Here is a 576,716-nt window from a genome sequence, read left to right as displayed (position 1 = left end):
TTCTTACAAGTGAGTGATGATCAGGATTAGAGGGGCCCTGCCTTCAGCCAGGTGGAGGAAAGGGATAATCGGATTTACTGGACAATGTGGATCCGATGGCCTGGCATCAGACCCACAAGAATATAAGGCTTTGGTGGACACTGGCGCACAGTGCACCCTGATGCCATCGAGCTACAGTGAGGTTGAATCCATCTGCATCTCTGGAGTGACAGGGGGATCCCAACAGCTGACCCTACTGGAAGCTGAAGTGAGCCTGACTGGGAAGGGCTGGCATAAGCACCCCATTGTGACTGGCCCAGATGCCCCGTGCATCCTGGGCATAGACTGTCTCAGGAGAGGGTACTTCAGAGACCCAGAAGGGTACCGGTGGGCTTTTGGTGTAGCTGCCCTGGAGGAGGTTGAACAGTTGTCCACCTTAGCCGGCCTCTCAGAGGATCCCTCAGTGGTGGGGCGGCTTAAGGTTGAGGAGCAGTGAGTGCTGATTGCTACCAGGACGGTGCACCGGCGGCAGTACCGCACCAACCGAGATTCCCTGGTCTCCATCCATCAGCTGATCTGTCAACTAGAAAGCCAGAAGGTGATCAGCAAAACTCACTCACCCTTCAACAGTCCTATATGGCCAGTGAGAAAGCCTAATGGCGAATGGAGGCTAACTGTGGACTACCGTGGCCTGAATGAAGTTAGGCCAGCAATGAGTGCTGCAGTGCCGGACATGCTAGAGCTCCAGTATGAACTGGAGTCGAAGGCAGCCAAGTGGTACACCACGATTGACATTGCTAACGCATTCTTCTCCATTCCGATAGCGCCAGAGTGCAGGCCACAGTTTGCGTTCACTTAGAGAGGCATCCAGTACACCTGGAATCGATTGCCCCAGGGGTGGAACCACAGCTCCACTGTTTGCCATGGACTGGTCCATACTGCACTGGAGAAAGGTGGGGCTCCAGAACACCTGCAGTACATTGATGACATCATTGTATGGGGGGACACAGCCGAGGAAGTCTTTGAGAAAGTGAAGAAGATAATTGATATCCTCCTGAAGGCCAGTTTTGCCATTAAGCAAAAGGAAGTTAAGGGGCCTGCAAGGGAAATTCAATTCCTAGGAATAAAATGGCAAGATGAGCGTCGCCACATCCCAATGGAGGTGATAAACAAGATAACAGCCATGGCCCCACCAACCTCTAAGAAGGAGACTCAGTCTTTCCTGGGCACTGTGGGGTTCTGGAGGATGCACATCCTAAACTACAGCCTGATCGTGAGCCCTCTCTACCACGTAACCTGCAAGAGGAATGATTTTGCATGGGGCCCTGAGCAACAAGAATCCTTTGAACAGATTAAACGGGAGATTGCCCAAGCAGTAGCCCTCGGACCAGTCCGGGAAGGGCAGGAGGTTGAGAACATGCTCTACACCGCAGCCGGGGAGAATGGCCCTACTTGGAGCCTCTGGCAGAGAGCACCTGGGGAAACCTGAGCCCGACCTCTAGGCTTTTGGAGCCGGGGATACAAAGGTTCTGAAGGTAATTATACACCAACTGAGAAGGAGATACTGGCAGCGTACGAAGGAGTTCGGGCTGCCTCAGAAGTGGTCGGCACTGAAACACAGCTCCTCCTGGCACCCCGACTGCCGGTGCTGGGGTGGATGTTCAAAGGAAAGGCCTCCTCCACACATCATGCAACAGATGCCACGTGTAGTAAATGGGTTGTGTTGATAACAAAACGGGCTCGAATAGGGAACCCCAGCCGCCCAGGGTTATTAGAGGTGATCACAAACTGGCCAGAGAGCAAAGATTCTGAGATGTCACCAGAACAGGAGGTGACACGTGCTAAGGAGGCTCCACCATATAACGAGCTGCCGGATGAGGAGAAGCGATATGCCCTGTTCACTGATGGGTCTTGTCGTATTGTGGGAAAACACTGACGATGGAAGGCTGCTGTATGGAGTCCCACACGACAGGTCATTGAAGCTGCTGTGAGGGACAGGGTGAATCGAGCCAGTTCACAGAGGTGAAAGCCATCCAGCTTGCTTTTGATATTGCTGAGCAGGAAAAGTGGCCGAGGCTCTATCTCTACACTGACTCATGGTTGGTGGCAAATGCCTTGTGGAAGTGGTTGCAGCAATGGAAACAGAGCAACTGGCAACACAAGGGTAAACCCATCTGGGCTGCTGAAGTATGGCAGGATATTGTAGCCTGTGTGGAAAACCTCGTTGTGAAGGTGCGCCATGTGGATGCCCATGTACCCAAGAGTCGGGCCACTGATGAACATTGACACAACCAGCAGGAGGAGCAAGCTGCTAAGATCAGAGTGGCTCAGGTGGACTTGGACTGGCAGTGCAAAGGTGAACTGTTCATAGCTCGGTGGGCCCATGAGACCTCGGGCCACCAAGGTAGAGATGCAGCATACAGGTGGGCTCGAGATCGAGGGGTGGACCTCACCATTGACACCATTGCAGAGATCATTCACCGATGTGAGACGTGTGCTGCAATCAAACAAACCAAGCGGGTGAAGCCTGTCCTGAGTTGCAGTGTATTCTATTACCATCCTCATGAGCTGTTGAAATCAGGTGGGTAGTGTTCCCTTGCCTCCTCCCCCCAGAGTATCTTTCTGTTAATGGCCCGTCAATGCCATGCAGCATGACTCAGAGATAACTCCCTCTGGACCATCTTCTGTTAATGAGCTTAATCAACACTTGGCCTCATGACTCATTATTCCATTGTGAGATGCTCCACCCAGAGGGAGGAACCAAGCATTCCATCCTGGATATAATCTGAGATTCTGAATACCAGAGCCCCCTTTCTACTGGATTTCCAGAGGACAGGAGCTACATAGCCACCACTGGACTTTCTGAGGAAGAGCAGACCTTCTTTCTACAGGATCACCGCTTCAGGGGGACTGCAGCCACCATTCTACCAGACTGCTACCACCACCCTGATTAACAGGGTGTCAGGTTGTATCCTGACTATCAGTTTAACACAGTGTTATCGGCCTTTTTTTTTTTTTTTCCCCCCCTCTTTTTATTTCCCTGTTAAATTGTTATTCTGACTTGGTGTCTTCCACTAGTTTGTTTTCCAAACTAGTACATATTTTGGTGCCCAACAGGGGGCTGGCTGCTGAGAAAAGTCAGAATTACAATTTTGTATTGTCAAAGCCACCTACTCGCTATGATGTTCAACATGCTTACATGGGTCTTGTACCTAGCTCTCTATGTTTTTCCACACATGGGGAACTATCTGCCAGTTTTAATGCTCCTGTGTAGACCAGGGTATGGTATAAAATTTGCTTTACTAGTCTGTTATGCCTACTGCATGATAACCTCCGAGACAGTGAACATAATTCGGAATATATACTCAACTTTGTCCGCATGTCCTACTTTAGGCTGCTGCATCTGGGGCCTCAACAATCATACCCAGCCCCTGGGGGGAGGATTAAAGAGTGTTCTTTTCCAGCCTTTCAGGCCGGACACAGCAGTTTTTGAAAATATTGAGTTCCCTGTGGATGTTAAGGATGGCATAATCTTCTTGTCAGTTCTTTTTTCTCTATAACCTGCACTGTGTACACCATGCTTAGGATCAGAGCTATGGCACAGGATGAGAGGGAAAAAAAGAGCAGAGCAACAAGCACCATGTCTACACAGACTGTTGCAAAGAAGAAAGGAACCAAAAACATAGTGACAGCATCCATCTCTACACAGACTGTCACAGAGTAGAAAGAAATCAGACACAAGACAACAGCGTCCATGTCTATGCAGACTGACACAGATGAGAAACAACCCAGACTCAAGACAACAGTGTCCATGTCTACGCAGACTGACACAGAGGAGAAAAAAAACAAAGGCGCTGAAAGCATCTCCACACAAACCATCACTGAACCAGAACAGCCTAAACCGATTGCAGTTGCCCCTGTACAGAAGAAGAAATCAAAAAGCAAATCAGTCCGCGTAGTGACTGAAGAGGATGCAGCAGTACCTTCGCAGACAGCAGAAGAAGCAGAGCCAAAGATCACCACTCGGTCGCTATCCCTGGGTGAGCTGTGTGACCTGCAGAGGGAATTCACCCGCCAGACAAACGAGTCTATCCTGACCTGGCTGCTCCGCATCTGGGACGCTGCAGCCAATGACACCTTTCCGGATGGAAGTGAGGCCAGGCAACTGGGATCTCTTCCCGGGATGTGGTTATTGACCAGGAGATCAGGAGAACCCAAGAAACTCTCAGCCTCTGGAGGTGACTGCTGACGAGTGTAAGGGACAGGTACCTTTGTAAAGAAGACCTCCAGGTGCACCAAGGAAAATGGAACACAATGGAACAAGGTATCCAGTGCCTGAGGGAATTGGCTGTGCTGGAAATAGTTTTCTCAGAAGATGAGAGATTTCCTAAGAGCCCAGATGGTGTCCAGTGCATGTCACAGATGTGGTTGAGGTTCGCACACCTTGGACCAGAGATGTACTCCCGTTACTTGGCAATGCTGCAATGGAGGGAAGGCGAGGACAGGGTGGGTGTCTTGGTCAACAAACTGAGAATTTACGAGGACACTGTCACAGCCCCGTTTCACACCCATGTCTCATCCATAGAAACAAAGCTGGCTGAGCAAGTCTGAAGCTTGACTGAAGAGGGCCATCAGAAGCTGAAAAAGGAACTTAAGGAAGAGATTTACATCTTGCCAGAACCAACAAGAATCTCTGCCATTAGGAGCAGGCGTCCCCCAACCAGGGAGAGAGGATACACCCCACGAGGTAATCTCTGTTTTTTCCTTCAGGAACATGGAGAAGACATGAGTAAGTGAGATGGAAAACCCACCTCCTCTTTAGCAGCCTGGATACATGAACTAAAAAGAGGGACAACTACCACAAGAAGCTCATCTAGAGTCAATGCTGCTCCAGTCTCTCGTGCACAGAATTCCAGACAGTATAGGAATGATAATATGACCGATCCTCTTGAAGGGACTTCAGGAGCATATTCACCAGAGGGAAGCAACATGTACCATGACCAGGAATAGAGGGGCCCTGTCTCTAGCCAGGTAGAGGAAAGGGATAATCGGGTCTTTTGGACTGTGTGGATCCAATGGCCTGGCACATCTGACCCACAAAAATACATGGCTTTGGTTGACACTGGCGCTCAATGTACTCTGATACCATCGAGGTATGTGGGAACAGAACCAATTTTCATTTCTGGGGTAACAGGAGGATTCCAGCAGCTGACTGTACTGGAAGCTGAAGTGAGTTTAACTGGGAATGAGTGGCAGAAACACCCCATCGTGACTGGCCCAGAGGCCCTGTGCATTCTCCTCATAGACTATCTCAGAAATGGATTTAAAAGACCTAGAAGTACATCGTTGGGCTTTTGGGATAGCTGCTGTGGAGACAGAAGATATCAGACAACTGAGCACATTGTCTGGCCTCTCAGATGACCCCTCTGCCATGGGACTGCTAAGAGCTGAAGAACAACAGGTGCCAATCGCCACAGCAACAGTGCACCATCCGCAATACTGCACCGACAGACTCTGTGGTTCCTGTCCGTGAGATGATTCGTAAAATGGAGAGCCAAGGGGTGGTCAGCAAGGCCCGTTCATCTTTCAACAGCCCTATATGGCCTGTGCATAAGTCCAGTGGAGAATGGAGACTGATGGTGGATTACCGTGGCCTGAATGAGGTCACGCCACCATTGAGCGCTGCCATGCCGGACACGTTGGAACTTCAGTATGAGCTGGAGTCCAAAGCAGCAAAGTGGTACTCCACTATTGACATTGCCAATGCCTTCTTCTCCATTCCTTTGGCAGCAGAATGCAGGCCCCAGTTTGCTTTCACCTGGAGGGGTGTGCAATACACCTGGAACCGACTGCCCCAGGGGTGGAAGCACAGTCCCACTATTTGCCATGGACTGATCCAGACGGCACTGGAAAAGGGTGAGGCTCCAGAACATCTGCAATACATCGACGACATCATCGTGTGGGGAAACACAGCAAAGGAAGTATTTGAGAAAGGACAGAGAATCATCCAGATTCTCCTGGAAGCCGGCTTTGCCATCAAAAGGAGCAAAGTCAAGGGACCTGCCCGAGAGATCCAGTTCCTGGGAGTGAAGTGGCAAGATGGACAACGTCAGATTCCCACCGAGGTCATCAATAAGATCACTGCAATGTCTCCACCGACCAGCAAGAAGGAAACACAAGCTTTCCTAGGCACCATAGGTTTTTGGAGAATGCACATTCCCGAGTACAGCCAGATCGTGAGCCCTCTCTACCTGATTACCTGCAAGAAGAACGATTTCCACTGGGGCCCTGAACAGCAGCAAGCCTTCGCTCAGATCAAGCAGGAAATTACTCATGCAGTAGCCCTTGGCCCAGTCAGGACAGGACCAGAGGTGAAGAACGTGCTCTACTCTGCAGCCAGGAACAATGGTCTGTCCCGGAGCCTCTGGCAGAAAGAGCCTGGTGAGACTCGGGGTGGGCCACTGGGATTCTGGAGCCGAAGCTACAGAGGGTCCGAAGCCAACTACACTCCCACTGAGAAGGAAATCTTGGCCGCCTATGAAGACCGGTGCTGGGTTGGATGTTCAAGGGAAAGGTTCCTTCCATGCATCACACCACTGACACCACATGGAGCAAATGGATTGCTCTCATCACACAGGGTGCCCGTATTGGAAACCCGAATCGCCCTGGGATTCTGGAAATTATAGCAAACTGGCCTGAAGGTGGGACTTTTGGATTATTTTCTGAAGAGGAGGAAGAGCAAGTGACCCGTGCTGAGGAAGCCCCACCATATAATAAGCTACTGGAGACTGAAAGACGTTACGCCCTCTTCACTGATGGTTCCTGCCAAATTGTAGGTGCTAACTGGAGTGGAAAGCTGCAATATGGAGCCCCACACGACGAGTTGCACAAGCTACTGAGGGACAAAGTGGATCGAATCAGGTTGCAGAGCTTAAAGCTGTCCAGCTGGCTTTGGATATTGCTGAACGAGAGAAGTGGCCGAGGCTCTATCTCTACACCGACTCATGGATGGTAGCTAATGCTCTGTGGGGATGGCTGGATCGCTGGAGAAAGGCCAGCTGACAACGCAGAGGGAAACCCATCTGGGCCGCTGAGATTTGGCAGGACATCGCCACCCGAGTAGAGAAGCTGACTGTAAAGGTTCGACACGTGGATGTGCATGTACCCAAGAGTCAGGTGAATGAAGAGCATCACAACAACGAGAAGGTGGACCGAGCTGCCAAGGTGAAAGTATCTCAGGTGGATCTGGACTGGCAGCACAAGGGAGAACTATTCCTAGCTCGTTGGGCCCATGATGCCTCTGGTCATCAGGGGAGAGATGCAACCTACTGATGGGCCCATGACCAAGGGGTGGACCTTACCATGGACAGCATCTCACAGGTCATCCACAGTTGTGAGACCTGTGCTGTAATCAAACAGACCAAGCGGGTGAAGCCTCTGTGGTACGGTGGGCGGTGGTAAAAGTACAGGTATGGGGAAGCCTGGCAAGTTGACTACATCACCCTTCCCCAAACCCGCCAAGGCAAATGCTACGTGTTGACCATGGTGGAAGCAACCACTTGATGGCTGGAGACCTATCCTGTGCCTCATGCTACTGCCCAGAACACCATCCTGGGCCTGGAAAACAAGTCCTATGGAGACATGGCACCCCTGAGAGGATCGAGTCAGACAACGGGACTCATTTTAAGAACAGCCTCATCAACACCTGAGCCAGAGAACATGGTATTGAATGGATATATCATATCCCTTATCATGCACCAGCTGCCGGGAAAGTTGAACGCTGCAATGGACTACTTAAAACCACCCTAAAGGCACTTGGTGGGGGGACCTTCAAAAATTGGGAAGTGAACTTAGAAAAGGCCACCTGGATGGTCAATACCAGAGGGTCCATCAATCGAGCTGGTCCCGCCGAGTCTGAACCCTTGCACACAGTGGATGGAGATAGAGTCCCTGTGGTACACCTAAGAGGTATTTTAGGAAAGACTGTTTGGATTAATCCCACCTCAGGCAAAGGCAAACCCATCCGTGGGATTGTCTTTGCTCAAGGACCTGGTTACACTTGGTGGGTGATGCAGAAAATTGGGAAAACCCGTTGTGTACCACAAGGAGACCTAATCTTCGGTGAGAACTGTGTGTAGGGTTTCATTGTACATATGTGTGTGTGTGTAGAGTTTAAGGAAGGTATTGATTTGGAATGATGTAGATGGTAATAGAATAAGGGGTGGAGCCTGTCCTGAGTTGCAGTGTATTCTATTACCATCCTCATGAGCTGTTGAAATCAGGTGGGTAGTGTTCCCTTGCCTCCTCCCCCCAGAGTATCTTTCTGTTAATGGCCCGTCAATGCCATGCAGCATGACTCAGAGATAACTCCCTCTGGACCATCTTCTGTTAATGAGCTTAATCAACACTTGGCCTCATGACTCATTATTCCATTGTGAGATGCTCCACCCAGAGGGAGGAACCAAGCATTCCATCCTGGATATAATCTGAGATTCTGAATACCAGAGCCCCCTTTCTACTGGATTTCCAGAGGACAGGAGCTACATAGCCACCACTGGACTTTCTGAGGAAGAGCAGACCTTCTTTCTACAGGATCACCGCTTCAGGGGGACTGCAGCCACCATTCTACCAGACTGCTACCACCACCCTGATTAACAGGGTGTCAGGTTGTATCCTGACTATCAGTTTAACACAGTGTTATAGGCCTCTTTCCCCCCCCCTTTTTATTTCCTTGTTAAATTGTTATTCTGACTTGGTGTCTCACACTAGTTTTTTTTTCAAACTAGTACAAGCCCCAGCGGAATGGAGAATGATGGATGAAATATAGATATGGAGAGGCCTGGCAGATTGACTACTTCACACTGCAAGAGACCCGCCAAGGCAAGCGCCACATGCTCACAATCATGGAAGTAATCTCTGGATGGCTGGAAACTTATCCAGTGTCCCACGCTGAAGTGTTAAGGCTTGGACAACAAGCCTAAGCCAGAGTTGACCTATAGATGAATCCTGTATATTTTATAACTGATAACCATTGTGCTAGTAGGTATTATACTAAGTTCTAACAACCCACCTATGCTGATGTAAAAAGTGCTAAAGTATTGAAATACTGCAGCCTGAACAACAGGGCCCAAGCTGAAGCTGAAGCTGCTAACTTAGTGTGTAGTCATTAATAGAGTATGTAAACTCGCTAGTGAGAGACAGCTTAGACAAAATATAATCAGTAGCGAGGAGAGAATGTATCCAACTTTCCTTTCTCAGCCTTTGGCTGAGAAACCCAGGTATTTGGCTTTGTTAAAAACTCCCTTGGTTTCCCCCCCCCGAGCCCTATCCAGGCTTTGGGTGGAATCCAACAGGAGAATGAAACCAGAAATTTTCTGCTCAAAACAAAGGTTTGCAGCGGCTTTGGCAGCCTCACCTATGGGTAGACGCACTGTGTAGGATTTCCCACTTGCCGGGACAGGCTCTCCAAATCCTCGCTGTAACCAGGGTTCTCCAGTGACTGCGGATCTGGATGATGATAATACATAGAAGTGGTGAGGTCTTCTTAATCTCCCTTCTCTCTCTCGTGTAGTAATGATTTAATGCATTAACCTGTATTTTCCTGTTTGCTGCTTTAAGTGCACTATTCTGCTTTTTCTTACTTCATGTTTTCTGTATTACACTGTTACCTTGGTTATCACCAGTAAATACACCTGCTCTTTTCACTCTGGTGTCTAATTGGTATCCTTAAGCAGCAAAACACACACCACTGCCTGGAACACCATCCTTGGCCTTGAAACCCAAGTCCTGTGGCGACATGGCAGCCCAGAGAGAACTGAGTCAGACAACGGGACCTGCTTCTGAAACAACCTCATAAATGCCTGGGCAGAAGAACACGGCATCGAGTGGGTCTACCACATCCCCTACCACGCACCAGCCTCTGGGAAAATCGAGCACTCCAATGGACTGTTAAAAACTACATTGAAAGCAATAGGAGGTGGAACCTCCAAGCACTGGGACACACATTTGGCAAAGGCCACCTTGTTGGTCAACACAAGAGGATCTGCCAATTGAGCTGGCCTGGCTCAGTCAAAACTTCCATGTGCTGTAGATGGGGATAAAGTCCCTGTGGTGCACATGAGGTATGTGCTGGGAAAAACGGTCTGGGTTAGTCTTGCATCAGGCAAAGGCAAACCCATCCATGGGATTGCTTTTGTTCAAGCACCTGGGTACACCTGGTAGGTGATGCAGGAGGATGGAGAGGTCTGATCCGTACCACAGGGGGACTTGATTCTGGGTGAGAACATGCCGTGAATTATGCTGTGCCTTTATTCATTGTTTTTTTTTGTTATTGTTAACTGCTAAATGGCAGCTGGGCATGATGCAGATGGTGTAGAATAAAGGGGTGGATTATGTCCTGGTTCAGCTAGGATAGGGTTAAGTTTCCCCAGCAGTGGGGATGGAGCTCTAGCCGGATTATTCGATATCATGCTGACGTCAGGCCCAGGTGCCCAAGTGCAGGGAGAGCTTTGGGATGGTTTTTGTCCAGGTCAGTACCTTCACTGCTGTATCTGTGGGGTATATCTCTTTTTCTGTTCATTGTTATTACTGTTATTGTTATGCTTGTTGTTTGGTTTATTTGTTACACTGTTGTATTAAATTTTTCCTTATATCAACCCCGGGGTTTGTATCTCACTCCCTGTCCCATCCGGTCCAAGGGTGGGGGAGAGGCAGTGGCAACGTGGTCTCAGGTCCTGGCAGAGCCTAAACCACCACACTACTGCATCACTACCACTTTCTGGCCTCAGAATCCCGTCGCTATGGAGGAGTACGCTCTGAAGGAGATGAATTGTCCCCAATGAAACCACAACATCTGCCCGAAGCTGAAACAACAACATCCTTGGCAGTACCTAAGAAGGTGAACCTGGGCACAAGCCGGGTGAAGAGGAAATCAGGGAGAGGAAGATGTGCAGAGGCTGAAGATGCTATAGGTCAACCCCCCACTGGTATGACCACCATGAACACCTGGGCATGTGCGCATGGAGGAACACAGTGTGGCACGTATGACAATGAGCTCCATGGAAATGGGCAGAATATTCAGAGAAATCATGGGGACTGGGGCAATAAAAGGACTGTGTACTCCTCTCTTGGGACTCTTGTTCTCCTTTCTTGATTTTGGTCCTCCTTCCTCGGAGCTGGGACTTTGGCAGAGCTTGGAGCTTGGACCACCGTCACTTGCACTGAGACTGAGCCAATGGTCCATTGCTGGATTCATGGTGGTGGTAATTAATCTTGCTGCATCTCCACCATGTGTTTTGCTTAGAGATTCTGACTTTCCCTTTCTTTCTTTTCTCTGTCCTATTGCTATTATCAGTTGTTATGGAAAATAAAGTTCACAAGGTTGTACAGCATCTAACCTTGTTTGTGTCTTAATCTCGCTCTTGGGATCATTCAAAACCCTCCCCGATATTGGATTGGGACAGAGGCAGAAGTGTTTGGGAAAGGAAAAAGAGTAATTCAGATTCTTCTGAGAGCTGGGTTTGCCATAAAGAAAAGCAAAGTCAAGAGACCAGCACAAGAGATTCAGTTCTCGGAAGTAAAATGGCAAGATGGACGCCGTCATATGCCTATGGATGTCGTCAGCAAGATAGCAACTATGTCTCTGCCTACCAACAAAAAACCCCCACAAGCTTTCTTAGGACTTGTGGGATTTTGGAGGATGCATATTCCAGGTTACAGTCAGCTTGTGAGCCTTCTCTATCAAGTAACCCAAAAGAAGAAGCATTTTGAGTGAGATCCTGAGCAACAACAAGCCTTTGAGCACATCAAACAGGACATAGCTTGGGCAGTAGCTCTTGGGCCTGTTTGGACAGGCCCAGCTGTGCAAAATGCACTTTGCACAGCAACTGGGGAGCATGGCCTCACATGGAGCCTCTGGCAGAAGATACCAGAAAAAACTTGAGGTTGACCATTAGGATTTTGAAGCCGGGGATATTGAGGATCAGAAGCCCACTACACACTGACTGAAAAGGAGATACTAGCAGCATATGAGGGGATTTGAGCTGCTTCAGAAGTTGTTGGTACAGAAGCACAGCTCCTCTTGGCACTACAATTGCCTGTATTACATTGGATGTTCAGAGGAAACATCACTTCCACACACCATGCAACCAGTGCTACCTGGAGTAAATGGGTAGCAGTACTCACACAATGGGCTCGACTGGGGAAACCCAACCATCCAGGGATCCTGGAAGAGATCATTGACTGGTCAGAAGGTAGAGACTTTGAAGTGTTGCCTGAGGAGGTGGCTGGTGCCCAAGAGGCACTGCCATATAACAGGTTACCAGAAGATGAAAGGTTTTATGCTCTGTTTACTGATGGATCCTGTTGTGTGGTAGGAAGCCATCGGAAGTGGAAAGCTGCTGTGTGGAGTCCCACAAGACAAGTCGTTGAGGCCACTGAAGGAGAAGATGAGTCAGGTCAGTTTGCAGAAGTAAAAGTGATCCAACTGGCCCTAGAGATTGGTAAATGAGAAAAGTGGCCAGTACTGTATCTCTACACTGACTCCTGGATGGTGGCTAACACCCCGTGGGGGTGGCTACAGGAGTGGAAGAAGACCAATGGGCAGCGCAGAGGTAAACCCATCTGGGCTGCTGCATTGTGGCAGGACATGACTGCCTGAGTGGAAAACGTGGCTCTAAAGGTACGTCATGTAGATGCTCATGTGCCCAAAAGCTGTGCCACCAAAGAACATCAAAACAATGAGCAAGTAGACAAGGCTGTCAAAACTGAGGTAGCTCGGCTGGACCTGGACTGGGAGCACAAGGGTGAGCTGTTTGTAGCTCGATGGGCCATCACACAGGTCACTCAATGAATATAAAACATGTGCTGCAATCAAGTGAGCCACACAAGTAAAGTCTCCCTGGAACAGAGGACGATGTCTGAGTTTTCAATACGGTGAGGCTTGGCAAATTGACTGTATTAGACCACTGCCATGAAAACACCAAGGCAAGCGCTACATACTCACCATGGTGGAAGCAACTACTGGTTGGCTTGAAACGTACCCTGTAAATCATGCCACTGCCCAAAATACCATCTCAGGTCTTGAAAGGCAAATTTTATGGTGACACAGTACTCCTGAAAGAATTGAATGAGACAATGGGACCCATTTTTGAAATAATCTTATAAACTCCTGGGCAAAGAAACATGGCATTGAGTGGGTGTATCACATCCCTGATTACCCACAAGCGTCTGGAAAGATTGAACAATACAATGGACTGTTGAAGACTATGTTGAGAGCACTGGACAATGGGGGATGGAAGCACTGGGATATAAATTTAGCAGAAGCCACTTGGCTATTTAACACCAGGGGATCTGTTAACCGTCCTGGTCCTGCTCAAACAAAATCCCGTCATACTATGGGAGGAGATAAGGTCCCTGTAGTACACACAGGGAAATGGCTGGGGAAGGCAGTGTGGATTGCTCCTCCCTTGGGAAAAGGCAAGCCCACACATGGGATTGTTTTTGCTCAGGGGCCTGGGTGTACTTGGTGGGTAATGCGGGAGGATGGGGCTACTCAGCGTGTGCCTCAAGGACATTTAACCTTGGGGGGAAAGTAATCTGTGGTGTGAGTTGTATGTTGCAGGAAGTGATGGAGGAAGTAAGAACTACGAAGAGTGAATTTCACAAAGAACCAGATACGTGCAATGATGACCCAAACCTAGCTGGTGCTGGTGTCCAACAGTCAAACATACTGCTCCTGTCCTGAACATCCATCTTGACAGATGTGGGCCAAGTCATTGATCATCTGGAGGAGTGAAGAAAGCCTATGGAATGGAGTAATACTATTTATCTGTTAAAAGACAGGGGATAGTAGTTAATGAGTGTATTAATCTGCATCTTGGGTATGAAGATGGTCTAAGTACCTAGATTAAGATGTAGGTGTTGGCACAAAGGAGTGTCAGTGATGAGAACTAAATATGATGGAATGGATAAATGATTATTATGTGGGACCTGGGCATGACGTAAATGGTATGGAATAAGGTGTGGAGACTGTACTGGGTCTGGCTGAGCTGGAATTGGTTTTCCCCTACAGCAGTCCTCATGGTGCTGTCTTTTATGTTGGGAGCTGGCAGTGTTACTGATTTTATTATCAACTGACCAAATTGTCTTTGATTGTGTTTTAATTTTAATGTAAGTATAGAGCTAAGAGATATTTTAGTGAGAATCATTTATTTTACATTTAGTGTATTTTGAATCTAGCAACTGACTGCTACTCTAAAATCCCCTGTACAGCCCCGTACCAAGGCCGAACGGATTGGTCATTATTGTTTAGTAGGAACAGTTAGAACCTAGGTTACAAAACACAAGGTGATTTGTAAACTGATTTATAATACATACATAGGACTAGAAGAATTTAAGTAGTTGTCAAGGTCCAGCATTAATGGGAACAGAGGGAAGTAACCGTAACAGCTTGCAAGTACCTGCCAAGAAAACTGTGTCCTTAAGCAAAAGGTAATTCCGGCAGGGGGAGATCGCGACCACCGACTCATGGACCACCTACTCACATTACACCCCAGAGCCATTTCTAGACATTTCTAACCTTTACTGCGCAGAATCGGAAATCGGAAAGCATTTAGCCAAGGTCAAACCACCGCATGAGTTAACCTCTTTGTTTCAAAGAAGATGTGTCCCCCGCCTGTTTTGAGTTTGCACAGAAAAATGAAAAGATTCTGTAATTTTAAATTGAGATGAGGCATCTTGTTAACCAATGGAGGACAAAGGGATAAGAAACTAACCAATGGTCACTATAGTAAATGTCTGTTCCTGTAGTTTGAAGTGTATAAATACACTGAAGTTCTTTTGTGTGGTGTTCTAGCTTTGTGGAATTGCCACCTAACACCTCACTCTGCACAGACATGGAATAAATAAATACTTCTGCTCTGTGTATACTAGTGTATTGCACACCAGGTAAATGACCCCACTTGATGGACAACACTAAGACAGACTGAAGCTGTCCAACATGTTCTAACTTGTCTCCTCCACTTCCATGACACCCTCTGCCCTCTTGACCTTCCTGCTGCCCCAGACATGTCAAGGCTTTATACAGGGTCTATCTGGGATGGAGTTAACTTTCCTCATAGCAGCCCATAGAGTGCTGTGCTTTGTAGCTAGAAGGGTGTTGGTGACACACCAATGTTTCAGTTGTTGCTGAGCAGTGCTTGCACAGCATCAAGGCTGTCTCTCCAGCCTCTGCCTCCCAGAGGCCAAAAGGCTGGGGATGGTTGGGAGGGGGCAGAACCGGAACAGCTGACCTAGACCGACCAAAGGGATATTCACAGAATCACAGAATGGTTGAGGTTGGAAGGGACCTCCAGAGGTCATCTGATCCAACCCCCTTCCTCAAGCAGGGTCACCTAGAGCTGATTGCTCAGGATCTTGTTGAGATGGCTTTTAAATATCTCCAAAGATGGAGACTCCACAACCTCTCTGGCAACCTGTGCCAGTGCTTGGTCACCCTCACAGCTAAAAACTGTTTCTTGATGTTCAGACAGAACCACCTGTGTTTTAGTTTGTGCCTATTGCCTCTTGTCCTATCACTGGGCACCACTGAAAAGAGCCTGGCCCCATCCTCTTTGCACCCCCCTTTCAGGTATTTATATGCATTAATAAGGCTAAACAGTTCCATCTCTCTCAGCCTTTCCTTACAGAAGAAATACTTCGCACTGTTAGTCATCTTCATGGCCCTTTGCTGGACTCACTCCAGTATGTCCATGTCTCTCATACTCAGAAGCTGTGTCTGTTCATTCAACTTCAGGAGATGAGTACAGTAAATTTGATATTAAATATTGCACCATCCATGTATGGAATTTCTCAGAGAACCTGATCAGAGAGTACTGAATTCTGACAGCTTTGAACCTGCTTTTTATTTTTGTTTAATTCCTTTCTATTGACATTTAAATGTCAACTATTAATTTCATTAGCTCTTAATAAAGTGTGCTTTATACAATTTATACCTACATTTTAATGGATATATATAATGAATGTATATAACTGTGTATATATACACACATGTAATTATATATACATATAAGGTGTATCCAGGTATAAATAATACATACATATTTGTACACTCCTGTATATATACTTTCTCTGCATATATAAAATGGATCAATATATATCTATACCTATATAATTCTTTATCTATATGAATAAAAGAAAAGTTTAATTTTTGTCTAGGAACCAAACGAAATGGGCAGACAATCTAGCTGAGGGCACTCTGAGATCACATGGGCATGACTGTGTCAAGAAATAGCAACCAGCAAATCACAGAACACAGGAAATTATGTCAAAGAAGGCAGCCTCCATATATGTAGGAAGAGGGGGCTTCCTTTTATGACATACTCCTAAGTAAGCTCTTTGGGGTGGCTACTCCTGCTAGACAATTACAGCACAGTATGAAAACACATGGGCAACAATATAATCAAAAGCACACATAGATTAATTAGATGTTAATTGCACATTGATTAAATGGACATTGATGAAGTAGATGTCTGTTGGGGGTAAGCAGCAGTTGCAGGCAGTTGGTGACTGAGAGGATGCCTGCATTAGCCATCAGGTGGAGAGCTGCACACTCCTCCACACCAGGTGCTGCCCATCTGCAGCTCGGGCCCAGCCCGGCAGGGTGCTTGCTGGAGGAGGCCTGAAAGCTTTTAGTTCAGCTGCCACCCCTCATACTGTCTGCAGGTTCACACCCAAACTTTGCTCCCTCTCATGCCACAGTCCACCCAGCCTCTCACAGGCCCAGTGTGGCAGTGCCAAGGAGAACATACCCACTGGCACCCTGCTTCATGCCCTGTGTAATGGTCCAGGAGGGGCCCAGCGCCCCAGCAGCCGTGCACAGCAAGCTGAGGAGTGGGCTTAGCATGCTGTGGCACCTGCAGACCAGCACCTGGGCTTGGGTGGGCTGGGCCCTGAAGGAGTACTCCCCCCATTAGGCATTAAATTAGGTATTTTTTGACAGTGATATCAAAGGTCCTTCCTGCTTGATTGTTACTCACAATAGATTGGGGCACTCCTGTACCTCACATCATACTGTGCATCAGTCTGACTGCGAGGAAATTCTTGATCCAGTTTGTCTGCTTCCCCAGCTCTCCACTCTCCAAATACGTTAACATTCATCATCTCATTCTTAGTGTAATAGGATGCATTTCCATCACTTAGAGTGTAGACACCCTAACAGATGAGCCATTGAAGAATCATAACCCGTTGCTTATATGCCGGCACTCAGGCAGCCCCATACCAGCCGTCCCGGGGAGGGCGGGGGCTGCCAGTCCCCTCATCCTCTTCCCAGTGCGGCCCGGTGCGGGAGGAACTGGGGGGCCGCTAAAGGGACACCCCCCCCCCCCCCCCGGTAAAGGAGCGCTACCCTAAAGAGAGCCGTCTCCGTTCCCCGCCGTGCCTGACCCCTGCCGGCGGCGCCTCCGTGCGAGCGGCCGTCAGCCTGGGGCGCAGCCTGCCCTGCCCTCCGCGGGGCGCTGCCAGCCGCCCGCACCGCTCCTCCGCGGGCAGCCCCCATCGGGGAACCCACCGCTCCGCCGGGACCCGCGGGGGCGACCGCTCAAAGGCAGGCTTCCAGGTGGGGGGGACGCGGCTGCCGGCCAGGGCCCCGCGGCCGGGCGAGCTCCCCTTAGCCCCGGCCGGCTTCGGCCGCGCTCAGCCGGGGGGCCGCCTCGCCTCGCCGCCCCAGCCCCGAGGCACCGGCGCCGTGCCCGCAGGAAAGCGCGGCCCTGCCCGGCGCCCTGCGCCTGGGCCAAAACCCCGGACCCCGGCGGCGTCCGTGCGGGTACTGCCCCCCCCACTCGTCCCGGTGCCCCGTGCTCGCTCCAGAGCGGCGTCTCCCGTGGGACCCCGCCCGCGGGCCTTCGTTACAACCCCGGCGAGAGAGGCACTCGCGCCAGGGGAAGTGCCGCGTAAAATGCCGTGGCTGCGAGCTAAAGCTGTAAGGCAGGAGGAGAGGATAAACGCGGATAATCTTACGTCCCTCCAGAGGGTGGGTGCCCGGGGCTGCGAGGCATCGGAGGGGACCCCTGTCAGGACGTGGTGCGGGTCCCAGCAGCGGAAAGGTTACCCAGCACTGCTGTCTTTTGAGCTTTTATAATATTCTGCTACAAGAAAACATTTCTATTCATCATTTCTACTGTCAAACATAAAGGATGTTCACATGAAAACTCGTTGCCTTGCCCTTAGATAAAGGCAAGGCCACGCAGGTGGTGTAACCGCCAGCACTGAGTGGGAGTTGACAGCGATCTCCTTGGTTGCGATCAGCTGGCTAAGGTCATCCTGTGGCCGCAGGATATGTGCTGCACTGCACAGCCTGACAGCCAGGCTGTACCTGACCCCCGCACACCCCTATCATGCCAGGATCATGGCGCTGTGGACGGCTCACTCCTCCTTGGGACAGCACCACCAGCCTGCCTGGAAGGGCCTTTAAAGTCTGCTTATGCAATCTATTGTCGTTTCAGTGCACTCAAATATGGTATGTGTTTTAGCCAATTTTGATGTGTTCTGTAATGAGATATCCAGAGATTGGTATGTTTTCTTTATTTCTGAAAATATTGCTACTAGGATTTTCTCTCAGAAGTCTCTGTGTGCCAAGCATTAGAATTTTGATTCATTGAACCTGAAAATAAAGTAACAATTAAATACCAGCTAAATGAATGCTTTGTGTTGTCATAATATTTTTATTAGTTGAAATTGTAGAAATTAGCAAAAACATTCAGGAATTGGCCAGTGAAAACATGTTGAGTGAGTTCTGTTTTCATTTCTGTGAGTATGAGTAAACATTATTACCAGGGATCTCTGAGAGGCTTATTTTGGTGTGGCTGTTACTGGAACATTAATCTTAAAGTTTTCCTTTGTTAGATGAAAACAGAAAAGATGTGGGCCTCTGAAGAGCACCTTGTCCCATACAGGCTAATATGCCCTTCCAGGAGCAGGCCCAGTCTCACCAGCAGTGGCTACAGTGTGGTGGGGAAACATACACAAGCTCTCGGGGACAGTGCTTGCAGTGTTCTGCACAGCTGTCATGGTTTGAACTCGGCCAGTAGCCAATCACCACGTGGCCAGTCATTTACTACACCCCCTGTCCCTGGTGAAATATTGGAGGGATTAAAAAAAAAGTTAATAAACGAATAAAAAAAAAATATAGGCTGAATAAAAAATAATTTATTAATAGTAACAAAACAGTAACAACAGTAAGTCCAAACAGGTAATACACGATGCAGTTGCTCACCACCCAGTGACTGGTATGCAGTCCACCCCCAGCAGCAATCCCGACCGCACCAACGATAATGCTGCGCTGATTGGAAAATGGAACTGAGAGAGCACGTGTCTCCTTTATACACTGAACATCATGTCACATCATATGGAATAATCCAGTGACTGATCCCGGCCCAGCCCTCCAGCTGTGCTCCCTCTCAGCCCAAGGAAAGTTAACTCTATTCTAGCCCAAACCAGGAGAACGGCATTTGCAGGACTAAAGGCAAACCCAGTGGGTGGGATTCTTCTGCAGGCTAGGGACAGAAGCTGGTGAGCATAGTTGCTCATTAACTCGCATGGCAGAGGCACTCCTCTGCCCTCAGTAATAGGTTATGGAGGGGCTCTAGCTACAGCACTGTTTCAGTGACTTTGCCTGGCTCAGAGCTTAACTAGATCTAACCACTGAGTTGGAGGTGTGTTCAGCTGTGCTACGCTCAGAAGTGCCTGTGGGACAAAGAAAACAGTGGAAATTACAGTGAGTGCAAAGAGTCAACACTGCAGTGAGGGGCATGAGATGGGACAGCAGGAGCCAAAATCTCTCACTTTTCATGAGTCTTGACATGACTGAGAGGACCTGTAATTCTGATGGTCTCTTTAGTTAATTCACAGTCTGAAAATGCTTTAGTGAGCCATAACACCCCGAGGTTCAGAGAGAAGGGAAATTAGTAACACCCTGTATACTCCTATACATGCCATATAAAGTCCTTTTAATGAATTGTTTATTTGTAAGGCACTTGTATGTGAGTAGCTAATTTGGAGAAACACCATGCAGGTTGTTGTATCATTTTGCAACACTTTTTCTTGCAAGGGGACAATGTACTTATTTTTAACCTCTTAGTGCAAAGGAGCTGCTAATCGGTATGGGAAATATTTTATCTCATTAATAGTATGATTTGTCTGGGATTGATGTATTTGCCAACTAAAACATTAATGTAACACCATACGTGTGACTGAGTTATTATTTCATTGGCTTGTGTAAGTGCTAGCTTTTAAAATCTTGGCAGCTCCCCATTTCTTTAAGATAGACTGGACAACAGGAAATACCTAAGCAAACCCATAATTTATAAACATATGAGAAAAGGCATATAAACAGTATAATTTGACCTACTGATTGCTAAAGGAAGTCAATATAGTTTCTCCTGGTCTATCAAACATTCTGAAATTTGCAAACTATATAATGAAAGTATGCTAGGTTTTCTGCTGTGTTGTCATCTTTCTCCCTTGTTGCCTTTTCTTATAGTTGTGGTATGACACAATGGTTAAATGTTTGTCTGCCACAGTTTCTGGATTGTCTAATTCAAGGGAATTCATGAGCTCTTGGACAGTGTGTGAATTCTGACAATGGAAGATGCAATTCCAAAATTTCTGTCATTGTTTAATGAGGATCAAGAGGAGTTGCAAGAGATGTGTGAACCTGTGTCTGCCCATATGTAGGCAGCCTTGCCCATGCTTCGTCTAGTCTACACTGGCTTGGACCCTCTCCCCAGGGAGCAATCATAACTCCTTATCAGGATACAAGCCCTGCTAGACCTGTACTTTACCTCTCAATTGTAGGGCCCAACACACACCTTTTAGTTGTCACTAGTAATTCATGCATTTGGCTGCCCAGCCAGCTGCACACCAGAAACATTCCTGGCTTGGCAGAGAGTGGATGAGCTGGAGATCTAGAGGCTTTGTTGGTTGTCTGGACTGATCTGTTAAGCTATGAAATGGATATATAAATTGCCATCCTTGTCTAGGGAATAGAAAGCAGACAGGAAAGTATGTGTTAGAGACTTGAAAAACCCAGAATCAGGAAATACCATGAATAACATTTAAGGACTACCTGAGTCTTTTAGCTTCTAGCCACTCTGTAACCCACTCATTGTGAATCAGCCATGTGGAGAGCAAAATAATAGTTGGGATGGATACGTACCTTAGATACTGAGCAGTGAACTTAAGTCAGGAGCTGCCCAGAGAAAAGAGCACAGAGATTTTCAGCATGAATGATGAGGTGGCAAATAGCAAGAATGCAAGCCCAAACATATGCAATATAATGGTAACCTAATATTTTTTGTTATTTTTGGATATAATACCTTTTCATTCTCCTTCTTTAATTTTTGTGCTTAAAGCTTGCTTTCCACCTGAAACATCCTGAAATAGAGATGACATCATTTATTATTGCCCCGGGAAGCACTCTTGACAGTTCTATTCTGTTGCCTCATTATCAGATCACAGTTGTGTCACTTCCCATTAATTGCGCCTGCCTGTGCCGGCATGGATTAGTTCTGCAAAGGAAAATTACAGTACCGGGGACCATGACACTGCTTTCCTTGCCAGCCACCTGCTTCTCTTTGTCACCTGCACTGCCGCTGGACAGAATGCCATTGATGAGGAGAAACCTGGCTCCAGCTAGGTCAAGCACAGAGCCACCTCAGCAAATTGGTTGGCTTGCAATTCAGCTTTGGGAAATGATTTGTTTTCAGGATAGAAAATTTATTTTTCCCCATAGCTTTATTCTTATTATATGCGTTTGTCCTTCCCTCCCCTGCTCTCTAGCATCATCTAGATAGCAAGTATCACTTTTTCTGGTTGTTTCCTGGCATCCTGAACACTTAGAAATAATGTTTCCAGAACAATACTTTATCTAACTATTAAAACAAAAATCCAGTCCTTTCAAAGCTGATAGAAATACTTTGTTGGCAGAGGAGGAGTGAAGCAATGAATAAGACCTTGTGAGGAGAGCAGTCTGGCTTGTGGGGCAGCAGAGGATGCACAGTGCTTGGCAGGACTCGGCCCTGTGGTAGCTTGTGCCATGAAGATACTCAAGCTAAATTACTGACAGAGGGATTTTTTGTTCTCCAAACATTTCAAAATTTATAGATACAGTTTAAGAGATATTTTATTGGACATTGTGGACAACAAGGTTGCTTTCCACAAAACAAACAGCAGAAACAGCTGCAGCTCATCTTTTCCTATGTAAACGTGCCCCTGTGTCTGACCCTGGGTTTGGGTTGAGCTCACATTTCAAAATCCTTTAAGGGCCAGATAAAACCAGTTCGGCATGCAAGAAGCTTTGTTATTTCAACCCATATTTCCTCCTAATTAGGCTCCTGAGCCAGAGGCCCGAGGAAGCACCTTTCCCCCACAGGCATAACCAGGGGGCAGGGAGAGCCTGGCCATCTGGGGCATGTTGGGCAGGGAGCTGCCCTAGCGAAGACCCAGCAGCTTGGCAGGCTGGTGCCTGCAGCTGTCCCTGAGCAGGGGATGGACCTATCCAGGAGGCTGCTGGGGAGCTGCAAGAGGCAGAATGATGGCATAGGTCTGCAGTGTGTCCAGGAGGCAGGACAGAGATTAGGCTGGGCACAGGCACACCTACAGCACAGCATAAGCAAAGCTAGAGGCCTCAGTCTGGGGTGAAATGGCCTCCTGGTGCCCTCCACACCCTCCAGAGCCCTCCGGGTATGCTGGGTCAGAGCCATGGAGCCAGGACAAGGTCCCTGAAGCCAGGTACAGGGAGGGAACTGAGCCTCCCCTGAGGAGCCCCGGAGGGGTACATGGGACAGGAAAGCTAAGCAAGGAGCCCAGGGAGCCAGGCCTGTGGCCCTTGGGCAGGTCCTGTGCAGCCTGAGGGCCAGGCACTCAGCTCCAGAAACCCATGAGGGAGCTGTGGGAGTGGAGCTGCCCCCAGAGGGGGAAAAAGCCAGGAGTCAGGGGGACGCACACACAGGCTGCACCCCTCACCCATCAGCACATCCCCACAGGGCTGAGTATGGAGGGTAGGTCCTGGCTAGGGAGTTATCAGCAGCCCCAAGTACAGCATGTGATGAACCAGGTCCATCCAGGGAATCCCACTAGGAGACATAACTACAGGGGAGGCCCAAGACCCATCCAGAGACAGGTACATATACACCAAAGCTCAGACAGAGCTTCAGTAGGGTTCCCAGGCTGAGGGGGGGGTGGGGTGCCCCAGGTGAGGCCAATCAGGGGAACAAAGGCCAGTTAGTGCCTGACAGAAATGTTTTTATCTGCATGTTTTTGTTAATTTCCAGTTCTTCACACCTCTTATTCATCTCCCGGTCCTCTGGTCATCTAGAGTGTAGAATTGTGTAGAATTCAGTTTGCTTCTGGGATGACTCTTGAAGTTAGGCAAGAAGTTCCAGCTGTGATCAAGCCCAGGTGCAATGCTAGGGATAGTTTGCTCCATATGGTTTTGCTGCTTTCTACCTGCAAAGTCTACTGTCATCAACCTGGGAGGCAATTGGTAGTTTAGATGTAGTCAGAGATGTGGGCCAAGTCAGATCTGCAGTCAGATTGCCTGTGGGCCAAGATTTTTACCCTCTGCAATCTGGAGGAAATGATAAATAACATGTAAGTTAATTTTGTGGGTAATACTAAACCAGGTGTTTCAAACATCTTATGTCTGCAGATCAGTTTTACCTATCTGTCCTAGCAATATCTCCCAGCTGGTCCTAGCAACGGCCCTACATTGATGTCACCAGGTAGCTCAGCATATCTACAGATACATATATATAAGATGTTCACTGGTGACTTAGTGATGTACATATAATTCTCCCCGGGGTGATTTTCAGCTATGATAAAGATTTAACCTTTACTTTTTTTGAGGTTTTGTTCTATTTCCTGGCTTGTCATGGTAGCACAAGGTAAGTGAAAAAACTGAACATGCTGTGTTTTTAAAAGGATACTTTAAAACAACCAGCTTTTGAGTATCTCCTTCCAAGCCTGTTATATTCATAGTAATTCTGAGGGTAATAAATTTTGACAGGTAAAATAAATAACATTTGGTCAAGTTTAGCTTAACAGTTCTCTTAATACAGTCTTGTCATGGAGCTAAACTTGTTTGTTGATACATGAAACCATTAGAACCAAGATAGAAACTTCTTCTTTGAACAGCTTTATGTTTCTGTCATTTCTCTAGGGGCTTATGATGAACAACTGTACTGCATATTATACATGAGATTTATTTCCTGCTTTGTGTCACAGATGCCTTGCTGTTAAGAATTTTATTCAGTGCATGACTTCTGTGTAGTATTTTTAAACCCTCGAATCTTAAATTTGTTACATTACATGGCTTCTGTAATGTATGGCAAAGGGGCATATATGCAGGTGATTGTATATATGTTGATACTTCTAAAATTCTGACTGTAGTTTTTCTGTAAGTTTAAAAAATTATAGTGCAACAGAAATTAAATACAATGTACTTTTTCCATGTGTGCATAAGAACAGTCATACTGTGTTGGATCAAAGGCTCTTCCAGACTGTTATCTAGTCTCTGATGATTACATCAACTTAGGGAAAGGACATGGAGTGACTTTCCTCTGGAGTATTCTTCCAGGCTCTCGCAGTCTTTGATCAAGATACTTCCAGAGTAAGAGGTTCCAGTGTAAATCAGGGTACTTAATATCATCATGACTGTAGAATAGATCTGCTGTAAATGCATTTACTTAGCCCATTTATTCTTCTGGTTTTTACAGTGTTCTGTGTCAGTTATTTCTATAGTGTGCTGAGGCCACTTTCAGAAGATCTCAGAATGCTTTACATGTTTCATAGGTAGGCAAGTGATGACAAGATGTCATATTATAATTTGTAGTTCTGGAAATGGAACTTGATCATTCAGACTAAGGAATGGAACAAAGGCAATATCCTGTTATTTTTTTGTGAGATTCTTTTAATCTGTACAGAAGTGGTAGGCCTATCTCAATTTACTACAACTAAGGACCTACTGAAATTGGTACTACATACTTCTGGCTGTTTGCAGAGATGATAGAAATGTTCTGTAGTGACTGTAGTTTTCTCACAGGATTGTTAAAGGCCACATTCTTCTTTACTTTATGGGGTCACCTCTTGAACTCCACAAAACAGAATTATTACTGGAATATTATCAAGTCTGATAGCTCTGCATGTCTTTATCTAACGTATCTGTTTGCCAACATCTATCTCTGGATAAATACAAAGCTTGCACCTGAAAAAGCAGCACTGGCTGATATGGAATTCAAACCAGACAATGGCTGTTGCTAGGAAGAGGAAAGTACTGTTTTACTCCTAAGTAGATACATAGGACTGTATTTTATTATCCAAAACTTCAATGACATTTGTTCTTGTTACCTGAAGGTTGATCTTTCTCCTATGATCATTATTTCCTACAGCAATGACAGTGTAAATACTGATCAATGGAGAAATATATTAACATAGGATATGAGACTTCTTCAGGTGTCATGTGCAGCTCAAATCTCATTCTTGCAGGAGAATAGAATAACCCCAGAAGTAACCCCTTGTGGAAATAAACTAAGATGTATAATTACTGGACTTTTTTTACATATGCAGACCCAGAGATCACTCAGTAGACATACTGATTAAGAGAGCTTTGCAAGTAGAGATAAATTCTGGTACAGCCATTACTTCTTCAGAACAGTGAGCTTAGAAAATCTAGGGGTTTAACAGTTATAGGAAATACCTGGTGGCTTTACTTACATGGTTTTGTATGGGCTGTAAATTACTTGTGGCATCTTTGTCTTTAGCATAGAGATCCTGATAGATAAATTGTATACTCTCATCCACAAAACCAACCAAACAACAAAACCCCATAACATTTTAAGGTTGTTAGGTTTAAAAATGTTGTAGTAAGTCTGATAAATCATAATTCCATCAGCACAAGAATGAGGCTGAAAGGGAAATTACACCTAGCAACTTCATAAAAATCTTTAGAAATAACATGTTTAATTTATTTACTAAAATGAGGCAGTTCTAGCATTTTGTACCCTAGAGTTGTCTGAGACTACTGTGTATTTCACTCAGCAAGTCAAATATGTCCTTTCTAGTAGTCTGCAAGTTCTGCTTTAAACGTTGAGATTCATCAAATGTTAGACCTTAATAGCCAGATTCTGCTTCCCTTGCTCTTGCTAGTTATTGTGTTATTGTAGGAGTGCCTTATTAATTCTGATATGAATAATGGCAGAGGAATGGTGATCATAATTCTGACATAATTCTGACATGATGAGTACTGAATATGGTCTGTCTCTGGCCAGTCTGATATAAAGGAAAATGGCAGGTGTTTCTTTGGTGTTTGTTTGTAGGAAGACTGTTTTAGAGGCCTGGCATCTTAGATGAGTTTTGCTTACACTGATCTGTGAATAGTACTGAAGTGGAGGAAACATTGGTACATGTAAAATGAGTTTATCACAAAGCTCTGCAATAATCACCGTAGTAAGCAGTATTTCATTTTCTGAGCAGGTATAGCCAGTATACAACTATCCATCAAAAAGCTAACAGTGGTACTGAAAGAAAAGCATGCTTGTCTTCTGGCATCTTACTTTCCATCTGCACAACTTTCTACCTTTATTTTTTTCCTTTTCTTTCTTTCTCCCCTAAGATTAGATTTATGAATCATTTGCAAAGGGAGAAACTATTCTGCAGTGTTTTTTTCATTAGTCCCTTCTGATGATTCATTTTAACACAGATGCTGTCATTTAACTCTGCTGATGCATCAGAGGCTCAAATGGATCACAAGTTTTTAGAATATGATTTTTTTTTTTTTTTTTTTTTTAATAGCAGGAAGCTATCAGAATTGCTTTCTCCTTTGCCACATAATTTCATTGAAAAGGTCAGCATGGCCCTATCTGTGGGCAGAATTTGTAAAATTATAAATATATTGGTCAAGATTTAAAATCAAAACCTTGACAGGATAACCATGACCTTAACAGTTACCTTATTGGGATAAGAAAATGTGGCCTTACGTAAGTATGAAAAATAAGGACATCACCTTTGAAAATCCACATTTGGAAAACATCTTTCAAGTTACAGCCATTGTTTTGCATTTGTTTTTAACAGTTTTGGAAAATACTGTTAAGTAAATACAGAATCCGTGTGAATTTACTGGTGACAAAAATAAGGACTGAGCCAGGAGCACAGTTCTTTTGGCTGCAAGCCATCTTAGTTTAGAAAGTCAAGGAGCAGATTTCTTGTATAAAATGATCTGTGATTTTTCTTTTTTTATATATATATATATATATGATTTAAAACAATGCAAGGACACTAACACATCTTTTGTAGCCTGATTCTGACAGTGTTTACCTTATTAAGGTACAGTACCTTTTAAAGTTAATGCAAATAAATTGGTGAGAAACTGGAAACTGTCCCTTGGTCTTTTCTCATTCATAAACAAACCTTTCTCCTTGAAGGCAATTTTACAAATAAATATGCTATTTCATATACGTCAGTATTTCCTGTTGAATGTTTTGCTATGTTGACACAGCAAGTGGTATCATTTTTCTTGTAGAAAATGGTAAGAAAATTGTGTGCTCTAAGTCAAGCGAAAGACTCTTGTTTACTTTGTTGGACACCCTAAGGCCTTTGCTAATAAACACATTTTTCTGAGGAGGAATTAATCACATTTTGTAAAAGATACATTGAATTATACAATTATGTTAAATCTAGGTCCATTTAGAAATGTAATTTACCATATCATACATTCATAGAAATACTTTTTAAATCATTTGTCTTAGAAAATAAGCCATATAGCCAGTTAATACTGCTGATAAATGAATAAATGAAATATATTGATATTAGTTCTGAACATCTGAAGAGAATTGGAAAAATCATATAAATCCAATTATTGTTTATTGCTGCCTGTGTAGACTTGAGGTTTATAATTCCAGGTGTATCTCTGGTGAAGAGAGGCTAATCACAGGTAACTGATGATCAGACAAACAGTATAATAAATTCAGTGATGAAGATTTGTTTATTACTATCCTGCAGCCTGTTTGGCCACATGAATCCTGCTCAAAATCTCAGGTGGGAAAGAATATTTCTAGCTATAAATGACACTAGACTATCAGAACAACAGTTTGCGGGAGTGCTGAATCATCATGTAGCTTTTTCAGTGTTTTCAGAAGAAAAAGATGAGGGAACATTCACTAAAGCAGAATTTACTGTGATTGGCAGGAAGGGTCAAAGCAAAATGTCCTTAAATTTTTGTTGCTTTTAACTTTTCTTCATATTCTGTTCTTGTGGACCAAAAAAGCCCTCAGCCCTAGTTTTTAAAGAAAACATGATAACAACCACTTGGAAACAAATCCATAGAAGGGGCATAATTCAGCTGGATCTGTTGATGTTTAAGTGTGGTTAATAAGAGGGCAGGTATGTATTTATATGAATGTTATGCATGTTGGTTACTCATAATTGGAGGAGACTGGAGAAATGTGCATATAAACCTGACTGTTGAAAGGATTCCCCAGGAATGACAGACTCAAAGAACTGTTTAGGCTGGAAAAGACTTTTAAGATTATTGAGTTTAACTGCTAACCTAGCACTGCCAAGTCTACCACTAACCATGTCCCTAAGCACCACATCTATATGGTTTTTTAAATACCTCCAGGGATGGTGATTCCACCACTTCCTTGGGCAGCCTCTTCCAGTGCTTGATAACATCTTTAGTGAAGACATTTTTTCTAATATCCAATCTAAATCTCCCCTGGCACAACTTGAGGCTGTTTCCTCTTATCCTATTGCTTGTTACTTGGGAGAAGAGACTGACACCCACACAAATGGGAAGAAAGCTCAGAGATTCAGTTTATCCCCTGAACTATTATAAGTACAGACAGAAAGGAATGAGTCTTTCCGTTCAGTGAATCAGGACTCAGTTTCTGGAAGGTGATCTGGTTTTAGGGCTAGCTAATGCTGATGGTATTATTGCTATATGTGTTTGGAGGTTGTATTAACATTCACTGCATTGCTGTTTGGTTCCAGAATTTTGTTCTGGCTAATATTTTCTTGTCTTTCCCAGCAAATTCACTCAGTTAATGAGCTACAGAAATAACTTCAGAAGTGTTCTCAATCTTTGCATGTCTATACGTGTCTGTATGCACATGTGAGTATAAAGCATATTCAGATGAGTCAGCAAAAGTTATCAAACATATGTTGCTTGAATGAAGGGTATTTTGTGTTTGAAAAAAAGCTATTAATATATAATCAAAATTCCAGTGCCAACTAACATTTATCTCTCCTGACATAAAGTGTTTCAAGTGTTTGGCGGCAATTTTTGGTCTCAGTAGCACTTCATGAGATTCTTGATGGGATGAGATGTTCTTGCCTTCTGTTTTTCCACCAGGTGACACAAAAGTTTTTTCAAGGTTGGAGCTAACCTGTGATGAGGAAGGAAATTCCTGCCCAAAAATAAATTCTAGGCTGGTCTAAAGGAAACCTTCAGTATTTATAAACTGACCCTCTCTCTACTCTCCTGGAGTAGCTCAGCAGAGCTCTCTGATTGCTTTGAATTCAATGATTTGTAATTTTTTTTTTTTTTTTGGGGTGGGGACACTTTAAAGATAAACTAGTTTTTGTGTCCTGTTTTAAAGGAGGTGGATTCATTATTTCTAATGTGATATGCAGGCTTTAAATCTTCTCTCTTGGAGTAAAGAGAAGACTATTGGATTTTAACATGATGCTGAAGGATTATTCCATTATTCCTACCTCCCCCTAGAATGGCTTCAGTCTAGAAAGGGAGTGGAAGACAAAAATTAGCAGTTGTTCTGTACACTTTTACTCTTACCTGGCTAAAAAGGAAAACATGGAATCACATGCAGAATTCAAGAAATTGGGGAAAATTGTGCTACATGGAGCAATGTTAGGGTTGAGCAAGGACAAGGAGCATCAGTGAAAGCAGGGTTGTAGCTGAGGCAGAAGTGAATGCAGAATTAATAGGGGAGAAATACAGACTTCTCATAATCAAAGTATGTAAGCACATGTTGATTTGAGTATGTGGGTAATTGCATTCTGTTCAGCAGAGCTCTCTATGATTGCTTTGATTCAATGATTTTTTTATTTTTCTGGGGAGGGAGAGGGGCTTTAAACTAGTTTTTGTGTCCTGTTTAGAGGAGGTGGATTTATTATTTCTAATATGATATGCAGGCTTTAACAAATGACCCATTTCTGAGAGGCACTAAGCATCCACAGATCCTGTGAATTTCAGTTCTGACTTCAGTGGTATCCTGAATTTTTCAGCTCTGTTTGTCCTTCTAGCAGGAAGCAAAGCCAATTAGGCTTTGTCATTATTCAGTTTTTCATTGAGTGCCCCAGTAAAGCTGTCATGAGCACTGACACATCAGATATGGGTAGTTAATGTAACTGCCAAGTAATTAAAAGTATAGTCTCAGTGTCTGTATTTTGGGTCGGGGGAAATTTAATTTTAAATTATCGGTCACAGTGACCACAGTCCGTTATTGTGTTTTATGGCAAGATTAAGAACATTTTCCATTTAGACAGAATAGAACAGAAGTTCAACATGTACTATGAATGTGTGAAGTTAATTTTCAACTGGACAGCCTAAGATGCATTAAGCACTGAAATAATCAATTTGAGGAAGTTTATTACTTGGCCATGTGTTGTTGTTTAACCCCAGCCAGCAACTAAGCACCACACAGCCACTTGCTTACTTTTCCCACCTCTGAGAGGAATGGGGAGGAGAATTGGGGAAAAAAAAAGGTAAAACTTTTGGAAGAGATAAGAACAGTTTAATAATTGAAATAAAATATAATAATAATAATAATTAAAATGAATATAACAAAAAGAGAGAGAAATAAAACCCAAGTGATGCATACTGCAATTGCTCACCACCTGCTGACTGACGCCCAGCCAGTCTCTGAGCAGCAATCCACTCTCCCTGTCCAATTTCCCCTCATTTATATACTGAGAATGCTGTTCTATGGTATGGAATATCCCTTTGGCTGGTTTGGTCAGCTGTCTTGACCGTGCTTCTCCCAGCTTCTTGTGCACCTTCTTACTGTCAGAGCACGGGAAACTGAAAAGTCTTTGACTTAGGATAAGCACTGCTTAGCAACAACTAGAACATCAGTGTGTTATCAACATTATTCTCATACTAAATCCAAACCACAGTGGTGTACCAGCTAGTAGGAAGAAAATTTAGTTTAAATTATCTCAAAAGTTAATTCACAAATTATGTGTCCAGTGCAATTATCTCTATTTTCAAAGAGGCTTTGCTTTTGGAAAGAGCTTGATGTAGTAATATCAATAAATACTGATTGTTCAGAATGAAGTAAAAGAGAATGGTGTTACAATGTTTTAGTATCATTAATGATTAACTTCTACGATTTACTTTTATTTGTGATGAAAATGGCCATTCATCATTGCTTCCATCTGCATCCTAAGAGCACAGCATTATTGTGGAAGTGTAATTTCTGTGCTACAGAGCTTTAATGACAGCAGCTTACTCCCCTATATTCTTGAGTTTTACTTTTCAGATTCTATTTTTAAGTAAACTCATTCCAAAGTAAATGGTAACCATATGCTTTTAATGAAAATAATGGAATTAATTACAGATACACAAACAGGAATAAAACTGGTAGATTTTTTTTCCTAAAGGACTTGCTGAGCTAACTTAAGTTCTGCAAAAGACCTCAGAGTACAACAGATGCTCTTTTTTTAATCTGAGCTGAAACACTAGGGGTTGGGAGGAAACCCTGAAGATCTTATCACCTCATAAATGCCTCAATTTAAAAAAGATAAGTAACCTCTTAAAACAATGAATTTAACAGATACTATCATGAACTAAGAAAGAGACTGGACAGTTTTAATTATGTATTTCCATTGAAAGTTAGTGTTGCTCATTAAATTTCCATAGTGAATGAAATCAGTCCCTGAAACAAAGTATGAAACTATTTCTATCAAGACTAATTGACTAAATTTTCACTCAAATGGCCTGAGTCATTAGATTAAAACTCTGCCAACATTCTTGTAATGTAAATCTCTTTTTGTAGAAATAGATACCTCAACATGTGGGACATGAACATATTAGATTTAAGGAAAAAGTATGGTCCCTTCCAAATGCCTTGGGCACTTTTGCAGAGAAACTTTTTGCCTTTACTTATGATGTTGGCTGGTTTCTTTTGTTATTTTCCCCAATACAAGGGACATCACATTCAGAATTATATTCCTGATAGAATAAGAGCTTTTTACCTGTCATCATTACCATTTATGTTTGCAGAGGAATATGTACTCTGTGGCATTGTAGAAATTTAATTTTGAATTGAATTGGTGGAAACCTTGCTCAGTGATTCAGTTCAGTTAAACAAAAATGGAAGGCTTGGAAGAGTGTCTCTTTGAAAAACACAGCCCCAGTGGTAATAAAGAACTTTTCCAGATTGACAACCATCTTAGTAGCTCCTTACTGGGTAGAATTCTTTCTTGATTGTCTAAGCAGGGTTGGTTTGTTGTCGAGATAGTGGATAATGGAGAAAATAGAAGTTTAGTGCAAGATCAGGGAGTAATATAAAAAAGGAAGAGGCTCATGTGTACTTAGGAGTTCACTAAATGCCTTCCATATCTCTGTTTAACCTTGTCAACCTCAATTTCAGTTGTAGTGAAGACATGGACTTCAGGTTGTGCTGGCAGCCAGAGCACTGGTCCAGGATCCTTGAGGTTGTCTTTCCCTTTTTCATTACAAAGGTGCTGAGCATGACCCATGGCAGCCATGTATTGAAACTGGTGACCCCATGTGAAGTGGTCCATCACTCGGAGCAAGAGGATGAACCTCAAGCCTGTTACCAAAACCCATGGTCTGCGGAAGCAGTGAGGACAGTTCCAGACTGCTCACCTGGTAGAAGTAAGGAGGTGAAGGAGAGTGGAGGATCCTTGTACTCCGGTGGATGAACTGCATGAATTAGAGTGCTTTACACTCTGCTTTGTCATCTACTTTCAAAGTTTTTCTGGCCAGAGGGTTCACAGTGTAAAGGTGTCCCTGTCTTTCACTCCCTTTATAGCCCACAATAATGTCATTACCTGAAATTTTCAAGTGAAAGTGAGGGGTAACCAGGCTTCTGTGACTCCGTTTTCACCACTTCAGGGGTGACCTCAGGAGAAAACATTTTTCCTACTCTGCAGGTATTTTTCCCTTGTCTTCTTCACTTTCCAAAGTTTTCATTCTGTGGAAATGCCCTTCTGCTGACTTGCAAGAGTCACTTATGGGTGTTATTGCACTTGGGCCAGATGTATACGTATGTGTATTAACTTATTTGTGATCTCAGTATCCGTACCTGAAACTTACTTTAAGCACAGATGTTTGCCTTCTTTGCTGACCCTGTTCCTTATAGAAGTTACCACTATGTTAATTCTGAGGGCATTTCTGGCACTAAGTAAAGGACTACTTGACTCTGTTACTAACTATGTTAGTGAGAAGGAACCTCAATTCATCAATAAGGTGTTTCCTCCTTGGCAGTGTGTATGCTCTTATGTTAGGGTTTCCTTTATCGGTGTTGAAAAAGCACAAAATTTTTACCTCAGGATTATGAAAGTGGTATCTTGCTGCTCAACTTGTAGAGTTTTTGACTGATGTCTAGAGAAGATGTTAGGGTGAATACATTTCCTTAGAAGTTCTCTGCTTATTATGTCTTTCACTCTGTGTGACCATCTCCTTTCAAGGGCAAACAAACTTGGCTGTCTTCCTGGCTCACAGCTGCTTTTATCTCTAAGTTTTCTTTGAAAGAGAGGAGAGCAGCTTGAATACTCAGACGTTGCTGCTCTGCTGGAGAGAGTGGACTTGGGTGCAGGAGAAGTGAAGTACTCTCTGGGCAGTGCTGGGGCTGTCAGAAATCAGTGTGGGCCACAGCTCTTAGACGGGCAGCTCTAGTTCATCTATCAGATGCAGCGTGGAGCAAGGGTGGGAGTGGATGGTAATGAATACCCCATGGCTTGCCAATGAGTAACTGGCTGTCTAATGGTGATGTGGAGGTACAAGGGAGGAAAGGATCAGTTCTGGTAGTGGGGATGTGATGAGGGCACTGGGTCCCTTCTGCCTTGCCATCAGATGTGATTTTCATGTTCTTGTCATAGTACAGACTCAGAGCAATCATTCCCTGTCTGATTATGACTAAGTCTCATTTGTGGAAATTGATTCTGTTCTGTGTTTCACCAGAAAACTGGTATTTTCCTTTGGGGTATAACAGTTTCATTTGTGTGTGGCTTCAGCCGTGTAATTGTATTCAAGTGTCCAGCCAGTTTGGCCAATTTTGTTTCCTCTGATTCCTTGGGCAGTAGCAACTGATTGCAGCAAAATCCTATTCCAGGTGGCACTGATTTATATTTTTCAAGTACCACATTTGTGCTGAGATACAGCATAGCAGGATAGCTGCTATTAGTCTCTAGAATGGCATGGGGGCCAAGAGGCTGGAAGGACAGGAGAGCAGGGGGCCATACCAGTGCTGGGAGGACAAAAGGTTTGGAAGGATTGGGTACCATGCAGATCAGGGCAGGCTGAGCAATGGCCATGATAAGAGGCACGCAGTGAAAGGGGCTAAGGACATGGGGAAGCGGTCTTGTAATAGAGCTGAAAGAGTCTAAAGAAAAGACCCTGTGATGAGGCTGGATTTCATTTGCCACTGCCTCTTCCTCTCCTCACTGAGTTTCTCTTCTGTACAGTGAGTCATCACACTGACACCACTGGCTGGTGTCCTCTTGACAGGAGGCTTCCACTGCACTAGGATTTGTGTTGCCCCTTTTGGCTTCTGCCCCCTTCATTGACTTAGAACTTGCAGCTATGTTCTTTTCAGTTGCACTCAGATCTGGAGACAATAGTGTAGTGGAGCCTGACTGGTCCTACTGTTGATTGAGAACTACCTTCCTCTGCTCTGTAACACTTGGGGAAAAAAATGGGAGATCAGAGGGAGCAGAGTGCTGCTGTCACCTACCAGCAAGTAAAGTGTCTCATTTCAGGTGTGACAGTGTCCTACCCACAAGGCGCACTTCCTTGTTCTCAACATTTCCCTGTATGTTTCTGTTCAGAATGACATTCCCCCCCCCCCCCCCCCCCCCAAAAAAAAAAAAAAAGGGGGGGGGGGGGGAGAGAGAACTTGCTGTTATTCCTTCTACCCCTATAGAAGCCCTTCTCTTTCTATTCCTTTTAGTACATTTGGTGCTCAGATGTGTCAGATTATATAGCATAAGATGTCTCATCTAAGTGCAGGGATGTTGCTGGGACTAAACTCTTCCTAGGCTGTTTTTTCTAAGAAGAGAAAGCAGTTAGTGCTGGCTAAAAGCAATTGATCAGGGGAAGACAGATTGCAACAAACTCAGGATGTGGATATCAAATCTCCTGGAAAGCAATGTTCAGGGGAAGAGTTGTGTGCAGGAGAAGGCTGTCTTAATATTATTTGTTGCATATTGTGTTCTGTGGCTGCAACAACATCCTTTAATGCACTGAAAAGTAAAGGCATTACTCTGAATGTGGGGAGAAACTACACAGGCTTAAAGAGTGTAAGTGACTGACACAAGTAGATGCAATAAAAGGTTAAACAGAAAACAGTCCTGGCTGGTAATCAGTGATATATACTTAGAAAAAATATTTATGCTTTATTTTATGCTTGTACACTTGGGCTTCATTGGGACTTGCTTTATATTTAAACTTCACCTGGTACGTGATGTATATGACTTTGTTAATCAGTTTTGCTTTGCAAAGTTGATTGGGCCAAATGGCAGCCCTGAAGACTCACATGGATTTGAGTATCAAACTCAGTTTTGCAAAGGAGAATTCCACAGCACTATGACAATTGAAGCTGCTAGTGATAGCAAAACATGTTGCCTGAAGGAAATGGCTTTATCAATAGATGGGCAGATCACAGTTCTAATTTTTATATCTATGTCCTTGCCTGCTTACAGCCACAGTGAAGTATTTAACAATGTTTATGAGGTCTGAGAGTGAAACGTAATGGAAAACAATGAGGCAGGTACACAATTTGTCTTGTCTCTAGCTTATCTTTATCAGTTTGAAACATCGGGCATTTTTCAAAGAGATATTTCAGAGAGAGATTCTGAGGCATAGAGTGACACTCAGCATGTAAAATAACAAGTTCACAGTCTGTGCCAGCACGTTTAATGGATATTTTGATTTCAGGTATAAGATATTATGTAGACTTTGAGGGGAAAAAAGATTCTGTAGGATATAGGAAACACAAGAAAAGCTGCTGTCACAGTGATTTGTGCTAGTTCTCTAGTTCTTTAATTCTCTAGTAATACAAACCAAGAAACTCGATAATCTTAGTCAGTGAATATGCATTGGATGCAGAAATCTGGATTAAGAAAAAGTTCAAATCAATTTTGATTAGAACTGCACTGCATATTATTAGAATGTGATGGATATGTTCAGATGAAGAGAAAGTTCACAGTTATGTTTAGACTTCTCTGAGCAATTTATAATGTTAGCATTGGTCACATACCCATTCTCCAGTCCCTTCAGGATATGTAAATAAATAAAGTGTAATACATGAGCAGTAAAATTTGTGACCATTAATCTTGCTGGAGTTTCCTTCTTGCATTTCTGAATAGAGGGTACAGAAAAGAATTTCTTAAAACATGCACAATCTTGATTCTTTCCACAGACACATAGTAGTAGGCTAAATCCTGCAGTCTTTCTCAGTAAAACTTGTTACTTAACATGATGATTAAATGAAGAAACTGAGATTTTCACCTATAGGATGAAACTAGCTCCTGTGTAGAAGACCTGTCCAAAGCTTAGGATCTTCTTTGAATCATGAGAGTCAGACAAAAATGTTAAGTTCTTGTGCTAGTGTGAATCCTTGGGATGCATTTCAGTTTCAAAAGATGCAAAACTTACCTCTACCACCTCCAGTGTCCCCTTTACCTTAGCTGTTCTCTGTTTTCACTTATGTCTCTGAGTTTTTATTTCCAGGCTGCTGTTTAGGCATGTCCTGATTTTCATCACATTATCCACAATTTTTTCCTACTTTACCTGTGAGGTCAACAAACAGAATATTAACAAATTATGTTTCTTAACTCATGCTTCCCCATTTCCCAGACCATGTTATAACATGTATGCTGATTTCAAGCTCTTTTGATATTTTTATCTTTTTAGCATTCATTAAAAAGGCTTTTGACAAAAAGATAAAAATGAATATTGGTAATGGTTTTGGCAATACTACTATAAACAGTTGGATTAATCAGTTGAAGCTCAGTAGAAACTAGGAACTTCAGTGTATTATCCCACAAATGAAAACCAAAGAGGAAGTTCCTATTTACCTAGCTGCAGAATTCTGCCCTGTGTTGTGTTTGCATATCTGCATGCATACACACATCTACAGAGTGTCAATGTCAGCCTACAGAGGTCTGTATGCCAAGGCTTCCTTGCTGCAGAATTTTCACAAAGTATCAGTTTTTCTTTTATTAGTAAAGTAAGCAATCTGCAACCCCACTGTTTTGAGGTTTTGAAGTTGACTTAGAAGTTATTTCTTAGCTTACTAGTGTTTCTTATTCTAGCCAGGTTTTGTACTGCCTGACTTGATAGTGATCTTGACATAAATGTTACTTTTCTGAAAAATCACATTAGAAATGAGATGTGCCCTCTAATTTGCTAAATGTATTATGAAGTAGATACCTGAATATGTGGTAGAATGTTTTTGAAGGAGAGTACAGATTTGTTAAGGTTGAAGACTTTGATACAGGTCTCTGAAAGTCTCTGTGACATTTGGCGAATTTTTTTTTTTAAGCAACAAAAATGTATCTACCATTTTGTTTCAAGGTTTTGGGTTTTTTTGCCTTAGTTGTTTCTGCATAGTTGCTTGTGTTCATACGTTCAAGTCAGCCTCTCCTTGTGACTGAGAGTCTGTTTTTTGTTTGAAGCACTGACACTGTTTTGAGGCTGTGTTTGTCTACAGCCTCAAAAAACATTCAGATATCTTCCTCTGGCTGGTTATGCTGACTGTAAGGTACTGTTTTCAAAGCAATGCTTAGTTATTCACTGATTTTTATTTTTTTTTCTTCTTTCCTTGCTTCCTTCCCCCCTTCAAACTTTCCCAGGACAAGAAAGGAAGGAAAAAAAAAAAGGAACAAAAGGCAAGCAGCACCTAAAAAAGGAGGTTTGCCTGTGATAGGACTGCCTGTCCAAGTAGCAATTCCTAGAGTATCAGCCTGTAACCTCCAACAGGGCAGAGGGAGAGAGACAGTTGCAGTCCAGGTTCTCCTGTGGTGTTGAGAGGGGAAACACCCATTCTGGTGTGAGTGATCTTGCTGGAAAAATTATTGGGAAGTTCTGTAGCACAAACCCTAGTGATGATGATCTGTGAGGCAGTATCTTTGCTGAGCATTCTGTCATGCAAAAAGTGTTGAAAGTAGGGAAGTACAAGAAGATGACAGATGGGCCCCTGCATTTATTTCAGCATCCCATAAGGGAGAAGAAAAATACAGTAAAATTATTGTGTCTGATGGAATAAGACCTGAACACATGTATACCCTTTTAGGGACAGAGTGATTTCTCTCTTGATTTTATGGAATCAGTTTTGCAGCATATTGTTCTGGAAAAAACACTGTCTTAATTATCCTCCAGATTACTCTTGAACAGGGCAATGGCCAGTTGTGTGAGTCACTTTCTTTCAGACATTGAGGCTGATTCAGCTGAAAGTGATACTGAGGGTGATGGTGAGGGAAATAATTCTGCAGTCATTGATCTCCAGTGCCAATTATTTAATGTAAAAAATGTGGAAAGAGCTGGGGTTTTAATTACTTTTGTTCACAGCTGTGAGTGGTGATTCACAGAAGTCATATTTCTAAGGTGTAGAATGAAAAGGAAGAATATTAGGATGAAGCAGACTTCTTCCACAATTGTTCAATTCCAGATATCATGGTCTAGTAGCTTTGTGCTGCATTAGGCTCACTCAGTGTGTTCATGCTTACAGAACTGATATTGATGCTGTCAGTGCTATGCTTCATTTGCCTGGATTTGAGCTGAGAAAACACTAAATGAGTAATGAGAAAAACACAATCTTTTTCTTTTCTAGAAAGAAATTGTAGTACCATGCTAGGTTTCTTTACTGTTTACGTTCTCTGGGTTCATCTAACAACACTTTTATTAGGTCTTTTCCAAACATGCTGATACCTGGTCTGGCTGTTTCCTCAGTGTATAAGCTGCATGTTAGCAGGTGGAGTGCCTGCAAAGGGTATTGGGAAAGTCCTACTGTAATACTAGGAAAAAAATGGAGGAAAACTTAGTGATAACATTTGATTTTTGATTTGGGAAAAAGTTTTCTAAAAAAAAAAAGCTAACAGCAAGTAACTATGGACTCAAGAATAATTTTTTTAGAAAGTCCTTGTTCAGTCCTCTTCCTCAAGAAGGAAGGCTATGAAGGGATAACCTCAAAAAAACAAAGGAGAAGCTGGGAAAAGGATGGCTGACTTGTGCTGTAGCTTCCCCTGACCACAGGCTCCGCTAGCCCTGTTGTGCGCACTTAACCTCTGCCTCCTGCGCTTGTGAGCAGCATCGATGCCGCATCCTGGAAATTTTCAGGATGTCACTTTAGCAAAAACACTGAGGGGAACTGCTGCATGCAGATGCCAGAAGGACCAAGTGCTGAGGAGCCAGCCCGATATTTGAGAATGGTTAAGAAGTACGGAAGACAGCCACTTGCTTCAGCAGTATCTTTCAAGGCGCTGCATCCAGAAAGGACCAGAAAATGCTGATCCTTCTAACTTGCTCTGGGTGTAAAAATCTTTGTTACAGTGGAGATAGCACCTTCTGATCTCTCTAATACCACTATGTGGTCATCTTGAAATATGAAGTGGTGCTTGGAGCAGTGAGGCAATCTTTCCTTGTAAAATCCACTCGACCATATCCCACTCTCTCAGGCTGCTTCAGATCTGTATTTTTTCATGTATTATTCTTTTGTGGGAAAGAATATACTGTCCCATGATCTTAGTTTTTCCTCTCTCCTTTCTGTACCATAGTACAGCAGATGATTTAGAAATAAAAAATCACTACCAGTTGCTTACTGATCCTGGAAAAATGATTGAAGTATTCTGCAACCTTCACACTATTTGTGTCCTTCTCCAGTTTTAATGATCCCTTTCTTTTCCCCCCTGTAAACAACAAAAAAACAAAAAAAACCCAAAAAAAACAAAAACAAAAAACCAACCAAACAAACCTTAAAAAAAAAAAAATTCCTCTGTTATGTGTCTAGTTCCATATGCAACACAAGTAATGAGCTCATCCAAGAATGATATTTAAAAATGACCCATACTCTGAGAGTTAAGTAGCTCAGTTTCTTCAGTGTTGGACTGACAATCACAAGCTGATTAAATTTTTACACAATTCTCTTGGTGGATGCAAGTCCCACTTCAGCCCCTTTCAGAAGGACTGCTTAATGAATAAAGACTGATTCTGTTTGAATAAAGTGATCTGCCTCTGTTGACAGTGTAAATATTAAACAGGTTCTGGTTTTAATCACATTCTAATCATATTGTGTAGCATTTCACTTCATAATTATTCCAACAATTTCAATTCAAAGCATGTAATGATCTATTTAATATAATTAAAATTATTTGAATACATCCCAGTATTTTAATTCCTTTTGAAAAGCAAAACAGAACAAAAAAACCAACCCACCACATATCTGATGCACTAGTCAAGATTTGGGATTAAAGAAATTCAATTCAATCTGTTTCTATCACCCTTGGTGTCACCAGTTGTTCCACAGCATATCACATATCTCAGGCTACCTGTGCAGTAATCATTTATATTAAGGACGTTGTAAAATAGCTTATAAGAAACAGTTTCACTGTCTACAGTGCTGGATTAAAAAGATTCTTTTAAAGTAGAGGAAAAATCTTATTAAAGTAGAGGCAGGTCTAAGATTCTTAATTTGAACGATCCAACTTATTTTTTATTTATAAAAGCATTTATAGGAAATAGTGACTTTATGGCATGATTGTTACTTGAATTACCCCTATTGTTAGGATTAAAATGCATATGAATGTGCTCATTTTGTTCAGATGTTTTAGCACTCAAGGAGAAAATTTTTTGTATAATGAACAGCAGTTTTAACTATTGTCTTATCACCATTGTGTCACTTTTTAGTGAGCTTCTGTTGTCATGACTTTCAAATTTTGATGGCATATATAATTCCTAGCTTCAGAATTTTTTTTAACATTTTGATATGAAGATAGGTTTTGGTTAGAGAAACACTTCTTAACTGGATCTAATTAAGGATATATAGTTTTCATAGCAATTGAAGCTGGAGACAAATTTCTCTAAAGTTTTCAGAAAAAACTGATCAGTAGAGAATCCAGATTTTGGGGGTTTTTGTTCCTAAATTAAAGTTTAGTTTAAATAGTGGGGTTTAGGTCTTAGTTTGACCTTTGTTATTGAACCTTACACAGCTTCACAAAAATATTTTATTTTGCAGTGTAGGATTATTTCTGAGTGTGGGAAAACAGAGATAACAGTAGGAGTATTGAAACAGAAGTTGACACATCCCAAAGAAAGATTCTATTTCTTTAGTTCAGCCATAATTTTTATATTCTGTATACAACGAGATGCATCATACCTAACCAGAGCTTTTTGCTAGTTGCATTGCAAAAGCAATGTAGAGCAGTCCCTTTTCTATATGATAATGAAGCTAGACAACAAAATTACTTAACCTTGTAACTCTGAACAAAGAGTCTACCATACCTGTCAAACTATATTTGTAAGCAAGCTAATTGACTCAAACCCAGCATAATTCTAGGAAGTGAAGATGACAGCTAGTGAAGATATTCAGTAGTGCATTACAGGAAATGGTATTTTTTTGTAGTATCACTGCATTAACTTTTAAATAGATTTAGAAAGCCATTCAGAAAAATCCAGACTTGCTTATAACGTTATCCTGTTGAAAGTGAATGGAAGCTTTGCCAACCTAGTGTATAAAGCTCTCACCAAGAATCTTATTTATTTGAAAAATATTTATATTATCATAATAGAAATTGAAGCTATTCATTCAAAATTTACTATTCAATAGAAGTACATTTTATGTTCCATGAATATTTTGTGCTTTCATAGTTCTAGCCCAAGCTTTTAAAAGTGAAATCAATTTTTTACCTCAACTCTATTCATCGTGGAAAAAATGTAAGTTCCTTTATGAAGCTGTCATAGTTCCTGAGAAATATTAGACCCTAGGGCCCACTACTCCATTTAAAACATTCTTCATCTTCATATCATCTTTTTTCTAACAATCCTTTTGCTTGTTTGATTACTTATTCTTCCCCCTCTCATTTAGTGAAATTTAATATTATGTCCCTATTCCTTTCCTTCTAAAGACAGTAGAAGACACAATAGCAGACATTTAGTATTTTCCTGTTTAAAGGGAATATAGCCATGTGAATCACGTTGTCTACATTCTTGATTTTCCTCTTTTGTATTTTTGTTTTCTTGCATATTCTCTGAAAGATGTAAGGCATCCAGATGAATTGAAAAAGAACCAAAGCTATGTAAGACTTGACTCTCAAAAATATTTATGTCCCTATAAAGATGTAGTTAAATGCATACCAGGAATTAAAAAAATGCATAGGGACACATTTTTTGTTATTTAACTAGGCTTCACCTAGCAGTCTTCATATTCTGAAATGTCTGGTTTTCTTTTCCTCCCTCCCTCCCTCCTTCTTCTTTTCCTCCCTTGTTAAATCTTCTCTCAGGATTGTGCTTGTATCCAGGCTTACCATGACTAGATCCTTCTCTAAGAGGTCTAAGTGCACTCAGTGGTAACTGCACATCAGGAGGATGGGTAGCAGAGTTGTGTTCTCAAGGGCATGTACAAGGAAACAAATCTCAGTGTAGGCAGTTCTTCAAGATGCTCTGACTGATGAATTAGTGTATTTCAGAATATGAGAGTTGATCTCTGATGATTTGGAGCCTCAGGGTTCTTTTGTTTTGTTTGTTGGTTTGGTTTTTTTTTTTAGGTTGAACTGTTCATACCAACTGCAGGTGGGATTCTTGTCACCTAACTGTAGTTATACTGAAGGTAAGTGCCCATTTTCAGCTAATTGTCTAGACACTCTATCATCATCGAAGAAATACAGGCACTTCAAGAGTGTGGTTCAACCCATCCTAAAATAGATAGCTGGGATGAATTGGAAGTAGCTGTCTTTCTCCACCAAGTATCAGAAGAGAACTGACAACTGGTTAGACAACAAAGCAGCTACAGATAGGTGAGATGGTCCCCCTCTGAGCTACTGATCTACCAGTCTCTGTTGTTTCACTGCTCTGGGAGATGACTAACATTTTTCAGTATTTGCCATATAGGGGAAACATGTTAAATAGATGTTAGTATCAAATCCACCAGGTTCAGGAGTACATAAGGCATAAAATAATGTATATGGTTCCACTAAACCTGTGCATAGACAGTCTGTGCTTTGTTTTGATTTGTCAAAGTGTAGCTTAAAGAGCAAAAGCTGATTCATAAAGCACTGTACATATTTCAGATTGGGATCAGCCTAGAAATCAGCATCCACCCACAGTGAAGACTCCACTTGGTTACTCTTCTGTAAAAACATCAGAGTGACATTTCAGACCTATCCTGTCACTTTCTTGTTTCTTTTCTGAAAAGTAAATATTCTAGCTGAAAAACAAATTAAGCATACAATGACTGTATAATGTATTTCAAAAGTAACTTGAATGGAAAGCATTTCGAGCTGGCAGAAGTATTAGACAGGTTTAATACAATATCAATGGTTTTCTCAATAAAGTTCAGAATAAATATCCATTAGAACACTAATGAAGTTGAAACTTTTCTCAAAAAAAAAAAAAAAAGGCAATCAGTAACATTTTTACAGCAGGAATTCTGTGCAGTATTTTTTATTCCCATGCATTATTTGTGAAATGAAGGGAATATGCCATTTAACATTAAATTTAGCAAAACTGTTTACATTTTGAGGCATACTTTATAACAGAAACAAATCAAAGACAATTATTAAGATTTCATTTCCTTCTCCAGAACTAAGCTTCTGCTGAATGTTTTTCATAATTGGATGGTAATGTTTCTCAGAGGATATTGAACTCCTCAGTGAGTAAATGATGGACTAAACAACCATTCCATTATCTCTATGGAAGTTTTCTTAACAGTTCAAAGGAACAAACAAGTTTATTAAGCCTGCACTGATACTGGGCTGAGGTAGGAGAAAACAACACTGTTAAATTTCCATTACTGTCTGCCCATGTCTAAAATAGTTTTCTCTTATATTGGTAGTAATATAAGTATGCCGGTAAGCAATTTTACCCTGTTTCTATGATATGTTTTGATGCTTTAACTGCTCATTGTTTTTTTTCCCTTCTTTTGTAACTCTAACTCAAGGAAAAGAATATCCACAGACAGGTGTTTCTGCTAGCCTGTTAACTGAGTTTTCTTTTATTCATATTTAAAAGCATGTATGCTCATTATGCTTACATTTTACTGATACCATCTTAAAGTAAGAATTGTAAATTTTAAAATCTCATGCTCAGTACATACAGAAATCTGTGCTGCAAGACCACTTCTACTTGCTTAATGCACATTAAGGTGGAAAGAGACCAGTCAGTTAACTGATATAATCATATGCACAGTGCAGCCATCATGTCTCATCTAGTTGTTCCTTCAGTTATGCAAAACGTGACACTGTAGATGTTTCAAACCCAGGAGATTCTTCTGTTTTACTTTCATTAGGATCTAACTTCTGTTAGCATTCTGATTTTTGTTGGTCTTTTAATTAAGATGATTTCCTTCTCTTACTGAACAGTGGCTATAAAGACATAAATGTTATGGTTATATTATTCATCCTTTTAACAATAATAATAAAAAACCCTGTTGCAATTACTTTTCCATTTATTATTGTGAGATATATATATTTATTATTTTTTTTTTACAATAGAATTTGACAAGCAGATTTCTGGAGTTCTTAATGGAGTTGAAACAAAATGATGAACATATATCACACCACCACCCCCCACCACCCCAAAAAAACCCTCAAAACAAAACAAAACCAAGGCACTGTTAAGACTGTACGAGTAATAAATGACCAAGAAGTTATTGGTACATTAAAAACCAAACTCCTAATGAGAACTGTATCAGTAGTCATTTTAACACCCTAAAGCTGTGCATTGTGTTGAGGTTCTCTGCTTAAAAGCCCAGCTGTGTCCCTCTTTCCGTATGTATTGGACCCCACATTTGTAGGTGAATAAATTGCTCCAATGTTGTTGCTGGAACGCACTAAAAAGTCAGCCAAGCGTTGTGTCACACATGTAGCAGTATTGCATTTCCGTTTCTCCAGACGGTGACTACTAAGGTGAAACAAAAAGAGCTATGGTTAAGTCAAATGATGAACAATCAAGTGTGCCACTTCTAAAAGGCATTTGAGCTGTGCTGATGTGGGAGTTCTTTTAATATGTGCACAAGTACGGGAACATTACAATCTTCCTACCACCTACTTTGTGCCTGAGAAAAATCTTGTGGTGTATGTTATTATCGGTTTTAATGATGGGTGTTATCTAAATGCAAAGACCTTAACAGTCGTATGTAATTTTTACTGAAATTCTGCATAGCAGTTTATGACATCTAGAAAACCTGTAATGATAGTATAGTTAAACCAGTAAGTGAAAATAATGACTAAATGTTTACCTTTAAGCTAAACTTCTAAACCTATTTGGAGCTCTTGCTGATATTATAAGGATTACTAACATAATGAAAATCACTAACATTTATTTAGTTTTCTTGTTCCCACAGAATCATATCCTGCTCTCACTGAAGTGAACAGTAATCTTCCAGTCCTCATCAAGTGGATTGAGCCCAACACTCTTTCTCCCAACTGCACCACATACTGTGAGAGGTGGCAGGTGTTGCCGACTTCAACACCACTTAAGATTTAACTCTGTCTAAACAGATTTCTTTTCTACTGAAAAGCTGCCAAATCTCTGTTGAAACACGAGCAACGTGAAAGTGCTGTTGTGGTAGGAGATAATAATTTGCTGAATGAGACTTTAAAGAGTGTCCATGGAAGAATCCATATCTAAAAATAACATTTTACAGTCTGAACCAACAGACCATTTACAGAACTCCGTGTAGAACTTATGTAGCATGAGATATATATGTATTTTTAATCACAATAGAACTGTTAGTTTGGGTTTTCAAATTTGTTTCTGAGACCGCTATGTTGTTCTGTCAGACAGAAATGCTTGCTGAGATTGCTTTTTGAGTTATTGTTAATTTTCTTGGTCTTCTTCGTGTTGAGGTAGCATAAGACATACAGCAGTTTGCAGCAAAAATTTACTATGAAGAGTGATAATTTACCAGTTTCAAACTCAGAGCAATTACCAGTGAGTTTCTTTTCCTATTGATAACATCTGTTATCAAACAGATATATTTAGATAACAGAAATCTGTTATCTAAAATTTCATCTATTCCTTTAAAAGTTATTTGTATTGCTCTAAGAATCCAGATAGAATAGCAATTGTGGGATAAATGTCTGTATTATAGTGGCAAATAGACAGCAATTTCTAAGCAATTAATATTTTAAATATGTAATTGTATTTAAAGAAAATGGTTGTATAGGGCTTGATATAACTTCTCTTAGATTTCCTTTAATTGAATATGTGCTTCAATGAGACAGTTCACTCAGTAAGAGATTGTATACCAAGGCCCCAGAAAAGCAGTTAAGGCACACCATATTCACAAAGGTGATTCCTTGTGTTTGAGTATTACAATTGTTATTGTTTTTTAAATAGCTGTAAAAATGTGGGAACTTAGTCTCCATTATCAAAATAATTTGGAAGATAACCAAATTGTCATGTAATAATGATTTTTTAAAAAGAAATAATTCTAAGAGAAAGGAACAAGCAACTATACAGACACATGTATTTACTGAATCTATTCATAACAGAATTGTCATTGAAAGAAATTCACTCAAAATCCTGATGAATGTACAATAGTTTGGTGCTGTTTACCTTCTAGTAAAAATTCAAAATATTTTTTGATATGCTATTTTAGTCATTAAAAAGTTACCCGAAATTGGATTTATGGACTTATAAACATGAATGTATTTCAGACAAGTTAAATTCTATCAGTCAATTGCCTCTTTTCCTTCTTTCCATGATTAAACTGATATTTAATGAAATATTACTTACAGGAAACTGTTATATTCTAAAATAATTACATTCTAGCAGAGCATTGGTGTTACAAAGAAAGGTATATTTTCTTTTTTTCCCCTCAGGCTTGGAAATGCAACAAATTTAAAAAAGAAGGCCCTTTCAAAATACACCTTTCTTCTCAAGGTAATCTAGTATTTGTAGCTTTTTAAATTTATGAAAGTGTTATAATCGTAAAGTGATTAAATGATCTGAAACTTTAATTTCTGGATTTGACTTTCTACCCTGAATGATCTGACCTTTATGCTTACAGAAGGGCTCTATTTATGAGGAGAAGGATACTTTAAGCTCTTTTTGAGAGTAAAAAACAGACACTTAAGAGTCTCAGGTAACAGATACCACTGGCACAAAGTTTACTTCATAATTTAATCCTAGTTGATATGATTAGATGAAACAAGGAAAATCAGTACCTTTTTGTCTTTGCTGCCGGTTGTTCTGGCATTTCCTCACTAAGTACTGAGAGTTTATTCCGTGACATTTCTGGCAATATCCATCCTTGTCTCTTGGAAGTACCATCAGACAGATCATCAGCCAAAGAAAAAAATCTTTAAACAACAATAAAATACCCTGTGAAATTGAATAGCTCTATTTTTGCCCATAGTATTTGAGATGTGAAAGCAAAAGAAATTAATGCAATAATCTGAACACATTTTCCCCTGAAAAGAAATAAATATGATTATTTATTACTCACTTCTCAATAGGTGTAGCATCCAAGCAGCTCAGAGTGACAGAAAGTGCAATGAAGAAAACTGACAGCTTTAGGTTGCACATCTTTGCTTCCAAACTTTCTGAAAAGAATAATGATTCAACACTGAAAGCAAACCCCAATACTCTTCAGCATATCCTATTACTAATGCCCATTCTGTCCTAAATCAACAGCAGGTAGTCTTTTTCACAGGCTAGAGTGAAAAAATGATCCCCATAAATTTAGTGACAGAATGCAGTTTCAGATGGATAGCTCTCAACAGTAAATGTTCATTTTCCATCTTGAAGTTTCAGTTCTTTCCCTTATCTCTGGTTTGCATTCCTCAACATGTCCCAGTCCAAATTCTGGTCCCAGCTGCAATTTACCTTGAAGTTATCTTAGCCTTTTCCTGAAAAATGCTGTTGATTAATAATGAGAAATATTGTGCTTTCTTGAAAGCACATCTGTTGCACTGCGTCTTAAGTAAGAAAAAAAGGGAAATTGTTTACCTTTTAGTGGTCAGGGAGTAAACTGAAGAAGGATGCCTGTGTTAGCAAGAAGGGTGCATTCAACAATTCCACGCTTGCATCTAGCTCTGGAGTATCCCTTTTCCCGGTTCCTTGCTGACAAGTAATATGACTCTTATATACCCTTCACACCTTTCTCAGCTCTGACATCAGGCAGCACAGACAGACTGTCATTAATTCCCATCCCTATAGATAGAAAGTACCCCAGAGAGGAGCAGAGGCAGATAAGTCATTATTACATTAGTACATCAGTAAATATTAACCTGGTATATGCAGGATGCTGTCATGAAGATACTGTAATAGCATATTGCACATCAGAACTGTAGCCTCAGTTTTACAGTTCTGATAAGATGCTGAGGTAATATTCTCTGTGGGTGTTTTCAAGGGCTAAATAAGGTAACAAAAGTTATAAAGAAGTCCAGAGTAATCAAAGGATCAGACCACCAGTAATTGAAATATGAGAAAACAGATATCTTGGAAAAGTTAAAGTTGTGGAGGTTTGTTGTAGAATTATATAATGATCAAACCAGAAAAAAATATTTGAAGGGATAAAAGCTGTATGAGGAATAAGAAAAGAGTGAAAATCATTTAAATTGACAGGGTGATCATTCAGGGCAATGGTAGAAATCATGCACGTTTTCCAGTAAAGTATAAATATGAATGAAAATTCTGTCATTATTGTAAAATCTTATGTTTCACTAAAACTGTTAGATTCTTTGTCATGCGTGAAAATTGTGTCAATTAATATTCTTAAGAAGGCAAAGACTAAGGTTAAAAAGCTAGGAAATGCCAGAATAAAGGCTGCCTGTACAAATTTATTTCTCTAGTGTACACAGAGTATAGTTCACTATAAAATTTTACAGCTTTTAATAGACTAAATTCAGTCTTAATAAATTACCTGATTGCAGATTTCTAAGGATACTGATTAGAAATATTTTTTTCCTGATTTCAGTGGGAATTAGGCAAATTACTTTTTTTTTTTTTTTTTTTTTTTCTTCTCATGTTTCATTAGTTGTCTTTAGGTGTCCAAATGCCTTTGGAAAACAGGTCTTTCAATTATTTATGGAGGTTAAGATGCTGGCACAAAAGTTGAAGCAAAGTTTTCTGTGATAAGAAGTTACCATATCCATCTTCCATATCTCCAGAGAACATGAATTAATTTATAACTGCTTCAATGCCAAGTACATTGCCTTAACTGGAAGTCCCTTCTTTGCTGGTTTAGTCTGTAACACCAGATTTTCACTGAAATGACTAAAGTTTCAGTGTTGGTTTTGTTCAGGCATCTGTACTACTTGGGTTGAATACAGAAGGAATATTTAGTTGGGATAGTAGCTTCTTAACCCAGTACAACAGCTAGTCTGCAAACAAGATTCTAGCAAGTGACAATTTTTCTTTTTTTCTTCTTTCTTTTTTTTTTTTTAAAAAAAAGGATGCTGCTTCTGGATATTTTTCGCTCTGATTTTAATTATATGATTACGCTCTTTTTCCCCAGGTTTCTGTCATCTTCCCCTGGATGGACAGTGCCAGTGTAAGAGAAGTAAGTATGCTGTCGTTTTATCTTAACCATCATGATATATTCTGTGCAACATCTGAAACAAGTTTATCTCTTCAAAGAGTCTTCTGTTGTTATTTTCATGGTAGCATTTGACTACAATGAAATAACATTCTGGTGTTATTTTCACTGTAGCAATTTCACTCCTCTGAAATGAAGACATGATTAGACCCATTTCACAGAGATAGAATTGTCCTTTAAAAAGAGTTATGTAAATAATCTGGCTGGAAATTTACACCAGCCTATATTCACTGATTGAATATTGAACTTGAAAATGCCTTGGTGCACTTCTTCCAGGGTGGGAAGAGATCCGGGTCCCGCAGACAGTCAGTAGTAGTGTGTGTGCTCAGCTCTTGTGAAAAGGCAAGCTAATGTTTCAACTCCTGAAATGCAATGGATAGATCTGATGCAGTTTGAAACTAAGATTTTAAAAGATTGGACTGATTATTCAGAATCTGTTATGTTTTAAGGCATCTAAGTGAATGATTGTTGTGTTAAGCTTGAAGAAAAGTGAAACAGGATTTTCAAAGAAATACTGGTCCCAAATCCTAATTCCAGCTGTCCTGCAAGTGGCCTTGAGGCGCCTCTAATTCTTTGAGGGAAGAAGAGAAGGTCTGATTCTTGAGTGCGTTGTAGAAATGAAACTGGTCTCATGATGTCCCAGGACCATTGCCTGCCTCCACTTTGGCAGAGTCAGCAAGAAGTCTATCCATATATTAGTCAGATGTAACGTTAACAAAATTAAGGTGTTATGGCTTCTGTTACAAGTTCTCTTAAGCAGAGTAGTGTTTTCCCACACAAACAGGAGTGGAATATGAAATCGCGGAATCTCTTTGACAGCAGAACTAATCATAACTCAAATTTCAAGAACCTGACATGAAGTACTGTGCAGGTAGCACTATTCAATGAAGTGGTTAGAAAACTATTTTTATCACTGACAAAGTTCTGTTAGCTTCATCTTAGGAAAAAAAAAAAATACCATGCATAACAAATGTTATCAGCCTAAGGAAAAAATCAAGTATTCTCAGTAAAGAAACCCATGACCAATTCTATCCTGGGTGGTTATATGGTCATTTTACATATTTATACTGGTGGTTAAGTCTGTATGAAAAGATTTGTCTGGTGTGCCTATATGAGGGTTAGGGGACATCAGGGCTGAGGTTTACACAGAATCCAGAAGATATGGTATGCCAATGGCCCAGTTCCTTCTGGAAACTATCTATATAAATGTCTTGAGTTGCAGGATGGTGAACAGTACAGATGCTCTGCACTGTAATGTACTGGCAGCAGAGGAACAGGGAACCAGTCTCATCTCAAGTGTCTGCTGCTTTTATATACAGGGGAGTGGGATATATATGCCTAAATGTGAGCTAAATAGACCATTCTAGTGCCTGTTTCTAATACAGAAGTCTAAAATAACTCTGGTGATTTGTGCCTGTTTCTCCTTTTTGACTATGAAAACAGCCTTGGGTGACTTGCTCAGATATAGATGTTTACACTGCAAGTGTCTAAATGTATGTGAAATAAATTCCATCAGGGGTGCTTTAACTCTCTTATGTGCTCAGTTCCCAATATTTGTCTCCCTCTCTCATATTTACCTTTTTCTTAGGCCATTCTTGACATCTGCTGGACAGCTGTTTCCTGCTTTTAATGGCTGCTTTTCAATTTCTGAGTTCCACATTTGCTTAATAACATTAATAACACACATTAAGACTTTTGGTAATGGATGTATCTTTGCCATTTGTGAGAGTGACAAAAAGCCATATTACTTGTTGCATGCTCTTTACCAGATGCTGTTCTGCAGTGTAAGGTAAAGGTCTCCAGTAAATTACATTGTTGCTCAGTTACCAGGAAGTGTAAGTGTGTGAATAACTCATGGTTTAGTTTTCCTGTTATATCAAAACAGAAAAGGAAGAGCTTTAGGCATTAACCTGAAATAAGCATTTTTATTTTTTTTTAAATAAATCAGAACTCATAACAGCAGCAGCATTAATAATTTTCAGTGTAAATATTACCAGTAATGAAACAGAATTGTGCATGTGTCACTGCTTATAGATGTTATATGAGTTAGGGAGAATGTTTCATGTGATCTGACAAAATTGTTTCATTGTTATAACAATTTTATTAGCCTTTGATTCCTGTTAAATAAGTCTGAATCAAGCTTCGAAACAAAACTAAAATATAAAAAAAAAGGTTTTGTTGATAGTGTCAGCACCTCTGAAAAAGTCTAAGTGCCTTGAGTTCACATGGCCAAATCTGAAATTAGAGTAGTAAATCAGATGCCTCAACATAGTTTTCTGCTATCATTTTAGATGTCCTTGGCTGTATAAGACTGCCATACATGAACCTGGTAGTAGGACACTCGTAGCAACTGAAGACTGGGTAGAACATCAGAGTGAGTCTAAAATTACACTAGACACCTATGATTAGGAACCTGGATTGTTCCCTAAATTTTTAGATTTGGATGCCAAAGTTTGAAAATTTTGGCTATAATACTCTCTTCCCAATATTTCTTGCTTGGTACTATGTTGATGAATACTACAATGCCTGCATTTTCTGGCGTGTGCAGTTGTAATTTGCTACTGGTAATACTTAGGCTATGTGGATGCTTTGTTCAAATACTCCTGTTTGATGTGGGGCATTTAAGCACTGATAAAAAGTCAAAGAGCTCTTGTTGATCCCCAACTGATGTTAAGCCTGTGGAAGAAATGTGGAAGAAGCAGCAAAAGAAGTAATAGGAGAAAAGTTAATTTCTCCCCTAGTGGAAAAAATGGGTTATTCAGAAGTGAAGGGTGGCCATTCATGGAATTGACTAGCAAAATGGAAAGAAGTAATTTGGATAGTTAACAATATCTTAAATCTGACTTTTATGATGTATTATGCTACTCAGCTCACAACATTGACAGAATAATGATGTAGCCTCAAAGGGCTAATGATAGCTCTGAGAATGAGCAGAGTTTGTGTGAAATCAGTTCCTATAGCTGGGGATCTCCCAAGCAAGAGAAATAAACCTCATATTTATATCAAAAAAGTTAGAACTGACAGCACAGTGATTGATAAGTTATAGTTCCTAACGCCATTCCTTATAGAGAGTTAATTGCACGGCTTCTACAGGCTTGCATCTGTGGTAGTTTAGGCCCTGCTGGGACTGGAGACCACGTTGCCATTGTCCCTCCCCCACCCTCAGCTGGTCAGGGTTGGAAGTTAAGCACAAACCCCGGTGTTGAAATAAGGAAAGATTTAATACAACAGTGTAATAAAACAATCTGAACAACAACAATAGCAATAACAACAACAATAAACAGTAATAACAGTAAACAAGACAAAAGATATACAGAGAAATACCGCAGTGAACAGCCTGCCGCGCGTGCTTCCCACAACCATAGCCACAAAGGAAAGCTTCCCGCGCTGCCACGCCAGACCTGACCTCAGCATGGTATGAATAACCCACCTGGAGATCCCTTCCCCCTGCTTGGGAGAAACTTAACCCTATCCTAGCTGGACCAGGACAGCATCCAAGAATCTGAATACAACAGAGGGTTTAAATTCTTGATTTTCTTTTTCTCTGTTTCTTCTGCAACCTGCTTCCAGAAGTATAAGCAGAACTCTCCTTTGATTATCAATGTCACAAGGGCTCTAGACATTGCTAATGGTAAATAAGTAATAGGAAGTAGTACTACTGTTCTTCCTTTCTGGTAACCTAAGCCATCCATTGCTTCCTGCTATGATCATTCTCTGAAGTCACTGTCTATAAGGCATCGTTTGTAAAAAGGTATTCAGCTTTCAAATATATTGCTGTAGTGTATACCTACCACTACTACAATAATGTAGTCCTATAACACATGGACTCATATGTATACTTCAAAACAGAACAAATAATTTTGCTAAATTAAAGGCTATGGTGCTTACTGGAGAATCTCCTTACAGAGTCAGTGCACTGTAAATTTGCATCCTGGCTCACTGCATAGGTCTCTCCTTATGCAATAGTCCAGAGTGACTATATTGCTAGCCAATGTGCAGAATGAGGTCTCCCTGAATGCTCCTGTAAGGGGAAAAAGGAGATTAAGGATATAGGTATGTCTAGAAGTGCTGTTTCTGATTTACTAAGTGTAACTGTGAGAACTCTACACCCTATCTTCCCCACCCCAGCATCTTTTAAAGGGCATAGATGTCTGTAGAAGATAGTGAGACCAGGAACCATGCTCCATGCTCCCCAGATTCATATCAGTGGAAGTGAATTGTTAGTAAGTACAGAGAAAACGGAACCATTCACCAGCAAGAGAAACTGCTGGTTTTCAAAATAAATCTACACAGAATCATGTCAGCTCTCCCTACATGATCCAGTGCATAAGTTTTAACTAAGTTTTCTTTTAAACTATCTCACTTTCAATAATCAGACATTCCCCCCCCCCCCTGCCCCCCCCAACCTGCTGCAAGAGAATGACAATCTGGCTTTGTCTTGAAGCACTCTGAGTCTTTTAGATGATGCTGTCTTGACAGCTCTGCTATTAATAGTGGCATTTTCTCTGCTGTTTAAAAAGGAGAGTTATGCTGAGATGAGAATCAGTCATGTTAGTAATAAATTTTCAGTAAGGGCAAATGCAGTGTACTAGCTTACGTAGGAGGATTTACATTAACAATACCATGAAACCTAACTTACTTATGGTATATCAGCACATGTGGCTGCAAAATAAGATAGCCCTTCTTCAAAAAGAAGTGCTGTAGGGCTGCATTTACTGTATGCTTGGATTATTGTATGTGTGAGTGTAAGACCTGACCTTTTCATTCTACTTGGAGATGAGAAAAGATTTTGATAAGTACAGGGAAAGTGAATCAGTACATAAAATCATCTCTCTACCGTAAGAAGTATCAAAAATTCATTAGGACTTCAGCATATGTATCTGGAAAAATTTAGTGGATTTTTTCTCTGTTATGGTAGTGTCTTTTACAGCAAATATTGTTTCCATCCATTCAGCAACCACTCCACTTTTGGCTGAGATTGTCCCTGATAATGGAAAACATTAATGGCAATGAAAAATCAGTATCTAAATGTGAGCTCTCACAAATACTTGAGCTACAAGTGACATGGCTGATTCAAAATGTCACGTGTTTTGCAACAGACAGTAATTGAATCAAATACCCCGTGGAAAATTGAAGGCACTGTACTACTGCAAGGCAAAATACGTGAGGCTCTGGAGAATTTCAGTCATTGAATATTGAATATATGTATTGAATATGTATTAATATCAAAATAATTTCATATTAATACATATTGTGCCAATGATTGCTACAGTTTCAATGGGACAAAGCTGAGAAGTCATCTTATCATGGCATCTGATTCAGAAAAGAACCTAGTGCAGAGCAGCAGAGAAGCACATACTTCAGGACAAGAGTCTTTAAAATCCATGGGTGTTGAGTATGTGCTGTTTATTTAGAACAGCCATCTTAAACTCTGCTCCTGGATTCAGAGACTTTTCTATTGCATAAACTGTTGTCTAGGTTGGTGGTTGTCTTTTTTTGTTTTCTTGATTTACAGGATGCCTATACATTTCCAGTTGTAGGGGTAGACCTCTGTCTAGTGACTATGGTTCTAGTGACTGTAGGCTTGATTTTGTTATTCTTCAGAGGCCCTGTACCCTTCCTGATGCATCTCACTGGCTGTAAATGGCTAGCTGCATTTTAGAGAACTATCACATTGCCACACTGTTCATATTTACTGGTATTGTGTTAAAAAATGAAGAATGTTGGCAAGATCAAATGTAATTTCACATCAATGTAACATTTCATATAATTTCATGTCAATGAAGGTTTAACACATTCTTAAATTATCTTAAGTAGTTGTCATAAACAGTCATAATCTTCTCTATGCTGTTATTGATCATTACAGCCCACTGCTTTAGGTCCTACATCATCCTGTTGCCTTTTATAATACTCATAAAAGCCTGTAGCAGTTGAATAAATAACTGTTAAAAGAACCATAAAAATTGTCACCATAAGGTATTTTTTTATTAGAAAGTCTTAAATGTACACTGTTATTTGAAGTCAGTTGTTTAACTTCCATTGTCAAAAGAGGATGCATATTTCAAACAACTTAAACCTTTCTGAGCAAGATTATCTGTTTTGGGGTATCCTATGAAAATTTCCCATATCTTAAAAATTAGGTGTTTCTAGCTAGAAATCCATGCTCACAGGTAGATGCATAGCTATGTGCTTGATTTCCAAAAGTTCACCCATGTTCCCGGAGCTTCCACCTAGATGTTTCACACCTTTTAAGATTGACTTATCTTAGAAGAGGTCCCTATGCCAACTGTACCTAAAAAGGCCAGAAGTATCACCTTCAAGCATTTTCTACTAACCACTATCTACTCTGATATCTCTGCACACAAAACATATTAACACACACCAAAACACCTGGGGACTTGATGGATAACAAAAGTGAAATGCTATCAGGTTACATAAACCACTGATTGATGAATCATAGTTAATGTCATTTTTTTCTAGAGGAAAAGACTCCAGAGAAACTTTGAAGCCTTTAGACTGCCAGTCAACCTACAGTACATTTATTCCTTTAATTTTTTTTAAAGTATGTTCATGAGACAATATGCCTCGTTAGTGGAAAGCTGATGACCTGAGCACACAACAAATCCCTTTGTACGCTAAAAAGGCAGTACTGCCCAAAAGTATATCATTAGGTTTTCAACTACTTTTTTTTTTTTTTTTTACATAGGTAATTTATTCTGAAAAGCTGTTTTGACAGTTGGAAGAGTTATATTTTCTAACATTTAAAGATAGAAGTTTGTGTAACAGAATGTCTTCCAGCCTTGTGGCAAATTTTACAAAGAATAAAGAATTTTATGTCTTCAAAAAGTTTGCCACAAGGCTGGAAGACCTGAACCTGTTTTGTTAAAGGAAAAGCAAACTTCCTAAATCCATACAAATGGAAATCAATGTACTAAACTGCTTTCTTAAGAGAGCAGCTGTTATGATAGTCTCACTAGTTTAAATAAATAGTTATGAAAACAGACAAAAATTAATATTTTGCACATAGACAATATTATATCCAATGTATGGGTCTGAATGCTTGCTATAAATGGCTATTTATTGTTCTTCTGTTACAGTGGAAAAAATTGAGATGGTGATGAGTTAAAGGGGATGCACAGAGTTGATGTCAAAGTTGAGGATGGAAGGCAGATCTAAATCTTTATCTAGTCTGTAGTTGACATGCACTCCGTTAAGGTGAGAGGAAAGGAAATCTTACTGAATAGACAAACTGAATCTGAATTCAGGCTCAAAATGGGCAGAAGGTCTTGTGCCTCTCTGCATTTCTGCATATACAGGGACAAACATGACCTGACTTTGTTAAATGTAGATGGGTGCTTCCCTGCCTGGCTTGAGTAGATAAAGATCTCACCTATTAGTCTCTTCACTGGCCAGTACAATGACACCTTGTGACTCTCCATGATTACCTCAGTCTAGTACAACCACTGTACCACAGTACATTTTTTGATTTAAGAGAGGATCAGTTAAATTATTATATCTTTCTTTATTTTTGCATCCTTCCTCTGTCTTCTGAAAGAGTAGGTTCCCAAAATATCTTGAGAAGGGTTTTTTGTGTTGTGCAGATGTTGTGACCTCTACGAGCAGCTGAGAGAAAATACTGTGAAAGAGTCTTGTGAGGTTTCCAGACTCAGTTTTGCTGGTCTTACACAAGCTCCCTTGTGTCTCCTGATAAGCCTGCAGTAGAGAAGCAGATCTCAGAAGATACAACTGAGGAAAAAAATGGTTTTAAACATCACTTGTATTCTGGTCCAGCTCTGAATTTGTGGTGTAAATGACAGTGAACCTAATCTGTGTCACAATATCCTTATCTGGGTTGCCATGCTATATCCTATGGCATGTGCAACTCATGATTGCTGTAGTGCTAAGTTCTGTGGAGACATAGCTCATATTTCCAGCTTTTCTTGAATTAGTTACATTCGTGGTTGTTTACAACTGTAAAGCTGGTAAAGAGTTGCTTAGTCCTCAGTGTTTCCAAAATAATGTATTGTATCTAGAGTGAGGCCAGAAAGTGACTTCTATATTTTTGGTAGGTAACTAATCATTACATATAACATTTAGACTAGACCAATAATTGTACATCAACTCTGCATTTTTTACTGAGAACTTCTACTGATTTCCATAAGAATATCATTTATCCACTTGAATTACCTCTGAGCTTGCACAAGCAATTGTCAGGGGGTCCTGACCTTGATCTGGGAGATGCTGGCTGACAGGCTTTTTTGTTCCTTGTCCAAGATGAGTAGATCTAGAATGACATAAGGAGAGATAATCAGGACAGGTGTCATCTGAACTAATTTTTATCTGTCTAGAAGTTAGTTATCTAGACTGTGCTAGCTCCCCAGACTTTCAAATCAAAGGGAAGAAAGAAGCACCTGCAGAGACCATTTCCTCCCATTTATTTCAGACAGTTGTCTTAAGATGGGGAAAAATTACTCTCTGGAAATATATGACCCTGATGTCTATTGTGAAACTCTAGATGCGGATCTTCAACAAGACTACTTGCTAAGAATAGGGCATACCTCATTCTATACAAGTACTTGACTCTCTCAAGGTATTTTCCTTATATTAAAGTGTTAGGAGGTTTAGAAAGCCCCCTCAAGAAAAAAATCTATCCAGACAGAAAAAAATCCTTGTAATCTCAGTTTCTCAAGCAGTGGGATGATAATGCAGGAAGCAGTGAACTTGGTGCAAGTATGGCCTTTAGGAGAAATCCCATGAAGAAGATGGGACTTCAGTATGCGAACACATCATGGACTCTTGATAATGCTGTATTATCTGCGAATTAATCACAGTAGAGAAAAATACCAAATTCCATGTGCACTGAATTTTACACAAATTTATGGAATATTAAACTGTGAATTTGTGAACATATGTTAATTTCATATCTCTACTCCTATGTTTTTGGAGATGTATTTAATCTGTACGTGTTGCTGATACCAGCAAATGGCTGGGAGTGACTCCTTGTCTTCATACAGTACCCCAGTGCCACTGCTGAAGGCTATGTGTTGAAAATAAAGCAGGTTATAAATGTCAAGATCTGCACAGTGGGTGCTTCCCAGTGTCACCTAAGCATATCCAAACACTGAAAATTCACATAAGTCAGTAAAGTGCCCAGGTATGGGCCTTATAGGAATACCCCTTCAGGCACTTTTTTATGCACACAGACCATGCAAGTAAGCTACAAGTACCTGCCTTAAGACTGAGAACACACACTTACCTTAAAAATGTTTTCCCAACATCCTCCAGCTTTCAAAAAGCCAGAAAAAAAATAGAAAAGCTCTCCAGCACTCTGTCAGCCAAAAGTTAAAATAAATATATTTTCAGTCTAATATTGGGAAAACACTATTTTCATAGGAATTATTTCTTTCACTATCCCTGTAAAAAGGCCTTTTTCCTTCCTTCAGGGCTGTGGAGCCAAATGTATGAATACTAGCCTTTGTTCATTTGTAAGCAGAAGTCTCTAAGACACTTTGTCCATGAAGCAAAGATTGATCTAGTTCCAATAATATATCCTTGCTCATGGTGCTACAGAAAAGCAGAACACCAGAGAGAAGGTTTGAATGTAGACGGTCCTTGGGAAAACTTGTTAGTGTGTGTGTGTTTGTCTGTGTGGGCATGTATGTATCTGAAGGTGCATGCCCTTGAAACATCTATTTCTTTGGTTTGCTTTTAAAGATAAACTCAGTTCATATTTAAGCACAACAGTAAGTGAAATTTTTTTCACTTCTGTGTTTGTTTAGCACATAGGTTCCTACTTTAAGGCACTTTGCAAACATGCTAATATGAATTGGCCAGCATTGACTGTTATGTGTAAGAGTAAATATTTTATAATGGGCAATGTGAATTTTTGGAAAAAGACATTTAAATCTCCATAGTCAGTTGAGATAAGCCAATACGTGCAGTAATTAAAGCCATCATCCTGAAGAGGTACTTCAGCTTTTAAAAAATACATTTTTATTTCTTCTTCTTCATCCCCTTTATTATTTTTTCTTTCAAGAGGGCACTTTTTTGTCTTCTGTTTATAAAATGTGCATTATTGATGATGAATTCTAGAGGAAATTTTAAAAGCAAGTACTCTAAAGTGGATCTAGAAAATCATAAGACTGTAAGCACAAATTATAAATCACTTGAACTGCCACCAGGATTATTTTTTTCTGATATGCAAATAAATATTTAAAGCAAATTGTTAAGTGCTTGCTATAAGGAGGTGTTTATTTGACTGGAATTTTTGCTTTTCATTTTTTGTAATTTCTTTGCTGGGTCTGAATCTTCAACTTTACTCACTCTGAGCAGAAATTATTGTTGAACAAAATAATCCTACTGAGATTATAGAATTACATAGTCCTTTATGTGATGTTTCTATGACTTTGTACCTCATAAAAGTTTATTTAATGGTTATTTATTTAATAATTAATTAAATATCCAGACATTGGCTTTTGTTTCACTGGTTTGCTTATTTCCTGTAGATACTGAAAATACCTGCATGAATCACAGAAGCTCATTTTTAAATAATTATGATGGATAAGGAGATTTGAAACCAGGGATCTCTGTAGACAAAATAATTGTGTCTCTTCCTCCCAAACAGGCATGGATTAAAATATAAAATGTATGTAGAATATATTCTACAAATAGTTAGGAAATGAAATATTAAAAAAATGGATGGGATGAGAGAGAAAGAAGAGGGACTGGTAAATCCTTGTAATAGCTCAACACAGGATAAAAACCAACTAAACTGAGATCTACAGTTTTAGTTTCTAATCAATTAAGATAAATATAATGTATCAAATTCTCCATGCATTCTCCTAGCCAAATATATTGATTAGGTGCATCAGAATACTGAAGTTAAGAGATATTTAGTGCAAAAGCAAGGTTAATGACTTAATGCACCTAGATTTCTCTCCTATGTAGAACAAGTCTTAGTCATACATAGAGGGCTGTTTCACCTGGTTACCGGTACAGGAGAGAAGCCACATGACACATGAATGAATACTACTTTGCTGTTGATGTACATAGTTGAACAACTGGCATTTTGGTGGGCAGTATCTTCTTCCCTCATCATCTTTTGCTGTTTTTTTGAAGGAAGAAAGGATGGTCACATGGAGTTAAGGCAGCTTTATACTCAGCTGTTTTCTACCCCTGTTCACTATTGTTTTTTCATGGTACAGTCTTCTGTGAGCACAAAACAGTACATGGCAGAACTCAGACCACCATTTTTATATTTTCTTCTTATTTAGTCAGAAGATTTTTTAATTTTCCAAAAGTGGCAATGGGTAAGTGGAGAAAATATAAAAGGCAAGAAAACCTTCAAAATATCTTAGTGGGACATGACTACCTCCGGTTTTAAAGGAAATCAAAGGTGGAAACAGAATTTCTATTTCTAGTTAAATGGTATAAGAAAATCCCATTACAGACAGCCATCAGGTGTGATTTGGAGACCATCGTGAAGTGAGAACAGAAAGCAGTGTTATAGCCCTTACGAAATGCATATGTTCTGAGTGAAAATGAGACTTTTCATATACTGGAAGCATGTTAATAGATTTTTATTTGAGAAATTTTCTAGTGTGTAAGAACTGAGAAGATATGATCTCAGAAATTTACAGTTGTGAACTTTCATTATAAGAAATAACAGGAATATTACCTCATGCTCTGGTGCAGCACTGAGCAGGCCAGGATCCTCGGCCACCAGTAAGGCAACAGCAGAGGGTCTACAAAATGTTTTATAGTATAGCAGTAGAATTCTAAGTTTGTGAGACAAAAACATACTGTGTAACAAAAATGCCAAGTATCTTGTTGGTGTGTTATTTCCTCGTCCCAGCAGCATAATTACACAGGGTATGTAGTAGTCCAGGGATGTTTTTCAGGAAGGCTCAGTGCTCCCTCAGAAAGCAGAGAAACACTGTCCTGGAGCTTGTGCTTAAAGCCAGCTGTTCATTAATCCAAATTCCACCCTCATCACACTTTTCAGACCTTGAATTTAGGCTTTTCATGTGTATTAGTAGTTACTCCTGTGAGGGAGACAACCACAAGTGTCAACAAGAGACTTAAGGTCACAGACTTAAGCTTCAGCGTCAGTACTTGAAGGTGTATCTACTGATTCTTAGATGTGATGTCTACTCTATTTGATCAAAGTCACATAATTTCTTATTAGCTAGAACTCTTATATCACATACAATATCACATTAGCTAGAACTGTTTGCTTGGTCAAACTACTCTCTGATTTTGTAACATCAAGTAATCATTAACTAGCAGCACCCCAGCCTGTAGGACAACCACAGTGGCTATGTGACTATGGATGGCTTTTTTATCTTTCACTTTTGCATGGTAAACCATTATCATTCAACAAAAGTCCCAAAGGAAAGTGTGCTTCTAGTGAATGTGGCAGTGCCTAATTATTAAGATCTTTGCCCCCTTCTAGAGTTAATAACCCCCTAGTTATACAGTAGGTAGTTAAACTTGGACGCTTTGAAAATAGATTCAGAAAGGCTGTTACACTGAAAAGAAACACTGAATGCCTGAAGCTGGGGATGCTGAGAAGAGTGACATTGTGTCTCTGTGCTTCAGCGGCTGAGGCAGTTTTCTCCACTTTTGATTTGGACCAAGTTCTGCCCTACAGCTGAGCCTCCAAGTGCTTTATACCAACTGAGAAGGGCTACACTTTCTTCCAAGCCATTCAAAGACAGCAAGAAGAGGCCAATGATTATGCCTGTGCTGTTTCCATCCGCTAACTCAGGGCTTAAACACCACCTCAAGACATGAGAAAAACAAACTCATTCTTCTCTTCCAATATGACAGTTATGTGTACTCTTAAAATTCCTTTCCTGGTTGTGAGAGCTGTCTGGATGTCTTCAGTGGGAGAATTGTCAGCACTTCACACTCAGGGATCTGACACATCTGTAGCTCTTGACCTTTTTTGGCAGGGAAGAGAAAGAGAGGAGCTTAATTTTTTTCTAACAAAGAACTCAGCCTGTGTCTTTCACATCTGAGTGAGTACTCTAAAATGCACAGCTGAAATCATTTGGCAAAAACACATATTCTGCGTGAAGTATACTTGGGTTAATTTTCAACAATTTAGGATAAAGGTCAAAGTTCAAGCATACGATATCAGTCATTCCTTCTGCAAACCTTTTCAATAGTGTAAGTACCTAACTGTTTTGCCATATTTTCCTTTGTCTCAGTCTAACATTAGTGTAATTATATTTGAGTAACAGTTTGAACTGTGCATAGTAAAACAAGATTTCAAAATGCTTTTTGCAACTGAAAAAAAAAAAGAAAATTCTGATGCTATAATTGCTCTCTGCTTGGATACCTCATGTGATTTTTAATCCTATTTGTAAACAAAACAAGGACTTATCAGTTTATCCATATGACTAAGCTCAGCCAAATGGAAAATGCATTTTACATTGAAAATAGGATGTCCCATTGGCACTCAAGCAATGCAACTTGCAGAATATTGTTTTATAGACATTTAAATGCAGATATTTGTGTGCTTTTGTTCTCCTTTTTATTGGTTAGCTAAGGTGAAATGTGGTTTAAAACTGTAAAATGTATTTACAGGTTTATGTAGGACAAATGGGTCCAAACTCGTATGTCTCAGTGCTAGCCTTCCTGCTGTTGTCAGCTACACTGAATAAGCCTGCTTTGATCCACACTGGATGTATCTTCTTTGTAAGCCAACCTTGTTCAGCCCAAGTTATATGAGACGCTGTACTTTATGCATCTGCTTTGTAGCTGTAGCCTGTACTGAAACTGCTCACACTGTGAGCTTTAGTTCTTTGTGCACAATGTAAAGTGGGTGTTTTCTGATTACTGCTCTGTTTTTCTGGTTGCCTGTGGAAATTTAGTCTGGTAGTGGAGATGGCTGGAAGAGGCAGTTGTGATGTTACTGCTAACTAGCTTCTTAGCCTGTCATAAATATGTTCACAACTTCAGTGCAGAAGTGCAAGGAGTAATGTCCTGTAAGGAGGGATTTTACCGATGTCTTCCCTGAAATGTCAGTGGACATCACAGACTTATGAGTAGGATTTAAGTGTAGGTGCTTACATGATAGTGGGTAGGTCAGTCAGAACCTGAGGGCGAACTTTTGCATAAATATATAGTCTCACGTGGCCTGTGCAAATTCCTCCTGTGGCTTGTTACAAAACCTAGTAATGATGTGACTAACCTAGTAGCATAAGCTGCTTCTCCTCTTGCGGTTGGCTAAAAAGAGACTGATTGATGTTCACTGAAGGAGGTAATTTCCTTACAGCTGTGCTGATCCTAGAAGGCCAGCTGTGGTTAGGGCTTGAGACCATAGTTCCACAAATATTGAGGTGACATAACACATCATTGGTGTTCAGATGTGCATGTTTCACTCTCCATCCTTTCCTACTCTGCTTTCACTCCCATTTTCTTCTCTCTTCTTATGTTCTTGGCTCCACATTTCATCTCTTTTTCTTATGTCAGTCTGATGCTTGTTCAACCACTCTGTGGGCTAGATCAGCTCACTACGTGGAAAGCAATCTTGCAGAGATTTGCAGAAAGCAAAATTGCAGAGAAAGCAAGTTTGCAGAAGAGTCTGGAGAGCATCAGAGTGGAAGAAAGGTAAGCAACAGGAATATACAAAAGAGAGCAGGCAGATGGGAGAAGGGCGTGGGACAATATTGGTTCATCTTTAGGTGCAGAAATGTAGTCTGAGTTCTAACCTAGATTTAAAGTGTGCTGTAAATGCCCCTGAGCTAAGTGAATTACACACCTACATGTCTCTGATAATCTAGGCTGTTAGTCTGTGTTGGCTTCAGTTCCATTTGACCAAGTGCAACCACAAAAATATTTGAAAGTTGGGGAAAGGAACCTCAGGAACATAGCTGGAAATAATAATTCTGCCTATTTTGTTATTCAGCTAATAAACTTAATAACAGTAAAAAATAAATACCAGTAAAAAATGGATTGAAATGTACTTTTTTATCATAATTTATGCTTTGAGCAAAGTTAATAATAAGTAAGGAAAAAATTGCCATTTTGTCATCTATAACTGTATGAGGGGCAGTGTGATATGTCTGATGACCAGAGAGAAACTTGGGCAGAGGTTGCTGGCTGGTTTCTTTTAGCACCAGAAGAGAAAACCTGTAATTACCCAGATTATGTTCCCTGTGTATGTTAGTGAAATGCAGGGACTGGTGTAGTAAGGGACAGAATCCCATTGCCAGCTCCTAGGAGCAGAGGAGCACAGACATAGAGGATGGCAATCTTTGTTCTGTTGCTTACTTTTTGGCATCGCTGGTGAGCCACATTCTGAATAAAGCAGTATTAACATAAGGCATAAACCATTCCCTGGGATGTAACATTTTATACGAAATTGCAAAGAAAGTGCAAAGCTGTATGAACAGAGTTTAGTACTGTGCTTGAACACAGTTTGTGTAAGCATCTGTAAGTAAAGCAAAAGCACAAACTATTTATATATCATAGTTAATTGTCTGAGTCACTGACCACTTACACTTAATTGTAAAGTAAGTATTCCCAGGAATGCTATACTAATGCACTACAATTTTAGAGACCTGAAATGAGAAGGTAGCTGTAGATGGAATTAATGCCCATGAATTCGCTAGGTATCAAGTTAGTTAAGAAACACATTTGAGAGGATTAACGTTGTAGATATTAGCATGGGAAGACATTGACTGAGAGGGTGCTGGGCTGAATATGAAAGGCAATTCAGTGCTATTGGTGGGCTTGTCAAGGACAGCTTGCTTTCCAGCTGTGGCTCCATGGAGTGGAAAAGATAGAGAAGAGCAGGTGCTGCAAGATTGCACTTGGAAAACGTATCCAAGACGAAAAAGAGGAAATTAACCTATATCCCTCCTGACTATAATGTAGGGCTCTAACTTCATTTTACCCCATTAGGCAGAGGGAATAACTTCATTTAATGAAGCCTATGTGGCAGTCCTTAGTAATAAATCTTCTTTAAACTGGTGTTCTCCCTGTTTAACTCATTTTGCTAACCCTCAGATGTGTAGGGGCTTTTACAAGTAAGTATATTCCATGTCCTTCTTTGAACACATATTTGGGAAATATGTAAGATGTATAAGAAAGCAGGTGGCTTAACACTACTAGAAGTTCTAACCATTAGGTTGAGATGGAGATGACTAAAAGTAGGCAGACAAATAAAGAGGGATGTTTTTGCAAATCTTGAGAGGGGAAGTAGAATGGAGTTTGGTTTGCTTCCTTTTAGAACTTAAGTTGGTCTGGTGGTTTTGGTTTTATTTTTTCTCCTTCTAACTTTAATGCCAAGAGATTAGTCTTCAATACAGTTTCTATTAAAATTAACAAATTTACATTGGTGGCAGTGGAAGAGGGGAGAGCTTAACAGAACATGAAGAGCAGAACTAAATGTCCTTTTAAAGGCTAGCAAGGACAGGCATAGCAAATAAAAACCATGGAGACAGGTATACATCAGTCAAACATATAGGTCTTCATTCTCCTGTCTCCCACAGTGTTCAGTACCAAATACTTGTGAAGAGGACTGAAGAGCTGTATTACAGACACTAGCTTGCCCTCAGGATGTGTCTTTTCTCTGTTTCTTTGCTTACTGGTTGTATGCTGCTGGCAGTATCCAGTATCTGAAGAGAAATAGCTAGCTGTTACATTGTTGATATTCCCATGTCAAATTTTCTTTATTAGAATGAAGTGTATAGGCTTGTAGCTTTTGTTATAATCCAGTTTGCAATTATTTAAGGAAGACACTCAAATATCAAGTATTTTAGAAGGAATCTGACTTTGCAAACATGGGATAAAAATGTTTCTTCTTTTCTTTCATCTTTTTTGACACTATAATGCGATCATTGGACAGACTCAGATGTCAGGATCAATTAAAAAAAGCAACATGAAAGAAGCTAAGAAGCCATGTGCAGGGGACAAATTCTGCTGCATTTCCAAGCTGAAGGTAGAGAAATATTTTAACAATTTTGTATGAACACACAACTGTAATTGTTTGCACTTATAGTGGTTTGCTAGAAGTTACAGTCTAGACTAAATGAATGAATAAACTTCATTTCTTTCCTTATCCTTAATGCCTTAATGAAGGTTAAACAAGTTTGTAAGCAAGCATGTGTTGCTTTTTATATCCCTGAACTTTACACTCTGTGATGTGTTGGAGGTATCGGTGATTGCTCCTTTGAAGCTCCACCTTTGAATTTGTGTAATCCCCCTGGTCTGACATGTTTACCTTTCCTCCTTAAACCCGTGAAATAAGCCCTACTGATTGCAAAATGGCAGTAAAAATTGGCTGTTTAGTTCTCAACCTGTGGTTAGCAAACCCCTGGGGGGCTGTGATGTCATCACAGGGGGTATGCCAAAAGCTTAAAGCAGGGGTCAGGAACACCCAGCCTGGAAACTTTTGTCTGCCCTATGCCAAGCACTGCACCTCCTTTTCCCACAGCCCCCTCTCCTCAATGCTCCTCTCATACTCAAGCTCCCCCCCCCCCGCCCTGAAGTGCGTGAAGAGGTAGCAGCACCCTCACCTTTGCCGGGTGACTCTCCCCTCTGCCCTCAGATTCACCAGCAAGTCCCTCTGTCTCTGGGTTCTTCAGGGCTGGCCTCTGGTAACAAGTGTGAAGGTTTTCTCCCAGTCCCAGTGCCGCACCTCAAGGCATTTTAGTGCTTCAAGTTTTGAATTAAGTCTTGGTGGTCCGTGGCCACAAAAGTTATTTAAAGGGGGTCCGTGGTGAAGGAAAGGTGGAGAAACCCTGCCCTAGACTATTCAAGTTGTCAAGAAGTGCTATAAAAGGTTGTAAAATAGCTTGGTTTTAATAGTAATTCAGAGCCCAAATACATTACTTATACTATTTAGCATTTGCAGCAGATATATTTAAAAATACTATTGATTTCATTTTATAAATACTGTTTATTAAAGAACCCTGTAGCTGAAAGGATTTGAATATTACTGCATATATTCATACTTACTTTTTACTGTCAATTGCTACTAGATTCTTGTAGAAAGGACACGCTATTTACTCCTTTTTGATTTGATTTGTTGTGAGCTCATGACATCTACTGAGACAGGAGAGCAGACACTCGGTCAAGTAACTCGAACAAAGGGAACGATCTTAGTTCTGCAAGTAATTTGTCATTCAGCTGAGCAAAGGGTGCGAAGGTCTTAGCATCCTGGTCTGGCTGCAGAAGTTATTCAGTCCTGCAGATGGCAATCTTGCCGCAGGCACACATGGGAGAGAGGCTGCACCTGTCTTGGCTGGGGAAATGGGGCTTAAGGTTTCTGAGGACAGTCTTGGTCAATGGGAGCAGGTGAAGAACAAAATCCAAAACTATTTTTTTTTCCCCTTTGGTTTAGTGAAGCCTTAACTCTCGGGACAAGGATAGATGATGGGATTTACACTCATATCTGTGGAACAGAACTGTTCACTTGTTTTACCTGAAGAAACATCTTTGGGGAAAATAATCATGGAATATTCCTAAATATATAATCTTGAATTCTTTATGCATTCTCCTTTTTCCTTCCTAGGTATTTCTGCTGGCACTATCACTTGCCTTTGTCGGTAAAACGATGTCTGGTGCTTACATGAACAGCATGTACACACAGATAGAGAAACAATTTAATATTCCAGCTTCTTTAGTTGGGATCATCAATGGAAGCTTTGAAATTGGTAATCACCAGTTTTAATATTTCCTATTATTTGAAAATATATGTTGTCTGAGCATGTATTAGTGACTCGTATGTACATAGCAATCTGTTGATTACTGTTTGTGACAATGGTGACCAACTATCCTAGCATTTCAGCCAGTACTTAAACATTTAGTGTCTGGGAAACTAACAGAACAACTTCAGTGATGAAGGCTAGGATTAAAAGGAGGTTCAGCTAATTTCTGCTATATCATATGACAGAACAACTAACAAGATAGAGCTAGTTTATGAGCTTTCTATTGAATCTTTCTGAACAAAACAGAAAGATTTTATTAACCTTGTTTGAATTTAGGGTCATATTTACCATTTTACAGTTCTTTTAATTAGTGACCTCAAAGTTGGTTGGATTGTCTCTTTATTCAACTCAATAACATTTCAGGATGTTGTACCTGTACAATTGTAAAGAAAGTTTCCAGTTCTGCTTTTAGTGATACTTACTTTGTCTATCAATGAGTTTCATTGCCCAGTTACAAGTTTATGTCTTGTTATTGCCACAAAAGCCAAAAAAAAGACTTGGTATCTTCAAAACCATCTAAATAAGGTTCCTCAGAGGATATGTTTTATACCCTTAAAGTCACAACATGGATCCTTTTATCCCTGGCTCAACTGAGGAAAAGGTCTGCACAGGCTGATAAAGACTGACTGAGAGAGGAGACAAGGCTTCTTCTCCCCTTTTTCTTGTCTCCTATATCTGCTTGTGCAAGGGGAAGAAACTGCTGGAACACCATGTTGCTGCATGCAAAGCAGTCTGATGGGGCAGCTCAAAGTTATGATAGAGAAGGAATATCCAGAATATATTCTTGCTTTTGGTAAGGAGGAGACTATAAGAAATATAAAATAGCCAAGATTAATGAAGTGGTATGTAAAAGGCTTCTTATTTTAAATAAATTATTCTCCCATATGCACTTTTCTATAACAAGTTGTGTCATTCTTATCTCCAAAGATGTAAAATAACTGTAAATAATCATAGTAATATTTGAAATGATTAAAAGTCAGTGTATGTGGTAGACACACGTAATGTATTAGGACCGTGTAAGTGTACATCTTCAAGTGTCATTGAAGCCACTGGTTCAATAGTCTGGTTCAATCATACATAAAAAAAGATGTTATCTCCTTTCAGAGCATGATGCTCATCACTCAGAGACATGGATTTGTTCTTTTGACAAAAAGATCACAAAATTAGTAGGTGTATGATTACTAAACTGCTATTTTTGTGGGGCCTGATTCATAACAGGAAGTTTGATTCCTTAGTTGCATAGCAATAAATGAAGAGTAGAGAATATCAACTGATTTTGAAGTGAAAGTGGAGGAGAAGTTGTTGAAGATTTTTAGCACATTTGAATTTTAAATGGTACTAGATACAAAAATCTGTATTATTCCTCTTGAACTATTACTGTAATGAATATTAATTTATTATTCTTTTTTTCTCTGTATGTCATTTTTTGTTTATTGTTTTCAGTACAAAAACACTTGGATATATACTTCTGTATTTTCCCACACATTGCAAAATATCCTAGAATAACTTCATAAAACAGCTGTTACTCTGCAGCCCCTGGGACTGGTCCCTATGCAAAGTAGTAAGAAAATTCTTCTCTACATAGGTGCAGTCAAAAATCTCTCTCACCATGACCTCTTTTCCATTCTGCCTTTTATTCTCATGTTCTTTCCACATGGTGTAACTCTTCCGGAAAAGGATCACAGATAGCAGGGAATTTCTGCATCATTTACACAGTTCCCTGTCTAGTTACAGTTTTTACAAGACAAGTAATAGATGTTGAGCTAACAAGATATATTCAAATTTGTGTTGCACTTTAAAAGACATAAGGATGTCTTGGTTTGTAGATATGAACCAGGTTCTTTTTGCAGGCAACTTGCTGCTGATAGCATTTGTGAGTTACTTTGGAGCAAAGCTTCACAGACCCAGAATAATTGCTTTGGGCTGCACAATCCTGTCATTTGGATGTCTTTTGATATCACTTCCTCATTTCCTGTTTGGAAGGTGAGTATTTTGCTCAGCTCACAGCAGCTTCTGTAATGCTTACTTGCTTTAATCTATTACTTCTCCCAATAAATAGTATTGCTTATTGAGACAGACATTGCAGAACATGGGTACAATATGATAACTGTAGAGCAGCTTGTTTTGTTTTGCTTCTGAGATGGCTTCATAAGTCAGTCATCCATCATTTCCTGAAGAGAGTTACCCCTCTGCCAGGCACCTTCCCTTGCCCTTGCCTTTTTCCTTGTGCTACCTCTTGTGTGGACTCTCTGAAGAAAGAGTCGCCTGTGATACTGTCACATTACACTACTAGCTCTTATCTGCTTGGATGGGCAATACAAAATGATTTTTAAAGATCTCTTTGATCTGGAGCCTGGATAACAGGTCATACCTGATTGCTGTGTTGGCAAGGCCTTTACAGACCATAACGATTCTTTAACCACCTTTTCACTATTTTTTCTTGGCTTAAGAAAATAATAATTTAGGCTTGTCCATATTTTAATCAGTGAGATGTCTTTTGAGAAAAGAAGATCCTCTAATCTTTTTATGTTAGATGTGGTACAGCTCTGACATTCTTGGTGGTGCACACTGCTTAGGGTGTAAATTGGAGTAGAATCTAAAAAGAATAGGAAAGAAGGTGATACAAGGGATTTCATTAGGTATTTCATCAACTCCTTCCCTCCTAAAGCATCTGTTATAATATTATATTAGAGACTAGGTAACAGTCTGGATAAAACACTGGGTTGATTCCCTGCTACTGTTCCTTTGTTCCTAGCCTGATTTGTTACTAAGGCTCAGTTAACTTTTGACATGGGTTTCCTTCTCCCTACAGCTACACACTCTTCTTATAGGTAGCTTCATTACTGAAATACAGATTTATGAGGTGCTTCTGATGTATTTCTTCTTAATCTATATATGCTTTGCTTTGATTCAAACAGGTATCATATTGAAAGCAGTATTTCACAATGGGAGAATTTTTCAGTCATGCCTCTGTGCCTTGCTAATCAAAGCTTGTTCTCTTTACCTACAGAGGAACCATCAACAGGTATGACTCTTCCTATGTCTGCTAATACTTTTTCCTCAGTTTTTATAGTGTTTAAGAAATAACATTTGGTTTTTATTAGCAATTATTTCAGGGTCCTGATTTTGAGCAGTACTTTTAGCAGGCATAAAAACTACAGGTCAGGAAAATTCCTAGCCTTCTGGTTTCTTTAATCTGTGACTCCAGAGCTGTAGCTTTTTTTTCATGCAGTTTTCACAGCATCCGAACAGCTCAGTTAACATCCCTGTCAATCCATTTTGGGGGAATACAATACCAGGTTGTTCTCACAAACGTTCCTCTTTTTGACCTGAAATACTATGATACTGTGAGGAGGTGGGAAATGTATTTGGACAATGGGTAAAAAGAGTCAGGATGCTTTTTCATTGTACCACACAAGAAATAAAAGAATGAGAAATAGAGCTACATCAAAAAACTAGATCCCACTTCCTGTTTGAGAAAATAGCTTAAACTAGGCTAAGCTTCTCTGGGAGACTGAAACTAGCAATATGCATATAAAGTAACTACTATCAAGACAAAAGGCTTGGTGGAAACTGTTAAATGATCATACATGAAGTCCTCACACTGAGGATGGTATTAGTCTCCTGAGTCTCTGGTTACCTCAAAGAGAAACATTTAGTCTGAACCATCTCTTTAGGCTCCTTTGATAGTTGGTCAAAGGAGAATGCAGAGCTCTTGCAGAGTGTGTCCCTTGCTGTAAGGACATTCATGCTCTTTATTTTAGGGTGGGTCAGATTACCTCCTGGATGCACCTATAGACTGTTGGAAACTTAGATGATTGGTGGATGGCAAAAGTTAGGTGAGATGGTACCCACAGTTAATTGTTATATTTTGTGATGGTGTTCCATCAATGTGTGCTAAAGTTGAATCACACTGCTATAACATTGTATGCATACAGTGACATCAAACTATGGTGGTATTGTGGTGTAGTTTACCGTGTCTCCATTTAGTAACAGATGTGGCTTCCCAATTTTCCAAGACTGCATGTCACTTAAGGTATTAATTTTTCCATCTTCACAAGGAAAAGTTGAGAAAGGTGCACTTAATAACACTTGATATTAATCTTTCATTTGAAGATTTCAGATATTCTTTTTCTTCATTTTATAAATGCACAAATTAGGGTAAAGCATTTTCTTCTAAGTTATATAGCCATTCTACACACATTAGAACCTATAGGTCCTCAAGCCTATGACTATACTTGGGTAAGGTGATTGTTTCCCTGTTAGTTTGTGGACAAGCAAAACTGTGATGTTCATACATACGAGTTCAACTCCTGTGTGATGCAAAACTGGTTTGAATTTGACATCTGCATGTGGATTGCTTCACCCATGTTTGCTGGCAGCAATCTGACATTGATACAGGAGATCCAGGCTTGATCTCTGAACAGTAATGCTTTTATTTAGAAACTCATCAATTGCTGCTAACAAAGCTGGGTTTTATTTGCTAACAAATGGGTATTGAGAAGTCTCAGCATGACAAAGTGGACCATAGAGAACAGTGGAATCTGAAGCAGACTGTATGGGATGAAGAAATCCAAATTCAGGGAGAGAAAGAAAGTGCTAAAGGTCATGTGGTTTCTGATATAACTGTCCTGATGTGGGGCAAACATGACTGTGCTGTAGCATGGTATTCTTCTGCTGAGCTATCTAGGAGGACAGATTTAAATAAATGAGAGCTAGATCCCCAGATATATTCACTAGACGGGCCAGATATATTGTTATGGATCTTGATTTTGATTGAGAGTTGTATAAAGGTCACAGTGAGTCAGAGACTTTCTCAGAGCAGTGCCCAGACAAGCAGATTGTGGGCCTGCTCAGGGAAATGCTGACTTGAGTTGCAGAGATATGATGGAGCTGGAAAAATCTTTCTGTGACATTTGATGACATGCACCAATTACAGTAGAATTTGTATATTATTTTCCAAATCAGAATTTGAGTTGTTCTCAAGATATCCCAAATCTGAAATTGAATACCCAAACAGATAGCATCAGGACAGATGAAATTTCTGGTTAGGGAGGTCATTGGTATGCAAGGCAAAAATCTGTAGTGCTAGAATAGAGCTTTGAGGCAAGGGTCTAAGCTGGGGTTTCTAGGCGGTAAGGACTGTTGTACAGAGTACTTGTTGACATTACCAGCAAACAGCTGATTAAATAATAACATATAACAAAAAACACAGACAGGTCTACTTTCTATGTGCTTTTCTGGGGGTTTATGAACATTAGAACCAGAAGCTAGCATTCTGAATCAAAGCAAAGAAGCTGAAAAGCTCAGGAATCTCATTCCATGCAAGGGTAGAACAACACCACAGCTTCTGCACTGGCACAGCTTTCTTGTAAGCAAATGGTGGCATCTCACTGTGAAATCTGGAAGTCTTCTGGTTTATTTCAGACAATGTTCTTATAATCAAGTGACAATGTATGGGCTTTATGCAACAATTACCTGAATCATTGCAACAGACTCCTGAATTTCAGGAAGGTGGTCGTACTGTTCTTGCTAGCCCACTCTTCCAGCCTGTCCAGGTCTCCCTGTAAGATGGCTCTCCCTCCTCATGTGTCTGCCTCACCACCCAGTTTGGCATCACCAGATTTGGTGAGAGGGCTTTCAGTCCCATCATCCAGATCATTTATGAAGATGTTGAATAGTGTGGGGGCCATTGCTGGTCCCTGGGGGACCCCAGTTGTGACAGGCTGCCAGCCTGAGTAAAAGCCATTGATCATCACCCTCTGAGTGTGGCCTGTGAGCTAAATTCCCACCCATCTCACAGACTGCCCATCCAGTCTGTATCTTGCCAGTTTGTCTAGGAGGAGGCTATGTGAAACGGTGGCAAATGCTTTGCTAAAATGCAGGTAAAAAACACCCACTGCCCTCCCCATGTTGACAGAAAGTATTACTGTGTTGTAGAAGGTGATCAGGTTAGTCAGGCATGATTTTTCATCCTTTCGTCACTGATGTTCAGGCACTGTCTTCACTGATGTGAAAATGGCATTTTTGGTGAGGGAAATGAGTAAAGGAAAGGGCCTAGGTTATGCAGGGTTTGGACTGCCAGGTGGTTGGACAAGGTATGGCCTGGAGAGGGAAGGGACTTAAACTTTACTCCAGCAAGTGCAGTAGCTTCCAGTTCTGGAGCCTTTTAGGTATTGTGACTACTTATTCCCCTGTTTTACAGGACAGATCTATAAACCAAAGTTTAACTGTTAGTCAATTCTTTGTCTCTATAATTCAATTAATATTTGGAATTAAAACATTAATTCTGGCTTTTTGATTTTATTTGCAGACTGTGAAAAAGAGCCTAGGTCCTTGCTGTGGATATTTGTGATGGTTGGAAACATAGTACGAGGAATGGGTGAAACTCCCATCATGCCCTTAGGCATTTCATATTTGGAGGATTTTGCCAAAGCAGAGAATTCACCTTTCTACATGGGTAAATCTACCCCATTGTGATAACTGCTCTCTCCCAAACAAATACACACATAAGCAAAAGCAAATGAGAGGATTATTATGACTCCCTCCAGTAAAATAAAGAAAAAGAGAAGACAGACATTATTGCCTTATCAAAATAATTGTGGTGTAGAAATTGCAATTTAGCTAGGGGTGAACTCGTTGAAATGAGGCCATTTTTAGGCCCAAAAGTCTATTCAGTAGCGCTGTCCTAAACATATATAATTATTCCAATCATGTATAATGTCTGGGTTCTAATTTAGTATGTTTTCTCCTTTTCACACTTTAGGATGTCTACATACAGCAACTGTAATAGGCCCCTTCCTTGGTTCGTTGTTGGCATCATTCTGTGCAGAACTGTTTGTTGATCTGGGATCAGTAGATGCAGGTAATAGATGAATATATAAAATCTTACACATAAATTGGTAGGTGTGATGGTGTATTTATCATAACTAAAAGATATTTCTTTGCTCATATGAGATGTCTTAATTTTATCTGACTTTGCTGGTGTTTCTTTTAGAATAGAAAATCTGTGTATAATATTAAACTCAATAGAAGGCTTGAATTCACACATGCACAAATGAATCTGTATATAAAGTATCTGATGAACAATTGTGTCATCTGGCTTAACATAGGAAAGGACTAGAATTAATTTAATACAACACACTGAAATTTGCCAGAAAATTAGTAACATTAGAAGACTGGAGACTATTCTCTTTCATCAGCCTCATTTTAGGAATCTTTAAAATGTTTTTAATATATCACACATCAGAGATGACTAGGAAAACACACAATGACAGCAAAGAATGTTTCTGAACTAATATGTGTGGTTTTGTTTTTGCCTTTTTAAATTTTTTTTTTTTTTTTTTTTTTAAATAGAGGACATAACTATAACAGCTACAGATGCCCGCTGGGTTGGAGCATGGTGGCTGGGCATTTTGATTTGTGCATTACTAAATCTTCTCGTGGGAATACCTTTTTGGTTTTTGCCAAAGTCTCTTGTGAAGGAAGGAGAAAAAAATGAACCTGAGGAGATGAGTGAAACAAGTATATTACCATTGCAAGAAAATTATAAAAATGAAGCCAAACAGACCATATATGAAGTTGCTAAAGGCAAGTTATATTGTATTTTATTTCCTTCTTAATTTAGTCCTTAAGGTGTGAACTATGTCTGTGTATTTTTATAAGTAAAGATGTGTTCAAGGTATGAAATGCATATTTTGGTTTTCAGCTCTCTGTAGGACAAAGGATTTGTGCAGGGATTTAGAATGGCTTCTCACAGAGGAAGAAAGCTAATTTCATAGATCCAGGATCAGAATCCTTTCCCCCTCTTGCATTTCAAGTGGATGTAGATGTGAATCTTTTCTTCCTGGTAGTAAAGCATTGGAATCTGGTTAAGAATAATGCAACTCAGTAAGCTGTGGACAAGTTGCATATATTAGTGCTTGTACCCCACATTCACTGTGCAGGAAATCAGAAAACCAACACAAGTCTTGTGAATTTCTTGAGTCTAATTTAAATCTATAAAAGGGAATTGACATGTCTCAAACATGTAACAGCTGTTGAACAAGGATCAATTTGACTTACATGCTACTATTGGCAACTTTCACATATGTGGTCTTTCAGATCTATATATCTATAGGAAGATATTTGCTATTTTTTCCTTCCATTTTAATGGTCATGTAAGTGAATAAACATAAGTGAATAAAATATATCAAAGGCTATGATTTTCAGAGTCGTCTCGTGATTCTGTATACCCAGCTTAGGGCCCCTTGACAGCATCTTCATTTTCAGAAAGTACCAAGAACCAGCTACCTCTCCAAGGTGTTTCAAGCTAAGTCCTGCAAATACACCATACTCAAAGTGAGTACTCGGTTCTTAGCTGATATTGCAGCTTTCTCTGCTGTCATATAGCCTTAAATGAATCCATGAATAAAGTACTACTCTGGTGAGGAAAGGTTCCTCGCCCAGACTGTGGGTCCTAGTATTCCAGAGTTCCTTATGTTTTCCCTTATGTTTTCACCATCATTCCCTCCCTGTGGTGGTGTGAATGTCCACTGCCCCTGAATATCCTGAATTAAAAATCATTTAATTTCATGGAATGTTTGAGGTTGGAAGAGACCTCTGGAGGTCACCTGGTCCAATCCCTTGCTCAAGCAGGGCCACTTACAGGTAGTTGATGGGATGTGTTCAGACAGCTTTTTAATCACCAAGGATTTCAAGTTGAAAATTAAAGTATATATAGTTAAAATGAATCACCTCCTCAGAAAGCTCTGATTATAAACTACATGGCATATATAAATGATACAGCCTATTTATAAAATGTTTCAGGTATTTGATTCATTTTTGCAAGGCTTGCATACAGATCCTCTCCTAGTAAGATACTCTGAAAGATATTTATCTGTCCTAAGCAGTGCCCACTTTCAGTGAAGCATGGTCATTGTTTTACAGATGCTTATGTTTTTCTGCAGAGTTTCTTGACAATAGCTCAGCACATTAATTAAGAGAGAACATTAGACAAAGAATAATTGTGGGGTTTTTTATGCTTCAGATCCTGACTTAATAGGCATTATGCAGAGAAAAGACCTGTGTAAATTAGTTTCTCAGATGCTTACTTGGCTGGAGACTGACAGATCCAGACTTTGGAGTATGGTGGGAATAACTACAGTCATGTCTCTTTTCAGGCCTCTTCTGCCCCATCACTGGCAGTAGCAATCACCAAAATCAATGATCAAGTCTCTGGGGGGCAGGTTGTCACAGCTATCTATTGTGTTTGCACTCTTGCCTCCTTGTACTCCCTTTGCATGCCAGGGGCAGGAAAGGGGTTTTTGTGAATGCTCTGGGGGCATGGGATGAAAGAAAAAGGAGTAGGGAAGATGGGGAGTAGCTGATGCTGCAAATCTGTGGGTGCAAAGTTTAGTTACTGTAGAGATAAAAAGCTTCAGGAATCTTCTATGATAAGGTTATTACTGTGATTTTTTTTTACAAGCAGTAGCATGCATTGGTGTACATGTGTGTGTGTTAGGTTGTCTTTGTGTAGAAGAAACATGTTGGGGTAGCCTAGGCTAAGCAAGTAATCTTTGGCCTTTGGTGTCTGCCAAAGCACAGGAATTAGCCTGATCCAGCTAAGGACCATTTTTGTTCCCCCCTCAGCCACACTGAGCAATGGATGATTCTTTTCATAAAGCATCACACTAACTCATTACATTATTTCATTCCAGATTTCATCCCCTTCCTCAAGGCTTTGTTTCGCAACCCAGTTTATATGTTATTTATATGCATAACTGTGTTACAGTTCAGTGCCTTCAATGGCATGATATCCTTCATGCCCAAATTTTTGGAACAGCAGTTTGGAAAATCTGCATCAGATGCCATCTTTTTAATTGGTACGTTTGCATTTTGCTTTGCTCTGTTCTACCAAGTAGTGATGTTCCACCAAGTAGCAAATTCTCTATATTTATTTATACTTTTTTAATGTGTACATGTATACATATGTATACTAAGGTCAAATGCTTGTACAAATTAGAGATTCCATGGTACAAAGCATTTCTAAACATTCATGCATTTTCTGCTAAGCAGCTCTTTTCTGTGCAGAATTTTATTATCTTCTTCCCATTTTTTTGAATGGGCCCAGAAAGTTCCGCTGATATGAACTTGCACCACTGATCTCAAAGAGGTTATGCTAATTTACATCAAGAGTGTGGGCCCAATGTTTATATTATCTTGATTAAAAAGTAGAGGTTAGATTTAAAGGTAAAGCAGATAAAAGTTAAAAATAGAGGGTAGATTGAATGTTTGTGAAAATGACATCACTAGCAGTCTTAAAACATAGATGTGTTGAACCTATGCACAGCTAAAACTGCCAGTGATCTTCAATACTTTCCATCAATTCAGCTCCTTAGGGCCATCTGAAAGCCTCAGATCTTCTTTCATATGCAGAACTCCATGGATGGAAAGTGCTGTGCAAATAGCTGTCTTTTTTTGTCTGTTTATTACCTTGGGTTTTCTTGTCTCTTTATTAGCTTGTCTTTTTTTATAAGTGAGGACAAGGTGTTCATGCATTGGAAAATGGAAATGGCAAGTACTTGCAGCACAAAGCAAACATCCTGTATCTGCAGAAGCCTTTCTATGGTTCCACTTTATCATGTCTTAAATTCTCAGTGTTCCCTTGTGCAGTGACTTAATTAGGCTAGAATTTATTCAATCATTATAGAATAATCATCTTAAAATACATCTAGCCAAACCTCTGTTCCCTAACTCAGTGCTCATCTTTCAGAGTAGCTGCACCATTTTCCTTAAAACCTGCCACACAGAATGTCCCAGACCTTGTGAGAATTAATATTGTCCTGTTACCATAATTTTGAAGCTGTGCATCCAAAGGCATGTAACTATCATATATCTTACCTGTGTTGTATTGACATTGCGCTGTTTGTATTTTAGACAGACTCTTTTCTGTGTTGAAATATATGGTATGTCGAGAGGATCTAAATTCAAGTTTAATAGTCTTCCCTTATTCTCACATTCTTCATGTTGTCTTGAGCAATGTCAACTAAGCCATATGATGCTTTTGTAAAACTACTTCCTAAATGTCTTTCAGTCAGTCTTAATTAAAATACCAAACAGCAAAGAAGCATGAGAGCACATTCAGTAATCCCATATGAAAGTCTGTTCCTCCTTTCTGTGATACTCAGTGTACACCAAGATGTGCTTCACTAGCTCATCTTCCTGTTGAGTTTCTCTCTCAGCTAGGGAGGCTGTATTGATAGGGAGACTGTATTGAAACCCTGTCTTTTTTTTTTTTTTTTTTTTTTTTTTTGGGGGGTGTGTGTGCCTGTATTGGAACTGGATAGCAACTGTAGTTTGCAATTTTCCAATGAATCATTTCAGTCCTACCCTCTAGCTCAATCTCCAAGCAGTTCCCAAATGCTGTTGACTATTGCAGACATTTTGAGTGTGCAAGGGAACTAGTAGAGACCCATTTCTGACTGCAGGTAAACTATTCAGTCACAGGCATTATATGAGTCTTTTTCAAACACAGTCTTCCATTATGAGTGGCTTTGGTCTCCTTTATTTTAACATGGAAGTTTCACTTGTTTAAACAGGTGTCTACAACTTACCAGTTATATGCGTTGGGTATTTTTTTGGAGGCTTATTCATGAAGAAACTCAAGATAAATATCTATCAGGCTGCGAACATAGCATTTTGGGTATCTTTGTTGGACTACGTTCTCTACTTTGCTGCCTATTGGACTATCTGTGATACTTCACAAGTTGCTGGCCTAACAGTTTCCTATGAAGGGTATGTTCTTTAAGACACAAGAGGACTTAAGACACTGGAATGATTTTTCTTGTCAAAAATCAGCCAGATATTCCATAACTTTGCAACATTTTGGTTTCATGATCTAAATTCTCAAGGCTTTTTACTTGCATGAGACAGTAGGTCTATCTTCTGTTATCCTTGTTTTAAACAATAAAGTGTATTTAAAAAGATATCTGATTTATGCAATTGCATGTCCATATTAATTCTTCTGTTAATTTGATTGTACATTCAAGTCATGTATCTACAGGTAAAAAGAAAAAATTGTTGATAAAATTAGGCATACAAGAGTGCAATTTCACAATTACAGAGGGATAAAACCCTTTCTTTATCTTATGCTGCTTTACTGAAATTGAGTTAACGGAGGATATTTGATCTGCAGTTTCTTGATTTGAAGCCTGCCATTAATCATTGGGAAGAGTTGTGTCTGTAAAATGCACTTGTAGGTATATATGTAATGCTTAAAGACAATCAAGAACATACATGCCACAGATGAGAAAAATGTTGTAGGCTATGCATACCTATCTATGAATTGATAATATTAATATAATGTAATGTAGTATAACATCCTATAGAAAAAGAGAAAAGTGTGACTCAAGGATTGCAGCATGTAGGATTGTGTCCTGGATCAACATAGAAACTTAACTATTACAAAAGGTTACTGTAGGTATTTCATTACTAAAATATTTATTCATCTTCTAAATGTATTTCAGAATACAGCAAGTTTCATATGCAGAAAATACTCTACTTGCTGGCTGCAACAGGGATTGTGATTGCCCACTTAAAATATGGGACCCTGTTTGTGGGAACAATGGAATCACTTATGTGTCACCTTGTCTTGCTGGGTGTAAAGTCTCAAGAGGAATGGGAAAAAGTATGGTAAAGCATATATTTTATTGTGCTGTAACTATGAAATATAGTGGGTAAGAAATATCCATATCAATATAGGGTGGGAAACATGCATATGTGTACATTTAATTGGATATATAAGGTGATAAATAGAGCTGGACAAATTCATTGAGTGAAACAGAAATTCCAAACTGAATATGAAAATTAGTTTAAATTAATGAATATAATGAAGAAACCTCCTTCTAATAATTGAAGGAATCTTAAACGCTCAAAATGGAGTGAGAAATTATTCTCAAGGTATTGACAGTTGGAAATCTGAGTACCCAAGAAAATTTCAGCCAAAATGAAATTCTATAACATGGACTTAATAATCTCTTCTGTCTTGTAGATCTAAACAAATAACCAGGTATTACAGAAATGTTATTATCTTACTTAATAATACATTTTCCATTAAAAAAAAATTAAGTTCTACTTAGATTGAAAACAATTGAAGATAATTAGTTCAATAAAACCCCTAATCATACAGATTTTAGAAAGCCTTTGTACTTTACAAACATTTTAGACAAGTATTAGATGATAGTAAGGACCAGACACTGAAGACCTTGCTTGCCTTGGCTGACATTTGAGAGCCCTTATTCTAGCATTAGTCTCACTGATTTCAGTAGAAGCAAGTGTTTGAGTAAGAATATTGCAACCCAGCCTCACATGTCTCTGGTTTCTTATCTTCTGGTATATGAACAACCACATACTAGGTTATGAAAAAGAGGGGTCAGATCTATTGGCACTATAAGGACCACATAACCAGGCTGTGCTGGGAAATATGAGGGCTCTCTTGATCATGGACTCTCTGAGGAAGCACAGTGTCAGCTGCATAAGAGGACTGTAGTTCTCTCCTGCTCTCTTGCCACATACAGATGATGGCTGGACCTGTGCCTGGCAGAGTGGGATAGGCTGCAGTGCAGTGTTGCACATGTGTGAGATACTCAAGTGCAGGAGAAAGTGAGCTAGGTGCCAGCTGGGTTTCACACTTGGTGTGTGAAGTTTGACAAGTCTGTGTGATTAAAATACTCTTTTGACAGGTATTTGAAAACTGCACCTGTGTTGCAGCCTCAGAGTTTTCATCTCCAAATGTCTCTGCAATTTTGGGCCAGTGTGACAGAGAAGAAAACTGTGACAAGATGCTTCATTATTTTTTAATATTGACATTAGTCTGCAGCTTCATTTTTTCTTTAGCAGCCATGCCTGGGTACATGGTCTTAATAAGGTATGGTAAAATGTCCTTATCTTAAGAAACCTACTGTACTTTTTATTCTGAGGTCAAACACTCCCAGGAATTAAAAGTATGTTAGTTTGTGTATGGAGAGAAAGAATAGAAAGATTTTATGTCATTTCTGGGCTGTGTTAAGGTTTAAGGTCATGTCAGCTTTATAACCTGTTGTTGCTTTCGTCTATCAGCTGTATCCTGAATTAATGTAGGACCACTGAGTCAGTGCCCTGAGATAGTGAGATATGTGTGATACCCATGTGTTTATTGTTCACATCAGCATGATGGTGATTAAGGCACAACAGTTTTGTGCTTTGTCCTGGCCTCAGTTCGAGTGGATGATACCAGGACAATAGCTTTTCCTTTTGTGATTTGGCAGTCCTAGCTAAGGAACTTCAGTAAACATCACCTAACGAGGATAATGAAATCTTTCAACCAATGCTTTAATCAGAATGGTTTGGGCCTAATCTGATGAAGAGTTTGATTTAAAAAACGGAACAGATGTAAACATTTTTTATTAATGTCACCTCTACTACTTGGTGTACAATGTATTTATCATACAGGTCTCTAAAGCCTGAAGAAAAGTCATTTGGAGTGGGTATCCATGGACTAGCTTCAAGAGTATTTGGTAAGAAAAGCTCTAACACACTTCAGAAGCACAGTTAGGTCTGATCTAGAGTTAGATAAGGATCACATCAGGGCTACAGGCATGGCACAGGAGTCTACTTTTATGGAGCGTCTCTGATCAGGAAGAATTTGGAGATTTTTACAGATCCTAGGCAGCATGGCAAATTAGGACAGCTTTCAGTTTGCATTTATTTATACTGGGTCAACAGGCTGACTACATCTGCTGCTCATCTGAAAGCCATTTATGTTCCTTTGCTCTTGTTATATGTGTATCAAATACAACACCCACTCTCACTGATGACAGGAAATGTTGAGTTTTGAATAGGAATCACAGTCTATATGTAGCATGTACATATTGTTAAACAGGCAACAGGCAAGACAATCTTTGGTTGAGGGTAGGTGGATAAGGAAGAAGAAAGAACATAATAAATATAGAGAATATGATCCATGCTGCAGGAGGAGAGGACAGATGGGGTAGGTGAGAAACAGCATAGGTTCTATAGTGTATCAGCTAATCAGAAGAAACATGATATTCACAAAAAAATGTTGCTAATATTCTTTTTAGCTGGAATTCCATCTCCCATTTATTTTGGAGCTTTGATAGATACCACTTGCTTGAAGTGGGGTGCTATGACTTGTGGTGGAGAAGGAGCATGTAGGATGTACGACATTGTCACGTACAGGTATATATTAATTTTATTTTCATTTCTCCTTCTTACTGTATTATTACATGCATAAAGATTTAATCTTACGCTCTTTACCTTTTCCTAGTAGACAAACTGCTCCTGTGTTAGAGATTTGACACAACAATTTTCTTTGGCATTGGCTTTATTTGTCAAGTGCAACCTTTGCCACAGATGTTGGAACACCCTTTGAACAGAAACATTCTGGTACCGTAATTACATTCACTAATGGTCTCTCATGAGAACAGACCTTAAACCACTGAATTCTGATAAAAAAATTAAAAGCAGTAAGCCCTTGTGGGAAAAATGTTTAATGGCTGACTATGCAATATCTTTGAAAAGAAAATGGTCAAAACAGTACTTGGATTAAAATAGGGGATAAATTTATAGAGAGGATATAGTTACCCAAGTTGGAAATTGGCCCAGGATACTACACTTCATGCTTTTTTAGTCCTTCAAGGAGCACTGTGGGAATTTTGAAGAAAAGTCTTGTTGACTAACGGCCTCAGACTGATTCCTTTAAATACTATGTTAATGTTGATTTGGAAAAAGAATGCTAGCTCATGAATACCCAGAAGTTTTACTCAGGTGCTCTGAGCTCTCTCTTTTACCTGCTGAGAAAGACATAAGGGTACGGTGGCTAGATCTGTTGCCTGAAGTTGGGTGATGTAAATAGCCTTTTCAGTGACACTGACATATTCTCTCTTCTCATGTTGACTCTTCTGTGAGATCCAAAAGGATTAGGGCAGAAGCTTTAGAGTGACAGGGCAGTTGTTGTAAAACAATGTATGATGAATAGTTTTGCTATTTTTTAATGAATGCATATATTTAATGAAGCTCATCCTTTATTTCAGGTGGGTTTATCTTGGCCTGCCAGCAATATTACGTGGAACGTCCTATATCCCAAGTGCAATAATTCTCCTTATTTTAAAGAAGAAATCTAAATCTGAAAGACGAGTCTTATTAAACGCACCAATAGAAATGCAGGATAAAGAACAAGAAGCACTGAAATAGCATTTCAAAGCAGGACATATTGTGAAAAAGCCTTGCAGTGTAAATTTTGGATATATCCTTGTGAAAGATTTAATACTTTAACTAGTGAACACTTGGACAGAGACGAATAGAATTACACATAGCTGTATCCTAATTATATTATAGAAGTTCATAAACAGGAGTTACAGGAAAAATGCATTTGGTGCAAAAGAACAAGTAGTAGAAATAAGAAAACTTATGAAATGACAGGGTTGAGTTGTCTGAGCAAAGGGCTATGAAACAGAAACAGTTTTCAGTCCTGGTTTCACTGAAGATAATGAGAATTTTGCAACTGACTCCAGTGATGCCAGATTTCATCCTGGAATTCTTCAACAGCTTCTGCCACAGCCTCTCTCATTGACTGTAGACAGCATTTGTAGCTTCTTTGGGCCTGAGTTTTCCATAAATTTATTTAATTACACTGTTAGTCCTTTCAGGTAGGGACTGTTCGTTATTCTGCATAGTGTAGGTGGTCAATACATTGGGAACTTGGTTTATGACATGGTCTGGGTACTATGATAATAATAAATAAAAAGAAGAAAAAATTAATGTTTTGAAAAATGCAATTTTATGGTGATGGTTTTAGCATTGCATAGAGCATGAACAAGAAAAATTTCTAAGGATTTGTTAATTCAGTTACATTCGCTCTAGAGGGGAATAACTCACACGTTAAACATGATAGAATGATATTTGTGACAATTTTGCCTATCATATTGCTGTCTGCTAAATCCTATACCTCCTCATGGCTTGTCAAATTATTCTTTGAATGGTACATAATCATAGTCATCCATGTGCTCTTCCTGGTCTTTGTCCAATTTTTATTTCTCTCAGATGTGGTGCCATAATGAATGTAGTACCCATTTGGGGTTCACTGACAGGGAGGTGTTGCCCTGGGATGTCTTAAATATCTCAGGAAAAGACCCTGAATGTCTCAGAAGAAGAACCATTCAGAAAACCCTGCTGATAGTGTATATGTCATATGAGGTGTATCTTTGGTTGAGTATAGTGCATCCACGTTTATCTTCTAGATTGGAACTGCCTCATATTTGGCTCCAGTGCAGAGGACCCTTAGGTCTGTCTGCAGGTGACCATGCAGTAATTCCTCAAGCCCTTTTATTACAGCTGTTGGAAATAAAAATACCCCTTCCTGATAATTATTCGCTACTGCATAAGGCACGGAGGCACCTTCTGGAACTTTACCATAGACCAATGTTCTATCACTTGCAAATGTTTTCTACCAATTTAATCTATATGACACAGACTCAACTCTCATTTTATCCCTCTAGGACCTTTTGCAGCCACCGAAAAATGGGAAGGACATTTCCCCAAAGTAGTTATGTTAGTGAAGTTATATTCTGTTTTACTTTAAGAAGTTTTATTAACACCATATGTGTATGTGCTTGGAATTGTTTTCCGCCCTTGTGGAATCAAAGACAAAAGATTCATCTCTTCCCATGGAGCAGGAAATCAGCTCCAGAATTTAAAGTTTCTTCAAATACAGTAGGACCTTACAACTAATTCTTATGAAAAGATACATCACAGCCCCTTCCTCCCTTTGCATTGGATGACAGAGCTGAACAGGTATAATGTCAGGAAGGGGAACAGGAGAAAAGACAAGTGTGATGCAGCCTCTAAGAGAGCAGAGCAGAGAGTGCAGTTCTCTATTAAGCCACAGGTCTTCAAGAAGCTTTGTGGACATTTGAGGCACAGCTGATTTTCAGCATTGTTCTTGTTACAATGGGGCACTTACTGAAACCCATCATTCTTCCTTGTGGATATTATATTCCTCCAAAGCTAGAGTTAAAAATCTGCAAGCATTTAGTCACAGTTTGGTGCCAAGGTAACCTGGGAAACATGAAAAGTTACACTTCACCAAAGTTTCACAGCTGCAGGCAACAAAAAGGCTTTGTTAGGTAGGCATATCTATCCATTTAAATGGACCACTGCCAGAGAGTCAGGCCTAGTTAACTCACTGTGTTTTGAAATGAAAGGAAGCAGGTAGGAACGTTTCAAAGCTTTAAATTTATAATTTTAGTAGATACAATAATTTAGTTTTTAATTGTTCCAGTCCATCAGCTTGAGAATTAGCAGTGAAACAGGCCACCTCCATCAGATGTTTTGAAGTCATTAGCCTGGTACTCAGACTATTTATGAACTTAGAAGGTGCTGGCTGGAGAGCTGGCTGGGTGATGAACAGCAGAAAGGCTTCTTAGCACAAGCCTATGGTGGAAACATGGCTTCCCCAGAGCAAACCCAGGAAATAGAGAGTGCAGGTCACTTGAAAGTAATCGTCAAAAAATCTTTATGATATGCCATGTCTGGTACAACAGACATTCCTAGGATTAGGTTGGGAGTTTACAAAAATACTCTTGGAGCTATTCCTTCAAATGTAAAGCCAAACATTAGACTTGATCCCAGTTTTGAGCATGCTGACCTTGATTCAGCAAAGAATTCAAGCATCTGCTTAACTCAGCACCTGTCTGTGGTCCGGTGCTGAGTCATCATTTTCAAAGAAATAACGACAAAGTCATCAGTATCTTACTGAAAAATGGCAACACTTGGTAAAAAGCACATCTCTAGGGATGTGCGGCTATGTTATTTTTTTTTTTTCTATTTCCATTATTTTCTCTGAATCAGCTTTTAATTTCATCAGCTACTCTATTGCCAAGTCTCTCATTATTTTACAAGTATTTATTAACAGTTTTATATATATTCTAAAAAATTCTGTCTTGTATAAACTTCATTGTCTCCCTGCTTCTTCTAACTTTGAAGAATTGAAACCTATTCTTGATGCACAAAAGTTTCTGATTATGCATACAGTTGATGCTATGATTTTTTTTTTTTTTTTTTTTGAGAGGATATTACTCATTTGGCAGGAAAAAAATGTTACCTGGCAAGTTGATTTTAATTAGTGGGCATAAGGGAGGTGTGGTGAGTAAAGCTGCATCATTAAACAATAATTTGGCTGAGTGCATGACTGTCTGATTTATGATATGAATTCTGTCTTTGTGTATGTGATACAAACATCCTATGTTAACACGTATAGTTTCTGAATACATAAGCATTACAGTTTTGGACAAGTATTATTGGCAGTTCAAGTCCACTTTCTTTTTCAGTCATTTCAATTACAGTGAACAATAGGTTGTTTCTGTACCCTTTCCATCTCAAGCTGCACTTTAGCACATAACTCCTCCCTACAGACTCTTCTCATCTAAGCAAGCCTCATAGTACTAATAGAACTAATTCAGCCTGTGGATGTGGAGAGAGGAACACCCTGAACATACCTGGGATGGGATCTGCATGCAAAAAAGCCAAATTATTTTTAAATTTATTTAAGTTTGGTCATGCAATAAAAACTGCATATATCCAGCAAGAAGTTCTTGGCTACTGATGCTTTTAGTCTCTTCCTTTCTTAATAAGGCATAAAGTGTTCCCAGTTATGCTGGTTGGGATTTTGAACTTTCATTGTTTAGGACTTTCTCTGAGAACGTGGACAATTACTAGGTAATTGTCCCTCTCTTGCTTTGTTTGGGGTGTCAAGAGCATAGATTTCTTAAATCACAAGAAACTTAAATCACAGGACAAAAAGTAGTCCATCCCTTCAGAAGGTGAAATCTTAGCTATCACCATGACTAACGTCCCTTCAAGAAGAGACCTTTTGGTAGCTCCATGCTAGAAGGGTGATATATGCCTGTTAATTTCCAACAGAGGTGCTTAGGGAATTCAAATACTGTTTGTTCAGAGCCAACATGCATGTGACTATGGGTGGCAGCTTGCCAGAGGATCTTTATAGCCTAGGCAGTGGAGGGCAGAAAGCTCATTCCAGGTGGGAAACGGTGGTATAAAAGAAAAAGTTCCCTGCGAAGGAACTTTTAAATAAGTTTTTTAAAAGGTCTTGACCCTCTGTGTTTGTGTAAAGGCTGCCTAGCTTTATAATGTTATCATTTAAAGCGTTCCAAAACAGGATCTGAAAAAAAAAACCCCTTCTCATCTGAGGTTAATGAACACAAAGTGGCCCAGTTCAGGCTGTACCTTTGCTGTTACTATTGTTTCAAGGAAGGCCAGAGTGCAGGCAACTGCATGCTGTCTGGCACAGGATGATTTTTTTTCTCCTGTAGGTAGTAAACCAATCTCAAGAAATCTTTCTGGTATAAAGATGGAATCATACATAAACCAAGCTTAAATTTCTGCAGAAGTGTCCAGAATTTCAAAAAGCTTCCACGAGGGCATGAACCCTGTTTTCTTTTTCTTTCTTCCCCCCCCCCCCCCCCCCTCCCCCCCTCCAGTTTTCTACCTCATACTGCATTTTCACTTGGAACAGTCCTCCTGGTGAATCTGAATTGTTTGCGTTTGCAACATTGCTGTTGCTACTTCCTAACCTTCACTTATGACCATGAGCTTGGAGGAATATTCCTATCAAAGGTGTATACATATACACACATACAGACACATAGACAACTTGTATTGTTTATGCACTCATTTCTTTTTCAGACATTAGAATTTAACAGACAGAGTCTACTAAGGGACTTTTTTTATGTAGGAGTCTGACTTCTGAAATCCTGTCCTGGGTGCTAGAGAAGTTATTTCTAAATTCAAATATAACAAACACAGAACTATTAATTGTTTCCAACTTCCTCTGTTAATCCATCTTGCTATGTTTTCAGGTCAAACGAGGCCTGAGCAACAGAGTTTGGATATAGTTATGAACTTTCCTCACCTTCAAGTCCAGTTTAGTTTTTTCCTTTATTAATTAGCAAAGGCAGTGCTATGTAGAGAAATCTTCAATTTCTCCAAATCTCATTTCTGTATGAACATTGTGAACTTGCTACTACACTCCTCCATGGCAGCAGACAATGATATTGTTAAAAAATAATTTTGACTTCAGTAAATGTCTGGAGAAATGAGGAGTGTAGTGGGCGTGGGGAGAGCTGTTTTGCTTCAGTACTATGGGCTGATAAATCCTGAGGAGATCTGTATCACACAGAAAACCCTTCTAACATATATTTAGGGGCTATAATAGTAAGGGTGAGCTACTGAAGTATTAAGTGTAGCTGGTATGCTTGGTACTTCCCCCCCTCCCTTTTCTGATGGTGTCTTTCTGTAGTGTGTGTAATACCAAGCAAAGTGGAGTCTATACACGGTTGCAGGTCAGTCTTCAGATGCAGAGGTGCCTAATAAGGAATTACTCCATGAAAGTCAAAGGTCTGAATGCCCCAAAATGACAGTTGAGCTGTCAGTGTTCATTTGCGTGTTTATTATCCCAAACTCACTAAAAGGTCCCTCTTTAAAGTGACAGGAAGAGAGAGTACCAAGATTAGTTTGCATATACCTTTAGTTTAAAGAATGAAACACAAAGGAGAATAGGTACAAAGAGCATCTGTTTAGTCTGTGTTTGCCTGGAAAAGGATCCAGATAATTCCAGGATACAGGGTGATCCTTACCCAGTGTTTTTGTACTATAGGATGGCAGGCAGAAGATAGGAGTTGCTGTGGAAATCAGACATTAGGCAGCCAGGCAACAGCTAAGGATTAATACCTGCACATAGCATTTAGCAAGTGCAGTGTGTGCTGGAATAATCCCATAATCCAGACAACTCTATGGAAAGAAATGGTGCATCAGCCTAAACTATCTGTAAATGATAATAATATGCTTGGCAACCTTTTTCTTTTTTGCTTTTGTAATCAAATACTTACCTCTGTACCTCACTAGAGGCTTTGCCAGATGCCAGTGTGTCCTACAGCAAAATGATTTGGTAGGATCCTCCATAGCTTTGGTGCAACCTGGGCTTTGCTTGAGAAGAAAAACTACCTCCCAAGAGTTTTGGGCTGGCAGGTAAATCTGTGTTAAAAGAGTGTTGCTTGTGGTAACTAGAAAGGGAGGGCAATAAGCAAAGGGTGCTGCGGCTGCTGTCCCGCATTGCCACTGTGGCAGGGGGAAAAGTCTGTTGTGTCTGGCTTGGGTGTAACAATTGAACCGCAAGCTGTAAATGGGAACTCCCGGGCTGTCAAAGGGGATTTAAACTGCTGCTTGTCCATAAAATGCTCGTGCTGGAGAATGTAAGCAGTGGTGGCAATGAGCAGATGGGAACAATTTAGGCCTCTAATTCTAGTCTCAGTTGTGCTGGTTTAGTGCTTCCCATTTTATAAATTGACTACAGGAAATAAATTACATTCTCTACCACCAATAAAGGATTATTTCTTGGCACATATTTATTAATGTTTCTCAAGTCTAATTTTAAAATATAGATGGCGTGGCTTCCATTACTTCTCTGGAGATTGTTTCGTACTCTGTTAATTTTACTGTCTTGGAACTTTTTGCAATATGGCACAGACACCATATTGTTTTCATTTTTTTTGTTTAAGATAGAGTTTCTCATCCACTTTAATATTCATTTTTTCTCTTTGATGCTTTTACATTCTTCAGACATCTACTTGTGTCAGGCTCCCTGAAATAAGCCTGTACCTTCCCTAGGTACCGAGCACCTTATTATTTGCCCCAAGAATGCATGAAGTTTGTGTGATGCTCTTCTAATGAACATCCTTTTGTTCTGAAAACTGATTCTTGACTGGCATATTGCTTTATTGCCTTGAAAAAATTCTTCTAGTATTGCTTTAACCAAGGTCTTCCTACCTTTTGATACAGTGTGAATTTTTTAGTTCTGAGATTTTTCTATAATTTCTGCTGTTTGCAAAACAAAAGGCAAAGAACCACTTTTTGTAAACTATGTTGTCATTGGCCCTGTTTAACTGGATGTGAGAAACTTGTTTCAGGGACTCCTATTTTTGCTTTTCAAAACCTCCGAAGCCAACAATGAAAAAAAAAGGAACGTGGGTAAGCATGCCTGGAGTGGAATACCAAAATAGTGAGTATGCTGCCTTTTTAACATTTACATCTATATCACTGATGCTCCTTATGACTTTTCTTACAGATTGTAGGAGAAGTTGTCTTTACATTCCTTAGCAGAAGAAAAAAATTCCCGTTAGGTTTTTGCCTGAGATTATGCTGCACAACGGTTTTAGTGGTATTTCACAATATTTGCTTTAGATACTCCTAATGTAAAAACACAACTCCCTCCAAACCAATTACTGCAACTAGTGCTTACAAAATCCTTAATGCATCATTTAATTAAAAACCAAAATCTACATAAAATATTGTTTCAAAAAGTAGCTGTGGGAAAAGCAGCCTTCCTTGGAACTGCAAGGAGAAATACTGATCTGCGGAGAATTTAGGAAATGTTTTCCTTGAAGCTTCCCACATCTAGCACTTTCTAAGTGAAAGCACAAAGTTTGTAAGTTTTCTTTAATGACTTTGAAAACATCACTTAGTAGTAAAAAACCCCTTAAGTCGCATAAGTAATATATTGCATATAAAAGTACTTTAGGTTTCTTCATCTTTAAAAAAATGGAAGGTAAGTTTATAACAACTTAATGTACAAAACTGGTATTGAGATGTTTCACTCTGGACCCATCAAGGACAGAGTGAAAACTAAATTAATTAGCAGTACCAGAAGTTATTATTGTACTTTTGAGTGCAAGAGCTAGCTAGCACTTAAACACTAACCACTTTGATAGGCAAAAGTGGTGCAGGTCCATCATAATGCACACGAGAGTTCTCCCTATGACTTTGGCCAAATTTATTGAAATTGAGGGGATTTGAACAGGTTTTTCCAGTAGAGAATTTCTTCTGTGCTTTTAGGTTATCATCTACAAGGAGATGAGATTGAACATGCACTCCTTGTGCTGGCATGTTACTGGAAGTGCCCAGAGTTTACAAGTGGAGGGTTTCTCTCCGCTGGTGCTCTGCTCATGAAGGTACAACTGCATTTTGTGATCCTTCTCCCTGGTGCGTGGAGGCTCGCTCCTCTTTGCCCTCTGGCTTTGATGCATTTTGCAGTCCCGCAGAGCTGGTGTGGGCAGTGGGTAGCTCCCATTCTGAGCTGGAGCTTAGAGAGGTCAGCAGAGATCTTGGCCTGAGAAATGCATCAGTACTAACATACTTGAAGATTACTTCTTTTGGGTTGTATTCCACTGTAGAGTTGCTTGCTTACTTTCTTTTTAATACAAACTTTCTGTGGCAAAAAAGGGTTGTGGTTTTTAGAAGCTTAATTTCCCCACCAGTTTATTAGGTTCATATTTAATACAATTTGCACACCAAATACTCATAAAAAGGGGATTTCCCATGGCATGCACTCTTCTGAAGGGTGGGTACTCCTCTTCTGAAGGCTGTTAGTGGTAGTTAGACTTCTGCTTGCAGCTTTGAAAGTATGTTTGTTTGGGCTATCCAAATCCCATGATGTTTTACTTGTATCTAAACAACAATTCCTTTATTCAGGTTAAGCATTGATCAAGAATGTGCTGGAGATTCAGGCTGGAAGTCATGCATTAACACTGAAAAAAACCTGATTTTTTGAGATATGCTTTTCTTGTTCAGAAGACTAATTAATTCAAACATGAGTTATATGTAAATTCAAAGGCATATGCATCCCATTTTACCAAGAAATGATATGAATTGAAATAATTTTTATGTCTATTCCTCCAAGATTAATAGTGTTGTTTCCCATATGAGCACACATATCTGTCTTACAGTTTGAAGGGATCAGTAACACTCCTCTTCTACTACTATTATTATTTGAAGTTTTACATATGAGTACTCAGTGGGGCCCCATCCTTGGGGAGAAAATTCCCTTGCTGCAGAATTAGATTGCACCAATTTTGCAGGAGGCCCGTGAATAGTTGCCAAATCAAATTCTACAGGAGAAAATTCTCATAAAAGAGCACTCTGAAATGAAATTAAAAATTGCCACTTGTATCTTTGTCTTTTATTAATTCTCTTTGGGACCTAAAGAAGCTGGAATTACTAAAATAAGATCACATGATAGTTTAGCCTAGCAACCCCAAATCCTCTGTGCATCTTTCCAGAGATGAAAAATAGGTGTCAAGGAAAAGACTGAACACCTTATGTACAAATCATGCTTCTAAAAGCTTTTTTCTTTCTGAAGCAGAGGATTAACTCCCCACCACCACCACTTCTTTCACATCTTGTCTTTCCATGTTTCAGCAGTAGTAGGGAACAGTCTATCAGAATTCGTGTTCCTTTTCTCTTTGCTACTACTTACTCCTGAGGAGACCCATGATGTGACTTGCAGACTGAGCTGCCTGAGCCTTGGTCTTGCAGCTTCATCAGCCCTGACATGGCATTGCCACGTGATCTTTCGGCTGCTGGGTTTGCACTTGGGATTGTGCCGCTTTGGGCTGGGGCTCTGTTTGGCAGTAAAGCTCAGTGCAACCAGGCGAAACTAAAGCCACAACAAGCAGGTTCCCCTTGCACAACGCTTCCTCTGCTGATGAACAAGACGCAGGTCCGAATGGACAGCCTCCTGAGTGGGACCTGCCATCTGGTTTACCTCTGCATGGCAGGAGGCCAAGCCTAAAACTTCTGCAGTTTCTTAAGTGATGGCCACACAAAATAACCTCCTGGAGAAATGAGCTGGCTGAGCGCAGGAACATACATCCCCTTGCTCTGAATGTCCTTACTTGTCCTCAGTTGCAGAATATCTTGCACCCATTTGACGCGGTTCATAACACACCGAGGGCATTGATGTACAGCCAGCCAGGCGCATCACATCAGGGACGCTGTGTTCTGCTTTGGCAAAGTGGCTGTGGTGCTACGCAGGGCAGCACCCGGCCAGGCTTGTGAGGCAGCTCCCTCTCCTTGAGCTGTTCCTGGGGCCCTTTGCAGAGGGCTCTTGCACCCAGCTCTGAGCAACTGCACTACCAGCCCGATGCAGACAAACAGCTGGGTCACATAGCAAGCAGCAACATTTCATCAGCAACAACAAACGTTTTCTTGCTGGTGACCTACTTCCCTGTTTTTGAGTTTCCATGCTACCACAGGCCTTGCAGAACAGGTTCCCCGTGGGCAAGGCCAAATCTACAGTCAGTTCTCGGGCTGGTGGCTGACACAACGGCCCACTTCGTAGCCCGTAGAGAGGCACTGGTGTGTGCTGCTGATGCTGCTCTCTGCCAGCATGTGCTGGTGGGCTGGCCAGGAGCCAGCAGCTGTGGCTTGTCTCCATGGGACTGACCTTCCATGACAAGGTCCTTTCTCATCTGTTAGCAGCTACCACATCACAACTGAGTTATACGGACAGACATGATGGCAAATGCTGCCACAGACACTGCAACTCAGTTTCTGAAAGTTACAGAAGAGTGTTTTTATGGTAGCGCTGAAGTCCTTTATGGTGGGATTCATCTCTCCTGACTTTCTTTGTCAAAAGCTGATCTTGCTGTCTAGCCTTCTTTCACAGCCATATCTGGAGTTCATTTCATCTCATACCTAAAGTAAGTATCTAAAATAGACCAGACAACTCTCTTTGGAAATGCTTTTTTCCTCCTCTGACTATAAAGAGAAACTAATTGAGTGGCTCATCTGGAAGTGTCTGCACTCATCTGTGCAGTGCTGCCTTGTAAGTGGATCCTACCATCTGTGTGCAACAATCACAAGAAGTGTCAAACCCTCTATAAATACACTTCTTTTTATTCAACTTTAAAATATTTATTGAAGTGGTGATGGGATTTTTCTGGGTGTTTCATTTTGAAAACTGTGCCTTCTCTCCTGATAGACTGCAGGCTTGCAGTTACTTGTCCAGTAGACTTCTGTTCTTCCACCTGGTTGCAAGCTGACAGCAATGACCCACTGCTAATGTTCATATATGTTTTTCCTCAAACTTTCCAATATTGTCATAGTTAAAAGCAGTCCAAATGCAGTTTATAATATATGTAAATTTCAAATTATCAGATTAAGCAAATCCTGATTAATTCTAGTGATATTTTGGTGAATGTTTTTAAGCATTTTAAACATTTTTTTAAAATATAATAATGAGGGTGTTAAGAACCAAAGGTAACTCTTCTTCACCTAAATAAAAGTATGAGAATGGATCAGTTTATCTGAATAGGTTTGATTGCTCTTCCTGTATTCTGAATTCTTTTAAGAGAAAGTTTCTACATGTACATTCTTCCCTTGTCTTAAAGCTAAATTAAACAAGAAGTTAGTATTTAAAGACTAATGCAAGAACATTGCAATTAAAACCATTATAGAAAATAATATTTTCTGTGTTGCATGTATTCTTACTAAATGGTAGAAATGAGCTGTGCTTTGATTTGCTTACTGTATATCTGGTGACAGCATAGAGTCCTGCTGGCAAAATAGAAAGACTGAAACTTGAAGTAAAGACCTATAATAAATCATTAAATATATAATCATTACAGTAAAATTTGTAAAATCCTATCAATAAAAATCCAATAGCAAATGTGAATATGCTTATAAACTTATAAAATGATTGCCTGCAGTTAACTACCAAGTTTCAGAGGAAAGTGAGAACTTGCATATTTATGGACTTAGCAAGTTTATTATTTCTTTTAGCTTTCGTGACTAAATAATATATTTCCATGGATTTCATTGAGTTAATTTAATCTTTAGCAAATCTCTTAATGTATTTTTATACAGGAAAAGATACGGGTTTTAATATAAACTTTGTCAAAGTTTGTATTTCAGGAGTTTACCTTTTGCTGAGTAAAAAGGGGATGGTGGGACAATGTTCTTTTCTTCCAGGGTTCCTGAAGTTGAGTCATGAAACAGGTTTTTTGTTGGTTTTCTTTTTTCTTTTTTTTTTTTTTTTCTCTATATTTAGAAATCACTAGAATGGTTCTTTTGTAATTCAAGTTTCTGCCAAAGTGAGCACTATGCTGTTACATGCAAGCAGATGACCAAAAACTGTTTCTTGAGACTCTGTAAGGCCTGGAATGATTTCTGGGTTAGAATCTTTCCTTGCACTGGAGAGTTCTGCTCTAGAGAAGACACAGATTAGGTGGATTTGCACACTGTACATGCCCTGTTAGACAGACAGATGATTTTCTACTTGTGTTTGGTTAGGACATGAGCTGGGCTAGCTGTAGGTAATGCACTCACTCTTTTTTGGCCAATCTGCAGTCAGCTTGGAGGGATGTCTGTGTCATCCCACATCTCTGATTGGCACCTGCAGAAACTGCTTGTGGTTGTGTTAAATAATCCTGATTTGTAATAAGGAGGGAGTCTGATGGGAGGCTGTGATTTCCTGAGGGCATCCGCTCCTCTTTAGGTCTCCATGAGGGTAGCCCTTCCGCACCTGTGCATTGGGGTTGGGGTGCAGAGGGCCCATACCAAAAACTGACAGATGCCACTATGCAATTCATCCCCTATGAGGTGCTAAGTCATCCCTTAGTACCTCTGCTGACCCTCATCAAAGGCACCGAGAAGTGCAAGTTACTAAGGCTGCAGGTAAGATGCTTGAAAAAACTGAGCCTGCTTTCTGAGGACTTTTGTAAGTGAGCCGAACCACTCCATGGCTGTTGGGTGGATGGTAGGGAGTCCTCTTGGGAGAGGTGCTTACAGCAGCTTTAGTGTTTAGACTTTAGGAAAGAAAAAAGAATGAAGAAAACAAGTTGTTCCTCCCAGGAGAGTCTGGCACCACTAGCATGCTGGCAAGTAGGCTGCCAAAGAAATGACAACACAAGAAACCTGCCTTCTTTTGCAAAGCTTTTGTATCAGTGATTGTGGGAAAGTTTTGCAATCACCATAAGAAGGAAATTCAAGGTTTAAAAAAATGCGGCAGAGTGCTCCACTTCTTGGAGCAGGCAGCGCTTTTGCTGTGACGTTGGGCTGGCTTCAAGCCTGAAAGCCCTAGGGCACGGGAAAGAAACAGCCTGACACTGCAGTGACACAAAGTAAGTTCTCTCTCTCTCTGCCTCTTGCTGTCTCTCCCCTCCCTCCCTTCTTGCTTCTTTCCATTTGTTTGTTTATTTGTTTAATTGTTAGATTCTAGTGCACGACAAACTAGGCTTTTTGTACATCTCAGCGTCACTAAGAGATTATGTAAAGTGCAAAGGTAAAATTCTGCAAATTAAATTTTTTTTTTTAAAGGGTAAGCATTGTGGACAGTGGTATGTTTTATCCCTCTGTACAAAACCTATTCATGACATTAATTAATTTTTTTAAATTGCCATAAATTAAATCTTGTATGATTTTTCTTGCATTATTTAATTTTAAATACCACTGGTGTCAATGTTTCACTGGTTTACTAAAGTTCAGATTTTTATAGAGTGGTTATGGAAAATGTTATTTTTTCATTAGGTGTAAGAGAAGTGTTTCTACAGCTTAACATATTCTAAAAACTTAAGGTGCATTATTAGGCTGGCAGCATAACATTAAATATTGTGAAAAGAAAACCACGTCACTGATTTAAATACTGTTTATTTAACAGTCAGATGTTTCACAAAGTTAATCATCAGCAAAATACAAATCAATAAGGAATGTATTTGCTTTAGAGAACTCTGTCGTTCAGCTACCATCCTGTAAAGATTGAGGTGAATCTGAATTCATCATACTTTAATTATCTATAACTTCTTTTTCCAATGTTTTTTGAATTTTTGAGCTGCTGAGGTTGGTCTAAGGAAGGTTAGGTCCCTTTAGAAATTTCATATATGGATCACTGAAATATACATGTGTTTGCTTTTTATAGTCACTTTTGGTGGATCTTACTGGAGTAAGACTTGGAACTAAAAACTACAAAATTTAAATTAGAATGCTTGTTAGACACTAGTGCCTATTCACAATCATTAAGAATAGCTTTTGGGGGGCTGTTGAGTTGCTAAGAGAATGTTGTCCTTTCAGGCATGGGTGGACATTTCTCAGGGAACCCAGGTTCTTTCTGGGCATCTTGCTTGGGAGAACTGAGCTTTCCAGAGGAACAGAGTGAACTTTGTGGGTTAGCCAGGGACCCTGTCACAGCCTTACCACTCCTGCTGTCAAAAATCCCTCACGACACTTAAGTGGCCTTCGCTTATGGGTCAGCTGGCCTCTGGGGCCTGCAGGAGGGGAACTTTAAGAAGTTCCAAGACGAATTAAATAGAGTGGGATATCTAAGATCCCAGTGTCTTGAGCGGGGAAAAGTTACAGGCCAATTTTTTGACCTATGTTCCTCTATATTCCTATAATACATGTGCTAATGTATGTCAGAACTAACTAGTTGATTTCAGTACTACTGCAACAGTTTTCCAACAAAGGAAATTGGCAATAGCTCTTTTGGACTTGATATCATTTCAGATCTCTCTGTCTTATCTGGTTTCCCCATATCACCTTAATCTACATCAACTGATGTAGCTAAGATGACTCCTTATATTGGAGCCAATTTTTAAATGGAAAACTTTGGCAGTCTCATTAAAATAGTTACATTTATCATCTTTTGAAAGACAGATGTTGCAATTTGTGGAGACTTGTGGACTTAAAGATAGTCATTATTTGTTTCTTTTAATCAGTGCCCCCTTTTCCCCTAATATATCTTTACCTACCATATCTCTTAACCTATTTTTTCCTCAGTCATCAGTTTTGGTCTGATTCTACAAACATTTGTCCAATAAATAATGTTACTTATAGGAATGTTGACAGAATGTTTCGGAGTAGTGTTCAATATTTCTACAAATTTATAGATTACACAGATAAAATCTTTGAAAGTATAACATAATATCAGGAAGCTACTGGGTCGTACCAAAGGTCCATTTAGCCCAGAACAGTGATAAAAAGTGGCTATCTACAAGACAATGTAAGAATTGGTTCTGGCATGGTGAAGATGTTTCTCTGACATACTCTTCTAGCCTTCAGCTGCCTAAGAACTTTCCTTCTCTACAAAAATTTCTAAAAACTTTTGCAAGTTGTCTCTAAATTTTCCATCTATCCAAGAATGTCCTGAATTTAGAAAGCAAATTTCACAAAGCAGGTGCACCCATTCTTAACTCATTACAATGACACTTTGAACACTCTTTAAAATCCTTCCTGAGAAAAGATGTCAATGTGTAGACATCTCAAGTAGTGTCTCACCATCTAGTATGTCTGAAAAACATTGGAATCTTTATTCTTATGCAAATAATAGTTAATCACAGTGATATTCTCTAAACAGGAAGACCTACATATCAGATCTGGAGGAGCAAAACCATGGACAGGCCAATTACTACTGGCCAACTTAAAGACAAGTCACTCTTCCAGGACAGTGATGGCACCGCAGTTCCTGCCAAGAGCATGTGCTATAGCTGTTCAAAGCTAAAGGTATGGAGAGGAGCCCTCACCACATATTTTTTTCTGGAATGATGAAAACGACAAATTGAAGTGCTGCCAAAATTCAGTTAGTTCTGCATGACACTGTTTGACACTACATGTGTTGAAAACAACACTCTAGGTTGTGATTCCAAGCACATAGGAGTCAATAAATGTGTACAGAAGTTAAAAAGTGAGGCCATATTTTACTAACAAACAATTTAGAGGTGTGCTATAATCGTAGTGATAGTTGCAGCTATATCTTTTTATCCATGTTTTTTAGAACAGGAGAAGTAGGAGTATTAAGACATGTCAAATAATAAGACCAGTAATGAACAACTTTGTGCTGCAAGTTTTCCCTAAGGAAGGAAAGAACTAAACAAGTATGTGATAGAAATGTAGAAGGTGCACACAGTCAATGTCAACTTTCTTTTTTGTTGCAGTAGAAGAGGATTTGGAGGCCATCCTGAAAGAGAAAGTAAAATGTTCTGTTTTAATAAAAATAACAGGAAGAATCTCTTCACATAGAAAACAAAACATTTGATTTTTGTGTTTCTTGAGTAGGTTGCTCAGGCATCCAGACGTGAAGAAAAAATAGTTGCTTTGCAAACTCAACTATTTTCTCTCTTCAGATATTTCTTGGAGCTCTAGCTTTTTCCTTTTTTGCCAAAGGATTTTCTGGAAGCTACATGAAGAGCATGTCCAGTCAAATTGAAAGGAGATTTGAAATCTCATCATCAATTGTTGGCATTATTGATGGCAGCTTTGAGATAGGTATGTGTCCTTCCTTTGAAAGTGGATAAATAATGCTTCTTAATAAATTTTTCCATTAAAAAGAATCTCTTTTTGTAATCTCACTGGTTCTTTCTCCTGTTGATGCAGGTAATTTAATGGTAATGGTGTTGGTAAGCTACCTTGGACCAAGAGTTCATCGACCAAAAGTAATTGCTGTTGGATGTCTCATCATGTCCTTAGGAGCATTTTTGTCAGTGATGCCTCAGTTCCTAATGGGACGGTAAATATTGAGAGTTTTCACATTGTGCACTAATTGAACTTGACCACATGAAGTGCTTTTTAATCATACACATGAGTTAAAAGCTTGATAATAGTAGTTACTTCCAGATAACAGGAAATTTTCAATAGGTGGAATTTTTAGTACTGAACTTCTGATACGCTTTCTGAAAGCTTCTCTCTTTCTGCGGGTAAGTAAGAGATAAACCTCAGGTTTCTACTGAACTTATATATCTTTAAGGATAAAGTGGGTTGAATTTTTCACCTGGATGGATATATATATGGATGTGTGCGTTTTTTTAGCTGTTCTCCTTTTTTCATACTTAAATGAACTGTAATGAGATCTTGATGGAAGAGGTTTCTTTCTCCAGCTATTCATGATAAGCTCTTTAAAGTTATGAAGATTTGTATCTATCTCCACTGAACTCAGGGAGAGTTAAATATCTAAATAACCCTTCTCATCTAAGCTTTAGTGCTTACATAATTGTCAGCAGCAGTTCATACCTCTCCAATCCTTCAGCATCCTTACTGAATAGTAGTTGAAAATAAAAGCCTTCTGTCCCTCAAAAATTAAAATTTATTTGTGCATCTTCTTTAGTTCCAAGACAAATACCTGTTATAAGGATGATATGGAAGGAATTATATCTAGGGACCATGGTATGGAAAGTGGCTACAGTCACTACTCAGCTTGAGATCCTGTGCTGCAGGGGACAGCACAGACCAGAAGCAGAGCTATGGAAATCTCTGATTCAACCCAAACTCACAGCCAAGTTCTGAAGATTACCAGTTCATCACAACACTGAGCAAAATCCAGTGGCCATGGGGACCTCACTATCATCTATCACAATATTAAAGGTTGCCACTTGATTGCACAGTTGGTGGGAATATCTGCTCTCCATTTATCTCAATTTAGCACAAATGTACTCAAGCTGGCTTCAATTTACTTAGCAGGTTTGCTGGAGCAGCTGGCTGCCTAAATATAGACAAAGTGGCACATGTGTTTTGCAGCCTGTGTTAATCTCTTTATAGGCACAGATAGGTTACTACTAGATCCTTAGCTAGCTAATTTTAATCTAGAACAGAAATGTCTATGTTACACATCTGTCACATAGGCAAGAAACCAGTGCCGGTACGGAAAAACATCAGCACTGTTGTCTGTAGGCAGATGTGGATGGACTCTGCCTCTGTCCTTCAGTCTAAAGAATGATCTCTAAATCCCTGGAATCAGCTTTTTTGCTCTTTAGCTTAAGAAAATTTTGGGGTTAGAATGGTCAGAGCATTCTGAAAAAAGAATGAAGACACCTATCTTTTTTTTTTAAGCAAAAGTACTGGAAATCTGTTGCCCCAGTGCTTTTCCTGCATGTAACAGGAATGAACATGTATGAACACAAGGCTCACACACTTCCTGCAAAGCAGAGTCCTTCATGTGTCAGTTATATTTTAAATAGTTGTTTTCCAGTTATAATTATGAAAGGATAACTGTTACTGTGGACAACACCTCTACGAGTGTATCAGCTTGCTCCCCAGCAGCATCTGAAGCCCATCCATTCACAGATGCTACAGAAACACCCAGCGCGATGAAAACTTTCGGTAAGCAAAAGCTCTGATGCTGGGTTCCCTTCTTCTGCTTGTTCCTGTTTTATACACCCTCTTTTACTGGAAAGCAGTAAAACCCCTGTTAGAAATCATGATATGTACAAACTCACCTGATAATGATTGTGAAAAAACATATTTTATGTTATTTTTCTGTTGCAATAAAGTATTGTCAGAATTATGTTCAAGGAAATGTAAATGTTTATGGCCCACAGGATGTGAGAAAACAACAAATTCCTATCTGTGGCTCTTTGTGTTGATGGGGAACCTTTTACGTGGAATTGGGGAAGCACCAGTTATGCCACTGGGGGTTTCATATATTGATGATTTTTCTAAAGAAGAAAACTCAGCATTTTACATAGGTAATATGCAAATAAGTGATTTTTATGCTAACTGTTATTTAACATTTCTGTAGCCAGGCAAATACTCACCAAAAAAAAAAAAAAATCTATCTGCTCTATTCTGGATAATTTTGAGTTGTACAGAGACAAAAAAAGCAATGCAGAAGAGATCTCATGTTTATTTTCAAAGGATATTTCCCAGATGCTCCTTTTGCTTTCCCCAAGTGACCTCTGCTACATGTGCCAGTTTTTTCTGTGATGAAGAGAAGTGTGATCAAATACTTGTTACTCCAGTGAGAAGTCATATCTGTCTTATCTGGCATATCATCTTCAGTACCACAGTTTCAGAGGATAAAATTCTTCCTAATTAAGAGAATGACCCTTAATGTAAGGATCAGTAATGTAATCACAGTAATGTAAATGTGTTTCAGAAGCTTTCACCTGAATTTTACCTGTCTTTTTGAATTTTACATGCAGCACACTTTCATTTAAGCTTTTTAAAGTCACTAGTTACAGAAGGAAAACCCACAGCCTTGTCAGGGTGTTGTAATAAATCCCTTCTAACTGGGATTTTGTTGTTGTTTTGATGGAAGATAGCCTATTGCCAAAGACAGAAGGACTTACACCCAAGCTAATTAGTTTATTGACAAACTGATTTAATAGCATGGAGTGTTTGTGTGGCTGAGGGAGGTCAAAATTGCTGCCTGATGTAAACTTGGTGAAGTTGAACCGGTCATAAAGATAGTAAGACACAGTTTCAGGAAGAGTTCAGTGCGTAATGCTACAAGGTAAAGCTGTTGCAGATGTTTTCATTTGGGGATGAGCAATTTTGCAGGTTGAAGGAAGCAGAAGCATTGTGCAGGGAGCTGATAAAAACAAGAGTTCCACTCAGGAGTTATCCAAAATATTTGTAATCACCTCTGAGCCTCTGATTAAAGGTATTTTAAAAAGTTCAGCTGAAATTTTTTCTTGTCAGAATCTGATGTGGGAGAGATTGCGAGAAGTTGGGGACTATTGGGGAAGTAAGATTAAAAATATAAAATAGACACAGATAATAGTATGGATTCAACCAAAATGCAAATTTTTGGGGGTCTTTTTATCAGTTGACTGAATCAATTTATGATCAATGTTTTTGTAAAATACAAAAAAAAAAAAAAAGTCCTAGAATAAAAAAGTCAGTTAAACCTTGCTGATGAATATTTACCTTGATCATGTTACTTAACCATTAACAAGAAGTTTCACTTTCCTGCCTCTCCTTTTTCTCCTGCCCTTAGACATTTTGTTGTATAAGAACATAAGTTATTTTGCAGCAGAGACAGCTTTTTATTAAATGGTAATAGAATGCATTAAAATCTTTTTGGCAGAGTTGTAGTGCAAATGATAATTGACAGTAATAAAACCTGAGTTACCATAGGAAGGAACAGCAAAGGAAAAATTTGCATTTTTGTTAAGCAGTCTTACACAATTTAGTAGAGGGTGGTAGCTTTTCTGTAGAACTCCGTGAGAGAGGAAATTGATGATTTTTTTTTTTTCCAGGAAATTCTATAGTTTTTAGACTGAGTTTTACAGAGCCTTTGTAATTTATATAGTTCTACCAGGCTATTGACATGGTCCTGAGGTGGTACAATGCACTATACACCATATACAGTCCTAAAAAGCTCTTCTGCATATGGTCACTACTCACTGCTTAGAGTCCTAAGGTATAATGATCTGGCCCTCTGTGTCTATATGCGATTGGTATTTGTCAAGAGACAGGAATGTCAGGATCTCGGTGGTTTGCTTTGTTCTGAGAGGGGATTTTGGTGGAGTGACCTTTGAGGCCAGCTGCTCTGACTAAGAGATTATTTCATAAATACTCCCCCACACTAAGTGCCTAATTTATTCAGGTATTTTACGGTCTTCAGATGTTTCGCTTCTGTTTAGGTGCATATAGAAGAGTTTCAAACATACATGTGAGGATTTCACCTATACTAATAAGCTTTCAATAGCCCATTTTAAAAATGAATTTCTGATTTTATTTGGAACTGAATGTGGACATGGTTAGTTAATGGAGTAGTCATTAGACTTATCATGTAAGAGGAATAATAGAGAATTAAAGACATTCAATGAGGATTACTTCACTTCCATGGATTTCTCACCAAAGCAGAGTCTTTGAATGAATGAAATTTCATCGCTGTGTTGAGTATTAGCAAATAAGCTTGTGTCTATTGAAGCTATAGCTTCAATAGAAACATATCTGAGGCCAACTTCTGTTGTAAATTTTGATACCTGTTACATGCTACATTACTCATGAATACAAGGGCTTGGCTGAGCTGTGTAAATATGCAGCAGCTGATTAACTGATAATGCTGTGTGATTTATTGTTTGTGGTTTAGTCTGTTTACTAATTACAAAGAATAAATATTACAAAGGAAAAATATGCTAAGAAAATATCACAGTGAACTTATTTGGTTTTGTTTTACCACAATACAAGCATATTATCTTAGTGAAGTTATTGAATTTAAAGGGTATGCAAGTGTGAAATTTAATTTAAAAACTATACATATGCAAAATTATTGCATGTATGCTTCTTAGCTTATCTGATAGCTTATGGTATCTTAAAGAAATATACTACATACAATATACAAGGCCATTGGAATGTGTGTGCTGTTTTTCATCCGTTTATTTGAGAAAGTTGCCACTGAGAATTTTAACTTTGGAGATGAGCTTGCATGGTTCTGAATAGTAAATTCTGATTTAGACTTACTGATAAATAAAGAGCTAACTCCTGGCTTCTACTGTCCAAATCCTGACTCTGCAGAAGTCAGTCATTTTGGAAGCATCGGAATTTAGTCTAAAAGGCCAGGTCTTTTGATGAAGGAATATGAGACGACTAAATGAAAGCAATATGCAATTGGATCAATGAAGCAAATTGTTAAATTGTGCTGTAAGAATTTATCATAAGGTGAGAAGATGATCATAAGATGAGCAATCACTATATTTAGAAGAGAATTTGCAAAACAAACAGGAGAAAAATGTCTGCAGTTGAACAACACAGTAGGATTTACAGAGCATAATGCTGAATGTGGGCAAGAACTGACAGGCACTTGGTTAAGAATTCCTTTTTTTCTAATAGAATTAAGCCTTCTGAAACCTCAAACAGCTCCCAGGTGGCAGTTCCATGCTAGAATTCAGAAATCTGAATCACTGAACTTTTTTTTTTAAACTGTTACCTCCCCACAACTAAACTTGAGAGATCAACAAAAGTGTCAAGGGAATGTGAGGACCTATGCTTGAATTATTTTGAGAATATTTTTATTTTATGTTGATTGCCAGCAGTGGTAATCAAAATCAGTTGTGCTGCGTTTACATACCCAGTCATCAAAATGCAGTCCTAACTTGCTAGGTTTTTGCTAGCCTTCACAGCTTATTATTATAATTTGCTCCTAGGGGCATCCCACTTCTGATCCCATGTTATCTCCTTTGTAATCAGAGACAGACAGAGTGGAAAATGGAAGCCCTGGTGATGCCAGTAGCAAAACTGAAAGCTACTTTTAAAGAGGTCATTACTTAATCACTAGATTTCCTGATTTTTTTTATTTTTTTTTTTACAGCTGCATAAGTACATATTGACATAACAGCTGATTTGCTCATTCTGGTGCTGAATCAACACAGATACTATCTAACGAACTTTGATCACATACAGGGACATCTATATCTCCTTGTTGCCTACTGAAAATATTCTCAGGGTCCCGTATCTAATTCCATGTCCACATACTTTTATTATCCCTGCCATCCTAATGTGACTCCAAACTGCAAAGATGTATCTTCTTATATGCATATCATCAAGTCAACTACTGCTACTTAAAATTAAACTAAGGATCTGAACACACAGTACAGGGAAAATTCCTGACTTCTGCAATCACAGAACGTCATGGAAGTTGTAAATAGAGTTGCAAGTAGAGTTACGATACCTCCACTGGGCCTAGAGTTCTATGTTCATTAGTTAAATGCCACAGGCTGAACAATGCAACTACAAGAATCCAAGGAGGGAATTAGGGAGGGAGAGGTATAAAAATAATTGCAATATTATTCTCTTTCTTCCTATTCCTTCCAAGACACCAATCTTGTCGATGAAATGAATGCGGGGCTCCACCTGAGACTGTGCTTGCTTCAATAAAGCCTTGTGCAGGTGAAGGAGCCTGCTTCCACATCACAGCTAGCACATTGGCAGCTTACAGCTTATTTTCTTGCTGCTCAGAGGCTTCCCACTAGACATCCTCTAACAGCCTGTGTCCCTCTTCTGTCTCCTCCTCCCTCTCTCCTTTCCTTGCTCTCAGAGAAGAAGGCATGCTTGTCTGCACAGCATTTTGCTCATTCTTCTCTGCTGGTTCCTTTCTCTTACAGGCCTTGTGAGATCCTCGGGAATGTTTGGGCCAACCCTGGGCTTCCTGCTTGGATCTTTCTGTGCCAGTGTCTGGGTTGACATTGGTCTTGTGGATATTGGTAAGAGACTGTGTGGTGGTACATTAACTGAGAAGATGGCTGTGTATAGGAACCTGCATACCAAGAGGCATTTTCTCAGTTTACTACTCCCTAAAGGAGGCTCTCTAGAGACTTTTTCCTACTCAAAAGCTGGTGTTACTTACATTTTAATATCTGCAGTGTTGTAGTGTGACCGGAATAGCCCTTGATGGAAGACCCCTATTCCCACTGCAGAAAAATTTTGCACCTCTTTTTATGCTTGTGCACACACTTCTTATGCCTTGCTGAGAACAAATGAGCAAATGAAAGGCCATCCCCATGTTAAGGAAAAAGTAAAAGGCTCATGGACACTTTCAACACTTGGGAAAAATTATGTTCTCTTAAAAGCATGCAGTAAAGATTCGTATGAAAACTCATTTCATTGTTCAAATCACTTTCAAGTCTCTAATCCCAGGGAAAGATTTAGAAAATTCAAAGAAAAACTATTGAGTTTGGGGATAGAAAAAGGACAGTGGAAAATTGAGAAAGTTCTTTTTGGATGGTGAAGGGCCCTCTTTCTATCACTCATTCCAACAGAAAGTGCTGGAAGATTGTGACAAGGGTCTAAATGGAGACATCTATTTTTGACTACATGATACTGATTTGATACAAGCTGCATTTCAGTTCTTTGTATGAACCACCTCTGTTGTGGTCTTTAAATAATATATATAAGGATATCTATAGTAAGTTTAATTGCTTTGCATGATATTTAATATATTTTCCTGTTTTTCTGTATTTTATAGATGCTATCAGCATAAATCCTAAGGATACTCGTTGGGTTGGTGCCTGGTGGCTTGGACTGCTTATCTGTGGAGCAGTCAACTTCATTGCTTCATTGCCTTTCTGGTTTTTGCCTTATTCCTTACCAAAAGAAGGAGAGAATGGAAACCTGAAGATTAGTCATTTGCCTGTTCAAGATGACTGTAAAGTAGACCCCCCAGCTCAGCCACAGTTAAAGTTCTCAGAGGCAGTAAAAGGTGAAAGATTATTTCCCAAATGTTTGCATGTGAATTCTCTCTCATGGGTTTGTTCTGAGCTGTGCATAGATTTGCACAGCCCTCAGCAAAATGCACATTTCTGCAGTGCAAATTATGGACAAAAATGGTCTCTTTAATTTGCAGTATTATAATTACATGTTGAAAGTGTGTTTCAGTTGTCTCCTTATGTCAGACAGCTGGAAAAATCTCATGCTTTGAGCACCAGAGATTCTCAGTTCAACACAGTAGCTGGCATATGACGTATTACAGCTATAATACTATGATATGAAGGAAGAGGGGGGACAACATCCCACTCCTCATTAATGACCAATCCACAGGTGGCAGATTACTGTTTCACTGAACCCAACATATGGGATTGAAACATGGGGCTAAGCACTACATTAGCTGTTGGAAGGATTTCACTGGATTCACAGCTCCTTTGTATGAGCTCAGTGATGCTAAATTAACCTCATATAGGTAATATCAGACCCATTTCTGGACTCCCCCAAGGGTTTTGTTTGTATCTATGTATGCATGTGCACCCCTTAGTGGCTATGGCAAATATATTTTGAACTCTCATCTTTCAGGCAAGTCTGCCAACAGCCAGACTACAGGCTAAATGCAGGCTTTTGTCTTCACTTTAATTTCATGGACTTAGATACTGTAATCAAGGGTCTCAGGAAAGGTTCCAGTCTTTTGCTTGGTCAGGTGCATCCTTTCTGTGAATATCAGCCTCATGTGGTGCTCTTGTGTGGTTTGTGAAGGCTCCTGCTTTAGGCACCAAACTTTTCACTTGGTGCATTATAGAGAGTCTTGATGCTCCTCTAAGGACACTCTCCTGTACAGGCATTGAGAGTCAGGTTGCAAGCCTTAGTGCCTTTGATGAATACACCTGTGTCACACACAAGAACATATGAGATTTTGAATTCCCAGTTCAGCATCCACTGTGCCATTCAGCCTTGCTGTTCCTGTAAGTCATGTGTTGGCAATGAGGATAACTCTCACTTGAGCAAGCATGTTTTGATAGGCGAAGAATTATAACCTGCAATACAGCTAGTAATTAAATCAGCATTAGTTTTATTGTCTAAATGATGTCAAAACAACTCTCCTCTGTGTTTAGCAGGGTGTACAGCATATACTTCTCCATTACAGATTTCTTCCCAGCTCTCAAGAAGCTGTTTGGAAATCCAGTTTTCCTGGTGTACATCTTCCTCACTATTCTGCAGTACAATTCTCTTGTTGGGTTGATAACCTATGAGACAAAGTTTATGGAGCAGCAATTTAATGTATCAGTGGCAAGAGCCATCTTTCTAATTGGTAGGTACCTGTCCTTCTTTTAAATTCTAGTGTCAGAGGAAGATTTTCTTTGTTATTTTGCCTTAATTTTTAGGAGGAGCTTCTGTGAACTTTTTTGGTTGAAAAAAAGGATGTAGAAGTTTATTAATTTTCCTACTGTACTTTGAAAATGGATATTAATTTTAATGTTATTTCTCCTGGAGTTCCTAATTTAGTGAGCTAGACAATTATAAGAACTGTGTGGAAATTTTTTTTTCAGATTTTTTTTTTTCCGAGTAAGATTTAGGTTATGTATGTGTCAGTTTTTGTGAAACATAAACCACACATAAACTGCAAATAACAACCAGAAGATAAAAACATTTAATTTAGAAAATGTCTAATGCAATGTGTGATTTTCCTTTTCAGAATAACATCTCAGTATAAATGTTCTTCCACTTTGAATTACAAATACAAATTTTATAAGCAATAAGAAACCAAAATGTTAAATTTTAAGTAATTTCATTCAGATCAAACCTCTTTTTCTGTTTGTCATTTCCCTCAAAAATAAGTTCTTTATAGCGTTCTACAAAAAAAAGAATGCTAAAATTACATTAATCTCACGGTGATTAATATGTTCTCATAACCTGGCAAGAGAACCAGGGTATTTGAGGTCATTGCAGAACTGATATTCCATTACTTTAATCTGAAGGCACCCTGCTTTGCTGCAGGTCAGGTACAAACAGGGGAAGAACTTTCTTTTTCCTGTTGGATGCAGGGAAAGATTCACAAAACAAGATGGCCAGGAAATCCAGCTAAACAAAAAAACACACAGAGAAATGCAAACCCAAATAAAACCTTGTAAAAGCTCTCTATTTAGCATGTAAATATTAGGGCTGAAGTTTGTGAAATGCTGAACAGATTCAATCTAAACACTATCTTTCCATGGTTCACTCTCAGAGAAAAATGGGATCCAATGCAAAGCCAGGTGCTGTTTCCTTTCATGTTACATTTTAGAGATTTTTTTGGTAACTTTCAGTAAATTTAATGTCTTATTTTAGATGAAAAAGTGCCTGTGAGCTGACATTTATCTCATTTAACCCAGTTTCTAACGGGCACTTGTATAGGTTTTATTATACAATTATACATACAAACAACAGTATAGTAAAAAGGTAGGAAATATTAAGGAACTAAGTTTTTTAAAGTCATAACATGACTTGAAAGAAAATGAGAAAGTAAGCAAAATTACTTAAAGGTAATAAAAAGTCTTAGAATCCAAGGATCAGTCCAAAAATAGGTCAATATCTGATATTTTGGAAACTACTAAAACTAGATATTTATTCTAAAAAAGGTCAGTGCAAGTGACAGCAGTTAAATTTTTTATATCTTATATTTGCAGGTGTGATACTTTTACCCATCACGATCCTGGGGATGTTTCTAGGAGGCTTTCTGATCAAGAAATTCAAGCTTCACATAACTGAAATGGCAAAGTTTGCATGCATCACCTTTATAGTAGCATATTTTTTAAACCTCTTGTACTTTACATGCAGTTGTGAGGTGCTCCAGGTGGCTGGTTTGACTGCCCCCTACTCTGGGTTTGTATCTCCTGGGTTTATGTTGGTTGTGTCATTTGTCACGGTTGCTTCCTGTCCTGAGCAGAACATGGTGTGTGCACCTGTGTTCCTCTACTCTCAAACTAATCTGGTTTGTAACCTCATCTGGGCTACAAACTTTCTACTCTAGAAAACATTTTGATTTGAATTTGGATGAGTTCTGAAATGTGTGGACTTACTGTAGCGTATTCCTATATACTTTTGCATGTGTCTGTTTAACGACAACAAATTTTTGTTGAAATTGACCTGTATTACGTCATCTGCTATGTCAATCAGTGTGGTTTCAGCTAGAGTGGAGCTACTGTGATTATATCATTTTAACTCTCCCTTGGCAGTGAGACACACAAGAAAATCCTAGGGGTTTTTTTCAGGCTGAAATGATACCTAGTGTTGGGGATGGGCAGAATATCCCAATTTTGTTTTTCAAATTTAATTTGAACTGGATGTTTCTTTTTCTAAATTGTTTCTTGCTGGACATTGACAATATACCTTTGTATTCTGGAAAATTGCTAATTATGATTAAATTTATCACAGGTAAGTTAAATTTTCTATTTCAAAGCTTTAATTTAAAGCCAGTCTCCTCCTACCATGTAGGAATTGGCATGTAAAAAAAGTGCTGAAAGTGTCTTCCCCATAGTGCCCCATCCTCTAGATCAGTAGTTATCAACTTGCATAGGGAGTTACCAGCCTCCCTTGGTACCTGGAGCTGCTGACCTGCCTGCATCCGATTTTTCAGCTGGGAGATAGAAAGTGGTTGTCTCAGGAGCACATGCTGCCCAAACAGATGTTCCCCCCTCCCTTCCCAGGATCATGGCCATGCTTTCTTGAGAACATTTTGATGACTCTAGCAGCCTGCCACAATTGCCTACTGTTCAAATTAAGCTCAGTCTGGTCCAACACATTTCAAGGGATTTTAAAGGATTAAATTGAATGCGTCAGGGCTTGCTAGATTTTCAATTCAAACAGAAACTCAGTCCTGTGTTTCTTGAAACTGGGAAATATCATGTTGTCTTGGAAAATCTAACACCCAGTTCAACTTAGAGATTAGTTACAAAAAAGATGTCAGAGGTTTGTGCAGTGGAGATAACTCTGGCTGAGTGCAACATCTGATACTGTAAAGTGAATTAAAAATAAGCAGAAAGTTCAAGACAGCAAATACTAGAAGACCAATTGCAGTTTCTCCAAGAGAACTGAGACTGGAGAATTTATCATGTGGTAGAGTTGTTCTGGTTAAGTGACTCACATGTGGTTTTACCCATTTAACAATTTGTAATTTGAAGATGAGCAACAGCCTAATGAGGGCTAAAGTCCCCAGTTATTTTTCTTCTAAAAGACTTAAGGGAAATGTGGCCTCCTTGAGGTGTGTTTTGGATTGAGGGGTGAGGAGAAAGAAAAGGCAAATTTTGTACACTTTTTCCTTTATATTTTGAGTGCCTTCAATGCAGGTGTGATTTGTAGATGGTGGACTCCTGACACTTTCTGAATATTGACCCCTGCTACCATGCCCTCAGAGTCACTGGCCACTTTTAAAATTCTCAATTCTAGTTGTCATCTGCTTAGCTTAACTCCTTGGTGGCTGATTTTGATGGTTCTTATGGAAATATTAGTAAAAATGGAAGCTATGAAAGTCCATGATAACATAAAACAAGAAAAGAGATCTGATAAGAAATGGAGCTCAAGTCTGTCCCAGGTTCAGGGCTGCTGCTGCTGAATACGGTCTGAGCTGAGACGGAAGGTGCGCTTCTCACTCAGACTCATGCAACTTTCATTGCCGCTAACTGGCTCTGGTCCAGTGAAAAAGTGTCAAGGACTTCTTGCTGCTGTAGTTTTATGTAGTTTTATATCACTACCTCTAACACCCAGATATAGTATGATCTCTACTGCTAGAGAAAAACATGTCCAGCCTACAGGTGCTAAGAGTTTGTAAGTATGATTTCCTTTTTCTTAGGTTGAGCTTTCAAATGAAAAAGTAATACCAAATATTCTCTCCCGGCCAAGAATACCTAGTTTATGAGTTCCACGCCTTTTCAGCAACAATCCATAAAAATGTTAATGCTTGATGAAAAAATTTTGAGAGCTTTGGTTTAGCTGAAATTAGCTTAGTCTCCATATGACAACTTCACAGTCCATTGGATGGTAGCAGATACCTGTCTATGTTGATTGCTTCACTTTCTCCACATTTTTCCTGCCTACTCTGTGATATTTTGTTGGACTATATGATTTGACTAAATAATTCTTTATTTCTTTTCTTTTTCCTCCAGATTAAAACATCTTTCCAAAAACAGCTTCATGGCCAGTTGCAATGCTGACTGCAGCTGCAAGCTGGATCAGTGGGACCCTGTATGTGGGGATAATGGGATCACATACATGACGGCCTGCTTTGCAGGATGTAAATCGTCAACTGGGACAGGAAAGAATATGGTGAATACATAGGTTGATAAAAGATTATTTTGTAAGACCTGTTGCAATAGGACAAGGGGAAATGCTTTTAAACTAAAAGAGCATAGATTTAGACTAGCTATAAGGAAGACATATTTTATGAATGTGGTGAAACACTGAAGCAGGTTGCCCTGAGAGGTGGTAGATGACCCATCCCTGGAAGTGTTCAAGGCCAGGTTGGACGGGTCTCTGAGAAACCTGATCTAGTTGAAGATGTCTGTGCTTGTTGCAGGGGGGTTGGACTAGGTGACCTTTAAAGGTCCCTTCCAATCCAAAATATTCTATGGTTTTATGATTATGGATATAGCTCAATTTCTTCATCTGTTCATTTTCTGACTTTGTGATTAAGAAATCCAGTAGACACAAATATTGATTCTGTACAGTTTAAATTTGTAGAAACTGAATGAGTGCACAGTTGCAGGGAGGGTTTTAAAAAGAGTTGGGGTGAGGTAAGTTAGCTATTCAGGAAAGACATGAAAACCTCAGACTCTTAACTTACATTTCTTCAATGCTTTTATTTCAATTTTTAAAAAATTATTTTCCTCTCAGAAAGATGACCATAAATTTGGCTATAAGTTTCTCAGCAGATCTCCTACTGTCTAAGTACAATACAGCTAAGAGGGGTTTGCTTTAGAAGACTTTACTAGTCTGGTTGTTATACTAACAAATCCTATGGTGTCAACTCATGTGCAGCAGACCTGCATAAAATTGTGAGTGTGGGTTTCACAAACTGTTACAGATCATACTGGAATTGCCTACTTTCCTGAGCTGCTGTAGGTCCCATAAATATACATCTGGTCATTTTGTTCAGTGTCTCCGCAGCAAAGCCTTTTCCAGGACTTCAAATAATCTTACCTGTGCAAGACCATTAAAAACAGTAGGTTTGCACAAGTGTGTGAAAATTGTCATGTCTTCTGGCAGAAGCAGAATTGCCTTCCTGTAACAACAGTGAAAAAGACAAGCAGTGCTTTCAAGCTTATATCCATATAACCCAGCAATATTCTCTTGATTCACTTCACGGAAATTGGCTTTCCAACCCATGTCTCCTGCTAACTTCAAAGGCTATGAAACAGCCTATTCTCAATTCAGTGCCAAATGCTGTTTTGGATACATAACAATAGATATGCATGATTGCGTTTTTGAGTTCACATTATATTTTTATTGTTACTCATCTGCTTCGTAGGATTCCCGAGCAGAATGGCTGGATAACAGTTCACATCTGAATTTTATAGCTTTGACCCATTTTAAGCATACACAGAGCACCTTCTGTCCTAGCAATGGCATGACTGAAACTAGAGTCACAGTTGCTTTGTGACTGTGGGGCAGCTCAAAGTGACTGGAGCATACCAATGAACTTGGCCATCTGTCTGCAAAGATGATTAGGGAGGTTCTTTTAGCATAAACAACAGCCTGCCTGTTACGGGGAGTGAAAAACCTAGCTACTAAAGTAGTTTTGTGCCATTGAATTCTGATAAATAAATTATTTTCATCTTCTCCTTTCAGGTGTTTCGCAATTGCAGCTGTGTGGAGGGACATGGGCATGGGCTTGGCAATTCCTCTGCAGTCTTGGGACAATGCCAAAGAGAAAGCTGTACCAAAGCATTTCCATATTTTTTAGCATTACAGACTACATGTGCATTTATTTTAGCCTTAGGAGGCACTCCTACATACATGATTATGTTTAGGTGAAGTACTTTACCTTACCTTGACCATAAAGCTTGGGGAAAGGAAACAGAATATGGTATCTACTATTTCATTCCTATTGTGAGGAATGGCATGCTGATGAAATTGGGGCCCTGAGTCTTTGCCTGTATTCTGAAATCCATTTCTGTTCAGAGGCACAGCAAAATTCCTGTCTACCAATCTAATTCCAATTTAAGGCTGAGTAGATACTTTGGTGATGAAATAGATAGGCCATATGCTGATCCTGAACATTAGTTTTCTCTTCCAATGACAAGGATGGTTTTAACAAAACAATGAACTTGAAATAAGATATGGTGCTAAGCCACATCCAAGGTCACTATGCTGTTCACATTACTCAGAAAAAAGACATTCACCTTTGTTAAGCGTTGTTGCCTCAGAATGTTTTCTGTGTGGTGAGAAGTCTGATTCTCCCATTTTCTGTCAAGCTGTTAGAAACAGTACTACGTCAGCAGCAATATTTAAAATTTTTATTCATTTGTTTGTAAAACAGCAGTACTGTTTTACACTCATAAGAAAAGACAATGTTCTGTGCCTTTCACATGGAAGTTTCTTTCCACTCATGTTTGTGGGTGAATTGCAATCTTCAGTAAACAGTGCACATGACTGGATAACTCTGTCGGCTAGGCTGCTGGTTCTCCTGCAATATTTATAAGTGCAGCCATTCTTACTGCATGCCTGGATTATGGACAAGGCTAACTTTGCTGGGCAGTTTTCAGAACACTAATGTGTATAATGAGAAGCCTTTCATGTTAGTGCTGAAAAGACAATATACTGATGTATAAGCTTCAGCTCAGGAAACAGGCTGGCATAGCAAGTCTCCCTCCTGCCCTGTCCCAGCTCAGTAGTCCCTTCTGCTTATTTTGTCAATTCTTCCAGTTAATCCAATGGACACAGGCTGTTTCTCCACCGATAGGAATGAGATGCTTTTGTAGCCAGGTAACTCACATTCGCTGTCTCTCTGTAAAATGCTAGAGGCGGAGGTGGGTTTTACCTGCATGTAGCTAGCAAGGACTGCACACCCTTATTTCCTCTGTTCGCTACTGCACAGTACAGCCCCGCCTAAAGCAAGGCAGCTTCTTGAAGGTAATTTATGGATATGAACTGATTACTTTTAGTTGGTTCACTTTAATTTTCCTGTACATCCTCTCCCAGAAGTGTTTACAATCTGTTCTCCCTGGGTTCAAGATCAATTTCTGTAGATTCTCCCATTTATTTCAATGTAAGTTAATCAACTGAAGTCAGTGGAAGGAGGGTCTACATCTGAACTTGAACTCTGGTGAATGTTTTCATTTAGGGTTTGAGTGAGCTGTGCTAGATAAGCCACAATACTCTTGCAATGGGGTACATGCAGATGTTCACAGGATGGCTATAGCTACATTATTCTACTGTTCCCCAAAACAATGTACTATTTTTGTTTCCTTTTTAGATCTGTTTCACCAGACCTGAAATCCTTTGCTGTTGGGATTGAAACTTTAGGTGGTAGAGTACTAGGTAAAGCTTCACTTCTTTGTGGGATTCAAGTAGGTAGTCAAAGAGATAGACCAAATTTAGCCAGTGCAGTGTCCTTGCTCCAGATGAGAACAAAATACATTTTCCAGAAATTTTCTTTGTAAGGAGAATGTACATTTCAAAATGTTTGGAGGAGCTTGCTACACGTTTCCTGGTATGTAATTACATATTATGATTATCTGTTCAGAATTTTTTCTATGCGGCAAAGGAAGAAAATCTCTTTGTACTTTTTTTCTTTTTTTTTTTAATTTGAGGTCACAACTACCTGAGCTTGAAATCCTTAACACCTATGCTCCCTTTTGCTGGCCATTTTTAACTTAGAACTACCATGTACTATGCCTATTATTTTCATTCAAGTCTTCGGACATGTAGTATGCCCTGCCTCTAGCAAATCTTGCCTTATCTTCATTTGTTTGCTGATTTTTGAAATCTTCCCCATGCAGACAAGCCCAAGCAGTCATTCGGATCTCTCTCCTAATCTCCATATTTTAGCTGAATGCTGCAGAGAATCAATGTTGTGCTTTTATGAAAGTTTTCTTCACTAAACTGCACATTATCCCTGAAACTGCTTACTGATTATATTAAAGCCTTATGACTGTCTATAAAAGGAATTCTGTCAGTACTACATAAGTAATACGCTTATTACCTAGTTGGTTTTGAGCAAGTGCTTAATTTCAGCCCCTTGCTAACTATTTTTAACGGCAAACTGTTGTGTGATACCTGAATAGATACATTGGTATACATAAATATTAATATCTCGTGGCACATAATTCCACACCAGGGACTGAAAAAGAAATGTTGGTTATATTATTTCTTTAAACAACAGAAATTATAATTCTAATAAAAATTCCATTGAAATAGAATTACTAACATTTCCCTCACTGAATATAATAATGCTAAAATCTTCCATCCTTTCAACTCCCATTAGGTTAAATATTTTCAGAAATCTTGGAATCTCAAAGCTGGAGCTGGATGTTTAGTGCCTTTTTATGAAGCCATAATTCAGAAACCCAGAGATTCATTTCCTCATTTCTTTACCATGACATTAAATGCTGAGATCTTCATGTCTGAGATGATGTAATAAGAATTTTCTTTCCAGGAGGACTACCAGCCCCTATTTATTTTGGTGCCTTGATAGATGAGACCTGCTTGAAATGGGGGACAAAAAACTGTGGGGGATCTGGATCTTGCCGGGTATACGACACAAAAGCATTCAGGTAAGCTGAAATCTTCAGCAAGGTGTTGGGAATTTGGCTTCTGAGGCATCTTTGGACACCAAGGACCATGCTATGCTTTGCCCATGACAATTGTCAATAGACTGATGAGGATACTAAAAGTACCAAAACTCCTTATTTTGTCTAGGCCTTAATAGACCAAATAAGCCAAATAATTTTGATTCAATCTGCAATATGACATTGTAGTACACTGCCTTACATCACCAGAGTTAGTTCCTTTATGGAAGCCTTAGTGCACTGAATAACTCTGCAACACTTTGGCTTTGTAGGAGACTGAAATACTGTGGAGTAAGTGTAACACTGAAGATGCTCTTCCTCATCCCTCATTTCTTCACTTCCTAATGTATAAGACTCGTCCCAAAATCCACTTGGAGAGGAGACCTAAATGACTGGTGGTGCATGGAGAGCTCCAGCCAGCAGCACTGAGTGCTGCTCATGAGGGGCTGGGGGAAGGCTGGCACAACTGGCAAAAAGCCCCAGTTGGTGCAGCTCCTCCCATCACAGACCTAAAATGTTGACTGCTGAATGGGAGCACTCGTCAGACAGGAGGCATTTCTGTTGGGAGTGCAGGACCTAATTAGAACCTGCCTGGGGCTACATATAATGAGATTGCTTTCTGTCTATTATTTGTCAAAATGTGGAGAAACACCTGGATGAGAATATATGGTTTTGCCAAAATGTATTTGATATCTTACTTGGTTCCACTCAGAATTGGCAAGCTTTATTAATATAATCATATTTTGTCACTTTTTTTTTCTAGAAATGTCTATCTTGGCCTCATTGCAGGACTACGAGCAGGATGCTGTCTCTTATACATAGTGCTCTCTGTTTTAATAATGAAACGCTTCAAACCAGATGGCAAAGAAATGACAGATATTAAAAATACAAAAAGCTCAATCAGCAAAGAATCGGCTACTGCCAACAAAAATGAAATTCTTCCTGGTGCAAGAACCTCAGAGGAGAGTGAGGAAACTTGCATGTAAAAAAACCCAAGGTCTTTTTAATAACTTTGTCTATGCTTTAGTTTTTCTAAGCAAACAGGAGTCTAATTACTGACTTCAACAGCTAGTTTACATTTTGAGGATTCAGAAAAAAATCTTTGAAACATTGACTTTTAATTTGCTTTATCCTCATACTCTCCTCATTTTAAACGATAGGGGGAAAAGGTTTTCAAAATTTTGGGGAACTCTCCCATCCTCTCGTTCTCAGTTCCTTTCTAGACCAACAGTAGGAATAGCCAAAATTTTTAAAGTGTCATAAATTTGATTATGATTGAAAAATTAAAAAGAAGAAATTCACAGTAAGTTTTGTTTCCATTTTTCACGGACTTTATTTCAAGTCCTCTTTGTATTTATATCCTACAGCTCTAAATGACCAGTGAAATTACTCTTGCCCAGTTGCTCTGATGGTCTTTGCTGTGTGGCTCATGACCAGGGCTCTTTGTTCCAGGCTGGATCCCATGGCCCATGGTCAGGTGAGAGCCCTAAGGCCACCAGTGAGCATCCTCTGAACACAACTGCACAGACTCTGGGATTTGGCTTGAAAACATTAAACAATCAAAATGGATTGAAAACGAAGGAAAGGGGTGTTTTAATTTTGCAACATATCCCAGTATTCGGCTTGAGTGAAATTCCTCTGAGCTGATGTAAGAAAGTGATAGGTGTTTAAGTTCCTTTGACTGGGTGTGGGGGCTGTGGTGTGCATTTTTATCCTAATGACTACTGCATTTATACCACATGTATGTAGATTTCCTTTCTTGTTTAAGGAACCTTCAGTAACCCTTGAATTATGGTGTCGAAAGCTTGCAAATTCGTATCTTCCCACAGACAGAGGCCCAGAGAATAAAGGATGCTTCCAACAGTCATTACTGGGAAAACTAGTCTCTAAATATACTTGATGTGTGATATTTCACTGACATCTCTCATGATGTAGCTTTACAATGGGAGCAAACATGCCTACAAAGATCACTGCAGGTTTTTCCACCATCATCACAGCCATTTTGCTTTCTTTTCTGAAGGGTATCTGTGCTCCCTGCGGTCCTGTGCATAAGCCTACGACTAGGAAACAAGCTTTTTGTCCTAATCTTAAACTTCCTTGGGACATGGAAGAGAGCACTGCACTAATATGAAGAAAATCTGCCACCCTTTATCTGAGAAAGTAGCAGAACAGAGGGCTAAAGAGAGGGACTCTCCATGTTAAATGATCTTCTGACTTTTTTTCTGCCATCTGCCTGGTGTAAGTGCAAGAACAGGAATGGGAAAAAGGTTGATGTACTCACTGAAAGCAAGTTCTTCATATCCTGACCTTGAGGATGGAGTTGTTTAAAATTTATTGCCAAAGACAATGACAAGTGCATTTAGATGTCGTCTTTTGCACTCACAGCTCTGATTATAAACTGCCAGCAGATATGGGGAAGCAGTGTCTGTTTTAAGGGAACAGGAATTAAAGCCTCTCTAGTACAGATATCAGTATTGCACCTAAGTCTGGAAATAATTGAAGAAAAATCCAAGTTCCAGAAACCCCAGGAATTCTACACAGAGAAAATCATGGTGTGTCTTTCTCCTTCTGCAAACAGTGTTTTAACATTGAATAAATATATTGGCAGTTCTATAAACATTCCTGATCTGCACTAGACACATCAGGTGACTCATCTAGCATCATTTCCCTTTTACTTTTGTTGTTTGGGTATTTATTTCAGTACATTGTTTTTTATATTACATGTTTTTTTGATGAGAGGTAATGTTTTAACAAGGGTGCATTGATGATTGACACCAGACTAGAAATGAGATTCTGGTCAGATCTGATGATTCATGTCCAGGTAATTACCCCATATGTAATTTGGTAAATCAAGCTTTTTCAAACAAATAAAACTTAACATCATTCTTTGTAACAGTCCCAAATCGCTAATAGCATAAGTTCCGCCACAGGTGGTATTAAATGAGCCTCTGGCTCAGCGTACTCCCAACTCCAAGGCTGTATCACTTGCCTACATTTTTAACATGCTCTGTTTCTTCTGTGCAAGTCTAACCACTCTCCTGTGAACAGCATGTGGGAGTTACTTCAAGGGAATAATTTGTTCTTCAACATGCAACTAGCACAGAATATAAAAAAAAATTAAATAGGCGGTCAACTGAGTGGCATTTTCCAAGTGTTTTTTTCCCTTGCCTCTCATAATAGAGAAGAAACAGGGACATTTTCCCTTTTAATTCCTCCTGCTCCAAAGGCCAGGTTTCACCACACAGAGAGGCAGAGAGGTCCCTGGGACTCTGGTTTGATTGCAAAGCTGCATTACTGATTTTAGGATCAAAACGTGAATCTTTGTCCTGTTTTGACAGCTGTGTCAACATGCTCAGAGCTAGCCCTGACATCTCTGAGCTCCATCACTGGAAATATTCTCCAGGAAGGAAGAGAAACCTGTTGTATTCTAAGGTGAATAGAGAAATTGTTAACCAGGAAAGCTATTTTGGAGACACATTTGCAACTACACCAAGTCAGGCATGCTTTTGAATAAAGATGACAAACCAGGTAGTCTAGGGACCATTACAGACAACTTGGTGGGCCATAAGTCATGGTAATTCCACTGAAACCAATGAAGAAATATCCAAACCACTGAATTTTTATGAGACTGTGGGAGGTTTGAAGGCATGAGCCTTGTGTTTACCCAACACCTGTTTGAGGCTATCAAAAAGCCCTTTAATGGCATTATCAAAGTCCTTCTGTCAGAATAACTATGGAAGGAAGAGCTTTATCCCAGAAGACAGTGCAGTTATTGGGCATATCTTTACTTTTATATATATAATCAAGCAGACATAATGACCTATGACTACCTAGTGTTATGATATTTTCTAGTTGTTTATCAAAGAAAAAAAAACCCAGCAGCCCTAAACCCACAGTTTTCTGTACGCATTAGGATCATGTACCCTGCAAAGACCAAGCCCTCCTATGGGCTTCTTGCCCGCATTGTCATCAAGTCCTGTCTATCTGGGCACAAAACCAAACTGGGAATAGAGTACTAGCTGTTGCAAAATAAACAGAGAATACTTCAGGCTGTCAAATTAAATTTAAAACATTTCAAATATTTTAACAATACAGCAGAAAGGTAGCATTAGATGTAGTCTACCATTTTTTCACTGAGAAATATATTGACATTTTGCCTAGCTCTAGTTTGGAATATGGTCAAAATTCTTTCTAGCTGAAACAGTTAATATAGGTCTGAATCACATGTTATTTTCACCAGTGTTACTTATATATCATACTTTCTAATTAATTCATATTTTTATTCTGAGCTACAAAAGCATAACTTAATCATGGTTCAAGTCAGCTAAGAAGAAAAATCAAAGAAATCCTGATACAAGAGTACCTAAATTTTGAGGCCAAGTGGGTTCCTTCATGGGACCCCTCTACACTAATATTAAAGTGGTCTGTAAGGGCAGATACTGCTTTTTAGGGAAGTTAAATGATTTGTTTCTGTATGGCTATGGATGTGGAGGGTGGGAAATATGCAAACATGCTGTGTGTGTCCTAAGGTGTTTGTCCATCTCTTTGGCCAAATCTGCATTATGGACAGAGTGTGCTCCTGAGACCAAGCCCCGCCTGGTGCACTAGCAGCACCCGGCAGGAGATGGCAGCCCTTAGCTTAGGTCTGAAAACCCAGTGACGCAGGCTCAGGTTAAGAAAGTCAGGACACAAGCTTCAAAAAAACCTGGGCATGGCGCCCATGGGACAGCCAAGTACAGCACAGTGGAGTTACCATGTGGGTTTGGACACACTGTGTGTTGCAAATTTGATCTCTTCTTAGACCAGTCATAGTGTCACTGCACTTACGGTCCCACTTTAGTTCCCAGGAATTGTCTGTCCTCCATGGGATGAGCTGCTTGATGCAGAGGTTGACTTCCACCAGCGTAGGCGGAACAAAGGAGCCAACCAGAAAAACTGGAAAGCTCAAGACATTGAAGCTGATGGTTAAGCAAGAGCTGCTCAAGTATAAATACAGGCTGAGTGATGAGTGGATTTAGAGCAGCCCTGCAGAGGGCTTGGGGGTGTTGGTGGATGAAAAACTGACTATGAGGCAGCAATGTGTGCTCGCAGCCCAGAAAGCCAACTGTACCCTGGGCTGCATCAAGAGAAGTGTGGCCAGCAGGTCAAGGGAGGTGATTCTCCCTGCTCTCGTGAGATCCCACCTGCAGTGCTGTGTCCAGCTCTGGGGCCCTCAACATAAGGACATGGACCTGCTCGAATGGGTCCAGAGGAGGCCACAAAGAAGATCAGGGGGCTGGAGCACCTTCCCTTATGAGGGAAGGCTGAGAGAGTTGGGGTTGTTCAGCCTGGAGAAGAGAAGGCCCCAGGGAGACCTTATAGCGGCCCTCCAGTACTTAAAGAGGGATACAGAAAAAATGGGGAGGGACTCCTGATCAGGGAGTGTAGGGATAGGATGAGCGGTAATGTTTTTAAACTGAAAGAGGGTAGATTTAGATTAGGTATAAGGAAGAAATTCTTCACTGTGAGGGTGGTGAGACACTGGCACAAGTTGCCTAGAGAAGTTGTGGCTGCTCCCTCCCTGGAAGTGTTCAAGGCGAGGCTGGACGGGGCTTTGGGCAACTTGATCTAGTGGAAGGTGTCCCTGCCCATGGCAGGGGGGGGGTTGGAACTGGGTGATCTTTAAGGTCCTTTCCAACCCAAACCATTCTATGATTCCTATTCAGCTGCTCACCCATTCTGTGTGTTGGGAGAGCTCCTGCCTGGCCCATCCATTGGACACAGACTGCTTTTTGGGAGTCTCTTTTACATAGCCTAGTGGTTGGGATGTGGGACTGTAAGCAGAAAGCCTGGATTGATTTCCAATGGGACTGAAGTGCTGCTTTTTTCCTTATGTCTTCTAAAGGTGCTCTAAAGTGATTACCACATTTAGTGGAAAAAAAGTAGTAAGTCTTGAGAAATCAAGACTATCAGGAAGCAACAGTCCAGCAGATTTCAGTAGATCAATGGAATAAACTTGAAAGAGAGGCTATACAGAAATTGTTATAAGTGAAATACAAGTGGAAACAGGTTATTCTTATGGAATCCTCCAGATTTCCTTAGAATAAGACTTACATGACACAAGGAAAAAATCTGAGAAGTGTTTCTGAAATTATTATAACAGATCTGTGTCTTAAAGCATTCTGAGTCAGTGACTATCATACCTAAGTAATTCCTCTCCTCAGCCATGTTACACTATAAGGCATTTATATAAAAATGCAGTATTTTCTTCTCCAAAATCACCAGGTAGGGAATCATCAGAGGAGTTTCATGTTTTTCTGCAGGACATACTGCTGCATAAATGAACAAGTCATCTTACTGTTACCTGCAAAAATAGTAAACATATTAATCTCATTTGAATGTATATTTATTTTATTATAATCTCATCAGTGGAACACAGATTGTATGTATTAGCTCATATCTCTAAAGTTAGTGTTATGCTAGATGTCAGACTTGGATTTCTTATACATAGTGAGTTCTGTCACACCCATAGTTCAGATGGCATTTTCACAGGAGAGGTATTCATGCAATTTCAGACAAGGCCAGAAGGCATCCTCCAAGAATACCCTGCTTTTAAGTGGCTTAATATACCTTCAGCCACCGGCTGTTGAGCTTTCCTACAGAGGGTCCATATGCAGCACTGTGGGAGAGAGCTGTGGCTTGTCCCGTGCAACTGCTGGCGGCCCTACTTGCTGCATCCCTCAGGCTGTGTCTCCCTGATAGCAAATATGGGTTGCTAACCCGGCTCATTTACTTAGGGACATTGGAGCTGTGGGGTAGCCCTACATGGAGTGCTGATTCATAATGAACAGTGGGAGATCACAGCTCTGCCTGAATGTGCCGGTCCTCTTCCCTGCAAGCCATGGGCTGCTCCTGCCAGCACAGCAGTCTCCCTTCCACATCTGTGAGTTATGGCTTGAGTTGCTTGTATCTGCATGGACTTTTAGCATAGCTTCAGAGTGAGCTGACCCCATCTCTGCTGGAGTTTCCTTCCCGAGAAAGCCAGACACCCTTGGTCTGTCCTTAAACTAGAGCAAGGGCCAGTATATGTCAGCAGTGTACATAATCATAGAGGTTGAGCTGAAGTCCTGACTTAACCTGACAAGACCAAGGCAACCTGAAATATTACTCCACTATCAATGAGAGAATGATGATGTGACCTGAAAGATCTAAGACAATCTTCTGGGTTTTATGTATTGATTGCCTTAACATTTTCTGAAAGCTGCATGTGCATGGGTGAGAAATCATCCCCTAAACATAACAGATACATAGATTTCTATATAGAACTTTATTTTTCATAACCAGTGAAGGTATGAATCATAGAAGAGTATCAAGGCCAATTATAGTATATCAGTTGGAGAATGGCTCATTGTAATACTGCTTTGGAAAGAGGAACACATCAGCACATGAATAAAATTGCATGTGAAGGGAAAAAATGATTAAATATAGCTTTAGGAGACTGTGAAGAAGTTTCCTATCAATGCTTAAAAGTGTTGTTCTGTGTATTAAAAAGAGGATCATGAGTTTAGAGAGAGTGCTCCATTTTTGGTGCCCTGTTGTAGGCAATTTTGGTAATCATTTTTAGTTTGAGCATTACTACTCAGCTGTCTACAAACATCTAGTACTGGGCTCACTGAATAATGCATCTTAAAAAAATTAATCAGGACATCTCAAAAATATTTGAACTTATAATTTTTAGGAATTTTTAAAGTGCCATTTCAGAGCCAGCACTCAAACAGGTTCAGCCCCTCTGAGGATAATGGATGCTTACCAATCCCTGATTTGCTTTAGCCTACAAATACATGACCTTATTTTGATCAACAAAATGGCATCCATGCCATGGTCATAAAGTTATAAACCAGCAATATATGAAAAAAGAGGAGATTTACATTGCAGTCAAAGGTATGATCACAGCTGAGATCCAGCTGCCACCTGTTACAGTGATGAAGAAGACACCTTTGCATGGACTTTACAAACCCACTACAGTTCTGGGAAAGTGGGCTGAAAGCCAAAAACCTGTGGTGAAAGCTGGAAGGCAAAAATGTGTTCATAACTACTGTCATTCAAAGCTAAATGAATTAAAGCTAAACTTCCAGTGACTGAGCTGTTATCTTCAGGTAAAACTTACTCTTGGGTCAATAAATTAAAGGGTAGGGACTACAGATAAAATAACGTTTCCAAAGCACTTATAAGCTACAATATCTTTTCTAGACATGGACAGCTCATCCAGAATGAGTGGGCAACTCAACAACTATTAATGAAGAACATAACATTCTAGTTTTTGGGGATATATGTTTTTAGAATAGGAAATATCTCCTGAAGCACTTCCTTTCTTGTATGTTTACTGTGACCCAAGTAATTCAAATTGAAATTTGCAAAGCACTTACACGAACTTTTTCATTATTGAATGTAAGTAAGTTAAGCTTTTTGGAGCTTGCATCCATTGGGATGCCAATATAAAGTAATCTCAAAGACAAAATTTTAACTTAGAAATTTGGCTTATAAATTTTGATTATAAGTGCTTTGGAAAATCCTATGATTGGAATCTATGATTCCCAATTTTGTATTTCCTGGCCAAAGAAGTAATACTGTAACAGAGCAAGGAAGTAAATGCAGATATCCCAAACGCCAAAGTAGTGTGTTCAACTTCAGTGTGTCAAAAAATGGCTACCTTGAGTTCATGTGTGAGGGTAACAGATCCTCTAGTGAAGTTTTGGAAGATAACGAGCACTCACTCATGTAACACCAGTCAAATGTTTATGTGTAATATGTTATTTCCAGCTTAGTTTTCTTCCTGTCTCCTCTGACTACCTAACGTTGATAGAGACTGATCTAAGATCTGAAGATACTAATGGAAAATATAGTGGAAATACCACGTTCTCCATTTGTTTCTGCAGATCCCAGAAGACACCATCTGAGAGCCAGAAAAGAACAAAAACAGATAATGCTGGTCATAGAGGTCTCACTGCAGAGGTAAATTGCAGAAACTTGGAAAGAAATAATTGCAAGTAGGAAAGTAACTCCTTAACATGATTTTTATCCTTCTTCAACTTGAAATTGCAGTGTGCAGATCACTCCTACCTCAATACAAACAATCCTAGCCCTGCATGCAGTCCCTACCCAGAAGTCACCTTTTCGGATCCACTGGGCTACTTTATTTGCAGATATTCTTTGTTAACGCTAGAAGTTGGACCTAATAATTTAGTTGGGATACTGTAATCAGTCCTGTTCCTTGTATTCCTGTGTCTTTTTTCTTTTCCCTCTTAATTCAACTTTCAAAATTACACTTAAGAGCTGCTGTCTTGAAAGGCCTTCTCATATGTACTCATTGCTGGTTTAGGAGATAAAATAATTTAGGTAGTACATAGATTTGTTACATTTTTATTCTGTTTGAATAGTTGCCCATCCATTCATCCATAAGTAACTGCTGCTAAGGCAGTTTTGTTCTGCAGTTTTATGTTTGTTGAAACCTTCAGTTCTCTTGAAGCTTTTCAGGAGCAACAGGAATCTACTCGTTCAATGCATTGTCTGCTGTTGCTTTCCAATGAATGCCAAGGAATGTCAATGTTGGCATTTATTGCAATTTCAAATTGACTGCAAGCTAGCAAAGTGCATCCCTTATTGAGTAGCACCCTCAATATAATAACAACTCATCCAATGGCAGTCTTATAGACCTGCTAATATTTGGATGACCTTAAGAACTAGCTGTTGAATTTCTTGTAGCCCTGGAGGATTTGTCAAACAGGGCTGGAATAAGGGCAGTTATGAGACCTGGATGGCAAAAGCATTTCTTGCCTTCCATAATGCTTCTTTTCAACCAACTCAATGCATGCCTAAAGTCAATGAAAGCAGCAATTTTAAATCCCATGTATTAAAATGAGAATTAAAAAAAGACTAGTGGGCTGAAATTAATGATGATTCAGAAATTAGTCAGCTATTGAATTGACTTTCAAAATCCATTTTCAGTAAGAAAAAAAAAAAGAATAGTATGAATAATTGGAAACTAAGGAGCTTTTGCAAAGTACTTAGTGTGTGTGAAAGTAAAGGAATTCCATAAAGCATGCAGGAGAAGTTGTACTAAGAAAAATAACTAGTGCTATTACTGACCACTAGCAAGTATCTTTTAAAAATAATGAGTAACTGCTAAGATTCCAGATGAATGTAGCAAACAATCTGACATTCACTTTTTGAAAGACTTGAGAGATCTGACTGGATATGAGATAATTACCCTTGAAATGAGTAGAACACATCACTAGTCCATCCCTGGTCAGTTCTGTGACCCTAATCCACCAGGGTACTCAGGGTAGGCTTGCACAGTTCCATAGAGTGTCCCTTGTGTTTTCATATTACTCCAGAATATTTCACACTGGTATATAAAATTAATGGTACTTTTTAAATTCCAATAATTTTACTGGAAAAGAATATTCATATGTTTAAAACTGAAGTCACTCTCTGATGTTATGCTGCACTGGATTAAATACATGACAAATGGTGATTTTGCCAACAAATTCTTTCTATAAATTCTGAAATTAAAAAAAAAAAAAGAGCTAATCTTCAACACTGTTTCAGTTGAGCACTAATGAGCCCACTTGCCAGCTTGGACAGGTAAGTGAATTTACTCGCAGTGGATGGATTTTCACCAGTAGATAATTTGTCACCAAAATAAAATCGACAGATTAAGGTTTTGTCTTTTTTTGTGTGTCATATGTGTGTGATATATTTCAATTCCTGTAGATCCTGCTCCAGAATAAAACTATGATAACATCCCTGGTCTAGTGTATACCACAGAAAAGCTGAATGAGCCTTTCTCATGCTTTCCACTGAATCACATAAAGCTCACAGCACCACACACAGCCTTGGAAAACCACTACTTTTATGTGTTTCAGCTTGTTTTGAAATGGAGACACTTACCTAAAAGCACCTTAAGCAAAGCATGCTTAGCTCCCAAAGTATTACTATATTTATTCTGGACATCAGGTACTTATTAAAAAGTGGGAAAGATTCAATATATTTACTTGCCTGTGCACTAACTGAAAAGACAAAAATAATTCCCTGGCCTGCTTTAGGCACAGAAAGTAGCAAGATAGGAAAAGGCTTTTCTCTTTGTACTTTTTTTCTCTCACCCATGGTGCACAGCACTGAACACAGGAAATTTATCTTGCAGTTCATAGTATGTTGGCTTTGTTTCTTTTTGGGGGAAAAGATAAATTCTTAAACTTTTCATTAAAATTTTTATTTGCTCCCACTCTCCCAGAGCTCAGCATGCAAATATTTCAGCTTTTTTTTTTTTTTCTTGTTTGCATCCATTCTACTCTGAAAGAGCATTATATATAATTTTCCTCCCTTTCCATGCTCTTTTACAAAGCTCAGAGCATAATGTTTGCAAGAAACTTCTGTTGCTGGTAAACTCATTCTGGAATCATAGGGAGGTGTCTGTTGGACAGTTACCTGTACTGCTGCTGAGGCAATTTCTGCAGGGGTCTCACTCGGCCTGGTTTGGGCCAAATCAGCAATATGAAGAAGGTCCAGACTGAGGCATTTTAAGTGTGAAAGATAAAACCTTTTTCCTCGTGCTGTTGCTAAGAAATTCCACCGATCACGGAAAAAAACCCAAACAAATCCATACAAAGAAAATTAAACCCCTCCCCTCAAATTGCTGCAACAACTTTCAGATTTGTGAATTGTAAATTATGCCTCTCTGGGTTTAGAGGCACTGCTCCTCGTGTTCAGAACTTCAGTACATAAATGGAGGCAGCTGAATAAAACTGGCCTGCCTTTCCTTTCCAAAGATTTAAGCAAAGGGAGCTAGGGGTATATTTACAGCAGTGGGTAAAAGAGTAGATGTAGGAATTTAATTTTACTTACTCAATGTGTGAAAATTGTGGCTGTAGTGACAAATTATTGCTGAAACAAATTCATGCACATCTTTCCATCAGGTAATTTTTCTCCGCTCAAAAACAACAATGGAGAAAGTATCTAACTTTTCTCCCAGAACTGTAAATATGCTCAAAATGATCTCTCTAGTCTTCTTCAAATCTTTCTTGAACATGCTTAGCAGCACTCATTATTTCTTGCTGATTTTGTGCTTGACAATATATATCTTGTCCTACCCCAAATATGTGCATCTTGCAGTACAGATTGCCATTTTGTGCATGTGTGTGCATGTGCATGCATGTCTCTGTGTGTGTGTGCACAGTGCTTCTTATGCAACAAAGGCTCTCAGACACAACAGCAGCACAAACATTAATTACAGAATTCCACTAGAAGATAAAACAATTTGTCCTGTTTACTGTGTTTCCACCATAGACCAATGACCTACAGCTGCAGCTTTATAATGACGGAGGGAAGACGACAATATTTTCCAAGGTTGGCAACATATCACTGTGTTGCTCTCTGTCTCTCTCGCAGGTGCTGAGCTGCTGTATCACCCAAAGGCAACTGGGCTTCATACCCTGACTCTGGCTGGAAATAATTTTTCCACAGGAAAGGGGAAAAAACCCTTGATAAGCAGGTTATTACCTTCTTGTGCCAGTCTTTCTCTCTCTATCCAAAGAGGCCAGTTTATTGTCACCTCCTTGACCTCATGAGCCTGGCAGTAATAGCTTCCTAAATCTGCTGCAGGCTGTAACACCTTTTTCTGGCATTGTTGATTCCTTGTGCATAATTCTCATAATCTGTCTTTTGGAATTAGCTCTTGTTCTCAATTGAAACTGGTATATTTTGTCACATAAAATATGTTTTCCAATGTTACAGATTTTGGATTAAAAATATCTCGCCCAAACCCCTGGCTCTAAAGTCACCACAGGAAATTATATATGCACCAAGATGCAATAACAAAATATCATCTGGACAAAGCAGCTGAAAGATAAGCAGAACTAGACAGCTGCAATTACTTTGCCTGCCAAAACTTGCCCCCAAGTTCAGTAGTTAGATAAGGTGGTTCATTTCTTTGGGTCCCATGGGTCATTCCTTTCGCTCTATCTGGATATGTCAAAACATTTGCAAATGCAATTGTAAGACAAGACCAAGCAACAAGTCATATCAGTTTTTCCAGATGGAGAATCTCTACCTCCAGTAAATATAACTTAATTTGGGGAAAAAGTCACATTCTTTTCCCTTCAGCTGCTGCAACCACTGCTAAGTGACTGTCAAGACAGACAACACTTATTTCAGAAATCAGCATTTTGCTCTAAAATATCTATTAACCATATCCCACTTAGTCTTGAGCATCTATTTTAAAGTATCAATCAGATAATTCAATCAGTGTTGTGAAATGGAATACAAGTAAACAACTTTTTATTTAAAGTAACATTTGTCAAGCTCCAAAAGTGACACAAATGAGATTAACACAAACCAACAAATACACGAAAGCAATTTTGAATATTTCAGCTAAAAGCTTGAGCTTAGAGAGTTTTAAGGTGCATGAAAACACAGATGAGTGTTTTACCTGCCTGATGATGAACTTCTAGAACAATGAAGACTGAACACTAGAGAGTATTTGCAGTAGTCATAACCGTAATGTTATTGCTTGAGTGTCCTCTGCTGGACAGTACATGGCATAGCAATGAAGCCACCAGCATATGTTGGATGGATTTTGCTAAGAAAAAATTATCACTACAAAATTCAGAATATTCCTTATGTTTCATAGTCACTTAACTAAAATAATTAGTTTTTAATAAAATTATACAACTCTGAGATTTTTAAAAACATTTCCTTTATTGCAACCTATTTGTAGTTTTAAGCAGGCATAAAATTTTCAGCTGAGCTAAGATAAAATGCTTCTTGGAAAAATACTACTTTTGTCAATTTTGCAATGGAAAATTGTTGCATTGATTCATTTAGTTATTGTGGAAATTTTTTGCTTAAAGGCTTTGTTTTTATTATGAATTCTGATTGAATTTGAGCTTGTCATTCCCATGGCAGTCTACCATGTGGATCTGTGTACAGGGTCAGCATCACATTTTGTGGGCCTTTGGCATGCAGCTGTTCTGCCAGCAGTAATCTTTAACCCTTTTAAAAACTATCAGAAATGCCTAGGGAAGTTTGCCTTTATCTGTTGAGACTTTTCTTCAGTTCATGTAACTTGTCTGTCTGTTACTGGTAACCAGGTACACATAAAGAATTTTCATACCTGCATGCTAGTTTTTCTTGTTGTTGATCACAGGTTTGGTATTAGTTTTACCTTCTGAACAGTGTTATTATTTATTATTTAGTTATTTGTAACGTTGTGAAAATTGTTTCTAAAAGAAGCTGTCCTGATCCTTGTGACACTGGTCTACATGGCTTTCTAAATACATGATTCATTCTCTGCACCAGAAGAACCTGGCAAATGTTCTTTGATCTTGCAATTATCTTCTTTATTTATAGGAGCATCTTCTCTTCCTCCATTTGCTACAGGTCTGGACTTCTTATTTTGAAAGTCTTTCTTTATCAATATATAAAAAAAGATTGCAATCAAGTAGGAAGGACCTCTTAACACTGCTGATAAACCAAGGTAGACATACCTGTGAGGTAGAGCATAGAAGATAGTGCCAGGTATTGAAGATTTCAAAGACACCAAAGAAAATAATTTTAATGGTTTTAAGGATCAAATATATACTAAAAAAAGCTTAGGGGAAAACACCAAAATTCATTCTTGGTGAATGGTACCACAAACTGGACTTTGCTTGCAAAAACTTCTGTTAAAGAATTGATAATATTCTTTTTGCTTATGAAGATAGTTACAAAGTGAAACTTCCATCATCTTCCCTTTGTTTCTGAAGATTTTTGGATCATTTTAAGTCCTTAGAGTTTTTAGGACTAGAAATATACTGAGATCGCCAGAGTATGAAGTGGCCAGGATTTGGATGAAACTAAGAAAAATCTCTGGAATATACCTCCTGGAGAACAATAGTGTTTGTATTTAACCAATACCTTCAGCTGCTCAATAGGATTTTCTTTTTTTTCTCTCAAGTTGGCCAACCCACAAAGTTAACATTTTTGCCAGTATGAACAAACTACTTGAAAATAAGGTAAATTTGTGTAACTTTCCTCTCGATGGTAAATCATACAATCCTAGGTCTTTTAAATTGACTCAAAGGATATTAAAAACACAAAATTCATTCCATAAATCTGTTATTTATATTAAATGATTTTTGCACAACACAAAAACTGACTAAAAACCTAAGAGTTTAAGATTTGACCTTAAGATTTCCCCATTTCAGGAATTCTGGAATGACTTCAATCTGATTCCAGAGTTAGTATCTGACTATAATTTTTGATCACTGGCCTCACACACTACAGTATAACAGAACAAAGCATGTCCATCTTGTAGAGAGGAAATGCATGAGAGTTTTTGGACCCTAATTTGCCTTACCTGTATGCATTGGAGTCATATAGCCTACAAGCCCCTTGCTGCCCACAACTTGTGCTTCCCCATTTCAAACATGTCTTGTCAATCAGTGCACCAAAATAAACTGGTGCTGGAATCCCAGCTGCATGGAAACAAGCAAAAATGTCACAAGATATCACAGGAAAAGACATCTTTTTAGAAAACAGCTTTATATTTTCTTAGTGGCAAGTTGCATGCTGCAACAGGGGGAATAGGTGGTTTGGACTGTGGGGAGATTTCCTTTCCTTTGTCACCCTCTCTGTGCTGTGGGGATCATCAGTCTCCAGTTAATGTGGTCTGATGGGTTTGGCCAGGCTTGTAGTCATGCACATTGGTATTTCAAGTGTGGTTCTGAGAGTCACCTCTGGCTTCCAGTGCATATTAAGCTCCTTGCAAGGGAGATCTGGAATTGTTGTGTGTTTGGAGCACTGAACTGATGTTCCTTCTTTACGCATAGCCTAAATTACCCACCTGGCTGATAGTTTCTTCTGCCTGAGTGAGGGTAAAGCAGCTGAAACCCTTAGACTGACTTGGCCAGATACGAGTTTATGCTTGACTGCAAAACATGTCAGACATGGGACAAAATCCTGGCCTTGCTGAACTAAAGATATTAACTTCAGAGGGATCCAGGTTTCGGCGTGTACAGGACCATGTTTCACATTAGCTTTGTTCCTGCAGGAACAAAGGATGTTTTCTACATCCTTATATAGGAAATTATTTTGTAAAACTAGGAATACTCTCAGCCCAGGACTCTTGTGAGGGTCTGAACTCAGCAATCCATCCATAAAGGCCTGTGTATTATGATCATCAGTGCTGTAGTCAGGGTACAATAGGACAAATGTTCATTTTGGAGGCTCCTTAGAGAAGAAAGATGGGAGAACATCAGATTTGGTCTCTGAGTCACTGAAGAGAAATCCCAGGTTTTTTGAATCAGTAACAGTGGCTCTACCCCTTCTTAAAATGGAAGCAGCATGCTGGCTCAATGTGCTGAGGCAGAACTCTATAGAAAAGGGACAGTTCTTTTTTCATAATGCTTTTTATTTGCTGTGGCAGAAATTGCCCCAAGAATCCCATTGGCGTTGCTTGTCGTGAGATCTGGGGGACAAATTCTGCCCCTCCATTGTGTGATGAGAAAAGTAGGAGGGGACAAAGTGTGGATACACCTTCTTGTCTCAGGATGTCCATCACAATCCTGAGTCTGCAGCCCTAACCTTGCTCTGATTGCAGACATTTGTAAGCAGCTGTTAATTTTTTAGGCTTCATATCAATCCCATGTAGCTTGTCTCTTCACACACATTTCTCTACTTTTCTGAAATGCACATATTCCTATTCCATTGACAAAGACAACAAAAGGAAATAGGGAGGTTTTCTTGCCTGCCCAGGCATCTTAATCAACCATCTCATTAGCAACTCTCAAATAAAAATGGAAAAAAAAGAGCATTGTACCATGCTTAAAATAAATCGAAATCTAAGCTGTTGTCTACAAGGAAAGTTTCAACATGGAGAAAACACTCTGCTCTGAACAGAGTTGTATTAGTGTTGAATGAAGTCCTACTAGAGCACATCTTTTTGATCTTACTTGCAGAATTGTATCTCAGTGAGCCATTGGTTGAATCATAAGTTTGAAACCTTATAGTGTTGCTTAGAAATTCAAGACAATACTTTAATTTTGCTTAGAAACTCTTATCATTTTGGAACACCAGGCTCCCAAACTGCAACACCATTTAATCAGCAGGTCAAAGATTTTCAGAATTTTGTTAGCCAATTTCCCAATGAACTCTTGATTGAATATTGGACCTTCAGGGAAAAAAATCCAGGATCTTCAGGAACAGCTCAGGATCTAACAGGTGTTTCAAGGATACATCTGATTTACAAATGGTGATTGCATTGGTGTCATTTAAAGCCATACAAGCAAGCGTCTCAGACTGATTTCTCTTACCTAGCACTCTCATAATGAGTGTGTATAGACCAACAGCAAGAGATTTCAACTCTGGCTGAACGCATCTGAAAGAAAGAGGGATAAGTATGAAGCATTTGCCTATCTAGTGCTTCTAGAGACAGGCCTATTACACTACTGTTAATTACCCTGAATTTAATACTCTTAATGACAGAAAACCAAGCTTTGGAAGGAGAGTACTTCCTACTTCTGCTGAAAATATGTTTAGTGGCATGAAAAAGGTGAATTAATCTATTGTTTTCCAACACATAGCCCTTGGAAATTCATTCACTAAGCATAATTAAAGTGAAATTTTAAAGACATAATCACAGTCTATCCTAGTCTTATTGAAATGGGCTCTCCAACTGCCTTACCTCCCAGGCATACATTTTCCTCGCTTGATGTGAAATACCTTACTCACTTGATGGGAAATGTTGTATTGCCCTAAGACAAAAATTATGCAAGTAGCTGCATTAGTGCAGCATCTTTCCATTTTCAAATGACATTCCTCTGTACAATACCACATCTTGAACTGCACAAAGCCATCTGCCAATATGCCCATCTGTTTCATGGGGAACCACACTCCAAGCATCAGAAATAGGCACAAATCCATTATATTTCCATCGTCTACCAGCTCCTTACAAATACTAACATGGTCAAGAGTCAGGAAGATGTCTCACAGAGATAAGGAAGTGAGGGGAGTTTGTATTCTGTCTACCATGCTCATTTAGGATCACATAATGACCTTAGGACTACCATTAATTTGCCACTAATGCATTTTTCTACTGAGTGAGCTTTCTCTTCAGATTACTGAAACATATGTGCTAATTTGTATATGTGGTTCCAAATAGCCTACTGGTATGCCTACACCTGTGCACCTCAACAGACATGAGCATACTAGCTTCAGACTGAGTCCTCAGATGTCCTGATTTTCCAGACATCTGATAAACACAATCTGTTAGGGCAACCCCACATCCAGGAATCCTGACAAATGCATGACATTTTCAAAATCCATACAGTCAGAATATCCAAGGACACGCTTTGGAAAACTTGGGCATATGACAGGCATAAGAGAAAACATTTTGTAGTAGTTGGAAGAAACACACTAGAACTGACTTACAGACAGCAGCAAAGAAAGATTTGATGCTAACAGCTACAAATGGGAAATGACAAAACTCTTTAAAGAAAGCATGTTATACTGCAAGAGAATCTTTTTTTCCTAAGGGAAAGAGAGAAACATGAACATAATTTGATCCCCACATTGGACAGGCTCAGTCGTTGGGTACACAGTTAGTTTTACTTACCTAAACATAATAATGTATGCTGGGGTACCTCCCAGTGCATAACAAAAGCCACTTATGACTTGTATTACTGTATAATAAATAAACTTCATTGAACAATCTTCACTTTTTGGACATTGCCCCAAGGTCACAGAGTTATTTCCTGTCCATGAACTGCTGACTGCAAGACAGCTGCAGTTATGGAAGACCTGGAAGACACAAAGAATATTAGGTAGGACACTGCTCATGCAGTGGAGAATCCAGCCTTCAGACACAGGCAGAGCCTGAAGTCTTCCTAAGCATCCTGTTCGTATCTTATTTGCCTTTCTTGAGGCAATGGGCAGCAGCTTCTTTTCTTTGCCACAGACAGTGCTCAGAGTTGGAAGGGAAGCTCTGTGCCAGCATATTTTTTGCCAGTGGACACAGCAAACCTTTTTGGAAGATGTTTGCACTACCTGCAGGACCTCTGAGGTTGGCCTCAGCCTTCGTGTCCCTGAAGGGCAGTTGAAGTGGAAAAGCAAGGCTCGACAAGCTGTGCCTTTTGCTACTAGGTGACACCACTTGTTAGCTGACTTGTCTCTGTGAAAAGCACCTAGATCACAGGTCCCTCTCTGATAATGCTGATCCACTAGAAGTACCTCACAGCTGTAAGCAGCAGCTCATGCAGAGCCCTGAGATCAACAGAAGGTGTACTGGTAGCTTAGGAGCAATAGCTTTTAACCATGGCTTCAGGGACTTGAGGATGTGCTGAGATAAGGGGAACTATGAGCCACAGACCTTAACCTCTACAGAGACAGACTTGTGTGGGAGGCAGTAGTTCCACTGTCATAGGTGCTGTTGAGCCCTACTCCCCTGCCTTCCACCTTAAGATTTTAAGCAAAAAATGTCTTTTGGAGAAGACTGTAGACAGTAGAGAAAAAACAGCCACAAAGGAAAATCTGTTAAAGAGAAAACTGTCTGAGTGCAAGAGACAGCTCCAGACCATGTATCTTCTGGAGTGATCATCTGACATCAGAAAACATGGGAATGACATGTGCCAGTTAAGGCTTATATCCATGGACTGGAGCTTCCTCTCTGGGGCTCTGTGCATTATCTCCAGTACTCTGTGCAGAGCAGAAAGCAGTCAGCCAAAAAGATAAGCAGTATTCTGCTATTGCAAAGTCTCACATTGAGAAAACAAGCTGCCTCCCCTCAAATCATTCTTCATACTTGCACATTAATGATCAGTATCAGGGAAGATATTACACTATCTAAATGTACTTCAGCTGTTGGCTAAAACCTCAGGGCAGCCAAAATAACATTTATGAAAAGCAAGCCATGGACAAACTTCAGGCAACATGTAAGTTTGTTTGTTTTCCCCTCTTGTATTCAATCTACAAAAGATTAAAATTACTATCTACAGAACGAAGTTGGGCTTTTTGCTTGATGTGCAGTAACTCAGAGAAATGTCTATGTCTTCTGTACTCTTTATAGCCAGAAATCATAACTACTTTACTCATTTGTCCCCAGTATCTTTTGTTTTCCTTAAATGCATTATACTACTAAATCCCTGATGTTATATAGAAGAAAAGCTAGTAGAAAACCTAGGAAACTGAAGCAGGGTCTTACTGTGCTCTTTCCATGTCCCACCGAAGTCATGCACCCAGCTAGACACGCCGAAACATACGTGAGTCCGTTGTCTCCACACACAGGGTCCCACACATTGGAGGCACATTTGCAGTCAGAGTTGCACTCAGAAAATATGGCATTTTCATGGTACGGAATGGGTTTGCTTGGAAGTTAAGTTCAGACAGGTGTAAGAGTGTCAGAAATTTTTAATTCAGTGCTGAGGCCAGTGTATTCCCTTCTGTGCGACAATGTTGGTGTCCTGAAACCCACCTCATATACCCAGGACATATGTTCTTATAGCTGAGTGTCTACAGCATTGATCTGTTTGTTTGAGATTCCATTCTACTTGCACTGACATTCAAGTAATTACTAGATTATAAATAATTTTAAAACAAATAAAAATGTTGCTACTGATTTTAGCTGGCAGGTGTAGGCAGAAAAGAAAAAAGAAAAAGCTGAAAGGCTTTCAGACATTAGTGAGACTACCCCCTAATTGAAGTAGAGCTAGCAACAGTTAACACAATCTTATCAAGTACATCTTTTACTGTTGATAAAAATGCACCAATGATAGAAACTAAATCTCTTGGTTTCCATATAAAAAATATTCCTCCCTTAAAGCCTAGCCTAACTCTTCCTAGAGATTACAGAAAATGCAGTAGTACCTTTTACTTTCAGACCTCCTTTGGTAACAAAGAGGAATGTCTTCCTTCATCTTCTCCTTTCTGGGTTAATTAAAATTATGTGCTTGCCATGTCTTTCATATCAGTGTTTACTAAGCATATTCTCTGGTCCACCATTTGCATTCTTAGTGAACACATTGCAGAGTACAGAACAAACAACAATTAGTCCTCAGGTTCCAACAAATATAAACATCCTTGGCATCCTGCCTGTCCATTTCCACATTTTCAGCTGTGAACCAGTATGGCTTGATAAATGAACAGTAGTGACAAGTTACTGAACTGTGCATAAGTCTTCAGGGAATACAGACAGGTTCGCACTAGCGATGAGATACTCTGAGCAGGCTGGACATGAAGCAGTGAGATCAATATGCTAGTGTGTTTCTGGGCCTGTTGGACAGCCAGATCCCTGCATGCATCCCCTGTACTTGTATCTTCCAAGAAAAAAAAATAACAGCCTGTAAGTTTTAAACCCTAGTTCTCTCCTGAGAGGAGAGAACATCTTCAGTAAGCATAAAAGCTTCGTTTTACAGCAGGCCAAGTTGCTGTCTCTCCATCTCTGTGCAGGATATACTACCAATGCGCTCTGTTACGTATGCTTCACCTTTTTACTGAATACACTTGGCTAGAAAATAGCTTCTGCTGTAGACATAGGACTGTGTGAAACAGCAATACCACTCCCCACACAGCCAAACATCCTACATTGGTACTGATGCAATTTTGCTAATGCATTTCTAATTAATCTTTAACCAGTGTTGTGCTTTGGCAGGCTGTCACACTGCTGACCAACGAAACTATCACAGTGACACATGGTAGTGTTCAATTTCTCTTAAGCATTGCAAAATCAAGTTCCTTTTATAGCCTTGAGTTCACAGAATTGTCTAGGTTGGAAAAGACCTTGAAGATCATCCAGTCCAATCGTCAACTCAACATTAACAGTTCCCAACTACACCATATCCCTCAGCACTATGTCGACCCTACTCCTGAACACCTCCAGGGATGGGGACTTCGCCACTGCCCTGGGCAGCACATTCCAATGCCTAACAACCCCTTCTGGAAAGAAATACTTCCTGACATCCAGTCTAAACCTTCCCTCTTGTCCTATTGCTTGTTACTTGGTTAAAGAGGCTCATCCCCAGCTCTCTGCACCCTCCTTTCAGGTAGCTGCAGAGGGTGATGAGGTCTCCCCTCAGCCTCCTCTTCTCCAGACTAAACACCCCCAGTTCCCTCAGCTGCTCCTCGTACGACCTGTGCTCCAGACCTTGCACCAGCTTCGTTGCCCTTCTCTGGACACGCTCGAGTCATTCAATGTCCTTTTTGTAGTGAGGGGCCCAAAATTCTGAATCCAATCCTGAACACAGGAATTGAGGTGCAGCCTCACCAGTGCCAAGTACAGGGGTCAGATCCCTTCCCTGTCCCTGCTGGCCACGCTATTGCTGACACAAGCCAGGATGCCATTGGCCTTCTTGGCCACCTGGGCACACTGCTGGCTCCTGTTGAGCCAGCTGTTAATCAACACCCCCAGGTCCCTCTCTGACTGGCAGCTCTCCAGCCACTCCTCCCCAAGCCTGTAGCGCTGCTGGGGGTTGTTGTGGCCCAAGGGCAGCCCCCGGCATTTGGCCTTATGGAAACTCCTCCAGTTGGCCTCAGCCCATGGCTCCAGCCTGTCCAGGTCTCTCTGCAGAGCCTCCCTACCCTCGAGCAGATCAACACTCCCACCCAACTGGGTGTCATCTGCAAACTGACTGAGGGTGCACTCGATCCCCTCGTCTAGATCATCAATAAAGATGTTAAACAGGAGTGGCCCCAAAACCGAGCCCTGGGGGACACCACTCATGACCGGTCGCCAGCTGGATTTAACTCCATTCACCACAACTCTTTGGGCCCGGCCATCCAGACAGTTTTTCACCCAGTGAAGTGTGTGCCCATCCAAGCCACGAGCAGCAAGTTTTGCCAGGAGAATGCTGTGGGAAACGGTGTCAAAGGCCTTACTAAAGTCAAGGTAGACAGCATCCACAGCCTTTCCTCATCCAATAAGCAGGTCGCCCTGTTGTAGAAGGAGATCAGGTTTGTCAGGCAGGACCTGCCTTTCATAAACCCATGCTGACTGGGCCTGAGCATCTGGTCCCGCATGTGTTGTGTGATGGTACTCAGGATGAGCTGCTCCATCAGCTTCCCGGGCACCGAAAAGTCAAGCTGACAGGCCTGTAATTTCCCAGATCATCCTTCCAAACTTTCTTATATATGGGCGTCACACTGGCCAATTTCCAATCAGTCGGGACCTCCCCGGTCAGCCAGGACTGCTGGTAAATGATGGAAAGCAGCTTGGCCAGCACCCCAGCCAGCTCCTTCAGCACCCTCGGGTGTATCCCATCCGGTCCCATAGACTTGTGTGTGTCTGTGTGATGCAGCAGGTCACTGACTGTCTCCTCCTGGATTGTGGGGGGGTCGTTCTCCCAGTCTCTGTCTTCTGGCTGAGGAGGCTGGATTCCCTCAGTACAACTACTCTTGGTATTAAAAGCTGAGGCAAAGAAGGCATTAAGGACCTCAGCTTTTTCCTGATCACTTGTTACTATGTTTCCTACTGTGTGTAGCAGGGGATGGAGGCTCTCTCTGGTCTTTATTTTGCTGCTCACATACTTACAGAAAAATTTCTTGTTGTCCTTGATAGCTAAAGCCAGATTAATTTCCAGCTGGGCTTTAGACCTCCTGATTTCTGCCCTGCATAGCCTCACAGCATCTTTGTAATCACTGTGTGTGGCTAGCCCCTTCTTCCAAAGGCTGTAAACTCTCCTTTTCTCCCTGAGTTGCAGCCAAAGCTCCCTGTTCAGCCAGGGTGGTCTTCTCTGCTGCCAGCTTCTCTTACAGAACCTGGGGACAGCCTGCTCCTGAGCCATTAACACTTCCTTCTTAAAGAGCGCCCAGCCTTTCTGGACCCCTATACCCTTCAGGACTGTCTCCCAAGGGATCCAGTCAAGCAGGTGCCCAAACAAGACAAAGTCAGTCCAGGATGGCAGTTCTGCTCCCCCCTCTCCTGACCTCTCTAAGAATAGAGAACTCTATTATTTCATGATATCTGTGCCCTTGTCAGCCTCCAACTGACACTTCATCCACCAGTCCTTCTCTGTTCAGAAAGAGGAGATCTAGCAGGGCACCTTCTCTGGTCAGTTCAGGAAGTTATCTGCCATACGTTCCAGGAATCTCCGGGACTGGTCCTGCTTTGCTATGTTTTATTTCCAGCAGATGTCTGGGAAGTTAGTCTCCCACAAGAACAAGGGCAAGCGATCGTGAGATTTCACCTAAGTGCCTATAAAATATCTCGTCCATCTCTCTGTCCTGCCACCGCCTATAGTAGAATCCTACTACAACATCTGCCCTGTTGGCCTTCCCCCTGATTCTAATGCAAAGACACTCAACCCTGTCTTCACTACACTTGTGCTCGAAGCATTCATAACATTCCCTAACATACAGCACCATCCCACCACCTCTCCTTCCTTGTCTATCCCTCCTAAAGAGCTTGTAACCATCAACTGGCGCACTCCGATCATGGCAGACATCCCACCACGTTTCTGTGATAGCCACGACATCATAATTTTCAAGCTGCATCATGGCTTCAAGCTCCTCCTGTTTGTTACCCATGTTGTGTGCATTGGTATACATGCACTTCAGATGGGCTGATGTTTTGCCCCCTTCCCCCTTCAAATCTAGTTTAAAGCTCTGTCAATGAGCCCAGCTAACTCCTGACCTAACATCCTTTCCCCCTCTGGGACAGGTGCATCCCATCTAATGCCAAAAGGTCTGGCATCCTGTATACCAACCCATGATTGAAAAATCCAAAGCCCTGATGGTAACACCAGTCTTGGAGTCACAAGTTCATAGTACATTTTTTGAACTATTGATGCCATGGGGAAAAAAGTGCTCTTCTTCATTTTATACTCACCCTTCATAGGACACTGTCATTCCTGCTACCACATGGTTCTCACAGCCAACAAAAAAATGCAAGAGAGTGGTGACATAGGCCACAAATGACATGATAAATGCAAACTTGGTTGCTCCAGTGATGCCCATTTTGTATTTTTTCATTATGAACCCTCCTAGGAAAATCCCAATACCTACAGGAGGTAAGGTTGTCAATCCTGAAAGATATTATAGAAGGGGATTGTTAAAATAAAAGCGTCACAATGGGCTTAAGAGACAAATTCTGTCCTCAGATTGATGTCCCTGACAGCTTTATATTCTATTATGATGACTCTAATTGGCTCTGTGCTCAGCCTAATCCTTGGGTTGCATATGCTATTTTTGAAGTGTCCACTTTCATTGTAAGGCACTTGTTGGTTGTTGCAACAGTTAAAACTCCCACACCACATTCATTACATATTTGGGGTGCTTATGCTATAATATAATATAACATAAATACTGTAACATAACATAATATAATGTCATATGATGTCATGTCATAATATAATATATAATAAATGTGATGTAATATTATATAATAAATGTAATGTAATGTAATGTAATATAATATGATATTATATAATATAATGTAATATAATGTAATGTAATATAATATTATGTAATGTAATATAATACATATATTTCTTCTGCTCACATAGGCACCAAAATTGTAGTTTGTATACTGTGTTTATATAATTCAAGTTCATGAGAGACCAGCATTTACATCAGTCTGTTCTGCAAGGAATTCAGGCCCAGACAAGGCATTCTAGACTTATCCCCAAGCACTGCTTGTAGCATAAGCAGTCATTGCACAGTGTAACTCACCTATTAGAAAGTTAGATTTAGATGTAGATTGTCCATACTGCTGTTCCATGTACTTTGGTTTGTAAGTGAAGAAACCAATAAAGCTATTGAACTGTAACAGTGAGCAACACAAAAATGTAAAGTACATTCGATTACTCAATACTTTTTTCAGGGAGGTATAGAAATCTGAAAGAAAGGGATAATAGAGTTGGCTTTGAAAGATGCATGTCATAATTACTGGTGAGTAATCTACAAAACTTAGGGCAAAATCCTTCTTTCAGCTGTCCAAGTGCAAGTCATTTGCATGCAAGTATCTGAAAGCAAAATCAGGTTCTTGAGAAACACCAGAGGCTGAGATACAGGAAGAGAATCCTAAAAGAAGACAGAAGCATGGGTTAAGGCCTGAGCGCTCTAATGAGATCTGCACATAAAGATAAAGTGCTCCACTGAGCAGAGACTTTCAGTTTACATCGATATTATCACAGATTCAAGGCTAAGTGAGAGCTGTCTTCTCAGTGAGATTTGAATAAAGACAGGAGAATTTGACTAATGATGCAGTCATCTCTTCCTGCCACCTTTCCACTCCTTTCTTAGCCTAAGGACTGCACAACCAGAGCTGATATTCAAGCCTGCTGTATTTTCCTCAGGCAGAAATGTGCTTTAGCATCACCATGAGCTGTACGATGATCAGATTAATAATTTGGCTTTCCATATTGCAAAAGGAGCCTTCTAATATTTTCTGTATGTCCTGATACAGAACAGTTTTCCCACTGTTAAAATTTCTTCCAGCACAAAATTTTAGAGGTTAGGTGCCACTGAGGCAATGATGCAATACAGGTGATGCATGCAGAACCTCACAATCTTGAACAAGCTTTTTGATTTCTCATAATCTTTAGCAGACATCTCCTTTCCTGGGATTAGTAAACTGGTTTAGACTGAAGTGCAGGGGAAGAAAAATATTTTTCAAAAATATTACATTCCCACTGTATGTTGTGCCTATTGCTTTTCACAGTTATATAACATGTGCAACACTTGCCTTTCAGTATTACTGACCACTTCCTTGGCTTAGACTGTGCAGGAGTAAGTTTCTTGCTCATGTTTTCCAAGAGATCGTATGAAGTTTTGTCATTGGCTTCCTCCGGCTTTTTCAGACTCTTTGGCAGGAAGCAAAATGGAATAGCAGCTAGGAAACTGGTTACACCACCTATTAAAAAGCCAAGCCACCATGCACCCACCCAGCGCGAATCCTGTGGGGTGATAGTGATACTTCCTAGAATTGAGGGAAAGAGATACAAGTTACCTAAATGAAGAAGTTGAGCTTTCCCACCCTGTGTCTGCTAAAATAGCTACATTTTACAATGTCTGGCTTGCAGTGGTAATGATAATGATCTAATGAGAGACCACTCATGCAGTGAAGGCATCAGGAATCATACCTTGAATGGTGTTATGTTTCACCTGCCTTTCTACACCTTACACTGGCTGCTGTTTTTGTGGCATACATGGTGATACAGAGGTCTTTATCCAACACATAGGAAACCAACATAGGAGGCAGACAGGCCCCAAGCCTGGAGTCCGTTTAGGGCTGACACATTTCTACTGAGACCATCCTCTGATAACCTGAATCATGTAGGTTGCTATTAAGCATACAGGCATTCTCTGTGGCACTGGTAAGATTACCCACGACTTTAAACTTTGTATTGCAAGGTAGATGAGACTAGTTGCTTGTATTTTTATGATTGTTACATGTTGCCATGTTTAGTGGTGGATCAATACTATAAGACTTTTCCGTGCATGACCAGAATTGGCTCGTTGTCACCTTACACTTAAGTGAAATCAAACATTTGGCTTAACAAAGGGCAAAGACAAAATAGTAATCTGTCTATCTACAGGATCCTGAAGATCTGAAAACTTCTCTGTCCTGCTAGTAAAACAGGATCACCCACTGCTGCTGCTACAGTGAACCTTTTCTTAAAAAAGCCATCACCAGTCTATACTGTCTGACTCCATATCAGGGTGGTCCGGTGGGTGGGGAGGTGGGTTGGCCAGGAAACACCACCTCAGAGATGGCTCCTGCCTATTCCAGTGAAAGTGAACAGGATGAAGGAACACAGCCACCACTTACAGGGATTGCTCTGCCCCCTCTAGCATTTTGTAGATGTCAATACATATGTGTGTTTTCTTTTCATGTGAATAAGCAGTCAGAAAGTGTATAATGTACTGCAAACATTACATGAATTGTAAATAGTGTAAAACAGCTGAAAGGGTGGGTAATCCACTAAAACTGCAAACCTGCTATGTTAGAAGAATCCTTTCACTAAGATCCCTGTTTAGTAAACCATCTTGGGTCTGTGAGAGTTCTTGGTAGTAATTTTTGAAGTTAAACATGTATTTTAATCTCTTAATCCTAAAATATCTTGCCTGTCTAATGCTGCCTATACCCAAAAAGTTTCCAATCAATTAAATTGTAATAAAACATAAAATAAAATTAATGAAATAAATATAAAGTATATTAATATATTTAATATAATAAAAACTTACGCAACTATGTAAAGGAACCTGTTACAAGCAAGTATTAGCTTACTTTCACTTTTCCTCTGTTTTGCTTACCTAAATCCACAAATCCAATATCCACGTACAGTTTTGCACATAAAGATCCCAACAGGAAACCAAACATTGGGCCCAACATGGCTATTGTGTGCAAACATGCTGAAAATGTAATGAAGCAGATGATAGTACATTTTAAAGGCTGAATGTTTTCTTCTGCAGAGGATGATCAATCTCTCACACTACAAATTGCTCAGTTTATTTCGCATTGAAATTACCTACATACACAGGAACATCCTCTTCTTTAGCAAAATCATCAAGATAAGAGATGCCCAATGGTGTTATTGGTGTCTCACCAATTCCACGTAACATGTTTCCCAGTAAAATGTATATCCACATATATGATGATGGTTCCTTCTCACAGCCTGCAGATGAGAGTTTACATCTTTGTAATAGAATAGTTGAATAGGAAACAGTGACAAATCACAGGAAATTCAACACATGAGATTATCACAGTTTAGTATTTAAGATATTAACAGCATTTTCCTATGGAAGATTAATGGAAGGAAGGCCATCAATCTTGTTATACCTTTTAATATTTTAATAACACTTTCCTCCACTTCTACTGTATTTGATTTCTAAAATTACAGATAAGTACTACACATCAGAAAAAAAGCCCATGTTAAAAAAAAAAAAAAGCAAATTTATATTGTCATAAATATATTACCTGGCATATAACATATATCTTTAATGTTTGAGATGGTTTCTGGGGCACAGCTTTGCTCTTCCTCTACCTATATTCCATGCAAAGCAACAGATAAACCAGCTGTATACCATATTATAAACAAGATAATAGAAATCTCCATTTATTTCCAGTTAACTCTGTGCTGTTATATGTCCTGTCACACTATCTCTTCCACCTCCCCAATTCCAGGTCCTGGGAAATTCAATCCCTTCAAACACAGTCTCAGCATCCCCTTCAACGTTAGAGTGATTTTGTTGTCATTTGGAAGTGTGAACACAGAAAACTGGGGATCTGGATCCTTATAATTTGTGTTTGTTGGACGTTTCTTCTCCAAATGAGATGCACAAACAGCATATAAGTATTGGTAATCTTCTCAGACAGCTAGATATTGAAGTTAGAAATCTAATCGAGCATCTTGCATGGGGCAATGATTTACTCCACTTGCAACCAAGGATAAAATCAGCTCCTGTATTTGTACTCACACTTACAGTACCTTACCTGATTGGGACACTTCCAACAAAGTTTCGTTCACATCTTGATCTAGGGAACAGGGATTTATGCTTGAAGTTAAGTTGGCTGAAGAAGCTGTATGTGATGTTGTCTCATACTTATAACTGAAAACACACAATAGTAGCTTCAGAAGGAATGTTCACTACTGAAATACTAACATAGTAGGGCAGGACCCTACATGATTGTTGCTTCCCTAAAAAGAAATGTATCTTTGTTTAAATAGCTATACAAAGTGCTACTGAAGGAGCAAAAAATATTATTTAGGCACATTTTGGAAGACCAAAACACTGAAATGAAGAACAAATAAAAGATGGAAACATCTATCTAAAAGACGTAACATTTTAATCTGGAAAATTCTAAAGGGCTTTTGAAAGTAATTCATATAGGATTGAACTTTTAGGGTCAGGTCCAAGTGAGTTCCCTATGCTGACTGCACAGTCAAGGAGAAAAAGAAGAATCTCATGAGTGTGAGTGTAAGTCCCCCTTTTCATCTTAGAAATATATTTTGGGGAAGTGGAATAGGAGTGAAAAGTCATCCTCAAGTGGTACTTGTTTGCCTGATAATTGGCACTGGCTTTAGAAAGAGTGCTATATAGTAGCAGGTGGATAAAGTTAGTGCTAAAAGACACTCTTTAGCTGTATTTACAGGGAGCAGGGCAATGCTGTGGGGAGGCAGCTGAGCAGCTCAGGTGCTAGGAGATGTTCAGCTGCTTTAGCATGATTCTTTTTCCAGATATGAGCCCTGCTAAGGTGCAAAGTACAATTAGCTTAAGCAGAACAACATGGTAAAGCACACATTCTGCTTCTAGGAACTGGGCTGGCTCTGTTAGACCAGACAGGCTTATTTTTCAGTATGGAACAAAGAGCATTCATCAGAAGATACAATGCAGAAGAGTTACCCCATAAAAATTGAAGCCCACGTTCACGAGGAACTGTATGAGTTACCCAGTGTAGATGTCCAAGATACATATTTTGGCTTAAGCAATGGAAAATAGAAGTTTGATGTTAGTACAAGATCCACTATCACAATAAAAAGCATTCCTCAGTTTTCTTTTTATAGTAGTATACCTAAAATTGTTCTAATGCATTTAAGAGAGCAACAGAACTATGTCTTACTATATATGCTATCACCTTATTAAAGCTACAGCTAGAAACATTATTGCATACAAGCAACATGCAGTAGTCCTCTGAGCCTGGAGAAGACATATAAAAATTAGCTTAACCAGCCATGGAAAATCAGTTTAATCAGTCATGTGCATTTGGAACAGGAAAAACCCTGGGACCAGTTCTACCAGCACTGATCCATCTGCAGGTTCTGTGTGAAGCTGAGAGGCTGCTTTGCGTGAGGAGTAGCTGTTTGCCACAGGAGAGAAAAATGTGTCATCTTACACAACAAGGCTCTGGTTTCTTCTTTCAAGAAGCATGATTTCTTCTAATTAACAACTCTGGGGGTTGGTTTCTTCACTGAGTAGGCTCTGAATCCCTGACTTTACATGAGAGCTACCTGTTACTATAAATAATTTTTCAGATAAAGATGTCACTCAGTATGAAGTTACCCACTCAGAGCTTTGAGATCCCATTCAAAACAGCACAGACTTATTCTGGAAATCATATAGGTGGATTCTATATTCCTCATAATTTTACTGTAGTTCACAATGGTTTGCCTTTCCTGCCTATATGATCCTGACATCTCTATTAGCCACCAATGATGCCACATTCTTAGGTTAACATTGATTTTCCAAATAAGGTGTTCTTACGGTTTGTAATTTAGAAGGAATATATTTCATTAAAGCAATATCACCAGCATAGTAGCATGGTTAAAGATATTCAAAGAACAATATATTTTGTTTGAAATTTGAATTTTCTTAAGAGTTTCATAGTGTTTCCTCCTGAAAAAGTAAATTCTAATGATTTTGTAAAATCATTTCCTTCTTTGCCTTTTTTCTGAACAAGCCTTACTGAAAACTAAAGCACTGTAATTTTCCTATTTTTTTGAGAAGCTGAACTTTTACTTCAAAGGAGTCATATTTTTACAACTAGTTATCATGAACATAATATGTGTGTCAAGCATAATTCATTGCACATTGAGGTTAAGCTCTGTAGGCCTTTGGAAATCTAAGACAACACACACCAAGTTGCATTCAAAATCCAGAAAGCAGTATCCAATTCCAATGTTAGGTTACCCAAATTAATCTTGATTAATACTTACTATCCCATGAAGAAATGAGGCATTGCTGTTAAAAGACTTCCCAAAGCCATAGTAAAACATCCAACAGCTATTACTTTGGGCCTATGAAGTTTAGCTCCAAAGTAGCTTACAAATGCTATCACCAGCAAGTTACCTGGAAGGTAATAAACCAAAATTAGTGCCACATGCTGTGCCTTGTGTTTCTCTGAACATTTTTCTGCATGTTATGGAATATCAATTACCTATCTCAAAGCTCCCATCGATGAAACCAACAGTAGATGATGTTAGGTCAAACCTTCGTTCAATCTGAGTGATGGAACTTTTCATAATTGTACCAGACAATGTTTTACTCAAGTAGCTGAATGATAAAGCAGCGAGAAATGCCTGAAGAAAAAATGAGACAGAAAATGGGAGGAGGCACGAAACTGATCACAGAGGGATCAAATATGTTCAAAACTGTGTGGAGCAATCATCATCATGGTATACATTTGTTACTCAAATTGCAGTGACAATGCTGTGTGTGAATTTTCATGTATCTTAATGTAACAGAGTGCCAGGGAGGACTCTCAGCAATGTCTGCCCCTGGTCTGGAATTCCCTGGTGGAGGGGATTGGTGCTAGGTGCTGCCCTGAGAGCAGCTGCTTGCTTTAGGGGTCAGTTTGCAATAGCCATCTTAATGACCAGAAAGCATTGTTCTTCCCTGCATTGCTGGCCAGAGGCTTTCCAGAGCAGAAATCCTATGGACTGTGGAACTTAAATTTGGCAAACAACTCACTGGGGATTACTTACCTTACTGATGTCCTGTGGTTAAATTTATCAAAAAGCTGAGGCCTGGTCCTGTGTAGTCAAAATAGTGGGATTTCTAGATGTTGCATAAGTGTAAAACTTGCCAGAGTTAAAATACCTAATTAAGATAGATTTACTACTATCCAACCTAAAATTAATCTTAGCCCCAATTATCTTCTGCTTGGGCCACATGTCACTTATTTTAGGACAGTTTGTAACTGGTTCTAACTCAAACATAGAGATAGCCATGGCATCAAAATAAAGGCTTTATGCACGTTTTTATGATAACACAGTATGTAGAAGGTGGTACAGACTGATTGTGTTCATCTCTCAGGTGATAGATCTTGAAATCTGTGGGTCATGGCTATGTCCACTGTATACTATATACCTCGTAGGGAAAATTTAATATCCTTTATAATTTTATAGTTGCTTCCACCAACACACACTGTGGTTCTTGCAAATAAAGATGTACTTGAAAAAAACTTAAACTAAGTTTGCTTAAATATTATCCAACTATTTCAACATAGTCTAAAAAACAAATACACATTGCTCACTGGGTAAAAGTTCCAATACAACAAAATGTTGGGTAAGTAAACAAAAGTAAATACAGATTTAGACTTTGCAATATTATCTACTGTAAGGAAAGAAATCAACCCAGGATGTAAAAGCTTGAAAATTGGTGTATTTATTCTATTTTTGTCTAAGAATGGAAAAAAATATCTGACAAGTCCTGATATGTTTTGTATTTCCTGAGCCTCACTGGCAAAAAAGTCTGTGCAAACCACATTTCTTGCCTTATGCCAGCAGTGCTTTCAGGGATTTTGGCTAAAATCACAAACTGCAGATACTCAGGAAAACAGAAACAAAAATGACTTGGGTATTTTGTGTTTAAAAATGTAATCCCCAGGTAAACCACAAAACATTTAATAGGAAGGTGAGGGAGAATAAAAGTTTGTCTTTTATTACCTCCAAGGTACTGTGTCTATTAAATTTTAATTGCCATAAAGTTAGACATGGTCATGGTCATGCAGCATTGCACAGATACATGAAGTCAAAGTTAGTCCTGTAAATCTCACAGAGAGATCAGATTCTATTTTTGCAGGTGTATATGGGCGACAAGTGTGAGTCATATAAAATAAAAAATATAACAACCTTTGCCTGATACTTGGGCCAAACTATTCTGGATATTTGAGAAGCTTGCAATTACCTATTTTTTTCCACTAATCTTTCATTTTACAGACCTTTTTATAGAGACAATTGTCTCTCTAATTGCAACTCCAGTGAATTTATGGAATTTAACCTGAGATGAAGCTGGCCGAAGAAGTAGTCAAAACATAAACCCAAACACATCATTGTCAAAAGAAATCTTGTCCTTGAGTATTTGCAGCTCAGCCAGAAGTAATAAATACTAAGGCTAAGGCTTTAACATAAAAGCAACATTCTCTTTAGTTTACTTGCTCTGTCCCATCAATTCTTCTTGTGCACTCCTGAAAGTTTGGATGCTTGTGGGAATCAGTGGGCCATTTGACCTACAGCCCTTGATTAGATAAAAGTCCTAGAATACAATTTACCTCACCCTATTTTGGGTCTACAAGAATGGGTGGTGACAGCAACTTCCAGACAACAGTGAATAATACCACCTATTTTAGGATGCTTCAGATCTTCCACTGGAGGTTGCTACCTCTCTCCAGTGACCAAAAGTGTGATCTACCTATGAGTAACTTTAGAGTAAATATGTTAAATCAGGAATTTTTATTTCTTTTAGGACAAAGATAAGATCCAACCCTTCCCTGTACCTCCAGTGTGTATTCAGTTCCAGAAAAGAGGGGGAAAGGGAATAAAGTAATCTGTCATGTTTTATCTTGAACCACATTTCTTAATATATGACAACAGTAATTTGTGGTGATGTTGATAAGATACCAAACCTTCAAGCCAGTGCAACAGGAATTCTTCTTTTTGACTGGTAGATTTTTGTTTGCTTCATCATCCAAAAGCTGGACAGGTTCTGCTTCCTGATTTGAGTCATCAGCATTGCTGGATTCAGTTTCCACTGCCATGGTTGATTTCTTTACTGAGTGATCTGAACCCAGGAGAAAACAATAATAAGTACAAAAGCAAGTATGCCAAAACAGAGTTGCTTAAGGAGCTTCCTCATGAAACAGTAGTTACAGGAAAATGCTGAGATGTTGAAACTGAATCTTTTCATTAGTAAGGGTTTGGCTTAATGACTTGGATGTTTCAAAGTGTATATTTGTTTAAATTTTGAAGTATCTTGTTTTGACATCTTTCTTTCAAGTGAAATGGTCTTCAATCCCCCCACTGGTCCTCACTTCTTGCACACCCCCCCCCCCTTCCTTTTTTTCAGTCTAGAATGACTTTTAATGCTAAAAAGACAAATTCCACAAAAGACTAAGAGACAAAATCTGTCCAAAAATAAGCTAAAAGGGTAAAAAAAGCATCAGTGCTGAAGCACGGGTAGTCCTAGTGAAGCTCTGCATTTGCAGGCTGTGTGGTTCCTAAACTAAGTCATCATTTTGATAAGATCTCTGTAGTAACACTGTGCTAACTTATTCCTTTGGGCTGGCCTGTTGGAAACAATTCTTAATGACAAAAAATTGACTGGTTTAGCCACCTGACCTCCTGTAAGATTACACGTTTTTTCTTACTGCGGTAGTATTCAAGGTATCCCTAATCTGCTTCTGTTTGCAGAGGCCTGTCTATATTCCCTGATGCATGAAATAATCTGCAACTCAGCAGTTCAGCAGAACTGCTCCAATTCCCCTGAGAAGAGCACACTCTGTAACCACAGAGGACAAATCTTTCTCCTTATTTGACATAACGTATTTTTTGTTATTGTTGAAGGCCTCATTTCATGATTAAGTTGCATTTGATTTTATTACAATGAATAGTACAATACTTCTCAGTTTTTTAAAAACTCTATTTCTGAGGGATAAGTAAGGAATTAAAAAGAATACTTCAATGAAAAGCTGTAAGGGGAGTCGATGATCTATTTTGAAAGATAATTTAAAAATGAAAACACTTGTTCATTTGTGCAACTCCAACGACAAGCAGAACATCTTTCTGAAGGAAAATCCAAATGTCACTGCTGAGCCCCTCAGAAAAAATGGGTCACTTGAAACAAACCCTCTTCAGATCTGCAGATCTTGACACACTAGTCAGAAATATTGAAATTAATGATCCAAAGTCAGAACTCGGAAATCATAGCTCACAGGAACTGATTTATTTCACCTTTCACAGTAGTCTTATCTGAGAAAAGGGTGAAAGGGGGAAATCTTACAATGACAGTTTTTCCATGCTTGAATGGAGCTGAAAAAGGTTGGATGAACTTTTCCAATGCTGGAAAAAGTCCATCTGAAATTGCAAATTGCTACGGGTTATATGTCAGAGTAACACTCGTCAGAACATTTGAAAGGTAGGCATTGCTCTAATGCACAGTGGTGAAGAACATTTTTCTTCACTCACATGGAAGAGGATTAATACCTAAGAAAGTTCAAGACAAATATAAACAGAGATTTAAACATTTTAGGAGTTTCTTGGGCTTAATTTCATGACTATGTCCTTAGGTACTACTGCTGGCATAAACAACTCCTTTCCTTTCCCATTGCTCATACCTGCTTCCCACATGGCTGTGCTGTAAGTCTGGGTCAGAACACAAATCTAGATGAAAAACAGCTTTTTGTTCCCCTTGGATCATTAGGCAGATAGGAACAAGAGGTAGGGGAAAGGATTTCCTCAAGTTTGTACAACAACCAACAGAAATGCTTGTGAAATGAGATTCTTAGTGCTCAAGAAAAGTTAGCACACAAATACTTTTGAGCATCTGGTCCTCTGAAATTTGTCTGTCCTTGTGTAATCTGAAGAGATTAGCTTCTCCTTGTTATTATGATACATTAAAGATTACAGTAAGATACTGGGGTAGTATGCCATTGAAGTTCACAGAATGAAGTGGCTTTTTTTAGAAGTTACAACATGACTTAGTATATGAACATAAGGAGAGAATGAGTGAAGGCAGAGAAACATAAAGATAGAAATAAGAGGCAAAGTAGAGAAAAGAGAAAGGCAGTTAGGTATCCATACATGTAACTGAAGAAGTTTAGATATTAGCAGGCAGTCCCAGTAAATGTTTCAGAGGAAGACTATGAAAGCACAAGAAAATCAGATTTGAAAGTATTAAGTATCAAAAAGCAGGTTAACCAGTTAGAGGCAAATAGTGAAAAAGGCATCCAAAGGCAGAGGTTAGGGTACCAGGTATGATAAAGGATTAAAAAAAAAAAAAAAAGAAAAAAAAAGTAAAATTAATCTTCGGGGGGGCAAAAGCTGCTTGATGCACACAGAAAATTGTGAAGGCAGCTAGAAGGTGGTAGTTAGTTAGCCTACCACTGTCAGTCCTGAGCTCCTTCTGCAATCCAGGGGATGGACTCTCAGGCAAGAACAGGGATGACCAGCTCCTGTCAGTGGTGAATGACACATTGCTTTGCAAAGGTGCTACTGAAGACGGTGGTGCTTTTGCTGGGGAAGGGTGGGTTGAGGGGAAGTCAGCAAAAAGATGATGCAACTTGTGCTGGGGACATGTTAGAGTGAGCTATGTACAAGGATCAACAGTTGGAGCTGCTGGCAGCATGTCCTCCCATCCTCATTTGACCCCGACCTACATGGAAATCTTCTGGAGTTAGAAGAGATCAGGACTGTGGAAATGCCTTGCCACAAGAAGATTAGAAAAAAGGATTAAAGGTCAATTCACAACTGATATCAACATGTGTTAGCTGTTGAGCCTGATGGTTTCAACTATTGATGAAGTTGCTATTTTAGATTTGTTTTGCTAGGGTTTTTTTCCATGTTTGATGAACCAAGGATCTGGTTACAAACAAAGCAAAAGTATGAAGCTCTCTGCTCCAAATGTGTTCATTCAGTTGCATGGCTTCTCTAAAACTATTACATTTTGCCTGCACAAACCATTCTGCTGTAATAATGACCTGAGGTAGTTGCATTTGCAGAAGGATGAGATTAGTTAAATGGTGTATTTGCATTGTTTAGGTAGTCACTCAGCCTAAACAAAAATCACCCAACTTCCTTCCCCAAGGCTGAAAACAATCCTCTTCCCAAAAGCAGGCATAAGGGAAAAAAAAAAAAACACCAAAACTGAGAAGCCATACTGTGAGAATGAAAGCAAACACTCTTCCAGTTCACTTTTGCATCACATCCTGGGAGCATTTGACAAGTAGCTAGTTACACCTGTTTGGTCTTGTGCTCAGTACAGTCTCTTCTGAGAAACACTTTGAGTGGGTGAAGATCAAGGGTCTTGACTAATAATCAGTGTGGATCATTTGTGTTGGTGGGAGCCAAGAGCTTTGGCAGTGTCATGGGAAGCATGTGGCACCTTGCAAGTCCATTCCAGAGTACAGCAGTGAGCCTTGGAAAGGGCTGTCTCAGACTTCTTCAGTGCTTCAGAGTGTATGACCTTATAGGGGCCATGGCCTAACCCTGTGCCTGTTAAGTAGATTTATTCCTTAATGAGCATTAAAGAAATTCAATCTTGGTTTTCTACCCCCTAATGATATGCAAATTATAATGAATACGAGCACAAATTTAAACACTTAGCATAAGTAACCACTAATTCATTTACAAAAGTCAAGAAAATAGTTTGCTACAGATTTTGTAGATTCTTATGAAAGAAAAATACATTGATGTTCGAGGAATTTTCGAATCCAACACAGACACTGTAAGTCCCTGGGCTGTTTCTCACTGCAGTTGAACTCTCAGGGGCTATACCACCATTCAATAGACTACCATATCACAAACCAAGAGCCATATTTCACCCAGTAGTTTATGGAACTGTACTGATTTACGCTAATTGAAGTGCTAATCCAATTGTCTTATTTCTTTTTAAATACATTAAGAAATCACAATAAGACCTTTTAAGTTAATGTAATATGAAAAATTAATACCACAGTGCTGTGCAGGTCTAAACACTGTTTGCATTGGTCATGACATATGATGCTTACTGTTCAGAGACACACATACAAATGTATGATGCCATCATTAAAGCATTGACATTTACAACAGAAATGCTACTGGTGTTCTTGTCACAGGAAATACAACTAGTACTCCACAGGTAATGTTCATTAGTTGAAAACACTAAATGACAACACTTTAAGACAAATTAATATCAAAGACATTCCTACCTAGGTTCTGTATCCACCACAACAGCAGTCATACTACCACCAAATGCTCAAAAGTCAGAGTATTCTCTCCTTAACAAGTCTGTGCTGGTACTTGGTAGAAGAATCATTAACTTCTACACAAACTATGGTTTAGGCAGTTTTAATCTTGTCTCCGCCCAGTTCTGCCTTCTGTTAAAGGTCCCAAAATACATGTTTCTCCACAGTGGTGAAAAATAAATTAGGTAGAAAGTCTGCAAATGTGTTCCTTCCTGTACACTCCTGTGAAACACCTTTTTTCCTGAACATGTCAAGATTATAATAGTTCATACCTTCCTAGCACTTAAAAATGGGGTGTCTTAACTTTGGAAGTGTTCCTGGTTACTGATACCTAAAATATATTTTGGTATGAAATTTTATTTTCATAGTCTATGGCTAAAGTCTACTCAGCTAAGATCTCCTAGAGCCAGTCAAGGACTAGTAGGAAGATAAAATATAATGCCTTGGGTATATTGAACAAACTGGGTGTTGAGGAAACACTCATGCTTAGAAGACTGTTCAGATTTATAGGTCAGTGCTATTTAACAGCACAGGCAAACCCACTGTGAAAATATATTGGGGCTATGTGTACTTTGGAGTAGCCTTTTACCTACTTAAAGCTCTAGTTCAAGGAAACCTGAACTGATTTCCTGAAAAGTATTTTATTGAATTGTGCCCTTGCTGTGGATTATGCCTGATTCCTGAGAGTGACTGTAGTTAAAAGAGAAGTCATTCTTAAAGCATGTGAACTATGACTACTGTCTGCCTGGGTGATACACCAAAATGTGCCATTCCTTGCAGTTCGCGCACCCTTTCCTGCCATCTCTGTCACCATGCCCATTCTTTTACTGGCTATGAGCAATTACAGCTTACTTAATAATGCTGAACTTTGGATGATCTTAATTTAATTTTACTTTCAATACTGTTATCAGTTGTACCTTGCACTGCTCGTGGCTTTTCTGACTCTCAACCAGACAGTTCCCTTTAGCTTCCTAGAAAAAGAGGCATCATCATCCAGAAAATGGTAGCCATTCCAAAGCTGTATGTCAGGGCAATTCAACTGCAAGTGTTAGTGAAATTATAAAATAGGAGTGCAAGAGGAATCCAGATCACAAATTCAGTCTGCAAACTCAAAAGCACCTTTTGTGAAAAGGCCAACCCCTGCCTCAAGAACAGTAAGAATTGCATTTCCTCCCACTCCATCAACTTCTAAGGCTACTGCAAAAGATTGGTCATCTGATGCATAGGAACTTTCTTTTAATTTCCAGTCATGATCAAATTATATTCTGGTTTTGAATTGACAGTGTCACAGAATCATGGAATGATAGACCAGTTCCAACCCCCCCCTGCCATGGGCAGGGACACCTTCCACTAGCCCAGGTTGCTCAAAGCCCTGTCCAGCCTGGCCTTGAACACTGCCCGGGAGGGGGCAGCCACAACTTTCCTGGGTAACCTGTGCCAGTGTCTCATTATCCTCACAGTAAAGAATTTCTTCCTTATAGCTAATCTAAATCTACCCTCTGTCTGTTTAAAACCATTACCCCTCATCCTGTCCCTATACTTCCTGTAGGCCCATCTTTCCTGGAAGAAGTACTGGAAGGCTGCTATAAGGTCTCCCTGGGGCCTTCTCTTCTCCAGGCTGAACAACCCCAACTCTCTCAGCCTGTCTTTACAAGGAAGGTGCTTCAGCCCCCTGATCTTCTTTGTGGCCTCCTCTGGACCTGCTCAAGCAGGTCCATGTCCTTCTTATTTTGGGGACTCCAGAGCTGGACGCAGCACTGCAGGTGGGATCTCACAAGAGCAGAATAGAGGGGGAGAATCACCTCCTTCAACCTGCTGGCCACACTTCTCTTGATGCAGCCCAGGGTACAGTTGGCTTTCTGAGCTGTGAGTGCACATTGCTGCCTCATAGTCAGTTTTTCATCCACCAACACCCCCAAGCCCTCTGCAGGGCTGCTCTTAATCCACTCATCACCCAGCCCTTATTTGTGCATGAGATTGCCCCAACCCACATGCAGGACCTTGCACTTGGCCTTGTTGAACTTCATCAGGTTTGCACAGGCCCACCTCTCAAGCCTGTCAAGGTCCCTCATCCAGAGCCATCCAGTCATCCCTTCCCTACAGCATGTTAACTGCACCATGCTGCTTGGTGTCACTGGCAAACTTGCTGAGGGTGCACTCAATCCCACTCTCCATGTTGTTGTTGAGTTGCTCTTCGTTGAACAACACCAGTCCCAATACCGACCCCTGAGGAACGCCACTCATCACTGCTGTCCACTCAGAGATCAAATTATGTTCTGGTTTTGAACTGACAGGGTCCTTTATCTATAAAAGCTTTTCCTCTCAATTTGATACTTAGGGCTCAACCTTGATCATAAATGAAAAGAGCAGTTTTTCAACCTGTTTTACTAGATAAACAAGTTAATCATGCTTAATAATTTTTTGAAAAATAGGCTCTCTTGATTCTGAAGCACATCCTTGGAGCCCTTGGCTACAGTGCTTTCTATCTGGATCCAGGCAATGCACACGGCTAAAAATGTATACAGTATTCCAGGTGTAATCTCACCAGTGTCACATCTTGAAATATTAACTATTCCTTATCTCAAGGCTGTTTGATATGTTCTAAGGTTACATACAGCATTTTCAGAAAAGCATCTTTATAAGAGTGGTTCCTGATTATCTACAATTAACAGGTACACTTACTGTCCTCTCAAATGTTGTCAGCTAAGGAGCCCCTAACCTGGAGCAGATATTCCTGTTATTAGCCATTAATAGTGCAGCTTTCTATTTAACATTTTATTCCACTCCTGTTTTGCCATTCTCAGGTTCATTCTTTTTTCCTTCTATGATATCCAGACTCTCCTCTGTATAAACATTTCCACCAACTTTGTGCCTTGACTGTTATTTCAAAAAGTGAAGCTGGAATGTCGTGCATAATATATTTAGAAATCTAATAACAGTAATGAAAACTAAAGAGACAGACTAGTGCCTAGCTGAGAAACCTAAAATAGATGGGTCTAACTGTTGGCTTTCTCAAAGTGGGATGCCTTCCAAAAGAAAGTAATCGTAGAGAAAATCTTAGAGAAAGTCTTAGAATCACAGTATAATTTAGACTGGAAGGAAACTCTGGAGCTCATCTGATCCAATCCTCTGAAGTAAAATCAGAAGTAACTTCAAAGTTTGTTGGTGCTGCTCAGGTCTCATTCAAGTTGAGTTTTGGATGGAAATCTCCAAGGAAGGAGGTTCCACATCCTCCCTTGGTACCTTGTCCAGTGTCTGACCACTTTCACTTGTACATGTAGATATGTATCTATGTGTAGTTGGAATCTCCTTTGCTACAACTTGTGTCTATTGCATCTCACCTTTTTGCTGTGCATTGCCTGTGCACAGGAGAGAGTGTGGTGCTGTCTCCTGTGTAAGCATCCATTAGATAGTGAAGAAAGCAATAAGATTCATCATTCACTCAACTTGATTCAGTTTATCAATGTCTGTCTTGATCTGGAGAGCTTCAAACCAGACACAACATTCCAAATGTGGCCTGATAAGTAGTGAACAGAGGGAAAGAACCATTTTTCCAGATCTTCTGATCTTTAGTAATGTAGCCTAATATGCATTTAGCCTTGTAGGCTCAAAGGTGCACTACAGTGTTTAATTCACAGTCCACCAGGACCCAAAGGTCCTTTTGTGCAAAGCTGTTTTTTGTCTAGCTGACTGTCTTGACATATTTGGTGGATAGATTAATTCTATCCCAGGTGCAGGGCTTTGCATTTTTCTTTGCTGAACATTATGAGTTCCTAGCAGCCTGTTTCTCCATCGTAATCAAACCTCCTCTGCTATTCTGCCCTTCAGCACACAAACTGCTCCTTTCCTCGGTGTGGTGTCATACATGAACTTGCTGAGAGCACTTCCAGTCCTATTCTCCAAACCATTAATGCAACTGTTGACCATTTTCAGCCCCAGTATTGACTGCTGAGTAACATCACTAGCAGCTGGCCATGAGCTGTTGGGCTTTGAACTGCTGATCACAATTTCAGCTCTTCTAGTTTCCTACCCACCCCCAATGGGTAGGCTATATCTCACCTGTTTTTCTACCAGGATAATAAGGTAGACTGTACCTAAGGTCTTGCTAAAGTCCCAGGAAAAAACATGTACTGCTCTGCCCTTGTCCACCAGACCAGTCATTCCATTGTAGAAGGCAACCAGCTTGGTCAGACCTTGATTTGCCCTTGATAAATCCATGCTGGCTGTTCCCAATCACCAGTTCATTTTGTGCCTAATAGTGGCTTTAAGGATAACTTGTTGGATAGTCTTCCATAAACCTCTCTTTTTTTATTAATTCCTTTTATTTGTAACTTTTTGTGCAGAACTGTTTTAAGTTTTCCATGACTAAGTGATGAATAACATGGTCAATGAGGGCTTCACTCATTGTTGCAGAGAAAAACCATGATGTTACATTATGATTACATCCATCAGATTTAGGTCTGAATTAAAAAAACCCAACCAAAAACCAAACCAAAAACCAACTCTGCTGACCCCTGCAATTTTCCTAAAAGAGTCAAGCATACCCTTGCTGTCAGGTGATCATGTACTTAGTATTAGCTACATGCAAGAGGTTGAAATTCATGGTCCTACAACATATGTGAGCCTCTTCTCAGAGGTGGGAATTCTTCATATTCTGCTGTGGCATAAAGCATCAACCATCCATTTCCAACAGGTTTCATATATCATGATTGAAATTTTTCTAGTCACAAGATAGGTATCTTGGCCCTTGTTTATTGATCTTTATTACAGATGACACACCGTACTTCTGCAAATCTGTGTGGTTCCACCAAGGGCACATACACACAAACATCCGTGTCCTTGTTCTTCTTCAAAGGTGTGTCACAAGTTCCATTATTACGCTCTCACTATGTCAAGATAAGTATTCCCTCTTGTTTTACAGTGTTTTTGATGGAGCCTTGCATTCCCAAGGTTTCATTTTCAGGTTGTCTTCAGATGTACTAGCAGACCTACCCAAGGGGTTTTTGCCTTTTGATCCTGAAAATATGAAAAAGGCATGGAGCTAAATGTACTCTGCAATTTGAAAGTAGTAGAACCTGTAGAAAAAATGCCACTTCCTTTTTCATATAGCAAAAGGAGAACAGTATTCTTTTGGTTTCCTCATTATAACATATGAATACACAGCAATTTCTCCCCATTTTTTTCTAGTCCTTTATATACCATTAATTTATAACTTCTCAGGAATTAAACTATCTTTTATACTTTGCTTTCTATATGGCCGAGAAGAATTTTTCTATATTCAGATTGCCATTGTCCAAGCTGTCTGTAGAAGCATTCACATTCAAAGTTGTCTTCCTGAACCAAGAACTGTTGACCAAAAGTGCCAGAATGGGAAAAGGGAAACTACTGAAGTAAAATCAAAGACTGGTCTCACATCTGAAAAAAGATACATCTCATCCTTGTTTTCATTCAAGCCTTCCCATATGACAGTAATTTATGGGAAAAAAATGGATTATGATAGTAAAAGTCCCCTTAACAACGACACTGAGATATCAGTAATTGATGATTACTCCTGAGGGAAAAAAAAAGAAAATCAATCCTTACAAGCACCACTCTAAGAATCACCTTTACCGCAGGAGCTGGTTGCAGACTCCTCCAGGCAGAGGGTGGCAGCAGACTCCCACCAGAAGAAGTGGCTACCAAGGCACCAACTTGCAAGGGGTGAGCCAGAAGCAGGGAGCAGTCGGCCAGGCAGAGGCCAACTGCAACGGACAGCTTTGATTAGAGCCGTTTTTATTCTCGGGACACTAATCCCTAAATAAAGAAAATCAATGTATTTTTAAATTTAACTCTTAGTTATCAAAGTAAGTAAAAGAGATGGTGTACAGCTAAGCTACTACAGGAAACCCGAGAACATGAAAAAACTCTACAATAATGGAAAAGATTTCTTGGTGCTCTGTTTCAGTGCATCTAGTTTCAGCTTGTTGCTGCACAGCTAACAAAAAAGAAAAGCATGCTGACAAGCTGATTTGGTGTTGCCATCTTAACTAGTGTCTGGGACTTGTTCCTTCCACTGCTCAGTGGAGCTTTTGTCTTTTATAAGAACTCATTGATAATTTTGCCATTGATTTGCATCATGTATCTATCTAGGGAAAAGTAGACCAGGATGTGCTGTTTTAATGATATTTCTTATTTTTCTATTTAAAATAGAAAGGGTAGTCTTTAATGCTGATTGTAGAGCTTCCCTTTACATTGAGTCTTAATCAGCAGCTTGGTTTGGAGTTGTTATTGTAGACGCAGAATTGAAGGTGTGCAAGTCACTGGCAGGTGACATTACTTAGACCTTGTAGGAGCTAGTCCACATTTGTGCTGCATCATAGCATAGCAATAATGAAAAACATACATACTTCAGGTGAAATCCCCAGGGCAAAACCCCTATCTCCTTCAAATGGTCTGGAATACTACCTGAGATATAAGGACTAAAAAAAATGTTATGGTTCAAGTAATTGAATATCTGGCATTATATACAACACAACACTAAGCAGTTCATCTGTCTTGTTACACTAGAGCAGATCTTTTACAAGAATGGTCAAGTCTTGATTTAAAGACTACACATGACAGAAAAATCTATAATACCCCAAAGACAGTTGCTCTAGTGAAAAAAAAAAAAAAAAAAGAAAGCTATCTTATTTCTAATGCAGTTTTGTCCTTTTGATTTCCAGGCACTGTAACATAGTCTACCTTTGTCTGTAGAATTAATTAAACAGATTTTTGCTGACTACATAGCACTTTCACATAGTTTGTTTCTAAACCAGTCCCCCTTCCTCAGCATTTTCTTTTAGAAGTGCCAACATCAAGGGATCAAGGAGAGGGTTCTGGTTATCACCGTGTACAACAACCTTTCTACCTTACCTTGCTCAACAGCCATGAGAGAAAGTTTCCTGACCTGGTGACCATTAAGCCATGAGAATGTGCTCCACTTGCTCTCCACTAAATCCTTTCCTTGTTTACTCTCTTCAAAATTCAATGAACTATTAATCTGTGATGAGCTGTTGGTTAACCGTTCTCCTAATGATATTAACCACGTGTTGCCTAAGTGAGGTCATTTTAATGAGTACTCTAAATCACCAGTAAAGGACCCTACCTTTAAATTGCTCTCTTAATTTTTATGCCAGTGCTGGACTTTCTTTCTTCCAGAGGCTGATTAGCACTGGATGAAGGACTGCCTCATGCAGTACCTTCTTAGTGATACTCCAGGGTACAAGAAGAGCTAACAGGCCTGAGTCAGACCTATGACCCCTCTAGCCCAAAGGCTCTTGCTGACAGGGGCTGCTCTACAACAGAAGACATGATGGTAGCTGGGGGACAACCCAGTGCAGGCTGTAGACCCAACGCCTAATCAGTGTCAGCAGAGCCAAGGCAGCAACAGCCACTGGTCCCAACCTCAGGCCAGTCATAATCAGACAAAGAAACAAGTCAGACCCTAGGACAATCCCCCAAAACCAGACAATAATTCAGGGATGGGGCTCAGCACATGCAAACCTCCAAAATGGCTCAGATCAGGACTGCATGTGCAGGCTGGAGCTGAAATGGGGCTCTGGGTGTCATGGGCAGAGGTGGAAGTGGCTTTCAGGGGAGGCAGGTCAGGGCCACCTCCTGTATGTGCCAGTTAGGGTCCTGGCTATAAGATGAACACCATTTTTACATGGCATACAGCACATGGGTACTTCTTAGCAAGGTTGTGAGTCCCACTCTGGACACAAAGGCTGACATCAACAGTTAGGAAATCTCCTCAGACAACACTTTTAACAGTCTCACCTTTGAAAATGAAAGGCATTTGCTTCTTTGCTGTCTCTCAATTGTGGTTTAATATCTCTAATTCTAAAAAGAAAAGAAAAAATCCAAATTTGTTGACCTTTGTGAGACATTATCAATTGCAGATTTAGTTTAAGATGAAGAATTCTGGTAGGAAGAAACCAGATCACCTCGTGCTGAGACCGTTTGTTCATCTATTGTAACAAATCCAGAATATGTATCTCTAGTCAGACAGTCATCCAGGCATCTGTGTAACTACTTGAAGTATTAAAATAAAGTAGCAGACTTGAGAGTGTTTCAGAGTGGTAATGAAGTATATCTGCTTGGTAACTTGGTATTATCATTGCCAAAGGATGAGGAAAAGAGTGCTAATTTTTAAACCATAATGAAAGTAAGATTTACTGAAACAAATATTTTTATAGCATTACTCTTCCTTCCATCTGTAAAGAAAATGGGGTATGGAAGGAAAGCTCATGCTATAAAAGTTCACTAAGTACAGGCTTACATACATAAGCTTAGGTGGTAACCCAAAAAGTTGGGGTTTTTTTCAATTTCTTTCTGAATTAGTGTAGGATATGTTTATTTCTCTTAATTTATTTCTTTGTCCTGTAAGCCAATGAATTTTCCTGTCCGTCTTGCTGCTGGACATGTGCAGAACTGCCGCTGTGATAGCTTCAGCATTGCTGAGCAGCAGTGTCCCTGCCATAAACCCTGATGGGACTGATTTGCAAATCAGGAATCATCCCCATTTATTTGACACACATACAGCATGAAGCATTGAATGAAATGCAGATAGCCCTTGGTTTTTATCCCACTGTGTACTTAAGTTGGGTTGTCCTTTTCTCTCACTAGATCTGGCAGCTCATTGCTATTAAAAGTGCCCTCTCAAGGAGGCTATGGAAGGCTCCAAGCATCTCTCTTACTACTGGATGCTGATGCGGTTTGGCAGTTTTGGCTGCTTTTCTGATGTAGTATGAATGACACCTGAGACTAGAATGCCAGTCTTTGTGATTCACCCTAGCCCTAATGCTAGTCATTTACCCTAGCCATAATGCTAGTCCTCTATTCACAAACCTTCTAATAATTTTAAATTTGTTTGTTTAGTTCAATATCCAGTTATACAAGGCAAAGTGAACAGTCACAGCTCTCCAGTACCCCATTGCCTATAGCCTTCGACACTCACATGGGAGGATGGAGAGCTGTGACGGGGGACAAAGGTCTCCCATATTCCAGGCCACTGCTTAAACACTCACCCATGTGGTAAATGGTGGGTAACATTGGTCCTTCTGACAACTGCATTTTCTCAAGTGATAGCTTTAAATCCTTACCTTCTTCAGATATTTGTTGCTTAAGCAACATCCTTCTTCTTGGTATTTCTACTGAATGGATTAGGTAGTTTTCTAATGACAAACTGTAAACATTTATCATTGATAAAGCTCAGTAAATACCATCCTTATACATCTGCCCCTCCTCTTGCATCCCACAGGAGAGTCTTCACATCTGCCTCTGATCTGACAGCTCAGCTAGGCAGCAGGGTACCTATGGTCACTGCTAAGATGCAAGTGATGTGATACGACATTGTTTTGCCAATATTATGATGACAGGAGAGCCTGCCTTTCATCATGAGTTCTAAAATCTTAGTTGCTTTAAAGGACACCATTTGAAGTCGTGCTGTCACTACTTTTTCAGTGCAAGCATTCTTGAGATTTTGTTCCATGTTAAACAGCTCTCCATTGTAGTCCTCACCCCAAATTTAATACCATACTTTGTCAAACTGCAAAAATTATATATAAAGGGATACTATGATACATGTCAGTTTCAGCTAGCATATACAATAAATTAGAAGGAAAAGACCCAAATCACCTGGTCTTTGAATGCATTTTATTGTTCTCAAGCTGTCTTGTCACAGCTTTTTAAGATAAATCATGTGTAACTTGTATCATAGTGATATTACATTTCATAAAATGTATGGAATTATTCAGTACACTGAGTACTAGCAAGTAGCAAGAAACTACTGGAAACCTAAAAAAAGCTCTATTTTTATTCCAGTTTCCTTTGGATGATACTATTGTGGGCTCTTTGACTGCAATGACAACTTTTATTGCTGTTACTATTGTGCTATAACAGAGCTACATGAAAAAGTATCCCTAACCACAACATTTGATGTCCTAAGTGTTATGGGCTGAATTCATGAGATGCCCAGAGCCTATAGCTGATTTGTCCTTCCAGCAAACCACCTTATTCCTGCCCCATGCCACACTGCTTGCAAGGTCAAGCTACATGCAGAATATTCCTGCAGCTTCCAGGTTGCCAAGTCAGGTTTTGTGCTCTAGCTTCTCTCGGGCTGGTACCATGGCAGAGAGAGCTACATTGCAGCCCCCCCACTATCCCTCACACACAGAAGGAAGACAAGGGGCAGCAGCAGCTGTTGCAAGGACACATGGAGCTTACAGGCAGCCATAAAACCAGCTTCTCAGTGAGGGAGCAAGCTGTCCCTCCCCAGCCATAACAAATCCCCTCACTTGAGTGGCACTGGCTCAGCAGGACAAATGGTGAAGAGTGTTTTCATGTGTTAAAATGGTTGTCTTTGCTTTTGTTGTTTACACTGAAAATTAAATGAAGGTGAATGTTTTCAGGGTGGATACTAAGATACCCCTTCACTGATGATGAATTATTGCCTGGAACACCACTCACTGTGTAAAGTCATGGTGGAGATCTCAGTCTTCCTAAAGTCTAGTCTCCTTTTCTGGCCAGTAAGTTGTCTGAATTATACGGTCACTATTGACAAAATTATCTTTCCTGCTCTTTGTCCCACAGGTGTCTCTTTCCCCGTTGTCTGAGAGGGTCTTGTCTTGTGGAGAAGACCTTTTCCGAAGGACCCAAAGGACAGCAACACTGAAGAAAGTGGACACCATGCCCAACACCAAAGTCAGCCCCAGGTACACATACCTGAGAGAGAAATGATTAATCAGAGCCTATTTCAAAGGCAGCATATGACTAGAAGACATCAAGGACACATTCATATTTTCATGTTGTAAGGCTGAGTATAAAAGCTCTTCGACCCTGGAGATGAGAGTTTGCCAGCTCACCCCAGGTCAGATATTGTGTGGTCTGTGGCCAAGAAACATCCCAGGCATTTACTGACCTCCTCCACCCCAATCTGCTTCAGTGAGAATAGAACTAATATTTCTAGGGCAATTAATCTATATTTTGGTTGCCTCATATCAGCACCAGTGATACCAAGACCATTGATGGTATTTTTGCTTTACAGTCTGTGGGAGTAACAGCAACAGCAGCAACAATAGCAACATTAAGCTTTATTAGTATTGAGTCCCAACTGAGCTTTTGTTCTTTTCTTCAAATTTTCAAAACAAGATTTAAGTCCCCTCATGTTTTTTTCCCAGAGGTGGGGGGAAGGGCAAAACGTTTTTTCATTTTCCTTTTCTCCATTTCTGGTAATGCCTTTCATGAATGCAATTCAGATAATTATTCTCCTCCAGCAATAAAGTCATAAACACAACCCTGCGCTTAAGGCTCTAGATAAACCAAGAGTGCTTTGTGGCTCTCTACCCTTCCTTTTTGTGGTCCAGCTCCAACATGGAGCAATGATGAGGTTAAAGAGCCCTTTCACTTGTTTACTTACTTATTTATTTACACACACACACACACTGTCACAGTATAGTTGTTAAAAAATGGGGGAAGTTTTAGCATAAACTTTTAACTGAACCTTTTTTTGGGAAAAAAAAATCAAGTGACTTAAATATTTCCAGCTGATATTGAAACGATCATCCCCCCCCCCCCCCGACTAAATCGAAAGAGAATGCTAAAACCTGAGCATTATTATTAATACTGCCAGTCAGACTCTTTCATTTAGCATCAAGTCTTTCACTCAACATTTCTGATAGAAATTCTATCAGTACCAGGTGTAGATGTACTTAAAGAACACAAGTTAAAGAATGAATGGAGAAGCGCTGTTACCTGAGGGCATTAGAGTCGTAGAGTCTGCATGCTCCTCTTCCTCCACATCTTTTGCTTCCCCATTTCAGGCAAGTGGTATCTATGGCCACTCCAAAATACACTGGGGCTGGAATTCCCGCTGGGTGTATTTAACAAATAAAAAGAGGCAAGAAAGTTACGAGTTCTATTCTAGAGACATGTTCATGTAGAACATTAAATAATACATTTGAACAGCAACGACATTTCCACACTGTTTGCTGGATTGAAAAGTTGTGCCTTGTGTTGCCCAGGCACACACACCACCCTTTCCTCCCTGTGGGGAATCAGGGTGGGGAGGAAATGCAGCTGAACATCAAAAAGCCAGTGGAAGTCAGCGGAAGGAGTGTTGGCCATGACTTGGTTTCCTTGCCCTGCAGGATCCCTTTGGGGGAAAAAAAACCAAAAGGAGGTACTTCTTTCCTGAGAGCGATGGAGCCTGTTCAGCTTGGGGGTGGGAGGTGTTCTGTGTGTTGGTTGGCGGTGGAGTGAGGAGAGAGAGAGACAGCAGGGCTTGGAGTCTGCAGTGGGGCAACAACTATCCCGAGATCCTACTGTGGCAGGGGCAGACCTACTGCAGTGCTTGTGGGTGACAGAAAGGAAAAGCTTTTCTTCAGGTACTAATGGGGTCATCGTGGACTCTGTGCAACCTGGGAAGCCACCCATGGTTGCTGAAGAAGACAGTAAGCTTGGAGGGAAAATCCTGGCCTGCAAAGATGTGAGAAAGCAGCCAAAAGCTTGTTTTGATGACATTTCCTCTGCCTCAACCATCTCTTCTAAGTCTGCTCTAATTTAAAAAGTGACTTGCTTCTTACAAAATATTACCTTTTCTATGAAGACCTAGAGGATTTTAGAGTTTTTAGTTCATTGTCATCTCATAATACACTTGATTTAGAGGAAATTTATAGGTGGCTTTACTACAAAGCTGCAGTTAACCCTGCCCTCAGGCATCCCTGTCCTTAGACTAATTCCCTTAGAAACTAATGAAAATATGCCTGAAAAATGATCACAAAATCTGAGTCATAGCTTTTCTATTATGCTTGTAGACAAGTAATTTTATGTTAGCTTCATAGTCCAAAGTATCACTTGTCACCTCTATTAGCCATGTATATTTTAATTATACCTAAGACACAGTTATATGATTTATGAAACAAAAAGGTGATTCCTTTTTCCAATAAGTTTCCTAGGGTTTTTTTTTGGGGGGGTGTTGGGTTTTGTTAATCATGTAATATTAACTTGTCAGTTAGACATCGTTCTTTCCAACAATCAAAGTTTAATTTAATTCTAGGATAGAGAATTAGTGAGAAGTATATTAAAATAGACCCAAGAGTACAACTGGACTTACCAAGTACTCTTATTGCCAGGGTATAGATACCAAGTGCAAATGATTTTAAGTGTGGTTTAATGCATCTAAAAACAAAAAAATGATGTTAAATAGAAATAAAGAATCGACTGTAGATAATTTATACACAAACAAAAAGTAAAAGGAAGGAAAGAAATGTGACTTTTTCCTCCCTACTGACACTGACTTTAACAGAATTACAGAAATATGTAAATAATGTGATAAAATCAGAACAGTTTCTAGGAATTCTGAACATTTATATTCAATATCATATTTTAAGAAGGTCATGAATTTTCAGATAATACCAGCACTTAGGAGTTACTAACACAGGACAAGAAAAATTGGTTGTGAAATCATTCATCATTGGATGGTCTTATTTAGTTAAACATTGAAACATTTAGTTAAGCTCTGAAATTGTGGATTATGACTCAGGCTAGTACAAGGTATTTAGGCACTCAATTCTCATTACACTACATATTTAGGATCAGGATCACATCTCTTGCAAAGGTAAATCCTTCAAGCCATTCTCTGACAGAGCAGACCACTTGCATTTGGACTTTTCTGAGCTTGCAGCAGAAGCCCAGCACAGACATCAGTCCTTACAGCTTCAGATCAGCCCTGCTCCAGCCTTGGATCATTGTCCTGGCTCTTCTAGGAGGGTGGAGGTGGTGGGCAGGAGAACAGTTGCCTTTCACATCCATGCTAGCAGCAGTGTGCATATGGAACCACTCAGATTAGTACGACTCATGTGTGCTAACCTCATCAGCTGCCCAAGTGTGCTGTTTCACCCAGCATGTATCAGACTGACTATTACAGTACCTAATCCAGAAAGAACGCGAGTACATGCTTTACTTTTAGCATGTGAGTAGTCCCTGTCAGATGATTAAGATGGGACACGGTTGATACTCGGAGTGAGTAACACATTATTATCATTATGGTAACTGATAAAACTCCCTATTGTCACAGTCATTCTATTCAATATAAAAAGAAAAATAATGGGCTGAAATTCAGTCACCTCTATGGATAAGCATAGCACTTCGAAGGTCCAGTCTATGTGTTCTGAACTAGGATGGACTCAGCTTCCGCAGTAATTCATTTAATCAGGAATATCTTTAAAAAATAATAAAGATATTGCAGAACTAGCTTCTTTTGTTCCCCACCAGTGATGTTTTATTATTTCCCAATGCAGCATCAAGAACCCATACCGTAAATGATATTTGGATCATCTTCCCTTAATTTAGTGAAAATGGAAAAGGAAGTGAAGGACGTATATGGAAAGCAACACTAAAGTACCATGGTCAAAATATCGTTGTGTCCATCTCATTTTGTAATCTGAGCGCTTTGTTCTCTAATACCCTGATCATGGATTATCATCATACAGTCTGTTATATTGTGGCTTATACAGGCACTGACACCTATGCAGGCATGAATGTAGCATCATTTTGAGCCGGAAGAACTGTATTTTGCCCTCCTATCAGATACATGCTACATAAGCAAGCCTCAGCCTAGAAATCCTTTTAACCAAATGCAAGGGCACAGAAAGTAAAAAAATGGAAAATGACTGGATATTTATTATGTGTTCCATAGGATTTATATCCTGAAAAATAATAAAAAAAATAAATCTCTTTCTCATGGAAAAAATATTGTTTAAGCATTTTTATTGTCTTTGCATGGAAACAACAAGTTTTTTGATATCCTGAATGAGAGCCAAACCTCTCAGGGGGATCTGAGACTTCCTTTTCACTGCCTAATCACCTGCTATTAATAGCTTGTGCTTGAACAAATATCTGAATTGCAGGAGTTTTTCTCCAAAACTTCAGGGCTTTCCCAAGTTCCTTGGCAATTGTAATTAGTCCAATACCACTAAAAAGACATTTCAGCAAATGACTCAGTCACTAGCTGTAAGCATACTTCGATGATTTCTGTCATGTAAACACTTGAAGTAAATGTCACTAAATCTCATAGGCTTTTAGGGATTTAGCTCTATTTGTTGGTAGGTGCAATGATAACTGCTCATCTGAAAACATCATCTTATTTAAGTTCTGGACTCTTATCAGAGCTGACTGAATGCTGAATAATTTTAAAAACATATAATTGGAAAAAATATTTGAAGTCTGCAACTCAACCTTAGGACTATTTGTTTTCAAAGAGCATTTATTTTCTTTCTGGAAACAAAAGCACACATTCAGTTCAGACAGATTTTCAGGGACAGTCATTCAGTGATGGATTTCAGAAAAGCAAGCATGAGCTTAAAGTAGAATTGTGCCCACAGCTCATTTATAGAGAGAGAAAAAAAAATTGAACTTACTGAAACATATTTTATGTGGCTGCACGTTAGATCTGGGTGCCTTCAGTCCAGCAGAAAAACACATAACTTCTCAGTTTCAATTAAATGGCTCTCAAAGTAAAATGATTTTCAACAGAAGTAAAAGCTCTGGAGCAGAACCAATAAAGCTGTTTGGCCAATTTCATGTAACAAAATGTTTTAGTATCATTATTGAAAACCTCTCTAAGCTTTTCTAAATAAATTCATTAAGCATTAAGTCTCCTGAGAGCAAATTCTTAGGGTTGAGAAGAGCAGGCAACTCTGTATGATTTAAGCTCATAGGTGATCAGCTATGAACATCTGTTCCAGACACTTCTGCAGTGGAGACAAGATTGAAAGCAGAAGGTTGAGTATGGCAATGATGGTTTTGAGGCCCTGTGTGGTATCATATCTGTATATTTTCTACCGGATGTTTTATGGATAGAAATGGGACATCATGTGGAGAGAAAGGGGAAGGAAACTGCATCCCTGCATAGCCCTATGCCCATATTTATATGACAAAAAAGTCCCACTGTGTCAGAAACAGCCACAGAGGGCAATTTGGTGGAAATCCTGAAGGCTTTGCCACAAGCTCTCAACTCATGAATCATCCTTCTCTTGGTGCATGGACAGTTTAAGTGGTTCATAAGCTTCAGTAAAAATTGTCCAAAATGTATTATAATATGATTGTATAGCATGATTGTTCTTCTTGGAGTGACTCCTTGGAAAGAGAGAGAGATGCCATGCATTTTTGCAGTACTTGGTGCTAACCCGACAAGGTGGGTGGCAAAAGCTAGGCAGCTTGTACATTACATTGCACATTCCACACTGGCAGTGTTTGTGGAGGGAAGTGGAGAAGGATCCTCATGTCAACCATTTCTTGAAATCTCTTTGTGAATATTAATTCTGGTTCAAGGTCTATGCTGGAACCATAGCTGAAGTTACATTTTTGTTCAGGTTTTTCCATATAGGTTATGTAGCCAGTTCTAGCACTGGATTTTTCCATGTGTTATAAAGACACTGACAATGAGACAGAGCCTGTTCCAGAAAATTTAATTCAAAGCCAAAGAGAATTTTGGAGTAAGAAAACACAACAATAATAAAGATTAGTTAAACTGTATTTACCATTGTTTTGTTTGAGAAGCAGAAAGTACCCATCTGGAAATAATTTGGAAAGAGAAACTGAGAAAGCAAGCTTTCCAAAACAGAGCAGAGCAGCACTTAGGATCCAAAAATTGCAAGAAGCAGACAAAGATCCAGATTTATTGTTGGATGTATTATATTCCTTTTGGACTTTCAAAAATTAGCTTAAAAACTTATACTTGGTGATGGACAAATAGTTCCAGCAGTTAAATACGTATTGGAACGATCCCTTAGGACAAGCATTTAATAAACACATGATTACTACAACAGAAAAAAGCAAACATTCTCATGCTAAATCTATCTTTGTTTTGGAGAGAAATTTTGGACTGAACGATTATATGGAATAACGAAATGGACTAGAGGAGAAGAGTTGAATGTGTAGAGATGGTTTGGGTTAGATCACCTCTGTGTAGCTCTGCATCAGTATCCACAGCAAGTGAGGAAAAATGGGCTACCAATAAGCATACGCATGCACACATCGGCACATGCAGAGCTAATTTTCATTTGCATGGAGGCCACTTAACACCATTTTGGTAATATAAAAAACATTAAGGAAAGTAAAGTTTGGTATATATGGTAACCATGCCACCTGTATTATATTTAAAACCAGAAGGGTATTGCTGGTGGAGATAATCATATGCACACTGTTGCTTCAGTGGTAGAAAACTCATTGTTAAATTATGAGGATGACTTTCTATAGTAAAAAGAAATAAAATTTTAAAAGCCACCTTGCACAGATGAAAACATTTCACAATACTACATGGGGAGGGAGACCCATTTACACGTGTCAAAACACCCTGAAAACATTTGGCAATGCTAGCAGAAATTATTTCTTACCTTAGAAGCAGTATGTATCCGGGTGTGCCACCTACTGACAAGGTATATGAAGTGATAACTGATATTACTAGAAAATACAGAAACATTTTTGGACACTCTTTTCCTTTTTGACATGGTCCCACCACAGCTGAGGAGCTTTGTGAAGGAGATTCCAAGGTTCCTACACAACTGCAGTTAAAAAATACCTGGAAGACAGCAGGTAAAAGTGTATGGTAACATAAACAGCAGGGAAAAGGATGTTGAGGAAATGCACATCATGCTTTCCTGGGTAGCCAAAAGTTTACATCCAAACTGGACATGTTTTTCAAAAGGAAAATGCTTGTTCATTGAAGAAGAACTTTATAAAGAAAGTAGCTACTTTTATTACATTATGATGAATGTATTTAGTGAGGTTTTTAAAACAGTTTTAGTAGCCAAGAGCTAAAAAACCTGCTTCCTACATTCTCTGCTTGAGATTTCTGCTGGAAACAGCAGTTGAGAAAATTTTAAATGTGGGTGACAGATTGCTAAAAAAACCTGAGGCGTTTAGGTCTGGAGAGGATGTGCCTTACTCGAGTTTTAATCCACTTACTCTGACAGAACTGGTTGTATTAGGAAAACTACTACATCACACATAGAAATTAAATACTGTCTTACAGTGCTTTTTCCACTGCCATTGGATGCCTGGCAGCCAGCGAGACAAGCAGAAATGTAGGTAACTCCATTTTCCCCACAGATGGGGTCCCAGTCATTCTTGGAACATGCGCAGCCTGAGTTGCACTCTGAAAACAGGTCTTGCTCATAATCAGTCATCTGTTTAGTTCTGGGGAAAAAGAGAAAATGCAATTACATTTTCTAGGAGATGTGAAAGAAATCAGTATCAAATCGTTATGGTCTCTGCCAGGCACACCTGGCCAGACCTTCTGTCTGCAGTTCATTAAGGTGTTGTCTCACATCCGTGCAGCAGTGTAAATTTTAATTTTTCTCTTATCAAAAGGTTTTCACAATATCACACTACCTATTGTGAGATAGTAGCTACTTTATTAAGGAGGACAGCTAACAGTTTCTATTAATCCATTTTCTCACATTTTCTAAGATTTTAGTTATCTAAAGCCTGATGCAGTTTTAAGAAAACTGGACAAAGAAGTTTGATTACTCCAGTGGCAAAGAGGGGAGCGAGTTACTCATTGGAAATCTCCACTATAGTGAGGAAATTATCAGAATGAGATTCATACAAACTGAGGGTCTGATATCTTGCATGACAGCTATCTGCCAACTTCAGCCAGTTGCTGCTGAAGTCACCAACAGAGCAGCTCCTGGAGCTGCTGTGGAGTTGGTGCTGGAAGCTCCTCCAAAAAAAGTAATATTTACACAGTAATAGCATGGACAAAAATGACCAAAAAGTGCTAGTGTCAAGTGTACCTCATGGTTAACTCACAGTTAATCCATGAATGCTTGAATTTTGTATTCAGGGGCTATTAAATGCCAGCACACAGAAGCAAGGAACAATTAATTGAAACTCAAACCCTACTGAGCTCCTCACATTTCCAGAAATCTCTAGGCTCAAAGGATGGGTCCCATGGAAATAGTAATTAAAAAGTAATCAGAAAAATAATCTGCACTTGTGGCATAAACTCCTCTGGGCTGAAGGCAACAACCACAAAAGGGTTCTGACACAATGCCCGCTGGAATTGATGGAGAGGTTTCCACCACTTTGAATCAAATTTCTGGGAAGAACATTTAGGTCAGTCATTTGCTTTTCAACAATATATACTTTGTGGAATAAAAGGAGGAAGCAGTTTGATATGCAATAGTACTTTATGCTGAAGTATGATCTTCCCATCATACCCGTGGTATGACACAGTTAGTCCAGCCACATCCGAGTTCTCACAGCCCATTGCAAATAATGAGAGGAGCAAAAGGTAACCAAAGAAAGATGATCCAAGGGAGAGTTTTGCACCCCCTAAAACATTGATTCTGAATTTTTTCATGATCAGTCCCCCAGAAAATATGCCAAAAGCCACAGCAGGAATGTTGATAAGACCTGAAATAAAACAGAAAAATCTGTATTAACAAAAAACCCAGGTAAATGGACAATCCTCAGCCACAAAACCAGCAGCAGACATAAGATGAAGTAACAAAATATGTAAGATCTTCAGTTGGGATGTTTTATTTGTCCAGACTTGGACTGTTACTACAAAGGTGTTGGGACTGCTTTGAAAAATTTGCTCCCAGGAAAATGTTTCTTTGCTAATTCTTTGACAGAGAGATTATGTATAAGATTTAGAAAATGATCTTCCAATTTCTTAAGCTAGGTGGTGTAAGGAATTGGAAGAAGTAATGCCTCAAATAATCATTGACACAGAAAACCTCAAGGACAAGCTGTGGCCTTTGGATTAGTCTGAGGAACGTCACCCCAGGAAGAAGGAGTGTGTTGAAGGATGCACCCCCCACTCCCTTGCAGTTGCATTGTCAGACTCCTTAGATAAGTCTCAAAGGGGCAGATGTGGACCGAGTGAAACCAAATGTTTATCAGTGGCTCCATCTTGTAGCCATTTGTGGCTCTATTGTGTAGGCCAGACCCCATGCATGCACTGCTAATGAACTGATGAGAGGTGAGTGTTTCTGCTTCCAGAAGCCAGATGCAGCAAAAACCTGTGGGACCAGAGAAAAAACACCCCTAAATGTGGGCAGATATGCTAATCAGCCGGTAAAATGAACTTAAAAGATGAACTTTGCAGATGAACTTTGCTCTGTGTGCACCCACCACAGATGAACTGAAGACTGAGGACCAACAGGACACCGCTGGATCCATGGTGGTGACTATTCTTGTGACTCTATCCCGCATCCTTGCTTGATTTCTGTCTTTTCCTTCCATTCTGTCCTATCACTACCCCCCTTCACTTTTAATAATAAAAACTGGTTTGAGTGTATGGCATTTGACCTCATTTGTGTCTTAATCTCAATCTTGGGATCATATCAAAACCTCTGACACTGGATCAGGACAGGTGGTTTTCTCCACTGTTAAGTTTGTCAGTGGAGGGATCATTGTACTGTTAGTTGCAACACAGTGTCATTTCTCACAAGAGCTGCTCTGGGCATAGAAAAGTTACCTGGTATTGTGCTGCTTAGGGCAGCAAAGACCACCACAGCCCCACTGCACAGTTTGGGGCTTTGCTATAGATCTCCCTTGCATCCTTCACCCATAGCAACACTAGAAGCAACAGGGGCCATTCTCTGGGGCTGCCCCACTTTGGCTTTCCAGGGCAGCTCCTCTCCTTCCCTTTTCCACTAACAGGAGAAGCCTAAACTGCTCATTCCTAGAGGACAAATTTGGTTTTGCCTACAGTGTTATGAAATCTGGAGCAAGACCTGCTTTATCTGTTTTGATTCAGCCATGAAACTTGCCCTAGAGAAGTTTCCGAGACGGAGAAAGCCAGTGGTATGTCATCACCTTCATGCCCAGGAGAGTTAGGGAATTTCTATGGTTTTGGTTGTTGAAATGCTCCCTTAGGTGAGTGTTGCAACAGCAGAAAGATAGGTATACCCCATGGGCTCTCTTTTATCGGGCTTCTGGCAATCAAGTGGAAGAGCATTGAAGGAAATGTGTAAAATTGGATGACCATTAATCCTTACCTGGACAGCTTTCCTCAAAGCAGTATCCCTATTGATAGATATGGACAAGACAAAAAAAAAGTCCTGTTCAGTACATGAAAAGCTGTCTCTATGTAAATAGAGACTACCCTAAATGACACGGCACAGACAAGCAAGATACCCTTTGCTGGATTTCACTGTTACTGAAAATTATTTGCCCAGCTTTACCAGACAGTTCCAGCAAATTAAATTCCCCCCTTGCACAGGGCTGTGTATGTGGTTTGCATCTTTCAATTCATGCTGACACCTAGACATGCTGAGCCAAGCAAGTATACAAAACACAAGCAAGTACCAAAGCATACATGCATACATAAGCAGATGAAGTTTCAGAAGTTTGTTCACAGGACTGGAGGTATTATAACATGATTTCAAATGACTTGGTGTAAAACACCAGTTTATGACATTATTGTCTAATCCGCCTGCTAGGAAGTACACTGGTATTCCTTAAATTTCTGGCTTCAGTCATTGTTTGATCCACCTGAATTCACCATGGATGCACACACGGTAAAAAAATCAGTGCTTAGAAGAGATGCTAGTAGGTATGTTCTATGTTAGGAAAAGCCTTATTTTATCTAGTAAACCCAGGAGACTGTATCTTGGCTGACTACATGAACCCAGTTCAGTTACTGACAAGGAGACTGTATCTTGGCTGACTACATGAACCCAGTTCAGTTACTGACAAGGTTCAGGAAGCTTCACTGGGATGATATTTTTCACTCTGTACATTCATGAAAAATTGTACTTCAGGGGATTTAGAAGCAGGATCCAAAATGTAGCACATGTAAATTAAGAATCATTATATAACAGGTTTTCCTGTTCTTTTTTTTTTTTTGTAAGAAAGGACTGGGATTGGAACTGCGAGCTGTGTGATGCACCAGAGAGTACCCGCACTCTGCCCATTCCTATGCACCCCTTTTGTTCAAGCCTTTGTCTCATTGCCTTACAGATAACTCCATTGCTACACTGACACCATGGGTGGTGGTGAGGGGAACAAAATGTGTATATTTAAGGAAAATCATGCAAACAGAGCAGGAGCCATTTTACTTTCTTGCACATTCCTTGGGGTGTGACTACTGAAAAATACCCTCTTACGACTTCCAGCTGATTTTTTAAAATAGTGTTTCAAATTGCTCTGACATTTTTGAGATTTGGAGATCTATCAGAAAGATTGTGATAGATTTTTTTTTTTTTTTTTAAGAAAAAGAAGAAATAGGAAAAGAGCTAAGGAAAGGGAAATAGACACTGTTAGTTCTAGTTGGTCCTCAGATTCTTTAGCAAGGATGGATTGGAAGAAAAAGGAAAAGGAGTAAGGAAAAACATCTTACTGCAGGGATGGCCACTCAGCCAGGATCTTTCTGTAGCCAAGCCATCACACGTTCTTCATTGAATATGGTCCCTATGCTGCGTGAAATCAGATGGATCCTAATCCTCAGTTTGCACATACCTGAAAGCTTAGCTCCAGAAAATCTTTAAATACAATGAGTAGTACTGTACTGAATGTAGGGATTTTATTCTGGACTTTTTCTGGCCATCAACTGTGCTTGAAGATTTCTCCTTGTTTTGAGGAATTTTGTGCCAGGAAATTCCAGCTTCTATCTTTAAGGAATTAACATAGCACAATGGATCAATACAGCTTTTCTGCATATGTATACCTCCGTTGCTGTGCAACTAATGCTGCTCTGAAACAAGGCAGTTCCATCTGCATTGGATTGATGTAAACCTCTTTGCTGTCTAATGCTATTGAATCCTTCGATCTCAGGAACTGAACCCAAGCCTGCATGAAGTTCAGCAACTGGGCAATGAAGTTCACCATCCTGAAGACATCTCCAAAACTGGTCACATTGGTACCCAAAGGCAGAAGCAGTTTCTCTCTCTGTTGTGCTGTATGGAAGGGCTTGGGAGACTAACTTCAAAGAGAAAGGCTCTTAGGTAAAGTTAGGGCAGAAATACTTACTTTTCCTTCATCAGCATTGCTTTGAGATAATGTGAGGTTTTTAACGCATGTATTGTGTGATCACTGATATGAATTTGACTTTCTGTTATTTGGCACAAACCTCTTCAGAAAGTAAGAAATGACTGGCAATATCACAGCTACTTTATGGTCAGTACTTTAGCACTCACTGAGCTGATCTTCATTTTGCTGAAATAAATGGGAAGCCATCAAAGGAAAAGATCTATCTGATGACAAACATGTATTTTAAAAATAATTATCTTTTCAATTATTCTCTTGTGCTGTACATACATTATTTTTCAAATTTCCAGTAAAATGGGAAATAAGGTATCAAATCATGTAATCTCTCACAGTAACTCTTGCATAGATAAACTCAGAGCTAACTAGTGCTAAAGCAGAAATTAATAACTTACCTTCCATGACCTACTACATAAAACCAAAGTAGGAATGAGAAGAAAAAAACCCCAAATTTTCCCTATATGTATGTATATGCCACTCCTAAAATGTCCATTTTTAAGATATCAAGAAGCAGATATAGCATTACCTATAACAAAATTAGTTTTTGAAGATGTTTGCCCATACTGTTGTTCAATATACTTTGGCTTATATGTCACCATGCCAATTAAAGAATTGAACTGAATGATACTTGCACACAAATAGAGAATGTAAACTGGATTCCCAAAGAGGTTCTTCAGTGATGGCAAGAAGTCTGCAAAACAAAATGGCAGAAATGACAACCAGGTCAGGGAGAGAATAACTGCTGTGAATAATGCTTTGCAATGTGTTTGCACTTTCCAGAGAAAAACAGCAGAATATTTCAGGAGGAATCCATGAAGTTCCATGAAGTTCCTAAGAGCTCCCCCATTTCTAGATGGGGATACAGTGAAACAAAATACTAAGTAACGATTTCTCTTGTTTTATACATCTTCTTTTGATCATAAATCAGGACTGATTTCGTTCCTCTGTGTTCTTAGCCACAGCACCTTTTAGCTTAATTTGGGGGCAAAGACTGCTCAGCACAGCTGACAGTAAGCACAGACATATTAAGTTACAGATTCAAGTGATGAGGGAACATGCTTCTGGCAAAGTAGGGCCAAGGAAATACAATTGTGCAAAACAGCTTGTGTTTAAATCCAGACAGCCTCCTAAAATACTGTATCTAGTCTGTGCCCATCCTTATTCTGATTAGATATTGTGTATGTTTTTCTAATGAACGACCTTAAAGAAAAAGGTTGAGCAAAAACTGAGATATTTTGACCCCCACATCTGCAACAGTCACTATTTGTGAATGAAAAATTTTTTCAGTTTCATGACATTTGTTGGGCCACTAATATAACTTTATAAATCTCAGCTGGAGAAATTCTGTATGAAAGAGCAGGTCCAGAGAACAATGAATAAAATATATTTGTGCGTACTAGTTAAGTGGAGAGTGACACCTGAGAGAAAAGAGTAATTATTTTTGGCTATTAAAATAGGGCCTCAGAAAGTGTAAAGTATAAAAGCTAGTGAGAGAAAGACTCAACGGTCAGGAAGGAAAGTCCAGTGACTTGCCTTTTGCCATCTCAGTGATCTTCACTTGTTGCTGATAAGATTTGTGTTGGTCCTTGTTATCCTCAGTGATGAACTTTGACTGCTCGGAAGAGGTACTGGAGTCCTTTCTGCTCTCTGGTTTTGGGAGATGCTTTGGCAGGAACCAGAAGGGGATGCCAGCCAGAATGCTAATCACACCTGCTATTAAGTAACCCAGCCACCAGGCTCCCACCCACTGCGCATCCTTGTGAGTTATTGTTACACTGTCTGGAGAAAGTAAAAAAATGGAGAAACAAATAAACACTCTTCAAGAAAGTCTGCTCATAACAAGGAAGGTGATTTTGCAGGGACTTCCTCCAGAGGAGTCAACCCCACCTCACCAGGTTTAGCTGTGCTGTGTGTCTCTACCAGTTACAGGAGTAATTATGGGGAGGCAATAAGGACTTGCTGATTCCTGTGACACAGCAGAAGCTTTCCCCTGACACCGCAGGGTCCCCAGCCATGCCGCTCGGAAGTCTCCAGAGAGGCTGTAAGGCCCAAGACATGGGGTAGTCCAGGTGGCCACGCACTTGCTCCCAGTCAGGCTGTTCTGCACAAAAGTGCCAGGGAAAAACAGGGTGGAAGGTATTTTCTCAGGATTAAGGCAATCAGGAGACCTGGTACCCATTACAAAACTGCTTTTCCAGGCAATGACAGTGTACATCAAAATGCACTCACACAGGACTTGGCAGGATTCTGAGCCTCAGTCCTGCCTCCACCTGGTGCCTGCTGTCACCGCAGAGCCTCCTCACCCGGGCAACTCCTGGGGACCACCAGCCACAGATATGCTGGGGCCGAGGAAGAGTCAGGCCTCCTACTTCCTCTATACCCATTCTTCTTGCTTTTCTGCATGGGGCATTGCACTGCTGTCATCCTTTTTATTTCATAAAGTGCCTGCTCTACCCCCACTAGACCCTTATGCCTAGAAGATAACTAGATAGTTCTTGGCCTAAAATAGGCATTTTGGAGCCTGACTGAATTTTTAAAACCTGAGTTTTCTGACTTACCCAGATCTACAAAGCCAATGTCAACATAAAGTTTGGCACACAGGGATCCTAGAAGAAAGCCAAATATTGGCCCTATAATTGCAACTGTCTGTACACAGCCTGCAATAGAAAACAGGGGACTGTTATGCTTCTGAGTTAAAAAGAGCAGTGGTTCTTGCTGCACCTAACAGCAAATTATGATATGTCATGGGTAACAAGTGATACAGTCTTAAAATACTGAGCCAATCTTTGCTCTCTGGCACGTTAGTTATGCAAGTTAGAACATTTTAAAGAAGAAAAAAACAACAATAAAATTTTCCCCACTATATTGACACTTCAACTATTTTTGTTAGCATACAATTAAAGAATGAAATTCTGCCCAAAAGGAAAAAAGTCAGGGAGCTTAATGTCTTAAACTCAATATCAGCACCAATCTATAATTTCTAGAAACTCTTTAGCTGACTAAATTAAACTGGAAAGCAAATGTCAATTATTTAAGTTAACTGATAACTTTGAGTTGTTGTGGGCACTGAATAGGCTGAAAAATCACTTTTCTTTGGTACCCAATATTAACACATTTCAACACACCCTCAGACAAACTTTCTGAATATTTTGAATTTTCAGAATTGGTCTGGAAAGCTGGGAAGACTGAATCTTTTACAGAGAGCGCCTGAGTTTTTGCCTTTTGCCAGCCTGGAAACTTGTCAAGACAAGATGCTTATGGGAAAGGATTTTTTGTTAATATTTCAAGTGAACGTGCAGAGGTGCAGAATGTGCAGACAATGAACACAAGAAAACAGTGATATCAACTTTTTAAAGCCTCAGCACTATTGCTTCTAATTCTACCTATACTTGGAGGGAATGTTTTGAGTGCCTGCCTGAAATTCTGTTTTGAGTCCTTAAAAGAGTACATGCTTTTTATCGCTTTCCAGAGAACTAAACGTGCAGAGGCTCAGCAGTCCACATCCAGAAGAATTAGGAAGATTAGGGTAACAGCAGGAACCTAAGGTCAAATTCTTTCCTCAAATTAAGATAATGGAACTGTGCTGGTATAATTAAATGGGAACTTGGTCCCTTAAATGTACAGGACTGTTAAATAAAATTTAATACTGGAAATTATGCAAACAAAACAATCAGGGCAAGTTAACTCAGTAACACTCATTCCATTATTCAGAATGACTCATTTGCCTCTGGGGAAAAATCCATTGGGAAAAATCCATTAGGGGAAAAAAAAGATATTTATTTTACCAATGTATAAGGCAGCATTCTCTTCAATGGCATAATCATCAATGTATGCAATTCCCAGAGGCTGGATAGGAGTTTCACCTATTCCACGCAAAAGATTTCCCAGTAAAACATAGATCCACATGGAAGAGCCTCCTTCTTTTTCACATCCTGGGTACATCACAAGAGAGACAATAATGATGTGTTTTTTCATAACTGTTTGACACTGAATGCATAGGACTTTTAAAATACTTCTAATATGGGAAAACCAGGGTGAAAACTGTAGAAAACATTTTGTGGGTGTGGGGGTGGCAAATTTAACCCAATCAGCTTGAGATGGACATGTTTAGCATGAACTGCTTCTGTCAAATAATCAGTAGTTGGCCAGTTTTATAAATTTGTCACCACATCCCATTTTAGAAACCTTTCTCACTTCCTTCTAACCAAAACTGGGATCTCCTAATGGAAAGATTTGAGCAATACTGATGATAGTGAGCACTACCAGCCACATCTACTCCACAGATACGAGGATGCAAACATACACATTTTGTGATGTGTAGAGGGTTTGATTTGCTCATCCACAGCTTATTCATGGTCAGGCATTAGTGAGGAAGGCACCTTGTCCATGAGGAGCTCGATGAACCCAGAGGGGTAACAGCTTTGTGCTGTGCAAGATGGGGTCAGCGAGCAGGGATAGAAAGAATAAGGGGGGTTTCGCAGGCTGGGAGAGCCAAGCAGCTATTTCTAGTGGCCTGAGACTCTGAAGGCACATTTCCTGGAAGAGGGAAGACCAAGACTTTCCAAGGTCTTTATGGGACACTGACGTTTTTGCAAGTCACAAAGCTGCAGAAAGTTGCTGAAGGAGACAGCAAAGCTGAAGGAAAGGCTTCAGCTTGAAAAAACTCTTGGAAGTGGGCACTGGCAGGCATATATATATATATTTATTTTTAATATATTTGCCTCAGCAAGTAGATCTGGCTTTTCTGTGGGAAATATTAATCTAATTACTTTTTTAAAAAAATTATTTTTTTATTCTAATAAACTATTAGATGAGAGTTTGGGAGTCTTTTGATGTATTTCAGTGTGCTTATCACAATAGCTAAGAAAGATCATTCCCACCTGCATTTATTTTTGCTTGAGATTTTTCCAAGGCTGAGAGTGGAGTTTGGCTTTTATCCTGCAGGCATGGAGAGATGCTAACAGTCGAATTGATGGTGGAAGGGAAGCTTTCATACTGATATCTGTTTATAAACCAAAGTAAACAGATCTGTTACTACCATGGAAGATATCTCCATAGCACTTAAGTGCAAATTTCATCTGCATCCAGTGTTGCAAATGATGGATTACAGGTGATAAATAGAACCCAGTTTATACCGTGGTAGTACATGAGAATTGTCCCTTTGGTTCTCTTTGTGTCACTGTGCTGCATTTCAGTTTAACTTTACTCTGTTACGATGCATGAATCTGTAATATTATCAGATTATCTAGATTATCAGACAGTGGGTCTATATTCTTCCTTGTGTTTAATACTCAAATTGTTTTCCTGAGTTTAGTCATCATCACTGAAGCTTCAACAGTTCTTAATTCATGTCAAAATGCAGCTAATCAAGATCACAGACTAATAAAGTAAGTTCATTGCAACTGAGAAGATCATATATGTTAAATTATGTGCTCTGCAGTAATAAGTCATTCCACAAAAAAAACCATTAAATTGAGTAACCACATCCATGTACGCTTAACTCCATGAGCATCTTCACAATCAATGCCTAAATATTTTAGCAATCTAGTGTTCAGTGTGCATAGCCCAGTTGGAAAATACTGATCACTTTGCACTTACCGTCCCATAAAGAACTGGGGCACTGCAATTAGGAATGTTCCAGCTGACATAATTAAGCAGCCTGCTCCAATTATTCTTGGCCTGTGAAGCTTTGCTCCAAAGTAGCTCACAAGAATTATGATTAGGAGGTTCCCTTTGAGAATACAAAAGGAAAACTGAGTTTTATGGCTTGTTGATAAGAGATCCCCTAAAATACTGATTCCTACTGTGTGGTATAAGCAGTGATTTCAGGGGGAGAGGGCTTGATTGCATGGGGTTGGTGTTTCTCTCTCTTTCCAGACATTCTTACAGGAGCCCAATGCCTTCCATGATAAGAAAACCATAAACTTTTGGATAAGCAGCTGGAAAAGAGGAGAAGGACTGTTGCCAGCTGAAGAGAACAAATAACCAGGAAAGAAGGAAAAGAGGGAATCAAACAGAGTTTTATACATTTAGGTTAAGATTTAATTCCCTTGAATACCACAGTCCACTGACCACCCACAAGATAAATTCAGTAATCCGAAATCATAAGAAACAATGTCACACTGGAAACCTTAGCGCAGGAAGGAAGAGAGGATGGACTGGACACTGAATGTAGATTACAGTTAGAGGTTTGTACTCTTGCTGCTCAATAAATCATGAAAGGCAAACACTTGTGGGGGAGATGGATTGCTGACAAAAAGAGAAAGAAAGCAGAAATCTGTACAGGTAAACTCTCATTCAACAGTCAAAATTTCAATTAGTATTAATTAGCTGGACATTAATCTTCTCAAATTACAGAATATTTAGAACTATGTTGAATTGCTTGTATTAGCCAACCAGTCCTATCCAACAGTCATGCTGATTTTTACTAGGTGAATGTTGCTCAGTTTTAATGGTTCAAGGAGATTCATACAATTGTTTTTCAAAATAAATTGCATCAGTGTTTTTCCTCTGAAAAGAAAAATTAGTTTCTATAGCACATACCGATTTCAAAACTGCCATCAATAATGCCAACCAAAGAGGAAGGGATATCAAATCTTCTTTCTATCTGTGTGATAGTGCTTTTTAAATAACTTCCTGACAGTGCTTTAGCAAAATAAAGAAAAGACAATGCACCAAGAAATATCTGTGAAAGAAATCGACAGTGATTAAAATCAGGCAGTACAGAAGGTTTTACTTCACTAATTATTTTTAAACAATTTCACATTCCCACCACTTCTTTTCCCAAATAACCACATCAATATTTCTCCTGCTTTTTATGAAATTGTTTTCATATGAAATAGTTTGATGATTTGTCCATTTCTTATGAGCAATAAATGTATAAACTGAATGTACTATCAGCCACTGCAAATTTCAGGTTGATAACAAAGATACTGATGTTTTGAAGAACAGAGACATATATCACCCCACTGATTTGTCTAAGGAGGACGTATCTCACACAATAACAATAAGGGTAAATATTAAGTGTGCTTGGTGGGGAGGCAAGTTATTTGGGCATTTTTTAACAGGGACTTTCCCATTTGGCTGGATTTTACAGTCCTATTCTGGTAAACTGTTCCCACTGAAGCCCAGGCTGTCAGGGAGGAAGAAGTCTCTGCCTCTTGTTACACCGCTCCATAAGTGACCTGCCAGGCAATTCTCTTCTAGGCTTGTCCTTTCCCCACCAGATCTCTTGCATGCTCTAATACATTTTCTTTTGATTGTACACTGCATTTTGCTGGGGGGACAATCTTCCCTCATCCATTTGTTTTACAGAGGCAGTTGTTTTCTCTTAGTTATCACTACATCTGTTTTAGTGTGTTAGTCTGAATCAGGAGTGGATTTTGGGAATGAAACTCAAACCCCTTTCACTGTGCTTTGGTACAAACTGCAAATGTGCAGACTGAATTCCTTTTACACAAAATTAAGCTGGAAGATGTGCTCTAGAAGGGCATTACATTCACTTCAATAGTCAACAGCTCTGCAATCTCTGGGACAAGACTAAGAACTGGTCTGAAGTATCTCCCCACCCTGCAGTACAGACTCCATACCACCAACTGTTTCACTCCAGCAGAGCTATGGGCTAAATTTACCTTCACTGAATGCAGCCTTCCTGAGTTTACAAACTTTAGGGATACTCAACTAGTCATGGAAACTACCTCACTGATTTCTTCCTTCAGATACAATTTGTGTTGACCAAATATATAGGGATGCTCTTTGTAAAAGTTGCTAAAAAACCCCTAAATCAGAATTTGAAAGACACAGTACTGTTTTGTATAGAGGCCTAGACTTTTGTCCTACTCCTTAGGCCTGCTCTCTGAACAATCACGCTTCCAGTAAGCAGGTGCTCTGAAGTGATATACTCACCTCCAGTGCAATAGTCCTTACAACATCTCATTTGACAAGGCACATTGGTAATAAGACTGGCATCACTGTTAAATGCAAATTCTTGTGTTAAGGTTCAATGCACTATCCAGTTCTGGTTATTCCTCCTTTAGAAACACTTGTGGGTAAATGAATACTATCTGGTTCTTACTTCCCACAGTGAGGGCTCTCAAAGTGCTCTCTAGTAAAAATATTGCCATAATATTTTACATTTCCTGTGTGTTTATGCCCTTGAATTTTAAATAGCAATGCAAAAGCAAATGTATTTTTTCACAGGAAAATCATATAGGTGAAACTAGAACTTCAAATGTCTGTCTCTCTTTGGCACAAATTTTTTCTACTGGGCTTGCAACTGTCACAGAAGGAAGGTGGAGATCATGTGCAGCGATGGAAAAACTCTCCTGATTTAGAAGTGGGACAGCAGGATGGACATGATTTCCCAGTCTTTCTGGTTAAAAGTAATTTTGACACATGGAAAGCCTGATAATCAGTAAAAACAACCTGCTGAATCTGCGTATTGTTTTGATAACATGTTAAACAACTACAGATTTGAAGCAGACCTTTTTGTGACTTAGAAATTTCTTTAATAACTTCATACTGACTCATTAAGACATAATCAGAACTGAAAAAGTGTTAGTTCACCCAAAAAAAAAGGGGGTTTCTAAGTCCCTACTGGAATAGGTTAATCATATTGGTTTGGGTTCCCAGAAGACACATTTTTGGGACAGAAAGAAACAGCCAAAGTATTATTCCTTTTCTGGTTTTGGAGCTAATAAGATGATTCCTGACTGGCTAATCTGTGACTGAAGGTTTATTCAATGAAGGAATTGGATTATTGTTGCAGCAAATGGAGGAAAAATTATAGAATTACTATTATGCCACAAATTTAATTAATATTACTCATCTTCTATTACAAAACAGGACCCCATTTCTGGGCCTCTACAGGATCAGAAAAAATCAAGAATATTCAGGAATCAAAATATCTTTATAGCAGTCAGACTCAATAAATCCTGCAATATCTTAACCACTTTGCATAATTTTTAGACTTCAGGTCAACTATTGCTGAAGTCATTGACTGTATTGGGAGCTGGATTAGTATCTGGAAGTAGATATGTGAGAGAGAAAGAGGACAACAGAAATAAAGACTGCAAGATGAAAAACTGGTCAAAGTCAAAGACTCATTTACCATATAAATCATCTCATCTCACCATTGTATGGTGATTTAGTGAGACCTCACTCAAGAGAGTGTCAGCATTTTACAATCTGGCTTTGGAAGACAGATAGAGACAGTAAGCAAAGCATCATGCTGCCTCCTGTACCCCAGTGTCCCACACAGGGTGGAATGCTCATCCAAGATACAGCGATCCTACTGTCAGGTGGGTACAGCTACATTTTGAAGCTTAAAGCAGGGAGCTTCCATTGTCTTAAGGAAGTACTTCTCATGGGAGAAATAAATGCAGATGCAGCAGTTATACATCTGCAGTTTCTTTTCAAAGTCACCTCATGCAGAGTTCTCTCAAATCTGGAATATTACAATAATACTTCAATAATGTAGCACTCAAAACACATGGACATAATACAAAATATTATTTTTCAGAGCTCAGAAGACTGCCATGGCTACAAACTTAAAAAAGCAATATGTACTAACAGCTGTCTGTGGTACCTGTCTGCCAATTTCTGTTCTTAACTTCAGGAAAATAGGGTGGTGCTCTAAGGAGGACATAGTGACCTTTCAGATGACACTTGAAGTGAATATTACGCAAGCCACCACTAACATGGTAGATTTGAACATTGCCAAATGTTAGGCAAATACAGTTCTGAAGCAGACTCTTTTTGTGACTGAGGAATATCTCTAATAATTTTATATTGACTCATCAAGACATAATCAGAACTGAAAAAGGGATAGTTCACTAAAAAAAGAGGGTTTCTAAGTCCCTATTGGAATATTCAAAAATTCTTACTCTACCTTTATACCTCCACAACACGACTGTTTTTCCTTGGATGCAGAAGATTCAGACTTGAATGAAGATCTGTCAACCAGCAGGATTGGGTTGTTTGAGAAAAACTGAGTATTTTCTTTTGATGAAATCTCCATGATGATATTCCCTGCCTCTAAACCAGAAAACATGGAGAACATTTTAAAAGGGCATCCTATTAGCTCAGCCTCAAAAGCTTGTCATGTGACAGAAACACCCTGCTGTACTGTTTTCCCTACAACAGCAATTATCAAAGTTTACAATAGAATCTGACCAGTGCTCTGGATGTTTAATTATGGAAATTTGCAATCCAATTGCCTATAATAACGAAGATTAAATCATACTCAGCAAACATTTGTCATCTTCATTCTCTAGCTATCATCAATGTGATTTCATTTGACTATTTGACCAAGCATTACCGGGAGACTAAATGAGGCTTGTTAACATTTTAAACAACATTTCTGGAGCCTATATGTAAGTTCACATTTCTAGATGTGACTATATCTGCAGAGGTTTCTCAGAGCTGATCTCTGAATTTCCCATATATCTGGGACACTAAGTAATTAGATCAAAAGAAATCTAGACCCGTTAATGAGGGACTTGAATTGGTTTAGATTGAAACATTAGCTCTAATCGTATGATGTTAGCTAATGAGAGTTACACAACAATAAAGAGGTTTAGTCCCCTTTACCATTTTAGATAGAGCCTTAGGGCTCAGTGGTCAATTGTTACAGGAAAAATGTGAATTTGCTTCTTTGCAGGTAAATACAAAGAAGTAAAGAAAACTTAAATACTGCACTTTGAGAACAAAAGATATCAGTAATTCTTAAATCTCTACTTACATACTGCAGTACTTTGTTCTTAATTTCAATCTCTAAATCAGATCTGAAAATATTTATGAAATCAGCTTCTGTGTTCACTTTTAAGCAGCACTATGTTTCATGGAACTGCTGGCTGAAAATACATGTAGAAGTTCCTATTCTTTTATATTTGTCTAAAGACACAGATTTTATACGTAAAAAATATATATATGGTTTTATGTATACGTACATATACATGTACATACATGTATTTTCATGGCTTCCCAAGGGTCTGTTCAGTAGGTACTTGTGTTCCAGAAATGTAAGAAGTGAAAATAACAAAAGTATATCTAGATGCTAAGACTTGCTCATGCAAATACTTGCCTAGGCTTTGTTTATATATGGACAAGGGAAAAAGACTGAGGCTGTGGCACCAACATTTCACTGAGATGTCTCTATCACATCACGTGAAGTAAGAGCTACTGACAGCTACATATAAAGGAGAGATTTGCATTTCACACTGCCCTGACAGAGACTCTAATGTATTTTCTTGACTTTTTTTTTTTTTTAAACAGCAAGAACAAAATAAGAATGGTTTGCGCTTGCTGCAGAAAACTTATAACCTATTCGTGCTCTGCTTCTGACTTTCTTGTGATCATGGGAAAAGTCACATCATCTCTTTATGCCCCACTTCTGAAATTGTATAATAGGGAATGACAGCACATACCTCACAGCACTCACATGAGGATAAACTCATTCAAACTTGTGAGCATGGGCATGACACTCACATAAAGGTATGCTGCCATGTAAGCACATCAAGTAGCTTTTAGCTTATGTTTTGAAAAGCTCTGCATATTACTGCTACAGCAATCTCAGAATAAAAAAAAATTTAAAAAGAGGAAAAAGGAAAACATCTGAAACATAGTTAAATTAATTGTCCTTATCTCTGAGCAAAGCAACATCCAACTAGAAAAGGTCTGGAAGAGGAGCAGGTGGTCTGCAGAGTCTCCTCCATTGTACCCCATATGCAAGGTTGACCAAAAAAGAAAAAAAAAGCTGTGGAGATGTGGGGGTGGAATATGTGGAATATGACACACCGATGATTGACAGCAGCATACAAATTCATGTCACACCAAATTGGTACAATTCTTCTATGGACAGCAAAGCTTAAACAAAACTTACACTCAGCAGTATAAAAAAAATTTATTATAGTATTAAAATTATTAACATTTATTACCTGACTCTGGATGTCAGGTGGAAGTGGGCTAGGAATGACTGATAATCATACAAGTTTTACAGGCTTTAATGTATTCCCAAGTGTTCCTATGGCATGGCTTTAAGGAGGTCAGTATTTTTCAGGCCTGGAGCAAACTGCAACCATATATCTTGGAGTACCTGTTCAGTTGCCCTGACAATGCCTCTGAGAAAAACAACACAAGACAGAGAGCAAGGCAATGTGTCTGTCCTATGGTACCACAGCCTGCTGCAATATTAGTTTTAATCTTTCCTTTTTTGTGCAACCAGCATAAATATGAGTGTTCCACTCTAATCACAGGCTTGACTTATGCCACTCAAATACTTTTTGGCACCACTGGTATTATACTGGGAGTATTTGTAATACTCTGCCAACTGGATTGGGAGGTCAGACACAGCTGTAGTTTTATCTAAGCAGAGACCTGGCTGGTAAGGGTGGTCTCTTACTGACTCAGGTATAGTGACAATCTTATTTTTTTGCTGTATCTTGGATACCATACTTCTCCAGTGCCATGAAACATGAAGACAGATAGCCCATGTAAGCTCTTCCTTCCCACATGTGGCAGGAATATCAGCAAAACATAATCATAGAATCATAGAAGTGTTTAGGTTGGAAAAGACCTTTAAGATCATCAAGTCCAACCTAACACTGCCAAGTCCACCACTAAACCATGTCCTTACATAAGTGCCACATCCACATGTCTTTTAAGTATCTCCAGGGATGGTGACTCAACCACTTCCCTGGGCAGCCTGTTACAATATTAGACAACCCTTTCAGTGAAGAAATTTTTCCTAATATCCAATCTAAACTTCCCGTGCTGCAACTTGAGGCCATTTCGTCTTGTCCTGTTGCTTGTTACTTGGGAGAAGAGACTGACACCCACTTCGATACAACCTCTTTCAGGTAGTTGTAGAGAGCAATAAAGTCTCTCCTGAGTCTCCAGGCTAAACAATCCCAGTTGCCTCAGTTGCTCCTCATAAGACTTGTGTTCTAGACCTTCATCATCACAGAATCACACAATCAGAGAATCGTCTAGGTTGGAAAAGACCTCGAAGATCATCCAGTCCAACCATTAACCTAACATTGACAGTTCCCAACTACAGCATATCCCTAAGTGATATGTCAACTCTACTCTTAATCACCACCAGGGATGGGGACTCCACCACTGCCCTGGGCAGCCCATTCCAACACCTAACAACCCCTTCTGGAAAGAAATGTTTCTTAATATCTAGTCTAAGATAGATATCATCTTTGTTGCTCTTCTTTGGACACGCTCCAGCACCTCAATATCTGTCTTGTAGTGAGGGGCCCAAAACTGACCACAGTATTTGAGGTATTGCCTCACCAGTATTGAGTCCAGGAGGATGATCACTCCCCTATTCCTGCTGGCCACACTATTTCTGATACAAGTCAGGATGCTATTGGTGTTGGCCACCTGGGCACACTGCTGGCTCATATTCAGTCAGCTGTTGACCAACACCCTCAGGTCCTTTTCCACTGGACAGTTTTCCAGCCACTCTTCTTCAAGGCTGTAGCATTGCATGGCGTTGTTGTGACCCAAGTGCAGGACCCAGCAGTGAACGTTGTTGAACCAGTGAACCTCAATGGGTCAGCCCATTGTTCCAGCCTGTCCTGAACCCTCTGTAGAGCTTTTCTACCCTCAGGCAGATCAACTATCCTGCTCAACTTGATATCATCTGCAAACTTACTGAGGGTGCACTCAATCCCCTTGTCTGAATCATTGATAAATATATTAAACAGGACCGGCTGCAATACTGATCCCTGGGGGACACCACTCGTGACCAGCCACCAACAGGATTTAACTCCATTCACCACAACTCTTTGGGCCCGGCCATCCAGCCAGTTTATAACCCAGTGAAGAGTACACCTGTCCAAGCCATGAGCAACCAGTTTCTCCAGGAGAATGCTGTGGGAAATGGTGTCAAAGTCTAGGCAGACAACATCAACAGCCTTTCCCTTATCCACCAAGTGTATTGCCCTGTTGTAGAAGGAGATCAGGTTTGTCAAGCAGGACCTGCCTTTCATAAACCCATGCTGACTGATCACTTGGTTGTCTTGTATGTGCCATGTGATGGCACTGAAGATGATCTGCTCCATAACCTCACAGCACTGATTTTAGACTGACAGGCCCATAGTTCCCCAGATCCTCCTTCTGGCCCTTCTTGTAGATGAGCATCACATTTACTAACTTCTAGTCAGCTGGGACCTCCCTGGTTAGTTGGGACTGATGATAAATGGTTGAAAGTGATTTGGTGAGCACTTCTGCCAGCTCCCTCAGTACCCTTGGGTGGACCCCATCTGGTGCCCATAGGCTTGTGTGTGTCTAAGTGGTGTAGCAGATCACTAACCATTTCCCCTTGAATTATCGGGGCTTCATTCTGTTCCCAGTCCATGTCTTCCAGCTCAGGGGGCTAGATACCCCAAGAACAACTGTTCTAGTAAAGAGTGAGGCAAAGAAGGCATTAAGTATTTCAGCGTTTTCCTCATCCTGTTACTATGTTTCCCCCCACATCCAATAAAGGATGGAGATTCTCCTCAACCCTCCTTTTTAAAACTGTCTTTTACAGCAGAGGCCAGATTAAATTCTAGTTGGGCTTTGGCCCTTCTAATTTTCTCTGTGTGTAACCTTATGACATCCTTATAGTTCTCCTGAGTGCCTGCCCCTACTTCCAAAGGTCATAAACTCTCATTTTTTTCTTGAGTTCCAGCCAAAGCTCTCTGTTCAGCCAGGCTGGTCTTCTTACACAGCTTGTCTTCTGTCACTTGGGGACAGTCTGCTCCTGCACCTTGAAGATTTTTTTCTTGAAGAATATCCAGCCTTCTTAGACTCCTTTGCCCTTCACGATTGTCTTCCAAGGGACTTTGTCAACCAGGCCCCTAAACAGGCCAAAGTCTGCCCTCCAGAAGTTCAAGGTAGCAGTTCTTTTAATGCCCCTTCTTACTTCTCCAAGAATTGAAAACTATAATTTCATGATCACTATGCCCAAGACAGCCTCCAATCATGACATCACCCACAAGTCCTTCTCTGTTCACAAACAACAGGTCCAGCGGGGCACCTTATCTGGTTGGGTCCCTCACCAACTGTGTCAGGAAATTATCCTCCACATGCTCCAGGAACCTGCTAGACTGTCTCCTCTCTGCTGTATTGTATTTCCAGCAGACATCACATAAGTTGAAGCCCCCCATAAGAACAAGGACTAGCAATTGTGAGACTTCTTCCAGATGCTTATATTTTGCCTGCCTTTTCATCCCAATCAGATGGTCTATAACACTCCCACCACGATATCTGCCTTGTTGGCCTTTCCCCATAAACCCTATCATCACCATTATTAAGCTCTAGACAACCAAAACACTCCCTAACATACAGGGCTACCCCACTGCCTCTCCTTCTTTGTCTATCCCTTCTGAAAATTTTATAGCCATCCATTGCAGCACTCCAGTTGTGTCTCATCACACCTGTGACACCTGAGTAAGTCCAGGTAGGTGACACTCTGCCTGAAGGAAAGCTGTTAGCCATGCTCACACCTTCTCCCTGCCTGTCACTGGGGCCCACAGCTGGGTCTCCGACTACTCCTTGTGTTCCTGGCTCCAGCTAGCTGGGGTGCAGGAGTCTTCTCTGATGGCTCTGCTTTCTATCCCACCAAAAGCATGCCCGATAACTCACCTGTGACACAGTTTGGGTGACAGCGGTGCACACTCTCCTAAGGGCTGGCATGTGGGGCTGTACCTGGTGGTCAGGTCCAAGGATGAGCCTGTCTCTGAGCATGCATATGACAGGCTGAGACACTGCCAGGTAGTTCCCAAAGCGTCCCTCCACTCATTCAAACTCCAGGCAATGAAAAAATGTCCTCCCCCCCCCGCCACCCTAGAAACTCCTCCGCTTTGCAGTAAGCCTCCTTAACATGCCTTTATTCTGTGTCAGCCTGCAGACATAAGAGCTGCACTTGCTAGAATAGGTGGACAAAGGAGACTGGAACAGTGACTGTTTAAGGACAGCCTCTCTGAAAGGCGACTCAACAAAGAAAAGAAGAAAAGCCAGATCTTACCTGACAGAAGAAAGCCCCAGAGATGGTGCCTACCAGTTTTTGTAGGTAAGCTCCCTCTATCTCATTCACATACATGCATGCACGGGCACTGGTCCCAGCTTAGAAGTGGAAGAAATTAGAGGTGAAAACCTGTCTAGAGATGGTACATCTTATACTGAAGGTAGAGAAAGGAAAGGGCATAAGGGTGGGGGAACCTGTTTTGTCTCTTGTTTTGCCTGAGCACTTGGTATTCATCTTCCTCTCATCCTCCTCCCCCACCTCCTCACTTTTTTTCTTCGTTTCTCCCCTCCTATCAACTCCTGGACACCGAGCACACACAAAGCAAAGACTCAGGTTCACTAGCTGGAAATCCTGAAGAGCATCTAAACCCTCCTGGGCTATTTTTCTTTGTAAATTGCTGGAAGTTTGATGGGGCACGTGACAAGGCTTTGTGGAGGGGAAAAAGAAATCCTGATCTTCTTAATTGCTCATTCTCAGGAAACAAAAGACTTAAAGGAGGAATGTACCAGAGAAAAAAGAAAAAAAAAAGGTGAGGGTGCATGAGAGAAGATAGGATGTAGGGTGAACAGGTGATTCACAAAGCTTTCCCATTCAGACTCTGGTCCTTCCTGGTATGCCCAGTACTCCCTGCTCCCCAAAAGCCTTAGGGCAAAGTCCCCATCAACACGATGTAAAACCAGAATGAAAAGACCCATTAAAGGAGAGAACAGAATTGCATGGAAGAGTCAGTCAAGTCCTTTGCCACAGTGAAAGGAAAATTTTGCAAACTTCATTTCCACCCTGTGTTTTTCCTGTCACAAGGTCATGGCTACTAAAACAGTATTTATTTGCAAGTTTGTGTAAAGGTAGTTAATGTGACTAGTTCCCAGTGTAGTTGCTTGAGCAGAGAGAATCTATAAATCCTGTGTTTTCTGCTAACCTGTGAGCTTTAATTATACAGAGAAGGTATTAAAACTATAAATTCTTCCTTTTCCCCTTGCTCTCTTCTACCCTCTGTAGTAGGGTATGTTCCCATGGCAGCTAAAACCTCACTGACACTCAAAACGGTGCCGTGACAAACACAGCACCTTGGAGCACCTTCTACTTTCCTAGATTTAATACAAATTTTTATCCGTTCCTTCCTTATACCTCTATTTTGAGTTCTTAATGTGGCTGGAATTTTATTAGACTGCACATATTTCACATTTTGTACTTTAATGTGTCTTATATCCTTGGAAACTTGGAAATCTCTTTTCCCCTTTTCTAAGAGATATCAGGATGCCTAATAATCCATAGGAATTAGTGATTAGGAGAATTAGTGATTATGAATTCAGCATTTTTCAGAGAATGGCTCCCAGCCTATTTCCTTCAATTATTAGGAAAACTGAGTTTACACTATATGGGATCTGTACTAGTTTTGTCTGACCTTTAATCTTCACTGCTGACCTTGTCTCCTGCAATGATTTCTGATACAGACTTCAGTTACTCTGTCAATGGTAGCCTTCACCATACTGTCCCTTAAAATAGGTGAGGATCATGTTTAGAATCATAATTTCTTTATATAAATCCCTTTCACATAATCCTCCAAGGCCCCATTATGCTACTAATCATATTGCTGAACACCAGGGCATGGTCCTCTACCCTTACAGAAAAATACCTAAAGAATGGGTTTATGAAGTTTAAGATGAGGCAATGCTTTGAAGAATGAGACCCACAAGATTTAGTGCAATCTTCTCATCTTTCCTAGATTTTCACTTCATCGTAAAACCCCAGCATCAGCTTTGTATCACAGTTGGTCTTTTACCGGAATTTCTTTACAGAGCCTTTGCTGATTTATTTATAGGTGTAGATGATATTTTAACTGGAACTTTAACAGAACCACCCTGGGGGAGGCATTTTCCATTATGGAAAGTTTTCTTACACCTTCCAGGAGAGCATCACCATTCCTTTATGAGTTAGTTATAGCAGTTCCTCAGAAATATTTGTATTTATGTACTCTACAATACTTTTCAGATGCTCAGAGTAAATGAATACAAGATCCTCACTAAAACTCAGTGAGTTCATCTGGCAGAGAAGAAAGTCTCATCCAGGTAGGAATTTACTAGTCTCCCAGGCCATGGATCTTGCATGGAAAGGCAATGCAGTACCTCACCTACTACAATTTACTAACAAGAGCTGAGACAGGGGAAACAAATCAGTACCAAATCCAATACAGGACACGATGCCTCTTGTGTGTCACTTTTCACTGCTTCCCACAGCAAAACACTTGCCAAGCACAACAACACAAAACTCATTGGAAGCTTGCTAGACAATCGATCAGACAAGAAAGAGTTTACTTTCCCATAATCCTAAAAGAAATTGCTTACTTATATATACTTAATCTATAACTGAAACAAAGCCTTTAAAGCAGCTACAGGACAAAGAACCAGACTAAAGCTTGTTCCTTAAGCTCTGTTTCTATTTCTTTGCTCTATTTCCTACTTTATATTAGTTACAGGAAATCAAAAGCCAGACCACCTTCATTTCGAAAGCACAGGGTAAATTTAATTACATTTACAAACCCTAGTCTAGCCATAGTGAATAGCTGTGACAAGCATAATCTTGATTCATAGATGTCTTAATACACTAACAACACAGCAGGTTTGTGGGTCTTTAAACCATACAACAGACCTCTGAGGCATAGCTCCAGGGAACTGGCTGCTTCTTCTAAAAGCACGTTTCATGAGCAAATGCTAACCTTGTAAATTCACAGCCCCCTACTGCCCACAGTGTTAAGTAGCATGAAATTTTTTCCTTTGTAAAAGACTTTAAAAAACATATTCCAATGGACTTATTTAAATCATAAGGGCTTGCTTGTAAAGATAAACTTTACACTGAAATCTGAATACACACGTAACAGCTGCAAAGAGACTTTTATTTCTATCTGATAGAAGGAAAATACTGACTTCTTAAAAATAGAGAAGCAAAATGTATAAATGAGATTTTGATGTACCACATCACCTTAAAATCGGAATTTACATGATTTCTATGGTCTGACAGAGAACACATTCCCAGGCCTTAATACTGTGTTGCAAAGCAAAGCTGCATAGAAACTTTCAGTAGAATGAGTCCTCAGCTACTCAGATTGACACTTGCTCAAATGCTCCTTTAGTATTTTAGTTATGCTACTACTTGAGTACTCCATCCCTGAATTGCTCTGCATGGTACGACTCAAGGAAGGCCAGTCATGGTAAACAAATGGTTGTGGCCCAGAGTTCTCCTATTGCAGTGGTCTCCTAAAACACCCAGAGGGCTCAGCGCAGGAGCTAAGACGCAGCAGACAAGACCAAGAGAGCTGGCTAAATAGTAAGCAATATTTACATTTGAAGGAGAGGAATTGAACTGTTCATGTTTGCTAAAGGTCATGAAAGAAGTTTGTGCAGAGCTCAGGAAAAAAAATCAGATTCAGGACTCTTGAATCCTTGTCCAGAGAGCAGGAAGCTCAAGGCATCACACCACTGTTAGGACTGGAAATACAGCTGCTAGAATAAAGGCAACTTAGAAAGCATGAGGGTTTGGCATCAGCTGTTTCTTTCAAAGAAACACCTCCAAGTGTTAAAGTTTAGTACAATTTAACTTCTACAATTGATAAAAAAATTATTTATTCTAGCTGTAATTTTTAGGTAAATGTGCAGTTTGGAGTCAATGACAAACAGATACAGTGAAGACATTTGCAGTTAACTAATAAAACAATCCAGTTTCACTGCCTATATAATTTTAATTGCTTTAGCTATGCTACTCTATTGCTATGGATTCATTATTTCCTGACAATAATTTTCCTCTTCTTTTTGATGCCAGTCCTAAGAATATGGTAAGAACATAAATAAGTAGGAAACCCACTGTCAGAAACAACCTTGCACACCCATTCCACATCAAAGAACCCAAGACAAATAATTAGCTGTTAGAAGCACTCAGGGACTGCCATGAAAGTTTCAGGCTTGTGAATAGTATTTCCTTGCCCAACCAATGACTTCCACATCTAGCCTGAAAGAACAGTTTTCTTACCAAAGAACAGCAAAAGCAATAGAAGGCATTCCTAATTACTTTTTGGACCCAGATAATTTGTTATTAGGTTATACACAGGCCCTTCTGAGAAGCCTCATTACCCTGATGTGCTTGTCAAATTTTTCCTGACATTCATATTTTCAGCCCTTTTCATGAGATCTCTGGAAGAAGAATTTTCAAAAATAGTAGTTGCCTTAAATGCATTTACTGCACCCTGACTATAGAACAATATCACCTTTTCTACATATGTTTTTCTTGCTAGGTGCCTGATGTAACATATAGGAGCATGCTCAATGGCCAAAGATTCACCTGAAAGCACTTGCAGAAGGTCACCGCACAGGTAAAAGAGCTAGGAAGGCTTCCTTCCTGAATGATTAGTAAAAAACCCCAGAATTAGAGACCTAGAGAGGATTTGATTAGAATTTTCAAGAGAAGTATCCTGTATACTTATATAGTACTGTTTTGCCAATTATTAGGCCTAGCATAAAGAACACAGACACCATAAAGATGAACCAATAACCAAATTGTATTGGATACAAAAGGGTCAGTACATGGGTGAGTGCTGGGGGTACAAACAAGTCAGATTATAGATAATTGACATCAATCCCTCTGACCCCAACAATGACACCACACAACCAACAATGGGCGGAATAAATGGTGAAATGCAGTCTCCCATAGAAGGCACAGGAGACAACCAAGTCAACAAGCCAAATACATAAGACCAAGGAAGCCACATACTGAATCTCTACACAGCCCACACTTACAAAAGCCAGACCTGACTGGAGCCCAGCTCCAGGGAGGCAGGAGATCCTTCCCCAACAGGGAACTCTGCAAAGTGCACCCACCTCACAGACAGACACTGCCCCTTCCTGCAAGGGGTCCCAGCTTTTATCCCCAAGTGGGACACCTGCCCTTTGTTTACTTCATGTGGGACACCTGGGGCTCATTTACCCAATGGCTCTGTCTGCAAGGCCGGCAGCACCCTGGAGGGAAGCTTAGAGGTAACTCACCCCCCCTTTGTGAAGGGCTCTGGGAATCACCCCTATGTCAACATTAATTTGGGGTTTGGGGTTGAAACCCCAGCATTTCACTTGGCCCCTTGACATATGGGTGGACCACAGCCCTCACACGATCTCTAAGTATGACAACTTTATCTTGTATTTGGTTACAGACACTGCCACAGTCATCTCAGCTGTTTCTTCATATTCGTCACTGGTGTGGTCTTTTTTATTGGAAGATCAGTGTGACTGTGGATCTGAAGCTGATGTCATCTACTCAGCACATTTCAGTGTCAACCTTTATTCCATCCGCACACTGCCCATTCGGGTTGAATATGTTTGTCACAGGAGTGATTTCATATTCCCGGCAGTGCCATGAAAGATCTAGAAGACAAAACCTTAGACCGTTGTTATTCACGCAAATAACATTTATTTGTGGGGACATGTTCCCATTTTTTCTGTCCAGGCTTTATGATTAGGATGGTATTATCTTTTCCTACAGCTGTTACTTCAGCTGGCTCAGGGGGGCCACTCAGCCCTTGGACCCATACTACTGCCCCATTACTAAAGTTGGTGGATCCAAATCCTTTGTCTCCACGAACAGTAGTGACTTGGAGTGGGTCCCCCTTTCTCACCATTGTTTGAAAAATTGGTAATATTAATAGCTGTGCTACTCTATCATTGGGTTGAATAACTAAATCTTGTTCACCATTATTCAGCAGGATTACTTAATCTCTCCCTGGTAGTCAGCATCAATCATTCCTCCCATTACATGAACGCCTTTTAGGGCTAGGTTTGAGCAAGCAGTTATTAAGCCAAAGTGTCTTGGAGAATTTGGATTCCTATCCCAGCGTTAATTACCCTTGTCTGGCCTCAATTTATCTTTACCAGTTCTAATGCATAAAGATCTAGCCCAGCAGACTCTGGAGTGGCCCGGTAGGGGGCCATTGCACCTGGAACCATTTCCCAGTAGGTTAAAGTTTCAGTTACCATTAGAGGCTTTTTTTGCAGATTTGAGCGTAGTCATTCGCCTCAAGGGTATCTCCATCTCCCTGATGAGTCTATTGCAGAGGGTGTAGAGCGCATCCGTGAGGTTAGATCTCCATCGGAATAGGTTTCCATTTCCCAGCTTTTTTAACTGCTCTTTTAAAAGCCCATTCAACTAATCATGCAGCCTGTGGATAGTACGGAATATGGAAGATCCACTGAATGTTATGCTGCTCTGCATATTGCTGTACAAATTTATTTCGGAAATGGGAGCCATTATCAGTTTGTATTTGTAAGGGGATGCCATAGTATAGGATCATTATATCTGTGGTAGAGGTGGTACTATGGTGCATGGCTTTTCTGCAGGGATAAGCAATCAAGTATCCTGAATATGTGTCAACTGCAGTGCAGATGTATTCGCACCCTCAGTCCTGGGGTAAAGGGCCAATATAGTCCATCTGACAGATTTGTCCTGGCAATTTACCTCTTCCCAGTTCTCCTTTTACGATATTTGGTACCAGGCGCTTACGAGTATGCTGGCACACAGGGCATTGGGCAATTATTGTTTTGGTCATATCCAGTGACATAACTACACCACGCTCTTGGGCCCACATGTAAGTGGCCTTTTCCCCAAGATGCCCACATTTCTGGTGTGCCCATTTTGCCCAGCCTTCATGATCCCCTTCCTGAGGGAACTCCAGTCTGGCTTGGGAAATCTTTGCCCTGTTATCAGGGACAGAATTGTAAAGACGCTCAAGTGAATTTATATTACTATGAGCATCTACATGGAATACTGTCACCTTGGTTCGTTGAACCAATTCCCAAATATCTTTCCACATTGCCTTTCCCCAGACCATTTTAGAATACATTTTCCAATCTTTGGCTACCCATGTTGGCAGCCAAGTAGCCAATCCATTTGCCACTGACCAAGAATAGGTGTATAGGTGACATTCCCCTAAATCCTCTTGTTTTAAAGCTATGTTTTATGCTGCATATAAGTCAGCATATTGGCTACTTTCCCCTTCTCCTGTGGTCTCCAGAAATTTCCCTGAATGAGGATAAGCCACTGCCTTCCAAAACCTTTTCCCTCCTATATATTTACCTGACCCATCTGTAAACCATGCATGTTCCCTTTCAAGAGGTAGCAGCTGATCCAGGATCTTCCCCCATTGCACAGGGGATTCCTGTTTGAGTATAGGATCAGGCTTTACCTCTTGATCCTGCATGGGGGCAGCCACTACTTGCTCATGGAGGGCAGCAACACCACCAGGTCCCACCTTTGCTCTGTCCTGGATGTACCATTTCCATTTTATAATGCTTGATTCTTGAGCATGCCCTGTTTGGTGGGTCTTCAGGGAGCTTTTAACCCACTGCATAACAGGGATTTCAGAGCACAGGGCCACCTCATGGCCTATCGTGAGCTGCTCGGTTTCTATCAAGGCCTAATAGCAGGCTAACAGTTCTTTCTCAAAGGGCATGTAATTACGCCTTGCCTCTGGTAACTTTCTTCCCCAACATTCTAAGGGGACTCTTCTCTTCCCTTGTTTCTGCCAGAGGCTCCAATTAGCATATGACCCATTTACAGACACATTCAATTCTACTTCGCCATCCTGCATGGGCCATAAGACCAAAGCCCTTTGAATAGCCTCTTTTGCCAACTCAAAGGCAGCCTGCTGCTCATTTCTCCATCCAAATTCATACTTTTTGCGAGTTACCTTGTATAATGGAGCCAGAATCTGTCCTAAATGTGGAATATGTTGTCTCCAGAAACCAAATAGTCCAATAAATCTCTGTGCCTCCTTCTTATTCCATGGTATAGCAAAGTCAAGAATCTTTTGCCAAGCTTTAGGTAGTATTTCTTTATGACCACAGTTCCAATGTATGCCTAGGAATTTAACTGTCTGAGACAGCCCTTGGATCTTAGTAAGATTAATCTCCCAACCTTTCTGCCTCATATGCGTTAGTAGCACTTCAAGCATTTGTTGTAATTCACCCTCATTGGTCCCCTGAATCAGGATGTCATCAATATAGTGGATCATTTGCATATGAGAAGGGAGCTGTACCTCATCCAGGTGCTCAGCCACTATTCTATGGCAAATAGTTGGACTATGCACCCATCCTTCAGGCAACCTGGTGAAGGTGTACTGCTGTCCTTGCCATGTAAATGCAAATTCATCCCAGTGCTCCTCTGCAATCGGAGCTGTAAAATATGCGTTGGCCAGGTCAATGACAGCATACCACGTGCCACAATGCCTCTGAACTCTATTAAAGTGATCCTATCAGGTACAGCTGTTTCAAGAGGTGGGGTGCTCTTATTCAGTTCTCTATAATCCACAGTCATTCTCCAGGATCCATCAGCCTTTTTGACTGGCCAGATTGGACTATTCCACATTATGGTCGTCAATTTAAAAATCCTGCAGCCAATAAATCTTTGGTTGTTTCAGAAATTTCTTCATGATCGCCTGGAATCCTGTACTGTTTCATGGTTACTACCTTGGTCGCAGTTGGGATCTGAACCGGAGGCATCTTTATCCTCCCTACTAAAACTGCTCAGTTAGTGATATAACTCTTTACCCCAAATTGATAACAACCATCAAAAAGATTCAAAGTAAGTCCCTTCAGAATATCTATTCCGATTACGTACTCTGAGATCAGAACAATCACGACTGTCTGTCATTTTGGAAGATATCCAATTTTCATATCAATTTGGGTTTGTACTGCTTCAATTTGTTTTCTACCCAGTCCCATAATAACCACAGATTGACCTTTAAATTTCTTTGGATTTCCATAAATCAAGGAGGCCTCTGCTTCAGTATCTACTAGAGCCTTTACTATTTGAGAGGACAAGTTTTTCCAGACTATTTGTAGCTCCACATGTGGTCACCGGTCCTCCTGCACCCAACATACCGGAGCTTGACCAATATTTCAATATGGATTACAGTACCTACTGTCTCTTAAGGGATACAGGTCAGAATACTGCTGACATTCGTGGTTCTTCCCCAGAACAACCCAACTGCTCCCAGAGGGCCCACCATGAGCAAAGGCAGGATCCCATCGGGGATGAACAGTTTCCGACCAGTGTGCTTGATAATTCTGCACTTTTCTACGGGGTTTCTGTAACCCTCTCTGTTCGTACAACCTCCATAACTCACTGGTGTCAAAACCATCAATTTTAGCAAGAGGTACAGCATCTTTCAATAAAGCTTTAAACAATTGTCCTCAAGACAGCAGATGTCCGGTATTTTTGCCATGTCAGGTGTCCTGGTTCTGTGTATACTCCCAGGGGCCCCATTGACATCAGAATTCTCATTAGCCCTGTGTGGTGGTTTAGGCCCTGCCGGGACCAGAGACCACATTGCCGTTGCCCCTCCCCCACCCTCAGCCAGTCAGGCTGGAAGTGAGGCACAAACCCTGTGTTAAAACAAGAAGAAATTTAATATAACAGTGTGATAAACAATCTAAACAACAGTAGCAATGATAACAGTAATAACAGTAAACAAGACAAAAGATATACATAGAAATACCGCAGTGCTTACAGACAGCTCTGTGCTCCCCGTCACCAAAGCCACAAAGGAAAAAGCTTCCCACTTTTCCTGTGCTGGACCTGACATCAGCATGATATGAATAACCCAGATGGAGATCCCTTCCCCCTCTCTGCTGGGGAAACTTAACCCTATCCTACCTGAACCAAGACACCCTGACGCTCCTGGGGAGTCCATTCTCCAAGGTCACCCAACTGATGCATTTTCTCAAGTACATCTCTAATGGCATTTCCTGTTCCACTCAGTAAGAGAGTTACAAGAACATTCTTATAAGCCGGTGGAGCAGTTCTAATGATTGCATTTCTCATAGGCACAGACAATCGAAGTTGCATCAACACGGCCTATATGAATGGCCAGTTTCGTTCCTTCTTCCTTCAATTGCTGTATACCATCCCACAGAGTATACTACAGCCAGCCCAAACCTGGCCAGGAATTCTCTAGGGCCTATTTTGCCTTGTACCCCACAGCAGCTAAAGCCAAAAGATTAGTACTGTCGTCATTAGTTCAAAATGCTTCCTGCACCAGAGGGTCTGAACTCAAAGTTACAAACTTTCTGCAGTCAAAGTTATCCAGGCTAACCCCTGATGCTCCCTGATCATATAAACATACCATCCAAGCAAGCAGGGGCTCTCCTGGTCTCTGACTGAACCGTGCAAGAATATCACTGATTTCTTGCTGTGTGAAATCTTCCATTGTAGGTCCATTTACTGGTGGCTCACCCTCAGAAAATTCCACCTTCCTCCTCATGACTGGTCTCACATCTGCAGAGTCATCTGAGGCACCAGCCCCATCAGACTCTGCAGGGTACCAGATATCATCATCCGAGTCATCAGGGTTACGGTGTACATCCACCTGTATAACCTCTGAGTGGACCTTCTTATGACTACATTGTCCCCCTCTCTTCCCACATTTACACTGGGCAACTTGTACTGTATCCTTCTCAGGTACAGTTTGAGAAGTGTCTAGTTTATCAGTAAGGAGCTTGTTTACAGATTCTAATGTCATAATCTGAGCTCGCATACAGGAACATTCAGTCAGTGATCTTTTTGCTGGTGCTGTTTCTTATACGCTGTTAACAGGATCCATCTCTATCTCCCAAAGGTTACAGCATCCTGTGCCTTACTGGAGAATTTTTGAATATTTTCTAATACATCCTGCGGTTCAGCCTCCGCCAACCGCTTCTCCCACTGTTGACATGGTCCCCCAAGTTTATCCATTCAAGGGTCAGCAAACTATACACAGGATCTTCCCAACCCAGAACTTCAGATGGGGCCATCTGTATCACCAATTTTGTTTTGCCAATTATTAGGCCTAGCATAAAGGACACAGCCAGCATAGAGATGAACCAATAACCAAATTGTATTGGATACAAAAGGGTCAGTACATGGGTGACCGCTGGGGGTACAAACAAGTCAGTCAGATTATAGATAATTGACATCAATCCCTCTGACCCCAACAATGACACCACACAACCAACAATGGGCGGAATAAATGGTGAAATGCAGTCTCCCATAGAAGGGACAGGAGACAACCAAGTCAACCAGCCAAATACCTAAGACCAAGGAAGCCACATACTGAATCTCTACATAGCCCACATTTACAAAAGCCAGACCTGACTGGAGCCCAGTCCCAGGGAGTCAGGAGGTCCTTCCCCAACAGGGAACTCTGCAAAGTGCACCCACCTCACAGACAGACACCACCCCTTCCTGCAAGGGGTCCCAGCTTTTATCCCCAAGTGGGACACCTGACCTTTGTTTACTTCATGTGGGACGCCTGGGGCTCATTTACCCAATGGCTCTGCCTGCAAGGCCGGCAGCACCCTGGAGGGAAGCTTAGAGGTAACTCACCCCCCCTTTGTGAAGGGCTCTGGGAATCACCCCTATGTCAACCTTAATTTGGGGCTTGGGGTTGAAACCCCAGCATTTCAAATACCACACTTTGTAAAGATCCCAGTGGGCCTTGGGAAACCCGGCTCTGAGGAGGTATAACAAGAAGGATGAATGACAGATCCAGTGACACGACATATCTCTGCAGTGCAGGAAGCATTGGTACCCACTGGAGCTTTGGGGAGAACTTTAATTTAGAAGAACCTAGTAAAAGAAACTGGAATTTGTCCAGCCACTTGGGATTAATACCATCAATCTTAATAAAATGACATAGCACTTTCTGTAATGGAGATAAGTTCTTTGAAGTAGATTTAAACCCAAAGATTTTGGCTAGAAATGCGGACAGAGAAGGTGCAAAGAATTTAACAGAAGAGTTTATTATACAAAAGGTGTTGAATTTTAGAGTGTGATGCTTTGGCAAGCACAGTAATAAACAATTGCTATGTATAAAGGATTGCGAAGGGAAGTAATGTACCAGCAACAACAAAAGTCACTGTAAATGAAGCCATCATGCAGATCAAACAGGAACCTTCTGCTTTGCATTTCCTGGCTGCAGACAAGCAGATGTTGTAGCAACCCCTTTTATCTCTATCAGAATTCCAAACCATTACAACCATGTCTATCCCATGTTATTTAGTGATTGAAACTAGCAGCCTGGATTGGGTGGAACACAAACCATCAAAACCTTAGGTAAAACTTTAAACTTGCACGTTTTCTCCCATAGTGCATAAATTAATGCAATTTAGTATCACTCCTTGGCTGTGAAGCTGTTCAGCAAAGTAGCTGCCTCTGAGAGTTTCCATTTCAGCATGCCAGGTTTTTGGGATCCCAGTGTGGAGTGTTTAAAAACCTCCCTCAGACTATGTAAGACAGCTACCCCAGAGCTGCAGACCCCATCCGTCAGGGTAGCACCTGGAAGTTTCACATCTGACTGTCAAAGCTGTTTGTTGTTCTACCCCTATCTGAATCACTGACAATATTCAGGGAGCCCATGGTGGCATGAGGGCTAATGTGAATTTCCACAAGGTTTTGGTGAGATAATTGAAGAAACATTAAAGAAAGCATTGGTAAACAGAGTGCCAAGAATTCTCTAAGTTTTCTATATTTAGTGAAACATTTTAAGTAGTTTTAGGCAAGTGGATTTGTCTGGGCAAATAATTTGAACACCTGGAAAACCCAACATTTAATTGAGCCGCTACTGACTCTGCGTCATGTCCTCCTTTATGTTTTAGCAGAACCCCAGGAGAGGCATGCTCATGTGTGGTCTCATTAGCAGATTGACTGCTTCTCTGTGTTTTATTGCTCATCTCTTCCCATGGGAACCTCTTGCTGTTTGAAGGGCTCCAGAGAGAGTTTGGTGATTTTCAAAGACAAGTGCATTCTTTACCTTGGTAACCCCTACTCTTTGTGATGAGCAGTATTGAAGGGAAAGAGTTTTTCTTTGCTACTCCACTTGCATGCTTCTCTGTGGGCAGCTGTGAATCTCTAATAATCCTATGCTATAGAGTTATTAAGTGTTTGGGACAGACCAACTGCAGGCTTATAAGCAGCTCCCTTAAAATACGTATAACCATATTTTACTTTTGTACTGGCAGTGATCCCAACTAGTATCTTCCCAATCACTTCCTGGTGCAAATTTCCTTATATTTTTGCCATTCATAATTTAAGCCAGAGGATAAATAAACTGGTGGGACTTCAAAACTGACAGCCAGATATGCAGCTGATGCTTTTCCATATTTTGAAATCTGTTCATTTTATGTTAAAGAGGTTTTGAAAACACAGTTGATCCAGATAATTTGTATGCAGCCATTTCAAATGAGTTGGCTGAAGAACTCTCCAGATCTTTGATGAAAGTAGGTAATAAAACATTAAAAATGGGGAAATTTTTTGACAGCTGTGAGATACTTTTTAAAAATTATAAACAGTGAGAAAAAAAAATAGCTAGATGTCAATCCTAGCCCACATAATGGACTAGCAAAATCTTTCACTGAAGAATGACAGCATACTTACCAATATAATTGCAAGAAAATTGATTTCACTTACTGATGTCCCACTTCAACAGTTTACTTCTGTGACACTGTTAAGGTAACACATTTCATTTCCTCTGGAAGCATTAGTCACTCTGCATTACTATGGCTGAACAGTGCCATGTAATATAGATACATTACATATGACACTACATATAGACAATCAGTATGGTCCATACGAATTGGATTGAAAAGTACACAGATGATGGATGTTGAAATATTGGTCATCATTAAAGAAAGATGTTTATAAGGAGGCCTTCCTCAGATTGGTTGAGTCACACAGTATTTAACATGGATTTATTAGTGATCTGAAATAAAGTGCAAAATTCTACTGGTAAAAGTTGTGGGTAATGGGGTAACAATAACTGTGAGCATGAGTCACTAAGACATGCCAAGCAGGGCTGGCAGATAAAATGGTAATTCAGTATATTATACGAGCTTTACTGGATTTCAGTCAGAGTTTGAAGAGGCTACAGGTCATTTGTAGTCTGGGGCTTAAACTAAAAGCTAGGCACCGGAAGAAATTTTGTTCAATAAAGGAAAAAGAAACACAGCAAACAGGATACCACAGAATTATATTTATGTTGTACATTTGTCTTCACATTGCAACATCCACATTGTTCATTTTGTGACAAGTATTTCTAATAATTTTGAATACGTATTTACTGTATAATACATTTTACCAAGAGGCACTTCCAGTAATTCTGGCAAAAAGGAGCTTCATTATAGTGTCTAACTTACAAAACAGTAAAAATAAATAATGTTTATCTAAAAGATTTTTTTCCTGTACAGAATCTATTTTGTACAAAACATTTATCAACCATTAACTAAATCACTTAACAAATACTTGTGAAGAGAATATATTAAGTATTGCTACATGTATCAAGTGCAAGATACTAGTGAAAGAAAAAGAATTATTAGGTTTATGAAAATCACCTAAAAATACAAGGCCTTGTTCCTGAAGTGTTTAGAAAGGAGAAGCTTGGTTACAACAATATTGACAATATATAAATATAAATTAATGTATGAAGTACTTAGTGAAAAGAACACTGTGTTAAAAACCGGTGTGTACAAATCCTAACAAGATGGCACTTTTCTGCATTGCCACTTTGGCTGGCAGTTTTATTTTAAAATATTGCTTCAAAAGAATTATAAAGGTACACAAAACCCTTTTCAAATACAGCTGTATAAAATTATATCCCCTCCCTTTCTCTCACCTTTTGAAGTGAAAAAAAGCAAGGAGGGATTAATTTTGAAGCTCATGGGTGATTTGCGGAAACTTGCCACTAGAGCTGAGTCTGAATGAGCATCATAAAATAATTCTGTCTAAGGTGCAGTGTCCCAGGCCAGGAGTCAAATCTCATAGGATAAGATGTAAGGTGACCAAATTCCTCAGTGTTTTCTGAAGTAAAAAAACTCTGGTTGGCCTTTTGTGAATTTGAAAATACAAAATTTGTATGATTTGGCCCCAGAATCTGGTGGGGAGTCAAGTGCTTCAATTATATTGACACACCAAAACTTTCATTCAGAAAGGGTTTTGACCTTGCTGGATTAATTTATTGATTACTTTCACCAAAATGGGATTATTTTTTTTTTAAATAATATCTTTTATGTGATATACATACTTGCATATTGTTACTCAGATGGCCAAACCATACTGGAAAACAATTATTTTTGAAAGGTACTACTTCCACAACTGGAGGCAAAGATTACAAAATGTGTTTCTATTGGAAATTGTTCTAGATGTTCTTCTATCAAAATCACTAAAAAGAAAAAAAACTGCCACCCATCAGTGAAAATGTTAATCTGTTAAACAAACATAACCTACCGTATGAATCACATCTTTTTAAAAAGTGAACTTAAATTACTTTTCATCATGCAAACATCTCATTTAGATTACTCAAGAAAAGATGACTTTAGAAAATTAATGACCAAATGTATGCTGACAATGGCTGAAATATTTAAAATATCATCAACACCACTTAGCAGTTATTAACATTGTCTTTGATCTTTTAGGATACCAGCTGCAGCACTGTATTAAGGTTTACAAATACCTAAAAATTAAAATTTTGCATTCAAATACAGGTTGTCACAATGTGTCAGAATCAGGCAGGAATTCTGAAAAGGAAAGATAGCTTTAACAGATGATGGGCTTTCTACCTAAAGTAGTAGGTATGCACATGGCAAACCCTTTTTCTCTCTGATCAGATTACAGACCTTTTTTTTTTTTCATTTTTATGAAAGCAGAGGGGCAAAATAACTAGAGTCAGGGGAGAAAAAAAAAAACAAGACCCAAAACCTTCAGTCTCCTTTAAATAAATATTTAAAAGCAAAGGGCAATTGCTAATTCACATTAATTGTTTGTAAGTGTTCACTGTGATAAAGGAAGACAGCGTTGAAAAACAGAGCATCTAAGCCCACTGCCTTGGGGTCTATCACTGTGAGCAAACCAGGCGAGGTGGGTATAGGGTTGCACTACATTACTTTAAGGTATTTCTCCAGCTACTTTGACAACAACCCTCCAAAATTTGACATTTGTTCTTTATCTCCCACCAGTTCCTCCTCCTGTGCCCTGCCGTGCTGCCCAGGACCCCACACCATTCGCAGGCCAAGGGTGCAAGACCAGGTCTCTCGGTGAGCCCAAGGAAAAGCAATTTAACACATGCCTGCCTCACCAGGGCCACAACACATGCTGTGTTTTGCTTATTTGATATGATTTCTATGGTTTTTGAATTAGGACAAGAGAATTCAATCATAAAGGGATACATGGTCTGCAGCTGTGGCAAAGGCCTTTATACCCACTCTTATGCTTCCACATAGATAGAAATCAAGCATTTGGGTTTCCCCATCAAATTCACTGCTGGGATACACCACTTTCCACGCCTGCAGATTTCAGTGGAGCTCCTTGGTGCACACAGATTCTATATGCCATCACAGCAGAACAAGTCTCACCTGCTGTCCCATTTTCACACCTCGGACATACCACAAGCATGGCTTTGGAAGTAAGAAACAACTGGCATGGACTAGCTACCTGAAGAGCTCAACTGAAATAAATATTTTCATTTTTTTTTCCTCCTCTAGCACCAATAGAAGTTTTCTTTAATGAGGGAGAATTAAACTCCTTCAGTCAAAAATTCTTCCTGGTTTACTATATCCCTCAGCATGACAGACCATGGTCAAGGCCAGTTGGTTTTACCTGAATTCATTACCTTCAAAAAAAATTAGTTTTACATGTGCAGGGAAATTTTTGCATAAACTTCAAGTGACATTGGCAAGCTTTCAAACTGCACATGCTTATTGTTGTTGCAGTTTTATCAAAGAAGTATTGTTAACTAGCTCAAGCTTTTGCTCCCTTTTGTCATTGTGTAAATAGACTCTCCAGAAGTACACATTCACTTTCTGCCTGAAGGCCCCTGAAGAGCTTGTATCATCCTAAGAATTCAGGTGGGTGCTCATGCAGGTGACATCTGCATCCAACCAAGGAGGCATGATGTATTTTTCAAGAGAACACCTGCCTGCCAGGACAATCCCACTAATGGCCTCTGAAGAAATCATAATTTGGATGTAAATGGAGGATAACTCTTGTGCTGCTCCCTCCAACACTGGGATTCAATAACTACCATATCAGGGCCTAAAACCATGCTTTGATTTACCTTCAGAGGAATGTTGTTTTGCTAAAATGAAAGTGATGAAATCCAAAGAAAGATTTATCATACTAAATTGCTCTCAAAAGTACTGGTTTTATTTTGCTCTAATTCAAAGTTTGCCTCCAGTAATCAGTATGTTTTGCTAGCTCTTCCAATGACTGCTTAATACAACTGCCACCTAATTTCAATTACTCCTCCATCTGTTCAAAAACACAACATTTATTTTTTTTTCAGGAGGCCAATACACTCTTTATTTGTTGATTCACCTAAAAATATATAAAAAAAAGATTCCCTCACCCTAGTTAATGGAAACAATTATCTTCTCTTTAATGTTGCCACCATTTTGACTAAAGTTGCACCATCAAACAGTAATTAAACCCCCAGAAACTCCATGGTTACTTAATTCCAGTGGGATTACATTTGATTTTGAAAGAAAAGGAAAAATGAGTGTGTTGCATAATGTCTGTTTCATACCGGACTACAATTTCCTTTTCTCTTTCCTACAAATTACCAGTTTGACTTTCTCCCTGCATGTCTACAATCCCATCAACTCAAGAACGAATTACACCAGCGCTGTGCTGACAGCTGAGGAACCCAAATTCTCAGGCCAACATCCAGGCCCGAGACTGAAAAGTGCAAGCAACCCTCCACACCTGCCTCCCCGCTGTGGTGCCTGCGGCAGACCTGGAAGAGGCATGGTCTCCACTCTGGGCATGTGCCTTGATCTAATCTTCTGCCCATGAGGCCATGGGACACCCAAGAAATTGTCATTCTCATCCTTAAATTGAAATCTTTCTTCATTAAACACATCATGCTGAAACATCTCAACTATAACCGTACTTGCAAAAATAATAGCAAATATTATGTGTTTATGCATTAAAGGTTTTCCAACAGTCAAAAACTTATTTCAGAGAAAAAAAAGCCACAGACTACCACTGCTGCCCTTCCAACCTACTGAACACTATGTCCATCAGATAGCTCAGCTCTAGAATGAACCACAGCACATCTATGTTGCCTCTCCCACACTTGAATCAGCTGGTGCATCTCCCTGGGGTATTTACTGGTCAGGCGCCTTGTGCCTTCTCTGGATGGCAGCCCTGGGCACAGCTGGGCTTCCTGGGCTCGTGCTGACTGGCACATCTGGCTGTGCCTATGGAAAGATAGTGAGAGGGCAGACTCAAACCTGCAACCATGTTCATCAGCAGCAAAGCCCTCACCATCACCAGAGCACACCGTGCAGACCAAGCAGGATGTGCCAGATAATTAATGAGACTTTGCACATGTAGTCAGTAACAGCTGGGACCAACCGCAAACCTTTTGCTGCATTATACTTTTGGGCAAAATTTTCAAACGTGTCTAACGGTCATTTTGAAAACTGCCAAAATTCTCTAAGATCTCAAGTCCCACTAAAAGCTGGTCAGGCTCAGGCTGCTGAGTACCCAAACTGATCACTACCCCACACCTACTCAGCTCACAGTGGGCATGGCACTGTGCCCAAACTGGGGCACAGGCTGGGCAGACCTCATGGTACCATAGACACTATGGCAAGATACTTGGCTTCTCCACACCGTATTTTACTTTCTGGGGCATTTCTGAAGGAAGAAAGAAAGATGGGGCCAGAATTTCAGAAATTTTTTTTGTATCTAAAAATCAGGCAGAGATTTAGGAGAACTTTCTAAAGGAAAATTAATGTCCAGCACAGAAAATATAAAAAGGGAGTTGGGGACAGAATTTGCATAGATGCCAAATGGTAGTTTTAGAAGCATCCATCCGAACATTTGCAGACTTAACTTCCTTCCAAATTCAGACCATCAGGATCTTAAGATTTCTAACAGTAGTACACTAAGCGTAAAAGTACCAAATGCATCCACGTGAAAGGTCCTGAACAATTGTAATCTTGGATTTTAACTTGATGATGATGCAGAGAGATGTTCACAGGAACAACCATCCTTGCATGGTTAACAAATTCTCAAATTCCATCTGCCCTGAGAACCATTGACTGCCAGAATGTAACCATCATTCGCTACGAGAGCCAGCACCCTCCACAGGGTGACAGGGGAGGCCATTGGCGACACACAGCCATTTCCTCAGCTTTCTGTAAAGGGTTTCGCTCACAGAGAAAGTGAGTTCAAAATACTGCCAAGAGCACAGTAGAATCCCTTTTTCCTAGTAGACTCTTGCAACCCACTTCTGACGCATGGCTTGCAACATTGCATCAAACACCATCTTTCTATTGGAGGAGGAAAATGATTTTCAGAGATGCCCTGTACATTAGCTCAAAACAAATCAAGAAACACCAGGTTACCTCAAGAATTAAATAGTAAACTACGGCCCTTTGAACATGGTGGAAATTATCACTTCTAGACACGGGTATTTTTGGGTTCTTGGAAACTAAAGTCTTGGACTCCTCCTAAAATAAATAGTTTGGGGCTTTCACACTCTCTACTTCCCTGTGTTCCTTCTGCAATGCAAGCATAATGAGAGAAGGTATATTCCATGGTAAACAGCATGTGCCTATCAAGCAAACTGGGAATGTGGGGACAAAAGGGTTTATATGTGATTGCTACATGATGGACAGAGTGCTTTTCTCACTACAGTGGATACTGTAAGCACTGCAAAAAGGCCCCTATTTAAGGGAACAGCGAATTTCTAGTCTAGAAGGGAACAGGATCAGTCACCAAGTGTAATTACAGGGGAGAAAACAAAATATCCAACTGGAAAAAATAGTCCAATCTTTCTCTTCTTGCTTTTAAAGAACTGAAAACTAAAATACATAATATTTTGTTACTGAAAAACACTGATTAAATGGGGCTTGCTTTCTCTGGTATTGAAGAAACCTGTTTGCATACTGTATATACCAGAAACCCATAGCAACACTGTAAACATCCCACCTGAAATCTGAGCACTTTGCTGATAGAATACAACTATTTTTCTTTTATTTTTTCCACAAAAATATTGCACAGGCTGTCATTTATTTGGGGTTTGCAACACCGAAGCACTGCACAAAGTGGAAAACCATCAAATTTCCACCTCAGAAAGGTCACTGCAAGTGCAGGTCAAAAGTTTTGCTTCCTTTGGACTAGAAATTTTATAAAATGCCCCTAAAAATTACCTGCTTCATTATCTACTAAAAATCTTCAAAGCAAAAAAAATGTTATTCACATGTTTGACATAAAATCTCTTCTGTGTTATACTTAAGCCAATCTGGCAAATTTCCTGTTCATTGCCTGACAGAAATGCACTGCAAAGCTTGAAAATCAGATTCATAAGGAGTGGACACCTGCAGAAATGGGATTCTATTAGTATCTATTTGGAGTGAAAAAAAAGTCACCTCTTGCCAAGTTAATCACTCCCAGCTACTTTAACTTCTTCACTGGTATTCCTTCCAGTTTGGATAAAATCAACAATCATTCTGATTTTAAGCCTGTCAGCAATTCCTTCACTGTAAAAGACCTGAGTTAATAAACTGTACCCACAAACAGGCTTGTGTAGCAATGTAGAAACAATCTGTGACAGCTGCACTGGCAATACAGAAAGAAATATTAACAAATTAGAAGGTGACATTGATTTTATCTAATGGCAACCAAAAATGATGACTAGGAAGAATATAGCAATCCCATTTCAGCACATTTTTAGTATAATTTTCCTTAGCTCAACCCTGTGTATGCCTGCTTAGAGGAGTATGTGGAACTCCACTTGCAGGATTTTGCTTCATTCTTGAATGCCTCTTTGTAATTTTACCAACTGGACATCCACTAACACTTTCTTCAATACTTTTTTTTTCTTCTTCTAGCAAAGGCAATATAAAAATCAAGAAAAAAAACCCAGTCCCAGTGATCATTCACTGAAAATGGAGAAAAAAGTGCTTGGAGATGTGACATTTTAAAGCATCTCTGTAAATTTAATTTTAAAGGACAGAATGAGGCATATTCAATTTTTCTCATACTATAAATTATGCATACTACTTGTACAAGAAAACCCCAAATAAAATGGTTAATCAAAGTGACTGAAGAGGTATAAAAACAGTGCAAGCTGGAATTGGTGGAGACTGGCTGAGATCTTGGAGACATCTTTCTTTTGAATGAATTCTGCTATATCCTTTCACTTTAAAATAACAGCACAATTTGGATCTTTGTTTTTATTATTTAATTGAAAAACAGTTACTAAATATTTCTGCTGATAAGAGCATTCAGAGTCATGTTCTAGAGTCACTCTGTCAAAAGGCAAATGCCTTCTCTACTGGTAAGAGTAGGACGGGACAATACCAGGCAAATGCAACCTGTAAGAAATCAAAATCCTGGTTTCAGGAAAAACTCGCTCTAACAGAAATGTAAAGCAAAAAGAAACTCTGAAGTGATAACACACATGCTGACTGGCTTTGACAAAGAATGTTTTCCAGCATTTTTAGGGAGGTACCAGTAGGATCATGAAATGTGGTGAATGCATAATAATAGCAAAAAGTGATGGATGCAATGTCAGAAATTTAATATAGAAAGGACTTCTACGAAATCTTCCTTCCACAAGCATTCTTACACAAGCAAACCTCTTCTTGGCAAGGGGCTGCAGGATCAAAATATTAAAAGCAAATGTAGTCAAATGATTTTTGAGAGATACTCAACTTTATAACTCTTTTTGTGGGAACAAAACTCTGAATTGTGTGGTACTGGTTGGTGCTGCCAGTCCCAGAAAACATTAATGTTTTAAAGCCTTGATCCTGTAGACCACTGGCTTCCCAGAAGGGTCTATACAAATTACTCAAGACTTTATTTAAGTTTGGAAATGGCTACACTGTATAAAAATGTTTTTGTATTTTTTTTTTTAAAAAATTACCTTTACAAAAACCCTTTTCCTTTTTTTTTCTTTTTTCTTTCTTTTCTTAAAGATATCATTATCTACAGGAACCCATAAAATTTTTTTCCATATTTACATCTAGATAACTAATCATTAACAAATATAATATTGTGAAATAAAATATTGAAAGTGAACATCCAACCTTTTAAATAGACATTTGGCTCACAGCATAAACAACAGAGAAAACAAATAAACAGAAACAAACAAAAAAATCTGCTCTTCTCACAGGCCTGATCTTTTCCTTTCTCTTAAAAAAAAAAAAATAAAAAATGGTGGAATTCAACAATCCAACATGCTGCTTCTAAGCAGAATGCCAGGAACAAACTGCTTCCATCCAGCACCTCACACTGAAAAACTCTGAAGTTCATGTGAGTGGTTGCTGAGACACGTGAGTGTCCAGCCAATGCAGGACGGGCATGTGTTCCCCACACTTCTCCTAACACATCATTTGCCTTTTATTCTTAGGAAGGGCATGGCCCCCACACTCCCCTTCTTTTGCTCTCCAGAGACATAGTTTAGCTTTGTTCTTAAATGATATATTTGGCCACGGATGCACAAAGGTGTAAGGTTAGGGTAGGAAGATGACAGCTTGCCTCTCGTTTCTGAGAATGCGTGCACATTTGCCCTCTGCTCTCTCCTGCTCAAACAGACCCACTGCCCCACGGAGCCTCACAGTCCCTTGGAAACCCCTTCGGAAAATAAAGTTCCTGGCACACCCCTTTCGCCAGCAGTCTGGGAGGTGCCGAGGAAGAGGAGGAAGAGGAGGAGGCGGAGGAGCCTGCAGAGCCGGGTGGGGCCAGGCCAGCAGGCCGGCTCCCGCGGCCTCTGCCGAAAGGCTGCTGCCTGCAGCCAGAGTGCGAACTGCGACCTGGCACTTGGAGGGCTACGGGGAACGCAAAGATCCTCACAATGATCTCCGGGTCCCTTGTGGGTACAAATTCTCTAAAATTCAGGCCTTCTGTTTGTTGTGTGTTGGGCCATGTGCTACAGCCAGTGTAATAAGAACTCAAACTATGCTATATTATCTTACATCCACTTACACTTGCAAACAACCCCCCTCACGCACACATGTATGTTGGCAGGATGTATCAGCATTCATATAAAGCTTTGGAACTTTTATCCCTCAGCATTAAGAGCAAAAGCTACTTAACTGGTACCTTACTGTTAACTGCAAATGTGCTTTAGAAGCAGCATTTCCTTAGATAACTTTCTTCTGTAAATATCACAGTGACCATAATATATCATTAAATGTATTTTGCTGAAGTGAGCAGCCAATAACCCTGGCTATATATATATATATCTATATCTATATCTATATTTATATAATTCCACCCACTCTCAAATCTCTTTAAAGAAAGTCTGTAAAAGCCGGTGTTGCAGTGTGAAAGCTTCCTTGAGCATAGAAGTTTAAACAATGTACCTCGCCATAAAAAGGAAAGAGAAACAAATTAAACATCTGTAGGCGCATTATCCCATACTTCTACAGTGTTGTGTCTAAATGCTGTGCTGGCTTGAGAAGGAGTCTGTGCACAAGTCAAACTGTCTTAAATACTGCTGTAAATATTGTCATTGGTTTGGTTCTACAGTTGTGTTCTCCTCTTCATCCCTCTTGGGCTTCCCTTTCTCCTCCTCCTCTTCCCTGATGGCCTGGATTTGTTCTGAAGATTGGTGCAGTGTGGATTGCTCCACGCCTTGCTTCTCTGTCCCAGCTAACCTCTCTTCGTCCTCAATTACTTTCTTCCACATTTTATGGTTCTGAAGCAGGTGCTGAGTGATCTGACAGTAGATTTTCCTCCTCTTGAACTTCTTCTTTCCTGTAAAATACCGTGACATTAACATACTGTCTTCTGTGAGAGAAGGAGTAAAAGGGACTTGAAAATGTAGGAAGCAGACAGGGTGTACTATAACATACTGCACCAGCAGATTTTTAAAACCACAAACTTAAACATAAAATTCAGAAATCTATACCTCTCCAGACCTCCAGGAAAGCAAGTGGTTTCCTGCACAGCTTGAGCCCCACCTTCTTCCAATCATAGGTCACATGCTGTCCCTGACTGTGCAGTTCACAGAGATATCTACTGCTTGAATGATTATGCACAAAACATGTTGCTGAGCTCTTTCTGCTCATTTTTTTGTATCAAATACTTGAAGACTCTGATCAACCTATTCCATAACACACATTAAATTCTATGCACCACCCTCACTGGATCCCTGCTGATTGCCCTAGAAAAAAAAAAAATCCTGATTTTGTTTTCTCTACATTTTACCTCTGATCTGAGCTGCAGAAGGATAATGAATGAGCAAGCATTAATAATCAAAGGAGGAAACCCTTTTTCCTACGTTCCCTTTTCAAAGTCAGAGATTTACCACTCCACCATTGCAGTGGAGATAACCTTAAAGCCTTTGCACAACATTGCTTTGACAATGGAGTTTAACCACTGAAGAAGCAGTCATATAGCCAAATATGATGAGGGAACTTGCTTCTCTTTGGTTTTGAAGCATCAGTCCCCTGCTTTTAACCTATAAAATGGTTTTGCCACTGGTAGTTCTCATGGCTCCTGACACAGCTGCACTACAAGTGTTTTGTTGTCTGAAGTGTTCTTTTCTGCATCAGTATAGTCTGTCCAACACAGACTGTCAACTTCTTAACAGTACAAAGCTTGGAAATTTTCCCTGGTCATTAACAGTGGCAATAGCAGTCACAGAACTAAAATAACAACTCCTCCAAAGACAACTGATGATTTATTTGTAAAGAAGGTGACGTAGAGGAATGTTTTGTACCATATAAATTTGCGTGGATTAGTATTTGCAGGTTGCCTAAAGTATGCCTGTGTCAGGATCCAAAACATTTAGCCCTTGAAGCTTTTGAACTGGAAACAAAGAACTTTTCACTGAGCACAGACCAAATCCAACTCAATCCTTCATTAGAAAGCCCTTGGTTCCCTGTAGGAAACCTTCAGGTTTAGCACTAATAAGAAGCCTCTACCCTGCCAATGCTGCAGCAGGACATTCTCTCCTGTGTTTCCCAGGTGACCCCGCATCTTGCTGCTCTCTGCAAACACCAGTGAGCACTTGCTGTGGTGTGAAAATCTGTCTGAATCACTAAAGACTGAGCCTGTTTAATTCCTACACTTGCATCAGAATCTGGGGGGAATTACATGCTCCTGTATAATATCAAAAATTATTTTAACCTACCTTAAGGTTTTATAACTCTTAAATTTATCTCAATTGCTATAGTGAATTATCGGGCCCCAGATGAAGTGTTTTCTGCTGCAATTATATTTCTACCTGCCTAAAAGGCATTTTCATCAAGAAAAAGATCTTCACCAACATCTTACAACTCTTAGTATCTATGCATCTGACATCTCAACCTCTTATTTTGTTTCACTGAGAAAGTTTAGAACATCCAAAATTTTGTGATCACAGGTATAAATTTCTAACACCCTGTAAAAGACCCCTGTATTGACACAAAAGATGCTTTAGATTCCTGATTCAGATCCACACAGTCACAGAGAATTTAGGGAACGAGAAGAAAGCGGTTTGTAACATGTTGGTATGACTGAGAAGATGAGCACCCCACATTTGGTAAGAAGGAAGTACAAAGAAATTGTTTGGATATTTTGAAACTTCTGAAACATTCATTTTTAAGGTTCTGAAAAAGATCAACAACCTAAAAGCACCAGGTTGGATAGTGAAGTACTGTCATGGAGTTGAATGTGAAAAAGAAAACAGACAAGTAAAAAAAGGTCTGTTTTCAATGTAACAAGGGTTAATAATGGTCTGTTTTTTTCACATCATTGTTGGACTTGACTAGCAGTGATACAGAAGATAAATGAATACAGAAATGAGGTGAAAGGAAACTCAAGATTTCAAAGTAAATTTAGACACTCAATGGATAAATGAGAACATACTTCATCTTACTTTTTAATACAGCAGTATCAGTTTCAGGCTTTGGCATCTATGTTGGTTACCAGCCACATAATGCTTTTCCCCGTGGTAGGCAATTCCATAAATGCCAGTCTGCCACAGAAACATATGGCTCTGCCTGCTATTACAGAGCAGATAGATCATAAACCTGTGTGTGCTGTATTACTTAATGTTTGCTGTTCTTAGCAACGTTTTTTATGCATGTGAACCTGCTAAACTTAAAATATGCACAAGTATATGTGTGAACAACCACAGTGATTTCTTAATACAAACCGTATACCCCTGGATCTTATAAGAGATAGAAGTTCAGTTCTACACATCAGGAGACGTAGATTTTAGGCCCACATCTTTATGTGACTAATTGTAATCATCACATCTTTATGCTTCTCAGCTCCAACAGAAGAGAGGATGATATTCAGTAGGACATGAAAGTGTGTGTGACAGAAAAAGTGAGGCTGTTAAGAGGAGAAGCTGTGTATCAGTATCTCATTAGTGCACTTAAGGCTGGTGCTTTCTAGAAGGATTACATATAGAGGAGGGAGAAAAGATGACCTGGAGGAAGGAAATAAAAGAACAGTAGTATGAAATCCAGAGGGAGGAGGAACACGAAAGAGAGAAAAACATAATGTCTGCAGTGTTAAACTGGTAGAAGAAACAGGCCTATAGTTGTATCCTTTTCTCTTAAAAAAAGAGTTCTTGAGATCTCCTTTCAAGGTACAATGTTTTCCTCTCAGTATGACAAATGTCAGTACTGTTGCCCTTCTGGAGAAGAGGCAAGAGACTATCAGGTTTAGTTACTGATTAGCCAGAAGAGGCAAGCTGCACACAACACAGCAATGCTCAGTGCCAATTCTCTCCCCACTCTTCTCCACCCATTACCTTGAAGTGATCTGCATTAAAGTACTTCCATTGCTAAAAACTCTTTTACTGCATCAGCATCTCAGAGCCTCATTCTATTATTCCTGTATATCATGCTAACTCATGGAAATGATAACTGCTTTCCTCGAAAAATCTTCTCCCAGCCATCTCTCCTTCAACTGAAATTACTACAGTCTACTAAAATCAGTGTTGAAATAGTCTAAAAAGCCCTCATGCACAGATGGATGATCCACCACCAGATACCTCAACTGAAGGTAGAAAAGAGTAGTGGATATGAACAGGAATGTGTATCAGTCCTGAAACCATGGAGTGTCTCTTTTACCTACATAACTGGCTACATGCCAGCCTCACCAAGGACAGCACTAAATCACTGTAACTCTGGAGAGGCCCATGTTGAACCTGACCAGCTCACAGTCTCTATGCTTTTACAATATGGCTGCTTAGCTTTTGGTCATAATATGGAACTTGCTCTGTTGAAAAATATGTGTGAACAACTCACTGGATTCAGCATTTTCACAAGTTTCCATTTCTGCTGCTTCTTCCTCTTCCTGCTCATCAGTGTCTCCTGATTCATCACTATCTTCTATCCATTTTCCCGGCATCAGCCCCGCTGAGTCATAGGAGTTACATAGTGGTCCCACAATGTGAGTGATGAAAGATTCCTGAAGGTGTGCCAGCTGAGGAGCAGAGCGATCCATGAAAGGACTGATTGGCAAACCCAGGCTAGCCTCTTCATCACCCTGGAGATGAAAAATACCCGTAATTTCTCTGAAGTAAATGAAACAAAACCATGTCACAAAAAAGGAGTAATGCACATCAAAACAATTAAAAATGATGAAAGAAAAATAATTCATCTCTAATGCCATTTTCATAGCACGCCAGCACATTACTACAGTGCCATCACATCAAATGGTTAATCAAAGTTACAGCTGTTTTCTTGTAAGAAGACCCACTATCAATAATGTGAATTTAACAAGGATGTTAGTTGATGGACTGTGCAAAATGATGCCCACTGCCCTTTGTCCTGTACTTTACACTGTGAGTGTAAAAATATGAACATTCTTGTTTTCTATCTTTCTTCACATTATTTTCAAAAAATGCCTTCTGATTTTGTGATTGTTAGCTCACAACAACCTTGTAGTCAGCCACCTGTTTGCAGGGAATAAGGCTGAACTTCTACAGGCAAGAGCTACCTCATCGAACTAGTTTTCTTATTACTTTTGTCCTTACTATACATAACATGAAGAGGTCCTCTTGGATTTGGGTCATAAGTACTTGTTTCTTGGGACTATTAGAATGATCCCTATGAAAGCAGGAGTTACTCAGAAGCAGTAAATCTTTCTCATAAAGCTTTTTGCTAGATTTTCTTGGGGAGAGATGGTAGAGGGGAGTGATAGGAAGACTTTTTTTCCCTCCTCTCATGATGTAAAAGAAAGTAAAACTCTAGCAGAACCAAGTCCGATATACTCATTCATCCCTATCACAGCAAAGCTTCTGGTGATATCAATGAGTTTTCAGCTGAGTAGACATGTCAAGACTGGATGCCACCTCCCTAAGAAAAAAAATCTCATCCCCTTAATCAAGCCTGATATGCAAATTCATGTTTTAATACAATACAGAGATCTATACTTGAGAATATAGATTAGAATTTGGAGAGCTATTTTCAGTTTACATTACCCTACAGATTGCCTGAATTTACCTCCTTGTAACCTAAATTTTCCACAAGTCACGGACAATGTATCTGGTCAATACCCTGTTGATATCTGGGAAAGTCAAAGAATGAGAGTTATATTTTGAAGCATGTACAACAAATGTCTCATTTCCTTCTGCTTTGTTTCATTATTTTTATAATAACCTACCCCAAAATGCTATGTTCAATCATTAAACGCAAAATATTAGTGTTAACAAAACACTGAAACATGCCATCAATTCTTGAAATAGCAAGCAAATTAAGAAGAGGTGGCAGCTCACTCTTCTTTACCGTAACACATCTGAGATTTCCTGGTTTTGAGCTGGCAGTAGTGGGAAGAAAGCTGACTGCTGAAATGTTTACAAGTTCTTTTTTCATGTTCTGTTAAAACATGATTTATTATATGAAACATGCTGCAGTCGTTTTTTCATCCTTTTTAATATGCCTAACCTGTCTTCAAATAAGTACGCTGACCATGTGAAAGGAAGAAAAGGAGACATACTGCAACAATAAGACACAGGATTTTCAATGTTTCTATGTAATACATTTTTAATAAGGAGCTTTTATTTATATAGGACTTATATTCTTCACAGGAATTGGTGTTTATTAAAGGAAATTCAAGAAAGATATTTTCACAGCATAGGTTGAATGTACATGTGTATGCTTTTTGATAACAATTCGAGGGAAATTCAAACTTCCCATAAAATTCTACTTTTTAGAAATGAGAAAATGAAGACTTTTCCCTTCTCAGAAAAAAACCTGATGATCAAAAGCATAGTGAAGATGGCTTGATACACCTCTCATAGCATATTACGTTAAAGAAAAACAAATTTTAACCTAGGTTAAATAAATTGAGACTAGCTTATCCTCCTTAATGTCAAAAGTAAGTCCTAGGAAGAAAACGTTGTTTCTCTGTTTTCAGCTCCATCAATATCCTGTCAGCATGGCAACTCATGCCATGCAAAAAACCACCAAAACAGTAAACCCCCTGGGATGTACTGGTTTCTCAATACACTGAATACACACCCTCTATTAAAATAAAAAAACAAAACCAAACCCCCCTAATATCTTACTGACTACCTGATCTCCTGGAATTTGCAAGCCAAGAGTTCAAATACATTTGCCCATAATCCCCATGCCAAAAGGAATGCCATTAACAAAGATAATACATTTGTTATTCCAAATTAAATTTTGCAGAGGATAAATCTCAAATGTATATTTTTGTAATTACAGCATTATAGGAAAGATAACCTCCAAGAGTCCTTTAAAGCAGCTTCCAAGAGCATGAAAACATCAATAGCACACCCTTCTGACTGATGGAAAATAAAGGAGATTCCTACTGTGGAACAGATAACACATCATCCTTCCACACGTGTTCCTCCCAGGCTTGATTCAGAGCTCAGTATCTAGCACTTTGACAGTATTAATGTACTGGAGCACTTACTGCCCTCCGACATTAGTTATGTTGAATGAAAGGAGAGCCTATCATATATCTGATTTTGTCTGCATGCAATAGTCACCCACATAAGCTATGATCATCACCAGAATTAAGTGAAGTATTATTTTTTGGGAGAGTTGTAATGAAAATAGTCAAATATAAAGAAAAGCATTTCCTGAGTGAAAATTTGGGAGATCAAGGTTGACCACTGTTGTTATGGGACTCACTTTATTAAAGAAAAAAAATTAAAAGAAAAATGGAACCAACTATATGCAATATATCAAAGTGTCACTGTTCTTTCTTTTTCTCAAGAGATCCAAAATAAGTGAAGGAGCTTCAGGTCAGTGTCTGATTTTTGTCCCTTTTCTCATTTCTTAACATACTCCAGAAGGCAGCAGCAAATCCTGTTTCTTTCTTTTTTTTTTTTTTTCCCAAACTGTAAGTACAGTAAATTTAAGGGAAGATTAAAAGGCTTTAAAGGGTATTCATCTGTAACTTCAGCTTACTGCACAGCCTCCCTGAGAAGGCTGTGTGGTGTCTGGTTCAGTGATTGAGCCTGCTTGCTTCCTCTCGAAAAGACAGGATGTGGAGTATAGTCTAATCAGCACATTCAAAATATGTTCCCAGTCAGGAAACAGAGGAATAGTGTGGGAACAGCCCTGTCCCTTGCACTCAGCAGGGCTAAATAGGCTATGATGAGAAAAGGTTCAGTTAAGAGCTCCCTTACACCTGGCAGGAGAGGACCAGTGCCTGGCTGTATTCCCAGGTCTTTATAAATCAAACTGTGGCTGTCCTCCTTCTTCGTGCTACCATCAGCTGACCCCTGTATAATTAGTGCAGTTGTACTGGCAGACCTCCTGAAAGCTGGGAATGTTGTCTTAAAAAATGAAGTATGGGTAAGGATTAGTGTGTAGGGAGCAGATATGGTTAGTCTGTGATAAACTGAAAGCCAATGTTACAACTGTGTTCAGTACATAAAGGTTATGTGTATGTGAACAGAGACACGGCCCACAGGGAAGCTAAAATAACTCCTCTGCTCTGTTTAGATTATCTCAACAAGGATGTTGTGTCCAGTTTTGGAGACAACATGTCAATACAAGTGTAAGCCACATTGAGTGACTTCAGAGGAGAGCAATGAGAACCAGCTGGTATCTGAAGCAGAAGCAAGGAATAAAAGACAGTTTGCACTGAAGAAGACTGAAAGGGAGACATGATGACTGCAAACATTAAAAAAAAGAGGAAGGGAACACTTGTTCACCATGTCCACTGTAAAGATAGTGCCAGAGTGGAACAGTTAAGCCTGTAGAAACTCCATCATCAGAGGTCTTTGAGGACACATCAGAAGCTTCAGTGACAAATGGACTCACTGATCCCTTAAAAGGATGGACTAGGGTAACTCTAGCCATCCTCTTCACCCCTGTTCTCTGTGATTTTCACTCATCACCAGTACTAGTATGCTGCAGGACTGTTTAACACGAGCTATGCAACCAGCAGATTCCACTTTGGACATGAATTTATTTACCTGTTCATAAAACTCATTGACAATGCCTTCTGTCCACTGCAGATGCAAGTCTTTGCATTTTGCAGGCCCATTTATGTCAGCCAGTTTGATGCACATTTGGCAAACCAGCAAGCGGTCATTCTCATTAGTCCAGTCAATTCCAACATCATCATTCACCTAGTAGACAGAAAAAAAAACCAAAACATGACAGTAATCCTGAGTAAACAGATGCATCCACAGAGGAAGATTTGCTCTGGGATATCTTATAGTATATTTAGCTATTTAACAAAATCACAAGTGTAAGCAGGTGAGCTAACCCAAGGTCGGAATTTACAATCAGCTGTAGAGCAATATGTAAAAAGAAAAATAAGTTCAAAACAATTAACATTGAGATAAATTATGAGAAATTCCTATTTAGTAAATGATGTGCCTGTTTGAAAGCATTTCCTAGGAAAACAAACAAATGTAATCTTTCAGTGACATTTTCCAAGAAGTTACCTAATTGGTGTACAGAGATAAATTACCATTAAATGCCATGCTGATTTAATTGCAGTGTGAAGACGCATGTAACAAGCTTATTTCCTTATTTGATCTAAGTATGTCTGAAAGTATTTCCTAGCTTTTTCCTTTTCTCTATTTTTCTCATACCTCCCACAATAAAAAGTGATACGTATTATCAACTGCTCTAGAATAAAAGCGTCACCTTAAAGAATCACAGAAAGGTTGAGGTTCGAAGGCTCTCTTGGAGATCATCTAGTCTAACCCCCATGCTCAAGGCAGGGCCAGCTAGAGCAGGCTGCTCAGGATCGTGACCAGTTTGGTTTTGAATATCTCCAAGGAGGGAAACTCCACAATGCCTCTGAGCAACCTCTACCATTATACAACTCCCGTCACAGTAAATAGGTCCTTTCTTCTTTTTAAATGGGGATTCCTCTGTTTCAGCTTGTGTCCATTGTCTCTTGTCCTGTCACTGGATACCACTGAGAAGAGTCTGGCTCCATCTCCTTTACCATCACCATCAGGTATTTATATACATGGCTGCGTCCCATAAACTTGTCTATGTCGTTTGTTTAAGAAATCCCTAACTTGATGCCATTCAGTAAGGATAAGTCTTCACCACTTCAGACTTTCTCTCACACCTCAGGGGCCTGGGATTCCTGAAGCCAGGTCTTAGCCACAAAGACTGAGGGTGAGAAAGCACTGAGGACTTTGGCCTTTTACATCTCTGAATAGTACCATCCTTTACTGCCGTTATCCATGTTTTCCCATCTCATCCTTTTCTCCTAAAATATCTCCTAGTGTGGAGGAGCTATCTTCTACTGTCCACTTAATTTTCAAAATTCAAATCCCTCCTTGGAACACAACTTTAATTGTCAAGCTTGCAATAGTTAAAAATGGATAGAAAGTTGTTGTGCTATAAGTAGATGAAAATTCCATGTCCCCTGTTGGAAGGTCCCCTGCCCCATATAGCAGTGGGCCCACATGGTGAGAGCTTTGCTTTTGGTGTACATGATCCAACGTAACTAATGTCAGAGAACAGTAAGTGCTCCAATGCATTGATATCATCAGTGTTGGACAGTGAGCTTCCTTCATTATTTCTTGTTGATATTTTCCTGACTGCGTTTTCTGGTGGGAGGATGCTCACATTACATGTGTTTACACTGACTTCTGTACAAAAGGATTTCTCTGACTGTAGCCTCAATATACTAAACTACTGTTCAGCAATGCAATCAATAACATGCTTATTTAGACCTAATTTTATCTTACAGCACCTCCACCCATATACAAACATGTCAGGTCTGCTCTCTGAGACCACTCTGGTACAAAAGAGTTTTTGCCAACCAACCATAAATCATCTCTTTTTAAGGCAGTGATTATTCTGGGAAAGTCAGGCTCAGCCATAAGCACTAGTTAATATGTTTGCTTCCTCCTCCACTTTTTATTCCATGCATGGTCATTTGACTATTCAAGCAATAAGGAGAGAGAAGGAGGTTAACAGATGCCCTTACAAATCCATAGCAAGCGGCAGAACATGATACATCAGACTTTTCTATTTATCTGCAGTGTCAGGTATCACCTTACTTGGCTGCAACAGTGCTCACACCTACCATCGTCCAACCTGATAGATTTAAGTCAAATTTAGTTTTCAGTGTCCACAATTACACCTAGTACTTTCAGCAAGCTTCTCCTCTTCCAGGGTTAAGAAAGTTAATCTCTGTGACAAAGCCACAGTAATCAGTGATTTAGTCTGTCCTTTTTCATTCCTTACTTATGTTCATGGAAGTGAAGGTTTTGGTCCAAACTGTCCAATTCAAAGGATGTATTCAGACAGCCTAAATTTCCCGTGCTTTATTGTCATTTAGCCCTGACACATGAGAATCTGCCAGTACTGTTCAACACTTTATGAGGAAATTAGGCCAGTGAATATCAATCCAGAGTTTAAAATTAATACCTAAAGAAACCCCTCATGTTATTATCAGAGGTTTTGAGACATGACTAGCAGGGTGCAGGAGTTCAGACTAATCTACAGATCAGTTCTTTGTCTATCCTGGACCATAATTTATGGCCTTTCTTTACAACTTCGTAAAGCCTAACAAAGAGAGAGATGTTACGGGGAAATGGAAAACAAAACCAGTCATACATCTGGAGGCTTCAAAATTTCAGTATATAGGTCCTTCCTAAGTAATACCACAAGAAAACATTTTATCTATGTCACCAAAACACCTAGGAGGTCCTAGTCCTGGATAAGCAGCACACTGTGCTTAGCATGTTTCTCACAAGGAACAAGAAGGCAGTACCAGCTCCAAAGGCAGGTATCCATCTAGGTAACATGCCAACAGCTTTGACGGATGATGGAGTTTATAAAGTAACTTGACAGGCAATGATTTCCACTGTTAGGTTGAAACTGTATAATAATTTTAAAGAATGGTTTCCCAAGGTTGCAATTTTATGCTCACTGAATGGAGCATGCAGGAAAGATCTTTAGTGACCTTCCCCTGGTGTCTAGCCATTTAAAACACTGTAGAGAAGAAAGATCACGCTTTCATTGCATTTGAAATTAGAACTTCAAAACTGTTATGATTTCTATGCTTTGATAATATAACAGTATGATTAAACCAATAAAAATTCACATTACATATTTAGGCATTATGGAAACTTGGTAACACCTTTGATTTTTTTTTTCCCCGTGAGTGCTTTGCTATTAGGTCTAAAGTGCCAGTGAACAAGAAAACAATATTGAAAAGTAGGATAAAAGTAGGATTTACATTCAAATAGTCCATAATATCCTTAGACTTAAACCATTTTCTGAAAAACTAAACATATATAAGGAAAGAAGCTGTGCTGCTAGATTTCAATAAGGAAAAAATAACAGAAGTGCCAGATTACTGTTCAACAAAATGTCTTACAGCAGCCCAAAGGACATTCAGAAGAAAGAATATAGCAGCCTTTCCAGCATTTTCACTGTGATGCTACCAAGCCCCACAGTCTTTCCTGACCATTCACCAGAAACTTGAATCAATTATCTTACCTTGGCATTGAATTTGGCAACGAAATCAAAGTGTTTCTTCAGGTCAGTAGCCAAAATTGCCTCAATGACGAGGAAGCGGAAGTGCTTGAACTCCACGTGGTCAAGATTGACCAGGAAGTTGTACTCTGGCCTCGACATGAAAAGGTTCCAGGCAGCAGCAGCATGGTGATTCTCCAGGACGGAGCGGTCGTTGTACAGCACTGCCTGTGAAAACAAAGCAGGCAACTGAAATCTAAGAAACCTCTTAGCAAAAGAAACACTGCATTGCAGAGAAGAGAATGATGTGGGCATGATGCATGGAGGGAGCTTCAGGTTTGGCTGATTTGTTTGGGTTTTTTTGTTAAAGAATTTCTTGAGGTTTGAAGATGTGATTTTGGCAGGGCTAACAGAAGACACCTGAATTACTGTGATGGTGAAGATTTATTGGAAGACTGATTTGAAAAATATGAGTCTTTCATGCTCAAGGGTCTTCAATTCCTGACTGAACTGCATCGTATGACAATAGATTATTCTGTTTCAGGCCACAAATTAATGACTACTACAATATAGGTATGTGCTTCCCGGTTTCTCAGAACTAACCTTACATAATGGTTATTGTCATCTTTGGTGTTTGTACCTGGCAATTCCGTCCATATTGGACTGATTCCAAACACAGAAACAAGTGAAATTCCCATTTGCAACCTGATGAAACACATTCAGCCTGACAGATTTCTCAATGCTAAACCCCAAAATTGGTTAAATCTTTACCGAAACAAGATGTATAACTTTCATAGTGATGGCAATTCCATTCAGAAACTAAAGAAAGATCTAGAAAGTGGACTTTAGGGGACAACAACCATCCAGGAAATCTCTCCACTTCAGCAGCAATCAGTCTTTTGACAATTTGGTTTATGGAAAGAAAAGCTCTCGGAAATATGTTTCTATGTAAAATAGATACAGGTTTTGTAACTTTTTACAGAAATAGATACACATATGTTCCAGTGGCTTTTTACTTCAATTATATTTTTCGGTCATCTAGAGATGAAAACATTCAGTCCTATCCTGAAGTACAGAATCTATCTATAAGGCTGAAGCAACTCAGCTTTACAGCCCATCTTGCCTAACTACACAGTAAGCATTTGAGACAAATATATTCTGCCACCCAGGTCCAGCACCTGAGGGCAGATTTTTAATACAACAGCACTTTATCATTACCAGAAGCTGATATAGCTAGTCATGAAAGAGGAAAAAAACTAGATGTCAAATACAAGTTCTGCAAATTTCAGGTGAAACCAGATTTAAAAAAAACCAAACCAAACACCAAACAAACAACAGACCAAAGCCAAAACCCCCCAAAATAACAAGAATAATTTGAATTTTTCCCATAGGGACAATACATTAAGGCTAATCGTCTAACTTTGTGGATATTTACAAACACAAAGCTAGAGCACTCAATTTCTTAAAAACATATTTAAGGACAGCATATGTCTACCTGGTATCAAAGTTCTCGATCACAGAAAGATGTGGCAAGGATGAAAAGTATTACTATCAGTTTATAGACAGAAACTGATACAGAGCAAGTTCAGGTGACTTGCTCTTGCTCACGTTGGGGAGTAAATCTAGAATTTCTGCATCCCTACCTGACTTCTCACCATTAAGTTATCTTTTCTTTTGTTCATAGAAATACTTTTCAGCACAGTATGCTGAAGCCAGTTAAGTCAGTGATGTAAAGTAAAGAAACATGATCTCATAATTAAGCCAATAAACAGCGACTCAGAAGTGCTGAATTCAACTCCCAGCATTGGCAGCAAGTTCTGTGTAAACTTAGGTAAGTCTCAATTATTTGTTTATAAAACTGAGATTATTTTACACCACACTCTGCTCCCCTGCCCCGATAGATGCATAGTGTAAAAATACATTCATAAAAGACTGCAGCTGCTCATATTCTACAGGAACAATGGAAAATAAGTTATGATCGCACATAAATTTGCATGGCGCAGTCAACTATACAGATGTATTTTTATTTTATTTTAATCCTCTGTGCCTTACTGAGTAGAATAATTCTTCCCTTATTTCACAGTTACAGATTCTCTATCAGTCAGCAGATCATGAGCCTCTCCTTCACTGAGTCATTTTATCAATACCTTTCATAACAGCTCTACTAACTAGAGGGTACTGAGGGTGTGCAAGAAGACTCTTACTGATAGTCCCCAAGCAAAGTGATTATTTCTGTCACTCCGATAAGCTGTTTCAAAATATTTGGTAGACTTGTGCTTAATGGAAACTACAGGCACCACTGGCAAGGAGAAGTTGTTACCAAAGACCTTCCAAATTTAACAGCAATGCTGGTTGAGATTTATTTACCTGAGGAGCACTTGTTGCTACCAAAAAGGCATTGGTCCTTCCTGGATGATCATAATCATGCATGGCTGCAGCTACATAAAGAGCCATTAATTCAAGGGCAGGGATGTTGCCAGCTAGGCATCCATAGCTGTCATCTGTAGGTGTGTATGTCTTCGAAAACACATAACCCATATGGCCGTGAGTGATTCCACTGTCAGAATCTGAGCAGAAATAAATAAATCTAAAAAAAAATCCTCAACACTTTTTCGGTGACTTACTGAAACAGATAGAAGCAACAAAGCAGTAAGAGAAGGAGTAAATTTACAATACATAACAGAGGAGTAAACACATCCCAACCTCAGTGCTTTCTGATACTATGCACATGATCCAGTGCAATAAGGCACACAATCCTGAAGAGTTTCACAAATGACATGTATGTGCCACACAAACCAAGAAAAGCAGAACCACCAAGAAAAGCAGAAATGGAAGTAGTTTCTGCATAACAAACTCCTGTTTTTCCAGTAACTCCCTCAGAGCTCTCACAAAATACAGACAGGTCTTCTAGTTGCTACAGCTGAAGCTGGAGAAAATATAAAGATGCAATAAGAACAGCTTCCTGTAAGGAGCAATCATAAAACAGCAGATGAGTGGTCTTGCAAACAAGCTGCAAAATGGTAACAAGTCTCCTTCTTCGGAGACAGTGAGGAAAGGCAAAGCAACACTTCACCACAGCCAAGCAGTGGCAAGTGCATGGCACTACCTGCATGTCCTAGCAGTTTTATAACAGCAAAACAATGCAGGGTTTGAGGATTTAAAAGTCTACACTGCTTCCGAAGCAGCATTGAAAAGCACTACTAATACGGTTTTCCTAGAAGAAAAGCTATTGTAAAAATCAAACGCTAACAATTATCTGTTACATATGACCACAAAGGCTTGCATTCACAGATCGTTAAATGTAAAGTATTAGGTTTTGAAGGACCAATTCCATTCTCTTCAAAGTTACACAAACATACCTGAACACCTTCAACATCCAAAGTGCTACTGAACTTAAAAGTCAACGAGTACTGCACGCAATACTCAATTGTTGTCTTGCAGAAAATTTCATAACAAAAACTTTAAAAATACAACATATATACTTGCACATTTAAACATACCTGAATCGCTTGCTGACCCGTGATCATTAATGACAGTTGGGAGTCCTGGGATGGGCTGAGTAGTAAGGTACCAAACGGCATGTAGAACATCAGTTGCATGAATTCGGTTGTGATCTGTGATACAAAGAAAATGACTCTGCTATTAAACATGAAGTATATTTCTGACAGAGGGAAATCAGCACCATCTAGTGGGTACTGCACGGCAGCCAAATGAGCAGAGACAAATCAAACACTATCACAGGCGTTAAAACCAGTTGTATTCTGTAAATGCTCAGTTTATCTTTTACTAAAGTTGAAGCACATTCAGTGATATGTCTCCTACCAGTCAAGAAAGAGAAAACAGCAGAGAAGCAGTGGGATCTGCAATGTTGCAAAGAAAGTGTTAAACAAGGAGCCTGACCTGTGCTACCTGCTCCAATCCTTTACTCCAGTGGTTGCCTTTAGCTAGTTAAATACCATCAAGTAAATATGCACTGTTAACCTCTGTTTCAAATTAAATTAGTAGGAAAATCTCATCCACTTCAGTAACCTGATTTCACCTAGCTTCTAAACACAGGGCAAGTAACACTTACTTGACCCTACTTGAGCAAATTTAGGTGCTGTGCTAGAAGATGTGCTGCAAAAAAATCAAACTCAGGATACATGTATATTACACAGTTAAAGCACATTCTTTCTGCAGTTTTCTGGCCAGAGATAAGAGTTCAGGCCCTGGATTCCACAATCTGGCTTACTACAAGCTCTCTTTGCAGAAATGTGAGATAAAAGTCACCCCAAGGCTCGTACCACCAAATCCTTCAAGGCCAGATAAACTACCCCACAATCAACAACAGAACTGGCTGAGAAAGAATCGCATGCTTGTTCAGCACAAAGCATCATCAAAACATACACTAACAAAAAGCGACCATAATGTTGGAAGAGGAGTAATGCTTTGCTGCACCAGGACTAAAGCTTTACATCAGAGGTTTAACCACTGACTGACATGCATTTCAGCTTGTGATTGAGGCAAATTTTGGGCAGAGCACAGGTATCTTCTGCAGTGATGAGCTAAACACAAATAAATCCGCTAATGGGAATGATAACCCGTGGCTATATTACTGCTGCTGCAGGTCTGGAAAGATGCATTTCAGAGGACAAAGCACAAAACCACAGGACTGCACTGCTGGGTCTCCCCCATCTCTAATACAGTAATTGGCCACATCTCCAGGTAATCAGTCATCTTAGTTGGAGACACCTTGGTAATGCCAACCAGTCTTGTGTCTCTCATTGGAAACCAACTGCTGCTAAAGGCTTGATGGGAACAGGTGAAGAACTAGGTTATATTATGAAGATAATGATAAAGAATCAGGATAACACTGGAGATGATATGTATCCTTCGTTAGGAAAAATTACCAATAAACAAGTCCAGAAGCCCTCTTTAAGAAGCAATTGGATTTTAAGCAGCAAGAAGTTGATTTGATTCATTAGCGGTGAAAAAACCTCTGTACTTTGGGGGAGTAGAAGGGACTGGCAGCAAGATGTGTAAGCAACCTGGTTTTATACCTGCTGCATCCTAAAGATAGGCAGTGTGCCGCTGATGGAACGTTTCTCAGCACTGAGGTTGAACTTCACCCTAAGGCTGCTCCTTCTATGGGATAGGAGGAAGGAAGGAGGAGACCTGGGGTGGAGAAAGCACCCTGGAGAGCCATATTTGCCCTCTTGCCCCTGCAAGGGGATGGATAATGCCTGCTTCTGCTGGGAACAGCCACCTTCCCCCTCCAGACCAGCTGATAAAGAGAAATGACCATTTTCCTTGCAAATTATTTACTTATAGCAACATATTGGTGGATGATGTGGCAGTTGGAGGCCAACTAGGGCACAGTGATCATGAAATAAAAAATGAGTTCTCTATTCTTAGAGAGGCCAGGAGAGAGCTAAGTAGAACTGCCATCCTGGACTTCCAAAGGGCTGACTTTGTCTTGCTTAGGCACCTGCTTGACAGGATCCCTTGGGAGATGGTCCTGAAGGGTATAGGGGTCCAGGAAGGCTGGGCGCTCATTAAGAAGGAAGTGTTAATGGCTCAGGAGCAGGCAGTCCCCAGGTGCTCTAAGAGAAGCTGGTGGCAGAGAAGACCACCCTGGCTGAACAGGGAGCTTTGGCTGCAACTCAGGGAGAAAAGGAGAGTTTACAGCCTTTGGCAGAAGGGGCTAGCCACTCACAGTGATTACAAAGATGATGTGAGGCTATGCAGGGTGGAAATCAGGAGGTCTAAAGCCCATCTAGAAATTAATCTGGCTTCAGCAATCAAGGACAACAAGAAATGTTTCTATAAGTATGTCAACAGCAAAATAAAGACCAGGGAGAGTATAGAAACAGGAAGAAACATGGTAACAAGTGATGAGGAGAAGGCTGAGGTCCTCAATGCCTTCTTTGCCTCAGTCTTTAATAACAAGACTAGTTGTACTGAGGGAATCCAGCATCCTCAGCCAGAAGACAAAGACTGGGAGAACGACCCCCCCCCAATCCAGGAGGAGACAGTCAGTGACCTGCTGCATCACACAGACACACACAAGTCTATGGGACCGGATGGGATACACCCGAGGGTGCTGAAGGAGCTGGCTGGGGTGCTCGCCAAGCCGCTTTCCATCATTTACCAGCAGTCCTGGCTGACCGGGGAGGTCCTGACAGATTGGAAATTGGCCAGTGTGATGCTCACATATAAGAAGGGTCAGAAGGATGATCTGGGAAATTACAGGCCTGTCAGCTTGACTTTGGTGCCCGGGAAGCTGATGGAGCAGCTCATCCTGAGTACCATCACACAACACATGCGGACAACCAGATGCTCAGGCCCAGTCAGCATGGGTTTATGAAAGGCAGGTCCTGCCTGACAAACCTGATCTCCTTCTACGACAGGGCAACCTGCTTACTGGATGAGGGAAAGGTTGTGGATATTGTCTACCTTGACTTTAGCAAGGCCTTTGACACCATTTCCCACAGCATTCTCCTGGTGAAACTGGCTGCTCACAGCTTGGATGGACACACGCTTTGCTGGGTAAAACACTGTCTGGATGGCCGGGCCCAAAGAGTTGTGGTGAATGGAGTTAAATCCGGTTCGCGCCCGGTCACTAGTGGTGTCCCCCAGGGCTCAGTTTTTGGGCCCCTCCTGTTTAACATCTTTACTGATGATCTCGATGAGGGGATCGAGTGCACCCTCAGTCAGTTTGCAGCTGACCCAAGTTGGGTGGGAGTGTTGATCTGCTCGAGGGTAGGGAGGCCAACTGGAGGAGTTTCAATAAGGCCAAATGCTGGGGGCTGCCCTTGGGCCACAACAACCCCCAGCAGTGCTACAGGCTTGGGGAGGAGTGGCTGGAGAGCTGCCAGTCAGAGAGGGACCTGGGGTGTTGATTGACAGCCGGCTGAACAGGAGCCAGCGGTGTGCCCAGGTGGCCAAGAAGGCCAATGGCATCCTGGCTTGTGTCAGCAATAGCGTGGCCAGCAGGGACATGGAAGGGATCTTACCCCTATACTCGGCACTGGTGACGCCGCCCCTCGATTCCTGTGTTCAGTTTTGGGCCCCTCACTACAAAAAGGACATTGAATGACTCGAGCGTGTCCAGAGAAGGGCAACGAAGCTGGTGCAGGGTCTGGAGCACCAGTCATATGAGAAATGGCTGAGGGAACTGGGGGTGTTTAGTCTGGAGAAGAGGAGGCTGAGGGGAGACCTCATCACCCTCTACAGCTACTTGAAGGGAGGTTGTAGAGAACTGGGGATGAGACTCTTTAACCAAGGAACAAATGATAGGACAAGAGGTAATGGCCTCAAGTTGTGACAGGGAAGATTTAGTCTGGATATTAGGAAGCATTTCTTTACAGAAAGGGATGTTAGGCGTTGGAATGGGCTGCCCAGGGAGGTGGTGGAGTCCCCATCCCTGGAGTAGGGTCAACATCAAGAGTAGGGTCAACATAGTGCTGAGGAATCTGGTGTAGTTTAAAACTGTCAATGTTAGGTTAACGGTTGGACTAGATGACCTTCAAGGTCTTTTCCGTCCTAGATGATTCTGTGATATGATGATTTCTGAACGTTGCCTAAGAATCCCGCTTGCCCAGACTGTTTTGTGGATTCAGTGTAGCTTACCAGATAGTTTGGGGATTAGCTGTGCTAGGAAAGTAGCAGGTAGCCCTGGGGTATGAATTAAAAGGATAACTCACTGATAGGAGACTCAAAGCCCTCAATGGGCATGTAGGCAAACTTAAACTTGAACAAAAGGACTCAGAGATGTTATATAGGGAGGATGATCTGGCCGATCTAGGAAGAAGACACTTGGACTTTGCTTCACAGGGCATGCCCTGGAATGAGTGAACATGGTGAAGAAGACCACTTGCTTCTTCCCTTGACCACCAAAGACGATCACCCTATTTCTACTACACATGCTCAGACTATACAACTGAGTTCCGAGAATTATTTATAATAATTACACTTATTCCCCAAACTAATTGTAATAACCTGGCCTTTCCTAATGAATATGTATGCTTTGGTGTAATAAATATTTGGCTACTTGCCAGAGACGGTGTGCAAGCTTTGTGGAGAAATCCATTTGCACCCTGGCCAGAATAAACTTACCTGGTTTATAACTCTCTGAATTGTAGAGTTTGCTTCCGCATGTCACAGCACTGCTGAGCCACGTTTCTAACCTCTACCATCAAGTGGGGCAGCAGCTGCCAGCCTGCATTTTCCTGGCTCTGGCAGAGGAGGGCTCACCACATTGCTGACCCTACACTCCTATGCTTGAGGCAACTGCCTGTTTTTTCAGGACCAAAAATCAGCAGAATCCTGCCTGCCAAGGGCAGACAAGTGTAACACAGAAAGGTTTATTATATTCACAATTTGCAATCACTTCGCTTACTCACTAAATGTGAGCATGATATCATGCCACTTGGCCCTTTAATTTACTCCTTGCTTTCCTCTCTTGCTCTCCTTTTTCTTCTCTGTGACCTTCCTTTTAACTACTTGCTAGTGACGGCTAGCTGAAATTTTTAACAGCAAAACAGCAAGCAGCATATAAACGGTTATTTTTAGAAAGAGGAAAGTAAAATAAGGAAGGAGTCTCCTCTCCTCTGCCTTCCTCGAAGTACTAAAAACATCTCTCCTGAGCCACTAATCAACTCATGCAAAACCTAGAGCATGGCCCTGCATAAGGGGTCTAATGCTTTTCTCGAGAATAAAGGCCAGATTAGCCTCTTGTGAAACTTGTACTGATTTAATCCGACCAGGAGGATAGTCACCATTAGTTTGGTGTGAATAACCCATTTGTCAGTTCAGCAACCAGAAGAAAGAAGTGGTTAAGTCCAAACAAGTTGTTTTGCCTTTTCCCCTTCACTGAAATTAAAAACTGGAAGGTAAATTTTGTATTAGATAAAATATTCTGCTTTAGTGAAATGAAACACACTTAGGAAAAATGAAGGAAATGAAGGGCTAAGATTCACAAAAATTCCTGAGACTCTGAATAGTTCAATGTTTCAAACAAAGAAGAATGGCTCTAGTAGGACAGACAAACTTTTGGACATCCACCTATAAGCCCCTCATACAATCTGCTGCTTCACATCCTTGATCAGGTTCAAACACAAGGAAAGATTTGAAATTTGGTCTCTCACTTTCCCAGGAAAGGTCCAAACCACCTGTCTGGGAGGCATTTTGAGGTAGCTTTCCTTCAATCCCTCCCACCATAGTTGTTCCAACTGGTATTTAGTATTTTGAGAGAGAGACTGTATGACTTATTAAACCAATGTTTCAGACATATTTCTGGGAGGTAGGAGAAAACTGGGTGTCCTATATTCCTCAAAACTTGGGTTATCTACCAGCTAAAGGGGGTAATAGCTCCCTCTCCTTCAGGAAAAAAAGTCTTTTGCAATTGAAGTGGTTTGGCAATTTGATTTGAATTAGTAAATACTTTGGGGGGGAATGTTTCAATAAACTCCACCTGAGGCACTGGGTACACTTCCATCATCAGAGAACAGTTCTTTGTACCTTTAGTAGTTTTATATGGTTTCAGGCTTGCACAGAATTTGCCATGAATTGCTATGAAATAACATGAAACATTCAGTGCAATGAAAAAAAGACAAGAGGCTGTTGTTCAGCACCAGCCTTTGACTAGAGAGCCATCTATTTCGTCACGTGCAGCAGAAGAAAAAAACCCAGCTGTTAAAATGAGAGAAGAAAAGCTTAAATCACAAAGTATATGGAAAATACCCCAAACTTTAAGGAAGCATTGTTATCTGCTGGGAATTTTTACTTACAAGGTATCTCTCGATATCCACATTCCAAGGCATGAAAGTAGTTCATAAATTCCTTCACTGGTATTTTAAAGGTTTCAAACAGCCCCATGTCTTCAAAAAGCCTGTATGATACCTGAAAAAAACAAAACAACCATGCTGCTAAATAGACAAAAAACCCTCTAAAAATTAGATACAAAAATCATTCTGTCGTATTACCCCCTGAAAACCTGCTTTCCAGGTGGTATTTTCTCAAGTACATCAGATCCCACCATAGCTGTAGCTATTTGCATTTCCACAGGGACTTGGCTACATAGCCAAACAGACAAGCTATTAGTACCAAACAGTTCTCCTCACTCCTTCATTACACCCTTCCAGATGTTCTTCTTTTCCTTTTGGGCATATGGATCCTCCAAATTTTGCAAGCACCTCAGGAACGTATACACATAAAGGAAGATATCCAGAGGTCTTCGGTGTCTTGGGAAAAATTTCCCCAAAAACTTCTCCAAGGAGAGTCCATGAATCAAATCAATTCACAGAAAAAGTGGGAAAAAATGAAGGAATAACAAAAGGAGAGAACCATTAGGATCCTATGCATTATCTCCTTCCCCTCTCCCCCACTGTAGAAGTGAAATGGCAAAAGTGACTTCTCCAACATTTCAGAAGCAGCAAAAGGCTTAGCAAGAAGAGGTGCTCCAAGTGTTCCTGCATGTAAAGCTGACTGTAGACTTCCAGGGGAGGATATACTAGAAGGGAGAATGTGATGGATGAGTGAAGGCATGTTCAGGAAAGATGAGTGCTCAGAAATTTAGACAGCTGCTGCATAATGGACACTTTTGAAGGTAAGTTTGAACTTGACATACAGAACAATGGGACATGGTAAAATTACTGCCTGATCTTTGAATGTCTTTCACAAATTGGACCCTAAAGCCTTTCAGCTTCTTTATTTATTTTGCTGTTAGCTAAATTCTGTCCTTTTGATGCCGTCTGGTAATGATCTGCCTAGAGCTAAGAAATTTGAAGCACATTGTCCTGGTTAAACTAGGATAGGGTTAGGTTTCCTCAGCAGAGAGAGAGGGGAAAGGGATCAGCAGCCAGGTTATTCATACCATGCTGGCGTCAGGTCCAGGGGCGGAACCTTTTTACTTTCTCTTTGGCTTTTTGGTGGCGGGACCCCACGCGTCGGCTTTGTTCCGTGACCATTTTGTGGTATTTCTCTGTATATTGTTTGTCTTGTTCACTATTATTGCTGTTTATTGTTGTTATCATTGCTACTGTTGTTGTTCAGATTGTTTTATCACACTGTTGTATTAAATTTCTTCTTATTTTAGCCCAGGTTTGTGCCTCACTGCCAGCCCGACCGGCTGAGGGTGGGGGAGGGGCAACAGCAACGTGCTCTCGGGTCCTGGCAGGGCTTAAACCAGCACAGCCTTAATTGGCACCCAACGTGGGGCTAAAATAAGAATAAAAAGGGACAGACCCTGACCAGAGTGTGATAGAGCAATCTGTTGGGTGTAATTTTTCTGTTTGTATTTGTATTTGTTTGATAAGAAAATGTTTGCAATGCTGGCCCACTTGCTTGCGTGGTGGGGCTGGATTAATCCTTATATCCAGTGTATGATCCCTGTGGTGGCGTTTCTTATCAGTGGAAAATGTATAAAGGGTCTTATGTTGTTATACGGGCAATTGACTGCTTATGCTGCCTTTTTATCGCTGTTGGTGGGGGAGGGCCGGTACCTGTTTGCCGTTTGGGCTTTTGTTAGGGGTCTCACCCCCTCTGTGGGTGAGCCAGGGGAAGAGATCCTCTCGGCTTTGGGGAGTTTCAGTTATCCTTGGAGCCTGCAGGCCAGTGTGATTGCGGCACAAAGCTTTCTGAATGTCTGCCTGATTTCGGTTTTGGCCATGCGGCACTTCTCTAACAATAGCAGTGCCCGGAAACCTGCCCCGAGGTCAGATAATAGTGAGTGGCAAGGGGTGTGGGAAAAGATGGGCAAAGGCCTGAGTCGGTGGGCACCTCCAATGCTTTGGAATTTCACTCCTGAACAAATGCAGAGCCCTGAAAAGCTGATGGAGTGCTTAGAAAGGGTGTGTTACCAGTCTGGCAAAACCCAGGAGACACAAATGGCTGCAATGTGTTGGGGACGTGTCCTCTTTAATACCACCCACTGCCCTCAAGGGGAAGAAAAGGCTACAGAACCTGAGAGTGAACACACTGAAACTGCCTGTCCCCCTGGTCCAGATAATAAGCCAGTCTCAGTCGCCTCCACTAGCACAGCGACTAAGCCAGAGAGCCAGCCAGTGGCGACATCAGTCGCCCCGATACAGAAAACAAAATATACCAGAAAGTCAGTCCGCAGAGTGAGGGATGAGGATGAGCCAGGCCCATCAGGGGAACAGAAGGAAGAGCCAGAGGTGATCGTCCGATCTCTATCCTTGACTGAGTTGCGAGATATGCAGAGAGATTTCGGCCGCCTGGGAGGCGAGCAGATTTGCACCTGGCTGCTCCGATGCTGGGACAATGGAGCCAGCGCTTTTGAGATGGAGGGGAGAGGGGCCAAGCAGCTGGGGTCTTTGGCCAAGGATGCTGGCATTGACAGGGAAATAGGGAAACAGACTCAAACCCTCAGCCTTTGGAAGCGACTCCTGCTCAGTGTAAGGGAGAGGCACCCCTACAAGGATGATATCCTATGTCAGCTAAGCAAATGGACAAACATTGAGAAGGGAATTCAGAATCTCGGGGAACTGGCTGTGTTTGAGATGATTTATGGTGATCTGAATGATGAACAGTCACCCATGGACCCAGATCATGCCCCTTGCACACACCTGATGTGGCAAAAGTTCCTGAAGAGTGCACCAGAAGCACACTCGAAAGCACTGGCAATAGTGTCCTGGTGGACAGACCCCCAGACTCTAACAGTGGATGGAGTGGTTGGCAAACTCCGGCAATATGAGGGAAATCTCCCTTCATCCCAACATTCCCTGGTCTCAGCTGTGGAGGAACTGTCTCAGAGGATCCAAAAAATGGAAGAGGACATGTCCTACATTCCACCTGCACGGGCTGATGTCTCAGCCATTAGAAGTAAACGTTTCCCCACCCAAGAGAAAGGCAGCAGAAGGTACACACCACGAGGCACCCTGTGGTTTTTCCTCTGTGACCATGGAGAAAACATGAGGAGGTGGGATGGACAGCCCACTGCCGCCCTAGCTGCACGAGTAGAGCAGCTGAAAGGGAAGACCATCACAAAAGGGGAGTCCTCCAAGAAGAGTGCAGCTCCAGTGTCCAGGCAGAACAGAATGGCCAACGTTATGTCTGGCCCTCTTGAGGGGACCAGTGAATCATTCTTGCAAGAAGTGAGTGATGATGAGCAGGATTAGAGGGGCCCTGCCTCCAGCCAGGTGGAGGAAAGGGATAATCGGATTTACTGGACAGTGTGGATCCGATGGCCTGGCACATCAGACCCACAAGACTATAAGGCTTTGGTGGACACTGGCGCACAGTGCACCCTGATGCCATCGAGCTACAGTGGGGTTGAATCCATTTGCATCTCTGGAGTGACAGGGGGATCCCAACAGCTGACCCTACTGGAAGCTGAAGTGAGCCTGACTGGGAAGGACTGGCATAAGCACCCCATTGTGACTGGCCCAGATGCCCCGTGCATCCTGGGCATGGACTATCTCAGGAGAGGGTACTTCAGAGACCCAAAAGGGTACCGGTGGGCTTTTGGTGTAGCTGCCCTGGAGGAGGTTGAACAGTTGTCCACCCTACCCGGCCTCTCAGAGGATCCCTCAGTGGTGGGGCGGCTTAAGGTTGAGGAGCAGCGAGTGCCGATTGCTACCAGGACGGTGCACCGGCGGCAGTACTGCACCAACCGAGATTCCCTGGTCCCCATCCATCAGCTGATCCGTCAACTAGAAAGCCAGAAGGTGATCAGCAAAACTCACTCACCCTTCAACAGTCCTATATGGCCAGTGAGAAAGCCTAATGGCGAATGGAGGCTAACTGTGGACTACCGTGGCCTGAATGAAGTTAGGCCAGCAATGAGTGCTGCAGTGCCGGACATGCTAGAGCTCCAGTATGAACTGGAGTCGAAGGCAGCCAAGTGGTACGCCACGATTGACATTGCTAACGCGTTCTTCTCCATTCCGATAGCGCCAGAGTGCAGGCCACAGTTTGCGTTCACTTAGAGAGGCATCCAGTACACCTGGAATCGATTGCCCCAGGGGTGGAACCACAGCTCCACTGTTTGCCATGGACTGGTCCATACTGCACTGGAGAAAGGTGGGGCTCCAGAACACCTACAGTACATTGATGACATCATTGTATGGGGGAACACAGCCGAGGAAGTCTTTGACAAAGGGAAGAAGATAACTGAAATCCTCCTGAAGGCCAGTTTTGCCATTAAGCAAAAGGAAGTTAAGGGGCCTGCAAGGGAAATTCAATTCCTAGGAATAAAATGGCAGGATGGGCGTCGCCACATCCCAATGGAGGTGATAAACAAGATAACAGCCATGGCCCCACCAACCTCTAAGAAGGAGACTCAGTCTTTCCTGGGCGCTGTGGGGTTCTGGAGGATGCACATCCCGAACTACAGCCTGATCGTGAGCCCTCTCTACCACGTAACCCGTAAGAAGAACGATTTTGAATGGGGCCCTGAGCAACAACAATCCTTTGAACAGATTAAACGGGAGATTGCCCAAGCAGTAGCCCTCGGGCCAGTCCGGGAAGGGCAGGAGGTAGAGAACATGCTCTACACCGCAGCCGGGGAGAATGGCCCTACCTGGAGCCTCTGTCAGAGAGCACCTGGGGAGACCCGAGGCCAACCTCTGGGCTTTTGGAGCCGGGGATACAAAGGCTCTGAAGCTAATTATACACCAACTGAGAAGGAGATACTGGCAGCGTACGAAGGAGTTCGGGCTGCCTCAGAAGTGGTCGGCACTGAAACACAGCTCCTCCTGGCACCCCGACTGCTGGTGCTGGGGTGGATGTTCAAAGGAAAGGCCTCCTCCACACATCATGCAACCGATGCCACGTGGAGTAAATGAGTTGCGTTGATAACACAACGGGCTCGAGTAGGGAACCCCAGCCGCCCAGGGATATTAGAGGTGATCACAAACTGGCCAGAGAGCAAAGATTCCGGGATGTCACCAGAACAGGAGGTGACACGTGCTAAGGAGGCCCCACCATATAACGAGCTGCCGGATGAGGAGAAGCGATATGCCCTGTTCACTGATGGGTCTTGTCGTATTGTGGGAAAACATTGACAATGGAAGGCTGCTGTATGGAGTCCCACACAACGGGTCACTGAAGCTGCTGAGGGACAGGGTGAATCGAGTCAGTTTACAGAGGTGAAAGCCGTCCAGCTTGCTTTGGATATTGCTGAGCGGGAAAAGTGGCCGAGGCTCTACCTCTACACTGACTCGTGGGCAGTGGCGAATACCCTGTGGAAATGGTTGCAGCAATAGAAGCAGAGGAACTGGCAACGTAAGGGTAAAACCGTCTGGGCTGCTGAAGTATGGCAGGACATTGCAGCCCACGTGGAAAACCTCGTTGTGAAGGTGCGCCATGTGGATGCCCATGTACCCAAGAGTCGGGCCACTGATAAACATCGACACAACCAGCAGGCGGACCAAGCTGCTAAGATCAGAGTGGCTCAGGTGGACTTGGACTGGCAGCGCAGAGGTGAACTGTTCATAGCCCGGTGGGCCCATGAGACCTCGAGCCACCAAGGTAGAGATGCAACATACAGGTGGGCTCGAGATCGAGGGGTGGACCTCACCATTGACACCATTGCAGAGATCATCCACCCATGTGAGACGTGTGCTGCAATCAAACATGCCAAGCGGGTGAAGCCCCAGCGAAATGGAAAGCAATGGCTGAAATATAGATATGGAGAGGCCTGGCAGATTGACTACATCACACTGCCACAGACCCGCCACAGGAAGCGCCATGTGCTCACAATGGTGGAAGTAACCACTGGATGGCTGGAAGCCTACCCAGCGCCCCACGCCACCGCCCGAAACACCATCCTGGGCCTTGAAACCCAAGTCCTGTTGTGACACGGCACCCCAGAGAGAATTGAGTCAGACAATGGGACCCACTTCCGAAACAACCTCATAAATGCCTGGGCAGAAGAACACGGCATCGAGTGGGTCTACCATATCCCCTACCACGCACCAGCCTCTGGGAATATCGAACGCTACAATGGACTGTTAAAAACCACATTGAAAGCATTGGGAGGTGGGACTTTCAAAGACTGGGACGTGCATCTAGCAAAGGCCACCTGGCTAGTCAACACAAGAAGATCTGCCAGTCGAGCTGGCCCGGCTCAGTCAAAACCTTCACGTGCTGTAGACAGGGATAAAGTCCCTGTGGTGCGCATGAGGAATATATTGGGAAAAATAGTCTGGTTTAGTCCTGCGCCAGGCAAAGGTAAAGGCAAACCCATCCATGGGATTGCTTTTGCTCAAGCACCTGGATGCACCTGGTGGGTGATGCAGGACAATGGAGAGGTCCGATCCGTACCACAGGGGGACTTGATTCTGGGTGAGAACATGCCGTGAATTATGTTGTGCCTTTGTAAATTGATATTTTGTTATTCCTAACTGCTAAATGGCAGCTGGACATGATGCAGATGGTATAGAATAATGGGGTGGATTATGTCCTGGTTCAGCTAGGATAGGGTTAGGTTTCCCCAGCAGAGAGAGAGGGGGAAGGGATCTCCAGCCGGGTTATTCATACCATGCTGGCGTCAGGTCCAGGGGCGGAACCTTTTTACTTTCTCTTTGGCTTTTTGGTGGCGGGATCCACGCATCGGCTTTGTTCCCTGACCATTTGCAGTATTTCTCTGTATATCGTTTGTCTTGTTCACTGTTATTGCTGTTTATTGTTGTTATCATTGTTACTATTGTTGTTCAGATTGTTTATCACACTGTTGTATTAAATTTCTTCTTATTTTAGCCCAGGTTTGTGCCTCACTGCCAGCCCGACCGGCTGAGGGTGGGGCAAGGGCAAGGGCAACGTGCTCTCCAGTCCCGGCAGGGCTTAAAGCAGCACACACATTTGGAACAATGAATGCTATAATGATAATAAATTTTTATTAATTATGTTTCCTGTTTTATCTGAATTTAAACCAAACAGCTATCCACACCTGTTTCTTTCTATATATTGTGCATATAAATTGGGACCTGTGAACTGCACCTGAAGTTTAACGAACATAAACTTCAAATGTCCTGCCACTGTGAATTTTTACAGTAATAATAATCAAAAGCTATATGAATTTGCAGCATTAATGATCTTCCCTCTGCCCCTGCCTCCCCCCCTATCATTTCCTACCAGGAAATGGCATGCAAACTAACTCTGGCAAAGCACTGCAACAGGCAGTGATGATGCAGAGGCAGGTTAAGTGTGGCGTCTGACACTACCTGGGATGCCCCTCTAATGACACATATCTGACAGCTGGTGGTTCTGCTGGTGGCTCCAGCTCTTACTTCTGTTCCTACCATAATTGTGTAAGTGCCACTAGGAATGCAGTCAGAATAATCACTGCTGGTAGTAATTTCTATTTGTGGCCATGGCTGTTGCACATAAAGTAAAAAGTTCTTTACAGCAAAGGAGCTAAGGAGCTACTGACTTAGAGTGCTCTGGAAGATGTGAGCTTAGAATAAAAGGTAGGGCCTGTACAGGGCAAAAGGAAGAGACTGACTTTATGCACAATTCTGATTAGAAACTGCATAGAATTCTGTTTATCTATCTGGAATTATGGCTGAAGTAAATCAGCCAGGATCTAAACTTTCACCTAGGGAGAGATGAGGTATTTTATACTCATCGCAGACCACTGAATAGTAAGCTTCACATTTCCCAGCAAAGTATCTCTGTATAAAACGAGGAAGCATAAAGAAATATTATTCTGCAGGACCAAACCTTACTGGTCTACATTACCAATACTGGACAGGTATCTCAAATAAAGCATGTCATAAGAGCATGTTTTTCCTCCCCTTAGATTTTGGAGGGCTGGAAATTCCACAGCAGTTGAAAAGAAGCAAAGCTGACTGTGGTGGATATGAGTGATAGCTCTTCCCCATAACTGGGAGTAAAATGGCACTACTCTCTGTGTTCATTAGAAAGCATAAACAGCCAACCTACTCATCTGGACATTTTTGTAATGTTGTCTTTCTTTCTCTTTTTCTTAGCAAATGGGGAAGAGGAAGGGGTAAGGGCAGGTCAGAAAGAGGGAAAAAGGGCATCGATGTCTTCCAGAAAGTCAACTAACTAAATCCTTGTATTTAAAAAACAACTGTGCAGTTTTGTTCATCCACTGCTCTGTCTTAAAATCCTTCCTTCTCAAGCCACATGCTGCTTCATAACCTCCCTGGGAGTTACAATCCCAGGGGGTGAGCATGGTGCCCTCGCAGTCGTGGTGCAGTCTCCGCTGCCAGGGACAAGTCCCAGGAAACTCCGACAGCTGCCAGGTGCTCCATGCTGCCTCTTCCCTCCAGCCTCTATTTTCTGCTTGTCTCTGCAACAATTGCTAGTGCTTGAATGAATCATTTATAACTCAGATACTTCTGGCAGTACTGCCTGAAGAAGGGCAAGCACTTCTCCTGAATGATTCCTAATGGAAGCTGTTTTGGAAATGGGGATTGTTATTCACATGTAGCTCCTCTCCTGGGTGTTGCAGGTACACATAAATGCCTCTCATTGGAGCACATGGCACAGTGCAAAGTTTAGGTTAGCGGTTCCCTAGTCATTGTTTGCAGGTATCCAACCCTCTTGCACTTGTTTTTGTCTTTTGTATTTGCTTTCGTCAAATGTGTGTTTCTTTTAATTTGTCTGCACCTGGTCTCTGGCTCTGACAAACACAACTCCTCACAAAGGCTGCTGTGACGATTCCAGGAATATCACATCCCCCAAGGATTGATTTCCCTCACTTCTGCATATAAAGGCTGCAGTTTCTCTCTGCAGAAGCCATGGCTGATGGATAAACATTCCTCTTGGCACCACCCAGGGACCAACTCACACATGCTGCAATAATGCTACCCCACTTTGACACTGCTCATGTACTGGGAGCACAGGAGAACCACCAGCGTTTCTTGTCTCTATGGGCCCAGTAATAAAATCTAGAGACACCCTGACTTTAACTTATTTTTAAAAATTTTATTTGCTTTCCAAGTCAAATGAGTTTCTCTTCCTCAGGTTTTCATTTTATAGGAGCTGTAGGAAGAGTCTTAAGTGTGACTGAAGACATTATCTAACTTTATGGCCTGTTGTGAACCATCAACACAGTTGGAGGAGGTCTTGCTGTTCCTTTCTGAAATGAGATTGGTATGTAAATTCCTCTCTAACCCCTATCATGCATATTTTTTAGTGTCACATTTAGAGTGCTTGCCACTGTACTTTGCACAGATCCTTTTATGGACGCTGACTGGTTTGGAGTCTTTTTATATGTCTAAATCAATTTAACATTCCAAAAAGAAGAAACAGACATCTCAAGCAGTTTTAAAGATGCTAAGCCAGCATTTGCTTTCTAAACGGAATGCTTCCCTAGAGGCACGTGTCAACTCTGCTTTGTTCCATCTCATAAATTTAACCTAGCAAAGCAAACATAGTTAATTCAGCTTGTTAATTTACTTGTAATGGATGAGTCCATTTAATGGCAAAATATAGAGAATAAATCATTAGAGCTTTTATTTTCCTTTGTTTATAATATCCCAGGATTTAAAAATTGTACAAGAAAAAGCCAATACTTTCAGCTGCAGAAAAATTTATTTTAGTTCTCTTATTTCTGAAAATACTTTTGTTAGGAACATCTGAGTAGGTGGGGGAAAACTAAAGGATCTATCTTTATTTTATGAACAAGTTTGAACTTTCTGCTCTTAGGGAGTGGGAGTTATTACAAACATCTGTTACAGAAATTGCTGAATTTTGGTTACAAATATTATTTATTAAAGCTTCTCTATTTTATTTCACAGGCCTCATTTACATTTAAACCAAGACACACTGCAAAATGGATTACATGTTCAGAACCTGTCCAAAAAAGCAGGGTGTGGAGCTTTATTGCAAATTGAGGGAGGCACAGATGGAATTGTCCTGAGAGGTACATGCAATTTGGTAAAGTGCTTAAAATCTATAACAAATTTTGGCTCATCCAAACTGTTGTTTATGCCATTAGAAATAAGTTCTGTTTTTCCTTATGTTTCATTTACCATTCTATTATCATCCTATGCTATTAGAAAACATGACCAATATGATATAGAATTTTAATCACACACTTACTGTCTAGTGCACAAGTGTCTCAGTGATCACCACTGAATTTGTATCAGTATCAACATGCAGCCATAGTTTGCTTATTTCTCTAAAATTAACCTGGAGAGCTGACAGGCTGGCTAAACATAGATGTTACTTGCCAAGCTACAGAACAATAAAAGGCAGACCACAGAATAAATTTGAAATCATGCCGTGGTTTTGTTAACCACCAAGGGACCAAGATTTGATACAGCATTCTTTGGAGTTTGTTGCACTGAAATCTGCCTGACAGACTAACCCCTGTGTTTGCGGGGGTGTTAATTGTACTACATCATAACGATTAACATAATTTCTTCTTTCCAGCACTCATGTCTACATAATGACCTGTAAAGTGATACTAGAACACTCAGATTGTCTTGGGTTTTTTTCCCTTCTATCACTAAATAATTTGTACTTTACATAAACCTCAATACTTCATAAAAAAGTCAGTGTGCCAGGAAAAGAGGCATAACAGAGAAGAAAGTTCAGGCAAGAAAGTTATTATTGAAGTGACACTAACCATGCTGGGTAGAGATGGGCTGTGTCAGTACCTTCATTCAACTTAGAGGAGGGAATGGAAAACTGATAGTTGAAAGAAAGCTCCCACATCCTGATTCACAGTAAATCAGTTTTCCCTATGTAATAATGACATGAATTTGCTATTGAAGTGCTGACTCTAACAGCGAGAGAATAAAGCAAGGACTACTTTTTCTCCCACTTCCTGAAACCTTACTTTCTTGCACATCCTGTCTAAAATCTCCAATACAAAAAAGAGCCAAAGATCTGTATTTCCTGCATCAACTGAATATATTTGCTGTTGAGTCCTCCCATGCTGAACCCCATGAGAACTCTTTCACAAAGAACTCTGTAAGGGGTGGCAGGACCTCCTGCAGATAGAAGAGAATGAAAGGTTTATGTAAACTCATTGGCAGAGAGGAGCAGGCAAAATAGGTGTTTTTTTCTTTCACATTTTAAAATTTAAAAATGAAGAAATTTAAAAGTAAGTAATGTAATGAGACAGAGTTCATATTGTCAGCTTTGAAGTAGGTGGCAGGGATCACAATTCATTGGATGATGAACTCACAGGGACAATGGGTCTTAACAGTACTTGTCTAAATCTGTCAATAATTTAGCCAGTCATTTCAGACAAGATATCCTGCTCACCTGACTGAGAATCCGACCACATTTCTTTCCAATTTTTTCCACCAAATCAAAGATCGGGAAGTTCCAGCTATTTAGCTGCTCCATCAGGGGATCCAAGTTCTCCATAACCAGAGGCTCAGGAGCAAGTACAGCCTTGTCCTATGGAAGAAATCAGAAAAAAGAGGAATTTTAGTTCCATGAAGCATCTCGTGCAAAAATTTATGTTCTTAAAAACTAAAGTCACAGTAGTGTGATCTGTAAGTCTGTGGTACTTTACTCAGCTCAGCAGAGATGTCCCCATTTCTACCAGCCCTGCAGCTAGTCACTCTCCATTATAATTTGTTTCACTTGAATGAATAGGAAATTCTTTATATGAAACATCAGTCTCTGAACTTATCCATGAGACACATTAATTCATTCATTTGGGGGAATCATTCATTCATCTCCAAGGGAGTTCTTCATTGTCCAAGGGTCATCTTCATTGTAAAATATGCTGCAGTATAGTGGGAAAAGTGCTCAGTTTCTACTTCCGCATCAGGACCCATTCATTACAATTTAGTATGGCTAATGGAGCTCAGTCCATGTGAAGACTTTACTTAAACTGAAACCTACCTGTTTTTCAAGGTTTGCAAATAAAACATGGGTTGTGTCTCTCCTTTTGCATTTCTCCCTGTATACTTCATTGAATTGCATTATTACTAAGAAACTGTAGAAAAGTAAATGCCAAAATATCTCAAGAAAAATGCCTCCTCTCAGCATGTCCAACTCCAAATCAACAGATTACAATAAAGTTTTCAAAACTTGATGCCAATGTAAATTTATTAATTCAGTTGCACAACAGGCTGCGGAAAATGTAACTAAACAAAGCCTTCCCTCTACATCTCAATCAAACTTACAGCTGAATACAGTAGTCACAAGAACAGCACTTGTTCACCATACTGCACTGTTTTTATGTTCAAGACATACACCAACAATAGTATCATGCAGCACCCTCAGACAACTGTTAATTTATTTAAAAATAAGGACCACTGTATATATTAGCCAAGATTTCAACACCACTGAGAAGCTGAAGTGGCTGAAAAAGACGACATATATATAAATCATGTTGCTAGTCTGAGAAGGTGATTTCTCTTCCTTCCAATCCATTCCCCTTAAAGGCAATGCTAGCACAGAAGCCAATCATTTCAGAAATGCCTAACACCAGATGCATAAACTTCATCAAAATAGATGGTTAGTGTTTAACAAATGGCCAGTGTTTAGCAGCTCTCACATATTTCAATAGTTCCTTTCAATTCTTGAAAGTCAGTCCTCCTACTGCAAGGTAGAAACCTGCTGCAATTGCTGCTTAAAACCATGGTCACAATCTTTAGACAGCCCTAGGGTTTATTTTGTGGAAGGTTGGGTTTTTCAGTTGGCTTGGTTTGTTTGTTTGTTGGGGTTTTTTTTGTTGTTCCCCCCCCCCCCCCCCTCCCCAGCGACAGCATATACTCAATCTGTTGTGCAAGTGAAATTTAAACAAGCTACCTCAGGTGGTATCAAAGGATGCAGAATGATGGTCTCAGGCGTGTATGTCCTACAGATGGATCCCTTCCGTTCTTTAGAACAATCTGTCTCATCATCGTTTTGTACGATATCACTGCTGTCACTGTTGTTGGTTTCATAGTCGGAAGTGGCTTGCGCAGGATCATCTAAAACACAAGTCACAAAGCTTGTTGTGTGAACAGCAAGGATTGCATGAAAGTCATCCTGTGCCCTTCTGAATAATAGCAACAGCATCTCTGACTCATAATACATATGTGCTGCTTGGCTGGGTCCAAAGTCGGATAATCTGTCCAAAGGCATTAAAGCATATAACCTGCAGAGTGTAAAAAATGGGATTGAGGACTGAAGAGTGAGAAAAATTCAGAGGATCATTATTTGAGCTGACTAGGTTAGATGAGGGAAACCATATTTCCTTTATATTTTTAACTCTATTCTCCATTAGCATTTTGCACACATTGTACATATAGAATGGAAAGACGCTCAAAGACAATTTGTATAGTCTCACCTACATATGTTCTTCTTTTATGACAGACAAGCATATCTGCCCTTTCAGTGAATGATTATTGAATTTTAAGGGATGAGGAGTTTTTGATGGACAAAGAATTACCTGCTCTGTTCAGGGTGTGTGTGGTACCATCACTCCTATCTAGTGTCCCGTGACCAGCTTCTATTTGGTTATAGGGTCTTCCACAGCTGAAATACATCAAGAAACATGCACAATATAAAGAACCTCGTGCACTGGACAGTTTTATGTAAAATGATTGCCTGCTGACAGTGTAAAATTATGTCATACAGTATAAGCCATGGTACATGGTATATTCTCCAGACAAAATTACAAGAGAGTGTTGAAGTGTTATTGGAAATAAGGAATGTAAAAAGACAAAAATACAAAAGGACCTTGGATCAACTGGCCACCACCATTAATTTTGTATTGTCAACAGTAAACCTATACCATGTGATTTTTTCTAAAATAAAATTTTTATTCTCTAAGTTTCAGTACAAAATTCCCCTGGTTTTGTACTCCAGTTGCCCTATAAACATGAATGAAAATGATGAAAATGTGCCTGAGTGACATACAATCTTATATAATTTAATTTGAACACAGTCATAACGTAGCTTTACTCTCCTTTTCTTGTTTAGAAAGAATAGAGTATATTCCTCTTGAGGAGAAAAAAGGTATTTTGCCATTAATTCAGTGACAACCTACTAAGTACATCAGAAATAAGGGGGTGTTTTGGACAGAACATGAAGTGAGTGATCTGGCATCCAGACATTTAGCAATGAAACTAGAAGATAGAGTTTGCTTCAACATTCTCACAACAGAAAGACGTGGGAGGGATCACAATATCATGGTCTTTCCAAATGAATGGCTCTTCCCTTCCATTAAAATGCTTTATTCCCTGAGTGTGATTCCCTCTAAGACCTAAACATGAATTCAATACCAGCTGGAACATTTCAAATTACAATGTCTCAATATGATTGAGTCTTGGACCTGAATGATCAATGATATATCATGAAAACATGAAATAACATAACAAATTTGAAGCCTCATTTAGAACCATTATATCAAATCCGTCCATGAAAAACTGACATTTTAACATTTCTTTCTCTTTTTCAAGTCAGTATTTTGTGGCATATCTCATATGTAACAGCTTTTTCATAGCAACTATTATGAAATTATTTTGATTGGTCAAACTTGGTACTAGAAACTTTGCACCAATATAAGTTCACCATATAAAAATGACTGAAACCCTATGCCAGATGGCTTTTGATGGGGGTCATCCAAAACATATTCTGGAGCTTGATATGCCCTGCAAACATAATGAATTCCTGACAGAATTTTAAATAAAAACACAAATCTATATACAAAGACACTTGCAGTGCATAGCCAAACAAACCTTATCACTCAGGTTTATAAATAAGATGAAAAACATTTATTAATTTCTCTCTCCCACATTCCTTGTGGTTTCCATAAGGTCAATGCTAACAAGTTGAAATGTAAAAGAGAAAGAGATCCTTTGATTAGATGTAATGCTACAAGGCTTTTGTATCATTAAGAGCATACTTTATCTCCAGAACAAAGCAAACTCACACTAATATTTATGTTCCACATAAAACACTATATTAAAAAAGAAATTACAGAGCTACCTACAAGAACACTTAAAATCTGCTCTATGTCAGAAGTAAACGTGCCCATGCAGCTTTAACTCAATCCTTGCCATGTACAGGCATTATAATATACTTCTTAATCACAGGATTGTTTGACTTTTTCCACAGGATACCTGCCTCATCCACTAAACAAAATTAAAAATGATTACTTACAAGTTACTTTAACAGCATTGTCTGGTATATGTTCTTATTTAATGAAGTTTCCAAACTCTACTGTCCTACCACATTTCACTTTGTAAGTAAAAATAAAGTACAGTAAAACTACTGTCTTGATGTCACAGCCTGGGTGAATTTGATTTAAAGCACTGACCCCATCAAGAGTTAATTTCCTCTTTTGTTGTTGTGGGAGGGATTGGTTTGGTGATGGCAGAGCCTTGCTGGTTTGGTATTATTTCCTTGCAAGGCAGGTTTTTTTGTCAGTAAATACAGGGGGTTGCATATCATGAAGACTAGCAATCTACAGTGTAAAAACTTTAAAAGATTTATTTCCAATGTTTGTTAATTTAACTCTCTCAGATTGTTTTAGCCATTTAATTTCTTTGGGGTTTTTGTTTTTCCATGTTGTGTTTTTTGCAAGTTCTGCTTTTTCAAGTTGTGTTATTAAGTTGTATATTATTTAAATGCTGTTGGTTCATCTTATATGTGTGGATACAACATCTCTACACACTAATAGAGAAATGAGACAGTGTGTTGCCAATTATTAGGCCTAGCATAAAGGACACAGACACCATAAAGATGAACCAATAACCAAATTGCATTTGATACAAAAGGGTCAGTACATAGGTGAGCACTGGGGGTACAGACAAGTCAGTCAGATTATACATAATTGACACCAATCCCTCTGACCCCAACAACAACACCACACAACCAACAATGGGTGGAATAAACGGTGAAATGCAGTTTCCCATAGAAGGGACAGGAGACAACCAAGTCAACAAGCCAAATACATAAGACCAAGGAAGCCACATACTGAATCTCTACACAGCCCACGTTTACAAAAGCCAGACCTGACTGGAGCCCAGCTCCAGGGAGGCAGGAGATCCTTCCCCAACAGGGAACTCTGCAAAGTGCACCCACCTCACAGACAGACACTGCCCCTTCCTGCAAGGGGTCCCAGCTTTTATCCCCAAGTGGGACACCTGGGGCTCCTTTACCCAATGGCTCTCCCTGCCAGGCCGGCAGCACCCTGGAGGGAAGCTTAGAGGTAACTCACCCCCCCTTTGTGAAGGGCTGTGGGAATCACCCCTATGTCAACCTTAATTTGGGGCTTGGGGTTGAAACCCCAGCATTTCAGACAGTGCTTACGATTTTTTCAATGGATGTTAAAGGAACAGTGACTGTTAGTAATACTGGACGCCCATTCTATTAACAGTCATTACACCATAATATTTTAAATAATGTATTTTTAAATAATGTGTTTATTTCAACAAATTAACAACAAAGTCAACAATGTAACTATCTGTAATGCTTACAAATGCTAAAGCTTTTGAAAACAAGGAAATGAAGAACCTAAATATGCTATGAAACCTACATAGATCACATAAGACAGTAGCCACATAAAAACTAATGAGCATTTTACCAATAACTACTTTGAAATCAAAGTCTACACATATCAAGAAAATGCATTTCATTACTGTCTACAACACCTTTATGTTGATAATTTTTTTCTGACATTTTTTATGCAACCGTTAACTGTTTTTTTTAATGGGTTTCCAATCATAATTGTTACCACTTAAAGTAATAATATTTTGTTGAAGTAGTAATAAAGGCACAGTTTGATAAGACAGTAGCATGTTTATGGTATATTTCTTATGTGTAATGTAGTCTTAATTTCCAATGAATAAGTACAAGTCCCAGTTTTGCAATACACCTTCGGAAAACTTTTGAAAGCACTTAGTTTCTATTTAGTCACCTAAATTTGTCTTAAAAGCCTGTAAGGATCCTAGTCTGAACTCCAGTGAGGATGACTCCCTTGATCAAACTTGCAGTCTTAATTTTGACTTTCTCACACCCACTTCCTAGCCCTGCACACATATCAAGACAGATCCAAAGTCACATGACTGAAGCTAGAAATGAAAAACTATTTCCAAAGAGAGTCAAACTCAATAACACTTAACCCTGACTCAGATGACATGCTGTCCACTGGATAGCCAGTAATCACAAATCACTCACTACTGTGATCAAAAGTAACATCTAATGACTAAGGTAACCTTGAAACTGCACTGGAACAGGCTTCTAAGTACCAGTGTTTTCCACTATTCTGAACTGGACACACATTGCAGACTCCAGTAATCTAACTTGGCAACTGAATTCTTTGTGAGAAGATAAGCAGAAAAAATTTCTTTCCAAAATGCTGATTTTGCAGAGCAGGTCTGCATAATCTAATAATGGGCTACTTGAAAGTGTGAAAAAACTCGACTGCAGTTGATTTCTGAAAAAAATCCCAGTCTGACTAATCTACATAATCTGACTCTGCCTAAGGAAGACAGGACCCATTCCTTCTGAGAGTGCTCAAAATTATGTACTCTTCAGGCATTGTTGGCATACCTTTATCAGAAGGCTACCGGCCAGCAGCTTTTAAACTCTAGCAGTCACATTTTTCTATGAAACATCAGGTGTCAGCTCTTAAAGACTTGGCCTGTGATCTGAAAACGACTGTTCAGGTTAAGGGCATGGCATGAGAGACACAGGTTGTTAACATGAAATCCAATTTTTGGATCTGCAAGTTATTGACAAAGAATTTATTTATGAATCAGACTGCATCTGACATGAGTATAAACACAGCTGACCACCTTGCACTTTAAAAGCACTTTGCAGCATCAGTCTATACAATTATTCCTAGACTAAGAACTGCTTAGATATGGTGAAATATCAGTACACAATACTGCAGCAGATCATAAAAACTTGTATGTGGGCCAGAAGAGTTTGTTCGTGAGAACAACGTGAAATGATTCTAATGCATGTCAAATTACTATCTTACCTGCTGCAGATGACAGAGGGGCTGATAATAGGGTCTGACAGGCTAGGTGCACTCTGAGTAGAAGTTAAGACTTTATGCGGCTTTAAGCCTTGCTTGGTGTTAGTATCTGAAGAGTCTGGAAATGATACAGAAGATGTTTTTCCAGTAGGACTTGTGGCAGGCGTCCCCTGAATTGGTGAATGGCATGGGGACATGAGAGGTGAAATATTTGGTGGGATACCTGGCAAGAGAAAAGAGTCTTGTCAATTAACAGAAGTGGCAGATGGTTGTATGAGTTCACTGTGCAGAAATACTCCTCTTGAGATGCGCAGGTACCAGCATAGCTTCCAAATGAAAAAATAAGAGAAAGCTCTCCTTCACTCTGAGCCAAGTGCATGACTGTCACAGAGAGATAAAGCTCCGTTAATATCAGCCACTTCTACCTGCTGAAGATCTGGCTCAAAATATGAAGCATATTCTCCCTGCTGAGCAGGATGCACTAACTTGCAGGCATGAAGTGAAAGGCACATGTTAGTGGCATGACTATTGGTATCAAGATGTTGTAGTGACAGACACACCAAAATACAAATATGCAGCTCCTAGACCCATCTGCAGTTTCTCTTTGCTTCACTGTCTCCATCTGTAAAGCAGGGACAGGAAAGGCTTACACACATTCCCAGCAAATTTGAATTTCTACATGTGTAAAGACTAGCAATAAATCAAAAAAACCCAATTTTTAGTGGTCATAAATTATATGAAGATAAAATATTGCACTTATGGTGCTATTTCTGCATTCCTCACAGATTTTGGTCTTGAACTTGTGTAGCTTGAGTTTAGTTTTCAATATCCGTTGCTCACTATGGGATACTTGTGACCATTACCTGTACCACATGGTACTGTACTCCTGAGCTAGTGTGTCAGAAACTGCCGATATCCACATGCGCTAACACTAGCAAGATGTGGTTTTCTCTGTCCCTTATTCTATCGAAGCACCACTGCTAAGATAAAATGCATTAGCCAGTCCAGTGTTTGAGAAAAAGTGCTGCCTTCTTTTTGAATCCACTTTATGTTTTCTAGTCTCAGACAAAAAGGTCCCATTCACAATGAAGCGCAGAGTAGCAAACATAATCTATTTTATAAGGAATGCATCTAAATTCACTTACCTCCTGTTCTAAAGTTTGTAGGAACTTAGCCCCAGTTAATTTATCATGTTCATCTTCAAAGCCAAATGATATAGAGAACTTCGGAACTTTACTCATTTTATGTTTGAATTGTGCAAGCTATGTAAATGCATTCCAGACTGAAAAATTATCTTAGAATAAGGCAACATGTTGATCTAAGTTTATGAAATACTAACCTTGCAGGATATTTGTGTACAGTTCCAGTGGTTTTTCCTGATAACAACTTTCTTGATAACAAATAACTAAGGTTAAAATATGATCTACTGTTGACAATCCAAGAGATAAAAATAATATCTGACAGTTACTACACTGTAATTTTGAGATAGTAAACATCTCCTAAATTTTGATCAGGGTATTTCTTCAGCAAACATGTGGTATGTATTACTGACTTAATTAAATGATTACAACTAGGATATTATGTTAGTCTTGAGATCAGAAACACCAGAGCAATTAAAAAGTTACCAGATGGCCATGACATCCAACAAAAATGTCTTAAAAAAATTTTGCAGTCTGTTGTTGCATAGGGGATTGACTTGGATTATTATTATGAGCTATATATTACCAGATAATCTTCATGACTGTTAGAGAATACAATATATATGGTCACCTTTCAACAGTTTAAAGCAAGTTCTCTGAATTAAACAGCAATTTTCACAATAATGTTTCTAATCACAGCTGGCTTTCTACTGCTAGTTTGGGCTCCTGTCTCTTGAAGTATGTTTGATTGTTTTTTGTTTTTTTTTTTATAGTAATTTGCCAGGGTAGGTAACCAAAAATAAATATGCCAGAAAAACAAAAACTTACTTTCAATAGTCCATCATTTAACTATTTATTGGCAAAAGAGAGAAAATGTGTCTTGCTATAGGAAGAAATTTTGAACAATCAAGATAAGAGAAGAATAACAATATGGGGCAAATTTTTTGAAGCACATCCATCTGCTTAGGTCCTCCAGAACTTTTACACATGTGCAGTGTTGAAGAAAAAACCCAGTAACTTCAATGTGATGTGAAATTACATATGAAAACACTTGAGCTTACCTCAGAATTTTGCCAAAATAGGTATAGCTAGCAGTATTTTTAAATGCTAATGTTCTCATGAACAATTAAAGACACATTTTGTACATTTACAGGTTTAGCTAGATCAGTGATCAACTTGTAAGAATTATTATATATTGCCAATGGAGCTAATATGTAAAAGTTTAATTTGTATTAATTAGTGCAAATTGAAGCAATTCTTTAGTTGGAACACAATCCCAAATCATAATTAAAAATGTATGAGTGTAAACAATCTAAAACATTAAAATATCAACCTTCTTCATAAAATGGTGAGCCAAAATTTTTACTCCTGTCAATCAGTGCTCCTAGGAATTGCTTGTGATGGAATGGAGCTCTTCCTTCATCATGGGAGAGCTCATGCATTTGGGCAAAAGAGATGATTATTAACACTTTCTGGAAATAAAAGAGGCTAAATGTAAAACTGATTGATGAGGTTGATAAGTCTTGTTTCCCAAATATAAAATATAATACACATGCGCTTCCCCTTTCAAGTTAATGGGTTAATCTTTGAAAATCACAAGTCTAAATTGGATTTGTTTTGTTCTAAAACAAACTCCTGGATTCTTGGTACTATATCTCCATTATTTTCCAGGTTCAATTTTATTCTTTTGCCTATGTGCCTATTACCTTTTAAGATAACATTGTGTTACTTAATCTTCACTATATATATATAACAAAGTATATGTATAACAAAGCAGCTTCTATACAAGAGGAGATTAAATAAGGACTTCAGTTTGAAAAGGATATGCAATGTGACAGTGTTAGATATGCAGAATAATTGTGCAGCGTATCTTGAAACCCATCTAAATTGGGATTCTCTGACTTCTCCTATGTCAAGCCTCAGGCATCTATCAATTTTCACCTGATGTCTGAGTGGTCAGTATCTCTGAGTAACACTATCTCAACATTATTCCATGTTTGGAAAAAAAAAAACCAAACCCGACTGATTTAAAAAAGGAAGACCTTGTGATAATTTTGAATTGCAAGTTAAAGCATGGGTAAACATTTCTTTATCCTGCATTTGTACAGGAATCCACATTAGTGTGGATTAAGACTGCTTCATGACTGTCATACTGCACATTTCATTATCGATTAAGAAGTCACCTTCTCAATTACTTTCACTCAGTTAAAACAAGAGTCATTTTTTTTAAAGGCCCAAAAAGTTGAGTAAAAAAGCCTCATGTTTCTCATCTCTAAAAATCAGTAAGAACTACCTGGACTTTGTCAATAATAAATATACAGAGATAGATCTCTGAGTTATAATGAATTTGTCAATAATAAATATACAGAGATAGATCTCTGAGTTATAATGACTTTGTCTTGGATATGTTTGCATAAAATGGGTCAGTTGCTGCCTACAGCTCTGAATGGCATTACGTGGGTTGTGCTTCAGGAAATCTCTGTCAGGCAATATACACAGACAGTTAATCTAACAGATGTTATAGAAAACACTGTTCTTAGCCCTGCTGTAGTCAAGGGAATTACATGGATATAAATCACAACACGATTTAGTATCACACTTGTCTCATCATGTCATGACTAACCTTTATAAATCATAAAAGTTAAAACATTTACAATGGCATCACTATGGGCTATACTATTTTAAGCCACTGATTTTTTTTTAAATAAAGGAAATAACTATATTTATATTGATGGAAAAATATGAAAATACACAGGTTAGATCAAAAGCAGCTGTTTGTGCTCATCACAGGGAAGCAGCTAATTGAGCCCAACAGAGCCACAGAAGCCCACTCACCTTGCCGGCTCTGCCTTTTGGCATTCAGGTGGTTGGTAGAAGACATGGGATAAGAGGTGGAGAAAGACCTGCTCTTTGTGATTGTCATCAGAATTGAGCTGTTCCAGGAGTCAGTGCTGCAAAACCAGAGAGCAAACACAGTAAAAAGCTTTAACAGCACATCTCAAGAAGTCGGGAGCTGCAGCAAGAAGTATGTAATACTGAGATAGCCCAAAATCTGATGAAAACAGCATCTACCTGCTGTCTGAAATGCTATTTGTGAGGCACTCAGTATTGTATTCAGCAAAAATATTTACAATGCAGACACTCCAAAGCTAGACTTCCTTCAGTGCTGAGGCCTATTCACTTTATTTATACAAAGATGTCTTAATTGTATTCTGATGGTGCAAAGAGGCTTAAAAGTTGACTTGAAATAAATTTATATTGTCTTTTAATGCCTTTTTACAAGAGCCAGTAGCTCTTAGTGTAAATGAAAAATCAGTGTCCTTGACTCCTCTGCTGCTGTTGCCAAGGCAGATACCCAAGCCTTTGGGCACTGGAGGAGCTTCTCAGGAGGCTGGGGTGGTGAAGCACTTCATGCTCTAGCCAACTGAAATGCACACTGCACCTGAAAAAAAACCCCATTGACAGACCCTGAAGACATTGGTCACTGATCCAAGAGAAACTCACTGAAAGAAAATAGGGTGCATGTGTCTGCATGTGGGGAACAAATGCCGGTCCTCTACAACAGGACAGGTGCATGCTTTCAGCCTGAAGGCAATAATTGTGCACCAGAAGAGGCCAAATACTTCTGTAGGGCAAGCAAATTGTATTTATCATTGTTTTCCCAAATGACACTCATCAAATGTCAACTGTTTGCATGGATGTAGCACTGGCTCTTATCATGAGGCCTATGACTTGTCTGGACAGATCCACTAGGCCTCTCAGGCTCCAAATTTCTCCTCACAGCATCACATCTAAGTGATGAGATGACATTCAAGGCAGAAGACAGCTTTTTAAAGCAGCCTAGCCCCAGCTGAACTTGAAAAAAAATTTGAAAATAAAGTGTTCTGAAAGAAAAAAGCATGCACCATTGTCTTAATTGGAAGAGCAAGCACTACCTACAAAAACATTTGCTAATTGACTTCACTGGCCCAAATTCCTGTAATCTGTGATGAAGCAAGACAAAGAAAGAATCCTGCTGTTTAATTTTTTTATTTGTTTGTTTTCTTTGACAGGAAGAGTATAACACACTGGCCCACTGTAAAGAAAACCCAAATGAAACCAAAACAAAGACCCCCAAACCACATTCTTTGACCTCTTAAGGAAGAACCACTGGATATAGAAGTGACGGACGGAAAGAATGTGGAAGCTCTATTATTTTTCCCAAATCATTTGAAGCTGTAAAAGGACCATGTCTTATCAGTTTAGTGGCTGGAAGAATACAGAATTACTAAACTTAAACAGAGATTTAGGGGGATTTTTGCAAATATGTGACTACAGAAATCTAGAGGTGATGTCCCAGACTGTGAGGAATAAGTTACAGATTTTTGTAACTGCAGAATCTGCCACAGGGCAATTCCAGTGTCATTTTCCCTCTCCTACCCTTCAAGCCATGAAATGTTTTTTTTTTTTTCTCTGTGACCTGTGGTGTAATTGAATTAGGTACAGGGGATGTGGCAGATAATCAAGATTTCTTTTTTTCCCTTCAGTTCAAAATTTTTTTCCTTGAAAGCAATTCTGTATTGGTCAGCCAAAATTTTTAAAGCTAGACTCATAGTATTACTTCTTCCCCTTTCTGGAATACACATTGTTTCTCCTACTGTAAAAGACAATCTGCAAACAGTAGGCTGGGAGGCCTGACAGAGCTATAATTACACAACTGGTGACATTAAACATAGGAAGAATTGATAGCCTCCTTAGTTGGCTCATCATGCAGAGTTATATAACAACCATAGAAAAGGATGAACAATAATATTTAATTGCTCTCCTTCTCCCTCTGATTCCCATCTTAGGATGCTTACATACTACATGAGAGTCTGGGATCAACAGTATAAATCAAAGGTAGCCTGGAAACCACAGGCTGGTTACTGAAGAACATTCTATTTGGTTATAACTTCTTTATATTTACTTTTACTGAGATACATGGGACTCCTCACAAAGGAAACTTTGGCTAACCAGGTATTTTTCTTGCATCAGACCTTCAAGTGCACTCTGGAGGCTGCCTTGAGCACCTAGGCACCCTGCACAAGAGCCTCCTCTATGCAGGTTTATGTATCTGGAAGAATGTCTGACCAAGGTAGCTCTCTGGGGCTGCATTCACCCAAGCTATCCAGCAGCTGGTAATGTTGGGCCTTTTCAGGTCCTATCTTTTTCTCCACTACCAGCACCAAATTCTGAACTGCAGAAAGACATGTGAGTCTTCTGTTATCAGAGCTCTGAATTCTCTTCTTGGATTTGGTGCTTTTGCTCTGCTCCTCTTTTTCCTACAGCAAAGCATGTCTACATACTCTCTCCTCATCCACCAGCTCCAAGATGATAGCCCTTGCTGAGGTGGGGAGGGGATTTCAACTTTATTCTCACAGCGTGGCACCATAGCTACTACCAGGCTGCATGAATGACTGACCTCTGCCCTGCTCCTTTCTGACTAGAATAGAAAAATATTCATTAATCCGGAACAGAGGAATTCCTGTTGAAATAGCTATGTAGTGTATCATAGTTAACAGCACCTGGGACCCAAGGCCTCTCTTCTCACAGACAAGTGCCTTTCCCACAAGACTAACATCCATTAAAGTCCTTCTTTCACTGGCTGCTACTGGATTATTTGCTGCAGCCCTTGTGGAGGGTTAAATTCAGCACACCTCAGGATATCTGGTACCATGGAAGTCCCAAAATGCGAGGTACATAGGTCTGAATGCCCTCAGGCAGAGAAGCAATTTTATTAGGGTATTCCTCTGTAAATGCCCATAACCAGTCAGCTGATGGCTATAAGCAGCTGAACAGATGCAAATTCTCTCTCTCTCCATTTCATGAGAGGACTATGTATTTTATGATACTGGCTCAGGGATCAGACTCTAAGAAAAAGAGAATGGATAAGAGTGAGCAGGGAATACCTAACTGATATAGTAAGTCATGAGGGACTTCAGCTGTAAGACAAAGACCTGTCTCTTCCTAACAGTGAGAATTAGCGTGCTTCTAGGTAACTCTGACAGACTTTCAGGGACGTGCTTTAGGAAATGGGAACTAAATTTTGGTTTGGGCACAAAATGTAGTAGGTAGGTATCTCTGTCTATGCAAACTTCTTTGAAGATCTAGTGCTTTGTTATGAACATAACCTTAAAGTGTATGTGTCATGATTGAATCCAGAACTCTTTTTCTAGACAAGAAAAATAATGTACAATTCCTCCAGTGATTTTGCTGAAATTCACTTCAAATCTTTATTAATTATTGCTGTGTAGTTGTGACTCTTCCAGTACCAGCACCTTATTACAGAACCCTTGAAAATATGGAGAAACTGAATAAGTAAATAAATGCATCATAAATGGAAGTGGGCACTCAGTCTGCACCCCAACAAAACAGCTGTATGTACTTGCTTCTCATGGCAAATTAGGAAAAGCCTTTTAACTAGATGAGACAGTTGGGACTAAGGATGAGATACAGTTGGGATTCTAAATTCCAGAAGCTAAAATCTGTGGTCAACAGGAAAGAAGTGTTCCACTGCAATGCTTAAAATTAGGGAAAGTACAGCAACCATCCTGCAAGAAAACTTTACACTGCCGATTTCATTTTCAGCTTTGCTTTCAACCTCTACTAACAAATCTTCCCACGTAATTTTACTCCTAGATTATACCTTTTTTTTTTTTTTCCCCCCAATGGTAACAAATCTACTTTCTTCTCTCCACTAAATCACTTTTTGACTTATGTAACTGAATGATTTCTATTTACCATATATTGCTGGTATTGCATTTGCATGAGTTCATTCAGGGATCCCTAAGCACTTCTTATATTCTGGAATTAAGTGTGTACATAGGATGCAGGGCATGTACAGTGCTGTATGGTCTCATGATACTCCATATCTACAGACAGAAAACCACAAAATGGTGTATTTTAGGAAGGTCCACTTAAAATCAGGGTTTGTGTACTGGAAATCAGTATCTAGAGGTTGGAGAAATGTTTTATGAACTGGTTTAATGACTGGACCACATCAACTAGGTGTGTTCTTAGAAGTGATGTTCAGCAGCTGGGTTACTTGCTAGAATTTTGTCTTGGCTGAGCAATACCCATGGAGGAAACTGCTGCATATCAAGAAGATTTTAATCAGATATCTTGCCTTGTTTCCAATTTTATTGTGCAATTCTGCATTTTTCTAGCATAAATAGATATTTTTTTTTTTTTAATTTTGCTTCCCAATAATAAGATTAGTTTTGGCATAATCTGACTAAAATTTGGAATGCCACTGCTTTGGCAACCCAATTTATATTAGAAACATGAAGAAGTAGTTCTTGTACACTTTGGATTCAGCATTTTAAAACAAGTGACATCATCACACAGAACCAAACAAATTTGCCCAAAGAGACACATGAAAGAGAGAGTAGGTAATTTGTAACCTGGATGAAGATGATTCATGAGGTTTGATGCTGGCACTGCGATCCCTTCTCACTGGAGCTGGCTCCAGTGTAGGTAATCCTGTGGCTGATGTTGTTGTGGTCCAAGTTGAGGACACTCGTCTCAGTAGTCCTGAAGGCAAACTTTTCCGTAAGCGCTAGAGAGAAATCAGTTGCTTAGAGTTTATACAGGCTTACAAAAACTAAACATGCAGAAGAAAAACATTTCCATTTGATTAATTCTGCCTGACAACAGCTAGTGAGGTACCCTAAATCTGGATTCTTCCAGGTATTATGGTGCCTACCTTGTATTCAAATCAACACAGATGGCACTTTAAATGCTTGGAGGGCCTGGACAATCCTCCCTATTTCAAATTTAAAGAAAAGTATATATCCACAGATGTTGAACACTTGGAGCTCTCACTGAGGTCAGCCAGTGTGCTCTTTAAAAATTTCGGTCTTACATTATGTGGCCAAAGGCACATAAACAAGTCATCAGGGCCACAAAGGTGACTGAGGGATTGGAGCATCTGTCATTAAAGGAAAGGCTAAGAGAGCTGGGATTGCTCAGTCTGAAGACAACAAGGCTCAGGGGAGATCTTACCAATGTATATAAATACCTAAAGGTAGGGTGCAAAGAAGTCAGAGCCAGGCTCTTTCCAGTGGTAGGACAAAAGGCAATGTGGCACAAATTCAAATACAAGAAATTCCATTTAAATGTAAGAAAATGTTTTTTACTGTGAGGATGACTGAACACTGAAAGAGGTTGTCCAGAATGGCTGTGGAGTCTACATCCATGAAGATACTCGAAACCCAACCGGACAACATCCTGAGCAACCTGCTCTAGGTTGAGCCTAGAGAAACCTGCCCTAGGTTCAGCTTGCTTGAGCGGAGGGACTGGAATAGATGACCTCAGGACTAGACTAGACGACCTCCAGATGTACTTTCAACCTCAACTATTCTGTGATTTAAACTGTCATGAATACTCAGAATCAGAGATTCAAGACAAGAAAAGTTTTAATAAAAATAAGGGATAGGAGATAACACTTTTTTTCCTGCTACCCGATCCAAAGATCATCCACTGAAATAAAACTTTCATGCTTGGGGATATAATGTCTCCTGAAAAGCTTAGAGAAACTGTTTGCAGCAGATTTTTCTTGACCACTCTACATTTTCCTTTCACTGGACTCTTCCTTTTCTCCACTAACAGGATTTATATTGTTTTTCCAATATTCTAAAGGCAGAGATAATAAAGGATGATGGTAGACAGTCTTTGTGGATCCAGATTCACTGTGACAGATGCTATAATTTTGTAAGATGTTTCTCTTGTAGTTCTCATGAAGTGTTTATAGTTAAGAAGTAAAATAGATGTCTCTGTGATGGAGAGCTCTGACTTTGCCAGAAGGTTAAGAGATATGAGATACAAGACACTTGTGGTTCGAAGCTCAGACTTACAGATATGTTAACATACTATCTCCTTACCCAGAATTCTCAGTGTCAGATACTTGAGGTAAAGACACTAAAACTATATTTAGACACTTAAATAAAGGACTGCAAACTATTAGTTTTATGAATTGTAATACATTTAGGTCAGTGAATTGTTCAGTGAAATTAGTTCTCTGTTGCATTAACTCATTTCTTCATCCTTCATTTCTCTTATCACTAGGTATTACGCAACAGCAGACTAATATCTGTTCACTGTGTTTGCTCATGTGATGGCAGTGTTCTTCCACTTAACTTGTCCCCTCAGAGCCTAGAGTACAGCCATTATGGACATGTACACTAAAATAAACTGGAAAATGTGCTTAAAAATCTGTGAACATCCATTTCATATATACAGCTGCTACATAGGCAAATAGGGTAATAATTATCATCACACTAAAATAAAATAATATATTAAAATAAAATATTAAAAAAAGAAACACAAGTGTTGCAATTCATGTACCAAGGAAATGCTGGAATGAATGCTGCCTGTATTATTTGAACTGTTAAAAGTATTTGCCTGTACAACATACTCTGCCTACATTTAATTTTACAAGGGAGATTGCAGTACAAAAGTATTTTGGTTTAATTTCAAAAATTAAACATAAGCCTTGCAGGACAGCTAATTAGCAATGAACCTACAATTCAAACTACTTCAAAGCTGATGTGTTCTTTCTAGTTGTTCACTTACTAAATGGGGGTGGTTAACACTGATTATTCCTGCTGGATTCCTGAGCATCCATAAAGCCATCTGTCCAGGCAGTAATATATACATTTTTCTGTTTCAGTCTTCTTTTTCTTCTCAAGACAACTTCCCATGAGCTCACAATATTTGTCATACTAAGTATTATGGTGATCTTTTTTGTTTCTTTGTTTGGTATACAGTATTTTAAACTTGATCCAAAGCACCTGGAGGTCATCAATAGAGACTTTTTCATTGACTTCTCTAGGTTTCACACCTCTAACTAAGGGAAGGAAGAAGAGACTGAAATTCATACAGAATTTCAAATTCCAATCTTCAAAGTGGGCAAAAAGGTCCCTCATTACTACTTAATTCCCCACTGCTCATTGACTAGGATAGGCACCCCACATGCAGTGGCTCAAATCTTTTGAGTGGAAGGGAAATTTCTGTGTGAGAAGTAATAGGGCAGACTTTTTTCCTGCTGTATCTATTCAATCCAAAAATTAGTCTGGATGCTGAAAGGCTTTTGCTTACTCTGCTCCCTATCATTTCTTCTCTCTTAAGCTCCAACCAACACCTGCAAGGCAATATGCAAACCATCTATGTGAGCTATTCTGTGTGAAATATCATCTTCTAAAGATGCCTGAACCAAAGTTAACCTGGCTATAAGTTGAAGGATACACAGGAATTATCTTACTATGAAACCAATAGGTTACTTAGCTGTCCTCTTACAGTAGTCTATGGTTAGTGCATAAGATGTTAATCTGGAGCAACAAGCAAAAAGCCCAGTGACACCTCCCACTAGTCCCGCACTGCCCCTTTAGGGAGACCCAAGTTACAAGATGATAGACAGGGTCCAGTACTCACCTTGGGAATAGCTAGTTTCTCTCCTTTCTCCGGACATTCCTCTGAGTCGGAGCAGGTGTAGTTCTCACTGAAGGACACCAAAGGGTTCACCCTTGGCTTGTGGATGGCCTGGAAGGTTAACTGCGTATTAAGCAGGTTGCTCACTGTTCTCAGTGAAGTGCACACGTTGGGGGGCAGCGAAGGATCTGCCAGAAGGTCTGTGATGAGCCCATGTGCTTCTCCCATGACAGCAATATCCACTGTGATACTGGTACCAGAAGACTAAAGAAGACAAAAATAACACATGTAAGACAATAGAAGTGAATACTTGCTGAGCAGTGTCTAAAGCTGTGGTGAACTCTCTCCACAACTTTTGTTAAAGTGATTACCCACAGAGTGGAAAAATAACATAAAATGATTCTTTAAATAAGAAGAATCATGCTGAATAGATCGATCATCAGGCATAAAGCTCACACTCTGCAAAGGGTTTGGAATTTCATCATATCTGATTTCACAGCTTTCACCATCTGCAGCTGACTTAACCCATCTGAATAGATTGTTCAGGCTCCCTACAGAGACATAGTCAATGGTCAGGGGCTATTTGCACAAATAATTTTGGAGACATAGCTTAGGATGGGAGGAGTCTCTCTTGAGAGATGCCTTTCTAGTAACTACAGAGGCATCTAGAACAACTAATGTTCAATGCTTATGCTTAGGTGAACGAAATGAATCCCAAGCATATACTGAGATTTAAAAAATATCTCCATGCTATTAAAGTATAGCATTCTGGTACAGTGGCAACAACATTCTTCTCCAAGGAACGGAGTACTGGGGAGGTATACCAAAATGGAAATGGAATAAAAAGTCGATTTTCCAATCTTATTTTATTCAGACAGAAGTGATGAGAATAGTTACTCTGCAGACTTGTATGACCAATTCAGACAGTCCTTACTTTCTCTTGGGTTTGAAATATATACATTCTTAACATATATAATTTAAGAAGAACTATTAACTAAAGTGATGTGCAGGCAGAAATAATAACAAGAAGCAGCTCATATCACTGGCAAATCTTACACATCCTACCCAGTGTATGTATATAATTGATCTGTAAATGACACACTGCAAATCAGCTGTGGCCCAGGCAGACTGTCTTCATATGTGTAGTCCATTCATCACACACACAGGTAATCTAACACAGCTGTAGCACTGGGCTTCCAGGGCATGCACAAGAGGGTTGATCCATAAATGTATCTTTGAGTTTCTCCAGAACTTCACGACATTTAGCAGCTCCAACTACCATCTGTCCCAAAACCCAGTAGGGCAATATACTGGCACTAAAAGAAACAGTCTATTGCCAAAAGTGGGAAAATTGTCAAGTCTGAATTGGCAGCCACATGATACAATTGCAAAAGACTGAGGATCTTAAAAAACTTTAAAAAGAACTGGGTGAGTCTGGGGACACACAGAAGTAGAGCAACTAGAATGGCAGGAGGCATATGAACTTTCAAACCAGCAGGGACATTTCAGCCTCACTAGCTGGTGCACTACAAATCACCATAAATTCCACATGGAATTGCTGATTCAAGACACTCCAAGACTGACCATTTTTCCTTTGCTGTGTTTCTGACACATAAGCTCAATCCTACTGCTGCTGTTTGGGACTTCTCAACAGGTGTATGTGCAGTTTGCCAGAGACTATTCCAGGAGATTTTTGTGTTAATTAGTTTTCACGTATTTCTTATAAAAATCTAAGATACGCAGTTTTCCAAATGGGGAGATTATGCCTGTGAAAAGAGTGTACGAGTTTCTTAGAGCAGCCCATATATAACATGGAGAATTGGGCAGACTGCTTAACAGGAGAGTGATCAGAGTCCCAGCCAGGAGTGACTCACCAGTGACAGCATGTCATAGGGACATCACAACACACAGCATAACAGAGTTTGACACTGCTTAATTCTCAGAGAAGGCTTTACAGGCAACAGCAAAGTATTTCTGAGGGAAATGATACATTAGCTAAGTACAGCTAAACCTCTCCCCACCATCTTCCCAATTGCATAGTGTAGACATCCTTGGCAATAGCCTGTTTCACTCCACTGATCACTCCATGTGTCCTACTTCTTGCCAACACAGAGGTAAGCTTCAGGACCAGAAGATAGGCCTTCTCACTCACTATCACGCAACTAGAAAACCAGCCTCTTCTTCCCACATTTCCTTTCTTTGTCATACAAAATAAAATAAACTAGAAACTGTTTGATATACTGAAGTTTTATTTCATTCTACTGAAAAAAAAGCAATGGCTAAAGTTAATTTAATGGCTCTTTCATTGCTTAACCTTTCAGGAGTGCATGCAGATTATGGCAGATGTTAAAGAAAGTTCTTAAAGACAAGGTTTGGGATGGGAGGAATTAATTATCTATCTTAACATCAGCCCTGAATACCACACCAAAGGGGAGTAAGGGTGAATACATCATTCAAAGTGTGATAGAAGCCTCATATTTTCAGCAAAACTGCATAATCTACAGTTTGAAATTCTATCAAGCCTAGAGCTGTCTATCAAGACTAGGCTGCCAGTCAGAGACAGATTCTTCAATACTTCAATGAAGTAAACAAGTCTGACTCAGTGGACCATAAGCAGAGGCCCAGATTTTGTACAACAGTACTAATATTCTGCAAAGCAGCCATCATTGTTCTCTATGATTAGTACCAAGTGGGGAGAAGGAGAGCCCTTCTCTTCTCAACGGCGGATTTCTGCCACATGGCCTGGGACATCTGGGGAGGCCTTGTCACATCTTGGTGACCCCTGCCTTGACTCTGGGACCCAGTAGATTTGTCCAACTCAAACTCCAGGCTGTGTTGAGCTATGCGAGGAGCTGGTGCTGAGGCCACATGGCCCAGGAAGAGGAACACCACGCACTGGGTCTGCATCATTCCTCCTGAGCTGTGCCTGCACCTTACTGTGAAGAATGGTCCATGCTCAATTTGAGTTAGGTACTTAACAGTAACACTTCTGCAGCCCATGCCCCACCAGAACAAATCAGTGGAAAGAAAACAATTATCTCTTTGGAAGCTTGCCTTGCACCTGGGAAAGGCTTACAAGCTTGACAATAGCACATATGATACCACCTTACTCTCTGCACAATGTCCTCTTCATACAGCAAGGTGGCAGAACCTTTTGCATTTTTTCCCAGAAGGGCACTAACTGCAGATCTGACACTTTCAACTGACTCCTCACATGAAACCCATGCAGCCATCCACCTTGCCTGCATGGAGCACGCCCAGGGAGGTCAGCTTCATGCCTGTAAGGAGGTGCATGCTGAGTGTCCCTCATCAGGACCGAAATGAGATGTAGATCATGCCATCATAGCTCAGCCAGGGTCACCATAAAACATCAACAGTTACCAATTTCTGCAAAATGACATACTGCATTGCACAATACCAAAAATTGAAAACACTTTATACACTATTTCAAAGACATCATTGTATTGTAGTGAGCTGCTTTAAACGGCATTTATATATAGTTACAGTATTGCTTAAACTACTTATAATGCTTAGAATCGTTAGAATTAAAGCATATGCAAAAGGAGAACAGACCAAGCTTAAATTCCTCTTAAGAGAGAAGCATAACAGAGTAAACACTTCATTTTCATCTATCTCAGGTTCAGTTTAGAGTACAATCAGATTAGTCTGACTAGATAAAACTACAGGTAAATTATTTTAATTATTACTTTCTAAAAGCAGTTGCAAATTGAATGCATGAAATAATTTAAAAATATTTTATGTTTTAGATACTCTACTACAAAACAGTAGAGAACTGTGTATGCTTTGCCAACCATTACTCAGAAAGTAAACGAAAATGTGTTTTCCTGAAGGACAAAGAAACGTCGAATATTTTATAAAACATGTATGATAATGTGAAACAATATAAGGATTTATGCAAGACAGTAAATTGCTGAAAATTTTAGATTGATATAATTGTATATATGCATATACACACATGTGCACACATACATACATACAGTCTTTTTTTAGGTAAAAGTGCATACAAAATCCATGCTCAGACTTTATAAGTAGTTTTCTACTAAACTGCATAGCCTCTGCATGAACTGATCTGGATTCTTTCCCAACCACTTCACTCATCAAAACTCAAGGCTGGATAGTTGGGAATAGAAGCATGAATAACATGTTTGCAATCAACACTAACAAACAACTAACCTGATCAACCAAACCAAACCAAACAAATCAAAGAGCTAAGCTAAGGTGAATTTAATTTTACACTGGTCAGTATCCATTTACCAATCTATGCTAATAATTGTGAATGCAGTCTCCTCCCATGAATTTTGGAGAAGACTGGCTTACTGTTCACTTTGTGAATTCATTCCAACTATGATTTAAGCAACGTCATGCAGTGACTACAACTGAAATGCTCTGGGGCAGGAGAATAAAAAAGCAAACAGGCTGGGAACAAAAGCAAAACTATATCAACTAAACATGCTCATTGATAACTAAGATAAGGAGCAAAATAAGTTTTTTACAATGCTGAAAACCAGCTGCTTTTATGCTTTCTCCCCCTCCCCCCCCTTCTTTTTTTAAACTGGCATCCAAGTGGGTGTTTTAGGCTGTGGTACCACTTGGAATTCCTAACTGCACCCAAATGCACTTGCTGTATGTTTTGGGGCTTCTTTTTAGGTACACAAATAAAATAAAGGGTTTTCCCCTAGAGAACTCATATGCAAAGTAAGATAATAATAGGATGCACTAGAGAATGTGGACAGATATGCATAGTTCACAGCATCAACTGTGCAATCATCTAAGTCTGCAGGGATGTCGGCTTACTGGGAATTAGCAAGAAAAGTTTTGCATCCCAAGAAGCGCACATACTGCTGCAACTGCAGGACCCCATCACAAGCAGCATGTCCCACTGTCACATAGATAATTTTTGTCAGGGCAGGAAAGTTATCTTCAAGAAACACTTAGATGCAATGTGAAAACAATATTCTGGTAAAATTTAATTATCACTTAGAGATTTCAGGTTTGAATAGTTTGTTTTGGGTTCTGTAACATGGCTAGAAAAAAAACCTTTCAAAATTTGCATAACCTTCTTGAGGCTTTTCTATTACATTTCACAAAATCCCATTTGTTTTCTTCTATTAAATTTTTCATAAAAATTTAAGAATGTCTTTTTACTCACTAGGGGAAAAAGCAGATAAAACAGTGTAGGAAAAATGAATTTAGGAAAACAGGAATAACAAATTCCTTTATCTGTAAGACTTGATATATAAATTAATTTTACAAATTGTTCCTGGTTAAGAAACATTTAACCACCTGTGAAGCAGATTTTACATGCTTATACTTAACAGATGCCTTACCACAAATAAAAGTCTCCCCCCCCACCCCCCACCCCCCCCCCGCCTTGGTGTTTTTCATATGATTCTTGTAAAACTGCTTAACTAAAAAATACTGTGCTCACTCCACCCTACAAGAAAGGTTAACATGACAACACAACACCAGTCAAAACTTAAGCATAATAAAAAAACAGAAAAAAACCCCCAAACCAGTTATCAAACACAAACCACAATTCATTTCACACAGCCTCATGTTAGGGATAAAATAAAATCTTCATTTGCTGTGGCTTGTACATGGAAAAGCACTGAAGGCAGAGATGCTGGCCTTTCACCATGCTACACTCAAGCTGTAAGTGAAAGAATGGGGGAGGTGAGGAGGAAAAAAAGGAAAAAAGCAGCATCCGGCATATCTTCAATCTTCACACAACTATGAGGAACAATAAATCAGAATTTGATATATTTTCCAAGTCACATCATGAATGCTCAGGCCAAGCTGTCTGGAAACAAAATTAAAAGCAAATATAATTCTCCATTATTTTAATCTCAACAGAGCGATTTGAAGGATAAACATGAATTGGCTTCTATGGAAATAATGAATCATTTTAAAGGCACCACAGACTTAACTACTCCACCTTTCACTGAATGACTAAGAAGAAAAGTGTGTGTACAATTCTATGACATTTCACTTTTCTGTATTTAAAGCTGTAGAACTGGAGTCTTACTCAGACTTCTTATTTTTATTTAACTCTTATTTTGTACTAACACAAGATTTCAGATTTGCTCTTCTCTGGCAAGCAAACAGGACATTTATGAGAATCTCTTGTCCACCATGAAGCATGGCATTTTCACTGCTCTCTGACGGTGGACCAGCCACAAGCTCTGTAATGCATATATTCTGTAGGACTGAATATAGCACCTTCCCATTGTCTCATCACACTGTTCAAAGAAAACCTTTCTTCAGCATCAGTGTAATCACTGATTTTGCTGCTGATTATTTAAAGCACCCAGAGCCACATAACCATACCACAGATACTGAAGCACAAAACTAGGGAAAATTTGGGTAGGGAAAATGTGGGCCCTCTCCAGAAGGAAACAGGAGAACTGATTACCTGGGATATTGAAAAGGCTGAGGTACTCAACAACTTTTTTGCCTCTGTATTCACCAGCAAGTGCTCAAGCCACACCACCCAAGTAGCAGAAGGCAAAGGCAAGGACTGGAAGGATGAAGAACTGCCCACTATACGATAAGATCAAGTTCAAGACCATCTAAAGAACCTGAAGGTGCTGAAGTCCATGGGACTTGATGAGATGCATCCGTGGGTCCTGAGAGAACTGGCCAATGAAGTGGCTAAGCCACTATCTATCATATTTGAGAAGTTGTGGCAGAATGGTGAAGTTCCTGTTGACTGGAAAAGGGGAAACATAAGGCCCATTGTTAAATAGGAAAAAAAGGAAGACCTGGGGAACTACAGGCCAGTCAGTCTCACCTCTGACTGGCAAGATCATGGAGCGGATCCTCTCAGAAACTATTCTAGAGCACATGGAAAATAAGGAGGTGATTGGTGACAGTGAACATGGCTTTGCTAAGGGCAAACTGTGCCTGACATATTTGGTGGCCTTCTACGACAGGGTTACAGTGTTGGTGGACAAGGGAAGAGCAACTTATGTCATCCACCTGGACTTGTGCAAAGCAATCGACACTGTCCTGCAAGACGTCCTTGTCTCTAAATTGGAGACACATGGATTTGACAGATAGATCACTCTGTGGATAAGGAATTGGCTGGATGGTCATGCTGAAAGAGTTACGGTCAATTGCTTGATGTCTGAGTGAAAAGCAGTGACAAATGCCATTTTGTGGGATCAATACTGGGACTGGTGGTGTTTAACATCTTTGTTGGCGACATGGAGAGTGGAACTGAGTGCACCCTCAGCAAGTTTGCCAATGACATCAAGCTGTGTGGTGTGGTTGACATGCTGGAGGGAAGGGATTCCATCCAGAAGGACCTTGACAGGCTTGAGAGGTGGGCCCGTGCAAACTTTATGAAGTTCAACAAGGCCAAGTGCAAGGTCCTGCATGTGGGCTGGGGCAATTCCAAGAACAAATAAGGGCTGGGCGATGAGTGGACTGAGAGCAGCATCGCAGAGAAGGACTTGGCGGTATTAGTGGATGGAAAACTTAATATGATCCAGCAATGTGTGCTCACAGCCCAGAAAGCCAGTCATGTCTTGGGCTGCATCAAGAGAATTGTGGCCAACAGATAAAGGGAGGTGATTCTCCCCCTCTACTCCACTCTCATGAGACACCACCTGGAGTGCTGTGTCCAGCTTTGGGGTCCCCAGCATAAGAAGGATATGGACCTGCTTGAGCAGGTCCAGAGGAGGCCATGAAGATGACCAGGGGGCTGGAGCACCTTCCTTGTAAAGACAGGCTGAAAGAGTAGGGGCTGTTCAGCCTGGAGAAAAGAAGGCTCTGGGGAGACCTTATAGCAGCCTTCCAATATTTAGAGGGGGCCGAAAGGAAAGATGGGGAGGGACTCTTTATCAGGGAGTGTAGGGATAAGAAGAAGAGTAATGGTTTTAAGCTGAAATAGCGCAGATTTAGAGTAGATATTAGGAAGAAATTATTTACTGTGAGGGTGGTGAAACACTGGAACAAGTTGCCTAGAGAAGGTGTGGCTGCTCCCTCCCTGGAAGTGTTCACGGGCAGGGTGGATGGGGCTGTGGGCAACCTGAGCTAGTGGAAGGTGTCTCTGCATATGACAGGAGGTTGGAACTAGATGATCTTTAAGGTCCCTTCCAATCCAAACCATTCCATGATTCTATGAGAAGATGAGCCCATAATCACAGAATCACACAGAATCACAGAATCATCTAGGTTGGAAAAGACCTAGAAGATCATCTACTCCAACCGTTAACGTAGCACTGACAGTTCCCAACTACACCAATTGTCAACCAAACTTAAATATCTCCAGGGATGAAGACTCCATCATCTCCCTGGACAGCCCATTCCAATGCCTAACAACCCCTTCCGGAAAGAAATTATTCCTAATATCCAGTCTAAACCTTCCCTGGTATGACTTGAGGCTATTCCCTCTTGTCCTGTCGCTTACTACTAGGTTAAAGAGGCTCATCCCCAGCTCTCTGCACCCTCCTTTCAGGTAGCTGTAGAGGGCGATGAGGTCTCCCCTCAGCCTCCTCTTCTCCAGACTAAACACCCCCAGTTCCCTCAGCCGCTCCTCCTACGACCTGTGCTCCAGACCCTGCACCAGCTTTGTTGCCCTCCTCTGGACACGCTCGAGTCATTCAATGTCCTTTTTGTAGTGAGGGGCCCAAAACTGAACACAGGAATCGAGGGGCGGCCTCACCAGTGCCGAGTATAGGGGTAAGATCCCTTCCCTGTCCCTGCTGGCCACGCTACTGCTGACACAAGCCAGGATGCCATTGGCCTTCTTGGCCACCTGAGCACACTGCTGGCTCCTGTTCAGCTGGCTGTCAATCAACCCCCCCAGTTTCCTCTCTGACTGGCAGCTCTCCAGCCACTCCTCCCCAAGCCTGTAGCGCTGCTGGGGGTTGTTGTGGCCCAAGGGCAGCCCCCGGCATTTGGCCTTATTGAAACTCCTCCAGTTGGCCTCAGCCCATGGCTCCAGCCTGTCCAGGTCTCTCTGCAGAGCCTCCCTACCCTCGAGCAGATCAACACTCCCACCCAACTGGGTGTCAGCTGCAAACTGACTGAGGGTGCACTCGATCCCCTTGTCCAGATCATCAGTGAAGATGTTAAACAGGAGTGGCCCCAAAACCGAGCCCTGGGGGACACCACTCGTGACCGGCCGCCAACTGGATTTAACTCCATTCACCACAACTCTTTGGGCCCGGCCATCCAGCCAGTTTTTCACCCAGTGAAGCGTGTGCCCATCCAAGCCACGAGCAGCAAGTTTTGCCAGGAGAACGCTGTGGGAAATGGTGTCAAAGGTCTTACTAAAGTCAAGGTAGACAGCATCCACAGCCTTTCCCTCATCCAATAAGCAGGTCACTCTGTCATAGAAGGAGATCTGGTTTGTCAGGCAGGACCTGCCTTTCACAAACCCATGCTGACTGGGCCTGAGCATCTGGTTGTCCCGCATGTGTTGTGTGATGGCACTCAGGATGAGCTGCTCCATCAGCTTCCCGGGCACCGAAGTCAAGCTGATGGGGTAAGACTCTAGATCTTGTGAGATCGATAATGATTACAGGTTTTCCCCTGGTTGTATAGAGTTTAGGATGGCATCACCATAACAAAGCAGACCTTCCTGGTAACAGTTACATTGAACTCTGATCTGAAGAGCAGAAAATGTCCCAACTGCCACATGCATTATATCTGTAGCCTGGGCGCTAACCAGCATGATGCCAGAGTCCATGGATCACAGCTCACCCAGAAGAAATTTTTGAAAGTAGTGCTGCAAACAGAGGATCTAATGGAATGGGGCTCACTGATGAGTTTTTTGTCCCCTCAGCACTTAGTGTATTGCAATGACCTCTCTCTCCAGCAACAGCCCTGTGGCCACACAGTCAGCAGGAAGCAGCTATGCCTGGGGCTATGTACATGCTGATGAGTAGGCTTATATGGGAATCTCTCTGTAGTCTCATACTGTGTTAAACTGCCAGTCATCTACTACCAAGCAAGGCCATAATCTGTACCTTCCTCTGGTAGCTCATGGTGGGTTGTCATAAAATTTCTAGGAATATATTGATCTCTGATGCTTCCTTCCATCTGTCACATTTGCTTGAAAGTGTTGGACAGCATCACCACATAAGCCTACTTTCATTAGAAAACCAGGATGAAAACAACATCAATCTTAAATGGCTCTAGCTTTTAATCTATTCAGATACTGAATTTGGAGCTTTCATGAAAGAGGCACTTGTTTGAGAAGGAAATAATTTTTTCTTTCTTAAAAGACCTGTGGAATGTACCACTGTTTATTTCATACTTTGGGGCTGCAGTTGCCATTGCCACATCCTGCACCTCTACCTTAGGTGACACCATTCACAAAGCTCATAACTACAGCTGACTAAACTTCTTCAGTTACAGGACCTTTCAGTTTGTGATAGCTTTGTCAGTGAAAGAGCTCAGACTGAAACATATACTGCCAGGTATTTGTCTGGGGTGAATTATTTCAGTGTTTGAGAAAAATTGTTCAGACATTTACAAGAACACTTGGAGTTTTATCCATGCTAAAAATTCTTAGTAAACTTATACCACTTAATCTGCTTTAGTCACTGAAGGTGCAGTAAGTCCTGTTGCTTTTCCTGTCCTTATATGTCCAGATTTAGTTATATAGCCCCTGGAAAAACAAAACCAAAGCTAGCTTTGCATGACCTCTGTGGGTTGTCAGAAACCCGCCACCAAACTGCCTCATGATGCTGCCTGCCCTAAGTATGCACACTTCCACACGCTGCCCACATGGCCTTGTGCACTGTGCTCAACATCTCAAGGGGCAAAGTGTCACGTTTAGTCTAAACTGTACTGTCAAGTCTGCAACTCAGACTTACACCTCAATTATTCTTCCCTCTTGTTGAATGACGTCACCAGTAATTGTTAGCACTGATAACGCCATGATGATTGCTCCTCTCTTCAATGCCCAGGCCTAGGTGAGCATCTTCCTGTACAGGCCACAGCTGCTCAGAGAGAAGTATGTGTCACATATTTAGCAAAGACATCTACATTAAAAAAAAAAAAGTAGGAAATTCTTTTGCATATCATACTCAATAAAAAAACCAACGTGACCTCAGGAAAGCATGGCTTCAAGGTTTTCACACATAAGCATTAGGAATTTAAAATAAAAAGAGAGAGAGAGAGAGTAACAGAGAATACATTTTAGTCCTAAGCAGTTTTGGTGCCATCTGAAACTTTCAAGGGAAACTTATCAGTTCTTGCTTGCACGTCACCTAGCAAACTTTCCCAGATTTGTAACATTCACCAAATGAAAATCTCTTTGAGGTTGTTGGCAACCAAGCAACAACAACAAAAAGAGAGATTCAGAAATCATCTCAAGGACTGGGATGATTAGATTTGGTAAGATTCAAGATTTACAGGCTAGGAAAGTCTGCACCCATGTGGACACAAGTACTGGACATAACTCCACACAACAAAATTCCCCACCATTTGTATCTGATAGAAAGGACCTCAAACTAACTCCACTGACATAAAGTAGTACCTAGTTTTCCAAATTTCCTCCTGCCACAGTACAGCACAAGTATTTTGGCTGCTGCTGGAAAACCCCAGAAGGTGTAGGGGAAAGGAGCAGAGGGTTGTCACCCAGAGTGTGCGCTGTGGATAGCACCACAGCCACTTTGCGGCACATAAGAACAGTGAGGGGCAAGCTAGAACTAGCTGTACATTCACTCTGCCTTGGGCTCTTAGGGAAATCCCAGTTCAAATAAAGATACTCGGAGAGTTTTGGTGACCTTTTGCATAAGACATCCCATGTGGAGGATCCAGGCAAAGCAGCTCCTGGAAGGGGGAGGGAGCACAGGGTGAACTTCCTGGCTAAGAGCCGCTGGTTGCAGCTTGGAAAACTTGCGCAAACTCTGATGCTAATGTTTGATGTTCTCAGGAGAGCCTTGGGGACTCAGTCACCCAATTCCAAGGGACTTTCCATGCGATTTGGCTGTCTAAACCCCTTCAACTATCATGACTATCCCAGCCTGAAGAACTGCTTGACGACGTAGAGCAGATCACAAAGTCCATCACAAACAGTCAGGGTTTATTATTTAAAAAGTAGACACTGTTCCAACTAAACTCAGAACTTTAAAAATTATTACTTTGCTTTAAAACACAGCAGATGGCAAAAATTAAATTCTAAATAGGGCCCAAATCTGCTTGAATAACACAGGGTGAGGAAAACAGTTCTGTACTTCAGAAACTGTCCTTGATTGTCTTACATTTTTGTTCTTCAATTTGTACATCAGATGGTCACAAATTGGCAGCTTGAAGCTGATAGTTTGTGTTCACATGAAGAAAACAGTGACAACTGTCTTCAGTCTCAACTTGAAATGCAGTAACACCAGCTGGGACCCAGCAGGAGCAGGATGCTGGGTGCACACATGGTGGAGGATATGCCATCTATTAATACCTGGTGATTTTACCCATTTGAGTTACAGCTCCAATATCCCAACTGCCTGCTTAGCATGGGAAGCTATTTTGATTCTACGGTGAACTGAAACAGAGCAGCCAAATACATAGCGTGAGTTCAAAAAAGATCCATTGAAATCCATAATCACCATTCTGCCTCCTGTGTACTAACTAATACTCCCACATTTTCAACTTGACAGTCTCAGTTACACTAGAATAAAGCCAAAGGAGCCATATATTGCTATATTTTCTCCCTTTTGAAGTATCTCAGACTCTTTTGGAATGCAAGTTGAGAAGCAACATCACAATCAGCTTCAAGTTGCAGAAATACATATGAAAATTATCCCAACTGAAGATTCACATCCTATTCAGTCCTTCATTAAGGAGTGTTTAACAGTATCAAGCAGCATAGTGTTACTAAATATCATTAAAAACATAATGCAAATAAACGTAGCCTCAAATTAAGGCAAAAGATTGGGGGGAGGGAGATAATTACTACAGAGAGTGTCAAATGTATTTTTAAATACCAAAAAGAAGTTGGGGAATAAACTGTAAAGAAGCAAACTTAGTGAAGTTTTAAGATCTGTTCACTGAGTGTTGAAAACCAGAATAGAAAAAAAATAGGAAAGAAACTAGGAAATAATAATCAGTGAAGTTGCAGATTCAGTGTCTTTAAAGTTCAGTTTGTTCTTATTGAAATTATGACAGAATTATGGAAATGATAGCAGGACATAGATGTATATCTTGGGCTGTGTTTTGCAACAGGAGTAGGCAGATCTCAGGAAACTCTTCATACAACCAAGCACTCTAATAATATTTAATGGCCCATTTTTTAAAATGTGCTCTCACTGAAGCCAAAGGTAGGCAATATTCTGTGCTTTTGAAAAGGATAAACCCTGTGCTCATGAAAGTCAAATGATTGCCTCACTGCAATCAAATTGGTTAAATTTTCACCTTCTTCTCCATCAGACCTTGTGGTTTGCATTATTTCAGTTTTGATTTAAAGCACTTGAAGTAATAACCATCTAGTGCTACAGATGCCTCCTCCTCTTTGTCATGACTTTATGTCACTAATGAACTCTTCTGTGAAAAGAATTAATTATTTTTCTTTAAGACTTGGCTTTGGATTCTTATATTGTGACTCATTCAAGAAAAGCAACTGTAGCCTTAGGGACTTACAGCCCCCAAATCGTGCATCACAAATGCTGCAGAGCTGCAATTTCTGTAAAGTACAAGCTACTTCAACATCTAAAGCCAGGACCTGCAAAAGGCACACTAAGCAAGCACTGTATGTGAAAATCCCCCACCTCTCCTAGATTATTTCAGTGAAGATCAAAAAAGAGAGAAACAGCAATTCATATCCAAGAAAACTAAAACACCATCTTCTACATGTTTTCTATGATATTAAAATTATTTTTTTCACTTAGCACAGATATAAGCTGACAGACTGGCAAGCCCTGAGGACTGCTTCCAACCTACTTCATCCTTGACCTGCAAGGATGTGTTGGGTTTCTGTGTGTAGCAGGAGAGGGGGCTACAGTGGTGGCCCCTGTGAGAAGCTTCTCAAAGCTCCCCTGGCTCCAGGTCAGATCTGCCTCTGGCCAAGGCTGAGCCAATTAGTGATGGTGGCTGTCCCTCTGTGATAATGTATTTAAGAAGGGGAACTGGAGTTGTGAGGAGGATTTGCAAGGGAGACACATCTGTATACACCGCGGTCAGTGGAAGAAAGAAGGAGGAGGAATGGGGGAAGGTGCTCCAGAGCAGAGACCCCCCTGCAACCCATGGTGAGAGGGCAGGCTGTGCCCCTTCGGCCCATGGAGGTCAACAGTGAAGCAGATGCTGACATGCAGCTTGTGGGGGGCCCCATGCCGGAGCAGGTGGCTGCACCTGAAGAAGGCTGGGACTCTGTGGGAAGCCCCTGCTGTTGTAGTTTGGCACTGGGAGGAATGCAATATGCATCAGGGACTCATGCTGGAGCAGTTCAGGAAGAGCGACGGCCCATGGGAAGGACTCACATCAAAGAAAGTTCATGGAGGACTGCCTCCTGTGAGAGGGACACCACACTGGAGCAGGGGAAAAATGTGAGCAGTCTTCCTCCTGAGGAGGAAGGAGCAGCGGGACTAATTGCAACCCCCATCCCCTGCCCCCCTGCTCCGCTGAAGGGGAGGAGGTAGAGAAATCAGGAGCAAAGCTGGACCTGAGAAGAAGGGAGGGGTGTGGGAAGGTGTTTTTAAAATGTGGTTGTACTTCTCACTCCTCTCGTGGTGGTGGTGTTTAAATAAAATCGATGTTCTTTTTATTCATGTAATAAGTCTGTCTTTTGCCCAGGATCACAATGGGTGACTCAACCCTCCCTGTCCTTATCTTGATTCCTGAGCCTTTTGTTTTATTATTTCCTTCCCATTATTGAGGGAGAAGGAGTGAGCCAGCAGCTGTCTGGTGCTCAGTTGCCCTCCAGGCTCAAAACACGATAAAGAATCAACTTAAAGACACACTAGGTTAGTTTATACTATAGCCTTATTTTTCCTTTGTTGTCACAAATGAGAAAAAATACTTGCCTGCGAAGATATGAGGTATAGAACTGATCACAACAATAGGTCAATGCCTGTGTAAAGATGGCCATTTTCAGCCACTACTGTTTTGGCCTATAATCTACAAACCAGGTGCTCTAGGACTTTCTAAGCAAACTCAACAATCACTAGTTCCTTTCATGAAGTAGGTGATAGATTTGTGCTGTGCACAGTTTCAAACTAAGAAAAGTCCTATTTTCCACTTGTGACTTTTAGGTTATGACTAGTTCTTGACTTGAATTTTAGAAAAAGAAAAAAGAAAATGCATACAATATCCCTAATTGTGATATGCTGTCTGCTTAATTAGAGATTGATCCAATCTGTACTTCTGCATCACACATATCTCAATGTACTGAACTTCGACCATCTGGCTCAGGGTCTTCACTTTTTGATGAAGGTCAAACACTTCCGTGTTTTTGGAAAGCTTGATTCAAATTCACTTCTAAATTTAACAGCATTGGCTCCTCATTTACAAAAGGCAACAGAACCACAAAGACAAAAAACAGACACAGATTGTGAAGCATTGGTGCTTATGCTGGCAATCCAACTAGAGAATGATTTCTATTTCTATAGTGATTTCTGATTTCTGCTTGGATGTAGGTATTAAGTAAAGAAAAAAATCAGCTGTGAGTTACACATATTTTTTTTTAAAAAATTAAATCTCCTTGTGAATCTGAACTTCAGTGGTTCTTCTCTATCTACTCCAGTAAGAAATGAGTGATGATGTACCAGTGCAACAGAAGCCCTTACTACTGCTGAGTGGAGTAGGTAGGCTGAATTTGGAGGGACAAGATGACCCACTGATACTCTATCACTAGGACTGTTACTGAACTATCACAATACAAACATTGAAATCACATTTAAAAGAGAACAAGTGAATGCAATTCACTTAAATTATCACTTCTTTCTTAGCACACAAACCACCTGACACAGCAGATACAGCGTCAGTACTGACACTGTAGCTTTTTAAAGCTAAAGGCCCAAAGTGCTACTACCTCTGCCAACAATTAAGAAACACATGCTGTGATAGTGCTGCTATAAAATAACTACGAAGTCCAACATGACCCCAAGATCAGCACAAAATAAGCAGCACTGTATGATGGGTAAGTCGCCTGCAGCATTGACAGTTAGTACTTTTCAGACAAGTAATGAGGTACCTCTGGATGCATGCACATGCAGGTATATAAATAAATAAACATTTCATTTCTTCAACAACAGAACAATTGATTACAGATTGAGCAAGCTCTGCCAAGAGAGCCAACCACGCACAGAGCACCCTATGCTGCCTGGCCAGCTGTTGTACCACATACAACCCTGGCATCAGTTCCCAAGGGGTGAAGCTCACCATCATCAGAAGAGCAGTCTGGTGTACAACCTAGCCATCAGCTACCAACAGGTGTTATCAGTATCAGCACAGGGTTTGTGCTGTCCTTGAAGGCAAGAAAAGCACAGAGAAGTATGTAGACGTATGGAAGTGTCTGGAAGCATGCAGGAGTATAGGAATCTATGGAGAATGTGGAAAGACAGGACCAGCGTTTGGAGAAGAAGAGGAAGATGTCCTGACAAGTTGAAACTGAGGAGGACAGAATGAGAACAGGTTTCAAAACAGCTAGAAATGGTGCATTGAAACCATACAGAAGTTCACATTTCCTGGCAGACAGGTTGATCTGAATTTTTGAAAGGAGATATAAAAAATCAGTATCAAGATGCAAATCTCTCTTTTAACACTGAAAAACAAACACTTTAAGAGATAACACCAGTACAAAGCCTTGGTATTTAAACTCGTGAGGAATCCTGTTAATCAGTGGACATAGTACTGAGCTATTTGCTGATAATACTTCTAATCGTAAGACTTTGCCATAGAGCTCTCTTACATGGAGAACAGCAGTGTCCTCACAAACAAGAAACAGTGGTTCAAACTAGGCAGCTCAAGGGTTCTCACTATTGACAACGTCAGACAAACACCAAAAATATTTTGTACCCTGACAGAAAAACTATTTGGTTTGGAATTTCTGGCAACTGAAAGGGCTTGTTTTGGCTTTGCTTCAGCAATTTTAAAGCATTTTTATTAAAGGATAGGAACAAGAAGTCATTTTCAACTTTGCAGAACTTAAATCTTCACTTTGAAAATGCTGAAACAAAGTTTTTCAGTTTTTTTCAGAAAGGTTATGACTTCTTATCTTGCAGAACAGCCTGGTGCCCACATTTGCATTTTCTGCTGCATCAGACTTCTGTAGAGGCTTAGTGTGTCTGCAGTTGGCGGCTCATTTGAGTTAAATGAGACTGATCCGTAATGGATTAGACCCTGGAGATAACTTCAGTATTCAGGTTTGCTAACACTGGTGACCTCATGCAGGATATTGAAGTTAGAGGTCTCCCCCCATAGTCAGTTTAACTTTGGGAGGTTAAACTCAGAACAATAAAGATAAAAGACCACTTTAATCACAAGAAAACGCTTGACTTCATACTGCTGACCTTGTTGAAGAGTCACTCACATTTCTCATTGCAATGTTTTATGTAAACATATTTGTTAACAAATTGAAACAGACCACAAGCAAAATTGTTTGCCATACGGTGCTCTGGCAAATCAGCTGATGTGAGCATATGGATTCAGTCTTGCTACTTCTGTATTATCTCCCTGACTGCTTCAATCTGAGTGTTACAAGGGGCCCCAGATACCCCATTTATTTTATTAAAGTTAAAAAGAAATAATTTACTGATGAGTTCTCTCTGTACACTCCTCTTCTGCTCCTAATGCATTTGCTGAGATTTTTGGCAATAAGATTGGGAAGCAACCTTCTCTAGAAAGAAAAATTACTTCAGTTAAATTATTTGCTCTTTTAATTACTGTCATTCCTAGCAAAATGCTAACACAGAGCAGAAAATGTATATCAGTAATGCTCACTTTGCAACATGCTGGCATTTTGCCAGTAATGTGAAGACTGCTCTTAATCTGAGCACATATTTATTTGTATCCATTTCCTCTTTTAATGCAAGCTACAACTGCTGTAGAGAGTAAAGCTGAAACATTCTATATGATATTACAGCAAATAAAAGACTGGACCAAACTGAACACACACCCCACTTTATCCAGTTGCCCTTTTTATCTTCACTGATGGATGAAAGAAATGTGTTTGATTTTCTGTCAATAAAATCAAGGTGGTACAAGAAGGCAGCGTGATGAGGACCCACTTTGTTCTGCTTTTTAGGGAAGATGCCTTCAATTAGGATGGGATTTCTCCAACATGATACAAAAATACTGTCTTTAAGCCCTAAGTAACTGTGTAATGATCCAATTCTATACAGAGCCATACTAATACACCTCTCACTTAAACATGTTAATAGCTCAATGGGTGGAAGAGAATTAATTGGAAAGAAAGAAATTCACATTTAGTTAGCTGGTTTTTAAACAGAGAAGAAAATGCAAATCAAAATGTGTCTCTAAAGACTAGCTAATCTTGTGTGTATAAAGAGAACCATATGAGCCTGTGCCAGCTAAAAACAAACAGACAACTTACAAACAGGACTACATATTTAACTCTGAAGCCTGTTTTGTGGGGATTTGGGTGTACCTAGTAACCAGTCAAAAAAGATAAAGTCATGTTCTGACTCCACATATAATTTAGGGGTTTCCATTCCCTTTAAGGGCTTGGTTATGTGAACAGCCTAAATGAGAACCAGTTATAGGAAGTTTCACCAAGTGCACAGAATAAATTATTTTAAATAAAATATGTCCATTGGCAGACTTCTAACCACACACAGTAACTATTTTTGCTTGTAAAATGATGTTAATTTGGCTCTGTATAAACAATTTACGAATCCACCTTTAACATAACACAACCTTTTTTCCCTGCAGCAAGCTGACAGACATACAAAACCCCACATGGCTCCAGAGCAGCAGGATGAACTCTGCTTCCCCTTGAGCATCAGCAGCATCGGTGATGATCTGGATGCCTGCCCTTCATTACTGATGAGAACATAATGAGAAAATAGATCACAGCACAGGTATTCTGCTGGAATGGAGTCACCACCTCGCTTATAAACCAAGGGATGCAGACCAGGAATTGCCGGTGAGATGGAGAAAGGAAGCCCAAAATAGCACTCTTCTTTCTAAGGGTTACTGCCTCCTGGATGGTTTTCTAGTGTCTCACAGAGTCAATGGCACAGGGAAAGGGGAGAGGGCAGGAGAGGGGGGTACGCAGCACAGCTATGAGGACATTCAGCTGTAGAAGTGAAAATCACAACAGGAAAAGGGGATGAGAGCTTCATAGTGGGGATGCCAGTGAGAAAATTACAGAACAGCTGGTTTGAATATATATACTGAAGGCTAGGGCTCAAGTATTCCAGAAACGAGCACATTACCTAGGATACCTAATGTTAGGTACCTGCTTAAAGTGAGTCAGTGTTTCAGGAAAGGGTATGATACTACAGCAATGTTACAATTGAGCAGAACTTTTAATACAGCGCATTATGATCCTGCAGCTCTTAAGTGCAGAAAAGACTTTCGCAGGGATCACCAGATGGCAGTATTCTTCCTTCAAATCGAGACTGTAACTCTGCTATGCACGTGAAATGCCACCATCCGTTTGAAAGGAAAAAGATCTTCATCCATGTTTTTTATATATTAGCCCAGAAGTCTCTCACTGTTTGCATTCTTTCCAATGATCTTAAAAATCCTGTACAAACAACAAAGAAATTACTGTATCTGGAGGAGGTAGAGGGAATCTCATAACATTTCAAACTGACCCTTATACTAAAATATTCTGTAGCAGAAGGATTACAGGAATTTCTGTAGTTACACAAAACTCCACAGCAATATATGTAGTGCTTGACAACTGTATTAAAAAAGCAGAATTTATTTCAGAGAAATAAGTCAAACATATAAGGATAACATATACATGTCCCTCTTCTTGTTTTTTATTTCTGTCTGCTACCGGAGCTGTTGAAGATGATAAACTCCATCTACAATTGTGCAGTGTTTAGTATGAAAATATTTCCTAAATTTGATAGAAGGTTATTGTACTTTTTTTCTCTTTATAATAAAACTGCTGAGAGTATCCACAAAAAATAATGGAAGAGAGAAAATGAAAGAATATTGCAAAAAATGATTATAATGAAACATCAGCGTGCACACACACACACACACACACAAAACAGCGTTTACAAGTGTATGTTGGTGTAAGCTGCTTTCTTTCAGTTTGTTGAGGAGATTTGTAAAAGGATGCAAAGTATTCAGCAACACATTTGCAATTAGGTACAAGCTACAGGGCTGAGGAAGCAAATCCAGGATACAGGTAATTTGGGGTTGAAGTACAGAAGGGGCACATTCAAATTGAAGTGTCAAAAACCTCTCATCTTAGATAGGAAAGAGTGTTTTGGTTTTGGTGGTTTGGGTTTGTTTGGGTTTTTTTGTTTGTTTGTTTGTTTTTGTTTTTTCAATCCATCAAAGGACTCACCTGCACTCAAGACTACAGACTGATAAACCGAAGGGCAAATTAATCTGCAGAGTGACTGCTCAAGAGTCACAGCAAACTGAGTCTGCCTGCTGTGCTCATGAGCTGAATTCCCTCACAAAACAGATTTTTGTTTTTCTCTAAGCAGCTCTCCCCCCTTTCAGCTCCCTAGAAGTTGACAGGCTGCTTCCTGTTCCATGATCTGTGAATCATGATGTGAATGCCAATTGCTACTCCCCTGTGAAATTAAATTAGGTATCGGAGCACAGCATGAGCAATAAGTTTCCCTAAAATGCCAGCCCTAAAGAAACTGTAGTCTTTCTTCCCCCAGCTGAAGAATGAAGTTATGAAAGCAGGGTCAAGTTGGTTATTACTCTTTGTACTCCGCAACATCACCCAGTCTGCTCTGAGCCAGCTTAAAATAATTTCTCCCCTTTCTAGTCATGAATATTACGGTACCAAATTTAAACAGTCCAATAATTCATTATATTTATTTGCATGTTCTTCTATAACCACTTAAATCCATGTGAATTGCAGTAATACTTAACATACACAGAATACCATGATAAATCACCAGAATTTAGTGCATGTCATACAACTGGAAAATTGGTAAGACAAGGGTAAGCAATATTAACACATGGCTTATCAAGGAGGAAAGGGGAGTATGTGATGCTGCTTGTTTCATGCCTTTCAATAGCACTTTGTTAAGCCATAAAATATTCACACTTGGAAAGATCATAGGGTTATGTTGACCCATATTTTTTTTTTTCATACAGATGGCCTGTGGTAACTTACGCACATCTTTGTCACTGCAGTGTACTTACACTGAGCAAGGAAGCACCACAGGGGCATATCTAAAAGCTAAAATTGGTAGAAAATAAAATAGTAATGTATTAAGAGCTGGTTTGTGAGCCAAGATTATTGCTCATTCTGGAGCCTATGGTAATCTCATATAGGTTTTGGGGAGTTTTAGTTTTAAGTTGTGAGGTAGGAGTCAAAATCAGACTATTTAGCCTCCTTTCTGCATCACCACAGAGCCCATGTGTTCCAGCCAAGGTACCTTGTGTTTGCTTCAAGGGAAAATAAAAAGTGATCCTGCCTTTCATTGTCAGACAGAAATACATTTCTTCTTCCTTCACCTGAGAAACTAGTCCAAGGTCCAGCTTCATAATCTGCAAGAAGCAGAAGGCTTCCATGGCCTTGTGCTCCCCAAAATGAAGTCTGGCTTTTCCTTCTCATGTGTTCCCCTGCAGGCTTTGCAGGTTCCTCCAGGATCACTTCTACAATGTCTCAGTCCACTGAAAATCTAATCACAAGCTCTTTCTCTTACGGGTTAGTTGCCAGACAAGGGCTGCTGCTGGAGTTACCATGTCAGTAAGAGACTGTTCTGGCTTTCAAGCATTGCCATGTCTCCTGTCCAGCTGCTGCAGGGATGGCTCAAGCACAGCAAAGTAAATTGGTTTAATCTTGTGCATCTAGTACCAACTTCTCAGTCATCTGTTTAGGGGTATAAAGGGACTATGCTCCATTTCAATGCATCAATCACATCACAGTCCAGGTCTAATGTTGGAGCCTGAAAGCTTTAAAATCTAAACCCAGATAGCTCCTCTTCTCTGCTAATACTTAGCACAGTGTTAGACTTGCATGTTTGTTCCACAAGCTACTGAGTCACCTGGATCTGAGAGACTATAAGTAACCTTCTCAGAGCTAAGCCGTAGGTCAGTTTATTACCTTAAGTCTGCAAAAGCATTCCTTTGTCATTTTAAAAAGAAACCCACAAAACCTCTGTAAAGCACAACCATCTAGAGGCTTTCAATATTTGGTAGCCAAACGAATGTGAAGCAAATCTGTGCATTGCAGGATTCACTTAAGGTAACAATATCCCACAGAAGGCCCTCTGGGTCTCTGGAAGGTGCAGAGCACTCTTTGCCTATACAGTGAGCAAAAAAGCTTTAGACCACTTCTGGGAATGCAAATGAATGGCATCCACGTGACCCCAGTAATAAAAGGCTCCCGTCTCTTTGCGAAGCATTGAAATGCCATCTGGCAATTTTGTTGACGTCAGCAGGCACAGAAAAACAACCGCCACCTCCCCCAAAAAAGCAAAAGCCTTTGGGCGGGAGGGGGAGGAATGCAGCCTTCCATGTTGCCTGTGCACTTCGGGCTGGTGTTACTAAAACCTGCAGCAGTGCTGTCAGCCCAGAGACCCGTAATTCTGTGGGAAGCAGCGCAGGCAAATGCACTGTCTTCTCCCGCTCTTGCCCACGCAGACGTCCTTGAAAAAAGGGTCTCTCTTGATCCCCTTAAGCTACTGAAGGTTTTCAGAGTAACTGCTTAAGTTTCTTTCAGAAGTTTTAAATTCTCCGAAGGAAGGGGAACTGTTGCAAGCACATGGGGTAAACAAAGAACACCATGCATCTAATCTCTGGTCTGGCAGAAAGCAGGAGTCTGTCACCTCATGGTAGGCTCTATCAAGTCCCAAAGCACACACTGGAGGCAACTGTAACCTCTTGCCTCTATTTTTATACCACTGAGCAGCCATCAGTTCCCTTGCACCCCAGTTTCAGAGACTGCTACCAAGCATCGAGCAACATGCACTATATCCTCTTCGTTATTTTGCCTTGTCACTCTGTCAGGTTGCTGAAAGTTTGTACAAGGAACAAATCTCTCAAGTGCAGACTACAGGGAGAGAAAGAACACTTCCAGAAATACACCAGTAACTTTGCAGGGCATGGAGGATGCACCACTGATCTGGCTACTTTGACTGGATTTCTTGCACATTGATCTGAAACAAAATGAAACAAATTCTCTACTATTTTAAGCAAAATCTCACATAAATATTTCATGATGACAAGAGATAAATGACCTAAAATGTTGTACAACTGATGTTCAAATCCCACAGGGATAATATTATAAGCTGCAGCTACTAATCTTGTATTTAATAGAAGGCACAATATTGCTCCTCGGTATTACCTGCCACTGGGGACAGAGAAATCCCCAAATATTAACGTAAAATGCCAACATCTTGAGTCTGTAATGTAAGTTACATTTTCTGTGATGAACTACAGTAGTACTATCAACATGCAGGCATGCAGACTAAGCAGGCATCTTTTTGTATTAATGTACATTTTGCTGTTAGCAAAGACTTCTTCAGTTATTTCTGATCTCTGTTAACAATTCACATCAAAATGCAGAAAAGAGCAACAGTACACCACCCTAAAACATATTTAAAAAGGATGGATGAACCACATTTAAACCATGAAGTGAGGAGCTTCTGAGTTACTTTTAGTAAGGGATGGGAAATTTTATAGTAGCTTTGTGAAAGAAACTCAGTCCCCTCAATGCTATTTCTCAAAAGATTAGGACCCAGAACCACATGAGATGGGTGACGATGAGGAGGGAGAGATGGAGGGAGGAGGCTGACCTGTCATTTAGGGCCACATACATTACATGCTCTAAATTGTCTCACTGAAGTGGTGTAACATAAAGCATACTCCTAAGGCTCTACAGGATCAAGGTCTCACTGACAGATGTATGCAAACCTGCCTGAAGTAATAGTCCTTTTGATTTCTCCTGCTCACTCACCCCTTTCTCCCTCCTTCATCACATCTACTCTTACTGAATGAGACTGAGGCATTTTTGCTTACAAAACTGCTCTTTGAATTCCTAATCTCTGCCTCGGTATAACTTTTTAACAGCAAGTCAAAGCAGCACTGTGTAAATAACTGCAATGAGACAGCTCTGCCCAGAAACTGGAAAGTTTTCCTTGTTCACATCTTAAGCTTGAAAGCTTATGCTCAATTCAATTAAGAAGATTTATGGGTAATTCCACAGTTTCTCCCCAAATCTTCATGTTCTCAGGCAGCCAACCCAGAAATGAACAAAACCCCTGACAACTGACTATTTTCTGCTAGCACATGGGCAATTATGAGGAAAGTGTGTGTTTAATTGAGTTAGTCGTAAATCCTGACATAGGAATGAATCAGAGGATGGAGAAGAGATACAGCTATTTTCCTGCTACCGTTTCAGGTATAATCACTTTCTGTTTAACATTTCTTTATTGAATCCATAAAATAAATAAACAACAAAACCATCATTACATAATTTGTTGGGTATTAAGCCTCCACATGAAGCTGTAGGAGAATAAACTTAAGGCTACAAAGGTTACAGACAAGACAGATTTTCCAAATTCTACTCCTATCTCTCAGGTCTGCATCACATCTGTTTTAAATATAAGCAATTTTCAGACTTCACAACTAAATCCCACTCAGTGATTCTGCTTAGAGCAATCTCCAGTAGATCTTGTTCAACAATAAATAAGAAATTTTCATGCCTTCTTTCACTTGTCCCAGGCTAATACTTCAATGAACTCATGAGAAATACAACTCCTGTACCTAAATGGTCATCCAGAGGATTGTTATCTTCAAAAGCAGCAAGATGCCTCGCCATCCATTCCAATCTTTTACTCAAAGGAAAGCTAGCCACCCTGCATCCATATATCAAGTGCATGAGTTTCATCTTCCGAAGCTGTTTTAAATCCTGGAGCTCCTCAGCTAAGACAAGAAATGGCGGTTGTAACACTTCCCAGGGAGACCCTCAGAAGCTCCACATTAATGAACTTTCAGCTTCTAATTAATGAATTCTAATTAATGCAAGGCTCAGATAGATAGCCAAAATTTGGGATTCTGAAATGAAGCTCATTTTCAAGGTTTGTGAGGATTATTCAGATACTGACATTCACTGTAATATGCACACATTAAATGTAACTTATTAAAAGGGAGCCCGTCACTTTGACAACAGTAAGTAGTGCGAGAGGAGTGTCACTTGCAGATTCTCTTTTACAAATATTTATTCTTGTACAGATAGCATTTCCTACTACTGTTTCCTGTTTTGCAGTTGCACTGTTCTGCTTCCTAAGCAAGTCGTCTCTCTCTCTAATCAACGTTATACCTTCCTCTGCCAGCCACACCTGAAATTTTATTTGGGCCAATTCACCTACTGTTCAAACTACTGCATTATGCAAAACTAGTGGTGTCCCCACGTGAAGTAAACACTCAGGCCTCAAGAAGTCCCTTGCCCTTTTGCTGCCCTCCCAGAGAAGTTGCTCTGCTTGGAAATCCTTCTGTATTTCAGTTTGGAGACTAGGGCTGAGCAAACTAAAATCCACAGGGTCCCAGCCTGGGCCAGGAAGTTTCAATCTAGCCATTACCGGAATAAATCTAGTACAGTGGGTTGACAGGTGACTGACTGGCTGCCATGAAGGACTTGTCTAAGTTAGGAAGCCTCATTGCTAGTAATTCAGTTGATCTGCCAATAATGGCATACAAATACAGACCCAATTTTATGTTGCTTACTTTCATTTGTTATGTAGTTTCTGTGCATGGGAGGTGGTGGAGAGTCAAGCCTTGTTTAACTTGCCTTAGTCTGATTCTTGCAAACTCAGAATCATTACCTGAAGTTAAGGTAAACTGAAAGGCTTTTAAAAACATTTTCAGGATCCTGAATTTAATACTGAATTGCTCAACAAAAAATTGGTATAAACCCAAGGACATCCATACAGTCATGCCATTTGAGATTCCTCTCTCCCTATTTGTGTGCCAACTTCTCGCCAAGAGCTCTGTGTTTCCGAATTCACAGCTGATAGCACCATAAACACCTCTGGCAGTGGAAAGAATGTGGCCTTGACACAATCCAGGCAGCCATTGCAGACCCTGCGAGGGAAGGTAAACTATGGAAATCCTGGCCTCACGCACTGACAGCCAAAATGCTCACAAGGTCCCCTTTTATCCCACTTGTGAAGCAGAGAGCACCAAGCTTATCATGTGCGTGAGAGGGTTCCAGGGAGCCCTCACTGGCTTCCTCTGAAGGCTATGCATCCTCATCCAAGGACTGTCTCACAGAGTTTTATGGCATTGCTACAAATCACAGGCAGAAATTCAACCAAAGGTTTACAATGCAGTGCTATGCTCGCATTTCTACAAGCCATTAGCAAACAAGCTAACTAAAGCTTTTCACTAGACTAAAAGTGCAAAAAAAAGTTAAAATCCTGGGAAGAATAGAAACAACAAAGGGTTTGGATAAGATTTTGTACTAGCATGAACATTGGTAAGAAATTATAGGTCATTTGATTACACTACTGACATAATAGCTATGCAAAGTTGTGGATCACCTAGGGAGTATGACCTTACCCTCTCCAAAAAGACACCAAAGAGGTAAAAATGAGTAACACATAGGTTCCAATCCAGCAAGCTTTTTAAAGCAGGTGTTTACTTCATTATTGAGTTAATTCATAATGGTATTACCCAATTTCGTTCTCATATTAAGGTCCTTTAACACCTCTATAGCCTTCAGAACCTAAGCATGGGTATGTACAATACTTTTGTGAACATACTTTTGACTGCTGGCAGTGTACCTCAAGAAGATAAGTTACTGAAACCTTGTTTTAGCTACATTTTCACTATCACCACAGCGGGAGAAAAAGGATTTCAACATAAATGGGAAACTATTGAGAAGCCACATGCAGATTTCAAACTATAACTGTGCTTACAATCAAGTATCTTGTGAAAATGGGGCTACTGCAAGTAAATGCTCTGTCAGCGTGTCCAGCATTAGCTTATGTAGAAACAGTCTGTACTTGTAGCTGAACTTCACCATTATCACTTTAACTTTCCAATTTTATCAAGACAAAACTATTTCCGACAAAGAGTAGCTAATTCACATTTGTGAACTTGCCTTTTTGTTAGCCCGTACATTCTCTGGTGTGCTAGACAATCTAGCACATATATCATTGTGAAGAGTTTTAAATTTAACTTACCACTGTGTTGAAGTGTTTAGTGTGGAGCAATGTGACAAATTTTACCAACACATTAAAAATAAAAAAAGACGGGAGCAAGCCATAAATAAAATAGAGTGCTGGCAAAGCTTGGAATGGAATGAATACATCTGCACTTACAACAGTGGCCATACCATAGTGCTTCATCATAAAAAAGTAGCTTGAAATAACTTTTCAGTGTATTTGATATGATACTGTTTTTTGAAAACCAAGACTAGAGTAAGTTTGGGAAATTCAAAGAGACACTGTTTCCGGTGGGAGGTTTATTTTGTTGCGAGCTTGACATACTGTAGCTGTGACATTGTAGAGTTGCAATGTCAGGGTTGAGGAAGTTCACCCGCCCTCATAATGACAGGAGATCACATGAGTCTGACTGCAAAAAATGTCACAGGTGCGGAGGTTCTTCCAAAGTTTAATTTCCCAAGCAGTTTATCTTTCACAGATTGCAAACACACACACACACACACACAAAATAACATAAAATGAGGGCTGAAGAGAATGTTTGAATTTCTTTCTGTGTAGTGTATAATAAATCTAATTCATGTAAAGCGATTTTGGCACTAAGCTATGTCTTTGCACATTTCTGTTGGGTTAAGTCACACTTTCTGCTAGGAAAGCTGTTCAGAAAAGGTTTATTTCCTCCACTCTTATAAATTGTTGGCATAAACAACCATTCAAAAATTTAACCTCAGTTATTTGGCATTCTACTGATTTACACTGAAGCCCACAAACTCGGGTTTCTTGTTAAAATCAGTGTGTGAATTTAAGCATATTAACCTTCAAAATATTTAAATTCAAGCTAAGAAAATAAGAAGGGGGTGGAAAATATCTGACAGCTACACTGCTCACTTCCACTGCTGTCTCACTGGAGAATGGCATGGGATAACCCACACAGATGAATCCTGCACTGGCATGAAGATAAGATGGGGAGATAGTGATGTTCTTTTTCCTCTTCCATTCCTATCCAGGCTCCTCTGAAACACAGTGTTTCCTGTATCAGCACTACCTCCTTCTTGGTTTTGTTTGCTTTCTACTTCAGCCATTTATTTTTGGGGGGCGGGGGGGTGGGGCGGGGTGTGTGTGTGTTCGAAAGCTCAACAAATAGTGTAAACATTTTAAAAAACAAGTTACACAGTAACTTCAAAGAAGAGTGCAGTCAGATGAGGCAAAGGATACTCTGAGTACTTTGACAGTGGCACAGATTCACCTGAGTCATGCCTGCTGGGTGCCACAATATCTCCAGTCTGAAAACAAGGAGATGAATAAAACATGCACTCAGTCACTGACTCATCCACATGTAAGCACACAAACTCTTTGGCATTTCTCCCCCTCTGAACAATGCAGAAAGAAATAATTGAAACAAACAACATGAAGAAAATTATCTTGTGCTTCACAAATTCTGTTATGGTAAAGAAGATTTATATATGAGAAAAATATTTGTGCATGCAGCTGGAACTGAGTTTTTTGAGAAAAGTACTAAAGCACTTTTGTGTCTTCATTTACGTAAAATTTGATTAGCACATTGACATGCAAAACACAGACACTTTCCAAAAAGTGTTACAACACATCTATGACAGAAAAAGGAGCAGTGCCAAAATGACATCATACCATTCCTAGTTTTCTACAAACTGAGTAACCCTGGTCAGTTAAGGGGTCCTTAAATAATTTTCCTGACATCTTTTCTACGTCATCTGACACTAGTTAATCAAAGGCAGCTTTCTTTCTGCTCCCACAGCTTCGTTGGTGATAAACACTCTGCAGCTGGCTATGGAGGCAGTGTTGGTAATAGTTTAGAGGCAGGATAAAACCTAGTTCACTCATTCAGAGGACTTTTTTCGTGTCCATGCAAGAGAAAGCAGAGGACAAAGCAGACAAGTTGGGTCAGGAGTGCTTTTCAAGTAGCCAGCACTCCTCTGATGTGAGCTGCACATTTAGCTAGTGCTGAGGCAGTAACTGGCATCACAGGAGAGCAGAAAAGCAATCCACCCATTGCCATTTTCTGCACAGGGTGTTTACTAGATGTGGAGTTTCCACACTGTACAGAATTGAACTATTTTGCTACAGCGCAAAGACAAGACACTTTGATTTCAAGCAAGAGGGAAACTGTTTATGTCAATCAGCATGAGGATGGAGTTTCCATCATGCCACAACCACGGGCTCAAGGCTCTGGAGCAGGTTCACTTACCTGAATGGACTTGCTGCTGCCTTCCGTCCTCCCCCTGCCACCCTAGCTGCCCAAGAGCTCACACAAGCACTTTGTTCTTGATGTGGCATGAAAGAAACAGCCTCGTCTCTCTGGAACTTGAGGCCTCTGCACCTACCCTGCCAAACTGTGCCTGCTTTTTTGGTTTTATCTGTGTTGGGGTGGGTTTTTTGTTTTTGAGATGAAATTTGCTCTATATTCTCTGAATTATACCCACTGCAACTGGTGTGTCCCTCACATGAAAATTGTTATTTTAGTAATCTTTTTCCAACTGTCTCAGAGACAAAGGGGAAAAAAACAAAACACAAAAGGCAAGTAAGCAGTTTAGCAGTTACAGATAGCCAAGGCCACTCACACTTGCCATGAAACACAGATGTTTAACTGCGATGCTTATGGAGCGATGTAGAAGGATATCAAAGCTAACCAGGAAAGATGTCTCCATTATTACAAGCAGACAAGCCAGGTGAGCTGAGAAATTTGATATGTTATTGAGGATAACTGCCTGATTCAGTATAGGCTGAACTGTTCCCAATACCAAAGCTAATTTGCTTGTACCTACACATCAGTGTACTGCCAAAATCAATAGTCTTCCCAAAACAGGTTGAATTTGTTAAGTTAGAAAAGAGATAAAGATGCCACACTAGAATCACAGGATCATCTAGATTGGAAAAAACCTTGAAGATCATCTAGTCCAATCATTAAAGAAGAACCCTTTAATCTTATGAGTGTAACAGCTTGATTCAAAGACATTTGCTTTGCTCCTTCTCCCCTGCTCCTTCTCCCCTACATTCTGTAGTTATATCCACCATGAAATTTTACACTGTTTGAAAGTCTTTAACAAAAGAAAAGACCCAAACCCAACAAACCCACACCCAAAACTCAAGTAGTGACTAGGCAGAATCATTTGTTGGTAGGTTACGTAAATGAGAGGTGGGAGAGATCAAAATTGAGGCAGAGGAACAGACTTTTCTGTACTGCATCTATTCTATGCAGGAAACCTTTCCAACACCCTCCACCACTTCCTCCAAAACCCAACACATCTCACAACAGTGGATGTCTAAGCAGTCAGAACATCTGTCAGATCACAAACTCTTTTTGAAAACTGTTTAAAAATATTTCACTCTGATTTCTAACAAAATAATTTAGATACGAAGACTTATACTATATCGAATTCCGGGCTCACATGGAGTCCAGCAGTATTTAAGCAGTACAAAAGATGGTATCTGCTTTGAAATCTGTTTTGCTTCTTTGCTGTGGTCACATGCTCCTTTTGTTCTTTTTAATGTTAATGTAATTGTATTAATTTTATCAGAAAACAGAAGAAGGGAAGGTGATCTAATTTCATCAGAAATGTCAAAGGAAATTTATATCTGCTGTGGCAGCAACTAATGATGTGTCTATATCAAAGAAAAGAAATGTATTCTTCCAGTTGTCCTGCTGGGAAGTGTAAAACTTCTGAAAGACCTATGATCCTGTTAATTTGTGTATTTTACACAAATGCTACCAAGTATATTATTAATTTTACACTAAATCAAGGAAGTAATCAGGAGAATAATTACAGATACATGCTAATCCACAATTAATGAGCACTCTTGGAAGTATATGCTCCTATGTGTGTCAACAAACTCCAACACACAGCAACCAAAAAAATTACCCAAACTGGCTGAGAAAAGCTCTAGTCTCAACAAAGTATTGTTGGCTGGAAATATCAGTTATTTATATCAGTCTAATAGATACAAAATGTCAGGCATTTCACCTGTTTGTATACATTGGCAGTATTTGACAGAAATAAAAATAATAATGCGGTACCTCTCTTCCTGTCCATTCCTCAGAAGCCTTCTGCTGAAACAGCTGAAACTTGTTGGCTGCCCTCAACTAAGTCTGAGAGCAAAATAAAAACCAAATGTATTTCAATTCTGGCAAGACTCCTTTACATGACTATCAGTTCTGATGAGAGGTAACGCTTGGTATGACTTCCAAAGTGGAAAGGGAAAGACTTCAATATGGAGTCAAGTAGTTACCTGGCCTGGCCATACAGTCCCTACCCTCTGTTGTCCAGATGATTCTTAGCAGACTTACAGTAGTGAAAAAGATTAGGCAATTGGGGTCTATATAAGATGTGAAACATAAATTACTGATTAATTAGGTTTAATTAGATTCTCTGTCTGTAGAGCAACCCATTTAGGTTAAGCTGTAATTGCTTAAAAACTAAATGATTACCTTTACCTTAGGAGCGCTGCCTAGCTCCTCTCCTTCATCAGTACTCACTCTGTGCTCCAAAAGAAAACAGTTATTCTTTCCTAGGATTAGTATTTTCTGCCTTGTCTTCTAGAAGATAATAAAATGATTCAATCAAAGGAAAATTAATCACTTAAAAAATTTTTTTAAAAATCATTATGCCTCAGAAAACTCCTCAACCTAAGAAAGGAGTGTGTGACTAGATGGAGAGCCAGAAGACCTGGATCTGCAGACCTATCTGCACTTCTCCACAGGATTGGTTATCAGGGGGCAAACAACAAATAAGAATTTGTTTTAAAATCCCGCAGTGCGGAACGTGTTTCAAGGTCAGGAAGTAATTTCAAGAGCTGAAAATACAGGCTCTGCACAGATGCTGCTTCTGCTTTCTCCATGGCCAGTCCTGGAACAGAACAATCTAGCACAACATGCACCAAAGCTGTAATTGGTTCTCCAGAGCAGATTTGTCTGATATATCAGATACAAGTAATAAACAACAGAAATAAGATTTTTGTAACAAGTACGTGACACATTTCCTCATGTTTTAAAATATTTTTTGCATTATATAAGATGGCTTTTTAAATGCAGCATACACCCACATCCCTCCCACATGCCTACATACAAAATCTCTCCACATACCTATGGAAAATATATTATTTAAACATTATTCCCCAAAACTGCAAATCTGAAGAAACTACAGCTTGACAGCAGAGCAGAAAAACTGCTAGATTTGTCCCATAATATCTGACAACCCAGATATCTGAGAAAGAGATGGGATCCTAGGATGCGACCTCCCTGGAAGTGTTCAAGGGCAGGTTGGATGGGGCTCTGAGCAACCTGGTCTAGTGGAAGGTGTCCCTGCCCATGGCAGGGGGGTGGAACTAGATGATCTTTAAGGTCCCTTCCAACCCAACATTCTATGATTCTCTGATTCTAACACCCTTTCGTAGATACATAAAGTATATGCTATGGGCTGTTACAATATGAGATTATCTGACGTAACAAGCATAAAGTGCTGTCACTCACTTGCTGAGCCTCTCTCTGCCAGAAATGCCTTGGACAACATCTGCTGAATGAAGGACTTTGCATCTCACATCACCAGCTCCCACATCAGCACACACAGCTTCATGGGAAACGCTTCCTAATGCAGGTTCCCACCTTGTTTTGGGTTACAAGGCACTACAATTATTTCAGTGCAGTCATGATTTGTGCCATTCACCAGTTAGGAATTGAAAGTGCCTGATTTCTCAGTCACCTGCCTTCCCTTTATACGGTAGAGAGAAAAAATAAAGTACATCCTAGCAAGGAAACAGGGTAAGTTCCTGATTACATGACTGATGCCAAAGTTGTAATAAAAAAAAAGAAACCAGTATAAAGCAGTTCTTGATTGCATTTAAGCAGTAGATTCCTCTTTAACTGCTTCAATACATCAGGTAATCCAGGGGACAGAGACAGATGACTGACAGTTTACTCCATCCCTACAGCTATTTGCCCTGGAGAAGGTTTCTGTTATTCTGTCCCTTTGTGCAAGACAAAATATTCCTCCTGCCTTTTTCTTCAACTGTTTTTTTTTCATATAACTAAAGGAAATACAACTTCAGGGAAAAAAAGGCCATGAAAACTCAGTTCTTGCTCTCCATTACTAGAATTCTTCCTGATCTGTTTTTCTCTAGAAACAAATTATAAAACGTGAACATGACAAGCACTACTTTCTTTTGCAGTTTTGCCAACTTTATATCCCTTTTCTATTTGCTAATTATCATAAATACGTATCTCTCATAATTGAAGAGTTCTTATTCTTAAAATGTCCAAGAACATTATCACTCTTCACCATTCATACATTACACAAATTATTCACCAAACATATTTTGCTCAACCTCTGCCTTGCTCTTTGCTCATCATACACACTCCATAAGGCAAATTAACCTGACAGTCCAGACTGTACATTTCTATTATTAATCCCTAAATAACTTAACCTGTATGCAGTTGAATGACACCCACTTCTATCGCTACAGTCCTCTAGACAGCAGACAGACTCAGTGTCAGAGTTCCCTCATCGTCTTCCCCACTGACATCACACACATTAATTTTTTTCACAGTTGTGGTGCTTCCGTTACCTAAATCAGATGGGACACTGTTAGTCTGGTTGTTGCTGAGGAAATTAGTGACAAAATGTCTAGGGAATCATCTATGAGGATGTGTCAGTGTGGACTGCAGAGAGATCATTTTTGTGTTTCTCAAAGGCCAGGTCAGTTTTAGGAAAGATCGTAAGTAATTTTCCTATCAGTGACACTTCTCAAGTAGTGCAGTCAGCAAACAACATGTGCCGATGAGAGTGCTCAAAGACACTTCCCACACAACAGAGAACTAGGACATCATAACAAAAAATTGGATGAGGGGTGGACTGATAGAAATGGACAAAATTCAGTAACTCAGCTAAAGGCTGTATTCCTGGGGACTAGCAACAAGAGCTTTCAATCAGACTATATTCAAAGATTCTCCTTTTTAGATGGTCAAGATCATGTTCATTACTCAATGCAAGAAAAAATACAAGGCACTGATGTGACACAGTCGCAACAAGAACATATAATACTTAGATAAAGCAGAAAAAGCCTTCTTGCTAGACACATGGAAGTTTTATGCCATTGAACAGGGCACAGATTAGAGATCTCTTGGAATACCACATGGAGGAATAACTTTATGCTCTGAAGTTGAACTAAATGGCTTGTGCTTTACAAGAGGATAAAAAAAAATAGATTTATACCTGATTTATGTTCTTTCCATTAATCTGATACCTAGGTGGACTGTAATTTATATCCAGTTGATGAAGAAAATTGAATTCTACCTAACTGCAACAAATGCAGAAAAGAGCCTTTAGGATAGGAAGAGAGGAAATGGCCTCAAGTTGCGCCAGGGGAGGTTTAGATTGGATATCAGGAAAAATTCCTTCACTGAAAGGGTTGTCAAGCATTGGAACAGGCTGCCCAAGCAAGTGGTTGAGTCACCATCCCTGGAGGTATTTAAAAGGCCATGGCACTTTGAGACATGGTTTAGTGGTGGACTTGGTAGTGGTAGGTTTACAGTTGGACATAGAATTTATGATTCTGTGACAGAGAATCTATGACATAGAATCTATGATTCTATGGAGGAAGATAATAATCTATGGGAAGGGTAGAAAAGGAAACCCTGTCTAATGTAGCAGACTGATGGCTGAGAGGAGATGTGATTGCTCTTTAAAATACTTTAGAGAGGGGGCTGGTTTATGCTACAGAGTAATGTTGGACTGTAACAAACGGGATGGATGTAAATATAGGTAGGAAATGAAAAGACTGTTCTTTACCACTAGAGGACAATTTTGGGAGGAGGGGGAAAAATAAAAAGTGAAGTAACTAAAATAGAGCTTGGGTTAGGTTTATGAAAGGATTACATGGTGCCCTCTTGCTAGCAGGAGGCAGCATTGGAAGAATTGTCCTTGCTCATTAACTCAAATGTAAATACTGCCAATTCTCTTCTTCTACAGTGAATCAAACACGAAGCATGGAAAAAGTCTTGCCTCTTGCAGCGGGAAAGCTAGCAGAGAAGACCAGCAAGAGTTTTGCATGTGGCCTCAAAACTTAAACCACAGAGTCATGAAGTGAACAACATGAGGCAAATGGTGACGTCAAGTTCTCACAGCACGTTCATTCGTATTAAATAATTAAGAAGGTTCTGACAATTACTGAGCCCAGAAGTCAAACCTGCTTGCAGCAACAGCAGTTGAAGAGATGAATTCACTGACACAGGACAGGATAGTTTTCTGCCAAGTTTCATTTTGAAAACTGGATTACACAGCAAGTGCTCCAGTGTCCTGGTGGCAGCAGAATCTCACAAACTGGGCTGCTATCCCCCCAATACCCTTCTCACTCCACAGCATACTAGGTTCACAGAAGAAATATGGATACATTGGTACCAACCGTGTTCTAGCTGCTGGCAAAAAGCAGAAGGCAATGAGTCATTTTCTTGCACATATGCAAAAATCCTGACTGATGTTAATATAATATCTTCACACAGACATAACAAATTAAGACATCACCTGGATGGCAATTCTCACTGAGCAATACTTCCAGCTACCAGGAATTTAGAAATCAGGTTACACACTGCAAAGGCATTCAGAGCACATTATATACAGGGCAGCCTGTTCCTTTCCCCTGGACACAGTGGCAATCCTAACCTCAGATATTCAGTTTTCATCACTTACTCCAATTTGTAACTGCATCCCCTCCAGTATTTTTAAATTGTTCATCCTCATTAATGAATTGTGACATAACAAAATAAAATATTCACTGATTAATGACTTTTTAATGGAAAGAAGGCAAATAAAGTCAAATCACATGAAACAGATGAAGAATGTATTTTTATAAACTGAAATAATGATGTCAAATTTATTTTGTTCTCTGGGTGGCAAGGCAAAATAAATCCAGAATCCAGTAAAAACATGGTCACATTATCTGTTATGATGTTTCTGTGTTGCAGAGATGGGCATTTTTTGTCACCTGAGTAAAAAAAAAAAATTTGTTATAGTTCTATAAGAGCAAATATTTGGTCTGTAAATTATCGATATTCTCACATAAGATAACAGGTGTTGTAGCGTAATAAAGGCCATAGGATTTGGCTTATAAAACATGATAGCAATAAAAAAATAAAAAAATGTTCTGAATAAAAAAAACCCCAACCAAACAACAAATACTAAAGATCAGCAGAAATAAAACTTCTAAAGAAGTTTGAGAGAGTCATCTTTTTTTTTCCTGGTTTAGAGAGAGCCACTAGGCTATCATGCTGGCAAATGGCACAGTGAAAGAGTTAAGTGTAGATATAGGAAAAAACCTGAAAGGTACAGATTGTTAGAATTAGTAACAAATGGACAAGAATAACGAAAATAATTTGAAGATTTTGTCCTTAATTGAAAAGAGGATTTTTTTAAAGATTGAAGCAATGGACATTGCAGGGATTAAGGTTTAAATACTGAGAATCCAGACCACATTTTGTGGATGGGAAAAGTTCCATATTAGAAATGTTGCAAAAGGAAAAAAAGGTTGGCAAAGCTAAGGCAACTCTGCTTGTATTCAGGGGCCTACACAAAGCCAAAGATGATACAAAGGAGGCCTGAGAGGAATCTAGAAGGGAACTAGGAGGAAGCATAGGTCTGTGGTTTCTATACTATACTTCTAATGAGTCAAAAATTAAAGTTAAGAGGCATTCAAACTTTTCTGAAAGAAAAATAAAAGGGGGGATACAGGCCCTAATACAGTAAATTAAGCATACAGAAGAGCATGACCAAATGTGGAGGTCAAGTAAAGTTAGTAAGAGCTGATATGCACTCCAGCCTGTTGAAAGCATGTGTCTGCGATGCCAGTACTACAAAGCATTTTTCATAAAGGACTGGGCGGGTGTTGCAGTTGGATGGGAGAAGTAGTCAAGCTGGGGTCCCTGAAGTAATAACTGGAAAAATAACAATCATGTATTGCTGAGCTTAAAAATTGCATTTATAAAAGGCCCAGGATCATTATGCATAAAAGATTTTATGGCAGTGTGAGAAACTTATAGACCAAACTAAGTTAAATTCCAATTTCATAGCAACAGCCAAAAAGGTCTTTTGATGTCATCAGTGTTACTCCAACATAGCGGGGGATATGAGTGAGACAGATTTTAGTTAGCTTCATACCAGAGAAGGTGCCCTGCTAGATCTCCTCTCTGTAAACAGAGAAGGACTGGTGGATGATGTGGTGGTTGGAGGCCGACTAGGGCACAGTGATCATGAAATAATAGAGGTCTCTATTCTTAGGCAACAAGAGGGGGAAGCAGAACTGCCATCCTGGACTTTCAAAGGGCTGACTTTGTCTTGCTTGGGCAACTGCTTGGAGGCTTGAAGGCTCCCTTTGGAGACAGTCCTGAAGGGTATAGGGGTCCAGAAAGGCTGGGCGCTCTTTAAGAAGGAAGTGTTAATGTCTCAAGAGTAGGTGGTCCCCAGGTGCTCTAAGAGAAGCTGGCACCATAGAAGACAACCCTGGCTGAACAGGGAGCTTTGGCTGCAACTCAGGGAGAAAAGGAGAGTTTACAGCCTTTGGAAGAAGGGGCTAGCCACTCACAGTGATTACAGAGAGGCTGTGAGGCTATGCAGGGCAGAAATCAGGAGGTCTAAAGCCCAGCTAGAAATTAATCTGACTTCAGCAATCAAGGACAACAACAAATGTTTCTATAAGTATGTGAGCAGCAAAAGAAGACCAGGGAGAGCCTCCATCCCCTGCTATACACAGAAGGAAACATGGCAACAAGTGATGAGGAAAAGGCTGAGGGTTCTTAATGCCTTCTTCGCCTCAGTCTTTAACAACAAGACTAGTTGTACTGAGGGAATCCAGCCTCCTCAGCCAGAAGACAGAGACTGGGAGAACGACCCCCCCCACAATCCAGGAGGAGACAGTCAGTGACCTGCTGCATCACACAGACACACACAAGTCTATGGGACCGGATGGGATACACCCAAGAGTGCTGAAGGAGCTGGCTGGGGTGCTCGCCAAGCCGCTTTCCATCATTTACCAGCAGTCCTGGCTGACCAGGGAGGTCCTGACAGACTGGAAATTGGCCAGTGTGATGCCCACATACAAAAAGGGTTGGAAGGATGATCTGGGAAATTACAGGCCTCTCAGCTTGACTTCGGTGCCCAGGAAGCTGATGGAGCAGCTCATCCTGAGTACCATCACACAACACATGCGGGACAACCAGATGCTCAGGCCCAGTCAGCATGGGTTTATGAAAGGCAGGTCCTGCCTGACAAACCTGATCTCCTTCTATGACAGGGCAACCTGCTTATTAGAATGAGGGAAAGACTGTGGATGTTGTCTAACTTGACTTTAGCAAGGCCTTTGACACCGTTTCCCACAGAATTCTCCTGGCAAAACTTGCTGCTCGTGGCTTGGATGGGCACACGCTTCACTGGGTGAAAAACTGGCTGGATGGCCGGGCCCAAAGAAATGTGGTGAATGGAGTTAAATCTGGTTGGCAGCTGGTCACGAGTGGTGTCCCCCAGGGCTCGGTTTTGGGGCCACTCCTGTTTAACATCTTTACTGATGATCTAGACGAAGGGATCGAGTGCACCCTCAGTCAGTTTGCAGATGACACCAAGTTGGGTGGGAGTGTTGATCTGCTCGAGGGTAGGGAGGCTCTGCAGAGAGACCTGGACAGGCTGGAGCCATGGGCTGAGGCCAACTGGAGGAGTTTCCATAAGGCCAAATGCCGGGGGCTGCCCTTGGGCCACAACAACCCCCAGCAGCGCTACAGGCTTGGGGAGGAGTGGCTGGAGAGCTGCCAGTCAGAGAGGGACCTGGGGGGGTTGATTGACAGCCGGCTGGACATGAGCCAGCAGTGTGCCCAGGTGGCCAAGAAGGCCAATGGCATCCTGGCTTGTGTCAGCAATAGCGTGGCCAGCAGGGACAGGGAAGGGATCTTACCCCTGTACTTGGCACTGGTGAGGCCGCACCTCGATGACTGTGTTCAGTTTTGGGCCCCTCACTACAAAAAGGACATTGAATGACTCGAGCGTGTCCAGAGAAGGGCAACGAAGCTGGTGCAGGGTCTGGAGCACAGGTCGTACGGGGAGCAGCTGGGGGAACTGGGGGTGTTTAGTCTGGAGAAGAGGAGGCTGAGGGGAGACCTTATCACCCTCTACAGCTACCTGAAAGGAGGGTGCAGAGAGCTGGGGATGAGTCTCTTTCACCAAGTAACAAGTGATATGACAAGAGGTAATGGCCTCAGGCTGTATCAGAGAAGGTTTATACTGGATATTAGGAAGTATTTCTTTACAGAAGGGGTTGTTAGGCTTTGGAATGGGCTGCCCAGGGTAGTGGTGGAGTCCCCATGCCTGGAGGTCTTTAAGAGTAGAATCAACGTAGCACTTAGGGATCTGGTGTAGTTGAGAAGTGTCAATGTTAGGTTAATGGTTGGACTGGATGATCTTCAAAGTCTCTTCCAACCTAGACAATTCTGTGGATGTGTGATACTGGGAGGATGATCAGGCAAATGTGAGGCAAACAGACAAAAATATTCCAAATGAGATCCAGTGCCATGACAGGAAGAACCAGTCTAGTTAAAATAGTACTGCTTATTTATCTCCCTAGAAAAGGCAGCTGAGATCGGACACCAATTTCTAATTAAAGAGAAATAGGAGGTTCACTTCCAAGTATCACTAGAAGAAAAGTCTGACTCAGAAATTGTGCTGCACCTTTGTGCTGCCTCAAGTGGTTCCCTCTAGAGCACACAGAAGAGATGTTGACAAAGCAAGGTTCACCTATCTTACTACAAGGACTCTGAGAAGCCTGATTTGAAGAAATGAGCAGAGTACAGGTTACTATCCATTACAAAATAAATACCTCCCAAGCACTGAAAGACTGAAGTAGAGTTTTCAGTGAAAGACAGCTGACCATTAAAAACTGGACTGGGATCACCAGATCATTTCTCTCAAGTCAGCTGTTGTAACACTCTCTTGACATTTAAGGAGAGCACTTCCCTTTGGCAACAGCGGAACTATGTGTGCCATATTAAGTATCTTGGATTTGTTTCCTTGTGCTCCCATGGTGAGGACTTGCTAAAAATTCCTGGACTTCAGAACTCCAGCAATAATTCCAAAACAAAATGTTGGAAGTACATTTTTTTTTAAAATGCCTGCAGCAACAAAAATAGCACATCCCTAGGACCTCGAGCATCTTAGGAATCCACCCCAGTTGCATAACTTTTCCAGTTTCTTCTTCCCAACTCTAACACTCAGTGGTGGTGGGGGGGGGGAGAGAAGGAGAATCACAGTCTTTAAAGGAAGGTGCTGTCTATGCAGTCACAAAGCCAATGGGATAGCCCATGTCCAGAAATTATGAATTTGCTCCAGAAAATGTGTCTGGCACAGGACAAGACACTCCTCTCAAGGCACTTCCATTTCAACGTCTACTTTTCCTCCTCTTTCATACTCTACTTGCTCTTCACTAAAACACATACAGTGCAAAGCATGCCCTTCTCTGCTATAGCCTAAGCACGCTGAGGGGAATATCACAACTGAGATAACTGTCCATCTGCACTGTGTCCTCTGATGAAGGAGACACTGTGCCTTGTGTTGCTCCTCCACCAACATCAAGTTATGCCCACCATCAATGCTAATATTAGTAATAGCTCAAAATGTAAAGTCTCTGCAAGACAGGAGGTGGCAGCTATATACAGAAACCACATGTATGATCATACTTTTTAACAACTGCTACCTGCACAGAAATGAGTAAAAATCTACAGTGTGATTTTGTTCAGGGGCTGTTTCTGTGATGAGAATTCAACCACCTCAAAATTCCAACAACAATCGCCATTCTGAGGCAGCACTGTCTCAAAGGCAACATTGATCCTTTAAGATCCTAATCATTGACTTCAGCTATTCATCACTTTCACATCGCAAAGAGTTGTAAGGAATAGAAAATACCGCTGCACCTTCTTTTGTCAGCTACCCCCCTTCTTTTTCTGCACCTTAATGAAGAATTTAATATAAAATAATTATTTGCAGATTGTTTACTCAACTCCAACTGTTAATTTAAAAGAAGCAAGCACATAAACCCCTCCAGTAGTCCTACAACACGATCTCTATATGCAGAGTTATCATTTTTAGACACCTATAAAAACTGGTCTGTGATAACATGACACACAAAAAGCTTAATGCTTTTTGATTTCCGCAATACCCACCACCTAACTCTGAAGATTCAGGTCCCCCTGTTCTGGATGTGAAAACAGAAAATGCCATATGGGTGGGGTTTACTCTGAAGCTGAGGGCGTGTGTATATGAGAACAGCATATGAACTTTCAAAACCGTACACAACAGAACATTTCAAATTGTTTGTGTGTCAGATACCAGAAGAATAATAGGCAGTAAACAACTTCTTTCCTATTTTTAAATGCGAATTCCTGTATTTCAGTTTGTACCCATTGCCTCTTATCCAGTCACTGGGCACCACTGAAAAGAGTCTCACTCCATCTCCTTTACTCTCCCCCATCAGGTATTTATAGACACTGGTAAGACTCCCCTGAGCTTTTTCTTTCCCAGGCTGAACAGTCCCAGCTCTCTCAGTCTTTCCTCATATGACAGATGCTCCAGTCCCTTCATCACCTCTGTGCTCATTTGTTGGACACACTCCAGTATTTCTGTGTTTCTCCTGTACTGCGGAGCACAGACCTGTACCCAACCCTTTAGATGTGTCTCACCAGTGCCGAGCTGAGGGGAAGGATCACCTCCCTCAACCTGTCAGCAATGCTCTGTCCAATGCAGTCCAGGAGGCTGTTTGGTTTTCTTTGTCATAAGGACATATTGCTGCCTCATGTTCAACTTGGTGTCCACCAGGACCCCCATAATCCTTCTCTGTCAAGCTGCTCTCCAGCCAGTCAGTTCCTAGCCTGTACTGGTGCCTGCAGTTATTTGTCCCAAGTGTTGGAGGACTTTGTAAGAGACTCCTGTTGGCCTATTTTTTCCAGCCTCTCAAGCTCCCCCTACATGGCAGCACAACCATCTGGTGATCTGGTGTAGCAGCCACTCTTCCCAGTTCTGTATCATTTGAAATTTGCAGAGGGTGCACTCTGTTCATCATCCAGGTTATTAATAAAGATATTTTTTCATGCCCCCCCCTTTTTTTTTTTTTTTTTTTTACTTTTTTCACAGTCCCGTAACTGATGTCTCTACCTCTCCTCTAGGGGCTTGTCTATTCACTGGAACAAGTAGCTTTTTTAGTCCTGCATAAAGCCCAGTAACTCAATAATTATGGATTGTAGATTCAAGTCTGATAATGTCTAGGCTTCCTTTATGGACTGCAAGAATTCATACTGCTCTTGCAACATTTAAGGTTATTCAGGAATTGAAAACTGAGCAATGCAGACCCATTACACAATGAACCTTTGATCTGTAAAATCCAACCCAACATGAAATTTTCTTTTTTATGGCTTGACTATAAGATTTACTCCAGCTCTGGCTCATTCAAAAACCTCAGGAGGCTACTCCAATAATTCATTTTGAAATTTTAAATACTGTTCCATCAGACACAGAACAAAATTATGGCTCACTACTAAAGTCAAGCAGAAAAAGAACATCTGCTGTTGAGAACAGAGCTGATCAGCTGTGATTTTTTCCACTGGGAAACTCATAAAATGAGCTACTAGAGAGTTCAGCATGTGTTCTTGTAAGTAAGGAACAATAGGAAATACTTTCACTTATTTATTCTTTAAAACTATCCCAGAGAACAGCAATTACAGCATACATATCTTCCCCAGTATGGACACAAAGCAAAGGGGGGGAAAAAAAAAAAAAAAGTATTAACAAAAATGCTTTTAAACCAACTTTTCCATTATAGAGTGAAATCAATCTGTCATTTTGTCCTTGTTACTGAAGACATCTTCTGACACTAAAGGCATTGTGGAAACTCTGGAAGGAAGGCTAGAGCAGCCCACATCCTCTAGCAATGCTACTACTAACATACCAGTGGAAGCGTCCTGGCTGAAGACTAGGTATAAACACTGCTCAGTAAAAAATCAAGTACATTAATCAGGTCATTCCATAACTGGGTTCCTGAAAACAGGAAGCCAAAATTCATAATGATTGTATTCAACAATTTGTTTGGGAAGGTGACAAATCCCTGAAACACACATATGCAATGAGCGAAATTTAAGATGTTATTGGAAATGAAAAGAACACCTTGTGGCACAACTCTCAGCTTTTAATAGTTGTGAGTAGCTGAAATGTAGTCATTTATCATCACAAAAGCCCCAATGCTACATAAATTTAATGTGAGGGTCTTTTTCATAACAAGGAAGCAAGCTGTATTGCCCATTATTACACTGGAGATCACTTCCCTTCATAAGACACTGTTTTCAGTTGCTTATATTTTTGTGAAATTTTAAACATTTGCACCGATGTTTCCCCTTGCAACAGTTACCCTGTATATGGAAAATTTTATTCAGCATAGCCATTTCCAGAAGACTAAGGGACACTGTTTATTCATCATTAACTATTAATCTCTTTGAGGTACACTACTCTGGACTCAGGACATTCTCAGTCTAGTTTTTGTTTCAGAGACTGTCATATGGATGCCCAAATTTTGGCAATTTGAAGAATTTGCAATCTGAAAACCTGTAAATAGTTTTAGCTTGTGCTAAAGCAGAGAACTTGATTTTATCAGATGAAACTTTTCTGAAAGTCTACAAGCTTCTCTATGGGTACTTAAATGTAACCAGCAACTTTACTGTCAGATGCCAGTAAATTTCAAATCCCTCTAAATCCAGTGAACAAGTATAACTGATGCTCTAAGCATTTTTTCCTAAGAGTTTGCAACCAGAAAACTTAAAAAAAATGCACATGAACAAAATTTCTTAATTGATGATTTTTAACCTGAAGACCATAAGCCTCTGAAATACTTCCAAAAAATTTATAAAGAAGCAATTGAGAAATACAAGCTGTAGCCAGTAAACTTACATTGTATGAAAAACAGGGATTGGAAAACTTACTAATTAAAAAGTTATGAAAAATGCTGGACCAGAAAGATAAACTATAGTGATGAGAGAAATGCAGGGAGATTAAGAGGCATTTCAGGAGTCTGATCACCCCAGAGAGAGAAAGATCTGCTTCCTCTGCTCCAAATGATGACAGTTCACAATCTTGTCCTCTCAATTCAATTGCTAAAATCAATCTATATCTGCACCACAGAAGTGGATATGCACTCTCCAGTCTAAGACAATGCTTGGAAAAAAACCCAAAAAGACAGCTTATCAGCTTTTTCCAATATCTCTGCTTTTCAAAATACTAAGTCAAATATCACTGTGTTTTAACTGTTTATTCACTTAACATGCTGCTTCATGGAATCATTTCACCATGATAGGATTTCAGACTGCTGTTTGCATTTCAGTGCTGATTCCTTTTCCAAACCGCAGTGAACTGCAGCATGGCTTCAGTCCTACAAACTGCAACCTTCCTGAACTGGAACTTGCTCACTGAATGACGCAAACCACAATTTGAGTATCATCAGCAAGCCTCTGTTCTATATCACAAAACGGGATTGCCTGACTGGCAGCAAGACTTGCACTACCAACCTGGGAGGATTAACAGTAAAGGTTACTTACTGCACTTTCTCTACCACACTTTAGGCTCTCGTGAATCACATTTTATTGCCATTTGCCAGCATGGAAGGACATACAGCACTGAGATCCCCTGCCCCAGCTCTTGCCTGGCTGAAGCCATGCAAGATGACAAATGTATTTCTGGTGCTGATCCTTTTGAAATAATCTGGTTCTACTTTGGAAACCTTGGCTCTGCAGCTTAAATGCATATCCTGACAATCCTGACTATCTGCAGAACCTCTCTGGTCATCTCCTGAGCAGTGGTGGTAGTAGATGGGCAAGCAAGAGTAGTCTCTCTCAAGTGCCAAGCTTACTGCCACCCTGCTCCTCCCCCGTACATTCATTAGAGCAGCAGAGTAGAAAGCCTGGGGGACAAACAGAAATGGTCCCACAGTGGCAGCTAGTGTTTGTGGCTCAACCCCTCACTTCTAAGAGAAGCAAGGACAAATCTGAGGCAGATTATTTCTTTGAGATAGCTTTCTGCATTACATCATTCATTTGCTGCATTAGAAAGCAAAGAAATATTTTATAGATCATTTCTTAATCCTAATCTCAGTTTTCTGGGCCTTTCCTGCTGTGCAAAAGCAACTCTCTTCCTCCAGCCCCAGCTCCATACACCAAGCAACCCACAACCCTCCCATGAGGTCTCTTTCTCATAACATCCCATACTCCACAAATCTCTGCTCTGCCACTAAAGCTTTGAAAACTTGTCTGATGAATGAAGGAATAATGTAAGGTTTTATTAACAACGAGTAACTGGAAAACCACAAAAATGTGCTTAACAGGAAATATATTTTTTTAAAAAACCTCTTTTCAGGTATAAAAAGAGGGATTGGGTTAGATACAAGGATCACTGTTGTGACATGTCCCAGCAGGAACTCCACCTCAGGCATGTATTCCCCATGGGCTTTTCTAATGTAAAGGTGGGGGGAGAGATAAGCTATGACTGAAAAGGCTGTGACACCTGGGTGCATGGATCTGAATAAACTGGAGATACAAGGGGAGATGGGGGCTTCTGCTGAGCTCCTGTGGTCACTGGCACTGCTGGTTCTGTAGCCCGTCTGACTGACTGCTGGTACACACTTCTAAGTAAATGCAATGATACACAATAGTGCATTACCTCTACCTTGGCTTGCATTGCCTCTGCACGGTTGTGCGTGTTTATTATTCTGCTGCCACTGAAACCTCCTCAAGAGACCATGTGTTGTGGTGGTGGCAGTGCCATGGCTTGCACTACTCCCAGCACACCATAGTCTGCCTGGGAGACAGGTTGTGCAAAATAACCAGGCACAACCACAGGCACAGGCCCTTGAAAGGAAAAGGGACTTCTTGGCTTCAGCTGACCCTGGCTCTTCTGCACATTTTCCTAATCCTTAGGCAATCTGTGAACCAGGCAGACCTACACAGTTCCACACTGACTGCTCTGAGGCCTCCTTGCCCAAGGCAATTGCTTCATCACCTTCTTTACGAAGAGCTTCATGACCTTTGCACAGAAAGCAGGCACACACCAAGAATCTTTGCTGCCCTGAAGGTTTTCACTGAGGTCCCTGGTACTGTACTGCTTGTAAAACAGCCTTTGCTGTGCCCGCCCCTATACAAAAATCCATACTGATGCCTTCACACTTGCTGTTGAGATGCAAGAACTGCTGTCTTGTAGATGCTTGTGCTTCCTCGGCATGAAGTTCCCAGCAAAGCTGGCTCTGGCAGTGGAAGAAAACTGGCAGTGCCATACTGCTGTCAGGCTACTGGATGCAGAGACAACTGGACAGCAGCAAAGAAAAGTCTGAATTTAATGGACATCTGAGAGAAAAATAAAGCACAGGAGCTCCAGCATTCTCATAAAGATATCAGATACAATATACCCATCCTCATGGATGCGTAAGGGTTATGAGCGAGGACCATTCAGAGCCAAAAGGCAAGATGCAACTAGCAAAAAAAGGACTGTGGCTGAGTCAACCATTAATAAAAAGATGAAAAAAGAAAAAAGAAAAAAAAAAGAAAAAAAAAGAAAAAAGTGAAAACACAGTTCCCAATCTTGATGAAGTGAACATCTTCCATTTCTTCACAACAGCTTTAATCCATCAGAATTACTTCATACATAAACGCACTGAAAATATGGTGGCAGCATGGTGTAATGTTACATTAAGCTCTCTCTTGGAAAATCCTTGGATTTGTAATTCCACAGAGTTATGACTCCAGTCATACTGGGATCAGTTGATTTGCTCTTTAGCATTCTGCATAGGTTGTAGGCTATGGGAGTTTCTCCTACCTAGCAGTTCAGTGGTAAGGAACAGGATACTGCACCATACATGCAAACTGCCTCAGGCACAGTTTCACTGGCAGGTAAGAGAGGCATCACTTTGTGGGATTTACACAAATCCATCAAAACCTAAATGGGAGACTTAATGGTACAGAAAGCATTACCACTGCTATAAGCATGCATTTCTAGCTAAAGAAATACTACTGAAGTGTTTGCCTGCACAGTACATTTCTTTGAATGATCTATAGCTATATGAATCTGTATATCAATTGTTGGGCTATTTGGCTTTTATATTGTTGCATAAATCTAGTTACTGTTTTTAAATTCACAGTCATCAATTAAATGATTAAAAGTTTACATCAAGGGTTAATGTGTAAAGATTTTTCCTGTCTTAGGACTGGTATCAAAATAGAACTTAGGCTCAAAGACTATGGCTCATGAAATCTACAGGAAAATTCAGGCAGAGGGAAATACTCAACATCCTTACAGCAAATATTTAACAGCTTATCACCTTTGGTTCATTTGGTTACCACTGCATTTTAAATGCATATTCATTCAGTGAAATCGTTCCAAGTTGTGGCTATCAGGAATAAAAAATTAAGATCAGTCCAAGAAACAAAAGCGACAGAAAATTTTCCCCCAAACCTATACTGAAACTTCAAGACAGACTTTCAGGCAATCTGAACTGTTGGATGGATAAGAAAGAAAAACATTCATAAATTCTTTCCTTAGATCTATAAAGGTAGGTCCTTGTGAAATTATTGAGAGATATAAATACATTCATGATTCAAGCACTAAGAGATACTACAGTTTGTTGAATAGAGGCTAATATATAATTCATCACCATTTTGCTTAAATTCACCCATGCAAAACAGTCACAGGATCAGGCTCTCCCACACATAAAATTGTATAGCTAGGTAAGCCGTTTCTCACCAACTGAAACCAAAAAAATCTATTTCAGTCAAACCCACTTTCCTCCCTTTTCACACATACAAAAAAGTCAACAACCAACAAAAAAAACACCTTGTCATATGAGACCCCAGAAACCATGGAGACTTCTGTGCTGTAGAGTCTCTGTGTAAATGATACTCAAAAGATCAAAAAAAAATTATACACACACACACCCCCAACAACATTGTCTATAGCCATTGTAACTACTCTTGGTTTTTCTCTAGCCCTACTTCTCAGCCTGCTCAGAGTTCTGGGTTTCATTTATTTGTTGTAAAGTATGTAAGATTAGGAATAAAAATCACTTGATGACTTTTAAAAGATACAAAGTATGTTCAAATAGAGTATTAGACTTCACTGTGGACTTACAGCTCCCATGTCCTTAAAAGTCATATATGCTATATTATTTTAAATAATAGAAAGAAGGTCAAGCCAAAAATCCCACTTTTAGAATTCCATCCTATTTCCTTCCTTTAGTCTTTTTTTTTTTAAAAAAAAGCAGTAATACAGTAAACTGGTTTGGAGAGGTTTTGTCATTTTTTCACATAAATATCTTTCACCTCCTTTGAATAGAGAAATACAATGTTACTACTTACCCACCAAAATATAATACCATTTCCTCAAGGTTAGCCTAGCATATAGTAAGCTAGTCCATCCATTTAAGGACTAAATAATGAATTTGCAGCAAAAGGCAGAGCTATTTTTTTTATAAGATCCTATGAACAGGATCAACCTAAAATGCTCAGGAATTTGCCTCTTTGTGATTGTCATCTTGCACAGTTTCTTCATTTTCCTACAAGGCACTCTTGAAAAAGGGGGAGAACAAGCAGAGTGCCCCAATCCACCTGTGCCACCCAAAGTAAGGAGCAGTACAAACAGCCAGGGAAATATCTATGTGTTTGAAGCTGGACATCATCTTCCCTCCCTTAGTTTACCTTCAAACAATCCCTACAGATTCACACTATGCTCAAGTCAAGTCCACCTATGTGCATCACTTCCCAAGTCTCACTTCTTCCAAAGAGATGGGAGAAGGAAAATTTCCTATCCTGTAGATGGGTCAGGGAAATTTTCTTTTCTCTTTTAAAACCCTCCAGAGGCATTGAAGGGTGATGATGGAGAGGATACACAGCTCAGTGCAGTCAAGCATACCTCACACCCAGGTAAGGAATACTTCTTTTTCCCAGATACTTCATACTGTAACACAACATCAGGGTTAGAGTGATGAAAAGGAAAAGGCCACACTGGAAAAGTGAAGTGGTTAGCAATATAAATGCAACAACAGGGAGCCCCTACTGGTCAAGTATTTGTTCATAATAAAACAAGGATCTGCATTTATGTCAGAGGAAGAAGGAAGCCAAGAGGCTGAAATACAGCTTTCCTTTGAAACAACACTAGTCTCCATACATCTTCTTAACAGAAACAAGATGACAAATGACTGACTTCATAACAGAGAATTTCTTTACCCCTCTTTTACCAGGAGATTTAAGATTTTCAGATTGAACTGGATCGATTAAATTCAATTTCAGTACAATGAAATTGCATTCATCAACAATGCCTTCTTTTTTAATGTGAATTTTTTAGTATGAATTAGCAGAGAATCCAATGCCTTTGAAATTTAGTATTTCAGATAGTTTAAATGATAGCAAGCCAAAGTAGGAGAATAATCTAAGTATTTGTTCAGGAAAAAAAGAATTCTGAAAGAGGGCTTTTTAAATTTGGCATTCAAAGGTGTAGCAAATTGATATGGTGGGAGATTTAAATTAGAAAAAGTCAAATGAGATGGCATTATGTAATGAAAGAACATCTAGAAAATAGAAAAAAAATTATCAGAGAATATGGTGGATTATTATTAAGTCTAGATATATTTAAAAGACATATTCTTTTTTAACCAGAAAACATAAGCCTGATGTGACAGGATGTGACAGCATGGTATTTTTTTTGAATAGTAATATGTGTGAGATCTCTAGATGTTCACAGTGGTCCAATCTGACTTTAAAAATCTACAACTCTAATAAAATATAGCATGCAATCTGCCCTTCCCTTCCCCTTCCCAATGAAAAGGATACAGGAGGATCCTTCTCAAAGGGGAAGTATTTCTGTAGTCCATCATTCTTTCTGTTAAAGAATTTTCTCCTAAATCACCCCTTTCCCATGGATAAAGGCACCTCTTCACAATCAACTGCTTTATAAACAGAAAACCGAGTTGGAACATGTACTAAGCTACCACCTCCACTATCCTTTCAATTTTATTTCTAGAATCATTTCTTTTAGTGTCTTTACATCCCAAGTAAGATATTGAAAACAATTTCACAGAACCCTGGACTGCCTGGAGCAAGAAGCAAGAAATGTACTAATCATACTCCCATTCATCACACCTTAGTCCTACTTATGGTGATGATCCTTGCACCAAACAGCACCCCATAATTTTTAAGTTACATCTGTTCTATAGCATTTACATCTACTTTATTCTCATCATTGTAATGATGCATCAACCAAGATGATGCTGAAAAAGCTGCCAATGTATTATTACATCTACTTGTAATCAGTGACTTCAAACATACATACATGCATACATACATGTCAGATATGAAATGCAACAAAAACATGCACTGAGGAACCCATAAGCAGTAGACTACCCTTTTTCTTAGCCACTCATCTTAAAATACTCCAAAACCTTTAGAAAAGTCTCATTTTTGAGACAGGGAGATTCTGTCAGTTACTTAGTCTGTATTAGTGGGCTGTCATGGCACCTCCACAAGCACATGCTCTTGCAAAATTGACTTTACAAACATTTTGCACTATTCATCATGGAAACGACAAGTAATGATCAGAGGGTTCTCACTGTATGCAGAGAACCCCAACCGCCACTGTTAAATTACTGTAAATCTCTTTAGAGTGTCATTGCAAGGAAAGACAGAGACACAACAGATTCACCAGAGGACAGTACCTGGTCAGTAGCGGGAATCGACTCCCATCTACGCTTCAGCAAGTAAAGAGATTTTCGGCTCATGATTTTTAATCTGCTCTAGAGGTTTGTCCACACTTTAGAGAAAGGTTTTTCCCAAACCAGTGTCCTGAACCTTATTTCTGACTCCTGTGCTTCATTGCTGTAGATGACAGAGCTCTCCGATGTACACAAGTTTTTGCAAGCTGCAAGGTTGAGACCGGTTGCACCCAAGCTTCTCCTGTTTCTCTAAAGCATCCGTCTCCTTATAGTGCCACGACAAAGGGAAACAGGCAAGATAGTGAAAAGCCTAGCTTTCACTGACGAATTACCTCGCAAAAGCATGAAGTAGGTAGACAACACCAGACGCACTCAATCTGAAAATAGCTGTTGCTTAGGAACTGGAGGGCTAAAATGCAGCACCTCAGATATACAATCGAGAGCTTTTATATTTAAAGAGAATTAAAAACACTGGACCTCTGTGCTTCTCTCCCCATTATCATACTTTTATAATGTTGGAGGAATGATCGCTCAATTCCACTGACTCCTGGGGCTACGCCTACATCTTCAGCAAGCCAAACAAGTCTCGATGACAGAGTAACAAATAACTCCCACACATTCAAGGTCCCTTGTAAAAACGTGTGCACAAAATGTGCTGTGGGACACTCCTAAAATATCTTAGATGTATCAAGTATTAAGTTTTAGTAGAATAATTAAAATACAGTTTGCATATTTTTTCTGCAGATAGATAATATACCAAGGATGAATTCTGCTAGTCACATTTTCTTGTAGCATGTACTGGTATTAGAAATGGGTATGCATCTTTTCCCCTCACATGAGTGAGATGATGTGGTTTTACAGACTGCATGTGTATATTTGAGAGATATTTCTTTAGGTGGGTTAAACATTCCTAAACATTTAGGAACTTCTTTAATCTAAACATTTGGGAATTTCTTTAACTTGGAACTCGATTTTGAAGTTTTGTGCCTAAATCCTAATCTGTATTAATTTTAAAAATTAAGCATGAAACATAATGAAATTCACTTTATACTTGCTGTCTGATTTCAAATCCAGAGAGTAAGTTCTCTGCATGAAGCATTTATAGCAGGAAGAGATCAAAAAAAAGAAGAAAAAAAAAGCAGCAGTAGTAGGTAGCCAGGAACTCATTGCTCTTTGTAAGGCAACCTATAATTCACCCTAATTACAGCACCTTTAATAGTATAACTATTCTAAAAGAAAAGGAGCCCTATGACATACACACATACATATACATATATATATATGTATGTGTAATCTACAAAAATGTGACTGCAGTGTTGGTTGTAGAAGTCAGGAGCAAGTAAAATATTGTAAAGATGCTTTTTATTTGTCCCATTTACATTCTATTGAATGGCAGATGCGTGTCAGGAGAAAAACTTCTGCAAACGGGAGTTTCCATAAGCCTCAGTGTATTTCATTTGACATCCATCACTACCAGGAAGTACATCACTTAGCATTCAGTTCCCACACGCAGAAAAGGAACACATTTTCCTTTAAGTCATTAAGAAGTATGACATGCACTGTAGTAGTTTCCTCTCATGTTTCAACACATACCATAGAAAACCTACTAATTCTTAAAAAAATCTTAATAGAATTAGTTTTGTTTGATGAGTCTCGGTAGGATAATTTTATGAGTTTATATGTGGATTTTAGTTTTATATTATGGTAAACCAGTGGTTCCACTTACTTTTCTCACGGGTGACATTGCTAACATTCACACATGCAGGTGGCTTCCTAAGATCTATCTTTCCACTTTCTTCACTTTACTCCCTAAGACTTAAAAGAACATTGAAAGACTACTAAATTGGCTCCCAATAACGTAAACCTAAACCTCTTCCTTCCCTCTCACTTCTTGCCTGAGCAGTGCAGGCTACCACTGCCCAGGAGAGACCTCTCCTCCCAAGTCCTAGCTCTCTGCTGGACGAAAGCCCCACAGACCTAGGGATCACCATAAGCAACTCTGAGGCAGATCCTGCAGCCAATTGCCAGTCTATCTTTAAACACCTGATGTGTTAGACTTGATGGAGAAACATAACATACCTAACAGATTACTCACTAATTTTTAAGCAAGATCTTGTTTAACAAAGGGTACATTTATTAAGGACACAAATTGGCAACAATGCAACTGAATCAAAAAAGGATAAAATGGGTCTTTTATATTACAGGCAAAAATTGGAACCTCTTATATTTCTCCTAACCTTTCAATGAACTAATGAAGTTAGGTTTAACACTATTCCTACCACAGACAGTTTTCAGGGCCATGCAAAAGAGTCTGAGGCTACAGTGGAATAATTAAGGCTTATTTTCTTCCCCATGATGAAACTTTTCTTCCTCATTTCTTGAGACTGGGCACTAGGATACCATATGGTAATCAGAGAGCTTGGGTCATTTTCTTTTCCCACCTATTCAAGATTCTTTAACATTTCTGTGTTACACACTGATTGTTAGTTTTACAAGGTTCTTCCAAGATTTTTAACAACTAGCTTTCTAGATGCTTTGCAGAACATCTATACATCACATGAATGAAATAAAAGAGTACTTACAGGATGAAATTGATTAAAACTATGCACTTCTTTTTAAATATATTTAGAAGAAGACACCCCACTTCTCTGTCAAGGAAACCCTACATACACAGATTTTACCCTGTTTTGAAGCAATGCACTTTTGGGGGTGAAATATTTTTTTTTTTTTTTAACAAAATAAGCAAAAATAAAATACATTCTGCCTAAGAAAAAAAAGTAATCGGCAGGAGTCTTCTGCATGAAAATATGGTACATAGTTTTCTAGAATAATGTTTTTAATAATTCAAAAAAATCCTTCAAGAAAGGTTCAAACGACTGCAGACTGACCTGCAGAGAAGTCCACTGACCTTCTCCTCACCCCTTTGTTTTTAAAATACAAAATGGTGATGGAGTATCTAAAACATCACACAAGGAAGGAACAAAACCATTCTCAGAAGGAGAGAAAATTTTAGAATTTATATAGAGTTACCTTACAATTATCTTCTTCGCAGCCTCTACTGAAACCCAGAGAACTTCACCATATGTTTAGTAACCACTTATCTCCTCTTGCCCAAGTACAATCTTCCTTAACAGTACCCAACAAATGGTTTTACCTACACTCCGAGCAGACGGGCATTTGCAGCAACTGAGTTTATGACCATGAGACCTTTTCCTCTGAAATTAGGCCATGCCATGCAAGCCTTCCTTATTCTCAGGAAGGAGCGAAATAGAGAAACCAGGCAATATATTAATTTCTCTGGAAGCCTCCTTGGAAGAAACCATACCCTCATGAGAACAAATAATTAAAAAATTCTTTGGCAACTATTTAATCCTGAGTACACTTTTTCAGAAAACTCAAAAGGGATCTATTAAACAGCCCAAGTCCAATTTCCTGCAGCAAGATGCATTTTTGATAGCCAACTTGATCCATCTTACCTTTTAATTTAAAATGTTTGGACCAGATTGACACCACTTACCTGCCACCTAAATCCCTTTCAAGAGCGTTTCTTATTACTATAAGAATACTGTTACTATAAGCTATAAACCCTAAAAAATGTCTAGCCTACAACAAAAAATCCTTCAAGCATGGAGGCACACAGCTAACAGGATGTATCAGGCATAAGGACTTCGGCAGGACTTAGGCCTCCATCTCTAATGCAATACTAGTGCAGACTTCATATGCACACCAGTCCACAGTCTCTCAATATTTGGCTGCCATAAGGCAAAGCGTTCAGACTGTAGGGCATGGTTCAGAGCATACAAAAGACTACCCATATTTTCATATGCATGCAAAAATTAGATGAAGATTTGCAATAATGCTAGAAAAGTTTGAGGTCTAAATCAAGTTAAGGGTATTTCAAGTGACTGCCTTCCTCAACAGTAGTTTAGAGGAGGCCAGTTTACCTACCACTCCTTGGACCAGAGGAACATGACGTGATCAACTAGCACATCAGATGAGGCAGGAGAGCTTACATACTGAACAGGTCTCACATCCCTGGATAGGATTTCCCTGATTTCTGAAATTCTTCCGTTTCCACTGAAAACTAGCTTACTTTCTGTTTTTTTAAGCTTTTTGAAATTATAGACTGTCACTTGAAAAAATAAGATCTGCAACCCATCTTAAACTGCTAATGACTGAATTTCCTGCAAATTTTAAGATGGTTTTGAAATGAGATGCAAGACAGAAGCTTAGAAAATTTCAGGAAAAAAAAAAAAAGAAGTAGATTTCTGCAACAATAAGAGCAAAAAAGCAAAACTTAGTAAATTAATTTTTCATTAAAAATAGTAAATCTTGTCTATTAAAATAAGTAGCAGCTTCCTGGTTATGATATTTTCTCATTATAAAAATAGGTACTCTAGTGATTTTTGCAAGGGGCATTATGAAGGTGAGTCTAGGAACTAAGTTGCAAACATGTAGCTCCACAGCAAGCAGAGCCTGTTTATCATAGATTTAGACATAGATGTTCACATTCATATACAAGTCCTTCACTTGAAGGAAAAGCAATTCCATAATACTGGAGCCCTAATAATGTATTCATATAATTTCAGCACCAGATGGGAAAGACTACCCAAGCAAGAAAATTCCTGAACATCAATATTGGTAGCAATGTCTCCTTTGCAGCAACTGTAATTCTATAAGTAATGTAAAAATGTATCAGCATGATGCCATTATCACTGCCAGCATAACTTCCTTTCAATGATGTGTCATGAGCAAACCAGTAGCTACACATGGCTTTCCTATACCTTCTCACACAGTTCTAACACCACTAATTCCTTTATTATTGAACAAGGTGAGAAGGCCATCCAAGTTTTACAAGTTTGTCAGGTTTACAAAAAAACCCCACAAAACATACATACATTGTTTGAAATTGCATTCCTGATGGAAACAGCTGAATAAGAAATGTTTTCTCAGTACATCTAATCTACCTTTCTGCTACTGAAAGAAACTCTCTGTTGTGTGACTCAACTCTGTCTGGATTAACTGTTTGGATTACAGCTCAAAAATTATATTAATGGAAGCTGTCATGGTTTTATGCTTTTTTTCATTGATTCAATTCTGTAAATATTAACAAAATTAACAACTTTGACAATCTCAGATAGAAAACTTGTTTGAATACCTCAAACTTACAAAAAGTCAAAACCAAACACAAAATATTGAGCAACTGACCTGTGAGCCTCTGGGTCCTCGTTTGTGTTCCCATTCGGAATGCCCCACAAGCTGAAAAACAAAGAAAAGCACAGGTAAGCGAGAAATTACACTCATTAGCTTTAATTGAAACATTCATGCTTTTATATCCATTATACATTTTCTTTGGAAAACAGGTTTGCTTTTATGATTTATTTCACACAGTTTTTAGCTTTGTAATGAGGGTGAGAAGACTTGGGAGTTGTTACTATAACTTTGTACCTTTACATTCAGAGCCAAAACTCACCTAGCATCACAACACCGCTCATGTCAATGCAATTCCCACTGCCATAGATTCAGCTTTAGCCAAATGTTTAATACTGATCTGTCAAAATAAAGCTGAAGGCCAGAGGACGTTTGATTAAATAGCAATCACAGAATCACAGAACCATCTAGGTTGGAAAAGACCTTGAAGATCATCTAGTCCAACCATTAACCTAACATTGACAGTTCTCAGCTACACCAGATTCCTAAGTGCTATGTGGACCCGACTCTTAAACACTTCCCGGGATGGGGACTCCCAGGCATGAAAGTTAGTGACAGCTTTACTTCTGTCTCACCACCAAATTGTTCTCATTATAATAAAAAAGTAAAGGTACACCCTCTAAAGGAAAACAGGTTGTGGTCATTACATTGCAGAGGAAAACAAAGACAAAGAGAGTTCAGAGCTGATGGGTTCTTGTGGAAAATAAGATTTGTGATGGTATACAGATCCACAAGTTGAAGAGAGGGCAAGCATTAATTATAGCCCAAATTCAGCTCTCAAATCCTCTGTGCAACCCTACAGGAGATTGTGCTGTGAGAAATGTGGTCAGACATTGAAGGCACAGATGGACTCCAGAAAAAATAATTTGTCTTGTCCCATCTTTTTTCTACTGTACTTCATAACTGCATGCTAACACAGGCACTCACTCTCTTTCTTTAAGCAACATATAATTTGCACACAGCAGCTCCTTCCATGTATGTCATGTTGGAGGACAAAAAAAGACGAGAATAACCAGCAGGCTTTATTACTACTTTATATATCCAAAGATCATGGGCAAATGTGAACTGTTGACAATAAAGCTATCCTCACACCTGCCTAAAAAATCCTGGAAAGCACCAGGGAGTGCCCAGGCACAGATCTGGTGAAGTAGCTGCTGCTGCTAATCCTGCCTCTGACTGCTTGGCCAGCATGTGTTCCAGACTGGGAGCTGGCTTTTTTTAATAGCTACTCAAGGATCTCTTCTGTGTAATGCTTTTTCTTACTCATATGAGCATAGCTTAATGCAAATATAAAAATACGTAAATGAAAGATAGGAGGGTTAACGTGCCATGTAATGACTTACAGTCATGAACATTTTCTTGCTCTTTTTTTCTCCACCATTCTTTCCCAAAGAAAATGTCTTCTCCCAGGTCAGAGGTAGGCAACAAGATTTACAACCTATGCTTATTGCAGAACATGCTTTTGAAACACTCATCCCAGGACAGGAGATTAAAACTACTTCAAAAAATGAAGAAAGCCACATACATCTCATATGAAATCTTTATCTTCTCCATCAACTATTCCAAATTATGCTTTCCTTCTCCAAGGGCTCCTTCATTTCTTTAAATTATAACTTATAATTACCTACCCTCATAACTGGAGACAAACCGCACATGCAGATAGGCATCAAAGATCAGAAATGTCACACCATTTTTTTACCTGATACAGCCTCACGACTGACTCCCTTGTTTTACTGTAATTATTTCCTTTTTCCACGTACTGTTGGTGGAAACACTGGCTGTGCCAGGTTTCTTTGTTTGTTTCTCCATACTCTTATGTTTGCACATTACTGTATGAAACCAAGCTTTGATGTTTATGAAAGCTGGTCTCACAGTAAATAACCGGCATGAAAAGCTACCAAGAGATGCATCTACCAAAGGTTATGTACTTCACAGAACCTCTGCCAAAACCCACATACCTGTGCTTCCTCCCTGGCTCCTGCCACTCTGGATCAAGAAAAGCCCTTCAGTTTTAACTCCTCAGCCCCTATGCCTTGTGGGAAAGTGGTGCCTGCTTTCTTAATTTACTTGGCTAAAGAAAAATTAATTTAGCATGAGTCTGACCACCTGTAATTCCCAGCATGATAAAGGATATCTTTACCTACAACTTCCTACCAGTAAAATTGGCACATAAAATATGCCTGTTATTTCACAGTTAAGAAAAAAGGCCGAATTTTACAGGCCTGGCTATAGTTACTTTGGTTCTCCAGGCTCTATAGTCATTTGGCAGCACATACCACACCTTCAAAACCAAGTGTAGCATGAGATCCCACTGCCAGGCTTTTCATGCTCCTATCCTCACTGAATCCACAGTTTACTGAAAAGCGAAGGGCTGCTTGACTATTGCCACCAAAAATAAGCAATGCAGTTAAGAATCAAGCTTGGAGCTACCAGTCCCATTAGAAGAGGTATACCAAGCATAGGGATGCTCCCAGTCCAGCCAGTCCCAGGAAATCAGACTGATGTGTGGCAGGGGTGGTTACTTGTGAGCACCACCAATTCTCAAGGCCAGCTCAAGTCCTCTTGAACACTCATTCTTCTTCAGGCACAGTTTTCCCACCCTGCTCCCCAGTTACTGCCTGGTGCTTCACATGTCCACACAGATTTTTAGCCCCCAGACTGCTCTACTGTGTTTCCCCAGCCCCACAGCCAGGCCTTGATCTGCTGCCCCTCCTCCTCCACAGCTTGCAGGTGCCTTTAGGCTCAGGTCACCCATCTCTAGCCCTTGTCCTCTACCAGGTGTTGGCAAACCTGGGGTGCTCCTGCTGGGTGTTACAGTAGTACAGTGAAAAATTAGTTTGGAGCCTATAACAACTCATCCTTGCTTCATTTCTCAGCATCTAACTACCAAAATCACTTATGGAAGAGAGGTCAAACTCACCAATGAAGCAACCAGTCATAAACTCATTTGAACAAGTGAATTGACCCCTTGCTTATTCTGGCACTGTTTTATTAGCAAGCTGCTAACTCCTTATAGCAAATTACACAATCTGCATTTCATCTAATTTGTCTACAAACGTGCCTTTGTGGAATCAGCCTTGTTTGTATTTTTGCTGATAGATCCACTCCCCCTAGAGTAAAAGAATTTCAGTGTAATTTTTGTCTCTTTGTATGTCACCTACTATGCCAGGATGCTCTGAGTTAACCCTGTGGTTATCACCTGGTAAAATGGTGAGCATGAGGAAGAAAAGGAAGAGTTCTAGGACAGTAAGAGACTTTGCCAATTATAGGCAGTTTTCAAGCATGCTAGCAAAATTCATGACCCTCTGAAGCCAACCATTTCCTCCCTTTTTTATAACCTTTAAATCTTACTTGGCTTTAAAAATTTATTTCTCCCTCACAACCTAGAAAACAGTTTTCATCTCATGCTAGAATGGTGGCCTATCTGCAATGGTCCACAGAAACAAAAGCAGTGAAGGAGGAAAAAAATAAGAAGTATACCACACTTAGAAAAGGGCCTCAAGGTTTAAGACAGAAGACAGAAAACAAAACAAATGAACAGAGCAGTTGTAACAGAATTTCTCCCAGGCCAATAACCTACAGAGGAATGACTGCCTCCATAAGACAGCTTTTAGCTCAGCAAGCCACACTGGACTAGATTACTTCTGAACCTGGGAAAGATTTTCTCTGGATGGACAAACAGCCAGTATGCCTGACCTATAAGGCTACCTGGAAATCACAATTTCCACAAGCTTTGTAGAAATCAAAAGATGAAGAAAAGAGTATTAAAAAAAGAAAAACAACCACAAACACTTAGAAACATAGTGTGCACAAATCCAACTGAGCCTGAATCAACCTTCTGAAATCTGAAAAAAAAAAAAAATTGTTCAGTTGTTGTATGCATGAAAACAGATACAGACACAAAAATGCATTTGGAAGTAGAGGGATTTATGTTTATCACTAACAGAAGGGTTTATTCCAGATCCCACCACCTCCTCTAAAAATTAATATGAATCAATTTGGTCTAGAGTGATGTTAAACAGCCTCACACCATCAAATTACTTTTCTTTATCATTTTTACTGACCAGGCTGCTGAAGCTGAGTGTACCAGCAGCAGAAAAGGAGGGATAAAATCAAACTCAAAACTCCCATATGGCTTATATGCCTGCAGTCTCTCTCAGAAGGAAAGTATCTACTTTACATTTCATCTAAAACTGTGCTGGAAACCCAGCTCTTGACAGTATTAACTCTTAAAGATGAAGGCAGATTTCAGCAACAAGAACAATTCTTGCATGTTCAAGAATGCACAGAAACATGGACTTTTCTTAAGCCAACTGGCTCGCTCTACCCTACTAATTGACTAACCCGTCTCCAGGGAAAACAGCTTCCCAAAGCCCAGCTGTGTGTGAGGACTGAATAGAACAGGAGGCAGGAATGGAGGACACCCTAATAACAAAATCACAGTCACAGAGAGAAAGAGAGAAGTGAAACAAGGGTAGCTCATTCTGAACATGTAGGGTGGTAGCCTGTGCTCTAAAAAGCAGGCTTTTGTTATAAACACTATAATATGGCCTTGTGGTTGTAAAACCAAATTTTAAATGTAAACCAGATGTTCACTAATGCAATGATACCTGCAAAGGGCTAAGAAACTGTATAAGGGACTGTTTGCATCAGAGATAACCATGCCAAAGTAGAATAAAGGCATTTAAAAATTGGCATCTTCAGCTCTCACTTGTCTAAATGCAGTTCTTCTCCTGTTTGGTGATTTAATTAAAGCCCCAGAATATGACTGCATAATAATCTCAACTTTCATTAAAATTCATAAACCATAATTCTAAGCCTCCTTAGTATTAGAGAACTGCAGGAAAATGTGACCCACGCATACCATAACAGATCTAAATAAATAAATAAAAAGACAGAAAGTAAAGAATGACAATTCAAACCTTTCTAGCTAGGTCTTGGTTTTCCCTTAAATCATCTTTTCTGTCCTAGTTTTTTGATTTTGGCACCCTTGAACCAGCAATACTGCTAACTATGCTATGGCTGAAAAAAACCAAAACATCCAAACCAAAAATTCAAGTCACAGAAATAAAAAAGGCATAATCTTATTATAAGGACCCCCACAACTGGGAACAAGTGGGAAAAACCCCAACATTTAGAATATGAGGAGTCCCATGTATACTCTTAGGAAGGGGAGAGAGTACTCAGTAGCACAATGCAACAGCATTTTGAAATCACGGCGGTTTTCTATTTAAGCAAATGCAACACTCAGCACAGTTTCATTAGAGGGAATAAGCAGATCTTTTCATGTTAACTGCTTAAGAGGACCAATGAAACAGTTATACCTAGTGTCTAATAAAAGGCTTTAAACCAGTTCAGAGACTATGCTAATTCAATTCAGATTATAGCCTACTACTACGGAATTTTATTTAAATATGCATTTAGACATACACAATACTTTTACAGTTATAAAAATAATTAGATGGTGATGACAAAGGTGAGCTAAATCAGCCATAACTCACCAAAGCTAGTAAATGAGATTCAAAGAGACTGAAGCAGGATCACATAGTCCAAATGCACATTTCAGGATCTTGCCTCAACTCACTCTCTTCTTCCCTTGGACTTTAAAGATCACAGACCATGGCTGGACACTGCATTTCCATTACAGTGAGCATAAAGCATAGCACAGGTATGATAGAGAGATTGCTCCTCTGCCCCATCTGTGATCGGGAGCCAAACACTTAGCATGCAATTTTCTCTTTTGAATTGGCTGCAATACAGGAATAGGATACCCTGAGCTCCCCCAGACAGCTGAGAACCTGTAAAAATGCCTTTTTGCCATTCCTGCAAGGATTCAGAGCATTTAGTAGTGGCACGAATTAATTACCAATGAGATTCTGAGAAGTTTTGGCTGGGTGGTAGCCAGCAGTTTTAAGAGTTGCTTATATAAATAGGAATCAATGTCCAGTAGAGCTAGATAGGAGCATCCAATCTGGCTGGCACCCAGTTTCAACCCTTGCCAAAATAGCAGAGTCTGTGTTTAAACATGAGCATAACATCTTCCCTCTTTGGAAGAGATTTTGTTGAATGGGCATGTTGAGGATGGGGAATAGTGTCTCACTGTTGAGTTCTCTGACACTGCCTCCTTACAGCTTGTGCTGAATGGGGCACAGTATGATACATATTCTCTGACTGAATGGGTATTAGCTATGCTTCAGTCAGGATCATATTTCCACTGGTAAAAAGAAACTGTTTGTTACCAGCATGTAAGCACAAAACGTTCCCAATAAACTTCTTTTTCAGTAACAAAAAAGCACAAATTATTTTATTGATTGCATATTAGAAGAAATATTTATTTTCACAAATATGCAGGAGTCAGGTCATACAGAAACTAACAGGGGTTTTTTTGCACATGCTATTTTGAGTAGGATACCTTCTATTTGATAGACCATGCATTTTCATGGTAATCAAGATAAACTCGACTGACTTGGGGAGTACAGTTTCAGTGTCGACACCATCAGCAGAAGAAGCTAAGCGAGCTGTAGCTGCTGAGATTCAGCACTGCCAGATCCTGATAAAGTAATGGGGAGCAACTGCATGGCTGTGCTGACCACCTTCTCCATCGAATGGCACAGCTGCAGCTTGCTGTGTGGGCAACTGAAGCGTCAGAGATGTCTTCCTTGCTGTGTGGTGAGTGTGATCATACACAGGCATGTGTAGGCTATGACACACAGACAGCAAAGTGCTCCAATATTTGGAAAAACAATCTCTTTTCCACAATCACTTGCCAACCCAGGGTCAGCCTAAAGCATGAGATGTCAGAGCTGTGCTGTTCAATCAGATATGTAAGTTGCACGCTTGCCCCATCGTGGCCTCTGGCTGTGCAATTAGTGGGAAGGAAACTCTCCACCTAAATGCTCCCAGTGTGTTGGAGACCTGCAAATCATCAAGGTCAGCCCCCATTCTGAGACTGGTTAAAAAACAAAACACCCCCCAACCCCCTAAAAAAACCTAACTAAACATATAAATCCAGTGGGGGAGGTGTGGGGTGGGGGTGTGTAAGAGCCTTTCAGGTGCTTCCTAATCAAATAAGTAGTTTCAAAGGTTTGTGGACTGTTGGACAACAGCTGGAAGCAGAGATAAGATTTTCAAACCAAGGCACAGGCAGAAATGCTTTAAAACTTGGCACTGCTTTGAACTGGAGTTAGGGGCAGCAAGGTAGAATGATGGGTCTGGAGAGGAGCTGCAGCGAATGGCTTCCCTGAAGGATGAGCCTTGTGCAGGGATGGAATTAAGCCTTCTGAAGCTGGTACCCTGGTGAAGCTGGAAGCTCCTGTGAGTGAGCTGCCTCCTAGATCCCTAACAGCCCTCTTAACCTGGCTGGCAGGTCAAGCAAAGAACCACAGCACCACCAGAGACTACACAAAACAGGGGAAAAAACACATGTATCAGGCAGATACTCTGCTGAGACAGTGAACGTGAAACTGAGCCACTGTCGCAGAAGGGAAGGGAGAAAATAGGGTGAGGTAAGGCTGATGGGAGGTGAACGGGCATTGCGGCACAGGAGGATAACATGAAAGGCACCAGCAGTGACTGTCCCACAGGCACGGCGAAGAAACCATCCTGAGGACTTAACCAGGGACTCAGCTCCAAAGGAATAAAAGGAATGAGATCATATCTGGCGCTGGGCGAGAGAAAGACCACATTTTTAAGGACTTTTCTCATGGCAGCATATGACCTTTTAGAATATTTTCAGACAATAAACTGAATCTGACTTCTTCGGGGATCCTGGATCCCTTGCACGATAGCAGTAGGGACAAAGATGTATGACACAGCAAACTGGCAGCAGTGAGTTCATGGACAACTGTCATGCCCCTTGCTCCATGTCACCTCTTGAAATGAGGACGTTTAAGTTTAGAAAGTGTGAAGGTAGTCTGAAATAAAAAAAAAAACCCATAGGTGGGAAAAAGAAAAGGCAGGGGAATATCCTCCACACCCTGTATCCGGATTTTATAAATTTTTGTCACAACTACTTAAACAGATGACAGTAATAAAATAAATCCATACAGGTTTCTATTATTTTCAGTCCTATCAAGGAATTTTTCAGGTCCCTATTAATCTTTTGCACATAAACCAGGATTTTAAACAATGGGTTTTGGAGGCAGAGCTGTAGCAAAATATAGAAAAGGGCTGAATTTATTTTTTGCTTGTTTTTTTGTTGTTGCTGGTTTTTGGTTTTGTTTTTTTTTTTTTTAAAGACAAGAAACTCTTATTCTTCAGTGATCCCCAAGGATGGATACTACACAAAGAGCTACTTGCAGATGTGGCACAGATTTCTTTTAGCAAAGGCTTCCTCATATTAATCTGAATATTTAAAAGATTTCCAGAATAAATGAATAAAACAATTAAACTGATCATAAATGGATTTCTTATCCCCATAAACTGATCTGGTGGATTAATAATAGGCATGTAGATCTGGTGGACTAGTATTCAACAAGCAATTTTCTATGTACTCACTTTCCCATTCTTAGCATGATCATGAAAACCAAGGCCCTAGAAAAAAAATATCCATATTGGTGAGATAAAAAATGTGGGCACAGACACTCTGATATCCTCCCACTTTAGTCATGGCCATAATTTACAGACAGTAACCTCCAGAAGAATGTTCCTTGGTATGGGGATGCCAAGGTGTGCTGGTTTTGGCTGAGATAATTTCCTTCAAAGTAGCTAGAATGAGGCTACGCTTTGTGCTGGAAACAGTGTTGATAATTCAGGGATGTTTTAGTTACTGCTGAGCAAGTGCTTGCATAGAGTCAAGGCCTTTTCTCACTCCACCCCACCAGTGAGTAGGCTGAGGGTGCACAAGAAGTTGGGAGGGGACACAGTTGGGACAGCTGACCCCCCCTGACCAAAGGGATGTTCCATACCGTATGGTGTCATGCTCAGCATATAAAGTGGGGGGAAGAAGGGGGGGGGGGGCATTCAGAGTTGTGATGTTTGTCTTCCCAAGTAACTGTGATGAAGCTCTGCTTTCCTGGGGATGGCTGAACACCTGCCTGCCGATGGGAAGTCCTTGTTTTGCTTTGCTTGCATGTGAGGCTTTTGTTTTTTAAACTGTCTTTATCTCAACCCACGAGTTTTCTCACTTTTACCCTTCTGATTCTCTCCTACATCCCACCAGGGAGGAGTGAGCAAGTGGCTGGGTGGTGCTTAGTTACCAGTTGGGGTTAAAACATGACACAAGAAACACAGCAATATCAAGACTCCAAAATGTAACAGCAAGCTGAGAAAAGAACAAAAATAGATTTCTAAAAAGAAGAAAATTACTATTTAAATCTTGCTTGTTATTCAAAGTAGACACATTAAGTTCGTGGACTTCAAAGCTACACAGTCAAGTCCTTTCTGGTATAATCAAGTTCCTAGAAAAAGTCAGAAAGCTTATTTACTTTTTTTCCATTGGGAATCATTAACTATGCATTAAGAACCCCAGTCACAATACCAAGCCTGGCACAGGTTTGATAAACAAGCTAGCTACTGCAGCAAAGTCAGCCTAGTCCGAAAGCACGTTTAGGTATCTGAAGCCTATTATGTATTTTTTAAAGGAGTCTAAAGACTTCTACAAAAAAATTTGTTATGCAATATACGTTACCAAGACCGTTCTCTCTTTAGTGCATTGTTTTACTCTCCATCTTTACAGAGATTCTAGTTTCACATATGGTATTTGCACTTTCTGTAATTACGCAACACAAGCCTCAAAGATGACACAAGCTCTTTTTGGCTAGTTATCAGTGCACAGAAGAGTCTCTGCTTCCAAAGAAATTAGTTCCTTGAAGATACAGGGGATGCCTTTTTGCATAGCAATTAAAAATCCACTGAAAGACTAGGAATATTTTTACAGAATTTTTCAGTCAAGCTCTGATTTTAGGTGAATGACCCACAATACTAACACAAAACAAGAAAGGCCATATCGAAGATAACTTAGTCCAATTAGTTTAGGAAGTGCAATCTAACAGCTGACCACTCTCTGGCAGTCTGCACAAAAATAGGAATTTCTCAATTCAATTCTTGGTGGGTAAGTTTCTACCTCACAAGAAAAAAACCCCAAGCCCAAAACCAAAATCCTGTCAAACTGACATCCTTACTGGCAGTCTCAGCAGAAAAAAAAAACCCTTAGGACTGAGTAAGCATGAAGGTTTCACCAGACATTTAACCTTCAGAAGTGGTTCCTCTGCAAGACAACTGAGCCACAGTGGTGGGGGTAGGGACAAGCATGACTTAATTGTGCTCCTGTTGCACTTCCCGCTTGTGCATAGGATGGCATTTCATCATAGCTGCCAACTCAAAATCTCTCATGAGAGAAAAGAGCCACTTACAAAAAGGAAGGGGTTAGAAGGTGAGAGAGCAAACCTTCAAACCCCAACTGCTTGGTCAGAAAAGTAAGAGTTGCAGTGCCATTGCCCCCCAAAACTGGAAATTTTGTAAAAAACGGCATTCAGTAGTTTGAATAAAGCAGATCTCTTCTGCTACAATATGCACTTACTGAAAAGGAAAAAACAAACTTTTTTTTTTTTAATATAGCAATTTAATGTCCACCTAGTGTGAAACACAAAACACAGGGATTACAGGAATCAGCCCCTGGTGAGGCTAAAATACAGTGATGCAGAAAGCTAGAAACATAATTTCTTACAGTTTCAGCAGCTCATTTTCCTGAAATGCATTAGCTTTATTTGTAGCCCACTGAGGGATAGCTGAGACTCAGTAATGAAAATTTTAAGATATTGAGAATTTGGCCTCTCTCAAGCTAGTGCATGGAGCAGACTGACCCACAGTGCCTTCTCCTACCACGCAAGCAGCACTGCATCTGGTCAGGTGAAGCCTCAGCTTCCAGGGTTGACCTGGAAAAGAAAAGAGCATCACTCTGCCAAAGCTTGTTCCAGCCTGACACCCACACAGACAAGCTACTTCTTTCATTAATAACCCATTTTCCTGTTTTTGAGGTTTCACAATGCAGAATTTCACTGACATTTCACTGACATTTCAACAGCTAGATCTCAGCTAGGAAATGTCCTAAAATTACGCCATAGAGACTGGTAGCTTACTAAAAAACCTCAATGTCAAAACTCAAAGTACATTCAGTTTAAACACACCCTTGGGGGAATTTTATACTAACTACTTTCTATTTCAGACTATTCACTTTAAGCTCAACCAGCAATGCTTCATCACTTATCCAGGAAAACTCCCCTCTCTGCCACCCATTCTCAATCAACCTGCCAAGTTAATTATCACCCTGCATTTGTCTATTGCTAAAAGGGGGGAAAAAGCAAATAGATGAACGTAGCAGTGACCCGAGCAAAAATGAATCCTCTGAAACAGAACTAATTAAATCAGTTCAGTGATCTTCTTCCAGCATGACACATTTCTCCCACTCCTTCCCCAAGCAGCTCAGTTCCCGCATCTCCTCCAACTGTCCTCATCTGGGTGCTCACATGGGTCTCAGATGTCTATCCAGCAGCAAACTAGGAATCTTTTCTACTCAGCCTTGTAACCGCATGGTTTAAAATAAAGAAAAACACAACTGTCAGAGAAAAATCACCATGATAATTTCACGCTGACATTTACATGAAAATTTCTGGCTGCAGAATACGTGTTTCAGCCAGACAGCACTAAGGTTTGATTACCTACCTCAAATATATGGGACCACAGGCACCAAGCTTTGGTGCTTCACTGTCTCTATGAAACGAGCAGAGTTTGGAGCACTAGCAGAGTGAGGCTTCCCCTTTGGTACCCCAGTCAGGACCTACAGCAGAGCTGGCAGGACTAACAGGTAGAGAAGTTACAGAATTTGTGGATTTAAAATCACTGCCATGAGCCAGACACCAAACCTTGTGCTAACTGCATTCCCAACCTAGCAAGTACTTTTGCATGCATGACCACAGCATTGGTGACCCTGCTGACTCAAAAGGGACCAGTTCAAGGAAGCAAGTTACACATGCATTTTAGAGTTCCTGTCCTATAATTTTAAGTGACAGTGCAGCTGAAATGCATGCAAAAATACATTTGGGACATAAATTTCCCCACCACTGAAAATGGCATCATTTTCATTGCAGTCATGCTGTCGGACAATGTGTAAAATTCTGTGTCAGCTGATAACGGCATGCTCCTGCAGTGAGAATGTCAAAAGCTATAGGTGCAGGACCACAACAGAAACATTGACATCTTCTCTCTCAGTGAACTTCAATTTCCATCACTTTTCTCTTTATGCAGAACACATTCAGAGCAAGAGCAGAAAAGGGAAAGGCAAAGAAATGCAGGGTAACAGGCCCACATGGGGAGCAAAAGGACACTGAAGTGGCATCTCTCTTTACTAGGGAGTTTGGATATAAAGTCAATCCCACCTTGGTTTTCTCCCTATACAATTTATAATACGGTCAGTGCTTCCTTAGATGGAAGGCACATCATGAATGGACACCAGTACTGAAAGGCAGTGAAATATGGATGCCTGCACAGGATCCCTGTCAAGTTAGGTAAAGCTTCAGATGCAGGAGCCCTGATAATGGTGCATAGGAACAGAACAACAACACACAGAGGCAGGACTCTGAGTAATCTCTAGGTAAGTGCCTACACAGGCAACAGTCTGTCATTCGCACCCATCTGCTGCTCCAAATCACACACACACACACACACACACACACACGCTGTCACATATGCTTTTCCCCATCTGGATTGCAGAAATGCTGGATATAAACAGGCAAAAGCCAGGAAGATGAATACTGGGCTTGTGCTGTACAGGGGGGAATCAACAGTCGGCTTCATCCCCTCTAACAGGAATAATTTCAGCAGAGATTTCTAGAAGTCAAAGTGAAAACTGATTTTTCACAATGGCTGCAGGATTTTCCATGATTTGAAATACTGTCTTTCAAACCAGTATGACTCTTTGAAAAGCTTTGTTTCTGAGATTTTATTTTTAAAGTAATAAAACTACATATGTTGTCTTAGAGGGATACCAGAAAATACATTCCCCTGCAACGTTGTTTGCCAACACTTAATTTCACATGGTCACCCAAGACACATTTCCATAGCATCACAGTACTGCTAACAGCAAAACCAGAGCCCACAAAAGGTGTAGTCTCTATCATGGTGTAAAGGATGCAGAGAATATACACTATTCAAGGGTGTCATGGTGCAAACGGATATACCAGGTGGAGTTTTAGAGTGAGGACGAGAGAGAGCAGAGCAGAAGGGAAAGGAGCCTGTTTTGGAAGGGCTGACCTCAAAGGAATGGGCTTGAGACACATGTGGCTGCTCCATCTCCCCTGTCTTAGGACCCCAGTTTTGGTTCAGTTAAACTGAGTCAGATGAAAGCTGCTGAAATATTCTTTGGCAGAAGAATTTTCAATTGAAAAAATGTAATTTTAACTAACTTGCCTTTCAGAAACAAAATTAACTAGTATTTCTGTGGTTGAAAGAAAAAAGAAAAAGTGTTTCAAAAAGGTTCATCTATTCAAAATAGAAAGTTCTGAAATTTGCTTTCTTTTATATAAGCAACTGCTTCCCCCTCCACCATTGGTCCTTTTCTCCCCAGAATTTTATTCCTTGCATAATTTAACTTTGCATGTTGCTGAAATATAGTTCTAAAACAAACTTGATCCAAAAAAGCAATATTTCCTCCTCTTATGACCAGCTGTTCAGCACTCCCTCAGAAATAAGAGCTTTCCCTTCTATTAATCTCGTTACCATGTCTTCAGCCCCTTCCTTTTCTGCTGAAGCAGTAATTTAAGTTCCTTTTTCCCAAATATTTTTCTCTCATCTTCTTATGTTCAACTTGTGTAAAAATGCTATTTTGATTCAGCAGAAGTGTTATTTCAGTAGAGACTAGTATGTATCACTTTACCCTAATCAGGAGAGTCCAGATGGAAAGGTACTTACATTTCTAGCTACCAAAACAAACAAAAAAAAGCACTGCTAAATGCTAAGCAGCTGTGTAGATCTGGTCCTATGACTATGAAAAAAGAGGTCTCTAGATCTGTATTGATTACAGCTACAATCTTGATCCCTTAATGCTAACAACATTTTTGCCAACTCAGCATGGCCTGGATGTTCCCCTTTGTTTTTCCTCTTACACCTGGAAACCAGCCTGGTCTTCCGGGAGACAAGGTTCAACAGTCAGTCTGAGTCTCTAAGACAGCTTTGAGTGCCTCCCTGCTATCACAAGCTGCAAATCAGAAAAATCTTAGTAGCAACTGCTTCTAAAGCACTTATTTCCATACAAACTTGTTAACTCACACAGGACCTCTGTGAGAAAAAAACACATTGATTTATCTCCATCACAGATGGAAAACTGAGGCATTTACACAGCACAGTACTGCAAAAATGGGAATAGAAACTAAATATCTTCAGTTCATGGGATCAGACCATAGACTTTATTTTGATCAACTATTTTTGTCCAAGTTATTTGCTGAGGGAGCTAAGGGCATACACCAGGGAACAGAATTATTCTCATTTTCAGCTGCCAGGAGATCTTATCAATCTTTCTGAAAACGAACTGTTCAGCCCTCTAAATATCAGACAGAGCACAGGCTTCACATATCAACAATTTTCCTTTTTAAGAAACCACTAAAGTGTAACAGAAAAGATAGGAAACTTCAAATGATCAAAACCAGCGCAAGTTTCCCCCCTATATCTGTGGCTAAACACCCCAACATCCTGCAATCCTCCTTCCTCAGTTAGAAGGACTTTAGCTAGAGAACATGACTGAACAAAGTGAAAAACCAACAGCTGTGCCCCAGACCTGAACTGAACCTTCCTTGAGCTTTAAAGATGTTGAGTCCACTTCAGCTCCACATGTGGATGCAGAGATGAACAAAGAGAAGAAGAGATGAAGAAACAAAATGCCAAGAGAAAACACATGAAGTTTTCTGATTTATTCATCAAGATCAAGTGATTGAGGTGTGTGAAGCATCTCTGGCATGAAAGAGTTCACAAGAGCTCCATGAATTGGGCAATATTTTCTCTCTCACTTTCAATTTTTCCATGTAATTCCTTTTTCAGAAAGAGAAATCAGAGATAATGGCAGTTCACCTACTTTATTAGTATCAAGACTCATATTCCACAAGTATGTTGCCAGCAGATAAGCAATTGCATACTGAACATTGGGTGCCTGTGTGCCTTTGGCCCTCTCAATGGGTTCCTTTATCAGGACAAAGACTCCTTGAAGGGCAACCAGGGCCACCAACAACCTCAGTTCAGGCAAGAGCAATAAAGGCTGAGAAACAGATGCTTTATGAGCTTGAGAGAACTGCAAAAGAGGAAAAAAAATAACTTTCCTTCTCATACCTAAATACAGAACATAAATAAAAATGTATATTATCCTAAATATTTTTCCTAAGCTAATACTGTTCTTCCCACACATCTGCCCTGTTCCCCCCAACATACACAGTGTAGTCCTGGAACAAGCATTTTCATTTGTTTTCAGGGAAAGACAGTTCATGTTAAAACACCCATGCTGGTTAATGAGAAAGTCAGAAAGTTCAAGGTGGACTGAGGAGCTGCCTCTGTGCAGCCAGTCTGATGAGAGGAAATTCGGTTCTTGCCAAGAAGACACACAAAAGTGAGAGTATTTGTGGTGGAGAGAAAATGCCCTTCTCAGTGGCAGTCTGGAGTGCAGCGTCGAGGAAGAGATGGTCACAGAGAATAGAGACTCCAAGGCAACACCCCACTACAAGCTTGTAATGTCACACTTTTTTGCCCTATGACTGAAACACAGGGTTCAGCCTCCATATGCATAATGCTACCAACACTTTCCACAATATAAAATACACAGGATCAAGAAATAGGAGGATGGAAATACAGGTAGTTTCCAAACACAGAAGTAACAATAAGCTCAAAACATTTAGAAATTCTGAAAATGTCAATACTAAATACTCTTTCTGTAACTTACAGAAGACACACATGCTGATTTTATGCAGTTGTACAGATTATATCCAAAGTGACAATATTTCTCACAGCATTTCAAGTTTTCTTAGCAATTTCAGTTCTGGAATCTCAATTGTAGGAAAAGAGAAAAGAGAAAAGAAAAAAAGTAAATAAATTTCCTCTAAGAGAGAAAGGAGGTTTCTAACAACTAGGACTGTGAAGGGGAGGAGGAATTAAATACAAGGATTAAAACTGAAGATTTGTGGCTGATCTGTGATCTCCAGAATGCAAAGGGCTGCCCCTGCGTTGGTAGGAAAGCCACTGAATGGCAAACCTCAGCTCTGCCTGATATCAAAAGGCAGCACAGTAGATATGCTAAAACATAATAAATAAGCTTCATCCTTTCAGTCTACGAGGAGGATGGTCAGAATGGAACAAAATGCCAGAACTAAAGCAAGCGATTTCTAAAAATAACTTTATCTCTCCTTCTTTATCTCAAGGGCCAAATTATCTCTGTTGCTGCTTGAGAAGACTAGGCAATGGCAGCATCAAAAAGGTCAGAAAGCATGTGAAAATTTACCCAGTAGATTATCCACTACCCAAATTATCTGCTATTGCAACATTACAGATTAGCATGAAAATTCCTACTGTCTTGCTGCACAAATATATGCTAAGTCTTTATTTGAAGAGCATGAATTAAAAATGCACTACATGGGTACCATAGCTCTAATATACTCACATACTAATACAAGAGGTTTGTTTTTTTGTTGGTTTTTTTTTGTTTTTTTTGTTTATATTTTATTCAATGAAATAGACTTCTGATTATTTATTAAAAGGTAGTTTCAGGCTAATAGGAAGCAACTTGTAGTGGAACAGACTAATACCTCATACTCAGAACACAAGGAGCACCTGAACTATATCCAGTTGGTGGCTGGTCACAAGTGGTATCCCCCAGGGCTCAGTATTGCAGCCAGTTCTGTTTAATATCTTTATCATTGATCTGGACAAGGGGATCAACTGCACCCTCAGTAAGTTTGCAGACAACACCAAGTTGTGTGGGAGTGTTGATCTGCTTGAGGGTAGGGAGGCTCTACAGAGGGATCTGAACAGACTGGACCGATGGGCTGAGGCCAATTGTATGAGGTTCAGCAAGGCTCAGTACTGGGTCCTGCACTTGGGTCACAACAACCCCACACAATGCTACAGTTTTCGGGAAGAGTGGATGGAAAGCTGACTGACAGAAAAGGACCTGGGGGGTTGGTTAACAGCTGGCTGAACATGAGCCAGCAGTGTACCCAGGTGGCCAAGAAGGCCAACGGTATCCTGGCTTGTTTCAGAAATAGTGTGGCCAGCACACTAGGGAAGTGTCTTACCCCTGTACTCAATACTGGTGAGGCCACACCTCAAATAGTGTGTTCAGTTTTGGGCCCCTCACTACAAGAAAGACACTGAAGTGCTGGAGCGTGTCCAAAGAAGAGCAACAAAGCTGCTGAAGTGTCTAGAGCACAAGTCTTATGAATCCAGCTGAGGGAACTGGGGTTGTTTTGCCTGGAGACTCAGGGGAGACCTCTACAACTACCTGAAGGGAGGTTGTATTGAGGTGGGTGTTGGTCTCTTCTCCCAAGCAACAAGTGATAGGACAAGAGGAAGAAGTTGCAGCAGGGGAAGTTTTGCCTGGATATTATGAAAACCTTCTTCAACAAAAGGGTTGTCAAGTATTGGAACAGGCTGCCCTGGGAAGTGGTTGAGTCACCATTTCTGGAGGTATTTATAAGACATGCAGATGTGGCACTTAGGCACACGGTTTAGTGGTGGACTTGGAAGTGTTAGGTTAATAGTTGGACTCAATGATCTTAAAAATCTTTTCCAACCTAAACAATTCTATGATTCCATGAAAAAACATGACCAGTCAACCTGACATAACCAGGTTTCTTCAAATCTGTTCACAAACTGAACTTGTTACAGTTTTTCTTTTGGATGCAGGTACTGGGGAGTGAGAAAGAGGACATTTTTAAAGCACCAGAAGCTCCTGTTTCAATATCTAGGGACAACAGCATTTCAGTTTTATTCTACTACAGTGTTGAAATTAAAATTAAAAAAAAAACAAAAACAAAACAACCCACAGAGGAAAAAACCTTACTAGTGCTTCAAGCTCTAAAGTATTTACTGACCCAAATCAGTTTTTCTGCTGTTGTGTTAAAGAAACTTCATTCACAGTGTATTTAAAAATATTCAGGCTGCTTCTGCTTGGAAAATAAAAGCTACATTTGGAAACCTTTTCTGAAATGCTTCCACAGTCCTCCTTGCAAATTCAATTGTTGGGTGTCTGTTAATTTAGAAAGAGTGGCCAAATTTCCTGACCTTACAGTCCAGTAGGTCTTTCTAAGGTCAAGAGGCACAAGACACACACAGGGGAGAGCGCAGGGGAGAGGGAGCCATGAGAGTTTCATGATCATGAGCTGACAGCGGCTCACTGGGCAGCCTAATGCCCCACCAGGCTGAAAGCACTCAGGCACTAGGAAAACTCACTGTGCTGAAGTCTGGTTTCCTTCCTCCTCTTCTTTCAGGTCTGGATTACTCCAGGGTATCCCAGACATCCTGGAGTCCTGGTGCACAGGAGCCAGACAAGATTGTTTTGAGCTGGTTGAGAGCCATGCTTATGCCACTGATCATGCACAGCAAAACAGCTCCCCAGGTGCAGAATGGTAAGCACTTAATTTGAGTGAAGCCATAAGGACAAAGGAGCCAGCAAATTTCGCCGGATGTAGATGTCAGAAAGCAAAGACAGAATGAGGTCAGGGTCTGATCTACAACCTGGGGAGCAGAGAAATCTGTATCTAGGCCAACAATTTGCTGCAATCATGTTACTTGATGGGAGGCAGAGGGAGAAGAGAGAATATCCTTGGAGTTCATACAACCACCAATTAATGCGTGCCTAAAAGCAGGCTAGACCAGAGGTACAAACTTAAACCACTCTCAACCATAGCACAAGCACTTCACCTCACTAGCTGGCACTGCCTGTCATGTAGCAACAATCTGGTGCAAAGTGACTTTGGAATTACAGTTCTGTGTTCTCCTATTTGTGATTCCCACCTTGCCAGCCATCCAAGGCGGTACCAGCTGCACATCCTCCTGCATGCAGACTCACCTCTGCTTGGGGACCCAGGTCTAAAATAGATTCCTTTCCTTTCATCTTCACGGCCAGGACAGAGCAGAATATAGCTGCATTATTCCTGAAGGAGCCTTTAATTTTCACTACATCTAAGTCAATTTCGCAGTAGGAGGGGTTTGGAAGCAGGATGTCAACTTTCTTGGAAGAAGGAAGGAAGGAAAAAAAATCCCAACCAAACAACAAACCCAAACCAGAAATGTGCTAAGAATGTGGCAAGCAGATGACTGTTTTTGTTTTGCTACATGTGGGGGAGTCATAGGTCCAGGATTTCATACTAAGGACGAATTTCACTTTTATGGATATCAGCAGAAAGCCTTTCTAATGCTTCTCATTTACCGAATTTGAGTCAAACACATCCTGTGCACCTCACACACTTTTGATACACTGGCTACTCTGCTCAGTGCCAACCTACCTTTGTGCTGCTGTGCACAATTCGCCTGGCTGGGCACAACAACAGCTCTAATACAAACAAGCGGACCAGTGCCACATTGTAAAGACCTGTCCAACATAAAAGCATGGACTCCCTCTCTGATTAAAGTGGGATAGGAGGATGAAGCATGTGGAGAGGGATGTAGACACTCCGGGGAGAAAACACATTTGCTCTTTAGCTCTTAATAAGAGCATGGAGATTCTTCTGACACTTAATTAATACATATCTTACAGATACTAATCTGCATTTAATCACAATGGAGGGCATCTCTGCAGAAAGAGATAACTACTAAATAATACTTAGGGAAAACCTCATGCTCAACCAAATCTCCATGCTCCAACAGGGATAATACTGGCCATGCCATGCCATCATAAGCCTTTTGCTTTTGCTCCAAAGAAGTCAAGAAAATAGGAGGAGGGACAGGGCATACAGTTCACCCTTTTGTCTAGTTGATATGCCTAACTGTTCAGTGAACAGAAAAGTCTTCACTGTTTTGTTTTTTAAAAGGCCACAGTGCTACCAAGGGATGCAAAATCCATCCCTAAATTAATTAAGCAAGCAAGAGACAGTGATCAGTTGGCCAATTTAGCTGCCTCATTCTTCTTCAACAGTTTCTTCTAATTGTCCCCAAGTCCACATGGGAACAACAGTAAGCATTAGCTTCAATTCAGAGGACAGACAAACAGGACTAGCTGTACCAGGGTGGATTTAATTCACGATTTTTGTCAGATCCTGGCTGAGACCAGAAGAGAAAGCATGTGCCACGGACAGGACAGAAACTAGCTTGAAGACAGTAATGGCTCCTTAACTCAACTAGATAAAAATGACTCTGTTAAGAAAAATTCCAAGAAACAATTCCACAGTGACTCAGCTGTACACAGTTGACTGCCTGGTTCATAGGGTGCGTAAGGCATCACCCATGCTCTGCACCCCAGATGTTCTGCCACTTGCTCTGGGTGCTCCATTGCTTGCATAGGTTATCCCACCCGCTTCAAGAGAATGAAGATAAAAAGCACCCTGCATGTCACTTGTGATGCACCAGGATTTTAAATAATATCCACAATAACTCAGCAATCTCATCAGCAGGCACAGAACAAAGTAGTTTTAATGCAACCTGAAAACTATTAAGTCCTTTATCACTATGCAGGCTGTTTCTACCACAGGACAGCTAAAGCTAAGGAAACTAAAATACAATAATAATTAAAAAAAAAAAAAGTTTTTTTACTGCCAAGGATTTTTCTGAATGCAAATATATTTTGTGTATTTCAGAGAGCTGTAGATTTAACCAGGGAACCTGAGATATGGAGAAGGTATGAGACAAGAGGTTAATTTTTATCTTGATATGTCAGGAAAAAATGTGAAAAGAGAAGCCCAGTCTTCTTTTTAGCTCTTGCCATTTTTTAATTTTATTAGCATCCCTCCTAAGTTATAATTATTTATTTTCACTTTTTACATCACACAGTGCATTGCCCAACAAACTCTTGACTGCTAAGAAGTTGCACCATGATGACTATGTACTGCTGAAGAATATTTATAGCCTTAAGAGGACACATTCAGTGCAGCACCAACAGCTCAGCCTTCAGCAGCCAAAGAGACACTTTGTCATTGAATGCACTTTCAAAAAGCCAGAAAAGCAACTCATTGCATTTTAGAATATGAATTTCCCAATGCACGTGCTATGCTCTTATACTCTGCATATCATATGGGAGCTGAGTGGTATTGATACAGTTCAAGATTTCCTCAAATTTCAAACTTTCCTCAAGCCAAAACTCAGTCTGACTCCAAGTTCTCCGGGGCAGAAGAAAGCATCTTTCTAATCTGGTTTTATACAGCTTCTAGAACAATGGGGCCAGATCCCCAACTGGAAATCCTAAGTGCTACTGTCCCGTAAATAACATAACCCCAAACCAGCAGTTATACTTAACCAAAAGTAACTCTAGCTACCACTGTAAATACGGATTTAACTAATCAATCAGCCTGAAAGACTAACAGAGGTCAAAGATGATAATTTAAAGTACCAGTTTTCATAGTAACTGATAGGGGAACAGCATGATCGTGCAGCTCTTAAACCAGAGACTAGATGCCTAGATCTAGGAAAAGCTTACTATTGAGACTGTTAGGCTGCAAGAGGTTTTAAAAACACACTCAAATAGCAACCCTCCTTGAAAACAGCCACATTTTAGTATAATCCTGTAATAATAAACTAACATAGGCAAAAACAAGCAAGCAAACAAGCTTGAATATTTACATGAGGAAAAAAACAACCAAAAAACCCAATACTGAGTCTATTCTGAGAATGCTCTAAAAAATAAAACTTCCTTCTCATAAGAGAAACAATTGGTCCTGACAAACTTATTTCACTTTATATACGAAACACATTTGAGTTGAGGCAGTTACAAAAGGATAACTCCAGTCAGAGGAATCTAAGGAAAAAATAATATTGATATCAAGTTTCTGCTTCTCAGACGCCTCAACCTAAGGGTTGATTAGGTTTAAAAAAAAAAAAGTTAAACAACAATATGATGAAAGGAGAGGCCATGCCCCTGGCATATGGTATTATAAACACAGGAAAGTGCCAGTATAAACCTTTATCAGGAGACTGGGTTCTTTGTCAAGCCGTGCCTTTCTTCCAAAACATCCTTGCTGCCATATGTCTGGATCTCACCAGCTGCAGACCTAATAAGAGACTTCTTATTCATGCCGTATAATGTTTTACAGGTTTGCCACGGGGGTCATTCGCTGTGAGTCATTTACGTCACAACCCCAACAGCCTCAGAGCTGAAGGGAGCCAAGAAATGTAGATTGGTGGAGGGGAGGGGAGAGAAGTGAAAGGAAACGACATATCATGCTCAGAGCTCTGTGATTTTGTCTCCTCACCAGTGTGCTGAAAGCTGGGCTTTCCAACTTGCTCTTCTGTTCCAAGGGGCTCTGGGGCCTTGCTGCTATTTTTGCACTTAGGAAAAGAGGGAAAATTAAATACATATATTTAGATGAAGACTGCTGAAAGATTTTATTCCCTCTACTCTTGTTCTGTGCCTCATTATTTGTGATAACTCTGCAGTTCTAACAAGCCAAGCATCAGTTTTTGCAACCTATTTCGAATATTTTATGTATGCCATGCACGCAGTGCAGTGGGTGTAAGCATTCATCTGAGCAGAAATGGAGCCAATTCCCTGACAAAGTCAGTTTTTTAAGAGAAAAACTGCTACCCCACTCTCAGAATTTATCGCCCTTATGTGGTTCTCTGTAGTGTTTTTGGTTTTGTTTTGAATCCAATAATTGTAGGGAAAATGGGTTCTCAAATCTGTGTGTTATTACGGTGCTGGAACCATGGAGAAGAGAGAAACACTCACTACAGTGAAATCTAAGGCAAAGGACTACATCTGGAGCTGTGACTGGAGTGACCAGTGTGTCTCTTCCCATCTGCCTGCATCCTGGAGGCAGGGAAATACTAGCCTTTCCTCCTCACTCCCTTTCCCATAAACGGAATGACAGAGGTGGGTGGAAAATGAAGGCAAGGTATAAATTCACTCATTTTACTCATTTAATGGCCAATGAAATGACCACTGAACAATCTGGTCCCACACACTCGATTCAGAGCCATGCCAACAAATTCATAAACTGTAGGCAGGAAAGCTGCCATGTAATATCCCAGTAAGTCTCAACAACAAAGGCTCGATCTTTTAATTGTTTGCTTCCAGTAGTGTCAACATTTCAAAGATATTTATTTTTAAGTGCATGTATTCTGTAGGTGTAAAACTGAAAGTGGTGGGGGCACTCTTGAAACATTTTCAATTCTTGCTCCACTTTGTTAAGTCTGGGCTTTTGCTTTCCTTTCTGTCTGAGTTGGGGGATAGGAAGCTTTTTACTTTAGTATTACCCCATCCCTTTAAAGGTTTCAAACTCTACAAGTGTGAAGTCCACAGGAAGGTGAGCCTTGCTCAGATGCTCACCTTTTCTTTTTCTTTCTTTTTTTTTTTTTTTTTTTTTTTTTTAAAGCTAGAAAGTCACGACATTTTATTTCGTAAGGAAATAGCTGCAATGGAAAGTAACTTGGAAAATATAAGCCAGATATTTCCATGGAAAATTTAATAGCTGCAAGAGCTAGTTTGTTAAAATTTTCAACATTCAAATGTTTTTGTGGGGTTTTTTTGTTTGGTTTTTTTTTTTCCCAGTCAAAAGACAGCAGATTTCTATGTCCCTGTCTTTCACCTGATCCCTATACAGCCATGATTTGAACATGCACATCAGAATGTAGTGTGCTTTGAGAGCTCAAAGTCTTGGAGTCACACAGCCATACGAGAACTGCAATTTATACTTTCGAAACATTAGGCTTCCAGACCCAGCCCGTCACACCAGACAAAACTTAGAAAATCAGCAAGAACAGCAGAAGGTGAAAGCAAAAACAAAAGAAGCAAAAGATTCTGTTAAATAATTTTCTTTGTTCGAAATTATGTACGTCTAAAAGATGCAGCATTGGTACTTGCATGCTATAAATGCACCATCTGCAATAAGTGCAACAAAACCCTGGGCATCCCTGCCATCTGCAGCTTCGGTAGAAGGGGAGAGAGATGGAGGAGCAAAGAACTCTGGGCAAATCCAGAGACATTTATCAATTCAAAAAAGCCTCCCACTGGAGAAATACAGATCTTTCAGGTCAGTAATTCCTAATCAAGGCTGAAAATAGCACTTCAGAGCTATGACGCATTTTAGAGCGGCATGTTAAAATTAGTATTATGAGCATGAAACTACAGTAGCTCTGCCAGCAGTCCTGTTAATGAATGTACAGGAAGTGTAGTACTAAAGTTCTGTGGCACATACACATGCACACACTCCTGTCAACTAACCTATAAACATGTGCACTAAATCCAAAATCACGCTCCTAGTCTATTTTTTTTTGCCATTCTTCCCGTAAGAGAAACTAAAAATAGGCCCATGAGAACCATGCATGGGACTCTACTCTTCAAATGTTTAACTCTTGCAGCAAAAAATGCCTAGCACCGCTTTTGAAGAGATTCTTCAAGAAATTCGCATTATATTGATGAAGGATATATTTATATCCTTCATCACACATATACACAGAGCTAATGATTATCCTAAGAAATTGTGGGTGCACATTATTGCCTAATTAGATACATCTCTAATGTTTATTTATATATTATTTATCAAGATAAAAATAAAGACCTGGAGAAAAAGGGTGCATGACCTCATGCAGCTCTGAAGTCCTACTCAGATGCATAGGGGAGGAAAAACAAAAAGCAAACAAAAAACCCCGTATCTTTTGAAGAATCTCTGCTATGCAATCAAGCAAGGTTACATAGCTGGGTGTCAGAAGAATCTTGCTGATACTCTGGAAATAGGAAGAACTGTTAAATTTAAAATAAAAGATATACCAGTAAGAAAAAACAAAAAGCACCTTGCATATGCAGCACCTGCTGTCTCTGCTACAAGGCCTTTTCCACGTATCATGCAAGGCAGCCAAATCACAGGAAGACTGCCCTCAAATGCTGCAAGTGCCGAACAGGCATAGAAGTATGCTAAAACCAGCAAACCTCCACCTTTCTCCCTGCTCCTCTACCCTGGTATTAGGATAGATAATCTTCCTGTTGCTATGCCTCACCCATCAGAAAGGAGATGTACAGTCTCTGGCTGCAGCAAGCTCAGGGGAGCAGATGGCAGCAGAGGCAGATGGCAGTGTGCACAGGTTCTGTGGGGCTGGGAACGCACAGTACTGCATCTTCCAGTGAGGAAAACAAACGTTGGAAGACACCAAACTGAGGCTGAACTGACTTCCTCAGAGTCTACGATGTTTATTTTCAGGGGCCAACACTTCAAAGAAAAGAACTGCTAGATTTCTGCAGCGATGCTCAGCAGTAAAATGGCTTGAAAGACTCCCTGCACCCTGGTGGAAAATTGCCTAGCCTTTGCCTCAGCCTACCATCACAAACTCCAGTTTTATCTAGGTTTTTTCATCCACTGACAGTGGTGCTTTGTGCTTACAGACTGTTGAACTCCTTCTTCACAGATTTAGAGAAGGAGACTAAACAGCCTTATCTCCTTGGTAAAATAAGGAAACAGAAGGGTAAAAAGTCTTGTCTTCTGCTGTGAAAGCTGAGTCACTGCCAGGAAAAAAGTCTGAGTGGCTTAGCTCCAGAGTCACACTACATCCACCCTAAGTGACTGCAAACTGATAAGGTCATATGGAATTGGAGGGGACAGGGAACGATCCTGGGAAGAAACCTGCAGTATCACTGACTAGGGGCGTGGGAGAGTTAAGAGATCCATGGTGGGACTGAGCAAGGAGCTGGAGGTAGCCAGGTCATTGTGGGAACCAATGGAGTGAAAGAGACAGGGAGCCAGCATGGAAGAGAGGGAGACAACAGGGTGGAGTAAGGACGCATAGGCTGGGATCTTCCACAGAACACATCGCCAGTGAACTCTCTAACGGTGAGTACAGGCTGGGGACCATAAACAAAGATTAGAAATCTGCACCAGGGAAAAGACTTGTAAGATGCATCAAGAGACTTGGGAGACATGTACCAAGGCATCCATGCACCACAGCACATGCACATTTCAAACTTGAGCTAGGACACATGACCCCCTTATGGCCAGAAGACAGCCAGAAATCCAACCTTTCTGAATTACTGGCCCACCTGAATAATGAAAACCTTAGGGAGATCTTTAACTGAAAAGACCAATTTTACTTCACCCTTTCTTCTATTGCACAGCATAGAGCTTAATGAAGTGGCAACATAGTATTTCACTGTAGGGCCCTATCTCATTTGGCACACAGAATGGGTGCTGCCTGCAAATGCTTTTGAATGAGCAGTTGCATTTTCTTCAGTATATATAGCACTAAAATTTCTTAACTCCAAGCTATGGGAATTCTCCTGTCTGTTCTTTTTTTCTGGAAGCTTTTAAACATTCATCACCACAGTATCTGAAAGCTTCAGAAATACTTACTTGAATAAGACTTCCTTAAGGAAGAGAGAGCTAAGACAAAGACTGTCAGGTCAAATACATTTACTAACTTGAAAGGTACAGTATGAGAAAACTGAGGCACATTTCTGAGAATTTTTCATATTATATAATACTTTCCATATTCAAAACAGTTCCCATTGACCTCTGCAAGCATTCAGTAAATAAGATAAGGAGTCAAGCAGACATAAAACCAGGAACTCATAAGAATCTGGATTTTAAGCAAATTGCCTAGTACTGCACTCTATGGCATTACTCACCTATCTTAAAATCTTTCCTTCTGCAATCTCCTGACTCAGTCGCTAAACACTTTCTAGCATCCTCAAAAATGTGATCTAAGAAAATACTACTTCCCTCAGTACAGAGCACAAATTTACACCCAGCACAGGTTTGTTCTGTGCAATGACTGGATCAAAGAACTTATAGGAAAAGAAATATGCAGAGATGCATAGGAGATGTATCTTATTTTAAAGGCTTAGTACACGAGGTGAACATGAAGGGGTTAATGGGCCATATGGGCTAATTAAGCTCATGTAGGCTACTAATTTTAGCCTTCTTATTTCTGAAAGATCAATAAATCCTTTTACAATGTTTTTCAGTGGAGTTTTATGAGATATACAGTCAGAAAAGTGAGGCCTGTCTTCATTTCTGCTTCAAGTTTCATGAATATTTAAAAGATGCAGTAAGTGAAATCATCCAGTGTGAACAGGCTTAGAAACTGTGTCTTGTTAAAGTATAATCAAAAATCATGTTAGGCTCAGATTATTTTTTTTTCCCGTTATGCAAGACAGCTTCCATTTACCTGATGTAGTAGAAGCACTAGTCTCTATCTGAAATAAGAAACAAACCCTTCAGTCATAAGCTGGGGTAGCCCCATGCCGTCTTTAAGAAAAAAAAAAAAAGTTTGAACATCTCTCCTAGTTTCTAAATTTAATTCATTTAAGACCTATATTGCTTTGCTAACAATCTATTTTCCTGGGACCTTGCTTTTTAACCTAATAATCTGCAAATTTGAGCTTTCATTAGTGTTCCTCCAGATGGGTATTTGACATGCACTGTTATTTATTTATTGGTGCTTCTATGTAATTTACTTCATTTTGGAGGAAAGAAAAGTGAGAAATGTTACCTACCATGAAGCCTGGCTAAAGATGAATGGGCACTTGCATTTTAGGCTGCTGCTTTCTCAGATGTCTAATTTAATGGAAGATTTTGTGCTCAGGTCAGGGGTAAGACAGAGGGAATGAACATTTGAAGTCCAGTTGGTACAGCAGCAATTAACTGAGTTTGCAGGGACTGTAAAAACAAGAGAGGTCTTAAAGTCAATTGCTTTTTAAGACCTCAGACAAGTGACTTTTCCCTCCTCATTCACAGACTTAGGTTTTAAAATTTTTTTTTTTCCTCTAAAGTCTGTAAGGCTGAATATTTACATATTCTGAGTTCCAAGAAGGAAAGCTGCAAAATATCAAAATAACTAATTACAAAGAGGATCTTTATACTGAAACATGAAAATTCTTACAAAAGCCCTACTGCTTACAGTAGCTCTAGTGATCTAGTCAACATGAAGAAATTAACTTTATTAAAATATTAACATTTTTATATCCCATATCAGTTTTTCTTCTTTAAAAAAAAAAACCCACAACAACAACAAAAAACACAAAAAGCTCCTGTAGTTGAGTTCAAAACAGCTTTTACTTTATACTGAATTTCAAAGACTAATTGCATATACCAATGCTTTGAAACATATAGCAGAAAACATATGCTTACTATAAGCATGTTTCAAAAAAACCTTGGTTTCTTCAAAAACATACAGATCTTTGGCTACATATGCCCCAGTGCCTAGAATTACCTATGCATAAAAACTTAAATTCTATCAAAAAATTAAGCTGCCTTTTAAAATTAATTAATTACCTCACTCTCCTCAATCCCAAACAAAATAGCTAAATTCACTCAAGACTTTAAATATAGAAACAACCGTTCTCCAGATCGAGTCAATCTCTTTCTCAGCAGAAGAGACTTGGCTACCCACCAGTGCTGGCTCTAGCCTACCAGTTCCTCTGGTCACATGCCAGCACCCCTCCTGAGCTGCTGAGCACACAGCTCCCCCTTGATACCACAGACACAACTACTCTACTGCACAGTCATAGTTCCTCTGATGCAGAGGGTGCTAGAACCATTGTGTTCAGGTGTACCAAAGCTGGCAGGTCTGAAAAACTCAGGGGTGGACAAAATTTAACTAGTATCAATAAATAAAGAGGTTGAATTTAAAAGTCAGAAAACACATACATGAAAGACGTGTCACAACGAGAGCAATAATTGCTTTTTGGACCAGAAGGGGACATATGAAACATGGTTACTGCAGTAACAACCACACATATGATCACGCTGTAATCAGAAACATCTGACTAAGGAGCACTTGTGAATCCAAACCACAATTGCTTTCTCATTTTCTATGCATAAGGGGAACCCATGTTCAAATTCCAGTTTTGTCCCCACATCTTTCTCCCAGTGGAATAAGGAAATGAGAAGCAACACTAGAGCTGGACAAAGGACAGAGAGCTCCACATGAGGAGCCTGGGGAACAGGCAGCACCTTTTCCTGATTTCAGAAGGTCCTTTGGTGGCTTCTTTGATGCATCCCCCAGTGAGCTAACAACCATGAGGAGGAAGGCCACTCACCTCATCTGAGCTGTGGCTCTTCATGGGGAACAGAGAAAAATTACCATGAGGAGAGGGAGGAAGGTCTGCTCTGGAGTTGAGGAAAGGCTGGCCAAGAGAACCGCTTGGTCCTCATTGCTGCCTCCAACTCCTCTGTCACGGCTGAAACCAGGGCAGAAGCCCCTGTGCCTGTGCTTGAAAGGTAAGGAAAGGCAGTGGAGAGAATGGGCATAAATCTGTCCTGCTTGTCCCTCCACACCCTCACCTGGGCCAAATTCCATCAAGAAGCAGCAAATGGAAAGGGTGAATGAATATCTTACCTTTTGCTACAATATTAGATCCATCTTTCTTTCTACTCTGCTTTGGACAGCTTGAAGTAGTAAAAATAAATTAAGCAGTTTCTTTTGACTACTGTCATGGGCAGAGTGATGGCACAGAAGTCACACCTGGGTCACCATGATCAGCTTGCACATTTTAATGTAAATTGCAGTAAATTCTACAACATAAAAAAAGCTGCTAATTTGCTCAGGAGAGGCCAACCAGAATTATTTCCTTACGTGGGGCAATGACAAGACTGTGTAAAAGATGCAAAAAGTCTTGACTCCTAATAATTATGAATTTCCTGGATAAACATGGAAATTCTTAAAGGTAGGAAAATCTCTCCATGATGAAGATACACAGCATTTTATTTTCCCGCATCAGACCCACAGGAAAGGCTGCAGTAGGTAGGTGAGCACAGCAGAGCTGCCACTGCAGTAATCTTCTAAAGACTGTTCTAATGTTTTCCCAATGAACTGCCTTGTGCTGGGGGGGGGGGAGAAGAAAACAACAAAAATCAGAAAAGATTCCATAGCAGCCAGCCGCACATTAGTACCTCTCCTGTGAGGAGAGGTCATACTTTCCAAAGTCAACATTTTTCCTCCCTCTCTGGTTTGAGGGGGGAAAAGAGAATTTATCTAGAGTTTACAAATCAAACCAAGATAAAGCTGAATGTTTTTTACTTCCATCTACACAGGGACAAATATGGGCTATAAGAAGTCTTTCATTTCTTTTGTCTAGGCCTGAGGTTGTTTAAGAGCAAGATTTGAAAGACACCACTTCCACATTTTTTTTTATTACATCACTAAATAACTCTACAAGCAAAGGAGCCTACATGATGCAAGCTAAACCTCTTTGGAGAGGAAGACTGTTTCTTTTGGACTTCCTCACAAGTTTCTGAGGCCAACAGCACAGTCGCAATTCAAGTATTTGAAAATACAAACATAGCATTTTTCTTCCTCAAATTCTCTGTCTAGCACTAGTCCCTCAAGGAGGAGGAAAAACACAGATTCTTCCTATCTCTCTCTCATTTTCCATTTCTTTCTTTCCTCCCCCTCCAAAAGAAAAGAAGAAACCTCCTCCCTTCCCTCCTTTTCTTGGGCAGGGATTGGGAAATAGGAACCTGAAGCAATTTCCCATCCTGTTCTAAACATGTGGGCAGCCTGTTCACTTCTCCAGCATTCCCGCTGGCTCCTTTCCATAATGAGCTCAGAAAACACAGAGCTAATCCCCAAATATTACAAGCACCAGACTGTTCTGCTTCTGCAGACTTCATCCATGAAAATGATCAAGACAGGAAAATATCCCTCCTTCCCCTACCTTTCATTTATAATTGACCTCTTTGATCCTCTCCCTGGAAGTGTCTGAACTTTTCCTTGAGGTAGACCAGCCTAATGACAGGAAAAACAAAACCTCAACACTCACTTTAAGAAATATCAGGAGTAAAAGAATGAAGTCCCTGAGAGAAAAGTAAAGGGGAAACTTGGTAGCAGCAAGACTACCAACCTCCTGAAAGGAAAAACCCTTGATAGTGTTGTCTTTCTTGCAAGCAATATGTCTTCAAATGTCTAGATTACTCAAGCAGTGCTTTTAAATACTACTTGTTAGGGAAACGAGTAACAAAAAAGAAAAAAGAACCCCAAAAGTAGTACACTACTACTTATTATTATTAAATGTGGTTTGCAATTTTTGTCACAAGGAACAACAGCAGGGGTCCATGAGAAAAAAGGCTAGGAATACGTAATGGCACCTGTGGTACAAGAAACTAGAATAAATTAAAGAGTTATTCTTCCCAGTTTCACAGAGATTAAGAAACATTTGTCTAACACATTTTATCATCTGTGTTATTGTACACAACGCTGGAGAGACACAGAGCTATTCCCTTACCATATCAGTCTTTCAGAAAGAACACCACCATCACTGAAAACAACCATGCAGCCACAAAGGCCCACAGGGCTAGCTACAAATTTGGCATTATCATGTATGATGACAGAGACTAGAAGAGAAGCTGGTACATCACTGCCACAGATTAACACTGTGCTCCCAAGGGAACAAACATCACAGCATTTGGTCACAGCCAAAGTTCAAACCTGCACCATTCACACTTCTACTGTCTCACTGCCTGCAAATTCAGTTTTTATTTTCCATGAAGACAAAGAAAAATCTTGATCTCCAAATCTAAGGAAGAAGCCATCAAGATTAGAACACCCAGAGTGCTTTAAGCAACACGTACAATTAAAACATTATGGGTAAATTTCAGTTTGGATTATCTATGAAGTTACTAAACTCTGACTGAAAATCCACTTAAACATGTAATTTTTTGAATCATGAATAACTTAGGTTGAAAAGGACCTCCTGAGGTCATCTAGTCCAAGTGCCTGCTCAACGCAGGGCTCACATCAATGTTAGATTAATTCAGGTTGTTGATTCCAGTGAGTTTTCCATCCCCAGGATAGATGTGCCACAGCCTCTCTGGGCACCATTCTGTAAAAAAAAAATTCTATTTAATCTGACTCTCTCGCTCTACTGATTGCCTCTGGACCTTACAATATTCATCTTTGAGAGAAACTTGGCTCTGCCTTCCCTGCAATCCCTTTTCAGGTAGTCGGAAGAGAGTAAAGAAATCACAGCTCCTGAAATGCTGGGGTTTCAACCCCAAACCCCAAATTAAGGTTGACATAGGGGTGATTCCCACAGCCCTTCACAAAGGGAGGGTGAGTTACCTTTAAGCTTCCCTCCAGGGTGCTGCCGGCCTTGCAGACAGAGCCATTGGGTAAATGACCCCAGGTGTCCCACGTTAAGTAAACAAAGGACAGGTGTCCCACTTAGGGGATAAAGGCTGGGACTAGTTGTAGGAAGGTGGGTGTGTCTGTGTCAGGTGGATGCGTTCTGCAGATTTTCCTGTTGGGGAAGGATCTCCTGACTCCCTGGAGCTGGGCTCCAGTCAGGTCTGGCTTTTGTAAACGTGGGCTGTGTAGAGATTTAGGATGTGGCCTCCTTGGTCTTATATATTTGGCTGGTTGACTTGGTTGTCTCCTGTTTTTTCTATGGGAAACCACATTTCACCATTTATTCCACCCATTGTTGGTTGTGTGGTGTTGTTGTTGGGGTCAGTGGGATTGATGTCAATTATGTATAATCTGACTGACTTGTTTGTACCCCCAGCGCTCACCCATGTACTGACCCTTTTGTGTCCAATACAATTTGGTTATTGGTTCATCTCTATGCTGGCTGTGTCTTTTATTATAGGCCTAATAATTGGCAAAACAGCTCCTCAGTCTCTCTCCACTTAGCCTTGGTGGCCCCTCCACCTGATTTACTCCTGCTTGGCACAGGAGTAAAGCACATAAGCACGTCACAGGATGATTTAGGATTCCTGGAGGGAAGGGAAGGGAAGGATCACTTCCACCAGCTGGCCAGCTACACCCTCCCAAGGGCAGCAGCTCCTAGTGAGCCCCATGGACTGGAGGGTACAGTGATGACTCAGGGTCTGGCCTGACTTGTTGGTGACTCATTTCCCTGGAACTATGGTTGTTTTTTGAGCTAATCAGTCAAGAGTGCTAATGGACTGCTGAAAAGGGTAAGTTGCTACTTTTGTCCTCATTAATGTATCATGATTCACAGTATTCTGCCTGCTGCTAACACCAGAGTACTTTGACTGAGTTCAAGAGAACTGATTGATAGTGTATTTGTGACAACTGTCAAAGAATTAATTTTCTTGAAAAGGCAAAAATAAGTGTCAGTATCTGACTTAACAATGTGACCTATACAGCAAAAAAAGATTTTGTGTGGAAGAACAGGTAGCTGTAAGGCTGACAGCTGTTTAACAGATATCAGACAAAGGCCATAGTCTTATGAAAATCTATCCTTTTAAATTAAAGAGTTTCTTAGTGCTACAAAGCAAAAGACAACCAGCACCCCAAAATAAAGCTATTTCCCTCCTACTCCCAATATGAAACAAAACAAGAAAACTACAGCAACTGTTTATCAGACAAAACACCTTGTTTCTGTCATACAGTCCTCAACTGCACTCAGTCACAGTTTTGGACTTGTGATACCATGAATCAGTAGGAAATACTTTAATTTGAAAAGCAAATGCAATTCTAGAAAAGAAGGCTAGTGTTCAATCTGATGGCACCATAGCTCCATCTACCTTCCTAGCTTCCAGAGCACACCCAGCTTGCAGAGCAAACTAACGCATTTATGTTCCCAGGTATTTCTTCCGAGAAGAGTCATACCGCTTCAGTAGCACCCAAGCAAGTACCTGTTTGTGCTATGTAGAGAACATGCATCGAAGGCTTCTGCGTCCTCCACAAAGAAAGCCCCTCTTACAGCAGGTACAGTACAACGCTATCTTAATTAAGTCCTTCCCTCCAGAATTCCAAATCTTTTGAGGTTCTGCCAAGAATATTTAACTAAGTGCTCCCTTAAAAAGGCAGTAAAGCAAAAAAAAATTAAAATCTACCAATGTTAAAGAGAATGTACTTGTTTTCCCCCTTCTGATAATTATACAGGAAAATATGTTAGTCTGATACAAGAAAAAAATGTGATCATATGAGAAGTGCAGTTGTTTGTTGGGTTTTTTTGTTGTTTTTTTTTTTTCATGGCAAAGACTTCAGCTACAGACTATTGTCTTTTTCCATACAGTGTTACATGCAGAGAGACTTATAGGATGAAAATGGCCCACCATATCTATATTGATTCGACACAGGTAAAGTTTTCTTTGTGTATGTCAAGTTATTATTCTAGGCATTTGCCATCAATTAAGTCTACTGCAGCTCCATTTCATCCAGTTTTACTGTCACATTACCTGAGATCAACTATGAGCAAATACATGTTTCAAATCCTACCTATCAACATGAAAAAACCCTTCTCTCTGTCTGTATCTCTCCCTTGCAAAATCCATGCCAAGTGACTATCCATGGATTTCTTGGTATGGACTAGTTTCCAAGCCTGAGTGAGATACAGACCATTTAACAGCCAACAAAATCATTGGCCAGTCATCATACAGAAGACTAAGAAGTTAAAATGGTATTTTGCAGACCGATACAAGCCACTTTGCTCATGCCTCTAGGCAAAGGAAAGAGAAGTGAAGTTTCTTTTATAGGGTAATGTCAAACCCAGGTAAAAAGATGTCTTCAAATAATCTGGGTTTTTTTCATAATAAAATGAAATGGGAGCTCTTGCTGATGCTTCGTGTCTCAGCTGAGGGAGAAATGAGAAACAGATGAGTGGTGGTAACTTTGTCAACTAGTATCACTGAACAGTGAGCAAACACTCCACAGTGTCCCAATCTCAAAAAACTCCTGAACACCTTTGCTACCTCCAATCAGTGCTTTGTCTTCTGGATTGGCTAATAAACAGAAGTGCAAGGTGGATACCACTGAGCTGCACGACTGTCATATAAAGCAACTCCTCAAAACAGTAGAATCCACATGGGGGAGGTCAACTCATTTAACTTTTAGTCAGGCACAGTCTGGTATTTGGCTGGAGTCCTTCTGCAGAAGACAGAGGAAGGTGGACACCTGAAAACATGTCAACATTCTTCATCTTATATAGCAAAACACCTGGCAATATTTAAGGAAGGAACTGATGATCTACATAAAGTAAGCAATGGCAACATGGCTGTCTCCTGAGCCTACCACGTTGCATGGATGTTTATTTCCTTTACACTTTATCCCTAAACTCAAATTCCACTGAACAGATTTTTTTTTTTTCCTCTGAGTCTTCTGCATAAAACATTGCTTCTTATACATGATGTAGCAATAGGACCTGATAAATAATTTCTTTTTCCATACAGAACAAAATAAACAGAGCTTCTGAAATCATTAATTGAAACCTATACATAAAGAACCTGAAATAATTCTTAAACCTTTTTTCTGTGATGCTACTGTATTTTTAAAATACCGTGCATGACAAGACAATGGTACACATAATGCTTTATTACAGGGTTTTTTTGTTTTGTTTTTTTATATATCACATGCATCCCAACATCCTGGAAACAATATGGGCAATGTAGTATACTTTCTGCTTCAGGTAAAGCAGAGAGATCATTACTAATAATGAAATAATTTCTACTAATAGTAGAAATTTATTCTACTGTCAGTCTAAATATCAACAGGAATTTGCCCTCATTATCTTTCCACTTTATCTTTCTTGCAGAATTATTCAACAGGCCAGCAGTAACCCCCAGCTCAGATTTTGAGGAATTTTAGGCAGTCCAAACCCATTATCATCTTGGCTATTAAGAGCAACAGTCTGATTCAATACTCCACTGAAAGCCAGTGTAAAGATTAACAAGGTCTAACACCTTTGTGGCACTGCACGTTGCTGATGAGATGGACTACAATAATTTGAACCATTTAAACTTTCTAATACATAAGACATTGTGTTTCTAAGACTAACTGCAGTATTGCAGTGCGGCTGAGAGGTCAGGGAGTAAATAACGGAAATCAGATTATAATGTGACCGGATGGGACCAGATGAACTTTCAGGCATTAGGAGATGACATACTATTTAGACATGCTTAATGATCAGTAACTCAGGACTTAATCTTTCTTGCCTGTAGACATGTATGGTGCAGACATCCAGACACAAGCTACCTCCTGAGATGTTGCCTTCATAAGTCAAATGATGAGCATCAGGCATGTTTTCATGTCCTCTCTAATAGCAAGATGAAGCATGTCACAGAGCAGGTCCTAAGATTTTCTTGATAAAAAAATACCTTTTCTCTCTACTGACCGTGAAAAATGCCTCGGTGGACAGCTCAAATGCAGTTCATCTTGCCACACAAATCCCATCTTTACAATTGCAGCATGGTATCCAGAACCATAGTTGGAATGGAACGATTATGGACATATGCTTGCAAACAAACAGGGATATGCTTTGTCTATAAAACAGTTTTCAAGAGTCTTTCCCTGTCTACAACACATGTGTCACATTCACCTTTAACACCAACCAGTTACTCCTCTTCTCTTAGCAGATGTCATCCCAGGATCAGGCCAACTCCCTACTGTCTGCTTGCTACAAATTATAAACGTGCTAGGTAGATACACGTCTACTTCTATATGCAGATGAAGTTAGACTTCATTTTATCAGGCTAACTCACCAAGCAGCTTAAAACAGGTGCTGAGGACTACCAGAAATGAAACTGACAGTGGTGATACTACTAGCAGAGACACAGCTCTTCAGTGACGACTTCTTTATTTTGGGACGGGAGATGCAAGGTGGTGGAGGCAGGTGGGAAGCAGGGAGCCAGTCACTTCTGGGGAGAAGGCTCAGTTCTGTTTAGCGCATTATATGGATCACTGCTACTTTCTGGCAGCATCTGAGAACATCATATTGATATACTTAACACTGAAGTTAATTAGGTAGTTACTCTACAGTTATTACATTATTCAATCTATTGTTCAGAATGGTGTAGAGCTTGTAAGTGGCCAGCTAAGGGTTGTCCCATAACTAATGGAGCTGTTGCAGAAACTTAATATGCAGCAACAGACAAGATGTATCTGACAGTAATAAGGACTCGGCATCCTTGATTTCTAGTACTGACATGTCCACAAGTACTGCAACTCTTCTCAATGAAATAAGGCCAAGAGAAACCAACTTTTCTAGAAGTCAAGCCTGGAAAAGTTAGAAAATAGTAATTTTTTAATCTGTGTGACATTTTAACACCGGCCTGTGGTGCCAACAAACTGGAGTATCAAAGATTTGTTGGATGAATAAATTGTATTACATCACAAAGAAAGTAAGTGCTTTAATAGAACAACCCATCAAGATTTTACTGATCTTATTGCACACAGCTAGAGAGTCAGAGGGCTCTGTCTGTGTGCACACATTCATGGACAAGTGCATATGGACTAGCAGAGGCTTAGGAACAGAAAAGCCCCCATACCCATATATGGCTCTGTTATATGATTCTGCAAATAAGTGCAAATACAGTAAAATATATGGAAGGACTCATACAGTGAGCAAAATAAAAGCACAGACAGATTGGAACATTTCCCACTAAAACAGAATTCATTCCCGAGGTATTCATTGCAATGGAAATATGCTGCTCCTCTTATTGAAGTTAATAAGCTGATCTGCTAGTTATTACAAATGCAGAAGAAACAGTTACCCTGAAAGACTGAGCCAGTCAAGAGCATTAAATCCTACAAGTCTCAAAAGTTTGCCACTTTAAATAAAAGGCTCAGACACTGTATTGATTATCAATTCGATTCATAGTAACTATTGCACCATACATCAAAGAACACAAAACCTCTGGAAATGGGATACGGAACTTGTTAACTCACATATATCAGGTCAAATACATCCCAGGTCAACAGCAGCCCAAATCATTACCTGTCTGATAACTGTTTGGTGGCTTCTGCAAAACAAATTAGGGAAGTCTACACCACATAATTACAACACTGTGCAAGGCTATGGGAGCCAGCCCAGGTACGGGAAGCTGCCTGGCCGTGTCAGTGCGGTACAGAGTACAGACTAATTAGCAGCTGCTTGAGGCACAGCTACACTGCTTTCAATACCACAGCTGTACGCCCGCATGGTACTTTGCCGTCTAGACACACCAGCCTATTCAAAGCTAGCGCTCCCTGCCAGCCCTGTGCAGCTCAGAACAGAAAGGTCTCCAGATCAGTAAAAGTCACTGCTACACTCATGCTGGCTCTAATCAGAAGCAGAGCAGAGGTGCCGAGGACAAAGTAGTCAGGAACTCAACGTGTGATACTTCCTGAAAATGCCCTCTGCCCAACAGGCGTAGGATAGGACAAAGTGATGAAAATGCATCTTTACAAACTTGCTCTGACTTCCCTGGTCTCATTACAAGCCAGCCTGTGCTGCCATCCACGCAGCTCTCTCATGATGGGTAGGCCTCCTAAGAAACACTTATGAGGCCTGCTAACTTTCATGCTGAAAATATTAAAGTATTCCACTTCATGCTGTAAAAAATACAAAATAATTGGCGATACTGTGGGTATACAGGAATGCCTCAGGCACTTTCAATTAACCTATGTATTGTGATACCCACATGAGAGAAATAACAACTGTCAACTGCTAATTTGGTAAGAAATTGGACACTGTGGTAGATAACTAGTAGCGGAGCCCTGGTAATCCTTTGCTGTGGCTATTTATTATATGGTGGATTTCAAAGCAAAGAGCAATTTTCTTTCTACTCTGTTGGTAAAGCAAATGTGGTAGCAAATACAGTGCTGACCATTTCAACTAACAAGCCCTAAAAACTGCAGAAGTGCAGAATATTTGCTCGCTCTACTGAGCTGTGAAGTAAAGCAACAGATGACAATCTTATGCCTCAGTGTTTTGTGGCACTTTTCTTAATAATAATAAGGATCAACAAGAAACTCAAAGAAAAAGCACATATTTATGCCATTAAAAAGATCTCACATCTGAAGCTCTTTAAAAACAGTAAAAATGTGACATCATTCCAAATGATGAGTACGGCAAGTCAGACAGTAATGATGTCTCCTGCCCTAATAATAAGAAGGTATTTCTAAATTAAAGCCTAAAAATCAATACACATTGTAGCCACAATTTAACACTAGCTTTCTATAAGGAATTTAAAATCACAGCACGCCTTTAAATTTTTGTAAGGTATCAAGCTATCATTTTAAGTATTTACGGCTCCTAGTCTCAGTGAAGTTCCTCAACTTTGCTTTCATAGTTTCAGAATTCTAGCTAAATGAAAATGCACTTATAGCCAATGGTCAATGTTATAGAAATAAAGCAGCAAATAAGGTTCAGGAAAAAAGAGACAAAGAGAGAGAGTGAAACAGGTAAGGATCCAATGGAAGCTTGGGAGGGACTAGTGTTTCAGAAGTTTTAATCAGAAATGTGAATTATATTCTCATCTCCCAGTATTCCTACAGTATTTTTCTCCCTTTTTTTTTCCTGAACAGCTGGTTTTGAAACTTCACCTGTTTGTTTCGGTTTGGTCAGGTTTTCTTTAATGGCTTGCATCCTTCTTCCCAATTTTTAGCTCCACTGCAGACAGTGGATCCTACATCCTCCATCAAGTTCTAATTAAAATTAAAATATTCATCTCTGCACTTCTTAACAGAACTGTTCTGGCAAACTTCACCCTAAAGCAAACTTCAAAAGAGTCAAACTACAAGTCATCTGCAGTGATGTGATCAAAAAGAAAGACAAAATACAGTATACTTATGAATTTGATGAGTTGCATGTGTATGTACAAGCATATTCTTCCCAAATTAGCTTTGATCTAGAGAGCGAAATCACAATATAAAGTATTTCAGGCTTTTGTCATCAAAACATCTATGTGCATAATTACTTTAAGAGACCAAAGTCACAAATTGCCAGTAAATGCAGAAGTGGAAAGCAGCAGGTTCAAGCACAAGGCTGTCATCATTCTTCTCCCAGCCACCCTTACCTGTCCTGTATATCTCTCTAGCAAAACTTAAGATCTATTTATGAATTGAAAAGAGAAAAAGCAAGCTGGAAACTATCATTTGGAATCAGATTCAGTGGTCACAACTGCCAAAAGTTTTATGTTAGGGATCAGAGTATAGTCGTTGCTGAATTGAACAGAGTGGAAGGAATCTCTAAGTTACCTAATGTCACAAGCCTGCCTTGAGTCAGGATGACTTACGGTAGCGACATTCCTGACAGACACCCAGTTACCTTTGTTTGACAGCACTGGTTCCAGTGCAAGTAATTCTATTCTCTGCTCATTTATGCAATAGATGAGTGTTTCCTCTTTGTGAGAGCCTTTTAAAGACTCATGTTACTCCTCCAGCTTTTGACTCAGCTCAAATTCTGTTAATCTTTCTTCAGAGGTCATGTTTTCTTTGTCTACAGTCATTTTAAGTACTCTCTTCTGGACTTAGGTTCATATCTTTCCTGGACCATGGGGCCCATAATTAGAAACAGCCCAATCTGAGGCCAAAGAATTTTAGAGTAGTAAGGTTAGTAGAAAGGCTATGTGATAAGTAGAAAGGTTATATGATTCGTCTTGCTGACACAATAGTTTAGTTTATGTATTCATTATGTCACTAACCTTTTTCACAACCACATTATTTTTCCAAGTGCAGGCTGTGATCCACAACAAACCCAGATCTTTTTTTAAATAGCTGCTCCAAGCAAGTTGTTCCCTGTCCTCCTTTGGATTGTCTAGCTACAGTAATCTCCATATATCAAACTGAACTATCCATTTCCTATACTGCAACCACAACTCGCCCAGATAAATTCTGAGATTTCAACCTGTTCTGCAAGTTAGTGACAGTCTCTCTTAGCAAAATGCTGTCTTCATATTTAATGAACATTCCCTAAAGTTTATCATTCAGCTTGCTAGAGAAAATAGTAAATACCAACACTAGCTGTTATTTTCTTCCTTTTGTTCTTCTAGATGCTTAAATGTAATGACTACTTTGCTTCAGTGTTTGAGAACTGAACGTCTAACATTTCCTACCTCATCTACTTTCACCTCTTCAAAAATAGATTCTAACACTAATCTACAGGTCTGTCTCACATGTGCTCTCAAATATGGCTACTAATAGCTCAAAGATGTTAGCCACCAACTTTTTACATGTCCTAACATGAAATTCATCAAGTCAAGATTACCTCAAAAGATGTGAATGTTTTCTAACCTTCCTCGTATAATGCTGTCATCTGTGGTCTCATCACATTGTGTCAGCTGTCTTCCACACAACTGACCTTTTCCATAAAGACAGCTGCTAGACAGTCAATAGTAAATTTCAAAAATATTGGTGTCTATCATGTGCTCTCCCATTCTATGAAGAAGTGGATTGACTCTTTAGTTTTCTCCTGAACACTTCCATATGATGATTCCTTGTATCTTGCTAGTTTCTTCTTACTTTTTGGGTTAGCTTTTCTCATTTTGTCCATGGGTACCTCTAGTACACTTCCCTATTTGTCTGTAGCTCCTTGACTCGGTTTCCATGTCCTGTATATCTGCATACACACACACCCACACACACACACCCCCCCAACATTTTTACTTTGCTATCATTCCTCTTCACTCATGTTGCTTTCCCACCTGAACATACTCAACCCATTTCTTCCTACTGGTTGGAGTCAAATTTGAGAAGTTTCTCTTCTAGTTGTGTTCTCCATCTCCTAAAATGTCAGCCACTTTAACTGTTTATGTGTTCCCTCATGCACCTAAGTAAAACAAAACTGGCATTCATAATATATTCTACATTCTTTTCTTCTTTAGCTGTCACATAAAGACTTTGGGTAAAGACTCACCCGCTATACAAAGGATCTCAGAACAAGGATGTAGCCCTACTCTGTCCTTGCTCTTCTTGAGCCAAATAACTACTTCAGTATTAATCTTAAAATTACTTACTAGGCCAGATGCCTGTCCCAGGCAATACTGCTTACACTCATCCATGGTTTCTTTTATGGTATCCCCTCTAACTATATCAATATGCTCATATGCAAAGCAGCTCTTCCAGTTTTCTCCCCTCCCATCTTTCTCCCCCTCTATTTTCTCTTTTTTTCTTTAATATTAGAATCATAGAATGGCTTGGGTTGGAAGGGACCTTAAAGATCATCTAGGTCCAACCCCACTGCCATGGGCAGGAACGTATTGAAATACGCACTTAATTTTTGTTCAACAGGTCAGTGCTTATCTGGGAATTTTGGTTAAACTGATTTCCTTTCCTTATCCTTGTGAGAAAAATGATGCTTCATCAAGATCAGTGTGTGCCACTTATGCAGTTATCATAACAATTATCCCCAAGTTAGAAACTAATTAATTGCTACAGACAATGTGCAGTGAAGAAATTAAGTCAAGTGGCTACAGAGAAGGAAGACGAGAGAAGAAAAGAATGTGCCAGAGAAGAAATCAGACACGCAGACTAATGGTGATCATAACAGTGATGCTCTTGTTCCATTCTCTGTAGTAATGATGAGCACTGTCTATATCATCAATAGAGTTACAAGACAAATGTATAATTTTTTAACTGCAGCAGTTTGGAACAGGCTGATATAAAGTCTTTGAGATTTTACTATAACATTCTGCTACTGAAAAAGTGAATTTAAGTGGAAAAGATTGAAGTTTCTGAATTATCCATGTTCCCAGTCTATCACTAATGGCTGTTGTTCCCATAATATCTAGTTTATACTACACTGTACTACATAGCTTTCAAGAAACAGTAGGTAAAATGGCACACAATTTTCAATTACCATGTAGATATCAGTGCAGTGCCTATGACCTGAAAAACAATTAGCCAGTAATTCCAGACAAGAAAGGCATCATAATTTGCTGTTAAACCCACAACATGGATGCAATACACAGCTCTGCTCCTAAGAGATGGTATTTCAAATAGTTCCCTTCCAGTATCATGAGTCAGTCAGCAGTCCCACACCCCCAGAATAATTAGCCACAGCTTTTTGTTCTTCAATGAAGATACACAGGCTAACAGCTTGATTTTAATTCCCCACTGGAACAAGTGACTAATTACAACCTGTATTAAAAGTTAGCTCCAATAATTTAGTAGGGTAATTTTAGAGATCTGACAGACCTCTAAATTATGTGTAATTAGATTGTTATGAATGCTTGAGAAATTAGATTATAAATTTAAAAGCCTCCTACAGACCAAGATGAAGACCAACCATGCACACAAGTCCCTTATCACAGCAATTTCAGAGATCCCCATCCCTGAGTTTAATAATGCTAACAGTTCTCTATAGCTTCTGGCCCAAATTAGCTATCCAGAGACAAATCCAACTTTCCGGAATAGAAGAGGGTTGCTCATAAACAAGCAAACAAACAAACAAACAAAAAAGTAGTATGAAGTGAAATGAAGGTCTTAAAGAGTCTCAGACAAGAAAATGGTAATTTCACATAGGCATCATTTAAAAATACAAACTTTTATCATCACAGGAGAGATGAGATTTTGCCCCCTGAAGCTGATGGCCAGCTAACATAATATCCAACAAGCTGGACTGATTGCAGTTGAAGTTCATTAGCACTACCGCTTAAAAGAAATAAAGGTGCCAACAGTGCCTGTTCTTTGGTGGCCAATTTATGCCCCCTTCCTAGTCTTGCAGTGTTAAGCCTATTTTCCTAGAAGGCATGTTAAAGACTGTTTCCAAGAACAATGAGATTCTTGGAGGAAAGGAGAAGCAGATTCTCTTACTTAATATTATTTTAAGAAGTGAAAATGGGAGGGCATTATCTAGAGAATCGTTGAGACTAAATCACCTGCAAATTTCCTGGTTCAGCAGAAACTCTTTCTTACTTCAGTTAACAATTACACTACCACACAATGTGATCTTAGAAAATTTAATGGAAATATTAAAATCACTCCAGAATTCAACCTGAAGATGTAATAAGTCTTTGTACTCATTCAGTTAATGTCCACAAAATGCAAAAAGTGAGTTTCAGTTCACTTCTGCACTCCTAAAAGCCTTAAACACCTCTCCTTTCACTTATGTGGCTATGTGATAAAAGCATGGCCAAGGCAATGTTGTTGTATTTCACTTCTAAATTCAATGGAATACTTATTATCTTCTCAAGAGAAATGCATAGCATGTCACATTTCCTCAGTTTTATCATAGAAATATTTCTATTTCTTTTTTATCTTTTCACACTTGTCTCTCGCACCTGCTCAGCCCTAGTTTCTCCTTCCTTAGTATTTCAAAGACAATTGTGCATGCCATGGAAAATGCATTTGAGAAATCTTGGGTCCGAAAGGCACAACCACTACAAGCCATCCTTTTAAAGACATGAGCAAGAAGCATCCCCTGAGCTCTGGCAGCTCCCGAGATACCCTGCTTGTAGCATTGATGATTCTAATGCCAGTCAAAACCATAACAGTATTCCCCAGTTGTCAGCAAAAGGCAAAGGCAAATTAATAAAGTTAAACAACTTAATCCAAGAATGGAAAAATTAACTGCATGGCATAAAAAATTAAGTATTCTAAAGAGCAGGGACATAGCTACTTTATCAATAAGACTACTAACTTTTTAGATAGTTATTATATAGCACTTCTACATTATTAGCTATTCAGACAATCAATACTTCCCCTTCAAAACAGAACATACTCTGAAATATCATACCAGACTACTACATTTGCCTTCACAACATGAGGTGAAGATTTTTTTCTGTACTGTTATGGACTTAGACATTTTCTAATACAAACCTTGCTAATGTTTGCCCAAACTATACTCCTTAACAAGAACATAGTTTCATTTTTAGAACAATCCTACATCCTTAAGCTCCCAGCTTACAATTTGAAACTTGAATGCTATATGTTCTTGCTGTTCTGTCTGATTCTTTCAAGTCCAGTCCCACATGGAGTTGGATAACATATATGCTAAACAACATAACTGATGATGCGAACAAAAGAAAAAAAAAAAAAAAAAGAAAGAAAAATCACTACCAGTTCCACTCAGGTTTTCTTACTAAATATTGGCAGTTGAGAACAAACCATTTCCTTAAAACTTCCCCTGTACTATAATCCTTTCATGTTCACAAGCACTAGGGTAGGGATATCTGAAGCTTCTTTTGTGAAAAACTACATGGATATGGTGGATATGGTTTAAAAAGACAAAACAAACACTTGGTCAAGCAACCTTACAGAGATTTTTTTGGTCTATATACCACTTGAAAAATAAAACAGAAAACTGTCTGAAAAATATTTAACTTCATGGAACATGATTCTCTTACAAGGTAACTCATGCCTAAACCAAAATGAATTGGCATCAAAGGGGACGGTACCATACATTCAGTGACAGGTGAAGAATACAGTGAAGTTTCAGCCATCCTTTGGAGGCTTTGTCTGGGCTGCAGGTCAGCAGTGCCTCAGATGGAGGGATACTAGAGATGGCTCTTCACAGAGTTGTCCCCTGAATAATATAACAGAATTAGTTGCCAGGCAGACCCAGAGCTAGTTTTCAGGGTCCACATTTGAACAACAGACAGCACAGCCCTCCGTAAGGTGAAGTCTGAGTCAGCAAACACAATAAATTTGAGCTGAGTCCACTTGGAGCTGCTCCTGCACCCAGCATGGGGCACCAGAACCTTTGGAGCCATCAAGGTATGGAAGCTCAGCTGATGGGTGTGCAGGAGCAGGCTGCAGGCACCATTTCACCCTCCTGCTTCGCATCTGCTTGGCCCTCACCACCTCCCTGGGCAACATAAAAGGCACGTTTGGGTTAGGCTCTTGCTACCTGCCCCATTTCCCCAGCCACCCATTCCTCAGGCTACAGCACTCCACATCACATTAAGTGATGGAGAATTGGACAGGCCCTTCAACCAACATTGGGTACTGGGATGTCTACTGCATGGACTGCATTGGGCAGTTTAAAAAAAATAGAATAAAAAAGAAAAAGATGGAACAAAGGCTCTAGGTAAGACATCCCTGTTCTGTCATGTCGCTAGGGGCTGTCACGAGGCACTGAGGCAGCAGTGTACTCCTGGAAGGTGTTTAAAAACACTCCAGGTATGTGCAAAATGTCTTAGGACAGCACAAGTCGGGGAAATTGCAACTTAAAGGATTCCCGACCAACTACAAAGCTAAAAAATCTAGAGGGAAAAGGAAGTTGTTGCTGATAATCTGCCTTTTATCTCCTGCACACATGAACTCTCATTTCTACTGGGGAAAGTTCCTGTATAAGCTTACATAAAGAGAATAAGCTTCAAGCAGAATATATATCTAAACAAGATCTTCTGCTTTCACACTTTTTATTCCAGATGTTAAACTTAAATAAAAATATTTCGCTACTAGAAGCCAGTCTAGCTGCCATATTTATCACTCATCACAGACTTCCTAGAAGGCTACACCTGAACAAACTAAACTCCATTGGATCTACTGGCTACTCTTACACATGCAGATACATGGGACTGCTACCTGTAGGTTCTCCTGATGATGCTGCAGAAAAGGAAGAACACACCACCTGATACATGGCAAATATGCTCATGATATCACAGGAGTCTCAGAAATGTAGTATCTTTTGTAACTTAAAAAGTTGTATTCTTCAAGCTAGGTATAAGCAATTATTCTCATTCATTAAAATTACGGTCCCTAGAAACTGTTCAACCTATTATGTGTAGCTCAAGGCCAATTACTATGCATACAATTGAAAATAAGATTTAGGTGTCCTTTTAGCCTCTTGAAAGGATTTTTTTAAAAAGTCCCTAGCTTAATTAGATAAAATGGATTTCCAAAAAAATCACCCCAGAGCATGACTCAGAAACCATGTTTTTATCAAAAAGTGTATGATCAGATTGGCTCAGATTACTTTCTTGAAAAAAGATCCATATTTAATTAAACATATAAATCAGACTGATGAAAAAGTAGATTTGGTCCCTGAAGAAGCCTACATTATCAACTTTTGGCCAGAATTAGCCACACACTGTTTCATTTCACTTCATTCAGTTTTCACAGTCTGTGGTTGCTGCTGAATTATTAAAACATATGTACTACATATCAGACTTCCTGTATCACTCTAAATAACTCCTACACTCTTTCCAGGACACAGGCAGATGCAGATTTCCATATACATAAAAATATTCCAGACTGTTCCCACCTTCAATTTTTACACATCAGAGCATCATTCTGGGCCATGTTCTTGTGTGTTCTGGTTTTAGGATCAGTCCGAGACTCTCCAGGAAACTCCAGTTCTGCATGGTTTCACCTCATACACACAACAGCTAGAGGTGGCAGAGGTTACTCCCTTTAAGGTTCATGACTCAAATTGGGGTTTGTAACTCAAGTAATCCCAGCAGAACATAGGGCAGGCAGATGTATCTACCACCACAGCATTCTCAGAAGGGCTGGGAAATCAGTGCTGGTCATGTCAGTCATTTCCTCTCAACAAAAGAGCCCAAGGAAAATTATACAGTTCATGAATTTTTCACTAGTTTTGTTCTTCCATGCTGAAAAGCCATCTTTGTTCTGTTTTGCTGGAATGTAGTTATTCCAGGCTACCTTGCTTCACCTGTACATGGACCAATTTATCCACTTTCATCCCGGACACAGGTAGCAAATCCCCAACAAATTCCATCTAATCAGCTTCCCAAGCTTAAGTTACTTCTTGGGTTCTTTTTAATTATTTGATTTAACTTGTAAAAATACCTCTTGGAATGTTTTTAATACTGGTCTCTACAAACACAGCTTCCCCTTTGCTGTCTCTTTGTATTTGCACGAAGCAAACCTCAACACTCAGACTCTGCTCCTCCCACATGCTGACCTTGGCATGCTCAAGTGACCCAAGTGAAAGGAGAAAGCTTTTCCTCCAGACATGCGAGAAGCCACTGCATAAAGGATGAAAAATGCACTTGCCCTGCAACCGGTAGCACTAGAGAGATAAGGGCATGGTCAGACAGAATCCATAACAGTGCGATAAACCACCTATCTGTCATAGTTACCAGATAATACATGAATCTGGTCTTTCAGCCTCTCAGAAAAATACACAGACTCTGCTTGCTGAATTTAACACACTCCAGAAATCATTTAGTCTTCTGTTTCTTTATAGATTCTTGAATACTCACCAAGCTTTGGACAATGATTTGCTACCATTAGGTTATCAGCAAGCACTGGCCTTCTCCTAAGATGACTGTACCATCTCTGCAGCCCAGTAATTTAGAAAAAGTTATATGAGGAATGGAGATTCTGTTCAAGGACCAAACTCAACAAATTAATATTTCCACAACAGTATCCCTTGATTGAGATCATCATTGCCACACCTTGAATATTGTGTTCCCTCTTTGAGAATATTGTGTTTCTCTGTTGTGGGCCCCTCACTACAAGAAAGACATTGAGGTGCTGAAGCATGTCCAGAGAAGAGCAACAAAGCTGCTGAAGGGTCTAGAGAACAAGTCTTATGAGGACCAGCTGAAGGAACTGGGGTTGTTTAACCTGAAGATTCAGGAAAGACTGTACCACTCTTCTGTACAAGTACCTGAAAGGAGTTTATAGTGAGTTGGGTGTCTGTCTCTTCTCCCAAGTAACAAGTGATAGGACAAGAGGCAATGGTGTCAAGTTGCAGCAGGGGAGGTTTAGATTGGATATTAGGAAAAATTTACTCACCAAAATGGTTCTCAAGCATTGGAACAGGCTGCCCAGGGAAGTGGTTGAGTCACCATCCCTGGAGATATTTCAAAGACATGTTAGATGTGGCAATTAGGAATATGGTTTAGTGATGGACTTGGAAGTGTTAGGTTAATGGTTGGACTCAATGATCTTAAAGATCTCCAACATAAACAATTCTATGATTCTATACAATTCAGCATATAGAAGAACTCTCTGGAGCAAATCATTGCTAAGCAATATAATATTTTACTTTACCAAACTGGAAATTGTCCCATGCAATATCTAATGAAAATAACGTTCACAAGAAAGACTTGTGGCAAAATCATATGATAGGAAATTGTCTTCACTGAATTAAGATACCATATCAAGCTTTTGAGGTACCTCAGGAAAATAAATTTTATTTCATCATTGTCTGGATGGCCATTAATATTGACATGTGAGGAAATTGTTTTAAAGTAAGTTTCATTTTGTGTTCTACAATATCCCTATAAGGAATGTTCTTGAATAAGTAACCAAAATGGACAGGGCTTTTAAACTGATCATCTGTCCCCTTAAACTGACTCTTTAACTCCCTTACAAATGAACTTCTCTCACACTCCCAAAGAAGGAACTCACCCAGTCACCTGCAAAAATCATGAAGAAAACCCTCAACCCATAGAAGAATAAACATTAAGCCCATTTGGTCAGGGCTGAATTGTGACTTAAAGCACAACCCAATTAACGAGATAAGGGAAAAAGCTTAGTGCACACTGCACAAGTGTCTCAAAACAAGACTAACAGACATCTCCAGCTCAAGTGCATTTCTCCTTCTTTCTAAAAATTATGAGAAATTGTTTTAATTTTCATGGAAGGAGCCCTCATACGTTCTACTTACAAGTTTCAGTAATGGGGATGTGATGCTCACATCCCCCCATTTCAAAGTCCCTGCTCACTTGCTTGAAAGCAAAGCAAAGGGGAAGATGATCCGTTCAGCAATTTGTTAACCATGAGCCTTAGGTCCATTAAGGGAAATTTTCCCTATTCTCAAGCAAGTCTGTGGTCAATTCACAGGTAAGCCTTTATTCGAGAGGGCCCCATATTAATGGGCAAGCAGGAAACAAAAAGCATACTAGTGAAATAGGCTGAGACCTACAAGTGTCTCACCAGTAAAAGTGATGGTATTTTCCTGCATTTCCTGAACTTTTTCCAGCTATCTTGCAATACTACCTCCCTTAAAACCGTACTCAGGCTTCAGTGTTTTCTGATGCTGCATCATCAGCCCCTGCTGCAGGCCAACACAACTGTTAAAACCATGACTTCTAACTTGTCTCAGAAATAGGGGTGGGGGGGAAAGAAGTGGAAAAAGGACTATCTCACAAAGCTCCCATTCCTGCTCTCAACACCTAAACCATAGCAATGACAAGTAGCAGGAGGTCTGGTGAAAGACTGCTGTGTGTAGAAAGCTGAAGAACAGAAATAGTATCATGGGAACTCAAGCTCAGGTTGTTTCAAAGGACACTGAAAGAAAGTGATTCAGAGCAAGGTTTCAAGCATTTGCACATTTCCAGCCAAGCACGTAACCACTTACTGGTGCAAGTCTCTTCATTAACATAAACAAAACCATACATCACACACACACACATATGGAATAGTTTGTGTGTTTAAGATAATTTTTGGTTTCTCTTTAAGGGAATTCAATCATAGTTGACACTTCAGAGCTGCTAATAAGTGACCTTACATAGCATCTGTGTTGCAATACCTAAATGTGTTGCTAGGGTGAGCTAAGGATAGGCATTAAAACTTGGCTCTAAATTTCCTGGCTTTTTTCAGCTCATGTCAGCCCTTATTGTTATTTCCACATAGGGAGAGGAAGGTGCGATTAAGAGAAAGAATATTGTTGCTCTGCTTGACTGTTTCTTGGCAGTTGGTAGATTTTACTAAAAACCTCATCAGAATAATCTCTCTCTTACTTTTGTGGCATGCACTGGAAGCATTTTCATCTACAGAAAAAGATATGCTGTAACTGAATCATCCCCCACTCCAACATTACAGGAAACCTCCCTGTCAGCTTGGGCTTGATCCTCTACCCTGTACACAGGAAAGGAAAGAAAGACTGAAGTTGAGTCTCTTTGAAGTAGCCCTTTACCTCAAGTTCAAGTACTTACTGTGAAACAAAACAAACTAGCACATTCAGGCCGACAGATGATTCACCCCCAGCTCTACCACTATCTCATTTTACCTTTCCTGGAAACACAATCCACCCAATATTTTTTCTTCCCCCAGAAGCCCAGCTAATATTTATTCAATTACAGATGCCTGTATCCCTCAACAACAAAAAGTGTAAGATGTATTATGAACAATTTCAAAGTCTACAGACAATGCTTGTTATTCCTGGTAGACAATAAAGAGGTTAGCAATTAGTCACTGTCTGCTATCTGCACGTAAAACATGGCAATTATTGATAAATGTGTTCCCGCTTCAAGCACATTACTGAGAACTGTGGCTGGTGAGAAGTCTGGACTACTACAAAACCTGAAAACATTAAATGGTCAAATAGCTTTTGAGGCCAGAGCACAAATACCGACTTCATTAATTGAAAAGATGACATCATTGGACTGATTTATGAAAGGCACTGCTGATGTTTAGATTAGGAAAATTTACTTGAGATGGCCAAAGTAAACTTCACGGCCTTTGTTTTGGATACTTCAGTTTATGAAGCTGTCATTTAAAAGAGCCATTAGAAATAAACAGATACGTGATGATATAACCTATTGAAGAGGTCAGGGCAGGGGTGGTGGTGCTGGGATTGTTCTGTTTTTAAACCCACATACAACTGGCACAGCAGTGTTTCATCTAGGCTCCTACTCTCATCCCTCTCTAAAGTGAGAAGTTTCCAATACATCTTTCTGCCTAAAATACCATTAATGATAGCAGCATATGCTGTTTACAATATGGGTCCAACAACTAAAAAGTAGGGACTATTCTATATTCCCAAGAGAAACAGGCTGAAAACATTCTCTCCACTTGCAAATATTCCCTAGGCCACAATTAAGGCAGCTTCCACAGACTTCAAGCTGTGGCTGAAATGATTTATAGTCAGACCAATGAATTAAAACATTTGTGATGCTTGAAATTATTATTGGTTTATGGAATTTAATTACATGTTGTTTCCTTTTCTTAGCAATTTTATTTTTTGACTATTTAATGTATTTGACATTTACTACTTTATGCTAGCTGGAGACTAGACAGCAAAGTGTGTTTTAAGGCACCCTACCCCAAAATCTTGGAGCGTTCCTTGATTCCTTGTGCAACAACAGAACACATGCCCTCCCATACACTGCAAAACAGACTGCATTGAAACAGGGCCAGAAACAGAAGCAACTAAGTGGCATCCATTCCCACAAGAAAGAGCAGAAACTAGTCCAACATCTGAATGCCAGACACTGGGTGCATATATGAAGAGAGAGAATAATAACACTGAAGTCAATTTTTTCTGCACTTACATAGGCTTACCTGTTTAATACAAACACCTGATGTTACTGTGCAAAGGTTGCTGTCCAGCTGAATGGGGGCTGCTATAATCCACTAGTGATGTCAGCGGATCCAAAAAATTTATTGTAAAGGACACACAAGGTACCAGGCTCAGCAGCTGAACACAAAGCAAGAACAAAAAACATTTTTAAAAAATGCCTGATTGGTCACACAGAATGTAGGCTTCAGATAGAGTCACCTCTAAAGAGCATGTATAGGGACTTAAAACAGTTATACAATGTTTTAGGTGAGACTACAGCAAAAGGATAAATATTCAGAAGAATACAGGACTAAATAGAAAAGTAGTAAATACCATAGCTGCTTCATAGTAAGGGAAATTAAAAAAAAAAAAAAAAAAGGCACGAGGGAATAGGGAAAGCAGCTGAAGGAGGACATCTGTTTCAATCATTTCATAGGACAGCAAAAAGAGAAATTATCTAAATGCTGGTTTGAGAGCCAGAAGCTCTTGCATATGGTGGGACCCAAGACCCTGTTAGTCACAGCCAAAATAAAAATGAGATTAACTAGATGCCTGATAAGTATCACATGATTAGATTTAACCTGGAATAATCTATTAATACTGCAATGATAAAACCAAAGCAGTGTTCTGAAAATGGATGATTTTAATTATGTTACGTAGTGCTCCACTGGCTTTGGGAAAAGTTGCAGGTCTACAAAACTCCCTCCCTGCCTAAAACAGATACGTGTTGATTTTAAACAGTCCCTAATAGCTGGGCAACTAGAAAATAATAAATATGGTACAGCTTTGTATTTTCTATAATGAGCCTCCAATAGCAGCATGCACAATCTCCCTTTATGCTGAATACCTGTGTCCCCAGTCTGTAGGCTCACCTATGCATTTCAACACTACAGTAGCTTATGGAGGAAGTGCATGTTTTATTCACTCATATTTACCAAACTCACTGTGTACTACATACTCTCAGTATGCACTCAATATACTGTATTCAAAGGTAGGTATCATCCCAGTTTACATAATGTTAGAAAAAAGGAACCAAGGAAACAACCCAAGCCAAACTGGGATGCTCATGAACACATTATAACAGTACATCCTCTTGATAGGCATATCAAATTAATTTAAAGCCTCTGCCCTCTAAGTGTTGCACTCTTTAATTTATGATGTACCCTAAAATAGCACGCTTCAAGGCATGCTCATGAATATGCTGTTGGTCACAAAAAACATCAAATGTTTTTTGAAATTACTAAAAAAAGTGTTGCTATTTTGAATTTTCAAAGACATTCCCCTGTCCTTGGTGGGGGTTCTCTTCATGCAAAAGGGAGAAGGGATATTTGTGTATGGGTAAGTTTCCAGCTTCTTATAAATTTAATCAAAAAGCAAGCAGACTTCAAAATTTCCAGCTTTCAAATTCTTCTATAAATCACCACACAAGTAATTCCTGGGAATTTTAGGTAAGTTAAAGCATTAACTGCTGTGGGGAAAGCCGTCTTGTCCAGACTGTATTGCTGTGTTTTCTACCCATTGAACCACAGCAGTGCAGACACTGCCCTGTAACAAGTAAAAGTAACTCCAGTTGGCTTCAATGGTTTACACTGAATTTTTAATCAACATATCTATATTAATCACTCAGTAAGCAGCTTGCCGAGTCCTAGTACAGTACAAGAAATTTCATACATGTTATTCCAAATAGGAATTAAATAAAAGTGAGAAAATGTAAACAAAACCAGACAAAACCAACCAAAACCCACCCAGCTTACCAAAAGTGAAGTCTAAGGGAGTACAATAAGCAACTTCAAATAACAATTAAAAAACCCCAACCCAAACCAAAAAAAACTAGGAAGAGACATCAGCTGGAAAAAGACAATGTACTCCATGTGTCTGATCAGGTTTTTTCAGTACTGAAATCTGTGTGGCTGTGACTGTAAATGTTACTGGACACATGATTTCTCAGCTCCCCAAAGCACTGGCAAATGTTATGCCACTGGCAGTTGCTATGCAGTGACATCTCAAAAGCCCCTCCCCAGGACCACAATGTTTGTCAGTTCCAGTGCCCATGAGTAAGCAACAGCCCAGAGAACAAATCAGGGTGTTAGATTTTCTCCTTTAAAAATACATCTATTAATCAAAATCTCTGTGAGAATGGACAAGGTAAAGAAGACTAGCACCTGTTTCCCACCTTAATTTAACATGACTCTATAGCATAGAGTCAAAAATCTAAATCTAATCTAACTTAAATTTTAGTTGGACACAAGTGTGATAAAAGAGAAAAACCAAACAAATAAAACCCCCAACCAAAACCTACCAAGAAAAAGAGGCATCACAAAACCACCAAGCAGCTGCAGCATTTCTTGAGCTCAAATGAATAAAGCAGCATCTCAAAGCAACTGAGCAATGCAGCAAGTTGCTTCCATCAGAAAATTATGAGATCAAACATTTTTTAAAGAAGCACTGGAGCTAGAAAGTCTGATGGATTGCACAAAGTGCAATCACAGGTCAAACCTGGCAGGGTCCCACTGAATAAGGAAGATGGGTTCCCCTTCTGTTTGGCTCACAAAAGCCTGCTGCCTTTGCTGCTGATGGTAACCAAAGCCGTTACTGAAGTTTGTGCCATGGAGCCATTTAAAACACAGGTCACCTGTGGATTCTCTGCTATCTGATACACAATGCACTCGCAACGCTCCTTCTTCTCCACTGTCTCCAAACTCCAAACATAATGGGTATTTCCCTCCTTTACCTGGCCACCTGGATTTAAGAAACTGATAGAAATTTAAGACCTTTACCATTCTCTCCAGGACAACTACAACTGCCTAACAGATTGAAAGACAAGCTTTTGTTTGCTTTTTTTATGAAGAAAGTAAGGATACTTGGGCATCTTCATTCAAGGAAAATAGTATAATGGTATGGTTTTATTTGCAGTGACATTATCTGTATTTACACATAAAAGTAGATATTTAAAAATAGTACACAAAATAATTGACATGCATAATTAGAGGAGTTACTTATATTCTAGAAATTACAGTCATTATAAAAAGCAATCTCCCTCAACAAACTCCACCTTCCAATATTTCATCTCAGTTTTGACAGAAGTTGAGTAGCAGCAGTGTCCTCCTGATTTTTATTTATGCAAAAAGTCCTTCAGATGAAGATTTAAAGCTCCAGTATTACCTATAAAAGATTATGCTGAAATACCTTTGCATATACCTACAAAGATTTGTAGACATTTAATAATTTATCCTTATAACAGGAAGACAGAAGGCCTTTTCCAAGCCTACTCAGCAAATCATCAGCAGAGGCAAGATTAAAGCTTTCACTCTCCTAATGCTGTGAATTTTGGAAATTAGAATGGGATGGTTAAAAAAAAAAAGTCTCCTTCAAAAGACATGCACATTCACTCCCATCAAAAAATGCCAAATAACATTCTCTTAAATTTTCCAAAAAAACCTTCTGGAGTGAGAATATGGAAAAAATTCAGCTCTGAATTGCCTGCAAGTTCACAGCTCCTGTTTTCACATACTTCTAAAAAAAAAAGCTTCATTACATAACTGTAGTGTTGTTCTTGCCATAGGAGATCTTTCAAATGACTTCCACGTTGCATGCAGCAGGTCATGCCCTTACTGGAACAGAGATAGCTCCAGCAAAGCTGTTCTTCGGCTAACAGCAAACGATAATCAACTTTCACATCCCTCAAAAGCTTTCGCAGTAACATCACAGATACACTACAGTTGTGACTGCTCCAGTCTAACAAACTTCAGCTATTTCACAAGAATTTCCTCACTTCCCAGTTAAAAAAAAAAAAAAAAAAAAGCCCTACTTGACTGACTACAACCAATACACTAAATCACGAAGCAATTGGTGTCAATGGACACTGTGATTCAGCTGCACCCATTTAAAAGCACAGCTGCTCAAGGAATAAAAGCACATTCTTTTCATCCAGCCACAAAACTTTCAGAAACATGAGTGACAAATCTGTCTAAGTGGATATTTATTAGCAGCACTGAGGACTCCTCCTTAGATCCCCAGTGTTTTGTTCCAGGCCCAAATCTTCTCTCAGCGTAAAATTACTTATTTTTGTGACTGTCCCAGCTTCTACAAGCAGCTGTTTTTTCCAAGCATTAATAATAACTATTTGTATTCAAATTCATCATATACTAAGTGTTGACCATACATGTAAGCCTGCTGTATGAGGCTCCCAAATGCCAGCTGCTCTTATGTCTATACGGTGCCCACCTCACCAAGGCTTATGATGCTACTGTCTAAAAGCCTGGCTCTAGTGCAAGCATCTGGGTTTGTGGCAAAGGAGGAGATTTTACTTTTTCCCATGGCCTCTGTGTCATATCCTGTTTCTCAGAATCCTCCCATTCCCCTAAACATGACTTATCTCTCCAGCACTTCTCTTTCTCAGACTCCAGGCTGACTATCCCGCTGACAGTGGAGCAGTGTGAATGCCAGCTTTGCATATAATTAAAGATTTAAAACCATGCTCCATTTCCTGGCTTTCGAGAATGATATTTCTAACAAATAAAAACATGATAAATTGGGGTTTGCAAAGCATTTTGCTATTGTAAGTAAAAAGTATTATGCAAAAGTACTGTATATATTTATTTGTTGTAATAGAATTTAGTTCAAATAAACCTTGTAAGTGCTGGAAGTAAAAAAGTATTTGTTTGTAAGACTACCCTCTAAAATTACTAAAATATGTTTCCAGATTAAAAGTCACAGATGCACAAGCACAAGTCAAGACCAAATTCTGCTGTCATTAATCAAGCAAGCTCACCCTAAAGCAACTGCAAGTCTAAAACAGTTTACAAGAGGAAGACACTGGAGCTCTGACGTGTCAGCGTATGGAAATTGTATTGCAATCAGCCCATATAAAGGTATTTACTTATGAGTCTGAGAACAGATGCTGCAACAGCACCAAAGCTGGTGGGTTTGGTCAGAGTTTTTTGGTGGTTTCTTTTCTTCCCTGGAAATAATCCAGGGACAGCATATGGAAAATAGAAGATTACAAAAAGGAAGGATTGTTCCTGAGAAAAACAGTATTCTCAACAGAGCTATGCACGGCTCAGGAAATGGACAACTGACCCCTGCTCAGGAAAGATTTTATCAAGGAATAGCTTTTTAGTTTTACAATCAACGTTATTGCAGAAGGGTGGAGGAAGGCGACACAGATTACGATATCTGCTGTATTATTTCTCAACTTTACACAGGAGATTTAAAATATTGCTATCTAAATGCTGGCTATTAGTATGCAAAAACCTTTTAAGGAGGAACAAGAGGCAGGGGTGAGTATCTGCTAAGCAGTTCCATCTGCTGAAGCTGGGAGTCCAAGCAGCCTCTGTGTAATCTGAAGCCTTTTTCAAACACACACTTTGCCCTGCTAGCCAAAAAAGAAATACAAGATGTGCTCACATTTGGCCCCAAATTAAAGCCTATAAATTATTAAGAGTTACAGTGAACATCAGTAAAAACAATTTCCTCACAGCCCCCCTTTTTTTCCCTCCAAATAATCCTCCCCCAAACACCCCTCAGGATCAAAGGCTAGAGCAAAAATTGTCTCAGTGTTTACACTCAGAACCATACAAAAAAATGTGTATAAGCCTGCCAAAATCAGGAGATCAAGTAGTCCCAGAACAGGGGATCCCAAAAGCACCACTGGGTGAAGTCCTGGAAGACAGAAGATAAAGTGGGGCGGAGAAGCACAAGTGACTAAAATCAGGGCTCAACGAATGATGTCTGAGCTCAATTCTGTTCTCTAGTGCGTAGGTACACATCATTTCTTTTAAAACAGACTACTGTGTTTGCACACTAGAGCAGGAGTAGCTAGCTTCAGAAGATTCACTAATAAATATGCTAGATGTGTGAAAATTTGATGTTATACAGAGCCCTTTCCGGACTCAAGGGTGAAGTGAACAACTAGCTTTCCAATGAACAACTATATCAGAACTGCACAGACAACACAGAGAGTAATGGTTCCATGTTTTCCTATTCTGAACTGACAGAATAAGACTACAAACTTGAAACTCACATTACTGGGCTCAGTTCAAATATTCCCCGAGTTCAGCCTACAGACTTTTTAAAGTATTCTTCATACCACAAGATACCACAAGAGGTTCTGAAACTGCTTTTCCAACACACACCATTGTCAACTTTCAAAGTGTACTCTTTCCACAGTCCTCCAGATACTGAGACAGGAGATGATAAACACTTTTTAAATTGGATTATCTAATGTAGTGCAGGTGTTGAATAAAGAAACAAACAAGCCTACTAACTGGGTTCCCTCTAGAACACACAAGTCCTTTTACATCCTTAGATCACCACAGCCACTCCTCCAACCACTTTGGGATGTCTTTCAGATCCACTCTAATGCATTTGTAAATTAAATTAATTTCATTTGCCAAATAAAAACCCAACTTACAACTGAAATGCTGAGAATGGAGACTGGATAGATGGATAGCATGCATACTCAGAAACAAGTGCTTATCTAATAAATAACTTTATTGTTCAAAAGGGAATGTGGTTTGTCCTGAGACAAAAATCAGCATGTTCAATAGCAATTTTACACATACTGCAAAAAATATGTATTTCAATGGGATTGTAAGGAATGATCTAGAGTCTAGAGTTTTTGACCAAAGATGAACCTCTTTTTATGAAGACAAGTATTAAGAAATAGTCTTTGCTTTGAAGAGGGATCTAGGAGGAATCTAAAAATGGGCAGAAGAAAGCAGTTAAGAAGTAAACAGTAAAACATGTAATATATTCAACTTCATCTAACTCTAAGTCAGTAAACAGACACAAACCACTACTGTCACTGGCACATTATATATGAAATTTTTTGTCATCTTAGTCTATGAACTGTAGGATAAAATTCTCTCTTAAGGACATTCCACATTTAAAAATAAACGTTTCTACACTACAGCTCCATATAGGTAGCACTGGATTCAGTCATCCCCGGCAGAGTGAAAAGGCTGTAGACCTTTTATCATCAGCCCACTTTATCCAACATATATGCTTTACAAGCAGTGGTAGCTATCCCCCAAAGGTTTAAACTTCCCAGTTTAAATAAAACTGCATCAACAGTACATATGGACCAGTACATGAGCCATTTGAAAACTCTTAGGGAAGATTTTCCAGCTCTCTTTGTTACATTTACTTGGGTTGTTGTTGTTTAAATTCAATCTTCAAGGCTTTGGCACTACAGGGACTCAGTAGAGTCTGGCACCGGGTCACTCCTACTGCAAGTGGCTGCCAGAGGCTTGGCTGGAGAGCCAGCAGGGAGAGCACTCTTGCTGTCCAGAGAGAGGCAAACAGCTTAAACTTGCACCAGCCCATTCAAACATTTCAAGGACAACACGGTCAGTTGCCATTTTTTGATGTTGTTTTAGAACAGGACTGACTTTTTAATGGTCTTACTAAAGCAGAAGCAAAAAGCTGTTAGTCACGGTTGAGACCACCAGTGTCACAATCTGAGACTGCGTACTCCATTATTGCTGCTATTTGACATGTTTTCCCTTTGCCCTGAGACATTCTTTCCATTGAATTTGCGACAGAATGAACATAAAACAGACCTTAAAAAAAAAAAAACCAAGGAAAAAAAAAAACAAGAAAAAAAACAAGGAAAAAAAAAGGAAAAAAAAAAAGAAAAGCAACTACTCTGAAATAATAACAAACAGACAAAGCCATAGTAATTTCTGTTGGCATAAGCCAAATTAGTGAAATTTAACATATAGCCTGATGAGTACCTCCCACCAAAGAATTAATCATACACAGATGAAAAGATAAGGAGTAACCACTGCCAGATAAAAATTCTTATTGAAGCTAAAAGAAATCAAGTTTCAAGGAAAGATTCAAGCAAACACTAAAAGCACTGCAATGCTTGCATTGTTCCATGCTTTTTCAGTACGTCAGGAATTAGAAACTTGTTTGGTTTATGAAAAGGAATGCATAACATGCTTGACCATGACAGGGAAGAATTGGAACAGATCACACCATATGTCCTTTCCAGACCTAAGATTTTAAGATGACTAGATACCAAAAGCAAGATGATCCAGATGGTTATTTGTCAGCCTGCTATCCTGCCATCGTGATTCCTCCTTTCCTTCCCACTTTAGTGTACTTTCTCCCAGCTTCTATTGTTCTTTCAACCTCAAATGAAACGTGGTCTCAGGAAACTGTACATTATTTCAGAGCTCTAAGTTTGATATAATTTGTTGTTGAAACAGGATAATATTTTTATCGATCAATTAATATGCTTAGCGTTCTGAAATGCCAAATTATATGGTTAACATAAGCATGTTAACAGCTTGAAAGCAGAGCTAAATGAGTAATGAATTTCTTTGGCTTGGTGGCTCAGCTAAAATAAAGAAGAGAAGGGGGGGAGCAGAAATCACTTTAGGCCAAGAAACAGTGACATTTCAAATTAACACCGAGTAGGTTCATCTCAAAATAAAGTTCTTTATGTAATTTTTGGTTAGCAGATTTTTTTATTAATCTTTAAAAAGTGAAACATAATTTAACATCTAAGCACAAACAACAAATTCTGTTCTGTAAAAAGGTCTGACAAATTCTTTAACTAGCTTAGTTTGATATATCTAGAATTCCTCTTATTGCCATCTTCTTTGGCTGAAACAATCAGAATTATGTTAGTTATCTTACTTTTCTTGAATCTTTGCTTCCCATTAAGGGGGTGGTTTCATAATGAATGTGCTACTTGGTGGTAATGAGCATTTCTGTGTCACAGCATATAATATGAAATACTGACATTAGAAATACAAAAGAAGAATTTAGGACATTTCTGAGAATTTGCTACTTGGAGCTACAGTTCCATTTTACAGAACAAAAAAATGGGTTGGTTTGACAGGGTGACAGAAAGGATGAGATACTCCACTGACCATAGTTTTGTTTGTACAAGTTAGCAAATGCTACTAAAGCGACACAGGAGTCTTAAAGACTTCATTCCCGGAACCACGCACATGCAGCTGATGATATCAATGTACAAAAACCAGGGGAACATGAAAAGACAGCTCATCTTGTGTTCCAAAATGGCTTCACACTAAAGTGCTGCACAGGGAAACTACAGAGGGAAGCTCAAAAGAAAACATGAAAAATTAATTAAAATATTTTATAATCATAGAGTAACTTATGTTGGAAGGGACCTTTGGAGGTCACCTGGTCCAACTCCACTCAAAACACAGCCAGCTTAGTTACATTTCTCTCATACTTTTATTTCAAAGAGAAAACAAGAATAAACTTGACCATAATAATTTACAAAGGGATACCAAAAGTCTTTGCGACTTATATAAAAACTGAGCATGCAAGTCCACCAAAGTAAAAAAAAAAAAGGAATAAACCACAAATCCTCTGAAATGCCTTCTAGGCTACCTGCTGTTGATTCAACACTCTCCCTTTACAAAACACCTTTAAGTTCCAAGAGGAATCATGATCTAAAATGTAGAGAGGAATATAAGATGGTGACGGATAAATGAAGGTCCCTCAAAATTTCTATTTTCTCTTCATATATTTTTTTTACCCTACTGAGGTCCAAAATGTTTCCATTGTTTTGCAACTGATAAAATAAAACAAAAAAGGGAATAACAAAAAAGGAAGTATCTTTAAATGCTAAGTTCCTCCATGTTGGGAGCCTCTGGAAGCCAAACTTCTGGCATAGGCAAGACACTGAATGATTCATTAGTGTTTCAGTTTGGTATCCCTGATCCAGTTGGTATCATACATCTAAGAGGATGGATGGTGCAAGAGGTCCCTGACAGGCAGATATTGTACCCTCTAGCCTCTGGGAAGGTCTTTTCTTATGCCCTGACAGTTCGGATACAGTTCTCAGTTCTGTTTTGTACTCATTTCCAAGACTCTCTTGCCTTTTTTTCCTTTCTCTTTTTTTTTTTTAAACTAACATTATTTTTTTCTTGTTAAACTCAGACCACCATCGTTGAGAGAGAACAAGAAGCTCACACATAACACAATAATTTTAACTGTACAACATAAAGTCAACAAAGGTACAAATAGGCTGAAGTCTGAGATACATGCACCTGGGCTTTTGTCAGTGTCTGCAAGTGACCCATGGGAAAATCACAGTCCTCCTGTGTGACCTTTAACAGTCCACAGTGACCTTTAACAGGAATCTCAAGTGAGATCCTTTCATACAAGTTGAGCTGATTAAGCATCAGGATTAGATTAAGTCATAGTCAAGACTCTTCTATAATCAGTAGAGAGAAACAGGAAACTCCAGAAAGTAATTCACGTTAGTGTAAAACATGGACAGAATTGAGAGGAAAAGAAAGTGGAGGAGACTAATAAAAGTTTTCTGAACAGGATTTACGAAAATATCACACCTCATTCTCCCTACAGCCTTCTAAACTCTTTAAAAGCAACATGATTAAAATACACATACATATTGGAGGAACCCTGAGAACAAAGATACTATGGCCCTAAGGAAATGGTAAGGCTAGATCTCAAGAATTGTTGTAGCTGAATAATTCTCTCTGTCACATGAGAGATGTATATATATATATATTATTGAAAATAAACAAACAGTACTCACTGTGTAATTTAATATTCTGTACAACTTGAGACTGTATTGTTAAATACTTATTCCCAGTATAATTAATTTTAGACATTGGAGAACAAAAAACTGACTTGGAACACGAATGGCAGCAGGTTGCACTTTATTTCTCTTTTTCAAACATATCTTTACACTTCACTTAAAAATGTAGAATGTAGATATTATATAGTGCCTCATTCATTGCTAACATCACTATGAATGAAAGACTCTCTGAACATCTGTTCAATGAAATTTAATGCATGGTCTAATAAGCACTGGCATTTCCCCACTCACAGATTTGTAGGAATTACATATGGGCTACAATTCTGTTGAGAGATCCTTGCTCTTCTGGAAAGACTCTTTGCCCAGTCCTCAAGGCTTTACTTTAATTCCTGATGGATGTCACCATATGCTTGCAACCTTGGCTAGTTATGCTAAGCCAGGTTTGATCATGGCATTGGATACCCATTGTCTAAATACCATACAGCATCAAAAGCCACTTCAGAAATTAGCAGTTGCTAGGAGAGAAAGGAATGACAGAGAAACACAGGAAGGGAACATGATCCAAAATGAACCAGACTAAGTTTTTCAAAGGAAACAAAAACATTGGGGTTTCTTCACAGAGCTGGCATTTATAAAGCATTATCTTAGAGTTTATATAGTCAGGTTCACAGCCTCTTCCAGCCACAGTCCCTTTAACTCATAGCAGAGTTAAAGCATCTATCACAGACAAATAGCAAGGAAGCTCAGAAATCACCTTCCTTATTGTTACCATAAAACGGACCATAAAGAACACCTTGGTTTTTTACAGTTCTTTACTTGGAACTGCAAAACATGTCAGTTAGTTTTGATTTGTAAATGAAAGTATACTGACTCCCTATTTAACCTTTTTAAATCCAGTAAGGAAAGTTATTCAAAGTTTTACTCAGGGTACTGGAAGGACAAGCAATAGAGAAAGCTTTTCAAGGTTTATTCCTTGCATTTGAGCATGCATGGAGACAAAAGAAGATCTGAAATTTGTGCAATATTAGTCACACTGAAGAGGTTCAAGATAATGACAGTGCAAGAGCTAGCGCAAGATCTGCATGGAAAGAAATCTGAACCAGTGTAAGTAATATCTTCCTTGGTTTGTCAAGCTCCCTATGGACTTCATCCAACACACTTCATAGATCTGCTCTCTTTCTATTCCCCCGCTACAGATTTGCACTCATCTCAAGCTGGCTGCCTTCTCTGCTCTCCACATAACTTCAACACTTCTGCTACGCAAGCCAACTCCTCTGCAGTTTTTGCTATCTGGAGTAATCTTCCTGTGTATCTACACCTGTACAGCTCTTCTCCTCCCCTGTCCTCCCTCTCTTCAATTATTCAACTTCATGAATACTATTACATAGTCTTGCAGTGCTGAAACACAATTCAAACCACGAAAAAAGAAAACTTTCAGTGAAAATAAAGCCATTGGAAACAATGTGGTATTATCCAGCATATGCAGCTGTATGTAGAAATGACTGAACAAGAAAAACACAAGGCTGAAAGCATGATTGCATGCAACTTTCAGAATGAGGAAAAGCTGAGAAATGAGCCAGCTGAAGGTCCTTACCAGATGCAGAGGCTGCTGAATTAATCCGCGCTGCTCAGTGCTTGTTATCCTGCTGAGCCCTGCATATCAATTCCAGAAAAGACCCTTAGAAACTAGATAAACATCTAGTTTCTTAGACCCTTAGAAACTAGATAAATGTTTAAATATCAGTAAACTATTTTGTATACTTAATACAGCAGATTTTTTTAATGGTGACTGGCTGCCTGGTACAAAGCCATCCTGCTTCTTGCTCAGAGTTGCAAATGTCAGCCTACATGTGTGCCACCTATATTTACTCCTCACTGACCAAATCTGGTTGGCTACTCAAAATGCAGATGAATTATTGAGGACTACATAGGCAATGGAGAGCACCCTACCTTTTGTTCAACAGTCACACTATGCTTAGGTCAAACTTGAAGCACAACGAAGAAAGCTTTGTACTTCCTCTCACCCATACGTGAGATTATACCTCTCTGTTAATATCCCTCTCTGCTAACAATTTCTTGTGAAGTAGGACAATGTATTTTACCGCTGCCTGGTGAAGCTACTCCCAGACCATGCTAAAGAGCAATGACAATTCTTTGTACTTTCAGGAAAATAACAATGATTGCTTTTTTTTTGGTGGGGGGGTGGGGGTGATAATTAAACCAGCAGCAGTTACTTTTTAGTTAAATATATAAGGAGAATGCTGAAGATGCACCATCAAGCAAATCAGAAAGTGACAGCCTGAATTATGCTCCTTAGAACCAGGTTTGTGTAAATATCACATCTAATTCCTAAAATAATACAGCATTGTTCATTTTTCCTACAGCATCTTGTAGCCCTGTGCATTCGTTAAATGAAGAGATCCCACAGAAATATCTATAGGGAAGCACATGACAACCACTGCTTACACTTAATTTTCCATATACATTACAAAGCAACCATGACATTTTGGGGAGATAATTCTCTTACACAGACACCTAATGAGCCACTTCAAACCTTTCACTTCTGTTCATAAAAACACTGTAAGTGGAGAAAAAAAAAATAAAAAATCTAGTTGTTCTTAAATCCTTCCTAAGGGAGCCAATATTGATGGAGAACATAAAATAAGGCACCAAATAACAGTGACCTGACAGCAGGGAGCAAGCTGCAAAAGTGAGGGGCACACAGCCAACTCAGCAAAGACCTGAGAAACCCAGTTCAGGTACCAGACTGCATACATGACTGATCTTGAACATGACAAAGAGAAAAGTAATGGAAAATGTTGACAAACATCCCCCCAGTTCTGTCTACTCAGAACAAATCTGTATTTCCCTGCTGTTGAGATGCTCTTCACTAGACAGCAATACAGATTAATAAAAACGTGCCTTCCAGAAAACATCTAGATTATGAAACACTTTAGGCAACCAACCTTGGTAAGAACAGTGGATTTTTACAAATTAGCTTTGAATTCACAAAACTCATGTCAACAAATTAAATTCTAGCCTCTGGTTTATTCCAAGCCACAAGGTATGGAAAGAATGGTAGTAACCTTAAATATTTGGTCACTGGGCCCTGCATATTTTGTAAGCAGCAGGGTGTTTCCATAAGCCTATTAACCTCTTGACACAAAGGATCACTTACGGCATGTAGGAAGCCTTTTTGATCCCTCTTTTTTCTTTCAAATTAAATTTAAAAAAATAACAACTAACAAACCAAAAGAAGGTGATACAGCAGTCTTTTCCCTTTACACTGATATTCATGTGGTGATCAGGATACATTAAACAATGTTTTGCTGCACAGAGGTTGAGTAACTTACAAGGACGGGTAAAACATCAAACCATTCATATCTAAAAGACCAAAATAAATTCCACATTTGCAATAGTAAAATCTGAGAAATGGAAAAACACATACGCTTGCTGAATATTTTAAAGGGATGGAAAAAATCAAATTAAAATATACTCTGGAAAGCAAATGGTAATGTACAACAATCAAAAAACTTGAATAAACATTTTAACATTATTCAGCCTATTACAATTGCTATTACTATATTGAAATATGTTTTTTAGACAATCTGCAACTTCACCACAGCTAAAATGAAGCGAAGCCAATTCTCTCAGCCAGCACTACAACAGGCACCTCACCAGACTCTCATCTGCCCTGCAGCATGAACACACCACCAAGACCTTGACCTTGCAAGAACCTGTAGCCATAAGCTTAAGCAAATGTTCCCATGTTAGGCTGGAGAACTACAGCTAACTCAGTAAAGTAAGTTGTTCTTGTCAGTTTGGTAGTGGGGAACTGCTTGTGCCATTCCAGTTTGTGTGATTTTCCTTTCCAAAAAAACTGTCTTGCTTGTGTCAAGATACAAAGTTTCTGACAAAAGAGAGAGAAGACATAATCTTCCTAAAGCCGAAGTCTTGATGCTATTAAAAAGGCAAGAGCAATTCAGAAGGCAAGGCAAAAATAGCACTTCAATGGGGAATGAGAATATGAACAGGACTGAATATATATCAGTCATGTTTAAACGCTATTTAAATCATTAGAAAATTGTAGAAAGGAGTGGCATACAAGGAGGTTGTGTTCTCAAAAACTGAAAATCTCTCTCATTGTTCATATCGGAGACATGAGTGTTAACCTTAAAACATGCAGCACCTCACAGAAGCAGAATGGATCCTGGCAAACAGGATGATTAAAACTGCCCATGACTCTGCTACTGTGTGCCTGGTATTTGCTACATGATCACCATCAGCTCTTGCTTCAAATACTGCCACAAGGAAAAGAGGAAAAGCAGGCAGCAGTACATATAGTCATGGCTACTATTAAAAATGTGAGCAGAATGAAAACTGTATGTAAAATGGAACAAAAAAGTAAAGCCACCTGTATTTTTAATTAGAAATCTTTTTTAAAGAAAAAAACAAACTGAAGGAAACACCCCCACACCAAAATCTTCAACATGAATAGCAGGGATACAGTGTGAATTAAAGGTTTTATCTTCAACGACCTGTGACTTAACTGTTACTATGTTATAGTCATATATCACTTATTGCTACATACTGTGAGAAGTAGGGGAAGAGGGCTGGGGAAAAGACATTTGATGACAGTAAGCAGAGTACTTCCTAATTTAAATAACTCCCAGAAATGTTCTTATCTACTGAACAAACATTCCAGTGTTTTAATTAAGTCAAACAGACAGAGATCAAATGAACATATATATATAGCAATTTAGGAGTAACTCACAGCAATGTAAGATGCACTTTTGTTCCTGTGGCCAAGTTGAGCCTTTGGGTCTTTTTACCCCCTTGAGTTAGAATACATGGGGAAAAACATTCTAGAAATTATGTTGCATGAAGGCTCTTTAAACTACTTTATTACTTACTCTAAAATTAAATGTTTTCAGCATTCAGTTCAGTAGATAAATCACTAGTAACATTATTTTAAAATAAATCCGCTACTAGGGAGGTAGAGCATTCAGCAGTACACATTTCAAAGATTTAGTCCAAATTACCAACACCTGATCACAAGGAAGGGTTAACATCACAGGAATCAACATCTACTTGCATTGCTTCTGTCCATTAGTGCAAGAAGCTGGAGACCAGACTGAGCTGCAGTCACCTCCTTGACAGATCTGCACAACCACAAATTTCACAATGCCTTTGAACATGCATCATTAGACTTCTGTAGGAAGGAGGTGAGCTGATTTGTTTGCTCAGCATCTGTCACTGCTACACATCCAACACTAGGATTAGGTATGGGTGTAAAATGCAAGGCTCAGATGTTCCATCAAATGGCTCTACCAGTCTGCCTATATAGGAGATAAGGAAGCAAGACCACACCAAAATTCAGATCTTCTTTCTCACTGTGCTTTTGTGCTTAACTAAAGACAAAGCAGTTTGGCTCTGAGGGTAATGTGGGTTTAAGAACAAGTAAGATTGACAGGCATGTCCGTGAAGTTGCGGAATGGTGGGTCACTTGATTAGAATAGGGCTGAGAGAGGAGGAATACCTGTTTCTGAGTTGGGAGGAACAAGAATGTGATTTGGGCCTCTTGGATTTCATCCCCAACTATAATTCTGCCTTATGTGCAAGACACTGAAAAACTCTACTAAAGGTAATCCACAAGTAAATGAAGCAGCCCTTGATTGCTTGAATATTGCTAAACACTTTTGATCTTCTACATTAATTTGCTGTCATTGAAAATATTATTTCTATTGATTTTTTTTTTTTTTTTTAAGAGAACAGGTTTATTTTTAGAAAGCACAAGCAGAGTAACACATCATTGGTCAAAACCTCTTGGAACACCTTGAGTTTCAGGTCAAACTGAGTCAACAAGCAATGCGTTATAGAACGTAAATGTGGGTGAGTGGGTGCACCTTACAGCAACTACTTCTCTATGGTATAGAAAAACAAATTAACATAAGCAAAGAGGCTGCAGTAAGATCATAGTCATGCAAGAATGAAGCAATGCCCTTAAATGACAGAGTAAGGAAATGATAGAACAAATCTAGGTATAGGAATATTTTTTTTTAAAGTAGCCAAGTGATCTATTCTTCATAATGTACAGAAATGGAACAATTTTCTGTCCCAAAAGAATATAAGAATATACTTCAGAAACTGACTTCATCGAGAAACCAGGACAGGATAAAGAATAGTGTGTTTCTTCCATTATTTGACAGCACAGTTATTTCCTCTTCAGAGCAGCAAAGACAGTTTTCCAAAACTGCTCCATTACATCACAACACTCTTATGGAATACTTGACTTCTTGGATATATGTCTGCTCTCCCATATCAGCATAATAATTTCAATTGAAACCATTGCAGACAACCCATAATTACCAAATTTATTTCTTACAGCTGTCTTTACCTTATCACCAATCATATAAATATCTGGGGCTTTTGTTTCAAACCAGATTTTAAATACATCAACTAGTCAATCAAAAATTTATAGGAAAATGTTCACTATATAGATACCAATTTAAAACCAACAGCTCTAGACAAATTTCACTGTGATTACTTAGAAAGCATCACAGAATCATCTGGGCTGGAAAAGACCTAGAAGATCATCTAGTTCAACCATTAACCTCACACTGACCATTCTCAACTACACCATATCCCTCAGTGCTATGTCAGCCCAACTCTTAAACACCTCCAGGGCAGCACATTCCAACACCTAACGACCCCTTCTGGAAAGAAATGCTTCCTAATAGCCAGTCTAAATCTTCCCTGGCACAACCTGAGGCCATTACCTCTTGTCCTATCATTTGTTCCATGGTTAAAGAGACTCATCCCCATCTCTCTGCAACCTCCTTTCAGGTAGCTGTAGAGGGCAATGAGGTCTCCCCTCAGCCTCCTCTTCTCCAGACTAAACACCCCCAGTTCCCTCAGCTGCTCCTCATAAGCATCAAAATACTGTAGAACTGGTTGGCTGTATACTTCCGAAGAGTATAAAAACAAGCCCAACCAATCAGAGAATGCACCTGGAAAATGGAAAGTGGTGACTCATGAAGATACTTTATGTTTATGTTCATGTTCAATATTCAGGAGTCAAGAATAAGGACACAAACTTTGCATTTAAATCTAGACTTAGGTAAAGGACTTGGAAGAGTTGGACAGGACCCCAGCAAAAAAGAAAACACACAGTGATGCCAAACAGTTTTCCCTGAGTCTTTGAACTCAGGTTAACATCAGCAAGAGCTGTTAAATACTCACTCCCTTAGGTGTTGACTCTCATTTTGTACTAGCTCTTCATTTCAGTTCACCTACCCTTTTTTCAAGCTCCTAAATTCATGTGTTTACATACACCCTATTCTCAAGAACTCAAGAGCAAGCATGACTATAACTATTCAAATCCCGCAGTTATACATAAAAATTTTTCAAGCAAGAGATCCAAACCATCATCTTTTGAAGTTTGAATCCAGAAAGACTGTATCACTCCCATTCCTGATAAGTACTTAGAAGTCTAAAATTAGTGTTATTTTTTTAAATAATGTTTAACTAAAAAGATGTTGTGCAAATTAAAGGGGTGAAAAAAAAATATTTTAAATCTTTTCATGTAGAAACTTTAAATACATCATCTTCATGATGGCTTCTGCCTTTTGACTAGATAACTTGTGTCATTTCTGTGCAATTCTAAACTTTCATCTCACAGTCATCATCATTACAAAACAGGTTGCTATTGGGAAAAGAGTCTAATAGATTTTATACTTCAATAGGACCCCAGAAGTGGAAAGGACAAATCAGTAACCATGTAAGATGAGCATGTAAGAAGCACGGAGATAACCTTGTGTGGGTAAATTTTCAGATAGTTAGCAAGAGGCAGCAGGAAAAGGGTAGAAACATCTCTTGGTAGGAAAAGAGAGAGGAAGCAGAGCTTTTATTGGGTAAGGAAAAGAGAAGGGGTGGAAAATGAGGATTCTGAAGATAAACTGTTGAAATAGGCAGGTTAAAAGAAGCACACAGAAAGTCAGAAAATAGCTACATGAGAAATAGTAGTAGGTAATGACGCAGCTCCTTCTGTCTAACCACCCAAAAGAGCAAGCAACATGCTAAAGCGTAAAAAGTTGGACTCCCTAAAGTTTTATGCATAAAACAACTTTAGGGAGTCCAGCAGGTTCTAGCCTCTCGCATGCAAAACAGGCATTTATGACAGGGAACAGATTTAACTATGAGGACTAAAGAGAAAGCCATAGAAATTATTATGGTGCTCAATATTTCAACACTGAAGATACAGAGATCGCTAAATGGAAAGGAAGCTAGAAAGCTGCTGGGAAGCCACTTGGAGCACCACAGGAACAAATCACTTTAAGGGTAACAGGCACGCTAAAAGAAAGCCCTTTGTGGAGAACCCAGTGTCTATAGCGCAATCTGCAAAGCACTTCAGCACCCCTCTGAATCTCATCTTGAGCATCTTGCCTACTGTCACACCAAAGTCTTGCCAGGGCTGAAAACAGACTACATTTCCCCAGTCACAACTGTCATCTCCAGAAACTAAAAGTCAAGACACACACGTTCTCCTTAAACTCCAAGTATAAGAACAGTATTATTCAGTAGTATTAAACAGTATTAAACAGTATTAAACAGTAGTATTCATGTCTCTCTCACCTCCTTCTCCCTGTGCCTAGGAAGCTTTTTTTTTTTATCTTTTTCTTCATGAAAATAAGCCAACTACCACTTGTATGAGACACATGAGGAAAAAAGAAAGCAAAGGCTTTGCTGTTTTTGTAAAGGTAACGTATTGTATGAAAACAAGTACAAATGTTAAACTGCACTGCAAGCTTGCAAACCTGCCACAGTGCTCCTGTTACCTCAGCCTTGATATGAAGGAAGCATTGTTTCTCCAGGGAACAGAATGATCCAGTCCTAGCCAAACCTTCATGGGCCAGAAGCTCCCAATTCATGTGCTAAATTATATGTAAAGGTTTCATAATATGAACTCTCAGGGTCAGAGCAGAAACTGAAACACTTCATTTTACAGTCCCAAAGAGGAGATAACAGTGTATTTCCCCTGCCACCTCCAACACACACCTATTTCTGACTGCTTCTCTAAATTTTCTTTTCCAAACACACACCCCAAAGCAATCCAAAGCAGAAGTGTCTCCTGCTGCTACAGGTTTTGCTCAGGTATTGAAATAACTGCACTGCAGCAGCACACAGCTATGGTCTGCTAATCCTATTCAGACCTTCTACCCCCGTGAATTTTTTTCCAAGGAGTCAGACATGCAATATAACTGGCTACCCTAGAATCAACTCAGCTATGATAGTTGCAACATTTAATCCCACAGATGAAAACAATAACACTCAGGAATAAAAAGTAATCACTGGGAAGGGTTGATAGTTTTATGTTTTCATAATATTAATTTAAAACTCATTTACTTCTAGAGACTTGCTCTATGATCTGTTTCACTGTCCTAATCACTGCATTGCATGTTTCTCCATATACCTATAGCAAATCCAGGGCAGAAACCAGAAGCAAAGAAGTCTCAGTACACAATCTTTCCCATTCTATACTGGTTTTTAGGACATACATATTCATTGTGAATCTTAGTTTGCATGTGTAGGGAAGTGGGACAGTTTACTAAACTGAAAGGCTCATTTCCAATCCACTCTGACTCTTTTGCTACTGTGCTCATGAAAGCTCAGGGTTCAGTGTCTTTCAGATTCCCTAAAGGCAGGGCTAACTTGCTCGGAATTATGAAGAACTGGTAGGACTGATATCTCTTTACCCATCACCTAAAGGAAGTCATGGAGGACACTATCAACTTTGCAGATGACACCACTTTGGGGGGGGGCAGGAGGGAGGAATAAGGATCAATATATATGGGGGCTAGGGCTGCCACCCAGAGAGACACAGACAGGCCAAGGGAAGGGGCTACCCAGAGCCCAGTGACACTGAGCGGGGCTGAAGGCAGAGCCCTGCCCCGGGAAGGATGGGCCCCGGCAGCCACACAGGCTGGGGCTGCCTGCCTGGGGAGCAGCTCTGCCCAAAGGCCCAGGGGCTGGTGGGCAGCGAGCTGGGCACGAGCCAGCACTGACCCAGCAGCAGAGATGGCCAGCGGCCTTCCAGGCCGTGCCAGTGGCAACACGGCCAGGAGCTCGTGGGCAGGAAGGGATCATCTTTTCTGCTCAGCACTTGTTAGGCCATATCTAGAAGACTGTCGAGTTTTGTTGCTCCTCAATAGAAGTAAAAGATCAATAAACTGTCACAAGTCGAGTAGAGGTCTACCACGACAGTCAGAGTCTGAAGCACCTGCGCCATGAGGAGAGGCTGGGGAAACTGGGCTGGTTCAGCCTTGGGAAGAGATGGCTTTGGGGGTCCTAACAGCAGCCTGCCTGTACTGGTATCAAGATGGTATCAAGAGAATTAAGCCAAGTTCTGTGAGGGTGGTGATACACTGGAACAGGTTCCCCAGAGAATTTGTGGCTGCCTCCTCCCTGGCAGTGTTTGATGCCAGGTTGGCATTTGGGGCTTTGAGCAACCTGGTGGAAAGTGTTGCTGTCCAAGGCAGGGGGGTTGGAACTAAATGATCTTTAAGATCCCTTTCAACCCAAACCATTCTATTTTTCAAAGCGAAGCATGGCCAGAGGTTGAGAGACAACAGACACGAACAGAAACCAGAGAGTTTCAGACTGGACATCTCCTCCACCTCTTCTGGAATTTGGTTCGTCAAATATGGGAAGTGCCACAAAGGAGAGGAAACAGGGGGTCACTAATCAATTCAACTCTCTAGAGAAGAGAGGTGTACAGGACCTAAATAAACTGCCTGCTCACTATGAACACCTTTGAAAATAACTGAAAATGTAATATGACTTATATGAGAGCTTTTAAGATCACTACCTTAGCTTTGGACCTGACTTTGGACTTTCTCCTAAAGTTCCGGTCAACTAAATTAATTCCTGATTGCCAGGAGGAGAAAGCACTTCAGTTTGCTTGTTTTTAATGGAGTAGGAGTATTTAGGCCTTTGTTTTTACTAAGCTAAACATGTACATCAGTACCTAGTAATTAGGCTTTCCAAATTTAATTCCTCTGTTAGCATGTGTTAACATCAGTATGATGTGAGATGGATCATTCAATGTATCTAGTACTTCACTCATTTTCCCTCTGATGAACAAGTCAGTTGTCATCAAGATTATTTAGCAAACGCATCCCTTAGTAAGACCAACACATTACAATTACCAGTTCTCATGAAATTCTGAATCAAAAAGGATGGCTTACTGATTGGTTCTGATTAAAGGAAAGAAAAAAAAAAAGCAAGCCATCAATAACAACAACAAATCCTTCATATCAATCCCCCATAGAACAGGCAATTTTCAGAGGGATTTGTTCACAGCTACAAGGACAGGAAAAGCAACACCACCCCAGCCCTTTGACATCCAGGTTGATGTCTGCTAGGAATGGTGTGCAGGCAGTTTTCAAAAGCTGCATTGCATAACTGCATAGGACTCAGCACCAGACAAAAGGGTGGGACTGGGAGCTCACAGGGAATATTTGGACATAATTTGAGAAAACAGATTTTCAAACAGGCCTTATTACAGAGGCCTCCAAACTTTATCAGCCCCTGGAGAAGCAGCTGTTTTATCCAGTCTAAACCAGAATAACTTACTGATTGCAATTTTTTTTTTTTTTTCCTGGGAAGCAAAGGAATCAGTCTGGCACGCTGATTCATGGTCTTACTACACTGGCTTTCCTCAGCTGGAACATTCCTTCAGCATCCCACGAAGGGCTATTAAAACAAGTAAGTCACGAGAACCATCTGCCTTCTGCAGAGGAGGGAATGGGAAACTGCAGTGGGTTTCCTTCTTGCTGTGCAGTGTTGACCCCTTCCTGCTTGTGAGACCAGCCCATGTTATCCTGAGAATGGAATGCTTACATCCAATAGACAAAATTTTGTCTGTTTACTTAAACTTGAAGTTGCATAGGAAGAAAGACTAGACCTAGGGCCACATGGGACAAAAGACTACATAACGGTATGCTGAGAGAAAGGACATGATCTTTCTCTCCTCCTCCCAAATAAATCTTCATCAGTTGGGATTTTTTTTTTATGTTACACTATCTTCTTCCACTTCAGTTGACATCCTTCCTTTAGGCTAAAAGCCACTATATGCTAATAAATATATATATATAAAAATTAAAAAATAACTTAATAACTATTCTTATAATAAGAAAAAACCTTCATTTTCCATTAAAATTCCCTCCTTACAAAAGTGTCTGCTTTCAATTTTTGATTAAAACAACATTGTACCAAATTTTCATTCACACCAGCAGAATATTTTTTTGCCCTCTGAGCAAAGCTCTAGCTCTCTGCTATCACAAAGGGAAGAGTAAGATGCAGTTAAGCAATTAACCAGAGAGGTGATGTGATATACACCTTTAAATGAAAGTGAATAAAAAAGGAGAAAAAATAGGCACATTTAAAAGTATCTTTTAAGAATGGTATGCTTTTGCTTTTAGATAGGCATTTAATCCTCTGTGCCTCATCAGGAAGAAAAACTACTTGTCATCACAGGAAGTTATTGTTCCCAGTTAATTAATGACTGTAACACGCCTTGGGGTCTTGGAATGTAATGTATCATTGCTATTACACAATGCTGAGGTCTTTTCAATCAGTTAATATTTCTATTAATGTGTATAACCCAAGTGTGTTTCACTGTTTACTTTGAGCATATTCTTTCTAAGCAGTTTCACAATCTTCCCCCAATCCTGCAAAATACAGTTTGTAAAAATCTACAAATAGCTATAAAAATATCAACCCTTATTGATCTTCAAATAAGATCCACATCCTACAAATATTTTTAAAATGCCACTGCTCAATCCAGCCATTCCTGCTAAAGGTGGGGTTATCCAACATGACAAAAGTATACAGCATTACAGCATTTTGCAGGCAGAAAATGTTTTGTGATCTCCTGTCCTGAACACTGCTCTATTGAACTTGCAGAGGTGCATGCAGCAATTTCCCTTCCAGGTGCTGCTTCTGCAGTAACCACTGCACATGCACACCTCTCCTTACTGCAGACAACTCCTGACTTAATGGAGCAACGGTGCTGCATGCGAGTGTAATAGTCTTTGCAAATTGAGGACCTAAAGGGGTCCCAGTAATTAAGCCAGAAAACATTAATTTAAAAGACATGCAGTGAAGATCCACATTTTTTAGTTAAGATCAAAGAATATCACGGAAGATACCATCTTTTCTGATTTAGAGTGCAGATCTCTCAGGAAAAGAGTAAGTATTATATGCTGCAATACTTTCCCTAATACACATATAGCCTTTATCTCATTGACTTCTTTACAATTTCACATCTTTGATAATCATCCTTCACTACCTCAGGGTTTGAATGTGGGTTTTATAGCTTCTCTTTTAAGAACAAAGGAAGCTTAAATCAAAACAAAACCATATTTGTCATTCCTAAGTGGTGCTAGACACACATAAATATTATTTATGGCAATCAAAAAGATAAAATGAATCAACATATACACACAGAGAACATATTTGAACCATTCAAGTTTGGAGATATGGAAAATCATCCCAAAGATTTAAGAAATAAAGGAGAAAAACATATTTCTATTCACAGATACAGAAAACTTCTGTTGTGCCTTAAGCATTTGCCAACAGAACAAATTGAGATTTGATTGCTAAAACCACACAGCAATAAAGAGTGCCCCAGTCAGAACCAGCATAAAACCACAAATAAAAAGCAGTTCAGTGTGCCAAAGGCTTCCTGAAACCAGGAGGAGGCTAAAGCTTTTTATTTAGCAAAGATGAAAAAGTAAAAGTTCTCATGTAGTTGTCAGAGGAGCACATTTCACAGCCATTGAGCTGTGGAAGCACAGAACTGCCCTCCCAGAGCTTCCCAGCCCTACATGAACAGCCTCAGTTCCTCACTGCAGCCCTCCACAGCAGCACTGGCTTCTGGCTTTAAGGTCAGAACAAAAACTCTGATGCCAAAGAAACACTGCAAGTAAAATCCCTGGCAGGAAGAACATAAATGAGTGAAGCTGAGGAAAAGTTGCTCTCTCCTCTGCATCTCAGGGTTGCAGAATACAAAAAATTTAACAAGTTGGATGTGCACTAGGAGTTAAGTTCAGAAATTAATTTAACTCTCTGAAGTAGCAAGATGATGCATCTCTTCTGGCTCCAGAGATGCAGCCAGGTGGATCTCAACAATTCAGACCATGAATCTTAATTCTGCTACATCAGGGAAAACCAATGGGTAAACTGGTGCTGCTGAGCACTAAGACTTCCCTTTTGGATCATGTACAAAGCCACCTGTAACTGGTCAACTTGTTTCTTAGCTTAGTTTGTAAAGCACAGACCTCACAAAAACTGCCTTGCCTACACACGTCGTTGGGCATCTGCTGGGATTTCTTCATTCAAGCTGGGAAAGCTTTCACCGAACCACACTCGCAGTTCTCATCGGGGCCTATGGCCTGAGAAGGCAAGCTGCCAAAAAAGAGCAGCATTTAACACTGTAAGATGATACACTGCTTCTTCAACTTTTTTATTCTAGGAGAAAGAGTGTACAAATAACAGTATTAGGGCAATGAAAGAGTCTCTGCAGCCCTGCTGCGATCCTACTGGGAAAGAGCACAAAATGGTGAGAGGCATCACCAAGCACCACCTATGCTGCCTGGTTCAGCAAGTCCTGAAGGTCACCAAGGTTTATGAATTGCTCTGAACAACCACACATAACAAAAACACATTTACACAAAGAAATTAAAAAGTCAGAAACAGGGTAACCAGGATGACAATGTCAAAAAGCAGTGTAAGAGACATGTAACATGCAGCTCAGTGTTACCAAACACTTACTGTCACTATGTAAGAAAGCACGTTTTAAATAGATGATTGAAACGTGTTTAACCTTCTTGCAATTCAACATTTAGCTTTGTCTTTATACCATTCAATTGCATATGTTTCTTAAGGAGCTTTAACTACCAAAAATACAATACAGCTGACAGTTACATATGCCTGTATTTTACAGATGTGGTATCAATATTCTGTCTGTATTGTAATATATGTACATATTAACAAAGTACTCAAGAATCAACACTGGAAGAGCCATCTTATTCACTTTAATGAGGAACATTATGGTACAACTTACACAAACTCATTTACTGCTTACTGACATGAAGATTGATTTCTTTTAAATACCTGTCCTAAGACAAAAATTACTGACAAAATACAAGAAAGCAGGAATAACTTTAAAATATACTTCAAAAAATCTTGTTGAATTAACCTCTCCAAAGTACCTTCTAGCTATACAATGGAAAAATCTTATAAACAGGTTTTCCCTAAGGTGAAATATTACAAGCTTTGTTATCAGGTATTGATTGAGGAGTCCCATTGTTTAAAGACATAAATCGAAGTACAGTACTTTGGACCACTAAAGTTGTATTTTAACCAGCCTAGTAAGTCAAAAGATAAAACAATGGTGTGTTGAAGTCTACTTCCATAAAAAGCACTTTTTTGGAATCTGTTTTAATACAGAATTCTTAGAAATATCCTCACATGCCCAAAAGAACATGTGAGTATAATGTGATACTGTTTTTTCATATAACACTGGCTGTGACCTAAGAACATGAGCGTGCCACTTAATGGCTACAGTCCCTCCAAAAACTAGACCAAACTCACTTACCCATATGTTTTCCTTATTTGATTTCCACACAATAATGTTTAAAAGCATAAACAATTTTTTGGATACATTTTTGATGCATTAGAAACATTTTCCATTCCTCGGGACAGGAAAAAACAGAAGAAAACACAAAGAAGACACAGAATATTGAAACTCACGCACGCCTACCAAAAAAATAGAATAGATTCTAGAAGAAACTTGCATTTCTTGGCCTTTTTTTGTTATAACACTCACAAAGAACAACATACTAGTTGATTGAGGATACACTATGTAGCAAAATTTAGACTATTTCTTTTAAACTAACACATTCATGAAGTCACATCTTAAAACAATTACAGACACTTGTTCACTGGCAAACTGAAAGCTGGCAGAATCAGATAAAAAATCAGCTGCAGTAAATGTCTAGTCAACCCCAAGCCAAAATAAGCTCAGTTTTGTTTTACTGTGTGCTTTTGTTGGTTTTATTGTTGCTACTACACAAATAAAAATACACCTGAATAAAATACAGACATAGGCACCGAGTCAGATTATGGTAGCTCCCAGTTATCGAGGTTCTTCCAGGAAAACCACAAGTCACATCAAAATTTCAAGCTCGTTTCTCTTGAACAAATAAATTCCTACTTCTATTTCTGTATATAAAGAAAGATAACAGGATTAGTTTATGAATTTCTAAAACTATGCTAACAGGCAAGGTCTATTTAACAACTGTTAATCGTGTTGACACAGCCTAATGTAAATATCTACAGTAGTTCCTAACCACAGTAGTTGGGTCTCCTGGATGTCTTCACCTGTAAGACACAACCCATCATGCAAGCAGTAGCTATGAACAGGAGAGTATGTTCACACTCAAGAATATTTGCTATTTAGCTACCATAAAAAGGGGATTTCTTTCTTCTTTTAGCTGTATCTTCCAGAGCAGAACAGAAAGTAAATCTGCTCATGACTAAGAAAATTTAGTAATGAATCTGGATGTGTTTACCTTGTTTCAAAGAATAAAAATACTGAAATTAAGAATCACAGAATCATCTAGGTTGGAAATAACCTTGAAGATCATCTAGTCCAACTGTTAACCTAACACTGACAGTTCCCAACCACACCGTATCCTTCAGCGATATGTCAGCCCGACTCTTAAACACCTCCAGGGATGGAGACTCCACCACTGCCCTGGGCAGCACATTCCAACGCCTAACAACCCCTTCTGGAAAGAAACGCTTCCTAATATCCAGTCTAAACCTTCCCTGGCACAACATGAGGCCATTACCTCTTGTCTTATCATTTGTTCCTTGGTTAAAGAGACTCATCCCCATCTCTCTGCAACCTCCTTTCAGGTAGCTGTAGAGGGCAATGAGGTCTCCCCTCAGCCTCCTCTTCTCCAGACTAAACACCCCCAGTTCCCTCAGCCGCTCCTCCTACGACCTGTGCTCCAGACCCTGCACCAGCTTCGTTGCCCTTCTCTGGACACGCTCGAGTCATTCAATGTCCTTTTTGTAGTGAGGGGCCCAAAACTGAACACAGGAATCGAGGTGCGGCGTCACCAGTGCTGAGTACAGGGTAAGATCCCTTCCCTGTCCCTGCTGGCCATGCTATTGCTGACACAAGCCAGGATGCCATTGGCCTTCCTGGCCACCTGGGCACACTGCTGGCTCCTGTTCAGCCAGCTGTCAATCAAGTTCCTCCATATTTGGCCCTAGTTGCTAAAGACAAACTATTAAGTTTCATTGTTTTGAGCAAAATATTCAGTAACTGACCCCAATTAATTCTGTAAAGATTCATTGATACATTTTTATTGTTTTTTCTTAATACCATATTCTATGATCCAATTTCTGTTACAATAAGCAGTTACATACTACACACTTGAAACTGTAATATCTTGAGAATTCATAAATACTGAAATGCTATGAACACCTGATTAATGAACCTCTTCAGTAGTTTGATGTAATCCATGTTATCCCTTGGAGCAAGGTATGGAAAAGAATCTGGGTAATATGCATAGTAACAGAAAGTGTTTTTCTTCCTTCATCTACAACAAAAATATCTTATTTCATTGCCATTAAGTTAGTGAAAGCAACCAGAGTCAAAATGAGATGGCACGTGGCAGTGCAGCTTTTTCTGAATGCAGTAAACAAACCTGCTCTAATCAGGGTCTGACAAGGGAAGACTCAAGTCTACATTTTGTTTTGTATCTGTCTTTTTCTTCAGGATTCAACCACATCTGTGTTATATTTCAGTATCCTAGAAGTTGGAAAGATTTATAGAGTAAAGCGTCATTGTTTGTGGGTTCTACCTGGAAAGACAGGCACAATCTTCTGCCCCACCGAAAAGGGAAGAGCACAACAGCACAAGCTGAGGGACAGCTACTCAAATCCTATCCATTGTTTTGTTACAAAGCCTCTCTTTATATATTCAGGGAGAAACAAAAATATTTTTGTACTGATAAGATAGCTGGTTCAGGAGAAGAAATGGCTGGAGAAACGACAACAGGCTTGTTTTCTTGCAGAAAAAGAAACTAGTTTGTTTTCCTTGTCCTGTATGGTTCTCTGCATGCAGACACTGTGGTGGAAGCCCTAGAAGAGTTGAGCAACTGGCAGAAGTGGTTGACAGGACAGGTCTTCACAGCTGCTTCCATTTACTCTTTTGGTTTGGCAGAGGTCTCTCTCTCACCAAACTGCTGCCTGGGAGCACACGACTCTCTCCAACAAAGCTGATGTTTCCTAGGAAGTGTCACACTGACTGCAGCAGGAGTATGGGTTCCCACCTTTTGCACCCAATTATAAATATGCCATACTATTAGTGAACTGGACCAACAGAAGTTCATCTTCCATTGGCCACCCACTTCTAAATACAGTAGTGACATCTAGACAACTTGCTGGGTCTTGCTAAAACAGAAACAAACAGAACAGTTTCCTGCAACCACCAAGCCAAGTTCCAGTGCAGTAACTGAGTCATGTCATGGCAAATCAGTCTTGTACACATCAACACTCAGTTGCTCTCTTTAGGACAGTAAATAGGGATACAAAAAAATAATCTCATCTTGCATTGCTTAATTCACACCTTCTCATGCACATTCTTAGGATATCTCTTGACTGCCTAGATTTCTTTGGGAGTCTTCAAGACTGAGTCTTTGCAAATCCCCTGTAAAAATATCATGATTACAAGCACTGTATACAACAGCTAAATGGGAAAAAAGACTATCAGGTTTGATACGGCAACAAGTTAGACCAGTGATTCTAACCATGCTTTTCTACAATTCATGGTGCTGTCCTCATGTCACTACTTTGATTTCAAACACTCCACAGAACAGCACTTTTATACTTAATAGCCTAAAGTTCTATGTTCATGAAAGATTAAAAGAATCACGCCAAGTACAATGGTGAGGAAGCTGTAGGCATGAAAATCCAAACATAAGCCTTTTTGTGATGCTACTTCAACAGAAAAGCAGTACTACAAGATGTAAGATTTTATATTTGTTGTTTTTTCCATTTCAGACATAAACAAGGGACTTCAGCTAAAGGAAAAAGAAATTAAAAATAATGGGCAGAAATAAAAATGGGACCCCCTGAGGTCCAAACATGAAAGCTACAGTTACTTATCCCACTATTTATACAGGTTTTCTGAATAAATTTCTTTGGTTAGAGAAACGCAGTGCACCTTACAACATCCAAAATTTAACCTGCAGCATAATAAATTTAAGCATCATTAAAGGATAAGCAAGCCAGTTCTCATGAATGCTGAGCACCCAACACTACCCATTAGCCTCCCTAAAAGCCAGTGGGAGACAGACTGGGGAAGGTATAGAAATGAACACAGCCACTAGTTCCCCATTAGCACCAACAGCATGCTGTACATTTTCTTCCCTGAGAAAACCCTCATTTAGGGGACTCCTAACCCTCAGTCCACTCCTCTCACTGCAGTCTATCAGCTCTCCTTTGCGCTCTGTCAACATACAACTCTTTGTAGAGCCATTATGAAAACTGAACTGTTAATATGATCTAGATGAAAAATACCTCCTCAAAAGAATGTCAGATTCATCTCAACTTCAAGGAACTACATAAAAAACAAGGCAGAAGCAAGTCTTAAATATAAGGGTCACGGGGGAAAGTCAGCAGTCTATCACCAAACACTTTGATGTTGCCTGTGTATCAACAGGCAGAGCCCGCTGGCACATTGTAATGATAAAATGTGCCTGAATGAATAAATGTGCTGTCTTGTGAGTATATAAATCTAATTCAATTTCAGGCTACTGATAAATTAAACCAATCAAGGGAAAAAAAATAATATCTATGTTTTCAGCAGGATCAGTTCCTGACAACTTACTGTGCAACTGATTTAGCAGCAGTGCTAGTATAAAATGGGGTAAAAAGGTGAGGAAGCAGCATTTCTTCACCAACAGCCACCCGAACTTAACAAGATTAAGTTAAAGTAACTACAAAACCACAGCCAGTTAAGCACTTTGAAATTCATGGTTTCAGAAACTCAGTTTCTAGGTATTTTGTCCATACTGTGACTGGAGGGGGGGGAAAAAAAAGCAAAAATGTACCAAACAGCACCACAAACTAGTAAGAGATGAGGCAGCAAGTTGTCTTCATTTAGGAAGATATTTGTCTCTATTTCGTTACAAACAAAGACTCACATTTCTGTATAAATGCAGTATCAGCTGCAAAGTCAATTCCACTTCCCTTCACTGCAGCGTTTTAGCTAATAATCAATGCAGCTTTCCAGATTATTTTCATTCTCCAAAAGACAAAAGGAAGGCATGCAGCTTCTCCATTGGCTGGAAAAATCAGAACTTGACAAATAAATTCCTTTTTACAAGAAAAACTGGCTTGCTTGTGTTACAATGTAGACATAATAATTTATAGATGAGTTAAGGTGAATCTCTTTATAACATGGTCTCCAAACTGCACTGCTTTTTTGTTAATGCACTCAAAGTATTAGGAAAGAATATACTCAAACATCTGGAAAATGGATTCTGTGATTGTGAAATTCAGTTTGTAAGCCGAAAAATCCCTTTTCTGGGAGAGATGAGAAAACAGACAGCCAAAGGAGGAAGATGATGGGATTTTTGCCTGCCTTCAAACTCAACATGGGTGAATAAAAATGGTTAAATAATCCATCGTTACAGTATAATTCCCAAGAAAAACAGTAAAACTCCAGAACCAGGACTGCCACTCAGTGAAAGCCAAGCCACTTGTGTATTCCTGATGACAAGGGTTTGTCTGGATGGAGAGAGGAGCATGGAAAGATTGAGAATTAAAATAAGTCCTCAAGTTGAACACTGCTACCCTTGGCACTCAAGAGGAAGAACAAAACATCAGCAATAATTTCTGCAAGTCATGAGCTGCTTTTTTTAGTTTCACAGGAGTAGTTGAATCTCCCAGGTGTTCCAACTCCAGCTGGCACACATCAACTCCATCAACAAAATCCATGGCTCATCATCTACCACAGCTAGAACTGCCTGCACACACAAACTCTCCAAAATGCAGTTGAAATCATCCCTTAATGTGCTAATTGCCCAGTCCATTAAAGCCATCTGGAAAACATCTCATATTAGACAATAAGGTCCAGCCATCTACACTGGTCATATATTTGGATGTCTGTATTAAACAAGACAGTATCACCCCACTGTAATACAAAGCCTAAGAAGATTTGTATTAAATAGCTTGTGTTGCTAAAAGAAAGAGTACTATAAACTGCAGAGATAAGATTTAAAAAAAAAATAAAATTGAAGCTTCGGAATCTTTGGAAATGTCTCCTGTCTTCAAGTCTATGCAAATACAGTTAAAAAAGGAACAAATTTGACCTGTAGATTTACCAAGGAAGATGGAAAGCCAAGGATCAGATAACTTTTCAATACAACAAAAACTGTCTGCAGAAACTGGCTTATCCCATAAGCCAACATGAATGCTTGGTTTGCAGGCACAAAGCTGTCCAAGTGAAGTAGCTGCAGCATCACAGGAAGAGGGAAAAAAAAAGGCATCAGCTGTTGGTATGAGAAAAATCACAGGAACTACCCAAGACAGACTGGCTTCTGATTTCCTTTGGGTTAGCAGAAATCGTAAGAGTAGAGTAAGTATTTGCCAGCAAATTACCACAATGATTTCCTCTTAAGAATAAAGCATGTGCTCAGATTATGATCCTACATCAGTAAAGTAGAGAAGTTCTACTGTTGATTTTGATGTCTGTTAGAAAAAATACAAGCCAAATCCTTCATATCTGATCTCTTTTGGAGCAAAACCTTAACAGAAGTTAAAAGGTAGAGAGGGCTTTGCAACATCAAGCTAAATGAAGTGCACTGTGGTAACTTTTGGCAGATGGTATTATAAACAGTGACCATGGTAATAAGCAGAATTTTTTCTTCTGTAGACCCTGTGGGAAAAAAAAATAAATACATGGACATTTCTCTGTATGTACATATATTAGTCTTTATATGTCATTACAATGTTTGTGTGTCAGGACCCTGCTTTAGAACAGCTACTCATTTACTTAGGCTTGTATATTCTCATTGATTTCCTGATAAAAAAGGAAATGAGATGTGCACAACTTCTCTTTCTTTTCTCCACTGTTGCCTAAAACAGCACACATCTCTAAAAGGAGACCTGAAGAAGTTTTCAGCTGACAAATGAGGGACAGGAAAGGAAAGATGATGCTACCTAATGCACGTGTAACAAAATGGCAACTGCTTTTTTGATGTGTTATTTTTGGCCAAGTTTTTTTTCCAAGTATATCTGTTTCAAAACCACAATTAAATTATTTTTCCCTGCAACTAGCATGGGGGTGTGTGGGTGTGGATGTGGGGGGGTGTGGGGGTGTGTGTGTTTTAAAAAAAAAAATCAAGTACTAAAAATGCTCATAGCTAAAAATGGCTTCTTCAGGAAAGTGAGAGCCAATATTTAAAAAAACCCCACAACATTACAAGGCTAGAAGTACTTACACTTTTCAAGTATACTGTGCTCAGGAAAACATTCTGTGATGAAAAGTAGATGCCTTTGAAATCCCATCACTACTTCAATGTCCTTTCAGCAGATGCAGTAGAATATCCTGGGCCCCAGCTGTCTCTAACTTACTGATTAAAACCAACTCCTGTTTACCTTCCTTAAAAATGTGGATCACATGATTAAGATATTCAGCTTTTAGTCTTCGAGCATAGAAGCTTTTAGTCTTGGAGCACAGATTTCTGTATCACTTTATACATAAGTGCTTAAGGTACACGTGGCGTTCCCACCCTATTCGGGCATCACCAGTTTGCCTTACAAAAGCATCACAGAATAATTTTGATCAGAAGGAACCTTCAGAGGTCACCCAGTCCAACCCCCTGCTCTAAGAAGAATCAGATGTCAACGTGAAATACAGGAGAAAGCATTCATTCTACAACAACTTTATTACGAAGTACTCAAAAAAGAGGTCTCGGAGTGATTTAATCTCTCACTTGGAGAAATGCCAACAGACTGCTAGAAACCTGACTATTTCTTCTGGATACAGAGCAGATAATGCACAGGAAGGGCCAGGAAAACACACACCTGTTTCTTTGCCCATTGGGAAGACCCACTAGGATACAATCGGTAGATACCCAGCAGCAAAACCAGTTCTCAGCTACCAAAATCCCATCAATTGCATTGGAATCACATGAGCATATTTGTGTTCTGATTGTATTAAATGGAAGTTAGTATCACGATTTCCTCATGAAAATTCACTTTGAAGACAACTATACCATATACTCATTGCTCTTGTGTAATATCTACCACACCCTTCAGTAGAACTTCCCCAAGAACAACCACAGGAAAAATAAAATTAAATAGCCCCTTCAAACTATCTGTGAGTCACTCCTATGAGTAAGCATATTTTAACTGAAATTAGGATATTTTATAATACTGGATTAAATTTTTATTTTCATTATTTTGTACCCCTCTGCCATCCTGCAATGAGGCACTGCTTTCAGCGGCAAAAAATTCTGTGTTCTTGAGCACCATCACAGTGTTTAACAAAAAAAGTGTGCGTGTGGGGAAGCTTTGTGACCTAGAAGGTAAATGTACTGTATGAATGATGCACAGAGCCCAGAGAATAAGACATCATTATTTTATTTATAACTATAGGCAGAGGAAAAATGAGTGCAGTATAGAGATGATATAATTCACATACTGCAAGAATTTTTATTTATATGAATAGATAAAAAAAAAATAATTAAAACAAGAATCCTTATGGTACAAATAATAAATTATCAAATGTTGATCAAATCTTGCAGTCTTGGCCAATTTGTTCACTTGGGCATTTTGTTTACTAGACGTCCAGTTATCCAATGTGAAGCAACAATACTTCAAATCTTCAGTTTACAAGTATGCTATCAAGCCCATATAAAAATTGTGTTCAACTGTTTCTAGTAACCTCACCAGATACTTTAAAATACAGCTTTTTTTCAGCTTTTCTCCAAGGAACATATTTTCTTTCCTCTCCTGCAGCTGCATATTGAAATGGGCACGTGAGCCAGAGACACCAGTACAGCCAAGAGGCGTCAGACTAAAACACAGTCTGGACAGTTTATGGAATGGCTTTCAGAGTTTACAGAAAGCAAGGCAGATTTCACACCTCTGATTTTATTTCAATTCAAATTAGATAGTACGAGGAGGAAGGACAGAAGAACCCATCACTCCAGTAATTCATGATGTAGGACAGCTTTAGTGTCCACAAATCCTACTGTAATCTGCTAGGTGCTTTTCCTGTTACGTTCCCTTTATGTTGTCTTCTGATCAAATAGCATCAACACTGGATAGAGGAAAAGCCCCCAGAATTTATTACTTGACATCACTGGAGTCCATTTGTAAGAAGTAACTGATGTGATAACAAGAATCCCTCTCTTATTCCTGCTCTTCATTTAAGCCTTAATTCACACAACTGCTTCTCCCATTTTCATGATGTTCTGCAAAATCACTGGCAGGCACAAAAGAGCTCGGGGACCCACTCAAATACATTTAACCTACATACAAAGAGCTCAAGGAGCTATTTCAGCCCTGACTTCCAAAAAAAAACCAAAACAAACCAAAAAAAACCACAAACCCACATGCAAAATCAATTACCAGTTCTGCCTTTTTGAGCCTCTGGATCTAACAGATGTAGCTTACAGACTCCCTCATATCACATATTTATACGACAGCCCTAAGAGTACGTATTTTATTAATGGAAAAAACAAAAACGTTGATTGCCATTTCAGTTGCCATGAAAACAACTAGGTCTGCTTTCATTCTACATTTCCTTCTTTGTATTCTCCACTGATTTGCAGCACACTCTAGAAGATACACCTACCTTTTCTCTAGAATTTCTGATTTGCAATAAAATGAGAAGCAGCAGTGGTTTTCACAAGCAAGTTCTCTGACATAGATGCCTGCAACACATTCCCCCTATATTGTTCTTCTAATCACAAGGAGCATGTTCTCTTGGGAGGCTAAAGCTGACCCAAACTGGCAAGTAGGTCTAAGCTCTGGAAAGAAGAGATCCACCAGTGTCCTACTGAAATATAACTAACCAGTCACAAAGCACTTGCAGCACAGTTACTAATAGAGAAAGCACACAACTTTCAAGTGTTTCATTATAACGAAAATGTTGGTAAATAGTCCTATTTACCTTTTTTAGCAACCACTGAAAGACCTTCTTAATGCTTGCAAAGGTTCTGTAGCTTCAAATACTAGCGGTTAATAGGTCACAGAATCACAGAATAATTCAAGTTGAAAGAGACCTCAGGAGGACATATTGTCCAACCTCCTAGAATGTATTTATTATAAACACCAGATGAATTCCATAGCAGCTGACTTTAATCGTAAATCCATTCATATAATCAACATCAACTCCCAACAATCAAATGAAGGAACACAAGCCTGACCAAAGCAGTTAAACACCAAATTTCATAAGCTTCCAACAGCAACAAATTTTGTTCTTCATCTATTTTTCTCACCTTTGGTTTGCCCACAGTTTTCAGTGGAAACTATTGTTTGTCTCAATGCCAGCAGAATCTAGAGGCTGCCAACTTTGCATCAAGCCATGTGTTGTGTTCAGCATGTTGAAAAATGTTTGGTACAGTCAGACCTAAGAGTGCCAACTCATGGCTACGGAAAAATATCAAATGGTTACTGAGAAGAAAACTTAGATAAATTACCAGTTGTTCACTAAGTGGTTTAGTCTTCTCTCTTTTTCATTGAGTGCCTCTGTCTTCTCTTAGAAAACTGTAGCTTTAGAGTTAGGACACTTTGTACTTTCCCCCCATATTACTAATTACTGTCACTAAACCACAAAGAACTACTCCGAACAAAGTAATTTTTCTTTTTTATAAGTCATCAAATTCTTAGGTTGGCTAAAGTACTTCACTGAAAAAGAAGTAACTAAGTTATAATTGTTTCTTATATCTGGCTTACATACATACAAAAATAAACCAGACAGCATGCTGTTCATGAAAGGTTTACTTTATTCAAGCAATGAAGTTAGTAAGTCCAGCATTATTTCTCTTTTTCAATTCAGGTTTTAAAGACAAATAACTACTTTCACTGAGAAGAAATTTAGGACTACATGTAAACAGCAACGTGAAAATAGGTCAGATTTTGACAAGTCTATGAGTTACCTCACAGAAAGTCTATGAGGAATTTGGAGATTTTCTGGGAAACTTACCCACATCATTTTTCCATTACTGAACAAATAATAAAATTATGAAAACAGGAAGGAGGTTTTTCACTGTAGCCTACTGTATTTGTTTCTTTGTCTCCCATTAAATTTCCAATCCTCTGGATATTTCTGAGTCCATTTATTCCTAGAATATGAAACTCTATATTTCATATTTATTTATATGCATAGTGATCTAAATCATGTGCTATTATAATAAACCAACAGACAAGTCCACTATGGAAATCTAAGTTATTTGTTTGCAATGAGCCAACTAGTACTCATTATGGCAAAATAATTTCTTTTTCAAGGAAGAGTAAGTGGCAAAATCTAAATGTTCTACCTCTCGTGGGTTTAAGTTGAGAAAGCAAATATAGGTAGGTATGAGGTCACAAATGACAGGAATGCTATTAGGAAAGCATCGAGGAATGAGTAACTTCGGTACAGACTGAGTAGTACGCAGGAAAATCCCCTGACCTAACTAAGGGACATCCTAGAAAACGTCTGGCTCAACTTCACCCTTTGTGGAACTCCACTGAAGCATGACCAGGAACGAGTCCCCTGACTGCAAACACCAAACTATTTCACCAATTCCAGGACTAATTCATTCAAGTTAGGACACAGGGACAAAGCAAGAAGTCCACTTAAGATATGCAAAACAGGACAGCCAAATGTCAGAAAGGCAAACTGAGCTAAGAGCTGAGGAGGGGCTAGCAATGCTACACCTCCATGGGCTCTGTCCAAGAGGGGCCACATTCCACAGAGCCACACAAGCAGGTGCTCAAATGTCAGGAAGGAAACAAACCTCACAGAAACCACTGCAGGTCTTCAATTTTTACTTCTGGGCTTGACATTCACAGCTAAGAGCTCTTCTGGTTCAAGGCCAAAGTATTCAGTGTTTTACTCAATCGTGCCCATAAAAAGGATTATCAATGACCTACTTAAAACATTCTTTTGCAGTGTTTCCATCCTTCTGACTGCTCACCTATCTGTGTTGAAGATAACCATTTTTACAATGTTTGCAAGTTAATGATTCTCACTAGCGTGCAAGGTGTACACCATGTGCTTGGCAGAGATAAAGACTTGGTGTGCCCCATAAAAGCTTACCATCAAAGCAGTCAAAAAAATAAGGAAATACGGGAAGTAAAATTAGCAAAATTTTGAGCCCTGCCTTAACGCAAGACTTTCAGACCGCAGTAGAAATATAAGGAGAAGCAAAATAAACATATTTCTTCTGTAATATTAACACAATATTAACACAACACAGAATAAAAGCAAGCAAGATCAGAACCACAGTATTCCAAGCAAAACTCATTAGAGCAGATTGGGAATGGAACTCTGCCAGCTGAACACACCATGGTGTCCAGAAGCACAGCATATGTGCACTTTTGTATGACCTTCACAGAGACTGCCATAGCCTCTACACCTTCAAAAATGTAACCAGTGACTAAAAACAGAGAAGCCAGTGTTCTGGCACACAGTTCTTTTGTGGTTGTTCCATAATGGAAGATCTTTGATTTACTTCAGATTTTTTAGGCCTCCCTCACATTTATGGACGTTGTTCAGTTCAAATGAAGCAGGATGCAATTTGTTTTAAAACCCTTGATTTCCTGATCTGCTGCCATTTGATACAAGGCACCTTCCATTTTATATTTATACACACAGGTCTCATGAGGATCTTCTCCATTCTTCAACCAACCACCACTCTGATGCTCAGGTCTGCAACTCCTTGGTCCCACAATGCAACCTGAGATCAAGCTGAAAAATTCTTATTTTGTTCAACTTCCAGTGCTTGCAAGTCTACAACAGTCTTACAATAGCTGAGGTTCTCTCAAAAATATTCAGCAGAGGCAATCTCAGAACTACAAGATCTTCCCTTTCCCTTGGAGGATGAAAACCCAAACCAAATACACTATCCCCTAGCCCTGTGACAGATATGTGTGAAAAGAGCTTGAAACACACAAATTCTTATTTTTTTAAAAATAGGCATACTTACTTAAATGAAATAAATAACCTCAGAACATTTATTATCACATGATCTTCAAATTCCTCTCCCAAGCTTTAAGATGTGACACTGGCTTAGAGTCTTTTAACTTGTAACGCTAATTTTGTAGAAGTAGATTTAAGGTCTGATATATGCAGATTGTATATGACTATTCATGCAATAAACGTGAAATTAATCTAAGCGGCTTCAGTTGGAAGCTGTAATACCAATAGAGGGAGCAGTCATTAAGTCCCAGATTCAAGGGCATCCTTTTAGGAACTTCCATAAACTTTAATTGCAGGGGCAATAAACACAGAGTGCCAGCTCACATTCACTGGAATAATAAAACAGTGAAATGATTTCTCCATAATGCTTATCAAAATTTTATCTCAAGTAAATGATTTATAGTACCAGATTCTGTCAGGGCTGCTCCTCTTTCTGCCCCTAACCCTAACCCTAACCCCTTTCTGCCCCATGTAGTCAGACTATCCTTCTCTTAAAGGAGAGATACCCTTCAAAAAGAGGAAGAGACAACCTTCCCTCAATTTGTCAGTTGACATTCTTCAACAGGATATGATAATGTTGCAACAGAAATCAACTTTTAAAAGGTCTGTTTTGCCTCCTGAAACTAGACACAAAATAAATGAAGTGCCTGTTGATACTTAACTATCTGTGCTGATCCACACAATGGTGTAAATACACCTTTTCAGTGCTGTGCAGGTGCCAGGGCTTATTGGGTAACAGATCCCCTTCATTTGCACTTGAAAATAAATGAGCCTTTGGAGTGTAATTATCTCTGTATTTATTTGTCACCCCCCTCCTCTTTTCTATTTTGAGGGTTTTAAAGGATTCAATGTGCTCCTCTTTTGCTTCATGGGCCAACAGGCTTCCCACTGCTCTCCAGAAGAAGAGTGAAAAAGACAGGCAATAAGAGAGAAAACTAAAAGACCTCTCATTGCCCATGGGATTTGGTTTCTTGCCAGAAGAGAACAAATTAAACTTCAGCACCCCCCCACCCCTACCTTTCTGCCTCCAACACGATACAGCAGGATCTGTACCGTTTTCTCTCTTCTCACATATGTGTATCTACAGGAAAAGTGCATGTTTGTTTTTTCACCTTCTCTGATGGTCTGGCCAACTGAGATCAGAGGCCACAGCCTGTTCATCCTGTCCGGCACACCTCTAGCACTGCTACAGGATCTTTGAGAATTGTTTCATTCAACCCAGAGATGTTGGCTTTTCAGGCAGAGAAGGGGAAATTAAGCACAAGCAGTCTGTAACATACTTTGCAAATTTAATCCCTGAATCTGAAAAACACTAAGGTATTTGTCTTGATATTCAAATGAACTGGGGCACTGACTTCAACCACAACACTGAACCAGAGATCACAGAGCACAGGACTGCATTTCCTCAATTTGTGCAATGCTCAAAACTTCAGATCATTCTGACAGGAATGCAGGGTGACCCAGGAATGTACACCCTCAGTAGCAGCTATGTAAATTTACCAAGTGTTAATATTTTCTTGTCTAAGATGAAGCCTGTCATATGATATTGCCACAAAAGCTACTTCTCTGAAGTAAACTGTGTAATTTGCACAAGCTGTCTAACTGCTTAGCATGCTTATTTACATTTTTCTTTAATGACTACTTCATCTAAGATTCTATAGGCCAACGAATAAAAAAACCCCAAACAACAACAAAAAACCCTGAATTGCACTTCTCTATCCTGTCCTCCCCTGCCCACTGCACTTTACCAGGAGGAGAAAGGAAAGCTCTACTTCAAAGTGGGAGAGAGGAACAGATCGGTTAGGAGATATACCCATGGTCATGCAGATAGTCATTGCACAAAATGGTGTGAGAGCCCGTATCTGAATACTCCTACCCCCACTAATTAAAATATTCAAATGCCCACATATTCCTTTCCTTTCTAATGTTCTTCATTACTGACACTATATGTTAAGCTGCACTTAACAACCCTTGTGGGTGGGCATAGGTCATTTTCTGCTTCTGCATATTCTGTTTCCCCCAAGAGAGGCTTATGCAATATCCTGATGTTCAAACAATAATGGAGTCATAGAAAATGTACTCCTGCATGAAAATCTAAGAAAAGGGATGGTAGAAGACAGTTATTATCCTCAAAAGTTTCAGTTTAAACCTGCTGTACAATAAATAACTTCCTGCACTTTATCACAAACACACTGAAAGAATACACTGAAAACAAATATTTTTGGGTCAAGTGTGTATATCCACTATAATAATAACACCATGAGTATTTCCTGCTAACTCTGCACAGCTACATGAGGTTCTGCGCAACTTCACTGTTTCTGAATGTTGTCCTGATTCAGAACCAGGACCCGATTTTCTACCTTACATCACATCATTTCAGTCTGGGCAAGTAGTTTCCCCCAATGCTGAGAGAGCGTGCTTCCCCTTGGAAACCTGTCTGCAACCTCTTTACATCTGTTCTGTTGCCAGTAGAAAAGCCCAAGCTTTACTCCATGATCACGGTACACGTTCATCCCTGCCCTACACAGATGTCCTCATGTGAAATTCAAGCTGAGGTTATCTTAGGGTTTTCCCTTCAGTTGTGAAAGGGAGAGAACAGAATTGAGTCCCTCACCTCTCCATATCCTCTGAGAAATTTGGCTGCAAATAGCCAACAGGCTCAAAAGCTCTTAGAGGACATGGCAAACCAGATATTTATACAAACAGCAAGAAAACGAGATTTGTGTGACTGTAAAAAACTCAGCTAAAAATAAATACATGATCATTTATTATAAAATTAATGTATTTTGCCATACAAATAAGGCCACCACCAAAATTCACTAGCAGATACCACAATGCACATAAGTTACACAGAATGTGTATCTATTTTCAGATCTTTTAAATAGTTAAGAATAAATACTACACATTTCCATTTTATTAGATAATGCAAGGCATAGTTTGGGTTCTGTATTTCTGCATGGAACCACCCAAAGAATGGCCAGCTGTCAAAGTCCTACCCCAGATCTCTTGATATTTCCTATTTTCCCCTAGAAGTTTTGATGCCTACTGCAAGGTAACAAGGGGGAAATACCAGCTTTCATTTTAAAGGAAAGTTTCCAGTGACAATAGGTTAGGAAAAGCTTGAGAAATGTACCAGAAAAAACAAAACCAAAACTCCCCCAAGAGGCAAATAAAACCAATATATACACATTGTTGTTATTATTAACAGGTATATACACCCTAACATAAAGTTTTGTTTCTGTGTTTTTGTAACTTGGGGATGACACAGCTCATTCAGGTGACCATCACAACAATTCAAGACATATTTGGCTGGAAGAGTGGAGCTATGTTTCTTTTCTATCAAAACTTTTTGGCTTTGAGATTTGCTGTCCAATTTCTCCACCTGGGGCAGCTGGAAAAATGTGCCTGATCAAACAACCATGCAAAATATACATTGCATATCTAACTTAAATCTATCTGTCAAGTCTTTGGGGCTTCAACAGCTTTACCAATGAAAGACTGACTTATTCTCAAAATCCTTTGTTACTGCTGAGGGCTTTTGTAAGACCCTTCCATAAAGCATCAGTGCAAAAGACCAGACATGTTGGGGCAGACTGAACATCATCTAGCTCCTGCGGATGGCAGGATGATGCTCTGCTAGAAGACATCAGGCACATATGACTGCTAATGACCCAAAATAGCTGTGCAAAGCCTGCACTTCAGAGACCACAGTCCCTCTGGACTTCTTATCTTGATCCACAAATCACGGTAATTTGTTGCTGAACCAGACAGCTCAGCTGTTCAAGACATCACAGTCAAGAAGTGTACCATTAAATTACTTTTCCATGCATGGACTATAGGTGAAGGTAGTCCATGATGGGCTGGAAAAAAGAGGGGGGAGTTGTTCCTTATAAGGTTTGTGCAGACAGCTTGTGTGTCAGGCAAACACCACACGAACAAGGATGCTGAAATAAAAGCATCACTCCTCACCTGCTGTCACCTGCTCTGTGCCCATGGGACTTTATCACATAGTAAGTCTATCTAACTTGAGAGTTTTTTAAAGTCACCTTATGGAATTAATACAGTGGAAAAAAAGATATCTATATTCACTTCTCCTTCATACTAAATGTTTGTACTGATTACTACCTTGCCATCATTATTTAGACTATCTTCTTAAAGGAGCAGATCACTAGCCACCATGCTATGAGCCTGCTATACAAGTCAGATACCTTTTAAGATTTTTTTCCAAAGAGCATCCATAAGTAGAAAGTACAACTAATGGCAGCTACAGAACTTGTCAGTACAAAGACTAAAACAATCTCAAGAGCACGGGGCTCTCAGTAACCTCACAAATACGCCTTCTTGCTCAGCTCTTGTTCTCCAATGCCACCACTGATATCCTCTGCAACCTGTTGCTTCATTCATTTTCCAACATCCAACCTCTCTCAATACAATCATAATGAGAATAGCTATTGAAAACTTTCCTGCTAATTCATTAATAATCATAATTTGCCAGTTGTTAAGATGATTTTAAACAGTAAAATAAAAAAAAAAAAAAAACAAACCTCCTTCATGTGTTTTTAGCAATTATCTCAAGATCACAGTTTGGTGTTTTTCTCCTGTACACAGACCATTTATCTTTTCTGTTCGGTCAGCGGCAAAAAGTAGAAACAGAATAAGGCTTACATCAGCATTGCCAAAGACATGGGGAACAAAGACACAGAAGTCCTATGGTCTGACTACTTTAGTGCAATGAGATCCAGGGTCCCAAAGCCCTACAAATTGATTCCTCTCAGATGAGATTCAGTGTGCTGGCACTTACAGTTCCCTGCCAGGGGTTTAGCACAATTACTGGGAATAAACCACAGCCATCTCCAGGCAGTCGCCAAGGCTTGCCCCTGCCTTAGCTCCAGCTGCCCAGCCCCTCCTGCCCTCTCCCAGCCCCTGACACCTCTCTGACCATGGGTCCCTGCACATCTGTACTGTCTGCACATGTACCACCCTGCTGGCTTCCTCCTTCAGTCTGCTTTTCCCATCTGAGGGGAATTTCCTACCAGTGGGGCCATTAAAACATTAACATTGACTTAGCTTGACGAAATCCTGATGGCAAAATGGACCAGGTTTGCTGACAAAGCATGAGAAGATAAACAGACATAAAATAATCAGTGTAAAAATGGCACTTTTCATTCCCCTTTGATAAAGTATGCAAAATCAATATATCAAATGCTCAGCCCAGCAAACGTGCATACAACCAGGAAAAGGAACTCACGTGGCTTTTTGCAGAGTTTACCTTAGAGCACTGCGACAGAACTCACAAACATGACAAATTATTTCAAGACTGGATCTAAAAGATGATACATCCAACATGTATAAATAAAACCACAATAAAAATTTAATCTGACAAATTCAGTATTCCCTCTACCTTTTTTTTTTCCACCATAGAATCTCCCCACATTTTTCCTCATTCATGCTTATAAACATCACCTGTAAAAACACAATGGTCTGAATGTATGTTTTATCTCCTCCCTTGCTGAAAGCAAAGACTGAGGAAAAGTGGAAAGAAATGGTGATTACTAATTCATTGCCCCCAATACAGTAGGATAAATAATCATCTGTGTGTAAGAAGACATACAAGAGAGAGAGAGTGTGGATGTGTGTATATATACATGCACATGCACACATATATATGGTAACAACTGGTTTTTCACTGTTAAAAATATTTTCTATGAGACTGGAACATTCTGATCCTGGAAAAATGACACAACTTACTAGTGGCAAGAAGTGACTCAGTGCCTTGCACTATTTTAGAAAGCCAGAAGAGACGATCATTAACTATTTCGAATTTGCACACATTTCTAAATTCAAACTTTATTATGGGAAAAAGGAAAAAAAAAATAGAAGGACAATGGAAAAAAACTTCAAAATAAACCTGTAAGAAAGTACAAAGAACACTACAGAACTTTCAACTTGTTCTTCGTAAAGCAACCAGGAATGAGAAAATACAAGTTTAAACTATATAGTTTAATTAGATCTTCTTTAAAAACAGATTGCTAGATGTCATAAAGTAAAAGCAGAATTTACAAAAAATTTCAAAGTTTTCTCCACCCATAACTCTTCTAACAAGCAAGAAAGACATCAGTGTAAGTTGACTGTATCCATATTTCATACATACAGTTATTTCACTCTGCCAGACACCCCATCTCAGCACTAATTCTAGTGCACCAGTAGGCGTGAAGAGGTATCCTCAGAGGCCTCTCCTCCGGGATGCAGTTGTGTCTGAAATCCATGCTGCATCACTGGTAGAGCACAGAATCACAGAATCAGCTAGGTTGGAAAGGACCTTGAAGAGGTCCAACTGTTAACCTAGCACTGACAGTTCCCAACTACACCATATCCCTAGGCACTATGTCAATCCGACTCTTAAACACCTCCAGGGATGGGGACTCCACCACCTCCCTGATACAGCACATGCTATATCAGGCCAAGAAGAACATCACAATGGCTACCACAAGTCTGTGAAAGTAAAGATGGAAAGCTTGCCCAGTCTTCATTTCACTTTATTGTCAATCCTATTTCTCTGTACCCATAAACAGCAATAGTTTTGTCTGGTTAAGAAAATCTTTAGAGGAATAATTTTACATATTTTATATACATAAGTAGAATACAACTGTATTTATATATGAAGTCTGTGTGATATAGCAGTCAGTATTAGATAGAGCTAGAAGACTCAGCTTCTATTTTGAACAACTTCATTTACATAAACTGAAAAGTAAGTTATCTCCTCTCTCAGCTCGTGCATCCCCAAAGTGGAACTTCCCATACCTACACACTTTGAAAATAAGGCTTGCAAAGTGCTAAGAAAGACCAGGTGGGATCTGATGCTCCAACTGTACCAGTCAAGCCTTCCAGTGCAGCTCCCAGGAATCAGAAGGTGGTTTTGTTCTCAAAGTTTATGACCAGTTTGTGCAGTGAAACAGGCTATGTTAAAAGCAGTTTTAGCTGCAACAGCTGTACATATACAGAGGCTTGTAAGCATTAATAAAGGAGAAAATAAAGTTCCACCTGTAAATCCTGAAAGTTTGTGGCACAGATTTAGCCTAAGACCTATTAAAACATTTCTTATCTTGTTTATTAAAAAAAAAAAAAAAAAAAAAAGGAGGACTTAACATTTGACATTTATTACAGAATACAGTAATGTCATACTGAGTCTGTGTCATACTGAGTCTCTCTGCCCTCATGCACACATGCAACACAGAGACAGGCACAATACCCAGAGAGATAGGACACTCATTTCCCCATGAACCCTTCTAGCAATAATTAAAAAATTCAGCTAAGCACTTCTTTGACAGCTGCTTCCAAAATTGCTATTTCTATGTGGATTTTAGAACTCCGTATAGATGTTTTGTGTTTTAAAGCTGGAGTAGACTACATAATCTTGTAATTGCATGTCGTGAAGCTTTTGAGTTCATAATTGTGTCAGCATTATGTGTAAACTGTACTACACCAAAGTTGTTAGCAATCATGTTTGGTAACTGTTTATGAAGAGTTAGAAACCAAAGTGTAGCCAGAGGGCAGGAAAAGTTAGAGTAGGGGAATAAAGACAGAGATAGAAAAAAACCCAAACTCAAGGTTGGGGGCCGGGGGGGTGGGGGGGAGAGTTAGCTGATCACTGTCTTGCTTAAATCACCTTCTGTATTGAAAGGAGATTGCAATCAGAAATCTGCCACTTACACAACAAATTAGTCTGACTTTCAAAGGCATCCTTTAGCAGATACATGCCATGGAGTAATCAGTGTACCCATTACATGAAAAGCCATTTATCAAAGGAAGCAGGATTAGACTGAATCAAGAAAACAAAACTGACTCTCCCATAAAATAAAATTAATTGAAATCAAGCAGTGTATTATCTCAGACAATAATATTTTCAACCTGAAGAATCATCAGGTATGAAATGTCGAGATTAATTTAAAGCCTGGAATTCAATGATCTTTATGTCAATTTTTTCCCAGTTTAAGCCAGAAGGTTTGGAGAGTAAACTGATACACTCACTAGCAGAGACAAGGAGTGTGCTTTATGCCACCCTTCAGAATCAGTCTCGCACTTCAGGGGTCCTGTGTAAACACATAAATTCATTACACAGCGTAAAAAATTCAATTCTCAGGAACCAGGGAGGATGAGGGATTTACTCTGCAGATTGACAATCAGCTTTGGCACATTACACCCCCTTTTGCTCCTCACATCTCCCCAGGGAAAGTCACAGGGCTTCCTGGGCCCTTCAAATGTTCTCAGTAAGCCACATATCTACGTACACACCCCAGAGCAAAATCAAACAGCAGCAGGGAAAAGGACTGAAAAGCAACCACAGTCTCTATAAGTTGTGGACCATATCCTGCCCATCAGCCATAAATTCTTCACTCCAGGCTTGCTGGACTATAACCATTGACAAAGCTTTCCAGCACATACTACTTACTCCCACAAGATTACTAGCTCAGATACAAGACCACACATATGAGAGAAAATATTACTATCACCTATTGTTTTCACTTCATGTTCTAAAGCAGTTTGGGCCCATATAGTAGTGTCCAGGAGGTGATTAGCCTTCTGCCACCTTCTTCCCTTTCATTATCCACCTCTGCTGCCCAGCCCAGCTGCACAGCTCCCTAAAACTGATCTGGGGACTAAGAAGCCACAGACTCGGAACGCAAAAAGCACCCATCGTTACAGGCAGAAAGGAAAAACAAAAACAAAACAAAAATTCCAGGGACACACTTATGACTGTAGCATCTCATTCCATAGTTCATCATCAGCCTAATGGTTAAAACAAATTTATGGGAAATGTCCCTCTCTCCCATTCCCAATTGCAACACTAATTCACTGCCATAACCCTGACTAGGTCATTTAACCTCTCCCTTTGTTCTAATCGGCTGTAATGGAAGGATGAAAATCTACATCACCTGAGGTCTGAAGAAGCTTCTTTAAAGCTAGAAGATGCTTCAAAGAATAAGAAAGCAACAGAGAATACAAAGCATAAAAGCACCGCAGTGAATCAGCTGCTATATAATAAAATATTTTTCTTTACAAACAAAACAAAGATAAGATTTGAAAGTCAGCTTTCTAAGAGGCAGCAAAAGAAGTGGACTCTGATTCTACCACATCATATTACATTGCTGGAATGTTCTGAAAATTAAGTTCACTAAACAGTGAGTTTACATGCCAAGGAAAACATTGTTTCAAAAATGCAAAGTTTTATAACAAATGTACATTTATAACAGTACTCAAATCTTCCAGATTCATTAAGGTTTTGCTCAAGCATTCAGCAAATTCAGGTACTGAACATGAGAACCCCTCTCCTGCCAAATATGTCCTAAAAATCCTAAATGGTTTAGCACGGACAAGCAAAAACATAAAACTATGTAACACAAGCTTTTGTACATTTGACCTGGTTTGGAAATGAACACCTCTTTTCCCAGCTGGTTTTTGTTCTTTCCATTTACATGGACAATGCCCTGTCCTCCCAGTTTTAGCTTCTCTGGTTAAAGAATAAATATCAGTCATTCTCTGCTCCAGAAACTTACACACACCCTTTTATTTAGCAATACATTTGAATGGAAGGATGAGCGTCAATGGATGAACATCTCAGCTGTGCCACAGTGTCATTTTGGTGCTTCTAAAACCATAAAAGAACAGAGCCATGGTCTTAGCAGTTACTGTATGGATAGCCTTTTCATGATTTTCACAAAAAGATACATGAAGTGCATCTGTAATCAATATGTTTTATTTGCATTGCTGCTATTTTCTTCTGATTTACAATGCTGGTCATTCAACCGTTGGCCACAGGTGTTCCCAGAACATCCAGAGTCTGAAATAAAGTATGGAACAGCTTCATTTACTTTAAACTCCATTAAATCTATTACACTAAACAAGACTGGAAGCAAGGGAAAGCTTGTAGAAATGCAGATAATGGCACTTAACTTTATTGTCAATTCAGAGATTAATTAATTCCAAAATTCACTAAAGTTGGAGTGTATCTCTGTAATCAACTCCACCCTGCATCTGCGATGACACAGTGCTCAGCTGAAAGCCTTGCCTTGGAACGTTTTGCTTACTCATGCACATATTGCACCAGGACCACTCCTCTTTAAAGTATAGACATTGCAACCTGACTTCTTGCCAAGAGTGGATTTTGCAGCTATACTGGCTGATTATACATTTTTAACAATTCAGTTTCTCACTCCCAGTTAAGAGCAAAATTTCATTATCTCAAATTGTTTTCTTGCACTGGCCTCTGCAAACAAGTGTCTAAAGTATCATCTTATTAAAAATTATGACACATAACCTATATGTCTCCTAACAGCAAAGTAACAATCAGTCTGGACAAGAGCCTGTCTGGTTTGCTAGCACCAAGCCCCATGTCAAGAGAAGAATGGATTTGATTTTATTTTTTGCTGTTCACTCCCTTAGTAGCTCTCATTAATTACCAGGGTCCACCTTTCAAGTAAGCAGCTCTGGTGTTTAACAACATACACAATTATCTGGCCCTGTTACTGTTTATCTCAGAGGCAGGCATGGAAATTTCCAAGCACATGGTGTCTGCCATGTCCATTAGAAGAAAGAGTGAGGACATTAGTCTTTGTGACATATGGTAATTCAGATGCACCCCACTGACACAGAACATAAACGGCCTCGGGGCACTGATGGTGAACACGTAACTCCTGAAGTGGTCTGACCATCCACCAATTCATCAGTGTACTACAAAAGCCATGTGTATTCACTCACTTCTGTTAACTATCAATGCAAAGGGGGGCAGCAGGTCACTACAAAAGGGACAGTCAATAAAACTGCCAATGTTCTTCAAAGCTGAGCACTTTGTTGCACACCGGAGTTTTCTCATTAGGTGGAAATCACCAGAAGAAATTATGCGTGCCTGCCTCTCTCTCCCCACCCAAAAATGTACACCTGGAAGCAAACATTAAAAGAAATTTAATCAAGGCAATGAAAAATGAGAGCCAAACAAAATTCTTACCTCTCATTTTGCTTTCAAGCTTTGTGAGCCCTTGCAAATTTCTTATAATACTGCAAATAAAAATAGATGCAAATACAAGCAGAGGAACTAGTAAACAATTGGCTGTCTGATTATCATTGTCTGCTCCTATGCAGAGCTCATTTTGATAATGAGGAACAGCAAATAAGCTATGTAGTTCTATGAATTAATTTAAAATCAACATATTTGGGGCAGGGGGGGAAATACATTGGATCACATTTTCTACACTGTTGTCTCTTTTGACTGCCTCTTAATTTGTGCTTAATATATCTACTGCTTCACTTATTTTGAGCTTAATGGAGACACTCAAGTCAGAGATGAATGTTTTGGCTGCTGCAATTAAGAAACATGAAAATCTTGCAGTAATATGTAGCATGGCTCATAAAATTATTTTTATATTATGTATACATTATCTTGTATTACTTGTTTATCTTAATCTACACCTTTACAAGACCAATTTCCTTTCAGCTACATACAAATACAAGCAGTGTGGTTGACACAGCAAAATGGTGTATGTCCAGCTGCAAAATTACTTAAAAGATTACTTAAAAGATGCCAAATATGGGCAAAACATTGACCATAAACCAAAACAATCTCCCTTTTCTTACTGACAACAACAAACAGTGGAAAAGAGAAATCATATAATGGAGGAGGAAAAGATTACAAGGTTAAAGCTGAAGAAGATATTATGCTTACTAAAACATACAAATATTCTTTCTCTCTGTAGAGATGTGGAGCCTATTGTAAGGCCCTCTGCATCTCCTATCCTAAGTATCTTTCATTGAAGTCAACAGAAATTAAATATGGGGACTGAGGCCCTACATGCAGGTGGCCAATTGCAACACCAAGACAAGGTGTGGCTGTATCTCTAGATCCATTGGCCTGGGTCTTCTAAAGACACCAGACCTGTGCAAAGAAATTGAAGAATGGTTCCCAAGAGCTACTTTCTGAATACAGTTAGGTATTTTTAATACTAGTTTGTAAGGACAAAAAAGAACTACATTAATACAAATATATGATAGAATAACAATATTTTTTAAATCCCCTTAGGCCAGTAAAGGGTTGTCACTAGGAAGGAAGAAAATGCTCAGTATTTATGCAAGATGTAATACATCAGTAATTAAAAAACTATAGTAGCTATGATTCCTGACTATTTCTGTCCTTCCATTCCAGCCACCCCAAAACCAGTTGCACATAGGCAGGTAATAATTCACAAATGACTCCATAACCATTCCACCAAGCCATTTTTGTTAGAGAGGCTGAAGGACCAAGAATCCTAAGTTTTAAGTGGTCAAACAGCAAGTATGGGAGAAAAAAAATAACGCTGGTTACTTCTGTAACAGTATTTTAACATTTTACATTAGGTAAAAAGAATGGAGTGGAACCCTAAGTTCTAGCCCATGAGTTTATCCAAGAGGAAAAGCAAACCAACAAAAAAAAAAATCAGGAAGTTAAATACCAAGCATTTAAAGTAATGGAAAAAACAAGTTTAACCTCAGTTCACATAAAAACAGAGAAAAAGAAATGCAAAGTTATTTTGAAAACATACACAAACAGATTCAGATTTAGAAAACGGATCATTTTAGCATTCAAATCCTCCTTGCTTCTATTAGACTGAACCTGAAGAGATGCTGAGTATCTATCTCAAGGTCTGAATTTGGAAAAATACAAAACTGCAAATGCCCATGATACAAGCACACAAGTAACTGTGCTGGCTAATGCAACTGCTTGAATTTTCAAATACTTGTAACCACAAATAGGACTAAGACCAACTACTTTTGCTGCAAGGTGCAAAAACTGTCCTAAATTCCCATTACAATTAGTAATGGCATGCACAACCACACCCTTGGTGATGAAAACATATCAATTTAACAGAGGTAACATTACTTGTAGTATGTAAGATGTACATTGTGCTCAGCTATCACGTATAAACCTGAACAAAAATGTGTCCAACACCTAAATAAAATATCTTCGCAAAATGATTTGATTATTTCCAGTACTTCACTGCTAACTGTCCTCCACCCAGTGCCCCAGCCTACAACTGGACTGAACAGAAACGCTAACATTTTTCAACCACCAGGAATTAACTACTCTCTTCTTTCCTGAATTTCTCTTTGAGGAGATGGATCTGCAAGGCAGTCTTCTTCCCTCTCCCATGCCCTCTTCTTTGCTATCAAATGTATAAACCTGAAACTGATTCTTATGGTATCCCATAAAAATAAAATCTGGTATCACTGCTGTTTTCCAAATGTGAGATTACAGGGGCACAAACACTGAGATCTGGGACACCTTAAGCTAGGTATCCTCATAGACTAACAGCAAAGCTGAAAGAAGAGTATAAGAAAACACTTGTCAGGTAACTGGGAGGCCGCAATGACATCTTCTATGGCATCTTCTTTTCAACTGTTGTCACCTCTACTAGAGGACGGCATCTTAGAAGCAGTTTATGTTGTTTAGCAGTGTTTGACACAGTTGTCTAATTGCCATATCATAAAGCTGTACCTGACCATGACTCTACTGCCAAAAGGTAACACTGAATGCAATCATCCCTACATTTGGCAATCTAATGAATACAAATTTCATTGATGTTAAAAGCCAGAAGAGGGCTCCTCCTCTTCTTTGGCAGTTACATGAACAATTTTACTGTAGTTCCTATTTACAGGCATTGTTCAGACATAGTGGGGAACCTGTCAGAGGAGAAAGAAGCAAGAGGGAGTGGAGGGAAAGGTAAGAAAATTTGAAATGAATCCATTCATTTTACTGAGCTGGACTGAGCGGTTTTACCAAGTTCTGCTAATTTTCCATGGAGCAGCTTCACAGAGGACTAATGTGCCATAGCCCAGCTCCAGCAACCCAGCCAGATGCTGAAGTACATCATGCCTGCACAGCTAGAAATCATATCTCTGCACTTCAGTAACACTCCCGACACACTAGAAATAGTTTAAATAAATAATAATAAATATGAGAGATCTCCCACAAGACAAGGTGCAGATCCTTTTTTTCCAGTCTATTATTTGTGCAGTCCTGGAGTATCAACAGATATGAAGTTGAAAGCTGCACGTGGACAGCACTATCAGAGAAAAGTGGGATTGTTACTGACACAGCGTCAACCTAGTCTTCGTGAAGAAATGGAGAGCACATGTGTCCTTTCAGAACTCCACATTCAGTCTCACTTAACAATGCCAACTGCAAAATGATGCAACCGCAAACAGTCTGCCTGCTGACGAATCAGTACCAAAACCCTGAAAAATCCTACAAATAGTGACAAGGTCTTTTTGTGCTAAATAATACGTCTGTGGTGGAGACAAATGTTCAAGGCTGATTAGAAGCAAGAAGTAATAAAGAAGAGAATCAGCATCAGACTCACTAGAAAGTCTTTAACACCCAGTTATCGTAACTATAAACAGCAGGAAAAAGTTTTTAGATTTATTGAAATCAGGCTAGCAGTGCATGCACACCATCTAGGTATTTTTTTGTATGAAACTCCTTAGCATATCAATCAACTTTAAGGAACGACTAATAAAGTTTAATATTGCTTTTGGAGTTCATATTAATGCATTTTACAGCAGGAACTATTAGGCTTGATATTGATTTGCCATAACAAGGATAATGAGTATTCATTATTAATTTGAACTGTTGGGAAACAAGTATTAAAAAACATTGTTAGTATACACCAAATTTTGAAGTTCCACCTTGTCCTTGCAAAGGGTGAGAGTCCTAAAAATATCTGAACTCCCGTACTAACTTCACTTGTCATTATGGTTACAACTGAATCAAGTAGAAAGGAATGTTCCCTTATCACTCTAAACTACAGGGAGTGTAAAAACTACATTAAAAGACAGGACTTGTGAAAATATGTTCATATTGCAACAGGTTAAGCTGAGTCACCACCTATCAAAATGAGAAACTGAAGAATTCAGAAAGCCTTTTTGCATCAGCCTGAGGAAATTGCATTTACACAGAAGGGATCCCATAGGTAAAAACTTATGACTGAAGAATAACTACAAGTGTGGGTAGGTCATTTGTGGGCTACCCAGTAACATTCAGATGACAGAAAAGCTCCAAATTTCTTGGCCAAAAGGTACTATTATAAAGCTCTTACTCCTCCCCTAGCCTCCAGCCATGAAAACCAAGACATAAATCCAGTTTCCAGCAAAGGAGTCAACAAGCCTCTTTATCACCAATAAAATTGTTAGTAGCAAACATACAAATATATTTCTAAACTATTCCCTTATTTTAAGTCAAGCACTGTAAACTAGTTTGATTGATGGTAATTATTCAATCCTAAAATCTGGGTTTGCCTTGGCTGAAAAAATAATGCTGGAATGAAAAAAAAAATCTTAAATCCCAGCTTTGCAATAAACATGGATTTGTTTTCTATTATAGCATGTGAGTTTTGCTGATGCAAGTACCACCAGAAGAAAAAGCCTTGACTCAATTCTGTACTTGACTTACAGACAACTGTAGTACAGGCAGGGCGAGTAGCATCAGCTTTAAAGTGGCCCAACACTTTCAAGGATACAGCTCATTTTAAGTTGCATCTGGAACATGTGATTCCTATCTGGCGTGAGATTATGTATATGGGTGGCTGAATGCTCACTGCGCAGGATGACAGAGAAACACATTATTTTACCCATGTGAAAACAGAATCTACTTTCCTGTAAGTCTTGTTTTAGATCATGAATTTGTGAATTTGGAGAGGCCTACAGTATCAGACACATGTCATTTGCTGTCCCTCTCACAGACTCCCCCAAATTGGCCAAGTTTTAAGATAATGAAAGTATAGTACGTCAAAATTACTACTAGAGGGACCCATTAAAACATTCAACACTGCTGCTATGATCTTGTCCATGCCTGACTTGCTCCAGAGCATGGAATTAAACTACATGAGGTGCCCCAAAAGATTAAAGCTTTGGTGGGCAAGGTAAATCTCAGACTATGCATTAAAAAAGTTTGTTTCCCTCTCCATTCTGAGCACTTAACACAGTCAGTTATGGAAAACACAACAAGGTAAACCGTTTTATGTGGGAGAAAGTGGTGGGGAAAGCTTAAAGAGAAGCACACAAAAACAAAGACAGGAGAATCACTGCAAGACGACGTGGATATGGATACTGGCATTACGAGATACAATAGAGGAGGAAGAACAGGACTGAGAACACAGCAGACAAGAAATTAAAGAAATGAGGAGGGAACACAGATGTGTTGGGGAGCTGTGGCGTGATTCAGGAGTACGATGGCCAGGAACAGAAAACCAGACTTCTGTCCCCACTTGCTTAGGGTGAGGGAGCAGAAATGAGAGGCAGTGGAGGCTAGCAATGAAGTAGAGATGGACAGAGTTCATTTGAGACATGAGAGCGGAAAAGATCCTGAGCAGAAGCTTGGATGTCTTAGTCCTGCAACTCCTCCTCTCCCAAGTATCTGCTTGCTGCCAAGGCTTACGCACACAGAAAGGACACAACCAGCAGAAAGGACTTCACAAGCCTACATACCAGAAGTTTGTATTCACTGTTTAGGCACCTTTGATGCCTGAACAAAGTTCGAGCTTCATTTTCGTTTCATACCAAACCTGCAAAATTTATCTTTAATAAAATGAAGTTCAGTTTAGACAGCACAAGCAAATAAATCCACAAACTTGGAATGACCACACAAATCAATTTAGAAGTTAGCAGAGAAAGCAATAAATAGGTTGTGATTCAAGACATCAGGACATCTGAACTCTCTCCTCTGCTTGCTGTGTGACCTCATACAAGTTAACTCTACCCATGCTCTCAGTACCTCTGTTTCCTTATGATTTCCTCTCATGGAGGACATTTTGAAAGCTATGCATGAAAGAAGAGCACAAGGATATTATAGGATCTCATCGTTCAAGCTGGTATTGAAACGCATATAAAAAAGGGATTCACATGAGAAAGTGAGCGAAGGAAGGTTCTCAAGGTTGAACTCACTAAGTAAAAATTACTCGTGTAAAATGAGACTGACTGTAATGTATTTGATAGTATACAGATTCCAACTACTGTACATGTCAGAATTCCTTTAAGCGACAGAAAATTTACAGCCCTACATATTTTCCTTTGAGTAGCTGATTATTTCTTCTGACATTCACACAGTTTTATTTCCCTTTTGCACTGTAGAAAAGGCACCTGCGTTTCTTCAGTCATTTATAATATTCAGATTCTGCTTTTGAACTCTCCTTTGCCCCAGTTTCCTGTCATCACTGCTTAGTTATCATCATGGGGAAGCAAGCAAGTAGCTTTCTCTCTTCCCTCAGGCAATACCATTGCTGTGCTTTGATTTGCGTCACAGAGACAAAAAAAGTAGAACAGCTACAGCCCTTAATTGCAGATACCATGTATGCAAAGCTGCAGCACTGTTTCACTGTTGCTCTTTCAGCTAGAGGAATTATTAAAGGCCCAGTCCTGCTTGCCCAAAAACAGGCTTACTGGGCCATACACTAGAACAGTATACAACTTTCAGAGACATTGAACTATGGTAAAATATTAAAAATATCAATAGTTTCAAGTAGAATGAAGGCAAGTTTAAGTAACATGAACTCCTGTACCATGCTCATCACCTGAGCGCTTCCCACAACTGTGTTAAGGCAGCAAAAACATCACTGCTCATTCCTGTACTCCAGCCCTCTCCTCGGAGAGGATGAATAGGCACAGGCAATTTATTGTGTTCACTAAAGTGGGTTACTGTAGTGGGAAGGGTCAAGTGCCTTGGTTGTTGGTTAGGCATAGGTAGAACATTTATGTTAATGAATACAAGATCAAAGAGTCCCACCTGGCATTTGCAGTGAAGGGAAGACAAGCAGATGTGGTAATATATCCCAAGTTCCTGGGGACATCTTTCCCCAGATTTGAGACATCACTCTCTTTCACACATACACAGGCTTCTTTACACATCTGTAGGTGCATTCCCACAACAAAACCAAGACTGGTTTTCATTACATGGGCATGGGACTGAGGAGCTTGTCTTGTTGGGAATTCCCAAACAGTGAAAGCTGTCACTATGATCCAGCCCCAGTCAGGAAAACAATTACTATAGCCAGACCTGTAATGATTTTGACTAGAAAATACAAATACAAGTTTATCACCTTAACTTCAGTGTGTAATACTTTTTTCCTAATGAAACATTATGACTGTTTCTGAGGCTTTCATGAAGACACTGATCTGTTTACATACGGTCCCAAGTTATCAGATGGTCCCAGAGTATTTTATGATGTAGATTATTATGTAGCATGTTATAAAGACTATTTTATACTGAGAAGCATCATCATTTAGTGTTGATGATCGTTTCCTTCTAAAGAAGAGAAAAAAGCAATTCTGAAATGGATAATGCACTAATACATTAATATTTGAGAAAAAGGAGTGAGGATAAGGGGGAGGGTTTTTTTTCTTTAAGCAATACTGGATGATCAAACTGAAAAGCATGTTTAAAAATATTTTTCCATATAGAAACAAAAATTAAATACAGAAAGCACCCAACACACTAAGGAAGAGAGGACCATCAATGAGAATCATGATCGATGCATTGTTTTATTACATTATGAAGAAAGCTTGCAGTACTACCTCAAGCCCTCAGCAGATCACTAGACTAATTCAGATAGAAAACATGTTCAGACTGGGTACTCAAAAGTTACACCTGAACTAGCCATGTGCTGGTGATGCAACAGCTGGATAAATATATTCCCCCATCCAACCTCCACCAGCTGACTCAAGAACAGCAAGGAGCATGAGAAATTTTTCATTATACTGTAACTATATGCTTGCTACCAATGCTTACACAGCTCTGCTTTCATGAGGAAAAAAGCCTAAAATAAAAAAGTCCTAACTTAAAATTGAGTACCCTGTTCTAGTTGTATTTACAGTGCTGAATAAGTGTAAGGTTTAGATTATTCACCACCAAATTTCCAGGAAAATGCAAGCTGTAAAAGGTTTTGCTTGCTTTCAACTTCTTGAGCAAAAGGTAAATCTCTTCTAGATAACATTGCAGTTTTGTTTAAAAACATTTTGATTATGTTGAAATTTGCATTTTTAAAAAATCACACTACCTGAAAAAAAAAAAAGAAAATTACCCTTGAAGCACTGTTTCATTGGTTCAAAGAATAAACATCCAGTAATATAAAAATAAGTCTAAGATACTGAATTTCCATAATTATTTTCTCTACATTACTTGTTTCTACTGAGTGAATGTGCTGCAGGTTCTCATCTTTACTGTCTTGTTTACAGTAAGTCCAGCCCTCTTTCAGGGAGAGCTCAGTTGTGCCACTGCTGCACAATGGTCAGTCAGAAATACAGTGCTTTCCATATTCAAGGACATGTTTAAACACACCAAATAGCTTTGGATTAAAGCATAGATCTGTCCATTTTTATGAGTACTCATTTTTGTGTCTCATGATCAAGCTATTTGCTCTAAGGGGTTACTATGACTTCTGCCCATGAACATGCTTTGTTCTTGAATCTCCTTCCAGAAAATAGGAAGCAACAGCCCAACAGTAGAAAGGGAAAGACGATGGCAGAAACATCTGTATCAGAGCTATTCTCACACATTTACTGCCAGGTCTGGAATGCACTTTTGGGCTTACAGTTGCTCACTTATTCTAACGAAGTTTGTCATGGGAAGTTTTGACAGACATGGAGGATAACAGTGAAATGTTCTGAAAGGCAAGATGCCTGGTGGTTAATTTTCTCCTTTTGGTAAATATGCATATAGCCTGTCTTTTGTTTTTGACTCAGATGATATTGAAAGTATTTTTAGAGGCAACCACTGGCTAGACCAAATATTCTCCCTTTCCTGAAATAGTAGGTCTATTTTATGGTCTCTGAAGGATCCTTGCTTTCCCTGTCTATTCTCCAGACTTAACCCAGTTCTACAGATCTGCTCGATCAAAGCTCCTTCCCACACCTTCAGGGACAGTCACAATTCTACACAGCCCATTTCAGCCTGTGACTACCAAAGCACTATTTCAGTGAGTAGTATAACCTAGACACTCCACCTTCTGGTCTTATCTGGACAGAAGAGAAAACAATATGATGGGATCTCTACTCATCACAGATTTATGGACAAGAGAGATGGTCCCAGGCCAATGGGACCACATGCGGAAAAATGGGCCTGTTTTCAAACACAACTATCAAGAACTGATATGTAACAGGACAAGTTCATTCTTCCATGGGCAGTGAAAAATCTTACACCAAGGATGAACCTATGAAGACTGCTGGCTGAATTCTGTGTCTGTCTTTCAGATGAGTACCTAATGTACCTTGATTTAATTAAAGTTCAACAAAAGCATCACAGAAGAACAAGGCGTGCATGCTGGAAAGGCACCAAATGGTGACACGTTTGTACTGCTGTTTGGCTAGAACAATATAGCATTTATCAGAAGTTAAACATTTACTCAAAACAGAGCTTCTGAACACTTTCTGCCACAGTGTAAACTGCTGTAATACGGCATGAAGTTCCATACAGAGGAGCACACACAATGGAAGGGGTAAAACAATCTAACTTGACCTAACCCTTTTCTTTCTGGGTTTTTTTTTTTTTTTTGTACATGCACATGGGGAGTGTGGGATAGGATTATTCCATGTTTGTCTTCAAGAAGATAATAAATTAAACCAGCATTTTTTCCTCTTTGATTTCACCTTGAAGGAGAAAAAAAAAAAAACACAAAGATGATGGTGCAACAAAGAAAGCAGTTGAGTTAGGCTTTGTTAATCCTGTGGCCTTTTTCCAGTTTCAGCTTTTGTGTCTAGCTGCCTAAACAGAAAGGAAGAGCCAGAAAAAAATTACACAGTCAAAAGAACTGTTTGTACAGCACGTGTCAGTACAACTTCAACCAAATTATCCTACTTCTGTATGACAAGAAGTTTGACCTAAGGCAGCATACTGTTGGGCACCAGCAGCTTAAGGACCTGATTCTACTCCCACTTCTCAGAATGGCAATGGCCTGTCCCAAGGGGGATCATCAGGCAGCTCTACCACACAAAATCTTACCAGCTTTTTTCTAGCATGCAGACTTTTAAGACTGGTATTTTTTTAATGATGTATTGTCAGTTGAATGATGCTGATTTTCAAGAGTGCTACAGCAAGCACTTAAGGTATTTAGTCTGAGCTTTATTTGAGCTAATTCTTGAGACACATATGCTCCTAGCCTCCACAGGCAAAGGGCCTGGCGTGAAGTCTCTGGAAAAAAAATTAAAAATGGCTGTAACTTGCATAGTCCTTATCACCATTGCTCCAATGTTTATATATTTATATACAAAAACAATACACATGGACAAGTCATCTTAGACTTCTCCAGTGAGAAAAATGACACAAAAGCCTCCACCACTTTCCCAAATGGTACAACTGTAACCTAGATAAGCATACAGCTAAAGAGATTTTCCAAATGTACTGGCTGTTCTGCCCTACTGTGAATGGTGTGTTTCTCCCTTTGAATTGTCATCTGATGAAGACTAGAATGAATTAGTCCATCCACAGAACTCAAACAGCACAGAAATGCATTTAAACAGGTGCCATGGAGGCATTTAAATAATTACCTAATGTGCAATGTCACAATGTGCTGTACTAAACCTCCATGTATTGTAAACAGTCAATTTCTGCAGGACAAAAGCATGGGCAACATTGTTTTGCTCACTTATTATAGTCGCCTCATCAAGAGCATCATTACAAGAACAGGATACGTGATTAGAGAGGAAAATAATATAAATTTCGTCCTTCCCCAGCATAACTGGCGGCATGGTGGTGGCCCTGCTTTTCATTACATTCAACAGATCTGTGATGGGTTTGGTCAAAGTTTCTGTCACAGTTAGCTGCTTTCAGAAAATGTTAAAAAATTTACTCTCCTCATCCTTTGCAGTACACTTCAGGACACCAGGCTCTTGCTGCCCTTCAGCAAGCCATTCCTCCTCACAGGCCATCAGTTCTCCATCCCACAACCCTTCTCACAGCAAGCACCGTGGTTTCATTTACACAGTGCTCATGTTTCTGCCATCTGCCCACCATATTGGTGGTAAGGTTTGAAAAAGCACAGAACAAAGCAGAGCTTGTCTCTCTCCACCAGCCAATATGAAGCCTGTACTGGCACCCAGCAGGCAGTCTCTACATCAACAACTAGTCAGTAGTCTGTGAAGGCTAAAACCAGCAAAAGATCTTCTCATTTCTAAGAAAGAATCTAAACAGAGTTGAGACTGTATCAAGAGCTGGAAAAGGGCCTATTGAAAAAGAAGGGGAAAAAAAAAAGACCCCATCAACTGCATGTGCGATAGAACTAAGGTGGTACAAAAATCCAACTGACATGCAGGAACCAAAGACTTATTCATCCCCCTTCTGCAAAGCTCCTGGAGTTACAGCTACTCTAGAAACCTCTCCTAATTCCAGGTACTGACTGGCCGTGCTGGCACCACCCCTCAAAGCAGACCATAAAATTTACTAGTGACCATATTTCTGGGTTGGTTGCTGCACATATTGCTACATCCAGCCCTGATGTTCACAGTCCCCAACCATGTCACAGCAGGGCTGTTCAGTGTGCCCTTTGGAGGGCAAGGACCCATGCAGTCAGTGGGTCCAGGTTTGCAGTGCTTTAAAAAATATGGTGTCTGACTGTTCTTGACTGCTGCAGTTGCATCATAGACATGCTAATGGCATCACAGTGGAAGTTTCATCACCATCATACCTTCCTGTTACAGCAGTCAGGAAGAAAAGACAACTACTGGGAAGAAACCATCATTAAAAAGCAAGTATGTCTGTGTGAAATGAGTTAACACGGGCAAAAACTATTGTAAGAGGAGGATGCAGAACCTCAATGTGGTCAAAAGCTTTTCCAAAAATGGAAATTCTTCATTGGGAGCTCAGGGAAGGCACTGAAACAATTATTATCTCCCATTCAGTTTGAGACTGTGCAAAGCAGCTAGGACTGAAGACACCAGTTTCAGTCAGTAAAGTCAGTTGTTTCACACTAAAAGCAGATACTGTAGTGATAACAGATGTCTGTGGCATTAGTGTAAAATAAAAATCTTTTAACAGACTAAAAGGAAATTTCCAAAACTAGACCATATGTCAATAAAAACCAAAAATACCGCAGGGTGCTCCATCACTCCCTCAACTTGTAGCCTCCCTTATTTTTTCCAGCAAGGAGGGACATAAAACAGTAAAAACTCCAAAATCGGATCCCACAGAACAAAACATTTCTGGATAGGTGCTAACAATGTGGAGATGAACCTCAGTTGGATGTTTAGTAAACAGCTGCTGGAATAAAAACATGTGTGACACAAACGTACCACTGATCTTGCCATCTCAAGGGGATTCACAGTTTACTGCATTACACAGCTCCGTTATCAGTTATCAAAGAGAGAAAGAGAAGGTATGTCTGGAGACTGAAAAGAGTTAATTCTTTTTAAAAAAGGCAAATAAGAAGTATTAAAGGAGCAATAAATTGGAGAACTGAAATGACTCTTGTAATGTTCAGATTAAAATAAATTAACATGGTTTGAAAATTAAAAACATCCCAGATTAAAATAAAAACATCCCAGATTAAAACTCAGTCAGCCACACCATTAGTACATTCCTCCCAGACCAGGTGGTCTGAGGAGTTTATACATTTGGCATCGTATAAAATGTGCTATTCCTGGCAGGACTTTGAAACAGAGGAAGTGAAAGGGCCAAAAAGACAGGCAGAGCAACAGGACCAGCCTCAGAGGAGGTGGGGGAAGGAGCCGTAGGACTGCCCTGCCAGATTCTAATCACAGGCTGGCCATTGTCTTTCACCACTAAGTAAAAGCACATTATGCTTAAACACAGTATTCACCTTGCTGCTCACTTGCTCTTTTCTCCTACATAAATAGCTAATCATCTTTCAGTCATTTTTAACATGTTCATTAAGGACCCCATGACACAATCCTAGGGAGTACAGGTGCTAATAAACTACCAGCACCACGCAGCCCCCTACTACATGTCCTGGCTGCAACTGCCACTTCAGCTGTCTGCTGTTGGGATAACTGGGTCAATAGTTGGTTAAGGTTTCTGAGCACCACTATGGGCTGTGTGTTGGTGTTAAGTACTTTATGTCCCAAAAGCAGAGCATCAAACAGAGTTAACAAGATGTGCTAATCAGCCTGCCGCTTGATTAACCTACAGCTTTGACACATATTGCAATTTGTAGGAAATACACAGCAAGTGTGGTCATGTAATATTTCTAGGTGACAAAATATCGACTTTTTTTAAATTCATTTAATTTAAAAGTACAAAAGCCAAGGTGGATATCCTTTTTATAAGGTTTAACACCGAGCAATTCTGAACTACAAAATACTAAATCTTTTCCTTTTTCCATGCTAAGGCAACACTTCTGAAAAGAAAAACAAAGCAAAACATGAAAAACAATAGAAAATTCTTTTCTCACAGGAAAAAGCAGCTTTACACACAAGATTATCTTCTACTGATTAAGCAGCTAGTCCTCCTCACAGGGATGGAAAGACTTGGGAGGTATCTGTCACACACATCAGCAAAAAGGTAGAGGGCAAAGAGAAACCGAAAGACAAAAAAAAAATAGAAACTCCCAAACTACCAGGACAGATTGGACAGAAGGACCTTTGCAAATGACCATGTTTTCCCACAACAGCACCTACATAGGAAACACAAAGCATTTCTTGGTTGTGCTGGATGTTTCTGATGTTCTGAGCATTCACTGCACGCATACTGCTCCTTCCAATTTTTAGGAAGAACTCACACATCTTAGAAAACAAGGCAACCCAGATAAAGGATACAAAAGAAGTCCTTTACTGAATTCCTGGGTGAAAGAAAGAGTACAAAGTTATTGGCATCTGTTCAAACAAGCTACATGGCAGGGGATATTAAATGTACCAACCCTATCACCCAACCCCAATAATTCAGTTCATTGCTATAAATCAATCTCCATCAACCCAAGTGCTTCAGTCAGCATTCATGAGTTAGACATTGATCTGTGTCTCTGCAACAGAAAATCATTAAACCTGTCACTCATTAAGGACTGCAGAAGTGAGAGTTTGAGTGCATAGCAATCATTCACTTCAGCAAAAGAGGGAGAAATGCTATACTGTGATTGGGAACAGGTTTGTTCTGCTTCTCTACAATTAAGCAAACTGTTGCCCAAGATGACATGGGCCTAAAGACTATTTCTTACGGAAAAGCGTGTTATACCTAAGGCACTTGCATCTGTTCCAAAACATGTTCAAGAGAGCTGAACCACTTCACGGCAGTGGCTCATGGCGGTCCTGAGCACCAGGAGGGAGGGAGAAGAGCTATGGGTTATGAATTTATTGGAAATTCAGCTGCAGAAGTGTGTTATCAGAAAAGATATTTGGAACCAGTTCTCCAGCTGCTCCTGACATAGATTAAAAAACCAAATAGAAACAAACAAACAAAAAAAAACCCAAACCACAAAATACCTGCCTCAGAAGACAAACAAGGCAACCAGCACCAGCACCATTGTAGCAAGAAACTATTCTCCAGTTTTTCCTTCTGCAACCCAACCATATTAGCTCTGCAGATCCTCTGGCAGACCTGACATTATGTCCCACCCAATTCCCTGAGTTCTCTGAAGATCATAAGAACAAGACTGATTTGCAGAAGATAGAACAGATGCAGAAATGAAAGTTCCTTTAGGTTTAGAGGCTAGGGAATCTATGCACTTTTCTATTCTATAAAGAAGGAAAGGCAAATGCAACATGATGAATCAGAGGTGCAACACTGATATAAAAGCAAAGACACTAGGAAGAAAGGAAGGAAATTCTAACAACAAAAGAAAGAATTTCTCCAAACTTCACACATCCTAATGTTGCTCACTTCCTTTGCATTCCCTTAACTGAATTTTTGTCCATCTGAATAAGCATGTGTAACCGGAACTCAGCTCATGACCTTGCTCCCATTACAGTATCTTGCATTAAGTTAAAATGTATAATCCCATGGATGTCCAGACATTAACCCATTTGGGTGGCATGACTATTATTACAAGCTTCGTATTTTTCCTAAAGTTCCAGCTGCTAGAACTGTAAGACTTAGTGAGAATCCAAGGGTCTCAGTTTTAGGATTTTTGTTTTGTTTATTTTAAAGAATCTCAAGTGCTTATGCTTGTGGAGAAAGAAAAAAAAAATTGGAAAATTAAAAAAGCTTGAATACATGATTTGTAAGTTCCTTAAAAGCTCAGAAATCACAAGAGGAGAAAAATACTTTCCTTTTTTTTAAAAAAGGTTCGTGATACTTTTAAGCTAGTTTCCTAACTACTAACTCTTTTTGGGGGTTTATTCTGCAATATTTTCTTTCCAACAGCATTTTTTTTTCAGAATTGAACTATTTCTGATCAAAGAGATAGATTATAGAGCCCACTGTTTCTGTAGCTTTACTGAAGATGATCGTTCATTTCATGAGTCCAAAGTCTCTTCCATGCATATAAAGAGATATAAAACTAATTCATGAGTTAGTTTAAACCACAGTACAGGAGATGAAGGGGAGAGACATGGATCTGCTATCCCAAGACTTTTTAGATAAGATATAAAAAAGGTAACAAAACATTTATGTAGCCTCAGAACAAAGGAACCAGGCCACAGTACATCTTCAGGTTCGTATCTATCACCTAATCAACACCAACAATAAACAAATGCCTGGGAAGGCACAGAATTAAACTACTTCACCCTCCATGGGAATTCACTAGAATGCCTTATTCGCAATACCAACACCATTAACTTAACAAAAAATCCCCCGAAACCAAAACAACACACAGCCTTAAAAATTGCTTCATTACTTTCTAATGGTGATTTTAAATTATTTTCTGACTATGCTTTAAGTCTCATGGGGTTGATTTCGTTCTGAAAATGCCCTTTAAAACTAGAATAGTAGCTGAATGATGCAATGTGTTTTACGTGGTAGCAGTAGATGACAATACAAGCACCACACCATGCAGCATGCTAGCAAGACAGCCAGTTGTATCCACTCCACCAGAAGAGTAAAATCAGTTGTCAGAACTCATTTTCTTCCTAGTTGTTATGAAAGAAGTTGAGATATACTTTGTCCAGCTCTAATGTGTTTATGTTTTCATTGAGAAAAAGAAAACAACATTTTTTTCTAAACAGTTTCCAGCTTTGGGAGTCTCAAGTTACAGAATTGAAGCCCAATAAGCAACACAGGATCATCAGTAATAAAGATGACTGAGAGAGACAGAATGAAGTGAGAGCAAGAGAGCGCATGTGTACGTGTATGTATTACTATATTGTTATGCATAGGCACAGCTTGGCCAAATTAATTTTTCAGTTAGACTCCCATTACTGAAACACAGATTACATGCAATTAATTAAAAATACCTTCTAATGATGCTCACTGAGTAAAGCATACTACAGCTATGTAACACTAATGGAAACATTTACCAAAATTCACTCAGACCATTGTGCTAGCTAAATAGGTTAACTATTACAGAAGAGAGCAGAGGGTTTCACTGCCATCTCACCGTTATGCTTCAATCCCAGGAAATCTAACTGGCAGAAGTGGATCTACTCAGTTCACAGAGCTGCTTCAAAAAAAGATCCAGTCATTTTCAAATGTGCTGCTAGGTTTCCTCTCCTTTCCCTGTGGCATAAAATGCTACTGCTCAAAAAAACAATACAGAATGGGATGAAGTCCTGGCTTCTAAAAGTATAAACCCTCTTATGAGAAGTTATTATGAGAAATATCTTCTCCATTTCACCCAGAAGAACACTTAATGACTCCTCAAAAAAATTTATTGTCAATGTCTTAACCTGAAGGCTAAAGCCAGCGAGTAAGCCAAGCCTTTTCTACACAGATTGCAACACCACATAATGCAAGAACAAGTACAGAAAAAAAAAAAAGCATCTAATCTTGAGGCATCCACAATTTTTTAAATTATTTTTTTAACACCTTAATGATGTTAATAATGATCAATTGCTTTCATCTTCAGGGCAGTGTCTTCTTAGACCAAAGGAAGGAAGGAAGGAATTGTTTCATTTGGCATTCTCTTGTATCAAAACATTTACTATATAGTTCTTATGTAGAGTTTGTCATGGTGATGCATTTTATTATTTTATTGCATTCAAGACCGTCACACTGTCCCAGTAGGTATTCCAACTTCAAATGAGTCATGAAACCCCTTGAATGTGGTGTTGCATACGGAAGCCTGAATTCTCCACAGGGAGAAAAATTTCCACCAGGAAAAAACAAGTACGCCATCATTACTTGGGGGGGTGCTGAAAAAAGAATACATAAATAAATAATGTGAAAATAAACAAAGTCCTTGCCATGTTGAGCACAGCTGTTCTACAGCATTTATAAAGTCTCTAGTTACATAGTCAGGGCCATTTCTCCAAAGAAAAAATGCACTGTATTGCACAATATGGGAATATGCACACACTGGGAATATGCAGACTTACTAGCAGTGAAAAAAAGATAAATTTAAAAAGAAATCAGCAATCTACAACAATTCTAAGCAAACAAACAACCTGATGATGTCAGAGAATTGGCACAGAGATGATTACACTGGAGTCAGGATTCTTACAATGTCAACAAACTGACATTTACCCATGCACAACAAATTTTACCTCTTTGAAGCAGTTATGTGGATTAGAGAACAGACTACCATAAATTGAAGACACTGAGTAAATTATTGCTGTTCTGCAATTCTAAAACAGAGAACAAGCCGTTCCGCTTTGCTCTGGACTTCTCATCCATGTTCAGCATGTGCATTGCCTTTACATATGACTTTTATGTATGTGTTATGTGTTGACCATTCCTGCACAGAGATGTGAAGACAGTAAGTTAAATAACAATTATGCTGGCATTAAAATATGTCCAACAAAGCAAATATGTAGGAAATGGGTGAGGTACAGCATACTGATGGAGCAGAGCCATAATATGGCCATAGGGTTGTTCAGTTTAAACAACACTAAGTCAGAGAGCACAATTTTCCATTGAACTCGGAGCAGTTCATAGGCACTACAGCTCTCTGTTTTCTCAGGACAACAATAAGCAACCAAAACAGCAGCAAATTAAGCGGGAAGTCATCTTATACAGCAAGCATAACAGCATAACTCCCATTTTTAAAAAGGGAAGAAAGGAACACCTGGGGAACTACAGGTTGGTCAGTCTCACCTCTATGCCCAGCAAGATCATGGAGGGGATCCTCCTGGAAACTATGCTAGGGCACATGGAAAACAAAGTGACTGGTGACAGCCAACGTGGCTTCACTAAGGACAAATCATGCCTGACAAATCTGGTGGCCTTCTATGACAGGGTTACAGTGTTGGTGGACAAGGGAAGAGCAACTGATATAATCTACCTGGACTTGTGTAAATCAATTGACACTGTCCTGTAAGACATCCTTGTCTCTAAATTGGAGAGACATGGATTGGATGAATGGACCACTTGATGGACAAAGAATTGGCTGAATGGTCGCATTCAAAGAGCTGTAGTCAATGGCTTGATGTCTGCGTGGAGAGTAGTGACAAACGGCATTCCTCAGGGGTCGGTGTTGGGACTGGTGGTGTTTAACATCTTTGTTGGCAACATGGAGAGCGGAACTAAGTGCACCCCCAGCAAGTTTGCCAATGACATCAAGCTGTGTGGTGTGGCCGACACACTGGAGGGAAGGGATTCCATCCAGAGGGACTGTGACAGGCTTTAAAGGTGGGCCCATGCAAACCTCATGAAGTTCAACAAGGCCAAGTGCAAGGTCCTGCACATGGATCAAGACAATCCCAAGCACAAATACAGGCTGGGCAATGGGTGGATTTGGAGTAGCCCAACAGAGGAGGACTCAGGGGTGTTGGTGGATGAAAAACTGAATATGATCCAGCAATGTGTTCTTTTAGCCCAGAAAGCCAACTGTATCCTGGGCTGCATGAAGAGAAGTGTGGCCAGCAGGTCGAGGGAGGGGATTCTCCCTCTCTACTCTGCTCTCGTGAGATCCCACCTGCAGTGCTGTGTCCAGATCTGGGGCCCCCAACATAAGAAGGACATGGACCTGCTCGAGTGGGTCCAGAGAAGGCCATGAAGATGATCAGGGGGATGGAGCACCTTCCCTTATGAGGACAGGCTGAGAGAGTTGGGGGTATTCAGCCTGGAGAAGAGAAGGCCCCAGGGAGACCTTATAGCGGCCTTCCAGTACTTAAAGGGGGCTACAGGAAAGACGGGGAGGGACTCTTTATCAGGGAGTGTAGGGATAGGATGAGGCGTAATCGTTTTAAACTGAAAGAGGGTAGATTTAGAGTGGATATTAGGAAGAAATTCTTTACTGTGAGGGTGGTGAGACACTGGAACAGGTTGCTTAGAGCAGCTGTGGCTCTCCCCTCCCTGGAAGTGTTGAAGCCCAGGTTGGGCGGGGCTTTGAGCATCCTGGGCTAGTGGAAGGTGTCCCTGCCCATGGCAGGGGGGTTGGGACTAGATGATCTTTAAGATCCGTTCCAACTCAGACCATTCTATGATTCTATGAGATATTGGCATCCATTTTCCACCTCTGAAGACAGGTATACACACATAGCTAAAGGCACAATCTTTTAAGACCCAAGAATACGTCTTCTGAACTTGATGCAGTGCAGTACAGAGCTAGTTCAAACACCTAAAACAACAGAGGTGAAGAGTGAGCCATGGTTCATTTCCTCAGTCAGAGAAAAGTCATATTGCTTCTGGTAAGGAAACCAGCTTAGATTTAGCCATGTCTCAGTGTGTACATGTACTTTTTTGGCACTATATAAGTACCACAAACAACTATCTTACTCCTGTGTTTAGTTCCTTCAGATTTATTCACACAATTCATCCCATCTGTGGCAAGACCAGGTTTTCTGCCTAACGTTTACAGCTGAGCTCAGTGTGACAACTTCATTCTGAAAACAAAAAATCCCTGCTTTCCAGTTCAAGAAAGCAAACCATTAGTCAGAGCAATCTCCTGGCGGTAAGAAACCACTGATTGAGTTTTTACTCCACCCAATTCAAAGGTCAGAGAGTAGTTTTCCATCCTACATTATACCACACAGACCAGGAAGCTAAACCAAGTCTTTCACATCTCAAGCCAGTCCCCTACCTGCCTATCACACATCTGCACACTCACATGCACACACTTTTTCTCTGCATTTCTTCAGAACTCTCTCTTCCAAACATATTCCCGCCCCAAAAAATATTAAAACTGATGAGTCTTGCAAAAGACTCTGGCTCCAAAAAAAAAAACAACTTTTCAACAAAATTTCAAATCCAAGTTTTCTGACTAATGCTAGTATTGTCAGCAATTGCCAAGATAACAAAACCAAAGTGCACTGGCAGAGTAAAATTAATAATACAAGACCATGAGCTAATTAGGATGGGAAACAGACTTCTGTGGTATTAAGTTTGTATTGCCCAATGCTTGCGATGTTTCAGGTGGTGTTAGCTAGATCTGTAGTCTTCACTGTTACACTGGCATGCATCTAGAGCAAAGGCTATGCACGCAGTAAAGTTGCTCTAATATTTCCAGGAGTGCAAAGATGAGTTAATCAAAATTAGACAGAAAATAAATTTTAACAGAGATTATTTTTTTAACTGTCAAAAGAAAAAGCATTCTGTTTAGAAAGCCTTTTTACTCCCATTGACTGTAGGGAGGAAAAAAGGAAAGAGAAGGGGGAGGAGGGGGGAAGAATCAGAAGAATCCTACTCCTTTGCCTTCTTGAATGAATCCATTATGAGGATGAAAAGGAGATTTAATTAAATCAGTTCCACTTACCAACCAAACCCTACCTGTTTTTTTGCCAGAGACACCATTCCTTCTTGTTCCAAAAGGGGTGTTGGGAGGAGGAAAAGAAGAAGAGCAAAACTGGATTTTAAGAGCAGAAAAGCAGAGGGTACTTTTACTTTCTGTTGCCCAATTAAAAAAAAGTGGAAAAAAACCCACAAACAAACAGTGATATCAAGGCATTTATTAGTGTCAAGGCACAACTACTCCAACTCTTCTCATGAGGATGAAGGATACCACATGCACAACTTTTGGATACTAAAAATAAATAAATATTCTAGAAAGGCTTCTGCTGAATTGTACTTTCACAGCAAAAGCTGGACCAGGTCCAAGAAGAACCATGAAACTGAGGCTTTTTGTATATTACAGTCATTAAAATATGCAGTAAGTTAAATGACTGCAAGGAATCCCTGTACTGTGGTAGCCCCTGCTAAACCTCATAACCATTTCTTTCTCCTTAACTGTTGTATGAAGGAAGAAAAATTATTACTCACTGCAAATTAAGAATCAACTTCTTTAAACAGATGAGTCAGCAGATGTAAACTTCAGCAAAGCTAATTTCCCAAGCTGCTGACATCACCACACACACACAGAGACCACCTAGGAATTACCGCAAGCATGCTACCATCCTGAAAAACAGGGAATAAAGCAGACAGATCTCTGTGATGGTAGATGATGTTTTACTATGATTACCCAGGGTAACAGAGCCTCTGGTTACCTCAAATATTCCATGTACCATCGATTTTGTTCTTCAAAAGTCTTCATGTAGCTTCAACTCACACCTAGTTGCTTTTAACAACATGCTTGGCCTTTCTCCCGTATGGTGAGCAGACAAAATGAGTCCTAACAGTGTCTGGGGCTCTGCAATAGCTGCTGAGAGCGAAGGGGAATCCACTTTTGCAGAGGCACCAGGCACTGCATCCCAGCAGGCCACCACAGCTCAGAGGCACACAGCCAGCAACAGCCTTCACTGACTACTTTGAGGTGGCTCATGTATCGCCAGTGATCGGCAGCTGGGGAACCTTAACTGTCAAATTATATCACCCTCAATTTGGATTTTTGCACTGAACTAAAACAGCATTGTAGTCAACTGGTTGGATTAGGAAAGGAAGAAAGACACAATGCTCTCGATATACTTGCTGCACACAATATTAAAAACATGCAGCTGCATCGTTCCCCACACTGCAAAGAAAAATGCCATTATTAAAATTATTTGCTGATAAAACACCTATGGTGTAAGTTAGGCTTGACTGGAGCCACCCACTTAGGCCTGCTGTCAGGCCTGGACGGAGCCACAAGGCCACACACGTGCCATGCCATGCCAGACCCCCAGCACGATCCAGAGCAGCACCAGGCTGTGACACAGCCCCCCACAATCTGGCTCTGCCCCAGGTTTTGCCTCTGCAGGAGACAAGGGAAATCCAAGGTCACCCATCCCTGAACCTCTGTGGGCTGCCTGAGGTTCACAAAGCTCAATAGTTGCCCAGTCCGATAATAAATCACACTGCCGTCTCTGCCCTGACATTACAATGTAGGTTCACATTCACTACTGGACACGTACCATGCCACAGCAGGATGCCAATTATCACAAACAAAAGATCAAGCTAGTTAAACAGAAAAATATATCTCAGCTGCTAATAGGAGAAAAGTGAATTTTCAGTCTAAACAGCTGCAACACTTCTTAGGAGTTTTTTTTTAAGGTTGGAATAATTCAGACCTAAAAGAGTCCTGTAATGCCAAGTACAGTAAGTTAAATCCACAGCCACATTTGAAATAAGCATCTGGCTTACTAATAAAACACTCTGCATTTTGCACTCTACCTAAATGTCAGTACAGAGGAAAATCTCACCATGGCAATGCCTAGACTTAATAAATTCCTTTGATGGTAGAAACTTAATACCACCTTATAGACACAGAAAACATTTATAATATGAACAGTATGGATAAACTCAGAAAAGATCTCAGCAAACTGTTCTTTACTTTTTCTTCTATTTCTTTAAACAGAGGAGAAAAAGTAGATGAAGGGGCTGCTCACTATCTGTTTTGTAGATTAAGGTGACACTGACAAATGAACAGTCAGTTTGCCAAAAATTCAAAGAATTAACTTTGTAAAAGGAAACTGAGATACTGAACGTATTACAGCTTGCCTCTGATTTTATAATGAAAAGCACTGTGCTTTAACCATGAAAATCAGAAAGCCAATCTGACTTGAAAACAGATCAGTCTGCATCTTACTGTAAGTGGTAAACAGGAGAAAGAGTTTTTTGGGTTTTTTGAAAGTATAATATAATGGACAGAAAGCAATTTTTCTCACTTGTCATCAAACTATCTGCCTTTTGATATTTGTGTCCTTCACAGCAAACACACTATTATTCACTTTTCTGATAAGCATTCAGTGCCTCCCCAGTAATTGTGTAGCCAGTTTATATTTGAAGTGCCTGTGTAACACATGCATTACCTGCCTGAGATAAAACCTCATCCCTAGTCAAACCGAGACAAATTAGAGTTTGACTATGTAACTAACTACATAGGCAAAAGAAAACATCAGAAGACTCGACATAGATGATTATACATTCTTAACAAATGTTTAAAACAATTTTAAGCCCAATGGTGTTTTAGGCTAAGACACTGATCTTCACAGTTATGTGGGAATCTGCAAGCAGAATAAAAATGAGCAACAAGATGACAGCACTCAGCTGCTTCAGCAGGGCTATGTCAAAAGACCTATGCTGTATTTACCTGCAAGTCTCATCAACAGATGTTGTTGGTCCTTTCAACTTTTCAAATAAGTATGTATGAGCTTTCACAAGATCTCCAGTAAACTGATGTGGTCAAAATTAAGAACATTAGTCTCAATTTTCACTAATATATAAAACCTTAGTCCCCTCTTCCTGATGCATACTGTCCTGCCTGGGGATGAAAAAGGGCGAGGAGACACAGTTATCTAATGTAACTGAACAGAGAGCCTCTGTTCCCATGTAAAAGCCAGGGGGTGTTTTTAAAATGTTGCAGGCTACCAGGAGAGTGATGGGAGAAACAGTGAGATTCACACTGAATGTCAGTGTCGCTTCTGAGCTGTCACATGGCATACCATGGAGATAAACATTGCACATGTGAAATAATTGTCACTTACTTCAAGCTCTCAAATATTTCAATGGAACATTGTCATCTCAGTGGCAGACAAACAAAATAACTGTGTTTATGCAACTCTACATTCATCGAAAACACACCTCATGAAATCCCAGGCTCTCAAGAGGGGGTGGAGGGAGGACAGATAGAAAGCACCCTTCATTTGCCCTTATCACATGCTGAAAGTTCATGACAAAGCCCTTAATGTCACCTTTTGTGGCCACTTGTGCAGCGTACCTGACTAACACTAATAAAGTAATACAAATCCCTAAACCACAGTAGTGCAATGCAGCTGTGTCTTAAAAGCCTTGTTATTTCAGCTGTCAAAGCCAAATTAAACTAAAAAAAGAAATACACTAGTGCATACAGAGCCTCAGCTCTGCAGTCAGGCTAGGCTGGGCCCATGTTTTGGTTAAGGGATGGAGAAGATTCAAAGCCTACCATGGAAACAGAGCTGGTGCCAGCGTGCCATTACTCCTTTAGTTTGTAACATGGACATCTTGAGCATTTAAGTGTGTCTACATCCACTCAGGAAATGCTAGCCAGTTTTATGGCAACAGCACAGATGTACCCGAGTGCTTGAAGCTGACACAGCTGACTCCTGCTATCCTTGCTGAGGACCATGACTGGCCCCTTTAGGACACCTCCCTTGCTCTCATCGCCATGGAGAGGAGCGTGTTTGCTGAGGCTTCGTTAACTTTACCCAAGGTTGTAGAGAAGCAAGCTCTGGGGATCCATCAGGTTCATCAGGAATGGGCATCCTGTGGCCGTGTGATGCTCCCCACAAGGAGAAGAGACATCAGTGAGCCCGTCGCCTAATATTTAGAGAAAGAAACAGCTGAAATGTCACCATAACACACCAGCCACTGCAACCCAGCATATGATGTTCATTCACTATCCCCCTTCCATTTTAGCAATCGCTTCACCTGTAGGATCAAGATTACATATCCTTAGAGGGAAAAATACATAGAGGCCTTATACATTTCTCACAGAGGTACAATTCTTCTCTTCAAATAGTTAAATCATGACAAGCCTCGTACAGATGCAGTTCCCCTGGCATAAAAGATACAAAGACACTTACCTTGCACAAGGGCAGCTTAATCACCACTGATACTATTACATCTACATTAGGTAAGAGGGGAGTTATTTATCTACAAAGGGAGAACTAAAGTAGTAAGACACATGTACATAGTCATAGCTAAGCCCCTTCTCTTCTCCCAAGTCTCCTCCCTGTTCATTTCCTTTCACTGTTTTTGTTCACCTTTACCTCTTCCACCAAAATACTATCTTTTCTTTAAAAGGTTTAAGAGAAAAAACAGGAATATGTCCACATTTTACATGAGGTGCCTAGACCTGGTCATTGCTCTGCTTTCATCTACATGCAGTGTTCAACACAAAAAATGAGGTAACTGAACCCCAGCCATCAGGATATTCAGTTTTTCAAAGAGCAGGTGCACAGATAAGTACCACTTGTTTGGATCATTTCACACACAGTAATGTTAAACATTGGCCAGTCTTCCACTGAAGCTAAATTGCCAAACAAAATAATCTTATTTTAACTAATCATTCTCCTGCAAAAAATTTACTTCGTACAATGGAATAACTAATTTTCTTTGGGCAGCACTTGAACTGTGAAGCTAATAAACTGTGACTTGGGTATCTCTGGAGTAATTTCAGTTCCTTAAACCTAAACCAAACCCTTGAGGCATTTTATGAGGCTCTAACTTTGAATAGGATTCACCATCTTGTCAGAGACCATATAAATAATGAGAAAGCTGTTTCCCCACAAGTGTAGTTCAAAAATCAGATGGTGCACACTAGTCATAGAACTGCAGCCCAGAAACCCTTCCTGCCTATCATCTTTTGTGTTGTGAAGTGCAGGCAAGGCTACACCAGTATCTAAATCTGGGAACAAAAAACAATGAAATGGCCTACACTTACATAGTACAACCCTGCAAGCAACTTTCCCAAGACTTTACAAACTTTAAGAACTGATTGTGTAAGTCTGGAAAACTGTGAAAGCTGGGATAACCTATTAAGGAAAGATGAGACCATGGAGAGACATGGCAACAGCCTTCATATACATTAAAAATGTGAAACAAACAGCCCTGCATGTCCACTGGAAGCTTGAAGGCTGGGAGATTTTGGCTGACAGTGCAGAGAGCCTTGGTGGAAGAGAAGTGCTAAAGTGCTAGAACAGGTTGCCCAAATGATGCCCATTGATGGTGCTTCTGCAGTGTAACCAAGACATCAGTTAGAAACATGCGGGCAGAGTCTGTCCTACTATTGGAATAAGAAAAGACAGGCTTTCAGAAGTCCCTTCCAGGCTGATTTTCTATGATGAGGAAAACACTGTTTTACTAAAGACTGCAAGATAAGGTTTTATCATGTCATGTCTCACAGAAGTGCTAATTAATGCTAAAAGGGGAGGCAAAATGCTCTGCAACTCCCTTGGTAAATCCATGCCCTGATTTCCTGATTTAAGTAATGGCAAGTCACCCACCTGGTTTACGCCAGAATTTATCCACCTCTAAAAGGACAAGAACATTATTTTCTCTCTTCACCCTGCACCCTCCACACTGCACAGTCTTCAAGGCAAGGACCACTGATCACTACAAGTAGTGCAAACCCTGACAGATGTTGTCTTGACCTGAGCTGGTACTTCCAGAGTAATTCAGGTTATAACAGTACCTCATGATCACCATGACTGAGTAGGTTAAGAAAGAGCTGATAAACAGGGTATGCCACAGAAACTGAGGGGGAAATCTGAGTATGAGAGCAATGAAATCAGTCAAATGAAGACTTTTGGAAAGGCTCTCCAGCTCTGGAAAATCTAAGAGATTTGCAAGATGATCGCAAATAGCCAACAGCCGCCTCCTCCCAATACTTAACATCTAAACCACTAGCATTATTAAAAAGGAAATATTTTTGTCAACTAGAACATGGAAAACAAAATTATTTATTTAAAAAAAATAAGCTCGTCTCTGTTTCTAGAGGCCTGATTTTCATTAATGTAATATTTCTGTTAACAGCCTTGTCTACGTAAGGCATCTGTAGAAAGTTTTTATTGTTAACTTAATAGTGAAAATCTAATACAGGTTCTATTTGAATTTTCCTATTAAACTGACGTCAAAGGCAGTCTGAGAATCAGATTGTTACAACCCAGACTATGAAACAAATATTCAAGTCAGATGCTATAAATGTAGCCATTGCACACTGGTAAGTGTGTTTTAATATTTTTAATCAGGTCTCTGGGTAGAGCCAAGATACACTTGGCATAGAGATGAGGGGAAATATTATAAAAACGTAGACATTTTTACTTGGAAAGTCAATTATAATTTATTTCCAGGAAGACTGAAAAAAATTTGGAATACACACACAGAATTGCACTTGTGCAAGCATATGTACAAATACTGGAGCACGGTCAAGTCACTAGAGCTTAGTGTCTTAATCGACACTTGTCACACAACAGACTAAAGGTGGGCATTATCTTCTTTGTGAGGCTACTTTCCCAGGAATGTATGTGTGGCACAGAGAACCCAAAAAGGAAGGGGGGATGAGGAGATCCTATGGCAGTGCTGGAGCAGCAGAAGGGACTGCAGTAAGAAAGTAAGAAAAGGAATGAGCATGTGTACGGAAAGGAGATTTTGGTTGGAGATCAGAAGTTTTTCCCAAGATTACAGTAAATGTGAAAATTCCACCTAGGATTTCCACCAAAAGGACAATGGGGTCCTACACCTCACCAAAACCATTAGATGCTTTGGAAGAAACTCATTATCCTCAAATTATAGAGACCTGCAGAAAATTAGATAAAATAAACAAATAATCAAGTGGTAAGAGCAAGCTGTGCTAGAAGAAAGATGGCTGGGACAGCCTTCTTGGTCTCTCCCATGTCAGTCTCTGGAAATCTGGTATTGGCACAGGGTCTCTGCAGCAGTTCCTGCACCAAGGATGCTGCAGAGCCTCCTGCCAAAGCAGGCATGCCAGGGAGCACCAAAAAGCACAGCACTCGAGTACATGCTGATGGCTGCTCTTGCCAGAAGCCATAAGAGCAAGGAGAGTTTAGTAGAGTAAACAAAAAAGTCAACACACATGCACATGGCTGTATGATTTGAAATTGTTTACTGCTACCAAAGAGGGCTTGAACCCTTATCAGATTTCAAAAGCTTATAGGCATATGTGAAAGAAGGATGAATCAGAGTAGAAAACCTGCAGTTTTATGTCATTTTTCCCATAGAGGAGGATTACACGGTCACATTTTCAGCTCATACAGAAAGGAAAAGCACTGGAGCTTTGTGCTAATTAGGAAATTGCTTTGAATATTATCCAAATTATGGATTCTTTTATTAACTAGAGAACCAGTTGGGCAAATTTTCCTCCTCTTTCAACCCATAAGATAATTCCAGGGCCTGCAATAATGAGGATTGAAAGCAGCAAGTTTTTAAATTAAAAACAAACAAACTAAACTAAACTGCTTTTAAAAAATAAGGTAAGTTAGAGTTCACAGAACTTCAGGATGATTTTATTTGATTTTTAAAGAGGCTGTAAATTACATATGGACATTAAAAAACTGAATTCTGGTCCAGAAATATTTTTCAAGACTCTTGGCAATACTAACCAGGTATCAGCTTGGACATTAGATTAAGGAGAAATGCAGCACTGTTGTATGTTAGAATAAGACCAAGGAATGGCAATGCTAGTGCAGGCACAGGCTACCTGCTGCAGACCTGATCGCTATCTAAAAATTAGGGACATGCTATAAAACTGTGCTAAAAAATGGATTGATGCCAATACTGCAGTAGAGGATGAAAATGCTGAAGTCCCCAACCCATCCCTCTCCCTTATAAATCCACATCTGCAAGATGCAAAGCCTCAACATTCAGAAAGAAGTTATTTACTAGATGCACAAATAAAAGTACGCAACTTCCTTCCAAGCAATAACCTGCTGAGATGCTGTAGGCGCAGAACTCCTTACCCATGACACCACACGGGACCACAGCCTTGTTGTGATTATGCCTATGGACATTTTCTTTGTGCAGAGCACCAGGTTTCCTGTGCAAGGCTGGAAAGATCCCCAGCCTGATTTATGGTATATTGTTACACTACCGTCTAGACGTGACTAGCTAGTTCAGGAACTGATAACAGCAAGCCCATGACAATACAAGCTCAACAGAGGCTAAAAAGTCCTGCCAACACTGCAGTGTCGGCATACCTCTCTGGGACAAAACCTCTCTCACATACCACCTCCTCAGCAGACTCGCCCCCTACTCCCAGACTGCTTAGGGTGAGGGAAATGCAAACTGAACTTTTGGAAGCTGTGACACAGCTTTCACAATCTTCTCTAGATCAGCTATGGGGATTTTATAGCCCCTTCGTGACACTTAGCCCAGCTGCAAAGGGGAAGGGCTGCTCAAATTATGGCTCCAGCTAACAAATTCAATCCGGGCTGCAGCCATCTCATCCGCACATCGGGAAAGCACTGGGTGCCTGCTTCAGGGTCTTGGAAAGGATTTGATGGCTTACTTTTGCCACACCAGTAAATGCCATTGCCTAGCCAAGATGCATCTTACTTTGGCAGAAGACTCTGCAGGAGGATTAGCACAGCACCAAGATGACTTTCATGCTTGGAATAAGTGCAGCTACACCTGGGCTTCTGTTGACAGAATTATGCTGGTAAGAGTGGAGGGGGGGAAATGGCTTCCTGACCAACACGAATATGCCAGCAAAATGAGTAGCCACAGGGTCAGGCTTCAGAAGAAACCACACTGCAATTCCTGGCACCTGTTGTTACAGTGGAAATTTCAATCACAATAACCTGCAGTAATTAAATGGACCACGGAAGGACTTCTGCCCTCAGGGAAGGGATAAAAAGAGTAATATTTCCTTCAACAAGCTGGAGAAGATCCAGCACCAGCACAACTGTGAAGGACTGGGTGTAGTGGTATCAACATCTCATACAACAGCCACTGGCAAGGAAACCAGATACAGAAGTGTGGGAAATCTGAGTCCTTTTTTTATTTTCTCTTCAGTCACGTAGCTTTTCCTTGATATCTGGAGCTCCTAGTCCAAGGCAAAGAAAATGGGTCAGCACAGCTGACTGCGAAGCCAGCTGGTGTGAAGTGTTGCACAGAGAGCTAGGTGCGAAGCCCAATGGCAAGTCTGGAGTGTTCCTTCCTGCAGCAAGCTTGCTTAAAACTTCACTTCTTCAACAGCAGGTCCTGGAGCAAGTCTGGCCAGCCAGAACAGCCCTCAGAGGAAATGAAGGACGGAGGAAAATGGAAGGCCTAAATACTAAATAAGGAGAACAAGCTAGGTAGACTCCCCAGACACTTCACATCATCTGTTGAAATCCACACTTAAATGCAGAAAGCATAAAATGGCTATGAAAAAAACCTTTCTTTAAGATGTTAATGCTTAAAGTTTCTTTCTCTGCCATTATTTCTTTATTTTTGCAGACAGCAAAGATGGTGACAGCTAGATCTCCAGAGCATACCAAAGATGCTCTGATGGAACCAAATGAGCCCCCTCAAAGCAAAGTCTCAAGAACCCAGCTGAGTGCATGTGCAGCTGGCTCAGAGAGCTGCTGCCTTGCAGCACTAAAGCCCAGAGTCTGGCTCAACACCCAGATGTGTGGGGAGATGAGCATGGAAATGCTGGAGCAAGCAATGAGGTGTCTTCCATTTCACACACTTGCCTTCTCAAGTACACACAGATAATAGTGCAATTTCAGGAACAATGCACAGAGATGTAAAAGCTCAGTATTTTAAAATTCATCTTCATTTTGGGAAGCTGAGAAGGACTTAATCATTCATTCTAGCATAGCATCTGTTTTTCAGCCAGACTCACTTATTATTCAACATGCAAGCTCCTAAAGCTGACAGGATGCATCTTTTTACTATTCCACCATTATACCAGCTTTTATGGAAACTATATATCTAAAAAGACAAAGGATTACCAATTCTCGTTACAGTCACATCCATCTTATTTTCTGTCATTCACCTACAGCCTTGTTTAAAACCTTATAATGTGAGGTTATAAATTTGTTTTAGTTTTTTCTGGTTGACTTGGAAAATCTTCCAAATCAAATGTTAGCCACATAAATGTTGTCTAAAACTTAGCACTTAGTAACATCTAAAATAATAAACTCCACAGCATTTTTATGAGTCAGTCTGTCTATACTCCTGCCTACTAAATATCACACAGAATCACACAGATCATCTAGGTTGGAAAGGACCCTGGAGATCATCTAGTCCGACTGTTCACCTAGCACAGTTCCCACCTACAGCATATCCTTAAGCTCTAATCGACCCAACTCTTAAACACCTCCAGGGATGGGGACTCCACCACCTCCCTGGGCAGCCCATTCCAACACCTAACAACCCCTTCTGTAAAGAAATGCTTCCTAATATCTAGTCTGAACTTTCCCTGGTGCAACTTGAGGCCATTTCCTCTTGTCCTGTCGCTTTCTACTAGGCTAAAGAGGCTCAAACCCAGCTCTCTGCAGCTTCCTTTCAGGTAGCTGTAGAGGGTGATAAGGTCTCCCCTCAGCCTCCTCTTCTCCAGAATAAACAACCCAGGTTCCCTCAGCTGCTCCTCATAGGACAAGTGTTCCAGACCCTTGACCAGCTTTGTAGCCCTTCTCTGGACACGCTCGAGTCATTCAATGTCCTTTTTGTAGGGAGGGGCCCAAAACTAAACACAGTCATCGAGGTGCGGCCTCACCAGTGCCAAGTACAGGGGTAAGATCCCTTCCCTGTCCCTGCTGGCCACGCTATTGCTGACACAAGCCAGGATGCCATTGGCCTTCTTGGCCACCTGGGCACACTGCTGGCTCCTGTTCAGCCAGCTGTCAATCAACACCCCCAGGTCCCTCTCTGACTGGCAGCTCTCCAGCCACTCCTCCCCAAGCCTGTAGCGCTGCTGGGGGTTGTTGTGGCCCAAGGGCAGCCCCCGGCATTTGGCCTTATTGAAACTCCTCCAGTTGGCCTCAGCCCATGGCTCCAGCCTGTCCAGGTCTCTCTGCAGAGCCTCCCTACCCTCGAGCAGATCAACACTCCCACCCAACTTGGTGTCATCTGCAAACTGACTGAGCGTGCACTCGATCCCCTCGTCTAGATCATCAATAAAGATGTTAAACAGGAGTGGCCCCAAAACCAAGCCCTGGGGGACACCACTCGTGACCAGCCGCCAGCTGGATTTCACTCTGTTTACCACAACTCTCTGGGCCCAGTCGTCCAGCCAGTTTTTTACCCAGCGAAGTGTGCTATTGTCCAAACCTCGAGCAGCCGTTTTTGCCATCAAAAGTCCTTCCTTTGATCAGTTGGCACTAGCAGTAATATGGCTATCTCTGGCCACACTCATGTATTAAGCAGATCTACTTCGACTTGAATTTCTTATCTAATGCATTTGAAAGTTTTAAAGGGGGTGGGGGGTGGAAATCACTGCATTTGTTAGCTATTTCTGTCAGCAATGGTTCTTTCTTTTGGACAATAAAATCATAAGTACTTAAAGACTTGACTCATGTTAGACTGACTCTTAAAGAAAATGAACTATCAAGCTACAGTTACATTTCACAGATGGAAACGAATATAGAGGATTACAAACGGATTCACATCAGGATTCAGAGTTATACACAGACCTCCCAGTTGGCCAAAACATGCATGAACACATTATAGCCTTCTATAGAAAAAAAATCAAAACAAACCCTCAACCAAAAAAAAACCCCAAAACAAACCAACAAACCAAAATCATGGGCCTGCTACGGACAGCACTTCCAGCATAGCCACCATGGGTTCACAAAGACACTACAATTCCCTACCCAGAAAGTCCTTAATATAGATTACTGGGCATTAGAGAATCCTGGACAGATTAATGAACCAGCCGGAATGTGTAGTCAGCAAAAGAAATATGCCCTGCAGCCCAGCAAGCAAGAAAATCTGTTCTTGTATCATAGAAGACACAAACCAGAGCAGATCTGCATGGAAGAACATGCTTTAGGATGAGCTCACAGGCACAGAGACCACTAACCACCCTGAACTAACATCTACGTCTTTCTCTTTCTATTAATAACAGGTGCGAACAGAATGTTTTTAAACTAGTAAGAATTACGAGCTAATGAAATCTTCCACTACAGTGCAGCGCATGTAAAATTGGTGTTTTCTTGTCAAGTATGTAAGACACTGAAAAATAAAACAGTCTGTATTAGCAGGAGTATAACTGGAAACCTGCATGTGTTTTTTGCTATTATAATTTATCTACCGCTATGATTTCAATACCTCAGTGGTCTCTTGCTTCTTAAGTACACAAGTCTGAATTTACAGGTCAGGCAGTAAAGGGAGAAGGTTAAAAACAGAAAGACATTTATTTACAACTTTGCATTTTACAAAAGTTATTTATTCCTAACACAGCTATTCACATTTGGTCAGCTACTGTACATGTGTGGGAAAGTCTCCTGAAAACAGTAATTTGGCAAAGGGAGTAAAAATGCACAGCCAGGACATTTGCTGAACAGAAATATGTGTAAGCTCCACAACGGGGGTAAACACAAAGCCAGGAGGGGCAATGTTTTAAACAGTAGTAGTAGCAGCAGCAGCATAAAACTGAAGCAAGCTATCTAAGCAATCAATAGCACATTCTCCTGTCTAGGAGCTTGCAACATACTTTTCCTCTATAGAGAGAAGAAAATCGATGGCAGATCTCTAAGAAGCAAAAAGCTGTTCTGTTGCTATTCTCTTATTCTTCCCATATGTCAAAAGCATCAAAGTACATTCAACAGCCAGAGAGAGCAGTACCTTTAACAGTGCTAAAGTGATATAAATGAACAATAGGATTTAGTGTATCTGAAGTGTGCAAAGCAACAGCTGAAATACAGAATGGATGTAAGGACCTGCAACACCACTGACATCAAGGGAACATGAGCATGACAGCAGGCTTAACTCTGACCAAGAGCTTTTCTTCATGTGGAACAACCTGTAGCATAGGGACATGGTGGGAAGACAGAAAGAGAGAAATGCCCACAAGGCAATCTAGCAAAGCAGGTTGGCTCAAAAGGGCTTCTGACACTCTTTCCTTGGGAAAAGCCGCTTGGAGGCTCAGTCTGAGAACACACAGATGTCACAGCCACCAGTGATGTGTGGATATATATAGCCTGGGATCTCTGAAAATCTCCTCCAGTGCTAGTGCATATTTTCTTCCTCCTGCTTATAGACATCTGGGACAGTTCCTGAAATTACCAAACTATTCTTCCAAGTTTGCTTACAAATATCTCTATGCTTTCAATCTTTGCTTCAGAAGCACAATAGCAATAAATACAAGTTTCATTCCCAGATGAAATGCTAACTGCGACACACAAGTCAAAGTTCGAGAAGTGACCTTAGTTCCTATGGCCTCAGGATAGGCTTGATGGCATATACAAGCCTCCCCTGCCCACCTGCTCCAGGAAAAAAGAAGCAAGCAACAGCTTCCATCTGGAAAGAGAGCATCACTGTGCCAACAGCAACACTAACCTCCAGAAACCAAAACCTTCATCACCAAAAGTTACATTAAAAGTGACCTGAAAAAAGTATCAGTAAGCACAAATCCTACTGAACTACAAAAGTAAACATAACTAACTGCAAATGTATACTTGAAAGGGACATAAACACCATTCATATTTACAATACCTCTGTCACTCCAGCTGCTAGACTTGCATGGTTCAACACATGCAAGTATAGCAGCTGCAACCAACTTAGGTCTCAAGACCAAGAAACAAAATTTCTATTTTCATCACCATTTTTATCTTTCCCAAGAAATATCTTGCATGTGTAAGAACAGTAGAGAATGAGAACCTCACGTTATCAAGTTGGTACTAGAAATAAACACTTAGGGCTTTTTACCAAAAAAACAGCATCACATGAATCAAAATAGCAGTAGGAAGAACAGAAGAACATGTGTTAACCTCTGTTTTCAAATTCATCTACCATCCCAACTTTTACATATTAAAAAGATCCCATTTTTCCTTTAATTGAAAACAAACAAGAGTTCAGAAATCACACATATAGAGAAGTCAAAATGTTCACAAAAATCCAAACTCAAGTCTGCATTGACATACAGGTGGCCAGTAAGACAAAAACAGAAGACTGCAGCAAATAAATGCTTACAATAGGTTAACCATTGATGTAGGTAAACAGTATCACAGAGAGGGTTTCTAAGACAAATAATATGAAAAACAACTTGTCTGACCTTAGAGAAAGTGGAAATTGAACACACCTACGAAGTTAAAGCTGGATCAGTTTAACAGTCTATTACTCCTGTCGAGCAGGAAGGATCTCACTGTTTTTCTCAGCAAGGGGAGCAGGAAAGGACACCAACAACAGACACTTCAGGCACTGCTATCACTCCCCACTCAGCACTGCTGGCTTGCGTCACCCACAGACAGACAATGCCACAAGGAGAGCAGTGGCCATAGAAGAGCGGGTAGATTCCCCTTCACAATATACAAGACCTGATTCCCACAGTTGCCAGCATTGCAGATATGCATATCTCTAGGTTAGAGACCAGAGGCAACAATCATGTTAGGAAATTTGACTTTGCCCCATTATACCGCTGGTTTTTTATGCTACATAAAAAGAACAGATTAGGGATAGGATCATCTCTTAAGTACATGTATATACATTGTCAGGTACAAGGTGATCTTGATCTGCTTAGGACCTCTAAATATCACTGTAATACCAGGAACAATTAAGAGGGATGTTTGATTCCTGATCTGAATTGAGTTTCTTCACCAGAAAAAGAAGTATTAATTAAAATCAATTATAAAAAATATGTTCTTAATTGCAAGCATACAATTCTATGCTTCAAAACCAAAATGAACCCACAAATCCTCCTTCTATCCAAGTACGCTTATTTAGCATCTTTCAGTTACAGAATTAAATCTACCACTTGTTAGACAAACGACCAACCTGCTTCAAAAGCCATCCTACTGACTGCCTTAACATAAGGACCTACAAACTTCCTGTGAGGAGTTAACAAAAATGGATACATTTGACTCCCAGTCAGTGCTTTCAAAACACCCAAATGTTCTTCAGTCAGAAAAAGTTTCCACAGGGATAAAAAGCCGGTGGTACAACTTGGAGATGCCCAAGTAGTTGTTCTGGGGTCACCATTTCATGTTTCTCACCAGACAAATCCATCTTCTCATCATAACATAGCTTGTCCAAAGGATCCAACCTCAGTCTGTTCTGCCTCAAAGTCCTTGACCAACAACATACAAAGAATTAATGTTGTAGCTTGCAATTAAACTCAGGCAAAGAAGAAAAGGCAGCACGCAAATATCAAAATATCCAAGTATGAAAAAGCCTTATTTCTGGATGCACATCAATGCAATTGAGTATTATTACATACAAAATATAAAACGTATGTCTACACATCATGTATACATGTATATCTAAAATCAGAAGCATTTCCAGCTTCATGTGTTTCTACATGTTGCCTAAATTCTCTACACTGAAAAAAGATGTGCTACAAAACCTCTCTCCACAAAGAAGAAAAAAACAAATAAGAACAGAAGCCTCAACAAAGAGGAGTTCCAGCAAACATTTATGGAGAAAAACTGTTTAAGAAATAGGCAATCACAAAACAGTAAGCAGGGCAGCATAACACTTGTGCTTTCTGCTGAGTCTAACAATCCTGAATACGGCTTTTGCAAAGAGCAAAATCAGTTTGCAGTCAGATACCACTTTTGGATAGTTGTTTGAGATGTCACGTAAAGAAGTTATGCACAACAAACCTCATGAGCAAAAAAGAACCTGAAGGCTACAAGATTATTTTGATGCCAACATACGCATAGCTTCCAGAAAGCTGTAGTCAGGAAAGGCAGAAACAATCCTGCACTCATGATCCCTTTAAGCAATTTGCTGTTGCAATCACACTTAAAACATATAATCAATAAATAAAACTTACCAAAGGACTCAAAAGCTTTCACATATGCATTTAATTCAGAACTTTTTTCATTGAGAATCATTAAGGATATACATCCCATTTCTGTTAGCATTGATAGTATTTCATTACACTCAATGCTATGGAAACACCATAAACCAGGACATCTTAATTTTGATTAGCAGACCATCACAATTCAAACTCTTCTTATTACTGATGAGGTTTCTTGAGATAAAAAGACTGTTAAGTCCCTTAAAGCCTGTTAATGTCTGTTTTAATGGAAAAAGTAACTTTTTCCAGCTGTGAAGCAACCCTAAACTCCTGGAGGCCTAAACTCCCACAGCCAGATTTGACTTGAGATCATTTTCAGGATTAAAAAATTGGTTTGAGCTCAGGGTGTACTGTCAGACCACAATAAAAGGAAAATGAATACAATATGCTGGAAATACAACACTACTCATATTTAAAAAAACACTTTCTGACAGCATTAATTATGACACTGTGCCTCCCACTCTTATCACGCACAGCCTTTTCACAGAAGCTCTACAGACCTCCACCCCAGCAATCCCAGGCATGAAACAACACAACAACAAGCGTTCTGGAGGACAGAGAGTTACTGCTAGTCCAAGTTCACAGAAAGTGCTTGTTTTCACAAGTTTTTTTAATCTATTTTTCAGTTTCCTCTATTTCACAGAAACCTCTGCATATGTCTTCGTGGAAAAAGGTGAAGGCGAGCAGGAAGGGAAAAACACTGGCAAAACAAGGAAATGTCATTGTTTTCATGTTTAGAAAAAAAAAGAAAAGAATATGATTTAACATATTTCTATTGAAAAACTTTTTCCAAATAGGGGAAAAAAATAAGAAAGAAAAAGAAGTGTTTAAAAAAAATTCTTGCAACGCTGTATCAGCCACCCAAGGGGCTCCAACATCACCCCTGCCAGAGCATCCTTAGTCTTGTGACCTTAACAGCCAAGTCATGTTTTCTTTTGTGCTACAAACCCACAAATGAGAAACTGGTACCAAGTCACACTATTTACATTATATTCCTCTGGACCACAATTGAAAAGCAGCCAGTGAGTGATGTGCCAGTCTAATCCATGCATCCCCAGCCCAGGTATGCAGCCTTGGTGTCTGAGTGCTGGGAGGAGCCAGGCTGCCCGACAAGCAAAGTCAAAAGGGCTCTGTCATCTCCACTGGGGACCGGTGGCAACAGAGATGGGCAAAGAGGTGGAAAAGCCACTGTGATGAATAAAAAGGCAGTACTGCACACTGGGATAAACTGGAGCAGGCTGGGAACGAGATTACAGTCAAAGTCCCCTTTACCTGGAGTTCTCTGCCAATATAACCCTACACAACCCCTTGCCTCAGCAAGGATCTGCTGTAACCCATTCATCTTTGAACAGACTGGACAGACTTTTGGGCCTGTCCACATGGATTGGTCTGCATAAGAGAAAACACAGAATAAACACAGCATGATACACTGCTGTAATGCTGAGCTGCCCTGTAGGAAGCAGCAGCAAAGGTCACCCCAGCAACAAGTGTGAACAACTGGGTCCCTGGTTTTTGCCTTAATTTAGACAGTGGTAAAAGCAGCATTTACTGCCATGGCAGCAAGACCAGGCAAAACAACAACAGCCACATGCTCAACAGAATGACTAGAGTTACTGCAGTCATGCAGAGGCCAACGCATATGATTGCTCCTTATCACAAAGCAGTTTGAGAAACAACACGTGTCCTATACACAGGTATTCCTGCCTGGGAGAAACAAAGTACAGGAGCGCAAATAGTGTTATCTTCCATCCTTTCAGTTGCAGGGATGGATGAGGAAGATTACAGTAGAACTCAACAAATGAACTTGTGGCTCCAAGACTGCTGTTACCATGAGAGCTTTGGTTTTTTCAGTCATGGGTTGGTATACAGGATGCCAGACCTTTTGGCATCAGACAGGATGCACCTGTCCCAAAGGAGAGAAAAGGATCTTGGGGCAGGAGCTAGCTGGGCTCATTGACAGAGCTTTAAATTAGATTTGAAGGGGGAAGGGGACAAAACTGGAACTCCCAGATATAAGCCCCAGGGTAGATTACCAGAATTTGTCGGCTGTTGTGCCAGCGACGACCCTCACCCTGCCATCTCAGTGGAGGCAAGGGATGGGGACATGCAGCACAACAAAGATGCAGGGGGTACTGATGGATCAGTAACTGTGGTAACACCTGTGAAAGGTCAGGCTGGACTTAGGACCTCTAAATGCAAAAAGGTGGTGGGGACATCAGCCTATCTGAAGTGCATCTATACCAATGCACACAGCATGGGTAACAAACAGGAGGAGCTTGAAGCCATGATGGAACAGGAAAATTGATGTAGTGGCTATCACAGAAACATGGTGGGATGTCTGCCATGACTGGAGTGCACCAGTTGATGGCTACAAGCTCTTTAGAAGGGATAGACAAAGAAGGAGAGGTGGTGGGATGGCGCTGTATGTTAGGAACTGTTATGAATGCTTTGAGTACAAGTGTAGTGATGACAGGGTGAAGTGTCTTTGCGTTAGAATCAGAGGGAAGGCCAACAGGGCAGATGTTGTAGTGGGAGTCTGTTATAGGCCACCCAATCTGGACAGCAAGGTGGATGAAATATTTTATAGGCATTTAGCAGAAATCTCACAATAGCTTGCCCTTGTTCTTGTGGGAGACTTTAACTTCCCAGACATCTGCTGGAAATATAACACAGCAGAGCGGGACTGGTCCCGGAGATTCCTGGAATGTGTGGGAGATAAATTCCTGACACAGCTGGTGAGTGAACTGAACAGAGAAGGTGTCCTGCTGGATCTCCTCTTTGTGAACAGAGAAGGACTGGTGGATGATGTAGCCATTGGAGGCGGACTAGGGCACAGAAATAATGAAATAGTAGAGTTCTCTATTCTTAGGGAGGCCAGGAGAGGGGGCAGCAGAACTGACATCCAGGACTTCCAAAGGGCTGATTTTATCTTGTTTAGGCACCTGCTTGACAGAAGGGTATAGGGGTCCAGGAAGGCTGGACACTCTTTAAGAAGGAAGACTTAATGGCAAAGGAGCAGGCAGTCCCCAGGTGCTGTAAGAGAAGCTGGCGCCAGAGAAGACCATCCCGGCTAAACTGAGCGCTTTCGCTGCAACTCAGGGAGAAAAGGAGAGTTTACAGCCTTTGGAAGAAGGGGCTAGCCTATCACAGTGATTACAAAGACACTGAGAGGCTATGCAGGGTAGAAATCAGGAGATCTAAAGCCCAGCTAGAAATCAATCTGACTTGAGCAGTCAAGGATAACAAGAAATGCTTCTATAAGTAAAACTTCAACAGCAAATCAAAGACCAGGGAGAGCTTCCATCCCCTGCTAGAGGTAGGAGAAAACATGACAACAAGTGATGAGGAAAACACTGAGGTTCTTAAATCCTTCTTTGCTTCAGTCTTTAATAACAAGACTAGTTGTACTGAGGGAATCCAGCCTCCTCAGCCAGGAGACAGAGACTGGGAGAACGACCCCCCCACAATCCAGGAGGAGACAGTCAGTGACCTGCTGCATCACACAGACACACACAAGTCTATGGGACCGGATGGGATACACCCGAGGGTGCTGAAGGAGCTGGCTGGGGTGCTCGCCAAGCTGCTTTCTATCATTTACCCGCAGTCCTGGCTGACCGGGGAGGTCCTGACAGATTGGAAATTGGCTAATGTGACGCCCATCTATAAGAAAGGTTGGAAGGATGATCCAGGAAATTACAGGCCTGTCAGTTTGACTTCGGTGCCCAGGAAGCTGATGGAGCAGCTCATCCTGAGTGCCATCACACAACACATGCGGGACAACCAGATGATCAGGCCCAGTCAGCATGGGTTTATGAAAGGCAGGTCCTGCTTGACAAACCTGATCTCCTTCTACGACAGAGCGACCTGCTCATTGGATGAGGGAAAGGCTGTGGATGTTGCCTACCTTGACTTTAGTAAGACCTCTGACACTGTTTCCCACAGCATTCTCCTGGTGAAACTGGCTGCTCGCAGCTTGGATGGGCACACGCTTCACTGGGTAAGAAACTGGCTAGATGTCCGGGCCCAAAGAGTTGTAGTGAACGGAGGTAAGTACAGTGGTGACCAGTCATGAGTGGTGTCCCCCAGGGCTCAGTTTTGGGGCCACTCCTGTTTAACATCTTTATGGATGATCTGGACAAGGGGATCGAGTGCACCCTCAGTCAGTTTGCAGATGACACCCAGTTGGGTGGGAGTGTTGATCTGCTCGAGGGTAGGGAGGCTCTGCAGAGAGACCTGGACAGGCTGGAGCCATGGGCTGAGGCCAACTGGAGGAGTTTCCATAAGGCCAAATGCCGGAGGCTGCCCTTGGGCCACAACAACCCCCAGCAGCGCTACAGGCTTGGGGAGGAGTGGCTGGAGAGCTGCCAGTCAGAGAGGGACTGGGGGGGTGATTGACAGCTGGCTGAACAGGAGCCAGCAGTGTGCCCAGGTGGCCAAGAAGGCCAATGGCATCCTGGCTTGTGTCAGCAATAGCGTGGCCAGCAGGGACAGGGAAGGGATCTTGCCCCTGTCCTTGGCACTGGTAAGGCCACACCTCGATTCCTGTGTTTAGTTTTGGGCCCCTCACTACAAAAAGGACACTGAACTTGAGTGTGTCCAGAGAAGGGCAACGAAGCTGGTGCAGGGTCTGGAGCACAGGTTGTATGAGGAGCAGCTGAGGGAACTGGGGGTGTTTAGTCTGGAGGAGGCTGAGGGGAGACCTTATCGCCCTCTACAACTACCCGAAAGGAGGGTGCAGAAAGCTGGGGATGAGTCTCTTTCACCAAGGAACAAGTGATAGGACAAGAGGTAATGGCCTCAAGTTGTGCCAGGGAAGGTTTAGTCTGTATATTAGGAAGTGTTTCTTTCCAGAAGGGGTTGTTAGGCGTTGGAATGGGCTGCCCAGGGCAGTGGTGGAGTCCCCATCCCTGGAGGTGTTTAAGATCCGGGTTGACATAAGTGCTTAGGGATGTGGTGTAGTTGAGAACGGTCAGTATGAGGTTAATTGTTGGAGTAGATGATCTTCTACGTCTTTTCCAACCTAGATGATTCTGTGAATGCAAAGCTGCAGGATCAATAAACAGTAAAATGTGGGCAATGACTGCCTGCATGTTGCTGTGTTGGTATCTGGGGTGGGCACACTAACTGTTACTTATGGCTTCTAACCTTTTCCATGGGGCTGTCAAACAACAGCAGCACAGGAACCATCTTCAAAACATGAAGAATTTAAGTCACACGTACAGCCATTATAAGAACAAATTTTCCGACACAGATACGAAATTTCTTTATTACCACAAAATTTTGACAAAATTGTCTCCTCAATGTCAATTATTTTTCCTTGATAGTAAACATCAGAATTGCCCAACAAATCACTGTCCTACACAGTAACATTCCCTATTAACAGAATCCACATGTGGTAGTGATTTAAAACCACTCATTTTAAAGAAAATGCCCACAGGTGCACGCACACCCCTCAAATAAGACACTCAAGTTATAAATCAAGAAGCAAAGTTAGGAATTAGCCTAGTTGAAGGAAACAATATATGTACCAGCACCTCTGTTCCAACCAACAATTATACAACCGGGTATCTGAGATCATTGCAGTTTTGTTATAAAAATATCCAGTACATCTGAGTACCTAGAAACAACTTGACACCCTGAGAATGATGCAGATGATGTTGCTGATTCATTTTCTGGCAGTCACCAAGTCTACTCCTGTTGAAATGCCCATTTTCTGGACTCTGCATGACCATCTTGCAATGCCTAGTTTCAATTAAATATTTTTTTTTTTTTTAATTTTAAAAATATAGTTCATCTCCTATTCTCAGTAAATCTGTCGGTAATTACATTCATTTCTTAGACCTTTTGCCATTTCATTGTAGCAAGTGATCCAGTTTGTGATTAGAGTTTGACACATTATCAATAGTCAAGACAGTCTTTCAGAAGGTGCAGACACTAAAATTACACAGGACTCTCTCTGTAAGTTAGTAAATTAGTCTCTTATTTTTACATTTTAAATACAAGGCAGAAAGACCGGGGGTAATGAATCTCTGATGGGAGTTAAGGAAGCAGTTAGCAATCTCTTGTTATCTCACAGCAGGATAAAAAAGAAGATGCTTGATTTTTGCAGCTCAGAGAAACTGAATTAAGTAGGTACTCTTCAATTTGTTATACCCTCACACCACAAATCAACTGTTCTTTAAGCAACATGATATCAGGAAATTGCTGGAAAAGTCTAGAAATGTATGACATAAAAGAACAGTGGGGGGGTGGGGGCAGGAGTTGCCTATACTCAAAGTATTCACGAAAATTTTAGTCTGTATAAAATTGGTAAAGGTCCTAAATGCTTCTGTTGTGTTTATTTGGGAAGGAAACACATATCTAGCATAAACTGAAAGACTATCAGAAATAAGGATGAAAGAATAAAAGGCTGAATAAACCTTAAGTATAGGTGTGCTTGATTTCAGGGCTATTATCATGCAAGTTGTCACGGTCATTTCACTAGTTTCTTGCACTTTGATTTTATATCACTGCACAGAACAAAAAGCAGAAGGCTGCATCAAACGTGCTACAGTAAAAAAATGAAAAACTTAACCTCTGTCTCTGATACTCAGCTCTGCTGTAAAAACTGACTTCCCATAAAATTTCATGCATTGGTCTTTTGGTGGCTGAAAGCTTATTAAAAATAAACCAAACCCTGGCATTTAACATGAGGGAAAGATGTATGGCACGTGACTGCTCTTCAACAGCAAATTAAGTCAGACCTGCTATGCCACGTAAGGCTACAAGAAAAAAATTTTTTAAATATAGAAGGAAAAAAAAAAATCCCACATCTCAGCCAAAAATCAATATATGAATGTTATTCTATCAGTAGAAGCAGAAGTCAGCTTCCTGGACTCCTGTCCTGACCCATCTACAGCACCTTCTCACATTTCAGCTCTTGAGATGGCCAAAGGACTCCTTGCACACACAGATACACACCACCTAACCACTGTCCTGCAACCCAACCAATTCTTCAGTTGCTCAGACTCAGCAAGTGAACTGTGGACAGGACTTCACCGGTCTCCACAGCATCCTCCTCTTCACTACAGAGTGACAGCATCATTCCCAGCATGACAGATAACATAACTGTAACAGTTTTTAGAATTATAAGACTTAAAGAATAGCCTTCCTTACAGTTAAACGCTTTCACTGACCTACTTACATCACTCCTTATTCCCCCCAACTCCTGAGCAGGTCAGCCAAAGACTAACTCTGCAACTCTTAGCAGGCCGATGAGCTGACCTCACCTCCCTCAAATGCTTCTCACTGTGAAGGATGTCAGTCAAGACCAGACTCTAGTAGAGATAGTTGGTGCCTGTCACTGATTTAAAAGGGAGACCTAGAGCACTTAAAAAACAGATTTCCATTCCCTGAGTAAACTCATCACCCTATTTTTATTGCTCACATCAAGAACAAAACATACAAATAATTTCTATACCTTCAGTACGATAGAATTTTTTTTTTTTGTAGCTTAACTGCACAAACTCAATTTTATTTTGAAGGAAAGTCAACAGGAACCTCAGTCACCACGCAGTTTCCAAATGAGTAATTTTAAATGCTTATTAGGTACATGAATCCCACCTGAGCTAACAGCACAATTCCCCATGTCAGCAAGAACAGTTACTCTCCACATAGACAAGCTACTTTTCCCACCATGGCTACTCCTAGATATCTCCTCTCCCTTTTTCCACATTTCAACTCTGTAAGAATCAAGTAACATGCTTATAAAGTGTTCTTGACATATGTAATCTGTATCAAGCAGAATAAAGTTTTACTAGCATTTTCCCCAACACAAACATTCCAAATAAATTTCAGTTTGCGTCAAAAATATTTTTGGAGTTACTCTGATTAAGTATCATTTTATAAATACAGAGGCAATTTAAAACATCTGGAATATAAAATACTTCTTTGTATGAAATATTTTGAGTACAAGACCATTAATCTAATGAAATTTACCACATGCTTCAAAGTTAACTGAGGTGACTGAACTAGGTGTTACCCCTGAACAGCTAAACCACAGCTAACTGGTTGTGTGCAGGGTCCTGCTTTCACCCACACCAGCGGACCAGAGCATCCACGTGCCAGGCTTCTAATGCCTTTGGGAGCAATCTGAACATCACCAGCTCAGGCACACAGTTCAGGAAATGGCAATATAAGCTGCACTGTAACAGCCCTGAGCACAACTGCAGCACCACTGCCTTAGACAACCATATACACATTTCCTTCATGTAGGAAAACGCAAGAGTGTCAGCAGCATAATCCACTACCATAAAGGAAAGAAGTTATGTGTGTGACCTGATAAGGTGAGACACGTGACAGAGCATTTTAGGGTTTTAAATCTAAAGCAGACATCATGGAACAGACACTTGTGCATCATCAGTGAAATCAACAGCTTGACACACAGCAAGTATAACTAATAGTTGCAACTCATTTTCAACTGGCTGTCCCTGCAGCCCCAAGAAAGCCACCAATATCAAGTAGCTTGTAGGTGACACTTAAGAATTGCTTTATGTCTCCACCAAAGCATTCAGCAGCACCTTTGGAGGCAGGAGAGAGGATGAGTTTTCATTAGCCAAACAACATAATTCAGACCTCTATGCTAGTAAAAGAAAATAGAAAAAATCGTTTTAGAGAATAAAAGAGACCGATTAAATGTCAACTTCAAGGTTACTGCCAGGCCTCCAAGCTATTTTAATGCACTTACCTATAGTAATAAAAAACAAACGCAGTGGCTTTTTTGTTGTTTAACAACATGCAGAGAAAGTTTTAGACACAATGTGGGCAAAGTAGGATAAAGCAGAGAGGCATCACCCCAACAATATCCTCAGGAAGGATGCTACCTGCAGGTAGCACATGAAGCAGGGTAGGCTCCTTCCTGCCAAGGATGCACTGGGTATGTGTGCCAGCCACAACTGCCGATATGCTCAATGTGCTGATGCAGGCTGGTTGCACCCCAGCGTGCCTGTCCAGCAGGATTTGCATTTCCTAGAATTTAGGAATATTTGAGTGCAAGAGGATCCAAGAGCCAGGATTCTGGCTGTTCTTTGCAATAATGCATGAAGTAAGAAAAACTTTGTTTAATCTTCCTGTAAAAACCGCATCCTGAAACCTCTCCTAGTCTTATAGCCAGTTTCTTGAAGAAGTGTATTCACCAAACATCTTTCTAGTATGGATGGTAGCCTGTAGCAAGGGAGGTAATAGTACTTTGTATCTATCTGTATAAATAGCTGAATATCAAAAGACATGTAATTCTAGGACAAACTAGTCCCTTAATAAAATATTCTTCTGTGCCTTAACTGCAGTTTGCCCAGTTACAGCCCAGAAAGAGGAACAGGCAGAAGTTACTGACATCATGCTGGAAATTGCACCTGGTTGAAGTTTCCCTATTCCTTTTAGAAGTACCAGTACTTTTTGGGTTGTTTGCCTCACTCCAGCATCCAGTACATAATCAGGAATGAATTTAAGGGTCTCAAGTGAGACTGGCACAAGGTGCGGTTTCCATGTCTCTCTAAAGGCTGTGCACCATGCAAGGCAACACTATGTTAGAGATCCCTATACTCTGTCCTGAGTGAGCTGGCCCACTGGCTAACATATTGCTGTATTATGCAAGGATAATGAATCAGGTCCTAGAACTTGCTGGTCTGTTAAAACTGCACCACGCCTGGACTAAATCCCTTCTCCTCTTTCTTAGCTCACTGAAGGTCTGTAAAGCCATGGCATTCTCCAGAGCTATTTTCTTACATAATTTCCAGCAATTAGCAACTCCCTGTGAGACCAGAGACCCACACATTGGCTATTATCATGTGCCCATTCCCCAGACATTCTCCTCCAAAAAGTTTCTTACACCAGGGTTGACTTCAGATCTAAATTAATAAAGATAGGGGGAAATGACACATTAGTTCCATTTATAAGTCACAGATACTTCAGCCTAGCCTGCCAAAAGCAATTAAGCAACAGGCACGAACTGATTTCAAATCTATGTCCCAAACGGAAGTTTAGTCCCAAGACCATGTAGGACGCTGAATAAAAGCACCCTACTGATGCAGTTCTGCAAAGCTATTCCATCTCTACCTGTGATTTCCTGACCTGTTCCTACATCAAGAGTAATTTTCTTTACCTTCACACTGACTCCCACTTCTACACAGGCAAATGACTAAGCTCTTTACCCTCCCTGTCCTCCAGCCACCTGGCCTCAGTAACCAACATGGTCCAAAAAGACTGCTTTCACAGGGCTTTCACTAGGACTGTCCACAATGCAATACACGTGGCTCAACAGCCATGCAAAGCAGCGTGTTGGCATATGTAGGGTCTGCTGTATCCAAGGAATAAGGGTTAGGGGCCAAACAGTCTCATGGCCCCTTGCAGTGTGGTTTTAATTATTGGGGAAGAACCCAAAGAAATGTCTTGGGCTCCCCATGAGACCAGAAAAGGCCCCTTAACCACAGACTCCTGCAAAAACCTCTGCCTCCTTAAACACTGGAGCCTAAGCTACATTTCAACACTACAGAAACAGTTGTTGCACACTCTTTCCCCTCTCTCCACAATTTAGCCTTTTGCAATATATTTAGAAGATAAACCGATGTTTGAAAATATCAATCTCTTCATTAAATGTTAAGAAGATCACAGAAGAAAAACACAAAAAGCCCCAGCCTAAAGTCTTTTGCTTAGCCCTCATCTATCATTCTTCTCCAATCTATATGCTCAGTACAGGCTAGAAAGCTCAAGGTTATGCCTCTTGCAAATGCTTTTCTGTCTTGTATTATCAGCCCCTGTTATTACCTAGAGTTTCATTCAGAAACAGCATCTGAATAGTTTTTCAAGGGGGAAATTCTTTTTAATCAAGTCAGGTCATGGATGATGTTAACCAGATTTGTTTTTATTTCTAGTCACTCTTCAAATTATTAATATAATTCCTTGCAGATAAATGGTGTGTTTGTGGTTTGCAATACACATTGAGAGAGAAGGCTTATTAGCACAAGGCATTCAAAGTCTGTTTGCCAACAAAAAATGGGAAACTTCTATGGACAGCAGAAAGTAGAGCATCCACTTCAGTAGTATTTTCCTTTTTTTTTTTTTCTTCTCCTTGTTTTCCCTTTTTCACCTAATAAAGGCTTTTGGCTGCATTTCCTTAATTCCCATTTTTGACAGAGAACTGAAGTAGGAATGTTATTAAACAGAAAAGTCCTTTCTAATAACAAAGATAAAAATAATTGAATGCAAGAAAGGATTATGGACTTGTGGGGTCCTAAGTAAAGTGTCACCCTCGAGGCAGCTGAAGTTTGGCAAGATGAACCAACAATGTTTTTAAGAGCCAGATTCAACCCCTTGGTCCAGCAGGCATTTTCCAAGTGACTTTGCTTAAACCACTTATCTCCATTTCTCTGGTTATGCATGGTGCCTGACCATTTTCTTCCCATACCATTGTTAGGAGTTCGGATATTTAAGAGTTGGAAACAGTTACGATGTAGAGAGGGTAATGTAATTCTTTTTGCCTCCTTTGATATGCTGTACAAAAGTTGGTGCTCTACCCAAACAGCTGTGGCAAACTCAGCAGTGACTGACCAAACCAGACTAACACGCATCACCTCCTCCACCACTAAGTGGAGTAGACCAAGCAAATGTACCATGTTTGCTCAGCCTTATGGCCCTCAGTGGAGGCAATATCAGGAGAAGGCTGGCAGAACACACTGAAAAGGCAACTACAGATCCTGCCATCCAGGCACACAAACACCCAAAGCAGTGTGCACGTATCTCTCTTCCTCAGCTTCAGTACATCCCGTTAAACACCAAATCAGTTAAACACCAAATCAAACCCCTTCCCCACACCCCAGCTGTGCAGTTTTACCCAGCAGGTCAAAAATCAGTTAAGAAACATCTGACAAGAGAAAAAACATCCAAAGCAAGCAAAAACCCTAACAGAAATGGAAGAGGAGAAAAATAGTGTATTGGGTCTGGCTGAACTGGAATCGGTTTTCCCCTATAGCAGCCCTCACGGTGCTGTGTTTTATGCTGGGAGCTGCAGGGTGTTGATAGCACCCTGGTGTTGTGGCTGCTGCTGAGCAGTGCTTACACAGCACCAAGGCTCTTTCTGATATTTTCCCCAGTGGGACAGGGTGGGCAAGATCTTGGGAGGGGACACAGCCAGGACAGCTGACCCAAACCGACCAAAGGGATATTCCATACCATATGACGTCTGCTCAGTATAAAGCTGGGAGAAAGGAGGAAGGGGGTGGGGTCACCCTTGGTCCTCCGAGGCAACTACTACGCGTATTGGAGCCCTGCTTCCTGAGAAGGCCCGACATCGCCTCTTCATGGGAAGTAGAGAATAAATCTGTTTGCTTTTGCTTCCGCGCACGGACTTTTGCTTTGCTTTGCTTATATTAAAACTGCTTTTGTTTCACCCACAAGGGTTAGTTTATCTTCTTTCCCCTCTTTACCCTGTTGAGAAAACAAAGGGAAGGGGGGGGGGGGGAAGTGATAGAGCGACTTGGTGGATACCTGGCATTTAGCCAGAGTCAAACCATCACAAATAGTTATTGAAAAGTGGCCGGGGGGAGGTGGGGTGGGGGTGGGCAGGAAAGAAGGCTGTCTGATTTTCTTTGGATACAGTCAGGCAGGAAATCGTTGAGGTGGGTTAAAATACCTTTCTTGTACATGCTTTACAAAGAATTTCCTCTGATTACTAGAATAATATTTGTTTTCATGTCAATCTTGATAAATCACAGCTGTGGTGCTTTATTTCCTCTCTCCCCTCTCTTTATTTTCATCTATGAATAGGCCTGCATGTATCCATACATCAACTAAAAATATATATATATATACTTATTCTCTATATAAACACTTAAATTTTGCAATCAAATTCTATATATAACATCATCCTGGTCCTCAAATGTGCTATTTGCACTTGTACTATGGAGCTCACAGCACAACCCTGCTCTCTTCCTTGTGAGTCCAGGATCCCAAGGATGTCCTAGACTCAGAGCCCCATGCATGGGGGAGAGCCAAGATTGTCAAATAGGTAATTCAGTTAACAGCCCTGCACCCACTGCAGCCTCACAAGTAGAAATGCCAGAACAAGAGAAACATAAGCCTGAGAAATACTGCCTATTTGGTTGTGTTTTTATCCTTCTGCTTCCCCAGTTCAGAGGGAGGAAGGCAAGACATCTGAAGAAGCTTTAGTATAATTCAGAGCTATTCAATTCTGCAATTTATATAAGTCTCTGGGAGTAGCTTTAACCAGGTATTTTAAGCCACCAATATGGTCAGCATCACTTCCAAATTACATTCCACAGTATGTAGTATGCACTGCTGTAGTCTGGAGTCCAGCATAGGAAAGAAGGTATTTATTCTTCAAGTACAATACACCAAAACTCACATTCTTCTTATCACTTGATTTACAGAAGAACTATGAAAATCTTAGTTCTTGCCATAGCTTATCTCCCCTAGCTACCACCTACCCACTCAAAATACAACTTGGGCCCAAACTCAACACACTTTACAGACTCCAAGGAGTAACTGGAAACCAGACTACACAGCCATAACCTACTGGGTTTCATCAATCAATCAATCAGGTCTAAAAACTCTTTCTGATTTGAAGTTTTCCTTAAGCCTCTGACAGTCACAACAGCTGCTTTATTTCTATGCTGAGGACCGTTAAGGAGAAAGTTATTTGCTTTAAAAGGATTTAGCACAAATGTAAAAGAGGATTTTTATTACAGGTCCCACTAACCAGCTACTTAGTTCTTAACAAAGCAGGTAGACAGTTTTTGGAAACGAGATTCCCTTTCCAGAAAGTTACCCGGAGGCATCTTACCTATTCCTATCAACAGTCAATGCATTCAGAGGTCTCCCGGAGGAAAGATTATCTCCTAGAGTTGATGAGGCAATTTTACAGCTGGCATGCTGAGATTTTAACAGCCTTCAAGAACCACCCAATTTGTTCAGACCGAAATGACTTCAAAAAGAGAAGAAACAAACCAAAACAACACAAACTGACAAGACAAGAACTACTGGGCTGGGCAGCAGGGCCCCACACACAGAACATGCTGTACCCTACACACACAAAACCCCAGGCCCTTCCTCCTGTGGGAGCTCTCTCCCAAGTCCAAAGCTGCTAACTCACGTAAGCAAAGGTCAGGAGGTCTGGCTCACCAGTGCTCTGTCATGGCTTTGAAACTGCTGCCCCTTATCTGGCTGCTAATTTACCACCCTACACGCAAAGCCTAACAACTCCCAGCCACTTCATCTCACATCATGTAGCACTCTTTTGGCAACCCTGAAAGCATTAAGCTAACAAGTGGACTTGACAAATCAACTTTTAGCTTGGCCAAAATGAAGAGCAATTAGGAGACTACCTGGGACTTCAACACTAGCATCAAAGGAAAGAAAGTGAAAAAGAGTCTGACACAAATCACAACCTGATAATGCAAACTAAACAGCATACCCACTCTTGACTCAGACAAGGGCAACGACAGAAGAGACACAAGATATCTGTTCTTCAGTAATCCTGTCTAAGGGCAGGCACCTAGACTACAAGCTCCTGCCTTCAGAATTGCACACGGGGCACCTAGTGGAACATAAACAGGGCTTACTAGTTGGGCTCTGCATCCCAACAGTGGGAGGAACTGGCACTGGCCAGCATGTGGGGGAGACAGACCAGTGAGGGTTGGGGGAAAACACTGACAACAGCTACACTTGTCTAAAAAAGGCAGGTATCTAGACCCACTTGGAAAAACATATAAAACACTACTCTAGAATAACCTCTCATGTACACAAATGAAATTTCCCTACATAGCTTGTTGTGGTGCTTTACTACCATTATTGTTAGAAAAGCTTTCCCTAATATCCAACCAAGCTTTCTTTTCCTATGAAATTAATAGGATGAAATCAGCTACCAGCACACACAGAGCATGCTGTATTTTTCTGGTATCTTCTGACATATCAGAAAAGATATGCTTTTGTTCATAGCCATTTCTGCCCTCTAGTCCTCTCAAAGAATGCTGTTTATATATATAAAGCAGGGAGGAGCTGTAAAGTATGAGAAGAATTCATAGGGAACTCTGGACTTCCAGGCTTCATCCAGTGGAGATCAGATGCAATGCATTTGGCGTCCATGGCAAACAAGGGGAGATTGATAACCACACTTACCTCCAAACTGGATTTTATCCAAATACCTCTGCACACTCATTCTGCACCAGCTGAAGCTAGCTGGTCTCAGGTAAATCACACAGCTGAAGCAAGAAAGTTAGATGGGACCAAAGAACAACACAATGCTAGTTCACCTCACTTGATTTAATATTTCAATTGCCTCAAGTATGGTCAAAATACAGTCCAGCCAACAGAAAGAGCTCCTAGGCTTTCCCTCACTCTCAGCTTCCTAGAAACCTACAGAGATAAATGGCAACCCTTTAACTCAGAAAACAGCATCTCAGAGAAGCTCACCACTAAAACAGAGTTAACAATTTCAGCACCCACATTCTAACCATGTCTCTGGCCCAGCAAGAAATAACACTAGCTTCTACAGCTTTTCCGCAACAACATTTAACATGAAAGCTAACAGAGGATTAATCTGTCAGCATATTCATTCCTGTAAGATGCCAAATTCCCCTATCGCCCACCCAGTTCAGCACAAGTTGAATACATGATACACCTCATAACGTCAGGCCAGAAGTCTACAGAGTTTTCTAAAAGTAAGGAGAATAATACAAATGCTAAGTAAGACTAGCAGAGGGGACACCAATTTGCCATTTGATATTCAAACATCAAAGGAATAAAAGATTTCAGTACTGGCAGCTCTGTCTGGAAGCATCTGACAAAGCCACTTAAAACCTACTGGACTAAGGAAACATGCTTTCTTGTAGCATTACTGCTCTCCAAAATGACGCATAAGTGCAAGACCAGACATAGAGGATGGGTGGAGATGGCAGTTCTGAAATCTTAACAAGAGTCAATAAAAAGAACTATGCCATCTCAGGAACCTGAGGAGCACAGTAAGCACTACCATCACAGGAGCATAGCCCTGGGACTTCAAATCCAAGATAACAACTCCACTTCCTGGCCAATGAGCCATTTGCAGGATATTAATCCCATCTACAACTGCCCAATGCAGGAAACTTCCCATTGCTACCAGATGAGGGACAGGGGTCAAAGACCAGTCCATGGGAGCTGTCTTTCCATGTCTGTAAGCAACAGTTCACAGTGAAGATTTTTACTTTGGCAAACATTAGAAGGTACAAATGATTTTCTCACGCAGATGGGGATTCTTTCCTTTTTCCTTCTTCGTTTTGTTGTTGCTTTGTTCTTCTGAAACGGTTACAATTTAAGTGGCAGTGATAAAAGCAGGCCTAAAAACTACATGCATTCAGGAAGCAGAAGTAAACAGATAAAGAATAAGATCTTGCTCATAAGCCAGCCCTAAAAGCTAATTCATTGCTTCCTATTTCAAATCAGTATGTGCTCACATCAGGAGTGAACTTAGAATATCATACTTGCTGGGAAAAATAATACACACATGGAAAAAGTACAAGACTCTCTGGTACATGGACCAGTTAAAGATCTAAACCACAATGTCTCAACTAACTACATGCCTAGGTCATTACAGTAACAGTTTAAAGGAGAACAGAAATTGTTTCAATTATGCATTCAACAGGAACAGGGAAGAAACAGTGTTCAGAATATTAGAAATCATTTCCAGGACAAAAAGCTCTACCCACATGCAAGGAACACATGCAGATATTTTAATTATGAAAGATTGCTGTACATACTATGTATTATAGAAAAAAAGAAGATGAGTTTTCTAAGCAGAAAACCTTACTGCAGCTCCACAGAGCATGTGCCTCAGCACACACCGAGCATCACAGGCATCTCTTCCAAGGCCAGTATCAAAACTACTAAGAGCCTTCCATCTGACTCCTGGCAAGTCTTTCCCGAGAGGCACTGATCTTGCACTCCTGTTGTTGCACATGCATTTCAATATTCATCATCCCTGGGCTGAACTGAATTAAGACTGAAGGAGATTTTCTTTCCAGCAGTATGACAGAGGGACTTCTGCTGCCAACCACAAATGTGAAATAAGAGTGCTGGATGTGCCAAGCAGGGCACTGCTCTTGGGAGCCTTAACAGCAATGGCAGGGGATCCCGTGAGACTCTTAAAACTACAGGCTGGGTAAAATTAATATAGGCACAGGACAGAACAAACCCACATTACTCAGTTAGTTACTAACCTTCTGTTTCCAGAAAGCTGAATCAAAAAGGAACTTCATTAGAACCACCTACCATAAAGCTCATTACGAACAGTTGAACCTCTGCTATGAAGTTCAGACACTGCTCTTTAAAAGTTTGGGCAAATTTTAGATCCAAGTACCAAAAAACTGAATTACAATTTCACATCTCTGATACAATTTCTTTACAGACATCACACACTGTAGCTGAAAAATATTTCCCCTTCTTTTTAAACTGCTTTGATTATGAGCACCATATAAAATCTAGGGACATTTGATGGCAGTGAAAGATCTCACAAGCAAGGCTACTGTTAAATCTTTGCTGAGAAAAAAGGCAAAAGGCAAGGCATCTGTTTTACATTGTCTTTGAAATAATTAACTTATTTGTGCATTACCAAAGTGAAAATTAATTTTATTGCACTGTGAGAAAGTTTGGGAAAAGTGGAAGTCTTTAGTAATCTTTAAAAAGAAGAAAAAGAAAAAAAAAAAAAAAAAAAGGAAAAAAAGAGAAAAGTCAAGATTAGGCCAGACAAAGAGCCAGTTCCCACAAAAGGCATGATGGAGCTGTGCCAAATGCTTCTAAGAACAGAGCATTTTTTGGTTGTTTATTTGGAGCCAAATTTCTTATGCCTTCATTCTTTCTTTTATGGGTATTAATAAGATTTCCACATAAATCTGTCTCTACTTAGTCATCTTCACCACTGTCAGACTTCAGAGTCCTCCATGAGGAAGGACTGCCAACACAAATGTTTATGATGTCACACAAGCCGCACTATCGCTCCAGCCATCACTCAGAACAAACAGTCGCAAAAGGTGAAAGGCCACTTGGAAAGTAAAGGATTTAAAAAAAATATATATCATTAGAATTAAGATACTCCAAAAAGAGAGATACAGAGGAAATAACAGTGGTAATCAACTAAATGCATTTCTTGATTTGGTGTTAACAAATGAAAAACCAATGGGCATCTTTCTCCAATTAATATACATTCTTAAGACCAACTTCACTAACTGGAAATTTTACCTGTGCTTGTCTGAAACTGCCTTTCTTTGACTCTTCTGTTTATTTCACAAGCCCTTTATGTCCATATCACATATTGTAACCAAAGCATATCTGCCATTAATGCATGGAAATTTCCTCCAAGGCACCAGCGAATTTTTGCATTTAGAGCCAGGTAACTCTATCATCCCTTAAAATCTGAGATGGTATATCCATAGATTCAAACTCATGGATGGATTCCTCTGGCTCAGCCAACAAATATCCACACCCAAAAAACTCAACCAAACAAAACCAAAACCAAAGAAACAAACAAAAAAATCACCAGATGCTCTTGAATCTGGTTGAACGGAAAGAAGTGAGGTGAGATGAGACAAGAAAAAACTGTATCACCAGACAAAACTGTAGTGTTTCTTGGGTGTCAGTCACAGTCAGTCTGAAACAAATCTGATCCATCTTTCTTACACATGGAAGTAGAATCAAGTGCCCAAAGACCACCCTTAACTTGTTTAGTGTGTCTTTCATGAGAGACTAAAGGGGTTTCAGATTTGCTGGGCTAGAAGATAGGGAATGACACAGGAATAATCAGCTCATCAATGTAAACATTCCTAGATCAAAAAGGACCATTTGACCATTCAGAAGAATGGCACTAAGGAAGCTGTTAACTCAAAGCATGTGAGCATCAATATCATAACATTTGTCTTAAGTTTGCTTTTTATTAAATAAACACTTGGGAAAAAAAACCCTTATGTACATCTGAAGTCAGATATATAAAATTTCATTAAAAACATCTGAGATTGCAAATTCAAGCATTCAAAAGATAGCATACGACATAATTATGCTTACAAACACCGATTCACGATTTTAGATAGCAATCCATTAAGATCACAAGAAAGATAGAAAGAAACTTCCTGGGCTATCAAGTTTCTGCCTAAAGTTCTCCTCTCCTTAAACTGCTATTATGAATGATTAAGACAATCTGATCATTACTTTTACCTCAGTTCAGTAAACCTTAACAAAATAAAAGACCCAGAGGCCCCTAGGCCAAGTTCTCATGGGTACACAGAATGACTGTAAAGGAAGTTGTTTTGTCATCACTCCCGCTAGCCGAGGATTTTTTGGTCTGTGCTTTTTAAGTGCATATCAGCAAATTTTGCAATACACTGACTTCAGTTCAAAAAAAAAAAAAAAAAAAAAATCAACATTTTCCTCAGCATCATGTTTCCACTTTCATTTGAGAAGAGGCAATATATAAAGCAAATCAGAACATGGAATAAGCACATATATTTGCAGCCACAAATTCCCTTCCATTTAGGAGTTGTTCTAATTCCTGGCCAAGAATTTTATAATTTTTGATCACAGATCAGTTGCACTTTTTGAACGAATAACAAAAATCTAAAGATCTAAACATGACAGCATGTCCAGGCATGACACAGAATTTAAAATTCTGGGTTTCCACAAAGTCTGCTCAAATGGCAGATCACAGCCCAACTCAGGAAATCATAAGGTTTATCCTAAGGATCTTCTCTCTTGTCTATGTATAATACAAAAGGAAAATAAAATTTTAGATCCAAGGATGATGGCAGCTAAAATATTGGAAGGAAAAGCATTGAATCTGTGCCTCAGTCACTGGTATCCACAAGTATATACTATCCATCAACCCTGAATAAGAACATCACACATTTTAGGACTAGATTTATATACCACACACAGCAGAAGAGAAGACTGAAGTAAGGACTGGATAGATTCAAGAGGAAGGAGATAGATAATCTGTCTTTACTACTTCACTTAAAAATGTTAAATAACTCTCCAAGAAACATCTGGGTTTGCCATCTCTCTGTCTCACCACATCACATATATCCAGAAGGCTAGGTTTAGATGTCCTAAATTTCAGTTAAGCTCCAGTGCCTAGCATTTCCTATTAGCTGGCTCTGACTCCAAAGGTGCCTTGCCAAGAGGCTTGGATCCTCAAGCAGAATTTAAACTGGAATATGTGCTTTAGTGCTGGCATCTCAGTCCATCTAATTGTTGCACTGTTATACCATGCTGCTCTATTACACTGCTTGACACAAACACAGCAAGCTTAGTAAGAATTAGCATTTCATATTCTTCAACACAGAAGTCAGTTTTCAGTATCAGTATGGCACAGACAATATTTCTCTTTGCCACTGAACAGATTTCACAGTACAGTCTCTGCAATGAGGCATGTACAGAGCCAGTGTTGCCTAAAATAATCAAATTGTACACACCTATTGGTATACCTGCCTGTTTCTCCGCAGTATTAATGTGTTTGCTTCTTCCATAAGTCAGAGGAAAGATGAATGTTCTGCAACTCTGAGCAGAAGTCTTCTACTAGAAAGGGTAGGGCTCCCCTTCCACCCTTACCCCCCTTTTAACTTCTGAATCTCTGGTGGAGTCTTCCTTGCAGCTCCATTTCTCACAAGCACATGTGAAGTACCGCATTAAATCCTTTAACAGAAAATGTTTATTCATTTGTAGTTTTGTGTAATCAGGAGACAATTAGGACTGCATTTAAGAATGGCACTTGCATATGAATTAAACTGGTCTTCAAAAAAAACCCAAAACACCTCAGGAATGGCATATGAATCACAGTTGCAGCACTTCACCTCATACAGAATTCAGAAACAACAAAAAAGCAGTGGATTTCATGTAACTGCCATAATAAATACATTTTCAGAACTGTTTTAATAAATAACAAATACTAACTATAGTGTCCACAGCTTCCCTGACAACAGGTACATAGCAGCAATAACGTATCCATTACACATAACACATAGCTTTACCAGCTAAAATTCATCACACTTATCTGTAAAAATTTGAGTTGCCTATTTATTTCAACTGGTCTCACCACACTTCTAACCAGCCAGAGCTCCACACTGAACAAACTCCCATTTATGCCCCTGAGAACAACACCAGCACAGGCTGCACAGGGGTCTTATCTGCTCCTCCTGCCCAGCCAGTCCTGAGCTCCACGTCACAAGCTACAGCTAGCAGCAAGTCAGTTTAGGCACCAGAGATACCATGTAAAGCACCTATATGGCTTTGCACCTCTAGAATAGAGTTGTAGAACCAAATTCCAGTTTGAATATTGGGATGCATGTTTTTAAGGTATGAGTATTTATTTCTTGATTAAAATCGCTACTCAAGTATTTACAAATAAAAGAGAAAATTTTTGAAAAATCTGGCACACATTTGCAAGTCAAGAAAGAAAGATTAAAACTATACCAAATCAAAAGTCAAGCAATGGTTACAGAGACTGGCATATTAAGAACCATGCCTGCCTGTGCAGAATCATGCCTAAATATCCAGAAAAAACAGTGTCATATGTAACTCAGGCTGCAAGCTGTGCTGTCAGAGTCAAAGAATTCTATCCCTCTAGGCTACACAATACTAATTTGGTGTATATATACATATACAAACATGGATACATACATACTGAGATATACGTGTATGTGTGTGCACACACATCTATAAAAACATGCTACAAGGTCTCGGGTCACATTTTGAAGAGCACAACCAACATTAGCTTCAAATACTTTCTTTTAAATCAGAAAGAATGGTTAGCTATTAAAAAAAAAAAAAAGCTCTCTGCAGATTTGTGTATGGGAACACACCCTCCTCCTGCACTAATGATTGAACAGAAAGGATCAGCCTTTTACCCTGGGAGAACTGAGCACTAGCAATTCCCACTGAAGTTAGTGGAAGGAGGGAGGAGATTATCAGTAATCACTACAAAAAGAACATAAGAAAAATAGCTTTTAACAAATATATAAATTTTAAAATATCACTGAACAACCTCCAGGAGAAGTTTAAAGTATTCATCATCTCAGCAAGGGTAAGATGGTGAGCTATGTCTCAGCACAAGTATTCCTGTAACAATCCCACTGACAGAATCAAACTAAAACTCCAGCCACATGTAAAATATCTTATCAGTTATCTTGCAGTTACAAACTCACCCAAGCACAAGTTCCTTATCAACACAAAATACAGTGATCAGACCTTGTCAGGAGTAACCTGTGGTTAGTATCACCAGTAAACCTTAAGAGAAATGCACCTGAGAACTCTACCAGTACCCAACACTTTTTTGCCAGTTACCAAGTGAGTATCGGGGGAATAATTTCAGCGTTACCAATAAAGAAATAGCCCTGTCTGTGTTGGGGGGTGTGGGTGTGCGGTGGAAGTGAAGCAGCATAGACTACTCTGCAAGGAAACTCAAGTTAGATCTGTTAGCTGGTAAGCTCTAACAGCCTACAATAAGAAACAGAAGGACAGACAGACAAAACAGAGAGAATCACATAATAAAAGCACCTGAAACTGCATTAACAGAGGCAAGAGTGGGCAGCACATAAGATTATGTAGCCCTTTTTAATCTACACTTCTGCACAGAGGTCTGCACTTTTCTACAGCTGTCACTTCAATTGAGATTTAATACATAGACAAGGTTTCACAAGTTTTACTCTGCAAGCAACAAAAAGCCTGGGCAAGCATATCTAGATTACTGCTTACAGCAATGCAGAAAAAATGGCTTGGACATAGCTTCTCAAACCACGCAACACCATTTCTGAATGCCTTCACCCATTACTGGTCAGACAGCAAACATAAAGGCTCCTGAGCGTGCCTTTGCAGACTGCCACCAGAGTGGCTTCACTGCCACTACAGGGCAGACAGCCCGCCACTCCACACATAGTCATGCAGCAACGGGTCCTGGTCAGTGGACACTTCAGAAAAAACAATAAGGTCACAGAATCACAGAATCATCTAGGTTGGAAAAGACCTTTAAGATCTTCCAGTCCAACCATTAACCTCACACTGACAGTTTCCAACTACACCATATCCCTCAGCGCTATGTCAATCCGACTCTTAAACACCTCCAGGGATGGGGACTCCACCACTGCCCTGGGCAGCCCATTCCAACACCTAACAACCCCTTCTGGAAAGAAATGCTTCCTCATATACAGACTAAACCTTCCCTGGCACAACTTGAGGCCATTACCTCTTGCGCTATCGATTGTTCCTTGGATAAAGAGACTCATCCCCAGTTCTCTGCACCCTCCTTTCAGGTAGCTGTAGAGGGCGATGAGGTCTCCCCTCAGCCTCCTCTTCTCCAGACTAAACACCCCCAGTTCCCTCAGCCACTCCTCGTACGACCTGTGCTCCAGACTCTGCACCAGCTTCGTTGCCCTTCTTTGGACACACTCAAGTAATTTAATGTCCCTTTTGTCACTAAAGCATACCACAACTGAATAACCAACTTCCTAACTAATATCAGATTTGAAAAAAAAAAAAAAAAAAAGCACCAGTTTTTCTATTCTCAACCTGCTTGGCATAAGAAACCTCTAAACCTCAATAAATAATAAATAAAAATATCTAAATATTTTAGAAATAGCTTCAATCATACCTGTGACATGTTCCATGGTAAGTCTGTATTTCTATCTCACGCATTCAGGCTTCTTTCAATCAGTTTAAAACCAAAGGATTGAGTTTGGGGAGGGGTTTTGTTTTGGGGTTGGTTTAGGGGTGGTGGGGTGTTTTTTGTCTTTATTCCAAATTCACTCCTATTCTTCCATTTCTAGGAAAATACCTATTCAGTACTCCTCAGTCAGATCTATTTTTACATGTCTTTCTAGTTTCTTTTTAGATGATAATCAGAGGTTTGGGCTATCAGTAGACACCAGACATTAATTTTGGGTGACAAAAACTCAATACAGCACTCCATACCATGACTTCATTGACCTAATTTCACTATAATACTTCACATACACACAGACTTTTTCGGTGACCAGTGCTGCCATCTGACACAAAGTCTCTTTTCTTGACAGGTTCCAAAATTAAAAAGATAGTTTCATCACCCAAACTCTCATAACCAACATCTTTCCTGCACTATATATTGTACCTTTCATTCATTAACACTTAGGGTGGCATTAGGAAACCATCCACCTGCCTCCTATGTTCAACAGTAACAAAGGGACCATTTGTTTCACCAGCACATACCATTGTTGGACTCTTAGATTCATAGAATCATTCATATTGGAAAAGACCCTTGGGATCATCGAGTCCAACCATCAGCCCTACCCTACAAAGTTCTCCCCTACACCATATCCCCCAACATCTCATCCAAACAACCCTTAAACACATCCAGGGATGGTGACTCCACCACCTCCCTGGGCAGTCCATTCCACAGTCTAACCGCTCTTTCTGTGAAAATTATTTTCCTAATATCCAGTCTGAACCTGCCCTGTTGCAGTTTAAAGCCATTCCCTTTTGTTCTATCACTAATCACCTGTGAGAAGAGACCAGCACCAACCTCTCTACAATGTCCTTTCAGGTAGCTGTAGAGAGTGATGAGGTCTCCCCTCAGCCTTCTCTTCCTCAAACTGAACTGTCCCAGCTCCTTCAATCACTCCTCATAGGATTTGTTCTCCAGGCCCTTCACCAGCTTCGTTGCCCTCCTCTGCACTTGTTCCAGCAGCTCGATATCTCTCTCGTACTGAGGTGCCCAAAACTGGACACAACACTCCAGGTGTGGCCTCACCAGTGCAGAGCACAGGGGGACTATCACCTCCCTACTTCTGATGGTCACACTATTTCTAATACAAGCCAGGATGCCGTTGGCTTTCTTGGCCACCTGGGCACACTGCCGGCTCACGTTCAGCTGCTTCGTGTGGTGTTTCCCATTATAAGTAGTTATATGTGTGGACAGAGTCATGAGGTACCACAATACATAAAGCACTGGCGATTTAGCCTATTCTAGATTCCTGACAGATCTGGAGGCAGCTTCTTCTTTGTACCATGATCTCCAGCTACGCTCGTAAATGCCTTTTGAAGGCCAAAACCTACTGCTATTCTTCCAATTAATTCTTTGTAGCACATCCAAAACGCTCACATTAGAGAAGCACAGTCTTCTTTCAGGGCAGGTTTGTGTCGATCTGCCCCTACCTCGTGGCACTTACCAGGGTGTTCTGCTACAGGCCCCTCAGCCCCATGCCCAGGCTGAAGCAAAGGGGTGGGAGAAGCGAGAAACACAACTGGAATTGCAGTGAGTAGATAGGAAAATTTTTTTAAAAAATAAATGTAAAAAGCTTAGTTAAGCACCACGGACAGATTTTGTTTATTATGTTTTTGGCTGATTTGGCGGGTGGCGCAGGAGGCGCGTGCCGGCGCAGAGCAGGGACTCTCGTGCCCTCTAGGGGTGCGGCCCCGCCAGCGCCGGCCCCGGCCCCGGCCCCGGCCCCGCACCGCTCTGGCGTGATAACGGCAACAGCCGGAATAGTAACAGTTACATACACCCACACAGAGGGAGAAGAAAACCTCACACTCTTCATTAAAACAAAGAAAAAGCTTGACAAAGGGATACAGCCCTTCTTCCTCTCACAATCTCATTTAAAATCCAAGGTCAGCTCAAAGAAAAACACTGCTATTCCCCACAAGTTAAAAAACTTGGATAGGGGTTTTTTTTGTTGTTTGTTTGTTGTTTGTTTTTTTTTTTTTTCCCCTTCCTGTTTCCCAAGTCATTACCCCAAAGCAGATAACTCCTGATGCTACCACGGTACTTGCTGCAGGGCTCAGAGCAAGACAAGTTTAAAAAAACAAACCAACCTGAAAAACTACAGTCCAAAGGAGAGGCATTTATTTCTGAGTGACACGCTAACAAAGAAGAGACTTTAAGAAACTTTTTCAAAACACAACAGAGAAAAAAAAATGCACAAAAAGAAAAACCCGACTTCCACTTTGTTATGTGAATCTTTACATTTATTTCTTTATCCATCAAGCATAATCCTGTAAATTAGATAATCTAATGAGAGATGTACAAGTAAATCACAGCAACTGGCTCAAAGTTTTAATTGCAGCACCATTCGTTTTATTCTCAAACCATGTAGGATGCAGTCAGCTAACCCCCATTTCAAGCCCTGCTGTTTGCAGGCACTAGAATTCAGCAACCTTTCCAGTTCCAGGGCAGGATATTTATTTTTTTAATATTACATTTTAAAGGGAAAAACCCAAACAATATTCCTTCAATCTGCAAAATACAGCTATGTCTCAGTCTTTTGCAAAAAAGAGTTGGAATGCAAGCACAGTAGCAACAGATCAGGACAAATTCATACAAATATCGCAGTTAACATCCAAAACATCATGTGTCACTGTTTTTCCCCTCCAACCCCCAACATGCTTCTCAAAACACATTTCATACACAGGGTCACTGTTCTGGCTGTTTATTTAATTAACATGACAACCCAGTGTACACAGGATTTCTTTCAGTTCCCCAGCTTTGCATTTTCACACTTCAGGCAGAAAGAGCAGAAAGTCACTACTGTGTTTTACTTTTTTTTACCAATATGCCATAATATACATTTCTTGATTTAACTGATTGACAAAAATAGATTATAAACCAATCATGAGAGTTTCAGCAGGAGTTTTTACATTTCTGTGAGGTTGAAGGTAAAAAAAGAGAAAAAATATAAATAGAGCGGGTTTGCGTAAATGAAGCCATGCAAAAGAAAATAAAGTATTACGTCTGGAATCCCTGGGTGATTTTTCCTGGAGCCTTACTTAAATATTTTACACGGTTGTGTTTCAGCAACTCACCAAATGACATAACTCCTCAGTATTCCTCAGTTTCTAGTGACCTATATTGTAATGCCAGCAAATCTTAGCGAAGTAATTACAGCTTAATAACACTTGTTAACAGAAAGAAGTATACAGTCTATAACACTGTATACCTAATGGGAGACCATAAAGTTCAACATCTAGATTTAATCTGCCTTCTCCTCTCCAAAAATTAAATCTCTGTACCCTGCACTTGGATATTGCAGGACACGTAGTATTAAAAATTGGTTGTAAGGTAAGGGTACCTCTGTCTTTTTTTTTAGGACAGAATCCAGTAAAGGGGGAAAAGCAACGTCCCTCTAGCACTTACAAAGCTCTCACTGTCAAACAATGACAAGAACAGATAAAGCCTTAATTTTCCCTTGAAAAAAACCCAACAAATACATTTCTTTTTCTCCTCAGTTTCCTAGATCTTATCGCTCAAGAGATACCTTTGACCACGTGAACTGTTACAGTATCGTCTTCTCAACTCTGCAGACAGGCAGTGATAACGACAATCCCAGCTCAGAATTTTCCCAGGCTACAGACTGGGAACAGGCATGGTCGCCACACAGAATCCCAGAAAAAACGGTCAAATCGAGCAAAAAATCCTCCACTGACACTGGATGAAGACAGAGGAGTCTAGCACAAAAGTTACTTATCTGAAAAAATAACTTTTTAAAAAGAAGAAACAGGCAGGGAAAGACGTAGCAGCACAAAACAGCTACCAAGTCTCAAAGCAATTACGTGGCATACCCTCAGATGTCCCTCTGTAAGTCAGCTTTCTACTTCTTCAACTACTCAGAAGGAGGAAAAGAGCAAAGAGAAAGAAGGGAGGAAAATAGGTAGAAAACCTCTCTGCCCCAGGAGCCAGAGGACACAGATGGGAGTTTGCACATGTAGCTGCTGGCCTGGCAAGCTGGAGACATCAAGAGCTGCAGAAAAAACTCCCCCGTCCTGGTGTTACCTCCTGCATGGATCAAGGCTTTTCAGCAGGGCAAGACTCAGCACCTCACTACTGCCTTCTCATACAGGGTTGTGTCACTCACTGGTTTGGGGACTAGAAAGTACTTCAAACCCTGATGTATGCTCTATCTGTGACAGTCTTCTGACAAAGAAAAAAAGAAATTTAAAAAGGCAAAGCAAATTGAACTACTTGGAGCAGCTTCTCTAGCTCGTTTAACACACACTTGCAATAAATCCAAGTTAGCTGAAAGCTTCCCTTTCCCCCAAACAAAACAAACAGCAAGCAAGGCTTAAAAGCAGACTCAGAAGTCTTCAGCACAGTTTAAAAATGTCCAGCTACTATCTCCTGTGAGTATTGTACCAACCAAGAACAAATCATCCCTCTGGGCTGCTGTATATCAAGAATAACACACGCAGATCAGAGGCACAAGCTCCAGAACACATGGGCCATATAATATTTTATTAGGAAACACCAAGACAGAACACATTTCTGCCCTCCCCCACCCCCCACCCCAACCTCCTTTCCACATTTTTAGGAAAAACTGTTTGCAAAAATGTGAAGAAGAAACTCCAAAAGCTATTATCCTGGCAGTGCCTGTAAATTTGTTGTAAAAAAAAAGGGGGGAAGAAAAAAAAAAAGGCATTTGTTCTTTCATTCACTGTCTTATCCAACCATTCACAATTTCTGTCTGCAACCTGTTTCAAATATGGGTGAGTGAACCCTCAAGGAGCTGAGCATCCTCAGCCAGCGACAACACTCAGCTGGGAGCAGGATCAGGCTATTGCAAAGCACACATTTCTCAGCCAGATCTACACACATGCCAAACTGGAAGCTTTTAATCCAAAGAAATTGCTGAAGTTGAGAGAGAACATATACAAAAAACAACCACAAAAAATAGAATTAAAAACTAGCGAAGAGGCACTTTTAGCAACAAAAGAATGTGATTTGATTTTGAATGGTGGAGGGTTTTTTAATGAAACAGTTTTTGGGTTTGAATTTTTTGGGAACTGATTAGCAACTAAGATGTTTCTACAGAAGGAATAATTTAGTTACATATGCACTTCCACCTATGCCTACTAGCAGCTTAAACAGAAGTATGCTTTTAATTTTAAATATGCTAATATATCTATCTGTGATGTTATTTTGCAATTCCTGTTACTATCATTTATATCTCAAGGCCACATAAGATTCATTTCTGTATTCTACTAGGGAAAAATTCAGATAACAACTGAGATGTGTATGATTAAAAAAAATAATACAGAAACTCCAACTTTTGTAGAATCTCACATCAAAAACAGTGAGAGAGGGAAGGAATCACACTCTGGAAAAACAAAAGCTTAATGGAAGTGCTCAGCAATAGGAAAGATTACATGAGAGGCAAAAGACAACATCTCTAAAACTTCACCTAATGTTACTCACCTGATGAGCATGTATTTCAAAGCAATAAAGTATATCCATTTCCTGATGAAAATTATTGTCAACTCCCAGATGTATTAACATGCTATCTTTCGGACCAGAAACATTCAGGATATGTTTTTTTTAAAAACAGGGGGTGAGGGAAGGCCTGGTTTTGTTTATAAAGCCCACATCTCTATTTTTAACAAGTTATATTAAAAAACTGTCCAAAAGAGAAACATTTACCTATGGTTTCTTTAAGTCTATGGAGAGCTGATTTTTGCTATAAACACACACTTTATTTGCTGTAAGAAAGTCCCACTTCTCCCAGTGTTTCTTCAAGTGCCTTAGAAAGCTTTGTTTCAGCTTTTCCATTTTTCTATCTTGCTTTTTTATTTATGAGGACAGCTTTTAGGGAGGGAAGTTCACATATACACAGCCACATTGTGCTTTACAAAAAAAAAAAGACAAAAAGTCTCCCCAAGCTCAAAAGTAGTCATCCATTTCTAATCACGCAGTGACGCAAGCAATACCAGATCTCGCTATTGATTAATAGTGAGTGAGAACAAAAGAAAGAGAAATTTGCCAAAACCCTGCAACGAGTAAACTGAACAGTTGCCAACTAACTCCAGTCCAACTCCACAGCTTCGAAGTGGGAATTGCTTGGGGAAGAGCTGACCACTGTCCCCAAGTAACACATTGTGGTGGGGGGAGGGGGGAAGGAATCTACGTTGTTATCCATCACCAGTTTAATAACCTGGTATATAGAGATGGATTGAATTCCCTCTATAAGAGAAGGATGTGATCACAAACTAGTTAGCCCTGGCTCTGAATGATTCCATGTACAGAAGTTAACTGAAAAGATGCTTTTATTTGAAGTGCGAGAGTGGAAATATATTTAAAACCTTAAAAATTATTACTGTAAGAAACCACCAGAAGCACATCACATAAGTATAAACAGTTTTAATTTCTTGCCTTTGATACTGTATTTAAAAATTATTCTTACACCTTTCTCTCTCAATTCCTATTAAAGTCAGAGCTGGGTCAACTTTCTGCTTTTTCACACTGTATTTGCCTGGACAGTGTAGTAAATATTTATTTTATCTAAACAAAAATGTTAGATAAATAAGCAGATTTGTTGTAAAATAAGCCTCAAGTATATAAGGTCGTCAGGCCCTCTTCTAGCAAATGTCACAACTAACCACAAAGGGATGTAATCAAACCATTTCCAGAAACAAACTAGCCACGCACACCATATGGTTAGACGCCATCACTTTGAAAATACTTTGTTGCCTATCCAGCAAGCGACCTGAAAGAAAACCTTTGGGGTACAGCAATACGCTTCAATTGACAACAGTGCTCAGTGTAATTTTGAATAGTAATTGAAAAAAAAGAGCTTAACACCACTTGCCACTTATTTTCCCCCAGGTTTCCCTTTCCACTGCCCAACAAGGGTTATGCTGACTTTCAATATGCTCAGTTACACTCAACCCATCGGATGATTCTTTTGTGGGGCAATCTGAAATCTCAAAAAAAAAAATTGTTTCGAGCGCAGAAGTAAGCCAGCCTTGTGTCTGTGGCAGAACTCTATACAGCTGTGCAGTAAAGATAATGGTGTTTGCTTGTTTCTATTTTTTTGAGGTCTGCGTTTAAAAGAATGCATCGCTGTCAACAGAGTTCTCATTCATCCATTCAAGTCATGATGTCTTAAAGGAAAAAAAGATAAATCGCGTGTGCCTCGTACCGGCTCCCACAATCATAGCAGAGCGGGAGCTTATTGATTACGCACACAGGAACAGCCTTGAGGAGGCAAAGTGCAAAGATGAGCACTGATCTGTGCGGGCCAGCCTCGGAGTACACGCTATCGCCCTGATAAGGGACCTCTTCCACCGAGGACAAGCTGCTTGGGCTCTCACACACACCCCCTTTAAAGCTTCAAACAAGTTTAATAGGGCTTAGCTACCCTTCCAGGAAACTACCGGTTTGAAAATGCAAGGCTCATAAATGATGCTGGGAAACCCGAGGGCTATGCCGAGGGCAGGTTCCCACCGGCTCCGAGAACCAAGCGGGTACCATCCGCCTCAACCGTCTGCCAGGCTTAAGACAAGCAGGCGCCGGTGATGGCTGTCAAAGAAAAGAAAACCCCGAGCTCTTTCCCCGTCGCCCGCAGCCGGGGCAAGTCAGGCTGGGTCCGGGAATCCCCGCTTCCCCCCGGACCCAGCCCCGTCCCGGGGCGGCCGCCCGGAGCTCTCGGCGCCGCGGGGAGCCGGGGAAAGCCCGCAGCGTGCTCGGCCCCTCCACCGGGGAGCGGCCGGGAGGGCCAACTCCCCGCGCCTCCGCCAGCGGCGAGACCCGCCACCCGCCACCAGCAAAGTTTGGGACCCTTCCCCCCCAGCCCCCGCCCTACCTGCTCCCGGGGGATGCAGGGCAGCGAGGTCCGCCGGTGGGTCTTGCTGCTGCTGCCGCTGCCGCCGCCGCCGCCCGACATCTCGGGGGAGATCATGGAGCTGGACCGCCGCCGCCGCCTGAGCACCGGGGCTTCGTCCGCGGCCGGGGGGGTGGCGGGAGGCTCCGCCAGCGGGGCGGCCCGCCGCGGGGGCCAGAGCCGGTCGGCGTAGCCGGCCAGGAGGATACCCAGCAGCCCCAGCAGGTAGGCCAGGTAGGGCCGCCAGGACGCCGGGACGCTCTCCAAAGCGACGAGGGACGTGGTCCTGGCCGCGCTAGTCACGGCGAGCATGAGGACGCCCTGCCTCAGCTTCAGCACCAGCCATGTCACGGCGGCCAGGCAGCTCAGCACCACCCCCGTGGCGGCGAGGGAGAGCAAGGAATCCTCCTCCCCCGCCGCCAGCGCCGTCTGCGCCACCGCTTCCCCCCCGCAGCAGGCGGCCAGCACCAGCGCCGCCGCCCGCGGCCGCGCGCCGCCGCGCAGCAGGTACCGGCCCGCGCCGAAGAAGGAGCCGGCCAGGCCCAGGGGCACGGCGCCGGGGGGCAGCCAGCCCCAGCCCCAGCCCCAGCCCTGCGGCTCCGCGCCGCCCTCCGCCGCCAGCTCCCGACCGCGCTCCCCCCGCACCAGCCTCACCACCAGGGCCAGCAGCACGGAGAGGGAGCCGGCGCACAGCGCCGAGGAAAGTTTCCGGCGGCGCCAGGTCGCCCGCGTCGGCGGCAACGCGAACCGGGAGGCCGCTCCCCACACCCCCTCCGCCGCCGCCCCGCCGCCGCCCCGCGGGGTGCCAGGCTGCCGCCCCGCCGGCGGGCAGCGCCTGCTGCAGCCCGGGCTGCGCGCCACGCCGCCAGCCATGGCCTCGACGGGCCCCCCTGCGCCCCGCCGGCAGCGCGGACCCCCGCCTCGGGGCTTATTCCCGGCCGGGCAGGGGCCGGGAGCGACCCCCCCGGCGGCGGTCAGCGGCGGGCGGCGGCCGGGGGGCAGCGGCGGGCCGGGGGCTCTCCCCACCGCAGCGCCGGCATTTCCTGCGGAGCGCGGAATTCGCCCCCCGCTCGCCTCCTGCCCGGGCGCCCAGCGCCGCGCATGAAGGGCTGGGGTGCGCTTCGCCTCCTTCGCGACCACCTCGGGCTTGGAGGGGGGCTAGTAAATGAGGGGGGTATTTTTGTAAGTGCCAGGGAGAGACGCGCAGAAATCCCAAACAGTGTAAGAAAAGGAGTGGGGAACGGGAGAGAGGCAGAGGTACCACCTCAGAAGTGCTGCTTAATTTCTAGGCCATCGCTTCCCTCACAGGCGCTCCCGGCGGAGGCAGGGCAGGAGGGGGCGGCGCTGCCCGCCGGAGGGTCTGCGCCGGGCTCCCGGTTGTCCCGGCCCTCAGGGTCCCGGCCGTGTCCTGTGGTAGCGGGGAAGGAGCCTACAGGCGGACCGCGAAGAAGGAAAAACGTGGACCAAAAAAAAAAAATAAAAAAAAATAAAGCCAAAGGAGCCATGGGCAGAAGTTACGAAGTCCCGCCGGGAGGGCGAGAGAGATATCCGCGGGAGGGTCTTGAGGCTGCTTGGGAAGAGGGAAAGAGAAAAAGAGGAAGGGAAGGAAGGGAGGAAGGAAGGAAGGAAGGAAGGAAAGAAGGAGAGCGTGTCCCTCCTGAATTCTGCTGGGATAGCCTTTGAGTTTTGTACGGAAAAATCAAGCGATGAGAACTGCCCCTCCCCGAAGCAAAGCCAGACCCGAACAGAACAACAAACCAAAAAAGAGCCCCTGAGAGGGGGTGCTGAGGCGATAACAAAGCAGGAGGCTGCCGGGGCACAAGGGGGGGTTGCCGTTTTCTAAACGGCGGGACTGACTCCTAGGGAAGGGCTACACCGGCCCTGCCCGCCCCGGCGCGTAGCGGCGCGGGGCGCGGGGGAACCTCCGCACTCCGCGGGCCGCCGCGGCTCCGCCTGGGGCCGGGGTGCGGCCCAGGCCCCCGCGCTGCCGCCCCGTAGGAGCCGGCGGTGCCACCCGGGCGGCGGAGCTCCCTGTCACCAGACGCTGGCGGCCGAGGCATAAATCCTCCTGTCAGGGAAGGGGCAATTACAAGGCCGTAAAAAAGTCAGAAAGATGGATGTTTATGGATGATTATTACTATTTTTGTTGTTGTTTTAATGGGAAGCCCGAACTGGAATCCCGAAGCCAGCGGGGTATGGTCCTCTGAAGCGTTATGAATTTCTAGGCTGTGGCTCCATCCAAAACCCCTCACCCTCACACCCGAGGGCCCGATTTTCGGCAGCTCGGAGCTCCGGCTCCGACCCCCGGACTGCCGAAAATGGCTCTTCTCAGGAGTGGGATCAGGCGCAGACTAAAAGCCCGTGCAAGATCAGGGCTATTCTCAAAGCCCCAGTTCCCACCCAAGGTTACGGAGTAATGTATTCAGCACTTCATCATACAAACCACAGAAAAATACAATCACCAGCTATGAAGTTACAGAACATTAAGAGTCAGGAAATTAACAGATTAACTAACTGAATTTCCCAGCCCTCTGCCCCTTCGCACATCCACGAATCACTAATTTGAGACAGATTTAAAGCCTTTACATATTTATTGGTGAATCTATCTGGATATCATGCCTATCATCCAGGATCTGAGTATCTGAAATGGTAGCGCTGGTGAAGCATGTTTGGGATTTTTACTAGAAATGGGTCGTAAAAACTGAGTATGTTTTAAAATAATAGTTTTCCAGCCTAACTATTATGGAGTATGGATTTATTAGTCTTTTTTATGTTTGAAGCTCGGTTTGAAAACAATCTAGATACTGTTAGCAAAGTTTGGCTCTGAGGAATGGAAAGCCTCTGGTTTTTCTAAAGGTTAAGGGTCCAGATTAAGAACAGCTGGAAAGGTTTACGGTTTATTTTGGTGAGACAGCAATCAGCAGGTTGCCATACACACCTAGAAAAACATAGCTGGGTTCCATCTACCCCACGCATCAACATCCCAGAGGCAGAATCAGGGCCCAGATAGTAATAATCGTCTGACTCCTAATTCCTTTTCAACTTTTTATAAATAAGATGAATCTCTTGGATATTTTTAAATCTAGAGATGCATTAAAACAGAGTGCAAATTCATATTGCAACACTGGATGACAAGACATGGAACAGTTGCAGTTCAGATAGATCAGACCTTCGACCTAATCCTTCCTACGAAGTAGCATTCACTTACATCTTAATTTATGTCCACTTTGTTACTCTACAGTTAGATTTACTGATATCAGACCCTTTAAATACAGTCATAAAAATTATAAAAAACTTAGAACTAGAGGAATAAAGACTCCTTACCTTTATTTTTGCTGCACACCCTCTTTTAAATGTATATTACTTACATAGATCAAAGCAGATAATGGTCTATATTCTTTTATTTCCTTAAGCTAAAACATTAATTATTCACTTTAGATTAAAAGCAGCAGAATTTTTTGGGTTGGACAGATTCTAGGTTAGTGTAAAGAAACTTGTATTCTTTGTAATAGCTCTTAATGATTTCAGCCTAATAGCAAGGATTTTTTTATTATTATTATTATAAGAGTTTTTCAAACTCACTGAAGGATTGAAACACATTTCTGAGCTCTGCCTGCCTGGATCTCTGAGGTTACCATAAACCCAGCTGGCAAAGTGGGGTTTACAGGTGTTAGGCTTCACTGAGGATCAGGGCTCAAGCCATGGGTGACTGAGCTTGCCTGAAACTGGCAACTGTAAACCAGAGACAGCATCATTCCTGTCTCACCATGAAATGGACTAGAGCACAACCAGACATCTGCTACTTTCTGCACTGAAGTTTACAGAAGAAAGTCAGATTTTGATTATTTTTTCCTGGTATCTTGATTCTCACATCAGGGAACTTTTAGACAACATGTTGAAAGTCAAGGCTTGCAAAAACACCACCTAGCACAAATGTGATAATTTCTGGATTTCCTAGAAGCCCAACTCAGACTTAGCAGTTCATTCTTCTGAGCACTGAGGTTGTATATTGAGTAGTACATAGGAAGATGAACTTTGCTGTCCTCTCGACCACATGTGAGTTGAGAAAATTACTTCTTCATATTTCTGAATTAAGCAATGTAATTGTCTCTTACTCATCTACTGATAATCTAGGGGTGTTTTAAGCATTTAAGTTGCAAAGGTCTTTAACAAAAGGGCAGCAGTCATGTAATTTTGGCTTCTCCAAAAAAATCAATACCAGGTGGAAGAATGTAGTAGGTGATAAGCCAAATGGAAAGTCAGTTCTGAAGAAGAGAAATATTGGCCATTTAGGAAATTTTCCATACAGAGACATACAAAAAGAAGGGGGAGAGGATGCTGATGTTAATTCATTTTTCAGGATATGATTCCACCAGCCAGGCATGTCTACAGATGATAGGTACTTCTTAAACAGTATATTGAACATATAGTTAGAGTCACCTCTGAAAATCCTATCTTTCTTTTCTGATAAAGAGTAACTCTGGGAAGGCAGACTCCACCCCTGCAGCAAATACTGAACAGCTCAATACTTCAGTGAAGTTCTGGGATGTAGGCTCTTCAGCATCTGCAGAATCAGGCTCCTTTTGATGAACAGACTTCTTCTATAATAACCCAAGGAGAATGGCAACCATGGCATGTGATAAGATCACTGTATAAATGTGCTGGAGAAATATCAGCCATTCACTAAAGAAACTGCCACTTGCAGAAGATCATGCTGTAGTGGAAAACCTAGCAATATTCTTCTATTTTCAATTGGAGAGCAATCTTCCGTGACAATGGTAGGGATTTCTTAGACACTTCAAAGGATACAGGCCCAGGAAGTTTCATGGTTACCATCAGGAAAGGTCTGGAAGAAAATAAAGGTGAACATTCAGTTAGATAAGGAAGTTAAAATAGATTTACCTGAAAAAAAACCCCAACAGTTTGCCCTGGACCACAAAGAGCAGGAGATGGACAAGAAATAGCAGGAGATGTAAGGCAGTATTGGACAGGTGATTGTTCCCCAGGACATAATTGTCTGTCTCAGAATCACTTTGTCCTTAGTAATCATGGGCTCTGCTGTCATTTCTTGATAAAGCAACCTATCTTTTCTTCAAAGTTAAATGGTGAATTAGTGGAGAAGATTAAATGCATTTTATTCATTACTGTGTCCAGCAGGTTGTATTATTATTTAATCCACTCAAGGGACTTTTCATGAAGCATCCATGCAGAACATGTGATTCTCCATCTAAGTGGGGAAACAATGGCCTCCCTGTCCATTAAGAAAAGGAGGAAAATCATAAAGGAACTACTTTGCCCAGCTATACAGATCAGACAACCACCACTTGTTTGGTTTGTCCACACTTCCCTAAGGTCTTTTCTCATACCACTCCTCGTTTGCGGTCACAGTGAGTGGGCCACAGCTGGTCTGGGAAACCACAATAAATATGTACAGGGCCATAGCCTATAACAGGTTACATGGCCTGCCCTCCCAAAAGTAATACAACAAAATGGAAGTATCAAATTCTGCAGAAATTCTGTGATTAAGCTGAAGTGAGAAGAGGCTTTTTGCAAGGTAAAGAAACAATAGAGAAAACCAAATAAATCCCACACCATATCATGCTGTAAAGTGCCATGGGGGAAGGGAAAAATAGAGATGGTCTCTATGACTTGTTCATCCAGTTTCACCTGTACCACCCTTGATCTATACTTGAGGTGACTATTCATACATTTTGTTAATTTTTCTCTCTCTTTCTTCCTTGTAATTAAACTTTTCCCACCTTCTGGTGACCTTGCATGACTTGTATGGGTAATTCTATACAAATTTTTTTAATTCCACTGAGTATTAGTACACTGAAGAAAGATAAGTTGCCTAAGTTGTGAAATATGCTGTGATTAAAACCCATGCACAATGGTAATATTTTGGACTTTATTGGCACTTTTCCCTGTTAGGTTCTCAAATTATTTTACATATATTAATGAATAATTCACAGCATCTCTGTTTAAGCCATCTAAATCCTCTGAAGTTTAGGTGATGACCAGTAGGTTGCATGACAAATTTATAGTTGTCTGTCTACTGGAACACTTAAAAATATGCTTACTTTTAAACATGAGCAGTTTTCTGACTTTAGTGGCATTTCACAAAGAATATCACATGAAATTCAATTTAAAGTTACATGACAAATTTATAATTTTCAAAACTCGGTAAGCATCCAGTTTATTATGTAGTAAAAGATTTTTATCATGTCAGTTGTCTCACTGATTCAATGATTTTGATAGTGAATGTGGCATTGAAACATTTACAATATGACTATTAAAAATAATATTTTTTATACCGTTTTTCAGCAGGCAAATAGTAAACAATGTTATTTTGGGGTTGAGTGCAGTCATACTCACAACACCCACACTGCATCTGCTTCATTTATTATAATTCACATTTTCAAGGTTTTCTTCATAATGGGAAGACTGAGGTATGTATTGAACAAGAATGAAGTCCTATATTGTGGAGAACATCTATTTGGTGACAAACACCTTCATCAAATTTATTCATTCATGAAAATTTCCATTGCCTTTCATTGTGATGTGCATAGAAAGAATTACTGTATTAGGAAAACTGTTACAATATTCATGCATTGTAAAGAGTGGTCTGTGATTCAGATTTTTCTGAAGTATAGAAGTGAGCTTTTCAGTCTCTGAAAGTTTATTATACTTTCATTAGAGGTATTTAAGAAAGTACAGACTTTATATTTCAAAATAAGTATTATTCAGAAATTAATGGATTACTCTTAGCTTACTAGAATTGTCATGCTATAAAGAAAGAATTTTGTAGCTTTTGTGTATTATTTTTTTGTCTATGTATCTTTTGTCAATACAAGTGTATGGAATATTGTGCTCAGGTGGATTCCCAGGGAAGGTAATGCAAGCTGACCCTAAAAAGCTGATTACAAGGTTAGGGTAATGCATTCAGGGTTTTCTTCACTATTTTAAATACAAACCTCCACCTAGTTTTAACTGCAGGGTAGTCACAGAATATTCATCGACACGTAATTTTAACAGCTATTAAAAATATTTGCCATGTATTCAGTGATGCCCATGAAGGGAAACTAGTTTTCAGAGAATGATAACATTTTATAAATCACAACTGAGAGTTCACATTTTGCATAGGTTTTTACTGCAATATTGAGGATGATGGCTGGTCTACAGAAAAATAATCACCTGTGCTTATGGCTATGTATATAAACACCACCTTAAAAACATACTCTCCTGGAACAAGGCATGTTTACCTTTCATACACAAACAAGTCATAGAGCAAGTAGAGCTATAAGAAAATGAGGTATACCAAGGCAGGCAGAAATCCTTCAAAAAGCTCAATTTCTTTGTGAGGGTCCTGAGTGCAGCCTTGTCTCCCCTCAGGGTTTGACAGAAGGAGTTTCATTCCCAATGACACACACTGAACCTCGTCCACAAAGGGTGACTAAGACACTGCCATGCATATTGCCTGTTTTAGAGGTAGAGCACAAGTATTTTTAGCAGTGGCTTGTTATTTTTGAGAGAAATATAGTGACGTGATCACCCTTTTTTTTTCAGATGCTAATCAGAATTAATAATATCAGAATGTTTGTCCCAGAAATATGGTTTGCTAACTTTTGCTAACATTTGATAATTATGTCATAAATTTGTCTCTCTCATACACACAGGTTCAGGAAAAATAACTGAAGAAATGTATGATGTAGTTTTGAAGCTACCTGAAGCATTGGTTTTGAAGATGAATAATTCAACTCCTTTTAAAAGTAATAATTACAAGTACACTGGCTGTTTGGTTCAAATCTGAACAGGACCCTCTGTTTATTTTATGTTTTAAATGGTACTTCAGTTTTCTGATATCTAGAGTAAGGTGAACTCTTCCACTCTTCCTTTTTTTGACTTAACATGCAGTCACTCCTAGATGTGCATGATTTTAAGTTAACAAACTGCTTATTCAACAATTTTTAAGTGGATACATAAATGTTTGTAGGATGGGGCCCTACTTCCCACAGGCTTTCAATTTCACTATACTATCCAGCCACTTGGTGTCTAAAGATCAAATATTTTCTTGGTCTTTCTCTTCATCTGTTTCTTTCTGACACTTAAAAATACTCTTCACAAGGTGCAAGAAGGTCACAGGTTCATCAAACAGGAATCTCAATGCTGATGCTCAGCTTGTCTTTTTTAAATAACCTGTTTTGTAACAGTCCTGTGAGATGTCACTGAAAAATCATTATATTTACTAACATGGACACTATCTTTGGTTCCAGTTCCATTTTATCTTGTATCCCAGAGCTCACACTACCAAAACTGTTAGCAAACAACTGTTATTGTGAAATAGTTCTGTATGTATACCAGGTTTTATGCTTTTTTTCTGGTTTTGTGATTTATAAGTGTGTATGCAACCTCTTAACAAGGCACCCTAGGAAATGAAACAGATATTTTCAAAGCATCTTTTTCTAGTAAGATAAACAAAATTTGTTTCCACTTAAATAGCTGAGAAACAGAAATGTAGTCTGAAAGTAAGTTTTAACTAGTGTATTCCAAGCAAAATGACCAAATCTTTCAGAGTAAAGGGATGTTAGGAATGAATACTTGTCCTGCTGATTAGCCAAAAAAAAAAAAAAAAAAAAAAGTAATTAATTGCAGTGAAATAATTCTTACTTGTTGTGTAATGCACACAATCAAAATTACAGGCTCATTAATGAGTTACTATTGACAGTCTCCTTCTGAGTCACAGCTCATTTTAGAGTGGAAAAAAGGTAATGCAAAGTCTTAAAATAACATGCAAGAGGCACGAGTTCTTAAATTGGCTGGGAATCAATTTGATGCAGTTAAGATAGTTATCTAAAGATTCAAATAAGTATTTAGTGGAATTTTCAAAGACTGTTTGTCTTAAGGTGTCTGCATCCAAAAATTCTTCAGCTACCCCTACAGTCCTCTGCCTACAACATTAAACCTTAATGTTTCACATCTGGGCATGTCTGTGAGTCTTGCAGTGTCAGCAGAGCTGAATTCTCCATGTCTAATTCATGCCTGGCAGAATCCACAAGCACAGTTCCTCCACCTGTACTGCCTGGGGAACTGTATCCCAGAGACATGTGGTAGACACATGTAGCATGTTCCCAAAATCACTAGTCACAAAAGGTGGAGTGCTGGGTAGCAAATTCTTCTCATTATTCAATAGAGTACCTTGAATTCCTGGATATAGAATATTTTGTTAATCTTGGGAACTTTGTTAATGAGTATGTTTCACTTTTCATAAACAAGTAAAAAATATCTGTAGTAAAGAGAGAAGCAAAGAGTATGATTCTGCAGCCTTGTGGCAGGAACATTCACTGAGGGGCAGAGGCACCCAGATCCCAGCCCCAGTTCCAGAGACTGGTTTATATAAGATTTGTAATGTAAATGTTGAATACAAGATTAAAACGTATTTAAAATACATAAGGCAACCAACCATTGGAGCAGGGACAGGTGTCTTTGCACCCTTGTGAGTATCCCTGCTTTTTATGCCAGCTTCTTTGCCTATGTGCAAAGTTTGTGAAGTTTGGCTCACACCCAAAACTTCATTTTGGCTGGAAGCCACAATATACGTCCATGCTCGATGTGCTGGGAGGTGGAGGGAAGCAGGAGCTATCAGCAGGAGTTGATTGTAGCTCTTCAGGAATTCCACCAGCTCATTACTGGGTCAGACTGCATTAGCCATGTAGTTGAGTCCTAAATCAATGTAATAATATCACCTTCAATAGCCTAGGTTGCCAGACTCTATCACAAACAAAAGGTCAGTTTACTCTGCAACTGACTGCACTGACTCACAGCACTGGAGCTAATCACAGAACCAAGATGCCCCTAGACACCACCCTTGACCTGCTCAGGAGCTGTACATGGTTCAGGGCTGTGTGAGCTTCTTCTCAAGAGGGAGAAATCTCTGTTATTTTCTCTTGATTTAGAAAAAATCTTCTAGCCGCACATCGATGATTAAGACAATTTTTTTTCTTATACATATATAGAACACATGTCAGTGTTTTATAGGTAATGATGGTGTTTTTCAAAACAAAGAATCCTTAATTATTTCATTTAAGTTGGCCCCATTTCATGTCAGGGTGGCAGCAGGGTGAATGGCCTCCTCCACAGCTTTTACTACAGACTCGTTATTAAGGCAGGATACATGAAGGTGTGAGAGAGGTCTGAGGTCAGGAAAGGAAATTAAACCCAGTTGATTGTGCCTTTTGTTCTGTGACTTTTCAGTGTAAAATCCATGAGCCAACCTCAAAGAAGGGATGAGAAGTCGAGACTTGCTTTCTTCCTTTTCTCTACTCCCAGGTATATTCCTTCTTTACTGGGCTGCTGCAGGATCATACTTTCTTGCTTATTGTCTCCTGACTTCGTGCATCCCTCATGTTGTAGCTCCCTCTTGGGGATTTGGTCCCAAGTGACTGAGAAATGAATATATAAAAAATTTCTGTAAAATAATTCCAGCCTTTGAGGTTAAGTCTCACTGAAAGCTCTATCTTGTAATGACAGTTAGACTCATGAGGTTTTACAGTCTTTTTTTGAGGTTACCCTAAATCCTCAAATCTTGACATTTTTAATCAGTTCCTTTTAAGCACAAAGACAATATAACTAAATATAACTAAATCTAAGATGATCTAAACAGATCTATTTTAATATCAGGTTGTTTCATGTGTTTAAGTATTATCTCCCCTACCACCACCAAAAGGACCAAGGGACATCATCCATTTCTAAGACTGTGTACTCCTGTGTAGTATTTGAACATTTACAGATGTTATGTAATGTGCATGCAAGGTCTCACACCTATCATGAGATAATTTTAATGGGAAACTGAGAAACCCACATGTGTGCTCAAGTGGCTTGCAGGCTTACACACCACAGAGTAAGATTTAGGAATTGTATGGGTGGGTTTAACCCAAATAAAATCAAGGGAACCACATATTCCCATCTCAAATCTGAACTGACTCACCCAGCCATTCTTATCAGTACAAGAACACAAGAATTTTTAACAGCAACTTAATAGAATTCATTTCCTAGTCACACTAACTCCTTCAGTTTGTTTCCAGGTCTAATACAGGAACCATATGGAGCGAGGCACAGAAGGATAAGTAGGCGTTGCATGCCATTACTCACCATCTGTTTAGGCAAGCTGTGATGAGCTGAACAAGAAACGGGTCGCAGCTCCAACAGCATTCACAGGTCAGAGTCCCTCTAAGAGCCAGTGTGGGCTACAAGAGCATCTGGCTGCCAGGGAATGCATGGGAAGGTTTTCCTGGAGTTAGTGTGCGAGATGAGGACAGCAAGTGGTTGACTGGTGAGGGAGGAGCAGTGTATGAAAATAAACAAGTGCCTGAGAAGTGCAAGCCTGTGTTGAGAGAAGGGATAAAAAGTGAATGAGTCATATAGGGATAGACAATAAAGGCATAAGTGATACGGCAGCGTGTGATGCTGACATGCAGATTTTTATTGCAATACAAAGCCCTACATTTACTAAATGTTGGAGATTTTGCCCTAGGTTTCATAACCTTATAATGTTATATTATTCCAGCTGGCATTTTATCAGTGAGATTCTTTCTCAGCCTAAATTGTAAAAATATAAATGTATGCTAAACGATATGACATGCATTTACTGAAGATTTATAAATGAACTTACCACTGTAGAACTGTGTTCTCGGAGAACCTGCCCTGCACTTTCCTGCACCTGCAGAGAGCTGGGAATGGGAGGATAATTATGAGCATTGAGAGTCTAAGCCAGATGTTCCAGGAATGGAGACATTTCATCTTTGGTTGGCTGGCCTCTAAAGGCAGGAAAACAGAAAAAGGAAGTGTCCGTGTTTGAGCTGGCATGTGCCATGCAAATCCTTGCCTAGTCAGCACCAGGCCTCTGCTGCTGGCAGCTGGCTGCCTTTGTGCACTTTGCCTGGGGTTATTACCACAGACCAAGCGAGTGCAAATCCAAATACAGAATGTACAGGGAAGGCTGAAGTGTTAAAGGAAATACGGATGTGAAATAGGAACGCATGCAAATGAAGGGAGTACAAGCCTTATACAATATACTGTTAGTGCCTTCCACAGTGCATTGCTTCAAAAAGATTAAGTGTCACTTCTGTGCTTGGATCACTTAGACTTATGCATTTTAGCTTTTTATCAGAAATATGTAAGAAAATATTCAGTAGGTATCTTTACATCTCATATCTGCGTTTTGTTACTATTCATATTTTTCTTTTTAAGCAAAAGGAACTACATAAAAATTAGTGCCTATCTATTAAATGAGCAACTTTGCACTTGTGTTTTTCCCAGTGTCGGACACATCCATTTTTACTTCCTCTCAGCATATTAATTTATATCAGTAAGGCAGTCCTGCTTACAATTTAGAGCAAGAATTTCCACCTCAGGACAGCAGCCCAGATTCTTAAAATCATATATTGTAGATTGAGGAACAGAATATATGCTAAATCATACATTTCAAACACTTTTTTTCAGTTCCTTTTTATCTTAATTTTCAGAAGAGCAACTTGTATATACAGTCAGTTTAATACTAGTAAATAAATCTTTGTAAGCCACTTCCAACTCCTTTTTCCTTAATACATACAAAACTGTCAAGATGTCAGTGGACTGCAGTGCCTGATTTCAGAGAGGTCTGAAGGAGGAAGGAAAGCATTATAGCAAATGTATTATTGAAAACAGGAATATCTCAACTGAATTGCACAGAGAGGCATTTTAAGATTAAAATAACAAATGCTCAGAATGAATGACAACGCCTAGATGACACAGCAGTGACAGGCACAGAAATGATACTGTTACAAAGTTAATTTCTGGTTGGAATACTCTGACAGAGTTCACGCTTTTTCAGTCTAATGTGAAAGACACAGACTTCTTTTTTTTCTATTCTCAATTGATGAAACATCACTAAGTGATCACAGTGGAATTTCTGTGATATGTAACTATCCAGCATTTGGGTGGAGAAAGATCCTTCTAACCCAGTTTGGGCAGCCTCTTGGATCTTGACTGTGGCATATCTGATGCTGGAGCTGTGTCTAGAATCTCCACAACACCACATCCCTATCCATTGATCCCTTCACTTCTCAGACATATCCCTCAGTCCACACATTTGAAGGAAGGCTTAGAGGATGGCCTTACAAGTTGATGTCACTTGTGTCTCTAATAGATTCTTTCTCTGCTCAAGGAGGAGCTTGATAAGCCACTTTACAGAACTTGAGCCATTCACTAAGGGCAGTTTCTGTGGTGAACAGCTGAACTGCAGATCCTCCAGCAAGGCTTGACATAAAGATGTCAGTGAGAGAGGCAATCCCTTAAAACACCTTTTACCTTAAACACCATTGTTTACAGGCTTAATTTAACCAAATGAATAAAGGGCTATCAATACTGTTGTAGTGGAATAGGGTTTTTTTGGGGAGGTCTTTGTTTATTGTTGTTTTCTTAAGTAAAAAAGAGAAAAATCAAAAGTTTCAGGGAGGTGGAAAAGACCAAAAGCCATTTCTTTGCTTCAAGTCTAAGGGGGAAAAAAGCTTGAATGACTGATTAAACGAAAGCATCTGTGAAATAAGAGAACAACAAAGATGCACCATGGACTGAAGTAATTTCCATCATGATCATGCTTTACTAATTAGCACTGCTTGAATAACCATTTTTGAAAGAAATTTAGGGGATATTCTTATCTTACTTAAAAATCTGAAAATTACTTAGATATCATTCCTTAAGTTTGCTTTATTATAAGTTCATCACCTCTGTAGATGTTCTCAGTGGGACATAGATACTGGCACTACTTAGTTTGATCTTTGTTTCGGTAGGACACACATAGTCTTGCAGGTAGGTAGTTATACCTCGCTGGTAGCTGGTTCTCAAGAACTCAGAATTTGAGTGATTTTCCATTTCTGAACAAACATTGTGAACAGTTAATTAGAAGATGTAACATGTTTTATCTTCTACCTGGTGTCTGTTTGTGGAGCAGACTAGTTGTCCAGCTGAAGATCTTGCGTGGTGACTGAACATGGAAGTTGGATTGTAACTACGACTCCTGTGCCTGTGTAGCAGCCTGATGGGGCAGAAGCAGCAGAAGGCAAGCAGGCAGGAGCAATGATCCCGTGCTTACCAGCCAGCGGGAGAGATGCTTACATCCAGTGCACTGCATGATTGGGGTTTTTTTTGCAGATTTCAGTGTCTAACTAAACTGAATGCAAAATGACAAGCCCAAATTTAGGATTTAGTCTAAACTAAATTTAAATTATTTAAAACATCCTATTAATTTTGGAAGCTGCTGCACATACTCAGTGCTGTGTGGAATATACCCAGAATTGAGTAAATCAGAGCCTGGACTGCTACAAACTCGGAACCTGAGCCAGATCTGCCAAGTTGCACAAAATGCTTTAATCAACTTTGACTCTTTCACAACATTTCTAAAATTTTAGTTGCACCATCTCTAATTAGCAGTATTTCACCATAAGAGAGTGAGTAGTATTTTTTTCTTTTAACAATTATTTTCAAATTCTGTAGTATTCATGAGCCAGAGCTCCACCAACATTTCAGTTCATTACTGGCTAAATGAAGCTTCATGCCCAAATGAGTTTCTGGAGTCAAGCTATCCCCACTCATCCTACAACTTCAGGAAAGCCTTGCTCATCTTGATAATTTAGAAGGAGGTAACTTGAATGGCATTTGGAATACTGAATGTGCAGAGGTGAACCTGAGAAGGCAGAAATCCATCATCTTATTAGGTAATTCAAATTTCAGAGAGACAAGGGGGATTAATTTAGAATGTGTGATTCCCTCAAAGGGAAGGCATACTAGCAGGGGACTAGAACAAGAGAATTAGAGCTTAAAACAAAGAACATTTCCTTATTCATAAATACAGTGCAAAAGAAAATCACTAAATAATACATTGCTCACCAATGTTTGGTGGCCATCACATGGATGATGCATGGTTTATTCCTTGTAAAGTATTTCAGTGATTTAGTTATTTTTTGTCTTTACTAAACGATATTAATATTGTTAATATTACTAATGGAGAATAGGTGGGTTTTCTTCTGTCACATTAGATATTCTTTTGATAGAAAAGACGTTTTCTGGTAAAGCTATAGTCAACATCTGACCATGTGATGGTTTTAAAACTCTGGTAAGTCTTTTTGATTGGTTATGAAGTATAAATTTCCATGTCACAGAAGTTAAATGCTGTAAACTAATATCTGCATGGATATAGTATTCTTTGTAACTTTATCGTTTCACTTTTATTTTCTTCATTTATAATTTGTGTTTGTAGAATATGTTGAGAACCTTCAGTCTGAGGTAGACTGTAAGTTTACATTATCACTACTGTATAAATCCCATTCACAGCAGCATTTAAAGATTTCTACTTTAAATCTTGGTGAAATGCAGTCTATTCAACAACTTATATGCATTTTCAAAACCATGTACAATAGAAAAAAATCTAGAATTGTACATTTTAAACAACCAGACTTAAGTCAATGCTGAACAAATGTATAGAAGATCCACTCAAGGGGAATGAGGCAAATGTCAGAAGGCTGAGACTAGAGGACACACTACTCCAGGATTTTCTTCTCCTTTCCATAACCACAATGCAGGTACATGAAGACATTTCAGGCAGTTTCTTAACTCTGTAGCTTCAGCGTCTAGACCAAGTGCCCAGGCTGAGCACTGGCTACGGATCTATTCCAGAGGTCTGAAATGCAGGTCAGAAAATTTTATTTAATTTTTGAAAGTGTCAAGTGTTCACTCACAAGATGTTTACTAATAAACTTTGAGCTTAAACATTCATCTTTGCATCTTATTTTTCTCTAGCTAATCATGGATCTTCGTATTAACTAAAAGATAGCTATGAAACTTGTTAAGAACCTGTACATCTAAAAAGATAAACATTGCTTTTGCCTCTCAGATTTTACATATAAAAAGTCTTTCTGAGAAAGAAACAGATTCTGGAAGAAAAAAACAAAGCACATCCTAACTTTTCATACTTTTTTAACATAACTGTGCTGGTGCAAGAAACAAACACATCAACACTACTAGAGCTTGTGAAATTTTCTACATAGTGCATCTTTTTAGAAAGTAAAAATGATGTATATAATGGAAAAGATAATGTCTTGTCTATTACTTAAGAAGAAAAAAAATCCCATTTTATTTTGTTTGAGTCAAAGAATAAATTAGACACAATTTATTTTTAAATGAAATCGGCTTTACATAACTATACACTAAATCAAATTTAGGTTGCTCTGAGGCAAAGTGAAACAAGTGTGAAGTTGCTCCACAAAGGCTGATTCCATAAAGAATATCTAGGCTTACAGTGGAACAAAACCTAGGCAAAATCTTTTTCCTTTTACCTTCACTTATTGCTTTAGACTGTGATGTCTTTATGATGGTGGCATGATTCTGTATTCCTTCTAGAGGACTTATTGCAATGTCATTCATATTTGAATAGAGTATTTTAGAAATACAATACCACAATAATTGCAGAAGAACTTATTTAAAACAGAGCCCCACGTAGGAGAAAAGTAACATTTTCATTGATATTGCTAAAAATAACCACACTCCAGTATTCTACAGGTCCAAAAGAGATGAGCGAATCTTGACACATCTTGAAGAGTTCAGCCCTTCCTGTCCATGCCCTGAGTTTAAGCCTAAAGCCAAACCAAACTGTGAATTATGACGTGGTTTTGATTTCATTCTGTAGTCAGCAACTGTCTCTGGAACATAATCAAAAATTGCCCAAGTCTATCAGAGATGCTTTAAGACAATCTCTTATATGAATCTGGGCCATTTCATATTCATAATGAAATCTTAATCCAAACAAATTTCATACACAGCTGGCACTGATCTAAACACAATTGATAAAGAAAAAAATAGATATTTCATTCTCAAAAGTGACAGGATAGTTACCTGCAAAGCAAGAGACCTGCGACAATGATGGATCAGGAAACTATAAACTAGCCACAGTAGGTATGGTTTAGCAAGCTGAATTTGGCATCTACTACCATATATCATTGTCTTTATTCTGAGTGTAATGTACAAAGGAAAATTTTGAAGAGGTTACGGCAGATTTAAGAACAGCTTAAGTGCAATGGGTACTTGAGCAAATTAAATGTATGTGTACACCCATACTCTGGATATCTTTGTTATATGATCTTACAGAACAACTGAGGAGACTTTGCTAGAGCACTGAGAAATTAGACAGTTTCACACTTAGTGAATATGATGATAGCAGTTAAAATATCCCTCCAGAAACAGTAATTTATTTGCATTCCTAAGTATGCTTGCAGGTATGTGTAATGGGACACAGGCTGTTAAGACAGATATTGCAGTAGGTGTTAATTCAAAGTTTAAATCATGAAAATCTATAATAGAAAGACAAAAATATTTTAAATAATCACATCTGTAAAGCTAGTGTATTAATATGCTGACTGGGACTTGCTTCTGACAGGTCCAGCTCATTCCATTCAGATACACTGGCACGACTGAATCTGTTCGGAGTCTAAAAGTCTCTGAGAATGTTCAGAGTGACATTTGGGATAACAGGGGTGAATTTCAGCCAGGTCTTTCATATACCCATTTGCTGCTTTATATTTTTGGCTCCAAGTGTGTGCCAAGATCAAATTCCCAGACTTTCTCAGTACCCGAGCAAATATTGTTAAACCCAGATTTAGAACATTCATAAAACACAGAGGCAGCACATTACTGCACACGTCTGCTGTCACACAAACGTGGTCAGACAGCAGGTCGTGAACCAAGGGTAGTGTGTGGAGCCTTATGCAGCTTTGAAGCATTCTTTGTCATGAACAGCAAGACTGCATCTCATCGATGATGTGTCATGAGATATTCATAAAGGATAATTTTATCCTGGGGAGATTAATCTCCTGCAACCCTCCAACAAGCTTGGGAAGGGGAAGACAGAAGTTCTTCTAAACAGCAGTTTAGTGACTAGATTGGACTCCTGCTCTAAACGTCCCTTTAGGGGAAACTCTCCCTCACATTACTGTGGAAAAAGCCTGTGCTTGGCTCAGTTAATAAAAACTAGCAAAAAGCTAGGCTACAATTTGCATTTCAAATCACCATTTCCCTCTCCGTCCCCTCCCCACTTGAAGTTAATGTGGCCCACGGTATTTTAGCTGATAGGGGATATTAGATAAAACTACATGGAGCAGAGCAGAGCAGAGTTATGGCAGGCCAGTCTTGCAATACAGTTTCTGAAATCAAGGTTAAAAATTATGCTTGCCTTAAGAAGGGCTCCAAGGACAGGGACAATCCCCTCACTACTACTTTTTCTGATAGATTCAGCCAAGAAGATGTACATATGTCTAAGATGTCATCTGCCATCTAAGTCTCATTACCTTTCATGAGTAAGATACTGCTGCCTTCCTTTATGATGAGCACCTGTTTGTAATTTTAAACATCCAGAGAAATTAACTTCTTTCAAAGATGGATTTTCAGTACAGTTACATAGGCTTTTTTCCCCATAGAATATATACTAATACCTTCACACTGTTCTTCAGAACAGAAACTTTAGAAAGATAAAGGTGATAGAATAGATGATTATTGTCATAAGAAAAAAAAAATAGTCAAAGGTTTTTAATTAAAGAAGACAGAATAAGCTTCTCTTCTACCTCAAAGAGTTCTTTAAGGTGCTCCAGTACCTCACGGCTCATACCAGTATCAGGAAAGAAAGTGCAGAACTTCTTTCCTTTTTTAAAATTTTATTTTATTTCCTTCTCTCTCTTTGTTACAGTCTTGGCTCATCTTATTAAAATTATTTTTACAGTTTAATACCTTGAAACACAAAGTGGGATTTACAGTGCTTTATCAAATTAAGCTGAAGTCCCAGGAAGTGAAAAAAGAGTGGGGAAAAAACAAACAAAAACTAACAAACAAAAAAGAAAACCAAGAAAATCTTGTTTATACACATGATGAAATATAGTGATGAGAACACACCCTTATGTGTTCCCAGCCAATGCTTCTTAGGCATCATCGTTTAGGGACTGAAATATAGATATTACTGGGGATCAATTACAGTTATGATAGTATCAGAGATCTTTATTTTCTTTAAAATGCAAAAGAAAACTCTGTGAAAATGAAAATGAATAAATAGAGTTCCAGGCTCCAAAGCAGCACTACTTTCAGAAAATTTTGAAGTATCACTACCAAAAAACCCCCAAAACCAAAAAAAATCCCCAAACAACCAAAACCAAACACACACAATCTCCCCCCAACAAGCTCTGTCTTGGCTGGTGGAAGAATTTAGCCTCACTAAACCACTAAACTGGAATTTACTGTCAGAGTGAAAGTTGCCTTTCAAGATTTAAAAAAACCCCCAACAGCCATGTGTTTAATATCAACATTAATGAAGTCATGATCAGCCCACTTCAAAACAAGAAAGCCTATCTGAAACAGTTAAGAGAACAAGGCCACTTGTAAGTTGAAATACTGATCAGGAAGTACAAGGATAGACCTATGTAGTCTCTTTTGCTTTTTGAGTTGTCAGTTACACATCTTCATTAAATATTCAGAAGGAGATGAATATGTTGCCTTATCTCATTCTGAAAACACAGAATGTGTGTGTACATGAGAAAGAGCAAGAGAGCACTTTTCTTTCAAAGACATTAAAATCCTTTCAGGGTATAAAAACAGTTCTTACATTACAGCACATTATGAAATATTTCTGAGTTTCTTTATGATGCTAGACTGTAATAACACAAAAGAAAAACATGACATTGCTGCATTCTACATATGTGGTCACAGGTACAGTTACTTGTTGCATACAAACTTCTACTCTTGGGCTATGTCTGCAAATGAATATTCAAAGTTAAGGTAAATCCACTGAAGATATTAAGTCAGTTACTCTCTTTCAGACAAACCTTTAGATAGTACAATTATAGCTGAACAAAACCATCCATTTTGTTTCACTTTTCATGAAGAAAAGGTTTCTAAGCACAGTGTTTGGAGCATACATCCACAACAGATTATTTCATCAGCTACTTAGAAACTTTATTTTATTAAAGAAAGGGAAATTGTTTTCATCCCCTGTCTACATTTTTTTCCCCCAAAATTATGATAAGAGTTATGATTCTGAAAAATACTTGACACAGAGGAAGAACTGTCTTATTCAGGGCAAATACACCCTTTAGGAGAATAATTACTTTTTTTAAAAAAAGTGCTGCATCTTGCCTTCATCAAGCTGATAGGGACTGCAGCAGCAAAGCATAGATATATGATCTGTCTACTTTTAAAACCTGCTGTTATCATTCCATGACAATGATGGATAGAAATATATTGTCATATAAATACAATATTATAACATTATTTTTTATATTTGATAAGTAACTGACAAAATATACACATACAAATTCATGTTAATGGTAATAATAAAAGTGAGCTTACACACAATGGCGATATAAAACTGTATCTTCACATTATAACGCTTTGGACATTGACAATATGTATTTTTAGAACCAGTTTTGAAAATTAAATGATGGAGATAAGAGAAAGGGAAGGTATTGCTCCTGGCTACTTAAAACAAGCTTTTTAGACACATAGCCACTGTTGCCATTTTTCCTCCTAATATTTTATATAAAACAGATGTTTTTTCAGATACTGTCAAAATCCAATCTAGCATAAATCAAAAATCATATAGATCATTCAATTTTTCACATATTCTTTCAATATTTAGTTCCCCATCTTGCAAATACATGTACAGAACTTCTCCATATGGGCAGGCTTACTGAACTGCATCTTTGACAAGCTCAAGATAAAAATATTTACATACCTATATATACATAGAGATATGTATGTATAGACACACATATATACATGTATATATATGCCTTGGTAGATTATATATGGAAACTCATTCTACCTACAATTTCAGTAAGTGTAAACTGGGCCCTCAGTGAAAATGGAGTGTCAAGGTTATTTACACTCTCACAAAACAAAACAAATCACACTGATTGTTTGCATTATCCATATTTCTGATTTTAAACCCAGATTTTTTAGGATGAACGAGCTAATGAATTTATGACTCGTGTGATCAGGTTTGGCTGTACCTTATCTTTCACATTATTAAGACTTGCTTTCACAGTTGATGCTATTTGTTTGGCTTATTGATTAGCATAACTTTCATTAAAGATTCTGAGTGTTTGGAGGGCATGAATAGATTTTATTGCTGATTCAAGAAGGTGAAGAACTTTGACTCTTGTTTTCTTCTACATTAAAACAGAATTATCCTGCTAAGTTATCAAACTCTGTGTCACTTTATATGTATTTTAAATTCACTAGTTCTTTCAATGGTTTCTTTAAGGGGAAATCCATGTTGAATCCTGACTATGAAAATTTAATTTCTGGGAAGTTCTCAAAGAACATTCTGAGGTTCACCTCTCAGTTTAAGAAAGAATATTTTAATGAAACTCTTTTCCCATGCCCACCATTCATAAGAACTCCATATGGCACTAAGGGATCTTCCTAGAAACAACCAGAAATTGATTTTGAAACAGTTTACCATTAATGTTTAAGCTTACAACATAGAATGGAGGGACTCTTTTAATTATAAAAATCTTATAAGATTATTTTGTTTGTGATTATCCCTGGAGAGTGAACAAATGTTGAAATTAAAAGTAAGTAAGCACAGAATAATTAACAGAGCTAGGAAAGTGGTAGAGTTATTTCTAGTATGGATTAGAAAGATAAAATACAAACAGTTATAAAGTAGATAGAGATCTATTCTAAAATGAAGACTCCACCAAAGTGCTCAGGCTACTGAGTCTTCTCTCATCTAGAGATGCATGTAAATAAGAAGATACTTAGTTAATATGAGAATTAAGCATATACAAACCTGCTTTTTTTGGGCAGAGACAGCATTACTAGTGTCCTTAAACTGATACATATTCTGAAGTGTTACATATAATTGAGACTTTACAAAAGAATATTTGAAATTATAGGAAAGAAAAACTTCAGCAAAAGAATGGAACAAAGAGAAAGAGGAACTGTGAACCAAGTTTATATATATTTAGTCAAATAATCAGGATATTTCACATATTTAGAACATTTTTTCTGCTACTCTCTCTAGAGAGGGTACAGATTTTTCAGAAGTCAAGAGTATTTGAAGCTGTCTCTTGCAATATTGTTTACTGAAAAACACTAATAAACAGTTAAAGGTCATTGAAGGATAACATCTATACTGAATTGAATAAATAGCATAAGAAGAAACACTTTCTTTGATCCATGTATCATATAATCTTTAACCTCTGGAAGCAGAGCTAGACAGTCTGTATCATGTCCCATAAGTTTATGGAAATATATCTTACTGATTTCAGATAGACTTATTTTATAAAATTATAGGTTGGGAAAGATCACTGAGTTCAACCTTAAGCTTAACACTGACAAGTCCACCACTAAACCACGTCCCTAAGCACCACATTTACATGTGTAGACTTATATATCCTTTATCTATATACAATACAGATCATCTTCTAAAAATAGCTTCTAGTTTCTATTTCTTCTGACTGTTATTCCTCAGATTTTAGTTCACACTTACAAAATATCATTTGTTGAGAAGTTACAGAAGCTTTCCAAACTTCCAGAGTTTAGGCATCTCCAAGGAGGAAGGCGATTTGAAAAAGTTTTCCTGAATTTCATTAAGGTTTCTCACTTAAGCATGTGATATTCTTAATGAAGCCAATGAAAAACTCATTCATCTGCCCTGTGGCCCAGTTTTTTCATCCTGCTCTCAGCAGCACAAAATTATGAAAACATGTCTCCAATGGTGAACAAAGCTATCTTATAATTACTATTAAACAAACCAACAGAACAATACAAAATATGGCAGTAAAAGGCCAAATTCACTGCTGCATTTAAAATGTTAGTCCTTGAGTAAATAAAGCTCTAATTTTACTTTTCCTTGGACAGCCATGTCATGGGCATAAACACTGAAAGCTATCCATTTTGAGAAATAAAGTCAATTTCTAACCTCTTTACAGGTTTCCCACCATCCTCCAAATGACAAAGTCATTATTCAATATTGTTTTCAAGGAGAGTAGCTTTTAACAGATGTGTAAACTGTTACTCTAATCTTATTTACTGGCAATAGAGATAACTAGCACAAATTTTACTCTGAAATACAGTCTTGTATTTCTTGTGCTTAGTCTCTTGTCAGGCATAAAATGAGATAATAATTTTTAGCCATTAATATATTTATATTATTTATTACCTTTTTGATCAAATTAGTAGTTAAAAAAGCTTTTAAATTTAAATTATTTAGGAGCAGGTCAGGAAATGTTAATGAAAAATTGGTATTCCAGGTTTCCATCATTCCTCTGCTAATACTGGGAGGGAGGGGAGAAGGAGAAGAAGTTGTCATTGAGGGAAGGCAATTAACATAAAATGAGGTTTAGTTGAAATCTAATTTTCTCCAGAAAGACCATTCTTCTATTGAGAAAACAATCAGCTCTGGTGCTAAGGAAATAGCACAGATTTTATACAAGCTATCAAAAGAGAATGAAGACTAAGCTAATTACTATGTATAAAGTGTCAAGAAGCTTCCAATCATTTAGAAACAGTTCTTACTCACACTTTGGGGTTAGCATATCCCAACTGTAATTTACAACTGAAATGATACACAGTAATTCCAGGATTAGGCACAGTCCCTGAACAAGAACAACAGGGAATACAATTTATTATTGCATTTGATAGCCAAAGTTAGAAAGGTTTAAGAAAAAAAAAAAATATACTGGCAGCTGTAGATTCTTTAAATTAGGAATATTCCCAGTGGTTGGAACATCCCTAGGAAACTTAATAATTGCTTGTCTTACATGACTATTACCATCTTCTTGCTGATAAAAAACCATTAGACCACCTAATTCAATAAAATTGCAACAAACCAGAAAATTTATCAGATGTGGTGATAGTATATGACTCTTTTGAAATCTCATGAAGCCCCCCAAAAAGTATATATATTTGAGATATATATATATATATCAAATTTCCTTAGTAAGAAATTACAAGCATGATGGGTTTCTCCAAGTGACTACATAAAAGTGAATCAAGGATAGGGAAGGATTGGAAGTGAGACTGTGATATGATTTTGATTTCAAAATCTCCATGGAATGAACAATAATAAACGTGTTTTCCCTCCTGTAGAATAAGGGAAATTACATAAGTAACATGGCTGCATTTGATTAGGAAATGATCTAGAATACCAGAACTCTTTCAGCAATTTGGTCCAATCAGCTAGATGATGGACAACCTAAGAAATGACAGCAGAAGGCAGCAACATTACTACTCCTTTCAGCAAACATACTAAGCACAGAAAAAAACATTAGGCCTCTTGTTGTAGCATAGTCAAAGAATTAGGGTCAATTCTTCATTTAACAATAGCACTAGCAGTATTACAAAATTCCTGTAGGGAATAGATATTTCAAATATATACATATTAATGTCTTCCTTTACAACAACACTCGTAAGATAATTGAGTGTATTCAAGGTGAGTTATACCACAGGAAAAGTGGAAGAGAAAGCAGGGAGTGTTATCATTTTTGTTTTCAAACACTTTTGGTTTATGATTTCATTTCCCTGCTGGCTGAGAAGTCACAAGCTTCCCTTAAAAATAATCTTACTCTCTACAGCTATATATTTTCTTTACCTTTCATGTAGCTGTAAAATACTTATTTCAACAGGTGAGACACATTCCAGCTCGCAGGTGTCCCAACACAGATCCCACAAGTGCTGGCTGTGAAGGCTGTAATTATACACAGGTTACACATGGGCTTCTCAGAACAGGATCAAAGGCCAGAAGTATTCTTCACAATGCCTGGAAGGAAAATATGTGTGAAAAGGGACTTTACATAGCTCTATCAGAAGGTATTTCATCTGTTAGCAGCACAGGCTGGATACATCACTTCTATGTAATACAATTTAAAAAAACATAAAAATAATTTTGTTGGAGCCATCAATGATGAAAAGAGAAAGCTATAGAGCAAAACAGGTGAATAACTCTTCTTCCAAAAAGAAACAGTGTCAAAGGCACAGGGGAGAAGGAGACAGAGCCAGAGACGTGCAGCACAGGAAGGGGGAGAAAAGAGGTACAAGAGGAACAGCAGGCAGCAGCAGTCTCTCGGTGGGATTAGACCACAGGAAAGTTGAGACCCACTCCTAGAAGGTACCTCTGTGAACTTTAAAAATAACAAATTGTCATTGGGAGATGTTATTTCTCTTATAATTTCCTTCTAGAAACAGTATCTGAATCCACTTGTCCAGACAAGTAGATATGTTTTTTCTTCACTTTTTGTCCAGATATAATATTATATTTGGGGTATTTGGACTAGAGCTTCTCAAATATACAGAACTTTCCAATCTAGAGTTTTATTTCAAGCATAATTTCATTATATTTAAAATTTGGTTTAACTAGTTGGAACTTTAAACTCCTATAACCTATATTTTTCATAACAACCTTTGTTACTTGGATTGTAAGAGGCACAGTTAAAAGTATGTTTTCCTCAGGAAAAAGTTGCCATATCATATTGCTGCCAATTGCTGAACAGACTACACCTGCCTCTGATACCCACCAGGTTTTGGCCATCATCAGGATAAGCAGACAACAGGTATGATTTTGATAGGGTAGTTGCTGTGCCTGTAAAATCTCGCCAGATTTCAGTTTACCTCAGCTACCCTTCCCCTCTTGCCCTTGCCCCCACCCCCATCCCCCCGCAATCAAATCTTTCTGCAATGAATCCAGTTCAAATACTCACAGATACCTAATTACTGGAATTACATTGCTCTGGTGCCTATTGTAATTCACTTCTATCATTATTCAGCAGGAAGATTTGCGCTTTTTTGTAGTTTTGGTAATAATTAGTCCTGTAGAAAGGCAGCTGTGTGCTGGCACTCAGACCCTGGGTAAGTCCAGCTCCTTGCTGGTGTTAGCACACAGTGTGTCAAGGTCATGGTACAAAGTGAAGTTGCCTCGTAAGCATCTCTTGACTGAAAAGGGATAAAACTTAAAATGAATCCATCTGTTTTCAGTACTGCTTTGTTTATACTTTCTAATGCTGGGTTTTGGCAGGCCCAGGCACTATTTATTCATCACTGTTGTCACTTATCCATTCATCTAGCCACAGAATTTTGAATAGGAGTGTTCACTTACTCCAGCAAAATTTTCTCTGCATATTTGTTTGTCTTTTTGGATACAAGTGCCAAATATTTACTTGAAAGTGAAATCCTGAACATGTGAAAGAGACTGGGAGGGAAAATGAATAAGGTATGTTTGATGGTACTCAAATTGTAGTTTCTGTCAACAGATCCCACTTTTTTGCTGTATAATGAACTTTCTTTGCTGCACTGGGAACCTCTCCCTTATGCTGGGAAAGAGCAAGACATCTTGGCACCTGTTTACAATTTGCATGTTTGACAGTGGTTTTTATTCTTAGACATATGCAAACCTCTCCTAAGATCTGCAGAAAGGAATTCCTTTGCGACCCACATCAAGGAAGAAGAGAATTACAAGGTGGATGTATGCACATAAAATAGATGAAAAAACACTAGCAGTTGCTTAGAAAGGAGCTGTGTGTTATGAAAAAGCAAGCAAAGGGACAGTAAATGCAATATGTACACTGCATAATGTCTCAACAAAGGCAGGGAATAGTAGTGGTGGGGAACACTTGCTGAAGAAAGGATTTCCAGAGGTTACAGAGAAATGATTGTGCCTGCTCAGGGCTTCAGTGAGTTCTCAGGGTGCAGATGATGGTTTCAGTCATAGTCATAAGGGTTAGTGTGTATAGAAAACATGTCTTATTTATCTAATTAAAAATGTCTAAACAGGTAATGGGATTGCCGGAATAACAGCTAAATTTCTTCATTTGCCAACTGCATATTGAAGGTTTTTTCCTCCCTGAAAATCATCATCATACAAAGGTCAGAAGGGAAAAACTAGTGAGGAAAGAATAACATTTTTAAAATTCTATAGCCTTTAGAAGTCACAATGTCCTCATGAGTTGTTTGATTTAAAGTCTGAGGTGTCTGAGCCTAAATATTTGTTTATTTATATATATGTGACTCTTCAGTTTGCAGAAATTAACCCATTTCTGTGAATATTTTAATAACTGTAGTCCAAAGCATCACTAGAGCTGTAGTCCATGGTTCTTTAATTTCTTCACGCTATTAACCCCCTTAGAACTGAATCTCTGCTCACCATTAGATGTACTCTTCTGTACTGATCTATAGTAGATCTACTGTTCTTACGTGCAATGTAGTTAGACAAGAATCACTCAGAGGGGAATGTCATTAGTAATACATTATATCATGCTGTGGTGGTTTAAGCCCTGCCGGGACCGGAGACCACGTTGCCGTTGTCCCTCCCCCACCCTCAAGCTGGACAGGCTGGAAGTGAGGCACAAACCCCGGGTTAAAATAAGAAGAAATTTAATACAATAGTGTGATAAACAATCTGAACAACAATAACAGTAAGCAAGACAAACGATATACAGAGAAATACCGCAAATGGTCAGGGAACAGACCTGACGTGTGCTTCCCGCCACCAAGGAAAAAAAGTTCCCTCCCTGGACAGCATGGTATGAATAACCCGGCTGGAGATCCCTTCCCCCTCTCTCTCTGCTGGGGAAACTTAACCCTATCCTAGCTGAACCAGGACACATGCTCATCAGAAAAAATGTTGTATGTATGAAATTTTCATCAGACGTGATTTGGGGACTGGGAGATTTTGACTGGCAAGAAAGAATACTTATTTTTAAGTAAACTTTTATTTATATAATCTCTACTCAAATCAGAGATAATATCAATGCATCTGTGGAACTACGTAGCACTGATGTAGTTGTACAGATTCAGTCTTTTGTTATGCCTTATTAAATAGTTGTAGCTGGATCATCTAGGAACTACTCAAGACATAATTAATGCATTCATGTTTGAAAAATCACAAGAAGTGGATGTTACTTATTGCAAAAGTTAGGTACTATGAATAGAAATCAACTTGAAAGTAAAATAATAAAGGTTAGAATGAGTTCCTTTAAATAAAATAGCATAGTGAATGATCTTAATAAACTTGCAGAAGGATGCATTTTTTCAATTTTTATTATATTCAGATGAGAAGTTGCAGAATCCAAACATAATTTTTTAAAGAATTGTAAGTAAAATTCACATCTACATAAGAAATTTCAGCTATTTTTTTCTATTGCAATTTAATTCTGGGGAAAGTATTTTCAGTGTCATTTCAGCATTTCAGAGATCACAAGTATGTTATCTGAGTCATTGGAATATTCATCTTTAAACAAAGCTGCTGCAGTGTCTCAGAAGCTACAGCATTTGGGCAGGAAGAAAGTTGCATTGTGTATATGCTAACTTGGACTTTGTTGAAACATAAGAGTATTTGGACCAATAGATTTTCTTCATTGTGTGGGATAATCCCCTTGAAGCCTTCCCATCAGCTAAACAGGCAGGGCTGGTGGGAAGGAGAGTCAAGAATTGATCTTGATCTTATTTCTTCAAACATTTGAAGATTAGTCATTCTGATAGCTGACAAATGTTTCCCTCTTTGCTGGAGATACTCCAACTCTCCTACTTATTCTTGAAAGCCTGTGATAATTTCTAGTTTTGACTTTTTAGAAAACAGTTTACATAACAAAAAAATCACTTCCCTTAAACTCTCTCAATACTTTTCTCAAAGTAAAATTTTCATTTTATTCAATGAGGAGTTCTAGTGGGCCATTCAATTCCATATTACAAAGCATTGTGCGGGTTCATAGTAACATCTGTCTATAGCTGCCTTTAGCATTCTAGCTGTTTTGAGCAATAATGCAATATTAAGACTCCAAAATGAAGAGCTCACACAAAAATGTAAAAATCAAAAAAACCCAAACCAAACGAAATAAAATGCTGCTCCTCAGATTTCACGTAAAACAGATGAGAGGCCTCACACATTCCATTGTAAACCTTAGGAATTAAAACCAGGTAGAGAATAATCTCTCTGGCCAGAGACACTAGTCAAAATTCCAGCTTTGAGAGATCCTTTATATTAAAGGGAGAATTTGAGGGTTACAATACACTTGGCAAAATCCACCCAACTTTTTCTCCTGGCTTTCTGCTTTCAACACAGAGAGTTAGGAGGCAATAACTGGGCTCTTTGTTTACAACAGGGCACTGCATAAAGCTCTGATGTTACCTACACACAGACTAATGCTTCTGGCAGTAGATCCATCCCCTCAGCACTTGTTACATTAAGGGCACTTGGTCATCCCTCCAGTTGAGCTTCTAAATGTACTTTCCCTGTTGGCTTTAATGCAAACTCCAGCTCTCTGCATCTGGTTTGCCTGTCATCAACCATTTCTCCCTTGACTATAACACTGCTGCATGAAGGCAGTCTGGCTCAGTTCGGTTACCATTCCTTTAACAGAAATTTAAACCATCTATATTATTACAGTGGTACATAGTAAAATAGTATATGAAGTGTGTGCTTTTAGGGCTCAGCAATATTTTACTAATGAGCATGTTCATTAATTAAGTTTAATCTACTGTTAAACTAATAAAAAAGAGCCATTTAAAACTGAGTCAACAGAGTATAATGAACAATTAGACTTAGAAATTACTTGTCTTTCCATTCACTACCCCTTTAAAGTACCAAATTTCACATTGAAAAAGGTAACTCGTGTGTTTACTAGATACATGCAATTGTGGAGACTTTCAAACATTTAGATCAGTTGTTAATACACAGCATAGCTGGAACATATTGTAAGATTTAAATCTAATCATTGTTCAATTTTTTATTTTTTCTTAAATTTTTGTGTGTGTGTGTGTGTGTGCGGACAGGTGTATCTTGAGCAGAGTACCTGGAAATCATTAATCTGATTTAGCTTCTCTCTGTAGTGTCAGTGCTTAATACATGGTCTACCCCATTCTCCTACCTGTTAGACAAAGATAGTTTCACTCAGTGCACAGGAGATTGTGAAGAGGTGTCATTTCAATATTTCAGTGTCTTTGGAGATATCTGTAGATTGGTATTTTCTGTTCGTGAGCCATCTCATCTTTCCCTGTCAATGAAGAACCTGAGATTAGCCTTCATTCCTTGAAGAGATAAGGTGATATTAAAGATTACAATTTTTGTCATTCAACTCACATTGGCTTTCCTCACAACAAATCCTTTCTTTAGCTTAGAATCATGATGGTTCTGATGTTCGAAGGTCTGCCTGTTCTACTTAAATCCCAACTAGACACCTTGTGGGTCAGACACAGCTTTTATTTGCCTTTTTGTTTTGAGAGAGAACCCACATTTTTCTTCCAGTCTTTTAGAAACTTTAAGAGAAACCTAATTTCTGGCTACACCACTTCTCAAATGTAATTTACATTTCAGACCTTACTGACTCCCACCTCTGTGCTCAGAGACTTCTCTTCATAGCCACTACCTTTCCTAATTCATTTTATTAAGTCTTTCAAATTTAAATCAAGGAAAAACATGTTTCTGTGTCTTGGATAGTCACATTCGTTTCTGACACAGATGGAGGAAAATTTCCCCTCTAAAATTATAGATAACCTTGTGAAGGAACACTAGCTCTTTCTTCCCACCAATAGAAGCATCATTCTGACTGTACACAAACAAAAATGGAAGATCACTGGTTCAGACAGGCCAAGCAGGCCCTGCTTACAAATATGTCTTTTTATTTTGAAGGAAGGGAGTAGCGCACTGGCATTATATTAAGTTTCTGCATACCAATATGCCCTCACCTTCACTCTTCCACATACTTTTTGCACAGTCAGTTCATATTTCAGCATACCTCCTAAAAAATCACAGATATGTCTGTGTAATCTAATTTTTAAATGGAATGGGATAAAAGGGTTGAAAAGTTGTGACACAAAAGCAGTCTTCATATCATACTGGATTTCTAGCTCTGCTTCAAGCCTCAGGAGCTCTCCCTGAGGGAGAGGGACAGGAGCCAGGGTTGATGTCATTGCTTGTGTACAAGACTGATAATGTTAAGGATTAAGTTGGAGTTGCAAACAATACCCACAAGGTCTTCTGTGTTAAGAGAGATTTACTAAGCATGGGTAAGAAGGGGGTGTTGGAAGGGATCCTCCTACTTGAGAGGTGGCTTTAAGCTTTCCTTTCTATGGAGAATGACAGAGAATGATAATTCCTGGAGATATACCCAATGTCTCAGACAATTTTTGGTACAATATAGATCAGGTGGTCCCTTGGATAAAGGTCTATACATTAGGGAGCTGCAGAAGTGAGATTGCCCCATGAGGAGGGATGAGAGGTAATCCAAGGGCCACCCTTGCCAATGGGTGGAGTTCAACAAGGCCAGGGTGGTGACACAGGCAGGTCCCATTAACAGCCCCAGACAAGGCAAGGTAATGATTCAGGTCTGGGGTCCACCCAGGAGACAGTCTTATGTGACATACCTGTCACATATGTCTGAGGTGCACTCCAGAGTCAGGACCAGAGGCAGGCTGCCTGCAGCATAGGCTCAGGGTTCATCCAGGGAGGCTAAGGAGTAAATCAGAGCAACTAGAGCAGGGTCTGGCCCAGGCACCCCTACAACATAGTACAGCCCCAGCTAAAATGGGGCTTCTGAACCATGGGCAGGGTGTTGGTCCCAGTGAGGTGGGTCAGGGCCATTATCATAGGATTAAGGATTTGGGTTAGAAGGGACCTTAAAGATCATCTAGCTTTGACCCTCCTGCCATGGGCAGGGATGCCTTCCACTAGATCAGGTTGCTCAAAGCCCCATCCAGTAAAGAATTTCTTGTTTAATTATAAGCTGAATCTACTCTCTTTTTACTTTAAAACCATTCCCTCTCGTCCTATGACTGCAGTCCTGGTAAAACATCTCCATCTTTCTTATAAGCCCCCCTTAAGTATTAAAAAGCCACAGTAACGTCTCCCCAGAGGCTTCTCTTCTCCAGGCTGAGCAACCTCAACTCTCTTACCCTGTCTTCATAGGAGAGGAATTTCAGCCCTCTGATCATTTTCTGGACCCACTCTAACCCAGAGCTGGATGCAGTACTCCAGGTGGGGTCTCCCCCAAGAGTGGAGCAGCCCCAAATAGGATTGGCTTTTGGGGCTGCAAGCACACATTGCTGGCTCACATCTAATTTTTCATCTACCAGTATCCCCAGGTCCTTCTCTGCAGGGCTGCTCTCAATCTATCCATAACCCAGACTGTACTAATATTGGTGATCACCCTGACCCAGGTGCAGGACTTTGCACTTAGCCTTGTTGAACTTCATAAGCTTCACACTGGCTCACTCTTCAAGCCTTTCCCTCAAGCATATCAACTGCACCACTCATTAAGGTCTACTAGTGCCCTCAGGTCCCGATATTGTGTAAAACACTATATATGCATTACCTGTAGCATTGTTTTGTTGACTATAGTATTTTATAGATGGAGATCTGAGACCCAGAGCATAGGGCTTATATCCAGATAAGAACTCTGGCAACTAAATGGGATTTAGGCATACTGTGGGCACCAATTACAGGTTTTGCACAGTTATTTTGAGATTAAATTTGGCTGCTCAGCCCTAGAATTTTAATGTGTAACCTGCTTCAGCATCATCGATCTACTCTGTTTTTCTCAACTGATTTAATCTCTAGACTAAGTGCCAGTGACATGTTTGTTTTTTACATGAGCTCCAGTTATAGCTGTTCTCCAGATTCTTTTCTTGATGGGTGTGTATCCTGACTGATATGGTACTACAGCTTTATCACATGGGATAAATCTTTCTCAGCTGGCTCATGTGGGAAGTCCCACTTTGAAGTCACTGAAACTAATTGTATGTGTAAAGTAAGCAAGACACAATACACATAATCCAAAGGTACTTAATGTGCAGTAAGCTGTCCTACTTCTGGTAGAATTGTCCTACTTTTCAGTAAGGCGTTTTGCTTTCTTCCTCTATAACAAATTGGTCAAACATTCTACTTTTTGACATTACAACTTACTTTTCTTTCCTTGGGGGAAAATAAGATAAAACATACAGGGATTGTGTAGAACATTTTTCCAGGCTATTGTGCTTCTGTATTTCTAATTTTTTTTGTCCTATCAACATTAATCTCAGAACTAGAAATTATAACATTAAGAGAAAACTTGCTTCAGTTATGCCTTGCATTTAAATAAACTGATCAAAGCACTTTATAGAAATATTAAGTTGAATTAAGCTCAGGACAGGTACAGATATACATAAGCTTGACTAGTTACTGCAGCAAGAAAGGTAAAAGGATTTTCTTGTGGTCATACTAGTTAGTCATAGAAACAAAAAACACGGATCAAAATTATTATGCTGTTCCCTTTCTTTATTGTCTCTATTTCATGATTTTTTTGTTGTTGTTTTAAGAATTAGAATGACATGGTGAAATGTTTACTGTGATATCCATTGGGGTTTTGTACATATATTTAAGGGAAGACTTTTGTAAATGAATACAGTAAAAAGAAATGAATTAGGCCATAAATAGGAAAAAATTATTGGTCAATTACAGTTTATGACAAACATAGTTAAACCATCAGGAATGTTCTTCTATTACAAAGTATGCACATATCATGGACTAATTATATAAATGACTGAAATTACTAGTAGTTGTGATGAAAACAAGGTGTTGACAAAGTCAACCTAACAACACGATGAGGGCTGAACATTTCTGTAACTTTTTCCTGGTACTCCACCTCTGTTCCTTTAATTCTGTATTCCTCAAGTTTAGCTTTGTTTCCAAAAACAACCTTCGTTTTTAACATATCCTCAAGGCTGATTATAAAATCTATTGAGCCTGGGTTCTTCTTTCAAAGTGCTGAGAAAAAGTGGCCGCAAATAACCATTGGCTGGGCAAGACAGACCTTTCATCATTCCTTCTACTTACACACATGCACATTCCTCCTTCCCACTCCCTCACACCAAGAAATGGTCCTCTTTAGGGTTCTTCTTCCACTCCTGCCTGAGACACATACTGGTATCCCTCTTACTGTTCAGCTGTAGATAATGTCTGAACTATTGTATGTGATGACACCTGTGCAGACAGAAGAGAAAGCCCTTGTGTTGAATCTGCTAAAATGTGTGGTAAAATTAACACAAAATTTTTGACCATGTTTACATCACACGTTTTTCCTGAAATTGTATCATGTATAAATGTGACCCTCCAAATTCAAAGAATTCAAATGAAACTAAGGGCGTTTGATCTTTCTTGGTTGCAGTGTAAAAGAAAATTCCTTGTCTCATTTATCATCTGTATCTGGATCATGAATTTTTGTCATTCCTCTTTCACTCTAATTTTTGAGAGAGCTCTCTTTGCTGATTATTATGGAGAAAAGAGAATGTATATGTGAGCATACACACATGGATGTAGGAAACTCAAAGATGTGTCTTTAGAGTGTAGAACTGTGGACACTGAAGCTGAGGGCTTAATCATCACTCACTGAAGCAATGACCTCTCTTCCCAGAATTTAAGCTCGTATCTCTTCACATGACAAAATGTTGCTACAAACAGGGGAAGAAATTACTCTAGGGTATTATAATGTGATGCAGAGAAGCAAAATGAATGTTTGCCCAACCCTGGCACTAACCTCTGCCAAAACCACATGGCTGAGACTATAATTGCCTTCAATGCATATAACATATTTATGAAGACAAATTAAGATATTGAAATGTTCAATAAACAAAACAACAAAAATCCAATAAGAGCTTGGAAAAATCCAGCTGGGAGGATGTCCCTTTCCTAATTCCTTTGCATATAAATTTACCAAGTGCCAACCTTAATTTTTTCCCCCAGTTTAACTAAGTTCCTTCCTGAGAAAGATGCCAGCTTGGTATCTGTTCTTTTTAAAGATCGTTTATTGTCCATTTCTTAGAAATGAACAATAACCAGGGAAAGAGTTTTCTCATCCTAGATCAGCACTGCATTACAGTTATGGACAAGAAGGATCTGTTTAAGAGATAAGTGTCTGAATTCTTTTGAATGCTGTTCTTGCAGAGTCTTATTATGAGCAGGAACTTCAATCAGCTTATTTGCTCATTGACTTCTTTGTACAAAATGCTGCTTATTACAGAATTGGTGATACCTGAGCATATTTGCAACAAAACAGTCTAGCAAACCTATTTCACAAATATCCAGACCCATCATGAGAAAATGAAGAGTTTAGCTACCAAAGGATTTGGCTGGATGTGAACCATTGACCTGTATCACACTCTTTATGGCTTTGTATCATATTCCCAATTCCTTTAGGCAGCCAACTTTCTGACATGATTTATAAACAACCTGACTGAAGTATTTGCTTGTTCAGAGACTTTTCGTGGGATGCTTCATTAAAAGTATATCAAGCAAGCTACAAATTCTCATCTATGAGCTACATCCTTTATCCTTCATCACTACTGTATTTTACACACTTACTGGAAGAATAAAGTAGCCTTTTACCCTTTTTTTCTGCTCTCCAGGGCCATGGTAAAATTACATGCAGGAACATTCTTCCAAGCAGAATCTTTCTCTCAGCTGTCTTAATCAAATTGTTTCCACACCCATTGCTGAGAGCTCATCAACAATTTCCATGTGGCTGCTAGCTGAAGTGTTCATACCAACTGAAGTCTCCATTTCTCAGCAGGACTTTATGTAGAAATTCAGCCCAAACTTCAGAAGAAGGCTGCACACACAGATGACAATCAGTTATTAACTTATGAGTAATAAACCTATTTCTCTAAGAAAGAGTAATATATATTCTAATAATACACAATTACTATTAATTAGCCTTTAGCCGTCACTATATTATTGGTGAATTCCATTAAAGACAAAGTGTATGACTAGATACAAATTAATATAGTAGTGCCCTCTACTGCACATATTCACAGAAAAGGACTACTGCACTCATCAGCAGGGGAGCTCAAGGCCAGGTTTTTCGTTTATGTCTACAGACAGGACTTTGTTCACCAACCTGCATCCCTCTAATTCAACCCAAGCTGTCTTCACTATGAGTTCAAGCCTCATGTTTCACAGGCCCACCCCAGTCAGAAATAATTGTGCCTGCAAAATGAGTGACGGGAGCCACCCACAGCAAACACATGTGGGGACATGATCTGTGTCACTCAAAAAAAAAAAAACAAAACCAGCATTTGAGGGTGCTTGGCATAAACGGGCACCTCCCAGCTCTTTCAATAACTGGTCAGAGGAGAAGCTTCATAAACCCCTTCACAATGCTACACACATCCCACAGAAAAAATGTGGCTTCCCTACATTGACTGGGAATCCCCAGTGGTTGTTGCTCTGAAGCCAGGAGGTGGTAAAGTGGGTGCTCCAGGGTTGCTGGGTGAATTCATACCCTGGTACACTGGCGCTTCCCAGTGGATCCACCAGCCTCCTATACTCTCCTACTCGTATTCTCTGGGAATCTCTCCTGAATACTATCATGTCAGTGGACACACCACAGCCTTAGCCAGAAACTCCAAAATGCTTGCACACCGCATCTCCTGTGCTGTCTGTATACCTGGCAGTGTCACCACAGTACTACCACCAGGAAAGCACATGTAGGAACACTGTCTCCCTGACACAGCAGGCCTAACTGCTGTTACACCCCCTTGCACTTAGCAGAGCCCCTGACATACATTTATCTTGACAGCCATTATCAAAAGACTGCTACATAAGAAGAAAGACACTATAAATGAGCCATTTTGATTCACAAAAGTGATAATACAGTCTTGCCAAATGCTTTCAATCCCACTAGACTTTTTTTTTTTTTTTTTTTTTTCCTGTTTTGTCAGTAATGTGAGAAATGAGGTGAGTCATTCAGGCAGCTTGTAAAAATTGACCAGCACCTTGCAGTTTTGGCACCCTGTATGAAACAATTTATCTAGGAATAGATAATTGAAAGGGACCAGAATAAATGTAGGTGAAAGTAGCTGCTCTTACAGACTGATTCCCTTCCATAGTCTCTTAGAAGATGTGCATGTTCAGGCTGCCAAACAGAAATCCATCTGCAGTGTCTGCTCCCTTCCCAGAGATGTTGGGGTGCCCCAAAGTATCCTCATGTAAAGCCCAGAAGTGAGCAGTATAGATGATAACTGCAAAACTAGCAGTTTTGTGGCAGCTGATGTTTTTCCTTACACCTCCCAAACTTGGCTTCTTGCTCAGCAGTTAAGCTCTTCCTTTTCTACTAGGGAATATTTTGATGACTGAACAGGAACTCTGTAGCTGATAGCTGACATCCCACTTACTCATGCCATACCTGATCTCAGCCTCAGTTTGGGTTTGGCTAAGTTCTAATTCAAGCTCTCTTGCAGTCCTTAACAGACCTATGACATATGTGTCAACATTAGGATTGTTCCTGATTTTTTTCCCCTAGTTTTATCTCTGCTGCTGGCTTCCTGTACTCTTGACAACTTCAGTTGTTTCTTCTCTGCTTCCTAGCAAAGGCATTTGCATAGCAATATGTGCAGTTAAACCACAGAGGTGTCCTGTGTGATCATTGTCTATTACAAATTTGAAGGACATCTTGAGGGTGTCAAAGATTAATTGCTACTGCAGAATTTATCAGAAAGTACTGTTACGGAGGTACACATCTATTGCTATTCAAACACTTTTAAACCAGAAAAAATACTTTAAGATTCCATTATCAAAAAGCAAAGGAGTGTACAGTGCTGAATCTCTCCAGGCACACAGGGTTCTTGGAGAAAAGTTGCTTCCAGAGAGTGGGTTACCATTTCACTGAAATTTAGAAAAAGATGGGGGGGGGGGGGGGGACGGGACGGACACAGACAGGGGGACGACACGACACACGGGACACACACACACACACAAACTATTTGCATATTGTCTGACTTCTCTAACCACCTGTTGGCAGCCTAGTCAACATAGTATTTACTCGGACTTTGTAATTTTTTTTTCTTCAGCAGGGAAAGTTTTTAAAACCTGTCACTATTTTTTGGAGGAGACTTCAGATTTATAAAACACTCAAATCCTCAGATGAAAAAACAAAGCACCGTATAAAAGCCTCAGTGAATCTTGCAGCCTTGTATCACTTAGCAGGGTTGTGTCTTCTGTGATCATGAAGTGACGAAAGCTTATTGTAAGCTTCATTTTTCCAGAGGTCTAGAGTCAGATGCCACAGCCCACAAAGTGGTTAGGCTTGGCAGACAAGATGCTGTAGTGCAGCACATCTCTTGGTGTGCTATCTAGAAGTGCTCCAAGGAAGGCCTGGCAGCAGTTTCAAACTGCTCCCTCAGTGAGACCTTTAGAAAAATTGCAATGGTACTTCTGCTTAGGATTTCCCTGTCAGTGCAGCGGGGATCAGTTTGCATCCTTTGTGCAAGCTTTCTCTGAACCCAAACTGGCTAAGGTGAACCAAGTCCTCTATTTTACTTTTCATTCCCCTATCAAATAGTAATATTAATCGTTGACCTGCACACTTCAGGGAGAGAACCTGCTGGTTTTATTGCATTTCTTTTCAGTAGGCAATACTTCAGTGAGACTACTTGTTGATGACAGACAATGTCTGTAACTGCATTTAAGCATCTAGCTGCCCTTCAAGACCTGGTCCCTGGGAGTGTAAAAGCATCAGGGTACTAACCAAGAACTCCTTTCTGCCATAGTTACTCCTGTTTTACTCCTGCCTCTCTGATTTTCTCATGCCCGAAGCTTCTGTTTGATGTGGACCAGGCTTGTAAACCATATGTAATCACAGTAAGCTATGTAGGCTAGCTCTATTGTTAGATATCTCTACAGATCCAGCTAATCAGTGATGCAAACAATAAAAATACTGCAATTAAAGGACTGGCATCTGCAAATGTTATCAATCATGCAGTGACTGATAATTGCAGTGATTGTTAACACAATCTTTACACTGAAATGAGTATAGTGTGTCTCCACAGATATCACACTTCCAATAATAATCACTTTATAGAGGCTCTCTACCTGTTTTTTCTGCAGAAGATTCACTAAAAGCTGTGCTCATTTCTTGAAAGTATTTTATCTCACTGACAAAAACAAAGTAAAATATAATAAAAATAAATCAAGATACATAATGCAACAGTCTGTAACTGTGTAAACTATACTTCTTTTGAAAGTGTGACTAGAGCGAAGAGAGAAAAGAGATCATGATTCAGTTTGGCATATAAAGAGTACATGTTTATAACTTTGAAGAGAGTTGTGTAAATTAAATGAGACTCAAGATAACAGCACAGTAAAAATACACCCAAAATAGCCACTAATCCATCATTTTGAACATGTGTTTAAGTAGACAAGGTAGATAATGTGATACTTCTTATTGGAAAAAGAATATTTTAGAAAGTTCAAGCTTGAGGGCCCAGAAGTTCTTCTTCTGGATGTATTATATAAAGATTAAATTAATTATTCTTGGTTCAATAAAAGATATCATGTTATTTTTACTGTCTTATATTGTCAATTCTTGCTCTTCAGCCAATACAGCCACAAATATCCTTTGCATACTGACAGATACTAAAATTTTCCATGATTTTGACCAACGCTCACAGTATTTAAAACACCTCTTTGAAAAAACAGTGGTGAAGTATACCTAAAATGCAGTTTTACACAAGGGCTGACTCTGAGTCGGTCAGTTCCACAGCTATCGAAACACAAAAAATTTATTTAAGATATTTGAAAATCTGATTTTTCTTTGTCAGAACTGCAGAATACAAGTCAACCCATTTTGTAAAACTTGTCCCTCATTTTTCTGTTTAAAATTAAACTCCATATTTATTAACAAATAAATCCAGAAAAAGTCCAGAATGGGTGCATGAAAGAAGTGCAACAAAAGTTTTGACTTGTTATGAGTGCATCTTTTGGCAAACTATGATTTTGGTTTTGATATACAAAGCCATGGAATTTGGAGACTGCCAATCTACTAATTAGACTACTTGGTAAGACACTATCATCTCTTACTATTATCTTCTTAATGAGCAGCTCTAGGCCTCAGAACAGAGGTGCTTTGATAATCCTTTGCAGCTTCACTGTGGATTTCACTTCCTCCCCAGGCCCAGGAGTCTAGGCTCAAAGATGTATTTGAATTTCCATACGCTGAAGACTTAACTGACTGACTAATGGGGTTAGCTCATGAGTTTTATTCTACAGGATAGAAAATGGCCTTAAACGTTCAGTCCAGCTAATTACAAATCTGCTACTGCTACCAGTGGATGAAGTAGGCCATAAGAACTTGGCAAGCACAATGATTTCAATAATAACCAGGCTGGATAATCCATGAGCTAAATCATCAGAAAGAATTATAGGCTTGAATATTATGGCTTTTGCCTGAAGATGGCATTGAGGGAAGAACCTTTTGTGCTGCAAGTTATGCGCATATTTTAGCTCAGCTTTGTTCATGCTAGGTTGACTTTTACTACATAGTTCCAACTCCTTGTATAAACTAAAGCTATATAGTGTTACATTAAATATTTCAATAAAATCGTGCTATGAGGCTGCATTCAATTCTTCAAGAAGACAAAAATCTTCACCTCCACTCTGTTAAGGTGCCTGCTCTTGTGAAGAGTTGCCTAAACTCCAGCCACGTGGCAACAAGGGATTTTTCCTTCCAAGTATGCTTTTATGAGAAATGTGCAATATGGTGTTGAAAAGTTTGATAGTACAAACATATCAGGGCTTTTTCCTCACCACTCAAACCATGGAGTAATTTAGCTATGTAGAAAGGCCAGATGCATTATGATAATGGGATCCTAAAAGGAACGTGGCCAAGCCACACTTGATTTTGATTCAGCTAAGCTAATCAAGAACTTCCTAGATATGCTTTGTGCCATGGTATAAGAGACAGCAAAACCTGAATAGAGGAATAAGGAAGAAAAGTTCTTACATTAAAATTTGTTCTGTAATTTCTTTCAATTAACTTTATACATATGGTTTTCAGTCAAACAAAGGGAACCCAAGAAAAACTTTTATGTATACATATATTCTCGCAACATTTGCCCTTTGTTGGGTAGATGGGGCGTGTTTAGAGGCCCTGGATGGAACTTGATGAAGGATTGGCATTGAGCTCAAATAAAGCGACTACTATAACCATGCTGAGGAGGAGGAGGATGGTGTTTTCCCAAACTGTGAATAGCAGTAATTCTTTAGTGTCATGACAACTAAGATATTTTTACAGAAACTTTGTACTCTCAAAATCAGAACAATGGCAGCAACCAAGCCAATAGGGAAGACATGTGAGTAGAAACTTTTAACTGTAACCTTTATTAATTTCAAAATAATCTGACAACAATTATGTTCTGTAAGGAGTGGGAAAGTTTTATCATTGTCTTGTTTTAGCTCCAGGGGATGGATTAAAGCCTTAACCTTTGGGCTGGGAGAACATCAAGCCTCCTTCCTGGAACTGGCAGTCCATCTCTCGGCAAAGTCAACTCAAATTCTCATTCTTATGGGAGAGGTAACATGCCTGCAGGCACAAGTAAACCAGTTAACATTACTGTGCAAGGATCACTGCAACTGTGGCTGAAGAGGGTTGGGAAATAAGTTTATTTGATTTTCCTATGCTTTATTTCCTTTTTTATGTCCTTTTGACACTTAATACTCTAGGGTAAAAAAGAACAAATTCCACCCTGAGCCATTAGCTCGACTGGACCTGTTGAAGCCATCAGGCTTCTGCCATATAGAGTTTTGGGTAATCCTATCAGTTGTCATTTATGTGGACCAACACCCTGGGGGCACTGGGACACACTGACATTAAAATTGATGCATATTTGCTAACAAAAGGTGAGCATCACCATTCATTCAGGAGGTTGACTGCAGTGCTTTCTCATGAGAGGAATGCCTCTGGGAGGAACAGACCTCTCCCATGCTCCTAAGGTGAGGGACCTCTGCTGCTGTGTTCCAAGCCTGGCTAGACCTGCCACCCTCTTTTATGTAGTTGCAGTCTCTTCACTATCTGGACAGTCACTGCTAATCAAGTTTTCCACTCCAGCCCCATTGTTAACCATCCATAGGAAAGCAGCAAGCATCCAGGAACTAGAGGAATAGCTGTGTCTTTTACTCATATGACTGAGAGCATAGGTCACAGAGTTTCAGGTCGCGTGTTGAAGCATGATATGGCCACCATCTTTTGTAGACCTAGATAAGTAAGGAGAGAACAAGCAGACTCAGTTTTTCATTCCTCTCAGGGCCTAATGAAATGATCAAATATGATGAGTCATTCAGTAGAGAACTTCATACTAAAGTTCTTTTAACTTCAGTGAAGTTTCCACTAACATGGAAAAGTTTTCAGTCTTTTGCACCATTATTTTACTGGAGTTAAAAGCACTTTAAAAATGGCTGAAAGAACAAATGAAATTTATGGACAGGATGTAGCCTCTGGCTTGCTTTTATTTCTTTTCTTTTCCCAATAGTAAGTCCACTGTCCTGCTTTTATCATCCTGTATCTTAAAAAAAAAAAAAAAAAAAGGAAAAAAAAAGAAAAAAAAAGGGTGATTTTTAAAACTTATTTCTACTCCATTCTTTGCTTCCAGCAGTTTCACTGACAGTACATTCATGTGTTTACTGTCCTTATGGGAATACTTTCTCTTAAGCTCCAGCTTCTATCTTCTCAGTCTTTATCACTTTCATCACTAGTGTTGAGAAAAGACACCAACACACTCAAAAAGAAAAGGGAATTGCCTCTCCCACCCTTTCATTAATTCTTTGGGCTTCAGCTGGATTTCCTTCCTCAGCTGCTGTCACTGAGGTGAGGAACACAAATAAAAAGGCACAGGAATAAAAATTTCAGAACATTAAAAAACCAAAAACACTTTTTAAGTTCCTTCATATTTCATAACATTTTCTTAGAAACTGTCTTCATACACAGTGTTAATTATATTGCACAGCTCTATGCTTCCCTATAAAGATCAAGCTGTACTGAGTTTGGACTTTTACTGTCAAGAGCATATAGTTGTGCAATCCAGTATTTCAGTAGTTAGTACTGACCTGTCACAATCAGTAGAAACACCAGTTCATTTCACTTTTGCATATATTTCAAGTCACAAACTCTTATCAGATATATAGTGCTTACTGACACAGAGCCTTTTATTACAAGCTGCCCAAATGAACCAGCTTTGAAAGGCTGCTTCACTACTTCTCTAAGTGCTGATCACATTAAAGCAGAGGATTGTAAGCAGGTAACTGAAGTGCCCTGCCATTTAAAAAGTATTGTTTTCAAATCTCTGCAAGTTTAATAAATTACAGATCTACTCATTTCAAGCGACAGCTTTTTTGAGAAGACAAATTATCAGGAAATATGTGATGCCTACTAATACATTATAAAGATTATGTAAAATTTATTCATTAATTGCACCTACAATATTGCAGATCTAATACTCTTCAGCAAAAAAGTCATGAAACAATGATGCTCAAATGTAAATTAGAGGACTGCAGTCAATGGAACTACTTCATGGGAAAAGCATGCAGGATTTGTATAACAAGTTTCTTGGGTGCAAATACAGGATGCCTCATTTGCCCTCTCCAGACTGAAGCACAAGAAACATCTCAATAAAACTTCACAGTGCTGTGATCCCACACACCGTGGAGAGCTTCTAGTTTAACTCACAAGTCTACTGAGTTAACTAATTTATGATACTCCTAGATCCAGTGTCTGAATTGCCCTTTAGGATTTCCACATGCCATCATCTGGGAGTGCCCAAGGTGCTGACCCATCATCCTTCATTCAGCCTCGTGACTCCCATCTCTTTTTATTTGCATTTTGTGCCAACATGAGTCTTTAGGTGGACTTTGACTTTTTGGCTTGTCTCTTGAGCAAGACTACAGGATCCAGTTCTTACACTAGTTACATCCAAACAATCCAGCTGATATCAGAAAGGCTTACTCTACAGTTTATGAGAGTGCTAAATTTGACCCTTAATCTAATCAACATTGTAGAATAGTTCAAAGAGAAAAAAGCACATCAAACATTCAATATTAAGTTGCTAACCATTACCACCAGCTGGAAAAGATGGCTTATTCTGAAGGGCAAATGAAACCATCTGACATCAGACAAAGAACAGTTCACAGGCCCTCATCACTATGACACTGAAAAGCGTATTAGAGCATTAGACTGGTATTCTCTATAGGAAGAACTGGCAGTGGTGCGCAGATCTACTTTACAATCAATAGCTCAGGCTGACAGGATCACCTTTTGCTAAGTATGTTTGCAAAGTAGGGTAGAAGTTAGTATTCAGTAAAAGTTCAATAGCCACTGTTGATTCAGCATATTAATCCACAGCAGGAGATTTTCCTGTTTTTTTGCAAATATGCACACTGATGAAACACAAGATAGCTAATGTCAGCCATGTGCTATTGCACATTTTAATCTAGGCCATCACCGTACAACGAATGCAGTGGAGACTGAACCTGTGCAGCTCCTTTCCTGTAATTCACCGTTAACAACAATTATAAATCCCATATAAGCATTATAGTGAGACTACTGAAGCCTCTCTACACATGCATCAACATGCCAATGCATGAGCCTGGTTTGCAGCATCACAGTGCCATACTATGAACCCAGTGATGCCCGTAAGTGCAGATGCATGGAAGAGCGGCACACAGCTGACACAGTGCATCCACCAGCCCAAGCAAGTATCACTGCAAGAGGTATCCTCAGGTTTTGAGCACCAAATGGATGCTCTGAATTTTCAAAGCTGGAAACGATGAGAGCTTCAGGTTATCCTACTTCACCTGAATGACCTCAAATCCATTGAGATACAACTCCATTCATTCATTCATTCATTCATTCATTCATTCATTCTGTGTAAAGTTATGACAGCAATAAAAAGCTCCAAAATATATAAAATGTGTTCACTGTCATTTTAATGGCATGTCAGATGTGAAAATGACTGTCTCCAGCAAAGAGTCTAGTGCAGCTCCTACAGACTCAGCTAGAGGGAGGCTCCTTCCTTAATATGTACCATCAGGGAGCTCTTACTTTAGCTCTACTAAATTTACTCTACAAAGGAAATAAAGTTATTCTTAATCTAGAGAGTATTACCACTTCCTTCTACAAGAAATTATACAGTTTTCTGCATCCTGGGAAAGAATTTGGCCAACCTTGGGAAAAAGAGTGAGAATGTGTGGCCATTAGCACTCTTTCCAACTGAACTTGATTTTCCAAAGCACCTCCATAGAGCTCCCCACAATCAACAGAGGAACATGGCCATGGTGCAGTGCCAAGATTTCCTTCTGTTAACACAAAAGAGCCACAGTGGGATCTGTTAAGTTAAGGTGAGCCACAGGTTTCTTCTTTGGTTATAGACTTAAATAAAACCATAGGGTGGGACACAGATTTGAAATTTGGCCAGGCTTCTAGTTCAACTGCAAGGACACCAGATTTTTTAATATGATTTACCCTGAATGGAAGAAGACACTTGAAATCATAATTTTCATAAACTTTCTGCTGCTTCTCAACAGCTCCAGTTTGTGGTTGGCTGTATATTTTTCCTTCTTAAAGAGTGAAGCAGTTCTAAAGGTCCTTCATTAGGGCTTTGCTTACCCAAATTCCCAGCAGTCCTGCCTTTCAGACTTTAACGCTTATTCTCTGTGCAGAAATTAATTCAATTCTAGGAAAAACATCAAGGTTCTTAAAAGATTACTAAAAAACCCCCAAACCCAAGATCTTAAAAATGGTTTTGGCAGTTCTGTCATCAAATAACATATGACCCCTTAGTACACAAATACCTTTCCTCCAGTTGTTTTTTCGAAAGAATAGATAATATTATTTCCCCTCTGTCCTAGTTTTGGATGGGATAGAGTTAATTTTCTTCCTAGTAACTGGTACAGTGCTGTGTTTTGGATTTAGTGTAAGAATAATGTTGATAACACACTTGTGTTTTACTTGTTGTTAAGCTTTTATCCTAAGTTAAGGATTTTTCAGTTTCCCATTCTTGGCAAAGCGAGCAGGTGCATAAGAAGCTGGGAGGGAGCATGGCCAGGACAGCTGACCCAAACTAGCCAAAGGGATATTCCATACCACAGAACACCATGCTCAGTATATAAACTGGTGGGAGTCGCCTGGGGGGCAGATAGCTGCTTGGGCATTGGTCAACAGATGGTGAGCAATTGCATTGTGCATCACTTGTCTTTTATTCTCTCTTTTATTATATTCCTTTTCACTACAATTATAATTATGTTGTTATTGTTGTTATTATTATATTTTATTTTCGTATATGAGACTGTTCTTATCTCAACCTATAAATTTTACTATTTTTCAATTCTCCTCCCCATCCCACTGTGAGGGGGGAGAACAGAGCAAGCAGCTGTGTGGTGCTTAGTTGCTGACTGGGGTTAAACCATGACATACTCACAGAATTGATTTTCTGTTATTTTAATTTAACCCTTAAATTACTCATGCAAGAAAGATTATATCTAATTATGTACAAACTGAAAAATATTTTACTTTGTAATGTAGACAGTAAACTCTTTGAATTACAGTGTATGTCACAAAGAAACAGTGATGAGTTCAGCTGACTCTTCAAGTGGTTTTCTAAAGCTTACATGGCAATATAGCTCTGCAGCAATATATATGCAGAGCATTTGCCCAAGCTATGAAAAATAAATCTATGCAGAACTTGCTTGATTTCATCTGCTTCTAAAAAGACCAAAATTTAGACCAGATTTTTTTAAAAATAAAGAGGCTATTACATAACATGTGTAAACCAGGTATGCTATATTCTAAGTGAAGTTCGGCTCAGGAGTTAAAAACTTTGCAAGTCAGACCTCAATTCTAGAATGGATAAAGTCAAGTCTTTAAAATAGTACTAACTCTCTGTAAACTAAACTGTCTTGTAAGACAATAGCTTGCTACTCTTTACCATAAGATCTCATTTTATCAGCAATTTACAGGTAATCTCTCACAGTACTCCACATAGGGTGGGATGTAAGGAAACAACATAAATAGTTTCTTCTGTTCTACAAAGATTCACCCAGAAGAATGACAAATGAAAAATGACCCAATTCAGGCCTAATGCAATAGACTGCATCTGCTTGTGTCCATTCTGAAAACACCCAGGAATAGAACAAAATTTAGTCATTGCTATTCTGCCCTATTGTATAGACAGTGATAGGTGGTACAGCTATTTAACAGAGAAGGCTGCACTAAATGAACAGTCATATAAATGTTTCAAATTATCTTAGAATAAAATGCATAGAATTACAATGCGTTGTAGTTTCTAAGTAATCCATGACCGCATTATGAAGCTTCGTGCTCTTTTAGTTCAGAAAGGTAATGAGCCTTCACAACACTGGAAGCAGTGGATATTCAGCACCACTCAGAAATAGGCCAAGAAGCTTAAAATGTAAAGGGTAATCAGCCTATTGTTATGGGAGTAATTGCAAGACTGGAAATGGAATTATACAACTTGTATTTACTTGTAATCCCTGAAATCTGTCATCGCCTAGAAAGAAGTGATTTTATGAAATGTTATTCTACATTGCTTGAGAATCTCATCAATCTACGATATAAATGCAGTTTTTTGGTTGGGGTTTTTTGGTTTTGTTTATTTTGTGGGTTTTTTGTGTGTTTGTTTTTCAACAGTAGCTTCATTTCTTTATTTTGATTCATAAGCAGTGGATTTCAGGATCTAACTGTAGAAGAGAGACATGCTCCAACTGTCTTCCAACATATGGGAGATGTTAGCAAAACTCATAGTAAAATATGGCCTGTATCAAAAAGAAGCCCAGAATAAGTATGTAGTAATAATAAATTCCCAGTACTACAAACAGTACCTTGCAGAGATCACAAGTGTATAAAACATTGCAACACATACTTCTTTGCTATGCAGTAAGGGACATTTTATCATGAGTATGATACTTTGCATCTCGATTTCCAGGTACTTTAAAACAGTTGTGTAAAAAATAGTGTTATCCACATTTTACAAGTGAAAGAACCAAGACACAAGATGCCTGGTTCAAAGTCTCAGAGCAGGTCAGTAGCAGAGCCTGAAACTTATTTCATATCACTTGATTTTCGGAGATGCTTCACTGACTTTGACACATTAGAAAAATAGGATAGGTTCCTAAAAATTAATTTAGGAAGCTCAGCATCTGTTAACATAACTAATTAATTTAAAAATGGCCACATCAAAGTTTCCTAAAGTTGCCTTGAACATTTTTCTTACAGCAGGTATGTTCAAGGAAAGTTCCAAAATATCTTTACTAAACAGAAGATGAAGAAAAAGGAAAGACTGTGATAGCCTCTGAGAATGCTAAAAAATAAGAAAACAAAATACAGCAGCTGAGACAAATCAACAGCCTACAGTTTTTGGGGCTGAAGCTGTATTTTTCCTATAGCTTCAGATGAGACTGTGAGTCATGACAACTTCTTTTATTGATTCTCCAAATTAATAGTTTTCCAGGACTTCAATCACACTGTAAGGGAACACACTTCATATCCTGTCTTTGCTGGAGGAACACATGTCTTTGTGGGTGCTTAACCTAGGTTGGCTACCTCAATTTTAAATAGCAGTGGAATCTGTCATTTAAACTAAGCTCTCAATAAAATTCAAGCCTGTGGGAGAATCTGAGCTTGAATTAATCTAATTTATTTAGCTAAAAAGCCAATTGACTTCTTTCACTGCTATTTTAATCCAGGTTAACTATGTCTTCATTTATCTGTAGGACAAATACACTGCTAATATCAAGGTGAGTAAACAATCATGGGGTACCGCAGTATATATCCATGAGATCAACTCAAAACCATTTTGAGTTATGTGTTAATAACATTAAGATAAAACCAGGTCCTGTTACTGCTGAGGCAGCCATTACTTCTGTTTTCAGCATGCTTTTAATATCTGTGCCTTTGACCTGTTTTGGCTAATTCATAACCTTGTTTCAGAAGACAAACCATCTCAATGGTTGCTTTATTTGGGAACTCCATCTGCACCTTGGAAAAAAAAAAAACAACAAACAAACCAAAAAACCAACAGCTAGATACTGATGCCTGTAGATAGTAAAATCTTTACTTCCCTGGATTATTCACAATAACGACTAGGGCCATTTTTGCAGACTTCTTATACAACCAAAACACAGATGTCTCATCTGAGTGAAAAATCAGCCTCTGATAGTTTCATATTTACTAATGTCATGTTTACAGAGACCATCATTTAAAAGAAAGAAATCATTTATAAGGGTGGCATAAGAAGCCGAGTACAACTAAAACTTGTTTTGCAATACATGATCCACTATGGTTTAGGGAAAGTTGCAGAAAATCAAGTCAAGTTTAAAGAGGAAAAGCATATTTTTTTTCTTTTCTAATATATTTATGACATGCTGGAAGGCCAGCAGCAAGTCACAGAAAACTCATTTTTAATAACCACAGTAAACCTAGGAATTTCAGTTATGCTGACCGGTTTGTTGTGAGCAAACTGGTAGCATAGACTATTATTAAGATTGCATAACACTTCCGATTTATATGATCTTGTTTGAAGTCCAAGAAAGTCATAAAGAACCCAAGCCACTGAGACTAAAGTTCCCCATTCTCAGTGTATGCCTCAGGCTGAATTTATTCAGACATTTTCAGCCAAAATGGTTTGGTCATCTCTAAGCACAAGGTCAGAGAAATCCCACCACTCCCCATCTGTTTAAAAAATAAAAATAAAAATCAGGTGACACTTTTCCAGGTCATTTTAATGTTTTGAAGCATTCATTCATAAGATTTTGAAATACTGAGATTAACTTTTGGAAGGAAGTGGTTTTACGTCAGGAAGGCACACTGTTTCATCCTCTTAAACTGAGCTCTTATTCAGCCATGTTAAAAGCACTTGAAAAAACAGTTTGCACATGCTCAGCAGAATTTTCTTCAACTTTTCAGGGAAAACTCCCCCAAAGATGTCAGTACTGAGCACATGACCAACATTTCCAGTTGCTGGAGGATGGGCACCTGTGGTGGGTTGACCCTGGCTGGACACCAGGTGCCCACCAAAGATGCTCTATCACTTCCCCTTCTAAACTGGACAGAGGAGAGAAAATATAATAAAAGATTCATGGGTCGAGATATAATTTGTTGAGAGATCATTCATCAATTACTGTTACAGGCAAACCAGATTCAACTTGGGGAAAATTAATTTAATTTATTACCAATCAAATCAGAGTAGGATAATGAGATATAAAAATTAAATCTTAAAATACCTCCCCACCACCACCTCTCCCTTCTCAAGCTCAACTTTACTCTCAATTTTTTCTACTTCCTCCTCCCAAAATGGTGCAGAGGGATGGGGATTAGGGGTTGTTGTCAGTTGTTCACACGTTGTTTCTGCTGCTCCTTCCTCCTCAGGGGAAGGATTCCTCACACTCTTCCTCTGCTCCAGTGTGGGGTCCCTCCCACAGGAGGCAGTCCTCCATAAACTTCTCCAATGTGAGTCCTTCCCACAGGCTGCAGCTCTTCCTAAACTGCTCCGGCATGGGTCCCTTCCACAGGCTTCAGTCCTTCAAGAACAGACTGCTCCTGTGTGGGTCCCCCATAGGGTGACAAGTCCTGCCCGCAAACCTGCTCCCGTATGTGCTCCTCTCTCTACAGGTCCACAGGTTCTGCAAGGAGCCTGCTCCAGTATGGAATACTCATGGGGTCACAGCCTGGAGCACCTCCTCCTGGAGGCACCTTGGAGCACTCCTTCTGCTCCTTCTTCACTGACTTGGTGTCTGCAGAGTTGTTTCTCTCACATATTCTCACTCATCTCTCCATCTGCAGTTGCTGTTGCACAAGGGTTTTTTTTCCCCTTCTTAAATATCACAGAGGTGCTACTACTGTCATCGTTGATGGGCTTGGCCTTGGCCAGAGGTGGGTCCATCTTGTAGCTGGCTGGCTTTGGCTCTATTGGACATAGGGGAAGCTTCAAGCAGCTTCTTCCAGAAGCCACCCCTGTAGCCCCCCCCTACCAAAACTTTGACACACAAACCCAATACAGCACCTGAACGGCAACTGTGAAGGTTTTCCCCTGTGCTGTCTGTTCATCAACCTTCCAGCCCTGGGAGCAAGCAGCCCTTTCACCAAATGCAACACAGATTTCAGGTCAGGAGAAGAGAGGATTGGGCAAGGACTAGAGACAGCTAGGAGAATGGGGAGAAAAGACACCAGAACTGGCTGGGGAGACCATGCTTTCTATGTGATTGAGTAGACCACCGAGGAGAAAGAATTTCTAGTGTTTCAATAATCCCTCAGTCTGAGAGCCAGGGAAGGAGCAGAATATAATTTGCTTCTGAAACACTGAACTGTTTGTGCTGTGGAAACAGTCTCTGCTTCCTCAAAAGAAATTGCTGAGTACTGGATGGACAAAAAATGCAGTTGGGTGCTAGGGGAAAAGGTGGAGGGAAGATATGTCAGCTTGGATTTGAATGAAAAAACTCCTGAAGCTCATGAAAATATTAATATATTTGGAACATTGTTTAAATGGGTCCAGTATTTAAGCAGAGTTCTACAGGAAGAAAAGGCAGGTAAAGGTTAACGAAAACCTGGATTTTAAGCATGTGTCTGTCAAAGGCTGAGTAATCATTAAAAATATAAACTTTAGCAGTAGTCATTAATACTGTGTTTGTGGATGTCTAATCTGCAGAATTCCTAGCTGCAACTTGTATGAGGATCTAGGCACTGAAATGATAAAATCCTGATACAACAGCCAGGAACCTCAAAAAATGCAGGCTTCCTGTATGAAAAACTAGTGTTTAAATTCATCTCAGATCTTTCTTGAGCTTCATTCTTTCTGGGTATGAAATGGGAACCATATCAGCCCCTCACCTCATGAGTTTGTTGTAAAGCTAGAAGAAAGCCTATGCAGTGCTCAGATTTTCAGTAATGGGCACTGCCAAAAAGGTAAAAGGAGACATTATTAATTCTCTCTTCAGACAGGGTTTTAGTGATGGGGTACAAAAGGCCTTCTGCCAAAAAATGAAGTTAACGTGCACCAAATGAAACAGGGGTCTGCAGAGGACGGAGGAAGCAAGCAGCCGATTCAATGTGAATGATAGACCAAGCTTCAACTTTATTGAAAGAAATCACACCTTATATAAGCACTCTACAATAATCATGCATACTACTCACAAATCTATTGGATACATGTAAAAGGCTACATTATAATATCCCAGCCCCTTGTGGCATTTCAGGTATGTCACAACATCTTCCCTCTTCTGGACTGCCTCCTTTCCCAAGGTTGTTTACCATCACACTCAAGGCCATTGTGTACCTCAGATTCTCTCTTTATTAACATAACAGTCCTTTGTTAGCATAATTGTACCCTGGGTTTTTTTCCTTTGTTTACCTCAGATGGCTGCAATCAGCTCCTGCAGAGACCCATGGCCTTGCACTCTGCAAGCCATTCTCCAACAGGGGTCCTGTCAGAAAAATTGTACAGGATCATAATTAAAACTGGCCTTATATATAACAAAAAGACTGAATTAAAACTGCGTAGGTAGGATTGTGCAAACAGGGAATTATGTAATTACTTCAAGGATTCTTAATTTTGCAGGCTTAGTAATGTTTTGGAGTTTTTTAAACCTTGTTTACTGTTAGTATTTTAAAATCCACAATGAAGGAATGGATGGTTCCTCCATGCACAGATACAAGCTTTTTCACTTGACTTAGCTCTTCTTTTAATTGACTATGAAGAGTCAAAGCTAGGTCATGCTGTAATAATGAGCCCAGACTTGCATAGAGTGCATATTCCCAATTGTATACAACCCACTTACATCTGTTATAGATCACTCCAAAATTCCTGAATCTATGCTGATATTTTAACCAGGTCCATAGTCAGCTCCTCCCATCTCAGTAAGGCGTAGTGTACAGCAGTGATGCTCTTGACTTCCATAGTTTTCTTAACAAAAGGTGTCAAAGTATTTTCTGTTTATTAAATGAGCCTTTCCACCTCTTTTGAATATAATTTTTTTCAGAGGTTAAAAGTATAACTGGCTGAAGCATGCTTACGTCTTTCCCCAAAGGATGTTGAATTTTGCCACAAATGCTTATGGGCTGCTTTAAGGTTTTCAGGGTTATAAAAACCAAAACCAACAACAACCTTCTAGAACACAGAGCATTCACAGGAACCACTTCACCTGTGTTCTAAATATATCCACCTCTGGATCTTAAGAAAGCAGCTCAGCTGTTTAACATTTCATATAAACATCACAGTGAGAAATAAGGCTGGAAGAAAAGGAAACAATTGTGTCTAACTGCAGACAATTGGAATGACAGAACATAATTAACCGAGATGGAAATTTCCCTGTACCCTAAGATTGCCACACCTAAACAAAACCAAAATAAAATAAAATGCAGTGAGATGCTTATGTTTCCAGAAACAGACAGTACTTCAGGTTTTTCCTATCACCCTAAACACTACAACTCTAGCAACAAACTTTTCTGAGGCACAGATTCAGTATGAGCTGTAGAACAGCCTCTATTACAAATGCAAGAAGGAAATAACTTGTGTTTTTGCTTTGACAGATTTCTTAGATCTAATCCAAGAAAGTGAGTAATAGAACACATTCCCTACTGTTAGAGAAAGCCAGAATTTTAACCAGGTCCTTAACCAGACTTCCATGAATCCATTTTTCAGTGTTCATCTCTCTAAACTAGACCTAGGGATGGCTTCTGAATTCTCCTGTTTTAAAAGAGAACTTCCACACAAAAAAATCCTCTACAAAACAGAAAAATAAACAAAACCATAGAAATAAATCTCATTATACTAATTTTCTCCCTGCAGTGAAAACAATAGATTTTATTACATTGTCACATTTCAATCAGATTATTAGAGAACAAATTAAACTAAATAAATATATCAAGATTTGGAAGACATTCGTAACCCAAACAAAGATGGAGCTCCTAAACTGTTCAGTATCAAAGGGGCATGAAGTCAGCACATGACCATAGAAAGAGTCAGCTTTACAGCTACTGATCTTACCATGGGTGCTATGAACTTGCTAATTTCCACAAGAATGTTTTGGCATTGTGTAGTTGGTAATTTGATAGTGCTTTCACAAAACATAGCTATTTGTTTCATCTGCATAATTGAAGGTGACACATCTGTTCAATTTGTTCATTCAGTCCAATTTCCTTTCAGCCTTATATATGAAGAATGTAGTTTTAAACATTTTTTCTTAACCTGAAAAAGAAAGGCAAAATGTTGTCTCTCAGTCTTTGTGGCAGATCAAAGCAGCAGGAGGAGGAACTTGTCTATAAATTTTTCAAATCTTTGGTTTTCTAATACCTTACACCTTTGGAGCATTTTGTGGAAATACTCATAGAAGTCTCATTCATGTCTGAGTTTAAAAAAAAAAAAACCAAAAAACAAAAAAAAAGAGAATACTCCACTCTTGATGGAAAATTGAACCTTGGATTCTTCTCAGTTTGCTCTTCTGTGCAAAACAAAATAAGCTAAAGAAATAAGCAGCTTTTGAAATTATATCTTCTATACAGTCAGAGCTGAACACAATAGGTTTGAATATTGTTCCATTAAATTAAATGAAGGACTGATCTGTTTCAAAATATAACTTCTGGCTTAGGCTAGAGCAAGGAAACTCAGAGACTGATACATGAAAGATGTGCTTCATAAAGAAAACATGAATTTACAGAATAACTGTCCTGTAAATTACATTATTTCTTCATCCTGGATTTCATAATTGGTTTCAGTTCTGGTGATCTGCTTTCATTAGCATATTATGTAGGAATATATCACTGCTCGCCTGTTTGTTCTGTAAAAATGTCCTTCTGTTTACCAAAATTTTAAATTCTTCCACCTTCCATGAACCTGATACTACTAATAAAAGAAAGGGTAAATGAGAGCTCCAGATTATCACCTCCTGAGTTGCTATCATTTCATGTATGCTATTTTAGGACCTGGGCATTTCTGTTTTCTGTATGCTAGAGTCTCTCTGGAGTATGACTAAGGCATTCACTGAAACTGCCCAGAAGAGACTGAGACAAGAAGTCTCTTACTACTAATTTATACCAGTTCAATACTTACTATTTGTTTCCTTATTTAAACTTAAATATTGACACCTAAACTGAGATAGTGTAAATTGTTTCCGAAATAATGAAAAAGACAAATCAAGAAAAGGGTTCTAGCACAAGAACTTGAGACAATCCTGGTCAGACATATTGGCAGATAGGGTATGGGATTTGTTGTAAAGTTCAAGAAGTTGCTCAGAAATATTTAACTCTCCTAGTGTGATAACCTGTTTCATAAGCAATTAATGGAAATTTTTCTAAGGTCAGGTGCAATTATTTTTACCACCTTTTATTTTATATAAACTTGTCAATCTATTTCTTTAAACATCACTGCACACCTGAAATTTCATTAAACAAGGTCAAATATGAGATTTGTGATGTTTTCAACCTACAAATTTTGTTATAATGGTATTCTATCATGTAAATGTAATTGTGTAGATACCACACATAGTAAGAAAGTTATATATATTCATTATGGTGCTCTGATTGATTTTAATCTCTTCAGTCTCTACTTCTTAAGTCTAAATCATTGAAAAAAAAAAACAAAAACAGTAGAAAAGTATCCATAATATAGAACTGACTGTGGAGAAGGCCATTTCTATACTATCTGAAATTATATACTCACCTGAACACAATTTTGAACTTTTATAGCTTCTGATTTTTCTTGCTGTTATTGTAGTCTGACATGTTTTCCATGTGGAGAAAATTTGGAGAGAAAATAAATAATGTTTTGGAGCTTGGTTTCAAGAGAACAGAGCAAATTTTGTAAATATGAGGAATATTATATACTATACAGGAAGCTAAAGCACATAGCTTCAGATACCATCAGTGTGTTATATCTTGATAGTCAAGCAATAAGTGTATTGTCAACCTCTCTTGAAGAACTTGTTCCTTTCTAAGCTGTAGCTTTTCAAAGGGTAATAAGACATATCTGTGTGAATGAAATTTGCAGGACTGAACCTTTATCCCCCCAAACTTTATAACACTTACAACTCTGAATTACTTTGCACGTGGGGTTAGTCCTCTTAATCTCATCTGAGCACTCTCAACAGACTGCAGAGAAAAAAGTCCAACAGAGTCATCCTTGAAGTTATTGAAATAATACAGAAGTCTATTCAAGATCAATGGATTGATTTGCAATCTGGGAAATGCCATGAGTTGACCTTCTATATAAACTTCTGAGGAGATTTAATACTCCTTTGTTTATTCAATTAATGAGTAAAGTACAGAATCTCTATTTTTTATGCAAGAATAATTCCCACTTCATAGTCCCAGATGTTTTTCTGGATATAATTTCAACATTGTGTATGTTATTTAATGCCTTTGATTAATTTTGTAAGGCATTTAAAATATCATTGCATTCAATCAAGTGTAAAGAGACGTGAAAATGAAGTGACTCATGCAATGGGAATTAAATCTTACACTGTGTTGTCACCTATTCTTTTAGGGATGGATTTCATTTGCAACTTAACTTCTGTCACACATCACCAGCAGTGCAAACAGACTAAAAAATGTACTGTACACTCATTAAATGTGGATTTGGATTGCAGAAATCCTATGATATATATTTTTAAACAGACATCTTGGTTCTGTCGTTAAGCCATAGGTACTCCTTCCTTCTTGAAAAGTAAAAAAATGCATAAAATTAGTACTTCAAGGATTTTGTAGAAATACCATAATTAAAACTTGCAAAGCACCATTAACAAGAGAACTAATTTGTTAGCAGACTAAACAAGGTCTGTCAGAAGCCTTTCTTTCCAAAGCATCTTCATACCAACACTCAAATTACTTTTATGAGGAAAAGTCTTTGGTAAATTGAAGGCTGGGCAAATACAGTGGGCTGAACCTTAAGCCTCTGTAAGTTAACAGCAACAGAAGAAGGTTGATGGCAATAAAACAGAGGTAACGTATACTGGCTGAAGAAGTAATTCAGTATCTAAGGAAAACAAGCTAGAATGACGTGGACAGGAACAGTAAGAACAGTTTCCCACTGCATCTCTGTTCTTTATTTTCATTTATCTTCCCTCTCCATCAGTGTCTCTGATTCAATTAAAAGAAGTTCCTCCATTTAATTTTGTTTCTTAATGTGGTGTGTTTTTCCTATATGCACAAAAGAATTACAAGAGCTAGGGCAAGACAAAACCCATTTACACCAAAACCTACCTCTGTTATGATGATATACAAAATCAAAAGTTGCATCCAGAATTCAGTCCAAGGGTGTCAGGGGTGCATCCAAGTGCGCTTTAGGTGATAGTGTAAAGTTGTGTGTGTCCCTGAATCAGCTGCACACATAATTGGGGTTATTCAGTTCCTTTATACAGGTATATCAGCAAGAAGCCATTTACTAGAGGTGTCAGATGAATAGCCCTCTCTATAAAACAAGTGCTGTCTGTAAAGTTTCAGGTCATGTTCTGAAAATTCCTTTAGCACTGTGCTCCCTCACTGGCTTTGAAGGGACAGTCCTGAGGCCAGGATCTTCCCTTCAGAGACTGCTAAGGTTGACATAGTAGATTTTGTTGTCAGGCCATCTGGCCACTAGAATGACATAATCTACCCTCTTCATGCATTCAGACAGGATGCATGAATATTTCTCTTGCTCTGGGGAGAAAAGAGGGGAGAATAAGGAACTGGGATGAAAGACCAGCTGGTGGATTAATTTAAATGAACACTGACATATACAAGCTGTCCCTGGCCCCATGTCTTCTCAGGTTTATTTACATATGCTATCTCCATCACAGGTAGTATAATGGAAAGTAACACAATGCTGATAATAATAAAAGGCCAGAAAATAAACAATCAAACATTTACACATCATCTATTTGAAATGCCATGTTAGAAAGGTGGAGCCACTAAATGACTTTTGCAGTAATCTTTGGTGCTGCTTGTAGGGTTAATTAGTAACAGGAACAGTGCTGAATTGCTAAAACCTCATCACACATTTTATGTATATTTCTAAGCTAATGGTAAATAAGTTACACAAATAATCTTCATATCTGTGGTCCTTCAAGAACAGTCATTTTAACAATACTTGGAAGTGCTTGTAGTAACTTCCATTTTGTAGCAATTCTGGATTGCAAAATTAGTTCTATGCAGTGTTGTTCCTTTGGACAATATAGTAAGGAAAGATTTAACACAAACTTCTATGAGTTACAACACTTCTAGATTTCAGTTAGGTTAAACTATGTATTCTGTCCTGAAATAAAGGTTGTCACAGAGTCAGCATTGGGCAGGATAGAGAGTGAGAGTCCCAAAAGAATTATGCTGACAGTAATTTTCTGTTTTCTTTTGTTATCTTTGTGACTGTATTTGCTTAATCACAAGTTTTTCCTCTTCTCAAATCAAAATTCTCTTCATATTAATAAGGTCACAAGCATGGATTTATAACCTCAGAGTCTATTGTCTTGGAAATGTTTATGTGGAGTGCTGTCTTTATGCAACAAACCTGTTATGAAAAAGTACAGGAGTAGCAGACCCTAAATATCTGTATTTATTAAAAATACACAGAAAGTCGATCTCTTGCTTTGGCAGACTTAAATCCAGAACACAGACCATCACTACAAGATTGATGAGAAATTTTAGGAGCTACTATACCATTCTTTAAAAACTAACATGCTTAAGTAACAATTTTACAGGTGGCTATACACTAGCATCCTGTATACACTCATATACTAATTAATGCTTTTTTCCCCTGCCTTATCTCTGGAGACGTAAAAGCAGAGAACCTGCGAAGTCAAGTAAATACCCAGGTCCCAACAGCTGTAGAGTGAATATGCTGCTCCCTGCTCTCTCCACTCAATGCTAGTAGCTGTCACATGACAAGCACCAGAAGAAATGTCAGCAAAAACTTTATCAGCCCTCAAGCTATTCTTTCCATTTGTGTATTTCTGCACAGTTTCTGATCATATTTTTTCATTGTTTTACTAGCTTTCAGGACTTATTGTGAGATGCACGACATCTTAAGGCTTAAACATCTGGGATCAAGAGGACCAGCATTTCACATTTTCAGTTTTTAAGAAGGACCCATTACTCCTGATCATAATAGCATCATAATGACTTGAAAACATGAAAACTAAAAAATAAAGTGGTTTTTTTGGTGTTTTGTTGTTGTTGTTGTTTTGTTTTGTTTTTGTTTGTTTTCGCTTTTGTTTCTGGCCATTTCACAATTTGAACAGGAAGGGAGAAAGGAAGTCAGTCTTCAGATTGAAATTTTTTAATCTAGGGGCAAGCAACACATTTCTGCTACTGTTCATAAGAAACACTTGCTCTTGCTATGAGTAAACCTTTGCAGAGAAAGTTTCTATTTTTAAGTACATGAAAATCCTTCCTTCAAAACTACTGGAAGTTTGAGAAGTGAAGATATACATATGTGGTATTTCTTTGCATCACAAAAGTAAGTTTAGATCTGGATGTTGGAACACTTTATGAAACTTTAAGATAATTCCTGTATATAAAGGCCAGATTTACATGGGCAATTTTGTACATTTAATTGCATTAATCATCACTTCAGATATGAGTAAGTGAAAATTAAGGAAGCATTAGAAACCAAGGAGGCTGTCAAAAAGAATCTGCAGTTTTCTGACTGCACTATATTTTCATTATTCATCCAGGTGTAATTTCTTCTGTAATGGCTTCTGGGCTAGAAAAGCAGCAAATTCATTTCTGAGGGTTATGGCTCATGTTCTCAGAAAACACGTGGCATATACTTCTGCTATTTCACATACCAAGAGGATGCATTCAGATAATGGAAGAACCATGTAGGAAAAAAATCTTAACCTGAGGAATTTAGAGGTCAAAAGGGAATAATCCATTAAATTCTCTTGGGCCAATCTCTTTGCTGGTGTAAGAAAGGGAAAACATGTCCACTGACTACAGCAGAATTGAAAAGAAGTTATACTGGGGAAAAAAAAAATAGACTAACAAAAACAACCCACTAATAAATAAATACAGTTAGCACACTGGCCTCTGAGAACAGCTGCTGAAACAGAAAGCACTGTGCCCTTTCTCATGTCCTAAGCGGACAAAAATACATACCTCTGTTTTACACTATAGCTACCCATATTTAAATATGAAAATAGTGGGGCAAAGGTGAAGAAATAGATTAAAAAGCATTTGTCTAGAGAGGTTTGGGGCATTTATGTATAAAGATTTATTTACAATCATTATTTGGTTTGTACTAGGTGTGATAATGCCCTCATGGGCCATCTTCAAAAGGGTCTAAAAGGCAACATTCACAAGAAGGCAGCTAAGGAGAGTAGTATTGATTACAGACTGTTAAGTGTAAGCAAAGATCAATTTACTCCATTTTTTTCCAAAAGACTGGAACAAGAAATTTTCAGTCAAGGAGAGAGACATTCCCTCTGTCTCCTCACTGCAAGTAATTCAGAGGAGACCAGGGGAAATGGGATCTCACCCACTTATTACTTCCAGACTGATCCCCATGTTTTAAGCTTTCCACAGGTACTTCACTATGCAGGATTTTGAGCTCTAGCAGCAGATTTCAAGGAGAGTCCAGCGGTCTCAGAAGACCACCTAACTTCCCCACCATGCTGCACATCCTACCAGAAGTGCCTTCTCCCCACCAGCCTCTATGGTACCCACTTTTTAGTCCTTTTATTTTTGTCTCTTAGAAAAGCCTTAACTTCTATGTTAAAATGTTCATTCATGTAACTCATATTCTAATGTCCATCCAGGCAAATAATTTTCTGGCTTTTTCAGATAAAGCACTCTGGAAAATTTGTAACATAACCAGCACAGTCCATGCCCTTTCATTTATCCTAGTTAGACTCCAAAAAAGTTCTGCTGATTTCAACAGCAAAGCCTCGGGGTCATGACCCCTTTCCTTGTCCTAAAATAAGTCTTCAGAAGCCCGCCTCTGTGCCTGACTTTTTTGCTAAAACAAAAAGACGTTCAAAACCCCCCTGCAACTGGCTCTATTCACTCAAAACAGAAAATCTACCTTGAGGCAAGTGCTCTTCAGTCACTAATAACAGATAAAACTGGAGAACAAGGGAGCCACAGGAAGGTCATCTGACTTCTGGCTGTGACTCTACAATGATAACTTAGATTCCTCAAAAAAGACAGGCCCCTGCACTTATTTCTTCAGTACTGAGAAATTTGTGAACTTCTGTCTCAGCTAAACAAAATCTGGAAAAAACATCCAAAGTAGCTTAGAGAAAAAGAGTGGTCCCTCTTACTTTTTGTTATGTATTGAGAAATTAAGCTAATATTTAACAGATAGGAACATCAAACCTGAGACTTTTTGGAGAAGAGAATCACAGAATCACATAACAATCTAGGCTAGAAAAGACCTTGAAGATAATCTACTCCAACCATTAACATAACACTGACCATTCACAACTACACCATATCACCATATACCCCAATGCTATGTCAAATTGATTCTTAGACACCTCCAGGGATGGGGACTCCACCACCTCCCTGGGCAGCCCATTCCAACACCTAACAACTCCTTCTGGAAAGAAATACTTCCTGATATCCAGTATAAACCTTCTCTGGCGCAACTTGAGGCCATTACCTCTTGTCCTATCACTTGTTACATGGTTAAAGAGACTCATCCCCAGCTCTCTGCACCATCCTTTCAGGTAGCTGTAGAGGGTGATAAGGTCTCCCCTCAGCCTCCTCTTCTCCAGACTAAACACCCCCAGTTCCCTCAGCCGCTCCCCGTATGACCTGTGCTCCAGACCCTGCACCAGCTTCGTTGCCCTTCTCTGGACACGCTCGAGTCATTCAATGTCCTTTTTGTAGTGAGGGGCCCAAAACTGAACACAGGAATCGAGGGGCGGCCTCACCAGTGCCGAGTACAGGGGTAAGATCCCTTCCCTGTCCCTGCTGGCCACGCTATTGCTGACACAAGCCAGGATGCCATTGGCCTTCTTGGCCACCTGGGCACACTGCTGGCTCCTGTTCAGCCGGCTGTCAATCAACACCCCCAGGTCCCTCTCTGACTGGCAGCTCTCCAGCCACTCCTCCCCAAGCCTGTAGCGCTGCTGGGGGTTGTTGTGGCCCAAGGGCAGCCTCAGGCATTTGGCCTTATTGAAACTCCTCCAGTTGGCCTCAGCCCATGGCTCCAGCCTGTCCAGGTCTCTCTGCAGAACCTCCCTACCCTCGAGCAGATCAACACTCCCACCCAACTTGGTGTCATCTGCAAACTGACTGAGGGTGCACTCGATCCCCTTGTCTAGATCATCAATGAAGATGTTAAACAGGAGTGGCCCCAAAACCGAGCCCTGGGGGACACCACTCGTGACTGGCCACCAACGGGATTTAACTCCATTCACCACAACTCTCTGGGCCCGGTCATCCAGATAGTTTTTTACCCAGCAAAGTGTGTGCCCATCCAAGCCACGAACAGCAAGTTTTGCCAGGAGAATTCTGTGGGAAAAGGGTCAAAGTCGAGGTAGACAACATCCACAGCCTTTCCTTCATCCAATAAGCAGGTCACCCTGTTGTAGAAGGAGATCAGGTTTGTCAAGCAGGACCTGCCTTTCATAAACCCATGCTGACTGGGCCTGAGCATCTGGTTGTCCCGCATGTGTTGTGTGATGGTACTCAGGATGAGCTGCTCCATCAGCTTCCTGGGCACCAAAGTCAAGCTGACAGGCCTGTAATTTCCTAGATCATCCTTCCGACCCTTCTTATATGTGGGCATCACATTGGCCAATTTCCAATCTGTCAGGACCTCCCCGGTCAGCCAGGACTGCTGGTAAACGATGGAAAGCGGCTTGGCGAGCACCCCAGCCAGCTCCTTCAGCACCCTCGGGTGTATCCCATCCGGTCCCATAGACGTGTGTGTCTGTGTGATGCAGCAGGTCACTGACTGTCTCCTCCTGGATTGTGGGGGGGGTCGTTCTCCCAGTCTCTGTCTTCTGGCTGAGGAGGCTGGATTCCCTCAGTACAACTAGTCTTGTTATTAAAGAATGAGGCAAAGAAGGCATTAAGGACCTCAGCCTTTTCCTCATCACTTGTTGTCATGTTTCCTCCTGCGTCTAGCAGGGGATGGAGGCTCTCCCTGGTCTTTCTTTTGCTGTTTACATAATTATAGAAATATTTCTTTTTGTGCTTGATTGCTGAAACCAGATTAATTTCTAGCTAGGCTTTAGACTGCCTGATTTCCACCATGCATAGCCTCCCAGCATCTTTTCCACAATAGTGGAAAGCTAAGCAATTATTTCTAATGCTACTTATTTTCTTGAAGGATCTATTTTAACTGCTGATATTGTCTCTGTCCCACAGCAGCTTCTCCCTTGTGCTGAGGGATATATAAACATAACTTCCTGTCTGACTTGAAAGACTCCGGGCAACCTGAAGCTTAAAGAGATCTTCTGGGGTGTGTTGAACATTCCTCACACTAGTTCTATGGCCATTTGTACCCTATACTTCCCTAGTGCACAGGGGTCATTCACTCATTCCTGCAACACAGGTCATGAACATGGCTAGACTAGGTTCAAGAAGAGGATCAGAAGTTAATTTTGACAGATGTTTTTATCATTGTATAAAGCTCAATACTTGAAAGACAATTTTAAATATGTAGAGCTAAGCATATTAATTCACATTTTTCTCCTTAAGGAAATAACTCATTTAACAAAGAGGAACAAATTTAGAGAAAAGTAATTATCTTCCTGTTCCAGATAGCACTGGATATTTTGGACTAAGAAAGTTTAACAGTTGAACATAAAATGTACCAAGCAGGTGGTTTTTAATAAGATTGCTGATGTCATGTGTTACTTGGAAGGCATGCAGGGAACATTGTGAAATGAAATTAATGAGAGGGTCACACACACACTCTGTAGCTTCTGTAAACTGAGCCTGAAGCATGCCATAGAGCTTTACTGCCTTCCTCCTGAGTCTCTCCTCCACACTCCCCATCTGTCCAAATCAATGTTGTTATAAAGCCTCCTTTCACCTTCCCAGATGTGGTGTGTCTTCCACATCTTTATCTCTTCTACTGTCCCAGCTAATATACCAAACATCTCCCCATTCATTTGCACTGTCCCATTCCCAGTGGTGAGTCCTCCCCTATGCAGCACAGCACCTCCTCGTCTCTGACATAGCAGGACACTCCAGGTATCTCCTGATATCGGAGACCAACCCTGCCTCTAATCTCCAACCCATCTCTTAATACCTCCTTACCAGCCTTGAACTTCCCTTAGTTTTCCTTCTTTCTTGGCAGCTGAATCTCCAAATTTTTCTGGTCCAAAAGGGCCAGAGAAATTTGCTTTTGTGCAACCCACTTGTCCCCAGTAACAGCAGTCTCTTTCCTTGGCTCTACATACTCCTGTTCGCTCTTTCTGTCCCTGCTGGTAGGTGAGCCGTTGTCTCTCATTACTAGGGTATTCTAACTCCTCATGCTACTCTTCCATACTTTCTGGCATCTCCCCTTTTCACCTCCACCTCCCACCCTAACACTTTCATAGGAGGCAGCCCATCAGAATAATAATACATTAAACATGGCATTTCTATTCTGCTGTACAGGAGCCATTAACCACGCCTTTGACATGCAAAGACCAAAACTGCGGCTGTACTTGAGAGAAAGCAGAAGCTTCACATGTCTCCCATTTTCTCTTATTGCTTTTCTGTGAAATAACAGGGTTTTGGCTATCAAAACCCATAACTTTCCCTAAAGTTTTGAAAGCAAACGGATGTAATGTTCAGAAGTTACTGTTTTACAGACATACAGAGAAATGCCATTGGGTTGAGTCTGTGGCCTCTTGAGCTAAGACAAAAACCAGAATAGAGGTCCTCCTGAAAGAATTCCACTCCAGGTGCAAAGTAAAATAGGCCCCTACTCAGTTCCAAAACACAGACAGTGAGTTTTCTGAAAGTGCATTTATGTAAGACTTGAAGAAAAAGAAGAAAAGTGTGGCCTCTATCCCATGATCAAAGCTGACAATTAAGCCCCACTGAATTTTGCATAGAACTGGTTTCCTGTATCCAATTGCAGGTCTTCATATTTACCAGGCTTTATATTTACAGTTCTGTGTGAGTCAGAGACAGACTCAATCATCTACAAAGCCTGGGGGTGAGAGTTACATTTAGGGTTCTTTACCATCCCATTTCGTAGGTGGAGACCAACTGCGAACATGAAATTAGACACATAACTCAGAAGTTCTGGGGTTTCAGTCTTAGATCACATCTATTTGCTTATTTTAATTAACAGCAAAAAGTTTATCACCATTATTTCTTTTTCTTTATAAAAGAAAGGAAATTATGGCATGACTTAGGACTTCGTTTTTGAACTGGCAAACAAAAAGAAAAAAATAAACTGGAGCTGTGCATTTCAAAGACACTTGATTCCACACAGTTTTTCCCAGTCTGTTCTTTATAAAGCAAAGACTGTCTGTCAAAAGTGACATAGAGTTGCTCTTTGAAAAGCAAAGTTCACTCTTGGGATCCCTCGTCCTGTGTTACTGAGCTCATCAAGACGTATACATATACTTTACATTGGCTGTATTGACTATGTTCCATAACAAAGAAGAGACTGTTGCATAGCTATGTTAAGTATAGTTCCAATTTTAAAGCTGTACTCCAAGAAGCATTTTAAAGCACAATTTCATTTGTACATTTTCATTCATAATTATTTCTCTTATTCAGGTTCAAGAGAAGACATACAAACATTTATCCTGTGCTCTAGGCACATTTGACATTCCTACGAACTGACAGTAGAGAATACCTCCCTCCAATATATATGATATCTTAAGTGACAAAAGGTCCATGAGACCAGAAGTTTTTCAAAGTCCACAGATGCTCATAGGTCCTCTCAATACAAAGTAATTCCAATTTCTGTCTAAAACTGGCACACAGAGGGTTAGTCAATTATCAAATCATATAGGAGCTTTGAGAGCAGGACCAATATATCAGAATATGCTGAAAATCTCAGAGTTAGCAAATGTAATGACATAATGATCAGGAAATAGTTCAGCTAATAACTACTTATCTACATCCAAATATATTTAAGTCAGTCTCAAACAGAAAGGCCAACGGTCACATTCTCAGATGAGAGAGGCATGAGGGGGTGGGGATCTGGCAGTCAAAAGTGAAGGCCACATACCAACTGCAGACAAACTCAAATAAAAGAAAGCTGTTCTGGCCACTCCTTGACCATTGTTACCCAAGGATAGCTGCAGACCTGGTTGTATTCACAAGCTACAAACACATGCAAGGAAACACTCCTGATCAGAGAGACAAAGTTCAATTTTTTTCTAATTTTCAGTCTATCAAGAGTAGGCATATGTTTCTTGAGAGACTGAGATGCAACCATCTGAGAAAAAAAGTAAATTAATTCAACCGCAGATGAAAGATATCTCAACCACTTACTCTTCTTATTGGCCTTGGAGTCATCTCAATGTGTAAATACAAATGAAGACAAAATGAACCCTCTTTAAAGGACCTGATTAAAGTATACATAAGGAATAAGACTTAAACCCCACAAAACTCTTGAACACTGTTCTCTAGAATCCCCTTTACAAGGCACAAAGAATAAAAGCACTTCACATTGACTATGCGTTCTTCCCAGTCCTGAGAGAGAAACTAATGTCCTCTTAACATCAGAGGTTAGACAAATGACAGCTCTAATAATACCATCAGGGTTTTAAAATCATATATTAAAAGATCTGTATGGCACCTGGACTACTATCCAGATTACCTGGGCCAAGAACTGCAAGTAACTCAACTGAAACTTACTCACAAGCTTGAAGAGTAAGGAAATACTGGTGTAAAATGGCACCTGACTTGACTGTCAACATCCTGCAACCATTTCATGAGCAACAGCTGTACCTATTCCCTGAAGAAAAGCTGAATTTCTTAAAAGGAGGAGGAAGAAATAGCTGCTGTTCAGTGTATCAAGTCTCTCCTTTTCACTGTTACCAGAGGGTGCACACTGGCGGAACTAGAGCTTGGATATAGCCCAAAGCCACCTTTGTCTATTTGTACTAAGTACTGCTTACTTGTCAAAATTAATTATTATTAATATAATCAGTATGCCTTCTGCCATCTTCCTAAAAAGAATAAGACATTACAAAGAGGGAAGGAAGGGGTGAAAGACAAAGAAAACCACTTGTCCCCAGAAAACAATCAATCACAGAAGCAGTTTTTTCACTTTTCCCTCTTGTAATTCATTTATGTCCCTTCCATGTGACCTGTGTTTCATCTTTCCCAATTAAAAGCATAAAAAAGTAGCTGCTTCTTAGACATGTGAAAGTCAATGCAATGGGATGAGAGATGGCAATGACTAAAACTATTTTATAACTCCGATTATCATTTATTGTGTTCTGAAGTTATTTGCCTTACAATACATCTCTTTGAAGATGTTTAGCTTTCAGGCAGCACAGATTACTTAACTGTCTGTGTGTTTTATCTTTTGTATGCATGTTTTATCTTTTATATATTTATATTTTGATAAACACTACATACATATTATAAATTGCTCTGATGATGTATCTTGCAACTGGTGTTCAGCCACATATTCTGCTGAAACTTGTAAGACAGTCACTGTCAGATGAGTTATTGTCTACAGCAGATACGTACTTGGGCTCACAAATATAACTAAAATGTTCTTTAAGGCACAGGCATATTCATTTCTGTTTACTTTGTGTCTGAAAGTCTCATTTAATATTGACCCTTGTTTGGGTCCTACTAGTTATATCTATGGAGCAAGTATGCTTTGCAGTTGGTTTTGTTAGTTTTTTTTCTCAGAGGTAGCTGTTCTCACCAAAATTTAGCTTAGCCAGCCAAGCCTTGTAGTTTATATTAAAAACCAATATAAATCCACACTTATCATACAAAAAACCACCCCAACAGTAGAACCCATAACCACCTTCCTATTACATTGAAATTTGCCAGCTGTTTGTCAGCCTGATCTTGGGTTTGTCAATGCATGATGTTCATGTCAGCTAAAATTCATAAAAGACTCCTTCTGCTACAGGAATGGTACCAACTATCTATGCTACTTAAAACATGTTACTGGACCTCTCATTTACCAGAAACAGAATTAGCTTTTGAGGTAAATACCATCTTAAGAGCCAGACAGAAATGTTTTGCTGAGTAGCCCCTGTAACAAAAAAAGTATCCCCCTGTCCTGGTTCAGCTAGGATAGGGTTAAGTTTCCCCAGCAGAGAAGGGGGAAGGGATCTCCAGCCGGGTTATTCATACCATGCTGGCGTCAGGTCCGAGTGCGGGAACTTTTTCCTTGGTGGCTTTGGTGTCAGGGAGCTCACGGCGGGCTTGTTCCATAACCAGTATTTCTCTGTATATCGTTTGTCTTGTTCACTGTTATTGCTGTTTATTGTTGTTACCATTGCTACTGTTGTTGTTCGGATTGTTTATCACACTGTTGTATTAAATTTCTTCTTATTTTAGCCTGGGGTTTGTGCCTCACTGCCAGCCCGACCGGCCACGGGTGGGGGAGGGGCAACGGCAATGTGCTCTCTGGTCCCGGCAGGGCTTAAGCCTGCACACCAAAAAAAATGTAATTTCATTTTACTATGGTATCTTCATTATTAGAACAGATAGGGAGACATGCATCTATAAGCAAAGGATGTCCAAGGATTTTTTTGAGCTATTTCAGGAACATCTATTTTCCCCAAATGGCATTTGACTATCTTAAAAATGCTGGGTACGTATCTAATTTAGTTACATGGTAAGTTATATAAGTTTGTGACATTCTTGAAAACTAGATTCTATTGAGGGAAACATTTTTATGAAGGAACTGCTAATTTGGTGTTTTAAATTTTCATAAATAAGCATTCAAAAAATCTATAGTTTTAAATAAATGCTGTATAACAAAGTATCTGTCCTTAAACAGAAACAATTCCTGCTGTCAGTAATATCATTTATATTTCTCAAAATTTTGCCATGTTTGTGCAAATAATAAAGTATGGCAGAAGACAACATCACAAGAGTCCAGTTTATTAAGACTTTAGCAGGGTCTCTACTGCTCTTACAAACTGAGCTCTGTATTTCCAGTAATAACAGTCTTGGGGTGTGCTCTCAAAAAAACCCCAAACACAAACCAAAGCCAACAAATTCCCACAAACCAGCAAAAAGAGCAGAGCAAAATCCTTTCTCAAACTGAGCTGAAGCATAAGAAAGTCACTTTAAATATTTCTCTTTTCTTCTGGAAGCACCAGTTATTGCCCTTTGCCTTAGGAACTTTGGGAAACTTTTACATTTTCCAAGGCTGGGTGGAAAAACGTCATATTTTGTAGGTCATATATTATGTGATTTCTTATCTAATAATGTCCTGCTCAACAATTAGCTAGTTCTCCTTTTGACATCATGATGCTGGTGTCCTGAATCTGTACCAACAAATTCAGATGAAATCAGCAGCCATTCTTAATGTTTTTGCTATGTAAATATCTGTTTGGATTAGATTACTTAATCTGCACAGGATCATAAAAGTATAGTGCATATCAGAATTATTGCATATGCTATTTCATGGCACTGTTGCCACCTCACTTTCAGTTTATTTGAGCTGATTAGCAACAATAATAATATTCTGTCCTGTAGAGGATAACTCCAATAGGCAATGCATATTCAACAGACCTGGCTGGTAGCTGTACCAGATTCACTGTAGTACTCTACTTCTGTCTTCTCCATCAAACAGATACTTCAAGCAGCCTTTTGTAAAAAGCCACATCACTTACAGAGCTTGTGTTTCAAAAAGCCTGCTCTTTAATGTGCATAGTATAATTCTGCAGTGGCATCTTGGGGTGCATCTTATCACTGTGTCTTTTATGTCTGAACTTTAAACTGAGTCATTTCCCTTATTCTGCCCTAGTACCTTGTCTCTACTCACTTCCCATTATGTCCACAAGATTAATTCAAATTGAATAATCAAGTTTTATTGCAGAACACAAACAAAAGAATAGAGAAACTCATCCCTCTTCTTCACTGTCCTTGGGGTTTGGTAACAGTGCCTTTCAAATCAGTTTAGAATGAAAACCTCCAGCTACAGACAACTAATTTCAATCCAGAGCTTACCCAAAAATCTCATTCTAAGAGTCATACCATTAGTCTTTTTCTAGTCCTTTGAGGCCAGATTCCAATTCAAAGTTCTTTTTAAGACCAAAAGCTGGGAAACAGGACTCTATATTTGTCCTCAGCAATGTGTCCTGTTTCATTTCCAAGAGGGCTTGGATATATGGATGTATGTTTAAAAGAATTATCGTGTTATAGACATCATTAAACAAACTACTCTCAGTGGTACCTCTTTGTGTACCAGGCTTTTGGTAAGTTCACAGCTGCTCAAATGCTATGATTCTGATAGTAGAAGGATTATTCTGCTGGAGTAGTTTGCAGAAAAAAAAATAAGAAAAAAAAGCCAACAAAAGCCACAAAATAACACTGCTATAAAGGTAGTCAAACTGCCAGGGAGTTCTTTCACTCTCCTCTAGGTTTGGCACATGTGTATGTACATGTGCCAGCTATTTTTGACCAAGTTTTGGAAAAACAACCAAAGCAAACATTCCAACTGCCTAGATATGGTATCTGCACAGTATTGGCGTCAGTGTCACTGAAAGAATCACCATGCAATGCAGTCCCAAGCATTGACACTTTGGGAGGGAGGATCAGTATAGTCCCATTAAATTAAGTTTCCATGTTATATTCTCCTAGATGGGGGGAAAAACCAACCAAACAAACATAAAAAATAGCTTCTTTTTGAAGCACTCTTGAAGGCAGGACTTCCATCCAATATCTTTGTTCTTTCAGTCTTAGAAAACTAAACTACATTCTCAAGTCCCCAAACAAATAGAACTTTCAGCACAAGAGAAAGCGGTGTATTTCTAAATGGTCCACCTTGCATAACATCTCTAAGCATTCAGATCACCACACATCAGTTCACTGTAGTTAATATTGTCCAATACATTGTATACTATGTCTATTTGTATACTTTATCTTTGCTGCTGCTAAAGCTGCAATGGTGTTATCATATTTGCTCGATTGTTTTTTTCATAATGAATTATTTTAAGATTCTGGGTACCAGTCAGTGTAGTCCAATAAGTACTACCATAATCTTCACTGGATTTCAAGTATATCTTGTATACAATTACATATCTCTGAATACATAGACAGAACCATTTGTAATATGTCCTGATTTAGTACCTCAGTTCTGAACTTGAATTTCTTTGCTGGAATTTTGGACCCCGCTGATCATTCATATACCAGATTATTCCTAGACTTGTGGAGTTTGGGTTTGATTGTTTGCTTTAATAACAAATAACATAGAAAACAGTTTCATCTGAAGCTCTCACAAAAGTACAGCAGTTCCCAAGAGCATTCTGAGGAGCAGCTCGCTCTACCCATGAGCTGTGCAGGCCTTCAATTGAGCTGAGGCCAATGGTGTGAGCAGAGACATTTGACTTACCTGAGGTAGTAATTATTCACTTTAACAGACACTAGGTCTTAACTCTACCTGTTTTTTTCAGACATATTTTATCAGTCTGTTACAATTTAATTTTAATAGATGTCAGGTAACTTTATAGAGTCAGTAGTCCAAAGCATGTAACAAAACAACCAAGTGGCTAAGGTTTAAACTTTAACAGACAGGAACTGAACGGCAGTGCCCTGTGTTTAGTCACTTTGGTAACAAGTCTTGTGGGAAAAAACCCATAGGCAGATTTGCTGTTACTCCATGAAATTTGAAATAAAAATATAAAACAAGAGTGAACTTAAAAAATACTATTCATAAAAAGAGGAAACTTACAAGAATTTTCACATTTTTACCCTCCAAACAGGATGTATATTTCTGTGAAACATTATTATCTGAAAATAATAATAATTTAGCAAGCTAGTAATTCAACACACTGTAATCAAGTATCTCTCAGTGAAAATCTTACTGAAAATATTCCATCAGATTGTTTCTCACCATCTCCGAAATCTTCAGATACTTTTTCTGGCTTCCTTCCCTCTCTAGGTGATCACTTTTTCTTGAGCACGAGGTGTTGTTCCTTTTCATTATTTTCCCAGTAAACTAGGCAGATAAATATCCATATTCTGCACTGTACACTATACTGTGCTGCAGTGCCACAAAGCTGAGCTGGAAGCCTTCCATTTGCAGAGGAATTATTCACCTGCTAAACAATTGAGAATGTATATCTGTTCCACACCAAGCTTCTGTTGTTATTTACCAACATCTTGAGATTGTACCAAAATGCTTTGATCTCATATTTACTTGGTCCAATCACCATGAAAAATACACAGTCAGATATATGATCCTAAACAAAAAAAAAAAATCTGAAACCTAAGTATCTTGAGTGATAGCATAGCTGAAATTTGTCTGAGACTTTCAAGGCCTGGCACGTACCTAACTGTAAAGCTGTAATTGCTGTCACCATTAGAGAAAACCTTTGTTAAAGATAAAATATTTTACTGGCAGTAATTGTTACATAGTTATTTTTATCTCTAAGCCATAATGCACACAGGAAACATTTGTTTTTAAGAATTCTGTGATTTAAGGATATAAACACCTTGGGTTTAAAACTCAGATATGTAAAATACATTCTTTTAAGATCAAAACCCCCAAAAGACAGAGGTTATATAAAAATGGAAAAACCTTTGTAATGAATAAACTAAAGACACACTGTGCTGTATAGGTATCAGATGGTAGGAAAGATGAACAAAACCTGGAATACAGAGTTAAATTACCGTATGCTATCAACTGGAACAAAAGGCTGTTTAGCATATCCTCCTTGACTCAAACGAGAAAAGGAAATGTAACTAAAATGTAGCAAATGCTACTGGGAAACAAACATATCTATCTGTGAAACACTGTTCTTCCCTGTAAAGCTACTATGCGGGGATTCATTATTAAAGGAATTATAAAACCAAAAGGCTACCCAAAAGATAACCATACTCAGTACTCCACTAGAGTGATATCCCCAAGCTGATATCCCAAAATAAATGTACAAAACTATAGTGTATTTCTAATCCCGAAGCAAATTTCTCAGTAGTAACTTTTCTGAAGTATTTTGAAAAGTTACTGTAAGTCCCCATACTGGGGAAAAAAGTATTCTTGCAAGTTATACTCTTGGAGCTTGGCAATCATGTCTAAGTGAAATGAAATCAGAGTCCATTAGAATAACTTCCCAATTAGTCATTTGAATTTGAAATATATATAATCTACTGTTGAGTGCTGACTAGTGATAATCAAATAAAACTAGTATATGAAGTACCTTCAACACACAAAAGTTTGACTGGCCACCCCATTTCACTCCCTAGCATTCTTCCTGATCAATGAGCTTGAGAAAAACATTGAAACTCTCTGATACTTAACTGAGCAAGATTATAAACGGGTGCAATAAACAAGAAACATTTACTAAGATAATGTTTCTTTAATCAGGGTGGAGATGAAAGTACTGCTGACTCTATCCAAAACTCTTGCTTACACAAGAGGCTTGGTTCCTTCCTCTTTGGTCTCACACAGCCATTCACAGCACTGTAACAAAAGACATGTGCTATATAATTCTGGTAAGTTTTCAGTACTAGCAGTAGTTCTGTGGCATTGCCTCTGTTCTGTGGTAAAGAGCAGGTCTGCATTATGTCAGGCTTTACAGATATATGGAATAAGGTGCTACTGGCTGATTATTTACAGTTTAAAAGAGCACTGTATCTTGGTAGCTCATATTTGGCTAAACTTCGAAAGCCACATTCCTTATACCTGAAGTAAGGGCCCTGTGATTCAGGCCTCAGTTTCTCCCTCACCAATGGGGATGAGCAAAGGAGACCAGAGGAACATAAAGAGGGATGGAAGGGCCATAAAGCCCTGTTGATCTTTTTCTGTTCTTTACTGACACAGAAAGTCTGTAGTCTTTAAAATGTTGAAAGTTGAGTTTCCACAGTCTGCAAAGTGGCTACATACAGAAAAGAAGGGATATATGATGAGTCAGAAACAGTATTTTACAGCAGGCTCTCCTTTGAGTTGAAGAGATGATCAAAACTTGGCCTCCATGACTGATTCCCATTCCAAATTTGCTCTTAACTGAATTCTATGTAATGTGCACAAAAGGAAGGGAACTAACAAGGGTCAGGTTGATTAAATGAATGACCATACATCAGCATATACAGACTTCATAGGTCTTTGTAGATGTCCCTACTGTCATACACAGGACTACCCATGGAAAGGAAAGACAGGATGATTTTCAGCTAAAAAAACCCAAGAAAATAGCTGATAACACATTTTTACAGTTATATCAATGTGTACATGTTTTCATCAGGTTTATTGGTTTTGGCTGCACACTTTTACCATTAAGAAGGTAGTTATTACACTAATTTTTGGCAATTATTTAGTAAGAGGTTGTTACTTTAAAATTTTAATTTCAAGCAGCTAAAACCCTAAGCCAGTAAGAGAAACAAATTTATTGCAACTTGAAGAACATTATGGGAGTAGAGCATATTGTTTACAGCTGCTACAGCAGTTGTTAGCACATGGAACTTTGTTTACAACTCCTGCAATTTCTGACAAATTCACAGGAATCTGATTCTAAATAAAAGCTGAAAAGAAATAATTACAAAATTTAAATAAGTCTAAGATAATTAGAAATAATTTGGAACAGGTGCCTACGTACACTATACATTCTGGTATATGGAGCAAATGGAATAACAGCTTATCAGGCTAAATGTTGTATGAATATATGGGAAGACAAGACATGATATATGTTTCATCAAGTGCATATATGACAACGATACATCCCATCCTTAAAAAGAACTCTAAATCCCCCCTTTGTTTTGAAAACATCCTATATTTTTTATTGTTTGAATGCACACATTGAAATGTATAGTTATAAACAACTTCCTCTGGAAGGCATCAAACAGTTTTTACACAGGCAGAATTTGGATTGTGGCTCTGGAATAGGTGCACTATAAGAAAATGTTGACAGTGTAAATACTTCCATGACGTTATGGCTGAGGCTCTGAAATCCCTTTAAATCAATTCAGAATGCTGCTATGAGATAGCATAGCAATTCTTTTACATACAGACACATAAAAGTAGGTTAAAGGAATTGTTGAGATTCCATAAAAAAAGCCAAAAAACTTTAAAGATATTGAGACTTCACCACCTGAAATTAGAGGGACAGTCTAGCTAAAAACCAAGAGTTTTCTTGGGGAATGTAGCTGTCAAAAATGAAAGACTGAACAAGGAAAATAAGGATCCATTACTGAAGGGAGTAGGTAATTCAGTGACAGCAGACAGAGAAGAGGTACTCATTGCCTTCTCTGTCCCAGTCTCTACCAACAAGGTCTTCCCAGTCTCTACAGCAAGGTTCAAGGAGGAAAGGAAATACCAGCAGTGGTTGCAGGCTGAGTCAATGGTTGATTACAAGAACTCAACCCATATCAGTCTTTGTCTGAGAGTGTTGAAGAGACTAGCTAGTGTCATAGGCCCATGTCTATTGTCTTTGAAAGGTTGTGGAGATCAGGGGAGGTCCTGCTAGCTAGAGAAAAACAAACTTTGTACCATCTTCAAAAAAAAGATTTGTCCTTTGTGGACTCCTCTTTTGGGTCATTCAGAAACATGATTAAGGGGACTGTATGCTCATCAGCTTCATTTCAGTCACTGGAAAAATCATTAAGTCCTCTCAGAAACCACTTTTGTACAGATAAAAGGGAGGAAAATGACTGGGAACAATTAGCATGGATTTACAGAGGGTAAGCAATACTTGACCAGCTTGATTAAGCTTTGATAATAAAATGAGTAGATTTGTGGATGAGGGAATTGAGCTTAGGTCAAGAGGACTTTCCTACCCACTTTCATTCATGGTAGCTAATTCACCAGTGTCAAAAACGTGGCCCAGGCCAGCTGGTCATGGGCCAGCATGGGCCAGTGGCTCCCTGGGAGCTGGGAGCTATGGGGGATCAGCTTAGGCCAAACAAGCAGAGCCTGTCATCTAGGGCCTCTCTCACCACCCTGGCCAGGAGTGAGGGGCACTGGGGACAAACCCAGCCCCCAGCATAGGGCACATCCCTGAGGATAGGCTGATGATGGGCCAGGATATGGGCCCATGGGTGGACCCTGCTTGAGGGACGCATAGCCAGGCAGGGTTGTGGGGAGCAGGAGACAGACCCTTCTGTGACATAGGTAGGGCCAGGGGCTGATAGCCCCAGGGGGCTGAAATGGGGTCCTGGGCCATGGGCAGAGTAGGGGGAACCCTGAGACAATTGCTCTTCCAAAATCAAGCTCAATTCAAAAGGATTAAGTCTCGTTCCTCATCACATCTCTCAGATAACACTGCAGTCTGTCAGAGCATTTTCCTCCTCCTCAAAGGGAACACAGCCCAAACAAGAACTCAGTCACAGTGGGGATGCTGCATGGATGCCCCACCTTCAGCCAGGAATGACTGACTCACTCTTTCCCCCTGAACCTCCTCAAATAACAGGCAACGTGTGTACAAAAGTCCCAGCTGTCAGAAACAGAAAGAGCAATAAAAGAAACCAGAGGTGAAAAAGCACATAAACAGGATATAGAAATCTGTGGTACTGATTGTTCCTGCCTGGGAGGGTGGTGAAACCGTGGTGCTGGTGCAGGGTGGTGATGGATTCTCCTCAGTTTGAATCAGCTGTTAGGGTGCTATGCAGTGCCTACTGGGCTTTAAACATGCACCACAAGTAACAAAAGCTGAACCACTTCACATTTTTACTTTTTTTTCAAAACACCATAAAATCACCTCTCTGCTTTTTACAAAATGTAAATTGCTGCTCACACCTAACCTTAGCTGGTGAGAATGCTGCAGGGGGGGCTGAGACCTCTTACTTATCAGCCAGCTACATTGCCTAAGGAGATGAGAAAGGAATGGGGGCTTAAAGGGGTTTGGATCATTAAAAAGAAGTGGCTTATTCACTCACTGGCCAGGAACTGGTATGTGGGAGCTACTCAGCAAGCACTCAGACTGTCAGCAGGATGTATATTACATGCAGAACTGACATTACATAATGTTAAGGATGCAAAGTCAAACACTTAAGAGTTAGGAAACACACTGGAGTAGTATGATTTCCTTGGAGAAAGTTCACCCTGGTATGATCTTAGAAATGCACATATAGAGGAAGTACTGGTAGGAAAAAAAAAAAAACACAAACCAAAACAATCCCACACTATTTTTAAATGGCTTATCATCTTTGGTATCTGAGGTATGTGAGGGGAAAAGTACTGTTTTCTAGGTGGAAGCATAAATTAACATTGATATGGAATATGAATGGGCACATGTGTGGGAGGTTGCACTTAAAAATTTCTATTGCTTCAACAAATTAGAGTGGTTTTAAGTGGTTCTCTGCTATGCAAGTGGACAGTATTTTTCAGATAATTTTAAATTAAAAAAGAAACAGAATATACGTTTCAATTATATCCATATTGTGTTTACCTATAACACAGATGTGGAATGCACACAGCAGTCTGATGTCCATATTTTACCCTTTCTAAACTCTCTATTGTCTTATTTCTTGCTAATAGAGTTGTAGAAGAATTTGTGTTGAAAACTACTTGCTTAAACTAAACAATAAATATTCCCTTTTTAGAATATATATTAAAGCAACAGATTTTATGAAGACACAATTTTCATTTGATTTGAGAGCCGTTTGAAAAAAGATTTTTTTTGGTTTTCTTTCCCAATGATTTTATAGGCAATGTTGTATTTCATAGTCAACATTCAAAAAACTCTCCAGTTGAAAGAGAGAGGGGTAGAGAAAGTTCTTTCTGAACAGCTAAACTGTGGAAATCCTTATCAATCACAATCTGCAGTGGGGTACATCTGTACAAATATATATGCCTGTATTTGAGACACTCACCTAGACTTCTCAGTGGCAAGTGTTTCTAAGGTGTGATTAATTTAATCCTAAATAAGTATCTAAAATTGATCAAATGAGGCAGTCCTAGTACTGAGTGTCTGTTTACTGTAAAAAAAAATTAGAATACGAACTCGAAAGTGAGTATTTCCCATAATCACTAGTGCTAAACGACTCTGGCCATAGGATTTTTATGCTGTTAGTTCTAACTAAAACTTTTTAGGTTTAAAATAAAAATTAACTGGATTCACCTCCAAAGTCTGGAAACACTTCTGTCAGAGATTTACTCATCTTATTTGATGAAACCCAATGCTCTGTCTCTGCATCACTATCTTCTGGAACTGGGTCAGTTTCTTTCCTCAGGGCCATAGTAATTCCTTCCCGTGTCTCCCAACTGGGATGTCAGCTTGCTAATGAAGATCTTATTGGCAGGAGCTTTGCACTTTTGTCCACAACATAGGAAAACAGCAAAGAACAAAAATCTAGAAGCAGTTTAACGCTCACTTGGGCAGGTAGATATTTTTTTCATAAACAGACCTGAGCCACAGATTTAGGATCTAAGTTTTGTCAGAATTCAGACTGGAGATCTTAGTCTATGATGTTCGCAAGATCCTCACGCAGAAACAATGCTCTAGTTGCTCTACCTCAGTCCTGAGGTTGCAGGAGTCATTGAATACTTTCCCTTTGTCCTGTGGCAGTAGGAATCTCTTGACATTGAAGTTTGCTCAAGCTGTAGGCTGAATGCTTCCTCACATTCCCCTTCCTGTTGCACTGCAAAGGGATAGTGTACCCAAAATTTCTGGTCATCTTTCTTGGTCCTTCTAACATTCCCTGGGCACTGTTGGAGAGATTTCTCCAGGTCTCCAGGTCTTGTTGAGCTATCGGGTACAATCACCCTCCACTAGATGGCAGACAGAAAATCAGTGCTACCTCTTTACTTGTCCAGGTGAACATTCCTTTCAGTGTCTTTTAAAAACTGCATCAATCTTAGAAGGATCCACTTGATCTTTGGTCCCATATGTGAGGACGGATTTTTCATGTGTCTTACAAGGCTAAGGACAGAAAAGAGCATGGGTGCATCCAACACAGAGAAGACACAGACTTGTCATCCCACTCTTTTTCAGTGAGTAGCAGTGTCTATCTCCACTTATCCACCCTTAAAATTATCAAGAGCATGTGATGTTCAACCCAGAACTTGAAGAGCACAACAGATTTATTGTCATCTCTGAGCCATCTCAAAAGTATAGGAGAAACAGTCCAAAGACACCGCTCAGATTTTTTTAAGAGATTGAGCTCCATTGGCATTGCTAAATTTTGGCCTGCTTTGCATAATTAATGCACTCTCCCTAGAGTGAAATCCAAAGTCCAGTATTATAATAAACCTACAGTGTACTTACAGAAATACCATTTGGAAGCTATCAAAGCACTTTACACTGAGAGTATTTTCAGCATCTGAAAAAATGAAAATAAAGGAAACTAAGTAATTCTCAAAGTAGTATTGCAAGTAAGGGTTAGAAGGGACCTAGCACTGACTTGAGTATCTTAGTCTACTGTTGAATATGTACTTAGATTCACATTCCAGTCCAGAAAAAATAACATCAGCCCCAGCTCATCAGTGTTCAACCTGATTCTGCTGTGATGCTGTAAGTTGCTGGGTGAAAACCAAACATTCATAAAATCAGTCTGTCACATGTGGATGTAAACACTCTAACTCTGGAGATCAGACACTACTGTGTGATGATCTCCCTTTCCAGCCCTGTGGGAATTGGATGACACTTGCTATTTCTAAGGGGGCACCAGCACACTGGAGGACCACACCCAAAGTCCAGAATCTCTCTTTATTTATGTTTATTAAGGCAGTAGTGCAACATAAGCACATAGTAGTTAGCCCTGCTTCCCTGGGTCCCATATATCTCATGGAAAAACAGAAAAACCATTTTTGTACTCAGTTCCTAATACACTGTGTGCAAGTGCCCTACATTTCTAACTAGCTGGGTTCACCACATACTTTATTCCTGAAGATGGGGCCAAAAAGCCTCCAAAAAGTAGCACAAAAAGAATCAGTTTGTATTGGGCTGGTCTTCTTCAGTTTTTGGTGGTTTTTTTTCTTTTTTTAATGTATTTTTTATGTTTTTAGAAACACAGCTCAGTTACCCAACAGAGCCTGCTCCCTT

General features: G+C 40.0%; 6 protein-coding genes and 1 long non-coding RNA gene across 20 annotated transcripts; 3 read left to right on the top strand and 4 right to left on the bottom strand.

Moving 5' to 3' along the window:
• Nucleotides 1-45,097: 45,097 nt before the first annotated feature.
• Nucleotides 45,098-48,508, bottom strand: IAPP (islet amyloid polypeptide). Its single transcript, XM_074901322.1, has 3 exons — nt 48,404-48,508; nt 47,901-47,997; nt 45,098-45,346 (listed from the first exon to the last, which is right to left on the bottom strand). The coding sequence occupies exons 2-3, from the start codon at nt 47,978-47,980 to the stop codon at nt 45,157-45,159; spliced, it is 270 nt and encodes an 89-aa protein (XP_074757423.1). The 5' UTR covers nt 47,981-47,997; nt 48,404-48,508; the 3' UTR covers nt 45,098-45,156.
• An 18,368-nt stretch (nt 48,509-66,876) lies between these two features.
• Nucleotides 66,877-84,949, top strand: SLCO1A2 (solute carrier organic anion transporter family member 1A2). The gene is made up of 14 exons (XM_074901321.1): nt 66,877-66,948; nt 68,524-68,665; nt 70,570-70,702; nt 71,638-71,744; nt 75,033-75,179; nt 75,486-75,584; nt 76,076-76,309; nt 78,418-78,582; nt 80,299-80,494; nt 81,226-81,391; nt 82,441-82,625; nt 83,189-83,253; nt 83,818-83,935; nt 84,790-84,949. The coding sequence occupies exons 1-14, from the start codon at nt 66,889-66,891 to the stop codon at nt 84,947-84,949; spliced, it is 1,977 nt and encodes a 658-aa protein (XP_074757422.1). The 5' UTR covers nt 66,877-66,888.
• A 10,191-nt stretch (nt 84,950-95,140) lies between these two features.
• Nucleotides 95,141-121,300, top strand: LOC141959014 (solute carrier organic anion transporter family member 1C1-like). Of its 8 annotated transcripts, none has more exons than XM_074902254.1 (16): nt 97,626-97,728; nt 99,957-100,102; nt 100,723-100,864; nt 100,973-101,105; nt 102,561-102,691; nt 102,910-103,056; nt 107,422-107,520; nt 108,282-108,515; nt 109,668-109,832; nt 111,187-111,382; nt 113,662-113,821; nt 115,343-115,524; nt 116,970-117,034; nt 118,152-118,269; nt 119,048-119,281; nt 119,652-121,296. In XM_074902254.1, the coding sequence occupies exons 2-15, from the start codon at nt 99,992-99,994 to the stop codon at nt 119,268-119,270; spliced, it is 2,106 nt and encodes a 701-aa protein (XP_074758355.1). In that variant the 5' UTR covers nt 97,626-97,728; nt 99,957-99,991; the 3' UTR covers nt 119,271-119,281; nt 119,652-121,296. The 8 variants fall into 8 exon arrangements, with proteins under 8 accessions (XP_074758354.1, XP_074758355.1, XP_074758356.1 ...); XM_074902255.1 differs by having other exon boundaries at nt 120,305-121,294; XM_074902253.1 differs by lacking the exon at nt 97,626-97,728 and adding an exon at nt 95,141-95,307 and having other exon boundaries at nt 119,048-121,297.
• A 10,672-nt stretch (nt 121,301-131,972) lies between these two features.
• On the bottom strand, nt 131,973-152,764 carry LOC141959012 (solute carrier organic anion transporter family member 1C1-like). Its single transcript, XM_074902249.1, has 14 exons — nt 152,633-152,764; nt 150,164-150,305; nt 149,943-150,075; nt 147,722-147,837; nt 146,757-146,903; nt 146,542-146,640; nt 144,971-145,204; nt 143,956-144,120; nt 143,114-143,309; nt 138,497-138,659; nt 136,913-137,097; nt 135,612-135,676; nt 133,658-133,775; nt 131,973-132,806 (listed from the first exon to the last, which is right to left on the bottom strand). Exons 1-14 carry the CDS (start codon nt 152,762-152,764, stop codon nt 132,590-132,592), a joined length of 2,112 nt encoding a protein of 703 aa, XP_074758350.1. The 3' UTR covers nt 131,973-132,589.
• Nucleotides 152,765-161,791: 9,027 nt separating this feature from the next.
• SLCO1C1 (solute carrier organic anion transporter family member 1C1) lies at nt 161,792-196,008 on the bottom strand. 6 transcript variants are annotated; one of them, XM_074902247.1, is made up of 16 exons: nt 195,602-195,728; nt 189,852-189,997; nt 186,506-186,647; nt 185,561-185,693; nt 184,843-184,964; nt 183,748-183,894; nt 182,521-182,619; nt 181,496-181,741; nt 180,489-180,653; nt 176,188-176,383; nt 174,997-175,162; nt 174,361-174,545; nt 170,079-170,143; nt 168,719-168,836; nt 164,744-164,806; nt 161,792-161,962 (listed from the first exon to the last, which is right to left on the bottom strand). In XM_074902247.1, exons 2-16 carry the CDS (start codon nt 189,978-189,980, stop codon nt 161,935-161,937), a joined length of 2,004 nt encoding a protein of 667 aa, XP_074758348.1. In that variant the 5' UTR covers nt 189,981-189,997; nt 195,602-195,728; the 3' UTR covers nt 161,792-161,934. The 6 variants fall into 6 exon arrangements, with proteins under 6 accessions (XP_074758348.1, XP_074758345.1, XP_074758343.1 ...); XM_074902244.1 differs by lacking the exons at nt 161,792-161,962; nt 164,744-164,806; nt 195,602-195,728 and adding exons at nt 166,625-167,689; nt 195,984-196,008; XM_074902242.1 differs by lacking the exons at nt 161,792-161,962; nt 164,744-164,806 and adding an exon at nt 166,625-167,689.
• On the top strand, nt 195,881-212,080 carry LOC141959013 (uncharacterized). Its single transcript, XR_012633391.1, has 3 exons — nt 195,881-196,028; nt 200,269-200,346; nt 212,003-212,080. It is a non-coding gene; the product is annotated as an uncharacterized LOC141959013 (long non-coding RNA).
• Nucleotides 212,081-217,554: 5,474 nt separating this feature from the next.
• Nucleotides 217,555-498,304, bottom strand: PDE3A (phosphodiesterase 3A). Of its 2 annotated transcripts, XM_074902240.1 has the most exons (16): nt 496,835-498,304; nt 326,566-326,616; nt 270,332-270,592; nt 267,304-267,458; nt 262,718-262,833; nt 258,747-258,966; nt 254,205-254,290; nt 253,580-253,743; nt 252,077-252,214; nt 240,655-240,766; nt 234,385-234,498; nt 233,252-233,451; nt 230,909-231,112; nt 227,401-227,556; nt 223,250-223,490; nt 217,555-219,758 (listed from the first exon to the last, which is right to left on the bottom strand). In XM_074902240.1, the coding sequence occupies exons 1-16, from the start codon at nt 497,723-497,725 to the stop codon at nt 219,511-219,513; spliced, it is 3,357 nt and encodes a 1,118-aa protein (XP_074758341.1). In that variant the 5' UTR covers nt 497,726-498,304; the 3' UTR covers nt 217,555-219,510. The 2 variants fall into 2 exon arrangements, with proteins under 2 accessions (XP_074758341.1, XP_074758342.1); XM_074902241.1 differs by lacking the exons at nt 254,205-254,290; nt 258,747-258,966 and adding an exon at nt 252,755-252,763 and having other exon boundaries at nt 253,607-253,743.
• Nucleotides 498,305-576,716: the final 78,412 nt, after the last annotated feature.

Source organism: Athene noctua, chromosome 3, assembly GCF_965140245.1.
Source record: "Athene noctua chromosome 3, bAthNoc1.hap1.1, whole genome shotgun sequence".
NCBI lineage: Eukaryota > Metazoa > Chordata > Aves > Strigiformes > Strigidae > Athene > Athene noctua.
Note: the sequence above shows the minus strand (reverse complement) of the source record. Positions and strands in the feature narration are given on the sequence as shown.

What these genes read in the sequence shown, in the direction of transcription:
- SLCO1C1 (XM_074902244.1), bottom strand. Translation starts at nt 189,980, where the DNA reads ATGGAGATTTCATCAAAAGAAAATACTCAGTTTTTCTCAAACAACCCA. An exon ending in GATCACTGAGATGGCAAAAG is followed by an intron (nt 180,654 to 181,495) that starts GCAAGTCACTGG and finishes TTTGTTTTGCAG; the next exon opens with ACTTCTTGCCATCACTGAAG. An exon ending in CTAACTGTGTCATACCACGG is followed by an intron (nt 175,163 to 176,187) that starts GTATGATGGGAA and finishes CTTTTTCCCCAG; the next exon opens with AACTAAACAGATGACTGATT.
- IAPP (XM_074901322.1), bottom strand. Translation starts at nt 47,980, where the DNA reads ATGTGCAACCTAAAGCTGTCAGTTTTCTTCATTGCACTTTCTGTCACT. An exon ending in GATGCTACACCTATTGAGAA is followed by an intron (nt 45,347 to 47,900) that starts GTGAGTAATAAA and finishes TCACCTTAGTAG; the next exon opens with TCACCGTCTGGAGAAACGGA.
- PDE3A (XM_074902240.1), bottom strand. Translation starts at nt 497,725, where the DNA reads ATGGCTGGCGGCGTGGCGCGCAGCCCGGGCTGCAGCAGGCGCTGCCCG. An exon ending in ATCCTTTGATACCACCTGAG is followed by an intron (nt 252,215 to 253,579) that starts GTAGCTTGTTTA and finishes TTTCTTCCATAG; the next exon opens with GACAAGGCTGTACTTGCTCC. An exon ending in TAGCAACAAGTGCTCCTCAG is followed by an intron (nt 231,113 to 233,251) that starts GTAAATAAATCT and finishes TTGTTTTCACAG; the next exon opens with GCAGTGCTGTACAACGACCG.
- LOC141959014 (XM_074902253.1), top strand. Translation starts at nt 99,992, where the DNA reads ATGGACAGGCCAATTACTACTGGCCAACTTAAAGACAAGTCACTCTTC. An exon ending in ATAGCTGTTCAAAGCTAAAG is followed by an intron (nt 100,103 to 100,722) that starts GTATGGAGAGGA and finishes TTCTCTCTTCAG; the next exon opens with ATATTTCTTGGAGCTCTAGC. An exon ending in ACATACATGATTATGTTTAG is followed by an intron (nt 115,525 to 116,969) that starts GTGAAGTACTTT and finishes TTTCCTTTTTAG; the next exon opens with ATCTGTTTCACCAGACCTGA.
- LOC141959012 (XM_074902249.1), bottom strand. Translation starts at nt 152,764, where the DNA reads ATGGCAGTGGAAACTGAATCCAGCAATGCTGATGACTCAAATCAGGAA. An exon ending in CCTGTTGCACTGGCTTGAAG is followed by an intron (nt 150,306 to 152,632) that starts GTTTGGTATCTT and finishes TTTTTTCTTCAG; the next exon opens with GCATTTCTCGCTGCTTTATC. An exon ending in TATTGGATTTGTGGATTTAG is followed by an intron (nt 145,205 to 146,541) that starts GTAAGCAAAACA and finishes CCTCAATTCTAG; the next exon opens with GAAGTATCACTATCACCCCA.
- SLCO1A2 (XM_074901321.1), top strand. Translation starts at nt 66,889, where the DNA reads ATGAAAGAAGCTAAGAAGCCATGTGCAGGGGACAAATTCTGCTGCATT. An exon ending in TCTGGGATCAGTAGATGCAG is followed by an intron (nt 75,585 to 76,075) that starts GTAATAGATGAA and finishes TTTTTTAAATAG; the next exon opens with AGGACATAACTATAACAGCT. An exon ending in ACTAGCTTCAAGAGTATTTG is followed by an intron (nt 83,254 to 83,817) that starts GTAAGAAAAGCT and finishes TATTCTTTTTAG; the next exon opens with CTGGAATTCCATCTCCCATT.